General features: G+C 50.6%; 7 protein-coding genes, 1 long non-coding RNA gene and 2 pseudogenes across 22 annotated transcripts; 3 read left to right on the top strand and 7 right to left on the bottom strand.

Moving 5' to 3' along the window:
• Window positions 1-29,102: 29,102 nt before the first annotated feature.
• ZSWIM4 (zinc finger SWIM-type containing 4) lies at window positions 29,103-45,227 on the bottom strand. Of its 3 annotated transcripts, none has more exons than XM_059696580.1 (14): window positions 44,902-45,227; window positions 42,746-42,947; window positions 41,173-41,529; window positions 38,965-39,113; window positions 38,716-38,866; window positions 37,705-37,883; window positions 36,812-37,139; window positions 36,074-36,211; window positions 35,476-35,730; window positions 34,903-35,038; window positions 33,277-33,431; window positions 32,314-32,477; window positions 31,460-31,541; window positions 29,103-31,086 (listed from the first exon to the last, which is right to left on the bottom strand). In XM_059696580.1, the coding sequence occupies exons 1-14, from the start codon at window positions 45,052-45,054 to the stop codon at window positions 30,227-30,229; spliced, it is 3,309 nt and encodes a 1,102-aa protein (XP_059552563.1). In that variant the 5' UTR covers window positions 45,055-45,227; the 3' UTR covers window positions 29,103-30,226. The 3 variants fall into 3 exon arrangements, with proteins under 3 accessions (XP_059552563.1, XP_059552564.1, XP_059552562.1); XM_059696581.1 differs by having other exon boundaries at window positions 36,812-37,153; window positions 37,716-37,883; window positions 39,034-39,113; XM_059696579.1 differs by having other exon boundaries at window positions 36,812-37,153; window positions 37,716-37,883; window positions 44,902-45,226.
• Window positions 45,228-45,272: 45 nt separating this feature from the next.
• Window positions 45,273-46,869, top strand: LOC132234945 (uncharacterized). Its single transcript, XR_009452959.1, has 2 exons — window positions 45,273-45,732; window positions 46,199-46,869. It is a non-coding gene; the product is annotated as an uncharacterized LOC132234945 (long non-coding RNA).
• An 8,658-nt stretch (window positions 46,870-55,527) lies between these two features.
• On the bottom strand, window positions 55,528-59,055 carry C5H19orf53 (chromosome 5 C19orf53 homolog). Its single transcript, XM_059696578.1, has 3 exons — window positions 58,897-59,055; window positions 58,769-58,824; window positions 55,528-55,973 (listed from the first exon to the last, which is right to left on the bottom strand). The coding sequence occupies exons 1-3, from the start codon at window positions 58,991-58,993 to the stop codon at window positions 55,863-55,865; spliced, it is 264 nt and encodes an 87-aa protein (XP_059552561.1). The 5' UTR covers window positions 58,994-59,055; the 3' UTR covers window positions 55,528-55,862.
• A 56-nt stretch (window positions 59,056-59,111) lies between these two features.
• MRI1 (methylthioribose-1-phosphate isomerase 1) lies at window positions 59,112-66,581 on the bottom strand. Its single transcript, XM_059696577.1, is given in 7 exon segments — window positions 59,112-60,193; window positions 60,196-60,318; window positions 63,540-63,764; window positions 63,856-64,032; window positions 65,110-65,285; window positions 66,052-66,290; window positions 66,368-66,581. Coding segments are annotated over 7 exon segments (1,110 nt in total). The 5' UTR covers window positions 66,503-66,581; the 3' UTR covers window positions 59,112-60,158.
• A 927-nt stretch (window positions 66,582-67,508) lies between these two features.
• YJU2B (YJU2 splicing factor homolog B) lies at window positions 67,509-80,105 on the bottom strand. Of its 4 annotated transcripts, none has more exons than XM_059696576.1 (11): window positions 80,007-80,105; window positions 76,623-76,667; window positions 75,342-75,395; window positions 74,202-74,284; window positions 73,794-73,849; window positions 73,630-73,719; window positions 72,155-72,215; window positions 71,181-71,323; window positions 70,886-71,058; window positions 68,279-68,417; window positions 67,509-68,158 (listed from the first exon to the last, which is right to left on the bottom strand). In XM_059696576.1, the coding sequence occupies exons 2-11, from the start codon at window positions 76,623-76,625 to the stop codon at window positions 67,680-67,682; spliced, it is 1,281 nt and encodes a 426-aa protein (XP_059552559.1). In that variant the 5' UTR covers window positions 76,626-76,667; window positions 80,007-80,105; the 3' UTR covers window positions 67,509-67,679. The 4 variants fall into 4 exon arrangements, with proteins under 4 accessions (XP_059552559.1, XP_059552557.1, XP_059552555.1 ...); XM_059696574.1 differs by lacking the exon at window positions 73,630-73,719 and adding an exon at window positions 79,018-79,062 and having other exon boundaries at window positions 80,007-80,039; XM_059696572.1 differs by lacking the exon at window positions 73,630-73,719.
• A 69,767-nt stretch (window positions 80,106-149,872) lies between these two features.
• LOC132234152 (ubiquitin-conjugating enzyme E2 R2-like) lies at window positions 149,873-150,920 on the bottom strand (annotated as a pseudogene).
• A 12,911-nt stretch (window positions 150,921-163,831) lies between these two features.
• On the top strand, window positions 163,832-468,041 carry CACNA1A (calcium voltage-gated channel subunit alpha1 A). 9 transcript variants are annotated; one of them, XM_059696565.1, is made up of 49 exons: window positions 163,832-164,081; window positions 180,935-181,257; window positions 251,232-251,525; window positions 289,390-289,495; window positions 291,848-291,987; window positions 346,003-346,094; window positions 348,471-348,623; window positions 352,656-352,849; window positions 363,788-363,891; window positions 365,262-365,377; window positions 366,507-366,564; window positions 367,652-367,743; window positions 376,162-376,371; window positions 379,865-379,977; window positions 381,182-381,294; window positions 381,438-381,569; window positions 381,863-381,935; window positions 383,621-383,738; window positions 383,854-383,921; window positions 387,530-387,636; window positions 389,690-390,499; window positions 400,735-401,195; window positions 403,294-403,429; window positions 404,917-405,046; window positions 409,527-409,586; window positions 410,321-410,427; window positions 418,953-419,052; window positions 420,867-421,027; window positions 422,868-423,005; window positions 424,554-424,755; window positions 425,842-426,006; window positions 428,652-428,762; window positions 433,041-433,124; window positions 440,532-440,648; window positions 440,795-440,860; window positions 441,030-441,145; window positions 442,515-442,665; window positions 446,112-446,239; window positions 447,464-447,560; window positions 451,023-451,128; window positions 460,849-460,956; window positions 461,083-461,183; window positions 462,164-462,264; window positions 462,364-462,502; window positions 462,653-462,766; window positions 463,975-464,010; window positions 465,031-465,283; window positions 465,553-465,800; window positions 466,520-468,041. In XM_059696565.1, exons 2-49 carry the CDS (start codon window positions 181,019-181,021, stop codon window positions 467,198-467,200), a joined length of 7,749 nt encoding a protein of 2,582 aa, XP_059552548.1. In that variant the 5' UTR covers window positions 163,832-164,081; window positions 180,935-181,018; the 3' UTR covers window positions 467,201-468,041. The 9 variants fall into 9 exon arrangements, with proteins under 9 accessions (XP_059552548.1, XP_059552554.1, XP_059552546.1 ...); XM_059696571.1 differs by lacking the exon at window positions 163,832-164,081 and having other exon boundaries at window positions 181,007-181,257; window positions 466,525-466,646; XM_059696563.1 differs by lacking the exons at window positions 163,832-164,081; window positions 447,464-447,560 and adding an exon at window positions 448,378-448,474 and having other exon boundaries at window positions 181,009-181,257; window positions 366,507-366,563; window positions 367,654-367,743.
• An 8,679-nt stretch (window positions 468,042-476,720) lies between these two features.
• LOC132234151 (NADH dehydrogenase [ubiquinone] 1 alpha subcomplex subunit 3-like) lies at window positions 476,721-477,091 on the bottom strand (annotated as a pseudogene).
• Window positions 477,092-492,140: 15,049 nt separating this feature from the next.
• Window positions 492,141-494,359, bottom strand: IER2 (immediate early response 2). The gene has a single exon (XM_059696561.1). It carries the CDS (start codon window positions 493,696-493,698, stop codon window positions 493,018-493,020), a length of 681 nt encoding a protein of 226 aa, XP_059552544.1. The 5' UTR covers window positions 493,699-494,359; the 3' UTR covers window positions 492,141-493,017.
• Window positions 494,360-496,224: 1,865 nt separating this feature from the next.
• Window positions 496,225-500,553, top strand: STX10 (syntaxin 10). Of its 2 annotated transcripts, none has more exons than XM_059696560.1 (8): window positions 496,225-496,810; window positions 497,041-497,210; window positions 497,369-497,463; window positions 497,538-497,600; window positions 499,609-499,716; window positions 499,797-499,899; window positions 499,985-500,079; window positions 500,168-500,553. In XM_059696560.1, the coding sequence occupies exons 1-7, from the start codon at window positions 496,776-496,778 to the stop codon at window positions 500,071-500,073; spliced, it is 663 nt and encodes a 220-aa protein (XP_059552543.1). In that variant the 5' UTR covers window positions 496,225-496,775; the 3' UTR covers window positions 500,074-500,079; window positions 500,168-500,553. The 2 variants fall into 2 exon arrangements, with proteins under 2 accessions (XP_059552543.1, XP_059552542.1); XM_059696559.1 differs by having other exon boundaries at window positions 496,227-496,810; window positions 499,797-499,903.
• The last annotated feature ends 1,635 nt before the right edge of the window (window positions 500,554-502,188 follow it).

Below are 502,188 nucleotides of genomic sequence, written 5' to 3'. Positions count from 1 at the left end.
GGGGCGGGAGCAGCTCAGCCGCGCCCCGTCCTGTGGGGAGGAGTTATCTGGGGCCTGCCCCGGTCGGTCTCCCTTTGTCTGCGGTGGTCTGCGAAGCTTCCCGCCCTCGCCCTCCGTGCCCGTCTGGGTCTGCCCGTCTGGGTCCGCCTGTGCCCCTGGCCGGCCTGTATCTGACCGGGTCTCCCGCTCTGCGAGCGCTCCTGTTCCTGGCCGCCTGGGTCCGCCTGTGGTTGTCTGGCCCTTTACACCTGATCTGTGTGTCCGCCTGCCCCCCTCAACATCTGCGTCTCACTGTCTGGACTTGGACCTTGGGGGTGGGGGCCGACTGTTCCTCTGCCGAGTGTCCTGAGACCTTCTGGAGGGCCCATCGGGCCTCCATCTGACTTTGAAGCCCAGCAGGGTGGGTGGAGCTGCCTCCTCCCACTCCCAACCATAGGCCCTGGTGCAAGGCAGGGGTGCCCTTCAGGGCCATTTTGACCCTCATTCCTCTTCTTGCTGGGACCCCCAGCCCTGCCACACCTGGCGGGGGGCTGGGAATGAGTGGGGTGAGGGGAGCCTTCCAGAAGCCACACTGGCCCAAGGCCCGCCCCCACCCCCACTCTGAGCTCTGGGAAGGCAGGGCAGCTGGTGCAGGTCTGGGGGTCAGGGTCTGAGGTGAGGGGGTGATGGATGGAGGCAGCTCTGCCATCAAGTTGAAGAAGGGGGAGTGTCTATGTATGTCGTGCATATGTGTCCCTGTGTGTGTCCCAGTGTGCAGTGTGCATATGTCCTTGTGTGTGTGCATGGACCTGTGGGGAACATGGGGGAGGAGGTAGTCAGGGCCTGGCAGACAAAGAGCCCCTTATGAGGGCATGGTGACAGCACACATGGGGGTTCCCAAGTGGGGTCAGGCTGATGGCCCAGACTGTCTAGACGGCGGGCAGGGGGCTCCTCTTTTCCCTCGTAGCTGCATGGTCTCTCAGGGTCCCACTCCGCCATCGCCAAGCCAGCTCCTGGCTTCCTCTGGCTGCTCAGGCCTTTCCATGCGGGGTCCTCAGACAAAGGGCTCGCCTGTCTCACCCAGACCTGGGGTGGCCAGAGGGCCAGGAGCCCACCTTCTTTCCCAAACCCGCCAGGGCTGGGGTAGGCAAGAAGCCTCTTCTCCAGGGTTAGGGCCTGGGGCCAGTTGATGGGAAATTTAGGCGCTTCTGTGACTCAGGGTGCGGGGCAACCCCGTGTCTAGGGCAGGTGGGTTCAGTCTGAAAACACAGGCAGCAGCTGCCTATGGGCCTGTTACTGGGGAGCTGCCTTGGTTTTGGGGTCCAAGCTATTCAGGTGGGCAATTCTGGATGTCTCTGGGTGTCTGTAAATCCAGGTGTGTGTGTGTGTGTGTGTGTGTGTGTGTGTGTGTGTGTGTGATAATGAGCAGCTGTCTCTTGTGCCTGTTGTGTGTATATCAGGCCTGTGCTGGTGCTCCTGTGGGCTTATTTGTGTATGGATGTCTGTGTGACTGAGTGCGTGTCAGGCTAATTGTGGGTAATTGCAGGTCGATGTGTGAGCCAGTGTACATGGGTGTCTGGCATATGTTAGTGTCACTGAGGGTGACTGTAGTTTGTGTGTCATCCAACTGTTGGGGCCCCTACCTCTCTTACTGAAATGTCAGCTCTAAGGGGCAGGGAGTTTGATCTCTTGCACGCCAGCACTAGAATGGTGCCTGGTACATAACAGATGCTCAATAAACAGACATTGGAATTATGGCCATCCAGTTGACTGGATTTCTGAGTGTCCCTGTGCCATTTTCCCTGTAGATCTGTGTGTGTCGTGGTGCATATGTTACTCTGTCTGTGTGTATTATTGCAGGTGTCCAGGTGTATAACCAAGTGTTAGGGTAGGTGATTATGGGTGTATTATTGGAAGGTTCATATCTGTTTGTGGGTGACGGTGTCATAATGGGTGTCTAGGAGGATCGTTTTACCATGGGCAACCATGTATCAGCATGTGTTGCTGTGTTATATGTGTGTCTGTCTAGATTAATATAACCTGATATCAGCATCTGTACAGGCCTAGTATCATCTGTGTGTGTGTGTGTGTGTCAGGTTGCCTGGATGACTGGGTGGCTGTGGGTGTGTCTTTGCTTGGGCAGGCACATGCATGTCCCTGTCTATGTGTCTGTCTGTACTTCTGTCAGGGTGTTTAACATATCTGCGGTTGATCTGAGGATGGGGATGCTGTATGTCCGTAAGTCCTGGGTGACAGCGGTGGATGCCCATCCCAGTGTCTGTGTGTGTGGTAGAGAACTGTGTTATATGCAAGGCCGTGTCTATGCCATGGCCACCATCAGGGGTGGCTGCATTTTCCTATGTGGCAGTGTTTTCACAGGATGTCCCATCGCGGGGTGATGTGTGCGCCCATGTGGCAGTGTGATTGTGGGTGATGTGTGTGTGCATGTGGATATCAGCGTTCCTGCAGGTGATGTGAGTAATGAGGATGCTGTATGTCCGTGTGGAGTGTGTGAATTTGGGATTCTTCATCAGTGATGTGGGAATATAACTGTGGCCCTGTAAATGCATCTGTGGGCTGTCCAGGGGTGTGGGGGTACTTCACAGCTCCCATCAGCCCATGAGAGAGAGGTCTTCCCATCCTCCACCCCCAGCATGCCTTCTAGGGCCGTTCCCTGGGAAAGGGTCCCTGTCGCTTTAAAAGGACTCCCCAGCAGGGGATTCGGGGCCATTTTTCCTTTTTAGGGCCAGTTTTGGAGGGCGTGTTCCTGTTAGCCAACCTTGGCCCCAGGAAACACCCTGCAGCCACCGCCGGTACTGACAGACTGGCGGGGAGCAGGAGGCCGCCGCAGCCCCGCCGTGGCCGCAGCCAGGCCCGAGCAGGGCCCCCGCGGGGGTCGGTCTCCGCAGGGTCCGCGCAGGCCCGCGCGCCCATGAACTTGGCCCGGGCGCCCTCCCGAGCCAACGCGCGCGCTGGGACGGAGCCTCTACCAGCCCCGCATTGGCGAGATCCCCACGCGCTCCGCGGCCCCAAGAACAAAGCTCGCCCCCGCCCTGTCTCCGGGCCTCCGGGCGGTCAGGTGTCAGGCGGCCCGAGGTCCCTACGCCCCTCATCGTGCGTCCCCGCCCCTCGGGGGCACCTCGCCGGCCCTCCCCCCACCGCGGGCGACCCCGGCGCGGGGACCTGAGGGCCTCTCCCCCTGGGGGGTCCAGTCCTCTCCGAGCCCCCGCTCGGGGAAGGCAAGAAGGGATGCCGCTGGGGCCTCCCCGCCCCCCTTCCCCAGCCGCCGCAACAATGGAGGGCCGGGCCGCAGAGGCCGGGACCCCCGCCCCGGGCCGGCAGCAGGTGCGCGAGGGGGCTGCGGCCCGGTCCCACCTCCTCCCCGCCCCGCCGCGCCCCGAATCCGCCGGCAGCCCCCGGCCCGCCCGGCGCCCGCGCTCACCTCGCTTTGGGCCGCCGCCGCGTGTCCCCTCTTGTTTCCAAAACCCGCCCGGAAAAGCCCCCCCGAGCCAAGACTCCGGCACGGGAAATTGCCTGTCGGCGGCTCCGGGGCTGGGGCGGGGGCTTCCCAGGCCGCGGGCAGGGGGAGGCGTTCGCGGGGCTCCGGCGCCGGCTCGAACCCGCGGCCACCGCCTCCCGCCGGCCCGCCCGCCAGTCTGTCTCGGTGACGTGCCCGCGCTCCCCGCCGCCGCCGCCCCCGCCCTCCTCCCTGCACCGCGTCGGGCGGTGGGTCCACCAGCCGCGGCCGTGTGCGCTCCGAGTCTTCCCGCCAGGCGCACCGGGACGCACGCGGGGATGCCCACGGGGCGCCAGGACGCAGCTCCTGGGGCCCGCGCAGGGGACACGGGGGCGCAAACGGGCCTCTAAAGCGAATGGGGAGCACAGGCGCACAAAGGCACGCAGACCTCAAACACCGGGAAGGGCGTGCAAGGGGCTGTGAGTCTCACACTCACGGGAGGGCGTGGCGGGACATGCAGGGGCACTGAGGCACTGATTACACGGGAATGTCCATAAAACCAAGCCACACACGTCAGGGCAAACATACACGTGCAAGATACAGACACTACATCCAAGGGGCAGGAGGAAGGACCTCAGAACTGAAATATACAGAGAGGAATCCAGGGGCACGTGCAGAAAACACTGACGCACACATACACAGACTCACAGGAAGGGTCACAGACACGTAGATGCCCACACAGCACACACGAGATCCCACACAGCACACACGAGATACATAGACACAGAGGGATATACGTTGAATCCACATACCTCCCCACCCACCAGGTGCACAGTTGTGGGAACACTTGGACATACAATACCCCAACATACATAGACACAACATATGGATATACTAGTATACTAGTACACAGAACAGGAACACACCCATAGAGACATGCCAGGCACAGTCTCAGGGGCACACGCAGACCCACAAAGTTCACAGACACACAAACATATGCACAACCACTCATGTACAAGGTCAGAAGCACCTAGAATTCCAAGAACCAATACCCACACCCACAAAACCTCAGGTCCACAGGGGTCTTTACTAATACACACAAAAGGACGCTTGGGGACATGTACCTGGGACCATCTCGAGTAGGCACGCACTGGCCGGGTGCACAGGCCACACACAGGAGGCGCACTAGAAACTTGTCCATGACTTGGGGCTCTCCTGATCAATCAGAGACGCTTATTCTGAGCCCACATTCACATACACAAGGTGCACAGAAACACAGCAGGGTTCTTCACTGGCAGACATTCCATTCAGAGAACCACATACAGATTCTCCCACATACTTCCCAACACACACACGCACACAGGCCCTGCCTACACCACAGGCTGGTGGAGGGAGGTCACCTCAGAGCAGACGTGGTGCCAGGCAGGGCCTCCCATTGGCTAGGGCTGAGTTACAGGATTTCTCATTCTGTTCATCTCCTTCCCCCAGCTGGGGGTGGGGGTGGGGGGGATCAAAGAAGCTTTTGAGCCCCTCCCCTTAAACCCAGCTTTAAACCTTTGTGGGGAACCTGGTCATGCTCCACCTGGCTGTGTCTCTTCCGTTCTACCCCCTCACCACAGTCCTGCGTCAGTTTCTCCTTGAAAAGCTGTTCCCTTTGCACTGCCCCCTTCCTTCAGGTCTCAGCCCAGAAAGCCAGCTGGCCTAGGAGAATGATGGGTCCAGGACCCCAGACTAGGGTCCAGCCTTACTCTGTACCTAACACCCCCCCCCCCACACACACACACAAATGGAGTATAATTTCCGGAGGGGGGGGTTAGCTGCAAGGAAGAGGATGGGGGTAAATAGTAATTGAGCCTCCTTGGGTGGGGCCAGGGTTATTGTTCCTCCTGTGCCTTCTCCCTTCAAACTGAAAAGGGAAAGGGGGTTGCTCTGGAATATACTACGTTCATTCACTCCCAGTCACCTTGGACTCTTGCCCAGCAGCCCAACAAAGTGGACAAGTGAGGCCCAGAGGGTGGCACACCCTTGCCCAAGGTGGCACAGCCTGAAAGCTGGGATTCTGTGCGAGGCCTTTCCGCATCTTCGCTCTTGGATGGGCCTGAAAAAAAAAAAAACAAAAAAAAAAAACCACTCCGCCGTCTCTTCTGTCCACTGAGCTTCCCACGGCTACCAGCAGGGGGCAGCAAACGCCAGAGTCTTTCCTCCCCGCTGTGGGGGCGGACAGCCGCTCCGCTCCCTCTTCCCCCCGCGACCCCCACCACAGCACAGAAGCTGAGGACGCTGCCTGGACCCCAGGCTGGAATGTCCACTGCCCAAATGCACCGGCCCAGAAGGAAGAAGCTCTTCTTAAATGGAATCCCCTAGAACGAATGTCCCCACAAACGCCTCACTCGCACGTGGTGCCTCGTACCGTCTAGCTCAGCTCCTTATTGCTGCAACACATCGGCTGGGTGGGCAGCCTCTGCATTCCTGAACCGGGTCAGACTAGGAGAGAGGATTTCTGGAGCCCCGCCCAGTGGTCAGTGCTCCAAACCCGAGTCCTCGGACTATCCCCTCTGAGCCTAGCCCGGGATGGGAGGGCTTCCCCCGCTGCCCCAGCAGCCTGGTTCCTTTGGGCGTGGGAACTGCTCGCCCCAGCCCCCAGCTCCTGGGGCCCCTGCCAGTGCTGACTCATAGGGGACCCACCGCTGTGACTCAGCAGCGGCTCTTCCTGAACCTCTCCCCTAGCGAGCTCCAGCCCTGTGTCACCTCCAGTCCCCTCTGGGGTCCCCTTAGGGACCCAGATGGTGGCCCTGCGGCTGTGTGAACCAAAGGCCCTTCTCAGTTCTGTCAACCCAGAGCCTCAGCCCCCGAAGCCCCCAAGACGGTGACCACGGGTGGGTGTGCTGGGGCCTGTGCGTGTCCAGATGTGTTTGTAGTTTGCACACTCAGAGAAACCTCCGGAAGGCAGGGCCCAGGCTGTGAGGGCCACCTTCCTCCGCAGCCCACTGGAGTCTGGGCAGGGACACTTCAGGGCAATGTGAGGCTCTGGGCTGAAAGCTCATTCCTTCAACCACAAACCAGCTTCTCCAGCCATCTTCCCGGCGCCGGAAATGGCAGCTCCAGCCTTCCAGCTGCCGGAGCCAAAGCCTTTTTTCTTTTTCTTTCTTTTTTTTTTTTTAATGTTTTTTTATTTTTTATTTTTTTTTATTGCTTAAAGTATTACAAAGAGTATTACATATGTCTCCTTTTTTAAAACAAAAAAAGGTTTTTATTGATTTTTACAGAAAGAGGAAGGGAGAGGGAGGGAGGGAGAGATAGAAACATCCATCAGCTGCCTCCTGCACCCCCTCAACTGGGGATCAAGACCACAACCCCAACCTGGGCAGGTGCCCTGACCCGGAATCGAACCAGCGACCTCTTGGTGCATGGGACAATGCTCAACCACTGAGCCACACGTGCCAGGCCCCAAACCTTTCTTTTTTTTTCTTTTTTTTTAAATATATTTTATTGATTTTTTTACAGAGAGGAAGGGAGAGAGATAGAGAGTTAGAAACATCGATGAGAGAGAAACATCGATCAGCTGCCTCCTGCACATCTCCTACTGGGGATATGCCCGCAACCCAGGTACATGCCCTTGACCGGAATCGAACCTGGGACCTTTCAGTCCGCAGGCCGACGCTCTATCCACTGAGCCAAACCGGTTTCGGCCCCAAACCTTTCTTAACAAATGCAGCCCATGAACACATTCAGTTCCTGTCTCTCCTACGGAATCTAAACGGTACCCGCTCTGGGCCTCCACCTGCTTCAAGTCCCCCTCAGCTTTCCTGGACCAGTGCAGTCATCACCTCCGTGCCCCTCAGGCCTCAACCTCACACAGCCTGCTCCCCACCTTCCCCGGCTCCAACGTCACTCACTCCCCTCAACCCTCTACCCCATTCGCCCCCTGCCCTCACCTCCTCTCTCACTCACTCTGTTCCAACCACATGGACTTGCTCGTTGTTCCTCAGACACACCAGGCGTTCGCAGCCTAACCTCAGCGCTTTTGCACTGGCTGTTCTCTCGACCAGGGACTCTCTGCCCTCAGATACCCACATGGCTGCCTCCCTCACTTCCTTCACCTCCTCAGTGAGGCCCACCCCCCACTTAAGTTGTACCTTCTTCCTTTATTTTTTTCCATTGCCCTATTGCCTTTGACCACACTATATATATTTGATTGCATACCTTGTTTCTTGTCTGTCTCCTCTACTGACATGTCAGCTCCTCCAGAGCAGGAAGCTTCTTTTTTTTAAAAAAATATATTTTCTTGATTTTTTTACAGAGAGGAAGGGAGAGAGATAGAGAGTTAGAAACATCGATGAGAGAGAAACATCGATCAGCTGCCTCCTGCACATCTACTGGGGATGTGCCCGCAACCCAGGTACATGCCCTTGACCGGAATCGAACCTGGGACCCTTCAGTCCGCAGGCCGACGCTCTATCCACTGAGCCAAACCGGTTTCGGCTTTTTTGTTTTTTAAAAAATATATTTTTATTGCTTTCAGAGAGGAAGGGAAAGGGAGAGATAGAAACATTAATGATGAGAGTCTTTGATCGGCTGCCTCCTGCACACCCCCCACCAGGGACCTAGCCTGCAACCCAGGCATGTGCCCCTGACTGGAATCAAACTTGGGACCTCTTAGTCCACAGGCCGACGCTCTTCCTGGCACCCTGGGGAACAAAATGGGCGTGGCACCTGCCCGTCACTGTCTGATGGGGGCAGTCACATAGCTTGTTGAGTGCAATGAAGAGCATTCAGGGCTGAGAGCCAGAAGCAGGAGAGTGTACAGGGAGGCATGGGGAACAGCCTGGGGGATGGGGTGTAATCAGAGAAGGCTTCTGGAGGAGGTGAGGGTCTTGGCAGCCACTGAGGGCGAGTGGGGAGACCAGTGTGGCTGTCCAGAAGAGATGGGCAGGAACTTGGGGGACAGGTCGGAATGAACAGCTTCAGGAAGCAGGGCTTACAGGTCTCAGAGACGGACCACATGTGGGCGCTGAGGAACCAAGGAGGAAAGGTGGGGATCTCCGGGGGCAGGCTGACTTGGAGGCACCTGTGGGACACCAGGGAGTAGATGTCTGGAGAGGGGGTCATCAGAATGCGGTGGCCAAAGCTGCGCCCCCTGAGAATAGCATTTGAGAGGCATTTGATGAAAAAAAAGACTGAGGAGGGGGAGGGCCATTAGGAGAACACAGTGTCCCAAGGCCGAGGAGGAAGTGGGCAGAGGCGACAGATACTACATGAAGGTTGAAGGCAGCAATGATTGAGAAAGGGGGTCTGACTTGACAGCTTGGTGTCAGTGGTGGGAGCACGTGACCACTTGAGGAGAACATGGGAAAGAAGGGAACAGAGGCAGCGAGCCCAGCACAGCACTCTCCAGAAGAAGTCACCATGAACCAGAAATGCCAGCCGCCATGTGTCATTTAAAAATCTTTTAGTAGAGAGTAGGGGTAAGGGGGAGAGATCAACCAAAGTTCTTATATGCATGAATATAAGCATAACCAATGGATACAGACACCAGGGGGGTGAGGGCATGAGTCGGGGGAGGTGGGAGCAATGGGGGAATAAGGACACATATGTCATACCTTAATCAATAAAGAAAAATAAAAGCCACACATAAAAAAAAAGTAGCCCTGCCGAAACCGGTTTGGCTCAGTGGATAGAGCGTCGGCCTGCGGACTGAGAGGTCCCAGGTTCGATTCTGGTCAGGGGCATGTACCTGGGTTGCAGGCACATCCCCAGTGGGAGGTGTGCTGGAGGCAGCTAATTGATGTTTCTCTCTCATCGATGTTTCTAGCTCTCTGTTCCTCTCCCTTCCTCTCTGTGGAAATCAGTGAAATGTATTTAAGAAGAAGAAGGAGGAGGAGGAGGAGGAGGAGGAGGAGGAGGAGGAGGAGGAGGAGGAGGAGGAGGAGGAGGAGAAGTAAAAAGAGCCCTGGCTGGTGTGGCCCAGTGGTTGAGTGCCATGCCCTGCACCAAGAGGTCACTGGTTTGATTCCCAGTCAAGGCACATGCCCGGGTTTGGGGCTTAATCCCCAGTAGGGTGTGTGCAGGAGGCAACTGATCCATGTTTCTTTCTCATCATGCTTCTCTCTCTCTCCCCCTTCCTCTCTCTCTAAAATCAATAAAATCATTTTTAAAAAATTCTTTTAGTAGCCACATTTTAAAAAATATACTTTATTGATTTTTTTATAGAGAGGAAGGGAGATAGAGAGTTGAAAACACCGATGAGAGAGAAACATCGATCAGCTACCTCCTGCACACCCCCAGCTGGGGATGTGCCCACAACCAAGGTACATGCCCTTGACTGGAATCGAACCTGGGACCCTTCAGTCTGCAGGCTGATGCTCTAGCCACTGATCCAAACCAGTCAGGGCAGTAGCCACATTTTAAAAAGTAAAAGATAGCCGAAACTGGTTTGGCTCAGTGGATAGAGCGTCGGCCTGCGGACTGAAAGGTCCCAGGTTCGATTCCAGTCAAGGGCATGTACCTGGGTTGCGGGCACATCCCCAGTAGATGTGCAGGAGGCAGCTGATCGATGTTTCTCTCTCATCGATGTTCCTAACTCTCTATCTCTCTCCCTTCCTCTCTGTAAAAAATCAATAAAATATATTTAAAAAAATAAAAAAATAAAAATAAAAAGTAAAAGATAGATGGCCCTGGCCAGGTAGCTCAATTGGTTAGAGCTGTTGTCGGCAAACTGCGGCTCACGAGCCACATGAGGCTCCTTGGCCCCTTGAGTGTGACTCTTCCTAAGCCTTAGGAGTACGCTAATTAAGTTAATAACAATGTACCTACCTATATAGTGTAAGTTTAAAAAATTTGGCTCTCAAAAGAAATTTCAGTTGTTGTACTGTTGATATTTGGCTCTGTTGACTAATGAGTTTGCCGATCACTGGGTTAGAGTGCCATCCTGATGTGCCCGGTTGTGGGTTCTATCTCCAGTCAGGGCACATAAAAGAAGCAACCAATGAATGCATAAATAAGTGGAACAATAAATCAATGTTTCCCTCTCTCTCTATCTCTCTCTCAAATCAATAATAATAAATTTTTAGCCCTAGCTGGTTTGGCTCGGTAGATAGAGCGTCGGCTTGTGGACTGAAGGGTCCCAGGTTCGATTCCAGTCAAGGGCACATGCCCGGGTTGCAGGCTCGATCCCCAGTGGGGGGCGTGCAGGGGGCAGCCGAACAATGATTCTCTCTCATCATTGATATTTCTAGTTCTCTCTCCCTCTTCCTTCCTCTCTGAAATCAATAAAAATATATTAAAAAATAAATAAATTTTTAAAAGTAAAAAGTAGAGCCCTAGCTGGTTTGGCTCAGTGGATAGAGCGTTGGCCTGCGGACTAAGGGTCCCGAGTTTGATTCCAGTCAGGGGCACATGCCCGGGTTGTGGGCTGGAGCCCCAGTAGGGGGCGTGCAGGAGGGAGCCGATCAATGATTGTCTCTCACCATTGACATTTCTCTCTCTTCCTCCCTCTCCCTTCCTCTCTAAAATCAAAAATATATTTTTTAAAAAAGTGAAAAGTAGGAAACACAATTTAGGTTGCTACCCAAATCTGTTTCCCAACCTCCAGCTCCTTTTGGCTCAAATAAATGCATTTTTTAAAAAAAAGTAGAAAGTAAGAGGTAAAACAAATATTAATATTTACCCCCACTGTATCCAAAATAGCCTCATTTCAACATGCAATCAAGATAAAAAGTATCAATGAGAGATTTCACATTCTTTTAAAAGAATGTATACTTACAACATCTCTCAGTTTGGACGAACCACATTTTGAGTGCTCGGTCGCCATGTGACAAGCTCACTGGAATGTGCAGGTCTAGACAGAACCTGATTTTGCTTTTGTATGACTCACCTCATCCACCTCTCCCTAATCCCAGCCCTCGCAGATCCTGCCTTTATTTAAAAACTTGATATTTTGTTCAATCTGGATTTTTCGCAATAATTTTGATTTTCGAAAACATTGCACTCACATAATATGGAATCTCCCCTACAGAAACTTGTACATGAATGTTCACAGCAGCATTATTCATATTAGCCCCAAAGAGGAAACAACCCAAATGTCTATTAACTAATGAATGGATTTTTTAAAATGTGGGGTGTATATTATTTGGCAATAAAAAGGAATGAAATAATGAGACATGCCACCACGTGAATGAACCTTGAAAAGTAAATGAAGGCACATTGTACGAGTCCATTCATACATAGAGACAAAGTAGATTAGGGGTGCCAGGGGTTGGGGGACAATGGGGAATATGGGGAGTGATCATCAGTGGATACCAGGGGTGTTTTGGGGGGGTGATGAAAACGCTTTTAAAATTGGTTGTGGGGCCGAACCGGTTTGGCTCAATGGATAGAGCGTCGGCCTGCGGATTCAAGGGTCCCGGGTTCGATTCCAGTCAAGGGCATGTACCTTGGTTGCAGGCACGTCCCCACTGTGGGGCATGCAGGAGGCAGCTCATCGATCTCTCTCATCGATGTTTCTGACTTTCTATCTATCCCTCTCCCTTCTTCTCTGTAAAAAATCAATAAAATATATTTAAAAAAAAATTGGTTGTGGGGCCCTGGCCAGTTTGGCTCAGTGGATAGAGCATCAGCCTGTGGACTGAAGGGTGCCATGTTCAATTCCGGTCAAGGGCACATGCCTAGGTTGCAATCTCCAGTAGGGGGCATGCAGGAGGCAACTGATTGATGATTCTCTTTCATCATTGATGTTTCTATCACTCTCCCTCTCCCTTCCTCTCTGTAATCAATAAAATATATATATTCAAAGAATTGATTGTGGGGATGGTTGCACAACTCTGAATATACTAAAAACATTGAATTCTATATTTTAAATAGGTCAGTTATATGGTATGTAAATTTTATCTCAATAAAGCTGTTATAAAATACTTAATCTTGATTACCATTTTGGTGCACACGTAAGTTTTGCGGCCCAGCCTTACTCTCCTCACCCTAGTGCCCACTCTGCTGTCCCTTCCACACCAAGCTCAAGAGGGACAGCTAAGCCCTGGCCTGTGTGACTCAATGGTTGGAGCGTTGCTCCTCCAATCCAAGGGTCTCAGTTTGATTCAGGTCAAGAGCACTACCTGGGTTGCACCACTCGCGGGGGAGGCAACCAATTGTTGTGGCTCTCTCACATCAATGTTTCTCTCTCTCTCTCTCCCTCCCCCCCCCTTCCATTCTGTCTAAAATCAATGGAAAAAATATCCTCCAGTGAGGATTAACAAAACAAGAAAAAAGAGAGGGACAGCTAAGATGGGGAGAAGGCCCCGGGGTAGGGAGGAGGGGTGGGAAAGCCAGGGCGAGGTGGCCAGTTGAGCGCCCGCCCCACACCTCGCTGTTTTTCTTGTCAGCAGTCGCTGCAGGAGTGGCAGGCTCCCGATGGGAAGAATGGTGGCTCTTTCTGGGGCGTCTACAAAGCCTGATTCCAGGGGCCCCCGCCTGCCTGGCTCCGGGGCTGCCTGACTCAATTTGCCCACTGCTTGCGTGTGACCCTCTGCTGGCCCCCAGTGACTCAGGCTGCCTGGAAGCCCCCTCCCTGGGGACGCTCCCTGGGCTGCTCATGGTGACTTTTCACAGACATGGCGGAAGCAGGCCAGCGCCAAGCAGCCCAGCAGGACCTTGGACCCACAGCCCACCCCGCAGAGGGCCTAAGGGCTGGGATGGGCAGTTCAGAACTCTTCTCAAAGGACCTTTGTGGGAATGGCTGGGGGGGCTGCGGGGGGACCCCGCCCTGCGTGACTCAGGCCTCATTGCTGGGTGGTGACTCACGGCCAGGCCTCCCTCCCCCTCCCGCCGCTTGCCCGCAGCAGGTGCTGCCAGCCCCAGCTTCAGGACAAGGCCTCCGAAGCCACGTGCATGCCACCCTTCCATGGTCCTGTGACCCGCACCCATTTCCAGGGGCGACCGCCCTGCCCTGACCTCCCTGCTCTATCGGGTTCGGACCCAGGATAAAACTTCCCACACGCCCTCCCCTCCTTGGTGGGGGGCAGAGCCCCGGGACTCAGCTGTGACAGGCATTGCTTGTCTCACTATTGATTCACAGAATCTTCAAACCACCTGAGAGGCAGGGCGCCGTTGCTGCCTCCTTTCAGCAGACAGGGAAACTGACGCTCGGCGAGGCTATGGCGTTTGCCCAGACACTGGAGATCAAACTCAGAGTCGGGGCAAGCCGGAGTTGCTGCCCGGCGTGTACCTGGATCGCAATGCCAACTGCCCGGCGCCCCAGGGAAGGGCTCCTGCAGCACGCAATGCGCGCCCATCTCCCTGAGGAGCAGCCAGCACCCTGAGGCTAAGTCTCAGAACGGGAGGGAGAGGCTGGGCGGGGGTTCAAACGGAGCCCCGGAACCCGGGAGCCCGGGCTTTGTCCGCCGCTTCCCCACGGGCCTCCGACGCCCACTTGGGAGCTGGAGCGCCCCCGCCACCGGGCCCCTCCAGCCGCCGGGCCGGCTGGATTCGGGACGCCCGCCAGGCTGCCGGGCGCGGCGCCCACCCGCATCACGCAGCTGTGAGTCACCGCGCGCCGGCCCCGCCCCCCACGCCAACAAACAGCGCGTTGCCTGGCAACCGCCGCCGGGCAGGGCCGCCCGGCGGCGCGAAAGGACCCAGGTTCGAGCCTCCAGCCGGATGGGAGCGGCAAGGAGGCTCCGGGACCCGGTGGCCTTCCCCAGAGTAGGGACTCAGACCAGGTCTGTCGTTTCGGTGGGCACAGAGATGAGAGTGAAGGAGACAGCTGTGGTGCAATGGGGAGAACACAGGGTGTCGCTGCCAAGCCAGATCCCCTCCTGGCTGTCCGGAGGCCAGTGCAGGGCGAGGGGACAGCAGCATAGGGTCCTCGCTGTGGGGTGAGAGGAACCCTGAGAAGCTAGGCCAACTCTCCTAGATGGATATGGGGGAGCGACCTGCTGAGGTGAGGCGATCGCAGGGCTGTGATGGGGATTTTGGCTTTTCACCTTCAGAGGAGCCAACAAGGAGCGCCTTCTGTCCCAGCCTGTTCTGCACGTGTGTGCCTATGGATGTTCACGTTCACACTAGCCCCCTGACCTTTCACGGCTGTTGTTCCTGGTTTACAGATGGAGAAACTGAGTAACGGAGAGGCAAACTCCTTTGCCAAAGGAGGCGGAGCACCACACTTAAAACCAGGCAGGGCTACGTGGGCTCCCATACCCCTCTCGGCCATGTGCAGGTCCCATCTTGGTGATGGTCATATCCATGGGCGTGCCCTGTGTGGGTCTGAATGGCAAGTCCATGAGGGAGCTTGGCCGGGACGTATAAGGGTACGGACCCAGTGGGTGCCTTTGGCTGTTGACAAAGGAGCTGAAACCTGTGGCCTCCAGAGGCGATGACAGGCCCTTTGTCAGACTGAAGGCCTCCCTTCACTCTAGGCCCCCCAGGACCCCATAATAGTCACCTCCGAGCTGCCCACCCACAGGACCCCTCTTAAGGGGGCCGCAGGAGGGCCAGCCCAGGGCCTCAGACCCTGTGGGGTGGGGAAAAGAGTGGGGACCAGCACCAGGGCTTGGTGGGCCAGAAGATGTGTCCCCCTTCACCTGGCCTCCATCAAGGAAGTTGCCAGAATTGTGTCATTTAAGAAATGTTCAGCCCTGGCCGGCTCGGCTCAGTGGATAGAGCGTCAGCCTGCGGACGCAAGGGTCTCAGGTTTGAGTGTGGACAAGGGCACGTACCTCGGTGCCTGCGAGAGGCAACTAATGCCTCACATCGGTGTTTCTCTCGTTTCTACCCCTCCCTTCCACTCTCTCTAAAAGTCAATGGAAAAAATATCCTCGGGTGAGGATTAACCAAAAAAAGAAATGTTCATTTTATTCAAATGATTGAGTAATTCACCCAAATGGCTGAATAGGGAGACAGAAGAGGACAGACTCTCCTGGAGAGTCTAAAATCAGAGGGTCATGGTGGCAGGTAAGGCAGGCTTCCTGGAGGAGGTGGTGCCCCAGGACCTGAAGGATGCTCAGGTGGATGTGAAAGACAGGTTGGAGAGGAAGTAGAGACCTGACAAGAAGGGCCTTGTGGCCCACGAGGTGGCTTTCCACAGTGCAGGGTGGACGGAGGATGTGCATGAATGTGACCGGCTTGCTCTGGAGAATGGGGGGAAGCGGTAAAGCCTGAAAGAAGGGGACCAGGGAGCTGTCTGTGGAGCATTTCCAGGCCGGAGCTGATGGTGGCCTAGGGATATGGTTGCCAGATTTAGCAAATAAAAATACAGGGGACCCAGTGAAAGTTGATTTTCGGACATAGAACAAGTGAAAAAATATTTCGTGTAAGTATGTCCCAAATACTGCATGGATACTTGTACTAAAAATAACTCGTTATCTGAAAATCAAATTTAACTGGGTGCCTGTATTTTACCTGGCAATAGTACTCGGGGGCCTCAGGAGCCCCCCAGAAATGGGGGGGGAATGATAGCTCAATAGGACTGAGCAAAAGCACTTGGAAGGGGATACTGCCATCCCCATTTTACAGATGGGTGAGCCCAGGCCCGGAGAGGTGGGGTTTTTTTGGGGGGGGGGGAGGTTGTCTGTACAGTGAGTGAGTGACCCCTGCCTGGCCCCCGGCATGTGGGTCAGCGCGGTGTGGGGACTGGGGCTGGGGCGCTCTGAGTCCCTAGGTTTCTGGTGGCCCACGTTCGGGGCCTGGCTTCCCAATGCAGTCGGCTCCCCAGGCCCCTCGCGCAGCCTGGGATCTGTGCCACCCCTGGCGCCCCTCCTCCAGGGGCAGTGGGAGGAACGGGAGGCGGCCCCCGGGGGGCTCCGGTCCCCGGCGGCGGCTCGGCCTCGCCCTCCTCTGGGCCCAAGTCTCCGCCGAAGGCGCCCGCCGCAGCGGGGGAGGGGGGAGAGGGTTATTTTTACCTCCCTCCTGGCGGCCCGGGCGACAGGAAGTGAGCGCGCGGCCCGCCAGATGTGGGAGCCAGGCAGCTGGGAGCAGCCACAGCTGGACTGGAGGCCGGCGGTGGGCTGGGGGAGGCGGCGTGCGCGCAGGGCGGATCCCCGGCCTCGGGTCCCCGCTTTGTTCCCTGCCGCCCCAGCCTCCCCTCCCAGGCCCCCCTCCCCCCCCATCTCCCGCCCATCTAGTCGGCGGCCTCGCTGTCCCCCAGCTGTGCCCCAGTCCCCTGGGTGCTCGCGGGCCCTCAGGTCTCGGGCGGGGAGCCGGACCCTGCTCCTTGCCCTGGGGCACCCCTGGGTCCTAGCCGAGTGAGACGGCCCCTCGCCGCCCCGCCTGCCACCGCCATTGTTTACCCGTCGGCTGCCTCCTAGGAAACTTAACCCGCCCGCGGTAATTTTATTTGGGAACTTCGGCCAGTTGCCATAGTAACCCCAGTGACGTCAGAGGGGCTGGGGCCCGAAATCCCCGGGCAAAAGGGGGATGGGATGAGGGGAGAGACCCCAGGAGAGATCCTCCTTCGCCCAGAGCCTGCCGAGCCCTAGTCGGAGGGGAGAGGGCCACTAGATGTGACATCTCGTGGGTGCCCCCATTCTGGCCTGCTGCCAAGTTGGGGTGGCCGGCGAGGCCCTGATGTCATCTGTGTTGGGTGGGTGGTGAGTCAGTCCCCCCCGACCCCTGGTTGGCTGGGCCAGGCCTGGGGGCTATTCCTGTCTGAGTCACCCTTCTGTGCCCCTGGGCAACACCCTGACTCTGCCCTGCGGATTTCAGGCACCTGGCTGGGGTCCCCCCAGATCAGGGCCCTCTGTAGATGGGTAGACAGGGCTTTCCTGATGCGCTGCACCGGTCTGGGTTGTCCAATGGAAGGCTTAGTGGCAGTGAACTGAGGCTACCACTTCAGGTCCTACTCCGGATGTGGGGAGTGGCTGGGGACCTAGTGAGGGGGCAGGTGGTGGGATCCCCGCTCAGTCCATAACACAGCCTGTCGCCAGGGCTACGGAGCGGGAGCACGGGCCCTGACTGGCAAGGAGGAGCACAGCCGCCAGCCAGGATGGGCTGGGAGGAGCCACTCTAACCACAGTGACGTGAGACTTCCTCGGCAGGGCCTGTTTGATGTCTCTGTGTGCGGCGTTGCCATGGGGCCCGGCAGGCGGCCCTGTGTGTGTGAGCCAGGGTGACCTACCAGGCGACTGGGTCTGTCGGGGTCTCTTGACCCAGCCCGCTTGTCCCCATTCCAGGCCTGCTGGGCTGCAAGTATCCGGTATAGCTATGCTCCTATCCCACTCCAGGCCCTGAGTGAGAAAGCACATAGCGCATCTCACCTCAGAGCCTAGGAACAACTACAAACTACATTTTCAGGCCCGTTTTACAGATAAAAAAACTGAGGTTCAGAGAGGCATGATCACTGGCCAAAGATATTCAGCTAGAAAGTCAGGGAGCATGCCCTAGCCAGTTTGGCTCAGTGGATAGAGCATTGGCCTGTGGACCGAAGGGTCCTGGGTTCAATTCTGGTTCAAGGGCACATGCCTGGCTTGTGGGCTCCATCCCCAGTAGGGGACATGCAGGAGGCAGCCGATCAATGATTCTCTGTCATCACTGATGTTTCTATCTCTCTCTCCCCCTCTCCCTTCCTCTCTGAAATCAATAAAAATATTTTTTCTAAAAGTCAGAGAGCAAAGATGTGAAACTCAGTTCTTCCACTCCACTCCCCTCCCCCTCCCATCACTCTGGTCTCCTGGCTGTGGCTGTTTCTCAAATACTCCAGGTGAGTTCCTGCCTCAGGGCCTTGGCACTGGCCAGTCCCTTCATCAGGAGCTTTTCCTCCAGATGTCTGCAGGGCTCCTCCTCCACCTCCTACAAGTCTTTGTTCAAATGTCACCTCCTCCTTAGGGTGGCCTTTCCTGACCTAGCCTCTATCCCCTCACACCTCATTTCCTTTGCCCCCCCCCCCTTTCTCCCCCTAGCACATACTACCCAGCATACTACAGTTGGCCCTTGAACAACATGGGGGGTGGGGTTCTAACTCTCCATGCAGTAGAAAAATCCACTCCCCCAAAACTTAACTACTGATAGGCTACTGTTAATCAGAAGCCTTATCAATAATATGTCAGTGAACACCTACTTTGTATATTATATATAATATACTGTATTCTTACAATAAAGTAAGCCAGAGAAAAAATGTTGAAAAATCATAAGGAGCCGAAACCGGTTTGGCTCAGTGGATGGAGCGTCGGCCTGCGGACTGAAGGGTCCTGGGTTCGATTCTGGTCAGGGGCATGTACCTGGGTTGCGGGCACTTCCCCGGTGGGGGATGTGCAGGAGGCAGCTGATTGATGTTTCTCTCTCATCGATGTTTCTAACTCTCTCTCTCCCTTCCTCTCTGTAAAAAAATTAATAAAATATATTTTAAAAAATCATAAGGAAAAGAAAATACACTTACAGTATTTGTTGAAAAAATCCAAATATAAGTGGACCTGCACAGTTCATACCCATGTTGTTCAAGGGTCGATTACATATATATATATCTTCATACCTATCTATCAATTGTGTGTGTTTCCCCATAGATGACAGCCGCAGGAGGGAAGGGACATTTTTTCTGGCTTGTTCTCTGCTGTGTCCCCAGTGCCCAGAACAACACCTGGCATAGCAGGCACTCAATGAATGTTTGAAGAATGAGCAAGTGTGTGTGTGTGTGTGTGTGTGTGTGTGTGCGCGCGCGCGCACGCGCTCTGTGCCACTTGACCTGGCCTTACCCTGGCCCTGTCACCCCACTCCTCCCTGTCATGCATGACAAAGGATCACTTGGCAGTTTGGAGAGCTCCCATCCCTGGTGGCTGCTGTCCTGGGTAAACTGGCTCGCTCAGGGCCAGGGCATCGGTGCACAGGTAGAGGGACCAAAAGAAAGGGCTGGGCCACCAGGAAGACCTTCCAAGCTTGGGCAGAGGAATGCTAAATGAGCTGGGGTGGGCTGAGCCTGGTGCAGGGGTACAGCTTCTGTGGGGTCAGGGGTCTTGGCCCAGGTATTCCAGGAGGCCAGAATGGAGGAGGCGTTTCCCCTAATGTGAGCCTGATTAAGCTAATGATGGGAGGGGTTCTGGGTGGGAGGCTTTGTCTGGAGGTGTGAAGGGAGCATTCTGGACGTGTGGAGATTGTGCCCCCTCTTCATTCGGTCACTTTCTACTTCTGGAATGATGAGCCTCTATGTGTGTGTGTGTCCACAGGGAGACACCAGACCCTGGGAACTTCATTGTCCTGTTTGCAGATGCTCAGGAGGCCATGTGGCAAGTGCCCCACCCCACTTCTGGGCCCCGCCCTGAGTCGGGGAATTCTATGCCACCCCAAATCTTCCCCCACGGGCCCCACAGGCAGGCGGCTCTGCCCCCTCCTGCCCCAACCTGCCAGATCCTGCAGCCTGGGCCAGCCTTCCCCTTGGGCCCCACAGAGAAGAAAGACCCAGGAGCCCCCAAGGGCCGGGCCCCATGGGATGGGAGCTAGGTGTGGCTTCCGCCCCCTCTCCCTAATCCCACCAAGATCCAGGCCAAGCCGCCTGAGCTGCACTGAGGAAGAGGGGGATGCTGGAGGAATTCTGGGGTGCAAGGTGACCTAGAGGCATCCAGCCAGCCCCTTCAGTACCCTGCCTGGGCCTGCTGCTGTCCCCTTCCCGCCCAGATTGACTCTCATTACCCAGGAGGTGGGTGGTGAAAAATCTGACCCCAGCCCCAATTATATGACTTTGGAAATGTTGGGGGGAGGGAAAACTGTCCCCCAAATCTATGTCCACACGGGTCTGGGAAGGGTCCTCTGGCTCCAGAACCCTGCCTGGCATCATGGTGGTGATGTGGAGCCCACCAGCCCCTGTCCCATCTGAGAGAGGCAAAGTGGCGGCCGGGCATGCCCAAGGAGGCTGGCTTGGCAGCGAGGGCACCCCGCCCCGCCTTTACTGCGTTTTGTTCCGGCCCCCGACTTGGGCCCAGGGCCAGGCCCCAAGGCAGGGCCCCATCTTGGGGAACAATGCCCCCGTGTTCCTCCCGGTGGAGGGGAGGTCGGGGGAGGATGAGGTGGGACAGACACGCAAGCAGGAGGGAGAGATCCAGGGAGGGCCTCTCTCCCAGCGATGCCGCGGGAGCCGGGAGTTTCCCAGAGGCCGGGGTGGGGGCGGGGATGCCGGGAAGCCGGGAGGGAAGGGAGGGCTCCTCCACGCAGGGACCACCTGGGACCACACGACCAGAGTCTTCAACAGCAGCAGGAGGGAGTCGGGTGGGATAAAAGGTGGGACTGCCCGGGGCTGAAGCAAACCCGGTGGGAGTGGAGGACGTGAGGGTTAGTGTTTGGTAGGATCCCGGATCCCCAGCAGCAGGGTGTCCTGGGTCTGGCACCCTGCTCCCTGACTCGCCCTCCCTCCCCCACCCCACCCTCCGCCGCCAAACCTCCCTTCCTTCCTGCGAAAGGGCAGGACTTAGTGCGAGAGGGGTTCGGGACTGCGACGGGGACTGGGATGTCTGCTCTGCCCCGACCGCCTGGGGCGAGCCCTGGCTGGAAAACGGGCTGTGCCCGGCGTCCGGGACCCAGACGGGGAAGTTGGTCTGGGTTTGGGGCCCAGGCCGAGTCGGGGTCCGGAGGGAGAAAGTTGGAGCTGAGTTGGGGACGAGATCGAGTTGGGGGACCGCAGAGAGAAAGTGGGGGCGGACCGACTCCGGGGGCACATGATGGCGCACCCGCCCCGCCCCGCGCCCGCCCCCTGCCCGGCCCGGGGGAGGAGACGAGGAGGTTTTAAAAGCGATTCGGCCCCGCGGCTGGTCGGCCAGTGAGTGGGAAGGAGCTCGGCTGGCGACCACCCCCGCCCCGGCCGGACCCGTGCGCCCGCCGCCCCGGCCCCCGCCGCCCGCGGGCCTGGCCGGGCGGCTGCCGGGCGCCGCGCGCGCTCCCCTCCCCCGCGGTGAGTCGGGAGGGACCCTGGAAGGAGGTGGTGGCGCCGCGGCGGCGGCCGCAACTTTTCCGCGCTGGACTCGTGGGCGGAGTGGGGGTGCGCCCGGCAGGTCCCCGGCCCTCGGCGAGCAGGAGGGCGTCCCGCCGCCGGAGGTTGTGGGGACAGCAGCGACGGTGCCTCTGGCGTCCGCGGCGGAGTCCTGGGGCGCCCCCTACGGAGCGGGAGAAGGGCGGCCCTGCCTTAATCCTCTCCCCCGGGCCCGTTGGGGGCCCCCGCCACCTCCCCCGCCCCAGGAGACCCATGAGAGCTGGTGGGGAGGGCGGGTCCCCAGGCGACTGGGGCAGGTCTAGGTGGGCAGAGGGCTGGCAACGGGGTGGGAGGACGTGCCGGGCTTGGGTGGGGGCAGGGAGAGGGATCCGCCGCCGCCTGGAGGTGTTCCTGGACTTGGTGGGCATGGAGCTGGAGGAGTGGGTGGAGGTCGGCTGGAGTTATGTGGATGGGATCGCGTGACAGCGGTTCAGGTTCTTGACATGTCAGTCGGTGAATGCGGGAAAGACCTTCCATCGCGGAGGCCTTATAGGGGCCAGCAGTGCAGCGGGGCTTGGGGGACCCCTCTCCCCTTCTCCTGGCTCCTCCTCGCTCCTCCTGGCCCAGGAGAGAAGGGCTCACTCAGGATTGCATAGAAAGGGGTCAGGGTTGGGAGATTTCTGGACAGCTGGCTCTCCAACCCTCTGCATTTTGGGGTACCTGTACCCTTGCCCTGCAGGAGGAGGGGGAAAGGCCCAGACTGAATCCAGACCCCCCATCCTAGCCGGAGACTGACCTCGAACCCCAGCACAGGACTTGACCGCCACCAAAGCCTACACTGACTTTGCCGTGCGGCCCAGACAAGCCCAGACCCAGTGGCTTTCCGAATGTCTTGGAGGTGTCGCTGGCTCCGTGTCACCTGTCCCCTTTCTGCTCCAGCCTCAATCAGATGCCCACCCATGACGGGTGGGATATGAGGGTGAGGCTGGGGGGTGTGGGATTCCTGGCATAAAAGCTGTCCTCTGGCAGCCATGCCCATGCCCGCCTGAGCTGGAGGGCAGTACCCGACAGGTGCCCAGGCTTAAAGGCGAGGTGATGTGGGACACACCCAGTCCGCTCGCCCACGCACCGTGCTCGGGCCAGCCCTGTGCATGTGTTCACACGCTGCTGTCCTGGGGCCTGGTGCCAGCTCTGTCTGAGCGCCCAGGGGGGCACCCACTGCCCTCCGCCCTTGCACGGTGTTCCGAGAGCCCTCTCAAGACCCTAATTGGCGGGCCTCGTCCGTGGGCCTAGCGGGGGCCTAACATAGCTGCCAGCCTGGCCTGGAGCTGGCACGCGGAGCACATGCGTGACAGGGTGTGTCCAGGGGTGTCGGGCCTGTCAGTGCTGGCCCAGTCTCCAGGTCTCTGCAGACCCTTGCTCACTGAAAAGAGCCAGCAGGGTGGATGCTCCCAGGGTCCTCCCAGGAACCCCGTACCAACCCTGCCTGTTGCGAGTGGAGGCCAGATGCGTGCAAGCTGCAGCTGTGGGGCAGGCCCCCATCCCAGGGGGTGTCGGGGTAACTGGCCTCGTGGTGCAGTGGGATGACCAGGTCACCATGGGCCAGATGGCGCTTTGATAGATCTCAACACACTCTTCAGAGTTTGCCCTTCACCTTGGAGGCTGGGTGGGGGAGAATATTCAAGACGAATAATGCTGCCAGGAACCCTGGGCCTTCTTAAGAAAGCTCCTTCCTGTCCCTCGGTGTCTGGCCCTTTCCCACGTTGGGTGCACTTTATGGCAGGATCAGGCCAGGCTGTTCCTTAGATCTACAGGGTGACCTTGGGCTTGCCTCGGAACCCCTCTGGGCCTCAGTTTCTCTATCTGTAAGTGAGGAGCATTGGGAAAATGAGCGGGGAGAAGTGTGGGCCTGTCCCTGTCCAGGTGCCCACTGTCAAATCCCTTTGGGGGCACTCTGGCCACCTTCTCTTCTGTCACCAGGTGTCCTGGCTGGACACGGAGGTGTGTCTGGGGAAGGCTGGTCACCCAGGAAGGACGGACGCAGAGGGCAGCAGGCGTGGGTGTGTGAGAATCCTTGGGCAGACAAGGACGCCGCCATGCTGGGCACGGCTGAGTCATGCTCCAGCGGCGCCTTGCCCCAGGGTGCTGGAGCTGGCGCCACCCTGGGTGTGGTCAGCGAGCTGTGGCTCTGGGCAGAGCAGGCCTGGGTGGTCTGGGATGGGGGGCCTGGGTGTTGAGGGGACCAGGGACTCAACTCTGAGATGCTGAGCCCCTCGGCTTCCCGGCCTCCCCCTGGCCTGGGTCTGGTGTGACAATCCAAGGCTGTGGTCACCCACCCTGAGAATGCCTTGGGGAAGCCAGGGGACCCCAAGTCTTGGGTCTGGCAATTATGGGAGGAGGACAGGGCGTGGAAGCCAGTGACTGCCCTTCAGGCCAGCAACCCCAAAAAGGCCGACCAAGGCTGGGACATGGACCTATCTGAGGATAAGGCAGAGGTGGACCTGGCATAGGATGCCCTTCAGGGCTCACCGCGTGGATGTTAGGGTACCCGCCTCTGGCAATGCCGTGACTGGTCTGGGGGAGATTGAAAGTTTAAGGCAGGAGTTGCAGTTTGGTTTGGTGTGGCCGGGCGCAATGGGGGCTGGGATGTGACTTCCATGGTTCCCCTATTTATAACAAGTGATTCAGTCCTCACTTACTCACCCCTTCCTGAGCCCGCCCCCTTCCCCCAGCCCCGGGTGGGCAGCAGGGCCCACCCACTGGACTGTGCCCTGCCTTCCTCCACCCTGGTGCCAGCCTCTGAGGGCTGCCCGTTGTGTTGTGAGTGTTGTTATGGTCTCGGTGTTGGGATGGGGGTAAGGGGCGGGGGGCTGGTGGTCAGGCGGCCCTTGGCTGGGCAGCCCAGGTTGGCGGCTGGCTCTGGGGCCCTAGCCAGAGGGCCTCTGCGGAGAGTCTGGGCCCATTAGGCAAAGCGTTAGTGACAGGCTGGGAGGGCGGGCGGTGGCGGCGGACAGGGCGGGGCCTGCAGCCCTTGGTATTTTCCGATCCCAGCTGCTCTGAGAGAGAGGGTGGAAAGTATTTGGGGACCAGGCTTGGGGGCGGCGGCGGTGGTGGCGCCCCTGGCGGAAGTGGCCCATATTCATTCTTGGAACACAGAGTGGCGGTGGGGGCGACAAGATGCTTGCCTGTGTCTCATGCCTCCACGCCCTGTCTGCAGCGCATTCTCAGGCACACGTGCATCCATCTGTGAGGCCCGGGGCTGCGTCGCTCCGCCGGCCCGGGGCCCACCCTCCCCTCGTGCCTTCAGCTGCCAGGAGCTGGGCCCTCCCTGGACACCGTCACCCATGAGCCTGAGAGGCCAGCCATTGGGGCCGGGGGCCCTGGCTCCTGGGCACCTGCCTCGGAGTGTCCCCTTCGTGAGAGACCCAGGCCGTTTGTGGCTGTGAGGATGGGGAGTGGCCTTGGCCCCATCCCGGGGCTCTGTACAGGGGAAACCCCACAGGAAACGGGCCTGGCCAAATGGCCGCCCTTCCCGTTCTCGTCCCTGGGACACGATTGTGCTGTCTCACTTCCGGAGGAGGCCCAGGGAGGCTGGCCGCCCTTCGAGGCCTTCTCTGTTGCCGGTTGGTGCCCCCAGGCCCTGAGGAGACAGGGTTGGACTGAGCCCGATGGGAAACTGGGTGATTCGTGTATGTGTGTGTGTGTCTGTGGGGAGACTGGGGGTGTGACAGAGCCTGTCCCCCAGGGGTGGACACCACCAGATCTGGGTGTGGTGGTCCTGCCCCGTGCGGTGTCCTCATTCTCATCTTCCTTCTGTTTCTGTCTGGTCTGTGATGACAGTGTAGCCCCATCCAAATTACACAGGGCACTCATGGGATCCTTACCACCGCGGTATCCCTCCTTCGAATATGGGGAGATGAAAACCCAGAGAGGTTGAGTGACCTCCCCAGAGTCACCCAGCTAGGAAGCTGCAGAGCCTGGGATCAAATCCCACCAGCCTGGCTCTATGTTGGAATCTCCTAGCCACGGAGCCCCATTTACTGAACACAGAACTAGTCTTACCCCCACCCCCCATCTCAAAGAACCTGGAGCTTGGTTTATTTTGTCATTTTTTTGTTAATCTTCATCCGAGGATATTTTTTCCATTGATTTTCTTTTTCCTTTTTTTTTTTTTTTAAGAGGGAGTGGGAGAGGGAGAGAGAGAGAGAAATATCGATGAGAGAGAAACACATCGATTGGTTGCCTCCTGCACGAACCCAGACCAGGGCCGGGGCCAGGGAGGAGCCTGCAACCGAGGTACATGCCCTTGACCAGAATTGAACCCCGGACATTTTGGTCCGCAGGCCGATGCTCTTTCCACTGAGCCAAACTGGCTAGGGCTGGAGCTTGGTTTAAATGCTTTGCCGTTGATGTCTTGAAATTCTTAATTTCCAGACGAGGGGCCCTGTGTTTTCATGTTGCGGGTAGCCCCACAAATTCTGTGAGCAGTTCTGATGCCAAACTCTTGCTGAAGGGCACACACACTCTTGGTGAAACCTTATTGTGCGACAAGGTAGATAAAAGCCCTTGGCTCCATTGTACGGATGGGGAAACTGAGGCTTGGTGGGCCTTTGGGAAACAGCTGAGTGGGGCTTTGCACTTCGAGCCTGGGTTTGGTGCTCTGGGATATGCATGCCCAGAATGGATTGCTGGGTGTCTGCTGCTGGCATCCGCTCTGGTGTGGCTCAGGCTAAGGCCTGGCTGCCGAGGAGACGGGACCACGGGGGGAGGCCCTGGTGGTTTCCTCCTACCCTTCATGCTTCTAGGAAGTGGCGCCAGCTGGGGTGAGATCACTTCCTTAACTGCCTGCCCGCCACCCCCTCGGCTTCCTCTCCCCATGGCCCCATTTAGCCTGCCCAGGGCTCAGTGGTGATCATGGGGAGGAGGGGTGGGAATGGGCCAGTGGAGAGGTGGAGACCTGGCTCTGGCAGTCCCTGCAGCCCCTCTGGGCCTGGGACTCTCCTGGCATCTCTTCCTCTCTGAGCCTGGGACAGAGGGCATGGCTGAGGCGGAGGAGTCCAGCCTGGTGGCCCCGCTCTCCATTCAGCTGCTGGTGCACGTGGGGAGAGGGTGTCCCTGCAAGGCCCCAGAGGATAGCAGCAGTCAGGACCTGGAGGGCAGATGTTCTCAAATCTCATATCTCCTTTGCTCTCTCCCCCAGGTACCAGCTGATGGCCCTGCCCAGTGCCTCCCTACCCCTGTGCCATGGCCGGCTGGGGTTCCTGGGGATGGGATTTGCTGCCTGTCACAAATCACATTGCCAGGGATTTCCAATCGACCCTGAGCCCAGTCTCCGGGGCCGTCACCATCACCAGCATCAGCACTGCCACCACCACCACCACCACCACCACCACCACCACCACCACCACCACCAAGGACGCTGCCAGGGGATGAGGTGGCAGAGAGGCCCTTGCTGCCTGCATCTGGCCTGGGCAGCAGGGCTTAGCTGCTTGTGAGCAGGGTCTGCACCAAGTCATGTTCACAGTGGCTAAGTTCCGCCCCCCGGAGCCCTCATCTCCTCCAGCTCTGCTGCCTCTCCTGGCCTGTTCTGCCGCCTGGCTTCCCTGGGCTCTGCCTCCCGTGCCTACTGAGCTGAAACACAGTTGATTTGTACAGACTGGCTCAGTTCAGCAGGAACAGGAGTCAAGCCCCCTAGGAGCCTGTGGCCCCTGCCTTCCCTGGATGGGCTGATGGCTGGGGGAAGAGAGGAGGACCCAGATCTACAGTTGTGTCTGGGGAGGGACTTGGGGAGGGTTGGGACGGGATGGGGTGGGTGCACTCAGCGCCTGCTCCAGGCCCCCTCCCCCAACTCTGCTCTTGGAGACCCCCACAGTCCTCCCTCCAGCTGGGCTGTGTTCCCAAGGAGGACAGTGGGTGGCCCTTCCATGAAAAAGGGAAGCCAGCTGTGTCCCCGCCTGGGTGACCCTCTGGGCCTGGAGCCTTGGCCCCTCCTCTCCCAAGCCTGGTGGGGCCACGGGCTGGGCCACACCTTCCCAGCAGCCAGTTACCCAAGAGGAAACTGCCTTGGGCCCTCAGACCGTTAAATGCCAACTCCAGACTTCCGGCACCAGACTGGCCTGACGTGAACGTGCCTGACCCCTTCCACCTGGGTTCTGCAGCTTCTGTCTTGAGGGAGGCGCCGTGACACCCACTGGCACACAGGGTGGGCACGAGGCCCCTGTGGAGGACCGGAAGGACACGAGCAGGCCTGCTCAGTCCTGGGGTGGCCCCAGAGCATGCAAGAGCAGCGTGGAGCTCCAGGCTGTCAGGCTGGCCCAGGGTGCCCCTTCCCCACCTCTGCCAGGGGCAGACACAGGCTTGGGGCGATCTGTGCTGTTTGTGTTTAGTGTCGGATTAAATAAAAGCTGCCCCGCCTTATTCCTGAAGGTCTGGTGGTTTGTGACTCTTGCCTTTCATCCCTGGAGTTGCGGGGTTTGGGTGAGGAGGTTGAATCAGCCCCAGTTTAACTGGCCCCCATGCTCCTGGCCTCACAGGGTCCCATCGCCTCTGCACCAGTTCCGAGGAAAGTGGCAATTTAGTTACCAGGGTGGAGGGTGCCTCGGGGATGGGAAGGTGACCTTGAGGGGTGTCCTGGGGATGGGGGAGTGACCAAAGGAAACCCTGGACTAGAGGGGACTGACTTTTGGGGGCCGATGTGTTGACACATCTAGAGGGACCTAGATGGGGTCATGATTCCATCCCGGGGCCAAGGGGGGGATGGACCCCAACCTCAGGTGGTGGTGGTGCAGGCTGACCCCAAGCGTTCAGAGATAACTGGGACCTGGGGTCCTGAGCAAGTGGCATCTGGGGGGTGACTGAGATATGAGGGAGAACTCAGCCGGGGGTAACATTCGGGGTGCCTGGTGTCCAGATGCTGGTGGCGACTTCGGGCTTGAGGTATGTGCATGAGGAAAGGGGGACACTGGGTGACTTTGAGAACCTCAGTTAAGGGGCGCCCCGGTCTGGAGGCGGCTGGTCCCAGGCCTCCAGGAGGCGCTCCGGGCGCCGACCCGGCCGCCCTCACATACCTGCGGGCGCACGCGGGGCGGGGCGGGGCCGCCTCCAATGGGCCCTCGCACAGGGCGGGGTCGCGGGCCAATCACAGCGCCCCTCTGGCGCCGGCCCGCCCCGTCTCTCCCGGAAGCCTGTCCCCGGCGGCCCGGCTCTGACCGTGACCCACACCGCCCTTCCTTCTCTAAGGCCGGCGGGCGCCGAGGGGATTCCTGCTCCTGGGGAGCCGCGAGGGCCGGTGAGCGGGGGCCCGCGCCCCGTCCCCGCGCCCCTCTCTGGGGGCTGGGAGGCCCATCCGCGGGGTCGGCGCCCCCATGGGCCGCGCCCACCGCCTCTTTTTGGCCAGAGCCCCACTCTTCGGGGCCTAAAGGCAGTGTCCCCACCTTTGGGCGGGGGTGCCTTCCTCACCCAGCTGCACCCAGCACCCCCGCCTGCCCCCCCCCCCCCCCCGCCACTTGAAGGATCCAGACCAGCAGGCATCTGGAGCCAGGGCGCCCCCTAGTGGCGAGTCCCAGCGGCGCAGCAGCCACGCAGCCCAGCGGGTCCGAAATCAGACTTTTGTGTCTTCCTGAAATGGATGCCCTTTCCTTAAACTTTGGAGCCCCCGTCTTCTCGCCTGTAAAATGGAAAGGTTCCTGCCCACTCCTGTGCCCACAGGCGAGGATGGAGATTTCCTATGGAGAGAAAGGCGGAGGGCCCTGTTTGGGGGTGGGAGGGCAGGGGAACACACACCTCGGTCTCAAAATAAAGAAGAGAAAGCTGTGTTCAATCTTTAAAAAACAAAAAGGAAAAGGAAAATACAATATACAGTTCAATAAATAGAAAAAAACACAGTTATAAAATCATGTGGTCTTTTGTCCTTAATTACAAGAGGGAAAAGATGGGGGGACAGTAGGGAGGCCAAGAGGACAGCAGCTGGGGCTTAGACACAGAGGGCAGGCTAGGAGAGGAAACGGAAAGGGAGGGCAAGGTGAAGGGGCGGAGAGGGAGACAGGAGGAGAGAGGGGGAGGCAGAGCCAGAAGATGCCCAGAGGCCAGCCGCGCTTTCCTTTCCGAATTTGGGGTGGGGAGTCCCTGGCTCCCTGTGCCCTCTCCAGGTCTGGAGGACAGTGTGAGCGTGGCTCAGTTCCTGAGTTGTATGTCCAGTGACTAGCAGGTAAGGGGAGGAGAAGCAACGACCCCTCCTCCCCCTGGTCCATCCTGGGACCCCAGTACCCACAGGAATGGGAGTCCTGGTCGGATGGGGGTTGAGGTATGTGGCCGAGGCCTGAGGCCTCTTTAAATCCTTCAGTGGGGATGAGCCATTGGCCCTGGCTGGATACCCTGGAGGGGGCTCCTGAGGCAGTGAGAGGAGGGTACAGAGGAGATTTAGATGCTTTAACACAAGTCCCCTGGCCACCCAGCGTAGGGTGTGTGTGTGTGTGAGGGGGGTGGGGGGTCTGCTACATTGACTGAGAGCCAGTTTCTGGAAAGTCCTGCCTCCCAGTTCCCTGGAGCCCAAGCCAGGCCTGTGAGTTTGGGGAGGGGGAGCTTGCTATTGCTTTTGGGGTACCCAAGTGGGGCCATACCAGCTACCCCCCTTCTAGGCCCCTGGTGGTGGTATGGCTTCTGATCCTTGCGTCTCGCACACTCGCTCGCATAATCCTAGGCACGCACGTGGCAGGACGCCACCCCCGTGGCAGGACGCCACCCCCAATCCCACGTCCAGCTGGGGGGATGGCAGGCAAGACCACCTAGCTCCAGCGGGGCTCCTTCCCTGACTCAATACTGAGATGCCACTGGACCTCCCGTCCAGGCGCCCGATGCAGAGTGGGCGGCACAGAAGCGGGAGCCAAGGGCGACCCTGCCCGCCACCTGCCGGGCGCCCCTCAGCCGAAACGCTCCCGCACCAACAGCATGAGCTTCTTCTTGCCCTTGTACGTTTGCTTGAGGGTCTCCAAGAACTGGGTGAACTGAAGGTGCCCGTCAGGCGCCAGCAGGAAGGTCTCTCGGGCCTTGCCCAGGAACTCGATGAAGTCACCATAGTGTCGTGGGCTGATGTGCGTGAGGCGGGAGTGGCTGGTGTTGATGTAGGCTGCCACCGCAGCGTCCAGGAGCTGGCAGAGAGGCGCCCGGTCGGTGCCCAGTGGCTTGGCCGCCCGGCGAGCCCCCAGGGGACCCAGGCCGGGCGCCGACAGGGTCCAGCGGCGGAGGATGTCGGACAGCATCGGGGCGCAGTGGATGCTCCGGATGATGAGCGGGACAATGGCCGAGAGCTCGTGCCGGCCCAGCGAGTGGCTGAGCGAGCAGGCCCAGAGGACATCATTGACAGCGGGGTGGCTGTCCTGGTTAAAGGCGATGCTGAGCTGTGCCAGGGCCAGCGTGGCCAGCTTGTAGGCCCGCAGGGGCAGGCCGCGGTGCTCCATGTAGCGGGCCACGGTGAAGAGGTGGGCATGGCCCAGGCCGCCGGCCGCTGCGTCCAGCACAATCTGGTAGGCCGCCTCGAAGGCCGCGTGGTTCTTCTCACACAGGGTGAGAGCGGGCAGGGCGCAGTTCTGCGGGTCTTTCATGGCGCACTGCAAGGCCAGGGCGCGGGCGCAGGCCCAGAGCTCCTCCCGCCGGGGTGCATCCAGCTGCAGCCGCAGTAGCGTGGCGTGGGTGGTGCCCGTCACTGCCACGATGGTGGCCGCCTCCACCGGCGTGAATAAGGAGAACCAGTTCTGCATGATGTTCATCAGAGCCTGCGGACCTGGGGAAGGCGAGAGGGTGAAACGGGTCAGGGAGAGGGGCCGGAATGCGGACGTGTGTCCACGGGTCACCCCAGTATCTCCAGCCCCAGCAGCAGGGCTGGAGACACATTCCCTTTGTTCACCCCTGCTGTAGCCTCCCCCTCCCAAAAGAGCAGGGCACAGCAGGCCCCTGGGACTGTGTACGTGGGGGGGCTTTGGTGCCAATGGCCCTCTCCAAGCCATTTAGCCAGGCCAGCACAGTCCCTCTGCCCAACATTCCCTCCAGGCTTAGCTCTGAGCACAGGCTCGATGGAGAGGAAAGTCTCTCCTTCCCTCTTGCGCCCATCTGGTCCCATGAAGAGATGGGTAGCAGATCCCCTTGGGGACTCTCACCAATCTCCGTGGCACAGCTGACCAGCCAGCGCACCATCTCCCTTCGCCGCCAGGTCATGGTGCTCAGGGTCATCCGCATCACCTGCAGGGGTGAAACGGGACAGAAAGAGGTCACCCAAAACTTCAGGCTGGCTGAGGGAGAGAGGTTGGGATCCTTAGGGGCCCAGGAAGACAGAAGTTAGGGGCTGGCTCAGTGAGCCATACAGTCTGGGCAAATGGCTTCACCTCTCGGGGTCTCAGTTTACTCATCTGTAAAGTGGGGATAAAAATCTTAGCTACTTCATAGGGTTGTGAGAAGCGAGATTACGTAGTAATGCTCTTTGCACAGTGCCTGTTGCCTCAAAGTGCTCGGCTAACGTCAGCCAGTACTATTACTGCTATTGTTGTTCTGTGGAGGCCCCCATGCATCCTACTCTGGACAACAAGCCGACCCATTCCTTCTCTCCAGAAAGTTCCATGCTTCATGTCCACACTTCCCCCATGATCCCCAACAGAGCACCTGCTGCACAGGTCCCACCTTCTTCAGCTCTCACCCCCAATAAGCATGGTCCTTAACCTTAAGCACAGCAGCCTCAGGCCTCATTTCCAAGGCCAGAACCCCTAGGCTCTGCTCCCTCTGTGGCCCACCCTCTCACCAGCAGGTTCCATGAGCCTCCTCCTCCTCCTCAGCCACACCCTCAGAGGTAGATTCTCACCTTCAGACTCAGCCACTGAGTCTAATTCATAGGCCCACCCCACTGATAACCTCATTCTCCCCCTCCCAGAACTTACAGACTCTGCCTTCCTGTGTCCACTCACATCCTGGCCCCACCCACAGGCCACACCCCCGTCCCCATCCTTCTGGGGGCCCTCACCTGCAGGCCCAGCTCCAGTGCAATGCCCAGCAGGGTGGTGTCTGGTGGTGTGCTGGCCGGGGTGGCGGTCTTGCAGGCATCCTGTGCCAGCTTGAAGAGCAAGGCTGGAGAGTGGATATTCTGCTGGATGGAGCCCAATACTGTGTGCAGCCATTTGGGGTCTCCTGGGGGAGGGGGAGGGACATTGGCACCACGGTTACACCAGGCAGTTCATGCAGGTTCCCTCCACACAGGTGTACAGGTGTGAGCATGGAGGGTCACGAACCTGGCAACCATCTGTGAAGACCCCGACCACTCTTTGCACTCCCACCCGCCTTCTCTCCTCTGCCTTCCTCCGCTTCCAGTGGGAAGAAGCCACTTAGGAACCTGCTAGATGCCTAATGGTCAAGAGGATGGATTCTGGAACCAGAATGCCAGGGTTCAAATCCCTGCCTTGCTGTGTGACCCTGAGCAAGTCACTTCACCTCTCTGTGCCTTGGCTGCCCCATCTGTGCAATGAGTAATACTAACGGAATAGCAGCCGCCTCAGAGGGCCATGGAGAGCCCATACCAGTAAAGGCTTTAGCATGGCAAAAGCTACACGAATATTAATTTGTTTGTTTTAATCCTCACCCAACGATATTTTTCCATTGATTTTTTAGAGACAGTGGAAGGCAGAGAGAAATCTGGATGTGCTTTACCCTCCTTGGCGCACTTGTTACCTCCCCACTTACTGCATAACTATCCTCTTCGCCTTGTTTTTTGTCTGTCTGCCCCACTAGAATGGAACACCACAGGGCGCGGGACTTGGGACAGTTTTGTTTACTACGGCATCCTTAGCCCCTGCCCCAGTCTTGGACCATCTAAAAAGTGCTCCAGGAAAACTAGTGGAATTTGATAAAAGGACAAGAAAGAGGGAGGAAGGAACAAAGGAGAGGAGGAAGGAGAGGCAGAGGACGGGGACGAGGGCGGCGTCCTCCTCACCCTTGGCCGCGGTCAGCATGGTGGAGGCCAGCTCGCACTGGCGCGTCTCCAGGTGGCCCAGGATGAACCAGCGGGGGAAGCGGTTACTCATGACGGAGTCCAGTGGGTTGGGGTGAGGATCGCCCGCCGGAAGTGCTGTCTCCAGTACAGGCAGCCTGGGATGAAGCAAGAAGACAGCCCATGGTGAGGCAAGGCTTGAGTCTCCATCCTTCCCAGGAGAGAGGCCTCCTGCCGCAGCTGGAGCCTCCCCTCTGAGGCAGCAAAGCCCCGAGCAGCCAGGAAGATGGGTGTGTGCGCACGATGTTCACTGCAGTGTTGCTATGTCCATCACTCGGGGTTTGGTTAAATAAACAATGCTTCATTCACGTACCAAGGCCCTGTGGCTGATAAAGAGATGATGGGATTGTGTCTCCTGAAAGGATTTTACAAAATTCTGCCTCTGTGATCGGCTGGTACGCGTGTGAAATGATAAAAGATAATTCATTGTAATGTTGTTTTTCTCAACAGCATAAATGTCTATCCAGATTGGTTCTCTTAGGAAGCATCCTCACAGTGGTTCATATGCGATGCGGTACAACCAAGCCTCTAAGATACAATGCGCAGTGAAAACAAGGGGCAAAGCATAGGAACAGAACGTGTCGTGTCATCGGCGTAAAGGGAGGACCAACTTCCAATTACAGATCTGCAGAAATCTCAACTCTTGATAAGACAGTGGGAACAGCCCGGGCTGGTTTGGCTCAGTGGATAGAGCATTGGCCTGTGGATTGAGGGGTCCCGGATTCGATTCCGGTCAAGGGCAGATGCCCAGGTTACAGGCTCGATCCCCCAATAGGGGGCATTGTAGGAGGCAGCTGATCAATGATTCTCTCTCATCACTGATGTTTCTCTCTCTCTCCCTCTTCCTCTCTGCAAAAAAAAAAAAAAAAAAAAAAGTGGGAACACTGCTTAGTGTTCAAACTGGCCTAGAAAAGTACTCTTTTTTAAAAAAAATGTATTTCACTGAGTTTCCACAAAGAGGAAAGGAGAGGGATACAGAGCTAGAAACATTGATGAGAGAGAAACATCGATCAGGCGCCTCCTGCACACCCCCCACTAGGGATGTGCCCGCAACCAAGGCACATGCCCTTGACCAGAATCGAACCTGGGACCCTTCAGTCTGCAGGTCAACACTCTATCCCAGTGGTTCTCAACCTTCTGTTCCTTTAAATACAGTTCCTCATGTTGTGACCCAACCATAAAATTATTTTTGTTGCTACTTCATAACTGTCATGTTGCTACTGTTATGAATCGCAATGTAAATATCTGATATGCAGGATGGTCTTAGGCGACCCCTGTGAAAGGGTTGTTTGACCACCAAAGGGGTGGCAACCCACAGGTTGAGAACCGCTCTTATCCACTGAGCCAAACCAGCCAGGGCAGTACTCTGACTTTTGTTGCCAAGGGAATGTCTCTCAAATTCAAAATAATATTATACACTTGTTTAATAGGAAGCCTGGAATGCCAGCACGAGGTCAGACTGAAATGTCAAGGCTGTGAATGTGGGAGGAGGATGGGGCTGTGAGAGTGCCTCCCACCCCCAATCCTTCTGGCCCACTGGGCAGTCCCCGGCCATTTGCCCGTCCTTACCTCATGGCTCGAAGCGCCAGGCGGTAGGCCAGGTCAGGGTCGTGGGGCAGCAGGGCGGTGAACAGGTAGCACGCACAGGTGTGCATGGGCACGCTCTCCCGGAACAGCACTTCTCCGAAGCCGCTGAAGGGACCCCCTGCAGGGGCAGCCTGAGCTCAGCCCCCAGGTGGGCTCACTTCTGACCTTCTGCCCCTCCCCAGGCCTCTCCAGACCCCGGGCTGAGGAGGGGATGGGCAGACCCCAGGGACTAGGGCCGGGAGAGGTCCTGGGCCTGGGGACACCGGGCTGAGACAGAAAAGCCCTGGGAAATTCGAAAGGAGGGAACCCTGGGCAGCCCTGGGAGGGCAGGTCTCAGATGCAGGGTGGGGCCTCATAAGGCAGGACCGTGGGCAGAGCCAGTGAAGTCAGCTGGGCATCAGCGACTTGGCTCACTGACTCCCAGGTGGGCAGGGAGCCGGACCGCACCACTCGCAGCAGTTACTGGCTGCCAGAACGCGCCAGGGGTCTCCTCCTTTAGGAAATGCTGAGGGAAGGACCGAAAGACCGAACGACGGGGCGCGGGGCGGGCCTCACCGTCTAGGAGCAGCCCCGCCTGCTTGCGCAGCACCTGCACCAGCCGCTCGTCCAGCTCCACCTCCTCCAGCAGCGCCAACAGCTGCTCCTCGTTGCGCACCACCTTGTCCTGGGCGTACAGCCCCTCGGGCAGGGCCCGCTGCTGTCCCAGGCCCAGCAGTGCCACCTCCAGTGCCAGCGCCAGGTAGGACTCCCCAGAGCTCCCGGGTACCTGCACGTGCTGGTAGGCCACCTTCCGCTTCTCGGGGCCCGCGTCTGTGGGAGACCGGCACTAAAGATGCTGGAGGGGGACCCCTTTTCTGGGACCCCAATGGCCCTTGACCCCAGGCATGGAGACTGAGGGTACGTGGTATAGGGGAGTCCAGCTGCTCCCAGCTCCGACCAGGGGCTGGGCCATCTTCAAGCAGCAGACAGGCCTACAGTGGCCGCACTGTCAGAAGTGAAGCCCACTGGCTCCTTGCACTGAAGAAGGGGGGCGGGGAGGAGGTTACAGCTAGGGTGAGGGTGTAACCTTGTCTTCTAGGGGTACTGAGCCAGGGGGCTTAACCAGAGAGGTAGGGATTGCCCCACCTCCTCCAGGGGACCCCAGTGTGGGTACCTGAGTAAAGGGCAAGGGTATCTTCCTCCAGGCGACAGGCCTCCAGGAGTGCCCTGCAGAGGCAGCCGACGGGGTCCAGGGGGTGCCCCACCCATCCTTCCGTGTTGGTGATGCAGGTGGAGCCTTTCTGTAGCAGCTCTGCGGGCCGGAAGTGGGGCTCAATGCCCACCCATCCTCTTTAGCCCCTGGGGGGCTTTCTCTCTCTGAACCCCCAACCAGCCACCCAGTGCCTGCCCACCACCTGCCCACCCAGTGGTCATCTTCTCTGCCCCTCGCTCCCTGCAGCAGCGGTCACCTCTCCAGCCCTCTGGCTTCCTGTCCCACAGCCACTCCCAGGCCTGGCAGGACACCCGGAGGAACTGGGTACGACTTCCAACCAATGTCATTCCCCCTCCCAACCCCTAACCCCACCACCTGAGAAGCCAACCAGCAGCTTCTGGGTTTCTCGTGGGAACTGCCCGTGGAGGCTGCCGGCTGCTGCGCTGACTGTGCTTCTGAAGTTCAAGTTCTTGAACTCAGGCAGCGGCTTCCTGACTTCTAAGTCTGCATCCCCTCCAGTGGCTTTGTGAGCCCTCGATCCCCTGCATTAAATTCCTGTATGCTCAAGACACCAATGGTGGTTTGGTTTTCCCGGTGGGACCTTCAGTGGTACCCACAGACCCCCTGGGTTGCCACAGCCTCCAGCAGTTGGCATCTGTGCCGACAGCCCCAGGACCTCGTGATAATATTGGCGCCCACCTTTTTTCTGCTGCTTGTAGCTTTCCAGCTGATGCCGCCGCTGTAGCCGGAGTGTGTTGACGATGGCCCCGGCTAGCCGCAGGGCCTGGCGGGGGTATCCATGGGCACGCAGGGTGTCCACCCGGGCACAAGCAGTGGGGAATGGCTCCCCCAGCCAGAGGGGGCGGCCCTGGGGGTCAAAGGTTGCCTTGTCGCTGCCCACATGGCCTGTGAGGCTGGGGCCATAGCAGTCACTGGCCAGGATCCTCTGAAGATGGGGGTCACTCCAATGCAGTGACCCAGCCTGCAGGGCTCGGCCAAACACGGTGTGGCGGGAACCTGCAGCCACCTCGTCCTCCGGGCCTGTGGGAGAGGTCCAGCATGGCCTAGCCGCAGGGTCATGGCCGGCTCCCCACAGAGTGCCACTTAGGGCTACACTCTGGGTGCACCGGTGGACATGTGCCATGTCCTTACAGCAGCCTTTCAAAGGTGCATGTGTAGGTGTGCGTGTTGAACACTGAGGTTGAATAACTGTCTTTCTGTCCATCTTTCTATTCCTCACATTCTACTCTTTTTTTCTCTTTATGTCTCTCCCCATGTCCCCTTCCTCGCTCTCTCCTCCTGTCTCTTTCCTTTCATTCCTGCTTCTTTTTTCTTAATATCTTTCTTTGCTTGTTCCCCCCACGTCCGCCTCCATTGCCAGGAGGAGGCTAAATTAGGAGAACAGCCAGAACTTCAGGTGTCTCAAGCATTCCACTGCACTGTCCCTTGGGCTACCCACTGCCTTGCCCTGGGCACTCCCTCCCTCCTGGAGGGCAGGGCAGGCAAGGGTGGGGGCCTCCTCTTCCTCCCCCAGAGCACCAGATGGGGAGGCAGGGCACTGCAGAGGTCATGGTTTTGGGTATGGCAGGGACCCTTCTCCTACCTGGGTTGAGGGCTGCGGTAGGTTGCAGGCTTGGACCGTTGAAAGAGTAGTTGCCCTCTTCCAGCGGGCACACGTCCAACTTGTCCCACTTGCCAAGCAGCTGGAGCCAGCTCGCCCGCTCTTCCGGTTTACAGTGGGGGCTCAGGACTACACACACCCACAGGGCCCCTGGGGAGGGAGGGCAGTGAACGGGGAGGTTCAACGTTCATGTCAACAGTAGCAGCACCATTTCAGGACTGCCTGCCGGGTGCTGTGCGTGGCTCTGCTTCACCCTCACCCCGGGCCTCTGAAGTTGCAACTAATGGTCTCTTTACTTCACAGGTAAGAAAACTGAGGCACAGAGAGGCAAAGTCACTGGCTCAAGGCCACACAGCTAGGAAGTCGGAAGGATTCAAACCCAGGCCTTGGGACCTCTCTCACCGTCCCCTACCTCCCCAGTGCTGATCACCACCTATCAGAGGCCAGCAAAGTACTGTCCCTGGAGAATCCACCTGTTTTCCAACAGCCTGTGAGATAAATGTATTCTTTCGTTATTTAATGGTGGTGACGGGGGAAATCCAAAGAATATTTTGTGACTTGTGAAATTGAAATAATAGTGTCTGTAATACAGTTTATGGGAACTCTGCCGTGCCCATTCAGTTACGTTTGTTTGTGGTTGCTTTTCCACTACGACAGGCCAAACTGGGGAGTCGCTACAGAGAGCCGATGGCCCAAAAAGCTGAAACTACTGACTACCTGGTCCTTATAGAAAAGGTGTGCCAACCCCTGGCCTAACGGGTCTGCAGTATTTTCTCATCTGTCTCCCTACAGGGCGCCAGCTTCATGAGGGCAGGCATTTAACCTGTTTCCTGCTGCTGCTCCAGCCATCAGTACAGTGAGTGCCTGGTACCTCAGAGGTGCGAATGAAGAGGAAGGACTCAGGGGCCAGACCTCAGTCTCAGGGGAGGGCAAGATCTAATGCCAAGTCCTGGTGCCCGCCCCGCTCAGGGCCGGGCCTTACCCAGCTCGTCCCACAGCTGCCGGCACTTGTCTGTCATGCCGGCGCCCTGCTGCCGCCACAGGGCCAGGCGCGGGTCCTGCAGAAACTGCTCCGTCATGAGGATCAGCATGCGCGCCCCGTTGGAGTCCCGCATTCGCAGCATTTCTCGAATCTGCATGGGGACAGGCTGGTGAGGAAGGGGTGGGGTGCCGGCACCAGTGTCTTCCAGCCCCCTGCAGCCCTGCTGTGCACGCCATGCCCACACAGCACCTTGCCGAACATGGAGCGCAGCTGCTGGCTGGCACCATAGTAGCCACCATTGGACAGCAGCTGCTTCACCTGCTCCTGGATTTGCTCCTCATCCAGGTGCCAGCAGTTGGCATCCTCAATGCTTGCACCCGCCGTGGGGTCTGGGGCACCTGCGGGGTGGGAAGGAAAGCTGAGGTTTGGGTTGGGGAGAGGGGGCCTCTGCCCCTGACATCATTCAGTCCTCCAAACCATCCTACCCATCCCACCTGAAAAACCACCCATCCGTCCGTCCGTCTGACCATCATCCCATCTAAAGTGCCATCCATCCATCCATTCCACCCAAACATCATTAGCTCATTCATTCATTTACTTATTCATCCATCTTAACTGAAACACCAACCTACTAATCTGCCCAACCACCCATCCATCCATCCCACCTAAAATGCTACCTACCTATCCATCTATCCATCCATCCATCCATCCATCCATCCATCCATCCCACCTAAAATGCTACCTACCTACCCATCCATCCATCCACCCATCCATCCATCCACCCATCCATCCATCCATCCATCCATTCATCCATCCCACCTAAAATGCTACCTACCTATCCATCCATCCATCCATCCATCCATCCATCCATCCATCCATCTTGCTTAAAACATCTCTAGCTCATCCATCCATTTACTGATCATCCATCTTACCCAGAACACCACCCACCCATTCATCCATTCAGGTGGGATGATGGTCCATCCCACCTGAAACATCACCTGCCCTTCTACTCATCCATCCATGCTACCCAAAGCATCATCCACCCATCCACATCTAGACCACTCACCTGTCTACCCCACCCCCCATGTCATACTATGCACCTAACCATCCATATATCCATAACCCTTAGCATACCTACCCACCCGGTTAGTCAAGGATCCACCTTACCCATACTCCCACCTGCTCACCTATCTATACCCATCCCATTGGCCCACCCACCCAGCTACCTACCCATATTTGTCTTTCCAGCTAATCTGTACCAAACACTCAAAACTATCCACTGACTAATTCATCCACTGATCCACACAACCACACTATCCACTCATCCAGCAAACCCCAACCTTCTATCTATTCTTCTTCCATCAAACCATCCATTCATATGTATCTCCCAAAACAACCACCACCCCATTAGTCCACCCATCTGTCCTACACCCACTTGATCCATCCACACATCAGTCAACACATATGAATATTCCTTCCATACATCCATTAACTGACCCCCAATCCATACACCCATTGGTCCTCCCAATATTCCACCAAGCGTATCTGTCTACCACCGTCAGTGTGCAACCCCCTCAATCAAAGCCCATCCCACCCCACCCCACCTCCAATTATCACCAATTCCCCATTCACCTACCATCCTACTTAATCACCTATCCACTCACCCACTCCACCTGCTTTTCCACACCATCAACTCATCATGAAGAACTTCTGCATCCACCCACCCCCACCCTCAAGTATCCATCCCTGTCTCCACCTACTTATCATCCATCTATCTACCATTTATCCTGCTCCATTCTCCCCACCGTTAAGGTTAGACAGCACAGTCCCGTGTAGCCCCAAACCCTTCCAGAGCTCATGACACCTTGTCTGTCTCCCACCAGCACCCACACCTGACACCGACATACCCTTCATGTCCTTCACCCACCCACACTCAGGCCTGCGCCTGTGATCTGGGACATCCTCACCCTGGGGCCCGACCTCCCATTTGTTCCCTCAACTCTCGTTCTCTGAATTGGCTGATTTCAGCCATTCATCTGGCCAGGGCCACATCGAATCCAGAATCTCCCTCCTAATAGGTGTGTGTGCCCTGACGGGTTTGGCTCAGTGGATAGAGCGTTGGCCTGCGGACTGAAGGGTCCCAGGTTTGGTTCCGGTCAAGGGCATGTACCTTGGTTGCGGGCACATCCCCAGTGGGGAGTGTGCAGGAGGCAGCTGATCGATGTTTCTAACTCTCTATCCCTCTCCCTTCCTCTCTGTGAAAAATCAATAAAATATACTTTAAAAAAATAAAAATAAAAATAGGTGTGTGGCCTTGACCTCAGGCAGTGGTACTCCCTCTACACCTGCTCATGGGTCAAGGGGGCCTGAGGATTCTGTTCCCTTCTGTCACCCGGCAAGCGAGGTGGCTGTGAGCTGAAGCCTCGCCGTCCTGATCAGACCGCAAGGTGCCCTTACCATGCACCAGGTTGATCTCGGAGCCCAGGAGGAGGATCTCGTCGGCCAGGCGCTGGGCAGTGGGCAGCACCTCGGTGTGGTGGGCGCTGATGAGATACTGCACGAACTTCTGCAGCTGGTCCCGGTTCATCTGGGAGAGCGTCTCGGAGATGGGGAGCCGCAGCTCCACCTGATGGGCGTGCCGGATGCGGTACAGGGACAGGGCCACCACGTGGGCGCAGTAGAAGAGGTCACGGTTGTCGCAGCCACAGCTCACAGACGTGATCTTACAGCGGTCGAAGCTGATGGAGACGTGGTAGAGGCGCTCGGGCTCCCCGGGGCCTCCGGGCTCCCGGATGTTCCCGCTCAGGTGGAACCCTAAGACAAACACCCAACCATCACCCCGCGTCGCCCCAGAGGCCGGGGAGGCTCCTCCACGGCGCACAGCAAGACCTGAGTGCAAATGCGGCTCAGTAACTCAGAGCAAGTCACTTCACCTCTCTGTGCCTCAGTTTCCTCATCCTCCTCCATATAGTTGTAATGGGAAGTAAATGAGTTAATAGCCAGCAAGGGCTTAGAAGAGCACTGTTGGCATCCAGTAAGTCCTAAATAAACGCACGTATACATGTGACCATAGAGGTGATATTAAAGATGGTTTTCTCAGTCCTTGGGCTACCATGGATACAGGCGGGGGTCTAGATGCCATGTAACTTCCTGGGAAGGTGCCAAAGGCCTGTGACACTTGGGGGTGAGGGGCAGATGTGGCAGGCCAGGTCACCCCATCACCCCCTGCCCCTCCCTGGCCCCTGGGGAGCCCAGATGCCAGGCTCATCAGACTGGTTGGGCAGCTCAGGCCCCAGCCGGCCCCGGCTGCGTCATGTGGGGAAATGGCAGCTTCCTCATACCGCCGGAGGTGGCCGAGCCTGTGGCCAGCGGGGCCATGTCCAGGCAAGGGGGCCAGGGTTTAGGGAGGGTCATCCTGGCCAAGCCCCTGCCTCCAGCTGGGAGACGTGACCTCCCCCATGTGTTCCGGGACTAACCTGTTTTCTGGCTCTAACTGGTTCCCTTCTGAGCTCTGCTGCCTGAGGTCTAGAATCATCTTTCACCTGTGACTCTACAGCTCTGCTCCCTCCCCTCCACTGGACCCCAATACCTGAGGTGTAAGGCCACCCCTCACAGCTGATCCTAACCTTCTGCGCAGACTTCCACCTAAGCCTTGTTGCCTTAGGTAGGATCCCAACCTCCACCTGAGTTCTCTGCCTGAGGCCTCGTGCCATTCTTGCCTCTGGCTCTATTAGACCTCAGGCCCTAACACACCCCCGGGTCTCGGGTCTCTCTGCCTGAGGTATGGAACCTCCCCTCATTTCCCGCTTAGATTCTCCTGCCCTCCTCCCCATCTCAGCAACTCTTTCCCACCCTCCAACTAAGCTGATTGAGCTGGCGCAACACCCTTCCTCCAGGCCCTTCAGTTAAGCCCGCTGCCTGAGGCAGATTCCTGCTCTTTATTCACAGGATTTCGTCCAACCTTCCCCAGAGATCCGGACCCCCCCCCCCCCCCCCACTCCGGCCCAGGCCTGGCGGGAAGGGCGCTTACCCACTTGGAGCACGCGGTCTACGGCCCCACTCTGCAGCAGGTGCAGCCCGCGGGTGAAGGGCACCCGGGTGTCGTGCTCGCCCTCTGGAGGCTGGTAGCCCAGGGACGAGTACATACATATCTCCCGTTCGCTGCGTGGAAACGACCAGAACACAATGCGCTTTTGGACCGGCTCCGGCACCCTGGAGAAGCGCTCCTCGACCTGAAGGAAGGGCCAGGGGGTTAGAGACCTCAGCTTGCGTCCTGGCTTTGCCACTTATAAGCTGTACGACCCTGGACAAGTCCCTTTGCCTCTCTGAGCTTCAGGTTTCACAAGTGTGATGGGGATATTCACAGCACTGGTCTCTTGGGTATCGTGAGGATTAAATATGCATCAATCTACATAAATTGCTTATAATAACCCCTGGCCATAGTTGATGTTCTAGAACTTTCTGCCACTTTCCTCCTGGGTATCAGGTCCCAGGGTCCTGATGTAAGACAGTCCTGCCTCCTGAGAGGGCAGGAGAAAGAGAGATAAAAGTTATAAGAATAGTGACCAGGGCCATATTTTCTCAGCCTACGCTATGCTAAATGCTCTATGTATGCCATTTCCCTTAATTTTCACAGCAAAATCCCAATAATACTAATCACATTTACAGCCCGGGCCCCAGGAATCTCAGGCTCAGACATGAATGAAGTCACTTGTTCAGTGTCCCAGAGCTGGTGAGCTCCAACTCCCAGCACAGACTCTGTTCCCAGCTCCCAGGGCCCCCAGGAAGGGAGGGGTGTCCTAGCCACCCCCATGGGCTCTGGGCAATGAACCGAGCTGGACGAGCCTGTGTTCCAATCCCGGCTTGCTACTCACTGGCTGGGTGACCTTGGGCAAGTTTCTCAACCTCTCTGTGCCCCAGTTTCCTCCGAGTGGGAAGGAAAACCACAACTCCCAACGGGTTGCAGAAGATTCTATGAGCTTCTATGGGGCAAGAGCTTTCCTAGTGCCCAGCCTGGCCAGGGCAGGTACATGGAGTCCCAGATATGGTTTTAAGATTACTCTGGGCATCTCACGCACAATGAAGGGGCAGGGGCCCTCCAGAGCCCCCAGATCTGGGTTTCGGGGAGGAAGTGGGAGGGCCAGTGACTGGCCCAGGCCTCAGGAACAGTTGGTAGATGACTAAGGAGGGATTTTCCAGGCCATGAATCAGAGCATGCTCCATCCACACTCGGCCCAGGCCCGTCAGTCCCAGCAGCCTTCCTAACTCGGGAGCGGCCAGGGGCAAAGAATGGCCTCCCAAAGCCAGGCAGAACCCGTGGGAGCTCATCCGGTCCGGCCAGGTCTGGGCCACATCTCCAGCTCCGGGGGCACCCACCCTGAGGCTGGAAAAGGGGACATCAGGGCTGCAGCCCTGGGCATCCTGTCAGAGTCCCAGAAGCCATAGAGGCGGGGTTCCAGGTGCACCTGTTCAGGTACCATCACAACACAGACCAAGACCAGCACTGCTGCCTACCTCCAACCCTGCTGCCCACCTCCGGCAGGACTGGGATGGAGTGGGGGGCAGAGAGAAGGGTGAGTAGTAGGGGGACTTGGGAAATCCCTGAGCCCATCAGGACAGGCTCGGCAGCCCCAGGTGGGAGGTGATCCCAGAAAAACTGGGCATGCGAGGGGGGACAGGACCTGGAGGAGCATAAAGGGGTGTCTCAGGCCGAGATCTGCATAAGTGGGAGTCCTCTACTGGGGGTACCGGGCAGAGATCCGGACTAGGGGACTGTGGGTCTCTAGGAGCTGTGCTCTGGGTGTCCCCAATGGGGGCAACTTGTAGGAGCTAGAGAGGAGGATTGAATGGGGGGCTCTAATGGGGGATGAGGATGAGATGGGAAGAAAGGGGTTGAGAGAGGACCATGGGGAGGAGAAGGAAGTGTCAAGAGTTGGGATCTAGGGCGCTGGGGGCATCCCTGGGTCTTGTGGGCTGGAGGGCAGGGCTGGCGGGGAAGGGATGAGAGTGGGTCATGAGGTCTGAAGGAGTGAAATGGGAAGATAAGCGGGTGCCTCGGGGCAGGGTTAGGATCTCGGAGATTTCTCTCGGACCAGGGCAGGTACCGAGGCTGGGGGCTGGGCAGCGGGGAGGGGACTACCGGAAAGGGGGCTGGGGGTGCGTCCCTCCCCCGCCCCTCTCGGTCACCTGCTCGAAGGCCCAGCTCTCGGCTACTCGCTTGGCGCTGAGGTCCAGCAGCGTCTCGGGTCGGCCCCGGCCGCGCACGGCCCCGGCCCCGGCATCGCGCTCCTTCGGTCCCGCGGGGCAGCTCCGGCTCCGCTTGGCCGCGGGGGGGTCCATCGGCCGGGGCCGGGGCGGGTCCTGTTGAAGGGGGGTCGGTCCGATGCCCGCTCCGCTTCGCCGGCTCCCGCGACCCCTACACGCCTTCCTGTCCTTCCTCCACGCAGGGCCGCACCCGGACCCCCGCTGCTCCCACCCCCGCAGCGCGCCGGGCCGGCCGGGTGATGCGGCCCCTTTAAGACTCTTCACAACAATGAAGCAGCTTCGGCCGCCGCTTTATCCTCCGCCTCGTCCCGCCCCCGCCGCCCTTCCCAATTGGCCCCCCCGTCGGCCTCCGAGGCTCTCCTCTGCCATTGGCGGCCTGGCCAGACCCGACTCCAAGTCGCCGCTGTTCATTCGTTATTTGCGCCGCCTATCTTAACGGAGCGGCCCAGTAAGAGCGCCCAGCGAGAGGCACTGTCAATCAGGGAGCGCCGGAGGCCAATCAGAGTGGGAGGACTTCCGCGGCGCTGGCCTTATGCGAGTTTCGGGGCGGGCCTTGGGTTCATTCACAACATTCCTCCCCCGCCCCCCTCGGGCTGGACAGCGCGCCCCGGGCAGCTGGAGCTGCGCCCACATACGGCTTTGTTTACTGAGGGTCGCTTCCGGGCGCCGCGAGGGGACAATCAACACGCTCGGCCGGGGAGCGAGACGGAGCGGCGGGACCCCCGCGCAGCAGCTCAGCCCCTTTTTCCTCTGGTCTGTGACGCGAGAAACTCTCTCAGCCCCGGGGCGCCGGGCCGTTTTGATTGATAGCTTGGGGGGTGGGGGGTAGGGGTTGCGGGGGGGAGATCACTGGCCCCTTAGTAGTGCTCCTGGGGGCTGCGGACCTCCTCTCTAGAAATAGATCCCAATTCAATCCCATCCTTGAGCCCGAAGCTAGGACCCAATCCATTTTATGCCCGAAATATGTCATTGAGTCATGAAATTGTTGATGTTCCACCATTTATGACCTATTAAAATGGCAGTTTCATAAGGTTCGACCTAATACATGTCAAAGACGACCACCTGTGTTTATTTTTTCTGACCCAGATTTTCCAGGCCACATCTTTGGTCTTTATCCACCCCGGCCCCCTTGTTCTTAGAGGATCTGCATTTTCCCTTTGCCACACCTCTCTCCATGATCACTGCAGTTGTTTAATTTCGGTTTCTCCCTCTCTACCAGGAGCCCCAAGACGCTAATGGTGCACTGCTTTACACCCAGGACCTGAACAGCACCAGGCAAACAGCAGTCACTAAATCTATAACTCCTCGAGTGAACCGTGAACCTCTCATGCTTTGCTCCCGTTCTGTTGACATGATCTAAGGAACAGGAAGAACCCAAGCTGGCCCCTACTGGCCTCATTGCTGCCCCTCCTCATGTGGAAACACTGGCTTCTACCTTCCAGGAATTTCCAGCTTCACCGCGGCACTTTCCGGCCAGTCCCCCACCCAGTAAGCTCCCTCTAACCTGCACGGTGGCATAGGGTCACCGCGGGCTACAAGTGGCCTTTGAGTCCCTGAAATGGGGCTGGCTGAGTCGGGCAATGCTGTTAAACACGGAGTGCGTTTTGAAGACTGAGGGGCGGGGAAAAGGGTCAAGTTTCTCACTAAGAACTTTTTCTATTGATTAGATGTTAAAATGATGATATTTTAGCCCAGCTGGCATGGCTCAGTTGTTGAGCGTCGACCTATGGAGCAGGAGGTCATGGTTTGATTCCCAGTCAGGGCATATGCCCGGGTTGCAGGCATGTGCAGGAGGCAGCCCATCAATGATTCTCTCTCATCATTGATGTTTTTCTCTCTCTCTCCCTCTCCCTTCCTCTCTGAAATCAATAAAAAATATATTTAAAAATGTTATTTTATTTATTTATTTATTTTTTAAATAAACTTTATTGATTTTTTACAGAGAGGAATAGAGAGTTAGAAACATCGATGAGAGAGAAACATCGATCAGCTGCTTCCTGCACACCCCCCACTGGGGATGTGCCCGCAACCAAGGTACATGCCCTTGACCGGAATCGAACCTGGGACCCTTGAGTCCGCAGGCTGACGCTCTGTCCACTGAGCCAAACCGGTTAGGGCTAAAAATGATATTTTAGATAAATATGGGCTAAATAAATATATTATTAAACCCTAGCCTGTTTGGTTCAGTAGATGAAGAATTGGCCTGTGGACTGAAGGGTCCCAGGTTCAATTGTGGTCAAGGGCACATGCCTGGGTTGTGGGCTCGGTCCCCAGTGGGGGATGTGCAGGAGGTAGCCAATCGGTTGATTCTCTCTCATAATTGATGTTTCTATCTCTCCCTCTCCTTTCCTCTCTAAAAGGAATAAAAAATATATTTTAAAAACATTAAAATTAATTCCACCTGTTTAATTTTATTTTATTATTCCATCCCATCCCATGCTATTCTGTTCCATTCTATGTGGTGTCAGGACATTTAAAGTTACACATGCAACTTGCATTGTAATTTCTATTCGATAACTGTGGCCTTGAGAAACCACAGCCGACCATAATGACAACAGAAACAATAATAGTAGTAGACTGAAAAAATACAGAAAAACTTCCTGAATAATAATAATAGTGGACTGACTGACTGCTCTAGCTATTCAGGTATGTTGCCACATTTAAGCCTTCCAAGAGAGCTACAAGTGGGGATAGTTGTCTGTTTCTCAGACGAAGAAATGGAGGCCTGGAGAGTTGGAGTCCTGGCCTGAGCTCACCCAGACTGGGAAAACCTAGACTTAGTGGAGCATCCCTTTCCTGCAAAGGATTTGAAAAAGAGACCCCTGGGGAAGTAGTAACTGGGGTAGGAGAGAGGAAGGGAGAACTTCCACAAAACCTATGTTTCAGGTGGAAAACAGGACCCAGGTCCAGCTTTTCCTGGCCTCCCCACCCCCTTCAGCATCTGGTATGTGATGGTGCCAATAAGCCCAGGTCCCTCTCACTGAGAATGCTTCCGCGGGCATCCCAGGATGCTGAACCAGAGAAGTCACTCCCTGCCAGTGGAAGAGAGGATGTTTAGGAGGAACTGAGAATCTGTTATCACAGAGTAGAAATGTTTTGTTTTATTCTCTAACAATAGATACTAATTTGTCATCATTCCCATCTTCTGGGTGACCAAACAAGAGGCACAGAAAGATCAGGTAACCTGCCCAGTGTCCCTAGCAGAAAGGCTAGGGCCAGGACAGAAGCCTGGGAGGGTGAGCAGATCCTGTCACATTGGCTGGGGATCAAATGCACTGAGTTTGGCATATACCAAGTGTGGGGAGCCGATACAGGGTTAAGCCTCGAGATGACCTGTTGGACAGCTCTTCTTCCGAGTCTTAACCCAATTTGAGAGGTGGCCGCTGATTTACACGCGCTGTCATTTAAAAAATAAAAATGGTGCCGAAACCGGTTTGGCTCAGTGGATTGAGCGTCGGCTTGCGGACTGAAAGGTCCCGGGTTCGATTCCGGTCAAGGGCATGTACCTGGGTTGCGGGCACATCCCCAGTAGGAGATGTGTAGGAGGCAGCTGATCGATGTTTCTCTCTCATCGATGTTTCTAACTCTCTATCTCTCTCCCTTCCTCTCTGTAAAAAATCAATAAAATATATTAAAAAAATAAAAATAAAAATGGGGGAATTTGCCGGAAGCTGGTCCATCCTTGTTGCTTGACACAGTCGCTGCAGGGAAGAAACATCTACACAGCATATGTTTCAAGGGACCTGGCGTACTGTTCTTAATATGTTTGCTCCCCCTCTTAGCGCTACGTGTTCTAGCCAGGGCCACCTCCCTGAGTAAGGACTTATGAAGAACTTGGACTAAGACTGTTGGCAATAAATTTGGGACTTGTTGGGCCCACATCCCCAGGGGTCTGCCCACCAGGGAAAGCACCAAAGCCTATACCCCTGGAGATCCACCGACACAGGGCAGTCCCAGAGAAGGCAAGCAGCAAGGCTGGGAGGACATAACCTTTACTGGGTAGGATAATCTCCTTCAGTCACTTCCTTGTAGCTTATCAGTAGAGCAGTGACCTTGGAATAGCCCTTGTAATGGAACACAGAGATTAACCTAGACAGGATTAAACTCAACAGAACTAGATAGAGATAGGATTATGGAAATGAAACTAGGAACTGTAGAAGGTTACCCAAAACATACCATGATGTGATTATAGAGGCATGCTTACAGGATCAAATGGTATAAATACAGATGTAAGAGGACAATAAAAAGAGAACCCAACCATGCTGATCAACTGAAACCCCCCCCCCCCACAAAACCTGGCTATGATGATCAACTGGAAAAAAAAACACCCCACAAAACCTGGCTATGATGATCAACTGAACGCTGCCTCCGTGTTATTCCTTCTTCGCCGACTCTGTCCACACCTTTGGGAACCCCTGGACCTGTTGGGGCTGGACCCCAACAACCAAGATTCTATTCTGATCCCCTGATTTTACAGAGAAGGGGAATGAGGCCCAGAGAGGGTCAGAAAGTTGCTCAAGGCCACACAGTGATCCTAGGAGAATGTGTGAGGTCAGAAAGGCCCTTGGGAAGATGAGGGTGCCCCCAGGAGGAAGTCACTAGGCCCATTTCAAGTCTGCCCTCTTAGGAAAGAAGTTGGGAAGGGGGTTCCAGCTACCCTTGTGGTCCCTTTCCCAAGGCAGCCAGCGAGCTGGGGTTTCAGTGAAATAGAAGCCACTTTTATTTCCCCAGCCAGCTGTGAGCTCACTGTCTAGGCACCCACAGCTCCTGACCCCAAACCCACGTGTCCTCAAGACTCACGGGAAATGGGACAACCCTGGAGGCTCAGAGGAGGGAGAACAAAGTCCCTAGCTGTGGCCACCCCCACCCTAATTTTCTGAGGATCGCTCCCTTTGCCAGGCCCCTGTGCACCCCCATGCCCCTGTTGACTCAGGCAGGAAACCAGCCGGGGCAGTTTCACTTCCTGGTCCCCACAGCCCCTCTGGCCTGCCCAGCTGGCAAGATTTGCTTCTTACATTTTTTTTTCTTTCCTTTTAGAACACAAGTTCATGGGCAAAGTGTCAGGGCCCTGCCAGGAAAAATGGTCATTCAGGCAGAGGGGGAAGGTGGAGGCAGGGAAGAGAAAAAGGCTTGGGGAAGAATAATTGTGTCTGAAAAGCCACATTTAATGGCTGCCCTGTGTCTGGGGAGAGGCCCGGAGGGACAGGCCCAGAGGTGGGACTTGGGCTCCCGTCTGCCCCACAGGACACAAGGGCAGCTAATATTCACACCTGCAAGTCCCATGGCCTTAAGGCTTCTGAATTCTCCATTCTCAGGATCCCATTTAACAGATGGGGAAACTAAGGCTCAGAGAGGTGAAGGGATTTGGTCACAGAAGTGGCAGAAATTGGCATAGAGGGAAAGGTGTGGGATTTTCCAAAGTCTGGGGCTCTTGGCTCCAGCATTAATGGGAGGTTTGTGGGCCAGTGAAAGGATCGAAGGAAAAGTCAGGCAGGGCAGTGGCTGCAGGGAAAAATGTGCCTATTAGGGGAGTCTGAGGGGTGGGGTAATGGGGAAACAAGTGGGTTGACATTCCAGACCCCATACCTGTCACACCTGAATGACATTCCTTGCCCAAAGCTCATCCTGTCCCAGCCATTGGTCTTTGGAGATTCTGGAGAAAAGTTAATTTTCAGGAGGGTGAAATCTGCTCTTACATATGAAAATGAACATGTGCCGTAGCCGGTTTGGCTCAGTAGATAGTGTCGGCCTGTGGACTAAAGGTCCCGGGATTGATTTTGGTCAGGGGCACATGCCCGGGTTGCGGGCTCAATTCCCAGTAGGAGGCGTGCAGGAGGCAGCTGATTAGTGATTCTCATCATGGATGTTTTTATCTTTCTCTTTCTCTCCCTTCCTTTCTGAAATCAATAAAAATATTTTTAATAAAAAATGAATGTTAACATTTTTTTTAAAATATATTTTATTGATTTTTTACAGAGAGGAAGGGAGAGAGATAGAGAGTTAGAAACATCGATGAGAGAGAAACATCGATCAGCTGCCTCCTGCACACTCCCCACTGGGGATGTGCCCGCAACCCAGGTACATGCCCTTGACCGGAATCGAACCTGGGACCTTTCAGTCCGCAAGCCGACGCTCTATCCACTGAGCCAAACCGGTTTCGGCGAATGTTAACATTTTTAAAAAAATATATTTTATTAGTTTTTTTTAAAAATATATTTTATTGCCGAAACCGGTTTGGCTCAGTGGATAGAGCGTCGGCCTCTGGACTGAAAGGTCCCAGGTTCGATTCCGGTCAAGGGCATGTACCTGGGTTGCGGGCACATCCCCAGTGGGAGATGTGCAGGAGGCAGCTGATCGATGTTTCTCTCTCATCGATGTTTCTAACTCTCTCTATCTCTCTCCCTTCCTCTCTGTAAAAAATCAATAAAATATATTTAAAAAAAATATATATTTTATTGATTTTTTACAGAGAGGAAGGGAGAGGGATAGAGAGTTAGAAACATCAATCAGCTGCCTCCTGCACACTCCCTGCTGGGGATATGCGTGCAACCAAGGCCCATGCCCTTGACCGGAATCGAACCTGGGACCCTTAGTCCGCAGGCCTACGCTCTATCTACTGAGCCAAACCGGTTTGGGCATTTTATTGATTTTTTACAGAGAGAAAGGGAGAGGGATAGAGAGTTAGAAACATCAATGAGAGAGAAACATCGATCAGCTGCCTCCTGCACGCCCCCCACTGGGGATGTGCCCGCAACCAAGGTACATGCCCTTGATTGGAATCGAACCTGGGACCTTTCAGTCCACAGGTTGACGCTTTATCCACTGAGCCAAACCGGTTAGGGCTGTGTTAACATTCTTATGGAACTCACGTGGGATCCAGGCAGATGTTCTATGTTATACATATGGAGGCAAATTGATTTTACCACTAGGGAGGACTGTCAATGGAACCTCTGTTGGAAGGGCTGGAATTTGCAAGGCTTCAGATAAGAGTGTTTTGCTATTACTATCAGCTGTTCACAATTTAGAGCAGTAAAATCTTTCAAAGAAAATGCTAATGGGAACCAAGATGGCGGCATAGGTTAACGCCGGAGTTTGCTGCTTTGAACAACTACTTCAAAAGTGAAACCAAAAAACGGAAGGGACATCACCCAGAACCACAGGAACGCTGGCTGAGTGGAAGTCCTACAACTAGGAGGAAAGAGAAACGCATACGGACACTCAGAGGAGGCGCAGTGCTGAAGTCAAATTCTGAGGTGCGGAGTGCGCGGAGCGGGCTGGCGGCGGAGGGCGCGGTTGTTGTTTTCAATCGGGAGGGAGTCGCAGACTCTGAGCACCAGATCCGGGCGAGTCTTTAGGGACCCAGACTCAAACGGGAGAAGCGGGACTGTCTGGCTTCGGTCAGAGCGAGTGCAGCTTTCTCTCCGAGCTTTGCAGCGGGTGCTGGGACTCAGAGAGGCAGAGCCCCTGGGGACAGGACTGAGAGCCACCATAACTGCTCTCTCTGGCCCACCCTGTTGATCCTATGCGACCTGCCCCGCCCAAACCCTGCACAGAGGCATTTGCCGGATAGCCTCAGGCAAAGGCTAGATTAGCACCTCCCTAGAGGACAGAAGTTCTCTCACTGCTGACACTCATAGCTGACTCTCATAGCCACTTGGCCTGGAGGTCAAACCCTCCCTGGAATTAGCTACAACAATCAAGATTTATCTATAAGACTGCGAACAAAGACCACTAGGGGGTGCACCAAGGAAGCATAACAAAATGCGGAGACAAAGAAACAGGACAAAATTGTCAATGGAAGAAATAGAGTTCAGAACCACACTTTTAAGGTCTCTCAAGAACTGTTTAGAAGCTGCCGATAAACTTAATGAGATCTACACGAAAACTAATAAGACCCTCGATCTTATATTGGGGAACCAACTAGAAATTAAGCACACACGGACTGAAATAACGAATATTATACAGACGCCCGACAGCAGACCAGAGGAGCGCAAGAATCAAGTCAATGATTTGAAATGCGAGGAAGCAAAAAACATCCAACCGGAAAAGCAAAATGAAAAAAGAATCCAAAAATGTGAGGATAGTGTAAGGAGCCTCTGGGACAGCTTCAAGCGTACCAACATCAGAATTATAGGGGTGCCAGAAGATGAGAGAGAGCAAGATATTGAAAACCTATTTGAAGAAATAATGACAGAAAACTTCCCCCACCTGGTGAAAGAAATGGACTTACAGGTCCAAGAAGCGCGGAGAACCCCAAACAAAAGGAATCCAAAGAGGACCACACCAAGACACATCATAATTAAAATGCCAAGAGCAAAAGATAAAGAGAGAATCTTAAAAACAGCAAGAGAAAGAAACTCAGTTACCTACAAGGGAATACCCATACGACTGTCAGCTGATTTCTCAACAGAAACTTTGCAGGCCAGAAGGGAGTGGCAAGAAATATTCAAAGTGATGAATACCAAGAACCTACAACCAAGATTACTTTATCCAGCAAAGCTATCATTCAGAACGGAAGGTCAGATAAAGAGCTTCACAGATAAGGAAAAGCTAAAGGAGTTCATCACCACCAAACCAGTATTATATGAAATGCTGAAAGGTATCCTTTAAGAAGAGGAAGAGGAAGAAAAAGGTAAAGATACAAATTATGAACAACAAATATGCATCTATCAACAAGTGAATCTAAGAATCAAGTGAATAAATAATCTGATGATCAGAATGAACTGTTGATTATAATAGAATCAGGGACATAGAAAGGGAATGGACTGACTATTCCTGGGGGGGAAAGGGGTGTGGAAGATGTGGGAAGAGACTGGACAAAAATCGTGCACCTATGGATGAGGACAGTGGGTGGGGAGTGAGGGCGGAGGGTGGGGCGGGAACTGGGAGGAGGGGAGTTATGGGGGGGAAAAAAAAGGAACAAATGTAATAATCTGAACAATAAAGATTTAATTTATAAAAAAAAAAAAAAAAAAAAAAAAAAAAAAAAAAAAAAAAGAAAATGCTAATGCTAATGCTATGAATCAGAGAGCCAGGGAGGGTGTGTTGTATAGAGATGATGCACTGAGCGATGGTAACTGAGTCACTGAAACTGCAAAATTTTCTTTGTAGGCCCTAAGAGGCTTGGCTCAGTGGATAAAGCGTCAGCCTGCGGACCAAAGGGTCCTGGGTTCCATTCCGGTCAAGGGCACGTACCTCGGTTGCAGGCTCCTTCCTGGCCTGGGCCCTTCCAGGTCAAGGCACTTGCAGGAGGCCACCAATCGATGTGCTTCTTTCACATAGAAATTTCTCTTTCTTCCACTCTCTAAAAATCAATGGAAAAATATCCTCACGTGAGAATTAAAAAACAAACAAATAAGTTTTTTCTTTGCAGAAATAATTCCTTCATTTAACAAACACCTAGAGCAGTGGTTCTCAACCTTGGCTGCACGTGAGAATCACCTGGGAATCTTGTTAAAATCCTGATTTCTGGGCCTCATCCTCCGGGAATTCTGTTTCTTTGTTATGGGGTGGGGCCACAATATCAGTAACAAAGAAACAGAATTCCTGGAGGGTGAGGCCCAGAAATCAGGATTTTAACAAGATTCCCAGGTGATTCTCATGTGCAGCCAAGGCTGAGAACCACTGACCTAGAGAGACGGAAAGCAAATCAGTGGCTGCCAGGGAGGGGAAGGGGGACAGGCAGTGACAGCTACTGGGGACAGGTCATCTTTTCAGTGGTAAGTTTCGGGTAGTCCCCAAAACACTGTGAATGCACAAAATGCCACTGAATTGCATACTTTTAAATGTTAATTTTATGTGTTTTAACCACACACACATACACAAAAGCTGGGAGAGCAATTTCACGCACAAAAAACCCTACTTTACATCTCAAAGAATTGAGAGCTGTGGTAGCAGAGCCTGGATTGAAGGAGAGACTTTCCGGTCTGGTCAGTGTGCTGAGACCTCCCGCTCCCCCCAACGGAGGGAGAGGAGGGCGGTCACCAGGCCAGAGCTCCCGGCAGCAGACTTGAGTGAGGATTTGGGGAAGGGGTGCTCAGGATGAAGCAAAAGAAAATCTTGGTGTGGGAAGAGGCGGGGGATGGTCAGCTGAGCACACACTGGGACTCAGCCAGTGGCGGGTTCAAGTATTGGCTCTGGAATGTTAACCCAACCCAACTTGGGATGAAGTGATGCGCAGAAAGCACTAGAACAATGCCTGGGCCACAGACATACTGAATATTTTGACTTTATTTTAATAGACAGAGGTGGTTGTGCAGTTCGTAAGTGCATTCTGGTTTAATCAACACCTGTCCTCCAGATGGGAAAATGGCTCCCATATCTCCTGGCTTGTACCAGGCAGAGGGGTGACCTAGGCAGGTAAGGAGGTAAGTGAGTCGCCTGAGGTTGGAGGGAAGATTCTCCATAAGCTCCCAGGATGGACGTGCAGAAGGTCAATCACCCCTCCCTGAGTATGTGGTTGGTCTCCTAAGACATGGCTGAGGCTGACCAGGTCAGTGCGCCTGGCCTCTGGCCCTGGCCCGCTCACAGAGCCTGTCACTGCAAGAGGAATGACAAAGCCAGGTTTATTGCTCCGATTAAACCAGCGGACACAGAAACCGCGGGAGGACGGTACAAGAAGTTGGTGAACACTTCCTCAAGGCCACTGCTGAATTCTTGGCACCTGGGAAACTGACCCATGCACTACAGACGTGCTGGTCACCTGCTCACAGGCCAGCCCCCTCCCCCCCACCCCGAGTCCGAAGTTCGAGCTGTAACACAAGGCCCTGGGGAGCAGGGCTCCTTCTGTCCATGGTGCTGCCCGCGGAGTCCCCTGCAGAGGTCTGAGCATGGAGGCAGGGGCTGCGTCCTTAGGAACGTGTCTTGGAGGAGGAAGAGGCTGCCTACTTCTTCTTGGCGGGGGCTTTCAGCAGCGCCAGCTTCTTGGGCAGGCTGGTGCTGGCTTTCATCACCACATCATGTTCAATCTTCTTCCGGATCCCGACCTCCAGGTCCTGAAGGGGCAACCGAGGGGCAATCAGACTGGATCTGAGGCCGAGGGTGTGAGGGAGGGCCTGACCTGGGGCTGGATCAGTGACGCCGCGCCCCCTGAAACAGCACCTGAGAGTCCGGAGGCTGTGGTTTAAGTCCTGCTTTTGACCCACACTCTTTGTGGTGTTACACACACACACACACACACACACACACACAATCCTTTCTCATCTCTGGACCTCAGCTACCAAACTTCTGCTCACTCCCATTTCACTGAAGGGGAAATCGAGGCTCCTGCAGCGAGGAGACAGTTGCCCAGGGTTCGCAAACCACGTGAGGGGAAACTGGACCCTGGCATGCCTAGAGTCTCCGGTCTCAGTCCATGGACAGTCCCTCCTGTCCCATGTCATCTCCGCTTTGCACATGGGGAACTGGGGCTGAGACAGGGATGTGAGCAAGTAAAGGCACAGGGGTTAGAAGCCAAGTGTGCCTGGGTCCCAAACTGGTGGTTTAATCACATTCCCCAAACCATCCCCTTGCCCTGCCTGTGTGAACTCCAACGACCACGACCGCCACAGCCAGCGACCGCCACAGCCAGCACCGCATGCCAGGGCACCGGAGACACAACAAACAGGACACAGGAGACCCTCTGCCTTCAGTGAGCTGACATCCGGTGCATGTGTGGGGACAATGTAAATGCCATTGTTACATTATGTTAAACTGTTGAATGAGGAGAAATGGTAGGAGGTGTTACAGAGAAAAGAAAATAAGGGCGAGTGAGTGTGTGTGTGGGGGGAGGAGCTGTGGGCTGCCATCAGGAGCAAGCTGCTCAGAAGCAACACTTGCAGTCGGACCTGACTCAGAGGAAGGGAGCCATGTGGACTTTGGGGCAGAAGAAACAGCCAGTGCAAAGCTGAAGTGCGACAAGGAGCAGTTAAAGGGCCAGTGAGGCTGGAGGGAGCAAGGGGGAGAGTGGGAGGAGAGGGCAGGGAAGTGAGGGGGGGGGCATAGTGTATAGGGCTTTGTGGAGGACTTGGTTCTCTCCCCCCCCCCCCCAACCCCCTCAATGAGGTAGAGCCACCAGGGTCCTGAGCAGAGAAAGCAACACGATTGGACTTTTAAGTGCTCACAGGCGCCCTCTGGCTGCTATGGGGGATGGGGGGGGGGGCAGATCAGGGAGGAGAGGGTGAGGGGGAGATCCAGGATGATCCCGAATATTTTGACTCTTCCTAAATGAAGACTGGAGGTAAGCAGGCTGCTGGGGACCCAGGTCTGGGGAAACCAGGGCTCTGGGGAAACGAAACAATTTGATGAAGGTTACACACTAGGTCAGTGATGGCGAACCTGACACGCGTGTCAGAGGTGACACGCGAACTCATTTTTTTTGGTTGATTTTTCTTTGTTAAATGGCATTTAAATATAGAAAATAAATATCAAAAATATAAGTCTTTGTTTTACTATGGTTGCAAATATCAAAAAATTTCTGTATGTGACACGGCACCAGAGTTAAGTTAGGGTTTTTCAAAATGCTGACACGCCGAGCTCAAAAGGTTCGCCATCACTGCCCTAGTTCGTGTGGGTTACAACCCAAAATCAGATCTGACTCCACCAAAATGTTTTCATTTTCTGTAACTTAAGCGTAACCCTAGAAATGACAATAACCAACACGGCTAATGTTTCTTTGTGCCTGTGCTGTTCTCAGCGCTCTACAGGAGCCCTATGGCCCTGAATCCTTACAACTCTATGTTTCACAGGTAAGAGGCTCATGGTGAACAAATACAGCCAAACCTCGGTTCTCGAATGTGTCCGATCTTGGACAATTCCATCCTCAACCAAGTTCACAGAAAAAATGTCTCGGTTTTGGACCAGACAACCCTTTCATGCCTCTCAGGCAATAAACAAAGGAGAAAGCGCTTTTGTTGGTGGTGAAAAGGACGATTAGCACAATTTTAAAACACAAAGAGGTCATCGAGAGTGCTAATGTTGCTAAGGGTGTGAAAGAAGCGATGATCACGGGCAATGAGGCAGGAAAACTGTTGCTTTGGATAAAGGAAAAGCAGTTGCCACTGACAGCGTTTCAGAGGCAGGGACACATGAACAGGCTCCGATGCCGGATGCTGACCTGAAAGACATCCCTGGAATGAATGCTAAAGTGATTTAAGGTCAGTAGGGGGTGGTTCCGTGAACTTATGAAAAAAGTGTTTAAATTATACATGAAACAGTACATTAGACATATACTGTATCTAAGAAAGGTTTTAAAAAAAGGGAATCATTTGTGGGTCTGGAATGGATTAAATTTACATGATTTCTAATGGGGGCAAAACGATTGGGCCTTCGAACAAATCGCTTCTTGAACAAATTAAGTTCGAGAACCGAGGTTCCACTGTACTACTCGCCCACGGACTGCGATTTGCCTCCAGCACCGCCTTCGTGCACAGCTGGGGTTTTCAACTCGGTTCCCATGGCCCCCCACCCCCCACCCGCACCCCCGAGCCCCATGAGAGCACAGCGACCACCAAAGCAGCAGAGTGAGTGCGGAATACGTTCCGCGCGCCAGGCCGTGCTTCCACGTTGGCGCCCGCTGCTCCAAAGGCTTCCTTAAACCTGCGGTCGCCAACCTTTCGGGCCGCGCGGACCACCGGGCGGCGACCGCCGAGAGGCCCGCGGAACAACAGGCGATGGTCCTGGCCACACCGCACGCGGGAGGCTGAGTCGGGAATTCTCCAGGACCCATCCCCGGATCCGGGCTTCATCCCCGGACCCCTCCCTGCACCGACCTCCAGGCTCCATCCCTCGGCCCCCGCACGCCCCCGCTCACCTTCTTGAGCTTTCGCTGTTGCACGACGCGCGCCTTCTTGGGGGCGATAACACGACCTGGGGGAGACACCCTCGCGTGAGGTCAGGGCGCCCAGGCCCACCCCGCGCAGCCCCCGGACCGCTCCTCACCTCCCTTCCTCGGGCCCCGGCTGCGCTCCGAGGCCGCCGCCGCCGCCTTGCTCTTGGCCGGCTTCTGCGCCTGGAACTTGCGCTGCCCCTGCGCCATGACGGGACGTGCGCAGGAAAAAGCCGGGCTGACAATTGTAACCGGAAGACGCAGGGCACGATGGGATACACTGGGGCCAGGACGCGCATGGGCGCACGGGAAACAACGGGGCAAAGAGTTGGCGTTCTGACAAAGACGGTACTTTATTGACAGCGTTTGGCAAAAACTTGAAAGGGAAGTTACAATGACAAACTGATGTTCACTGGGCGCTCATGCTTTGTAAAACGTATAGTTTTATGCACTTTGTATGTAAAATTCAGTCCAGAACTAAAATGAGGTGAGTTAGGCACTTACTGGTGCAAAATATAAGGGTACCCAAAAATTCTGTAATCAAGATAGTGTTTTCAACATTTAAAAGTAACATTTTCATATTAAAAAAAAATCAAGCCGCTTAACTACTGCTTGTAGATGGGTGGTCTGATGTTGCAAATAAAGTTTTATTGGGACAAGGGCTGGTATCAGAGGTTAAGGTCAAGGTGTGCAAAGGTAGGCTTCCATTCTATTTAGTATCTTGGTATTTTGTCCCTCATGTATTTTCTTTTTAAAATAAGGATGTTTAAAAAATATATCTTATTGATTTTTTACAGAGAGGGAGAGGGATAGAGAGTTAGAAATATCTATCAGCTGCCTCCTACTGGGGATGTGCCCGCAGCCAAGGTACATGGCCTTGACCGGAATCGAACCTGGGACCCTTCAGTCCGCAGGCCGACGCTCTACCCACTGAGCCAAACCAGTTAGGGCTCATGTATTTTTCTTGCATTCATTTTGATTTTTAAAAATACTGCATGAAAGTATTATCCTGGTTACTAAGCTTTTTGGTGTCCCGTTTAAAATTTTGTGCCTAAGGTGTTACCCTAGTTCCAGTCCTGAGAGCAACCTAAGAAGGCCGTAGGTATTGTCCCCATGTTATAAATGAGGAAACCACAGCATGGAGAGGTGAGGTGACTTGGCCAAGATCACACAGCAGAGAGTGGCAGAACTGGGATAGGACTTGGGTAGCCTGTCTCCAGCTGCTGCACTTTTAAGAGCCATGCAACGACTCTGTCTGCTATCCCTGCTCTAGGAAGAAGTGTAATTGGGGGAAGGTCAGCTTTGGGGCAGACTATTCAATACATTTTATTATAAAACCTAGGGGGATGGAGAAGGGTATGGAGAGCCGGGTTGGTTACTTCTGGGGTCCATCTAATGTCCCCACCCTCAGGAGATGGTGGTGCTTAGGGCTGCCTGGAGTTCTTTGGGGGTAAAGACACCCAGCTCTGTGATGATGCCGCCAGTGATGAGGTCATGGGGGGTGACATCGAAGGCAGGATTCCAAACCCCAATTCCTACAGGGGAGAGAAGGGAGGCAAGAAGGTAAGCATTTGCTTCTGTGAAAGTTCTCCAGTTGCTGTCACCTGTCCCCCTCACACCCACGGTGGTTGTTGGAGTTGGGGAATTCTTGAGAATCTGGGGATACTTATCCCAAAAGTGCACGAAGACATGGGCTTTGGTACCCAGTAACAAGTTTAGACTCCTCTCCGCACACCATTCCTGAATTGTCACTAAGAAGGTTTCAGTCTTATATATATCCATCCTACTCTTGCCTGGATCACTTTCAGAACCTCCAAGAATCCACTCCAGGGCCTTTGCATGGGCTCTGTGCTCTGCCTCGAAGCTCTACCTCAGATATGCATGACTCAATGTTTCATTTCCTTCAGTCTTTGCTCAAATGTCACCTTTTCAGTGAGGTCTCTGATCATCTTGTCTAAACCCCCTGTACAGACACTTCCTTGCCTTGTTTATTTCTCCTCAGCCCTTACTTCCTATAATTGTGTTATTTATCTTATTGTCTGTCTCCCTGACCAAACTGTCAGCTCTATGAGGGCATGGAGTTTTATGTCTTTTTTCACTCCTCTATCCCAGCACTTAGCTTACTCAGGGGCTCAAAAACATTTGCTGAATGCATTACTCAGCGTAGACCACAAATTTCTTACACAAGAGGCTGCAAACTGGTGGCCTGTAACTTTTTTCTCTGGCTCACAGTTGTTTTATTTGTTAATCCTCACCTGAGGATATTTTCCCCCCATTAATATTTAGAAAGTAGAAGGGGGCGGGAGAGACAGAGAGAGAGAAACATGGATGTGAGAGACTGACCGAATGCTGGGGATCGAGCCTGCAACAGAGGTACACGCCCTTGACCGGAATCGAACTCGAGACCCTTCAGTCCAAGGGCTGATGCTCTAACCATTGAGCAACCAGCTAGGGCAGGCTCACAGTTTTTTGAGTCCACTGAATTAGCTGCTACCTTTCAAAAGGTGGGAAATTTCATATATTAAAAAATATAGCCAAAACCGGTTTGGCTCAGTGGATAGAGCGTCGGCCTGCAGACTGAAGGGTCCCAGGTTCGATTCCGGTCAAGGGCATGTACCTGGGTTGCGGGCACATCCCCAGTGGGAGATGTGCAGGAGGCGGCTGATCGATGTTTCTCTCTCATCGATGTTTCTGACTCTCTATCTCTCTCCCTTCCTCTCTGTAAAAAATCAATAAAATATATTTAAAAAAAAAAAAAATATAAGGCTTCTTTTGGAAAAAACAGAAGATCCACTTCTCTGGGGCCTGCATTCCTGTGACCACTGGCGGGAGCAGAGTATCAGGGCCCACAGACTGCACCTTGCCCATGACACTTATGTCTTGCTGTTCCAGTTTTATTTTAGTGGGTGTGGGTTGTCAACTCTACTTTCCACAGTCTTAGGGACTATGACCAGTGCTAATTATGCCTCTAGGAAAGCAGGGACGCCAAAAAAGAAAATGAGAAAAAATTTTTCAGAATCAATGTGTCCTTTTTTAAAAAGCGGTAAGGAGTCGCAGCAGAAAACAACAGACTATTAGGACTCCCCTCTGCTTAGTTGTATAGTGTTTTTTTAAAAAAATGTTTTTATTGCCAAAACCGGTTTGGCTCAGTGGATAGAGCGTCGGCCTGCAGACTGAAGGGTCCTGGGTTCGATTTCGGTCAAGGGCATGTACCTGGGTTGCAGGCACATTCCCCAGTAGGAGATGTGCAGGAGGCGGCTGATCGATGTTTCTCTCTCATCGATGTTTCTGACTCTCTATCTCTCTCCCTTCTTCTCTGTAAAAAATCAATAAAATATATTTTAAAAAAATGTTTTTATTGACTTTAGAGTGAGGAAGGGAGAAACATCAATGAGAGAGCAAAACATCAATTAGTTGCCTCCCACACCGGCCCCAACTGGGGACTGAACCCACAACCTGTGCACATGCCCCGACCAGGAATCAAACCAGTGACCCCTTGGTGCATGGGACAACACCCAACGAACTGAGCTACACTGGCCAGGGCTGTATAGTTTTGTTTTTTTAAAGCTTTTTCTTTTTAAAGTTATTTATTTTTTTGTTACTCCTCACCCGAGGATATTTTTCCATTGGTTTTTAAGGAAAGTGGAAGAGAAAGACAGAGAAACATTGATGTGAGAGAAACACATTGATTGGTTGCCCAATGAGCGCCTGGGCTGGGGAGGAGCCTGCAACCAAGTTATGTGCCCTTGATCAAAATCAAATCCGGGACCTGTTGGTCCGCAGACCGACGCTCTATCCATTAAGCCAAACTGGCTACAGCCCTCCCCCTCTCTTAAAAAAAATTTTTTTTAAACTGATTTTAGAGACAGAAAGGGAGGGAGAGAAGGGTTGGAAACATCATTGATGAGAATCATTAATCGGCTGCCTCCTGCATGCCCTCTATTAGGGATTAAGCCCAAAACCCAGGCCTGTACCCTGACTGGGAATCAAACCATGACCTCCTGGTTCATGGGTTGATGTTCCACCACTGATCCATACTGGCTGGGCTGTATACTGTTATTATTTTAAAAATATGTATATTTTTATTGATTTCAGAGAGGAAGGGAGAGAAAGAGATAGAAACATCAATAATGAGAGAGAATCGACTGGCTGCCTCCTGCACAACCCCCACTGGGGATCAAGTCCGCAACCTGGGCATGTGCCCTGTCTGAGAACTGAACTGTGGCTCCTGGTTCATAGGTGGATGCTTAACCACTGAGCAATACCAGCCAGGGTCCCTGTAGGGCTGGGCCTGTTCTCCAGGTCATGTGGGTTAATTCACTGAAGGCCCTGGGATTTATGAGGTAAGTCATAATAACAGCTCTTTTATAGATAGGAACACAGGGGCTCGTAGGGATGAGAGAACTTAGGCAACCTGCCCATAGCTGCACAGCCAGGGAGCATGGGGAGGCTGAAAAATATGTGTGTCTCTTCATAGGCACTTGGCTGAACAGGATTCTTATTTGTTCTTCAGGTGAGGAAACCGTGGTAGAGAATGGCAAGACACTTTACTCAAGGTTTCTCAACTCCTGAGTTGGCTATTCTCACCTTGAATTTGACTTCCAACATGCTTCTGTTTCTAAAACTGGCTTGAATTTGAAGTTGCTTGTGCCCTAGAAGGCTGATGACACCCCAAATGCGACTTGCCTCCTGTGAAGGGGATGGGTACCTAACTGAAGGTGCCCAGATCCTGGTACCCCGCTGAGTGATGGCTTACCGGGTGCTGCAATCCTGACCCCGTTGACATCGGTCAGCTCCTGGCCGGGGCGCTCCTCAATGACGATCTGCTGGCCCGTCTCCAGACGGAGGTCACATGAGGAGCTGGGGGCAGCTACGTAGAAGGGGATGCCGTGGTACTTGGCGGCGATGGCCAGCTGGTAGGTGCCCACCTTGTTGGCTGTGTCACCATTGGCAACCACACGGTCAGCTCCCACAACAACAGCTGGGGAGCAAGATGTCAGGGTCATCACCTGACCCTGGATGCCCGGAGCCCTGAGTGCCGGTGCCCTGCCTGCTGGCACCCCACTGCTGACCTGACACGTCCCGGTGAGCCATGGCAGCTGCTGCCATGCTGTCGGTGATGAGGGTGGCGGGAATCTGCTCGTAGACCAGCTCGAAGGCTGTCAGCCGGGCCCCCTGGTTGTAGGGCCGGGTCTCCGTGCAGAAGACATGCTTCAGGCGGCCAAGGTTGTGCAGCGAGCGGATCACACCTGCAGGACCCGACTCACCAAAAAGCCAGGATGAGACAGAAAGGGACAAATGGACAGGGTGGTGGCCCATTAGTTGGGGGCACAGATCTCCACAGGCTCCCCATCCCCAGGCCCTTGTGGTGGCTGTCCCTCTGTCCAGTGCATGTGCGCTTAGAGAACACCTTCAGGTGAGTCCTTCCTGATCCTTCCATCTCACATAGCAACCTCCACACCTCTGACCTCTTTCCCGGTTTTTCCTCTTTAGTATTTATCACCTTTGAACACATCATATATATTTACCGACTTGCTTTTATCTGTTCCTTCTACTTTCCTTTCCTATTGTTCACTTTGTTCACTGCTGGCTCCCCAGCGCCCAGAACTGTGCCTGGCAAATAGCAGATGCTTAACAAATGTCTGTTGAGTGAATGAAAGAATGCTTGCACTCATGAATGGTGGGACACATAGTAGGTGCTTTATAAATGCTGAGTGAATAAAGGAATGCATGCATGAATGGTAGGGCACAGAGTCGGTGCCAATATTTGTTGAGCAAATGAATGAATGATGTCTTGCCATCAGGGCCTCAGTCCCCAGGCCCCAAAGTGGGACCCAAGCAGGTAGAGAAATCTGGGGAATTTGGGATCAAGTGGAATCTGCTGCCTTGAGTCCCAGGACCCAGTCCCCCCTCTCCAGGTCACTGCTACCCCAATCGTTCCTGGGGAACCACTCCCTTTCCCTCAGTTCTCTTGAAATCCACATTCTGCCCACTCAAGACAGGTCCATCAAGTGGTTGATCTTGGATGGGCAGGTGACCCCATCTTAGCTCTGAGTTATAAGGAGTCTCTTCTGGCATTGCTGGCATAGGCTCCTTTCCTGCTGATCTGCTGACCCGTGGACCGGGAGCAGGACCGGGACAGGAATAGATGGGTCCTAATGCGAATTTTTCGAACTCCTGGATCCAGCCGTACCTGAAGCCACCTTCCTGTTTCTGTATAAGAACTAATCTATTTCCATTTTGGGGGTGGGGAAAGTGGTTTGGGTTTCTTTCTTTTGAATCCAAAAGGGGCCCTCCCCCATCCCCATGAACATCCACTTACTCACCCAGGGCTGTGCCATAGCCAGCAGTGGCCAGTGCACCAGTATTACAGTGGGTCAGCACGGTCACCTTGCTGCCCGTGGGGGCTGCCCGCTCCAGGAGGTGGTGGGCTCCCAGATCTCCAATGCTCCGATTATCCTTGAGGTCTTTCTCCAGCATGTCTTCAGCGAAGCAGATCACTCTGGGGCCGACAAGGGACTCTCAGCCTCGGAGCCCAGGCTGGCCCCTCCTTCCTGCCCAACTCTCTTGCTGAAAGCCTCTCACAGCTGTGAGGCCTAGTCCTTCTGCTTTTGCCGCCTGTCACTCCATTCGCTCATGCGACACCTTAACTGAGCGCCTGTGTGAGAAGCGCTGGGGGGCCCAGCAGTAACCAAGACAAAAATCTCTGCCCCTATGAAGCTGACACAAGTGGGGGAGGCAAAAAATGAGCAGATAATGAAGTGAAGAAAAAGGCAGCAGAGTCAGGGGGGTGGGGTAGGGGTGAGGGGATGAGCTGTAACATGGGGGTGGGGAGGTGGGGAAGACAGAAGCCTTAAACCTGAAGGAGGGGTATCTGCTCTAGAGAGATGGCATGTGCAAAGGCCCCAGGGCAGGAGCGAGCCTGGTGGGGTCAAAGAACATGTAGCTGGAGCAGAGGGGGAGAGTGGGAAAAGAAGAGGGCAGGGAACGGGTAAGACAAGAACCAAAATTCCTCAAAAGAAAAAACCAGCAGAAGGAAGTGGTACTGAAAAGGACCTCCAAGGGCAACGGGGGCTGGGCATGTTCAGGGGAGGCACAGTCATAGGATTGAGCCCAAGTTCCTGGGGCCTGGGGTGGACTCCCAGACCTGCCTGTGTGGCCTTGGACTAAGCGCGCCATATCTGCTTCTCATCTGTAAAATGGGTCCCTGTGCGAAAAAAAATGAGTCAGCCTCTGCACAGAGCAGTGCCTGGCACAAGGCGCCCTACCTCTCCCGGACGGCCTCCTCCGTGGCGCCCTCCCGCTCGGCCTCTTGGGCTGCGGCGTCGGCCAGGTCGCGGGCAGCGCGGGCCATGTTGACGGCGGTGGGCCGGGCGGTGACCAGGAAGCTCAGCGTGTCGCGCACGAAGGCAACGAGCGCGGCGAGTCCCGGCCCCCCAGCTCCGGCCTGCAGCTCCACGGCCAGGCTGAGGCACCCCACGAGCGCGATTGCAGGCGCGCCGCGCACCTGGAGGAAAGGCATGGGAGTGTCAGGGGCGCCAGGCGAGGGCACGCCCCACCCCCAACCCCGTCGCTGCGCCCCACCTTCATGGCGCGGATCGCCTCCCAGGCCTGGCGCACCGAGTCCACCTCCTCGTAGCGGCATTGCTGGGGCAGCAGGAGCTGGTCGAGGACCTGCAGCGAGCCCCGCGAGTAGCGGATCGCCTCCAGAGGGGGCATGGCGCAGCCAGCGTGCTCCACCTGGGTCCCGGGCGCAGCGGGCCGCGCGTGTGGGCGGGGCCTCCGCCGGAAGGAGGCGTGTGCGCACACGACCCTACTTGTTCCCCGGGCGCGACAGTCTACTCCGACGATTCTACCCCCCCTTTTCCGGCCAAACTCGGCGTTAGCCACCCCCTCGGACCCACAAAGGCGGCACTATTTACAGGGCCTGGTGTTTGGCGTCTGGCTGATTATGCTATGACCCCCCCAATCCCAGGTGGGCTCCATCAGGCCGGAGCAAGTGCTGCCGGTTGTCTCTGGTAGAGAAAGGCCCTAATTGGGGAAGTCAGGAACTAAGGGGCTCTCGCTGCTGCCCTGAGGCTTCACTGCCCCATTGGGGAGCAGGGCTGGTGGTCTGAGTACGAATTCAGCCGGAGCCTCAGCCCCAAGAGGGTTGCGTTTGTTCATCGCCGTTTCCCCTGTGGCTAGAACAGTGCCTGGCACCCTCCCAGTGCTCCATCAGTATCTGTGGAATGATCCTCCTTTCCCAAGGTTAGGGGGAGGTGACAGGCTATTAATTCCTGGTGTATGTGTGGCTATTTTGACCTATTTTCTGCTCAGTTTTATGTTTCATTCAAAAAAAAAAAAAAAAAAAGCAACACGCTGGGGCCTTTTTAGTGACCCTTGTCAGGTGTCCCCATGGGCTGGGGACAATGAACAGCTCACACCTCCTTGGGCACCCCATGTACCTCCCAACCCTGGGCCCCCTGCGCGGTTCCTGCTGCCTGGTCCCCTACCCACCCTTCCCACTCAGCCCATGTCACTTCCTCTGGGAAGTCTGTCCTGATTGCAGACCAACCTGAGCCACTACCTTGAAACCCTCATCACCCTGGGTGAGGACGATCATTGTGGTCACAGCTGTAGCCCCGGCATCACCATTTGCTATGAGAGGCCCGCCAGCTTGGTTGGATGGCGGGGTGGGGTAGAGGGGCAGACCCTGGGCCCATCTAGTAACCGGAGGCAAGGGCAAAGAAGCAGGGCTTTAATAAGTCTTGGGGGGAAGGGGAATGTCCTACACGGCACACACACCCGCTCCCCCTCTTCAGGATCAAATAAATAATTCCATCCCTCGGGAAGGCGAGGTCTGAGGAAGGGGTGATGTCTGAGGTCTTGGAGGGCTGGTGGTCCAGTCCCGTAATCACTCACTCTCCGAGTCTGAGTAGTCAGCCACAAGGGAAGAGTTGAGGGTGTAGGGGTGTGGCGTGTCCTGGGGATCGGCTGCCTCCTGGGAGGAGCCTGATGAGGACCGGGGCCTGTCCTGACAGCCCCCAGTCTGCCCTTGAGGTTCCTTTGTCTTGGGGGTCTTGGCTGTCTCCTGAGAGCAGTCTTGGGGGGATGTGGGCATGTCCTGGGTGGTGCCCTCTGACACCTGTAGCTTCCCAGACGTGGAGGTCTCAGCAGCATGCTGTGGGCTCTCTGAGGTCTCCCGGGACTGCCTTCGAACAATACCCAGGCCCCCCACGGTGATGGGGGAGCCCGCAGGTGCAGATTTGCGGTTCTGGGCCAGCTTCTTCAGGACGCTGCCAGCTTTGCTGCAGTTGCTGGGCCCCGAGGTTGAGGGGAACCAGGAGCGGCTGATGATCTCTGTCCGCTTGAGTTTCTGCTTGTCCTCATAGGCTGGGGGAGAGGGAGAGGAGGGGAAAGAGGTCCACAGCCACCCTCTGCCCAGGTCTGCCATTCAAGGCCGGGACCCCCCATCTCTCCCCATCCCAACCCATGCCCTTCAGCCCCACGCACAGTCCAGCGTATGGAACTTGAGCAAGGCGGCCAGCCTGCGGTCGTCCTCTGTCTCAGGCACCAGGGGGATGGCCAGGCTCGCCTTGGCCTGCAGAGCCTGGTCCCTCTCCTCCTCCTCCTGCAGGGCTTTTTTCTTCTCCTGTTGGGGGAAGTGAGGTGGGTATCAAAGCCGTGTCTCTTCCATGCCTGTTGTCTCACAGCATTGCTCCAGATCTCCGGGTCTGTTTCCTCCTCTCAAAGCTCCCACTATGGCTGGGCCACAAAAGTTGCTTAACAAATGGGAGGCACAACTGTTATTAACACGTGTACCATCAGTTCTTCACTCACTCATTCCACAAATATTTACGTAACGCCCATCTCGCCCCGGGCCTTGTTCTAGACACTGGGAACACAGCAGGGAGCAGACAAAAACCCTTGCCCTTGTGGAACTGACATTCGAGTGGGTGAGTTCGACAAATGTGATGGGAGAAAAAGAATGCCAGGAAAGGGGTAGGGAGTGGCCAGGGGATTCAGCTTTAAATGTGATACAGGGTGAAGAAGAGGCTCGGGGACTGTCTCCCTGAGATCACATCTGAGAAAAGACATCTGAGTGAGGGGCCATGTGGGAATCTGGTGGAAGAGCACTGTGCAGTGGAGGGAAGAGCCTGTGCAAAGGCCCTGAGACGGAAGTATGCTGGGAGCTGCTGAGGAGAGTGAGGAGGCCAGTGTGGCTGAAGCAGAGTGAACAAGGAGAAGGTGGAGATGGGGGCGGGGAGGGGGAGGGGCAGATCATTCAGACCTGGGGGGGAAAGACTTTGGCTTCTACTTTAAGTGGGAGCCACGGAGGGAGGGTTCTGAACACAGGAAGGAGGTGACTGACTCAGGTGTTCATAGGTGTCCCCTGGTGGGGGTGGGGGAGAAACAGAATGTTGGGATGCGAGGGGGAGAGCCTGGAGACCAGGGCAGAGGGACTGTGCTAGCCCAGATAGGAGATGATGGGGGTGGCAGAAGCAGCCAGATACCAGATATAATTTGAAGGTCCAGGCTGACAGAATTGCTAACTGGAGATGGGGAGGGGGAGTGAAGTCCAACTCTAAGCTTTGGGAATTCTGCCTAGGACAGCTGCCTTCTTCTTTTCCTTTTAATCCTCACCCGAGGACATGTTTTTATTGGTTTTAGAGAGAGAGGAAGAGAGAGAGAGAGAGAGAGGAGAGAGGAGAGAGAGATTGGTTGCTTCCTGTACACATTCCAACTGGGGATTGAACCCGCAACCTAGGTATGTGCCCTGACTAGGAATACCCCCAACCTTTTGGTGTATGGGATGATGCTCCAACCAACGGGGCCACCCAGCCAGGGTGGACAGGTAACTTCTTTATTGAGAAGAGGGGGTGTGGGGGGGTAGGGTAGGGACTGAGTTAGGCTCACTGGGATGTTATGTTTGAAGGTCCTTCTACCACGTGCAGAAGCCCAGAAGGCAGGGGACACATAGCTCAGGGCACAGGCCTGGCTGCAGGGAAGCACTTCTAGTAACAAGTAATTAGTAGGAAAACTAGAGCCCTGGCTGGGTAGCTCAGTTGGTTAGTGTAGTCCCCATACACCAAGGTTTAGGGTTCGCTCCCCGGTTAGGGCACATACCAATGAATGCACAATTAAGTGAAACAACAAATTGATTGTTCTCTCTCCCTGATCTCTCTCTCTCTCAAGTAAATAAAAAGACAAAAACAAACTAGTAATTTTACTCCTAATGATGACCACAGAGTGATCAGAAAAGGAAGCAGGAAGAGATGGGAGCTGTAGGACAGTGAGGGAACTCGTGGCCTGTGGGGTTAGCCCTACTGCTCCTGCTTGGGCTCCATCTGCAGTGTCCTGGGCACAGTCTACCCCACAGAGTGGGAGAAGGAGGAGAAGGTTCTCACGGGGCCCTGTCAGAGCCTGCAAGGGTGAAAAACCCATTTATACGGGTGAGCTACCCGCCAGGGCACTGGTTTTCACAGCCCCACCGAGCGTTTTTGGCACAACCTCAGTAGCCATTGTGGTCACTGACGGCAATAGCCCTGGGTGTCCTTTGGCATTTGTACCTGTGCCCTCAGTGCCTCTCCACGCAGGTGCAGATATCCTGCCCACACATTATGCAAATTGAAATATGCATTTTATTATAAGTGATTTCCCCTTTTTCCTCATAGTCAGCACATGGCAGGGATGGTTTTGGAGATTATTTGGGGCAGGCTGACAGTCTATGGATTTTGTTTTGGGACAGCTGAGTGGGCCCATGAATGTGTGTTAGGCGTTGACCAGTTGGTCAGTACCCTGACACCCACAGCAGGGTCAGGCTTCACCCGGGCCCTCGCTTGAGGCTCGTTTACCCTTGGAGATCTGTTGAAAGCGAAGCCCAGTCCCCACAGGGGAAGGCGCTACAAGCTTAAAAATAGCCGCTGGGCTAGGTGCCTCCCATGAGCGCTGTGAGGTCTTCATGATGCAGGTGGAAAAATTAGACTCAGTGGATGAAATGACATGCCTATAGCTAGTATGTGGTGGGGATAGGGCTGGACCTGGTCTTAACTTGCCATGTGAGCGATGCCAGGTGCCCTGCCTGCCTGTGGTTCCAAACCCGGGCTGGAAGCCACTCACCCGGAACCTTTTCCGCAGCATGCTGTTGAGGGCAAAGTCGTCCTTCCAGGCGCTCTGTGCCTCCTGGATGTGGCTCAGGGTGGGCAGGGCCTTCTTGAGTGTGCTTCGGTCGGCCTCCCCGTGCTCCAGACGGAACATGGCGTCTGTCTCCAGCTTCTGCTTCTTCTCATGCTCTGCAAGGGCGGGAGTGTGGCTGGGTCTTCTGGGACCCACCTCAGGCTCAGGCTCAGGCTCAGGGTCAGGGCCAGGCTCAGGGTCAGGCAGGGGTGGCTCTGGGGCTGCCTGAGGTGCTCACCTGTCGTCAGCACCTGCTCATTGTCCGCCATGTCCCAGCGCTCCTCCTTGCGCTGGGCACCACTCACGATCACATAGTCACAGTTGGCAGGGTCTGTCTGCATCTCGATGTAGTTGATGCAGAGGTGGCATTTCATCCGGAATCTGGGAGGTGGGCAGGAATCAGGACACTGCAGCCACCCCAGGCTGCCATGTGACCCCTGCCTGCTTCCTTCTACCTGTGCGCATCATTCAACAAGTGTTTACTGAGCATCTACTACCCACCAAGTTCCATACCTGGGGATACAGCCCTGGGCGAGACAGACATGGTCCCATTATGCCAGAACTAACCTCCTGTCTGGAGGTTATTCATTCACTCATTTGTTCGCTCATTCATTTACTCAACAAACGCTCCTGAGCTCGGCTGCTCTGTGGCTGCCAGGGACATAGCAGTGAGACAAACCAACCTACACTTGGAGGGGTGAACATTTCAGCAGGGGCCACACTGCCCACCAAGACACAAGCAACCACAGTGTGGGTGGGACTCGCCACTTGAGAAAAGTCCTCTTTGAGAGGTGGTGGTGGAGTAGAAACCCAAGGGAAGGGGCCTTGCAGATGTCTGGGGAAGACTGAGTTCCAGGCAGAGGGAACAGAGGCGGAGCCTCTGGGTAAGAGAGGGGGACAGTGAGGAGCCCGTGTGGCTGGTGCAGAGTGAGCGAGGGGAAGTGTGGGAGGCGAGAGCAGGGATGGGATAGAGCAGGGTGTTAGGGGTCTTGTGGGCCATGGGGAGGTTTTACTCTGAGGAAGGTGGGAGCCATGGAGGGGTCTAGACAGAGGGACATACTGATTGACACACCAGGATGATGCTCAGGGCAGAACACAGGTGATGGCCATCAGGAAGAGGGTGCCAGCTCCCCTCCCCTGAAGACTCCTTTACAGCCCATTCGCCCTGCGGCCACCCTCGTGTCCCTGAGACACCTGCCAGGCTGCCTCTACCTGTAGATCGGGGTCGTGTAGTAATTGCCAACCTTCTTCTTTTCTGCGTTGTAACGAACACCTGCAAGGAGGGGAGAGCGGAGGCTCAGGCTAGGCTGGGGGTAGAGGGTAGGCAGGGGGGTATTTTGCTCCCCTGCAGGAGAGGTACCTCAGGAGGGCACTGAAATTCAAGGCAGCAAAGAGCTGTGTTCAGGCTGTGTGACAGGTGCTCAAGCCACAGAGGAGGGTAGGCAGGAGCCCGAGGGTCTGGGATGAACCCTAATTCCACCACCTATCAGCTGTGTGAGCTCAGGCCAGCAACCTCATCCCTCTGGGCCTGTTTCCCCATCTATGCAATAGGGATGATTAGAATGCCTACTGTACAGGGCTATTGTGAAAACTGCAGGAGCTAATAAAACACATATTGCTTAGAATAGGGCCTGGCTCAGCAAGCATTTGAGAAGGGCTGGACTTATTATTTTCTAGAGGATTTTCAGGTTTTTTTTTATTATTTTGCTAGTTAGGTGATATACATTCTCGACTCTGTATGAGCTTGTATATAAGTGAAAAATGCTTAAATTAGAAAAACAGAGCTTGGGCTGGCGAGTGGTGTGGCTTAGCTGGGCTTTCCTCTCCTGGGTCCTGCTTCCATTCATGTCCCGGAGGGTGACCCATGTGTGGTGGTGTCAGGCCAAGCCCCACTTTTTGTCCCCGAGCGCCTGGTGGCCGTTAGGGCGGATTCCCTGGCTGGGTCTGACCAGGGAGACACCACAGGGCTCACTGTCCTCCTCGGCAGCCGGGTGGCTTGGCCTACCCCTTCCTGCACTTCCACAGCCCCTGCCAGGAGAACTGGATCCTCTCACTGGGAGCCATCAGCTCCTGTTTACAGAATGAGCCGCTCTCCTGGCCCAGGTGCTGTGTGAGGATCCCAGAGGAGGAAACAAAGTCAGGAGAGCGGAGTCATCTGACCAAGGCTGAGCAAGACCTTGGACCATGCCTGTCTGTCTACCCATCAGTGCACCTGTGCACAGTCAGGGGTCCAAATGCTAACGGTGACAGTCAAGGACAGTGACAGCAGCAGACTGAATTTACGAGCCCTCCCATATGCCACGTGCTGTGATTTACACTATTTATTTATTAAAATATATTTTTATTGATTTCAAAGAAGAAGGGAGAGGGAGAGAGAGAGATACAAACATCAATGATGAGAGGGAACCATTCATCGGCTGCCTCCTGCACATCCCCACTGTGGATTGAGCCCACAACCTGGGTATGTGCCCTGACTGAGATTCAAACCGTGACCGCCTGGTTCATAGGTCGACCCTCAACCACTGAACCACGCAGGCCAGGCTGTGCACTACATACTTTACATGCCACACAGGTGGACACTCAGACCACCTGAATTTTACAGATGGGTAAACTGAGGTACACAGAGGCTCAGTCACTTGTCCAGGATCACTCAGCTAGGAGATGAACGCAAAGCCTGGCCTCCCCACCGCTCTGCAATGAGGCATCCGCGGCCCGCCAGTCACTTGGATGCCACCTCCTCCCAGACTCCTGATTCGGAGTCCCTGATGGAGATGACCCTGGTGGTTAATGGGCTTCAATGTCTGTGGGACTGAATGGGCTGGGTGGGAGCAGGGGATGGGTGGAAACTCACCCATGCCAATGTGGTTCTTGCAGCCATCACACCAGATGTTATATGGCATCTCAAATCTACACAAACAGAAAACAGCTTATTTGCTTTTGTCCACTGGGCTCTCCCTTTGACGCCACACCTGCAACTCTGGCCATAGCCGCACTGCAAAGGGCGCACACTGAGGGGGATAAAGAACGGTTGACGAATGTTCCTATAGCCAGGCCAGGCCGGGCTAACAGAGACATTCAGCTGAGCCCTGGACTTGTGAGCAATATGTGCTTATTGTTTGGTTATGTGGCAACAGCCAACTGATATGGTGACTCTCTGCTTAACAGAATTAAGATCCTGCAGCACTGGGCACGCTGGAGTGCTAAATTCTCCTGAGATTGAGGCCAGGTGGCACAAGGGGCAGGGGTTCTCAGGCCTTACCTGATGATGAGGATGCCCTGGGACAGCTTCCGAGCCCGCTCCCGGAGCGGGTGGCTGTTGTGGTATCGGTTGAGAGAGCCATGCTGCACAGGGAGGAAGGAGCAGGTTAGCACTGCTAAGCTGGGCAAACTCATGCTCTCTTGCATAGGCTGAGAGAGGCCTCTTTCTTATGACCTACCCGGGGTAGTAGCAGCACAATGGAAGGCACAGAGGCCCTGGTGAAGCCAGTGCGGTTGGGCTCATGAACACATGAATCTGAATCTTTCCTCTCCCATCTAAGAGCTGAAAGCGCTGTGTGCCCTGGGTAGAACCTCACCATTTGCCTTCCTGAGTCCAGGTTCCATAATTACCTCTGGGTGTCGTGGGGAGAACTAGGTGAGATGACAATACTGGCAAACGTTTACTGGCTACTTTATGTGCGTTGTCGCATTTTAGTCCCTCAGCATGTCTGTGAGGACAGGTTGTTTCATTTCCTTTTTGACATGGAAACTGTGGTGTAGAGAGGCTGAGTCAGGGCCTGGGGCCATGCACCCAGATCGCACTGATTCACTCAGCAGACTTACTCAGCCTCTATAGTATGAGGACACAGCTGTGAACAAGATGGAACGTCTCTACCCGGGTGGAGTGAACATTCTAAAGGGGAAATGGACAATACTCAAGTAAACAGACAATGTGTCAGGGAGTTAAAGGGGCTATGAAGAGAAACAAAGCACTAGGTAATGGAATAAGAGAATGACACAATGGTCAGGGAGGCCCTCGGTGAGCAGAGACCTAAAGGAAGGGAAAAAACCCTGTGGTAAAATGGAGGAAGAGATTCCAAGCAGAGGGAACAGCAGAGGGTGTGAGGAGACCAGAGGGGCTGGGATCTGACCCAGGGCCTGAGTGCCTGACCTCATCCTGAGTTCTGCTGGAAATACGCCAAGCTGAGCACAGAGTAGAAGGTCACTGATGGGAGCCATGTTCACCTCTGGGAATGAAGACTACCCCGAGACGCGTGCCACCAGAGCCAGGCAGAGCGATCTCAGGGTCGCCCATGCCCTGTGGCTGTGGCTCCGGTGATGAGGATGCCGGGGACAGACCTCACCCTGCCCCGTGAGGTCTCTGCCATCACGGACATGGGGAGGGAAGCCTGCCTCTTACCTTTTCAGGGTTGAAATCCGGAGGGTAGTACTTGTTTACACCTTTCCTTTCACCCTGGAGAGAAGAAGAGAGACATGACTCAGAGAGGGTCCTGCAGGACACCTAGTGGTGCAGCCTTGAGGGGCGGGACCTGGATGAGGGAGACTGAGGACGGCCCTGGCTCCGTGTCTGATCGAGGACTGGAGATCTGGGGGAAAAGCCCACTGTCGTTGCCATGGAAAATTCCACGAGGGTTCCACTCTCCTAGAGCAATGGCTTTTGTATTTTTGGGGGGGTCTGACTTACAGTAAGACACATTTAACAATGCAACAGGGCAGACATGCCCGGAATACAGCTGAGGCACAGGTTTCATGAAAGAACCCTGACCCTGGCTGGGGAGTCTCTTTTCGAAAGCTGGCAGCCACCGGCTGAGATGACTGACTGACCCACCAAAGCAGTGGGTCTCAAACTTGGCTGCACATTACCACCACCTGAGGAGTTCCTAAAATACTGCTATCTGGGATCCACACCCAGAAAACTCCTGACAGAGGACCTGCTCTGGGGAGTGGCGCCTGAACACTGGGCTTTTAAAAAGCAACCTGGAAAACATGTTTAAACAAATCCTTGTCCACAGCAGCAGCACCCCAACAGCCAAAAAGTGGAAACAACCCAAATGCCCATCAATGGATAAATGGATAAACCAAAGGTGGTCCATCCACATATTGGAATATTATTCAGCCATAAAAAGGAATGAAGCTCTGATACATGCTACAACCTGGGTGAACCTTGAAGACATTACGTTAAGTGAAAGAGGCCAGATATAAAGGCCAAATGGTATATGATCCCATTTACATGAAATGTCCTGAATAGGCAAATCCATAGAGACATGAAGCAGACTAGTGGTTGCTAGGGCTGGAGGAGGGGGGAAAGGGAGTGACTGCTAATAGGGAAGGCGTTTCCTTCTGGGTGATGGAAACGTTTTGGAAGTAGTTAGAGATGGTGGCTGCACAACATTATGAATGTGCTAAATGCCATGGGAAAATACACTTTAAAATGGTTAATTTTGTTATGAGAATTTCACCTCATTAAAAAAAAAATCAAAGAAAGAAAAAAGCTTCTCGGGTGATTTTAATGTGAAGCAAAGTTTGAGAACTACTGCACCAGAGGATCATGAATCCAGAGTTTGAAAATACCATCTTAGAGCTCAGGGACAGGGAAGGGCTTTAGCGGAGGAAGGGGCTACTGTGGGGGTCTAATGAAGATTAGAAAAGAACCCCAAGAAACACAAGCCAGTCTACTCACCATTTTGGGAGCTGCCTACTGGTCCTCACCCTCAACGTGGCCAATCTGAAAAGATGACAAGACACTGATGCGGACTGTGCTGTGTTGGCCATCTGCCCAGTCCCACGCTCCTGGGGAGCCGGGCAGAGGGGCCACGGCTTCCCTGAGAAGATGCTGTGGGCTGGCTAAGGTGGTGTCGACTCTGAAGAGCCTCCCCGCAGGGGTCCAAAGAGCGTTTGTTGGTTTAGAAAGAGTGTCCTGTCCACTCGCCATCCAGCATATATTCACAGCTAACACCTCTCACCCCTCCATGGCCCCTGCCATCGCTCCCCTGGACCAGGGCAGCCGCCTCTCTCTGGTCTCACTCTGCCCTCAATTCCCATGGTCTGGTCATCCCACAGGGGCTAGGAGGATCTTTTAAAAAATAAATCTAAAATATCGCTCTCCTGCTTAAACCCCTCCAGTTACTCCCATTGGTTTGAGAATCATGTTCCCCCCTTACCCCCTGGCTGTGTGCTATGGATCCTCTGCCTCCCTCTCCAAGCCTGCCTCTCACCCCTCTCCCGCGTGCTCACTCTGGCTTCCTGGCTGCCTTCGGAGGCTAAGCAGGTGCAGGCCACCTGCCTGAGCGCTCCTCCAAGAGCCGTCTGTTCTCTGTCACAGGTCTCAGCTCAAACATCACTTTTGTCAGAGATCTCACTGGAGTCACTTCTCCCCTGGAGTTCCTATCACACCACCCTGTGTCTGTTTACTTGTCTACAGTTTGCCTCCTCTGCAAGATCTCACCTGGCCATAGCTCTAGCACCAAGGACAGTGCCTGGCCTCTAATAAATTAATTTTGACAGAAGGCTCTGGCCTGTGGCTCAGTTAGTTGGAGTGTAGTCCTGTACACCAAAATGTTGCGGTTTGATCCCTGGTCAGGGTGGGTACAGAAGGCAACTGATGGATGTTTCTCTCTCTCCCCCTTCCTCTTTCTCTAAAGTCAACAAACATATCCTTGGGTGAAGATAAAAAAAACCAAAAAACAAAAAACCTTAAAAAATAGCTGATATTGCCCGGCTGGTATGGCCCAGTGGTTGAGCAGTGACCCAGGAACCAGGAGGTTACTGGTTCAAATCCCAGTCAGGGCACATGCCCGGGGTTGCGGACTCAATCCCCAGTAGGGGCGTGCAGGAGGCAGCTGATTGATGATGTTTCTCTCTCTCTTTCTCTCTAAAAATCAATAAAATACATGTTTTTTAAAAAAGCTGATATTTATAACAAAAGTTCTGACGGAAGAACCATTGGTAACTGATTGAAATTTCCATAAGAATCAGTGGCAGGTGACACAGGTATCAAATGCAGGGGCTCCTAAAACTGGGGTTAGATATCCCCTACACCCTGCATGTTTGGAGGAGAGACTTTTAGGTCTTGAATTGGGATTGGCAAGGTTTCCATTAAGGAACATTTAGTAAAAACTGCTGGCTTTCCGGACCAGACTGTCTCTGTCCCAACAACTCAATTCTGCCCATCGCCCAGTTCACAGAAAGTAGCTGTGAACAAGATGTAAATGAATGGGTGCATTGTACTCATATCAATGCAACTGAAATAATTCTCATTTCACATGATTGTCACTCGTTACAAATTATTCTCCTTCTGAGTTTTCCCCAATCATTTAAGAAGTGAGTATCTCTCTTGTGCTAGTCAGGAAGCTTGGCCTAATTGCTTCTGCTAACTTAGTTGTGTATTCTCGAATGGTGACTGTGTGCCAGGCGCTGCACCGAACCTGACATCATTGCCTCATTTCCTCTGTATTGTGACTATTACTTCCAACTGACTTGGGGACCTAAGTAACTTGCCCAGGGTCAGAAGCTGATGGGGGTGGAGAAATCTTAACCCTTGTACATTGCTGGTAGATATGTAAAATGGTGCAGTCACTGTGGAAAACAGTGAAGCAACTCTTCAACAAGTTAAACATATAATTGTCATATGCTCTAATAAATCCACTATCATGTGTATACCCAAAAGAACTGAAATCAAGGATTTGAACAAGTATTTGTACACCAAGGTTCATATCAACACTATTAAAGATAGTCAGAAGGTGGAAACAACACAAACACCCACCAACAGATAAATCAGATAAATCAAGAAATAAATTGTCATATATGCATATAATGGGATATTTAAAAAAAAGAAAAAAAAAAAAAGAAGCTGATGGGGAGGCAGAACCAGGGTGCTCCGACACTGTCCTGAACCTCCCTCTATCTTGGGTCCTCCATCTGTAAAGAGTGCCCCTGGATATTTTTGCTAACAAAATAGCTAAGTGCCCACTCAGGCTTTGGGGTCAGAGTTCCCTGGGCTTGAATCTCAGCTTTACTCCTCACTCACTGGGAGACCGTGGCCAGTGTCTGAGCTTCCCTGAGTTACATGTCCTCACCTGTAAAGAGCGGACGAGGGCGACAGGGCTGACTTTCTGGGGTTGCTGTGGATGAAATAACACAGTGGGAAGGGCTTGCACCAAGTACTGCGTTTACAGGAGCCAGGATCTTAACATGGTCTACCGCCCCAGTGAATGGTACAGCTGAGGCTGGTAGGCTGGACAGATGGCAATCTCTGATCCCTGGTGTCAGGAGTATCCACAGACTGTAATTGCCCAGGACATACTACTGGACTTGGATTCCGACTGTGCTGCTTGCTAGCGGCCTGACTTTGGACAAGCTGCTCACTCTCTTTGGGCCTCCAAGTATCAACCTGATAAGGCTGCAGTTAAGACTCAGTGAGTTTGCCCTGGCCGGTTTGGGTCAGTGGATAGAGCGTCGGCCTGCGGACTCAAGGGTCCCCAGGTTCGATTCCGGTCAAGGGCATGTGCCTTGGTTGCGGGCACATCCCCAGTGGGGAGTGTGCAGGAGGCAGCTGATCGATGTTTCTAACTCTCTATCCCTCTCCTTTCCTTTCTGTAAAAAATCAATTAAAATATATTAAAAAACAAAACAAAAAGACTCAGTGAGTTAAAGTTCGCAGAACAGCACCGAACGCCGAATTAACCAAGTTGGTGGTTTTGATTGTTTCTCATGTCCACCGTTTTACAAGAGTTATTTTACAAAATCTTCACCACGACCCAGCGAGGTAGGGGCTTACTGGTTCCATTTCTAGATGTAGTAAACCGAGGGGCCCTGCAGGCATCATCTGGGCCAAGGCTGAGTCTGGGGTCACGGCCGTAGCCCGGGATTTGGGTCCGGGGTCACGACTGGGACCTGGGCCGCTCCGGACAACGGGCCCGCGACCCCAGAACCGTGGGAACCCTCGGCGTGCTCGTGTCAGTAGGACGGCTCCCAGATTGGGTGAGGGAGCAGCTTGAGACCCCCCACGACACCCCACTCCCCGGGCCCTACCGGCCTGGCCGCCCCTCCGCCTACCAGCCCTTACCTGCCCTCCTCCTGACGTCACGCCGCGACTGTGCCCGGAAGTGGTGCTGGACGCGCAAGAAGGGTAGCGCACTCCCCGCGTGACGTAGACGCTAGCGCGAGGCGGGGCGATGTGGAATCGCAGCGCTGATTGGCTGAGTGCTGAACACGCCTCGCGCTCTCAGCCGCCGGTGTGGACCAATCCGGGACTACCCCTCCCCATCACGTACACGTCAGGATGCCCACCTTCGGTCCCGCCCACTATCCCTGGCCCAATCGCAAGCCAGCATCCCTATCGGCGCCCTCCCAGCAGCGCAAACTCCTGGGCAGAAACCTCAGAGCGAGCGTTGGCAAATGCCAATCAGCACGTGGGAAACCAAACCAGCCCCTTGGTTTTTAATGAGCTAAGGACTGTTTTTCTATTTGTGAATGGTTGGGGGGAAAAAGTCAAAAGAATAGCATTTTATGCTGTGAAAATAATATGAAGTTTAAATGTTAGTAACCATAAATAAAATTTTACTGGAATACAGCTAAGTCCATTTATTTACCTATTGCCTATGGCCACTTTCCCACTACAGTGGCAGAGTTGAATGTTTGCAACAGAGTGTATGGCCCAGACAAGAGCCTAAAAAATGTACTATGGGACCCTTTTACAGAAGTGGGCCTTTGAGCCTTCAGACCAGCCCAGGCTGTGTGTGCCTTCTTCCCAGGCTTTTGAATTTACTTTTATGCCCAGTAGGGCCTAACAGGATCTATCTGTTCGTTTGTGCAATGAACAGCTGTTTATTAGGTGGGTGCTATATGGCAGGCAATGGGGACTGAGAGTCAATGACACACCCTTTTCTCACTGATAAGGCAGACATATCCACTGGCAGTTTATCAAGGGCAGTATGAGAAATGATGACAATACTACTACTACTATATTATTTGATGCCAGGATTTGTTCTAAAGGTCTTGCAAGTCAGTTCTCATGCAATTATGGTGCTGCATACTGAGTGCTCACTGCTTACCAAGCATCATTCATCAGTGCTCACTACTCACATGTATTATCTCAGGGAACACTGCTCCGATGAGATGAATATGCTATCATTCTTGTTCTACAGATGAGACAAGCCCAGAGAGGGTAAGTAACTGACTCAAGGTCACACAGCTAGTGCGGGGTGGAGGATTTGACTTCCATCTGATGATGCTAAATCTGAGGGTTGTGTGCATTAAATATAAGGGCTATGGGCACCTAGAGGAAATCTTTAACAAGGGTGGGTGTTTGGGAGTGGGCAGGAATGAGAGTCAGTGAGATTACTGTGAGGAGGGACCCCTGAGCTGGATGAGGAGGAGCAAGGCAGAGGAAAGGGGCACAGGGTAGAGGCACGCTCACGGATCCCGAGGAACGACATGGAGCTGCCTTCAGCCCCAGTAATTTTGCTTGCAACTGCTGAAATTTGCTTGAGTCCTTATCTTGCACGTCAATGAACAGACAGTGACTAAAAAGCCACAGAATTCTACCTGTGAGTGATATTTTGGGGAGGGGAGGTGTAAGTACCTTGGTTTCAGGGATGTGTAGTCTCACTTGTTTTTCTTTTCTTTTTAATATAGGTTGTTAGTGATATATATATATTATATTATATATGTGTATACACACACACACACACACATACATACATATACATATACACACATATATATTTTAATCCTCACCTGAGGACATTTTCCACTGATATTTAGGGAGAATGGAAGAGAGAGGGAAAGACAGAGAAATATTGATGTGAGAGAAATACATCCATTGGTTGCCTTCTGCAAATGCCCTGACTAGGGCCCAGGCCATGAGGAGCCTGCCACCCAGGTACTTGCCCTTGACCAGAATCAAACCTGGGACCCTATCCACTGAGATATGAAAATCTCAGCTTGAGATATGAAGCCTGTTCTATAATGATGCCAAACTCAGGGCAGTTCCTGTGGCACCAGGGGAACTGACTTAGGGAGAGGTGGGCAATTAGCCAGCCTGGGCAGGGTGGTAGGAAGGGTCTTGGATTCTAGTTCTGGGGATCCTGAACCCCCACCTCTGCTTGCTCATCTATAAAGTGGTATGTTTCTACTCTGCCCATGGGAATGAATACAATAAATGCCTACATATGTACTTGTAAAACATTTTGAATAAAAGAAAGTTGTGGGCTGAGAAGGGCATTCCAGGATCATGGTGCAGCTCTGGGGGACAAGAGAATGACAGAAGATTAGGTGGGTTTTAAGTATCTGGCAGTTCTTTACATGAAGCTGAAACCCACTTCCCTGCTATTGGCATCCACTTCCCCTATTCCTGCCTGCAAAGGCCACAGAAGGCCGACCAGTCTTCCGCATGCCAGCCCTTCAGCTCCTGCCTACCTCTGAGAGCCTTTGGTTTGGGCCTAACTCCAGCGTTCTCTCTCCAGTCACCATCCAGAGCTGAGATCCAGAGCTGAGAATGCAGGTGCAACAGGTGAGACATTTTATATTTGGTCTGTGGCTGTGATCAAAACTGTTTTGGCTGCTACCCCTCCCTTTGAGAACATCCAATCTCCAAGCATTTGTACTCAGCCAGCCAATCCTCGGCCACAGCTGTTGGGTCAGGAGTGTAGGTTTAACTCAAGCTGGGTCAATTGGGTTTGCTCCTGGGAATTAGAATTGGCATCCAGACATGCACAGGAATCTGCCTATGGCCTGACCTGAGAACATGGGACTTTGGATTTAGTGGGTAGCCACTGAGAGAGGGGGGGTGGGGAGAAATGTGTGGAGGCCTTTCTGCTGTTAGGTCCCTTGAGATATCCCAATAATAAACTCTTCTCCTTCGACTAAGCTAGCTTGAACAAGTTTCTCTCTCTTTTTAAAAATGTATTTGTATTGATTTGGGAAAGGGAGGGAGAGGAGAGAGAGATAGAAACATCAATGATGAGAGAGAATCACTGATCGGCTGCCTCCCGCACACCCCCAAATGGGGATCGAGCCCACAACCTGGGCATGTGCCCTTGACCAGAATCGAACTCTGGACCCTTCAGTCTGAAGGCTGACGCTCTATCCACTGAGCCAAACCAGCCAGGACAAGTTTCTCTTTCTTGCAACCAAGATAACCTTGACTAGGAGAGCGGTCCTGTGCATGGTTATGGGAACTGGTTAAGTCAACAGTTGTGTTGGAGCAAGGAAGAGAGAGGTGGGTGATGATTTCAAGGCAACCCAAACTTTTCTTCATCTTTTTGAGAGAAGGAAGGGCAAAGACAGTGGCATGTGAGGAAAGAAATCCAACTGCTAATTTCTTTTTCCTGCCAGAGGAGAGGGTTTCTGTAGTAGACAGATTCTGTGGTGCCCCAGATCCCTGCCTCCTGGTGCCCCTGGGTAATCCCTGAGGGCCCAGGGACTCTATTCTAACTAGTAAAATATAGTCAGGTGATGGGATACATGTGATTACCTGTACATAAATACCTAAGATTGTAGTGCTCATCTTGCCAGGGACTCTTCCTTGCTGGGTGTGATGAAGCCAACTTCCATGTTGTGAAAAGGAAGTCAGGGCCGCCCACAGCCAACAGCCAGTGAGGAACCGAGGCCCTCAGTGTGAGAGCCTGCAATGAAAGGAAGTTCTACTAATAACCACATGAGTTTGGAAGCAGGCCCTTCCCCAGTCGAGCCTCCGGTGAGACACAGCCCTGACCTATACCTCGATCACAGCCATGAAGAGGGCTTCGTTAAGCTGTAGCCAGACTCCTGGCCCACAGAAACTGAGAGATAAACAGGTTGTTTTAAGCCACGAAGTTTGCCATAATTTGTGATGCCGTAATAATTTCTTTCTCAGGCTATAAATCAACATACAATGAAAGAAATCTGCTTGATGTGTTTTCAAATCAACCGAAAGCAAATCAGAAAACTCAATTAAAGACCTATACGGGGTATCCCCCCAAAATGTACACACACATTGTAACAGCTGATAGCTCAATTTTAAAAAATAAAATCTATTTTATTTTATTATTTTTTTATATTTTATTGATTTTTTACAGAGAGGAAGGGAGAGAGATAGAGAGTTAGAAACATCAATGAGAGAGAAACATCGATCAGCTGCCTCCTGCACACTCCCCACTGGAGATGTGCCGGCAACCAAGGTACATGCCCTTGACCGGAATCAAACCTGGGACCTTTCAGTCCGCAGGCCGACGCTCTATCCACTGAGCCAAACCGGTTACGGCAAAAATAAAATCTATTTTAATAAGCTCTGCCTTTATAATTATTCAAAGTGTGTGTGTACATTTTTGGGGACCCTCTATATTTTTGCCTCTGTAAGATCCCAATGTGATCAGGACAATACTTGGTTTCTCAGCTATGCAATAGATTCTAGAAAATCCTCTTCACGGTGTGAGCCTGAAGGCAGAAAGGACAGGGCCGGGGCACCAGGGCACATCTCCAGGTCCCACGTGGCCAGGCACTGAGCACACAACACACTTAGGGAGCCTGGGTGACTTCACCAGGATCCTGCGATTCCAGAGGAGGAGGGAAGAGGACCTGCAAAGCCAGCCAAGTTCAGTGCCATACCTCCACTCATTAGCCGCTGCACCTGGCTTATTCTGAACTAAAGTCTTTGGGGAAACAAAAATTTGAAAAGGAACATCTGTTTAGAAATAGGCGTGTCATGTGTGGCAAGAGAAGGGTAGTGATGCTAAGGACTCTGAGTCAGTGCAGGCCAGTGAGAGCTACTTATTTGGCCTATGTCTCTGAAGAGGGAGAAGATGGGGCTGGATTAAAGGAGAAAAGGCACCGCCCTTCCCAGTCATGGAAGGGCATCTGGAAGCCAGGAGGCCCCAGTGTGCTTTGTGGCTTCGAAGAGAACACGGAAGAGAACAAGTGTTTACCTCGAAGAGCTCGATGCCATCTGTATATTACCTCCAAACAACAGGAATAATAATGCACTTAACTCAGGCACTGCCTTTATTATACCGAGTTCAAAGGACTTTTAAAAGGGGGACTGTGGCTTTATGGGTTTAGGAAAGCTGGATTCTGGGAAACAGTTGGCTTCTATTTCTGGCTCTACTGCTTGTTTTTCTGTTGACCTGGTGTGCAATAGGAAGGGTCTGGCGATCCCTTGGAGCCAACTGTCCCTAAAATGTGGGGAAAAGGCAAGAGACATACAGACAACCCTGACATTTCTGGTTTTCTAAAAGCGTTTGAAGCATAACTCAAAGCATTTTTGCTTCTGGTTGGAGGGAGGAGGCCAGGAATGCATGACAGTGCCAACACAGATTGCATGACAAAAGCATTTCCTGTTCTCTTGATGGCTCTGTTACAATTATCCTTTATTTACCACCGAATGCCCAAAAGGCGTGAGTCTATTTCATGGCTCTCTGATGTCCCTCTACCGGCTAAATCTGAAGGTCATGGGGATGATGAGTGCAAGGGTCCTGCAGTGCCACAGGCAGGTAGGCCAGAGTTGGGGCTACTACATGCTCTGGTCCTGGCTTGAAGCCTTAGAGTCTAAGGCAAGGTTGGCAAGCTTTCCGTAAAGGGCCAGATAGTAAATATTTTATGCTTGGGGGCCAGATGGCTCCGCGCAACTCCTCAGCTCTGACACTGAATGAAAGCAGTCATAGACATTATGTAAATGAATGGATCGGGCTGGGTGCAAATAAAACTGTATTTCCAATAAAATCAGGCACTGGGCTTGAGCAGTTTGCTGAGCCCTGGTCCAAGGGATTGAAAAGATTAGAGCTTTTTCTTAGAGAAACTGCAAGTCTGACTCTAATGAAAGCAGCTGCAAAGGCGATGTGGGTAGGGTGCAGGGAGGCCCTGTGTTTGAACCTTGGTCATCTGCGTAGTGGTTGTTACAAAGTTCTTAACCTCACACTCAGAGGTTTCCATTTGGGCATCCCTTCCTAGTTTTGTGACCTGGGGCAAGTTGTTAACTACTGTGTGGCTGAGTTTCATCACCCAAAGATGGAGATAATGACACTTAAAACTCAGAGTGGCAGAGGAGGCCTCCTGGGATGACACTGGGAAGGCACTTAGCATAACCGGTATTTATTTAGTCTAAATTTGGCGACTGTTGAATCAGAAGTCTTTAGCTCTGCAAATAGGCTTTTTCCTTCCACTGTATAAAATGATGTTTATCAAAGTTGAAATGAAATCAGTACTTTTTTTGTTTTTTTGAGAGGGAAGGGAGAGGGGGAGAGAGAAACATTGATGTGAGAGTGAAACATCGATCAGTTGCCTGCTCCATGCGTCCCGACTGGGGATCAAATCCATTACTGGGTATGTGCCCTGACCGGGAATCAAACCTGCAACTTTTTAGTGTACAGTAGGAGGCTCCAACCAACTGAGCCACACTGGCCAGGGTGAGATCAGTACTTTTTAAAAAAAAAAAATTTTTTTTTTTTATTTCAGAGAGGAATGAAGAGGGAGACAGACAGAAACATCAATGATGAGAGTCATTGATTGGCTGCCTCCTGCACGCCCCACACTGGGGATTAAGCCTGCAACCCAGGCATGTGCCCCGACAGGGAATCCAACTGCGTACCACAGACCATCTCCCCCCAACCCCCTTCATAGGTTGATGCTCAACCACTGAGCCACACAGGCTGGGCAAGATCAATACTTTTTTTTTTTCATTTTTTTTTTTTATTGCTTAAAGTATTACAGAGAGTATTACATATGTCTCCTTTCCCCCCCCCCCCGCCCTTGACAATCCCCTGGCCTCCCCTACCCCCCAGTGTCTTATGTCCATGGGTTATGCTTATATGCATGCATACAAGTCCTTTGGTTGATCTCTTACCCACCCCCAAGATCAATACTTTTCACTGCATCTAGGACACCAAGGTTGAGTCCTTACACCAATTCATGATAGTAAACTGTCTGTAGGAGAAATGACATAAAAGAAAAAAATTGTATCTAGAATATTACCCTTAAGACCATGATTTGGACAAATTAAAATCTTTTAAAAATGTTTCAGAGTTAGGTTATATACATTTGAAATATAGGGTGTCCCCCAAAATGTATACGCACTTTAATAGCTGATAACTCACTTAATTTTCAGTCCTTTTCAGGTTTAACTGATTTGAAATAATGGTTGAAGCCAGACTAAGCTCTGAACACAGAAAATGAATCCTAAAGTGCCACTGGACTTTTTTTTTTATGGGGATACATAAAGTTTATGGTACAAAACTGGCAACAGTAGGCAAATTGAGGGCGCACAAATACTGAACAAAATGATTCTTGATGTTTGTGATTCCATTGCTTCGAGTTATCAGCAGTGCCTGGACCAGAGTGATCACGAGTTTGAAAACAGGCATGGACAAGAATATTATTCATTTCTGTTGATTCTTTTAAATTTTTGAAAATGAACTGTATGTTAATAAACACTGACTTTATGATCATTCAAAGTGTGTATACATTTTTTTGGGGACACCCCGTATAAAAGGAATGAAGAGGAACCCCCTACCCTTACCACCCACCCTTGGACCAAATACTGATTTTTACTATTGTTGTTCTTCTCCTAAAGGAGGGTGTTGTCCAAACTAGGTGAGGACTACGACAGTTTTTAAGAGAAAGGCTCTTCTTTCATCGCTTCTGAGATGGATTCTAGTAAAAACACGGAGATGCTAAGAAACAGAACTCGGACCCTCCAGCAGCAGAAAGCCTCAGCACGTTCACGTGTGAAGTTCCAGTTCCAAATGACGCTTCTTCATCGGGTCCACCTGTGTTGACTCACCTGCATTAAGGGATTTTCCAAACAGCAAACCACAAGGACAGGAACAAGCTTCTGGAATAAGAAGACCACAATGCAACACGGTGGGAACGGGACGCACAGGAATCAGGTTTAGGGGCCACGGAACTGTCGCACTCCCACCCTACACGGGCCCTATGTAATAAATTCCTTTGACTGTCATGAGGAACCCCCTCCAGAAAAGTGCTGCTCACTCAGAGCGGACCCGGACCAAGAGAAGATGCCTTGTCAGATGAGAAAACTGGTGAAGGGAACGGACAGAATCGGGTGCGAAATGAGGAGAAGGGGAAAAAGAAATGAAAATGTCTAATACACCAATACTTTCTAGAGCTCTGAAATATAATATTAAACCTCAAGCAAATATTTAGACCCATCTTATTTCTTGTCCTAATTTGCCAGGGACCTCCCATCCATCCATCCATCCATCCATCCATCCATCCATCCATCCTCACTTGTTTAGTGCTATGAGGTGTTTAGCATTATTCTAAGCACTAGGGAAACAGCAGTAAACAAAACAGGCAGTCTTTGCTCTTCTGACATTACATTATAGTGGGTTCAGGTATTCCATCCTGGGCAGCCTTCTTTTTTTTAACCCTTACTCAAAGATATGTTTTTATTGATTTGAGAGAGAGCAAAAGAGAGAAAGAGAGAACACATACACACACACACACACACACACACACACACACACAGAGAGAGAGAGAGAGAGAGAGAGAGAGAGAGAGAGAGAGAGATCTATTGGTAGCCTCCCACACATCCCCTGACTAGGAATTGAACCCCAAACCTTTTGGTGTATAGGATGACACTCCAACCAACTGAGCCACCTGGCTAGGGTAGCAGCCTATTTTTTTATGAGCAGTATCCAAATTCCTGATAGCACATAGGATTTTCTGACCCATTACCCCAATCTGACAAGTGCAGAACACACGAAAAGGCAGGTGGGTGCTAAAGAGAATTCATTAAAGGGATGTCTGTGACTTTTGTGTATGAATATAAGCCGGGGTAGAATAATTTATAATTTAATTCCTATAATTTAAGCACCACATCATGAAGCATTTTAAAAAACTAATTTAAATTTTTATTTTATTTTCCCTCATGCCAACACCAGGGTGTCGTGTGCTTAAACACCATCATTTCCACAAACAGGGCCTTGTCACAGCTGTGTTACACACCACCCTCATTTACTTGTTAGCATCAGGAATAATAATGAGTTTGTTTGAATGGTAACCACGGCCTGGAAGAACTGATTCTGAAATATGTGGTAAAGGGAACAGGCTGGGAGACTAAGAGATATAACAAAATACATTTGGAAGTGAAGTGGAGGAGCAACTGGAAAGGGGCCTGGGCCGCTTAAATAATTTTGGTGGTGGTGAGGGAAAAGGTTTGAAGGTACCTTGTCAGAAACTGAGCATTTCCAGGTTCTTAGAAATAAAATATCCTCATTTGACAGAGGAGTAAATGAGTCTAGAGAGCTTAAGTGACCAGGCCTCAGAACTAATAATGGCAGATCTAGGGACAGAACCCAGATTTCCCGATTCCTGGCCAATGCCGGCATCCGTTGTGTTTCAGATAATCCAACTGGGTCAACCAGTTTCCACAAAATCTGCCTATTTCAACAATTCCACAATAAGATAATTAATATAGTATGCACTTTCTGGCGCAGGAAAATGGTTAAAGAATTCAAAATCTATTTAGTGAAAACTAACAGTTTTATCTTTTTTGTTGTTGTTAATCCTCACCCAAGCATATTTTTTCCCATTGATTTCTGTTTAGAGAGTGGGAGGGAGAGGGAGAAACATACATTTTTTTTGAAAATATATTTTTATTGATTTCAGGGAAGAAGGGAGAGGGGGAGATAGAGAAACATCAATGATGGGAGAGAATCATTGACTGGCTGCCTCCTGCACGCCCCACACTGGGGATCGAGCCTGTAACCTGGGCATGTGCCCTTGACCGGAATCGAACCTGGGACCCTTCAGTCCACAGGCTGACACTCTATCCACTGAGTCAGTGGTTCTCAACCTTCCTAATGCCGCGACCCTTTAATACAGTTCCTCATGTTGTGGTGACCCCCAACCATAAAATTATTTTCGTTGCTACTTCATAACTAATTTTGCTACTGTTATGAATCGTAATGTAAATATCTGATATGCTATATGTGTTTTCCGATGGTCGCGACACACAGGTTGAGAACCGCTGCGAGTGACTGAGCCAAACCAGCCAGGGCAAGACATATAAATTTGAGAGACACATTGATTGGTTGCCTCCCACATGCACCCCAACAAGGGCGTGGGATTGAACCTGCAACCAGATACGTGCCCTTGACAGGGAATTGAACCGGAAACCCTTTGGTTGGTGGGCCGATGCTCTAACCACTGAGCATACCAGCCAGGGCAGATTTATCTATGTCAGGGGTCCTCAAACTACGGTCCGCGGGCCACATGCAAATAGAAATATTGTATTTGTTCCCGTTTTGTTTTTTTACTTCAAAATAAGATACGTGCAGTGTGCATAGGAATTTGTTCATAGTTCTTTTTAAACTATAGTCCGGCCCTCCAACGGTCTGAGGGACAGTGAACTGGCCCCCTGTTTAAAAAGTTTGAGGACCCCTGATCTATGTCTTCATTTTTGACCCTAGGTCAGTGGTTGTCCACTGGGGCCATCTGGCAATGTCTGGCGACAATTTTAGTGGTGACCATTGGAGGTGAAGTGGAGGGGACATGGGAAGTGCTGCCAAACATACAGAGCTTACCATGCACAGGACAGCTCCACGCCACAAAGAATGATCTGGCCCCTCTTGCCAGCAATGCCCAGGCTGAGACACCAAAATGGGAGCTCAGATGGGAAGCTATTGAGCTGTCTGAACCCTGGGGGAAATGCCACGTGGATAAAGAATTTGCCAGCAAAGCAATGGTTTCAAAAAAGAATTCAAAACCTCTTTGGGCTCCTAAATTCCAAAATCTTTCCCATCCTATTTAAGCAGGCATACATTCATTTCCCCTCACTTTCTGGTGCTTTCCAGATACTGAGTTGTGTGTTGTTGTTTTTAAATAATGACCCGAGGATATTTTCCCACTGATTCTTAGAGAGAATGGAAGGGAAGAGGGGGACACACAGAGAGAAACTTTGATGTGAGAGAGACACATCCACTGGTTGCCCCCTGCACGCACTCGGACAGGGGTAGGGGATCGAACCTGCAACCGAGGTACGTGCCCCTGACTGGGAATCGAACCTGGGACCCTTAGGTCCACAGGCTGACACTCTGTCCACTGAGCCAAATCAGCTGGGGCTTCATGGAGTTTTAGAGAGTATAAAGGCTGGGGAGGGGGGAGGGAGAGGGAGGGAGAGAGAGAGAGAGAGAGAGAGAGAGAGAGAGAGAGAGAGAGAGAGAGAGAGAGATGAAAGAGACATATGGATAGGTTGCCTCCCCATCAAACCTGCAACCCAGGTACATGTTCTTGACTGGACATTGAACCCAAGACCCTTCAGTGTGCGGGGCCAATGCTCTAAACACTGAGCCACACCCGCCAGGGAAGCAATAAAGTATTTTTAAACTAAGGTATGCACATTTTTTAGAAATATTGCTATTGTACACTTAATTAACCACAGTATCATGTAAACATAAAACATATGCACAGGGAAACCAAAAAATTCGTGTGACTCACTTTATTGCAATAGTATGGAACCAAGTCCACAATATCTCCGAGGTATACCTGTAAGTTCTGATGGTGCTACTTCCTGTCTTCGCTTCTCTCCACTCCCAACATTCATTCACTTAAAAATGTATTTTCATGGATTTCAGAGAGGAAGGGAGAGGGAGAGAGAGATAGAAACATCAATGATGAGAGAGAATCATTGATCGGCTGCTTCCGCACGCCCCACACGGGGATCCAGCCCCGAAACCCCGGCATGTGCTCTGACCTCTAGTTCCTAGGTGACACCCAACCACTGAACCACACCGTTTGGGCAATTCATTTAAAACTTAATTCCTCTCCCCGACTCCCCAAATTTACACACAACCCGCTCACTCCTGACAAGGCACAAAAGCTCACCCCACCCCAGATCCTGCAGTGCGGGTTACCCCCGGGTGGGCACCTCGCCCTTCTCGTCCTGCCGGGCACTGGCTGAGCCCCGTGGGCGGCCACTTCATGTTTCCGGGCCTTGTCTCCTTCCCTGTAAATCAGGGGGTTTAATCCATCTCTTCCGCTCCGGGGCCCTCTCGTCCGCCCACTCCCACCACGGAGGCTCCCAAGCGCTCCCCGGAGTCCACACTGTTCGCAGTTTTCTGAATATTTTCCTGTCTCTGACGTAGGGGCTGGGGACCCCCATTCTACAAATGGGGAACCCGAGGATGGGCTGCCCCGGAACCGGACCACGGTCTCCCAGCTTTGAGGGAAGGGGCTGGAGATCGGGGGTCTTCTCCAAAGCCCCGCAGCACCAAGTGGGGGCGCAGACCAGCTTCTCGGCCGTCCCGGGCCCCTCCGACCCCGCTCCCACGCTGGGCGGCCGGGAGCAGCCGAGAGGTTGGAGTACCCGAGGCAGGTCCCCCCAATTCGGCTCCGGGATGCCCGCCGAGGCGCATGCGCGCGCGCACAGGGACCCGCAGGAGGTTGGCCGCTCGCGCGAGGTCCCGCCCCGACGCCACCCGGTTGTCAGGGCGCCACGGGGCGGGGCGGGATGAGAACGCGGCTGAGTAGACTTCCATTGTTAGTTAATAGCCTTTCGCTTCCTGAAGCTCGTCGGAAGCTTCTTCGGAGTTGTTCTTTCCTGTCCTTTGGTTCCTTCGCTTTCCGACTGGACGGAGCCGATTTCCTGGCCCCAGGCGCGCGTGTTGCACTCCCACCGCAGGCAGACTCGGCGCGACCAGGTGCCGGCGGAGACGGCTTTAAGGCAGCGGTTCTCAACCTTGGCTGCACATGAGAATCACCTGTTTCTTTGTTATGGGGTGGGGCCACAGCATTTGTAACAAAGAAACAGAATTTCCGGAGGATGAGGCCCAGAAATCAGGACTTTAACAAGATTCCCAGGTGATTCTCATGTGCAGCCAAGGTTGAGAACCACTGGCTTTACGGTCTCCCGTTGTCAATCAGGTTCACATCCGCACGTCGTGCTTTTCTTTCCACCTTTAAAAAAATATTTTTTATTGATTTCAGAGAAGAAGAGACAGAAACATCAACGATGAGAGAGAATCATTGATCGATTGCCTCCCGCACACCCCCCACTGGGGACCGTGCCCCCAACCCAGGCATGTGCCCTTGACTGGAATCGAACCCGGGACCCTTCAGTCCGCAGGCCGACGCTCTATCCACTGAGCCCTGCCCGCTAGGGCTTCTTTCCCCTTTTGCCGTTGATTCCTCCCTCGTTTATAACGGCATCTTAATTTATCTGATGTCTCCGTTCAGATCTTAGACCAAATTACGAATCTGAATTTTGCACAGATGACTCAGTGGTGACTAATTCCTCTCTAGAAAGGAGTTCACAGCAGGATTTCTTTAAATAGAAAATTTCCTCAACGCCCTGAAAACGGTTCACTTTATATGAAATTCATTTAGATGCACGACTCCTCCCTCCACTTTTGTTTCTGCATTTAGACATACACCTTTAGGTATGACTGACCGTGCAGGTTGCACCTGGCTAAGGGCATGCGAATGGGGTTGTGTTTTCCACAGTTTGCAAACTGGGCACCTTCTAACTTGTATATTATGTGGGTGCCTTTTTCTATTTACATGAGTTTCTGTTTGTGCAGCTACCTTCCTGTGCATCATAGTTTTACAGGAACCAGTTGCTTGGCTTTGGGTTTTATGGAATGCTCACAAGATTTTTTTTTTTTTAAAAATAGTTTATTGATTTTTAGAGAGAGGAAGGGAGAAGAGAGAAACATTGATGTGAGAGCACAACATCCATCAGCTGCCTCCTGCACGCCCCCTACTGGGGATTGAGCCACAACCAGGACATGTGCCCTGACCTGGAATTGAACTAGTAACTTTTTGGTGCACAGGACAATACCCAATCAACTGAGCCACATCGGCCAGGGCAACTAGCTTTTATAGTGTGTCATTCCATTTCATTCATGCCACAGACTTTGTATGGACCCAAGTCTTTGGTTAAAATTAAACATGGTATAAAGAAGGTCATCGTTGGATATCAGTTCTTTTTCTTTGCTCCATTAGGTCATCAAGGAACCCAGACTCCTTCCATCCTGTTGCTCTTCCATGGTTTGTCCTCAGATACAAGGTAGGAACTTGGTTGCCTCCATATCCAAGTTTCAGCAGGAAGAAAGGGGGAGAAGGAAGGCTAGGACAAGTAGATTTGTGTTTAAGGAGATGACTTCCAAATTGCCCTTATGTTTTCTTAAATCCCATTGGCTCAAACACAGTCACATGGTCACATCTGGCTGCCAGGGTTCTTGGGAAATGTAGTTTCTAGCTAGGGGGACAATGTGTCCAGATACAATTCAGGGGTTGTATTATTAAGAGGAATAAGGGGAGTGGATTCTGGGATGGTTAGAGGCTGTAAGCCCCTGAGGATAAGGACTGGGTCATTGAATTTTTTGAATAAACACAGTGGATATATGTTGTAAACAAAAGGTCACTGCCACAAATCTAATGCCATCAGGAGTCCCCAGTCTGGGGTGTGGTAAAAGGAGAACTTTATTATATTACGGTAAACAGTTTGCAAATTGGGCAAACACAACCTGTACTAGAAACCAAAGTGTTCTGGGGATAAAGGGAAGGCTGCTTTTTATAGAGAAAATCCCCTCCCTTACCCCTGCTAATGAGGAATCCAAATTTGCAGAGTCTGATTGGTCCAAATAGCACTCTCCTGTGGGGGGAGGAGTCAGCTTAGTGCACTCTTATTGGTTGTTATGGAGCAGCTCTGATTGGTTAGTAACTATGCAAATGAGGACATAGGTGTGCAGTTGGATTAGATAGGTCAGGTTTCAGCCCATTGTTTTGAAATACAACAGTAGCCCAATCTAGAAATCAGGAGGTCCAGGTTTGATTCCCTGTCAGGGCACATGCCCGGGTTGTGGGCTCGAAGGCTCTAAGAGAGGATTCTTCCTGCCCTCTTCCAGCTTCTAGTAGCCCTAGGCATTCTTTGGCTGTGGCAGCATCATTTCAATCTCTACCTCCGCCTTCACATGGCTACCTTACATCTGTCTCTCTCTGAAATGTCTTATAACATTACCAGTCATATTGGGTGAGTGCCCTTCTCTCTCTCCCCCCTCTTTCCCCGCCCCCATGAACTTATTTTAACTTGGTGTTACTACAAAGACCCTATTTCTAAATTAAGTCACTACTGAAATGTTTTTACTCAACACTTTTGACATCAAATGTGTGTGTTTTTTCACACCAAAACAACAACAACAACAACACACACACACACACACACACACACAATTTCCCAACTCTTTAGACACCAACTGGGTGTCCAAGGATTCAATTCAATTTTGATGCTGAGTACCCAGAGTTCAAGTCAGGCCCCATAATCCCCTCTCCAGGTTCAATAATTTGCTAGATTGCTCACTTAACTCAGGGAAAATGGCTTACCGGTTACTATTGCTGGTTTATTATAAAGTATACAAATGAACAGCCAGATACTCCGTGGTAGCCACTGCTACAAGATCCCAACATTAGGGTTGCATTGGTCTGAGATGATCAAAGGTGGCAGCACCTTTATTTCTGGGGATTTCCCAAGACTAACGAAGCTAACCAGTCCCAGTAGCTCTGAGACCGGATATTTTGTGACCTTCAAGAAATATTTTAGAAATAATAGGACTAACAAAAGTAAAATGACAGCAGCTCAAGTACATCCATTCTGCTCCTGCCTCATAGAAGTCTATTCTCCATACGGCCACCAGAGGGAGCCTTTGTTTTTCTTTTCCAGCACGTTTTCAAATTGGTGTATCATTTTATTTTATTTTATTTTATTTATTTTTTAAAATATATTTTATTGAGTTTTTACAGAGAGGAAAGGAGAGAGATAGAGAGTTAGAAACATCGATGAGAGAGAAACATCGACCAGCTGCCTCCTGCACACCCCCCACTGGGGATGTGCCTGCAACCAAGGTACATGCCCTTGACCGGAATCGAACCTGGGACCTTTCAGTCCGCAGGCCGACGCTCTATCCACTGAGCCAAACCGGTTTCGGCTGGTGTATCATTTTATATTTGCTTTAAAAAATGGCAGCTAAGTTCACAAAACATAAAATTAGTCATTTAAAAATGAACAATTCAGTGCCATTTAGTGCATTTACAGTGTTGTGCAACCGTAACTTCTACCTCGTTCCAGAATGTTTTTATTACCCCCAAAAGAAAGCCCTGTGCTCAGTAAACGTGAGTGGAATGCAATAGCTAGGACGGGGAATGCTTGGAAGGTGTTTTGTGGGTGGGTGTGGGGCTGCACCCTTATATTACTCAACTTTGCTTTTCTCTCTCTTCTCATTTAGGCTTGAGCGGAGGAAACTATAAATCACTCCTTGATTTGTTCATGGACAATCATTTATTTTGTCAGGCATTGAACCAGATGGTGAAGACACAGGAATGGAAAAACGTGTCCTTGCCTTTAAGGTAGTGACACTTGATAGAGGAGACAGATGAAGCAATTCAACGTGGTATACATCAGAGACCTCAGAGCCTGCAGACTATGGCCCCCCACCTGTGTTTGAAAATGAAGTTTTATTGGAACACAGCCGTGCCCATTTGCCTAGTATTATCTATCGTTAATTTCACGCTGCCCCTGACAGTGTTGAGTCATTGCAACAGAGATCATCTGGCCTGAAAAGCTAAAAATATTTACTACCCGATCCTTTAAGGGAAAAGGCTTGCCAGTCTTTGTTACATATAATTATGGCATATTTAAAGTGGACAGGGAGCCCTGGGAGCTGAGGAGGGGCAGTTAACAGCGGGGGGTGGGGAAGTTGCAGGACAAGGCAAGGCTTGCTGGTGCTAGAACTTGGGTCTGTATATGCATAAATGTTAAGTGTTTGGCTCAATGAATTTTGTGTACCACCATGTAGCCACGATCAGGATCAAGACATAGGATATCTCCAGCCTTCAGGGGGCTCCGCAAACCATTTGTGTAGATGGCACTGTGCTGTAAGTCGTGTGCTTCATCCAGCTTTTCACTCGCATGCTGTGCTGTGTCCTCTCAGCGTGCTAGCCTTGGTGCTGCCTGGAGTTCCATTGTGTACATGTGTGCGTGTATACATGCTTGTGTACATGTGTGCGTGTGTACGTGTGCGTGTCTGTGTCTGTGTCTGAAAGGCTCTATTGCTGAGGCTCTCACCAGTTGGAGGCAGAGCTGCACTACTGCTTCTGGCTCATGACACCCACGGAGGGCACAGGAGATCTGCCAACATACCTGGAGTTCTTTTATTTACCTTTTCCTTCTAATTTGCTCCATGAGCGTGAACTTATTCATAAATGCTACCTGAATATGGGTTGTTTAATCTGTATCTTCCCCAAAGAATTGGCACAGGCATTTTGGAAACAAAAGCTTGTCACAAACGTTTCATTATTACAGCATTATTCACAATTGTCCAAAGGCGGAAACAAGGCAACTGTCATCAATGGATGAATACATGAAGGAAATGTGGCCCACCCACACTGTGAAATATTATTTGGCTATAAAGAGGAATGAAGTACTAATACATGCTACAGCATGGATGCACCTTAACAACATTACATTCAGTGAGAAAAGTCAGACACAAGAGGTTGTAGTGTGTGTGATTCCACTTATATGAAATTTCCAGAACAGGCAGATAGAGACAGGAAGCACATTAATGGTTGCCAGGGGCTGCGGGAGGAGGAGGAAATGGAGAGTGGGCCAGCCACACTGAACTCTGTGCTGTTTTTCAGGCCAATGGGCCTCTGCACAACCTTTCCATCAGCCTTGATTTTCTGTTTACCATTTAGATAATCTCTTTCAAGCCTCACTTCTTTTCGGAAGTTTTTTCCTGTTTTCTGAGTTAGGTGACTCCACCTCTGTGAATTAATAGCACTTATCACAATGTTGCAATTGTCAACTTGCTCCTTTAAGAGGCAGTCTAGCCCAGTGGCTAAGAACTTATTAGTAGACTCTGGGGTCAGTCCATCTGAATTCAAATTCTGGCTATGCTCTGAATTAGCTATTCACACAACCTCTGTGGTTGTTTAGATGTGGATCTAAAAAGGGGGAAATGATAGTATCTATCTTCCTTCTAGCATCCTTATAAGTTTCAATGAATATGATATATGAACTGTGCATGGCACATAATGAATACAATGTAAATACTAGTTTTTTTTGTAGCAGTCGGTTATTGCTGTGTAAGAAAAGAGCCCCTAAACTCAGTGTCTTGAAACAATATGCTATACTTAAAAAAAAAAATAAGGCATTCAACTATGCATTTCCCTCTAGTTATTGGTTTAGCTTTTTACATGTTGTATTTTCATTATCACCTAATTAAAAATGTTTTCTAATTTTCACTGATTTTTCAGACATATGTGGCTAAATTTCCAAACAACTGGGAATTTTCTAGTTATCTTTTTGTTGCTGACTTCTAGTTTAATTCTACTGTGATCATACTCTATATGATTATAGTCTTTAAAAAGTTACTGAGACTTGCTTTACAGCACAGCATATGGGCTATTTTTAAAAATAATACATTTTTATTGATTTCAGAGAGGAAGGGAGAGGGAGAGAGAGATAGAAACATCAATGATGAGAGAGAATCATTGATCAGCCACCTCCCTCAGGCCCTCTACTGGGGATTGAGCCCGCAACCTGGCCATGTGCCCCTGATCAGAATCGAACCCGGGACCCTTCAGTCCGCAGGCCGACGCTCTATCCCCTGAGCCAAACCAGCTAGGGCTGGGCTATTTTGATGAATGTAACATCTTCATTCTCTCTTACATGTCCAAGGTTTGGCTAGGACTTGGCTGATACAGGTGGGGGTCAATTGGGAAGCCTTGATTCACGCTTGAGCTTATATCTGCAGATTTGGCTCAGGTCTATTCTGTATGGTTTGTTCTGGGGCTTTGGCCTCAGGAGGCTGTTCTTGGGGAAGCTCTCCTGGTGATGGTGGGGACAACAGGGCACATGGAAACCTGAGGTCTCTCGAGGTCTAGGCTTATAAGTGGCACCGTGATTCTTCCATCAGATTCCAGTGACCACAACAGGACAGAGAGCCCAGGGTCAGGGTGTAGTAACCATGTCTTTTATTTCCTGTATTCTTTTGACATTTGGGGCTTTGCTGACTCTGAAGGGACTGCCCCTTCCAGGGTTAACCAGTTCTTAGAGATAGTCAACAACTTGCCAGTGAATCCATCTTTCATATTCAAACCAACCCATCCAGAGCTCACACTCCAATCACTTCCTTTATTGCAGCGGTTCTCAACCTGTGGGTTGCGACCCCTTTGGGGGTTGAACGACCCTTTCACAGGGGTCACCTAAATACATCCTGCATATCAGATATTTACATTAAGATTCATAACAGTAGCAAAATTACAGTTATGAAGTAGCAACGAAAATAATTTTATGCTTGGGGGTCACCACAACATGAGGAACTGTATTAAAGGGTCGCGGCATTAGGAAGGTTGAGAACAACTGCTTTATTGGGCTCTCAGACTGTGGGCCATTATCCACTGACGCTAATTGCTCCAGGGCCAGGCATTAAACAACTAGGGGCAGCTTCTACATTCCAGATCCCACGAAATGACCTGTACTGGCCAATCCAAGCCTGTTTTTCCTCACTTGCCTGTTTCTTCCCATGGAAACCACAGTAATGTTTCTGCCCACACGTCCCCCTCCCTCTGCCTCCTGGCTATCCTGGTGCTTTCCCGTGTGTCCCTGTGTGTCGGTGTGCCCCGTCTTCTTGGGAACTTTGAGTAATAAACTATTTTTTCATTGGAAACCATTTTTAAAATATATATGTATATTTTATTGATTTCAGAGAGGAAGGGAGAGGAAGAGAGAGATTGAAACATCAATGATGAGAATCATTGATCGGCTGCCTCCTGCATGCCCCACACCGGGATCCAGCCTGCAACCCAGGCATGTGATCTGGGAATGTGCCGGGAGCCGGTCCATCCTTGCTGTTTCAAGGGACCTGGCGTATATGGCATACTGTTCTTAATATGTTTGCTCACCTTCTTGGCACTATGTGTTTAAACCAAGGTCACCTCTCTGAGAAAGGTTGTTTCCCCAGGTAGGGATTTTCCCCTGAAGTTAGGGAGGGAATAAAACCCCTTAACTAAGTGCCAGGCGGGTAATTAATCACTTTAACTACGAACAATCACCCTTAAGCTACATAATCTTTACTCCCTGGAATGGAGATAAGAAAGGCCCTAACCTTAGGAATAGAGATTGATAGGATTGGAATCAACTGGTATAAATACAGATGTAACAAGACAACAGGACACAGAACCTAGACACAGAACCTACACACAGAACCTAGACACAGAACCTACACAGAACCTAGAGACAGAAGAACTTCGCTGGAGAGAACATGGCAAAAGATCCTGGACAGAAACTGGCCTCAGAACCTAGAGACAGAACCTAGCGAGAGAACATGGCAAAAGATACTGGACTGAACCTGACTACAGAAATTGGCAAGAGAACCTGACTAGAACCTGGTGACTGAACCTGGCTGGAGAACCTGGACAGAACCTGGCTGGAGAACCTACAGAACCTGGCAATAGAACCAGGCAAGAAAACCCAACCATGCTGATCAACTGAACGCTGCCTCTGTGTCATTCCTTCTTCGCCGACTCCGTCCACACCTTTGGGGACCCCTGGACCTACTGGGGTGGGACCCCAGCAGGGATGGAACTGGACCTCCTGTCTCACAGGTCGACGTTCCACCGCTGAGACACACCAGCAGGGTGGAAACCATCTTCTGATCTATTGGCCGTACTATACGTCTATTTGAAAACACAAAGAATGTAAACTCTGTCTCTAGTGAGAGAGACGGCAGTCTCATGCCTCAGGGTGTGTGTTGGGAAAGGAACCAAGTAGGACCAATAATTCATTCTTGGACTAGAAGCCTCCAAGGGCAGGAACTGGGAGAATCCACTGTGTGTCCCAAAGCACCTGGAACATGAGCACTCCATGAATGTATATCAGACACACTGATTACTAATCAGAAGCCCAACTATTTGGGCACCTGATAGACCCGGATAAGGTGGTGCTGCTTCCCAGACAGCTGAGGAAATGTCCTGGTGTCACAGCCAAGCATTCTTTTCTTTTTCTTTTTAAAAAATATATATTTTTATTGACTTCAGAGAGGAAGGGAGAGAGAGTTAGAAACATCAATGAGAGAGAATTATTGATCGGCTGCCTCCTGCATGCCCCCTACCGGAGAGTGAGCTGCAACCCGGGCCTGTGCCCTTGATCGGAATTGAACGCAGGACCCTTCAGTCCGCAGGCCGACGCTCTACCCACTGAGCAAGACCAGCCAGGGCTCAGCGGAGCATTCTGACCCAGATTTGGGAAGAGGTGAAAGGGGCATGTTTCCGTGCATAGCTCGGGCTTCCTCTCTCATTTTCTCGAAGCCTCCGCTTGACATCCAGTCACTCCGGGATGTCATCGTCCTCAGCCTGCATTTGCTTGACGTGCTGTGAAAAGGCTGTGAGAGGCGTTTGGAACAGCTTTTTATTTTGGGATTTTGGCAGCATCGCGTCCCCACCGGCTCCACCCGTTCCCCGAAGGGCAGAGAAGGTTCCACCTGCCCTGTGTGCTGCCCGGGCTCCTCGTTAGTCTCGCAGGTACCCCCGCACCCACCGCCTGGTTTACTCCAGGTTGTTTCCTCACCAGCGTCAATGTAGTCCGGCCGCCCACACTCCACGGTTCCGGTCCAGCGGAAGCTTCTGGCTCTGAAACCGGTGTGTGCAAATCTCAACGAGCCCCTCCTTTCAGAAGGAGGAACACAGCTCTAACCCGGGCCACAGGTATCGCTGAACAGGTGCTGGCGAGTGGAGATGGGCAAGGTGGAGCCGTGCTCACCGCATATTTCCTGCGCGCCTCTAAACGTCTTCCTGTCTGTCCTTCATCAGGCGCTAACGAGGGACACGTTTTGGTACCCAGACCCGAAATAATAAAAATTCGGGCCATAGGTTGGGTGACTTCTTTTTCCCACATTTAATTTTGAGAATGTGCTAATCGATAGAAAAATTGCAAGAGCAGTCCAATGAACACTCATGAACCCTTCCTGCAGACACCCCACTGGTTAACATTTTCCAGGTTGGTTTCATCTCTCTTCTCGGGCTCTATTTTTGTCTCTCTGACTCTGTTTCTCTCTCCGTGTCTATAAATGTATATATGTATATACAGGTATACACATGTTATTGTTATTACATCATCTTTTCCTAAACCTTTTTTTTTTTTAAATATATTTTATTGATCCTTTACAGAGAGGAAGGGAGAGAGATAGATAGTTAGAAACATCGATGAGAGAGAAACATCGATCAGCTGCCTCCTGCACATCTCCTACTGGGGATGTGCCCGCAACCCAGGTACATGCCCTTGACCGGAATCGAACCCGGGACCTTTCGGTCCACAGGCCGATGCTCTATCCATTGAGCCAAACCAGTTTTGGCTTTTCCTGAACCTTTTAAGAGTGACTTGCAGGCGTCTTGACCTTTCCCTCCCAAAGATGTAATGTGCATCTCAGAGGGACAAGGACAGTCTCTTACATAACTACACTGAATTATCAACTTCAAGACATTTAAGATGAATCTAATTCTATTATCTAATATACTAGAGGCCTGGTGAACAAAATTCATGCACGGAGAAAGGAGGGGGGGTCCCTCAGCCCGGCCTGCACCCTCTCCAATCCAGGACCCCTTGGGGGATGTCCGAACAATGGTCCCCCGCTGCAGAGAGTGATCTGGACCCAGCTGTGCCGGGGCTGAGAAAGTCTGGTCTCCGCTGATACAACACCCACAGAGCTGTCATGCCCCCGAAAGGCCCAGGTGTTGACATTATCCCACGAGATTCAGGTTTAGTGAAAATACAGAAGGCTGGGGCACAGGGACCATATGGCCTGCAGATGGAGAAAATTCTAGACAACAGGGATGGGATTTGAACTCAAATAGGATACAATCAAGAGGAAGAAGGAAATAAAAACCTATTTAAAAAGTCAATGTTGAGATATTCCAAAATTAGATATTCTCCCAGTTTCATAAAGTAGATTTCCCAAAGCAAGTCTTTTATTCATTTGCTCATTCGTCCATTCTTTTAACTAATTTTTATTACCTATTATGGGGCTGGTGCCTGAGCTGCAGCAGATGATAAACAAAGTTGCTATCCTCCTGGGTTTTCAATTTGAGTGAGGGGAAGTGGACAGTAAACACAAAACATAAATGTAAGTATGTTAAAAGGTGGTAAGTGCTATGGAAAAAAGACTATAGAACAGGGTGAGGGGATTAGAAGTGCTGGGGAGTGCGTTGCAGTTTCAAAGACGTGGTCAGGATGGGCTTCATTGAGAATGTGAAAACTGAGCTAACTTGATGCAAGTGAAGGAAGAGCTTTCTAGGCAGTGAAAATAGCAGGTGCAAAGGCCCTGAGGCAGGGTGCGGGCAGGGAGGTGAGGAGGGTGGATTGTGCAGGGCCTTGTGGGCTGGGGGAAGGACTTTGGCTTTTACTCCAAGTGACATGCGAGCTGTGGAAAGTTCTGAGCAGGGTAGGGATGTGTTCACTGTTGCCTCTGGCTGCTGTAGGGGAACAGCTGTTGTGTGTGTTGGGGGGTGGGGCTGAGGAGGAGGTAGAGCAGAAGCCAGGAGACTTGGGCAGAATCAACTGCACCGGTCCAGGTGGGAGATGATGGAGGCTTCGACCAGCGTGTAGCAATTTATTTGTGTTATTTTAGACCACCACATTTTACAATTTGCACTTTAATATGATAGCTGCATGTTTATGCATGACAAATTTATTGAAATTGTTTGAGCAAATAAAAGCATGTATTGCAGAGAAAATCAGGTGGTTAAAATTAAGTCTAACATTGCTAATTTTTTGTTGTTGTTAATCCTCACATGAGGATATTTTTTCCATTGCTTTTCAGGGAGAGTGAAAGGGCGGGGGGAGGAGAAAGAGAGAGGAGAGAGAAACATCAATGTGATACATCAATTGGTTGCCTCCCGCACGTGCCCCAACTGGGGGTAGGGAGGGGACCCAAAACCCAGGTGCATGCCCTTGACCAGGAATCAGGGAATTGAACCTGCGACCCTGTCAGTGTGATGGTCGGCCCTCTAGCCACTGAGCAACTGGCCAGGGCTAATGCTGCTAAATGTAATATATGTCCAACTCTAGGATTGTGCCTAAGCTGCTGTTATAATTATTTTTCTCTTGCAAAAGTTTTCCCCCTTATTCTGCCCCAGGCATTTAGGCATTTACATGAAATGTCTGCTTGCCAACCTCTAATGTTCTAATTTGATGAACGTGACCTTTCAAACTGAGGACACAACACAGCACAGAGAGCAGAAGAAAGACTGGAAGTGAATTTGGATACAATCAGTTAGTGCACAGAGCACCATTCCTGCACTGAGGACAGACCAAACGCAGTTTCAGTGAGTCTGTTGGCAGAAAGACAAACAAGGGTGTTGCCAAGTTTAAATTTAGGGTAGCAAGTACCCCAGGAGTGGATAAGTATTATATTCCTTGCTCCCATTCTCACTTTAACCTTTCTGTGATCCTCAGAGCTTGCTATGTGGAGGGGAATTTTATTTCCCAATTTCCTCTCTGCTTGCCTTTCCCAAATTATTCAGACTGGAATGAAAACAAGTGCATTTTTGAAAATTGATTTCAGAGAGGAATGGAGAGGGAAAATGAGATAAAAACATCAATGAGGAGAGAGAATCATTGATCGGCTGCCTCCTGCACATCCCACACTGGGGACTGAGCCCGCAACCCGGGCATGTGCTCTGACAGGGAATCGAACTGTGACCTCCTGGTTCATAGTTTGATGCTCAACCACTGAGCCACGCTGGCCAGGCACAGTACATTTTTTTTTTTTTTTACAAGATAATGAATTATAGAGAACTTTTCATCCAGCCTTCCAAATGGGGAAACTGAGGCCCAGGCAAAGTGACTTATGTGCATCACTCCAGGAGAGGCTCTTGGCTATCCTCTATCTTCTTTAAAGAAACCCCTTTACCTTTGCTGTGTAATAAATGACTTTTCCTCTCTCATGAGAACAAATGAGATCAGCAAACTGCTGCCTATCGATCTTAGATAGTTCTTCACTAAGTTTTTTTGAGTTCCTCTTGTAAAATGAATTATGCGAACTCTAACTGGGGAAAAAGGACATGCAATGTCAGCAAAATTTTCCTGAGAATTCTTCCTTTGTCCAGGAATTAGGCTTGATAGTCAATGTAAGGCTCCGTTCACTAGCAATAACAAACAAACTGGAAACTTTCGTGGCTTCATCCAGCACAAGTTCCTGTAAACCTGGTTAGCAGGGCTCGCCTCCAAGCAGTGGCGCAGAGATCCCGCCTCCTCCATGTTGCACCAGCACCATCACTCACATGGCTTCCAAAGCCACCTGCAGAGGGGAAGAGAAGGCCAGAGGGGGCGCTCCAGCTCTTAATTGCCCTGCCCAGTAATGATAATCCATTGGCTAGAAGTAGTCACATGGGTCTGTCACAACTGCAAGAGAGTCTGGAAAATGTAGGAGAACATATGGGTGAGCCCCGAGCACGGCTTATTCTTTCTTCTAGAGGCCTGATGCATGAAATTCCTGTGCGGGTATGGTCCCTAGACCTGGCCTGAGACCAGGGCCATCTTCCCCAGCTGCCCGCAGCCGGCCCCGCCACCCACCTATGGTTCCCTGTTTGCCATCGGGTGATCGGTGCCTGATGGCCGGGTGAAGGGACTGAGAGGTTGGCTGTTCCCGCCCGCTTGCCGGCCCGCCCCCTCCCCTGCCATGGGTGGCCATCAGGCAATGGGAACCTGCCAGCCGGGGAAAGGGACCAAGAGGTGGTCAGTGTGCTTCATAGTGATTGGTCCAGCGGTCGTTCTGGTCGTTCTGCTGTTAGGGTCAATTTGCATATTACCCTTTTATTATATAGGATAGAGGCCTGGTGCATGGGTGGGGGCCAGCTGGCCTGCCCTAAAGGGGGCCCAGGATCGGGGTGGGGGGGTCTTTGCTGGGGAGTGGGGCTGGCCTGGGCGAGGGGCCGCGGGGGTTTGCAGGTTGGCCATGCCCTCGGCTTTGTCTGGAAGGATGTCCGGAAGACGTCTGGTCTATCCGGTCTAATTAGCATGCTACCCTTTTATTAGCATAGATTAGAGAAAAGAGACTTGCCAATTGTGTTTGGATCACCAGGGTAATAAAAGGGGTCTGAACACTTTCCCCTTTTGAAAATCGGAACTCTGGACATGACACTGCCCTTGGTACATAGCGGGTGAACGCTGAGTCTCCCCCACGACCAAGGAAACCACATTTGTTCAAGGGTGATGTCCTGCTCAGATATTTGAACCCCCAGCTTTGAGTGGAGGTGAACACAGTGAGGGTGGGGCAGTAACGATGGGCTGAATTTTAGGGGCTTTAAAATAATAAAGGTTTAATACTCACCCATACTACTCGTCTCGGTTATCTACTGCTGAATAATACACTATCCCCAAACTTAGTGGCTTAGAGCAATAACTTACTATTTCTCACGATTCTGTGGTTGATGGGGCTCGGCCAGGCCGTTCTTCAGCTCCACATGATGTAGACTGTGGTCTCTCGTGTGGCTGCATTCAGGGGGCAGGGCTGGAAAACCAGAGGGCACCTCTCTCTAAGTAGCCTCTCCTCATTCAACCGTCTGGCCTGAGCTTCCTGTGAGAGAGAAAAGGGAAATTGTGGATCGTCTTCAGACCTAGCCCTAGAAGGTCCAGGACATCATGCCTGCCACATATTGTCAGTCACTTCTTGATGGGAGCAGTGGAAAAAGGAACTGTGGTCTCTTTAATTCACCACAAGCAACGGAAGGGCTCTGAACCTTCCAGGATGAGAATCAGGCTTTGAACAGTTCAACCATCAGAATGTTCTACATTGTGCTGTAGGAACAATGCCCCAGTCCTGGTGGTTTAAACGGGAATTGGCAAATGCTTTTTGAAAGGGGCCAGGTAGTAAATATTTTTGACTTTGCAGGCCAGATGGTCTCTGTGGCAACAGCCTGATTCTGCTGTTGTAGCTGGAAAGCAGCATAAACATGGCAGGGAGAAGCATGGGAGGCCTCAGGTTGGCTTTAAATGCCTCCACCTGGAAGGGACACGTGATACTTCTTCTCCCACCTGGTTGGCCAGAACAGTTCATCCCCCGCCCCTCCTCCCAATCCCAAAGGGGCCTAGAAGTGCTGTCCTTCCATGTGCCTGGAAATTAGGCGAACTGTTGGCTATACAATTAGTAATATTGCAGTATTATCCAGCTGTCTTTGATGCAGGGTCCAAAATCAGGAATGTGTTTTGATCTGGCTGCCAACACTTGATGTCTTAAAATTCCCATCACATCCACATTAAAATGAGCAATTAAAACATAAGGCCTGGTTCAGATGGTAGGGTGGTCTCTAATTTGGAAGCTCCTAAAATGGTCACATGGCTGGATGTTGGTAGAGTCAGAGCTGAACACAGGCTTCCTATGTCTGAGTTCCATGTTTTTTTGTTTAATATTTTTACTGATTTCAGAGAGGCAGGGAGAGGGAGAGGATAGAAACATCAATGATGAGAGAAAAGAATTGATCGGCTGCCTCTTGCACGCCCCCTACTGGGGATCAAGCCTGCAACCTGGGCATGTGCCCTTGACCAGAATGGAACCCTGGACCCTTCAATCCGCAGGCCTACGCTCTATCCACTGAGCCAAACTGGCTAGGGCTTGGCTCCATGTTTTTATCCCTTTTCAATAAAGAAGCTCTCATTTAAAAATGTAACAGCTAGTTATGTAGCCTTTGCTGCATTCTAAGCATTTTACCCATAAACTAACAGGTAATTTAATTCTCAGAGCCAACCCAGAAGAGAGATACTAAGCTTATTTTTTTCAATATTATTTTATACTAGAGACCCGGTGCATGAATTCATGCACCAGTGGGGTCCCTCAGCCTGGCCTGTGGCATTGGGCCAAAATTGGCTCTCCAACATCCCCCAAGGGGTCCCAGATTGAGAGAGGGCACAGGCCAGGCCAAGGACCCTACTGGTACATGATCAGGGCAGGGGAGAGACTCGGGAGGTTGGCCAGCCGGGGAGGGACTGAGAAGGACTCCAGGGCATGCCTGGCCCATCTCGCCCAGTCCCAATAGGCCGGACCCTACCAGCAAGCTAACCTACTGGTTGGAACATCTGTCCCCTGGTGGTCAGTGCATTTCATAGCGACTGGTCAACCAGTCGACTGCCCCCTGGTGGTGAGTGCACATCATAGTGAGCAGTTGAATGGCCTTAGCATGTCATTAGCGTATTACACTTTGGTTGAATGGCTGACCGGTCGACCGGACACTTAACATATTAGGCTTTTATTATATAGGATTAGTTTCAGGTACAAGTGTAGTGGTTAGGCCAGGGGTCCTTCAAACTGCGGCCTGCAGGCCACATGCAAATACAAATATAGTATTTGTTCCCGTATTGTTTTTTAACTTCAAAATAAGGTATGTGCAGTGTGCATAGGAATTTGTTCATAGTTTTTTTTTAAACTATAGTCTGGCCCTCCAACGGTCTGAGGGACAGTGAACTGGCCCCCTGTTTAAAAAGTTTGAGGACCCCTGGGTTAGGCATTTATATAATTGGGAAATACTGAGATTATATGCCTATTTTGCAGACTAGGGGGCAGAGGTTCTGAAAGACATTTTATTTCCTAGCACATGGAAATGAAATAAATGTTCCCACACATAGAACAGTGAGTGGTACCTAGAAAAGACCTAGAAATTGGCAGCTGGTTTTTTTTTTTTTTTTTTTTTTTACTTAAAAAAGAAATCCTCACCCAAAGACATGTTTTTTTATTGATTTTTAGAGAGAGAGAGGAGGAGAGGGAGGGAGAGAGAGGAGAAACATCTACTAGCATGTGAGAGAGAAACATGGACTGGTTGCCTCCCACATGCGCTCTGGCCAGGAATCAAACCCGGTGTACGGGAGGACATTCCAAACACTTGAACCACCCGGTCAGGGTGAAATTGGCAGCTCTTAATATTCCAAAGTAGAATAAGTCACTCAGAAATGACACTTTCTGGTAACAGAATACTTTTTAGGGTGTTGTGTTTTGATTAAGTCCTGGTTCAGCATGGCTATCCCAGGGGAAATATTGTTTTTTTAAAATAAATAGCATTTGGCTATTTAATTTTGTTATGTGAAACATTCTAGACAGTCTATTTATTTAATTGTCCTGACTGGAGCTCTATGAAATTACATTTAACATCTGTAAGCAATGATATGGGTTTATGTTATGGGTTTTTGACCAACAGAGTGGAATGTTTTCCCAATTTTGACTCCTTTAATCTAGTTTATATATTCTTTTGACAAAACCTTTTAGTTTTTAAAAGTCCCTTCCTTGCTTTCTGACACAAATAGATATTCTATGCTTGTCCTTTCAATTTCCCAGGCCCAGATTTTTGTCTGTTTTGTTTCCTCCTGTATCCCCAGTTCCCGGTACACAATCTGGCACTAAATGAATGAATGAATTGTTGCATTTCACTCATTCCTCTGCTTCTTCCCCAATAACTCTCAATTTATACCATCTATTAAGTCAGAAATCAGAACTTGCTCATCAGAGGAATGCTCAAAAGCCTCTCTAAGGTGAGACCTCCCCACCGACATCCTTTTGCTTCAGCGAAGCCCAGCCCAGTCACAACTCCAGGATCCTAAGGTTAAAAATAGCTCAAGACAGCCTCAACAAGCTCCCAGCATCCTGGCTATTTTTAGGATGGATGAGGGGCCCAGGGTGTCTCACTCCTCTGAATGCTCAAGTCCGAGTAGTAGTCCGCCATATGATACGGTTCCCCCCAATACCAGATTACGAATGTCAGGCAGATGTCTTGATCTGCCGGGGATGCAAGGAAACACCATGCTTGAGGGGCAAATCTAAGACGCCACTAAGATTCTGTGCAGGCTCTGAGCTTTCATACCAACTGCTGGAGAGTAGTCATTGGAGAACTCATGGGACGTATGGTTCAGTTCCTGCATTCACTCAGTGTAGCAGGCACTGCCCCAGGTCCTGGCATTGTAGCTGGGACTGAAACAGATTAACGTTCCTGCATTCATGCGGCTGGCATCTAGTCAGGTTGTTACACAATGAAATAAGGAAGTCGCCCTGGCCGGTGTGGCTCAGTTGGCTGGAGCTTCCTTCTATGCACCAAAAGGTCACCAGTTTGATTCCCTGGTTGTGAGCTCGATCCTCAGTCAGGGCTGTGCAGGAGGCAACGGCTGGATGTCTCTTTCTCACATTGATGTTTCTCTCTCCCTCCCTCTCCCTTTCTTTCTCTCTAAAATCAATTTAAAAAATTAAGAGAAAGAAGTCAGCTATACAGTATGCCAGGTATTGTTAACTGACATGAAGAAAAAGAATGCAGTGTTTCTGGGGGACGGGCAGTGCTGGGGTGGGGGGTTGTATTAACAGTGCTTCTGACGCTGAGGGATCTGGAGTCTGGCACAGCCCGGAAAGACTGCCCCTCGGAGGATTAGCCAATTCCCAGAGCTAGTAAAGGTCTCCATCCCAGATGCCACATCCCAAGCACCTCCTTTCTAAGGCTCGCATACTTCAGGACAATATCTACCTGCCCTAATCACCCACCGCCAGGCATCAGACAATGAGGGACTGTTCCTACTCCCCAGAACCTGCTGAAGCTATTCAGACCAGCCAACGTTAAACCTGCTCACAGTCACTAAGAGGTGGAAGCAGCCCAAGCGCCCATCAGTGGAAGAATCTGTATAATAAAGAGCTAATACACCCTCATGTGTAATGACTGATCAGCAGGAGGCTGCGTGCACAGCAGGTGCAGGTAGGCGGGGACTTGCAACACTGGGGACTTGCATGAGGCTGTGTCCTGTCCCCCGCCCAGCGTCGGCCCAGGGACATGAGGCTCGTGTCCCCACCCCGGTGCTGGGCCTGGGGACATGAGGCTCACGGAGGCCTACCTCTTTGGGGTGATGGATCACAGGGCTCTCGCACTGTGGCAGGGCACAGGCCAGGCTGGGGGATGCGCCCCCTCCTGAGTGCATGAATTTTGTGCACCGGGCCACTAGTGGAGAAATAAAATGTGGTATACACATACTGGAATATTATTCAGCTTTTAAAAGGAAGGAGATTCTGACACATGCTGCAACATGGATGAACTGGAGAACATTATACTGAGTGAAGTAAGCCATTCGCAAAAGAACAAATACTGCATGGTCCCACTTATCTGTGGTCCTTAAAGGAGTCAAATTCAGAGACACAAAGTAGAATGGTGGTTGCCAAGGACCTGGGGAGGAGAGGAGGCGAACACAGTGTTTAATGGGGACAGTTTCAGTTTTGCAAGATAAAAAGAGCTCTGGAGATGGATGGTGCTGATGGCTGCACAAAATGTGAATGCACTTAGTGCTGCTGAACGGTACGCCTAAAACTGCTAAGTTGGTCATTTTTATGTGTTTTATACCATAATTTAAAAAGGAAGGTGTTTTCTCCTCCTCCTGTCAATTAATTCTGCCTGGTCCATGGGTGTTTTGATTTTACACTCACCGTTCAGCGGATGGGTTACAAAAGCTCAGTGCTGCTTCCGTGGCAGCACTCTCACCCCCAGAAGCTGAGGGCTCATGTTTCCCCTCTGCCTCTCTGTGTCCAGCTGCCGGGATCTGCCTTTCTTTCCCCGGTGACTTTCTCTTATAAAGAGTCTATTTTGCGTCAACTGTGGCAGCGAGAGTGCTGGGGAATCAAAGTGCCCGTAGAGCAGCCTGTCACTGAGCCCTGATGGGAGTGGGTGGATCAGCACCCCAGCTCCCGGGCCCCTCAGGTAGACGACTCTCAGGGGCTTGCGGACTTCCCTAGAGGGATTAAACTTACCCAAGGAGGTAACGCTCTGGCTCATGCATCCTTCAGTGGCCGACTTCTCTTCCCTGCATTGCATCCCTAGTCTCTCCTGAAGCTACTTCCTAAGTACTTGACTCACCTTCAAATTCTCATCTCGGTATCTGCTTCTGGGGGAATTTAAATGAAGACTCTCAAAGGAGATTATTGAATCTATTCAACTTGAACTTGGGTAAGTGTGTGTGTGTGTGAGAGAGAGAGAGAGAGAGAGAGAGAGAGAGAGAGAAGAAATCACAATTTAGAAAGGCATAAACTTTGCAAAGACTTGGCATTGCTCCAACACAAGACTTTGCCTTGATGTCTCCTATAGCTCTGGACTGGGACCCCCAGTAGAGTTATGTGTCCTAGAAATTGTTGATTTGTGATTTTAAAAAAATAGTTTATTGATCTTTAGAGAGAGAAAGAAACATCTATGCGAGAGTGTAACATCGATTCGATGCCTCCTGCACACCCCCTACTGGGGATCAGGCCCACAACCCAGGCATGTGCCCTAACCAGGAATTGAACCAACAACACCTCATTGCATGGGACGATGCCCAACTGCCCGACTGACGGAGTCACACCAGCCAAGGCTGATGTGTGATTTGAAGTGGGGAAGAAAAGCTAAGGATTGTGTTTGAGCCCTGTGGGTATGGCTCAGTGGTTGAGCACTGACCTATGAACCAGGAAGTCATGTTTCAATTCCCAGTCTAGGCACATGCCTGGGTTGCGGGCTCAATCTCTAGTGGAGGGCGTGCAGGAGGCTGATGATCAATGATTCTCTCTTATCATGGATGCTTCTATCTCTCTCTCCCTTTCCGTTCCTCCCTGAAATCAATAAAAATATGTTTTAAAAAAAGAATTGTGTTTGCCATCAACCCAGAATTGCTAATATTTTTAACTTATTTATTTTAATATTTGGAAGCAGTCGTGGAGTTGGCAACTCCCCATCTCCCTTCAGTTTGCACCTGGATGGAACCACAGATGTTTCTGAGTGCAAGGAGCAAATGCACACACATTGTGTACCCACTGACACCATCCAAGAATTTTCATTTTCTGACTCCTCTTTGGAAATGACAAGGCTGCCAATAATTGTAAAAGGCTGAGCAATCTTTGCCAAACACAAGTTCAACTGGGAGAAAACTGCCTGCCTCCCAGCTTAGGAGCACCTGCGCTGCTTAGCACCACACCTGGCTTGGCTGCTCTGAGGCGGGGGCGGGGTATAATGGAGTGTCATGTGCCCTCCTGAGTCATGGCCTCCCTGTAGGCACACATCACAGTCAGAGGCCGCCAGCTTTCAGCGCTCCTGTGAGGGCCACTGACTTCCACAGAAACCAGGACTGGAATCTCTGGCTCTTCATGGGTGTTGGTAAGGAAACAGGAGCAGAAGATGGATTCTTTTTTATTGCACAGAAGTTGGCTGGCTTTCAAGGCAAATGCTTTTTAAGACAAATGCTTGATTCGGCTTTGGGCAGACGTTTCTCGGGGTTCTGTCACTCTCAGAGCAATTTGACAGGGAGATCAACCAGGGCTTGGCAGTACTTTGGGAACATTTGAATGGGGGGGGGCGGGGGGGGGGGCGGGTGGGGAACTAAGGCCCTGCAGTCACCATTGTGGATTTGGTGAAATTGCCAGGCTGTGAGAGGAGATAGACTAATCCCATGGAAATGGTCAACTGTAGCAGAAGACTTATGCAACCTGGTGTGGGCTGAGAAATCTGCAGGTGTACAATTAAAATTTACTCTCTCCATTTAAACAGATTCATAGGCCGTTTCTTACAGATACAATACTCAAGTAGCAGGAAATATTGTTGTCACCCAGAACAAGAACCACCCCCCAGCTTCTTCAAGATAACCTACTACCTGCTCACACCTGTGACCTTCACAGGGGTACTGGAGCCACCTTGCTTATAGGGAGGTGCCTGGGAGTTTCCATCACTTCCCCTCTCTGGGTATCCAATCACTGATGGGTTTAGGAGTCTGTTATGAACGGGATGTTTGTGTCTCCCCAAAGTCAGAGGTTGGAGTCCTAACCCCCCATGTGACTGTATTTGGAGAATGGGTATTTAAGGCAGTAATTAGGGTTACATGATGTCATAATGGCGAGGTCCTGACCTCATAGCACGGGTGTCCTTATAAAAAGAGACACCAGAGAGCTCGCACACTCTGTCTCCACACATACACCGAGGAAAGGCACATGAGCACAGTGAGAAGGCAGCCACCTGTTACTCAGGGAAGCCCTCACTAGACATTCCTCCTGCTGGCATCTTGATCGTGGACTTTCTAGCCTCCAGAACTGTGAGAAAAGAAATTTCTCCTACTTACGTCCGTGGTACCTTGTTACAGCAACTCTAACAGTTGGAGTCCAAAAGCCCAGGCCCCTTTGCCTGGGGTGTAACTTACGTTCCAGAATTGTCTGCTGGATCAGGCTGAGTTCAGGACTTCTGCTGACATTGCATCCTTGTGTGGCATCTTTCCTTTCCCTGTTGTGCTTTCTCCACACCCTCCATAGTGACGCTGGGAGAGCTTCCTAATAAATCACTTGCATCTGAATCCTTGTCTCAGGTTTTGGGAACATCAGACCTAAGAGATCAGGGAGGCAGAGCTTGCCAAAGGTCACCTCCATTCTGAGTTGAGGATGCAGAAACGGCCAGGACATTAATTCAACTTGCAGAGCTCCGGTGATTTCTATTAACAGGAGTCCCAATTCTCCTTGGGTATGAGTTAGTTAAGCGATTTCAGCTGCTACAATAGGCAAGTCCTGAAATCTCAGTGGCTCAAGACAATGAAGGCTGATTTCTCACTCGTGTGCCACCCGAGGCAGCCTGGGCGTTCTCTTCCATCTGGTGGCTGCAGGAAACGGAGCACGCGGTTTCCAAGATTGTTGGGCGGAGGAGGGATACCAGTTCTTCACTGCTTCCATCTGGAAACGGCAGACATCATGTTGTTCATAGTTCATGGGTCAAAACTAGTCCTATGACCCTAATCGACATGCAAGGCATATTGGGATATATCGAAGAGCACATGGGATAGTTGGGGACGCACAGTTTGTTCTGACAGTGGAGTTGCACCTGGTACAAGGATTAGATTCCACAGGAAGTGAGACGGCAAAACTGTATGCGGCCCATACTGCCTTTGCAAATCTTTTCGGAAGGCAACCTCAATCTGACTTGTAGACTCCTATTGTGTTTTATTACAGAAAATAATTAATAAAAGAAAAAGGTCTCCCTCATTTCTCAGGCTAAAATTAATCAATGCTTCTAAAATTTGGAAATTCTGCTCATAAAACAAAACTAAAATTTGAATGCACTTTTGTGAATTTCAATGAGAAGGCATATTATTTGGCTTGAAAAAGAAGCTGAATTATACCCCAAAAGTACTAACCATAAAAGAAAATGTTGACAAATTAGACTTCATTAAGATTAAGGAATTGTCTTCCCCAAAAGACCCCACTGAGTGGCCTGGTGGGTGTGGCTCAGTGGGTTGGAGTGTCATGTCCTGTGCACTGGAAGGTTGTGGGTTCGAATCCTCATCTGGGCACATACCCAGGTTGCAGGTTCAATCCCCAGTCTGGGTGCGTACAGAAGCAACAATGCATCTCTCACACTGATGTTTCTCTCTCTATTTCTCTCTCCCTCCCTCTCTAAAATCAATTAAAAAAAAGGAGACCCCATTGAGAGAATGCAAAGTCAAGCCATGGAATGGGAGAAGATACAGGCAGTCTTCGGGTTATGTCGGATGTACACTGTTTCATGGTTATGTCGCCATCTCCCATTCATTTATTTAAAAAAAGTTCTGGCCAAAACTGGTTTGGCTCAGTGGATAGAGCGTCGGCCTGCGGACTGAAAGGTCCCGGGTTTGATTCCGGTCAAGGGCATGTACCTGGGTTGTGGGCACATCCCCAGTAGGAGATGTGCTGGAGGCGGCTGATCGATGTTTCTCTCTCATCGTTGTTTCTAACTCTCTATCTCTCTCCCTTCCTCTCTGTAAAAAATCAATAAAATATATTAAAAAAAAATAAATAAAGTTCTGTCATTTCGACGTATGTACATATGTGCTTTATGCTTTTTATTATTTACAGCATCTACCACAAGTAAAGGTCAGGAATGTTATCTTTCTTTTAAATTTTTTTTTACTGTTTCATTTCATTACTGCTGTGTATGTGCTCCGTGTGAGTGACATAGGTGCTTATGTAGGTGGGTTCTGAGTTACAGCGAAAATTGCGTAACGTCGCATGGTAGGAATGGATCGCCGACGTAAACCGAGGACCTACTGTGTTTGCATTGCATATAATCTCAAAGGACTCATAGTCAGACTACATTAAGAGCTCCCACAAGTCAATGAGACAGATAACTAAAAACCAAAATGGGCAAAAGGCCTGAACAGGCTGGGTGATTCTGCTTCAGGTTGTGGATTGGCTAGACTTAGTTGGTGCCAAGTTGAGGGCTGGGTTTACTCTGTTCCACGTTGGTTATTTCTGTGGCTCAAGATAAAGGTGAAGCAAGTGCCTGGGACCTGTTCTTCTCCTGATAAGGGAGTGCAAGAGCTAAACTAAGGCATGTAGGCACATTTAAATCCTTTGTTTACATTGTCAACATCCCATTGGCCAAAGCAAGTCATGTGAATGAGCCCAAAGTCAATGTGGTGGGAAAATATACTATATCCACAGAGGGAGGGCATTATGGTCACATCCAAAGGGGATAGATGTACTGCATTTTTTGTTTGTTTGTTTTTGTTAATCCTCACCCAAGGATATTTTTTCCATTGATTTTTTAAGAGAGAGTGGAAGGGGGGGAGAGTGAGAGAGAAACATTGATGTGAGAGAGACACATTGATTGGTTGCCTCCTTCACCTGCCCTGACTGGGACCAGGGATTGAACCTGCAACCCAGGTGTGTGCCCTTGACTGGGAATCAAACCAGAGACCCTTCTATGCTCAGGCTGATGCTCTAACCACTGAGCCCATTGGCCAGAGCTGTACTGCATTTCTTGAAATGCAGTCCCATCTATCAAAGCTGTCACACGGGGTTAGGTTATGGGAGGGAGGAAGGTCCTCACCCAATGGGAGCATATTGTAGAGATGACATCTTGGTTAGCCCTGGATCCAGCCATGCTTAGAACGGCACTCACCCTTGGACTTCTCAGAGTCACTGATCAATACAGTCCCTGACATTTCTCTCTCTCTCTAAATATATACTTAACATTTTGTATATAGATTTAACATTTTAAAAAATTGATTTTGGAGAGGGAGGAAGAGAGGGAGAAATATATATATATCTTTCTAAATATATATGTTTAACATTTTATATATACATTTAACATTTAAAAATTGATTTTAGAGAGGGACAAAGAGAGAGAGAGGGAGGCCTGATGCACGAAATTCATGCAAGGGGCTCGGCCCTCACAGCTTTGGCTGGTCCCCTCAGCCCCTCACAGCCCCAGCTTTGTCTGGAAGGTCGTCTGGATGGTTGTTTTGCTGTTTGGTCTCATTAGCATATTAGCTCTTTATTATATAGGAGATATATATACAGAGAGAGAGAGAGAGAGAGAGACATCGATGTGAGAGAGATATTAATTGGTTGGCCTGACAGGCCACCTATTGTCTTCACTAGCCGAGAGGTGTGGACAAGGAACCCGGAAGGCTGGTGACCCTTGAAGCCCTAGCAAAGGTCAGGGCTGTGCACCCAGTTAGTCCAGACAATGGTAGCTGAAGCAACGTCCCCATTTATTATTATTATTATTATTACTAGAGGCCCGGTGCACGAAATTCGTGCACTGGGTGTGTGTGGGGGGGAGTGTCCCTCAGCCCAGCCTGCTCCCTCTCACATACTGGGAGCCCTCAGGCGTTGACCCCCATCACCCTCCAATCGCAGGATCAGCCCCTTGCCCAGGCCTGACTCCTCTGGCTGAGGCGTCCGGCCCGGGCAGCGGGGACCTGCAGTGGCAGCAGCCCCACGATCGTGGGCTTCGCTTTAGGCCCAGGCAAGGGACCCCTAGCTCCCGGGACTGCCAGCTTCGACCGTGCCCAGCTCCCATCGCTGGCTCCACCCCTACTTCCTGCTATCACTGGCCAGGGCGGAAAAGGCACCTGATTCTCCGATCATGGCTGGGGGGCAGGGCAAAGGCGGCCTTTGCCCTGCCCCCCAGCTCTTAGCTCCCCCCTGGGTTTCTGATCACTGTCAGTGGCAGGGGGCTTCTTCCTGCTTTCCCTTTCGCCTCCCTGCATTGCGCCTACATATGCAAATTAGCCGCCATCTTGTTGGCAGTTAACTGCCAATCTTAGTTGGCAGTTAATTTGCATATAGCCCTGATTAGCCAATGAAAAGGGTAGCTCGTATGCCAATTACCATTTTTCTCTTTTATTAGTGTTGATTATTATTTTTTAAAAAAATATTTTATTGATTTTTCACAGAGAGGGAGAGAGATAGAGAGTTAGAAACATTGATGAGAGAGAAACATCGATCAGCTGCCTCCTGCACACCCCCTACTGGGGATGTGCCCTCAACCAAGGTACATGCCCTTGACCGGAATCGAACCTGGGACCCTTCAGTCTGCAGGTCAACGCTCTATCCACTGAGCCAAACCGGTTAGGGCTCCCCATTTATTATTATGTAAATCCTTGCTGGTGGGCTAGTCTGCCTGTTACTGGAAATTGCCTGCCTAAGGGCTATGGGTGTATCCCAAGCCAATAAAAGGTTGGTGAGGCCTGAGCACCAGTGGAAGTCCTTCCCCTTGGCTTGGACCTGCCCCCCTGGCCCCCGAATATTCCCAAATTATTACTTGTCTTCTCTCTTTCATTTGCGTGCAGCCCTCTTCCAGATCCTGAACCCTGAACCACGCGGGACCTGGGGGGAAATACAAACAAACATATATACAAATTTAGATGAGGGCCAAGCCAGAAACCCAGGTATGTGCCCTGACCAGGAATTGAACCCAGATCTTCTGGGCGCACAGGATGATATTCAAACGAACTGAGCCACGCAGGCCTGGGTGCCACTTCCCTTTCTGATTGCGCTATTTTCAATCAGAATTCTGTCCCCTACAACCACATGGCTCCCAGCATGCACACTCCCTCACACTATGTTGGGGTGCCCATCTCCTCTCATCAGGAACAGCACTGGGAGCTAATATTCTTTTTAGTTTTTGCCCATTTTCCAGGTGAACATGGTACCTTATTCACCAGCAATGATGACCTTCTCCATTCGCTTGCTGGTCATTTGCTTTTCTCTTTTGTGAACTGGGCTCGGCTCCCTGTGGAATGTGCTGATTTTTCAGGTTGGAGTTGGGTTTGCAGCAGGAAGACGTTTCCTAGTGTTCTGAGCACCGAGATGGCTTTTGCTGTTGATTATAATATCCCTCCAGGCGGAGAGTGTTTCTACCTCCATTTCAACATTTTCCGTTGAAATGAGCACAGGCGGCTTGTGTCACCTTTGCCGAGCAGCCTCCGCAAATGCTATGAGAGCTGGAGTGAGAAAAGACGGGCGAGACAGCTGTCACAGGAGTCCCGGAAAGTGGCATCATATTTCACAATTTCACGGTGGCTGCTCTTTGGATGCGAGACACCTTCCTAGGAGGAATCTCATGCTTGAAAGAGAATTTGACTATTTTAAAACATCTGAGTATATAAATCCAACTAATTTCCAGGCGAGGAGAGCAGCACAGAAAGGGGAACTTTTTTTGAGGGAAACTTTTTCGCTGTCACTTAGAGATCTGAGAATCTGGGAACCTGGGCGCTTAGTTCCTAACGCTTAGGGGAGGCAGGGGAGTGCAGTGGTTGAAATCCTTGCTCCTGAAATCGAGTCTGTGGCTTAGCAGCAGCAGCAGCACCAGATGCTCAGAATCTCAGCCCCTGCCCTGGACCTGCTGAGTCAGAATCTTCTGCATGGGCTTTGGTGTATGATAACCCTGGCTTCTCATTCTGTTTGTTGGTTTTAGAATCTTGGGCAATTTCTTTAACCTTCTCTATGTCTCGGTTTCTTTCTTTGCAAAATGGTACTGATACTAGAAACCAACTCATTGGGTTGTTGGCAGAGTGAAAGGAACTAGCCTATTGTAGTAGACAAGGTAAAGGTTCAGGTGCTGTAACAAAGAGGACCCCAGATTCAGTGGCTTACGGAGCACAGTCCAGCGTTTCTCTTTCATGTAACAGTCTTCTGTGAGCTGTCCAGGTTGGCAGGACCGAGCTGCTTCAGCCTTGATTGTCCTTTGGGAATCTTGCTGCTACTCATCTTGTTGCTCTGCCATGCCTTAGAGCAGCGGTTCTCAACCTGTGGGTCGCGACCCCTCTGGGGGTCGAATGACTCTTTCACAGGGGCCGCCCAAGACCGTCGGAAAACACATATATAATTACGTATTGTTTTTGTGATTAATCCCTATGCTTTTATTATGTTCAATTTGTGACAATGAAAATATATCCTGCATATCAGATATTTACATGACGATTCATAACAGTAGCAACATTACAGTTATGAAGTAGCAACGAAAGCAATTTTATGGTTGGGGGTCACCACAACATGAGGAACTGTATTAAAGGGTCGAGGCATTAGGAAGGTTGAGAACCACTGTTTATATGTGTTTTCTTTTCTTTTCTTTTTAAAAAATATATTTTATTGATTTTTTACAGAGAGAAAGGGAGAGGGATGGAGCGTTAGAAACATTGATGAGAGAGAAACATCGATCAGCTGCCTCCTGCACACTCCCTACTGGGTATGTGCCTGCAACCAAGGTACATGCCCTTGACCGGAATCGAACCTGGGACCCTTGAGTCCGTAGGCCAACGCTCTATCCACTGAGCCAAACCGGTCAGGGCTATATATATATTTTCTGATGGTCTTAGGCGACCCCTGTGAAAGGGTCTTTCGACCCCCAAAGGGGTCGCGACCCACAGGTTGGCGACCCCCAGGTTGAGAACCGCTGCCTTAGGGCATTGTCTTCCCTGATAGGTTGAGACTGGGCCACAGGCACATCTACATTCCACTTCTTGAGCAAGACACTCACCACTCTGGGCCACGTTTCACCGGCAAGACCTTACTCATCCGGCCACACCCAAGAGAGGCTGGGAAATGTAGTCTCCAACTGGACACCCCCATACCTGCTCTTCGCTGAACCTGTATCAGAGTCTTCCCATGCGCCTGGCCTGATGAATTTCTGTGTGTATTATGCACCATTTTCTCTGTGGCATTTCTCGTTCCGGAAGCACTTGCAACCTCTGGTCCTGCCACGCGCTTGTGATATACCACAGGTTGTGATATATTGCTGCCTCTGCCATGGGGCCTAGGCGATTATTCAGTTCTTCCTAATTACCTGGCCAGGCGGGAGATGGACAGTTCTGCAGCCACAGGACTTAACAGCAGTGGTGTAGTTAGACGCTTTCCCCATGTGTGAGAGGCTGATTAGCTAAATTTGCTAAGTACCTAACAGCTGCTATTAGCCTGTGATAATCCTAATCCCCAAAGTAGCTTGGTGGCAGAAAAGCCATTCTCCTGTTTTTCCCTGCCCAGGTTCCCAGAGGACAAATATTTGCTCTCAGCATCTGTTTGTTAGAGACCCGAAAGGAATGGTCTCTGCATCCTGAAGATTTCTAGCCACGGGGGTTAGTAACGGAGCCCATATTTGGCTGAAAGATTAAGCTCTGAGGTTAAAATTGCTCTGACCCCATCCCGGGGTGAACGGATTATGTTCTCTCATAGCATTTGCTCTTAGAAATGAGCCTGGGAGAAGCAGTGTTTCTCTCTCTCTCCGTATTCAATAGCAATTAACTTTTTTTCGTACTTAATTAGAAATCAGTTGCTACCTAACTGCAAGGGAGCCTGGGAAATGTTCAACTGGGCCGCCATGTTCCTGGCGACTATTCTATTACTTTGGAAGAAAAGGGAAATGGATTTGGGACAAGGAGTATGATCCAGAGAGCCAGTGGTTATGAAGAGGTGGGAACAAGAGTGGTCCTAGCCTGGCTGGCGTGGCTCAGTGGTTGAGCATCGACCTATGAACTAGGAGGTCATGGTTCCATTCCCAGTCAGGGTACATGCCTGGATTGCAGGCTCGATCCTGACCAATGATTCTCTTCATCATTGATCTCTCTCTCTCTCTCTCTCTCTCTCCCGTCCTCTCTGAAATGTTTATATATGATGTTGGCAGAGCCATGCCCCCCCTACAACCCATAGGGGAGAATTCTTTTTTGCCTTTTCCTAGCTTCTGGTGGCTTGCCTGCAGTCTACCTTGACTTCGAGCTGTAGGGCTTTAATCTCTGCCTCGTTGTCACATGGTGTTCTCGCCTGGCATCTCGGTGTCTCTTCTCTCTTCTTAAAAGGACACCAGCCTTATTGGATGAAGGACTGTCTCTACTCCAGTATGACCTCATCCGAACTAATATGACCTAAAGAGGCCATTTTCAGAGATACTGGAGATTAGGACTTGGACATATCTCTCTTGAGGGACACAGTTCAACCCATTGCAACCAAGAACCCAGAACCACAATGATGAGGAACCCCTCAGTGGGATCATCTCAAAGAGACAATAACTTGATGACCTATCCTATCCTTCTCCCTGCCTCACCCCCGTCCTAGGCACCATCTGAACTCCAGAAAACTAAGCTGTAGCGCTGGGAACCAAGAGAAAGCATCCTGCCAAAATGGGGAGCACCCCGGCTGGCTGAGATGAGGTTTCCACTAACACACATAATAGGAGTTTGAACTAGTCATGAAATTGTTACCAAAAAGTAATTATATCTCTTAGGTATCTTAATTGGGAACTGATATTCACACCCATAACATCAAGGGTTCAAAAGAAGGAAGCACAGCCGAAACCGGTTTGGCTCAGTGGATAGAGCATCAGCCTGCGGACTGAGAGGTCCCGGGTTCGATTCCGGTCAGGGGCATGTACCTGGGTTGCGGGCACATCCCTGGTGGGGGATGTGCAGGAGGCAGCTGATCGATGTTTCTCTCTCGTCGATGTTTCTAGCTCTCTCTATCTCTCTCCCTTCCTCTCTGTGAAAAATCAATAAAATATATTTTAAAAAAAAAAAAAAAAAAAAAAAAGAAGGAAGCACAAACATGGGGTGGCCAACAGTGGCCCACGGGCCATATTTGCTGGTTGCCTATTTTTGTAATTAAAGTTTTATTGGCACACAGCCACACCCATTCACATACTGTCTGTGGCTGTTTTTATGTACAAAGTCTAACTTAGTCATTCTGATAGAGGCTGTATAGCCTGCAAAGCCAAAAATATTTATCTGGTCTTTTCCAGGAGTTTGTCAACTCTAGTCTGGATCAAGTTTTTAGACCCTCTACAATTTAAGACCTATTTTAAAAATACATACTTCACATAGCCCTAGCTGGTTTGCTCAATGGTTTGAGCGTCAGCCCGGGGACTGAAGGGTTTTGGGATCAATTCCTGGTCAAGGGCATGTACCTTGGTTGCGGGCTCAATCCCTGACCCAGGTCAGGGAGAGTGCAGGAGGCAACCAATCACTGTGTCTCTCTCATATCAATGCTTCTCTCTCTCTCTCTTCCTCTCCCTCCCTCCCACTCTCTCTAAAAATCAATGGGAAAATATCCTTGGGTGAGGATTAAACACACACACACACACACACACACACACACTAGAGGCCCGGTGCACAAAATCGTGCAATGGGGGGGGGGGTTCCCCTCAGCCCAGCCTGCACCCTATCCTATCCGGGACCCTTCAGGGGATGTCCGATCCCGGGGATTGGGCCTAAACCTGCAGTCAGACTTCCCTCTCACAATCTGGGACCGCTGGCTCCTAACCACTCACCTGCCTACCTGCCTGATCACCCCTAACTGCCTCCCCTCCCCCCGCGCCAGCCTGATCACCCCTAACCACCTCTGCCTGCTAGCCTGATCGCCCCCAACTGCCGCGCACTGCTGGCCTGGTCATCCCTAACTGCCTCCCCTACCGGCCTGGTTGCTCCTCACTGCCTCCCCTGCTGGCCTGGTTGCCCCCAACTGCCCCCCACTCCTGGCCTGATCACCCCTAATTGTTCCCCCTGCCAGCCTGGTTGCCCATGCAGCCTGCTGTTTGGTCGTTGCGTGAGGGTGTCCCAACCAATTTGCATATTATGCTTTTATTAGTATAGATGTGTGTGTGTGTGTGTGTGTGTGTGTGTGTGTGTATGTGTGATACACAAAGTCCTCTAAGCCATCAGCTCTACATTTTTTTGTTTGTTACTGACATAATTAGTAGGGAATCAAGAATCTGCTTGTTCCCAGTCTCCAGAGGAGAACAATTGGGTAGTAAACATGGAATGTCAACCTAAATGCATCCTAAAAGTTGGCGAATTGTGGGTACATCTGCTTTAGCAATGTGAGTACAGATGATTCCTATTTGCACTCAATGCATATGTGACTTAAAGTCTACTTATTGAAAGCTTAGAGACCAAAAATACTCTTATGCAAATGAGTGTTATTAAACACTGTAGGCTTTGCCAAACACCCCACAACAAATTAAATTGGAAATAACAAGCTAAACCCACAGTAATTTATCATTAGCTAAACAAAAAGAACAGCATTTGAAAATCACAGCCAACTCAAGACAACACAAAGACAAAATATTCCTTCATGAAATTATAAAAGTTCCAAATTTTCTGTAATGCTGTGAGATATTATTTGGCAGCCAGACTTCTAGGTGGAATACCAAACTGGAGTGCTCAATAAACTATAGTAATTTTCTATTTTTAAAATTAATTAATTAATTAAAAATTTTTGTTGATCTTCACCCAAGGATATTTTCTCCCCTCAATTTTAAGAGAGAGTGGAAGGTGGGGGGAGGGGGGAGAGAATGAGAGAGAAACATTGATGTGAGAGAGACACATAGATTGGTTTCCTCCAGAATATACCCCAACTGGGGCCAGGAATCGAACTTGCAACCCAGGAATTGAACCAGAGACCTTTTGGTGTGCAGACTGATGTTCTAACCCCTGAACCATACCAGCCAGGCAATATAATAGTTTTCTATTTAGTTTATGAACACTATGTCTGATTAAGTCTTAATGGCTTGCTTAACATTGGTGTAATGGAGATCTGTTGGACTTGTCCAACATCCATTCCTCTTTCTTCTGTCAACAACACCTTTCTCCTGCATTTCCTTTGGGGAATTATTGTCCCATTCTTAGCCATATGGTTTGAGAAGGGCCAACTTTAGAATTGGGCACGTGACCAAGATTGTCCAATCAGTGTATTTTATCTCTTTACCGATAGTTCAACCATGAGCACACATCTCAAACCAAGCCAATAAGACTTAATCCCAGGATTTTTGTCATAGTTGCTAAGCTTGGAGAATAAAATTGCCTACAACAGGGACAGCTGATGAAGATAACACAAAGGGAAACAGAGCTGAGACTAGAAAGAGACACATTCCTAACATAGTTTGAGCACCTGGATCCAGCCAAGCCTGAAGCCAATATGTGACACTCCCTTAAGAACCAAAGAAGAGATTTGCACTTTTGCAGCCCCTCAATCCCATACCCTGAAAATCTATAACCTAAACATGCCAATAAATGTCACAATTTATAAATGAGCTTTTATGTTGAAAAAATAAATCCCAGGTGGAATTTTTATCCTTTGGTATTGGCAGTTGAGATTCAACTCCATTTCTTCTTTCTGGAGTCCTTATGAGAGAAAACAAAGCTATCGCTTCACCTAAGCCACTTTTTTTTTTAATTAAAAAAAATATTTTATTGATTTTTTATAGAGAGGAAGGGAGAGGGATAGAGAGTTAGAAACATCGATGAGAGAGAAACATTGATTGGTTGCCTCCTGCACACCCCCTACTGGGGATGTGCCCGCAACCCAGGTACATGCCCTTGACTGGAATCGAACCCGGGACCCTTGAGTCCGCAGGTCGACGCTCTATCCACCGAGCCAAACCGGTCAGGGCTAAGCCACTTTTCTGATGGGATATGAACTCACAATGTTAGGCTTTGGTATGTGATAATAAATAATAGAAATCAATCACCCAGACAAGAGAGCGTGAGCGAGGGAGTGAGCAAGCGAGAGAGAGAGATCAGTGTCTGTGATTTGAGAAGCAACTTGACAGCGATTTTTTAATTCTTCCAAGCTGTTCCACACAGACAAAGCTTGGCAAACATGCGCTCACATTTCCTGGCTGCTTCTATTTATTTCCACGGGCTGTCATAACAAAGCACCACAGACTCAGGCGCTTAAACAATAGCAATCTATTGTCTCCCAATTCTGGAGGCTGGGAGTCTGGACCCAGGGGTTGGCACGGTTGGTTCCTTCTGAGTGCGGTGAGGAAGCATCCGTTCCATTCCTCCCTCCCAACTTTTGGTGATTTTCTGGCATTCGGCCCTACCACAAAAAATCCCCAGACCAAGCTCTTCCCGCCCCCCGCCTCCCCCCGCCCCCCCGGCTTTATTGAGGTATAATAGATAAATAAAACTGCATATATTTAAAGTGTACAATGGGATGACTTGATATTCATATACTTTGTGAAATAATTACCACAACCAAGCTAATGAGCAAATATCCATCACCCCACATATTTTTAAAATGGTGAGAACACTTAAGATATACTCTCTTAGCAACTTTCAAGTACACAACACAGTATTATTAACTATAGTTGCCATGCTGTACATGATATCTCCAAGACTTATTCATCTTATAACTAAAGGTTGTATCCTTTGACCAGCATCTCCCCATCCCCACCCCAGCTCCTGGTAACCACTGTTCTACTCTGCGTTTGAGTTTGACTTTTTTTTTAGATTCCACATAAAAGTGAGATCATACAGTATTACCTCACTTAGCATAATGCCCTCCAGGTCCATACTTGTTGTGTCCAAGTTGTTTCCATGTCTCAGATAAGGGTGCAATGAGCAGGGAGGTGCAAATATCTCTTTGAAATACTGACTTCATTTCCTTTAGACCAGTGGTTCTCAACCTGTGGGTCGCGACCCCTTTGGGGGTCGAATGACCCTTTCACAGGGGTCGCCTAAGACCAGGGGTGGGCAAACTTTTTGACTCGAGGGCCACAGTGGGTTCTTTTTATTTATTTATTTATTTATTTATTTATTTATTTATTTATTGCTTAAAGTATTACAAAGGGTATTACATATGTGTCCATTTTTCCCCCCCGCCCTAGACAGTCCCCTAGCCTCCCCTATCCCCCAGTGTCTTATGTCCATTGGTTATGATTATATGCATGCATACAAGTCCTTTAGTTGATCTCTTACCCCCCTACCTCCTGCCCCCCAACCCTCCCTGGCCTTCCCGCTGCAGTTTGACAATCTGTTTGAGGCAGCTCTGCCTCTGTATCTATTATTGTTCAAAAGTTTATAATGGTCTCTATTATCCATGAATGAGTGAGATCATGTGGTATTTTTCCTTCATTGACTGGCTTATTTCACTTAGCATAATGCTCTCCAGTTCCATCCATGATGTTGCAAATGGTAAGAGTTCCTTCCTTTTTAGAGCAGCATAGTATTCCATCGTGTAGATGTACCACAGTTTTCTAATCCATTCATCTACTGATGGGCACTTAGGCTGTTTCCAGATCTTAGCTATGGTGAATTGTGCTGCTATGAACATAGGGGTGCATATATCCTTTCTGATTGGTGTTTCTGGTTTCTTGGGATATATTCCTAGAAGTGGGATCACAGGGTCAAATGGGAGTTCCATTTTCAGTTTTTTAAGGAAACTCCATACTGTCTTCCATAGTGGCTGCACCAGTCTGCATTCCCACCAGCAGTGCACAAGTGTTCCTTTTTCTCCACATCCTCTCCAGCACTTGTCGTTTGTTGATTTGTTGATGATAGCCAGTCTGACAGGTGTGAGATGGTACCTCATTGCTGTTTTGATTTGCATCTCTCGGATGATTAGTGACTTTGAGCATGTTTTCATATGTCTCTTGGCTTTCTGGATGTCCTCTTTTGAAAGGTGTCTATTTAGGTCCTTTGCCCATTTTTTGATTGGATTGTTTATCTTCCTTTTGTTAAGTTGTATGAGTTCCCTATATATTTTGGAGATTAGGCCCTTATCAGATATGACATTGGCAAATATGTTTTCCCACACAGTGGGTTTTCTCGTTGTTTTGTTGATGGTTTCTTTTGCTGTGCAGAAGCTTTTTATTTTGATGTAGTCCCATTTGTTCATTTTCTCTTTAGTTTCAAGTGCCCTAGGAGCTGTATCAGTGAAGAAATTGCTTCAGCATATGTCTGAGATTTTGTTGCCTTTGGATTCTTCTAGAATTTTTATGGTTTCCTGTCGTACATTTAAGTCCTTTATCCATTTTGAGTTTATTTTTGTGTATGGTGTAAGTTGGTGGTCTAGTTTCATTTTCTTGCATGTATCTGTCCAATTTCACAGTGGGTTCTTAAACTGGATGGGAGGGCTGGAACAAAAGCATGGATGGAGTGTTTGTGTGAACTAATATAAATTCAAAGTAAACATCATTACATAAAAGGGTACGGTCTTTTTTTTTTTAGTTTTATTCATTTCAAACGGGCCAGATCCGGCTCACGGGCCGTAGTTTGCCCACGGCTGCCTAAGACCATCGGAAAACACATATATAATTACATATTGTTTTTGTGATTAATCACTATGCTTTAATTATGTTCAATTATGTTCAACAATGAAATTGGGGGTCACCACAATATGGGGAACTGTGTATTACAGGGTCGGGGCATTAGGAAGGTTGAGAACCACTGCTTTAGACAAATACCCAGAGGCGGGGTTGCTGTTCTCCATAGTGCTTGCACCAATTTACATTCCCACCACGAGTGCAAAAGGGTTCCTCTAGATCCACACCAACACTTACTAGCATTTCTTGCCCTTTTGAGAAAAGCGAGGTTCCTTTTCTTTTTCTCTGGAGCCATTTCAGAGCTCCATGAGATTTCTGTCCTGTTCTCCCCCAGCGACCTCAGTTATTGAGTCACAGTCCTCATCCTACCCTCTGGATATGTGGGTGCCACACCGTCACCAGTTTCAACATTGAAATCCAGCTTTGAGCGAGGGCCCCTCTGCTGTCCAGGTGACCATAGTACAGAGTGAAGAAAAGCTGCAATTTTTCTAAAGGAGTTTTGCTCCACAAGGACATAGATAGAAAGCAAAAAAAAACCCCAAAACAAAAAACAACTAAGGATAATGCAATCCACATAAAAAACAAAAGCTCTCAAAACGGAGTTTTCCCATCCTTATATTTTACCAAAGTCTGAGCTGACACAGGTGTGGTCACCTGTCTGCTTTCTTAGCACCCACCTCTCTCAGACACCCAGACCCTGGTGGCAGGAATGCCAGGTGCTACGCACCTTTGCATCAGGGTTTCCAGCTTTTGCTGAAGGAGGAGAGAGAGGTTGTTGCACACAGAGATCTGGGAGCCCATGGAGGAAAGGGAGGGGTCCCTTGGGTGCTTGTTGTAGCAGGGCTCTTTTTAAAAATATTTATAAAAAATATTTTTAAATTGATTTTAGAGAGGAAGGGAGAAGGAGAAAGAGAAACATCGATGATGAGAGAGAATTATTGGTTGGCTGCCTCCTGCGCACCCCACACTGGGGATTGAGCTTGCAACCTGGGTATGTGCCCTGAATGGGAATCGAACCATGACCTCCTGGTTCATAGGTTGACCCTCAACTACTGAGCCAGCCAGGCTGGTAGCGGGGTTCGTGAACAGGTCTGAGACTATGTGGGGATGAGTTGGAAGATGTTTTCCTGAGACTTTGGGATACTGAGGACCATGTTGATTTGGGGCCCAGGTGACGCAATGCAAAGCGTCATTATGGAGCGGGAGAGGGCCACACATTCGATGCCCAGCAGAGCCGAACACCGAACACCAAGATCTAGTGGAGAATTTGGAGCAGTTTACAGGCAGGGGGCCGGGCCAGGAGAACAGGGAGCTAGCATTCAAAAGTCAAACTCTTAAATGGCTTTTATTTCTAAAAAATATATTTTATTGATTTTTTTACAGAGAGAAAGGGAGAGAGACAGAGAGTCAGAAACATCGATCAGCCGCCTCCTGCACATCTCCCACCGGGGATGTGCGTGCAACCCAGGTACATGCCCTTGACCGGAATCGAACCCGGGACCTTTCAGTACGCAGGCCGACGCTCTATCCACTGAGCCAAACCGGTTTCGGCTCAAATGGCTTTTCAATCAAAGGGTTTTAAAGGCAAAGGTTGAGGGTTAGGGGATAGGGGTCATGGCAGAAGCTGATTGGTTAGTTCTTGTGTGAGCTTCAGTGGCTATCCTTAACCTGATTCATTCAGTTCCTGATGATATCTTGTCTGATGCCTTCGTAACTGTGGCCGGGTGATCTAACCAGGCTGAGGAACCAAGACTCTGCAAAATACCTTATAATTGTGTGTCAGTGATGTTATTTTTAAGGTGAAAGTTAGAAATGAAACACCTTGTGATCCCTGTTATTGCTTAAGCTATCACCAGTTTATGTTTAACTGGCCTCATTTTTCTATTATCTCAAGCAAAATGTACTTTTCCTGGAACTTGATTTATCAGCAGATTTCTAGGACGTGACTGACATACTTTCTTAATCTTTGATTATAAGCTACGTGACAATCAAAGGAATGGAAACATTTAGTTAAAGCCTATACCTACATCTCTAGACTCTGATCTAATACGTAAAGGTTTACTGTTGACGGTTGGTTTCGGTGCCTCCTGCTGCAGAGCTAAGCCTGGGAAATGATATACTCTTGGAGATATTGCTGGTCCTACAATATGTAAAGCAGCTCTAGGGATGTCACCTTCACGCCCTTGCTTTTGGGAAATTGAGCTTTGGCAAGGTTGGGGAGTCTGAGACTGTGGGTGGGGATGAGGGTCTTAAAGAAAGGCAGAATGGTCCCAGGCCAGTGGCGACTCTGGCTTCCAGCTGAAAACAGCTACACCCTCTCCAGAGGAATGCTTCTGTTACCAGACAGCCCCCTGAGTCAGAGGGCAAGGGCTGCCTCCTCCTTGGTTCTTATCAGTCTCATAATAAAGCCTTCAGATGAGTGACAAATAGTGTTGTTGCAAAGCAAGCAAATATATTAAAAATATATTTGGCATAGAGCACAAGTGGGCATCCAGCTAGTCTGAGCACCCCACCTGGTAGAAGTTTAGAGGTTTTATACTTTTCTGTCTACAGGTTTCAAAGTTTCTCTACTGGATGTCTTGGGCAACAGATTAGATTTCAAGGCTCCTCTTTTACTTTGTTGTAGCTTTCCCAGAATTTAAGAGAGCATCTGGCGATTTCATCTTGGCAAGTCCTAAGACTGCTGACTTCTTTGTTCAGTGAATGAGAGAAAACTCCCCCTTTTTTTCCTTCTCCCTTCCTCCTTTCTGCCTTAGCAGTTCTAGGGTGATTTAAAAAAAAAAAAGTATATATTAGAGACCCGATGCATGAAATTTGTGCAAGAGTAGGCCTTCCTTCCCCTGGCTGCTGGCACCGGCTTCCCTTTGGCACCTGGGACCTGGGCTTCCCTCAAAGGCCCGGCTTCATCTGGAAGGACGTTGGGTCTAATTTGCATATTACTAATTAGCTTTTAATATATATATATTCCCCCCCCTCTGGTTAGGGAGGAAAGGTATTAACCATTTGCTCTCAAGTGTCCTTGGTTGGGGAAAATAAGGTCTTGTAAGTCACAAGCTGGCTGCCTGATTAATTCAGTTCCTGACGTTATCTTGTCTTGACAAGCTGCCTAAACTGTTTGGCCTTGTTTAATTTTCTTGTCTTAGTTTCCTTATTCCACTTGCCCAGGAATTTTCCTAGCTTCTTACCATCCTGCCATACTTCCCCAATCTTAAATGTCCACCCACAGGCTCTCATGGAATGGGATCCAGGGATGGGATCTCTCTGGGACGACAGTGGGTGAGCCTCTTGGGAAGCATTTATTCGACATGAGGAATAAGGCTCCAGTGGGTTCTTCCGTGGTCATTTAGCTCCTCGTTAAAGGGTGACCAGCTTGTCCTGCTTTGCCCGGACTTCCCTGGTGTTAGCACTGCAAGTCTAGCGTCTCAGGAACTCCCTCGGCTCCAGGCAAACCATGATTGGGTGCTCTCCTCGATGATTTCATTAAATCAGAAACCACAGCAATCAATCTACGTGTGTGTTAAACTTGTGCGTTCATTTGCTCTAAACTATGGATTAGTTCTTGGTGGATTCTCCTGGGGTCACAGCAACGAACAAAGCCCTCATGCTTTCTTCTGCAGGACCCTTACCTTCGAGGAGGACACAAATGATGCACAATTGCAAATGGTGATAGTTCCTCTGATGGAGAGATTTAGGGCATGAGGATGGAGTAGAACTTGGTTTAGAACGAGGAGTAGATAAGGCCTCTTCCAAAGAAGTATTTTGATCCTAAAGGTTCTGATACCAATTCCAATATGTGTTTCCCCCTGCCCCCCCCAACCCCCCCCCGCCTCGCCCCACACGCACACCACAAGACAGTTCTGCAACACCAGCTGGGTGTCCCACAATTAGACTCCATTCTGACAGTTTCACCTGGACATACAGTATAGCGTCAGGTTCCATAGGTTAAGGGCTCAGTCCCACAAGACTGCCCCCTTTCAGATGCCAATCTTAAGGCCAGGTTGTCACCTATGCTTCTGACCAACTGGCTGTAGATCAGAGGTTGCTGAGACCCCTCCTTGGGTTTGATTAATTTGCTAGAGTTGCTCACAGAACTCAGGAAACTAGTTCACTCACTAGATTACTGGTATACTAAAAAAGATGTTAAGGATAGGAAGCAGGTGAAGAGAGGCATGGGGTGAGGTCCCAAGTGCAGGAGCTCTGTCCTCATGGAGCTTGGAAGTGTCCTGGTTCACCGTCCTGGAAACTCTCCAAACCCAGCCCCTTTGGGTTGTTATGGAGCGAGCATGTCAAACTCGCGGCCCACGGGCCGCATGTGGCCCACAACGAGTATCTTTGCGGCCCAGCCAATATAACGGTATGTAAGAAACGTTTTAATAAAAATTTCTTACCTTAATTTTTACAATATCCTGTTATACAAAATTATTAATAATGAACTACAACGTTCGCTAATGACTGATTACGATAATCGTGTTGCGTTCATTTCCCTTACGCGCCTTACGCTCAGGCGCACCATTTCTCTCCACTCATACCAGCAGCGAATATTTTAGCAGCCGATAGCCACGTCATTAGTCTTGGACTGACTTGTTTGGTGTGTGCAACAGGAAATATTTCGCTCTTGGAGATCAAGAAAAATAGGTTTATTTGCGTTACGCTAATTAATTTGTGCAGTTATTCAGTGTCTGGTAAGTTAATGTTCAAGAAAAAATATTCTTTTTTATTTAAATGCTCTATTATTTTATGTTAACGATGACTCATTTATTTTAGCCCTTTGTATTCAGCCTGTCTCTATCGAAAGAAACCTACATTCCTATGAAAATTGAAGCTTTTGCTTTTTTGTGGCCCATGTAAACCTAAACCTTGTTTATTTGGCCCGTGTTAGCTTTTGAGTTTGACATGCTTGCTATGGAGGCTTCACCACATAGACATGACTGATTAAATTATTAGCCAATGATAATTGAGTCACTCTCCAGCCCCTTTCCCCTCCCCTCCCTGGAGATAAGGGGGTGGGACTAAAAGTTCCAACCTTCTAATCACGTGGTTGGTTCTCCTGGCAACCAGCCCCTATCCTTAGGTGCTTCCAAAAGTCACCTAGTTAGCATAACAGAAGACACCGTCATCACTCTGATCACAGAAAATTCCAAGGGTTTTAGAAACTCTGCCAGAAACTGGGATGAAGATCAAATATATACAGGGTATCCCCTACAAATGTAAACACACTTAAAATGATTATAAAGTCAGTGTTTATTAACATACAGTTCATTTTCAAAATTAAATGAGTTATTAGCTGTTAAAGTGTATATACATTTTCGGGGGGCACTCAGTATTTCTTGTAAATCACAAAAGCCCAGACCCTAAGCTTCCCTTTCTCGGCTTGTCAATTCCAGAAAGTTTCCATGATCGCCTGCCTGTTAATCCAGTATCTGGAGTTGCCAACGGCCAGGTGCCTTATCCCCTCAGGAAATCCTCATGCAAACGCCCCCTTTCTCCTTGAGTGAGAAGTGTGGTCTCCATGGTGGCGAGGTTAAAGTTCTCTTGACTTCCTGTTACTTCCCTGGGAGTAGAGTTCCCCAGGAAAGAAAACAAACAAACAAACACCCCCCCCCCCACACCTTATACCTATTCTGTGCAACTCCCAGTGATTATGAATAAAGCCTACAGGGGAAATATTTCTACCTTTCCTTTCTGTCGCTCCACAATAATTATTGCCTCAAAAGGATTGCCATGAAGCAATGCAGTCTAAAGAGAAGGCTCAGCATTATGTGCTGCTGACATCTGGCGAAACCAAGAGGCCTCACAGCTCCCCTCCTCACTCGGCTCCCTTGCCAAACAACCCTCCTTATCGGACAGATTGGGTGCGACGCCCGCTTCTCCCTGAGCAGTGGGTTTCACTTCCTGTCAGCCCTTGGAATGACTCCAACAAGCCAATCACACGCTCCCATTGGAACCCAGGGACACCTCACCCTCTGGTTGCTGCTCAGCCCGCCTGCACAGCCTGTTTGTTCTCTGTGTTCCGGAGTGCAATCCCCATGTGGCCCCATCTGGCATGTAGCCTCCCCCTTCCCTCAGGTTGTGAGCACATGTGACTGATAAATGGTTGTTAATCTCACGGGTCCAGTGTTGGGTGTTGTGCATCTGGCCATCCCCCTGACCCCGGGGTGGGAATCTCTCCCTCACCAATGGGGTGAGGGAAGCAATTAAAACAACCAGTGGTTTTTGTTATTTCCTCCTCCCTGCTTTCCCGCCACCTAGTATACCAAGGGGTATGACACACCCCTGTTAGAAACACTGTAGCTATAGGCCAACAGTTTTTTAAAATATGTTTTTATTGATTTCAGAGAGAGGAAGGGAGAAGGAGAGAGAGATGGGAACATCTATGATGGGAGAGAATCATCAATCGGCTGCCTCCTGCACGCCCCCTACTGGAGATTGAGCCGCAACCAGAGCGTGTGTCCTGACTGGGAATCGAACTCCGACCTGGTTCATGGGTCGATGCTCAACCACTGAGCCACACCGGCCGGGCTAGGCTAACAGTTTTGAACAGGGAGGCGGCAATCCCCATGCAGGCTGTGTGTGCCTGTGTGGGGTTGTGTCTAAGATTAGCAAGCCCCCAGGTGGGAACCTATTCAGCAATAAAAATGAACAAACTTCAGGTACTCAGAATGATTTGGATAGATCTCCAGGGTTTACACAGAGTGACACACGCCAAACTCCAAAGGTTACCTGTGGTATCATCCCATTTATGTAACAGTCTTGAAATGACAAGATTATTGAGATGAACAGATTAGTGGTTGCCAAGGGTTCAGGAAAGGGGGTGCTGTATCATTCCCAGAGTTAGCACGAGGGAGTTCTTTTCTGGAGATGGAATAGTTCTGTGTGTGGATTGTGATGATGGTTCTACAAATTTATACACGGGATAAGCCTTCAAAACAAGCACGTCAAACACACACACACATACACAAACATATATACACACACACACACGTGCACCGCAAAGACACAACTAGCCTCCCAGGTGAAACTGTAGGCCATGTGCTCCCACCCCAAGCTGCAAAGCCTCTAATTTCTTAACTGCTCAATGTAAGATTGATTATGAATGTATTGATTTTGATGGAAAAAGACTCTAGTCATACTGTCGCTAACATTGCGGACCTGTGTTTTTACAAGGTGCAAAGAAGGCCTGTTCAATGAACCCCCAGTCAACAGATATTTATTGAGTACTGGCGATGTGGATACTGTCCATATATTCTTTTTTAAAAAAATGTTTTTATTGACTTGAGAGAGAGAGAGAGAGAAACATCAATGTAAGAGAGAAACGTCCATTGGTTGCCTCCCGCACACACCCCAGTGGGAGACAGAACTCGAAACCTGGGCATGTGCCCTGACCAGGAATCAAACCCGCCACCTTCTGGTTTACTAGACGACATTCCAACCAACTGAGCCACACTGGCCAGGTGTCTATGTATTCTTGTCCTTCAGCTATCCTATACATATCAATGACTTCTTATGTCCCCAACTTTGTGCCCGAGGGCTCTCTCTGGATGCAGGAACCCTCACTGATCACACTTGGGATTGCTTAGACATGCGAGGGGGCGTATATACCCCCGTATGCCCTCCAGTGATACATGGAAGCTGAGGTTAAATACCCCCTCACCCCTCTAGTGTAATAACTCTGAGGTATGTTTCTGCACTGTCTCCCGAAGTTTCTTAGTGGAATCAGCTCTTAGTGGTAACCTGCTCATTGATATACTGTGTTAACATAAAAATAAAAAGGGCTTTTAGCCCAGCGGTGTGGCTCAGTGGTTGAGCCTCGACCTATGAACCAGGAGGTCACGGTTCAATTCCTGGTCAGGGCACATGCCTGCATTGTGGGCGCCATCCCCAGTGTGGGGCGTGCAGGAGGCAGCCAGTCAATGATTCTCTCTCATCATTGATGTTTCTATCTCTCCCACCCTCTCCCTTCCTCTCTGAAATCAATACAAGTATATATGTTTTAAAAAGGGCTTTTCAAAGTGAGAGGCAACAGAATTTATTGAGATCAATAGGAATAGTTATTCAAAAAAATCATTAATTCAGGCAGGAGCCCAAATAATGTTTTGATTAGGAGTCAAAGGCATGGGGTATTTATAAGAAATGGAAGAGGACAATTACATAAATAGCAGGAAGGCATTTTCATTGGCGCAGATAACATAACATAGCGATGTTAATTCTAAACCATGTTTTAAATTTGTAGTCCAGCAGTCTTCCATCCGGTAGTCACAATAACTGCTTTTTCGGTTGTCTTTGCAAACAGTTCTTTGGGACACAAGGTTGTCCTAGGCCAGCGGTTCTCAACCTGTGGGTCGCGACCCCTTTGGCGGTCGAACGACCCTTTCACAGGGGTTGCCTAAGACCATCCTGCATATCAGATATTTACGTGATGATTCATAACAGTAGCAACATGACAGTTATGAAGTAGCAACGAAAATAATGTTATGGTTGGGTCACAACATGAGGAGCTGTATTTAAAGGGCCAGAAGGTTGAGAACCACTGTCCTGGGCCCAGTCCGCAGGTTATTTTGCCCGTTTTTAACATCCCAAGGTTTGAGGTACAGGACGGGGGAGGCAGCTCCTCTGGAATGGCAGCTCTGGCTTTATTTCAAAGTGGCGGTTTGTGTTGTTTACACCTGCATGGCGGCCTCCCTTTTCCTGTTTCCTGTCCCTCCTGGTGCATCCTGGGCCCACCGCTCAGTAAACTGTTTGGCCGTGAATCCTTGTCTCAGGCTCTGCTCTGAAGGACCCAACTGAAGACAAAGCGTCATGCTTAGTGCTGTGATGAGCAGAGGGGAAGTCAGACATGCGCTCAGGACTGAAGAAGGATATTAAAATGCATTGGGTCTTCGCCAGGTGTCAAGTGCTTTTATTTCTTTTTCCTCATTGAATGCTTACAATAACACTTACGCTTGCATTTACTTCTAAGTACTTTATACATATTAACTCAGCCTTCACGATGCTATGAAGTATAGCTGAGGCTGGTTATTTGCAGTAGTTATGTTCTATAAATTCACTCAAACACGGAATAAGTAAGTTCTGAACTGTTGCTTGTTGGGAAACATATCCATCCATCCATGCTGCCACCTACCTACCTCTACCTACACATAGATTATAATCTTAAATCCTGGCAGATTCTATTTTCTTTACTTTACAAAAGAGAAATGAGGCTCAAAAGAGTTAAGTTGCTTGCCCGAGGCCATGCCACTAACGGGTGCCAAGGTTGGATTCAAAAGCCAGAGCTTCTTGCACACCCCTGGGCATCTCCGCATGAGACTGAAATGAAAAGGCGGAGTGTGGTCTTGCTTGACGTGAGCTGGGGCAACTCCAATTTCCTACTGCTCTGCGCATGGTCAGGAACGACCACCAAAGCGCCATGGTTTTGCCTTGGGCGCTGCAAATGAACTTTAGCTGGGCCATTTTGCAAATATGGGATCTGCAAGTAATGAGGACTAGTGGCAAGTACTGTCATTATATACTTTTTAAAAAATATATATTTTATTGATTTTTTTTTACAGAGGGGAAGGGAGAGGGATAGAGAGTTAGAAACATCGATGAGAAACATCGACCAGCCGCCTCCTGCACACCTCCTACTGGGGATGTGCCTGCAACCAAGGTACATGCCCTTGACCGGAATCGAACCCGGGACCCTCCAGTCCACAGGCTGATGCTCTATCCACTGAGCCAAACCGGTTTGGCCATTATATACTTTTAATAGATGAAGAAATAGGTGCAGCAATTTTGAGTAACTAGTCCAAGGTCACACAACTAATAAGTAGTAGTAGACTGGAGTTTGAATGCAGGTAGCCTGAGTCCAGAGGCCAGGCCTCTACCTACTGCTCTACACTGCCTCTTGATAGACCCATGTGGGAAATCACAAATTAGCATCAAGTCATGGCTATGAGGTGTGGGTGACAGGATATCTGGCTATTCCCAATTCCTCAGAGAGGAAAAAAATTGTTAACAGAAATTCTATCTATAATAATAAAAGCGTAATATGCTAATTAGACCGGACAGCCGGGGGACCTTCCGGACGAAGCCAGGGCTGGGAGGGCTGAGGGCAGCCACCACGGCTGCGAGGGCCAAGCCCCTTGCACAAATTTCATTCATGGGGCCTCTAGTAGAACTATAAAAAGGATAAGAACTCTGCTATGTAAATTGTGAAACAAAAGTAACACTTTTCATGTTTCTGCTTCAGTGTGTTAAAGTAAATAATAAATTGACTTAACAAAGAGAGCCCAAGTGGCAATGGCTCAAATAAAATGACAACTTATTTCTTGTTCCAGGAGGGTGGGCGGCTGTCTTCCATGTGATCATCAGGGGCCCAGCTGATGGTAGCTTTGCCGTCTTCCACCTGTGACTTCCCAGGTGGCTCTACTTGGTGCTACTCCAGGCCAACAAAGCTAGGGAGAGAGCATAGAGGGGACACCCGGCTTCTTAAACATCTCGATTCAGAAGTGGCAGAGTCACATCTGCTCTATTGTAGAGTATCAGTCACATGACCAGTCTTACTGCAAGGAGGACTGGGAAGTGTAGTCCTTGGCTCAGGAGGGAATGAGGAAAAGGGAAGATGGATTTTGTTGAACACCCAGCCAACAATGTAAATTTTATCAGGAAAGAATATTAAAGCGCAGAGAAATGAGTCCAGTTCCAGCTAATGTGTCTCAGCTGGCAATGCTATTTCAGTTATGCCATAGTTATCAATTTGGTGTCCTACTTCCCTGTCCATACATATATGTTTGGTCATATGTATATAATTTTTTATCTTATAGGACACACATTTCTTACTTCTTTTATTGTTTTCAAACTTTGGTCCTATGGTCAAATGCTTGTTTTCCTTGCGATTCATTCCTTCCTCCCTCTGCCCAGTGTCACAGGGAACTACATTTCCCAGAATCCCTTGCCAGAAAAGGTTGGTCAATGGGAGGCAGTGGTATAAGACTGGAGAGCTGGACAAGGGAGGAATCATGGTCTATCTCCTCTTTTCCCTCTGGCCTGTGGCTTCTCCACAGCAGTGGTGGTGTCTCTTCCACGCTTTCAGATCCCCCTGTACACCCCTTTCTTTTGTCCCAGCTCTTGCTGGGCAACCCATGTGGCTCCAGCTCTCATGGAGCAGCCCTGTTTCTGGTCTCTGGGAAACAGTCCCTCTAGCCCTAAGAGCGGTAGCCAATTACTGCTGTTTCTAACCTTTGAGTTGTCTCTTTGGTCCCCATTTAGCTTCTTAGTTTTCCCATCACCCAAATAACCAATTCCTGTATTTAACTCTGTTTGTAAGCTCTGGTGTTCTTTCTATTTTACTGGCCAGACTCTAATGAACACCATCATGGTTTTACTTGTGCACTCTTTGTCACGTAACTTTGCAGAACCTCTCTCTAGAATGGGCAGAGTTGCTGCTCTACTTGCCCCTCTTGCAACCCTGGCACTTGCCATGATAATAACATGGCTGCTGGCTCAAGAAGGATGAGAGACTCAAGCAAGAGTTTAAATCGTGTCCTTGAGTCTGAAATCTGTAGGACACATTGGCAGGTGGGAAATTCAGACAGGATTTTTTTAAAAAATGTATTTTTATTGGTTTCAGAGAGGAAGGGAGAGGGAGAGAGAGAGAAACATCAATGATGAGAAAGAATTATTGATCGGCTGCCTCCTGCACGCCCCCCAACTGGGGATTGAGCCCGCAACCCAGGCATGTGCCCTTGACCGGAATTGAACCCAGGACCCTTCAGTGCTCAGGCTGACTCTCTATTCACTGAGCCAAACCAGCTAGGGCCAGACAGGATTTTTACATTAGGCCTTGAGGCAGAATTCTTTCTTGTCCAGGAAACCTCAGTCTTTGCTCTTACAGCCTTCAACTGATTGGATGAAACCTACCCACATTATCAATTATTCTTTATTCAAAGTCCACTGATTTAAATGTTAATCACATCTACAAAACACCTTCACAGCAACATCTAGACTAGTGTTTGATCAAACAACTGGGTACCATGTCCTAGCCAAATTGAAACATAAGATTAACCATCATAGTCCAGTCCTTGTACACTTGGCACCCATATACCAGTACATCTCCTTAAATCATATTTAATATCCAAATAATGACAATCATAAAGTCATATTTTTGCCTAATATACTATGATTATCCTGCATACAATTAAAAATGCACTAAGCATTTACCCAGAACAGAATGCAAATTCCTTGGGTGATGTTCACTCTTCTCCTTGATGGCTTGTTTCTTAAATATTATGGCATAAAGTTAACAATACTTAAATACTATGCTGTAAAGTTAATACACCTTATGTCATATTGTAAGGGATAAGAGATGGAAGAAAACAAGTATATTTGATTAATAAATATATGTACACAAACATATTAATAATGAAATAAGGAAGAAATAGTACAATTATGGTTCTCATTTCTATATCTGGTCATATGGTCATAGCTGACCCTTATTGATTACCTATTCCATATTCCCTTTGTCCGCAGCAAAAATCTCAGCTGGTTGTGGTCCTTGACCTGGTGGGGTGACCCAAACTTTCATTCTTCAAGAATCTGGGTCATTAGTACATTCGTAGCCTTGCTTGATTGGGTTGTAGTTTTCCATTGATTTTGATCATAGAGCATGGTACCGCTAAGAGAAATCCGAACCTGTCACAAAACCTTCTGACTCCCAGATGTTTGCTCAAGAAAAATAAGTTTTGAGACTGTGTGTTATGCGGCATTATTACTGCAAAAATCAACGAATACAACCTTTAGCTTCACAGATACGGACACAGTGTGGTCACAAATGCATAAAAAGCCCAATACCAGTGCAAAGAAAAAAAAAAGACTTAAGAGAGAAATGCCCATATGTTAGCAGTGGTTGGCTTTGGAAGATGGATGGGTTGGTTGCCCCGATCAGAAATATAAATCATATTATCACCCACAACAACAACAGAGACAATGGAATTAAAGGGCTCCCATTACTGAAAAGTTCAGGGATAGTTTTAGCTTCTGGCACAGGCGGATCCGGATGCTTGAAGGATATTGCCAGGATACCTTCTCTCTCCATTTTTATACTCAGGTTTTATGCTCAGGCCAGCAGGCCCCTTATGATGGCATCCTGAACGCTGATCATTCTAGGCTTCCTCTCCCCGCCCCAAATTGACCCACAGGCTCCAGTCCAAATCCTGGCACTGTCAGATTGGCTCATCTTGGGTCACCCTCCTACGTCTGAGCAGTCTCAGAGGCCAGGGGATGGGGTCCTTCTGAGGGGTGAGTCTCCTCCAGGAGCTGGAGGTGCAATCAGACTTGTTCCAGCCACAGGAGATGAGAAAGGTATGGAGGTGGGTGGTTTACCAAAGGAAAATCAGGCTTTGGCTATCAGAAAAAAAGGTGGGTAATGAATGTTGCCGTTAAAAACAGTATCTACCTACCATAATGGGAGCTTTTAATTCTCCATACGTATCTTTAAGTTTTTAACGGATGTGTACTATTGCTTCTGTTATCAGCTGAATGTGTATGTCCCTCCAAAATTCATATGTTGAAACCTAATTCCCAAAGTGCTGGCATTTTGGACGTGGGACCTCTGGGAGGTGATTAGGTCATGGGGTGGAGCCCTCACGAATAGGTTCAGTGTCCTTATAAAAGGCGCCATATTGCTCCCATGTCCCTTCTACCATGCGAAGACACAGCAGGAAGTTGGCTGTTTATGAACAGGAAGTGGGTTGGCACCTTGATTTTGGACTTCCAGCCTCGGGAACTGTGAGAAATAAATGTCTGCTGTTTATAAGCCACCCAGTCTGTGGTATTCTGTTATAGCAGCCTGAATGGACGCAGACAGCTTCTATAATGAAGAAATATTGTTAAAAAAGAAAACTCCCCTCCCCCAACCCCAGAGCTAACGCTGCTTATGTACCCTTTCTGTCTGTGTCCTTGCGGGGGAGGTGTCACTCAGATAGCTCCATGATCCGGAAGGGAGACGTTCCAGCTATGGCCAATTGGCTCCCTAAATTGAGACCAGATGTTTGCATTGGTGGCCTTTCAGAAGTAGATGTGTCCCTGGGCTGATCACTGCTAAGTGAAGTGCTTCTTGCTCTTTTATTTCTTAACTAGAGGCCCAATGCACGGAATTCGTGCAAGGGGCTTGGCCCCCACAGCTCCTGGTAGCCCCGGCTTCGTCCAGAAGGTCATCTGGAAGGATGCCTGGACGGTCTTTCTGCTGTTCAGTCTAATTAGCATATTAGCTCTTTATTATACAGGATGGGTGTGATGCTGAAATTCCATGGTGTTCTGCCACTGGAAAGACAACTCCATGATTCCGAGAAATACTCCGGGGTTGTTGTGGGAGCCCTCCAGGCAGAAGAGACAACCAGCCCCTAAGGTTAGGAAATGACTGTCCTAGAAGAGAGAAGGGCATCAGGAACACGTTCAGCATGGTGAACCACATACTAAAATTACCCAGGAAGCACTAAGAAAGCAATGTATTCAGAGCAAAGAGATAGTAGTTGACATGCTCAAAATTTTTTCCATTTTTTAAATTGCGGTACTACCCATGTGACATAAAATGTACCATCTTAATCATTTTGAAGTGGAAGTTCAGTGGTGTTAAGTATAGTCACACTATTGTGCAGCCATCACCACTTTCCACCCCCAGAACTCCTTTCATCTCCCCAAACTGAAACTGTCCCCATTAAACACTAACTCCCCGTTCCCTCTGCCCCAAACCCTGACAACCACCATTCTCCTTCCTGTCTCTATGAATCTGACTATTCTACCTCATGTAAGTGGAACGATACAGTGTTGGTCTTTTTGTGACTGATTTAATTCACTGAGAAAAATGTACAGATGCTTGATTTTTATTTCTGGTTTCTATTCTTGAGGAGTGACTAACCGTCCTGTGATTGTTGTCTTTCCCCAGAGGCCTTCATAGTGACTAAGCTCTCTTTCTTTAGTAAGCTTAAACAAAGCTTAAGTGGACAGCTCAATGAGTTTTTACATGTGTAACAATCTATGTGACCACCATCTAAGGTATGGTATAGAATATTACCAGCACTTTTTTGTGATTGGCTTATTTCACTTAGTATAATGTCCTCAAGGTTCACCCATGTTGTAGCATGTGCCAGAATTTTCTCCTTTTTTTTAAAGGCTGAGTAATAAATATGTCATAGTATATACTAGTATGTACCACCTTTTGTTTATCCATTCATTGGTTGATTGATATTTAGCTTGTTCTTGGCTATTGTAAATAATGCTGCTAGGAAAATGACTATACCAACAACTATTCAAGTTCTTGTTTTTAATTCTTTCGGGTATGGCCAGAAGTAGAAGTTTGGGGTTCTATGGCAGTTCTATTTAAATGTTCGAGGGGCTTCCATTCTGTTTTCCACAGTGGCTGCACTTATTTATTTATTTATTTATTTATTTATTTTTAAATTGTTTTATTGCTTAAAGTATTACAAAGGGTGTTACATATGTGTCCTTTTTTTCCCCTGCCCTTGACATGGCTGCACTCTTTTACATTCCCACCAACAGTGTATGAGAGTTCTAATTTCTGCACATCCTTGTCAACCGTTGTTAACTGAGGACATTCTTAAACAAAGCAACCATTTTTTTCTTCCTGCTTTTCCTTGCTGCAAGTGAGTGAAGATGAGGAATATGACTAGTCATACAGTTCGGTGATACCACTTTGATTCCAGTAGTTTTTCCCACTGTTGTAGCAACAGTGCAAATGACAAGGCAGAGAAAGAGGAAAATAACACAGTAATATCATCACCAGCAGTGGTGTGCTGGGAAATGGTGAACAACAGTCTCTCCAGAAAAAAAGAAAGGAAGAAAGAAAAAAAAGAAAGGGCTCTGAGCTCTTTGTGGTGCAAATACTTCTTTCTGTGGTATAAATACTTCTTCCATGACCAATTTCAAGCTTCTTAAGTGGCTCACAACAATTCCGGAAAGTTTTAACAATCGGCTTCTTCTAGCTGGTTTGAGCTGGCTCTCGCACATCACGGATGCATGGGTCCCTGAGAGGGTTTTAGGAGGTTCACAAAATGCTTCTGAGGACCATAGTTTAGGAAGATGGGAGAAAAACCACACATTTTAAGGAATATTTTCTTTCTTTTTTTTTTTTTTTGGTTAATCTTCACCTGAGGATATTTTTTACCATTGATTTTTAGAGAGAGTGGAAGGAAGTGGGGGGGGGGGGGAGAGATCGCCTCCCCCATGCACCCTGACGGGGGCTGGGGATCGAACCTTCAACCCAGGTACGTGGCCTTGACTGGGAATTGAACCCGAGACCCTTTGGTCTGCAGTCAACATTCTAACCACTGATCAAAACCAGCCAGGGCAAGAATATTTTCTTGACATTTAATCCTGATTAGTTGTTCATTCTGAAATCCGTCAAGACTGAAAGCAGAATGGTAAGGGCACTGGGCTGGGAGTCGAGGACTTCGGCCTGGTCCTGGCTCTCGCGCTAATGGTCAAGTGGTACACATGGTTGGTTACCTCCTGTGCACACTAGAACTGTGACCTACTCCCACACTTCTCGTTATGTGAGAAAATGAAAGTCCTACTTACTTAAGCCCCTCTTACTCAGGTGCTGGTACCTATAGATGACTAGGGCACTGTTATGAACTGAATTGTGTCCCCTCCCCACAAATTCATATGTTGAAGCACTGACTGTATGTGTAGATGGGGGTATTTAAAGAAGTAATTAAGGTTAAATGAGGTGACAAGGGTGGAGCCCTAATCCTATAGGACTTGTGTCCTTATAAGAAGAGGAAGAGCCACCAGGGTGCACATAGACAGAGGAAAGGCCTCGTGAGGACACAGACAGCCTGGCCATCTGCAAGCCGAGGAGAGACCAAACCTGACAACATCTGACCTTGAGCTTCCAGCCTTCAGAAATGTGAGAAAATACATTTCCGTTATTTAAGCCACCTAGTCTGTGATATTTTGCTATGGTAGCCCAGTCAGACTAGTACATATTACTTCTATGCATTCCTTCCACTATTTTTCCTTTCTCACTACTTTTGGCTTGGGTTTCCATTTATTTCTAGAGAAATCTTAGCGCCTGGGTAGAACATGTGACCCAGTTTAGGCCAATCAGTGGGCTCCATCTACCTACCTATAGTCACTGGCTCAGAGGTGGTCATGCGATGTAGGTTGAGCCCATCCAGTGAATCTAAGGACAGACTTCCTATGACCCTCTCTGGTTTTGAACAGGAAGCCTGAAGCAACAGGGCAGCTGGCAGCCATTGGGGACCGCAGGGATGGCCAACCAGGGGTTGAAAACAACACCATGGAGGGCAGAGCAGAGAGGTGGGAAGAAACCTAGCCATCGATGACGTCATTGAGCCAGTATACCGAGCCTTTCTTGAAAACCCATTGTTCTTTCATTTATATTTACTGTGTCTGTTTGGGCTCCTATAACAAGATACCATCGACTGAGCGATTTCAACAACAGAAATTTATTTCTTACAGTTCTGAAGGCTAGAAGTCCAAGATCAAGGTTCCAGGTGACTAGGTTTCTGGTGAGGGCTCTATGTCTAGTTCTCAGATGGCCTCCTTCTTGCTGTATCCTCACAGGGCCTTTCCACCGTTCATGCACTCTCCTCTTCTTATAAGGACTCAGCCCTGTAGGATTAAGGCCCCACCCTTTTGAGCTCACTTAACTTTAATTACCTTCTCAAAGCGTTATCTCTAAATATAGTCACAATGGGAATTAGGGCTTCAACATATGAAGTTTAGGGGGACACGATTCAGTCCATGGCAGCCAATAATTCTCTTTATGTTCGGTTCCATTTGAAATTTTACTTATTCAAAACCAGAAGCATCTAAAGGATGCAGTGGAAACTTAAGTGATTTTTAAGAAGTTGGAGCCTCGCCCTGACTGGTTTGGCTCAATGGATAAAGCATCGGCCTGCGGACTCAAGGGTCCCAGATTCGATTCCGGTCAAGGGCATGCACCTTGGTTGCGGGCACATCCCCAGTGGGGAGTGTGCAGGAGGCAGCTGATCGATGTTTCTAACTCTCTATCCCTCTCCTTTCCCTCTCCCTTCTTCTTTGTAAAAAATCAATAAAATATATTTTAAAAAAAAGAAAAAAAAAGAAGTTGGAGCCTCATTTTTCTCATCTGTAAAATGATTAAGAGGCATGGAGGTTGCTGTCATTCTCCTAGTGTTACTATCAGATTAAGTAAAATGATGTATTTGTGAAGATTTGGAGTAATATGAAGTTCATGGAAGATACGTATGAAAACTAATATAAACAAGAAGGCTGCTAGGCAATGGTTAGAGGTAGGCACAGCAAGGCAGGGGGGAAATGGAAAATGACACCCTGTTTTTCCAAAGAGACAGATAAATAGCGACATGAACACACATACTTGGGGAATGCACGCCTGACTCACAAGTCCAAAAATAAACCTTCAGACCCTATATGGTGAGCGTAACTATAAATATAGCAGTGTTAGCTGTGAGTGACAAGCCCAATTCGGTGACATAGATGATTTAGAAGGTCTTCATGCAAAAACATCTTGAATAGCTATACAAAATATCTGATGTTTACAGCTCAAGAAAGAAATGAGAACTAAGAGGAGATAGTTCATGAGCTGAGTATACACTCGGTAAGGTCTGCCAATGTCCCACCCTTTCCTCTCATTCTTAGTCATCATGTCCTGGTCCAAATCCCAGTGATCAGCACCTGCATTCATTTACTGAGAACTTTCTCTGGCATTTGGGGCACCCAAAGTGATCTATGGAATCAGACCAGAGATACCTGGGAAAGAACGCCCTCCAGGAGTGGCCATCAACCAGTGAGTAGTAGAAGGTGGTAGACCAATAATCCAGGTCCTTCGCCCCTCAGACCGACAGTACTGAGGTCTGTATTCCAAGCTGCTTCCCAGAGGTCCCAGCAGGACTGAGTTCCAGTTGTCCACTGTGGTCACGCCTGCTGAACACGCTCTGTACCAGCTGCCTGCCTCCCCTCTCTCACTCTCCATCCCCTCCTCCCCAGGTCTCCCGGAACCACCTCTAGAATAAACTACTTGTCTGAAATGGGTTCCAGCTCAAACCAGCTAGAAGAAGCCGATTGTTAAGATTTTCCCTCTGAAGGAGCCGAAACTAAGACACACGCCTCCTCCTACATGTGCATATTTTGCCAAGGATAAGTTTTTATGATTTTCTATAGCATTTCACATTTTTTCAAAGTGCCTGCACATACAGTAGGATATTATTCAGTAACAGAAAAAGAATGAAATATTGATAGACACAGCAACATGAATGAATCGCAAATGCATTTTTGCTGAGTGAAAGAAGTCAGATTCAAATGACTATATGCTGTATATTTCCATTTATATGACTTTCTAGGGGAGGCAAAAACCATAGGGACAGAAATAGAATAATGATTGCTATGGGCTGAAACTTAGGGAAGGGGTTAATTGATTGGAGTGATGGATCTGTTTTATATATTTTTAAAAAAATATTTTATTGATTTTTTACAGAGAGGAAGGGAGAGACATAGAGAGCCAGAAACATCGATGAGAAACATCAATCAGCTGCCTCCTGCACACCTCCCACTGGGGATGTACCCGCAACCAAGGCATATGCCCCTGACCGGAATCGAACCCGGGACCCTTCAGTCCGCAGGCCGACGCTCCATCCACTGAGCCAAACCGGCTTCGGCCTGTTTTATATCTTGATTTGGATGATGGTTCCACCACTGTATGCATTTATCAAACCTGATAGAACTGAATACTAATAAAGGCTGAATTTGACCACAGGTCAATTATATCTCAATAAAAACAGTCCTTAAAAAAAAGAGCATTCTCCATCATTTTCTTAGTTGGTTGCCATAACGACCTGTAGCAATCAGGCATGATTATTCATTTTTTCAGCCAACTGTTTTGAGAGATGTCTGCCCTTTACAACTCTACCCCATTCTCTCCTTTCACCCCAAACCCACTGCTGCTGGCCTTCCAACCCACCATTCTTCTCAATTGTTCTTGCCAAAGTCACTGGTGATCTCATATTTGCTCAGGCCTGTGGCTAATTTCCAGCCTCAACTTCCTGCGCATCTTTACCACTTGGCACTGTAAATACTCTCGCCTGGGAACTCCTCCAGCCCATGGCTTTCATGATGCTGCTCTGTTCCTTCTGCCTTTGGCTGTCCTGGTTGCTTCTTTATTTGATCCTTCCTCATTTGCCTGCCTTTTCCTCTGCTTGTATTTCTACCCACAATCCCTAGGGGAGCTCATCTAGCTTTTCTGCATCAACTATCACATATAGACTCATGGTTTCTGAATCTGTTCCTTATTCTCTACTTACCCAGATTTCCAGTTTAACATTCATCAGTTGATTTCGCAGCCTCCAAAAACGACATTAAACCAGGGACGCCTTTTCTAAAGCCTCCACAAACAAAACCTACAGCTCAGTGTTACCGTCACCAGGTTTCAGGCCACTTACTTAATGTCACCTCTTCTTTAGCCATTCATCTGTTGTTGGACCCTTGGATTGTTTCCATATTGTGGCTATCGTGAATGACGCTGCAGTGAACACCCAAGCACAGATATCTCTTCAAGATCCAGATCCCCTCCCCTCCCTTTGGATATACACCTAGACATGGGATTGCTGGATCATATGGTAGCTCTATCTTTCATTATTTGAGGAACCTCCATACTGTTTTCCATAATGGCTGCGCCAATTTACATTCCCACCGACAGTGCACAATGGTTCCCTTTTCCTACATCCTTGCCAACACTTGCTATCTCTTCCTGTCTTAAGAATTTAGGTAAGTGATTTACTTTTTTTGGTGGTTTGTGTGTGTGTATTGTTGTTAATTCTCACCGGAGGATATTCTTTCCATTGATTTTTGGACATAGTGAAAAGGAGGGAGGGAAGTGGCAAGAAGAGAAGAGAGAGAGAGAGAGAGAGAGAGAGAGAGAGAGAGAGAGAGAGAGAGAGACCAATGTGAGAAAGAAACATTGATTAGTTGTCTCCTACTGAGCCACACTGGCCAGGGCTCTTGTCTTTTTGATGATAGTGAACACTTATAATCTTGACCTCCAATGGCTAAAAACAACATTGAATAAAGCTGATGAAAATAGTGCTATTTCATCCTTTATTGCATTAAAAAAATGTTCCCATTGATGTGTGTGTGTGTGTGTGTGTGTGTGTGAGAGAGAGAGAGAGAGAGAGAGAGATAGAGAGAGAGAGAGAGAGAAACATTGATGAGAGACAAGCATGGATCAGCTGCTGCCTGCACGCCCCTCACTGGGCATCCAGCTGCAAACGTATTGGGAATCAAACCCGAGACCTCCTGGTGCACAGATGATACTTAAACCAACGGAGCCACACTGGCCAGGGCTCCTTTCCATTTGTTAAAATATGTGTTTATTGATTTTTAGGGAGAGAGGAAGAGAGAGGGATAGAAATATCAATGAGAGAGAGACATCATCGATCAGCCACTCCTGCACGCCCCCCAACGGAGAATCGAGCCTGCAACCCAGGCATGTGCCCTGCCCGGGGACCTCCTGGCTCATGGGTTGACTGAGCCACACCAGCTGGGCTTCTCTGCATTTTTAAATTTTTTTATGAAAGACTATTTAACTCTTTAAGAATCTAAAAACAGACCAAATGTGTTTTGCTGTGGACACTTTGTAGAGACGAAATGAGGCAGGGGTTTGGGTTTAAAGGGTGGGGGAAAATCAATGCAGTGAAGGAAGGGTAAAGAATGCAAGGATTCGGACATTCTGTGGAGGATTACCTTCTCTCCATTAAGAGGTCCATAAACAGGAGCAAACTGAGATCCACAAGGGGAGTCAGCAGGAGCCATGTTTGTTTCCCCACCCCCTGTGGTAGGCTTTTGCTGAGGGGCCACTGCTAGGTCCCCACTTGCTCCCCTCCCTTTGGCCTGAGATGGCCAGGGCAGTACAGTGGCTTCAAAGGAGCAGGTCACAACTCCTCATTCCCAGAATCATCATCATCATCATCATCATCATCATCATCATCATCATCATCATCACAGTCGGCATCTTCCTCCTCCTCCTCATCTTCATCATCAATGTCATTATCGTACAAGTCGTCATAAAGCAAATCTGAGCTGTTGTCATTGGAAGGCACTTTAGTTTTGATGCAATTTTCCACCAGGGTGGTGGGGACTCGCAAGCCGTCCTTTTCTGCTTCGGCTTTCGTGGCTGAAACCCGTTTTCTAAGGATTTCAGCATACTCTTCGTCTTTTCCTTTACTGCCCCTCCATTTCCTGAACATAACTGGAGCATCCATGTTGGCTGGGGAGAAGGTGTTGGACTCATTAAGCAACGAGACTATACTTAACGGGGTAGTCCTGACCTTCTGAGCAGGATTCCGAGGGCAGTTCACCGCTCTGTGGGTCATCTACGGTGGATGAAGAATTGAAATGCATACACCTCCATTCTCATAAATGTTGGGGTGCCACGTTTTGGTCAAGAACCTGAAGGTAGGTGGTGAATGTGGGTGGTCAATAGGAAATTTAATAAGCGCCTTGAAGTAGCCGCCTTCGTAGAGGGTGTCGGGGGTCTGAAGATGGCAACCTCCCAGTCGTAGAGGTCGAACTCTTCCACCAGGTGATCCGGGAGCTCTCCACCGGCTCCTCCTGCAGGGACTTCAGCTCCAGCTCAGGGCCTTCTGCGAGCGGTCATCTGCTGCTGCGCCATTGTGGCAGCAGTGGCGCCGGGGCCCCAGTCCAGGCCCAAGACGGCTTGTGGGCCGGGCCCTCCTCCTCACACTGGGGCCAGGTGGGGGAAGAGGTTGAAGGAGTTAGGGCAGTGGTTCTCAACCTTGGCTGCACATTAGAATCACCTGGGAATCGGAGGATGAGGCCCAGAAATCAGGATTTTAAAAAGATTCCCAGGTGATTCTAATGTGCAGCCAAGGTTGAGAACCACTGAGTTAGGGGAGTACACTCCCAGTCCCAGTCCTGGTCCTCCCCCTGGTCCCCTGAGGGAGCCTCAACTTGGGGGAGACTCCTTTGGGGGAGCCTCAACTTGGGGGATACTCCTTTGCATTTTTTATAACTGTGGAAGTTATATGCCTTGAAAGAAAAAGTACACTTCAGAAATGCATAAAATAAAAAGTGAAGATCTCCACTATCTCTCACCAAGAGCTCACCAATATCAGTGATTTGTAAAGGATGCTCTGAAACCTTTATCTAAAAGTATGCAGATGCCAATGTTAATTTTGAAAGTTAGAACATATTGTACACACTGTTCTATTATCTGCTTTACTTACTTGGCAAGATTTATTGGATATCTTGGGATTTGACTGAATTTATTTTATGACTGAAGAGGGTGCTATGGTAACCTGTGAATGTTCCCTTATGTGGAAAAGGAACTTTGCAGGTATGATTAAGGATCTTGAGATGGATCGATTAACTTGGAGCATCCAGGTGCACCCAATGTAATCACAGAGGTCTTTTGAAGAAGGAGGCAGGAGATCAGAGATAGAAAGCAATGTGAAAACGGAGGAAGAGGCCATGAGCTCAGAAAGGCAAGGAACGAATTTCTAGAAGCTGGAAAAGATAAGAGAATAGATTCTCTTCTCGAGCATCCAGAAAGAAGCACAGCTGTGTCCCCACTTTGGTTTCAGATCAGTGGAACCCATTTCAGACAATATTTTTGTGTTTTAAACCACTAAGCTTGCGGTAATTTGTTAGCACAGCAATAGGAAACTAATACAGATGCCATTCCATGTTGTGGCATAATTTATTTATTTTCTGCTGATGAACGTTTAGGTTACTTCAAATTTCCCCCCCTTACAAACGATGCTTGTGGTGGTTGCCAACATGGTTCGGTTCTTCACCCCTCCCTCTATCTACACCCTTTGCCATTAACTCTGTAGCACACTACCACTCTGACTGCAGGCTTGGCCACGCGACTTGCTTTGGGTCAATGGAATCCTATATAATAAAAGGCTAATATGCAAATAGACCGAATGCAGAACAACTGGAACAACGGAACAACCGGTCCCTATGATGTGTGCTGACCACCAGGGGGCGTGTGCAGAACATGGCAGGTGATGGCTGAGGCAAGATGGTAGAGCAGGTGAGTGGGGGCTCCAGACCAAGGCAGGTGCCAGTCGCTGTCATCGGGGCAAGCCTCTGGCGGTTACTAAAAATTCTTTGCTCCTGTGTGCCGTGGTCCTGCCCAGCACTCGCACCTGCTGCCGGTGCCAGAGCTGCCACTCACACTCACTGCCAGCGCCAGTCCCGCTCACACCCGCAGCTGGTGCACTGCGCCAGTACCAATCACTTGGTGCCATCAGTGGGTGTGAGCGGCGGCTGCCGGCCCAGTTCACCCCTGAGGGCTTCTCCACTTCCCCCTGCTCCTGAGGGGCGATTGGGGCAGCAGCCGCCACTTGCACCTGCTGCTGGTGCCGGCCCTAAACGCTCCGCACCATCAGCGGGTTCGAGTGGGGCCGGTGCCATCAGTAGGAGTGGGGCTGCTGGCAGACAGGGGACCGGGGGCCGTGGCCGGAAGGGCCAGGCAGGGGCATGAAGGATGGGCCTGTGCTTACCAAAGCCTTGTGTCCCACAGTTCCTTTCAGGGTGCACGAATTTGTGTACTGGGCCCCTAGTGTTGGTAAGAAAATGCTTGGAAGGTGCCTATGCGACTGGGCTTACTTGCCCTTGCAGCACTGTCATCACCATGAGAACGGGCCTGGGCTAGAATGCTGGAGGATGAGAGACATGTGGAGTGTAACCAAGTTGCCCTTGTCATCCCAAGGGCAGCCAGCCAACCACCAGACTTGTGAGCAAGTCTAGCTTAGATCAGCAAAACTGATTCTCCACTGACTCCAGATGTACAAGCAACAAACTTCCTGTGGTATGCCACTTGTTGTTGTTGTGCTTATTTGTTACACATCATTATCTTGGCGATAGGTAACTGATGGAAGGCTTTTCTGAACATTTGTGAAATCGTCTCTCGAGGTTTCAGCTAACGTTGGAAATGAAGGGCTGAGATACTGGTTATTGTAGTGGACACCTTTTGGAGTATCTGCTTGTCTATACGTAGTGCAATGACCTCTCTCCACCCTTCTCTTTGGGAATTCTTTTTTTTTTTTTTTTAAATATATTTTATTGATTTTTCACAGAGAGGAAGGGAGAGAGATAGAAAGTTAGAAACATCGATGAGAGAGAAACATCGATCAGCTGCCTCCTGCACATCTCCCACTGGGGATATGCCCGCAACCCAGGCACATGCCCTTGACCGGAATCGAACCTGGGACCCTTCAGTCCGCAGGCTGACACTCTATCCACTGAGCCAAACCGGTTTTGGCCTCTTTGGGAATTCTTCTCCCATCCAGAGAAACAGGCCAGAAAGCCATGTCTGTACAACGTGATTGCTTCTCCCTCCTTCCTTGCCCAGCCACGATTGATTGGATTGGAAAGAGCACCTCACCCCAACTGGCTGTTTCAGAGCCTTTACTCTCCTTTGGAATTGAGACTAAAAGTTTCTTTGGTTTAACCTAGGATGATCTCTTGATTGTAAGCACAATGGGAAGGGGATCACTCTTAATTTATTCCCAACATACTGAGTGCAAGAAACTAATAATAACTAACCATATTGAGTGTTTACTGTCTTCCAGACACTATGCATTTATTACCTCATTTTCTCACACCAGCCCTATATCCAACTCCCACGATTATTCCCATTTTACAGATTAGAAAACTGAGACTAGAGAGATTAAAAACAGTGCCCAAGAGCACATAGTCAGAAAAAAGCAGAGCCAGGCCTGCCTGTCACAAAGGTGACCACAGTGTTATATATTTTGCCATCATGTGGTAGTCGCTCAATGAATATTTGAGCACGAATATGTGGATGGATGCAGAGCAGGAAAATCAAAGCCAATGTGTAGATGTTGAGAGAGGGAAAGATAGAGAGAAACATTGATGTGAGAGAAACACATTGATTGGTTGCCTCGTGCAGGAGCACCAACCAGGCCCCGGCCTGACGAGGAGCCTGCAACCAAGGTACGAGCCTTTGACCGGAATTGAAACCGGACCCTTTGGTCTGCAGGCCGACGCTCTATCCACTGAGCCAAACCGGCTAGGGCTCTGATGACTTTTTGATGACTGGCCCTACGTCCTGTGAGGCCTGTTTGACACTTTATCTTGTATTATCTTAGGTATGACACATCCCTTCCCATCTATCATCATCATCACCATCATTTTGCTTAAACTACCTTTAGTTTCTATTACATACTTCTGAAATATTCCAAATAAATAATAGCATCATGTTTAGATTTTAAATAATATGAATGCTAGTAAGATTGATATAACTTTGCCCTCTCAAAAGTTTTTAACAATGTTTATGCCCATCACAGCATAAATTAATGCCCGTTTTCCCTATAATAGCCTAGCCCACACTGGATATTATAAAAAAATGTTTTAAAATGTACAATCTTCCTGTAGTCTCCCTGAGCTGGCAGAAAGTTTTCCTCGTGCCCATTCCCTCGGGTGTGGTCCTACCAGAGTCCCAGCTCTGTGTAGAGAATGCCAATGCCTCGTCACCACCTATTCCCCAAGGACATGAAGTCTCATCTCTTGCCCTGTAGGGTCAGTAAAACCTTCCAGTACATTCCCCCCTTATGCTCTACAATCTTTCTCAGCACCATCTCACATGCCTACCTCCTGACTTGAGGCAGGTTGGTAAGAGGCTGGGAAATTCCTTGGCAATTCCTTGGAATGGGGAAACTGACACTGACAGCTGAACAAACTGGCCAGGCAATTTACAGCCAGATACATACGGTCACCAGGGAAGAAAGCCCCAGGTTCCTTAGCAACAGGCAAAACTGGTGCTGGACTTTGCCCCCATGGTGGCCTTTCCTCCCCTGGCATGTTGCTGGTCATGTGGTTCAGACCCCTTGCCCTGGCATCTACCGATGAGTGGAGACCATGATCCTGAAAGGGCACACCTGGAGAAGCTGGTGAGTATTCTATTGGACCCTCCCCTAGGATCCCCCCTCAACTCCCAGACTTTTACACCCTCAAGACTAAGGACCCAGGGCTTGCTCTCCCTTCCAGGATCACACCTGTGCCTCCCCTTCCTCTTCTCCCATAGGCATGCATCTGCTAAACTCTAAGGGACCCCACTTGACTTGCAACCAGGGGAGCCATGGGCAGTGGCAGCTCATCCTGGTCCAGCCCCTTGAACCTGTCTCCCAGGCCCCCTTTTCTCTGACTTTCCAGTGAGCTGACAGCAGCCACACCTTTGCTCTCTCCTGTTGCTTCTTCTATCCTAGGCCCTTCTTTGTTTTACTGTCCTCAGCTTTAATAAATGTACGCTCCAAATGACCTGGACCCGTATTATGAAATCTTTCCTGTACAAAGTCAAGAACCCACACACTACCAGCCGGCCTCAGGTTAGCCTGCTCTGGGCCAGGTCCCCTTTCCGGTAACATGACTCTCAACTCTCCCTTCTTTGAATTTTGTGCACCCCTTTATTTCTTTAGAGTTTACGAATGCAGGTATATGTGTATGACATTATTAACCACTAGAAAATGAAAACCCTAAGGAGATTTGACTACACAGCCACTAGAATGGCTACCATCAAAAGGGCAAACGGACAGTACCAAGTGCTGGTGAGGCTGGGGAGTGACATGCCCACTGCTGGTGGAAAACAATCTAGTAGCTTCTTACAGAGTTAAACAACAGATGATCCGGCAATACCACTCCTGGGTGTTTGCCCAGGATAAATGAAAATACGTGTCCACACAAAGGCTTGTACATGAATGTTCATAGAAGCTTTATTCACAGGCAACACACCAGGTGAGGGGACAGACTGTGGTCTATTCGTACAATGAAATATAATAGAAAGGAACAGAAACTAATAAACAGACCAACACAGACAAATCTGAAAAGCATTGTGTCGAGTGAAAGGAGCCAGACACAAAAGAGGGCATACTGTATGGGTTTGTTTCTATAGAATTATAGAATAGGTGAATTTAATCCACGGTGACAGTGAACCGATCAGCGATTGTCTGGGGACAGGGATGGGGTGTTCACTGCAAGTGGCATGAGGGACCTTTTGTGGTGATGGAAATATTCTGAATCTTGATGGTAGTGGTGGTTACATGGTGTATACATTAGTCAAAACTCACCACACTGTACACTTCAGATGGGTGCATTGTATCCTAGGGTAATAAACATTTCAATAAAGTTTATTGCAATGAGTTACCCCTACTTGATCTAGCAGCAGGCTTTTCTCCATGTCCCTCCCACCATCAGGCTCCATCTGGAAGTCTTCAGAAGGTCTTTTGCTAGCCTGATGTTTTTTGAGGACCCACCCTATGCTGAACACAACTTAAAGTGCTTACTTATTTTATAATCATTTCATCAAGAAGATTAGCCTGTTCAACATTCTTAACCTATTTTATAGGGAAGAAACTAAGATTGAGATGAAGTCATTGCCGTGGGTTGAATTGTGTCTCCCCTGTCTTAGTCTGTTCAGGCTGCTATAACAGAACACCGCAGGTAGAGTGGCTTATAAACAACAGACATTCCTATTTCACAGTTCTGGAGACCGGATGCCCAAGATCAAGGTGCCAGCGTATCTGATGTCTGGAGAGGACTCACTTCCTGGTCCACAGATGGTGTCCTCTTGCTGGGTCTTCACACGGCAGAAGGGACAAAGGAGCTCTCTGGGGTGTCTCTTATATAAAGACACTCATCCCAAAGGCCCTTCCTCCTAATACCATCCCACTGGGGGGTAGGATTTCAACATATATACATTTTCGGGGAGATACAAACATTCAGTCTATAGTGCCCCCAAACACAGGACTTAGGTTAATGTCCAAACTTCAGATTGTGACCTTATTTGGAAACAGGGTCATTGCAAATGTAATTACAGTTGACCCTTGAACAATGAGGGGCTTAATCGTTCCGGCCACCTGCAAAGTAAAAAAATCCACATATAACTCAAGTCAGTCCTCTGCATATGAAGGTTCCCAACCTTAGTTCAAAAATACCGTGGATCCTTGAACAACGCTGGTTTGCACTGTGTGGGCCCACTTATGAGTAGAGTCAAGGTGAGCCCCAGAGTGCAAACCTGTGTTCTCCAAAAGTCAACTGTAGTTAAAACGCAGTCATTAGGATGGGCTCTAATCCACTATGACCAGTGTCCCTAAAAAACGGGGGGGAAACCTGTGACGTGTAAGACTCCCTCCACGTTTTGCGTGGAGTAGGGTTCGGTATCTGAAAGAGGGGCCGCACACAAATGAGAGAGAAATGACACGAGATAATTTTGCAATATTGGGGGACCAGGCGGGCAAGTCCCGAAGGACTTCCACCGCTGCTCAGGCCGCTCCAGTCTTTTATTGATCTGGAGTAGCCCTTAGGGTAAGGAGGTTTCAATGACACACAGATCAGCAGACAATTTCCAGGAATAGACAGAGTATCTAATTAGCTCATCAGTAGATGATTTCCAGGAATGGGCAGAGTATCTGATCAACAATAATCAACAAGGATCTACACAAGTATCTAAGGAATTAAGTGAACTAAGGTGGGGATGATGCTTCAACTATTATTACCTAAATTAACTGGGTGGTTCCTAGATTAACTGGGTGGTGCGCAGTCCTGACCTTTGCTAGGACTTCAAAGCTTTTGGGGGTCTCTGTCTAAACTCAGCTAGTGAAGACAATGAATGGACTCCGGCAACCTGGACACAGCTACTGTGTAGGGAGAACATCCTGGGAGCCATCTACAAGCTAAAGGAGAGAGGCCTGGAGCAGATCCTTCCCTCACAGCCCGCAGGAGGAACCAGCCCTGCCGACACTTTGATTTTGGACGGCTAGTCTCCAGCAGCATGGGCAAATGCATCCTTACTGTTTAGGCCATGCAGTTGCAGTCTTTTGTTCTGGCTGCCCTAGGATGCCAAAACAGCGACAGAAACAGGGGAAGGGGGACGTGGCAAAGCTGAGGTCTGAGCACAGGCAGATTGGACTTCAGAACTTGGATACCTTCACTGTGTGTCCTTTCTTGGTTTAAATAATTGGCTCACATAGGCAAGGAGTGAGGACCTTTTATCTCACATGTGTGTCTCTTGCTTTCCTCTCTCCTGATTGCCCACCCCTCGCTGTTGCCAGGTAATTGGACTTTGCCCAGGGTATAGAAGCAGCAATTCTCTTGCTGGCGGATGGTGAAGGTGTTCAGTGTGTACATGGTGGACGGTGTCACATTTCCCAGCAGAGCCCTGTGTGTGCAGCATCAGCGGTTGGGCTCAGAGAGAACTCCGCCACCCTGGAGGTCATTGTAAGTCCAGCCAGCTGTCTGCTCTTTTGGGCAAGAGAAATATAATCGGGAGAATGTACATGGTATAGGTATGGCCCACTTCTCGTGGGCAAACTGGCTCAAAAACAGATGTCACTAAGGATGTAAATATGTAGGTAGGACAGCCCTTAAAGTTTCCTGGGGATTCCTGGGAGAATCTATTTTCCCCTTTTGTTTCCTTTGATATCCAGAAAAGAAAAAAAATCAGGTCAAGCAGACAGACGGCTGAGAAAAATGATCTGGATCCCAGGATTCAGACAGTCACTGATGATGCAAGGGCAACTGAAAACTGGCTAAAGAAAAATGAGTAAAGTCCATTGGCCACCCAGCTCCCCCTCCCCCTTCTCCATCCTGCTCTGTGCCCTGGGAGGTTGACCTATCAGGATGACATCACTGGGCTATTTTGTCTCCGGGTGTATTAGTCAGGGTTCTCCAGAGAAACAACCAGTGCATATATAGAAGGAGATTTATTATAAGGAATTAGCCCAGGCAGTTATGGAGACTGACAAGTCTAGAATTAGCGAGGTGGGCTGGGAAAAATAGAGATCCAGGGATGTGGATAGTATTGTTCCAGTCTGCAGCCTGGCAGGCTCGAGAGACCCAGAAAGACCCAATGTCTCCATTTGAGAGTGAAGGCAGGGAAAACCAACGTTCCAGTTCAAGTCCAAAGGCTTCTCCTGGAGAAAATCTCTCTGGTTCTGGGGGAGCTCAATCTTTCGTTCTAGTCCCACATCAACTGATTGGACGAGGCCCCCTACCTTATAGAGGGCAATCTGCTTTACTTAAAGTCCACCGATTTAAAGGTTAATCTTACCTGAGAACACCTTCACAGACACACCCAGAATAGTGTTGAACCAAGTATCTGGGCACCCCATGTGGCCCAGTCAAATTGACTCATACAATTAACCATCACACCTGGCTTCCAGTTCGTTCGGCCCATGGGAGTCACTCACAGATGAAAGACAAAAGAAGAGTGAGGTTGGGGAATTTATTTCTTGGCTTCCTCTATTCTAGGTTGCCATGGATTGTGTGCACCCGCCTACTGAAGCCCACAGCTCCTCCGGCTGCTCTCTGCACAGCTCTCTCTCTGTCTTCAGGGTCTGGAAGCAGCTCCCTCTTTGCCCAGTTGGGCCTGGGTGGGAACAACTCCCTGCTATTGCTAGCCCGGAGATTCTGCATTATCCCACTGACCCTGCTCTTGTTGTAAGTACATTTTCTTAAATGTTTCTCAGGTTATCCAGTTTGAAAACTGCATGCCCTCTGTTTTCTGAATGGACCCTGATGGATATTATATAGCGTGCTGTGTGTCAGGCACTGTTCCAAGTGCTTTGTATGTGTTAACTTTCCAAAAACTTGTAATATAAATATTATCATCACCCTCACCTCACAGATGAGAAATGGAGGTACCGAGGGTTTAGAGTGCTTCCTCAAAGTCACAGAGCTACTGCCCAGCCAGGATGACTCAGTTGGTTGAACATCATCCCATGTACCAGGAGGTCACGGGTTCAATTCCCGGTCAGGGCACATGCCTGGGTTCCGGGCTCCATCCCTGGGGAGAGCCGATTGATGTTTCTCTCTCATCGATGTTTCTATTTCTCTCTTCCTCTCCCTTCCTGTCTCTGAAATCAATAAAAACATATTTTTTAAAAAGTCACAGAGCTAGTAAGGGCTAGCGCAAGATTTCCAGCACAGGCTGTCTGTCATCATTCACGATTGCTCTGGATTTTTCCAAGAAGTGAAGATGATGACGACGACAATGAGAGCAGAGCTAACATAGAGCGCATGCGTGCTGTGTCCCGGCCCCCTGTTAAGTTCTCGGTCTGTACTTTGATTTAATCTTTACAATAATTTTTTCTGGTAGGTGCTCTTGCTACCGCGGTTTATAGTGGAGCATCCGAGAGGCGAGATAGTCTGCACATTGTCACGAGGCAGAATGAGGACTCAAGTCTGTGTTGGGAGAACATGGCAAAGACAGGGATGCAGGAAGGAATGAGTAACTGGGGCCGGTCGTTCAATCTATTCATGGTCACGAACTCTTGCAAAAGACACAAGTTTAAAAGGTGGCTGACTCAGGATGGCCTCATTTGCATAAGGGAAAAAGAAGAACTTTTGAACATTTTCAAAGGACTTTTAAGGAAACCAGGATGGCTATTTGTGTTCATCGTGAGGTGACTCATACAAGTCATGTTATTGAAAAACAGGAAAATTCAATGCTAATTGCATAGACTTATGGCCTCAGGCATAACAATAATAACAACTTACAGTGCATAGCATTTTAGAGTGCACAATGCACTTTAATATCAGATATCTCATTTAATTTAATTAATTTATTTTTTTGTATTTTAATATTCAGATGTCTCATTTTATACTCACAACAATCCTCCTATTTTGAACTGAGGCGATGGAGGCTTAAGTGACTTGCCCAAGATCACCCAGTTTGCAGAGCCTGGAATTAAGAAAAACATTTGATATATAGCAGATGCTGAGAAATTTACACATACCAGCAGTCAGCAAACTATAGCCCAGGGGCCAAATTCACCCAATAATCAGTTTTTATAAATAAAGTTTTATTGGCACACAGCCATGCCCATTCATTCCATGTTGTTTTTGGTGCCTCAACAGGGGCAGAGTTGAGTGGATGTCAGAGACCACATGACTCCAAAACTTAAGATACTTATTGCCTGGCCCTTTACAGAAAAATTTTACCATCTCTTGACATACACCATCTCATATTTCAGTTTAATATTTTAATTTGTACTGTACTCACATGGTTCAAAAACCCTTAAGTGTCAAAAGGTAAGCAGAGCCAAAACCGGTTTGGCTCAGTGGATAGAGCATCGGCCTGCGGAATGAAAGGTCCCAGGTTCGATTCCGGTCAAGGGCATGTACCTTGGTTGTGGGCACATCCCCAGTAGGAGATGGGCAGGAGGCAGCTGATCGATGCTTCTCTCTCATCGATGTTTCTAACTCTCTCTCTCCCTTCCTCTCTGTAAAAAATCAATAAAATATATTAAAAAAAAAAAAAGGTAAGCAGGAAAAGCCCCCTCTATTTTTGTCCCCTCAGGCAGGGCCCTCTCCCCCACAGAGAGCCCCTGTGATAAGCTCTCTTACATCTGCCCAGAGATGGCTTTAGGTCAAATATGCTTTAGAAGCAAATATTCTTCTCTCCTGGCCCCCCTTTCAACGTGATCTCTTCCGAGTCTCACAGAATCCACAGGTGCGGGGTCAGTTTTCTCTCCCAGGCCTTGGACCCCAGAGATTGCTTCCTTCATTTCCCTTTACTTTGCAGGCCAGGGGCTCACCTAGCTGCTGAACGGGGGGTGCACTCACCCATAGAGAAGCCCCCTCCATCCCTGCACTCTTCCTATTCCACCACTACCCACATCCCATCTCTTAAAAAAAAAAAAATTCACACATTCACAAAGAAGAGAGACGAATACAATAAAAATACAATGGACCCTCATGTCCCCACCCTCCAGCTTCCTCAATTAGCAACATTCTGCTCTCTTTACTTTTCTGTACCTTTTTCGTTGCTTATTTTTAATTGGGGTTAAAGTCACATCGCATAAAACTAACCTTTTCTTTCCTAGTACATTCACAATGTTGTGCAACTATCACCTCTATCTAGTTCCAGAACATTTCCATCACCCCAAAAGGAGGTCTTGTCCCCATTAGCAGTCACCACCCCCCTCAACCACTAATCTGCTTCCTGTCTCTATGGATTTTCCTGTTCTGGACATTTCATATCAATGGAATCATACACTCTATGGTCTTTTGTATCTGGTTTCTTTAATTTAGCACAGTGGTTCTCAACCTTCTAGCCCTTTAAATACAGTTCCTCATGTTGTGACCCAACCATAAAATTATTTTTGTTGCTACTTCGTAACTGTAATGTTGCTGCTGTTATGGATTGTAATGTAAATATCTGATATGCAGGATGGTCTTAGGCGACCCCCGTGAAAGGGTAGTTTGACCGCCAAAGGGGTCGCGACCCACAGGTTGAGAACCGCTGATTAGCATAATACTTTCAAGGTTCCTCCATGTTGTAGCACATATCAGAACTTCATTTTTCTATGGCTGTATAATATTCCATTGTATGGGGGACCACATTTTGTTTATCCATTCATCAGTTGATGGATGTTTTAGTTGTTTCCTGGAACGTCATATTACCTAACCCATAAATACTTCAATCTGCATCTCTAACAGATAAGGACTTAAAAACACACACAATCAAAATGCTACCAAAAGCCCTCACAAAATTAACACTAATTCCATAAGATCCCCTAACACTCAGTCCAAGCTCGATTCTCCCTGTTTAAACAATGCCACTCTTAGACTTATTGTGATCATTTTGCAATATATACAACTATTGAATCATTATGTTGTACACCTGAAACTAATACAATGTTACATGTCAATTGCATCTCAATAAAAACAAACAAACAAGCGACGCTACTTTCCTCATGAGATCTTTCCCCCCACTTTGTCTCTCCGTTCTGGGAAAATTATGGGGACTCTCTGCGCTCCAGATGCCTCTTATAAGTAAAAGAGGAGGCTCATCTTTAAAAGGAGCCCCTTTTACAAAGAGGCACGGTTACCCCAGTTTTTGGGTCCTAAGCCTACACAAGTGGCAGACAGACCAAAGAACTTGCCATCAATTGCCTTTTTTGCCTTGAACGATTCCGTTTCCCTTACCTTTCTGTTCAAAGGAAAGAGGCTGGGGGCGAGGGGAAGCTGTTTTGAGGATGAATAGGAACTCTCAGAGAGGGGCTTAGCAGCTGTCCGCTCATGATTCATTTATTTATTTTTGGGGGCCAGGGCATCCATAATTTAGGTTGCGACCTGGTGGAGGGGATGTGGTTAAATGACAAGCATGGCTGCGTTTCCCCACCGGCCTGTTATACACGCCCGCTCCGCCCTCCCGCAGACCCCCGAGGCGGAGGAGCGAGCGCCCACGTGTTACCACTTTTCCTCTGCTCCTTAGAGAAGCCAGTGTGGACTGAGGTGGAGTGGAGGACAACAGCGTCCTTCCGGGGAGAAGAGCCCTGTGCTGGGAGGTAGCGGGACAGTGTTGGGGGGATAGAGGAGAGGGAGAAATTGATTCCCGCCCCCCCACCCCCCCAGCAATGGAGGGTCATGCCCTTGGCTGGAGGTGCCTCCCCGTGCAGGATCCCCGTGCAGCACGTTGCTGGAGGTGATCAGGAGCTTTTGAGCCGCTTTCCCTCCCCTCCCTCCTCCCAGCATCAGGGAAACCTCCTCCTCCTCCCCCTCCCGCGCCCCCCCCCTCCCCCGGCAGCTTGCACAGCAGCCCCGCTTGGCGCCTGCCTTTGTGGGGAGCCTTCAGCTCAGAACACGGCTGCTTCTGGCATTCCCCCTTCTCTCTCCTCTCTCGGGGGGCCCCTTCCCCTTTGCTTTGGGTCGGCAATGGATGCGTGGGCTTCAGCCGGCTGGGCCCCCTGGGTGCTGACAAGGTGGGACCCTCGGGGCACCTGGAGGACCCGCTGCGCTGCGCACTAGCCACACCAGGGGAGCCCGGAGCCCTGCGATACACGTGAGTGAGTGGGGCTCCCCGAGGCGGGAGGCTGGGGGCAGGGGGCACGGGGCAGGGTCCTGCCGGGGGTTCAGTCTTTATTTTCTTGCTGTAACATTACCTCCGTGAGCAAAGGTAGGAACCTATGGTCTCCCGCTTCTGGTGATTATGAATAGCTTCTCTTGCGGGGTGTGTGTGTGTGTGGGGGGGGGGGGGAGCAGTTTATTTCCAGATTTCACTTGTTTCTGTCTTAAAAACCACCTTCTCTTTCTGAACAGTTTCTCTTGGCGGTGGGGGTTGGAGGAGAGGCAGACCCCTGGCTTCCGACACATACTTCTTTCCTTCTTAAAACTCCACTTTCTTTCCACTGCCCTCAGCCCCTTGCAGGTTTGATGCCTCCGCCCTGGATGGGTGACCTTTCCCCAGCGGTTACGGCGTCTGACCTAAGGCAAATGTTACTTTTTTAGGTCCTCCCCACCCATTCACTCGGTCTGCAGTCTGGCCTTTCTGGTTTGAGACCCAGGCCGGCTGGGCAGGTGACGGGGCTTGGAAGCCTGCATCCCTCCCCTCCCCCATCGCCCCTGGCCTTGGGGGTCCCCGAGACTAAAGTGGCCCGGCCTTGTTTTCTGTGCTCAGTGCAGCGTGAATGTGTTGGAACAAGGGAGGTGGCAGATGGGGTTTAGGCTGCTGAGAAGAACGGCACCGTCTTAGGAAACCGCTTGCTCCGTTTAGTATTTGATTTTCGCCCTTCCCTTGCGCCCAAGCAAAGCAGGGGCCGCGCTTGACACCCCTCTGTAGAGCACCCCTCCCTTTGCTTTTATTTTGGGCCGAGTGGACTCTCTCCGGTGGCTTTTGTTTCTCTAGAGTGAGAAAGACTGGCGGCGGGTGCGGGATCCGTCTCCTTCTCCCTCTGGCTCCGCCGCTGACAGCTCCCCAGAGCACGTGCTCGCGGGGCCCCTGGGGCGCAGGGGGGAGGCACACGGCCCCGGGCTTCCCTGCCCCTCCCCATGGGCTCTGTTTTGGGCCGTCCTGAGGGACTGAACTGGGAGAAGGAGCTACACTAGAATTTATACAGGAACACGGCACATCTTCCCGGAGGTGCTGCCTTCACTGTGGCTGAACCCTCAAAAAGGGGCGCTCACACCTGCGCCCCCCCTTACCTCCAAACAAAGGTGTGGTGGGTGGGATGGGGGTCTCCACTAGGTATCCAGCTGGGTCCGAGTTTTCTGTTCAAATTCCACAAGTTCAGGGCCACCCACCATTTCCCACGCAGGCTCTTTCAGGGATAGTCTTAGGTCTCTTGTGGGGATGTCGGGAGGTGTCTGTGGCTCAGGCTGGCCCCTCACTCCCTCCATGGCCTCTGGTCCCACCAACACCCCAAGCCTAGGCTGCAGGAAGGCATCCCTTTCCAGACTCTTAGTAGCCGAGTTTATGCCCACAGATATTCTTTTCCCCTCCACAATGTAGGAATTTGCAGAGATGCATAAAGATGCCACTCTAGGGACATTTGCTGTTCTCCATATTTCCTACCCACGGCACCGTGTGATGGGTGGCATTTGTATCTGGCTTCATTCAGCTTCCCTCTAACTCAGTCCTGTCACCCCCCGCCCCCCCCAAAGTAAGCAGAAAGATCAGCACCAGGGTTCCCGAGGCCAAGGGTGGATTTGACATTGAACAAATTACTGGGCAAATGACCTGCAAAGTAATGTCACGTGCAGCCCTGGGACCTCAAATGCTGGGCACCGGGTTTTACGTACTTACTTTATTATTCTTTTCAAGATGTTCGCTTACAGGACCAGAGGGCCCTTAGTGGCAGAGAGCAAGTGAGGGAGATTCTATTCTAGGATCTTTCAACCCTGCTCTCTTCACAGTGACAGACAGGCGAGGGCTCTGGGTGATTTCCTCCCGCCCCCTCGGGCAAGGACAAGCCTATCTGATGGAGGAGGCTGGACTGACTGAGCTAAGGGAGAGGGCCAGCTCATCAGAATCCCCAGGCCCTTCCCTGCAAGTACAGACCTTGGCCCAGCTGGGGCCCTCTGGGAATGCCGTCTTGGGAATCCCGCTCTGCTGAGTTAGAATCTGCATTTGAAATTGATCCTGGGCAAGCCCTGTGCTGGTCAGAACGGGGAAGCCCTGAGTGTCACTGGGCCCCAGTGTTCTGGCTGACAGCTAAGCCAATGGAGGCACTCACCAGGCAGGTCTGGCCTGGTGAGTCCAAGTGCTGGGTGCATAGTAGGGGCTCACTAAATCTTGGCTACTTTTTTGTCAAATAAACAAAGTGTTCCTTTTTAAATTCATTGACTTTCTTTTTGAATTCATTACTTGTTGCCTTTTTTTTTGAAAAAGGAAAAAAAATACACTATTAAAAAAAAGTCACTGGATACAATTACATTGAATTTTAAAAGAAAGAAAAAGGACATTAGATTTTGATATATTGGCTATTAAATTACTCTCCAGAGCAAGGGTGTGTGTCCAATTTCTTTTCATTTTTAATTGTAAAGTACACCCAATGTAAAGTTTACCATTTTTAAGTGAACCATTCCACAGCACTTAGCACATTCACAATGTTGTGCAACCATCATCTCTATTTAGTTCCAGAACATTTCCATCACCTGAATAAAGGGCCGGTCCCCACAGCAGTCACTCCCATTTCCCTCTCCCAGCCCCGGCAACTACTCACCTGCCTTCCGTCTCTATGGGTTTGCCTGTTCTCTGTATTTCATACGCGGGGAACCGGATGATGGGTGGCCTTTGTGTCTGGCATCATTCACTTCTGACTTCTCCTGTAGTTCACATGTCCTTCCTTCCCGTCTTCCACGTGTCCCACCCACCCCTCCCCTAAATCATGCAGGTCACGCATGAGTAGCAGAACCGTATTATAGACCTAATTCACACATTAATTCTTAGTGACCAAGAACAAGGTGCAGGGATTCTTGGTCCCCAAACATTTTTCAGGACTGGAGGCCAGGGCTACTCACTTTTTTCTGACGTGGCTCCCACTTTTGGTCTCCAGTCATTTCTCTCCAGCAAAAGCTGTCGCTATAACTTCTTCCAGCCCCAGTGTGAGGCAGTGTCTTTTCTCCAGCGTGTTCAGATCCCAAGATGCACAATAATTGATTCATGGTGGCACACAGTTGCTACTCAATAAATATTCATTGAATGAACAAAGCCGTCAGCGCCGATAATTACCATTGTAATGAATTAATGTTTTCATATATCAATACACTGATACCACATGAGCCACTGGCTGGCTGAAGGGGAAGAATGAGTGAGGGAGACAGTGAAACTCCTACCAGTGCCAAATCCTGAGAAGTCAAAAATTAAGGGGGAAAAATTAAAGATGTGGCATGTAAGCAAAACGACTGACCCGCTCCTGCTGAGAACATCGCAGAGAGCAGATGTGTAACGGTTTCGTTTACGGGAGCAATGCAAGAGGAACACTCTCCTTCTGGGAGAAGTTTAAATCTTTCCCTGGCGATCTGTCCTTTTCCTTGTAACTTCCAGTGCTGATGGAATCAAGCAAGTTTAAGAGCGAGAGAAAAGAGAATGATAAATGATAAAGGCCGAGGGTTTGGAATGTTGCTCTGGCCGCAATATTGCCCAGCCTAGGCAAGGGGAGTCATTGATTTACCTTTTAGCCAGAACTATGTATCCTTCTTGCTGGCAAGGCACTGCACTAGGCTTTGAGGACTCAGCAGAGAGGACAATCATAATGGTAGTCACAGTCATAATAACAGCAAACACGTATTTAGGGCTTACCATGTGCGGGACACTATTCTGGGCATGTTACGTAGAATGAAGTTACTTTATCCCCACAGCAACTCTATGAAGTACTTGCTCTTATCATCCTCATTTTATAGATGAGGAAACTGCAGCCCAGAGAGGTGAAGTGATTTGCCCAAGGTCACACAGCAGAAGGTGGCAGATGTAGGATCTGAGCCCAGGAAGGCTGGCTGCAAAGCTGGGGTCATTTCTCCACCAACTCCCATCAGCTATTGGTTGGGATCTTTCAAGGGTACTGACTCCCCAGCAGCTCTGGCCTGTCCCTTGCTCCCGTTGCCAGAATGAGCCCAAATGCAGCGAGTGGCAGGTGTTGGAGGCAGGGAGCCACGGCACACGTGGGCAGGCAATGGGTATAACTACTGGCAGAATTCTCTTGGATGCTTCATAGCAGAAGAATCTTTTATGCTGCATTTGGGGGTGGGGAGATGGAGGGCGTTCAGGGCGGAGGCAAAGCGGTGTGGAAGTTGTGAGCGTGTTCAGGATTTGAAGTGGGGGATCCTTTGGGGCTGGCCAACGGATCATCTGATAGTTTATGATGAATTGGAGGGACGAGAGGCTCTGGGAGAGATGAACATGGAGGAAAGGTTACTGTCCATCTGGGTGGGGCAAATGAGGGCCTGAACCAGGGCAAGTGGGAGAGGAAGTAGTAGTAAGATCAGCGGCCCTGACAATAAATAGAGTGTGGGAGAGAGAGGGAGCCCTACAATGGTTGGAGTAGTCAATTCTACTGCATTTTGGTTTCTTGCAAGTTTAACTACCACTGTGCACCTGTGGATACCTGTGTCAGGTCACATCTCTCCTTTGATTAGAACCACCCATGGCTCCCACCTCACTCAGAGTAAAAGCCAAAGTCCTCCCGAGGCCCACAAGGCCCTGCACCATTGTCCTGGTCCCCTCCCTGCCATCACCTCCTATGTGTCCCCTCATTCACTCAGCTCCAGCCACACAGGTCTCCTTGCTGTTCCTTGAACATACTAAGCGTGTTTCTGCTTCAGGGCCTTTGCACAGGCTGTTCCTCTGCCTGAAATGCTCTTCCCCAGAGACTCTCGGGCCTCCTCCTCACCTCCTTCAGGTCTTTACTCCAGTGTTTCTTTCTCAATAGGGCTTTTTTCTGGCCACCTTCTTAAATAACAACTCACTTCCCCTGCCCATTCTTCTTCCCCTTCCCACATCCATTTTCTTTGACATTCTACTTTTTAAAAAAATCTTGTGAAGATATATTTTATTGATTTTGAGAGAGAGCAAGAGAGAGAGAAGCATCAATGTAAGAGAGAAACATTGACCGGATGCCTCCCATATGTGCCCCATTTGGGGATCGAACCTGCAACCTAGGTTTGTGCCCTGATGGGAAACAGAACCAGTATCCATTTTGGTGTACGGGGCTGATGCTCCAACCAACTGAGCCACGCAGCCAGGGCGATATTCTCCATGTTTTAACTGTTTATCATGTTTCTTGTCCGTCTCCCCTACTAGAATGTCAGCTCTATGAAGGCAGGAACCTTGGTCCTGGTCTAACAGTGTCTCAAACAGTGCCAGGCACACAGTAGATTCTCAATAAATATTGCTGGATGAATGCATGTGTGATGGGGGAGGTAATGGATCTATGAACTGAAGTTGGGAGAAATAATTCAGCTTGAGATTCAATAGCTCCTGTGGATCCTGCCCAGCACCCACACTCCAGTCTCCCCTGGGGCTACCAATGAAAACCATCCAGTGATCCAGTGTGCTCATCCAGGTGGGAGGGAGCATGTGTGTTGCTGTGCTGTGATTAGCCAACAAGGGAGAAAATAAATGAAAAGCGAGACCAGCTGTGACACGGTTTCTTCTCACCGGGGGATGATCTCTGCAGCCATCCTCAGGTCTACTCTGGCATGCTGGTCTCAGCCTAGTCCTCAGCCTTTGCCATCTGCCTGGCATTTTATTTAGCTTTGTTCTCACATATTTGGGGCAATTCTGGATTTTGCCCCAAGCAATGAGAGTTCCTTGCTGACCTTGACTTTATTTTTCATTTCACCTTGCTCTTAGCTTCTCTATGCAAAGGTGGGGTGTGGGGTGAGTCCCCACTGCCTCAGACAGGTGGCTTTGGGTTGTGGTCTGAATATTTAAGTACCTTCAAGAGAATGGGATGATGTTTCTATATCCTCTGTTGAGGTTTTTATTTTCTTACACTTAAAAGAACTACCCTTTGAACCATTTCTCAGTGGTATTAAGTACATTCATATATATTATGGCGCCACCATCTTCACCATCCATCTCCAGAATTTGTTCATCTTCCCAAACTGAAACGCTGTCCCTATTTAACACTAACTCCCACACCACCCCCAGCCCCTGGTACCTACCATTCTACTGTCTTTATGAATTTTACTATTCATGGTGCCTCATACAACTAGAATCATACAGTATTTGTCCTTTTGTATCTGGCTTATTTCACTCATCCGACATCCCCCAAGGGGTCCCGGATTGCGAGAGGCCTGGCCTGCGGGGATCAGGCCAAAACTTGCTCTCCGACATCCCCTGAGGAGTCCCGGATTGCGAGAGGGCACAGGCTAGGCTGAGGGACCCCAAGGGTACATGAATCTGTGCACCAGGCCTCTAGTATGCAGATAAGATCTTTGGTTAATCTCTTCCCGTCCTCCCTCCTCCCCCTTTCCTCTGAGATTCATCAGTCTGGTCCATGTTTCCGCTCCTGTGGTTTCCACTCCTGTGCTGAGCATCTGCCCCCTGGTGGTCAGTGTGCACCATAGCTACCAGCCAGTTGGCTGGTTGCTTAGGCTTTTATATATATATAGATACTCATTTTGTTTATCCATTCATCCATCAGTGGACACTTGGGTTATTTCCCTGTTATTAATTTATATCCCCACCAACAATGCACAGGTCCCTTTTCTCTACATCCTCACCAGCACTAATAATCTCTTACCTTTTTTAAAAAATATATTTTTATTCATTTCAGAGAGGAAGAGAGAGGGAGAGAGAGATAGACCCATCAGTGATCAGAGAGAATCATTGATCAGCTGCCTCCCACACACCCCATACTGGGGATCGAGCCCACAACCCAGGCATGTGTCCTGACCAGGAGCTGAACCACGACCTCCTGGATCATAGGTCATCACTCAACCACTGGGCTACACCGGCCGGGCTAATCTCTTATCTTTTTGATGACACCCATTGTAACAGGTGTGAGGTAGTCTTTCATTGTGGTTTTGATTTGCATTTCCCTGATGATTAGTGATACTGAATACCTTTCATTTACCTGTTGGCCATTTGGATGTCTTCTTTGGAAAAATGTCCTCTACCCATTAATTGAATTGTTTGTTGTTGTTGTTGTGTTTTTTTGTTTGTTTGTTTGTTTTGCTATTGAGTTATATGAGTTCTATTTATTTGTTTATTTTTTGGTTAATCCTCACCCGAGGATATTTTTCCATTGATTTTTAGAGAGAGTAGAAGGGAGGCAGGGAGGAGAGAAGGAGAGAGAGAGAAATCTATGTGGGAAAGATACATTGATTGATTGCATCCTGTCCGCACACTGACCAAGGCCAGGGATTGAACCTGCAACCCAGGTATTTGCCCTTGACCAGAAATTGAACCTGAGACCTTTCAGTGCATGGGCTGACACTCTAACCACTGAGCAACACAAGCCAGGACGAGTTATATTTCTTTAGGTATTTTGGATACTATCCTTTTATCTGTTATATGATTTGCAAGTTATTTTCCCACTCTGCAGGTTGCCTTTTCATTTTTCTGGTGGTTTCCTTTGCTGAACCAAAGTGTTTTAGTTTGATGTCCCACTTATTGATTTTTGCGTTTATTGCTCCCTGTTATAAGCTTTTACTTCTAGGTGGAGCCTTCACACTCACCCCAGACCCGGTTACCTGCTCTGGAGATTGTTTGTTCAGGGCCCAGAAATCACTTCTGTTATCAGCCAAATAAAACATCCTGCGGAAGATGACAAATGCATTTGAAGGCTGGTTAAAAATGACATTTAAGTTATCTTCACCCCAGCTGTTAGACACGCTCTGCTGAATTTCACACCCTTCGCCTGGAACTCAGTAGAGGATACCATTTCCAGGGGTCTTAGCAACCCTCTGTTTTGTCCAGGGCCTGATTAAGGGGCTTCACTGACTGAGGTCTTAGCACATAGGACAAGACAGGCAGGAGGGAGACTGCCCAGGAAAGCTCAAACAACTAGTGGAAGAAAGAGAACAAAGGCTGGGGAGAGAACAAGAGGGAATAGGTGAGAGGAAATGATTTCATGCGGAGATGCTGTCTTTTAGCTCTCTTTTAAGCAAACACTTTGGTGTTCTCAACAGGACTTCACCCCTGTGTATATTCCCCTGAGACAATAAGCTTGCAAAACGCCAGGAAAATATTCATTAAATGAAACCAGTGTTGCTTCCATCAAGTAGTGCATTAGTTAGGGAATTGTGGTAGGCTGCCCCTAAATTCATATAGTGAAGCCCTAACCTGCAGTGTGGAGACAGGAGGTCATCAGGGGCAGATGAGGGTGGTTTCCCCATGATGGGATCAGTGCCGTGCTAAGAAGAAACACCAGAGAACTTCCTCTCTGTTTTTTTCTCCATGTGAGGACACAGCAAGAAGGTGGCTGTCTGCAACCTGGGAAGAGAGACCTCACCAGGAACTTGACCAGGCTGGCACCCTGGTCTCAGACTTCTAGCTTCTAGAATGGCAAGAAAAGAACTGTCTGTTGTTTAAGCCACTCAGTCTATGGTATTTTCTTTTTTCAATATATTTTATTGATTTTTTACAGAGAGGAAGGGAAATGGATAGAGAGTTAGAAATATCGATCAGCTGCCTCCTGCACACTCCCCACTGGGGATGTGCCCGCAACCAAGGTACATGCCATTGACCGGAATCAAACCTGGGACCCTTGAGTCCACAGGCCGATGCTCTATCCACTGAGCCAAACCGGTTAGGGCTATGGTATTTTCTTATGGCAGCCTGAGCTGGACTAAGACAGGAAGGCTGCTGTAACAAATAGGCCCTCAATTGGATGAAAGATTAATCACAACAGAAATGTGTTTCTAACTCACCTGATGGCCCTGGAAGGGTGTTTCTGGTCAGCAGATGGCTCTCCTCCTCCACACGGTGATTCAAGGACCCTGACTCCCACGATTTCAGGGCCCTTAGTGTCTTCCATGTCCAGCCAGAGGAGGAGAAAGGAATGGTCTTGAGGGCATGCTTGCTTTGACTCTTCACTTCTGCTCACATGCAAAGGTGAGAATGAATCAGATGGCTGCACCAATTCAGGAGGAGCTGGGGGTTTAGCCCCTGACCACTGTGTATTCACCAGCATGTGGCCTTGATTTTGGTGGCACTACCTGTTAAATTTTAAAATGTGCACACCCTTTGAAGTAGCGGTGCTATTTCTAGGAATTCATTCTACAGAAATACTTGTAACAATTCACGGAAATCTATGTACAACATGGTGGATGCAACATTTTGGAGAATAGCCAAAGATAAAAAAAAAAAACCCAGGTGTCCAGGCTAGGTATATTCTATAGAATCATTAGAAAATATTATAGGAACTGGTGTGGAATGTTGCCTAAGATACATTATTCAGTGCGAAAAGAGTTGCAGACTTTTATTTCTATATACTTATATACATATATTTATGTATTTATATGCATATATATAATTTCACAAATTCCATGCTTGTAAAAAATTTATTTTATGTGAATAGGATTGTATTTCTGTTGCTGCCATACCAAATGACCGCAAAATGAAAGGTTTAACAATGACCCTCATTTACTATCCCATGGCTTCCATAGGTTGGAGTTCTGGTAGTCTTGGCTCGGCTGTAATCAGGGTGTGGATGGGCTGTGTGCCTTTCTGGAGGCTCATGGGAGAATCCGTGTTCTCATTCATTCAGGCTGTTGCTGGACTGGGGTCCTGTGTCCTTGCTGGCTGTCTCCTGGAGGTGGCTCTCAGCTTCTCGAAGCTGCTAGCATTCCGTGGCTTGTAGTTTCCATCTCAAAACCAGCCGGAATCATCTAGGACAGTGGTCGGCAAACTCATTAGTCAACAGAGCCAAATATCAACAGTACAACGATTGAAATTTCTTTTGAGAGCCAAATTTTTAAAAATTAAACTATATAGGTAGGTACATTGTTATGAACTTAATTAGGGTACTCCTAAGGCTTAGGAAGAGCCACACTCAAGGGGCGAAAGAGCCGCATGTGGCTCGCGAGCCGCAGTTTGCCGACCACTGATCTAGGATACTCTCCCGATCTTAAAATACATAACCCAATTTCAGTAGCAGAGTCCCTTTTGCCATGTAATGTAACCCAATCAGGTGCCAAAATCATGGGGGACAAAATGCTGTCTCTCACGGATTGTCTATGTTTCGGGAAAGTGTGTCTGGCAAGACAAATGCTCTTTGTCAGACTCTGGGTCAGACCTCAGCGGGAGGCCTTGGAAGTCCCCCAAGCCCCGGATCCAGATCCTTGACCTGTCTGCTCCGGACTGTGGGACCTTGGGGCAGCCACTGCTCCTCTCTGAATCTCAGGCTCACCTTTAACATGAGGAAGTAGGTTCCCACTTCCTCTGGGACTTGTGTGTAGGTGGGGAGACCTGGCCTATGTTTCCTTTTCTTCCCAATTCAAAACTGTGTTGTAGGGAGGAAGGGCATATCTATTCCTTTTATTGAATTTAGTGTGATTATTTTATTTTTATTTTATTTTTAAATATATTTTATTGATTTTTTTTACAGAGAGGAAAGGAGAGGGATAGAGAGTTAGAAACTTCGATGAGAGAGAAACATCGATCAGCTGCCTCCTGCACACCTCCTACTGGGGATGTGCCTGCAACCAAGGTACATGCCCTTGACCGGAATCAAACCTGGGACCCTTCAGTCCGCAGGCGGACGTTCTATCCGCTGAGCCAAACCGGTTAGGGCTAGTATGATTATTTTAGCTTTAAAAATATTTGCTGTGATGTCACAAACATGCAGGAAAATGCTGACACGAATTTTTACACATGTATGTGTACTGTGTCCATCGCCAGGTCGAGTCATTCATTCATGCAAGGAGTATTTAACCAGTTAACTGCCACGTGTCCAAAATGGAAACCATCCCCACATGCCACGATACTTTGAATTTAATTTAAAAAAATCAATTTGCAATGAATATTATAAAAAGAAATATATCACTCACAATTCGGGTGTCCTTGAATATTTTCAGTTGAAAGTTCTCATGAAAAAAAAAATGATTTTAAAGCATCTACAGGCGCTTATGGCGTACAAAGGGTTAAGGTGTCAGGGACCCATACCCCAGGTGGGTTGCCAGGCTAAGCAAATAAAAATAAATATAGAGCTCTAACCCATTTGGCTCAGTGGATAGAGCTTCACCCTGCGAACTCAAGGGTCCCGGGTTCGATTCCGGTCAAGAGCATGTACCTTGGTTGTGGGCACATCCCCAGTAGTAGGTGTGCAGGAGGCAGCTGATCAATGTTTCTATCCCATTGATGTTTCTAACTCTCTATTCCTCTCCCTTCCTCTCTGTAAAAAATCAATAAAATATATTAAAAAAATAAATATAGAACATCCAGTTAAATTTGAATTTCAGGTAGACAATGTGTATCCCATGTAACCGGGTATCCTGTATTTTACCTGGTGATCCCACAAGCTGGCTCCCTTGTGTTTCAACCCAGTCGACACCCCATCGTCCCCAAGGCCAATAGTACTCTGACCCTCTTCATAGTCGATTCGTTTTGTCTGTTTTTGAGGTTCATGTCAAGGGAATGGCACCGTGGGCCCTGGCCCTGCGTCTGTCTGGGGGGCCCATCACATTGTGGCCTGTAACGCATCCTTTTTCATTGCTGTGCTGCATTCTGTTGTATGAATGAACCACAGTTTATTTTTCTATTTTCTTGTTGGTGGACCTTTGGTTTGTCTCCTCTTTCGAGCTACTATAAAAAGAGCTTTATGAACCTACCTTTCAGCGGCCACATGAACTCAGGAGTCTAATTACCTGGCCATTTTTCTAAATTTTCCTCTCAGACAGGGAGAAAAAGACATCCTCCCACACCAGTGAATAAATCGAAGGTTTGCAGGGTCACGTATGCCTGCCTGGCCTTATTATTTTATTATTATTATTGTTTTGATCCTCACCGGAGGATATTATTTTTGCATTGATTTTTTTTTTTTTAAAGAGAGAGTGGAGGGGAGGAAAGAGAGGAGAGAGAAACATTGATGTGAGAGAGACATATCGATTGGTTGCCTCCTACACACGCCCCAACCGGGATTGGGGATTGAGCCTGCAACCGAGGTATGTGCCCTTGTTCGGGAATCGAACCTGAGACCCTTCAGGCCACGGGCGGATGCTCTAACCACTGGTCAACTGGCCAGGGCTGGCCTTATTTTTATTTCCTGGATGAAGGACTTCTGAGTTCCCATCCTCTCCTTAGGAGTATTGTGTGTATTTCTAATGTGTGAACTTGCAAAGTTTTAGAGAATGTTTTTCCTTTACTCTTTTGCTAAGTGCCATATCTTTTTACTAATTTTCAGCACAGATAAAGCTGCTCTTCATCAGTTACTAGCATTTGTTTCACCTGTGGGTGGGGAAGCCTGGTGGCCTGTCCATATGAGGTGGGTCACAGAGGTCCCCCAGATTTCCTGGGGTCCCCCCCTCCCGGCTCCTCTTCCATAGCTTCTGGACCAGCCTGTATCAATCAGGAGCACCTGCAGAGACTATCTGGTTGCCATGGCAACTTAGGCTGGTCCAGGCATGGAGTTGGGGGTCAGTCCCCGTCTCAGGTGTGGCTTCCGTTTGGATTTGGGGAAGTGGTGGGTACAGGTGCTTCTGGAAAGTTCTGTTCTTGTTGCGTTAACGGCAAGGCTTTCTGTGGCCTCAGGCTTAATGCTACTTATTTTTTTCTATTTGCTTTCCCCCATTGTCTTCTCTTGGAACCGCCTGTTCATGAAACCTGGCTGCTTCTAGGGGAAGCCAACCCCATGTGCTTTGTCCTCCGTGCTGTGGTTGGACAAACAGAGAAAGGGAATAGCACACCTGGTCACGGGGCCTGGCAGGTGCCAGGGAGGGACACCTGGCTGGGAAGCGCCTGTTGGCCAGCTTTGTTTCTCGTGTGTACACACAGGACAGCTGGGGCTCCGGTGGAACTGCCAGCGAGGGCTGTGCAGAACACACTAGATGGTGTTGTTAGAGCAGCTGTCCCCTCTCCCCATGGCCACCAGGCTCCGCCCACCGGCCGCAATATCAACACAAGAGCCAGTGTTGACCAAACACTTTCCCTGGCCCCGTGCTGTGCTCAGGGTGCTGCCTTGTCACTGGTAAGCTCCCTGACCCACCACGATGGTATCACCCCACATTGTTTAGAAGACTCGAGGGTTAAGTAATTTTCTGGGGACCACACAGCTAGTGCATTGTGTGCTGAGGTCAGACCTGGCAGCGAATACATCATCCTCCCAACCACACTCTATCCCTTCTGTACTTAGAAGTCCTTGACTTCAGGCAGCTGTTTGCAAAGTGTGTGATGATGGTTTCCTGAACCCATTCATTCATTCATTCATTCATGCAAGAAATGTTTAAGGTGCCAGGGACACAATGGCAAACAAAACAGAACAAGATCCTCAGCCTATGGGGGGAGGCAGCTGTTATTCAGGCCCACACATAAGTCCCAGTCCCAGAGAGGGACCGTCCCCACGGGGAAGATCTCATTGGAGGACGTGAGGAGTGTGCCTGCATTTAGCGACAGCCCTGAATAATGAGAGGAACTTGGCTCCCAGTCTCCCACTGGAGATGAGGGGAACAGCATTCTAGGAAGAGAGAACAATAGATACTGGCCTGGGAGAAGCGACTACCTCAGTGCAGGTGAGAGCTGAGGAGGGCTGTGCAGTGGTGGGAGGGGATGGGATTCAGGATGTGTTTTGGAAGCGAGTGGGTAGGACCTGCTGATGGATTTGACTCAAGGAGTGAAGGGAAATGGTTCGGCCATTAGCACTGGGGGCCATGTGCTGTACTGCAGGGCGCGAAACGCAGCGTGTGGATGTCTCAGAAGATGGCACCTGGGCTGTGTGTGTCTTCGCTTTTGTCTTTCCTGCTCCTCTTCCCACCTTCCCAGGTACAAATACCCTTTCTGTAGGTGCCTGAATCTTTTTCCACGAAAGTGTTCCCACTGCGCCTGGTCTCTGAGGTCTTAGCTAAATTGTAGATACTACACAGCACACCCAACCTGACAGCTGGGTTCTCTCTTCTCTCTCTCTCTCTCTCTCTCTCTCTCTCTCTCTCTCTCTCTCTCTCTATTTATTTGGGGGGTCTCTCTTTGAGGTTGATGCAGTAAGAATATTTTTGGGGGTGGTCTTTGTTAGCTAGCAGGTGTACCATGGCCAGGGCCACAAAGTACAGAAGGTGATGGTGCGGCCCATCAACCTCATCTTCAGATCCTTGCAAAATAGACCTCAGGTTCGGGTGTGGCTTGCTGAGCAGGTGAGCATGCGGGCAGAGGGCCGTGTCGCTGTTGGGTCATGCTGAAAGGAGATACTGTTACTCTGCTCCCAAGCGTCTCCAATTGGAAATGACGAAGGAAGCGAGAAATGGTTGAGAAGCAATACAGCTTGTGTTTCTTGGGTGTCCTTTGCTGGGAGTATAGTTCTTAAACATTTATTCATGTTGCTCTCATTACCCTTATGTTACTACCAGATGACAATCAATGATGTAGCATTGGTTTTTTTTTCAAATATATATTCTTTATTGATTTCAGAGAGGAAGGGAGAGGAAGAGAGAGATAGAAACATCAATGATGAGAAAGAATCATTGATTGGCTGCCTCCTGCACGTGGGACCGAGCCCGCAACCCAGGCATGCGCCTTTGACCAGAATCGAACCTGGGGCCCTTCAGTCCGCAGGCCGATGCTCTAGCCACTGAGCCAAACCAGCCAGGGTGATGTAGCATTGTTTTTATTAAAAAAAAACTTTTTTTTGGCAGAAGAGGGATGACTCCTGAAGGTAGTGATGAAGCTTGAATCTACCTTCTGTCCTCAGTTTTATTGATGTAAAATGGGGAACAAAATGCCTTCTCTGTGTAAGTGCTTATAAAAGGAATAACAGATTTTTTATCAAACTGAGGGGAACGCATTTGGAAAAAGCACAAAAGACTATAAATGCGTGGTTGTAGGCAGTTACAAGTAAGGTTTCGTGGGATAAAATCGAAGCTTCAGGGTGTCAGGAAGGATAGATCTATTAAACTCCATTAGTTACATGATTTGGAAAGAAACTTATATCAAATTGTGTGCTTCAGGGAGGCTGGGAGAGTTATCGAATCTGTGGATATTTCAAGCAGGGGGAGAGGAAACAGAAGGTTGCTAAGCCTGTCTTCTCACACCCATTTTTATTTTTTTATTTTTTGCAACCTGGGGTGGTCTTGTTCTCTGCACCCATCTCCTTACACTGCTGGGTGTTGAGGTGACTGTGCAATATTTGTGTCTGAGGTTTAACCTAATGCTATTTCATTCATACTGACCTTCCAGTGGGTTTGCTTTTCTTGGACAGACATGGAGAGGCTAATGGTAGGGGCTGATGCTGGTGGGAAAAATCATTTTGGGATTAAAAATATGCTGTTGGGTGAGGTGTGCATTTCGAAAGCCATGGACTGTCTCACTCCAAGAAGAACCAAGAAAAGCCCTCCCCGTGGTCCAGCAGGTCCTGCACAAGCCCCCTCCTCTCCTCCCCTCTCCTCTCCTCCTTGATCAACCACAGACACCCCAGGCTCCTCCTTATTCCTTGAGTGAGTCATGTGTGGCCCTGCCTCAGGACCTTTGCACGTGCGATTCCTGCTGCCTAGAACACTCTTCCCTTAGATACCCACATGGCCACTGCATCCGCTCCTAGGATGTCTGCTTAGATGTCATTTCCTTAGTGACACTCTCTGACCCCCTAGTTAATACAGTAACCAGCCCACCCAACACCTCTATCAGTTCCGGGCTGAGTTGTGTCTCCCCCAAATTCAGATGTTGAGGTTCTAACACCCAGCACCCCAGAATTACGACTATATTTGGAGATGGATCTTTAGAGAAGTAATGAAGGTAAAACGAGGTCCTAATCCAGTGTGGCTGGTGTCCTTAGAAGAAGAGGAGATTAGGACACAGACATGCACAGGGAAGGTGATATGAAGACACAGGGAGAGGAAGGTCAGCTACAGGTCAAGGAGAAATCATCCCTGCTGACACCTTCATCTCGGACCCGTAGCCTCCAGAAGGATGAAGAAATAAAAGTCTGTTTAGGCTGCCCAGTCTGTGGCCCTTTGTTACAGCGGCCCCAGCCAACAAATACACCTTCCCCGTTCAATTTCTCTCCAGAGCACTTTTCAATTCCTCATCTCTACGTAACGTTCCTGTGTTGTTCATTGCCCTCCTCACCCTGAGAATGTCCATCCCATGATGTGGGGGACATTTGTCTGTCTCATTCCCAGTTGCCCAACACGGGGTGGGCGCATGGTGGCCTCACTCCGCGTTCGTTGAGTGAATAAGTGAGTGGAATGGACACACAGATCTTCTCGGGGCTGTCAGTTCCTCTGGTGTTGAGTATCCACCTGGCACATTCATGCGTGGTGGGAACTTGTCCATGTTCTCTTTCCAGAAAGCCAGCTGAGGTGGCCAGAGCAGACTCCCTTGACAGGTGGCCACACCCACGTGGATTTTAAAGCTGAACCTTGAACTCGCCCTTCCCGTTTTCTAAGTGGCTTTCTGGAGCTCCCAGGACCCAGGGACCCGAGGATCCCGACCAAGCAGGCTCCTGCCGACCCATTTTGCAGAGGGGAACACGGAGATGCTGAGATAGCCAGCGACCCTCCCTCTGCGGCCGGCACCTCCGAGGTGGAACGTGTGTCCGGGGACACAGCTCATGGCATCTGTTGCCAGGCAGCTCCTAAGAACTGGCTTTCCTGCCCGGAGTTGCCAAGGAAATACTAAATCCCGGTGGGCTGGGCCTGGGGTGTATTTTGACTTCCCGGGAAAGGCTGTCTGGTCGCCTGCACTGTGCTTTGATCTGCCTCCTCGCCTGTCCCTGTGCTCACTCTCTCTGCACCCCTTCACTCTCCCTCTCTCTCTCTCTTCTCTAGTTTCACCCTGTGCTGGAAGCAGAAGACCCCGAGGTTTCTGAGCGAGGCCCATGGATGTCGAAGCCTTCCTGAGTCCCAGACCCCATGTTCTCCTCCCGTGGTCATTATGATGCCCTGCAGGACGGTGGCTCAGGGCCCCCAGATCCGGCCCCCCTGGGCCCACCCGGCACCTTGCAGGTCCCACGGTCCCACCGGATGAGCGGCAGCTGCGAGGGGCCCTCTCTGAAGCGGCGGGGTGGCCTGGTGGACCACCGGGATGTCATCTTGGCCCACCAGGCGCACAAAATCCAAAGCACCCCCCAGGCCAGGAGGAAGGAATGGGAGTGAGTATGCACGGGGTGGATGGCCAGCCCCAGCCCTGGGCAGGGACCTGGGGTGCGGGGCCATACGAGGGGTCTCTTGAGGTCAGGCACAGCTCATTTCTCACAAATTTGGGGGGGAGGGGGCGGGCGGGTGCTTGCGACTGGAACACATTTCATAAGCTGTGCTGGCTGCTGACACCTCAAATTCCTTCCCTGTCTGTTGATTAATATCAGCTGCCTTAAGACCCCTTGGGAAACCCCGGGGCATCTCATGGTATCGCAGCAAAGGGGTTAATGGTAGGTGAAGCAGGGTATCCTCAGAGGACCCTGCTTGGGGACCTGGGAGGGGTTGGCAGATAATTCCAATGGGCGTGAACCTGCTGAGAAATGCCACTTTCTGGGGGCGTGGGAGGGGTGGGGGGAGGGTGGGAGGGAGAAGACAGGAATTGCTCTCCTCAACCAGTGGCAGAAAGACAAGTTTGTGACGAAGGTAAAGAGGGGGCTGTGAGACTGGGGTGACTCTGGAGATCCTGGTCCTGGCCCCCCTTTCTCTCTGCCCCCGAAGGGGATCTTCTCCTGGGACCTGCTGTGCAGACAAGGGTTGGGCTCTGAGCTGTCCCTCTCACGTGCTCCTGGCCCATGGCCTCCCTGGGCTCAGTGTCTCTGGGAAATTGCTCTTTCTGGGCTGCCGGAGGGCCGAAGGCAGGTTGTGCGAAGGATCAGTTCTGGTTACAGAGGAAGGAGAGCCGGCACCGGTTCCTTTTTTCTTTTTCTCAAGAGTTTCTTTGGCAAAAGCTCAGAGCCGTGTGGCTTCCGGCAGAGATCAGGTGGGATGTGAAGACTGATTTCAGGATGATTGGGGCTGAGCCTGACATGGAGGCTTATCACTCCTGGGACCCTGAAGCCCCTCTCCCACCCGCTGCTGCTCCAGTCTGGCAGGCACCACACGGCTCTCCATCAGGCTTCTTCTATTTTCCATCTGCTGGAAGGGGGAGCTGGGTATGGATGCCAGTGGGGTTTGCCGTGTGCCGATGAGGGCTGTGTAAATACAGGATGCAAGGAAGACTGGATTATCTATGGGAGCCATTAAGATCTCAGGTTGAGTGAGAAAGGTAGTGCCAGTTTGGCCTCTGAGGTGGTTTCCTGAGGTTAGCCTGACATCTGGTGGCACATTCCGGCATCCTGTAGAAAGGGAATGGTGGTGACAGGACACTGAGGTCCTTTTGACTTTCTCCTCTCCACCCATCCATCTAGGCACCTATCCATTCATCCATTCATCCATTCATCAGTCCATCCATCAACCCATCCACCCTTCCTTCCATCTATCCATCCATCACTTCCTAAATAACTAGGGTGCACCTAACATCTGTAGGTACAATGCTAAACACCGTTCTTCTATTACCCGCTCTCCAGGACTCACCTTCTTTCTCTTCTCCCTTCTATTTAGTCCCCGTTTATTTCCCTTCTCCTCCTTTTTCCTTTCATTTTATTTTTAAAAAGAAATTTGATTAGTTCCCTCAGAAACAGTGAGGCTTCTCTAAGAAATTAGAATGAATTATTTCCAAAGACCCATTAAGAAGAGATTTTTAGGGAAGGAAAAAGGGTCAGTGAATTAAAGAGATAATAAAACACACCCTGTTGCCCAAGGATAATGATTAAGTATAATCTATATCTATATCTATAAAAGGCTAAGCGACCGTTCTACTGGCCAGACTTTCCCGTATGACACACACTGACCACCAGGGGGCAGACACTCAACACAGGAGCTGTGGAGCTGCGGTGACTTGGCAGCAGCAGTTCTCGGGTGACATACCCTGGAACCAGAGAAGAGGGAGCCTGGTTCCTCCCGGGGCCCTGCAATTCCACCTTCAGCCATGGGTTATGTTGTTGCTGGGGCACTGTAAGCCTCAAATCTGGTTTATTGCACACTTGTGTTTGTGTTCCATACCCTGTACCACAGCACCTTTGCAGGGTGCCCTCTTGCACTCCGGGGCCCCTCAGGGGATGTCAGAGTGTTGGTTTCGGCCCGATCCCCGCAGGTCAGACCAAGGGACCCCACCTGCCGGATCGAGCCATGGCACCAGGTGCGGCTGTCCAGGGAGGGTCTGTGGGAGGTTGGCTCCAGGGCGTGTCTGGCCCGCCTCGTCCAGTCCCACCCTGCTGGCCACCTTCTAATTAATTTCCTTTCAATGTGCACAAACCAGTGCACCAGGCCACTAGTTTATAATAGTAATGACAGCTAATGCTTATTGGGCACCTACTGTGGCCAGAACTTTATGGTCTTGTTGCCCTTTCATAACTCTGCCATGCAGTGGTTATTGTCCCCAACCTGCAGGTGGAAAATGGAGGCTCAGAGAGGTGAGTGCCTGTGAACTTGCTGCTAGAGAGTGGTAGAACTGGGATTCGAACCCAAGGGCTGTCAGACTCCAAAACTTGAGCTCTTAACCATTTGGCCAAAGATTTACTACAGTAGAAGGTAATAGGAACATGCTTTCATATAACTCGGAAAATAAGAAAGTCAGTCCTATCGTGGAGAAAAGAGAAGCATTGTAGGGTATTCCGAATCAGGAGACCCTGTTTAAGATGCCATTTCTGCCACAACCTCCTTGAATGGCCAGCTTCTGCCTCAGTTCCCTATTCCTGTCGCTCTTCAGGACCATGAAAAGACTTGAAGAATCTATAGCCATGATCTTCAAATTTCTGAACTCCTACCCCTATCAGTAAAACAAACACATTTTCAGCACACCCATAATGTATATATTTATTTATCAATTATAAATATTCTGCTGTATTTATTACATGCACTATGAAAATGTTAAGATGATGAAATACTAGTGAGTCAATTTTTAAAAATGATTTTAAAATTTTAAAATATTTTTTATATTTTTAGGTATATATATTTTTTATTGATTTCAGAGAGGAAGTGAAAGGAAGAGAGAGCTAGAAACATCAATGATGATAGAAAATCATTGATTGGCTGCCTTCTGCATGCCCCCTACTGGGAATCGGCCCCCAACCTGGGGATGTGCCCTTGACTGGAATCGAACCCGGGACCCTTCAGTCCACAGGCTGATGCTTCATTGAGCCGAAGCGGCTAGGGCACAATGATTTTAATTTTTAGAATTCAATGATATGAACACTTTTGCCCTCGTGTTTTAGAAGTTTGCCTTCACTTTTTGAGTACTTGTTTTGTAAGAGCATTTTATTCTGAAAGTGTTCGAATACATGAACAGTTGCGAGAACAGCACCGTGACCACCACATATCCATGACCCCAATTTAATAATTATCAAGATTTCTCCAGATTAGCATCATTAAGCCATTTTCTTCTTTCTTGTTTTCTGAGCTGTTTTAAAGCAAATTCCAGACCATATATGGTTTTACCAACTTCAGGTTACACATCTAAAGCACACGGGCATTTTCTTACTAATAACACACTTACAAAACTAACAATATAATTTTATATTAATTTCCAGTCCACATTCAAATTTCCCTACTTGTGTTTTTATAGTTGATTTCTTTGAATCAAGAAGGTCTGTATATTGCATTTGGTTGTCAAATGTCTTTTTTTTATTGTGGTGAAATACTACATAAAATTTACCATCTTAACTATTTTTATTTATTATTGTTATTTATTATTATTATTATTATTATTATTATTTAATCCTCACTTGAGGATATTTTTCCATTGATTTTTAGAGAGGGGGAAGAGAGAGGGAAAGACAGAGAGAAATATCGATGTGAGAGAAACACACTGATTGGTTGCCTCCTGCATGTGCCCCTACCAGGGTCCAGGATGGGGAGGAGCCTGCAACCAAGTATGTGCCCTTGACCAGAATCAAACCCAGGACCATTCAGTCCTCAGGCCAATGCTCTATCCACTGAGCCAAACCAGCCAGGGCCCATCATAACTATTTTTAAAGTGTCTAGTTCAGTGGCCATTAAGTGTAGTCACATTGTTGTACACCCATTGTCACCATCCATCTCCAGAACTTTTTTATCTTCTTAAACTGAAACCTAGTTCCTATTAAACAGTAACTCCCCACCCCTCTCCCAGCCCCCGACACCCACCATTCGAAGTTCTGTCTCTATGAATTTGACTTCTGTAGGACCTCATTTAAGTGGAATCACATAAAATTTGTCTGTTTGAGACTGGCCTATTTCACTCAAGATAATAGCCTCTGGTTCATCCATGTTGTAGCATGTGTCAGAATTTCCTTCCTTTTAAAGACTGAATAATATTCCGTTGTATGGAGATGCCACATTTTGTTTATCCAGTCGCCTGTCAATGGACACTTGGGTTGCTCCCACCTTCCAGCCACTGTGAATAAGACGGCCATGAACATGAGTGTATAAATATCTCCTAAAACCCTGTTTTCAGCTCTTCTGGCTGTATACCCACAAGTGGAATTGCTGGATCGTCTGGTAATTCTGTGTTTACTTTTTTCGTTGTTCTATCTCTTGAGACTTATTTAGTCTAGACCCCGCCTCCTTTCCCCCACCCCATTGATTCATGGAAGAAACCAGATCCATTGTCCTATAGAATATGCCCCATTCGGAATTGTCTGTTTGAAAACCTTTGCATCCTGCTAACCACGTGGCTTTGCCCATCGTGGGAGTCCCACCAGGCACAGTGCCTACGAAGGTGAAGTAACCATAGCAAAGGGGACTCCACATCTCACAACGTCTTCCTGAGAATTTCGCATGCTTTTGGCCGCCCTTTAATAGAGATTGCAAGAGCTCACCACCGTTTTGACTTCTTCCTGTGACTGATGGGGTCCTGGTGCCAGGAAAGGACAGAGTCCCGGCTTTGCCATTTCTCACCGCCCCTTTCTGCTCCCATTTATATTTTCTTGAATCCTTGTTCTTTCTAGAAACCTTCCACTTTGCCAGCCGATATCCCAACCCATTAACCCATTAACACAGGCCTGAGCAGACTGCAGTACGTCGCCATGGGTTGCCATGGTTGTTTATCTTGTTCTTGTCTGTTTCTCCCATTAGAATGTTCCCGGCAGGCATGCTCATCTGTCTTGCTCACTGCCGTGTCCCTGGTGCCTGAGACCAGGCTGGTACCCAGTAGGTGCTCAGTAAATATCTATTGAATGAACATATCCAAGGAGAATGAGTGAGGGTCGCTGCCAACTGGCTAAGCAGATTTGGGTCAACCATATATTAAGGATTAAGAAAGCCAATGCTTTTCTTCGTTTTAGATGAAACAATAAATGAAATGGAAGTTTGAGTATTTGGTTCCACACTTCCACAGACGCACTCCCTGGGGTGCCCCTAACTCACTTTGGAGCTTCTTAAACCCGAGTGCAGTGAGGAGGCGCTGTCTCTACAGGCTTTCCTTCTCCCCCTCCTTCCTCCTCTCCCTCTTTCCTCCTCCCTTCCTTCTCTTTACCCACACTATCTCCCTACCTCATCCCTGTACCCCTTCATCCTTCCATCCCCTCCTTCCTTCCTGTCTCCCTCTCCCCTCCCACTCTCCTTTTCCCTCTTTCCTCCTCCCCCTTACTCCTCACTTTATCGCTTCCTCTCCCCTTCATCTCTTTCCCCCTTCCCTCCCCTTCTTTCCCCTCCCTCCCTCCCTCCCTCCCTCCCTCCCTCCCTCCCTCCCTCCCTCCCTCCCTTCTTTCCTTCCTTCCTTCCTTCCTTCCTTCCTTCCTTCCTTCCTTCCTTCCTTCCTTCCTTCCTTCCTTCCCTCCCTCCCTCCTTCCCTTCCCCTTTTCTCTCCTTCCCTTCCTCTCTCCCTCTTACATTCTCCCTTCCTCACCCTTTCTTTCCCTCCCTCCTCTCCCCCTACTTCTTTCTTTCACCAATAGTTAGGACACCATCTCATGTGGGGCCTTGGGGATGGTGTCTGCTCTTTCCAGAACCACACTCTCCACCCAGCAGGAAAAACCAACACAAACAAATGATAAGCAGGAGAAGCGCTCAGAAGGGGCTGAACAGGGTCTGGGGGGGACTGGGAGGGCCTCCCCAAGGAGGAAATTTCCAGGCTATTTCTTCTCACACTTCACTACACTTGGAACCCCTGTGGGATCTTTTTAAATGCAGATTCCCATTTGGCTGGTCTGACCTGGGGCCTGGGACTCTGAATTTCTTTTCAACAGGCTCCCAGGTGAGGTCAGTGGTCTGAGCAGCCGCATTCTAACCCCCATCCTCTTCCTTCTCCTCGGCGAATAGAGGACCTGGGAGGGAGAATGAGGGGGTGGGGGAGGATAGCTCAGCGAACCGCAATGAGTGCCACGAATAACACTTACTATGCTGTAATGATAATAATAACCAGTATTGATGGTGCATTTGCTATCTGCAGGGCACGGATCCAAGTCCTTTCTATATAAACTCATTTAACCCTCATCACCATTGTGATAAATAGATCTTGCTTTTCCAAAGTGTTTCTGTGCTCACGTGGCACATGGCGGTCTTGTGAAGCAGCCAGAGCCGGCATTGTCGTCGTTACTGTCACTGTTAGTTTGCTCTTTATGCAGAGAGGCAAACAGGTTCCCAGTGTTACCGAGGCTCCTGAGGGTCAAGCCAGGACAGGAATGGCGTGACCTTGGCTTTCAGGCCAGAACCAGCCATCTCTGTGCTGTGGAGGCCCAGGCCCGCCATCCTGCAGGTCACCAGCCGGGGCTGGGGTGGCTGGCCTGAACTGTCCTGGTCCCTGAGGCCTAAGCGTCCAGGAGAGGGCACGCAAGGTGAGGAAGAAGGAGAAATGGATTCTTCTAGACAATCAGTTTTCCCATTTATTCTCTGCTGCTCTCACTCCCTCAGTTTTCAATGCCCAGTAAGATAGCTCCATAGTTTTCAGTGAGAAAATTAGGATTATATGGGACCGTTAGTAAAACGACGAATGTCACTGAACCGCAAAGAGAGGCGATTAACCTGTGTGGGATCTCAATGATTGTGGAAATGGGTCTAGGGGACAAACCAACGTCCTCCTCAAGGCCCTCAAGGCCCTGTTCCTGCTCTCCCCCGGCTCACTCTGCTCCAGCCGCATGAGCCTCCCCACTGTCCATCAGACACATCAGGGTGGCCTGCCTCAGGACCTTTGCACTTGCTGTCCCCTCTGGTGGGAATGTTTCCCCCTGTATATCCACATGGCTCCTTCCTCACCTCCTTCCAACCGTTACTTAAAGAGCACTTCCTTAACAAGCCTTTCTCCACCGCCCTATGTGCTTGTTTTTATCCTCACCTGAGGATATGTTTTTGTTGATTTTAGAGAGAGAGGTAGGGAGAGAGAGAAGAGAGAGAGAGACAGAGAAACATCGATGTGAGAGAGGAACATGGATCGGTTGCCTCCTTTACTTGCCCTGACTGAGGATCGAACCCACAACCTTTTTTTTTTTTCTTTTGGGCTGACGCTCCTACCAACTGAGCAACCCAGCCAGGGCCTCACCACCCTGTTAAAATGCAGCCCCTATACATGTCTGTTCCCCCTGCCCTACTTTGTTTTTCTCATTAGCACAGTTGACCAGTTCCTATGTATATATTTGGCTTTTATCTTGTTGACTGCAGCCTCTCCACCAAGGCAGGCATTTTTGTCTGGTTTGTTCTTTGCTAGGTCCCCAGCTTCTCGAACAGGGCCCAGCAAGCCATAGTCAGGGTGCCAAAACCAGTCAGACACCTGTTTTGGTGTGGCCCATGGGCTAGGAAAGGGTTTTACTTGTTTAAGTGGTTGGGGGGAAAAATCAAAAGAAGGATAATATTTCTCGATATGTGAAAATTCTATGAAGTTAGTAAACATTCAGTGTCCATGCAGCGTTATTGGAGTGTCGCCTGGTCGGTTTGTGTGCATATCAGTATGTTGTCTGTGGCTACATGTGTGCTACAGGGCGGCGTTGAGTCTGTAGAAGAGGCTGGCCTGCAAAGCTGAACATTCTGACTTTCAGGCCCTTTACAGAAGTTTGGGGACCCCTGTGCCAGAACAGTGCCTGGCTCTGGCCGCGGCGGCCGCAGCGAGCCGCTAGGTGGCGCTGTGGCTTCCGAGTGGAGGCGGGAAGCTGTCGTTCCCCCTCCCGGTTCCCATCTCCTGTCCTTCCTGCTCCCCGTGGACAGTGTTCTGAGAAATGGAAGGCAGACCCAAAGTAAGAATCCGATTTTCATCGTATAACACTCAGTCATTACATGTATGGCGACTTTGTTCATGCACAAGGGGCTTGTAAAGGCGAACTGGGGCGAGTCAGTGTTTTAAGGACTTTGCGGGGGAGGGGTGGTTCCAGGTGGGTCCTGAGGTCAAGTGTGGGGCCCGCGCGGCTTTGGCCTGGGTTGTGGTTGCATTTCTGGCCTGGGAGCCAGACAGTCGCCTGTTCAAATCCCAGCTCCTTCTTGCTGACTCAGGTTGGGGGCAAGGGGGGGGGGCATTTTTCTCTACTCTGTGCCTCAGTTTCCTTGTCTGTAAAGTGGAAGTAACAGAAGCACCTGCCTCTTGGGTTCTTTTTTTTTTTTTTTTTTTTTTTTTTTTAGGGCAAGGTTTATTTATTTATTTATTTATTTATTTATTTAACATTTTTTCTCCTTTATTGATTAAGATATTACAAATGTGTCCTTATCCCCCAATGTCCCCTCATCCCCCCAATCCTGCCCTGCACCCTCACCCCCTGTTGTCCACATCCATCGCTTATGCTCATATGCATGCATACAGTCCTTTGGTTGATCTCTTCCCCTAACCCCACCCTCCCCTACCTTTCCTCTGAGTTTTGAGCATCTGATCGATGCTTCTCTGTCTCTACATCTGTTTTTGTTCATCGGTTTATGTTGTTCATTATATTCCACATATGAGTGAGAGCATGTGATACTTATCTTTTTCTGACTGGCTTATTTCACTTAGCATAATGCTCTCCAGCTCCATCCATGCTGCTGCAAATGGTAAGAGTTCCTTCCTTTTTAGAGCAGCATAGTATTCCATTGTGTAGATGTACCACAGATTTCTAATCCATTCATCTGCTGATGGGCACTTAGGCTGTTTCCAAATCTTAGCTATGGTGAATTGTGCTGCTATGAACATAGAGGTGCATATATCCTTTCTGATGGGTGTTTCTGGTTTCTTGGGATATATTCCTAGAAGTGGGATCACGGGGTCAAATGGGAGTTCCATTTTTAGTTTTTTGAGGTTCTTAAAAAGACGAGATTCGATGCATTATTAAAGGGCGAGCATGTGGGACCGCACAGGCGGGCAGGAAGCCTCGGCGACAGTGTGCGATGGTTCCAGGGAGGGTGTGAAGCAGCTGGAGTCCTCAGTTTACACATTTGAGAGAGACAGAGGCCAGCAAGTTGTTGAGCCGTCACAGTTAAACTGAAGTCTGACCTTTAAAGAAGACCTGCTGGGATTCAGAGCAGGTTTTTCCCCTTCCTTTTTCAAGGGAGGCAGTTGGACAATTCTAGCCTAGAATTGATATTAAAATAGAATAGGTCTGGTCTCAGGGAGCTGCTTTTTCGGTGCAGTGGCTGGTTTTCAGTGCAGGGATCCCCCTTGTCCTTTGCATTAGCAGCTTGGCTGTGGCCAGCCACGGAAGGCCTGGGGAGGGCCCCCCAGAGATGGTGCCCCCCCCCCATTCCTTATGATCTATCAGATTCTCCACATTAGTCTTTGGAACCCAAGCAGTTTGTGAATCAACATCCCCGCTGCTCACCCCCCAGAGTCACCATTTTGCCCACTGCTGATTCCCGTCTTTTTTTCTGCCACCATCACTAAAGCATGTCCTTTCAACACATTAAGGTTCTCCTGGCCGCTAGAAGCAGCTCAAAGGAGGCCATGTTGGGATAAAGTAAAATGAAATAATTTCTTTCCTTCTAACATTTTCAACTTGTTGCAGCCCCTTTGGGGAGAGGAGGGTGCAGGTCTTATAACCCCCCAATGAGCTCAGGGCCACAAGCAGGTGGGCAACAGTACAGGTAAACACTCAGCCCCGAAATGCCACGTTCCAAAGCAAATGTGGTCTCTAGCCATCCAGGAAGGCCGTGCTGGCCTGTTTTAAGCTGTTCTGGCGACCCCACATGTGCTACCAAGGACAGATTTGGCAGCACAAGTAGCTGCCTTCCGATCTCAGCCCATCCATTAGAGCTGGGTGACCCTGGGCAAATGCCACAGCCCCTTCGGGTGTGTTGGGGGCGGGAATTATAAAAGTTCCTGGTGCAGAGAGTCTGGGAAAGTGCATCGATGAGGCAGGGCTCAGACAGAAGGGCCTTAGAGGAAAGTCAACCTAGCCTTTCCCCTTCTGTAGTCTGGGGACCCTCTGGGCCAGTGGTTCTAAACCTTCTGGCCCTTTAAATACAGTTCCTCATGTTGTGACCCAACCATAAAATCATTTTCGTTGCTACTTCATAACTGTAATGTTGCTACTGTTATGAATCGGAATGTAAATATCTGATATGCAGGATGGTCTTAGGCGACCCCTGTGAAAGGGTTGTTCGACCGCCAAAGGGGTCGCGACCCACAGGTTGAGAACCGCTGCTCTGGGCATTATTTACATGTAGTTTTTCCAATCTGCATGTTAGGGATTCTGAATAGGAGCTCATGCAGCGTGGTGGCTCAGGAGCCAGGTTGGCTGGATCTATAGTGTAGGTCTGCTACTTGCTGTGTGTCCTCAGGGAAGTGACTCCACCTCTCTGAGCAGCCTCAGTCGCCACATCTGAAAGTGCGGAACAGAATAGCACTCGCCTCATAGGGTTGTTACAAGGATTGCACATTTGCAAAATGCTGCGAACAGTGCCTGGCACATTATAAATGTTACAGACGTGTTAAGTTAAATAAGATGAATGAATTCCCACCCACGCCCCTGGCTGTGATCTCCAAAAGAGCACAGGCCTGATTTTGTTGATTGTGTATCACTAGGGCTTAAGCACATGGTAGGTGGTCAGTAAAGGTTGGACGGAAGCTGGATATGAAATGAGCATGAATTTTTGGCTAAGAGATGAAAACCTAACCTCTGAATCTGGGGTGCAGACTTCTGTAAGGGGCAAGAGAGCGAATGTTTTCAGTTCTGGGAGTCACTTGGTCTCTATTGTAACAACTCAACTTTGCCTACATAGCATGAAAGCAGCCATAGAAAATGTGTAAATGAATGGGCATGGCTATGTAAAGTTTTATAAGTAAAACTTTATGAAAGCAAGTAGTGAGCCATGTCTGGCCTGAGGACTGTCACTTGCTGACTCCTGCTGTAAATCATAGTGAGAGGTTAGTGGGAACTAAGGGAGATATTTTACACAGTGTTTTCCGTGTAGAGTGTAGAGATGGTGAAGTCAAGCCTTAAGCCTTGAATCAGAGGGCATATTTCTTTATGTTATTAATATTTATTAAGCACATGTTATGCTGTTCACATGCTGATCATTGTAATGGGCACTCTCATACTTAAAAAAAATGTTTAGGATGTCATTAATTATCCTTCTGTCCTTTTTAAAATTAGGAAAATAGAGCCCAGAGTGGTTAAGAAACTTTCCCAAGGTCACACAGCTCAGAAACGATATTCCAGGCCAACTGAGTTAGTTTCCAAAGCCTTTTCCTCCCTGGCCAGTGAAGGGTTGGGGCCTTCTTTCACAGCTGTCATTTAAATGTCCCAGCCACCCATGCAGGCCCTAGAAGTGAGCCCCTGAACACGGGAGGCATCGGAAGGCTAACACAAAATGCACTGAGATTTTCAGCAGACACGCATGAGGGAGATTCTTTACAAATTGGTGTGGAGCCTGTGCCCTGGGCCCGTTGGTGGGCCTGCTGGAACGTTCTGGAGTGCTGCAGCTCTTGCCTCAGCATGAGGATCCCTATTTAAAAGAGGCTTCACCCCGTGGGGTCAAGCTGAGAGCTCCTTGGGTTTCTCAGCCCTGGAGGCTGGGACTCTTCCTCCCATATTTTCTCCCTCAGCCTTGACGAGAGCCCTCACATTGCCTGAAGCCCCCGCTCGGTTGGTTCCTACCGGTGCAGCCACTTTCCAGGGGCTGCCCCATTTTCTTTAGAGCCGGGTCCAAAATCTCCAGTCCTGAATTAGGCCCGTGTGCTGGCCTCTGGCTGGCCTCTGGCTGACCTCTGCAGGTTAGCGACACAGCAGCACAGGTATCCACGTGGCTTTGGCTGTCCTGCAGGACACTCCCCGACAGCCTTTAGCACACAGCATTGCCCCTTGGAGAGCCTGTTAAAACACAGATATTGCAGGACCCACCTGAGGTTTTTTGTTGTTGTTAATCCTCACCTGAGGATATTTTTTCCATTGATTTTTCAGAGAGAATGGAAGGGAGGGAGGGAAAGAAGGAGAGAGAGAGAGAGAGAGAAAGAGAGAGAGAGAGAGAGAGAGAGAGAGAGAAAGAAACATCAGTGTGAGGGAGGTACATTAATTGGTTGCCTCCAGTGCCAGGGATTGAAGCTGCAACCCAGGTGCGTGCCTGTGACCGGGAATTGAACCCACGATCCCTGTGTGTGGGCCGATGCTCTAACCACTGAACACACTGGCCAGGCCACTCTGAGTTTTTGATTCAGCAAACCTGGGAGGGGCCTGGGAATCTGTATTTCTCATAAACTCCCAGGTGATGCTGCAGCTGCTGGTCCAGGGACCACACTTTGAGAAGCACAGCTGGAGGTTGGCTACACATCAGGATCATCTGGGAAGTTTTTAAAAATCCCAATGCCCAGGCTGTACATGCCCCAGTGACTCCCACTCTGTGGGTGGAGTCCAGGCCTTGGCATTTGAAAGGTTTCCAGGTTATTCTAACACGTCGCTGTGCTTGAGAACCAACGGGTGTGCAGGTTGTCCCTGTTCACTTTACTTACGATACACTCAGGTGAGGCCTGGATTTACACACGACTCGGACATTTAAAATCTGCAGGGGGATGGGAAAAAAATCACGGTGTCTAATCCATTCCTAAGCCCGGACTTATTCTCGTATGATTCACGGTTTGGATCCTTATTCTTTTGGCTTCAGTGATCTCTCTGTGTATTCAGAGCAGATATTCAGCCGGAACACATTGGTCCAGCTGATTGTTAAAATATTAAAATATTTCCATACCAGTTAGTAAACAGCTGTGGCCTGGAGTCTCCCCAAGTGAGCTTCCCCACCCGCCAAGTCCCTTCTGGGTCCTCCCTCGCCTTCTGATGATCCACCCCAGTGCCTTTGACCTGCTGTCCCATGTCTGTATCTTTAGTTTTCATGTCTGGGTAGAGGTGTATCTTGAATAGGTAGGAGGCCGGTTTGCAAACTCAGGAGCACAGGAAAAGTCCTCTGTGTTTGGAGAGGGGAGTGGCGCTGATTCCAATCTTGGTGGTGACACTGACCAGCTGGGGAAGCTGGCTAACCTCTCTGTGCCTCAGTTGGGTTGAGTGAGGCTTACGTAGATTGGATGCATGGGCAGGCCTTAGGATGGTGCCTGACGTGTCCTTAGCATCAAATCAGTGCGGTTGTGTTTGTGTTAGTTATCTATGGCTACGTAACAAATGGCCACAAGCCATGTAACACATTACCACAAACTCAGCGGCTTTGAGTAGCACATTTATTATCTCACCGTTCTTGTGGGTCAGGATCTCCGTGTGGCTCAGCTGGGTCCTGTGCTTTTAGATTGATCACAAGGCTGTAATCAAGGTGTTGGGCAGCACTGGTCTCATCTGAAGGCAGGACTGGGGCCGGATCTGGATCTAAGGACCTCTGGTTGTCGGCAACATTCAGTTCCTTGCAAACAGCTGGACTAATGGGCCTCAGTTCCTAGTTGACTGGTGGCCAGAAGCCACCTTAAGTTCTTCCCAATATGGCAGCTTGCTTCATCAGTCACCACAGAGAGAGAGAGAGACTGCTAGCAGCATAGAAGCTAGAACCTTTTGTAATCTAATTATGCAAGTGACATCCCCTTAACACTGAAGTATTCCATTGTTTAGAAGCAGGTTGCTCAGCCGAGGGGATTGTGCAAGGTTGTGACAACCAGGAGGCGGAGACCACGTGGGGCATTCTTAGAAGCTGTCTGCCATAGTAGTAGAATTATTTTCATTCCTGGATGTAGGTGATGAAACCTCAGCCGTCATTGCTCCCGCATGGGGCATGGGTGTTATGTAGCATCAAAGCCCCCAGCAGCCCCATTCTGGCATCAGTCCGCACTGGTTACCTTTGAGACTCTCTCTTGTCCCAGCCTGCAGGGTCCCCTCAACTTGGAGACTCAACTGCTTTTGAGACAAGTAGGGAACCCAGGAATCTTTGGGGGTGTCCAAGCACCTTTCCAAAGTCCAGCCACCCATGATGCTCCATGCACCCTCTACTCTTGGAGAACAGTCTGTACTTGGGGGTTCCCCTAGCCTCTATGTCCTCCCACTTGCTGCCCTCAGAGGCACCCTCCTCCCTCTGTTCTTGAGCTCAGCTGGTCTGATTTCCTCAATGAATAGGTAGGAGGTCGGTTTGCAAACTCAGGAGAACAGGAAAACTCCTCTGTGTTGGGAGAGGGGAGAATTTCCTGAGACAAGAAAGGCATGAACTTCAAATTATTTTTGTTTCTTCTGAGTCAGAAGACTGTAAGTTTTTATAATAGGGTGCTGTGTTAGGGGGATGAGTAAAGTTAGGGGGGTGTACAGGTGGGAGAGGTCATCTGGGGAGACGGGGGTGGGTCACAGGAGGTGAGGAGGGTTTCCGGGGGCAGGAGATGGGGCGCAGGGCTGGAGAGGCGTGTCACGAAGGAGGACCAGCAAGGACACACCCGCGGAAGGGGGGCAGGGGACAACATTGTAGAGTCATCGATTGAGAAAGAAGCGAGTGGGTTGAGGGTATGGTGAGCGATAAGGCTGACCAAGTTGTTAAAGCCATTTAAAGCCCAACAGTGAATTACTATTTTTCAGGATCCTTTAGGTCAGGGGTACGTCGGAATTTGGCTGGTTGGTTCTGCTCGGGTCTCTCACTTGGCTGTCTTATGTGGATGGCTGGGCTGGGCTGGACAGTCCAAGAGGCTTCCCTCACATGCTTCCAGTGGTCTCCATGAGGTTAGCTTGGGCTTCCTTGAAGCATGGCGGCCTCAGGGTAGCGGACTTTCAGGAGGTTGGATTTCAAGAGAAAGCCTGACAATCAGGCAGGCAAAAGCCAACGTCTCTGAAGGGAGGCTTCCAGGTCTGAAGAAGCTCAGGTACCAGGTTGGGAGTGTGGCATCTGTTCTGTTGTGCAGGCCATAGGAGGTCCTGAGGTAGGAGGCAGAAGCACCCATTGGTGTTTTACAAAGTAATTTCAGAAGAGAGGGCAGTTCAGTGGGAAGAAGAGAGAGTCTGGAGACAGAAACCCTAGCACTCTTTTTATTCTGCGTGACAACGTGTACTATTTTACTTTCTTGAGCCCTAAGCTGTATCATCTGTGAAATGGGGTAATGAAAATCCCCACCTTAGAAACCCTCTGGGGCTTTCATAAGGATCATGTAAGAAAGTGTTTATAAAGAAGAGTTGCCAAACTCAATAGGAGACAGGTCATTGGGACAGGCTTGATTTAAGGGGGTAAATTTCAGCAAATGCTCACCTTCCATGTCAGGGAGACAATAAGGAGTGGTGAGGCCTGTGGCAAACTGGAGAACTCCAGCCCCATTGGAAGGAGATGGCAATCCTATATAATAAAAGCCTAATATGCAAATTGACCGGTGGAATAACCGGTCGCTATGACGTGCACTGACCACCAGGAGGCAGATGCTCAACACAGGAGCTGCCCCCAGCCCACAGGCCCCAGGCCAGCCAAGGCAGGTGCCAGTGGGGGCTCCCCCGATTCCCCCACCGGTCGCCCCACAGATCGGCCCTGATTGCCGGCCAGGTCTAGGGACCTTCCCCGTGCACGAATTTCGTGCACCAGGCCTCTAGTTATTTGATAAAAGCTGGTGAATGCCATGTGGGAATATGGGTTCAGTGTGGCCAAATCTTCTGATTTTATGTAAAGAGGCAAAATTCCATTTTTATGTGTAATCTTTTGACTTGTTCTTAACATATTTCTGTCTTAAAATGTAGATAGACCAAGGAAGCTATTTGTGAGCCTCTCTGTTTGTAACATCTGCCGTGAGCCTTAGTACTTAATGTAAATATTAGTTATTAATTTTATCATGGATTCTTAAAACTGGAAGACAAGGTGACTGAGAAAGAGGCCTGGAGAGAGGCAGCAGAGCAAGGCAGGGCGAGAAGTGGCGGATCTGGATCAGGACAGGGCTCCTGAGAGCAGGACGGGGAGACCCGGAGCATTTCAGAGGGACAATCCGTAGGACTCACTCGCTCACTGGCCAGGGCAGAGATTCCTACCACTTGCTGAGCCGTAGAGCCCTTTGCAGTCCAAGGAAGCTGGCTAGGGACCCTTCTCAGAATTGTGTTTTTAGATGCATAAAATCAAACACAAAGTAGACTAATTATAATGAAAATCAGTTATCAACATGTCTACAGCAACATATTTGCACACCATAACAAACATGCTCCTTTCATGTGCGAAAAAGAAGACCTAATGACAGGCTTAACAGTTTTAAGGTGATGACGAGAGTCAATGACATGTCAAGTGCAGTAATTGTAACATGAATTACAAGTATGCTTTCTGTTGATGACAGAGTCACAGGTGCTGCTAACGCTGTTAATACTACTGCAATTCATTGCCTCCATTCATAATGTAGCTAAAGGAAATGAAAATGAAGATGTGATTTATTTTCCCCAGCAAAGTCAGACACCCTAAATGGAAAATAAATTAAGTACCACTTAATCCAGGGAATTCAGGAAAAAAGTGGTTCAAAGAGATTTCTGAGATTTCTAGTTTGGGGAGGGTCAAGCAGGTAAAAATAGAGCAGGGGGAGGTGGGGTGGGGATGGAGAAGGGGTGAGGGGGAGGGGTTGGGGGTAGAGGTAGGATGTGGGAGATTGTGAGAACTACAGCAGAGTAGCTAAGCCTTCAGGTTTGGGAGCTGGAGTGCCTGGATTCAAATCATGGCCCAACATTTTACCAGCTTTGTAATTGTAGTGGGTTCAACAGCACCCCCCTTCTGGTGCCAAATCCAGTTTCGTTGGCGTATATGTCACTTACTGGACTAATCTTTCATGTCTCAGTGTACTCAACTATAAAATGGTGATGACAGTAGTATCATCTACCTCCCAGAGGTGTTATCAGGATTAAATGAGTTAATTAATGCATGCAAATCACTTCAAACAGTACTTGGCACATCGTAAGTGCTACATAGACACAGTCATTATTATAGAAGTGATGGAAGTGAATGAAGTTCATTCATTAATCATTCATTCAACACATTTATTCAACAGTTTGAGGCAGAGAACAAATCAGACAAGGACGCCACTCCCATGGGGTTTACATTTTTAAAAGGAGAGACAGCTAATATACAAGTAAATGGATAATGGAGTCATTGTGGGTAGTGGTAAGTGACAATAAAACAGGGCAATGGAGTGAAGTGTGAATGGGTCAGGTATGGCCCATCTGATAACTTGACATTAGTCACCTGAATGCAGGGGATAAGGCAGCTGCGCACAATTCTTAGCGAAGGAAGTTTCAGACAGAGAACAGCATGTGCAGAGACCCTGAGGCAGGAGTGTGCCTGGTGTGTTTGAGAACGAGCAAGGCAGCCAGTGTATCTGGAGCAAGGTGAGTGGTGGGAAATGATGTTGGAGAGGTTGGTGGGGGCAGCCCCTGTGTTATGAACACATCCTTGTAGGTGCCGTCTATGAGTTCAAAGACAGCTGTCGATTGTCCCAATGAGATAAATGCTTAAGAGAAGTGTAATCAAGGGATTAGCAATAGCTTTCTAAAGGGCTCGTGAACCAAGACCAAAAGATAAGCAGGAAATCACTCAAGAACAGAACAGGAGCCCTGGCCAGTGTGGCTCAGTTGGTTGAGTATCATCCCAGGCACTGAAAGGTCGCCGGTTGGATTCCTGGTCAGAGAACATGCCCAGGTTTCGGGATCCCAGTAGGGAGCATGCAGGAAGCAACTGATCGATGTTTCTCTCTCTCTCTCTCTCTCTCTCTCTCTCTCTCTCTCTCTCTCTCTCTCTCTCTTTCTCCCTCTATTCCTCTTTCTCTAAAAATCAATAAAGAACACATTAAAACAAAAAAAAAGAATAGACGTGGTCCTTGGACCTAGCTGGAAGAACCAGCTAAGGAAACTATGATCAGGTCAGGAAAAGTAAGGGACAGTGATGGTTCAGGGAGATCCAACCAAGAGATAAGGTAGAAAGACATTGGGAAGAAATCAGGCATTGACCAGGTGGGCTAAGCAGTGGCTCAAAGTCACATGGCTGTGTCATGTGGAGACAGCGGGAGATGAGTGAGCAGCACATCCCTGAGTGTCAGGGCATGCGAGTCATACTTCGACTCATCACTTTCTTTCAATACTAGGAATCGGTGTGTCACTGTGCTCTTTCTATTCTTGCTTTGAAGTGCCTTGCTCATCCACCGTGGTGGTGGTGGTGGGGGGGGGGGGGATCTAAGAAGCCCACTTCTGATACTGAGTTCCAGTCTTCATCAGCCTGGGTGCTGATGACTGCACCAACCTTGGCTCTTTTCTGAAATGGTTGCCTCCTCCTTCCACTCACCAATTCCAGTCTTCAACATGCTGCCACTTGCGTGCTGCCAACCCTTCTCATTTGAGTTTTCATCAGACATTTACTCTGGTCCTATGTTGTTCTAGACATAGGGCAGGGGTTGGATAGCAATTGTTCCCACTTATCAAACGATTACTGTGCAAGTCAACTTGGATGAGGTTCTTACCCTTGAGGAGTTTACAGTCTAAAGGAAGAGCAGTTAGGAAAAGCAATGATTAAGATAGGTGATAATTCACCACCAGTGATATTTCTGTCTCTGCCTCCTCCACTTTAGGGATAGGTGTGGGCATACAGCTTGCTTTCAACAAAAGGTGAGTGGAAGCGGCTTGAGTCATTTCTAGGTGGGAGTTGAAAAAGCAAATGCATGACTGTCACACTTCCTTCTTCCTGCTGTGACAAGATGGACTTCTGTCATCCTGAGTCCAAGTCAGAGCCTCCTGTTGCCCGTGTTGAACATGCAGCAGGAGCAAGAAGTAAATATTTGTCTTGTTAAGCCATTGGGATTTGGGGTGTTTGTTACAGAAGCAAAATTGGGCTATCCTGACTATGATCAGAGTATCTGTGACTTCCTCAGACACTGCATACTGGTTTCTCTTTACTACATATGATCATATTCTTTCCCCTCCTCTTCTAATTCCTTTCCAAATCCTATTGATTCTTTAAAAATAACTTCAGTAAAGCCTTCCTTAAAATTTCATAACATTTACAGTCCCTATATCACTATCTAACACCTAATCATTGGCTGTGATGGATACTTTGTTGTGGTTTCATAGATTAGTCTCCTTTCACTATTATGGGTTGTATTGTGTCGTCTCCCCGCACCCCACCCCCCACCCCCAATTCTGAGGGTTTAAGTCCTAACCCTCAGAACCTTATAATGTGGTATGTTTGGAGATAGAGCCTTTAAAGAGGCAAGTAAGGTAAAATGAGGTCGTCGGGGAGGGCCCTGATCCAGTATAACTGGCCTCCTTATAAGAAGAGGAGATTAGGGGATACACCGTGGGAAGACCATGTGAAGACACAGGGAGCAGGTGGTCATCTACAAGCCAAGGAGAGGGGCCTCAGGCACCTTGACCTTGGACTCTAGCCTCCAGCATCGTGAGGACATGAATTTCTGTGGTTTAAGACCTCTGGTCTGTGGTACTCTGTTACCGTGGCTCTAGCAAACGAAGACTTGTACGGCACAGATATGAACTTCTTGAATACTGGGCCTTTGCACTTTCTGTTCCCTCTTCCTGAAATGCTCTTCCCCCAGATATCCTCCTCTCTCACCTTCTTCAGGCTCCCGATGGCTCCTCCCTCACCTTCTTCAGGGCTTTACTCAAATGTCTCCTTCTTTTTTTAAAAAAAAATATATGTTTATTGATTTCAGAGAGGAAGGGAGAGATAGAAACATCAATGATGAGAGAGAATCATTGATCGGCTGCCTCCTTCATGCTCCCTACTGGGGACCAAGTCCGAAACCCAGGCGTGTGCCCTTGACCGGAATCGAATCTGAGACCCTTCAGTCCGCAGACCGATGCTCTATCCACTGAGCCAAACCCGCTAGGGCATCAAATGTCACCTTCTTAGCGAGGCCTTTCTGACTACCCTGTCTATAATTATAGCCTGCACACATGTCCTATTCCCCATTCCTTTAAAAAAATATTTGCCTTAACACGCAGCCCAGTCTAAAACAGTATACATTTTACTGATTTGTCCTGCTTGTTGTTCATTTCTCTCTGCCCACCACATTTTAGAACATCAGCCCTCCATGGGCAGGACTTTTGTGTGCTGTATCCCCACAACTAGAACAATGCCAGGAATCAGTGGGTGCGCACCAATGTCTTAGAATGAATGAACAGATAGATGGTTAATGAATGAGGACTTTTATGGACGTTCTCTTGAATACCTCATGTTGCCTTGTGCAGTGCAAAGCATATGGAAGATGCTTAATAAACACGGGCTGATTATATGAGTGGATCACAACTTCTTCCTGGGAATGTGGATTTTTTTTGGAACAAAGACTTCTATTTGGAATTTTTGGCACAGACTTGCTAATCTAAGTTGAGATGAGGGAAGTGTAGTATGTGAGTTGGTAATGTGAATGCATCTGAGAAATAGGGACACAGAAAAATAGTGTCCAACATTGTGGGAAGTGGAAAAACCACAATTTTGGAATCAGAGATATTGGTTATGAAGCTTTTGGCTACGAGTCACAGAAAAACCAGTTCACGCTGTTGTTTTTAAAATTGAGGTTTAATTCATGAAGCATGAACGTAACCATTAACCATTTGAAAGTGTACAATTCAGTGGCATTTAGTACAGTCACAATATTGTCTAGTTTTGAGACATTTTCATCGCCCCAGAAGGAGCCCCATACTCATTATTTTTCATTGGCTCCCATAAATGCTAGTATAGAGGGATGTGGGCTTCCGGCGCAGTTTGATCCAGGATCCAGCTTTATTTGTCTGCCATCCTCTCAGCATTTGCCTCCTCTGAGGGCTGGTTTTATTCCAAAGCTGGCTTCTCTCGGGTTTGCAAGATGCTTGTTAACCCCCAGTTAACAAATGTCCCCATTCACATCTAGAAAGAGGGAACGTCTGGCTTCCTAGGGTGTTCTCTTCAGAGCAAGAAGCTTCCTTCCCAGAAGCCCACATAAACCTCCCTTTGGGGTGTATTGATCCGCATTGGCCCGCGCTGCCCATTCATAAACCAACTGCTAACGTTGAGGTTAGGGTTGACCATAATCCACCAAGATTAGCTGGATGGCTTGGCTCTGGCCCACTGCCTGAGTGAACCCGAGTTGGCATCCCTCCTCCATCACCTCCCAGCTGTGTGATTGTGCAGCCATGACTCAAACTCTCTGAGCCTCAGTTCTCTCATCTGTGAAATGGGGACCAGATGATACCCGTGCATAGAGTTCCCAGGAGGGATGGATGTACAGTACTCAGCACATTCCCCGACAATCCTTCCCAGAACCAGCAGCTAGCCGATCAACGCCTTAATGATAGTAGCTAGCCCTAGCCGGTTTGGCTCCATGGATAAGAGCGTCGGCCCATGGACCGAAGGGTCCCGGGTTCGATTCTGGTCAAGGGCATATACCTCGGATGCAGGCCCAATCCCCGGCCCTGGTAGGGGCGCATGTGGGAGGCAACCAATCGATGTGTCTCTCATATCAATGTTCCTCTCTCTGTGTCTCCCTCCCTTCCACTTGCATTATTTTTATTTATTTATTTTAATATATTTTTATTGATTTCAGAGAGGAAGGGAGAGGGAGAGATAGAAACATCAATGATGAGAGAGAATCATTGATCAGCTGCTTCCTGCACGTTCCCTACTGGGGATCGAGCCTGCAACCTGGGCATATGTCCTTGGCTGGACTCGAACCCGGAACCCTTCAGTCCGCAGACAGATGCCTTATCTACTGAGCCAAACCAGCTAGGGCTCTACTCACTTTAAAAATCAATGGAAAAATATCCTCAGGAGAGGGTTAACAAAACAAAAAATAATCTAATTCTTTTTTAAAAAATATATATTTTATTGATTTTTTTTTTTACAGAGAGAAAGGGAGAGGGATAGTTAGAAACATCGGTGAGAGAGAAACATCGATTCAGCTGCCTCCTGCACACTCCCCACTGGGGATGTGCCTGCAACCAAGGTACATGCCCTTGACTGGAATCGAACCTGGGACCCTTGAGTCCGCAGGCTGACGCTCTATCCACTGAGCCAAACCGGTTAGGGCAAAATAATCTAATTCTTAAAAAAAAATAATAGCAGCTATCGGCTGGTATTTGCACAACTCTGTGGCCCCGTTTACCCGCTGGAATGCACAGTGTGGCAGATGTGTGAAATGCTTTCCAAGGATTAACCTAAGCAGCCTTACGATAACCCCGTGAGTTAGGCATCGTCATTGTCCCTGCTCTGAACACAGGGAAACTGAGGCACAGAGCGCGTAGGTCCCTTGCCCTGGGTCACACAAGGCACATATGGCATCTGAACCCAAGCAGCCTGACTCCAGATCTTGTTCCCTTGTCACCACCGGGTTGTTGGTCTCGCATTGCCAGCCATCGTGCTCAGCCCCCAGCACTTGGTCTTTTACAGAAACCAATAAAGCAGAAATCACTGGTGTCATTGACAGAAGCATTGAAACCAGGTGCCAGAGTTCCCCTGCCGGTCAGTTACAGGAGCTGGGATTGAGCCCACACCTGTATCACCCCAGCATGCAGCCTCTTAACCCCATGCCAGGGGGCCCCGAGGGTCCCGGCACCCACCTGATCTCCCGGGAGGCGACTAAGATGGGAATCCGAGTCATTACGGTGACGGCTGCAAAATATTTTCGTGAGTGGGTTTCAAACACTGTCAACAGATGCAGTCCTCTTCCGCTCCTTTGGTAAAAGGGCAGTTTACTCAGAGCCGAGGAGCCCGAGCTGAATTTCACAAGCCAAGCTGGTGAGCGGCCACAGGAGCCCTAAGGAGGCACTGCTTGGCAGCTGGGAGGAGATAAGGCAGCTGCGGGCTCTGGGAGCCCCGGAGGCTCCTCTCTTCTGCCGGCTGGAGGGGGTCCCAGAGGAGGCCCTGGTCAGACACACCCTGGTTGTCACCTATTGCTGGCAGAGGGGACAGGACTGAATCATATAGAAGGGGCTTTCTATTGCGCTCTCTCTCGTTTTCTCTCTCTCTCGTTTCTATCTCTCTCTAGTTTCCACCCTCCCCTCTCTGCATTCTTTCTTTTTTCTCCCTTGATCTTTCTCTTACTCTCTGGGAATCTCGGTCTCTTTCTCTGTTTTTGTTTTTCTCTGGTCTCTGTGTCTCTTTCTGGGGGTTTCTTTGTCTCTATCTGTTCCTCTTTTTCTTCCTGGGCATTTGTCTGTCCATTGCTCGCTCACCCACGCACACACTTTCCCTCATGTCCCGTCACCCAGCCCTGTTTTTGCTGCTGCTGCACCTGCAGGACCAGAAGGCCATCCTGGCTGTGGGCTGTGCACCAGGTAGAGAGGAAGTCTCTGGGCCCCCAGTGCGGGGTCTTAGCCCCGGGAAGGGCACGTTCTGTGGAAAGCATGTACATATTTGGAGTCCGGTTTCCTGAAGCAGAGCCCGGGATGGGGTGTCTGGGCAGGATGGGGTGTCAGGGGAGTTCCCAGGAAAGACCTTGAAGACAAGGCTTCTCTGAGTTGGCTGCACATTATAGTTCCCTGGGGAGGTTCCTGCAATCCCGGTGGCCGGCCTCACTCCGTACAACTAAGTCAGACCCCCTGGGGTGTCTCCAGTTTGAGAACCAGTGGTCTCCTGAAAATGAGGGAGCAGAAGAGAGCAGGGGAAGGATCCGATAGAGGAGGTGGGTTCAGCTCCAGTTCAGCCTGTGGAGCATGAAGACCAGAGAGCAGACTCCACGCAGGGGCTCGGGGACTGGGCTGGGGGCCATCAGCAGCCCAACCCTCCGCAGCCCGGGCATGGGGGCCCCGGGCTGGCAAACAGGCCGACAGCCTCCATTTAGGACATAAAAACAGGTTCGGTCGTAGAGGACCAATGGTAGTCCAGGGTTTACATTTCTGCTTTGGAATCCTGCGCCTTATGTCCTAGGAGACAAATGCCATTGAGCAAAGGGAGAGCTGAAGGTGCTGATGGGGTGAAGTCAGTTCATTTATTGGGTTCCCATGACAGGCCTGGCCCTTTATGGAGTCGACATTCTCATAGGAAAGACAAATAATAAGCAATTGACCCCAAGCTTCAGCAATCCCTTCAGATAGGCACTGTAAAGAGAGATGCTTCCAGGCATGATTATGGGCAGGCCTGGGGAGGGGAGCGAAATACTCAACGGTGGGTGGGCAAAGGAGCCTCTCAGAGGAGGTGGTACCAAGACATGAAGGAGGCCAAGGTGGCAGCCACTGAAGATCAGGACAAGGGTGCCAGGCTGTGAGGACAGCAAGCACAGAAGCAGCGATGACTTGCTGCATTGTGGGAGCAAAAGGGAGGCTGAGCCGGGAGCAGGGTGAGCTGGGGGAGAGCAGTGAGAGGCAAGGTTGGCGAGAATCGGGTCATGCAGACCCTTACAGGCCAGCATGGAGAGGCTGGGCTAGTTTTCTACGTGTAGTAGGGAGCCATGGAAGGTTTGAAATAGGAGAGTATCATGATTTGATTTTAAAGACACATTATCTTTTAAAGACACAAAGGTCAAATAACATAAAACCAACCTTTTAAAAGCAAACCAGCAGGATTTAGTACATTTATGATGTGCAAACATCACCTTTATCTCATTCCGAAACACTTTCATCGCCCCAGAAGTTAACTCTGTAACCATCAAACAGTCAGTCCCCATTGTTCTATCCCCGTAACCCCTGGCAACCCCCAGCTTGCTTCCTGTCTGTATGGATTTACCTATTCTGGACATTTCATACAAGTGGAATCATATAATGTGTGTCCTTTTATGTCTGGCTCATTTCACTTAGCAAAGTGTTTTCAAGGTCTATTCATGTTATAGTGTGTATCAGGGCTTCGTTCCTTTTTCTGGCTGCATAATATTCCATTGCAGGGCTAGACCACATTTCCTGTGTCCATTCATCCATCAAGGGACATTTGGGCTGTTTCCACTGTTCGCTGTTGTGAATAGTGCTACTGTGAACACTTGTGTACATGAACTTGTTGAATACTTGTTTTCAATTCTTTGGGTGTGAACCTAGGAGTAGATTTAAAATTTTAAAAATATTTTTGGGAGCAAGGGCAGACCTGGGAGGCCAGGGAGGAGGATACTGCATTGGTCTGGGTGAGCAATCCTAGGTGGCCTGGCCTAGGGTGTTAGTGTGGTGATGGGAAGATGTCATTGGGGTGCTAGAGCTGCCAGGACTTATTGATGAAGATGTGGGGGAGCTTCTGCTTCAGTGAAACTCTCCTCAGTTTCCCTATGATTTTGAGGAGGAAACGATCTGAAAGTAATGGGAGCTACTCTACCGAACTCTTTTTTTAAAAAATATATTTTTATTGATTTTAGAGAGGAAGGGAGAGGGAGAGGGAGAGAGAGATAGAAACATCAATGATAGAGAATCATGGATCGGCTGCCTCCAGCAGGCCCCACACGGGATCGAGTCCACAACCCGGGCATGTGCCCTTGGCTGGAATCTAACCTGGGACCCTTCAGTCCGCAGACCCACGCTCTATCTACGGAGCCAAACCAGCTAGGGCTCTATTGAACGCTTTACAACCCTCACCACTCAGCTCTTCTGTCCCTGAGCAGAAGTCTCCAAGCATTCCAGCCCCTTCCTGCTTCTCTGATCCTGTCTTTCCCACAATCCTCCTTGTTTCCTAACCTCCAGCCCCACCAGCCTTCCTCTTGCCCCTAAAATCCGTAGGCTTATTCTGCTCTAGGGCCTGTGCACCTGCCATTCATTCTCCCTTGAGCCCCCTCCCCCCCCCCCCCCCCCCCGATATCCACATTGCAGCCTCTTTTAAGTATCAACTCTGAAATCCTCTGCTCATGAGACCGTCCCTGGTCCCTGTCATTCTCTATCTATGTGTTCCCATTTTATCTCCTACTGTTTTGTGATATCTGAGATTATCTTCATAAATCTGTGGGCTGATTGATTGTTCTCACCCCATTGGAACATCAGCTCCCGAGGGCAGGGATCTTTGTCTTGTTCCCAGCCGCATCCTCAGGCCTAGAACAGTGTCTGGTATGCAGTAGGTGCTCATTCGTTGCCTCCCCAACTGGTGTTTTGATGGAGTGCTCCAATTAGCTCATTAATGTGCATTGGATCCTGCCCTACCCGAAGAGACACAGAAAATTCCGAGTTTTTGAGTGAGAGAAAACCTAAAAACGTAGCTGAAGGAGCCAGGATGGCCCCTGCTGTCTCATGGTGGCTGCGATCCCAGTGAGAGATGCTGCGTCAGAGGGGAATGTCTGCGGTCCCAAGAGGGAGGCTGCTGTGTGCGTTGGAGAAGCAGAGAACTGAAAATAATGCACAGTCTTCCTGTTTCGTGGGCAAGTGCGATGGACCGAGGCCGCCCAAGGGCTTGTGGCTCCAAGCCCAGCTGCAGGGCTGGTGATTGGCTGTGTGCCTTGGGCTAGTTCCCTGGCCTCAGTCTCCCTCCCAGGCTTGTTAGGAGAACCCTAGGAAAGACTCTTGCTCCGGTGTTGGGTGCACAGGAAATAAACTCTCCAAATGAGGCAGCTTTGAATCGCTCTTACAACCAAGCTAATAATGATTAGTATTGAATGTCCATGACAATTAATCTACACTAATAAAAGAGAAAAATGGTAATTGGCGTATGACGATACCCTTTTCATTGGCTAACCAGGGCTATATGCAAATTAACTGCCAACTAAGATTGGCAGTTAACTGCCAACAAGATGGCGGTTAATTTGCATATGTAGGCACAATGCAGGGAGGCGAAAGGGAAAGCAGGAAGAAGCCCCCTGCCACTGACAGTGATCGGAAACCCAGGGAGGAGCTAAGAGCTGGGGGGCAGGGCAAAGGCGGCCCTGGGGCCGCCTTTGCCCTGCCCCCCAGCCATGATCCGAGAATCAGGTGCCTTTTCCGCCCTGGCCAGTGATAGCAGGAAGTAGGGGTGGAGCCAGCGATGGGAGCTGGGCACGGTCGAAGCTGGCAGTCCTGGGAGCTAGGGGTCCCTTGCCTGGGCCTAAAGCGAAGCCCACGATCGCGGGGCCGCTGCAGCTGTGGGTCCCCGCTGCCCGGGCCGAATGCCTCAGCCAGAGGTATCCTGCAGGGGCAGGGGCAGAGCCCGCGCGATCGCGGCGCCCCCGCTGCCACTGCAGGTCCCCGCTGCCCGGGCTGGACGCCTAGGCCAGAGGCGTCAGGCCTGGGCAAGGGACCGATCCTGCGATTGGAGGGTGATGGGGGTCAACGCCTGAGGGCTCCCAGTATGTGAGAGGGCGCAGGCTGGGCTGAGGGACACTCCCCCCCCCTGCCCCACACCCAGTGCACGAGTTTCGTGCACCGGGCCCCTAGTATTATTATAATTATTAGAATAATCAATACTATTATTACCCTGGCTGAGTTGCTAAGTTAGTTGAAGTGTTGTCCCATACTCCAAAAGGTTGTGGGCTTGATTATGGTCAGGAAACATACCCTGGTTAGGCGCGTGAGGGAGGCAACCGATCGATGTTTCTCTCTCCCTCCCTCTCTCTCCAAAATAAACAAAAACACATTTAAAATAATAATAATAGTAACAATAATGGCATACTCATACTCATAGGGGTAACTGTAGCTTAGCAGTTCAGAGAATGGTCTGGGTTTGAGTCCTAACTCTGCCAGTTACTAGCTGTGTGATCTTGGGCAAGTTACTTCACTTTTCTGGGCCTTGATTTCCTCATCTGTAAGATGGGATCATGATCATAGCTACTTCAAAAGGTGGGTTAGTACATGTGAAGTACCTGGCATGCAGAGGATGCTATGAAAGCAGCTCCTATTTATTCTTATACCTATTGTTGCCACTACTATGAGATCTGTCAAGTTTGAACCTGCCCCATAATTTGAGGCATTTTCTCTGTATATAAAAGTGGGTAGGTAAGGTGTTAAAATAGCTCTTTCCAAAATATGCAAAATTTAAGTCGTGGAGAATGCCAGACAAGGCCTGGATCAGGGTGAGGCGTGTGAGGCATTCATTTCGGGTACAAATTTTAAGGGGCACCAAAAATCTCAGTCTTCAAGGTAAATATTTTAATGCCATATTAAAAAAAAAATCAATGCAAAATCTCTGATGAGCCAACTATTGCAATTTTAAATAAGGCGGGATCAGATTTTCCCTTTGGCCACAGGCTCCAATAGGACGTGGCATGTCTTTTGGGGTGAATAGAGCCACCCCCTCCCCCAGTTTCTATGTTGAAGCTCTGACTGCCAGGACCTGAGAATGAAGCAGGGGTGTTGCCGAGGTAATTAGTTAGGGTGAGGCGCACTGGAGCAGGGTGTGCCCCAACCCGACATGCCTGGTGGCCTCAGAAAAAGGGGAAATTTGGACACAGAGACTCGTGCGCCCAGGGAGGAGGCTGTGTAAAGGCGGAGTTATGCTGCCACAGGCCGAAGAGCCCACTAGCTGCGGGAGAGGCGGGAACAGATCCCCCCTTAGCACTTTCAGAGACAGGGTGGGTGGGAGTGGGAGTGGGGTGGAAGCGTGGGTTGATTTTGGACTTGCAGCCTCCACAACCGTGAGACAATACATACATTTCTGCTCTTCAAGCCACTCAGTTTGTTCACTGTGTTATGGCAGCCGGAGCACATTCATACAACTGGTTGTGTAACTGTTACATTTTGTGCCCAAAGTGAGTGCCTTGCTCTCCTTACCCTTATTGTAGGCCTAAGGCCAGAGGTATTAGGAAATGAGACTTAGTCCTTCCTTCCTTCTTCCTTCCTTCCTTCCTTCCTTCCTTCCTTCCTTCCTTCCTTCCTTCCTTCCTTCCTTCCTTCCTCCTTCCTTCCTTCTCCTCCCTCCCCCTCCATCCTTCTTTCTCTTTCTTTTTTCTTTCTATGTAACAGCTTTCTTGAGATATAATTCAAATACCACCAAACTCACCCCTATTCAAGTGTACAATTCAATGGCTTTTACAGTATGCGTTAAGTTGTACAGCCATCCTCACCATCTAATTCCAGAACACTTTCATTACACGCCCCCCCCCCCCCCCAGCAAAGAATCCCGTACCCAGTATAGGCTGGTGTTTTCTGGGTTCAAAACAAAATAAAACAAAAGACAACTCCGACCAGCTCAGGTAAAGCTGATGACCCCTGCGTTGCTCTCCCACGAGGACTCACCTCCGTGGTAACAAGCTCCAGCACAGGTATCCGTCCATCAGAGTGCAGGTGGCCCTGACCCTGGACGGGGCCGTGGGCTCCTCCGGGTGCCCAAGCTACCCCTTTACCTGCTGGACCAAGGGAGGTCCGGGAAGCACCCAGACAGCAGGTGGAGGGCCCTCCGGGAGACTATGGATAGTGGCTATTTATCAACCGGAATAAAAACATTTCACAATTGTTGACAGCCCAGAGGGTGAATCATAATCTCCCTGTGGGTGTGGAGTTCTTCCTTTAAACCCCAGCCTCTCGATTAGACCACGAGCTATCTGAGAGCTGGGGTTTACCAGTCGGTTATCTTAATACAGTGCGCGTGTGGCATGACGTGGGTGCAAAATAAACGTTTGTTGAATTGAAATTTAAAGTCTGGAGAGTAGCACGGTTTGGAGGGGAAAAGATGGTCAGGCTGGTTTTCCCCTATGATGCCCTTACATTGTGGGGTGGGGGGTGATGGCGGTGGGGCTGTGGTCTGTTGGACAGGGAGCAGGGAGTGAGGTCCGGAGGGGAGTCAGCAAGTGAAGGGAATGTCAAGCCGGTTACTACTGTGGGCAACCGGCGCTCAGTTCCCCCAGGGACCTCTGGGGACAGCAGAGAGCACGCTTTCCACCAGTTCTCAGAGGTTGAGGACATTCATTGCTTCTCAGGATAACTCCCCAGCCCTCTCTGGCTGTTCACCCTCCCTCAGAACTTGTTGGGGAAGTGTCGTGGGTACACCCATAGCATCTGGCCTAGGGTTCTTGTGGAAAGTTAGTGAGATAGGGCGTGGAAAACCACAGGTCCTCCCTCAATGTTGGGTGCTATAGTCTCTGAAGCTGTAGCCCCCAAGCTCGATGGAAAGAAGGCTGTTACATTCACTAGGGGAAGACCAGGCTGCTGTAACAAAGAGGCCCAACACGAATTCAGCGCCTTAGGGAAGGCAGCAGTTTGTCGGTCTCGTTTGTCACAGTCCAAGGTGCACAGACCAGGCTGATGGGGAGCTCTGCTCCAGGCAGTCATTCAGGGTCCCAGGTCCCTTCTGTTGTGTGGCTCTGCCCCTGTTGCAGACACTATGGATGTTCCACCCACACCCCCCTGGCACCGTTTCTGGACCCGCTGGCCTCATTCTCCGGGGACAGCACTGCGCCTCCCTGCCTGAGAGCCTTTCCTGGCAGCTGGGGTTCGCTGTGTGTGCAAGCAAGGCAGGCCTACAGTGCTGGGAGCTCACCCCTCCGGGGAACAGCCCAATCAATGACCGCCGAGGCTTTGTGGATAAATGCCCCAACTCCCTCCCCCTTGCGTAGGATGGCTCTGAGGTGTGTGTTCTGTGCTGCCTTCCAGAACTCTCCAGTAGGATTGAATCCCAGGTGCCCATAGTGGTAACTGGCTGTCTTCCCTACTCTCCCTCCCCCACCCTACTGGTGTTTTCTGGGGTCACTTCACAAATAAATGCTTACACTTGAGTCCTTGTCTCAGAGTCTCCATTTGGGGAACCTAACCCAAGATACCACCCTCGGGGTATCGTCATTTGCTGGCTTATTTGGATTATACAAAATGTGAAGCGATGTCGCTTTCCTTAAGGTCCAGAATAGATCCTGAACCTTGGGCTCTCATTTCACTGGCCCATGACTGCCCTGAATTGCAAGGCCTCTGGGAAATGTAGTCCATCCTCGTGCCAGGATGTTGGCGGACATGAGTAATCTCTTCCACAAAGGTGATTAACTGAGAATGAAAACTTGACGCCCTTATTCATAAAGTGCATTATTCACTGGCAGATAATGTCATGGTCAGTCATGACTTTCTTCCTGGGTGAACCTAAAAGTTCCTTTCTGGCTCATTCCCAGGAACAAAGCCAGTTCCCACCCCTGAAATCTTGGTGCTATAGCACTTGAACAGTGCAGCACAGAGACATCTGACTTTTATTCTGTTTAGATGACACTCTATGGACTAATCACCTGGACCTTAGGGTGCCTGCCCCCACTCAAACCTGCTGACCAGTCTCAGAAACCAAATATATGCATTTTTTTGTTTTTTAAAAAATATATTTTTATTGATTTCAGAGAGGAAGGGAGAGGGAGAGAGAGATAGAAACATCGGTGATGAGAGAGAACCATTGATCGGCTGCCTCCTGCACGCCCCACACTGGGGATTGAGCCCACAACCCAGGCATGTGCCCCTGGCCGGAATCGAACCTGGGACCCTTCAGTAGGCAGGCCAATGCTCTATCTGCTGAGCCAACCGGCCAGGGCTATATGCATGTTTCTCTCCAGTTAGGTTGACCTACTATTTGTAACAAATTTTCTTGGGAACACTTTCGGGCTATATATTCTTTAGAAGGTTTTAAAACATTTTAAAAGTGAGATCTATTCTCCTGTTTTCTTGGTGGGGGGGGAAGAGGGTTTTTGGTGAACCTTAAGCATCGCGCCCCCTCTCTTCTCCAAAGGAGGCAGGGATGGGTGGGAATGTCTCCAGCCTGCGAGGCAATGGATGTATCCAGAGCCCAGAAGAGCTGGTTCTTAATCCTTTTTGCCTTGGAAGCATTTTTTTTTCCACCACCCAAGCATCTTGCCAGCCAGTTCTCCCGTGCTGTCCTCTTCCTCCCCTGACTCTGAGCCTTTTTCCAAAGCTCTCAGATTAAAAAGTGCTGAGGGCAGTGTCTCTAAGTGCTCTGCCCTCCTGTTGTCATGGCAAAGGGAGCTGGCAGAGATGGACTAACTCCTTCCTCCTAAGGGGGACCAGCAACCTGGGGCCGTGGTTCAACCTGGGCTGGGCCTTCCATCCCCTACAGTTTTCAACAGCAGCCCTCTTAATTATTAACAGCAGCAGCTCTCTTATAATTTTTTTTTTTTTTACATTTTAAAAGTTTTTTTAAATTGAGGCATAAGATGCAAATTGGGTGAGATGTGTAAGATGCAAATTGGGTGAGATATACTTTAAGTTCATAGCTTGAGGGATTTTTACTGAGGTATAGAACTATATGAACACTAGAGGCCCAGTGCACAAAATTTGTGCACGGGTAGGGTCCCTAGGCCTGGCCGGTGATCAGGGCTGATTGGGGCCTTCTGGCTGCTGGCCAGGGCCTTCTTTCCCTGGCTGCCAGCTGCTGGCCGGGGCCTTCCTTCACTCCGTGCCACCCCCTGGTGGTCAGTGCACATCATAGCAAGCGATCGAACTTCTGGTCGAACTCCCAAGGGGACACTTTTCATATTAGCTATATATCTATATTATATTTAGAAGAACAACCCTCTACAAGATTGCTTGGTGCCCCTTCTCAGTCTGTACCCCAGTATTCTATCACCATTGATTAGTTTTACCTATTCTTGAACTTGCAATAAACGGAAACCCTTACTGTGTTCTTATTCTTTGTCATAGACAATTGCCATTTTCCTAGTTGTGTGAATTAAAGCATCTTCAGGAAAGCTTGATATTTTATTGATGTGTGACTTACGACAACAATAGCATGCATTTACATAGTGCTTACTGTGTACCAGACACTGGTCCGAGTGCCTTGCATATATCCACTCTTTTAATCCCTGCGCAACCCTTCGAGGTAGATACCAGGATCATGCCCACTTTCCAGATGAGGAAAATGAGGTATATACAGAGTTAGGTGACTTGCCTAAAGTCACACACCTGGAGTTGGCAGAGTTGGGAGTGAAACCCAGGCATTCTGGCTCTGGGTTTGTCCGTTAAGCCTGACAGCCTCTCTGTCTAAGTGTGGTGATTTCTGAGATGGTCCCAGTGATCCCACCTCTTGGTCGTCATGCTCTTGTGTAACCGTCATCCCTTGATTGCATGCTGGACCTAAAGATTCACTTCGAACAACTAGAATACTGCAGAGTGATGGGATATCACTTCCTGATTGGGCTATGAAAAGACTGTGACTTCTATCTTGCTCTGCTTTTATTCACTCTTATTTGTGGGCACGGATGATGTAGTGAGCTGCCGTGTGGAGAGGAAGTGAATCTTGTCAACAACCATATCAGTGAGCTCAGAAGCAGGTCCTTCCTCAGTTGAGTTTTCAGATGAAACCACACCCCGTAATGACGACATCTTTTTGTTGTTGTTAATTCTCACCTGAGGATATTTTTTTCCATTGATTTTTAGAGGGAGTAGTAGGGAGGGAGAGAGACAGAGACAGAGAAACATCGATATGAAAGAGACACATCAATTGGTAGCCTCCCTGCACGTGCCTCAACCCAGGGCTGGGGATTGAGCCTGAAACCAAGGTATGTGCCCTTAACCAAAATTGAACCTACAACCCTTCAGTCTGCGGGCCAATGCGCTAATCACTGAGCAAAACTGGCTAGGGCATGACATCTTGATAGTAGGCCCACGAGAGAGCTTGAGGTGGAGGCACCCACTAAGCCATGCCAACAAACTATACCTGTTTGTTGTTTTACATTGCTGAGTTGTTGGGGTAATTTGCTTTGTAGCATTTTATAACTTATACAAGGAAAAACACTGGAATTGTACAAATGTGCCTTCAAGACACAACCCCAGTCCCAAATGCCAATCCAACTGGTGCTCCTAAGTCTTTCAATGGAAAAATTCCAGAGCTCCTTCAAGGCCAAGTTTAATATAAAAGCCCAGCTCCACCCTCAATCGCTTGGTCCAAAATTGTTAAAAATCTGGCTGTGATAGTCTTGTGCTCAGGAAAGCAAAAAGTCTTGCACATGCTTTCTCTTCCCGACCCCAACATATGTTTTATTATGAAATCAGTACATTCTTATCATTTAAAAAAAAATCAATGTTTTGAAATGTCCAAATTTACCCCTTATTTCCTCCCAAGATAATCCCCATTAATGGTGGGGATGGTCTTTCAGTATTTTTCCTACTAAGGTAAAAAATTAGTTTCCTACATACCTTTTGCTTTCAAACATGTTTTTTTCCCACTTAAAAAGGGACGATGACATTGTCTTTACCATGTGGGCTAGGGTTTCTAGGGAACCTTCATTCCACAGTGTTTAGTGAGCATCTTTTTTTAATAAAACATTTTTATTAATTTCAGTGAGAAAGGGAGAGGGAGAGAAAGATAGAAACTTCAGTGATGAGAGGGAATCATTGAACGGCTGCCTCCTGCATGCCCCACACTGGGGATCGAGCCTGCAACTCAGGCCTGTGCCCTGATTGGGAATCAACTGTGACCTCCTGGTTCATAAGTTGATACTCAACTACTGAGCCACACCAGCCGGGCAGTGAGCACCTTCTTGTGCTAATCTGTGTCCCAGGGTTTGGATCTCGTCAGTGCCCTCATCTGAAAATATATTTTTAAAAAATCCTTGCTTTGCCTTCTGTTTTATTTTTCCTCCCCTTTCTCATTGTAAAGTGGGGGTACACACTAGAACCTTCCTCATACAGTTTCGAGGAGGATGAACCTAGTAACTGTATGCCAAGTCTTCAGCTAAGAGCCTGGCACACAGTAAGAGCTGTATGTGTTAGCTATTGCTATGATCATTTCTCCTTTATCTCTTCCCTTCTTTTCTTCCTCTGTCAATTTCTTTCTTGCATGCTTTCTCCTTTCCCTTTCTTCTAGGGAAGAAGAGTGGTTGAATTCTGACAGTGTTCTCTGTGGGTCCATCACCAGTGATTGGGAAGAGAAGAATGAACTAAATTAGAAGATGCGTTTGGCTAGCTCAGGGAGCATGGTGAAGAGCCAGCTGGAATGAAACGGACACATCTTCCTCCCTTTGCCCATCCTATTCCCCCACCCCCTCCCCAGACAAATGATTTCTCATTGTTTCTGGGGATCCAGAGAGGTTTCGCATGGCAGGTGGGCACTGATGGCAGGGGCTGGCCTATGGCAGAAGATGAAAGAAAGGCCTGCTGCTGCCAAGAGCCACCCACTCCTTTATCTGCCTGTCTCCGAGGTCCCTCTGTTTCCTGCCCACACACCTTGCCTGCTATTTAATCAGAGGAGAGATGCACGCACCAGCCCTCCAGCCATTCTCGGTGGTACAGCCTTTTGTTTTTTGTATCCTTTTTAAAAATAAACCCATTGTCAGAGGAAGGCGACACTGTACTATTTAATCATTCACTTACTCATTCATTCAACACAACAGCTATTTCCTGGGGGCTGCTGGGGTCAGCGCTGGGAACACAAACATGAAAAGGTCGAAGCAGCTGACGTGCAGATCAGCCATCACCACGGTGTCAGAGTGCTGCCGGGAGAACCGTTCAGAGTGCTCTGGGAACGCCTAGGTTTGCTCTGTGAAATCAGGGAATCCTTTCCAGCAGAGGAAGCATTGAGTCATAAGTGAGGAGCCCAAGTTTATCAGGCTGATAAATGTGTTGGTCTGGGGGAGACCCCCCCCTAGATGGATGCGATAGCCTGGGAGGATTAGTCAGCATTCTTTTAGTTGTAAGAGATAGAAACACAGTGACAGCTGACTCCGTTCTTTAAAAGGGTGGTGGTGGACTTTATTGACTTGAGTGATTTAAAAGTAGTTTTCAGGAATGGCTGTATCCAGGGGCTGAAATGAAGTCACCAGCCCAGGATATAATACAAAACATTGGAGCTTTGTCCCCAGCTGCCAGAACAGACTCCCTAGAACCATTGAGATTTCAAGAGATAAGAGTGTCTTAGGTATGTTAATGAGATGACTCTCCACTGAGGGGTTCCTGTTTGCAACTGTTCTAGACCTGGGGGGCAGGGGAGGGGTAGGGCACTGATAGCAAAGATAATATGCAATCCCTCTCTCAAAAGGCTTGAGGTGGGAGGCAGCCCTGATAAGATCAGGAGACCAAAGGACTCCAGCCAGGAGGAACTGGTTAATTCTAGTGAGAAATGTTAGAAAAGAATTTAGAAATTGTATGATTCTTGATGTAGGTTGGTGTGTGTGTCAAACACTCAGGGAGAGAAAGGGTTTCCATGATGGAGGGAGCTTGGTACTCAAAGGCTTACAGGTATGAAACTCTTAGGTATTAGAGGAATGGAAGTACTAGTAACTGAGCATGAATACCCATGCTTCTCCAAGCTGTCTGCCCACCCAGTGCTCTGGGGAACTTAATAAAATGCCAATGCAGATCCCATCCTAGACAACCAAAACAGACCATCGGAAAACACATATATAATTACATACTGTTTTTGTGATTAATCAGTATGCTTTAATTATGTTCAATTTGTAACAATGAAAATACATCCTGCATATCAGATATTTACATTACGATTCATAACAGTAGCAAAATTACAGTTATGAAGTAGCAGTGAAAATAATTTTATGGTTGGGGGTCACCACAACATGAGGAACTGTATTAAAGGGTTGAGGCATTAGGAAGGTTGAGAACCACTGCTCTAAATGAACGTGTGGGATAAGTTGGGTTCCTTTGTGGTCACTGCTGATTCCACAGCAGGACTTGAGGCAGATTCTGCAATGTCACATGGAGTTGGTTAAGAACCAGACTGAGCCCTAGCCTGTTTGGCTCAGTGGATAGAGTGCTGTGCACCAAAGGGTCCCAGGTTCGATTCCTGTCAAAGGCACATACCTGGGTTGCAGCCTCCTCCCCAGGCCAGGCCCTGGTCAGGGCTTCTGCAGGAGGCAACCAATCGATATGTTTCTCTCACATTGATGTTTCTGTCTGTCTTTCCCTCTCACGTCTACTCTCCCTAAAAATCAATGAAAAATATCCTTGGGTGAGGATTAACAATAACAACAAATCAATAACGAACTAGATTGAGTTGGGGGGACTTACCAGCCTCAGTGGTCAGATACCCCCCTCATCCCATCATTCCAAGGAGAGGTGTGCCAAAGCCCAGGTGCCTTGATGGATATGCAGTGGGGAGTGTGTGTGTGTGTGTGGGGGGGGGCGGGCTGTAATTCAGGACAGATGGCCTGGCTGGTGGAGATGCCTTCAGATCCCCCCCTGGACACAGTCTGTCCTGGGGAACGTGTGTAGGAGAACGTAGGTTCAATTTTTTTAATTTTCCAAAAAACTTTTTTAGCGTGAAAATGTTCAAACTTACACAAAATTGGAGAGAGTCATAAAGCAACCTTCACGTACCAATTTCCTAACTTTAATAATGATCAATATGTGGCAAGTCTGATTTCTTTATACCCCCACCCACTGGCTGCGCTTCGCTGGATTACTTTAAAGCAGATTCTAGGCATCGTATCATCGTACCTGTTAAAATTACAGCATATCCCTCTGAGAGATAAAGTTCATTAAAGATTATCATCACAACACCATTGTAACATATTACAGAAATGACTAGAATTTCTTGATATTGTCACATATGTAGTTACTTTCCCCATTTCCCTGGTTAGCTGATATATCTTGGAATCTGTAACATTTCTGTCTCCTTGTTTTTGTTCTCTTGCCACTTATTTTTATTTATTTTTAATTTTTCCCATTGATTTTTTTTAGAGATGGTAGAAAGGAGGGAGGAAGAGAGAGAGAGAGGAAGAGAGAGAGAGAGAGAGAGAGAGAGGTTGCTTCCTCATGTGCCCCAACAGGGACCAGAGATCAAACCTGCAACCCAGGTACATGCCCTTGAATGGGAATTGAGCCCATGATCCTTTGGTGCTTGGGCCAAGGCTCTAATCACTTAGCCACACCGGCCACTTATTTATGGAAGATCCGTCCACACTTTGGATTTTGCTGGTTGCATCCCCCATGGTGTTGTTTTAGCATGCTCCTCTCTTCTCTGTATTTCCTGTGAATTGCTGCCTACATCTAGCACAGGGGTTGGTGAAACTTCTGTGTTTTGCAGTTCATACAGTTTAAACTGCCATTGAGGTGTGGGAGCAGCCACAAGCAATAGGTAAACAGATAAGGCGTGTCTGGGTCTCAATGAAACTTTATTTACTAAATCAGGCGGAGGGCCGGATTTGGCTGGGAGACCACAGTTTGATGATTCCTGGTCTAGGGGAGGATTAATTAATTTGGTTTTGGTGGTTTTGTTTTTGCAAGAATAATTCTTCGACGGTGCTGGGTGTTTCCTGTGGCCTCCCCACTGGGTGGCACATCGTTGTGTCTGGTTGTCTCTGTTGGTGAGGTTGAATTCGATAGGGGTTCTGGTGTTATCAGCTTGGTCCATCCATCAGGAGGTTCTCCATCAGTGGCTGCATTTCAGCATCCTTCCCTCTGGTGGTTGGGAGCACTTGTGCAGTGCACACCTGAGCAACCAGACTTGGAGGCCTCTCCCCAGCCTTTGTTATTGCCCCTTTATATCTCTGGTTTCAAACAGCACATCAAACAGTTGCCCTGCTGGTTCTTAGGAGGCTGTGAAAGCTGCCACTCAGTCAAGGACAAGTCCCTGGAGGATTTCCTGAGGATGCACAGATTCTGGATTTCTCTGGGTCAGAAGTTGTATATAGACTACAGTTTTCATTTTCCGGAAATATGAACTCCTTGCCAACTTTTAACATCTGGAAGATCTCACATAAACATCTGGCTTTTTCACTCATCTTGAAAAATGAGGGAATCTGGCCACTTTGGTGTCACCGTCAGGTGTAGCTGCTGCCATTGACAGGACTTGAGATTGACTGTCCCGTTTAGATGAGTCCTCTTTATCAGGCAGACATTAGGGAAGGGTGGGGACTGTGGCGAATCGCAAGGCACATGCCCTGTCATTTACCAGGTGACAGGTGCCTTTCCTGAGGACCTGTAAGCTTCTCTGGCAACTTCAAAATCAGTTGCTAATGTTTCAAAAGTTTATACATTTATATCTCCTATCCCTCTCCAATTAGTCCCATTCCCTCCCCACTTCCATCTCCCAACTTTATAATATTTATCAGCTTCTTTTTAAAATTTTATTTTCATTGATTTCAGAGAGGAAGGGAGAGGGAGAGAAAGATAGAAACATCAATGATGAGTGAGAATCATCGATCTGCTGTCTCCTGCAGGCCCTCCCCCACTGGGGATCTAGCCTGCAACCTAGGCATGTGCCCTGACCAGGAATTGAACTGTGACCTCCTGGCTCATAGGTTGATGCTCAACCACTGAGCCACACTGGCCGGGTATATTTATCAGTTTCTTACATGTCTTTATAGGATTACTTTCATGCCAACACGTAAAGTGTGTGCACACGTAAACATTTATTTTAGTTTCTCCTCCTTTCTTACATAAAAGGGTGTTTACTCTACATGCTTCTCAGTATCTTGCTTTAATACGTTCTTGGAGATTTTTCCGGATTAGTTTGGTGGGCGTGTCCTCATTCTTAGAGAGGTGGTACTGCAACTGCACGGGTGAGAGTTCAAGGGATAGCTGAGGACGAGGGGGGAACTGAGACTCCCTCTTCCATTCCAACCATGAGTATCTCCCTGGGGGCCCCAATGTGATCAGAAGGCGACTTTACCACCTCCTGTTCCTCTGCCCACTGGTCCTTGTTTTTCCTGTATTTCAAACAGCACTCTTGGACTTTTCCACTTTACAGCCACAGAGATGTTCCGGCTCCCGGCCCTCAAGCCGCCATCCCTCCTGCCTGACCTGGCTTGCCTTGACCTAGCTGTGTGATCTTGGGCAAGGTACTGGTCCTCTCTGGGCCTCAGTTCCTTCACCTATAAAATGATATGGTTGTGAGGATATACCTGATTTGGCTATTATGAATCAATATATGTAGCATAATTAGAATAGTTCCAGGTATGAAGTAAGAGACATGTCTAAGCTATGAGTATTATTTCTCATGTGGTGGTCCAGATTTTATTAAACCAGCGCCTCCTGGTGGATACATGGATTGTTTCCAAAATTCTGCCATTATCTACAATGCTGCATGCGAGCAACCTTGAACATTTTTTTAAAAACATGCCAAATATAATGCAGACAACGGGAAACATTCAGAGAAGTTGTGTTGCTGGGTCAAGGAATAAAGGCAAGGGCAATTTTGATCAACACTGCTAAATAATCCCCCGTAGACTTGCACCAATTTCCACTCCTACCAGCAATGGGCGAGACTGCCCGAGGCCCCTCAGCCCCACCAGCAAAACACATTATCATGCTTTTGGGTTTTTGCCCTTGTGATAGGCGGAAAATGGCATCTCAGTGCAATTTTAATTGCTTCTCTCTTACTCGGATGGAAAATGGGCCCCCTGTCATCTGTTTAAGGGCCATTTGTATTTCCTCGGGCACCTGGGGAAAGTGATTACTAAAGCAGAAGGCAGGACACATAATAGGGTGACTGGTCTATTTTTAAAGCCCAGCCATCACTGCCCGTCAACACAGTCTGATTATCCTTCGGTTTGTTTTTAGCATGGAGTTGGTGGTCTCACCTGTTTTTTAATTTTAAGTGCTTGAGGTCTGGGGTTCAAACGTCACCTCCTCAGGGCATGTGTTGTATGTCATTTTAACACATTATCTTGTTTAGTTGTGTGTTTTATATTGTCATTGCTCCCTCGTCATCATCTGCTCCCCCCCTCCCCCACAACCCCCACCAAAGAGAATACAAACTCATTAAGAGCAAAAATGAGCAAGAATTTGTTCTCATAGAACATCGGGTTTTAGGTTGTCAAAATGATAGCTATGTCCACATGCATTTAGAATCATAGATTCACACTCATTATCTTGAGGGAGAAATTCTTCCTTCCAACCATCTATCCATCCATCCACCCACCTATCCCTCCATCCATTCATTCATTCAATGATATTTTATCAAGTACCCGCTACACATCATGCCCCATACTAGTCCCTGCAAACACAATAGAATCACAATAGTGAACAATACCTATGTAATCCCTGCTGGTCAGCATCCCAGTGTAGCAGATAACTGGAGTGCTCTGAATGAAGAATAAGGTTAATCATTGCAGGGTCAGATGTAGTTTAACAAGGTCAAAGAAGGCTTATTATTAAAAAATATATATATTTATTGATTTCAGAAAGGAAGGGAGAGGGAGAGAGAGATAGAAACATCAATGATTAGAGAGAATCATTGGTCGACTGCCACCTGCACATCCCACACTGGAGATCAAGCCCGCAACCCAGACACGTGCCCTGACTGGGAATTGTACCGCCACCTCCTGGTTCATAGGTCGAAACTCAACCACTGAGCCACGCCAGCCGGGCCAAAGAAGACTTCTTGAGTTAAGGAGCATTTAAGTTGAACCCTGGAGAGTCAGTAGAAGCTAACCATGGAAGGCAGAGAGGAAGGAAGGGTGCATTTGGCTACGGGGACAGTATTGCAGAGGTCTGAAGATGGGCTAAAAAATGGTGCATTGAAAGAATTAAAGGAGTCCGGGTCAGCTAGAATGTAGAGCACGAGAGAGAAGAGGCTGGGGCTGGGGCTGGGGCTGGGGCAGAGGCCAGGTCATGGAGGATCTCAGGCCACATGAATAGAATTAGGGTTTATTCTAAGAGATGATGGTGGCCTGGAATATGATGAAAGCAATGGTAATGGAGATAAATGGATGGGTTTGGGAGGGATTTTGATGTAGAATCTATACATCTTGGTGACTGAATAGTGGGATGAGGGAGAAGGAAGAGTGAAAAATAAATCTCAGTTCTCTGCTTCAGCAACTGGGTTGTCTTAAAAGCATACATGCTCCGTTTTCCTAGTGGTTAGAGAGCAGTATCATCAAGTCCAAAGTCATGGGTATGATGCTTCCAACAGGCTTTTGATCTGTCCCACAGCAGCAGACTGAAACACACGCATTATCTACCATATTTCTTTGGCATTCCAGGTGGAGACTAGAGCCAGGGCAAAGACATGGAGGTGAGAAACAGCTTGGAGAGGACAGTGACAGAGATGGGGGATGCCTAGAGGATGGTGGAGATTCTGCATGGATGGTCTGAGTCTCAAAGGAAGATGGGCTTTTTCTCAGGGGCAGGAAATAAACATTTAGAAGAAGAATTGGAGAGAATGTCAACTCTCCTCAAAAGTCGTTGGTTACACACACCGTGATTGAAAGGATGTATTAAGCAGGATAAGTAATGCCAGCTGCTGTAACAGAGAACCCCTGAGCTCTCAGTGGCTGAACCCAATGAACTTTCCTTGCTCATTCAACTGTCCAAGATGGATGGTCCTCCTGGGAGGTTTTTCTCCAGGTGGTGACTCAGGTATCCAGGCTCCTCCCATCTGGTGCCTTTGTCTCCTAGGTAGGGCTGCTGAGTTCCTCAGTGGTTCTTCTGAACTTGGCTGGCAGATAAAGAAAGAGAGAGAACATGGGAGACCAGACATTTCTTTTTAAAAAAATATATTTAAATATATGATATTTTTACTTTTTAAAATCTTTATTGTTGAAAGTATTGCATATGTCCCCTTTTTCTCCCCATGGGCCTCTCTAGCCCGCCCCCACCCTCCACCCTCCACCCCAGGCCTTCACCACCCTATTGTCAGTGACCATGGGTTATACATATAAGTTCTTTGGTTGATCTCTTACGGGTCAGACTTAGAAGCAGCTCACGTCACTTCTGCCTAAATGTCATTGACCAGGACGCAGTTCTAGAGCCTCTTCCCGCCCCCCCCCCCCCCCCCCAATGGCAAGGACGACTGTCTCCTTTTCCTCCTTGCTGTGTGTCTAGTAGGAAAAGAAAACAGGATCTGGCAGGCATGTAGCAGTGTCTCTGCCACAAATGAGACCAGAAAGAGAGGGTGGCTGGATAATCAAACTCCGTCTCCATGATTTGCCGTGATTGGAGAAACACACACACACAAAGGGTCAGGAACGCCGTCCATGAAGACGGATCGCACTTTAACGCCGAAGCCTTCTTCTTTCATTTCACCAAGGTCCCGTTCAACGTCAGAACCCCCTTTAGAAACAATATCTTTTTTTAAAAAACATACCCACCTTCTGTCCTGACCCCTTAGTCTTTGACTTTGGACTCTTTTTCCCCAGCAAGTGACTCCTAGGCTGATTTTTCTTTCAAATAATGTCTCCTTAAGTCCTTGGTCCTTTCTCCAGCACAATTGGTTCTTTCCGTGCCGGCCCCCAGGCAGCGAGAGGGAGACCGAGCTGTTGTGTACTAATTACTAGGCTATCACTGTTATTATTCAGCTGTGGAAAAGAGCATTCAGAAAACCCAAATATAATTCGCCTTATTGACATCTCTCTGTCTCCGTTTCTACCTCCCCCATTCTCTCTCCTCCTCCCTCTTCTCTCTCTCTCTCTCTCTCTCTCTCTCTCTCTCTCTCTCAATTTTCCTTTCTCTGCATCTTTTGTCTGTCTCTCTCACACTTTCTGCTATATATATATATATATATATATATATATATATATAAAATATATATATTTTAATGTATTTTATGGATTTTTAACAGAGAGGAAGGGAGAGGGATAGAGAGCCAGAGACATTGATGAGAGAAACATCGATCAGCTGCTTCTTGCACGCCCCACACTGTGGATGTGCCCGCAACCAAGGTACATGCCCTTGACCAGAATCGAACCCGGGACCCTTGAGTCCACAGGCCGACGCTCTATCCACTGAGCCAAACCGGTTCTGGCTCTGCTATATATCTTGATTGCCTCATGTGCCTTTTTATTACCCAGTTTTGCTCCTAATGCATCCCTAGCATAGACAGAGCAGGTACTTAAAAATACTTATTAATGAATTGATGCTCAGCTGTTAGTATTTAGTATTAACATTGCTTTCTTAAACTTTTCTTATTCTTGTGACTTATTCCTGCCAGCTGATTGGCTCTTTCCCTCACCTCCTTCAGCTCTCTATTCAGTCACCTTCCTGACCCTACCTACCTAGGTTAATTGCAACTATTCCACCAACAACAACTTTTCCTATCCCTGTTTTTCCTTTCTTTCTTTTTATTCCCTTTTCCTTTTTTATTTTTTGGTAATTTATCAATATAAATTTATTCGTTAACCTGTTTACTTATTATAAGGAAAAATGAATACATATACAACTGTTTTGATAAATATTTGAAGTCAGAAGATATGATGCAGTTATATCAGTCCACTTCTGTACTCATTTTTATTTTTAAATTTATTTTTAAAACATATGTTTTTATTGATTTTTTTAGAGAGAGTGAAAGGGAGAGGGAGAGATAGAAACATCAATGAGAGAGAAACATCAATCGGATACCCCCTGCATGCCCTCTCCTGGGGATGGAGCCTACACCCTGGGCATGTGCCCTGGGGCCCTTCAGTCCACAGGCTGATGCTCTAAACCAGTGGTTCTCAACCTGTGGGTCGAGACCCCTTCGGAGGTCGAATGACCCTTTCACAGGGGTCGCCTAAGACCATCGGAAAACACATATATAATTACATATTGTTTTTGTGATTAATCACTATGCTTTAATTATGTTCAATTTGTAACAATGAAAATACATCCTGCATATCAGATATTTACATTACGATTCATAACAGTAGCAAAATTACAGTTATGAAGTCGCAACGAAAATAATTTTATGGTTGGGGGTCACCACAACATGAGGAACTGTATTTAAAGGGTCGTGGCATTAGGAAGGTTGAGAACCACTGCTCTAAACACTGAGTCAAACTGGGTGGCTAAGCTGGTTGGAACATCATCTGTACACTAAAAATGTTGGGTTCGATCCTTGGACAGGCCGGGCAACAGATTGATGTTTCTCTCTCTCAAATCAACCAAAAACATATCCTTGGGTGAGGATTAAAAATAAACATATATAGCCCTGACTGGTTTGGCTCAGTGGATGGAGCATCAGCCTGCGGACTCATGGGTCCCAGGTTCGATTCCGGTCAAGGGCATGTACCTGGGTTGCGGGCACATCCTCAGTAGGGGGTGTGCAGGAGGCAGCTGATCGATGTTTCTCTCTCATCGATGTTTCTAACTCTCTATCCCTCTCCCTTCCTCTCTGTAAAAAATCAATAAAATATATTTTTTAAAAATAAATAAATAAACATATATAAATATTTTTGTTAATTTAATCATCAACAAAGGAATCACATTATTTTAACAAAAGGCCCGGTGCATGAAATTTGAGCACGGGTAGGGTTCCTAGGCCTGGCCTGCGATCAGGGCCAATTGGGGCCTTCCTTTGTTCCGCACTGCCCCCTGGTGGTCAGTGCACATCATAGCGAGCGGTTGAACTCCCAGTCGAACTCCCGAGGGGACACTTTGCACATTAGCCTTTTACATATATAGATTCCGATTTGTTTGCTGGTAAGAGAGGCTAGTTTCCCATAAATATCTATTAAGCAACTTCTCCAGGCCAGGCCATGTGCTGGGTCCAGGGCACTGGTCAGTAAAGCAGCTGCAACTTTTGTGCTTTCATGGAATTTGCTACCTGGTAGGTGTGGTGTCTCTCAGGGTCCAAAGAGGAAACAGAATCCACCCCTGCCCCTCTGCCCGGTAGTCCCAGTGAAGAGGTTTTCAGGAGAAACTTCCTTGAAGAGGTGTAGACAGAGTTAAGGGGACACACAAGGGACGGGGGACCCAGGAGCCAGCAGTAGTGGAGAGCCCTTCTCACCTGTGAGCAGAGGAAACAGCATTGCTAGGGCCACTGAGAGCTGGACCTATGGAGGAGGAGCTGCCTGGCTAGAGGTGTCGTTGTGGAGGGACCCAGCCACTGGCCAAAGCAGAGAGGGAGCTGGGGAATAAGCACCTCGTCCTCTTCCTCCTCCTCGCCTCGGAGTTCCTGCTGGAGGCTCGCATTGGCTGAAAGCAACAGGAACCCAGAGGACCGGAACGGGGGCTGCTGAGAGCAGAGGAGAGCTGAGAATGGGTGGGGTGGGCAAATGAACCACCTTCTCAGGAGGCGATGCTCATAGAAAGATCAGCAAATAGTTACGAAGAGCGCGATGAATGAAACTAACAGTGTGTGATGAATGAAACTAACAAGGCGTGGCAAAATAGGACAGGGGCGCGGCAGGCGTGTGGGAGGAAAGACTCGCTCCCCCAGGGCTGTCAGGGAAAAATACTCATAAATAAACACTTAAACTTCCAATCGGCCAGGTCCCATTCTAGACCCTTTGGCTGTGGTGACTGGCGGGATTTTCACAAAAAGCCCGTCTGTAGATGCCGCGATTGTTCCCACGTCACAGATGAGGTTCCCAAGGCGTTAGACGTTCACTGTGGAAACCTTGTGACGGGGGCGAGGTCCCACCTGGTCCCCATTAGAGGTTTTGTCGATAAAAACTGGGCCTGCTGTTTTTTAATGGGAAAAGTAGAGCTACCCCACGCGTTAATTCATTTGACATTTCTTGAGTTACATTGCTCAATAAAACTGCTTTTTTTTTTTTTGTACTCAAGGAGTTTTGTGCAGAGAAACAACCAGGTGAAAGGCAGCTTATTCGGACTGTCGGTGTCAGTCATGGACTTTACTTGGCTGTAGAGAAACTACTATGCTGCAGTGGCACCACAAGGTCACTGCCAAGGTCCTCTGGGTCTTTCCCAGGTAGTCGGTCGTCACACGGCTGCTGCAGCTCCAGGCATCCCGTCGGCATGTCGGCAGGAGGGAGGTCAGAGGACAAAGCTCAGCCGAGACCAGTGCCCTCATGTTCCATTGATCAGCGTTGCCTACCTGGCCATACCTCCCTGCAAAGGAGCCTCAGAAACACAGTTCTGTTTTTTTTGTTGTTGTTTTAAAATATATTTTTATTGATTTCAGAGAGGAAGGGAGAGGGTGAGAGAGAGAGAAACATCAATGATGAGAGAGAATCACTGATCGGCTGCCTCCTGCACGCCCCACACTGGGGGTTGAGCCCGCAACCTGGGCATGTGCCCTGGCTGGGAACTGAATGGTGACCTCCTGGTTCATAGGTTCATGTTCAACCACTGAGCCAAGCCAGCCGAGCTGAAGTCCTGTTTTACTGCTGGAAAGGAGGCATGAATGATTAATGGGTGGGCAAGTGGCTATCTGTGAAACCCTCTCTCTCAGTGTCTAGTATAGAGCCTGGAACATAGTAGGAGCTTAATCATTATTTGTTAGATGAACAGATAAGCAAGGTGAACACTGTCCCCGGGAAGGGACCGGGACCGGTGCGGTCTGCCCCCCACAGTCTGGAACGTGTGGGGAAGATTTCACGAGACAAGTCCAGGTGGTGTTGAGAGTACGTTTATCTGAGGACAAACAACGGAAATAGAGATGAGGACTCTAACCCAGTGCTGGCAGAGGGGAGGGGCAAAGAGTGGGGCCGCCAGTGGGGGGAGGTAATTAGGCTTAATCTTCTTCTAGAATGAGGTGTCCTCATCCAGTTTGTCCTTCAATTGCCAAGTACCCCACCCCCACAATTCTCGTGTTTCCTCCCCTCCATCCCTTCTTCAGCTCCATTATGTCTGTCTTCATGTTCAGATGATCCAGGCCTTATTGAAGGTAGATGAAGGAATGATAAGGTTAAATAGATTCTTACACGAGGAAGAGACTTCGCTTTTCCCCATATCCTCCCTGATGGCATTTTATTGGCTTTGATAGCTGTAGAAGCTTAGTTCGGGATTTTTTCTGGCAAAATTCCCAGAGAGCAGAGTTTATCTAAACTACCTAATATGCAGCTTTTGCAAATAATTATTAATAGTTGTTTGCATTTTCATTCTTTGTAAGTGCTGCTGTGGGGTGATTCTGTAATTCAAGGGGGACGTGGTAAGTGTGGATTGTCGTCCTTACCCACACCCCCCCTCCTTCGGTCTTTTCCATCTCAGCTGGTGGCAGCTCTGTCCTTAAGCTGCTCATGTCAAAATCCCCTAGGCGTCCTTGACGCCTCGCCTTCGTCCATCCCCCAGATTCAATCCACAAGAAACACCTGTCTACTTTGCCTTCAAAATATGTGCAGAAATAACGCTTCCCGGCACCCACCTGGTCACGGCCCCCATCATTTCCCATCTGGACCAGTGTGGTTGCCTCTTTCCTAGTCTCCAGCTTCTGCATTTTTCTCCCTCTGTACTTGCTCGTGGCCGGGGGGAGATGTGAACCCCTGAGTCAGGTCACATCCCTCCTCTGCTCGGAACCCCTCATGGCTTCCACCTGACTCAGGATAAAGGCCAAAGCCCTCACTGTAATCCCCAAGGCCGTGCATGGCTTATCTTCGCCTACTTGTCTGTGCAGACCACGCAGGTGCCCACCTCAGGGCCTTTGCACTTGCTGACCCCTTGGCCTGGAATGCTCTTCCCACAGATTTTGTATGGCTCCTTTCCTTACTTCAAGTTTCTGCTTGAACATTACCTTACCAAGGGGGTCTCCCCGATCAGCTGATGGCAGCTCTGTCCGTAGGCTGCTCATGTCATATCCTTTCTGTTAGCCCTCACTTCAGTGTTACTCCCATGCCCTACTTCATGTTTCTATACCGTTACTGCCATATTAAGTTATTATTGTGTTACTGTTCGTCTTCTCAGTTAGAATGCCAGCTCTGTGAGGGCAGGTATTTGAAGTTGTGCTGTTCTGGGCTATGTCATGAGTGCCTGGGACAGCTCCTGGCACACAGTAGGTGGCGTCCTTTGCATTGCAAGTGCTTTTCCCAGATCACTTTCGTTGACTTCATGACATCCTGCTGTCTTTTGCAAAGATTTCCAATTTTCACATTGCCATTGATACACATGGTTTCAGATTGTGTTGGTGAATTTCAAACACCCATCAACAATCAGAAATAAACTCACTGATCTGATGGGCTCCAAAGTGATGTGTGTCCGGAACAGGTCATTGTGAAGTTGCCAGTACGTGAGTGGATATTTATTTTTAATTTTAACTTTTATTTTTATTGATTTCAGAGAGGAAGGGAAAGGGAGAGAGAGATAGAAACATCAATGATGAGAGAGAATCATTGATGGGCTGCCTCCTGCATGCCTCCTACTGGGGATCGAGCCCACAACTCAGGCATGTGCCCTTGACTGGAATCGAACCCAGGACCTTTCAGTCCACAGACCAACGCTCTATCCACTGTGCCAAACCGGCTAGGGCATTAGTGAATATTTTTATATCAGGATGACTTTTGCTTCCCTAAACTCATAACTGAGCGGATATCTGGATAATGAACCATATAATGAATACTTAAATGGTAAGGAAGTGCTGCATTTAAAATATCTTTCCACTATAATTACCCCTGTAAGCAAACTAAAAACATAGGGGGAAAAACAGACAGAAATACAACAAAATACCCACACAACCAGTGTTTGTGTTGTAGTCATAGGATAGTGGCTTAGACATTTTTTTGAACATGAAAATTACTTTACTTTTGAGAATGTGTAAAAAAATAAAGAGAAATTTAAGGAAAAGTCTCAGACTTATTTGGGAAGACGGGAATCTATTTGGTAATTTAAAAAAATGACTCCATGCCCTGGCTGGCTTGGCTCAGTGGATAGAGCGTCAGCCTGCGGACTGAGGGGTCCCGGGTTCGATTCCGGCTAAGGGCACATGCCTGGGTTGTGGGCTCCATCCCCAGTGGGGGGTGTGCAGGAGGCAGCCAATTGATGATTCTCTCTCATCATTGATGTTTCTATCTCTCCTTCTCCCTTCCTCTCTGAAATCAATAAAGAAATATATAAATATATAAATATATATATATATATATATATACATATATATATATATATATATTTTTTTTTTAAATGACTCCAGTTTGGAGTCAGTGAAAGTTTGTAACATCAACATCCAGGCTCTGCGTGGAGTATGCTATGTGGATTATCTCATTTCATTCTCACAGCCATCAATTAGGGGAATACTAGAATTTCCCTGTATAAATTAATGCATTGACCCAGAAAGGTCGAGCAACTGGCCCAAAACCACACAGCTCAAACACATGTCATGCTGCCTTATAACATCTTTGAGGCCAGTTAAATCTGCCTTGCTTCTGGTCCCCACGTAGTGACTGTTTTGTTTGTTTGTTTTTTCCCAATTTGGGAATTCATAACACTTTGAAACGGGTTCTTAAGCAAGCATCTTAGGTATAAGAGTGAAGTGATGTCTGTGGGCATGGAATGAAAGCATTTTCTGCAACAAAAGACACAAATGATGCTATAGGAAGGCATAAAAGAGGGAGAGAAAAGAAGAGTTTAATGTTCTGTCGAGTTAACTCATTATGTTCTCTCTGTGGGATGATATGCCTTCTAATGGCCTGAACATAAATGCATTCATGTTTCTCTCTGCATGTAATTCTTAGATGGAACTTTGATTCCCTTCCAATGAGTGTTGTTGGGATTTCTTTCCTCTTATCTTTCTTTGTCTGTGTCTCTGGTGGGTCCTTCCTGCTTTTGTCTTCCTTGTTTCTAGAACATCAAATGCCTCCTCTGAATTTAAGTTTTAAAAATATATATTTTTTATTTCAGAGAGGAAGGGAGAGGGAGAGATAGAAACATCAATGATTAGAGAGAATCATTGATCGGCTGCCTTCTGCACGCCCCCTACTGGGGATCGAGCCTGCAACCCAGGCATGTGCCCTTGACTGGAATCGAACCCAGGACACTTCAGTCTGCAGGCCAGTGCTCTATCCATTGAGCCAAACCAGCTAGGGCAAATGCCTCCTTTGGACATGAGATGCAGTTTCACCACATGCAGTAAATATCAATGCAGCCAACATCTGTTTTCTACATCAACAGCTATTGTGCCCGGCCATCCCATGCGGGGTGCCATTTCTCCTTTCATGATCCCAGGGGGTGCATACCGCCCTCATCCCCATTTTCCAGATGAGGAAACTGAGGCTCGAGAGATTAAATGATGGGTCAAGCTCATGCAGTAGAACATTAGCTTGGACATTAGTCTGGAGGAGCGGTGTTATTACTCTATAATTGTTGCTGTGTTGTTCCTAAGCGAGGAAGCCACCCCATGGCTATCATTTCTGGTGCATATTTTTATACTTACGTCTTGACTTGGACCAGTCATATTTCAAGTGCTCAGTGGCCACAGAAGGCTTGTGGCTACATTTCAGAGAGTGCAAGAGCCAATCTTTTGGCAAGTAGTTCTAGGAGTTTTCTATTACGCAGAGAAGCTGGGGTAGGACATCTGTTGGGGGTTATCTGATTTGTACTCGACCTCTATCCTGTAAGCCCCTTAAACAACTTTTTGAAGAAGGAAGGGAGAAAAAGGAAGAGAGGAGAAGGGAGAAAAGGAAGAGGAAGGGGAAGAAGAGGAGGAAGGGGAGGGAAAGAAGAGGGGGAGGAGGAGAAGGAGGAGGTGGAGAGGAAGATCAGGAAGGAAGGAAGGGAGGGAGGAAGGACGGAATCTTTCTCTTGCCTAAGATTTTAAAATAACAGAATCTTTCCAACTCCATTGTCTTGATTTGCCCCCCCCCCCCCCGCCTTCCCCAAAGTAGATCTGGAAGCAAGGATTCAACTCCTTTGGAAGAGATACTGGGACACCCAGGCAGAGGAGTAGGGAAGGGAAGAACCAATAATGGATGTGCCATCAGGCAAGTTACCACTGAGCAACCGGGACTCAATACCAGTGGGGACCTCTGGGAGGCAGCAGAGAGCCCATTCCTCAGAGTGACCACACCCTAGGACCAAGGGAACTGGGTATTTATCCACCAACTTCCATCAAGCACCGGCTGAAGGATGCTCCCAGGAGCATTTAGTTCCTAGATCCCAGCCTGCTGAGTGGATACTCTGGTGGCCAGTAAAAGACCCCCCCCCCCGGGGGGGTGGGGGCTGGCATGGAAGTCAGACCTGTGTGCACTGAATAATCATGTCAAGGCCAGACCGTGACAGCCACACACGACACACCCACCTTGTCCATTCAAAAGGCTTTCCTTTCATCACCAGCCCTCCTTAGCTGTAAGTGTGTTGTTAATTCTGTGACAGTCGGGAGCCATATGGAACGTGAGTTTATTTAACTGTTGTCATCTCGGTGACAGAAAGGGCAGAACAGCTATGGAGGGACATCGCAGATGTATGCATACATTTACGTGTAACCTTGCAAACACGTGTGTGTGTGTGTGTGTGTGTGTGTGTGTTCCCAGTCATGCCACCAAGCTTAACTCTTACCACATTTTCTGTTGTGCGTGTGTTCCCTGCTCTCTTTTTTAGCCGTTGGGCAAAACAGAAGGAAATAAAAGGAGCAAGTCCACATTTTCCAGGGAAATAGGCTGATCTGATTCTCACCAGGTTTCAGGATCAGATTCCCTCCCCTCCTACTTCCCCATCTCTATCCCTGGGCCCAGCCCCTCACTCCCTCTATTGGGAAGTCACTTGTACTGATATCCAGATTGTCTTTTGTTTCTTCTCAAAAACATGAGTGATCATTTTGATAAGTTCCTGCATTCTGTGTTCCTCTCACGAAGATAGTGCACGTTCGGCCCTTCTTTGCAACGTGCCTCGTCATTTTTGAGTCACTGGGTCTCTACGGGGACCTCCCTCGTTGCTGAGGTTGGAGCCGCGAACAGGATAGGCAGGACCTTGAGGTCCCGGAACTCCAAACAGTGTAAGGGCTACGCGGTCACTTTCCAAGCGAGTTTCATAAGATAAAGATATCCACCATGGGTTCTGGAAGCTTTGAAATCTGGCCGAGCCTGGAGGGGCTGCCCCTAACAGCATTAGCCAATCTCTTGAGCTAGTAAAGGGTTCAGGAGTGAGCACACATTTCAAACACCAACCAACCAATCCAGGGCCCCCAGCCACCGCCTCTATCAGACTCGCACTCAGGGCCGCTGTCCACCTGCCCGCATCACTCCAGAGCAGCGGTTCTCAACCTGTGGGTCGCGGCCCCTTTGGCGGTCGAACGACCCTTTCACAGGGGTCGCCTAAGACCATCCTGCATATCAGATATTTACATTCCAATTCGTAACAGTAGCAACATATCAGTTAGGAAGTAGCAACGAAAATAATTTATAGTTGGGTCACAACATGAGGAACTGTATTTAAAGGGCCAGAAGGTTGAGAACCACTGCTCCAGAGCCAGGTGCCAGACAACCAGGGCAGCTGCCCCTACGCTCCCGAGCTGCTAAAATTATTAAAACCAGCCCAGCCGGTATGGCTCAGTGGTTGAGCATCGACCTATGAACCAGCAGGTCCTGGTTAGATTCCTGGTCAGGGCACATTCCTGGGTTGCAGGCTCAATCCCCAGGAGGGGGCATGCAGGAGGCAGCCGATCCATGATCCTCTCTCATCACTGATGTTTCTATCTCTCTCTCCTTGATCCCTTCCTCTCTGAAATCAATTTAAAAAACCTATATTGTAAAAATTATTAAAACCAGCCAATCCTAAGCCTGTACCTGCCTCACCTGTTCCTTCCCGAGGAGACCATGTAAAGGCTCCGGCCCATGTCCCCCCTCACTCCCTCTGCTTCCGGACTAACCCTGGTGCTTCCCCAGGTGCCCTGTGTGGCATGGCGTGTCCCCTCCTCCTGGGACCTGTGAGTAGAACAAGCTATCTTTTCTTTTTTTAAAATATATTTTATTGATTTTTTACAGAGAGGAAGGGAGAGGGATAGAGAGTTAGAAACATCGATGAGAGAGAAACATCGATCAGCTGCCTCCTGCACACCCCCTACTGAGGATGTGCCCGCAACCAAGGTACATGCCCTTGACCGGAATCGAACCTGGGACCCTTCAGTCTGCAGGCCGACGCTCTATCCACGGAGCCAAACCGGTTAGGGCTCTTTTCTTTCTTTTAAATTTTATTTTTCAATTCCAGTTTGCATTCAGTATTATGTTGTATTAGTTTCAGGTGTACTGCAGAGTGTAGTGGTTCAACAATCATATACTTTACACAGTGGTTCCCCCCAATATTTCAAGGACTCACCGGCACCCTACATGGTTTTGATAACATTATTGACTGTATTTGCTGTGCTGTACTTCATAGCCCCATGACTATTTTGTGACTAAGAATTTGTAGTTTTTAATCCCTTCACCTTTTTCACCGGGTCCCTTAACCCTCCTCCCCTCTGGCAACCATCAGTCTTAGAACAAGCTATCTTTTCAATGAAGTGGTTGTCTCCTCAACCTACATTTTCTTTTCTTTAATATATATTTTTATTGATTTCAGAGTGGAAGGGAGAGGGAGAGAGAGAGAAACATCAATAATGAGGGAGCATCGTTGATTCGCTGGCCCCTGTACATCCCAACTGGGATCGAGCCCGCAACCCAGGCATGTGCCCTGACCGGGAATCAAACTGTGACCTCCTGGTTCATAGGTCGACGCCCAACCACTGAGCCACACAGGCCAGGCTCAGCCTATATTTTAAAACAATAAAGGGCCAACATGGGATGACAACCCCATCAACCTCATCCCCTCCCTTCCCTCATCTCCTCTCACTCTCCACTCCGGCCACAGGAGCGTCCTCGCTGAGCTCACCCGGTGCCATGCACAGAGGTCTTTGCCATCCGTGTCCCCTCTGCCTGTGACACCCCCTTCTGGTGTCTGCATCTCTGCTCCTTTCTTTCCTCAGGTCTTGACTTCAACATTCCTTCTCAGAGAGGTCTTTACAAAATAACGCCCTTCCTCTTCCATCTGACCCCCTACCTGCTCCATTTTTCTCCTAAAAACAATCTCTACTGACCTGATAGATCTAACCAAGTTGACTTTTTTCCCCCCTGGTTTCTCTGCCCCAACCATAAGTTTCTTGCCCGCGGTAAGGCCTGGTACGGAATAGCTGCCCAATCAACAGCTGCTAAATAAAGGCGCAAACGAAGTGGATCATTTTCCCAAGCATTCGGGTGAAATGACACACTCCACTCTGTCGTCTGTGACTTTGTCTCCAGGTCAAACTCGTTATTTCCCAAACTGGGGGAACTCAGCTCAGTTCTCACTCAAGAGAAACCAAGACGGGAGTTTCTAAAAGCAGATGTAGTTCATTTGATGACACTCCCCTTGCTAACTTTTCAGGATACACGTGACTATGTAAGTCAGCATTTAGTCAAGCTCCTGACCTAACAGAGGGGTTAGATGCTGGGTATAGTTTTTAATTGCTGGAGAACAGAGTGAGCCTGACTACTTTTGTTTTCATAATTAAGTGTGAGGTTCCTGGGGCGATGTGAATCGAGACTGCTTTAAGTACATTATAGGAAAATAATTATGTTTTTACTTTCGGAAAAGTTCAAATATATTCAGAAGAAGAGAAAATGGAACGGTAGCCCTCTGTGTTCCTATCATCCGTCTCCAATAATTACCAACCGATGACTCTTCGTGTGTTACTGTATCCCACCCTTTCACATAACCTTACTTTGAAAATTACAGCAGACTTTTAATTTGCTGTCATAGGACCCTGGGTTCTGTTAAAGCAAATCTCAGATATCGTATGCTTTCACCTGTAAATATTTTAATGTGTACGTTTAAAAGCGAAGGACTCTGCAGCTGCTGGGGAAAATGGTCTGGCGAGCCCTCCAAAAATTAAACATAAACTGCTCAGATGACCCAGCAACCCCACTTCTGGATGTGTCGCCCCAAGAGTCGAATGCAGAGATGATTGGAGAGATGATTGTGCACCCCTGTTCATAGCAGCATTGCTCCCAATGGCCAGAAGTGGGAGCAGCCAAGGGTCCATGGATGGATGGATGAATTTTACCACACACACAAAAGCTAAGCACTCATTTTTTTTAAAAAACACCGTGATTGGGTGCTCTTCTTGCATCTGTGGCAGGACCCTGGCGGTGTTTTCCGGTCCTTATCTTGCGTTGTGTTTGCCAGCATTTAACACTGGGCGGCCCCGCCTCCGGGACTTCCTGTGGTTTCACCCACCAGGCTTCCCTCCCGCCTCCTGGGTGGCGTCTTCTCAGTCTCCACTAAGGGCTTCCCTCTTTCTCTGTTTTGCCCTTAAATGCGGATACCTCTCAGGGCTCCTTCCCAAGACCTCAACCCTCTCTGGGGCCCTTGTTCAGGATAATTTCATCCATTTCGCAGGCATTCATTAACTGTGTGTGTTCTGATAGCCCCTGTATGCGTCTCCTGGGGAAAGGCATAAAGAAAGTGACTGCAAACTACGTAGCTTAAAGGAACAGAAATGGATTCTCAATGTTCTCGAGGTCAGAAGTCCAAAATCAAGTGTGAGCAAGGCCACGCTCCCTCTAGAGCAGTGGTTCTCAACCTTCCTAATGCCGCGACCCTTCAATACAGTTCCTCATGTTGTGGTGACCCCCAATTTCATTGTTACAAATGGAACATAATGAAAGCGTAGTGATTAATCACAAAAACAATATGTAATGATATATGTGTTTTCTTAGGCGACCCCTGTGAAAGGGTCATTCGACCCCCAAAGGGGTCGCGACCCACAGGTTGAGAACCGCTGCTCTAGATGCTCTCAGGTGAATTCATCCCTCGCCTCTGTCGTAGCTTCTGGTGTTGCCGGCAAGCTTTGCTATTCCTTGGCTTACGTACGCATCACTCCAATCTCTGACTCTGTGTTTGCATCACTTGTCTGTGTCTGTGTCTCTTCTTCTCCTGTCTTTTATAAGGACACCTGTCACTGGATTTGGGGCCCACCTGAATACTCTGCGATGATCTAATCTCAAGATTCTTGACTTGATGGCATCCACAAAGACGCCTTTTCCAAATAAGATCACAGTCACGGGTCCTGGGAAATAGGACGTGGACAGATCTTTTGGGGGCCACCATTCAACCATGACAGCCCCCTAATATTTATAATATGTATCCCTGTGGCAACTTCTCTTCTGAGTCTAGAGCCAAACAGCCAACAGGCAAATTTGTATTCCCAGCTTCCAATCCTCTCCATAAGTAAGTCCCTCTCTATGTAGCCAATCTTCGTTCCCTTCTCCCCAGAGACTGGGCAGTGAGGTTACAGAGCTCGGCTTGCCTGGGTTTGAAATCCAGCCCTGCTCACTGATTGTGAATACAGGCAAGTTACTTGAGCTCCTTATACCTCATTTATAAAGTGCAGGTAATAATAATAACTATCTCATCAGACCGTTGTGAGGATTAAATGAATTGATATCTATAAGTCCCTTAGAACAATCGGCCGAAAATAACAATACTATTAATTTTGTAATAATAATAATAAAATGTCTAATTAAGTTGCCAGTATCTTGAGAAACTACTGTACTATTCCCCACTTTGTCTTTCCAAATTTACTGAGGTTTTAAGAAGCATTATTCTCACATGACACCTCCTCCAGGAAGCCTTCCCTGACTATGCCAACCTCACTGATCTCTCTCTTCCAGCCTCTTTGTAATATAGTCCACAGTGTAGCACTTGATATGATCAGAGTATCGCACTAGTGTACATATTAAATGGAACATTCTTTAAATTTCCCCCATATACAATGAAACCCCTCCAGTAGGACTGGGCACCTATTTGTTGCTCATTTATTGGTTTGCTCTTTGGGTAACTGGGTTAAGAAATTGGCATCAGAATCACAGTTACAGTCATTTCAAGACAGATGCCAATAGAGAGATTTGCTGAAATCTGTGCGTGAATAAGATGCTACAGACTATGCTGCAGTAACAAGAAACCCCCCAAATCCCTGTGGCTTCAAAACGACAGATGCCGATCTCTCACTCATCCGGTGTGTCCTCACAGGTCAAATCTGGGCTCTGCTCACTGTGGGACCAACCTTGAAGAGCAGTCACCATCTGGAGCTCTGCTGGCTCCTGGCCGCTCTGTCCAATAGAACTTCCCGGATGATGGAAATGTCCTCTCTCTGTGCTGCCCCACAAGGTGGCCACTGGCCACGTGCAGCCCCTGAGAACTAGAAAACGTGGCTTGTATAACCGAGGGATAGAATTTTCCATTTTGCTTGGTTGTAATAGTCACAGGTGGCGAGTGGCTCCTGGCTTGGACACGGCGGCTCTAGATGGGTTTACACTGACAACTATACGCTCCAACACTTTCTTTTCAGTGAGCGCTCACTGGCCAGAACTATCCACATGGCCTCAGCAAACACAAGGGGGCCGGGAAATGCCATCTGACCATGGCCCTGAACTCGGAGAGGGGGAATATTTGGTGGACAGCTCTAATGTCGATCTCAGGTCTTCTTAGGGGTCCAGAAAGGAGAAACATTAGTCGCTTTATTTTAGGAGGAGATAAGAAATACGGAGCCTTCATGTAATAGTTATCTCTTGATACACAACGGAGCTACCCAAACCGAGCAGCGTTACAGGGCAGTTACTATCATCTCACGGCTTCTGTGGGGCGGGAGTCGTGGTGCCGCTCATCTGGCTCCTGTGTCGAGGTCTCTCACACGCTGCGACCGAGTGTCAGTGGGGACTTCACGCTCATCCGAAGCGGAGCTGGGGGAGGGTTCCCTTCCCAGCTTCAACGTGTGGCTGTTGGCAGAATTCAGTTTCTCGTGGGCTGAAGGATTGAGGCTGCTCTTGGTTCCTTGCCATGTGGGAGTCTCCATAAGGCGGCTCACAACATGGAACCTGGCTTCCTCTGTGAGCAGGAGAGAGAGCTGGCGGGGGCATGCAATATGGAAACCCAGTCTTTGTAACCTGATCTCAAAAGGACCATTCCATCACCCTTGCACATTTTAAAAAATATATGTTTTTATTGATTTGGGAGAGAGGGCAGGAAGAGGGAGAGAAACATTGATCGGTTGATCGGTTGTACTCTGACCAGGGACCAAACCCACAACCCGTGCCCTGACTGGGGGTCAAGCTAGCGAGCCATATCGCTGAGTCACCAGGCCCCACCCACTTCAAGGGGAAGAGGATGACAGAGGGTATGCACACCAGTAGTCAGGGAACATTTGCGGTCTAGTCCGTAGCTGCCTCCCACATTTAAAGATCAGAATTGAAGTGATATTTAGTTGACAAGTTTTCACTGAAGGTGGATAGATTGACCATCTGCATTACGTTGTGTGACATGCCTCACAGATCTATTTGACTCTAATTACCAATGGCCGCACCCTCCATGACCCTACCTACTTTGTTCTTTTCCTTAGTACTTAGCCCCACCTGATGTTCTCTGTATTTCCTTCTTTATTCCATTTATCCTGTCTCCATTCAGCTCCACACCATAGGGATTTTTACCTGTCTTGTTACGTGCTTGGAAAACCACCTGGCGCATAGCAAGTGCTCAATAAAACAGATGAAGGAACCTTGTGCGTGTGTAACTTTTTGTAGCTATTTGTTTATTTTAACTTTGTACTTTGATAAAATTTCAGGCTGACCAAAAAGTTGTCAGAACAGTACAAAAAATTCCTGCATATTCTTCATCCAGGTGCCCCCGATGTTAATATTAACATTTCACCACTTCCACTTCATATTCTCTCTCTCTCTCTCCTCTTGCACCATTGAGAGCAATTTATAGATACAATGACCCTTTAACCCTATGTACTTCAATGTGTTCTGAAGGGCATTCTCTTACATAACACAGCACAAGGATCAAAATCAGGAAATTAGCATTTATTCCCTATTATTACCTAACCTACAGACCTCATTCAGAGGTCACCAATTGTCCCAATACCACCCTTTATCAACAAAGAAGACCCTGGCCCGCTTGTTGGATTTGGTCGTCAGGTCTCCTTTAATCTGGAGAAGCTGCTTGGTGTTTCTGTGAGCTCCCTGATATTAACACTTCCAGAGAACATGGGCAAGTTATTTTGTAGAATGTTTCTCAACTTAAACATGATGTGACTTATTCAAATAAAGCCTTTTTGGCAGGAGGCCCCCAGAAGTCATGTTGCATCCTTCTTGGCACATCATACCAAGAGTCATGCGATGCCCCATTGCTGGTGTGGTCAGCTGTGATCGCTCGCTTGTCTGTCAGGGCACTCCACTATAAAGTTATTGTTTTTACCATTAAAATGAGCAATCCTTTGTGGGGAGTGACTTGGATACTATGAAATCTGCTGCTCCTCAAAATTTCACCAGTAACTTTCAGTATTCCCTGATAATACTTGCACATTTTTTTGTGTGTGTGCTGGTCGCCAAATTGCCTACATCTATAACTTTCACCAAAATAAAACCTAAAAATGCAATATGGCACCCAGTCCTGAGATCATGAAATACTATTCTCCACTCGGGAACCAGGGCTCCTTGGAGAAATGGTGAATTCTAGGGCATGGCCGTTAAGAATTACCCTGGAGCCTCTTGGAGTGCCAGAAAGTAAGGAAGCTTAAAAAATATATGGGGTCCTATGAAAGCAACATAGGTGCTCCCGATGGCCAACACTGGTAATCCAAAGAATACAATAAATATGAGTCTATACTGATATTAATAAAAGATTGAATGAATGAATGAATGAATGAATAAGGGAGAAGAGACAAATCTTCCTTACAAAAGAATTCTAAAGAATATGTAAATACTCGTTCTTCCAGAAGACAGAGTTTCACCTTCTCCTCTCTCCCACTAAGTGTGATCTGAGCTTAATGCAATGGTTCTCAACCTTCCTAATGCCGCGACCCTTTAATACAGTTCCTCATGTTGTGGTGACCCCCAACCATAAAATTATTTTCACTGCTACTTCATAACTGTAATTTTGCTACTGTTATGAATCGTCATGTAAATATCTGATACGCAGGATGTATTTTCATTGTTACAAATTGAACATAATGAAAGCATAGTGATTAATCACAAAAACAATATGTAATTATATATTCAATATGTGTTTTCCGATGGTCTTAGGAGACCCCTGTGAAAGGGTTCGTTCGACCCCCAAAGGGGTCGCGACCCACAGGTTGAGAACCGCTGGCTTAATGACTCCCTTCCAAAGAGTGGGCTAGAGAAGGGGATAAACAGTAACTTGACAGTGGAGACACCTGGGAGACACCACCTTAACCCAGTGACCAAAGTCAGCATCACCGTAATAAGTCAGGTAGATGTCATGGGTCCCTAACTCACTGCAACGAAGAGGGCATTTCACCTCTCTAGTCTCCCCACACCCAACTCCATTATCCCAGTCTAACCACGAGAAAACCCATATCGCAGTTCATTCTACAAGCTGACCAGAACTCCTGAAAATTATCAGGTTGTGGGAAACAAGGACAGAGACTGTCACAGACTAGAGGGAATTCAGGAGACAAGGTGACCCCATGGAATGTGGTGTCCTGAACGGGATCCTGAAACAGAGATGATATTAATGGGAAAAACTTGTGAAATCGGAATGCAGTGTCGGGTTTAGTTAGTAGCAGTGTACCACTGTTGCTTTCTTAGTTTTAACAAATGTCCCTGGCTAACACAAGACATTAACATTAGGGGAAGCTGTGAAGGGCATATGGTAACTCTCTTGGGCTATCTTTTCAAGCTTTCTGTAAATCTGAAGTTATTCCAAAATAAAAGTTTACTTTAAAAATGAAAAATAAGCCAATATGGAATCAGTCTTGGTGAGTGATATTCACAGGCTTAGATTCCAGGTCTGGAAGATTGACTAAGGTGACGTTTAAAAAATAGATTGCATTTTTTTAGAGCAGTTTTAGGTTTACAGCAAGGTTGAGCTGTAGGCACAGAAATTTCCCGTATACCCGTCTGCCCTCACACATGTGTAGCCTTCTCCGTTACCAAAATCCCTCACCTGACCGGTGCACTTGCTGCAGTTGATGAAGCTATACTGATTCGTCATTATCACCCAAAGTCTGTAGTTTACTTTGGGGGTCACTCTTGGTGGTGCACTTCTATGGGTTTGGACAAATGTATAATGACACGTATCCATCACGATCATCCCATACAGAGTATGTGCACTTCCCTAAAACCACTAGCCTACTCTTCTCTCCTCCGACCCTGGCCCAACCACTGATCTTTTTACTGTCTCCATAGTTTTGCATTATCCAAAATGCCATGTAACTGGAATCACACAGTAGGTAGCCTTTTTCAGATGGGCTTCTTTCACTCAATAATATGCATTTAAGTTTTCACGGCTTGATAGCTCTTTTTCTTTAAGCGCTGAATAATATTCCATTGTCTGACTATGCCGTACTTGATTCACCTACTGAAGAACATCTTGATTACTTCCAAATTATGGCAATTATGAATTAAGCTGTTATAAACATCCATGTGCAAGTTTTTGTATGGGCATAAGTTTTCAAATCATTGAATAAATAACAAGGAGTGCTGTTGCTGGATTGTATGGTACGAGTATGTTTTGTAAGAAATCGTTAAGCAGCCCAGCCGGCGTGGCTCAGTGGTTGAGCGTTGACCTATGAACCAGGAGGTCATGGCTTGATCCCGGTCAGGGCATATGCCTGGGTTGTGGGCTTGATCCCCAATAGGGGGCGTGCAGGAGGCAGCTGATCCAATGATTCTCTCTCATCATTGATGTTTCTATCTCTCTCTCCCTCTCCCTTCCTCCCTGAAATCAATAAAGATATTTTTTTTAAAGATCGCTAAGCAGTTTTTCTAAGTGGCTGTACTATTTTGCATCCCCACCAGCAATGAATGAAAGATCCTGTTGCTCCACATCCTCACCAGCATTCGGTGTTGTCAGTGTTCAGGATTTTGGCCATTCTTATAGATATGTTAGTGGTATCTCATTTTAATTTGCATTTCCCTGATGACATATCAGATAGAGAATCTTTTCATATGCTCATATGTCATCTATATATCTTCTATGGCAAGGTGTCCGTTAATGACTCTGGCCCATTTTATTTTATTTGTATTTTATATTTATTTTATTAAATTTATTGGGGTAATTGGTCAACATGATCATATACGTTTTAGGTGTGGGTTTCTATATTACAGGTCTGTATATTGCACCATGTGCCCACCACCCAAAGTCAAATCCTCTCCTGTCACCATATATTAGGGCCATTTTAAAGTCAGGCTTGCTTTCTTATTGTTGAGTTTTAAGAGATCTTTTTGTATTTTGGATAACAGTCCTTTATCAGATATCTCTTTTGTAAATATTGTCTCTCCCAGTCTGTGGCTTGTCTTTTTATTCTCTTGACAGTATCTTTTTCAGAGCAGAGAATTTTAATTTTAATGAAGTCCAGCTTATCAATTATTTCTTTCATGGATTGGACCTTTTGTGTTATATTTAAAAAGTCATCACCAAACTCAAGGTCATCTAGATTTCTTCTACATTATCTTTGCTCCATTGTATTTCCTTTATCAAAGATGAGTTGATTATATTTGTGTGGTCTATTTTGGGGCTCTCTATTTTGTTCCATTGATCTATTTGTCTATTATTTTGCCAATATAACATTGTCTTGGTTATTGTAGCTTTTTAGTATGTCTTGAAGTCCATAGTATCAGTCTTCCAACTTTGCTTTTCTCCTTCAATACTTCTCCAAAAAACTTTAGAATTAGTTTGTTGATATCCACAAAATAACTTGCTTGGATTTTGATTGTGATTACATTGACTCTACAGGTCCAATTGGGAAGAATTGGCATCTTGACAATATTGAGTCTTCTTATCCATGAGCATGGACTATCTCTCCAGATTATAGTGATTTTTAAAAATTTGTTGTAATTTCTTGACTGTTTATTATGTGCCAGCCATTGTACTAAGTGCTTACCTGTTTGACCTTAATTACTCCTTCCAGCAGCCTGTGGGGTAAAAAGTCATGTCTCCATTTTACACAAAGAAACTGAGGTTCAGAGAGCTAAGGCACTTTCCCAAAAGCACACAGCTAGCAAGTGCTAGAGCTAGGATTTGAACCCAGCTCTGCATCCAGAATTAGGGTCTGCCTCATTTGTTTTTGGAAATTTACAGGGCATTTACTGCTATGCAACATTATACCTGGAGTGACAGCCGCATTCCATCTCAGTATCACTCTTTTATTTTATTTTTTTTTATTGATTTCAGAGAGGAAGGGAGAGGGAGAGAGAGATAGAAACATCAATGATGAGAGAGAATCATTGATTGGCTGCCCCCTGCACACTCCACACTGGGGATTGAGCCCACAACCCAGGCATATGCCCTTGACCAGAATTGAACCAGAATTCAGTCCGCAAGCTGATGCTCTATCCACTGAGCCACACTAGCTAGGCTGTATCATTCTTGAATGCTTTCATCCTGACCTGCAAATGTATGGATTATCAGATTTGGTTTTCATCATTTATACCCTCCAACTCCCAAAGATCTTGGTACTCATTCCTGACCAGTAAGTATCCAGACCAGAAGGCAGAGATCAAACGGTCTTTTGGCTGATCCATCCTTGCAACTCAACATAACTGGATTAGCTGGTAATTGTTTTAGCAGCCAAATGAATGCAATCTGCAGTTATATATTTGGGGCACTTGTTTCAGAGATGCTAGCCTGGTTCAATTGAATGACACTCTGAAAGCCAGGATGGTAATCTGCTGCTGATTGATAAAACTCGAGCTGGCAGATGTGTTAAAGATTAGAACCAATGGCTGAGACTGATTTCTGGAGGGGCACTGTTAAACTGCTTCTGTCTAGGATACTAATGAGATTATAAATTTTCCTATCTGATTAACATTAGTAATTTGGATGAAAGAGGGTCAGGGGCTACCTACTTTAGTCATTTGATGATTCTATGAAGATTTCTTGCTCATCATCCCCATTTGCCAGGCAATACTAAGATTTCAATATTAGAGATTCACTCTTTGGCCAAATAAATTTTTGTAATATGTAAAGTGAATCCATAATGATAATGAACCTGGAGCCATATCACACTTTAGGTGAATGAATTAAGTTCTTTCTGGAAAAGGATGATTGAGCATTTGGGGATTGGTGGACTTGGGAAGATTCTGAGGAAGGAAAGGGGAACCCCAACATGTCAAACTTCATAGGCAAGCTTTGGGAATGCTATTTGGTGAGTGAAAATATTTCTGCCATTTTAATGGTAGTTTAATTGAAAATGTGTGTGGCTATCCTTGCTTGTCACAAAACTAGGGGTGCTACTGACATTTAGTGGGCATATGCCAGGGGTGCTAAACAGTCTACAGTACACAGGACAGCCCCAAATAACAAAAACTGTTCCACCAAAAATGCCAACAATGCCACCATTGATAACACTAGAGAATGCCACAGTAAGGCTGGTAAGTTTGCCCCTTTCACAGCAGTGATTATCAAACCTGGCTGTACCCCAATAAAAATCAGGGGGTTCCTGGCCAGTGTAGCTTAGTTGGTTGGGCATCATCCCATGACCAAAAAGTTTCCTGTTCGATTCCTGGTCAGGGCACATGCCCAGGTTGTGAGTTTGACCCCTGATAGGGAACATGCAGGAGGCAGCCCATCAATGTTTCATTCTCACATCGATGTCTCTCTCTCTCTCTCTCTCTCTCTCTCTCTCTCTCTCTCTCTCTCTCTTCTTCTCCCCTTCTCTCTATAAAAATCAATAATATAGCCGAAACTGGTTTGGCTCAGTGGATAGAGCGTCGGCCTGCAGACTGAGAGGTCCCAGGTTCGGTTCCGGTCAAGGGCATGTACCTGGGTTGCGGGCACATCCCCAGTGGGAGATGTGCAGGAGGCAGCTGATCGATGTTTCTCTCTCATCGATGTTTCTGACTCTCTGTCTCTCTCCCTTCCTCTCTGTAAAAAATCAATAAAATATATTAAAAAAATCAATAATATATATATAAAGAAAACCAGAGGGAGGGAGAGCCCAGGAATCAGAATTTTTATGACACTTTGCAGGGTGGCCTGATATGCAGCCAGCTTGTCTGCTTTCTAGGCATGGCTCGGGGCATCTGAAGGACTATTCTTTGTCTTCTGGTAAAAAGGAGGCCAGATTTTTTTGTAGGGACTTTGGGGTGCAATTACCACAGACCACCCTGACAAGTGGTGCTACCAGGTCTACATTCAGAAGCGTTACAAACATGTTCTGTTGAAGTACAACCCACACAGAAAACTGCACAGCTCATAAGTGTAGAGCTCAATGAACATGTGCAAAATGCACAAAATTTACAAAGCGAACACACCTGAGTAATTATTACCCAGAACGAGAAGTTTCCAGAAGGCCCCATAGGGCCCCAAGGGTGGCCACTACTCTGACGTCGAACGGCATAGATTCGTTTCTTCCATTTTGAATTTTATATAGCAGGGACATGTTCTATATACTGTGTTCTATTGCATGTATGGCTTCTTTGGTTCAAGATCATGTTTGTGCGATTCACCTGTGCACTTGTGTGTAGCTCCAGAGAGCTCCGTGTGTGAATGTTACATGGTATATTGATCTAGTCTATTGACAGACATTTGGGAAGGTCCCAATGTTTAGCTAGTTTAAGTATGCTGTTTTCACATTTTAAGGTGTCTTTTAGTGGACAAACATCCTCAGTCCTCCTAAATCTATACCAAGGTGTGCCCATGCTGAGTCACAGGGTAGTCAAATATTCAGCGATGGTAGAAATGGCCAAACGTTTTCCCCAAAGTAATTATACCAAGTTACACTCCATCCAATAGAGTACGAGAGTCAGGAGTGGTTTTAGATCCACGTCAGTGACCCGGGCACGTTTTTAAACCTCTCTCAGCCTCAGTGTTTTATTCTGTGAAGTAGAACTTCTGTGAAGACTCAGTAGAAGCTTTACTTTGGTGGTTGGTCTTTCCTGAAAAGCTCTGGAGTCTTTTAGAAATCTGTGCAGGTGATGCTCATGCAACGAAACTCAACAATCTACTCAGGAGAGTCTATCAGAACAAGTTATATGCAAGTTCGCTTCGTACAGTGAAACTTTCTTATATGACTGGCTGTTTGCATCCATTCACATGGGATAACTTTTTTTTAACACTTAAAAAAATTCTAATCTGAGTACAATTTTAGAGAGAGGAAGGGATAGAGAAAGAAAGAAAAAGAACCACTGGATGTGAGAAACACTGATTGGCCATCTTCCCTAAGTGCCCAGACCCTCAATGGGGACCCAAACCTGCCAACCCAGTTATGCACCCAGACTAGGAATCGAACTGGCAACCTTTCAGTACACAGGACAATGCTCAACCAACTGAGCCACTGCAGCCGGGCTCATGGGATTACGTTTTGTTTCATGTTAATTGTCATGTGTTTTTGAGACAACATCTAATACAAATGTCATTAATATTTGTTGAAACGTCTACACACCCCATCTCCTTCCAACTCTGCTCGCTTTTGGTTTCTTATCATTTTGTTTATACCTTGACAAGTTAGGAAATCTTGAAGGTGCTGTAGGCAACCTGTAAAGGCTTATCCACAGACACAGAATGGGGAATTTATATAAAGATATGTCGTCTTTTTCAGAATGCCCCAAATGAATGCAAGTACTGATGGGGGGGGGGGGGGGGCGGGTGGTGGGTGCGTTAACTAGAAATCAAGTAGCTGAGGCTTGAAAAAATACTTGTCTTCTTCCTCCTCTTCCCTTCTCACCTCCCCTACCCCTGCTTCCAGGCTATACATTGCTTTGTGAAAATTCAGTGGTTTCTTGGTCAATCTACTTTGGAAGACAGTTGGGTGACATTGTATAAACCCTGTGACCCAGAAATTCCATGCCTAGGGCTATTCTTACAGAGATGCACGCTTATAGGCGCCCGAAGGCAAGGGTGTTTAAGGGCCCCAAATGGAAACAACCCAAATGTCCACCAACAGGGTAATGGATAAACAAACTGTGGCGGACTTTCAGTGGAATACTATACAGCGGTGAAAGCGAATCGGTTGCAACTACATGTGACAACAGTTGAATCTTAAAGACATAATATTGAGCCAAAGAAGCCAGCCCTCACAGAATACATGCTACTGGATTCCATTTAGATAAAACAAAAAAGATGCAAAGCAGAACGGTATTGTTTAGGAATGCACAATAAGGTAGTAAAGGTATAAAGAAAAGCAAGGTTGTTGACACCATCAAGTCAGGAGAGAGATTACTGCTGGGGGCGAGGGGTGTGTTTTTATGGGGTGCTGGCAATGTTTCTAGCTCTGGATTTGAGTGTTAGTTTTATGAGTATTTATTTCACAGCAGTTTCTTACCCTGTATAGTTATGCTTTAGGCATTTTTCTGTGTTTATTCAACTTCACAATATAAAAGAGGGGAATGGGAAATAAACCACACTTGCTCATGCGAAGTGTATCGCCCAGAGGCCCTATCCAGGCAACTAAGACCTGGTTAGTTATCTGCTCCTGGCAGTTAGGATCTGCCAACTCGGGGGTCTTTTCAGAGATGGGGTGAATCTTTTAAAAAATAATTTTTATTTTTCAGTTGCAGTTGATATACAATATTATATCAGTTTCACGTGTACAACCCGGTGATTAGTCATTCTATCACTAAGTGATCATTCCGATAAATCTCATACTCATCTGACACCACACATAGTTATTGCAATATAATTCACTGTATTCCCTATGCCAGACTTTATATCCCCATGACTATTTTGTAACTACCAATTTGTACTTCTTAATTCCTTCCCTTTTTTACCCAGCTCCTCAAATCCCCTCCCATCTGGCCACCATCAAAATGGTCTCTGTATCTATGAGTTTGTTTCTGTTTTGTTTGCTTATTGTTTTTTATATTCCAAATATTAGTGAAATCATACGGTATTTGTCTTTCTCTGTCTGACTTATTTCACTTAGCGTAACACCCTCTAAGTCATGTGTCTCTTTTATTCCAGCGTGCCAGGCCCCTGTGATATGAAACTTGGACAGAAGTACCCAGTTTTCAAATGTTGTCTTTTGCTAAATAGGCCACAGTTTGTGTAGAGATGGACTAATCGCACCTCTAGACACCAAACCCCTTCTTTTTAAAGTTGTTTCCTCCCTCCCTTTCTCCCTCCTTCTGCCTGCAAGATGCTGGGTGCGCCCGGTTGTCTGCAACTGAAGTAGATGGAACCCGTAGGAAAACAAGGTTTCCTCCCCGGGAGGAGGAATCTTTCGTCCCAACTTCCCCCCAACCTCCCGACCATCGGCTCTCCCCTCTCCCCCTCCACAAACTCCGCGGATCCTGGTCCCCTCGCGCCTTCGCGATTGGTCGCGGGCCATCATGTGTCGACACTCTGGGTGGGTCTTTCTCGCTTTCAACTCATCAATCGCTTCTCTTTGGGGTTCGGCTGCCCAGTGGTTCAGACCTTTGCGCCCATTTTCCTCTTTCCTTCCTCTTCACCCACCCCTTCACACCAGTCTTATTTTAGCAAAACCTAGAGGAGGAGGAGGAGGCTTTTGGAGGGGGAGGAGGGAACGCCAGGCATTGCAGCATCCGGGAGCAGCTATTGAGTGGCTAAGCGACGGCGCATACCTCTCTCTCTCTCTCTCTTTTTTTCCCCCTGTTGGGAATTTTCAGGATTTCATTGCTGCAATTTAACCCCAGGATGAGGCACGGTTGAGCGAAGCGCTGCGCGCACACACACTCACACTCAAGCAGAAGAGGCAGCCGCGGGTTGATTCAGGAAGAAAAAAAAAAAACCGGCCTCAAGACTCCTTAAAAGCCCCCCTCCGCCTCCGCCCCGAGCGTTTCCCTCCCCTCCCTCCTCTCCTTACCCCGTTAATATTTCTTACTTTAATTTTATTTTTGGGCTACGGATCTTGGACTTTTCAGGTCTAGGAACTCAAGCGAAACAAAAAGGGCGATTTCTTCATTGGGGAGGGGGAGCTGCCCTCCCCCCACCAAAGAGTTGGTTTTTCTTTTTTTCTAATAAAATTTTAAAAAAATGGGCCGGGCGCACTCCTTTTGCAAGACGCCAGCCTGACCCGTACCTCGGAGGGATTTGAAGCTTCCACCGCGTCCCGGGGGGCGTCCTTTGCCAGCCGTTCGCATCTTAAAGGGGGTGTGCGTTGGTTGTGTGTGTGTTGTTGTTTTTTTAAGTGCCTTTTTCTTTTTTTCTTTTTTTTTTTTCTCGGAGTGGGTGGCCTGGGGATTGCCTGGATTCCTCCCTCGGTTATTTTTGCCTCGCTTCCCTCTCCCCTCCCCCCTCCCGGCCCCCGCGCCCCGCCCCCGCCCCCTCCTCCCGCCCCTCCTTCTCCGGGGTCAGCCAGGAAGATGTCCCGAGCTGCTATCCCCGGCTGGGGCCGGCCAGCCGCCTGGTGAGCCCCCGACCCGAGGCGCCGAGCCGCCGCCGCCCGATGGGCTGGGCCGGGGAGCGTCTCCGCAGTCGCAGCTCCGGCCGCCGTCTTCGCAGCCCCGGCAGCATCAGCAGCGGCAGCGGCGGCGGCGGCGTCTTCCGCATCGTTCGCCGCAGCGTAACCCGGAGCCCTTTGCTCTTTGCAGAATGGCCCGCTTCGGAGACGAGATGCCGGCCCGCTACGGGGGAGGAGGCTCCGGGGCAGCCGCCGGGGTGGTCGTGGGCGCCGGAGGCGGGCGAGGAGCCGGGGGCAGCCGGCAGGGCGGGCAGCCCGGGGCGCAAAGGATGTACAAGCAGTCAATGGCGCAGAGAGCGCGGACCATGGCCCTCTACAACCCCATCCCCGTCCGACAGAACTGCCTCACGGTCAACCGGTCTCTGTTCCTCTTCAGCGAGGACAACGTGGTGAGAAAATACGCCAAAAAGATCACCGAATGGCCATATCCTTTGCCCGAAGCCCGGCAGCTGCGCCTCCCCCTCCTCCCTCCGCTTCCCCTCTTCCAGGCTGGGAGGGAGACCCGGGGGTTGATGGGAGGTGGGGGGGTCTTCCAGGGGCTGGGAGAGGGGGCACCGGGGAGGAGTGTGCGGAGTCTCTCCACCCCGAGCGGGGTTGAGCTACGGTGCAGGCTTGGGGTGGGGGGACCCGGGGAGTGGATTTCTCCGAAGAACCTCTTCCAGAAGGAGGGCTGGGCCCTGGGGTCGAGCAGGGGCCTTGGTGGGGCCTTTGGAGCCAGTTCCAAAGGTGTCAGGGTTCTCCCTAATGAGCCGGGGCCGCGGCCTGAGCGCACTGGCCAGGGCCGGGGAGCCGTGGGGGCACTGGCTGGGTATCCTTAGTCTCCCCTCACCAGCATTTGCGGTTGCCACAGAGCCAGAGCCCCATTCCAGCTCGCTGGCCTGTCCACCGGCCTTCCCCAGGCGGGGGCCGCACTCTTGGGGGTACTTAGAGGTGTCCAGGGCCAGGAGTGAGGAGGAGAACATGTGGCCTTCACCCTGAGGGGCCAGCACTGGCCAGAGTGGGCCGCTAGCCTGGACAGGTGGAGGGCACTTCATCTCCCATGGCCTCTCGTCTTTTGGGGTGTAGCAAGCATCCCAGTGGCCCCATCTGGGGCCCTGACCTGGAAGACCCAGTATGAGCTCTCTCGGGAGGAAAGATAGGGCAGGAGAGAATGTTGGGTCCTGCCTAGAGGGCCGTGCCAGGCCCTGGGCTGGATTCAGCTTCTCCCACCCCTGGGAGCCGCGAGGGGACAGCAGGAGGATCAGCACCCATGTGGACATCTCAGGCAGGTAAACGCCTTTTTCTTTTTTTTAAACCAAAAGATCCAGAGAAAGGTGAGGACCAGATTTTCCTCTGTTCAGATGCTATCAAAATGCAGATCCCCGGTGTTTCTTTAAATCTGTGCCTGCTTGAAATAAACCTTAAGGAGGGCTTAACATCTGTTGAGATGTAGGCAGGCAAGGATGGGTAATTAGTCGGGCTCTCTAGCAGTTATCTAAGCATGACCCAGATTCCAAGGTGGGGGTGGTGGTGGGGGGGGGGACGCACCCTGCTCCCCAGGCTGGCTGGCCACCGTGTCATGCCCAAATGTGCCACTTCTTGGCAAGGTTCCAACTGGCTGCTCTCAGTGTAAAAATGAACCGGGCTGCCTGGGTCCCCAGGACTCGGCAATGAACCCCCATCCATGTTGCCTATGGTTCTGACTTATACTCGACAGGGCTGGGCCTTGGGGTGGTCCTGGGTTGGTTATTTGCAGAGCACAGTGGTGGCTGGCTGGATTCACTTTCAGTGGGACTCAGTATTGAGCCAGGCTTTTGGCTTCTGGGTGCTTACATTGTCACTGAGGTTTTGGAGTGTGTGAACAGTTTACTCTGAGGGTGGTGAAATTAAAGAGTTTCTGCTGGGGCCCATCTGGAGGGGTGTACCCCTAAACCACAATGGGTGCCCAAAGCAGGAGCCAGGTCTCTTTGCCTGCTAAGTTCCAACCTCTCAGAGGTCTTGTGATCACTCTGCCTGCCTCCTCCCGACCCCTGGAGGACTGGTGGGAGCTTGGAGGATGGCAAGGTGTCAATGTGTGCACTGCTCAGCTAACTCCAGGGGGTGTCCAGGAGGAATTCACTGGTCTGACAGGTTTCCAAGTTGAAAATGGCTTTAGATTGCCTTCTAGATCATGGATTTGGCATCTCCTAAGAGGAAAGGGAGGAAGTGGAAGTCTAATGTGTCCTTAGTTCACCCCGGTCGGTCCGGCCTGAATCCTGCAGAGAGGACTGTTGGGGAGGCAGGGGATCGCTCAGGGCAGGGGTGCAGGTGACTTAGGAGTGTTGGTGGTACTTGGGGTTTTTTTTTTTGGCTTTCTGGCTCTGGGTAGCTTTGTGATGAGTTTGTGCATTTTGCTCTCTGCAGACAATTTTTGTTCTCCCTTTGGCCTGAGGCAGCAAGCACATTATACAGCCTCACTCTAGAAGGGAAGGCTCTCCATCCCCCAGTCTGTCACAGAGCAGGTCACCCAGGACTGAGCTTTTTCCGGGAGGATGAGATGGGTGAGGACGGAGAGCTGGGGGCCTGGATCGGGGAATTCAGGCCAGTGCAAGGAGGTGGAAACGCCGAGGAGTCAGTGTGCCAGGGCAGAATGTTGACTTCTAAATCCAAATACTCCTGCCATTTAAGAAAGTGTTTACATACTTATTCTGAACTTTTAGAATCAAGTCGGATGTATGTATAAGAAAGTGCACAAGCTGAGTCCCGCTTACAAGTGTTCACAAAGTGAAGGCAAGCATGCAACTGGCACCCAGGTCAAGAAAAAAGATGCGACCAGTCTCCCCCCCCCCCCCCCCAACCTAGCACCTTCCTCATGCCCCCTCCCAGTCATTCCCCTACAAGGGTAGCTGCTACCCTGATCTAACCGCAATTGGTTCCTTTTGCTTCTTTGAACCTCCTGTAAATGGAGTCGCAGGCTGTGTTATCTGGTATCTGGCTTCTTTAGCTTAACAAGATTCATCCATGTTGCTGTGAATAGTTCTAGGCAGTTCCTTCTCATGGCTGTGTGGTGTCTTATTGTGTGACTCTAACACAGGTACTTATTTTGAGGGCCACTGGGGTAGTGTCTAGATTGTGCGGTTGGGAACATTGCTGTACTCGTCTTTTGTTAAACTTTTCCTTTGCATTTCTCTTGGGCCTATACCTAAGGAGTGGACTTGGCCCTGCCATTCTCTGGTACATGTGTTTTTGGAAACGGCATTAACTAAGGGTTGTCGTTGAATCTGGAAAACAGCTTCCTCACTGTCCTTGGAGGAAGAGTGAGTGCAGGTTTCATGAACTTGGCTGTATGCGTCCTGGGCCTAAAAGTGTTACTTACAGCGTAGCACGCTGGTGGAGGGTGCAGCCTGATCTCCCCACGCTCACAGGCACTTGGCCATTGTGACTTCTTACTCTTCTGCACACACACACACACACACACACACACACACACCCCCAGCAGCGCCAGCTTGAAGCCAGCAATGAGAATTAAGCATTCTCATTAATTTTATTTCTCTCTTCCTAAGTAAGAAAACCGAAATGGAAGTTGTGGATGCTCAGATTTACACTGCTGCTGCCTTTTGCTCTTGGAGTAAAAGCCGGGCGGCAAGCCATCTTGACCACACACCTTGGTTGCATGTTTTTGTTGATTGGAAGTCTGATCTAAAGATGGCTGTGACAGGCTCTGGTGACGGCTTCTAAGGAGCACAAATCTGTCAGCTCAAGAAGTTGCATCTGCCAACCTTCCGAGAGCCCCCACTTAATGCCACTCGCTCCTTCTGATGTGCCACCAAGCGCCACTGTGAATGTCATCTTCCCCCAGTCCTGCTGATGCCAGCAGTTCTCCCCCGGAGCAGGGTATAGGCATTTGGGCCATTGCAAGAGCCGTGGACCCAGGTTTGTGTGTTTGCACGCTGGGTCTCCAGAATCACGTGTGGATTCTGGCTTTTCATCTGTGTGTTTTGGGAATCGCAACAGGAAGCCCAGAGTCCCACCACATCAGGTAACCTGTGGACATTGGCCGACTGGCATTCCCACAGTTTTTTTTTTTTTTTTTTTTTAATGAAAGGCTCTTTAAAGACAACTGAGAAACAGAGGGAGCTCTGGGAGAAGTTGGAGCCCATCCTGAAAAGTAGAATGTGCTAGAAGATACTTCTCTAGAGGGCAGGACAGTATGATCCCTAGGTCCTTCTACTAGATCAGCACGGCCGGCATTTTCAAAAGAGCAAAATTCTGGGAAGTAAGAATTAGCATGGCTTTTTTTCCCCTTTTTTCTTTTTTTCTACAAAGGTGCCTTCCCTTCTCTGAAAAACCTACCTCGAATGGCCGGAGTTTACAGTTTTAATGTACAGTCCGAATGTATCCCACCGGTGTGCGTTTTGGTGTGTTTCCCCGTAGCAATGCTAGCTAGGCTTAGTAATGGGGTACTGTGCCAGCCCCCCCGGGAGTGTTATGTGTACTTTGCTGTGCTTCTCAAATGTTCCTGTGCATGAGGATTATCTTGTTAAAGTGACGGTCCTGGTCCAGAAGGTTTGGGGTGGGGCCTGGGATTCTGCTCTTCCAACACACTTCTAAGGGTTGCCCATGCTGCTGGTTTGTGGGTGACTCCTAGGGTATCGAGGTCATATCACAGATGCATCCTGTTACCTCCCCCCCCCCCTTTTTCTTAAAAATCAGGTTTGTTGAGATATATTAGCAAGTTCACCCCTTTTAGCATACAGCTCTGTGAGTTTTAACAGATACATGCAGTCATGTAGCCACCACCAAAATCAAAGTAGGGAACAGTCTGTCACCCCAAATTACCCCCCTAACACCCCTTTGAGCCAGCTCCCCACTGCCAAAGCCCCTTGCTAGCACTAATCTGTTCTCTGTCCTTACAGTTTTGCTTTTTCCAGAAGGTTATATAGACAGAATCCCACCGTGTGTAGTCTTTGAGTGTGGCTTCTTTCATGCAGCCTTTGCAATCCATTCATTCATGGTACCAGTGGTACCAGTCGTTCATTCCTTTTCAGTGCTGCGTAATATTCCACGAGAGGGATGGACCAGAGCCTGTTCATCCACTTCCCAGTTGAGGAACATTTGGGATGCTTTCAGGTCGGATGATTATGAATAGAGCCACTGTAAGTGCTGGCAGATGGGTTTTAGTAGGAAGCATTGGGAGCCTACATTTCACTTCTCTTGGGTAAATAAATAGCCAGGGGTAGGATTGCTGGGTTGTGCAGTAAGTATATGTTAAACTGTGTAAGAGACCGCCAAACTGTTTTGCAAAGTGGTTGTGCCATTTTAACATTCCTACCCTTGTTATCCTTCTAAAAAAGCATCGAGCTCTAAATGCCAAGGCACATGTGGCCTCAAGGGTTTAGGGTAAAGAATTGTGGGTGTGTAGAAAGTGCTGGAAGTGGTAGCATTAAGTGCCAGTCAGAGGACTAGGGAGAGTGAGAATGTTATCTGTAGCCAGGTGCCTGCACTGGTTTGAAATGTAGGGAGAGCAGGGAGTGTGGCGTGGGGGGGCATTGGTTCTGCTGCTCAGCTGTGAAAAGTCAAGGCTGTGAGAGCCAGGCCCGCCCCCTGCAGTCCCACCGCGCCCTATAAACGTTTGTCTAGTGAGTGAAAAAGGCCTCTCTGCCTCGTTTGCCAAATCATATGGGTCTGATTCGCCCTTGTGCCAATGTTTTAGGTTTTTGATGGGTTTTAGTTGTGTGATGGGGGAGTGGAGTGCATGAGGTTATCAGACCAGAGAAGGTCTCTGAAATTTTAGTGCTTGAGAAGCTGGGGAACAGTGGCCCCTTGTGAGTGAAGTCCTTCCGTGCCTTGGGGGTGAATGTCTGTTGAGTGCTTGTGGCTTGTGGCCCCCCTCCCGTCACCCCCAAGTCGCAAACACACGTGTACTTCCTCAGTGATCGAAGGCACCACCGTGAAAGTGGGCTCCGTGCAGAGATGGTCAGAGCCCCCATCGTGAATACATTTCTGCGAATGCTAACTCAGCTTCGTAGAAAGGACTGGGTGGTGCCATGAAAGAAGGCAGAGAGAGGGGAAGCGCTCCGGACTCCGGGTCAGCCTAGGTTTGAATGACTCAGTTTCCTCGTGTGCATGATGGGAATACTGCTTCTGATAGCATCTCCCTCACACAACTCTTGGGGAGTTTAAATGGGGTCACACATGGTAAACACTCAGCACAGTGTCCTGCATGGAGAAAGCCCCCAAAATACATGAGCCATAATATCAGAGACCACTTTTATCCTAATGTTCTTTTTGGGAAACTTTGGCTTTTTGGGAAATGAGGCTCTCGGGGTACAGGGGGAGCAAAGGGCCCTGTAACTGGCCAGTTTGACTTTAGTCATCTGAGTGGGGCACTCTTCAAAGTACCCCTCGGAAGCTTTTGGAGGTAAAAATCATGCCCACTTGACCCATTTTCCTATTTCCTTTGATGTAAGACAGAATTAATTGTCTTCCCCTCCCTTGATCCCTCCCTCTGATGGTGACAAGGTGAAGGAGTTTTAAAATATATACTTAGCTTTCTCCCCTTCCCCCCATGTCCCACCACAAACTCATCTCCCTTTGAGCTTGTCAAGAGTCCCGCCCAGGATGGAGACCACAGGCCTAGGACAGCTGCTGTGGCTACCCCAGGTGACCACTGAGAGTTAACAACTGAACCCTGCTTTGGGGTTAGCTTAGGTCCCCCTATCCCCTCCCCCAATTTCTCTCTTTCTTCTTTCTCTCTTGGAAGAATAGAGAAGGCAAGTAACATTCCAGAGGAGAGGATCAGGTGGTTGGCCTCAGTAACGTGGGTTTCAAAAACCACCAAGAGTGAGTTCTTGTCTGGGTGACCAGATGTCCCAGTTTGCCCAGGACTGCCCCGGTTTTAGCATCTCAGGAAACCCAGCAGTTCTAGGCAAACTGGGATGTTGGTCACCCTAGTGGTGAGTTCTTAACAGTGAAGAGGAGGGGAGCAAGAGATGGTTCCGTGGCCCAGGAGAGGAGAAGATAGGTAATTTTTTCCCTCTGAGAAAGCCAAGACTTTTGATCGGAATGAAGTTGGCTTTTGGAGGCTGCCCACTTAAGGCAGCTAATTCAAACGAGATCCCGGCTCTGAAGCAAATTTCCGGAGTTAAGTCTGGATCAAGTTTTGTCATCTCTCTTGGGTCAGACATGACTTTACTTTCTGTTCAGACTGGGAACACCCTTGGGGCTTCCCTGAAGGGGCTCAGTGCTCAGGTTGGACCTGGAATTCAGAGTCAGCAGCCTCTCCCCCTGCATAACCCTGCTCACGGGCCAGGGACCCCTCTCTGGAGCCATGAAAGAAACTCAACTTGGTCACCCACCTGCCAGTAAATAATAATCACACTGTGAACTTCTGTACTCATTTTAGGCCCGTGTGTATGATAAACCAATTTTAAGGTATTTTATCCAAGCAGTGTTTGCGGGAGGCCTAAGTCTGGTCTCAAAAATAAACTGACAGATTTCTCTTAAATGAGACACATTGGGGGTGACCTAGAACTTGCTCTGGGGTAGGGGTTATGTGGTTTCTTACCTCCCAGAACTTGCCATATTCTTTTATCTCCTTGACCTTTATTATTTTCTTTATTAAGAATAATGGGACTGGAGGGTGCGGGGAACCTTCATTTGCTGCTGTGCAATGTTTGTGGCACATTGTGGAGTCCACATAGGTATGCGACTCTCTGAGCAAGGGCACCAGGAGTGGCGGAAAGGAGCAGGATATTGACTGAAGGTGCAGCATATAAGGCTTGGGGACTGGTGACTCTGCTGCAAGTCTCAGCTCCAGTTCACGGCAGTGAAGCCTCAGTCTGCTCATCTGTAAAATGGGCACAGTCCAATGTCCAGGGAATTGTGGAAAGGCTAAAAGATACTGTGCACAGAAAGCATGTGGCATGTATTATCACTGTAAAAAGTAGCAAGACAGATGGATTTTAGATTTCCTGATGGGAAGGGCTGGGTTTGTTGTGCTCACCTCTCTGACCCTGTGCTTGGCACCTACAGGGGCTGAATACATAATTGTGCACCTCTCTGGCCTTGTGCTTTTATGCACCTCAGGTTTACAGCCTATTGTTTTAATTCTCTTCTGGGTTTACAGCACACTCTCAATATTGTCTCCTTTAGCTTATTATTTTTTCTTATTTTAATAGAGTATGGAAACACTGGTGGACCGACCAGCTAAGTCAGAAATTAGAACGGTGGTCCTCAGAGTGGTATCCGCAGCCCCATAGGGTCAGCATCACCTGCTCTAGGGCAAACTCCTCACTCTGGGGCATGTTCCGCATCCCCTGGTGGGCTTCTAAGCAGGAGCTGGGCCTCAGCTCCAGAGTTTCTGACTCAGCAGGTTTGGGATGGAGCCTGAGAATGTGCATTTCTAGCACGTTCCCGGATGGTTCTGATACAACTGTTCTGGAGAGCACACTCTGAGAAACCCTAAGCTGAGAACCTGACCAATAACTTCACCTATAATTCCCAATCCACCTTTTCCTCATCCCCTCCCCCACTGTACTCTCTGAAAGGTATTTACTCTCCCTTAGATTGTGTGGGTTTTATTTCCTCCTTTCCTTCCTTCCTTCCTTCCTTCCTTCCTTCCTTCCTTCCTTCCTTCCTTCCCTTCCTCCCTCCCTCCCTCCCTCCCTCCCTCCCTCCCTCCCTCCCTCCCTCCCTTCTTTCCTTCATTACCTCCCTCCCTCCCTCCCTCCCTTCTTTCCTTCCTTACCTCCCTCCCTCCCTTCCTTCCTTCCTCCCTCCCTCCCTCCCTCCCTCCCTCCCTCCCTCCCTCCCTCCCTCCCTCCCTCCCTTCCTTCCTTCCTTCCTTCCTTCCTTCCTTCCTTCCTTCCTTCCTTCCAGGCTTTATCACCCGTGCCTTATAAATTTAACTTGCTTGGCTTCTGAGTTTTTCAGCCTTCTAGAACTTGTACTTGCTTTTTTCACTCAACAGTATGTTTCTAAGATTCATCTCTCTTGTTGAGTCATTTATTTTTCTTTGTATAATATTGCACTTTGTGATGATACAACAATTTATTCATTTTCCTGGATGGTGGACATTTGGGATGTATCCAGATTTTTTTATTTTATTTTTTGCTATTAAGAACAGTGCTGCTGTGATGAATAAATAATTTTTCAATGAATGAATTCAAGGTGTTAATTTTAGTCTGTGTACTTGGGAATCTAGCTTCAGTTAGAATCAGCTGAGATTCATCAGCATTTACGGAACACCCGCCATCTGACAGGCACTGGCGAAGGCATTTCACATTCTACTCATCGTGCTCTCGAAGGGCTAGGTCAGCCAGACAACCCCCGTTCCTGCTTGTTTTCTGAAAGTCAACCTGTGGTTTAGACCCATTGGTTTGTGAGAAGCCACATGGCCGAGTTGAGAGCATGGACTCTGGAGCCAGGTGGCTGGGGTTCAAATCCCAGCTCTTCTAGTCACTAGCTGTGTGACCTTGGGCAAGTCTGTTTCTGTTTCCCAGTCTATCCAGTGGGGATTCTAAACGCACCTATCTTGGAATATTAAATGAGTTATTATATGCTATTCTTAGAATAGTGCTTGGAACTTAGTAAGCTCCATATGTGTTTATAGATGGATGGATAGCAGGGAGGGAGGAAAGGAAGAAGGGAGAAAGGAAGAAAAATAGATGCATAGGATGGATGGATGGATGGATGGATGGATGAAAGAAAGGAAGGAAGGATGGATGGATGGATAGATGAGGGGAAGGATGGATGAGTGGACTTATTATGGTGGCCATATTAGGGTTTCTCTGACCTAATGCTTGACATAATGTGTGTCACACAATAGGTGCTACAAAGTATTAGTTATTCTGCCTTTTCTTTCCAAGGTTCTCAACTCCTTTGATCTCTGTTATTTGTTGGCATGTGTCTTGTTAACCCATTTTCCTGGATGATCACCTCAAACATCATTGCTCCAACGTATAAACCAAGGGGAAAGCAATCACAGGGTGATGGTGTATAGTAGAATTCCGTGATTCCAAGGCTCGAGCAGGATTTCCCCCATCTCTCAGCAACCCTTTTCTATGCTCCTAAGCATCTTCCCTACACCACACTGACAGACTCTCTCTCTCAATACCAGATTCCCTCCAATCTCCACAAGCTCCCCCTACTCCTTAGCCTTGCTCTAAGAGTGCCATCATTGATGAAATCAATTACAGCAAGAATAGGGCAGCTTCCATGAGGGCCTTACAAGAACTCAGAGTATATGGGTCTTGCACAAATTGGGATAGCCAGAAATGTTTATGGACTTGAATTACCTTTGGAAGAGTTGTCAGAATGCAAATTTTTAGCAGTGTGGCCTATTCCTAATCACAATGCAGTCTTTTAAATTGTGGATCATGGATGGATGATTACGGGGTAGAGGAGCACATGCTGTTAGTGTTGGATGAATGGATGGATGGATGGATGAATCTATGGATGGTTGGACAGAGAGATGGGTGATAGGTGGGTAGATAAATGAATGGAGGGGAGGAAGGAAGGAAGGAAGGAAGGAAGGAAGGAAGGAAGGAAGGAAGGAAAAAATAAAGAAAAATGAATGATGTTGGTTGGATGGGTGATTGAATGGGTAGGGATTATAGGCAAGTGGATAAAGAGATTGGCAGATTACTGGATGGGTGGGTGGACAGATGTGTGGATAATGGATGGAAGAAAGGGAGGAAGGAAGGAAGAAAAAAAAGGATGAATGGATATAGGGACAGATAGTGAATAGATGGGCAGATGACTGGACTGGATTGAAGGAGAAAGAGATGGATGGGTGGGAGAATGGGTGGATGTTGGACATAAGAGTGTGTATAGAAGGGTGGATGTCCATGTTGAGTCTCTCTAATATTTGGTGTTCTTATTGGTTTCGGAATGGCCAAGTTCCTCCACTTATACCTTAGTTGGACCTTTCCTAGAGTCAAGTGAATTTTGCATGCTTTTTGTGAAAATATGATTGTATGCTTATGTCTCACCTCTTTAATTAGAAAGCTCCTTGATAGTAGGGGCCGGTAATTTACCTTTCTCATATCTCCCAACAGTTCCTGCTCTATAGCCTGCGTAAATGTTTGTTAATTGAGTAACAATGAGAAAAACAGTGTTGCTGACAAAGGTTATTAAATTTCTGGAAATACTTGGTTTAGGTTATTTTAACATGAGTCTGAAAGTGGAATCCAAGAGAAAGCGGGATTTCTTGGATTTTGCTTCATCGGTGAATAGTGGGAGGGTAGAGGGATAGATGTCTCTCTCCTGAGCGGGTCGGGTATGTGCCCCAGATTCTTACCCACTGGCCAGAGACTGCAGATCAGACATACGAGGGCCCTACATGGCCCTACCTGATCTGGTCCCTGTTTTTCCTCTGATCTCATCTCTTCCATTGTCTATCTACCCCTTCTGTTCTGTCTCAGCCCCACTGGCCCTGTTTGCATTTGTGTCGGCTGTTTCCTCTGCCTGCATCATAGTTCCCCCGGGTCTCCCATGGCTGACTCCTCTTCATTTAGGTCTAGCCCAAAAGCCCGCCCTCTTCATTAATGGAACACCTAAAGTACAACAAAGAATAGAAAATATATCTGTACTCTCCTATCCAGAGAGAGTCTCTGGAGACATTTTTTAAAAAATATATATTTTATTGATTTTTTTACAGAGAGGAAGGGAGAGAGATAGAGAGTTAGAAACATCGATGAGAGAGAAACATCAATCAGCTGCCTCCTGCACATCTCCTACTGGGGATGTGCCCGCAACCCAGATACATGCCCTTGACCGGAATCGAACCTGGGACCCTTCAGTCCGCAGGCCGACGCTCTATCCACTGAGCCAAACCGGTTTCGGCTGGAGACATTTTTAAAATATATTTCTTTATTGATTTCAGAGAGGAAGGGAGAAGGAGAGAGATAGAAACATCAATGATAAGAGAGAATCATCAATTGGCTGCCTCCTGCACACCCCACACTGGGGATGGAGCCCGCAACCCAGGCATGTGCCCTTAGCCGGAATCGAACCTGGGCCCCCTCAGTCTGCAGGCCGACGCCCTGTCCACCGAGCCAAGCCTGCTAGGGCTCTGGAGACATTTTAATATATTTTATCCATACTTTTTTTATGGATATAGGCTTTTTTGAACACATTTCCACGTCACTAGATATCTTTGGCAGCATCAGGGCTACCATGTATACTTGAGTGGGCTTGACACCACAAAAGGGTATCCCATCTCACATCATAGGCCTTGTAGAACGATATGTTTATTATTTAAATGCCCCAGTTGATGGAAGCTTAAGTATCTTGTTCTAGAGAAATGAAGATGTGACCATTTTTGACAGATGGACCTAACAACTTGAAAAAGGGGCATCTTATTGAAATTCACATCGTGGTGCTGTATGGGTTGGCAGCAACCCCAGAAAAAACTGTTGTTAATATCTGATGACTTTATGGCTGTATCGTACTTCATATAGCCGTCTCCGGTTGGTTGGTTGTTTTGCTTGTAAAGAACAGTGCAGCGAACGTCTTTGTGCATGCATCTCTGTCCAAGGTTCTGATTTTCAGGATAAAATTCTGGTCTTAGATATGGGACTCAAGTCTTGAAACCGTTGCCACCACTTTCCTTGACTCTGTAAAAGACATTTTGAGACTCGAAACTCAGGAAGTTGAGGAGGAGGAGCAGGGAAAGAACAGTGGATTGGTTTGCCATTCTTCCTGGGCTGCACGTACAGCAGTGCTTTTGAACTGGGGGACTTTTGGCAACGTGTGGAGACATTTTTGGTTGTCACGAATGTGGAGGGAGAGGCGATACTGGCATGTCGTGGGTAGAAGCCAGGGATGCTACTGAGCGTCCTAAAAATGCACAGGGTAACCCTCCTCCCGCCCTAGGAAAGAATCATCCAGCCCCAGATGTCAGTATAGCGCCAGGATTGAGACATCCTGATGTAAGAGACGTCACGGATTTCTTGGAGGGGAGTGGGTGGACTTAGAGTTTGGGGGTGACTTAAATTTAATTTACAGTTTCTCTTCCTTGCTGGGTGTTGAAGCCAGCTTTCTGTGAACTTTAGATCCCACACGATCAGCAACAGGCTTGCTAGCAACAGATTCGTTGATGTAAATATAGACGAGTATATAGAAGGAAATCTCACCCGGAGCTGGGAAAGGTTGGCATGAAAGCTGCTGTGGCCTCCGTTTCTCCTTTCTTCTCCTTCTGGTGCCCAGTGTTTCTGTCGTGTCTCGCTTTCTCTGGGTTCCTGGCATGGCGAGTGCTGCTGGTGTAGACTGTGGTTTTCTGCTCCCTCGGTCCCCATACGAGGGCTTGCCCTGGGCATGTACAGGATGCAGACCCCTGGAGCAGGTGAGCTTAGAGATGGGGGAGGGGATGAGTGCATTCATTCATTCATAAATGTTTATTGAGCACCTACTATGCGAGGTGAGGGCAGGAAGGTGGCAAGGGTAGATTTGTGCAGAGATTTTTTGACCACGTGGGGACTTTTACTACAAAGGAATTCGCATTTTTCCCCTGGCCCACCTACACTTTTTGTTTTCCATAACAAAAGTAGGGTCATTTTGGGTGCTGTTTTTCCACCAACACGAGCCACGCTGTAGCAACCCTACCCAGTGATGATGTTTGTGCAGATGCCTGCAACTATTTCCTTAGGACAGAGTCCTGGAAATGGCACAGCTGGGTCATGTGTCAGGCTTAGGGCCAGGTCACGAGTCTGTGCCCTCCAAGGTCCCCTTTCCCTGATTAGGGAGCCAGCTGGGTTGCCCTTGATTTAACATCTCGAAGACGATGAGCCTTTTCCAGATCTGTGCGAGCTCTCTGCATCTCCTTCAGGATCTTCTGGTCACACCTTTTGCTCGTTTTTCTCTGCACAGATGTCTTGCGGGGGAGGAGGGTTGCACCAGGTTCTGCAGACGCTGAGGTTCTATGGCTCTGTTTTGGGTTTCAGGCAGTCTAGGGAGGGCTATTGAAGCAGGTTCCCTGGGTTCAAATCCCCACTCTGCTTATTTCCAACTGCACATCACTTACCCTTCTAGGCCTCAGTTGCTTTATCTTTAAAATGGGTATAACATTAGTGCCTCTTGTTAGATGGTACAGATCTAGAACATTCTGTCATTCCAGGGAGTTTTAGGCAGTTCTAGCATCAGCATCTCCCGGGAGGGAGTTGGAACTGCAGAGTCTCACTCCCAGCCTTCCTGGGTCCCAATCTGCATCTCAACAACACCCCTCTGTTGATTTTGGCTGCAGCTGGAATCACTTGGAAGCTTGAAAAATGCTGATGACCCCGGCCCCACCCAAGGATGCTGGTGGTGTTGCCAGATGGGGACTGGCCCAGAGCGGGTCTGCCTCAGGGTGGCCGGTGGTGTGTGGGTTCTTGACTTTGTGCAGGAAAGATTTCACAACATGAGTCCTGGTGATTTTGAGAGGACGTTTATTGAACCCGGGAACAGTGACACAAGGAAGGGCTTAGGGTAGAAGAAGCAACAGGAGAGAGCCTGGGCAGGCTGCTCTGGCTCCCTCGAAACATAGTAGAGAAGTGAGCCAAGCGGGGCTGCTGAGAGCTCATCGGCAAGTCAGAGAAAGCGGGGGGCCTTGGAGACAGGTTCAGGGGGTTAGCCTGGGACGAGCTGTGCTGCCCACTGCTCCCCTGGTTGCAGGTCTCGTGGGGTCCCTCAGAGTTTAGGAGAAAGAAAGTCCAAAGTTCATGCCCGAGAACCGGCCTGGGTGTGTTCCAGCGAGAGCCCATGCTGGGTCCTTGTCTTATGGGTTTCTATCTTCTGTGGCAGAAATCCTAGGGGAGGGTCTTAACAGAATGTTCCTCAGTTTTCCAGCTGTGTCCTTCAATATGTCGATTCGTCAATATGAGCTTATGGGAGAATTGGGTTTATTCTCTGGTCCGTTTCATTACTTTTATCCTGGGTCTGTCTCGCTCTAATCAGGTTTTTTATTATATGTTCCCCTGCCTTTTCGTCCGTCCTTGGGTTTGGCTGGCACACATGGCGCTGACTGGGTCTTTGTCACCTGCCTCCCTGACCCGGGCGATTTAAGCCCTGCATTCTTCTCTGGTTAGGGAGGCGGGGACAACCATTTGCTCTCAAGTGTCCTTGGTTAGGGAAGATAAAGGTCATGCCCTTCACTGGCTGTAAGTTGTAAGTTGCTCAAATTGTTCGGCCTTGTTTAATTTCCTTGTCTCAGTTTCCCCATTCCACTTGCCCAGGAATGGTCCTAGCTTCTTACTATCCTGCCTCAGTGGGATTGGCCCAGAGCTGCCCCTGGGTGTAGGGAGTTTTGAAACCACTCCAGGGGATGCTACAGCTCAGCTCGGATGGGCAGAGAGCCCACTGGGTGGTTAAACGCACTTGGAGGCGGGTAGACTGGAATCGGAGCTGTGCCACCCTGGGTAAGCCGCTTACCCTCTCTGAGCCACAGGTTCTCTCTCTCTAAAACCAGGACTTCGCTGGCGGGGCTGCAAGAAGGAAATGATGTGAAGGTTCAGAGTGCTGAGCAGAGGGCCTGGGATGTGGATAGTAAGCACTCCCTACATTAAAAAAAAAAAAAAGGTTAATTTTTAAAAATGAGGCCAGCAGCCCTAACCGGTTTGGCTCAGTGGATAGAGCATCGGCCGGCGGACTCAAGGGTCCCAGGTTCGATTCCGGTCAAGGGCATGTACCTTGGTTGCGGGCACATCCCCAGTAGGGAGTGTGCGGGAGGCAGCTGATCGATTTCTCTCTCATCGATGTTTCTAACTCTCTATCCCTCTCACTTCCTCTCTTAAAAAAACCAATAAAATATATTTTAAAAAATGAGGTCAGGAGCCTTAGAGCTAATAGTTGGGGTGGAGGACACTAATCTCTTTTTTGATGTTCTTCTTTTAATTTAAAAAAATTGAGGTAAAAGTCGCGTAACATAAAATTAACCTTTAACCATTTTAAAGTGGGAAATTCGGTGGCGTGTAGCACATTTACAGGGTTGTGCAACCACCACCTCTATCTACTTCACCCAAAAGGAGACCCTGTTCCCATTAGCAGGCACACCTCGGTCTCCTTCCTTCCCCAGCCCCTCGCAGCTGCTAGTCTGCGTTCTGTCTTCATGGATTTGCCTGTTCTGGTTTGGGAGGTTTTGAAGTACCGCCCCCCACCCCCCAGTAGAGGACCCTTCAGCACCCAAGTGGACCTGTGAGAAAGCTCAGCTCTCTTCTTCCCTGCGGCTTCCTTCCTTGGCATGGGGCTGCCCCCACCGGTGCCCCCCTCCCCCCCTCGCACCTGGTGGCCATGGTTAATCCCAGCAGCGCAGCAGGCCTGTGTTCTGCTCTCCTGGGGCCTCCACAAATGAGAGGTTTCATCTCAGCTGGGGTTCTCCCAGTTAAATATTTAATAAATAAGACCTACAACGTGTGATGCTGGGAGTGTTTGATAGTGAAATTAATGAGGGGAGAGAGTCGCAGGTGGCCCACAGATCCAAGCCGGAGCCTGGCCCAGGGTGTCCTGGTGGCGCAGACCTGGGTGGCGTCTGGGCCGCGGTGGGCCACACCATCCGCGTCCCTTGGCGCACATGTGCCTTCCTCTTTAGCACTGAGTCTGGCACAGAGAAACCACTTGGTAAATATGTGTTACAAGAAGGAAAGAGGGGGAGGAGGGGTGAGAGAGGGAGGGAAAGAGAAAGGAAAGATAGAGGAGCAAAGGGAGGGAGAGAAGATGAGGGAAAAAGAAAGATGGAGACAGAGATGGGTGGGAAGAGGGAGGGAGACGAAGGGGAGACTTGACAAACAACTTAGAGGGAAGAGCTGGAGAGAGGGCAAGGAAGACGATGATGAAGAGGAAGAGAGAGGTGGAGGGGATTGAAAGGGGGAGAGAGAGATGGAAGAAGAGAGGGAGAGGAAGGGGAAGAGGGAAAATGCAGAAAAGAGAATCAGAGAAGGGAGACAATATTGCCTCTGGTACCTTTCCCCTCTCCAGTAGCCTTACCGCCCCCCCCCCCATTTTTTTTTATCTCCCATTTCTCATTTCCTTACTCTCGTCTGCTTGCCAACTTTTCATTCCTTTTCATTTCCTGTGTCTGTTATCTTTTCATTTTCTGTCTGAATGTTTGCCCCTTTTCTCTTTCTCTTCATAAACTGTCCCTTGGTGTGTGTCATATTTTTTTAGTCTGTCTCCAGCTGACTGTGTGTGTGTGTATGTGTGGAAGGGGGGGGGGGGGGAGAGGAACATAGATCATTTTAAAGATCAACCATGAAGTGAATATCAATATCTATTGTACCCAAGTCAAGAGCCAGACCGCCACCGTCTCCCCAGAGTGCCCCATATGCCCATCCCCATCACAACCCACCTTTCCTCCTTCCTGGGTGAACCACTTTTGAGGATTTCATGGGAATCATCCACTTGCTTTTCTTTGTGGTTTTACCACCTAGGCACGCCTCCCTAAGCAATATAGTTAAATGTTTCGTGGTTTTGAACTTCATATAAATAAAATTACATGATATGAGTTATTTTGTATTTTGTTTCATTGGCTCACAGTTATGTTAGCAAGATCCATTCTTATTGTGGTCGCTGTGGCTCCCTCATGTCATATTTGTTCACTGATGATGAATATATGAGCGGGTTCCCTTTTGGTCACCGAAAAGAAGCAACGTTACTAGTTGTTTATGGATGAGCCTCTCCAGGGTACATGCCTCGTTGCAGAATCACTGGGTATTAAAATTAGTGCATTTTCAACTTGGCTGAACACTGCCTACCAAAGCGTTCTTGCGAAGTGTTTGTGCTCATGTAGACTCCTGCCCTCAGTGGCTGAGCGTTTAAGTGGCTCCACACCCTCATCAACACTTGGTATTGTCAGACTTAACTGCAGCCTGTTTAGTGGATGTGTGGCGATTTGACTTTGTGCTACCCAATTACAAGACAGATGAATGTATTTTAATATATTTATTGGCTACTCAAGTTTCTTCTTTTGTGAAGTGCCTCTTCATGCCCTGCCCACTTTTTTATTGGGTTGCTTGGGTTTTGTTTTTTTGTTTTTCATATTGATCTGTAGGTGATCCTTAGGTTTCCTGATGGAAACTGGTCCTTCATCGTTATATGCTGTGCAATACAGTATCTTCTCTTGGCTTGCCTTTTGATTCTTTTTTATGGTATCTTTTGATCAATAGCAGTTCTTAATTTTAATGCGATTGCATTTAGAAATATTTTTCTTCAAAGTTTGTGGGTTTTGTATCTTATTTAAGAAAACCATTTCTACCCCGAAGTCATGAAGATATTCTGTACTGTTTCTAAAAGCTTTTTTACAGTTTTGCTCACTGTATGACTTTAACCAGCTTGGAATTGATTTTTATGTATGGTGTGAGGTAGGGGGTCTGATTTCCTTTTTATTTCATAAGCGTTGTCCCAGCACTGTTTATTAAAAAATCCATCCTTGCCTCAATAATTGATAACCTCTGTGACTGTTTAACTCTTACCTCCTTTGATCTGGTACTCAGGCAGTCAAGACACAGATATTTATAGTGTTTCTGACAACATAACTAGGTACTTGGTTACAGTGATGAATATGGAAGATGCAGTCTGCCATGGAGCTTACAATCTGGCAAGGATGACGGATAAATAGTTATAGCTACTTAATTTACAATTACAGATGCTATCAGGCCTGAGGAGGGACAAGCCCAGCATGCTCTGAGAGGAGCATGTAAAACAACCTCTCCTGAAGAAGTGGTGATCAATAGTTTTTAGTGGAACTCTGCTATAGTGGAGCAGGAGTAGTGGGGAAGGTGTATTGACCAGAGGGAACAGCATGTGCAAAGGCCCTGTGGTAGATGCTTAGGAATTTGGTATTTATTCTAAAGGCATGTTCTGGCCACTGACGCAGCAATACAAAGAGATTGTCTGTGAATGGCCCCACTGGCTGCTGTGTGGAGAATGGATTGGATGGGACCAAGAATATAAACCATGAGACCAGCGAGGAAATTATTGTAGTCCTTCAAGGAAGAGGCAGTGTCTCTTGAACTTGGATGGCGGCTATGGAGATGGAAATCATTGGTCATATTGCAAGATATTTTGAGCCAGCATGATTTCCCACCCTCTCTCTTTTGGTTGAGTTTTCTGGTGAGGAAAGCAGTTTGTAATTCTGCCCAAGGTATGTGTTCTGGAGGACCCATAGTCTTTGGAATTCTAGTCAAGAGTGTCACTGGACAATCTCTGGCCCCCACGGTTTTCTGGGATCAGTTCAACAATGGCAATTTAATAATGACAGCAACAATGAGTTGATAGCCTTCCCTTCAAAACACCTTTTAGCTATTACCTTGTTTGTCACCCCAACCGACGCTGTGAGATGGGTGGGGGAGAGAAACAAGGATTTTTTATCTCAGTTTTATTGTAGAATGGGGTGAGGGAGGATTGACTGGAACTCTTGAGATCACGCCAAAGGTGCTGGTTTGGAGATTGGAACCCCGTTCCTTGACTTCTGGGAGTGGAATCAATCTCCTTTATGCAGGTCACACACCAGCTCCCCAAACATACTCTTTTTGCAAATCATTTCCCACTGGGAGCTCCTGAGTAATTTATAAGACCTCAGTTTTCTTGACTATAAAGTGGGAATTAAAATAAAATAGCTACCTCCGAACCTTGTGCCTGACACGCAGTGAAGACTCATTACATTTGCCTGCGTGAATCCATTCGTGCCCCCGGTTACAAGGGCAGAAAACTCAAAGGGCTTGAGCAAGAAGAGAGGAGCTCCTGGCTCCTGGGAGGGAAGCGTCCCGGGAGCCACTGGGCATCGGGCTTGTTCAGATCCAGAGGTCATACGACGTCATTAAGCCTCAGCTTCCAGGCTCTGCTTTTTGCAGTTGGCTCCATGGTCCCTGTGGTTGTGACATGCCATTGGTCCTCCCTTCATCATGTCCAATGTGATTCTCTTTTGCAGCCACCCTCCCAGCATTCTCAGCGAATGGTTTATTGCTTCTGATTGGCTCATGGGGGTCATGTGCTCACGCTTGAGCCAGTCACTGCAGGGAAATGGGAAATGTGGAAAGGAATGTTCTGATTGTCTTAGGTTGAGCCACATGATCGGTCTTTGGTGTTGGGGTAGAGCCAGCTCCATGGAACGGGGAGGAGAGACCCCTTTAAAGGTGTATTAGGGTGTGCTAGCTGCTGTAAGAGAAGTAGGGAACCTCACTTTCGCCACCATTCTGTTGACCAGAATTTCATTCCCATGGTGTATCAGTGAGGGTCTCAGTAGGAAACAGAAGACACATATCAAGAGTTGAATTAAGAGATGTGGGCAGTTATTAAAACAGAGCAGGGGAGACAAAGGGATAGAGAGAGAGAAATGGGAATAAAAATAACTGATTGCCAGGCGCTGCAGCTTGAGGAAGCAGGCAGAATATATGCCCCATCTTCATGCCCTCCCATCATCTCTTGCCAGGGTTCCCCATTGTTCAAACCCAGCTGGAAGCTAGAGGGTAGGTTGCTCAATGAGGCCGTCCACACAGGTCAGCTGCCCTGGGCATAACAGGGTAGAGAAGGAAGGAGAGTGGATTCTGGGTCATAGATGACAGCCAGGACCCGGGCGGGGACATTGGTCCATGTGTGCATCCAGGAGGAGGAGTTTGGTGGACGCATCACACTACCTTTTCCAGAAGGCAAATCAGGTTCCCAGGTGACAAAAAAAAGTCTACTTTGTGCTGTTACTATTATTCTTGGTGGTGATTGTTGGGTGTCTCTCCAGGCTACTAACTACCTCCTCTCTTCTCTCCCCTGACTCTGCCCAGAGAGCTGGTAGTGGGAGTCTCAGCAGGCAGGCTGTGCCTTTGGAAAGGCCCTTGGTTTACCCCGAGGCTGGGCACACTTCCTGCCTGAGGCAAGCGACCATATTGCCGAAGGTGAAACCTAGGCAAGACCCCTCAGGCTGAGCCTAGGGAGGTGGACTGGGCCCCAGGGGCGGGCAGCAACCCTCTGCATTTTCCACCAGCTCCACCCTCTTCGGAGCCAGTCTTGGCAGCAAGAAGTAGGGCACGCTGGTGAAATTGCTGCCCAGGCATGCTAACAATGGCTTGTGCCCACCCCACCCCAACCTGGTGCAGCTGTGTTAGCAATGGGTCCCAGTCTCCAGCCCCCTCCAGGGTCAGCCCCGCATCTGTAACAATGACCTGTCCCCGCCCAGCCTCGCCCACTTCTTTGAACTCCTGCAAGGTACTGTGATGACAGGCCGTTACTATGGGCTTCCTCCATTCAAGTTTAAGTGGCCTCTTCTCCCCTCCAGGGAGAGCAGAAGAGCAGCCCCTCATTGCTTCTGGCAGCGGACCAGGCAGGTCCCCGCCCTCCCACCACTGCCCACTGTGAGGAGAGCGTGGACAGACCCAGGTCCCCCAGGGCCGTGTGCTGGCCCCGTCTCTCATGAGCTCCAAGGTTCCTGGTTTTCATCACCCTTTTCCACATGTTGTCAGATCCCTGCTTCCAGGTTCAAATCTCAACCACAAGGACTTGACCACACGGGCAGGTGACTTCCCCGCCTTTGCTTCAGTTTCCTCAGCTGTCAAACAAGGACACGCCAGTCACAAGAGTTCTGGACAACATGGCAGGCACCTCGCTTGCATCAATTAAGTTCATCCTCTCGACCCTCTGAGGAGTGGGAGCTGTGGTCATCATCCCGTGTGATAGGGAAAACCAGGGCAGAGGAGTTCAGTAGCCGGTCTGAGGTTTTAGAGTCGAGCAGTGACAACGGTGGGATTTGAACCCAGGCTCCAGAGTCTGTGTTCTTTTAAAAAAAATGTATTTTTTTACTGACTTCAGAGAGGAAGGGAGAGAGAGAGAGATAGAAACATCAATAATGAGAGAGAATCATCGATTGGCTGCCTCTTGCACGCCCCCCCCCCCCCCACCAGGGGCCAAGCCCACAACCTGGGCATGTGCCCTGACCGGGAATCAAACTGTGACGTCCTGGTTTATAGGTCACTGAGCCACGCTGGTTGGGCCAGGGTCTGTGTTCCTAATCTGTAATAATAATATCCTAATTCAATGAGCTGTTGAACAGATTTAATGCAATAGCATAAACAAAAAGCTTAGTCCAGTGCCCAGCACATAATAAGCACTCCAGATAGGTGTTATCATAGTTATCATTTGATATTATATAGTTATATATCAATATAGAAATACATGCTATAACTACTTAATATATTAATATGCATCAGGGGTCAGCAATCGTTCTGCAAAGGGCCAGATAGTGCAGATCTGAAGCTTTGCGAGCCATACAGTCTCTGTCAGGGCCACTCGGCTCTGCTGTTGTAGCAAAGGCCCCACAGGCAGCATGTAAACAAATGCTCATAGCTGTTTTCCAATAAAACTTTATTTACAAAAACATGCCACGGGCCTGATGTAGTATGTGCTATTATATACATCAGCATTTTTTTCTGTTACTCTGTTTATATCCTTCTTTTCCCTTCATGTTTTTTGTTTGTTTTGTTTCTTACAAGACAGGCCTCTTTCTCCTTTGCTCCTGTCTCTCAGGAAAGCATGTCCGGCCGCTGGAATTCGCGGGCCTTCCTCACATCAAGCTTGTTTGCCTGAGACATGGGAGTGGTGGTGATGGGCCTCTGAGCACAGGCCTCTCTTCTCTCTTCCCTCCCTCATTCCCGAGCTACAAGTCACCATTTTCCTTGCCCCTGGCTGATTTTCTCTGCCTCAGGACGCCCACGAGCATGTCTGGGCTCCTCTCCCCACAGGACTGGCTCTCACTCATCTGGCTCCCACCATGCTGGCCTCTTGACTCTTCTTCAGACACACCAGCCATGGTTCTACCTCAGGACCTTTGCACTGGCTGTTCCCTCTGCATGGATCCTCCTTCATGCAGGAAATCTGTGGCTCCTCTCTCACCTCCTCCAGGTCTTTATTCGAAGGTCATCTTCCCTGCATCACCCAGTTTTAAATTGCACACCCAGAATTTCCCACCCCTCTCCTGCTTCATTTTTCCCTTTGGCACTCTCTTGTCTCTCCACTTTACTGTGACCTCCACAGCGTAAGCAGTTTTATTGGTTTTGCCCATCAATGTGGACAGGAACTAGAACAGCACCTGGCTCATAGGTGTCAATAAATGTGTGTTGAATGAATGAACTTTGGTTTTATTCATTCTTATTGCTGGTTAACATTCTATCGAATGGAAATCCCACAGTTTGCTTATCCATTTACCTATCGATACACTTTTGGGTTTATTCTTGTTTTGGTCATCATGAATAAAGCCGCTGTGAAATTCTTGTATCTCCCCTCAACTCTTCACTTGGTGAATCTTTATCAGTCCTTTGGGTTTCTCATTAAATCATCTATCTTCAGAGAGCCTTTCCTGACCCAGTCCCCTTTCCTGGTCTAAATTAGTCCTTTCCCCATCATTTCTCATAGCATTTATCACCTAAAATGATATGTTTATGTAGGGATGCAGGTGGCATTCTGGCCAGAATGTCTATTTCCAGAGCGAGAAATGGAAGGGAAAAAAGACACAAATATTTGTAAAACAGTTCCAGGGAGATGCTCATTTCTCAGGTTTCCAAGAATGGAGAGAGGAGAATTTATGTGGGGAGGGAAAATCAGAGGGTGCTTCTTGAAGGAGGTGGCTCTTGGTGCTCTATTCATTCATAGTCTGCAAACATGGGACAGAAAACTATGACAAGGTCTCTGAGCTCACGGAACTCATGGTTGATGGTGAAGACGACAGGATTGGCAAATCCTTATTATATGTTGTCATAGAGTGTTATACATGTCATGGGATGTCATATAAATGGCAAATAATCATAAAACTGGCACAGCAAGGCTGTGGCATGGTGGCATAGATCACACAGCCAATCCATTTCTCAGGGCACCTCAAACCATGTGGCTGCTGTTGGAGCCAAATGTGAAGCTGGGTGAGAATTGGGGCCGGAGAGAGCTGAGCCGGGTAAGATGTCACCTCCGTGAGAGCTGAACTCCATCTGTTTTGTTCTTTGTCATAGCCTCAGCACTTAGAATGCTGCCTGGCACATAGTAGTAGGTACCCAGTTCATCCTCGCTGCCTGGGTAATAATAAGGAGCAGTCATGTGGTTGAGAACCTGGGCTGTGAGCTCAGAATGAGTTGGGTGACTGTCCAGCCATTACTCGCTGCGTGCCTGATGGGTCTCGGTTTTCTGCCTCTGTAAAGTGGACGGGCAATAGTCTCTGGCTCATAGGGCTCGACACAGGACGCAGACAAAAGTTCCTGCCCTCATGGGTTTACATTCTGTTTGGGAGGGACATAGGATAAACGACAAGCAAAATAATAAGTTGCATGGAACTTTAGATTTAAAGGTTAATGGGGGAAAAACAGCAAGGAAAGATGGTGGGGAGGCCAGTGCTATCTATACTAATAAAAGGGTAATATGCTAATTAGACCAGACGACCTTTTGGATGTCCTTCCGGACAAAGCCATGGTGGCGGGGCCAAGGCAGAGGTGGTTTAGGGGTGATCAGGCCAGCAGGGGAGAGCAGTTAGGGGGATCAGGCCGGCAGGGGAGAGCAGTTAGGGCTATCAGGCAGGTAGGCAGGTGAGCAGTTAGGAGCCAGTAGTCCCTAACTGTGAAAGGGATGCCCCCCTGAGGGATCCCAGATTGGAGAGGGTGCAGGCCGGGCCAAGGAACCCTCCTGCCCCCTGCACGAATTTTGTGCACCGGGCCTCTAGTATTAGATAAGGCTTCACTGAGGAGGTGGCATCGGAGCTAAGACTTGAAGGCAGTGAGGAGGACGCCATGAGGATGTCTGGGGGAAGAGGGAACACAGGTGCAAAGGCCCTGAGGTCGGATAATGCTTGGCCTGTTGGAGGAACAGTGAGAAGGCCAGTGAGGCTGAAGGGAGTAAGAGGGAAAGTAGAAGGAGGTGAGAATAGGGAGATGAGAGTGTCTGTGGAGAGGACCTTGGCTTTTGCTGTGTGTGAGGTGGGAGCCATGGCCTCTTCTGAGCAGGGAGGGAGATGCCTGGACTCTGATGTTCACAGGCTCCTCTGGACACTGCAGAAGGGGAAGGGGCAGCTTTGGAGGATGAGAACTGAGGCTGGGGATTAGAGTGGAGGTGACAGTACTGGTCCCAGGCACGTGAGGGCAGGACCAGAGTGTTGGCTGTGGAGATACTGAGTGGTTGGATTCTGACAATAATTTAAATATTTTTTATTGTGGCAAAATACATATAACGTAAAATTTATCATTTTGGGGTGTACAGTTCAGTGGCCTTTGGTACATTCAAAATGTCATGAAATCAGCACTCTATTTAGTTTCAAATGTCATCACCCCTAAAGGAAACCCTATACCCCCTAGTAGTCACTTTATTTTGCCCCCTCCCGCTAGCCCCTGGAAACCACTTTTCTGGATATAATTTGAAGGTTGATCAGTAGGATTTCTGGACAGATAAGTGGTGATGGTTCAATGAATTCACACGCAGGAAGCACTTAAGTGGCACATAATAGGTGCTCAGGACTGAAATGGCAAAGATGTGTTGGCAGTGATGGTAAGCGCTTTCCAGAAGCCTTGCTCTAATGCTAAACCGGCCTGCTCATCTCTTTGGAATTCCCACCTGCCGCAGACCAGGACCTTTCACACCTGTAGCCTGGCTGGGCGGGAGCGGGAGAGGAGTAGTCAGAAGGGCTAAGCCAGTACCATTCATTCCGGAACACCATCCAACTCCAGACTTCCCGGAACCGTGCAGGAAAACATCCAGGGAGGGACAGTGCAGCTGATGGGAGTCCTGGCAAGTCCTGGCCTCAGCTTCCTGGGCTGCTGTTACACCAACTAGCATTGTGGGACCTCCTGAGCCAAGATAGTGGCCTTCGGGGGAAGAGCAAGACGCATGCAGGTTCTCTGTGCTTGTGCCCCCACTTCCTTATGGCTGCCTGTAAGTCCCTCCCTACCCCATTCTCTGTTCCTGTTGACCTCTCTCTCAAAGGCGTGTGAAACTCCCCACCCCTTTCCTCATGTTTGTGATATGTTTTGGTTTCTAAAGATGAAAGCCCTCTATGTATGCTCTGGTGTTGACCTTCTGGTTCCTTCCATCTCTCCCCCAATGCATTATTTTCCCTTGTTCCTTCTGCCTCCCATGCCTCCATGGATATTTCTCCTTATTAACCTAAATTTTATTCTCAACTCCTGCCATGTGCAGGGCAGTAGAGCTAAAAGACCATGGACCATATAGTCTTGAATTCTGATCCCACTTCTGCCACCTTTGAAATTGTTGGACGTTGAGCAAGTCTTTTGACCTTCCTGAGTGGAAATGCTTCACCTCGCTCAGCTACTATTTCTGGCCACCCAGTAGAATGTCTCACAGTAGAATGTCCCTTGAAGCCAGGCACAGCCTTGTGACTTGCTTTAACCAATGGAGCATGAGAGGAAGTGACATGTGTCACTTCTGGGCAGAAGCTTTAAGAGTCGGTGTGTGATTCACCGTGCTTCCCTCTGCCTGCCTCCACCATTGTGCATGCAGAGAGATGGAGCCTCCCTTAGACTAGGTGCTGGGGAGAGGGTGGCATAGAGCAGAGTCCCACCTCACCTGCAGGGGACACATAGCATGAGCAAGAAAATTGACCTGCAGTGTTTTCAGCCGTTGCAATTGGGGGATCATTTGTTACTGCAGCAGGATGTAGAATATTGGGTTGTAACACCTCATGATCTGGGCGTGGGAGCTAGTGTTCTTGTGAGAGTTTTGTAGACTCACATACATGTACACTTCCAGCTAACAAATGACTTCCCTTCTACGTTCTTCCTGTAGGACCTCGACTTTCTCTCCCTGTTTCTTAATCTTGAAAAAAAAATATGGGAAAGAATTGTTTGACTTTTTCTTCAAGGCGATGAATGATTTCTAAAGCCCTGGGCGTTGATTCAGTCACCCTCAACCTCATTCTTCCTACAACCTTTTTCTCTTCTTCCCTCATCACTTAGCATCTGCTGAGGAATGAGGGTGTCCCTGTTTTAACTCATTCAATTTTAACTCTTGCCATTGTCATCTTCTCTGCCTCCCCCCTTTGCCTGTTCTCCTTCTGCAAATCCCACCAGGGAGATTATATTCAGGTTCTAGAACCTGCCATGTTTCTCTGCTGTCTTCCGTTTCTTGCTTACTTAGCCCCACCTGGGAATCAGTCGTAGTAGCAAATTAACAAATAGCTCTGACGCGCCTCGAGCTTGAAGACATTTACTTTTGCTCGTCTAAGCAGGATCCCGGAGCAATGGCCAATATCCTTTCCCCGGCTGTGAATCTTTCTCCATCATCGTCAGAGATTCGGGCAGGGGCAGTGCAGACCCAAGCAGAGGAAGGTCTTGGCCGAGGCTGCTTGATGTTCTGGCCTCACTGGGTGTTGTCATATTGATTAAGCTCCGGGAACCGCTGCCAGCAGCCTCTAGGATTAAATCAATAGAGTTTGCAAAAGTAAAAGCTTCTTTTGGAGGCACAGAAGATGTTGGTTTATTTTTTAATGATAAAGCTTCAAGGAGAATCGTCACAAATGGCAGGGCCAGCACAGGGCAGACCAGACAGACCCAAATATTTGGGGAAGTGCATGGGAAGCAAGAGAAGGCAGTTTCATTGGGGACCTGGGGGTTTCTGGGAAATCTGTTTAACATGGGGTGCCCGTGCAACAGCTGGGAGATTTGGAAGAGAAGGCGGAAGATGCCGAAAGGACTGCTGCTGAGACGTAAAAAGAAAGGAAGTAGATGTGGACTCATTCTCTCCTTCAGCAAACATTTGCTGGGGTCTTGCTCTGTGCCAGGCACTAGGAATGGGTGATGAGAATGTAATGGTGAGCAAATCCTATGAAGCGGTCTTAAAAGAGACAAGAAAGAAGGGGACAGGTCTTGTGAAGTAGGAGGCAGAGATTGGAGGATTGGAGTGATGTAGCCACAAGCCAAGGAATGCCTGCAGCCACTGGGAGCTGAGAGAAGTAAGGAAGGATCCTCCTGTGGAATCTTTGGAGGGAGCTCGTACCTGTTCACACCTTAATTAATGGTGGGTTTCTGGCCTGTGAGCGAAGACATTTCTGTTGTTTTAAGCCACCCTATTTGTGGTGATTCATTATGGCGGTCCTAGAAAATGAATACAGACGCTCCTATGAAGTGTGAGATGCTTTGGAGAAGGCACAAAAAGACACAGTCATGACCAGAACCTCAGTCTGTAGCGGAGAGAAAATGGGGAGGAGAAATACCCCAATTCCACCTCCCTTCCTCCAATCTCCTGCTGGTGCTTCCCGTTGGCCAAACCCACCTGGATGGCAGGAGATGAGGGAGGTCGAGAGACACAATTCATAGAGCCAGCCCCGCCTCTCCCAGGACACCAAGCAGGAAAGGGCAGCAGGAGAATGACAAAACACACCAAAATGCATGAGACTCCTTAGAACAGTGGTTCTCAACCTTCCTAATGCCGCGACCCTTTAATACAGTTCCTCATGTTGTGGTGACCCCCAACCATAAAATTATTTTCGTTGCTACTTCATAACTGTAATTTTGCTACTGTTATGAATCGTCATGGAAATATCTGATATGCAGGATGTATTTTCAGGGGTCGCGACCCACAGGTTGAGAACCGCTGCATGGATATACTAGTTAAAGAAGGGAAGATTACCTAGGATTGAACCCAGGGAAGATGAACAGTTAGTAGAAAGGGAGGAGTGAAAGAGAAACAGTGACAAGAAAGATAGGAGAAAAACGAGGAAAACACAAAAGGAGCACATGGCCAGGTCATCTAAGCAAAGAAAAGTGGCCCGGGAATTTGGTAGCCTGGAGGTCTTCACTGATCCTCCCTAAAAGAGTTTTGGTTGAGTGATGGGGCTAGAAGCCAGCCTGGAGGGGTAGAAGAATTAAAGGTGAGGAAGTGGAGGTAATGCCTAGAGTTAACTCCTTTTTTATGAGAGGGAGTGAGACATGAATTGGTGGCTGGAAGACTTGGTGTTGGGTGGGCTATCTAATGATGGGGGAATATTTATTTCTCTGAATCGGTTATTCCCAGCAATGTTCCAATATTCTACTGTCTTCTCCCATCTAGTATGCTGGAATTCCCAAACGCCCATTTGAGGTTTTGGGTCATGATTTTAGTATCATCGGCGCAGGTAGGAATGGCCTCCAACGATCAAATCGTGCATGGACAGTGGTTTCCCCACATGGCACCTGCAGGTCATAGAGAGGAACAGGCTTTACCCGAGTCTTCCAGCGTTTCTTTTCCTGGGGGCCTCAGCATTTTGGCTGTTGGCGCTGCTTTTGACTTTGGACTTCCCGCTGAGCCCAGTGGTGCTGGGAGGGACCTTCATGTGCTTGTTGGGTTTGGGTCGGGGGAACTTTCTGGGTTTTGCTGCCTTTCTTGGGGGCCTTTTCCTTGGCTTCACCTAACGAGAGGGCCTTCCTCACCTTATCTGGCATCTTCGGTGCCTTTCTCGCCTCACCTGGATTTGGAGGGTCCTTTGTCTCACTTGCCTTTTGGGGGGCCCTTCTCCTTGCCTTCCCTGGGTGTCCTCAAGGCCAACATAGCGAACATCTCTCTGGAATGGATTATCCTTTTATTCTTGGGAGCTAATTTGAAGCTGCTCTGGCTCCCTTGGCCTTGGAGTTGATGGTTTTCAGAGAAGTTCCCAGGTCTGAATGTAAGCCAGGAGGTAGAGGGCATGTATAGAGAAGATGGAGAGGAAATGGAGGCTTTCACTGACCGCTGCACAGGGGTGTCAGTACAATAAGACAGGAGAAGGGCTTCCCCAGTAGAGTGTACATATCAGGGAACATGGTTGTAAATTGGATCAAGAGACAGACTTCACACCATGTGGCTATCCCCAGGGAACTTCACTGTCCTAGAAAGAAAAGAAAAGATAGACCCCAAGAGTTTAAAACTGACCATCTTCTGCTCAACGTGTTTTCCTTTTTCTTTTTCATCAAGGGAGTTTCATTTTGCTTGTGTGTGTGCGTTTTCCATGAATCATGCTAATCCTTCCTTGTTTAAACTTTCTGATACAAAGCAGTTTCTGCATTTATATTACGGATTTAATTTCAGGAGGAACCCACATATACACACTCACCTCACTTTTTTAAAACTGGAAAATACAGCCCCGTCACTCTCTGGGGTTGACTCGGCAGTATCAGTGAGAAGGTCACGGGTGCACCCGCTCTGACCCAGCAGTTCTGCATGTTGGAGTTTATCCTGCAGGAAAAAACCTTCACAAGTGCACGAGGAGGTTTGGTCAGAGTATTCATCACAGTTTTGCTTGTAATAGAGACAAACTGGAAGCGTTTAGGGGAATATTAAATAAATGATGATGCATCCATTCACAAGAATACTGCGCAGCCTTCTCAAAGAGGGGGGTCCGATAAAAAATAAATAAAAGAGGAAAGTCCGTGTGCGGATGTGCCCTGTGTGGCAAGGGGCACCGCACACTGCAGAAACTATGTGTCATGATCCCAGTTTTGTAAAGAGAAAAGGTGATTTTGGCTGTTTGTTTCCACTCACTCAATATTATTTATTGAGCACCTACTATGGGTTGGGCTCTGTTCTAGTTGCTGGGGACACAGCTGAGGACAAATCAGACAAATCTTCTTTCGAATGGGGCTGAAATTCCAGCAAGGAAGACCACTGTCAATAAGACAAATATAATGCCTAGTTTGTTTGATGTGAGAAGCTGCTGAAAGCAAACAGGGGTGGAGATGTTGGCAGGGTTGAGATTTGAGATCTGGCAGCCAGGGAAGGTAATATTTTAGTACAACCTGAAGGAGCTGAGGGAATGAGCCCTGCTCAGACCGGGAGGTATAACCCAGGAAGAGAGAGCAGGCGATGCGAAGAACGTGTGTTGGGGAAACGCTGGAAGATAAACACCAACCTGTGAGTGTTGCTTATCTCTGGGAAGTGGAATGTGGTAAGGGAATGCCACTTTTTAAATGTTAAAAATTAAAAAATTTCAAATGATAAAATTTTAAAAATTAAAAACAGAAGAATACACTAGCATATTTTCCTTTTATAACTAAAGCCATTTGTTCTTTTTTTAAAAGGGGATCTTAAGGGTTGTGCAGGTGGTATGTCTCTTCATGGTGAGGGCCCAGAGGGGAGTCAGCCAGAAAAGAAAGTGAGTAAAGTCAGATGGTGGGAGCTCTGAGAATTAAGAGGAAATAAGAGAAGCAAAACCAACAGGGATTTTTTTTTTAATTGAGGTGAGATGAGATTTATGTAACATAATGTAACCATTGTAAAGTGAACAATTCAGTGGCATTTAGTACATTCACAGTGATGTGCAACCATCTCTTCTAGTTCCAAGACATTTCCACTTCCTGCAAAGGAAGCCCCAACCCCATTAAGCATTCCTGAATCCCCCTCTTCCTCCAGCTCATGCAAGCACCAAACTGTATTCTGTTTCTGTAGATGTGCCTCTTCTAGATGGACAAAAGATTGAAACAGCCCGGAGTCCATCAGCCAATGAGCTGATAAACAAATGGGAGTCTGTTCACACAGTGGAATATTATTCAGCCACGAAAAGGAATGAAGTAGTGATACACACTACAATGTGGGTGACCCCAAATGCATTATGCTGAGTGGAAGAAGCCAGATACAACAGGTCGCCTCTCGTATGATCCCATTTATACGAAATGGCCAGTGGAGATTTTGCAACATTTATTTTGAGCCTGATATTCAGGGAGTGGGCCACACATACATTCACTGCTCTCGCAATTATTTCAGGTTAGAGAGAAGGTCTAGTCAGCCATGGTGAGAATGGGGGTTGATGCCTCCAGTGAAGCGAAGGGACTGAGACTTAGGTGGCAAAAAGAAGAAATAGGAAAGTTAATACTAGTAGCAGCACTTGTAATAAAAACAATAACATAAGCATTGATTGTATGGTCACCATGAGACGAACCCCATCTTATGCTTTCCTAAGCTTACGAAGTTTTCTAATCATCACAGGAGCCAGAGTAAACAATCACAGAACACACTGCATGCGGAGCCCTGTTCTAAGTGAATTGTGTTTATCCACTCATTCCGTTCTCATACCGCCCTGTGAAGTAAGTGCTACTTTCCCCATTTTATAGAAGAGGAAACTGAGGCTCAAAGAAGGATCTCTTCTGCTCGAGGTCAAAACCATGCCTGACCCGTAAGCCCTTGCAGCTACTCTGCTGTATGATTTCTCATGCAGATATTTCCAGTTTTCTGAGCAGAAGCATGGTCTAGCTGCCCCGGGTAGACTTCTTTTTGCAGAACCCAAGTGTTGAAGGCCCTTGGATAATATTAAAAAAACCAAATGACACATCAAATCTATGTAGTGTCGGGTTTTTAATTTTCTCTTCATTTGGTTTTCCTGCTGACATAATGAATCTCTTTTGGCCTCTATTCTGTATGTGAAATGTAGATCTTTACACATGTCTTGGAGAGTGTTAGTACTTGACGCTGCATTTGCTTGCCCTGCCCCAAGCTTGCCTGGGATCTGGATGTGAAAGGAAACTTGCGCCTCTTTGTCGCTGGCCATGGTGCTGAAAACATCCCAGACAGCACCAGTGTTGCCCTTGTTAGCATGTTGTCTCTGCTGGAATCTCATACTGATGGGCTGGCGGAGAGTTCTTTTCTAGGCTTGATTTTTTTGGTTGTTACTGTGTGCTAAAGAGTGTGAAGCCAGGTTCTGAACACCGCAGGCCCTTTGAATTATTGGAAGTTTAAATATTTATTCATATGACCCACTGAGGATGGCCTTATGAGGATGTGGACTAGCATGCAATGGTTGATTGGTACTACATCAAATTGTGGCAGTCGGTTGGGACTCAGGTGAAGTCTAGTCAACTTGGTCTCATCCATATGACTAAGGCCCCAGGTGTATCTCAACTCCAATTTTTAAATAAAGGCAAAACCATCCACCTTTTTAAAAAAAAATCCCCACCCAAGGACATGTTTCATTGACTTGAGAGAGAGGAGAAGGGAGAGAGAGAGAGAAAAAAAAACATTGATGTGAGAGAGAAACATCAATCAGTTGGCTCCCTTATGTGCCCCTACTGGGATCAAACCCATAACCTAGGTATGTGCCCTGACATGGAATTGAACCCACAGCCTTTTGATGCACAGGACAGCCCTCCAACCAGCTGAGCCACCCAGCCAGGGCGAAAACCCATCCACCTTTTAATAAGGGTAAGCTGCCAGGTGGTCTTCCATGGCCTCATTTATGACCTTAAGCAGTTATTTTAACCTCTCTGAGCCTTGCTTTCCTTATCTAGAGAATGAGGCTTGCAGCAGAACCCACCTTATAAAATTGCTGCAGGGAATTAACTGAAACAATGAGTGGAAAGTGCTTCGCATGGTGTCTGCCCAACGAAGCACTCAATAAATGGCAGCTGTAATTATGGTGGTTGTGCCTGTTAATGGCCCCATAATAGTTGATCATATTGCCAAGTTAAATTGTGGCTTTGGTTTAGTGGAGCAAGGAATACGTTCTACACCCGTACATCTAGAGCCCCGGTACCCTCCTCTGTTTTCCCGGTAATTGTGACGAGTGTGGAACTAACATGAAAATAAGGTCTGTTGGGATGTTCCCCACAAGTTCAACTGCTTGGTTGACTCAATGAAGTATCTGTTTCCTCATAAAACATCCATCAGGCAGCCCCCATAGTAGAGACAAGACCTTGATCAGTTAACAAACCTGATTTGATTTTCATACTAACAACAGGAGATTGGAAGTGAGATGGGGGTGGGGGGGGGGTGGGGAGGCACCACAAAGAGAAGGATGCGTTACTTGGATATTCTGCAAGGTCTTGCTAAGGGGCTGGAACCATCAGCCATACCCACTTTGCAAATTGATTTTCCTTGATGTTCTGGTTCTCAAGAGCAGCTCCTGTTAGCAGATGCAGTCCTCCCTCCCTCCCTGGGAAGAATTGCTTGGTCGTTTCCAGTGTCACACACAGCCCCTCTCCAGGGCCTCTGTGGGTCCTTATCAATTTAATTGAGGGGGGAGCTTTGTGCATCTGCACTTGCCTGCAGGGCTGTTTGCTACCCTGCCTTCCAGGAGCCATTTCAGGAGCCAGCTTTTCCTCACATCAGGGATGCTTCTCTCCTTTCATCTCCACCCCCCACCCTCCCTCCCCTTGGCCTCTTCGGCTGGCTGATTATTCTGGATCCCGCTGACACAGGTGCTTTTTCACCAACCAATCCGGAAGCAGGAAGGCTCAGCTCAGCTAGCAGAGGCATTGCTCGCTGCAGCTGTGAGTTAGAACCCAGGCTTTCTAAATCCGGAGGATCGGGCACAACTTGGGGTTGGGCTGAGAAAGCCTTACCTCCCCCTGCCTGGACTTCTGCCTGGGGCAAGGCATCTCTTCCCATGCCAGGACCTCAGTACCCAGTCTTCATGTCTGTGCCCAGTCACACCATTTTCATTTTAAGGAGCTGGTTCTGTCCTTAACATGCCCATAGAGAGTTGGCATGAGATGGAGTTGGGGAAGAGGTGCAAAAAACAGGAACCCACCCACCCTTCTTTCTTGCACAGGTGTTTATTGGGCAACTACTATACTGTATAGCATACACCCTCTTTGGTGCTGAGATGAACAAAGTAGACAAAAACTCTTGCTTGCTGCCCTAACCAGTTTGGCTCAGTGGATAGAGCGTCAGCCTGCGGACTGAAGGGTCCCAGGTTTGATTCCGGTCAAGGGCATGTACCTTGGTTGTGGGCACATCTCCAGTGGGGGGTGTGCAGGAGGCAGCTGATCAATGTTTCTCTCTCATCGATGTTTCTAACTCTCTATCCCTCTCACTTCCTCTCTGTAAAAAAATATATATAAAATCATCTTCATTATAAAAAAAAATTCTTGCTTGCATAGAGCTTACAGTCTAGTAGGAGAGACAAACAGGGAAAGAAGAAAAATATAGCAGATGTTTGGGGACAAAGACCAAGGGAAAGACTGAAGCAGGGGAAGGGGGTTGAAGGATCTGACCTTTGAGTAAAGACCTAAAGGAAGTGAGGGAGGGAACCAAGTGAGTCTCTGGGGGAAAGAGCATTCCAGGGGTGAGCACAGCAGAGGCAAAGGCCCCGGTGTGTTTGGGGAACCTGGAGGAGGCCAGTGTGGTTGCAGCTGAGTAAATGGGGAGAATGGAGAAGATAGGGGCAGGGCGTGCAGGGCCCTGCTGGCTGCTGGGAGGACTTGAGCTTTCGTCTGGGGGAAATGAGAGCCAAGGGAAGGCAATGGCTACTTCCACACGCATTAAGTGGTACTTTTCTTTTTGCTTATTTGTCTTATTCCAGCCTTGCTCTTGTTTCATCAGATCTTGGGTTTCTTATCAGCCCCCTTGCCTGAGTGGTAGCAGAAGATGAGGAGTGCGGAATTCTCCTGGGGTCAGGACATGGAGGAGAAAGCTTGGGGGAGAAAGAAAAGCCCCCACCACTTCTTTCGGGATGACTCAAAACCACAATTACCTGGGCTCCTCCTGGCCCTGAAATAGATGCAAGGCAGCTCTTGCCAAACTCCAGTGTGCACACAGATCCCCCGAAGCTCTTGCTAAAATGCAGCTACTGACTCAGCGGGTCGGCTGGGGTCTGAGGCTCTGCCTCTCGGTGGGAGCTGCCGAGGCTGCTGGTCCTTGGACCACAAGGACCTGAGGTCGATGGTGCACCGTCCCTATGGGGATTGGCAGGGTGCATGGCTGCATGGAGGGAGAGGGAGAGGACATTTGATAGCCAGTGTGGCTGTGTCTGTCAAGAACTAAAAAAACAGAAACAAGGGAGGAAGAGGCAACCTCGTTCCATTGGCCGGGTGTGCTGACTAAGGCTTCATCACTGTACCCAGCAAGCTCTGGGCCTGAAATCCAAGCGACACTGTGCACCTGAAGCCCTGGTAATGCAGCCCATCAGAGTGCTGCTTGCTGCCGGCCTTCTGGGACGCTTCCTGGAACCTCAGCTTGAATCTGATGCAAAGGAAGGCACATCCCAGCTGTTTGGGGGCAGGAGGCCAGGGGGCCAGAGGAGTGAGAAGGAAGCTTAATGCAGAAGTAAGCAGGGAGCTAGTTGGCAGGGAAGGGAAGCAAAATCATCAGATTCAAATCATGATTTCAGAAGCCTCGGTAAGGGGAGGCCAGGGAAGGGCTTGGCGTTGCTTCTCTGTGTACAAATATTGTCTCTTATTTTCCGGGCTGCAGGGTGAGGCAGAATGGAGTATTTGTGCAACAGAGCCCAGCTTTGTTCTCTGTGCTCCTAATGACTGTCAGCTCGGAGGCAGGAAGCCAATCAGAGACGATCGTCGGCAAGGCTGGCTTTTGTTGGCTCCCCAAATTGCCCTGAGTCTCAGATTTGCTTTTCAGAGTGTGCATGGAGTGCAACTCAGCTGTTTTCGGCTGGAGGCAAAGGCTGGAGCTGGTGACAAAGAAGGCCCGGCTTTCCTGACTTATGTAGACGTTTACTCCCAGGTTTTCTGTTGCAGACTCTGTTTTCCCACCTGGAAAATGGGTTTATGCCCCAACTCCTCCAGCCTGTAAGACCCCTTGGTTTTGTGGAGCTTCCAAAATGCTGAGCCTAAGTCTAGAGCCAAAGAGGAGACTGAAAGCAGTTAAGTTTCCAAGGGAGAAAGCTGGGAGGAGGACAGCGGCTAAACATGGCCAAGTTCACCAGGACCCGCTCTATGATCCTTTTGCACAATAGTGGATTTCAGTGTTCCCCGGTGACACTTGGCAGTGTCTGGAGATCACCTTTAGTTGTTGTGACTTTTAATTGTTATAACTGGGGAGGAGAGGGTGCTACCGGTAACCAGTGGGAAGCCAGGGGTGCTGCTCAACATCCAGTGCCCAGGACGCCCCCACCCTGGAGAATGATCCGGCCTGGATGTCCGTAGTGTTGAGGTTGGGCAGCTCAGCTCCAGAGTAAGCAATACCTTACGCTTTCTCCCCCTAACGCCCCTTTCTCCAAACCTAAACCTTCTTCTCAGGGTCTGCCAGGTCCGTGTATCAAGGCTGCTGGACCAGGGGTGCTTCTGCAGGTCCGACAGGGGGACAGGGGACCTTCTCACTCACCAACCGATCAAGCCCTAATATGAACTGAACAGGACAGACCTTCCCCAGGTCAACTCCACCCAGTGGGTCTCTCTGGGGATCTTGTTAACCACAGGAGAGTTCCCAGGATACAGGGAGGAGTTTGCCTGGAGGGAGACTGGATGCCGCCTCTGCACAGAGCTGTTGGTTACTTTTGCACTTCCCTGATAATGCCCTGTGATGCACAAAAGCTTTAAATTTTGATAAAGTCCAATTTATCTATTTTTTTTTCTTTCGTTGCTCATGCTTTTGGTGTCATATCTCAACCGTGTTTTATTTATTTTTTTATTTTCTTTGGTTAATCCTTATCTGAGGATATTTTTTTCATTTATTTTTTTTTTAGAGACAAAGAATGTGTAGAAGGGAGGGAGGGAGGGAGAGAAACATCCATGTGAGAGAGAGGCAGGGGTTGGTTGCCTCCTGCACACGCCCCCACGGGCTGGGAATCGAACCTGCAACCCAGGTATGTGTCCTTGACTGGGAATCAAACCCGAGACCTTTTGGTTCAAGGACCTATGATCTAACCACTGAGAAACACTAGCCAGCGCTGATGGTCACCATATTTTAAATTGCAACCCAGAATTTGACCTTTCTTTTTCTTTCTGTAGCATTCACCATCTTCTAATGTACTGTGTAATGTGGTTATTTCACTTACTTGCTTCTCACTTCTCTGTCTTACTCTCCAGTGTCTCCAGTGCTCATAATAGGGCCTAGCACAGTGATAGCGAACCTTTTGAGCTCGGCGTGTCAGCATTTTGAAAAACCCTAACTTAACTCTGGTGCCATGTCACATATAGAAATTTTTTTGATATTTGCAACCATAGTAAAACAAAGATTTATATTTTTGATATTTATTTTATATATTTAAATGCCATTTAACAAAGAAAAATCAACCAAAAAAATGAGTTCGCATGTCTCCTCTGACACGCGTGTCATAGGTTCGCCATCGCTGGCCTAGTACATAGTAGGTGCTGAATTTCATATTTGTCCAATAAATGTTAGCGGTGAGATGGAAGAAGAATATTCACATTTTCCTTAAAAAGTCATCTGCCTGGTTTTTAGGGCAGAGGAATTATTCTGTATGAGACTATAATGGTGGCTACATGTCCAAACCCATGAACTGTTCAGCACCAACAGTGAACCCTAGCATCAACTGTGGACTTTGGGTTACTATGATATGTCAGTGTAGGTTCATCAGTTGTAACAAATGGACCACTTTGGCGGGGGGTGGGGGCGGGGGGCCGATATGATAGTAGGAGAGGCTGTGCATGTGGGGGAGCAGGGGGTTGTGGGAAATCTCTGTACCTTCTGCTCAGTTTTGCTGTGAACCTAAACAGCTGGAAAGCTTTTCCTTAATTCTCTGATACTCCCTTTGAATATATGATTTTAGCCACCATCATAGCAAACTGCATCGTCCTCGCCCTGGAGCAACACCTACCTGACGATGACAAGACCCCCATGTCTGAACGGCTGGTGAGTGATGTCTCTCCTCTGCTTCTGTGACAACTGATGGGGGTGGTGGGAGCAGAGGCCGCTCTGGGTCTTGGAGCCAAGAGCTGGGTTGTGGCCCCCCTGCCTGGGGAAGCATAAATATCACAACACCAGTAATCTGGGACGAGAGATGCCTTCACTGTCCATCGCCCACCCTTGCCCCCGACAAGACCTGGTGTCAACCAGGTGGGGTCGGGTGAGAGTGGTCATACATTGTTCATGAAAATGTCACATTCAAACCCAAATTCTTGTGAAAAATTTGGTCCATACACCAAAATACAGAGAACAGTAAAATGAACACACACACACACATACACGCATACACACACACACACACGCACATACACACACACACACCCCATGAACCCATCATCCAGATTCAACAGTTGTCAAGATTTTGCTTCATGTGTATTTTCTGTCCTTTTTTTTATTTTCGTGGTTTGTCTCGACCAACATTTCTTTTTATTTCTTTTTTTTAAATAAATTTTACTGATTTTTTACAGAGAGGAAGGGAGAGGAATAGAGAGTTAGAAACATCGATGAGAGAGAAACATCGATCAGCTGCCTCCTGCACACTCCCCACTGGGTATGTGCCCGCAACCAAGGTACATGCCCTTGACCGGAATTGAACCCGGGACCCTTGAGTCCACAGGCCGACGCTATCCATTGAGCCAAACCAGCTAGGGTGACCAACATTTCATAAGGCAAATCCCAGACAACATGTCAGTTTGTGGTCGGATACCTAAGTTTGCATTGCTAAAAAGACGGGTGTCTCTTGCATCACCACAGCTTTATATTCACGCCCAACACAAGTAACAGTGGTTCCTTGGGGTCATCTAAGACCCAGTCAGTAATCACATTTCTGTGATTGTCTCAGAAATGGCATTTCACAATTGATTTGTTTGAACCAAGATCCAAGCATGGTCTAGATTTTGTTAGGTCACTTAAGACTTTTAATTTAGAGTAATACATTCTCTCCTGTCATTGCCTTATTGCAGAAACCAGTCCAGATGCCCTAAGGAGTGTCCCACATTCTGATTTTTGCCTGGTGGCTTATTTATGATGTCATTTAGCTGTTTCTCCATCCCCTGTGTTTCCTATACATGGATGTCAGCTCCGGAGGACACTCAGAGTCCTCATTCAAACTCGGCAGAGCTGAAAACTAGCATTAAGATCCTTCTTGACCCACCCCCACCCCCCAGCTCCTTGCTCCCCTCCTGGCATCCTGACAATACAATGGAGGAGACCTCTCTCCTTTCTGTCGCTTTTAGAAGCAGTTGTATTAGCTCCAGGGTAGAGAGGGGGTTGTAAGAATCCTAATGGTTCCTAATTCATACAGTATTGATGGTCTCAAGACTTTGGAATTTTAATAGTTATGCATTATAATGTGTATTCCAAAAAGATAGAACCAGTCTAGCAAAATTATGATTTCAAGACCTTTTTTTGATTTTGCTAAGTGAAGAGAGTCAGTTGAGAGAATAGTAAGCAAACAGTAGTGCCATGGCGAACTGATATACAAAAAAATGAAGGCAGAATGCAAATGATTGAAGCTTGAGAAACGTTATCATAACAGATGGGAAAGTGTCTGTGTAGGGACTCTGATAGAGTGGAGCTTATAGCTTCATTTCATCTATAGACCATCAGCTGGAAACTAGAGCTGGCGGGAGGTCCAGAGAGAGGTTGGGGTGGAGCGGGCAGAGGCACTGGCCATTTGCCAGTGAGTGCAGAAGTATTTTTCCAATATTTTAGCAACCTGAACATCTGTGCCGGTGCATACCAGCTGAGAGCCATCAGAAATGTCAGATTTGGGGGTGAGGTCAGTGCACGGGGTCCAACCTCAAAGGCCTTGAGTGATGTGTGTGACAAGTCAATAGGCTAAGCCAGCGCTTTTCTGGTAGAGTTTTGTGTGGGGATGGAAACGTTCTCCATCTGCACTTTCTAATATGGGAACCACTGGAACGGTAGCTAGTGTGACTGTGAAACTGAACCTTCCATTTTATTTCATTCAAATTCATTTAAATTTATTTAAATGTAAGCAGCTAATGTAACCAGTGGCTGCTGTCTTCGACAGCGCAGGTCCAAACGGTTCTCCTTGGCCAAGTGGTGTGTGAAGTTGACCAAAAGGAAAGAGAGAGGGTGCCTTCCCCTTGTGTCTGTTTCTCTTGCAACAGCCTTCAGGCCAGAGAACTCTAGGAAGGATGTGGTTGGGGCCGGGAGCCTGGTGTGTTGCAAGAGATGAGGGGAGGTGGGGACAGATCTCCAGGTGGGCTGGCGCCCTGATCCGCGCCACTCTCTGCCTAGCAAAGACCTAACGTTACCCTTTCTCCCTTCCAGGATGACACAGAACCGTACTTCATTGGAATTTTTTGTTTCGAGGCTGGCATTAAAATCATCGCCCTTGGGTTTGCCTTCCACAAAGGCTCTTACTTGAGGAATGGTTGGAACGTCATGGACTTCGTGGTGGTGCTAACGGGGTAAGCGGAGCGTGCTGTGTTTCTTAGCGTTATCTTGAATTCCAAGGACTTTGGAAATGTAGCCGCTGGAGTGGTCCAGGCTAGGCTCGAGGAGGCTGAGCCTCCATGTTCTTCTGCCTTCCTTCACCCCACCTCCAAATCTCGGCTACATATCACAGCGGATGCTTTCTGTTACAATTAGAATAATGGCTTATTAGAGTCAACTGCCTCCGAAGTGCTTTATGTGCGTCCTCTCATTTAATCCTCACAACAACCCAATGAATTAGGAAATATTAATATCCCCATGTGACCACTGAGGAGTCACAGAGAGGGCTTGTCTGAGAGCACCCAGCTAGGAAGGGATGGAGCTGGGATTTGAAGCTGAGATTATGTGATCGCAGAAGGCACGTTGTTAACTCTTGTGCATGCATGGTCCTTTTGCTTTGCTTGGAGATGTCTTGCCCCTAATTTAAATTGGTTAATGTTTGTCGAGGACTTTGGGGTGCAAGAGGTAGTGGTAGGACTCTGCAGAGGACCCGTCTAGATAAGGTGCAGTCCCTGCCTTCGGGAAGTCTTCAGATCTGTGTACAAAGAACTATATTTGTATAGTGGGTGTGTATACACTTTCCATCAAGGACCCTCTGTAACAAAAAATCCAAAACTAGGTAATGACAAACACAACCAAAGTTTATTTCTCTATCATTTTAAGTTCAAAATAGCTGTTCCTCATTGGCAGGCTTCTCTCCTCCGAACAGTGGTTGAGGAGCCCGGGCCTAATACTGGTTCCTCATGTTAACCCACACCTTCCAAGAACTCTGTGCTTATCTGCATCAAACCACAGAAGAGAAATGAGCACGGAAGGTGATACTTGGGAGGTTTATGAGCTCGGCTGGGACCTGGCACATACTCTAGTCATATGCCATCACTACAAGAGAAGCTGGGAAATTTGAGACCGTGCATAGAGAGGGAGGCAGAAGGCAAATAGATTTGGTGAAAGGCCAGCCACTCTCTGTCCCAGACCTCAAAGCCCTTTATCAGATCCCAGTAAGGACATTACCATTTTGTGTTGATTCTGCCTCCTCGGCCCACCCACTCCCCTCCCTCAAGCTAAGCCTGGCTCTTCTCTTCCAAGCCCCCTCTTTGTTGGGAGGCCTTCCTTATAGTTCTCCTCTGTGGGGTCGCAGTCCTCCGTGGGTTCCTATTTCTCTTCTAGGCTCTGTTGCTGCTCTAGGTCCTGTCTCTCTTGGCAGATGCCATGGGTCTTAGCACTCACACTGTGTTGGCTAGGCTCTCGCTATTCACGTTTTGAGAACATATGTTGCTCAAAGCAATGTTGCTTCTCACAGTAGGAGCTGTGTCATATGGGGCTGTTTCAGTAGAGGTGGTCAGAGGTGAGAAGTCTGTTTTGAGGACTCTGGGATAGCTCTAGCAGGTGGGGTTTCCTAAGGGACCACTGTTGGCTGTACCCAAGTCCTGTGGCTTAAGACCTTAGCAGGTTCCAGGGACATGTCATGGCATTGGGCACTTTCCTCTTTACTTGCTAGAAAACTTATCTGTGAAATGGCCCCATGGCTGACTTTGTTATTGTTGTTAAAAAATGTATAATAGCCGAAACCAGTTTGGCTCAGTGGATAGAGCGTCGGCCTGCGGACTGAAAGGTCCCAGGTTTGATTCCGGTCAAGGGCATGTACCTTGGTTGCGTGCACATCCCCAGTAGATGTGCAGGAGGCAGCTGATCAATGTTTCTCTCTCATCGATGTTTCTAACTCTCTATCTCTCTCCCTTCCTCTCTGTAAAAAATCAATAAAATATATTTTTTAAAAAAGTATAATAAAAATAATCAGACATTCAAAAAAAAGTAGAAGACAATAGAACAAATATCTGTGTATGCAAATATTCATTCAGTGAATATTTAGTGTGCACCTACTATGCGCCAGGCTGTGAGACACAGCAGTGAACAAAATAGACAAATATCTCTCCTCTTGTGGAACTGATATTCTAGTGGTGAAGAAAGACAAAATGAATGAATGAATGAGATATCTAGTGTGTAGATGCTGGTGAAGGCTACAGAGATATAATAAATCGGAGAAGGAGTGGGATGTATTATGGGCAGGAGAGCTAAAAGCCAGGAAAGATTTCATTGGGAGGGTGATATTTTAATGAAAATCTGAAGGAGGTGAGTGAATGAGCCATGAGGACAGCTGAAGGAGGAGAGTGCCAGGCAAAGAAAACAGTAGGTGGAAAGGCCCTGAGGCTGGACTGTGTTTGATGAACAGTGGAGGCCAGGGTGGCTGGAGCAGAGTGATGGAGGGAGAGTAGAGGAGGTAAGGGCAGGGAGGCGATGGAGCAACCTACCATCAAAATGAACCTTTCTAGTACAGTTTAAGTCCCTGTGCTCCTTTTTCGGGCCCCATTCCTTTCTCTTTCCCATCTAAAGGCAGTTTCCTGAATTTTGCTTATTTCCATTTATGCATTTACAGTTTTATTATATAAATATATAAGACATACATACATATGGTACTGTTTTGCATGCTCTACATTTCTCTATAAATGTTTTCTTCTACAACCTGCCTCTTGCACTTAGCGTGAGATTACTCTGATTGACAAGATAAATCTTAGTATACTTAGTATTCTGCAGTATGAACATTCTACCAGGTATTTATCCATTGGGGTTGTTTCCAGCTTTGGGCTATTTTGAACCAAGCTGTCTCCTCATTCTTGCAAGTGGATTTCTCTAGGGCACATACCCCGGAGTGGAATTGCTGAGTCGTATACCATACACATCCTCAGCTTTGCTAGATATTGCCAAATTGCTCTGCAAAGTGGTTGTGCCAATTTATGCTCCCTGGGGGCTGGCTTTTGCTGGCAGGGGCTGACTTGACCTTGCTGGCAGGAAGGAGCCTTAAAAAACCCTGTGTTTTTTTTGCCGTGGCCGGGTGGCTCAGTTAGTTGGCGCATCATCCTGTACACCAAAAAGGTTGTGGGTTCAATTCCCAGTCCAGGCACATACCTAGGCTGTGGATTTGATCTCTGGTTGGGGCGCACACGGGAGGCAACCGATCGATGTTCCTCTCACACATCAATGTTTTGCTTTCTCTCCCCCCCCCCCCTTTAAAAATCAAGAAACTTATCCTTGGGTGATGATTTTAAAATATACCCTGTTGTTTTTTTTTAATAGCATGGTTCTTGAAACACCTAGGGAAGCTCTTATACTGTCGAGCATATAGCAAGTCTCACTAGGTGATCAGTACATTGAAAGGTGGCCATTCGATGGGGGCAGTTTGCCAGTTGGATGTTTGTATCTGCTCCTTGATTACAACAAGGTGGTCTTTTTTTTCTAATTCTATGACATCTGATGAGCCTCTAGAGGAGAAATTATTCATCTGAGGCAAATAGATTCTGAGGATAGAAGCTCATAGTGGTATCCATGAAGCCTTTAAAATTGCATGCAAATTTTTCTGGTTTTTAGTTTTCATTAGATTCTCAGGGGGTCCTGGTCTTAAAACCACAAAGAGTTACTGTTGTAGGTTTCTATTCCTTTCTTCTTCTATTACCCTTCTTTCTTTTTCCTGCATTTTTTCCTGTTGCTTTTGTTGCTTTTATGTCTTCAGTAATCAACCACCCTTCCTTATTGCCTGGTGGTTTTATCTCCTTCAAATTCAGGCGCAGAGCTCACATTTCATTACTTCAAATTTCAAGGGGCTACTTAGTCTCCTGTTGGGTCATAAGCTAGGTATAGGGAGATGAGACTCAAAGCGCTGCAAACCTGGCCTTCTGCTCGGTGTCACTGGTGGGGACATGTGGTAAACTCTGAACTCCATGTTCCGGGGGGAGGGGACTCGAGTGTATTAGTTTGACATTGAGACAAAGATGATTTTTATGAGCACTTTCCGATTAACTCATTGTCTTCTCACATTTCTGAGTACCCTATAGTACTAAAACACCCATTTTTTCATGGATTACCAAGGTGTTTGCCTTCTTCTTGTGTAAAGTTTGGTGAGAAAGATCTTACCCATAGATTTTTGTTGTTGTTCTGTATAGCTCAAGGCCTCAGAGAAAGTCTAACTGTAATTTAATCAAATTCCTTTAAAGTGGACTTCCATTGTATTTGAAGGACTGAATCAAACTGAAAATGTGTAAGAGGAATATTTCAGATGCTTGGCTATACTTCTGAGATAACAGCTTTTACTGTAATGCTCAAATATATAAAACATCTGAGGGGTCAAATACAATTGTGCAAGTTAAGAAAAGAGACTGAACATTGGCAGGGTAGGGATGAAGACCGTTGTTTTCGTATTCTCGGGCTTAGCAGCATACATGCTTGGTAAAATAGATGGTTGCTAAGCTGGGAAGTGGTGATACTTCTGACCATCAGAGTGTCCTGGGAAATTCACTAAGCTGTTTAAGGAGATGGGGACCATTGCACTGATAAGAGATAGTCAAACATTCCACTGTGACAGAAAAAAATATGGGCGAAAGAGACTTCCAGAAATGGGGGAATTAACAGAGCCCAGTGGTTAAGACCTGGGCTTCAGAGTCAGAGGGCTCTCTGCCAGTGGTAAACTTGAGCATGTGAGCTAATATCTCTGAGCCTCGGTTTTCTCACCTGGAAAAAGGGGAATGATAATAGTGTCCACCTCCTTAGGCTGTGTAGGGATTAGAGGAGGCAGTATATGTGGCAAATGCCATGAGTGCTCCATAAATGGAAGTTGGTGATCTGAAGGGGAAATTAAAACAAATTCCTTTGGAGGCGTAGGGTTGATGCTGCAGGTACTCCATTCCATATTCATCCAGCTCACGCAGCTGTGGTTTGTAGTTCTCGTGCAAGCTAACCTCTTTGCACCTCCAACGCTCTCATCTTTGTGCATTGCTGTTGGAGGGTCTTCCACAGCATGGCAGGGTGCTTGTTCAGACCACGTGGCAGATGTTGAACACCCCCAGGAACAGTCCTTCACCAAAGAGCAAGGGCGTTCGTGTATAAATACCCTGGCTTCCCCATTGCCCAGTAGAAAACTCAGAGGTGTGTTCTACAACTTCTCAAAGGGTCATCTGCATGATAGAATCCCAGTTGCTCACAGTGAAACTCAGTCATCCATGCCCCCTTTATCAACTCCCAGTTCATTCCTTATAATTCTGTGGGTCGCCTCCCTCAAGTCTTTGTCTTGCCTCTGCTCTCCGAGGTTTCCAAACGAACCCAAGGAGCAATAGGTGGAAAGCCTAGTGCCATGGTCGGCAAACTGCGGCTCGCGAGCCACATGCGGCTCTTTGGCCCCTTGAGTGTGGCTCTTCCTAAGCCTTAGGAGTACCCTAATTAAGTTAATAACAGTGTACCTACCTATATAGTTTAAGTTTAAAACATTTGGCTCTCAAAAGAAATTTCAATCGTGGTACTGTTGATATTTGGCTCTGTTGACTAATGAGTTTGCCGACCACTGGTAGTGGATTTGATGTTTCAGCACCATGGACAGCACTCAGCACACTTTATTGTATGAAGGTGTCCTCCTTTCTCCCTCTGAGCTTCATCCCTCCCCCTAACTGAGGTGAGGGGGAGGGGGTACTTAGCAGGGGCCAGATGGCCAGGTGACGTTTTTGTGTGGCTGGAGAAGACCTTGCTGTTCCTCTTTCCGCAGGTTGAGGGGCTGATGGAGGTGTTGTCCTCTTGAATTGCTATGACAAACTCCAGCCGGCCTCCACAGAGGCATGTGGCCACTGCCTCTACAGTTCGCAGAGTAATGACTCCCTCTTTTCTCACCAGGGCCGGGAGGTGGCTGCCTGGCGGGCAGAGGAAATCTCAGTGGAGCAGGAAGCAAGTGGGTACCTGGGGCCCAGGCAGAGGCTGCCAAGCGAGAGACACTGTGCTTTGCTTTGTGCAGAGAGGAGCTACAGGCGCTGAAGATGGTGTGTGTGATAGAGCTGACCAGGGAGGACAGGGGCCGAACCTTACTTTCAGTGGGGTTGTATCGCACAGTGGTAAAGCTGGGCTTAAGGGGAGAGGGGAGTCTTAGGAAAATGGAAACCCCTCTTTTTCTTGACTTCTCTGGCTACATTGAGCTCCTTGATGATCTCATCCAACCTCAACGGTTTAAATACCTTCTAACACTAACATTTTCCAAACTTAACATTTCCAGCCTGGAGTTCTCTCCGAGTCCTCACTTAGAGAGGAATTCACTGGCATTTCACAGTCTAGATTGTCCAAAACGGAACTCCTGAGCACCTTCCTAATATTCCCTCTTCCTGTCTTCCCATGTCATTGGATGGCAGCGCCAGCCTTCAGGGGACCCTGGCCAAGACCCCTGACACCTCCTCTCTCTCACACACCCCACGGCCAATATCTCTGCAGATTCTACAGGTTCTGTCTTTAACATACACTGGGGATCTCACTACACTTCCCATCTCCGTCATCATCTCTCGGCTGGGTTGTTGAAGCAGCCTCTGTTCATGTGTTTCTGCCTCTGCCCTCCCCCGCCCCCCATAGCCTGTTATCAACACAAGCAGCCAGAAGGATCCTTTTAACACATAAATCAGATCAAATCACTTTCCTGCTCACATCTCTCCCGCGGTTCCCATCTCACTCAGTGCAGAAGCCAAAGTCCTCACCATGGCCCACAAGGACCTGCGCGATCTGCCCCCATCTCCTCCCGCCCGCTTCACCCCTACCCTCCTCCTCGCTCACTCCGAGGCTGAGGCTGCACTGGGCTTCTCCCTATACCATGAACTCCTCAGGTGAGTTTCCACCTCAGGGCCTTTGCACTTGCAGTTCCCTCTGCCTGGTATGCTCTTCTCCCAAATACCTGCTCATCTTCAAAACTTTACTCCAGTGTTCCCTGGCCCCTTACCTACGATTTTAACACTCTCCCAACACTTTCTGTTCTCTTCCTTCTATTTAGATTTTTTTTCCCATGCACTACCATCTTCTGACAGACTAGATATTTCACTTATTCATTTCTTTGCCTGTTCCTTCCACTAGGTCAGCTCCATGAGAGCAGGGATTTGGTCTCTTCTGCTCATGATTACATATATTCCCCAAAGTCTGAAATAGAGCCTGGCACACTACTGTGCTCGATAAATGTTTTTGACTGAATGAATGAATCGATGGTACCTGTGGCTTACCAATATTGAGGGCAGGTTTACTATAAAATAAACTGCTTCTCAAGGCCAACAGACCCCTAGGGGCCTGAGGACCCATGGCTGTCAGTCGGTGCAGATGAGATGGTGCTGTTGGGCCTGTGACCTAACCATTGCATGTACTGTGGTTAGAATATGCCTGCCTGGGGTGGTGATGCCACCCCAGGAGTTATGGTGTGTCTTATGTCTTACAGCTCTGAATGCTAACTTTGGGAGTCAGCTGTGTTTGCTATTGGCATTAATCAGGTGGCACAGATTTGTAGATTTGTGTGGAGGAGGGAGTGTCTGAGCCGGGGGGGCAGAGGGTGGAGGGGGGGTGTTCCCAGGCCCGCTGCGTGTGATTGTGCAGGTTGCCCATTTAACCAGGCACTGGAGCATATTTCTAAGCCTGTGATTCAGTTATTTGTTAAACCTTCTTTGGAAACATCAGAGGCTCACGAGCGTCAAATGCGTTACTCCCGAGAGTCCCTTCAGCCCTAGGAAGCTTTGATTTTAGAAGTCAGCGTTTTGTTTGTCTTGTTTTGTGGAGGGTTTTTTGTTTGTTTTTTAGAAGGGGGTTGTACCGAAGAGGCACGGGCATGGTGGTTTTGTTTTCACTCTTCACGGGCACATTGGAAGGCCACCCACAGAATTCAGGACACAGAACTCTGGCATCAGGGACAGGAGGGAAACCTCAGCCGCTAAAGCCCTGCTCTGGCCACTAAAATGTGGTTGATGCTGTCTCGCTCGCTTCGTGTTGGTATTCCAGGAATGTTAAATGGAATAATTATAAGACTGAGTGGGCCGGAGGGATCAGACGAGGAGGTCTTGGTGAACTACACTGAGGAGTTTAGATGGATAGGACATTTTTAAAGCCAACGCTGGAAAGTGTGCAGCAAATATGACTTGCCATAAAATCATTGGTATGTAGTTGGTACACAGACAAGAAGAAAAAGGAAGAGTGTGATAATTACAGTAGATTGTGAGGTCATGTCTACCTGCCACGCCATTTAATGAGCTTGTTTCCAAGGAAAATGCATGAGATGTGTTCCTTACAGAACCCAGTTCCGTTAGGTGAGTTGGGAAGGCTTTTCTCTGCAAGTAACAGACGAGGCAGCTGGAAGGGGCTTTAGCATTAAGTAGAGGTTTGTGCCTTCTGACTTAGAATGCCACAAATCAGTGGACCAGAACTAGTTGAGTAGTTTAGTGATGTCCTTCCATCTTCCACTCCACCTTCTTTAGTGTGTTGGATTTTGACTTCATGCTTTGTCACCTCAAGTTTGCAAAATAGCTGCTACATCTCCACTTCTCGCAGCCTCATCCATGACAGGAAAGTCATGGCGGGAAGAGAAAACTTGCATTGGAGGTATTTCTCTTTTGATCTAGAGAGAAAAATATTTCCCGGAAGTTCCCAACAGACTTCCTATTGGCTATGTATGGGTCACATGACCATTTCTAGCTTCAGGGAAGACCAGAAACATGAGTATCGGCATTTTTGCCTTTTTATGGGAGGCTGGCTCTGCCTGTAGGTAAGCTGAGAGAGGGAAATGGCTATGGGGACAATTAGCAGTTTCTGTCACATGTGGCCTACTATTCTCAACCTTTTATTTTTTATTGATTTCAGAGAGGAAGGGAGAGGGAGAGAGAGATCGAAACATCAGTTTTGTAATTCAGATGAGAGAGAATCATTGATCGGCTGCCTCCTGCACGCCCCCCACTGGGGATCCAGCCTGAAACCTGGGCATGTGCCCTGACCAAGAATCTAACCGTGACCTCCTGGTTCATAGGTCGATGCTCAACCACTGAGCCACACCGGCTGGGCTGTTCTCAATCTTTTATATCACATATTACTGTACACATTATACACACTATTACTGTCCAGGCTTAAATACACAAAACAACATATACCGTGCTTTATGGATGATTTACGGGTTTTCAAGGATATCTTTGAGTTATATGCATTTTTTCCCTTGTGCACTGACTTTAAAACCAGAACGTAACTCTCTCATAGCATTATTTTGGAGATGTGTGTTCAGATCCTGACTCTGCCACTCCAAAGATGTGTGACTTGGGGGCAAATAATTTAGTCTCCATAGTTCTTATGTTAAACTAGAGGCCCGGTGCATGACATTGATGCACTGGGGGGCGGGGGTGGGAGGTCCTTCATCCCGGCCTGCACCCTCTCGTAGTCCGGGACCCCTCGGGGGGATGACGACCGGTCGCTATAATGCACACTGGCCACCTGGAGGCAGACGCTCAACACAGTCAATTTGCATATTAGCCTTTTATTATATAGGATGAGGCTCGTGTTAATACCTCATTGGGTTGAGGTGAAGATGTAGGAATGGTGACAGCTTAACTGGAGAGACATCCACAAAGAGGTTGGCTAAGGTTGGAAAGAGACTGAGCCCTCTAGGCTTGATGGTGGGACAGACAGGAACCCAGAGTCAAGGAAGCCCCTACACCTGGGGACCAGCGGGTGGAAGAGGATCAGGGAAGGAAACAGGAGATGCGTGGACAGGGAGTTAGGGAGGGAGGTAAGCCTCCTCGGCTCTGTCTGTTGCAATTGGGGCAGAAGAGAGAAGAAACCCCCTGGGGCTTTGAGGCTTTGTAATTCAGAAGGAAAGAGGGCTGTCCGTAGGGAGTAGGGGAGGCATGAAACCTTGGTGGCGGAGGGCTAAGAAGAAAAGAACACAGTAAGCCTGACGCTCCCCCATTTGGGAAGTTTGGCAAAGAGAGGAAGGAGGAAATATTTGGTAGTTTCTACCATGTGTGATGGGTTAGGTGGTTCCATTTGGGGAACTGCTTGACTTCCCGGGTCCTTTTCCCCTCCTTGACAAAAATTGTTTTCAGAAGGGTGAGATGGTGGGCACGTTTAGAAACACAAAGAAAATGGGCACCATGTATTTTGTGCCTCTCCATACATAAAATTCTGGCTCTATCATACGGAGACATCTGGACCGATCTTCATGAAACACAGAGAATACATTTGGGGTGGTGGTACTCTGGGAATATACAAGAAATTCACCTGTGGAGCTCCCCTCTCCTGCAGAGGTAGGATACGATTCACCAGGGCAGCGGACATGGAGACACGACTGAGAGCTCTCTTCTTGGGAATGACGTGCCTGGTGTATTGTGCTTCCAGATGTGGAACTACGTTAACAGGTACTCAGGTAGAGCCTTCAAGTTGCAACATTGCTCTGCAGCCCAGGGCATGAGCTCTCTGGCTCTCTCAGCTAGCTTGCCCTGCATTTAGGCTGAGCTGCCAACCCAGTGTCGGCAGCTCTAGACGAGAGGCAGCCAGGATACACACGTGGAGTTTAGGACCGTGGGCTTTGGAATTTGAACAGATACAAAACCCAGCTCCACCGTTTCTAAGCTGCATAACCTTGAGTAAGGGACTGTACCTCCCCGAATCTTAGTTTCTCATCTGGAAACGGGGGGTAATAACATTCCCTCTCTTGTAGAGTTGTTTTAAAGTTTAATACGTTAATGTTTGCCATGTGGTGGGTTAGATGAATGGGTGGTATTTACCAATGCAAGGTCTTAAGAGAGAGCAAGGGATGCGGTGCTTCTTTGGGCCTCAGTTTCCTCATCTCTGAAATGGGAACAATAATTCTACCTACTCAAAAGGTAGGATTCAATGAGTCAATATCTGTAAACCACTTAGAAACTGGCCCAGAATAAATGCTCACTGATATTAGCTATTATAAGACTAATAACTATAATTATAATGATGATAATAATTATTACTACTTTTCCAGGCCCACTTCCAAAGACCAGTTAGTTAACTGTAGACAACATTTGCTCTTCTTAGTTGGGGACCCAACATCCAATTTGGAAAGACTCCCGCCTTTGTGTGTCATACTGCTGGATTACAGGACCCCAAATTTAATCTCAGGTTGAAGGTTGTGGGGTGAGTGACTCCCACCCCCCATCCCTTGGCAGTTAGGGCATGTGATTGACACTCAACAGTCACATGCTTCCCCACCCAGGAATTTGAAAACAGAGTAAGTGACCCCAAGATGAAGGGATGGTTCTGGATTGCTTTGTGGCAGCCTGCTGCAGGGGGGGGGGGGGGGGGGGGCGGCGCAGTCTGGCTGCATTGCTCCTACCCATTTTCTGAGCCACCTCCTCTGGCCTCCTATGGATTAACTGAGCTTCCTAAAAATCCCCTGTATGCTAAAACAGCCAGACAGATTCTGATGTTTGCAACCCAGAATCCAAACTGACCCTTGACAAGGATTTGAGGGCCAGTAGTTTGGCGATCCCAGGAAATGTAGGCTGGTGAATAGAGGACGAATACAGGGAACAGAAGGCAGCCGGTAAAGGTCAAAGGTCGCATTAGCTAGCAAACGAGTCAGTGCTCTGGGCAAGTAGCCCTTACTTAATCTCTCTGGTGAACGCAGAGGCTGAGTAGAACATGCCCCTCAGAGTTAGCCCTGCTAAGGAGCAAGAGAGCTGGGGCGGGGAGTCCTCCCGGGCACGAGCTCGCTGGCTTTCGTGGCTGGCCCTGCGTTCAGGCTGAGCACACCTCTGTGGCCAGAACGTCGGAGACGTTGGTAGTGAGCCATGCGGGACACAGGCACAGCATGGCACAGTGTCAGCCTTGCGGTCACGCTTGCCTAAGTCTGCCGCGAGTTGTTGCTCAACTGCTTGGGTTCCTGACGAAGCCTTTTGAGAATCAGTTCATCTCTCGGCGTCAGCCATGAGAAGGAAATGAAGCTCATCCTGTTCTCCCCAAATAGGAAATGAGAACAGCTGCTCCGTAGGGAAGGGATGAATGAGAAGCAGCTGAAAGCCACACCCTGGACCTTCGGGGAGTGTGGGCTCCGTTGATATTCCAGAGACCTCTCCTTCCTGGCCCAGAGGAGGGGGGGCGGGGGGGGGGGTCATAGGATTTCTGTGCAGGAAATAGCCGGGATCAGAGCAAATTAAACAGCATAGAATTTCTGAAGCTAAAAAGCCAAACAAGATCTATGTGGGTCCTCGGACCTGGGGTTGGGGGTGAGTTAGCAGCGTTTGTGATCGTCTGTGACTGGCGATGATGAGTAGCATTTGTTCCAGAAAGGGAGGGATGAGGAAACCAAGCTCTTCTCACTGTGAAGTGAGAATGGCATCGTCAGGGCAGCCTTCCCCTGAGTGTAGCACAGCAACCTGCCTGTGTGTTCACGCCTGAAAAAGGGAGGAGAAATGTGGTTCCTAAAGTCTCACTGTGGAGTCTTGTGTGACCTGGAAATGGGGGGAATTTTGAAAGATGCATTAGGAGTGTATTCAGTGGCAAGAAACAAAATCCAACTCACGGTAGCTTAAACCAACGGTGCTTACTTATCTATCTCGTGACAAAAGCATTTTGGAGTGGGTACCAGTTGGCATTGGCTGGCACCTCTTTGATTCTTTTCGCCTCTACTTCACAGTTGCAAAATAGTTGCTGGAGTTCCTAGCATCATGTCCGCATTCAAAGCAGAAAGAAGCAGGGATGAGATGGCTCCATCCAGCTCTACCAACTTTTGTATCAGGCAAAGCAAAATCCTTCCCAGAAATCATCCATCGAGCGTCTACTCACGTCTCATGGACAGAAGCATGCCCCGTGGCCATCTCTAGCTCCAAGAGAGCCTGGGAAAACATTTCATTTTTCTAACCATTCTAGAGACTGTTCTAAGTTTTGATTTTATATATGATTGGAGGGTGGGTTTAATGTCATAACATTTTATTTTAAAACTCTGTCTTGCCCAGCCAGTGTGGCTTATGAACCAGGAGGTCACTGTTCAATTCCCAATCAGGGCACATGCCCGGGTTGCAGGCTCAATCCCCAGTGGGGGTCGTGCAGGAGGCAGCCGATGGATGATTCTCTCTCATCATTGATGTTTCTATCTCTCCCTCTTCCTTTCTCTCTGAGATACTATAATATGTATTGTTATAGTAATAGTGCCACATGACTAACAACCCAGAAACCTATTGGCTTAAAGTGAGAAGCATTTATTTAGCTCCTTCTGCAGGTTTGCGGGATAGGCGAAGCTCAGCTGGGTGCTTCATCTGGTCTCAGTTGAGCTCTTCCATGCATCTGTGGTCAGCTGTGGGATGTTGGGTGGCTCCTCTCTCTGGATGTTGGCTCCCTGTAGCCTGGTTGGTCTAGGATGGCCTTGGCTGGGACCATGGTGCTCTGCTCCACGTGGTGTCTCATCCTCCAGCTGGCTACCTTACACTTGTTCACCTGGAGGAAGCAGGGTTCTAGGAGAAAGAAGTTCACAGGCCTCTGGAGGGCTATCTTCAGGAACGGCGCGCCCTCCCTGGCCACTGTTGACCAAAGCAAGCAATGAGGCCAGTTCAGATTCAGGGGTGAGACAAGAGACCCATCCCTTAGTGGGAGAAGCAATACATCACATTACAAAGGGTGTGTATCCAAGAAGTTATTCATTGGGGTCACTGAGGCCCCAATTCCTGTCCCCGGCTGTGTTCTGGCCTGGCTTCTGTTAGCCAATGGTGCGACACCCTCCCCTTCCTTTTCATTCCTGACTCTTAGCGAGAAACAGGGATGATGACGTGTTACTATCACCTCATCATTCACAGTGAAAGGGGCAGAAAACGCCAGCGGAGGTTCTGCTGAGAGTCCAGGGCCCGTCACACCGCCACCTGAGAAATAGCAGTGGGGAAGATTGCACAGCCTCTTCAGATGCCTTCAGCTTTTATCAAACCCAGACTGGATATCGGAGCCCTGAGCCCTCACGGGCAGTTGGAGCAAAAGAACAGATTTCTTGCCAGCCACATGGACCCGTAGTTCACAGCCGCGCAGCCTGACTCCGCGTGTCCACTGGGGCTTTTGATTTTGTTCTTTTTTTAAATGTCACCCGCTCCTGATCAGAGCTACATGGAAACCTTGTTTCAGTTCTATTGCCTCAGGGGAGAGAGGCCAGGCTGGTGGGTGTCTGATGGATAGCTTTTCTCCACCCTTCTCCCTCCCACCCCAACTCTTTCTTTTTGTTTCTCTTCTTTTTTGGCTACCCCTCTTCCCTCCTGCATTTCCGGGTTTGCGGAAACCCAGGCCATTGGGGGAAGTCAACCTCAGAGTAAGAAAATGAGCATTAGTTGAGCACCTGCTGTGTGCCAGGCCCGTTACGCACCTTATCACCTTCAGGCTTTCCCAAGGCTCCATTAATATTGTCACAGATAAGGAAAACTAGACTTAGAAGTTACTTGTCAAAGTCACACAGGTAGGAAGTCTAGAGCCTGGATTTGGATGCAGATCTACCCCACTGCAGAGCCGGGCTTCCTTCTGTTTACTGCCTCATTTTAGAGGGAAAGATAGCGAAGGGGATCCCAGCTTCCTCTATCAGCAGCATCTGCTCATTCACCCCAGGACCTTTGCACATACTGTTGCCTGTGTCTGGAATATGCTCTCTCCTAGGTGAATGGCTAATTCTTACTCAAATGCAGTATTTAAAGTATTTAACATCCAAGGTGGCATGGACACTGACTAATTTAAAAAGAGGCTCCCCCACGGAATAAGTGGCTTATTTTGCTTTGGAAGACCTGTTAGATATAGAATTCATATCTTTAAATATTAAAATTATAAGCTACATATCGAGATGCTTACACGCAGAAAGTTACATGGGAAGGATATCAGTTGGATGTTGTCTGTCTCACATTTACACAGTCATAAGTAAATTCATTGACCAGAATAACAGGAGAACTATGAATACCATTTAAATTCATTGCATTTCTCTCTTTTTGTCCCAAGGTTACAGAGTTGAGTTTGTTGATGATAAATACCAGTTGGATGCGACTTCACTAAATGCACAGAACATGCATTGCTGAGTACAGTAGTCCCCCCTTTACCCATGGTTTCACTTTCCATGGTTTGAGTTACCATGGTCTGCTGCGGCCAAAAAAATATTAAATGGAAAATTCCAGAAATAAACAATTCATAAGTTTTAAATTGCATGCCGTCTGAGTAACTCGATGAAGTCTCCCGCTGTCCCGCTCTGTCCTGCCCCGGACGTGAATCATCCCTTTGTCCATGGTGTCCAAGCTGTAGACACTTCCTATCCATTAGTCACTTAGCAGTTGCCTCAGTTATCAATAACTCTTACTTTTACTTAATAACGGCCCCAAAGCACAAGCGTAGTGATGCTAGCAATTTGGATATGCCAGAGAGAAGCCATAAAGTGCTTCCTTTACGTGAAAAGATAAAAGTTCTCAACTTAATCAGAGACCACATTCACATAACTTTCATTGCTGCATATCATTTTAATTGTTCTATTTTATTAGTTATTCTTGTCATGTCTTGCTGTGCCAAATTTATAAATTAAACTTTATCCTAGGTATGTGTGTATAGGAAAAAACATTGTATATATAGGGTTCAGTGCTAGCCACAGTTTCAGCATTTATTGGGGGTCTCTGGCTGTATCCCCCATGGATAATGGGGGAACTGCTTTTTTTTAATTGATTTCGGAGAAAAAGGGAAGGGAGAGAGAGATAGAAACATCAGTAATGAAAGAGAATCATTGATTGGCTACCTCCTGCACACCCCCTACTGGGGATCAAGCTTGCAACCTGGGCATGTGCCCTGACGGGGAATTGAACCATGATCGCCTGGTTCATAGGTTGATGCTCAACCACTAAACCACACTGGCGGGGCCTAAAATGTTTTTAATGAAAAGGGAAGCACTTTAGCTTCATAATAATTACTTGAACAACTTTAAAACTTCTAGAAGTTAATTTAGGAGAATATCTTTGAGAATAAAAAGAAAAGAAGCTCCCCTTTTGTGCCAGCATCACGGTGAGGCCTAGGGGTCTTAGAGGAGGACTGGGGTGCATGGGGCCACTCACAGGATCCAGGGAAGTACATTGTTTGCTGATATGACCTCTGTCCCCAGGAAGCCCTCCTGACCTCCCATCCCCGAGCTCACCATGAGGCCAGCTTAGGTCCCTCTTTATGGGCATTGGGTGGCAGCAGTGTAATCCCTCCCACCATTGTTTTCTGGGCCAATCGCTGATCTTCTTCTGGATGCAAAGACTGAACCCAGAGTCTAGTACAGACCCTGAGAATGCAGCGCAATAAACATCTCTTGAATGAATAAATGGATGGATGGGTGGGTAGATGGATAAATGAATGAATGAATTCATAGCTGGTGGTAGAGGGCACCATGCCTTGTGGTAGGTTTGCTGAGGGATAGACAGCAGGAAGAACGGGATATCCTTAACCCAGCCTTGTTGCCCTGAAGCAGAAGAGAAGCAGCAAAGAAAGCCCAGATGCAGGAGCAGCCAGAATCCCCTACCCATGCGGCCTCCCACTGGGGCTGTACCAGCCAAGGGGCATTCTGGGAAGCCTTGGGCACCAAGAGCATCGGGGCTTCGAGAACACGGGCCCTGGGCGAACAGCCCCTAATTTCCCATTCTCTAGTCCTTTCTAAAGCAGCGGCGGAGACGTGCATGTTTTTAAATTGTGGGTTCAGTGGCAAAGCCCAGTGATCAAGAGTGGGACCATGGGGTCAGACAGACAAGGGATTCCTCGGCATCCAGCTGTGGGACCTGCAGCCATTACAGTTAACACTGACATTCCCTGAGGACTGATGTGCTGCTGGTGCAGTTCTCAACAATTCGGGGAAATTATCTCATTTAATCCTCCCAGTATATCTCTCTTGGTAGGTGCTGTTGTGTCCTCATTATACTGCTGGGGGGAAAGGACAGGCCAGGTTAGGGACTCGAAGAGGGTGAGTGGCAGGGCTGGGAGGTGAACCCAGGCAATTGGGCCCTGCCCTCTGACCTCCACTGCTCTGCTGACCTCTCGTGAACCTTTGGTCTCTCCGAACCTCAGTTTCTTCATCTGTAAAATGGGGTTTATTATAGCTATTTTGCAGGGCGAATGAAGATGCTGGTAATAATGGTGATTACAGCCAAAACCGGTTTGGCTCAGTGGATAGAGTGTCAGCCTGCGGACTGAAAGGTCCCAGGTTCGATTCCGGTCAAGGGCATGTACCTGGGTTGCGGGCATATCCCCAGTGGGAGATGTGCAGGAGGCAGCTGATCGATGTTTCTCTCTCATCGATGTTTCTAACTCTCTATCTCCCTTCTTCCTCTCTATAAAAAGTCAATAAAATATATTTTAAAAATAAATAAAATAATGGTGATTGCAGGTGTAACGCTTACTGTGGCCAGGCCCTCTCTTCCAAGGACTGTACAAGGACCATCTCATTCAGTCCCTGCCTCCTGAGAAGGTGTGAGCTATTCTCATTCCCGTTTCACATATGAGAAAACTGAGGCTCAGAAAAGCTGGAGGATTTGCCTTAAGCCTCACAGCTTGGAAGCAGTGGACTTGGGATTTCCATGAGGAGGCCTGGCTTCGGGAACTATGGTCTTAACCAGCTGCCCTGGAGAGTTTAGCTGGATACATAGCAACCCTTCTCTTGCTAATAATAGTTACTCATTGTCCACGCACTCGGCGTGTACCAGAGGCTGTCTCAACCCTTTGCACAGATCTCTCATTTGTGCCTAACAGCGATTCTCAAGTTGGGGCTGTGAGCACCCTCATTTGCGGATGAGATCCTGAGGCCCAGGGTCTGACCTGTCCCCCTCAGCCAGATCACCGTCACCCTCAGGCCCTGACCCAGTGCCTTGGGTACAAGCCAGTTTCCACGTCTCCAGGGGTCCATCTTCAGCTCATGTTTGAGGTATTGAATCAGGTGTGACTCTGACAGAAGAACTCTGATCATTGTCACCCATCCTGCCTCCTTGTCCACTCGTAAAAGCAGCTTCATCTTCCAGGTGTTGGGACCCCGAAACTCAGGCTCTCTCTCCACTCCTCTTTTTCTCAGCCCCCACCTCTAATCTATTAGGAAATCTTGTTGGCTGCACCTTCAGAATTTACCCATAAATCCCCCCACTGCCCACCACCTTCGTGGCCCACCCTGGGTCTGGTCCCCTGTCTGTTCTCCCTGTAACAGCCGGAGGGTGCCTGGAGCTCCTAAGTTTAGGCACAGTTCTCCTCTGCTCAGAACCTCTGTGGCTCCCACCTGACTCAGAAAAGGCCCAAGTCCTGCCCTAGCCGGTGTGGCTCAGTGGATAGAGCATCAACCTGCAGACTGATGGGTCCCAGGTTTGATTCTGGTCAAGGGCATGTGCCCGGTTGTGGGCTTGATCCCCAGTAGAGGGTGTGCAGGAGGCAGCCTATCAGTGATTCTCTCTCATCATTGATGTTTCTATCTCCCTCTCCCTCTCCCTTCCTCTCTGAAATCAATAAAAATATATTTTAAAAAAGAAAAGGCCCAAGCCCTCCCCGTGGCCCACAAGGGCTCTGTCTCCTGTCAGTCCTCATCCACCTAACTCCCCTCCTCACTCACTCAGCTGCAGCCACACAGGCCTCCTCCTTGTTCCTTAAACACACCAGGCGAGGTCCTGCCTCAGGGCCTTTGCATGGGCTGCTCCTTCTGCATCTGCCTGGCACATTCTTCCCCAGGACTCAGCATGACTCCACCCTTATTTCCTTTGGGTCTTTGCTCAAATGTCCTTCAAAACTGTAACTGCCACACCCCTCTCCTGACTCTCCCACGCCCTCCACACCCCCGATGAGCTAATGCCAAACCATATTTATTTATTTATTTATTTATTTATTATGTATTTATTTATTTATTTATTTATTTATATCATGGTTATCATCTATCTCCCCCCACTAGGATATCAGCCCCATGAAAATAGGACTTTTGTCTGTTTTGCTCACTGCCATGTCCCAGAGCCTAGAACAGGGACTGGCACACAGTAGGTGCTCAGTAAACCACTGTTGGAGTGAATGATCCCAGAAGATGCTCCAGGGGCATCCAGCCCCTGCCCTGGTGAGGTAGCAGGGTGCCTATACCTACCCCAGTCCTCTCAGGCACTGGCCCTTCTCCACCACATGCCATGTTCTATTTCCTCCTGACCGGCTGGCCTCACTGTTCTTCCTTCTTCAGGAAATTTTAATTGTGGTAAAATACACAAAACCTAAAATGTACCATCTTGACCATATTGAAGTGTCCGGATCAGTGGCAATACGTGCATTCACACCGTTGTATCACCACGATCCGTCTCTAGATTTTTCTCATCTTCTCAAACTGAAACTCTGGCTCCCTGAAACACTAACTCCCCACTATATATCTCCCTCAGCCCCTGGCAACCACCATTCTGCTTTCTGCCTCTGAATCCTGCTGCTCTAGGGACCGCATGGAAGTGGGATCAGACAGGATGTGTCCTCTGTGGCTGGCTTATTTGACTCAGCATCGCGTCCTCAAGTTTACCCGTGTTGTGGCATGTGTCAGAATTTCCTTCCTTTTTAAGACTGAATACTATTCCACTGTACGGATGGACTACATGTTACTTATCCATTCATCCACTGATGGGCATCTGGGTTGCTTTCATCTTTTGACATTTGCAAATAATGCTGCTATGGATACACGTATCCATTTGAGTTTCTGCTCTCAATTCTTTTCAGGGTGAACCCAGAAGTAGAATTGCTGGATCATTGTTCTTCCATTTTTGAAAAATCAAGACTAACTCCCTGGGGACTCTGGAGGTCTCACTGACTAAAGCTTTCCCCTGACATTTTGAAACTAGAAATAGGGGCTAGGGGTACAGTGGGGGGGAGGCGGCTCTTGTGTCAGCTTTTTTTAAACACACCGGGAGGGACATGTGTGAAGTCCCTCCCTCCTCACCGGCTCCTGTATCTCAAAATACCGCTCGTCTTGGGCAATGGCTGTGGCATCAGGAAGGCAGCGTGTGGCATCTGAGAAACAGTATCGCAAGTGGCTGGGAGCCCAGAGAGAAACCAGGACAGGCGCGCTGGGGATGCGGGCTGGAGATGGAGCTAATTTTAGTGGCTGAAGAGGCTGCAAGGGGAGAGAGAGAGAGAGAGAGAGAGAGAGAGAGAGAGAAGTGCCAGAGGCTTCGAGGAGAAGTTGCTGGCTAAGTCAGCCTGGGTAAAGTGAAAGTACCAGGCAGAGGACTGGGACCCAGGCCGGGTGAGGTGAAGCAAGCTGGAAGGTGTGAACCCCAGGGTCAAGGGGGACGCGTGGAATAGCGATGATTGCATTTATGGAAGGTTGGTCTGTATGAGGCACTGCTCACGCACCCTGACGACCGTTGTATGAGAAAGACGCATTATTATCCTCCATTTATGAGCAGGGAAACTGAGACACTGAAATAAATAACTTCCCCCATACGATTCAGGAAATGAGCCCAGAAGGGAGGCAGTGATACAGGGTCAAAGGAGAAACAAAGAAATATAAACAAGGGAGCTCTCAGACACATACTGTCTGACCCCACTGTGAAATCCGTGAGGGGCAGCAGATTGAAGGGAAGAGTCCCGTCCCGGTGGCAGAAAGTGGCCGAGCACGTGGATTTGGGAGTCAAGGTGGATGTGGTGAAAATCCTGGTTCTTTCACTCACCGGCTGTGGGGCCTCTCTGACCCTCAGTTTCCTTATCTGGTGATGCCGCCTGTCTCCCAACATTGCTGTAAGGATGGCATATGCTCAACGGGGAGCCTGTTCCAGGGTAGGTTCTCAGTAAATGGTAGTCGGGGTTTCCATTATGTTTAGGGATGATATTGGCAGGTGAAGGAGAAATTCTTTATTCATTCAAAAATGACTTACTGAGTTCCTCCTCTGTGCCAGGCCCTGTGCAGTGTTCCACAGGATGGGCCTGCTTCCTGCCCTTGTGGAACCTCAGTATAGCCACACTGCACTCAGCAGCCTAATAATTCTCTTACATTGTGGTAAAAAGAACAACTAGCGCCCGAGCTGGTTTGGCTCAGTGGATAGAGCGTCGGCCTGCGGACTGAAGGGTCCCAGGTTCGATTCCAGTTAAGGGCACAGGCCTGGGTTGCGGGCACATCCCCAGTGTGGGGCGTTCAGGAGGCTGCCAATCAATGATTCTCTCTCATCATTGATGTTTCTCTCTCTTCCTCTCCCTCCCTCTCTGAAATCAATTTTTAAAGTATATATATATATATAAAGAAAGAAAGAAAGAAAGAAAGAAAGAAAGAAAGAAAGAAAGAAAGAAAGAAAATACCTTAAAAAACACACACAAAGTAGCTAGCACTTAACTATGAGCCAGGCCCTCTTCAGAACCCTTTTCGAAATACCAGCTCATTGAATCTTCACGAAGAGCCTATACACGAGATCTGTTATTATCCACCTTTTACACACGAGGAAGCTGAGGCACAGAGACCGCAGCAAGGACAGCAATAAGGACTCCGGGTTGCAAATTTGGGACGGCCTTGGACCCCACATCCCTCCTCCACAGGGGAAGGCTTTGATAGGTGCATTTATTCCACGTTCTCTCGGTCTATGTAAGGATAAACACCCCAAACCTCTTCCCCGTAAACGGTGGGCATAATTGGTTAAAAGAAGGTACATGCTTTAGAGATGGAAATCACTGTGCTTTTTTCCCTGGGCTTTGTTCCCTGCATGCCAATGCAGCACAGTGTCTGTCTGTTAGGCATTTTAGACAAAGGCTATTTTCCTCAAAATATTTTGCCAAAGAAAATCGCAAGCGGGAAGAAATTCAGACACAGGCGGGGAGAGGAAAGCATTCTCTTGGGTTTAGATAGACTGTCCGCGTGGTTAGGAGCACGGATCTTCAGTCAGAGGCCAGTTTGCGGTTTACTGCCTCCCAGCAAGCAAGATGCTGGCACGGTGTGTGCCTCAGTTTACCCATTTGTCAGATGAGGAGAGAAACTGTCCCTGCCTCTCTCTGGTTTACTGATTTCTTCTCCAGCTGTGTCTAACCTGCTGTTAGCCAAGCCCATCACGTGTTTTATTCCTAGTATTAAATTTTTCATCTCCATGAGTCCTGTCTGTTCCTTTTCAAACGCGCTTCTTTTGTAGTGGTTTTGTTTTTCTACAGTAGGGTTTCCCAATCTTGGCACTAATGACATCTGGGGTTAGATGAAACCTAGCGGGGTCGTCCTGTGGTCTGTGGGGTGCTGAGCAACAGCCCTGGCCTCCTCCCACGAAATGCCAGTTGCATCTCCTCCCCCAGGAGGGACAACCAAAAATGTCTTCAGATATTGCCAAATGTGCCTGAGGAGCAAAATCACCACCAGCGGAGAATTGCTCTGTCGGCATTTCAAGTGCATCTCATTTCCTTAAGCGTAATATTCAAAGAATTCGCTTATAATCAGTATCTGATAACTTAAGTATCTACATTCTTTATGGCTTTTTTCCTGCTGTCTCTTCTCTCCTTGAGTGTCTTATTATTTCTGATTGGGAGAAACCCATTTTCCTCGGACAGTGCTGGGGGGAGTTCTTTGAAGGTGATCTCCCGAAAGATCTGCACTTACTTATTCCAGGTGCTGGGGCACCCCCATTCCAGGGCCACCGTGAACTTTTGGACCCCCAACATGTTGAGAATTTAGGGCCCTAGCGTTTGCAAAGGCCAGCTTATAGTTCTTATTTTTCCAAGACTTTTATTTCTCTCCTCTGTTAAGTGCCAAAGTAATTTTCTTCAAAATCTCTGGGGATGGAGAGGATGGAGTAAATTTACTCCAGTTTTCTCACTCCAAAGCAGTAATTTGGGGGTCCCTCCTAATTCCGGGGGTCTCCCTTTATTTTTGTTAATAATACACCCTAGGACATGCATTGATGAGAGAGAGAGAGAGAGAGAGAGAGAGAGAGAGATATCAATCATACACATCCGACTGGGGATCAGACCTGCAGCATAGGTATATGCTCTGACTGGGAATTGAACCTTTCCGCATCCGGACGATGCTCCAGCTATCTGAGCCACGTCGGCCAGGGCTCAGGGGATCTCCTTTTAGACTCTTGGTCTTAGGTGAGCCCTGAGCTTTGCCTTCCACCCCTGCTCCCAAGGAGGCCGTGAAAAGGGAAGTAGTATTTTTCTGGGTTAGGGACATCCCCTCAGCGAAAGTGGCTTTAATGGTCTGCCTACCTCCCGGTGGTTCCCGATTTCCGTTCAATTGGGGGCGGATGATGATCTACGAAATTGCCAGGCCTTCGTGCTTCAGCAAGAGGGTCTTAGAATTTCATGCAGGATTTGTGATTATTTTCAACAAGAGAGTCCGTGTGATTAGCCGGCCTGATGCGCTGCCAGAAGTGGAGGTCTGCGTGTGGATTTTATAAGATGGCAGAGCACCGAGCACCCCACTGCCTGCTGGGCCTGTTTGCTGGCTGTTGTGATTGTTACTAAGGATGGAGTGAAAGGGGAGAACAGTGAATTCCTGGTTAGGGGCCTTCCCTGGAGGGCAGAATGGGGTGGAGAAGTCGGAGGGCGTGGTGCACATTTCCTCGGACAGTGTTGCAGATTTTAGCCAACGTTGGCAAGGAGCCTCATTTATTTTGTGGAGTAGCGCCGGGTACCCGAAATGTCGCATTGCTCCAGGCGGAGTTTCTGAAAGAAAATTTTCTCTGAGATTCAACTGTGGCCAATGCAGCACTGGCTGCTCCATTTTACCTCCTTCTCCCCTGAGATGCACCACACACACACACAGTCTCTCTCTCTCTCTCTCTCTCTCTCTCTCTCTCTCTCTCTCTCTCTCTCTCTCTCCCTCTCCCTCTCCCTCTCTCTCCCTCCCTCTCTCTCTCTCACCACCCCATTAACTTAATCTGTGAGCTGGATACTGGGAGTTGTCCCCATCCCCAACTAGAAGGTAAAGAAGAAATTAGTCCGTTAGCCCCATATCACACTTTCTGCCATTGAAATACTCAGCGTACGGATTTGATCTCCTTTCTGTTTTGCCCTCCATCCTCTGAGCTACTTGGAGGCAGGCAGCAGTTTTGTCTAGTTCTGAATTCACTGAAGTCCTGTGCCTGGCGAGCACATGTGTTGGGGGAGCTGCTCTCTCTTGACATGCACCTGGAACAGGAATTTCGTTGGGCTGAGGCAGGTTTAAGGTCATAAGACTATGTGTCAGGTGTCCCCAAGACTACCTTCAGGTTTCATGACTTGCTAGAAGGGCTCATTGGGCCCAGTCATGCTGTGATAGAGTTTATCACAGCGAAAGAATACAGATGAAACTCTGCAAAGTAGAAGGCGCTCAGGGCAGAATCTAGGGGAGACGAGGCGCAAGCTTCTAGGTGTCTCCTCCCAGCGGAGTTGTGTGGCCAGTGTTCCGTTCTCCCGGCAACCATGTGTGACAGCATGCATGGTGTACTGCTAACCGTGGAGGCTACGCAAGCCTTGGTCCAGGTTTTTATTGGGGCTCAGTCACACAGGCATGGAGCACCCATGCGATTAGCTTTCACTGCTTGGCCACCACCCTCAGAGATCAGACATACACAGCAGGGCCCGGGGCCGCAGGTGAACACACGCAGGGGTCCGCCCTCCGTCACCTTGTCGGCACAAACTGCCTGCATGGCGCAAGACCCCAAGTGCAGGAAGACACCTTTGTCGGGCAGGACATTCCAAAGGCCTCGAGGTTCTCTCCCAAGAGCAAGTCGAAGGCCACTGTTTTCTTTGGAATATGCAGGGTTTGAACACCCCAGCCCCGCTCAGTTAACCCTTCGCTGCTCAGAATGTAAATCTAACCAAGTTGTTCCCTTGTGAAGTCCTCCCAAGGCGATGTGTCTCTTAGCCGGTCACTGGAGACCCTGGGGCATCTGCCCACCTCGCCTTGTCATCTCTCCCCTCTGACTACGCTGAGTTCTGTACATCCTCCAGCATCCAGTACGTTCTCTCACTGGGAAGCCTCTTCTTCCGGTTCCGGAGGCTGGACGCCTGAAATCAAGATATCGGCAGGGCCGTGCTCCCTAGGGAGCTCTGGGGGAGGACCCATTCCTTGCTTTTTCCAGCTTCTGGTGGCTTCAGGCGTTCCTTAGCCTGTGGCCACATCACTCCATTCTCTGCCTCTGTGGTCACATGACCTCATCCTCTTCTTTCTCAAAGCTCTGCCCCCCTCTTCTAAGGCTCCATGTGACTACATTTAGGGCCCACGTGGATAATCCAAGAATAAGCTCCTTCTCTCAAATTCTGAATCACACTTGCAGAGATCCTTTTAAGGTCACATGCAGAGGTTCCGGGATTAGGACATAGACTTATTGCGGGGGGGTGGAGGGGGTCACCATTTTAGCCCACTACACCCAGAATGCACTTTGGAATTGAACTTCTGACCTCTGGGGGCCCACCTTGTATTTAAGGCCTGGAGCGCACTGCCCCCAGCACTTGCTGTGTGACCTGGGAAAGCTGACTTCCCATGGGCTCCCTTCCACTTGCAATGTACCAATCACTGTCGTACAGACTTTGCCCACATTGACCAAAGTCACTGTCTCCGTGGATAAAACCACAGAGAAATCGAGACAGAGTGGTTAAGCAAGTCACCCAAGGACACACAGTAAGCAGCAGGGCTAGGACTGGAACCTGTGTGATCCAACTCTAGATACGTGTTCTAACCGCCTCACAAGTGTTGTCCAAAATACTTTTTGAGCTTCCACTGTGTGCTAAGCGCCAGGAAGGAAAAGAACATGAGACCGAGAGAGCAGGTGACAGCTGGGGGTGGGGGTCTGCCAGCCCAAGCCAGCTCACCCCTCACACATCATGCACTTGCAGACAGAGTTGAACGGGAGCAGAGATTCTGCCACTGGTTGGGTGGAGCCTGCCCTGCTGCCTCCAGAATGGGCTCTTGGTGGACGGGTCCGTTTGGGGAGCCAGGTACCCCCACTCTCAGCTGTTGGCCGCTCTCTCCTGCTGGGCGCGCGTGACAGCTTTCCTTTCCTCTCCCTGCCCAGTGGAGCGGAAGCCCCCCAGGACCCCACACCGAGCGCGTGCAGTGCCCGAGCTGCGCAGGGGATGCGGCGCCGCTCCCCCAGCCTCCGGGCACAAGCTGGCAGATTGGTGGCTGGCTCCCGGCCAAGGCCCCGCAAGCCCTTGGCAGTTGCTCTTTGACTTGGACAAGTGGCTGCCACCTCCTGCAGCATCCGTCATCCGATGAACTCTTTTCATTTTGCAAAAGGGAAACACTGTCCCCTTTGAACACTAACGGCCCATTTCTCTTTCCCCCAGACCCTGGCACCCACCATTGTACTCTCTGTCTCTCTGAGTCTGACTCCGGTAGGGACCTCATGTCAGTGGAATCATACAAAGCTTGTCGTTTTGTGACTGGTTTGTTTCACTGAGCATAATGTCCTCAGCATCGCATGTGTCAGAACTCCCTTCCTTTTTAAGACTGAATAATACTCCATTGTATGGATAGACTGCAGTTTCTCTATCCATTCATCTGGCATTGGACACATGAGTGGCTTTCGCCTTTTCAGTGTTGGGGATGCTGCTGCTATGAACACGGACGTACAACTATCTCAAGTCCCTGCTCTGAATTCTTTGGGGTCCATACCCAGAAGTGGGGTTGCTGGATCATATGGTAATGTCATGTTTAATTTTTACATCCTACATTTTTAATTAAGTAAAATGTAAAATTCTGTTTGTCACTTGTGCTGGCCACACTTCAAGTGCTCAGTAGCCACACGGGGTCCGTGGCTACCCGGTGGGCCAGCACAGGTGAAGAACGTATCGTCATCAGGAAGTTCATCACACGGCTCCACTCCTGAGTCCTGTGAGGAGCAGCGCCAGGCAGTAGAAAGACACGGACCGGATTCCTATAACTCAATAGCAAAAATCCTAATAAGCTAAGTTTAAAATGGGCTAAGGACTTGAGTAGACATTTTTCCAGGGAAGACATACAGAGGGCCAGCAGGTCTGAGAAAAACGTTCAAAATCACTAATCGTCAGGGAAATGCAATCTAACCCACAAGGAGATACCACCTCGCACCTGTCAGGATGGCTGTTCTCACAAAAACAAAGGACAGCAAGCATGGAGGAGGATGTGGAGGAACTGGAACCCTTGCACGTGGTTGGCGGGACTGCAAAAGGGTGCATCCACTGTGGTAAACAGTGTGGAGGTTCCTTAAAAAATTAAAAATAGAACTGCCGTGTGATCCAGCAATGCCACTGCTAGGTCTTTATCCAAATCCATTGAAATCAGGATTTTGAAGAGAGATTAGCACTCCCATGTTCATGGCAGCACTATTCACAATGGCCAAGATGTGGAAACAACCTAAATGGCCGTTGACAGATTAACAGATAAAGGAAATGTGATATATATGCCAGTGGAACAGTATTCAGCCTTAAAAAAAGAAGATCCTACAGTGTGCCACAACAACATGGATGAATATTGAAGACCTTATGCTAAGTGCAATAAGCCAGTTGCAGAAGGACAAATACTGCCCAATTCCACTTGTATGAGGTATCCAAAATAGTCAAGTTCATAGAATTGTAGAGTAGAATGGTGTTTTCCAAGGGATGGGAAGGGGAGGTTGGGGAGTTATTAACTAACAGGCATAAAGTTTTAGTTAAGCAAGGTGAGTAACCTCTAGAGCAGTGGTGCTCAACCTTCCTAATGCTGCGACCCTTTAATACAGTTCCTCATGTTGTGGTGACCCCCAACCATAAAATTATTTTCATTGCTACTTCATAACTGTAACTTTGCTACTGTTATGAATCGTCATGTAAATATCTGATATGCAGGATGTATTTTCATTACAAATTGAACATAATTAAAGCATAGTGATTAATCACAAAAACAATATGTAATTATATATGTGTTTTTCGATGGTCTTAGGCGGCCCCTGTGAAAGGGTCATTCGACCCCCAAGGGGGCGCGACCCACAGGTTGAGAACCGATGCTCTAGAGCAGCTGTGGGCAAACTACGGCCCGCAGGCCAGATCCGGCCCTTTGAAATGAATAAAACTATTGAAAAAAAAGACCGTACCCTTTTATGTAATGATGTTTACTTTGAATTTATATTAGTTCACACAAACACTCCATCCATGCTTTTGTTCGGCCCTCCGGTCCAGTTTAAGAACCCATTGTGGCCCTCGAGTCAAAAAGCTTGCCCACCCCTGGTCTAGAGCCTGCTGTACAACGCGGTAATTGACAGTACTGTACTGTACACTTAAAATTTTGTTAAGAGGGTAGAACTCATGTTAAATGTTCTTCCCACCATAGAATCAAATTTAAAAGAGAAAAAGTTATTGGTGCAAAAGAGAAAGAAGACAGGAGCACTATTTGAGGAGTTACTGGGAGGATGGATTTGCCATCAGCTAAGATGGGATGGGGCGGGGAAGATTAGGGGCTCTGCCTGACTCGCTGATTTGCTGCCTGCTGGTGAACAGAGCTACTGGGTTGGCCGTTGAATATTTGGAGTCTGAAGTTCAGGAGGAGAAGACAGGGTTGGAGGTGGAAATGCGGGAGTCATCAGCCTGTGGAGGTTATTTATAGCTATGAAACTGGATAAGGAAGTGGACGTAAAAGGGCACGAAGGACTGAGCCTGGGCTGGCTCTCCATCATTAAAGTAGTTGGGGAGATGGGAGAAAATAGCAAAGGAGACTGAGATGGAGCAAATGCGGGGCCTGTGGGACCCGGATGCCGTGTGAGCCAAGTGTTAGGACCTTTCAATTCAGAGGGAACGACCAGTAGCGTCAACTGATGCCAACGGGTTGACTCGCGTGAGGGATGAGAATCGACCGTCAGGTTTAGCCGCATGGAGGTCTTCGGCAATCCCACCCGAGCTGCTCTGAGGAGGGGTGGAGGGACAGGGCTGTTGGAGGGCTTACCGGCAGTTCTTTTTGAAGAGTTTTGCTGTGAAAGGTGGAGGGGGAGAGATGGGGTGTTCGCTGGCGGGGAAAGTGGAGTTCAGGGGTTTGTTTTCTTTTTGGAAGGTAGGAGGCTAACAGCAGGTTTTATGCTGATGGGAATAACCCAGCGGGGAGGAAAAACATGATGATGCCACAAAGAAAGGAGAGGGTTGGCAAGAGGACACCTCCCGGTGGACAGGAAGGAATGGCATTTGTACAAGTGGAAGGTTTCGCCTTAGATAGGAGCCTACACAGTCATCTATAGGAACATGAGGGGGGGCCCTAGCTGGGCACAAATGCTGGGGGGTGGGCAGTAAATACAGTGGCAGGTGCTTCTGAGAGTTCCATTCTAATGCCTCTGGGTGTGTGTTTTTACAATTTATGAAGGTCAGGTTCATGAGCAACAAACTCTAGTAATTCAGTAATTATTTGTAGGATAATTTTACTCTATTACACACTGTGCTGGGTACAGCTGCCAACAAAGACATATCTGAGCACCTGCTATACTTGCACTTCGGCTTCAGTAGAAGACACCACACATACACATGGGATTGTTTAAAGCCCAGCCATCTCAGATGGCAAAATCAGGAATGATGTTCTTCTAGTCTTGTCCCCCACCTTCCACCACCTCCTCTTCCTCTTGCTATATTTTAAGTCCTTAGACTCCCCCAACTCATCCAGGAACCCCCTGCAACCCACTTCCTTACCATGATCCCATTCTTACCCCAAGGCCAACACTTCATCATTCGAAAAAGCAAAGTTCTAAAGAATCAAGATTGTATCAATGGGCCTGTCTCCATGGCAACAGTCATGAATGAGCCAAGCAAGGTAACCCTGGAGATGGCGTGAATGAGAAGTGGTCCGTTGCCATGGAGATGTGCTGAATGGATAGGCCCCACAAGCAAGGCTACGTCATGAGATGGAACAGTCAGAATGAAGTTGTGTCTATTTTCAACTCAGTTACAAAAATACATTTTAATAAAGCTCATGATCCACCTCGTTCCTCCTCTCTGCCTCCCACCCCTTCTTCACTTCCTCCTACAACTCAGCCCAGGTTCACCAGGTCTCCTTCAGATCCTTCAAGGACACTCTGGGGGCTGTTCTTTCACCACACGCCTCCTTCCCTCGGCCAAGTTGGTACTCCTTTGACCAACTATTATTTTCCTTTTGGGACGAACAATATTTTCAAAAACCATGAGCTGATGGGAATGATGCTAACTATATTCTTTGGGGCGAGAACAGTTGATAAACTGGACCAACTCAGCTTACGTCTGTGGGGTTATCTCACTGGGCAGACCACTTCTCCACGAAGGGACTGGCATAATACCCCATGCACAGTGACAGTGACATAATCTGATCATACTGGTGGTATGGAACATATATCCTCAGTATTACATGGAAACAATTTGTAAAAGCCCAGGACTTGATGCCTAACAAGATAGCTGGACAACTTGGAATCCTGAAATTTACCCAAGTTCTCTCTATTCTGCTCAAAGAGCATTTCTTCATTCATTGATTCTTTTCTTTGTTCAGCCATATTTATTAAGCATTGTTGTAGCAAAGGGCTAGAAATAACTCATGTGCATCATGGGAAACTATTCAATAAACTAGGGTACATCCATCCATGGGATGCTATGGGAGCATTTGAAAAAGGAAGAAGCAGAACTCTGGGTACCCATAAGAGCTAGCACTGAGAGAGCACCTATATGAAAGGCACCATTCTAAACACTGTTCCCAAACGAGTATGAACTCCTTTAACCCTGTAACAAGTTGTAAGGCGGATTCTGTCGTATTCCCAGTTTACAGATGGGAAAATAGAAATCTCTATATCCGAGATACGTTGTCAGGCGAAAAGGGCACGTTTCGTAATGGTACATATCGCAGCTACCATTTGCTTGTAAATGCGTAGAATATTTCCACAAGATTCCACAAGAAACTAGTCATTGTGTTTGCCTCTATAGAGGAACACTGAGAGACTTGTAAATAAGTGTACAGAAAAAAACTTACTTTCCATGATAAATGATGCATGTTTTTCTGAATTGCACACCATGTGAGTGTATTATCTTCCACAAAACCAATGGAAAATGGTCATTGTCTTAATCCGTTCATGCTGCTGTCACAGAATACCACAGACTGGGTAGCTTATAAACAGCAGAAATTTATTTCTCACAGTTCTGGCAGATGAAGTGTGAGAGCCCACCTCCTGTATCACAGTCATCTTCTCGCTGCGCTCTCACATGCCAAAATGGGTGGGGGGAGCCTTCTGGGGTCCCTCATGTAAGGGCACTAATCCTATTTATGAGGGTTCCACCCTCATGACCTAGTCACTTCCAAAAGGTCCCATTTCCAATTACCAGCACATTGGGAGTTAGGATTTAGAAAAATATGGGTGAGCAAAATATCTTACTGATGAGAAAAACGAGGGACAGAGAAGTTAAGTGACTTGCCCAAGTGGCAGAACTGGATTCAGAATCAGTCAGCCTGGATGCAGGATCTACACAGAAAAAACAGAGTGCGACTGGAACTATGTGTGTCCATGTGTGTCCATGCAATGTGTACATGCATTTGTTCATATGTGCACATGTGTGTTGTGTGCCCATTGTGTACATGTGTGTGTGCATGAGCTTGTGTACTGGGAGAGGAAAGTGGCAAGAGAAGACTCTGCAGAAGGTCAGCAGGGATCAGGCCATGTTTTCAGGGGTTGAGACTTTATTCTGAAGGCATGAGAGCCATGGAAGGATTTAGAGAAGGGGTGGATGTCATCGGATTTTTACTCAGAAGGATCACTGTGGCTGAGCGCAGTGACCAGAATACAAGTGTATGTGAAGCACTCTCCCTGCCTGTGTACAGGACACCCACCCACCCTCTCCGTCCAGCACATTATCGAGGGTCAGGCTGAACGTGCTCAAGCTGAGCAGCTCCCGCCCCCCGAGGCCAGGCAGTGAGTGCCAAGTCTAGCAGCCTTTTGTACTGCTCAGACGCTGAACTGAAGCTGTCCGCACTGAAGCTGGGGTCAGGCTCCCTGCTTTGTAAAGCTGGCTTGGGGAAAGAATGCCTGTCCATTGGTGCCGATGTGGGCTGAGAGACAGGAAGGCAGCGTGGATGAATCGTGATTCCACCACCTCCCGCTGTGCCTCAATTTTCTTATCTGTAAAATGGGGCCGGTTGCCCAGCCATGAGCATGACTTAGTGGTTGAATGTCGACCTATAAACCAGCAGGTCACAGTTCGATTCCCAGTTGATGCCCTGGTAGCAGGCTCGATCCCCGGTAGGGGGTGTGTGTGCAGGAGGCAGTAGATCAATAGTTCTCTCTCATCATTGATGTTTTATCTTTCTCTCCCTCTCCCTTTCTCTCTGAAATCAGTAAAAACAAAAAAACAAACAAACAAAAAAAACAACACTTTTTTTTTAATTAAAATAGGGCCGGTAATACCTCACCTTGGGAAGATGCAAATATTGTAAAATACACCGAACATCACGTGACGCACTCGCCCTGCCTGTGTTTGAGGATGAGGGTAATGGGGATGCTATGTTACCAGACCACCTGGGCCCGAACCCGCTCCCCCTCTTGCGAGCTGTGTGACTTGGGGAAGGTCTGGAACATCTCTGGGCCTCATTGTTTCATCTGTTCAGTGAGAATACTCCGACTTCCTAGAGTTATGGAGAGAATTACTTGAAACAATCCACAGAAAGCTCTTAGAACAGTACCGGGCTCCTTGTAAGCACTCAATAAGTATTAGGGACTATTGAAAGATGATGATAATGATAAGAGTAATAACAGTGTCTTTATCATCATCGTCGTCATCATCACGGTTGCCAAGAGCCTCTCATTCCCTGCCCTGCGATTTCCCAGTTTTCGTGGAATGGAATTAACTCTTCCCCTCTGGGTGACCACAGTCCGTGGCAGTGACCCGTAGCCGGGGTTTCGTTAGCTCGATTTAAGAAAGCGCTTTGGAGCGGCGCGTGCTTTGCAGGCTCCGCACGTCACCGGGCTTTTACGATACAGTTGACCCTTGAGCAGCATGATTTTGAAGTGCACGGCTTCACTTATGCGTGAATTTTTTTCCATAAATACTATAAATGTATTTCCTCTTCCTATGATTTTCTTCACGTTTTCTTTTTCTCTACTTACTTTACTGTAAGAATACAGTATTTAATACTCTAACATGCAAAATGTGTTCATCAACGGTTACAATAAGGCTTCCAGTCAACGGTAGGCTGTTGGTAGTTAAGTTTCTGGGTATTCAGAAATGACACCTGGATTTTTAACTGCACAGGGGGTCAACACCCTGACCCTCCCATTGTTCAAGGGTCGGCTGTATATAAGCCAACGCTAGGTCCTCTGGCCTGGCAGACTGAGAACACAGAGGGTACACTTATGCCTTCTCTCCCCGCCCACCGCTGCTGTGCTCCAGGCCATGTTCTGTCCCGGTTGGGGCAGCCTGGGCCACTTGACACCCAGCTTTCTGGGCAGCCCACGTCTTCCCAAGGCAGCAGGCCTGTAAGCACATCTTTGTGCTGTTACTTAAAAACCAACAATTTGGCTCAAGCATCGGCACTTTGAAGCTTGCTCTGAAAATGAGCAGGAATCATTGGCAGGCCACTGTGAGCTCTTCTGACTCACAGTGTGACAGCACACCGTTCCCCAGGTGGCGTGCGACCGAGTGCAGTTCGGGAATCGGCTCCGCTCTCAGGTGCCAGCCCCGCATTCCCGAGCTTCCGGCAGGCACTGTGATCATTATGCCTTTAATGGACACTTTTTAGCATTTGCTGCAAACCTTGCTGTGTTTGTGTGCACATATATGCCACATACATGTGTGCATGCGCCTATGAACCTGTTTAAGCACTTGACAAATAATAACAAAATAAAGTATTTCATCCTTCCAACAACCCATTGTATAGGTCAGCAGTAGTCAACTTTTTTCATCTCATGGCACACATAAGCTAATTACTAAATTTCTGCAGCACCCCAAAAATATATGCTATATTTTTTGCCAATCTGATAAAAAAATAAGTATAATTTTGATTCATTCACACTGGGTGGCTGTTGCCATATTTTAATCCTCATCTAAGGATATGTTTTTATTGACTTTTAGTGAGGATATGTTTGTTTGTTTTTTAAATATATTTTATTGATTTTTTACAGAGAGGAAGGGAGAGAGATAGAGAGCCAGAAACATCGATGAGAGAGAAACATCGATCAGCTGCCTCCTGCACATCCCCCACTGGGGATGTGCCCGCAATCCAGGTACATGCCCTTGACCGGAATCGAACCCGGGACCCTTCAGTCCGCAAGCCGACGCTCTATCCACTGAGCCAAACCGGTTTCAGCATGAGGATATGTTTTTATTGACTTTTAGAGAGAGAGAGAGAGAGACATCGATGTGAGAAAGAAACATCGTTAGGTTGCCTCTTGTACACACCCCAATTCGGATGAAACCCGCAACTTAAGTCATGTGCCCTGACCAAGAATCGAACCCACAACCTTTGGTGCATGGGACGATGCTCCAGCAAACCGAGCCACCCAGCCAGAGCTGTTGTCATTTTTTTACTTGGCAATCTAAAGGAAAAGAGGTCAGTGCCCTTGACTAAATAGTCAGGTATTGCATGTTTTAAAAATGCTGGTGGTACACCAGTGTGCCATGGCACACCGGTTGAAAATCACTGGTGTAGATGGTAAGACTGGGTTGTAGAGAAGTTAAGTTACTGCCTCCAAATCACACAGCTGGTGAATGGAGGGGACAGGATTGATCACATGTACCTCTCCATTCTTTTAACAGTCGCCGAGCACAGTTTTGTGGGCTTGGCCATGCCCATACACCATATGCAACATGACGTCTATCTTTCAAACTAATAAACATCTCTGCTTTTCCTGCTTGTCCAGAGTTAGTCAGCTCTATAACGTGTGCGCAAACAAAACACATTCTAGACCCTGGGATTGGGTGGTCTGGGTTCAGATCTTGGCTCTCCCACTTCCTGGCTGAGTGCCTTTCTTACTGAAGAAAATGAACCCCCTTTTATTTTTTTTTTTTAAATATATTTTATTGATTTTTCCACAGAGAGGAAGGGAGAGGGATAGAGAGTTAGAAACATCAATGAGAGAGAAACATTGATCAGCTGCCTCCTGCACACCCCCACCGGGGACGCGCCCGCAACCAAGGCACATGCCCTTGACTGGAATCGAACCTGGGACCCCTGAGTCCGCAGGCCGACGCTCCATCCACTGAGCCAAACCGGTCAGGGCATGAACCCCCTTTTATTTCCATCTGTCTAATGGGAATAATCGTGGTCTCCACTTTGTTGAACTGTTGTGAGCATGAAAATGAGTTCATGTGTGTAAATCTCTTAGAATGTTCCAGGCACAGAGCAAGCACTCAATTCAAATCAGCATCTATTCATTCATTCATTGATTCATTTAGCACCTTATGTGTGCCTGGCACGGTTCTAGGTGATGGGAGACCTGTGGCCCTCGATATTTAACAGGAGAGGGAGGGACCAGAAGCAGTAACAGTGCGGTGCCGGAAGATGGGATGCATGGGTAAAGCAGTAAAGTCGGGTAAAGGCAGCTGGGAGTGTTGGGCTGGGGTGCGGGATACAGTTTTCAGTGGGGGGTGGTCCAGTAGGCTTCATTGGGAAGGTAACCTTTGAGCAGACCGTTGCAGTGTGGGCACATATTACAGTGCAGTGGTGGCACTGATATAAGCTTGAATTTCACCTGGGCAGGTCTCACTCACCCCATTAATTAGGTGAGATCCAAAACTTGGCAGAGGAACCAGGACTCTTGTGTTCCTCCTAGTTCAGTGGTCGGCAAACTGCGGCTCGCGAGCCACAAGCGGCTCTTTGGCCCCTTGAGTGGGGCCACAAAGTTTCAATCGCACTGTACGTGCGCACCCGCACATGGTATTTTGTGGAAGAGCCACACTCAAGGGGCTGCAGTTTGCCGACCACTGTCCTAGTTCATATATCAGAGATCTTTTTTTTTAATCCTCACCCGAGGATTTGTTTTTATTGATTTTTAGAGAAAGAAAGGCGCGCGTGAGAGAGAGAGAGAGAGAGAGAGAGAGAGAGAGAGAGAGAGAGAGAGACATTGATCACTTGCCTGCCGTATGTGCCTAGATGGGGATCAAACACACAACCTAGGCATGTGTCCTCACCAGGAATCCAATCTGCAACCTTTTTGGTGTAAGGGACGATGCTCCAACCAACTGAGCCACCCAGCCAAGGTGAGATCTTCATGAAGGTCCTAGCCTGGGGCATTCACCCACCATCTTTCCCCCCCTGGGAGAAGGGGCTTTCTCCCAGCTCTCTGCCAGATCATTGGGAAGGTATGAAGGAAAGGAATCAGAGTCATCTTGAAGCTGGTCAGATGGTGAGGAGATGATGATATTTGCTGCTGAGGGAAGAAGAGACAATAACAGATTAAACCAAACATCCCTCGCTTAAGTGTATACCTGAGTAAGAAATTAACTTCTGAAGTCCAAGTGGTAAGGGGTGGGATGGGGTGGAAGTGTGGGTGTTACAAGTATGGCTCCTCAAACTCTGCAATCTGGGCTGATGGAGGTGTCACCTGCTCCAGCATGTGGCTTCCAGAGTTACCCTAAGAGTTTGTATCCAGCAAGTAGGCTGAGGGATGGAGAAGTGGAGAGGTATTTATGAGCTAGGCCGGAAAGTGAGAACTTACTTTTGCCCACATTCCATTGGCCAGAAGTAGTTACATGGCACCACCTAGCTGCAAGGGAGGTTGGGAAATGCAGTTTCTGACTAGGCATCCATATCTCAGCCACGCTATGGAACGAGAATGTGAATCTTTATTGAGAAGATTGGCATCATGTTTGTACGAGGGATTCAGTCCAATTCCCACATCACCACCACCACACCTCACTATGTACCAGGCATGTTCTGAGAGCTTTACGCATATCAGCCTGTTCACTGGGCACTATTATTAGTCAAACTTTACAGCTGCTAAAACTGAAGCCCAGAGTCACACAGCTAGGAAGTGGCAGAGTTGAAACTAAAATCCAGGAAATGTTGCCCCAGAGCCCCAGGCTTAGCATAAATTTATTGTAGTGAGAAGGAGGCAGAGGGGCCCGAAAGTTGACGTAATCTGCTTTTTGGCCACTAAGGAACTGACCACTTGTAAAAGTAAGTTCAAACTCAAAGAGCTCAATCAACCCAGGGCAACTATGGCCCATGGGTCCACATCCTGGTTAATCAGGTTCTAGATTAGAGTTTCTTGGCCACAGCATTGCAGGGTGTTCAGCAGCAACCGTGGCCACCATCCACTGGATCCCAGTTGCACCCCACCCCCAGTCATGACAATGAAAAATGTCTCCATATATTTCCAAGTCTCCCCTGGTTAGAACCACTGTTCTAGATTGTTAAATATTATTCTACTAGAGGCCTGGTGCACGAAATTTGTGCACGGGTAGGGTCCCTAGGCCTGGCCGGCGATCAGGGCCTCTTCATTCCGCACCGCCCCCTGGTGGTCAGCGCACATCATAGTAAGCGATAGAACTCCCAGTGAGACTCCCGCGGGGACATTTGCATATTAGCCTTTTATATATAAAGATAATATAGTGCAAATCCAAGGCAGAATGACTTTGAAATTGCCAACCTTGCAAAAAAAAATTGCAGGATTTCGTAAAGTCTGTGAGCAGAACTGTGGCAAACTGCTGAAATCACACCCTGAAACATTAACAAGCAGGCCCAGACAGTGTTTGTCTGTTTAAATTTTGACAAGGACAATAGCACCACACATTATTTAAAAGAGAATGGTTTGAATATCAAAGTATCAAAACCTGGGTCATAGGTAAAAACCCCTGTGAATTTTAAAGTAAAAATGTTACTCCTGAAAAATCATGATGTGGAAGTCAAAAGTGAAGTTGGGATGTTATGTGCTAGTGGGCAGTATTTTCAGGGGAAATTGCACACACCACACACACACACACACACACACACACACACACACACCAGCTTGACTATGTGTGCCAGGCACTGTGCATCCTCTCTGCTCACTGAGGGCCATTTCCCTAACCAATGTGATCATTTTCCCATATGGTGACCTTAGGGGTGAGGCATGAATTCTTGGATTATTTTTTTCTAATGAATATTATCATTGCTGACTTCTAATGGTTGCTGTTCTTCATCTTTACACACTGTGAGTAGTTTCTTTTACTGCACCCATTTCACAGATAAGGAAACTGAGGCTCAGAAAGACAGATTAACTGTCCCAGGCAACATAGAGCTAGGATTCAGAGCAGCCTGGCTCCAGGTGCAATGTTTTTAACTAGTAGGCTCCATGGATGCCCCAATTCTGAGGGACCCCCACTTCTGGAACCTTCTACTCTCACTCCTCGTAGCCCTCTCCCATTGACCAGAGGCAACACGGCTCCCACTCTTCCATTAGCTGTGAAACAAGATGTATGAATTCAAAGCTTGGGGCTTTGTGGGGAAAATGAGGCAGAAGGATGGAGATTTGAGGCTATTTTTGGCTTGGTGAGGAACCTGCTGTTACTTGAAGGAATCAAGAAAAGAGATTGTTGAAGCTTCTATAGAACTTGGGGTGTCCATGGATCTGTGTAAAAACAAGAAGTAGAGAGGGGTGCTCGCTAGAGGGGTTTGGATCATTGGCCTTGGGTCGGGAATTTGGGGACTTTTTCTGCTAAGACAGAGGATAAAGTGCCTCAAGTTCGCTTTTCTGCTGCTCTCGCAAGCCCTGCAACTCTTCTGCTTTTTTTCCCCCCTTCTCATTTTTGGATCCGGACTTCTGCTGACTCATCTCTCTGAGCAAAGAAGGAGGGAGGAAGTCAGAGTTGTTTCATTGACCATTTTCTTTCTTCAGTGACTCAGCTGTGATTCACATTTTAATTAATGGAGGAGAAAGACCTGATCGGTCCTCAGGCATGTGTCCAAGCACCCATACCTCCAGGCTGATGATAATAATAACCCCCCCAAACATGGGTTGCCCCAAATTAAACTATGGCTATTTCCTCCGTTAGGCCTGAAGACTCCACCAGGCTCTCTGAGTGCTGGGTTTCCAGTGGGACCCTGACCCAGAGGCAGCTGGTCTGAGGTCAAGGCAAGAAACAGAGTCTCAAGTCTCAAGCTGTTACAGGAGGATCATGGGAATGTCATAGTGTTTTCTGAGTTGGTCTTTGGCTGTAATCCCAGGATCAAGTTTTGCTTCCCCCTCACCGCCCCCCCAACCCCCGACCCTCAACCTCCCATATCTTGGGGCCCGAGATTTGTCAGAGCCGATTGCAGGGGCCACTCCTGAGCCTTCGGTTTACCCCGAGAATAAGAAAAGTTCAGATCATCATGACTGCTATTTCCTGAGGGCTTACTATGCATCAGACAGTGTGCTCAGCACTTTTCATGAATGGTCACATTTAATCCTCTCACTGTCCACTAAAAGAGAAAGCTTTTCTGTAATTCTCCATCCTCCCTGTGAGGCAACTGAGTTGGGAGTTTGCCCAATATAGACAATTAGTGGATATTTTTGCAGGATAGAAACCTAGCCCCTTCCCACCTGAGAGCCGGAGTTCACATCTGCTACACTTTTCTGCATTCACCCAGCTGGAGAGAAACATTGAAGCTGACAGCTCATTCACCAGGTGCTTACTTCCTGAAGCCTACCAGGCACTGTGCCCTGCCCTAGGCAGTGAGGGTCCGTCAGTGAACAAGAGACGGACCCATGGCCTCATGGAGCTGAAGTTTTAATGCACAAGTGTATTGGTCCCTGTGTATTAAATAAGCTAAGTTACTAGTAAGTATATGAAATACTGCTTGCTGCTGTAACAAAGAACCCCCAACATATATAAGGGCTCAAACACAACAGAGGTTTAATTCTGGCATGCAGAAAGCCCCAAATGAGTATTCCTTTCTTTTAAAAAAAATTTTTTTTTCTTGATTTTTGAGAGAGAGGAAGGGAGAAGGTGAGAGAGAGAGGGAGAGATCAGTGTAAGAGAAATATTGATCGACTGCTTCCCATATGCGCCCCGACCAGGGGTCAAACCCGTGACCCTTAAATTCATGGGACAATCCGCCAACCAACTGAGCCACACTGGCCAGGGCCAGAGGGATATTCGTGAGTAGTGGACAGCTCTCCTCCAAGCAGGGAGGTGGGGGCCCCAGCTCCTTCTGGATTGTGGTTCCTTCTCTTCGGCCTGTAGCTTTCAAGGTCTCCGTGCTCCGTGGCATGAAGCCGTAGAAGGGGAGACTATGGAGGAGAACACCTGGGAAGCGTTTCTGGGCCCCGCCTAGAAGTAGCCCACATCACTTCCACGCACCTTCCACTGGCCAGAACTTAGCCATGTGGCCATGCCTACCTGCGAGAAGGGGGAATATAGTCTAGTGAGTGCCCAGGAAGAAGAGACAGAAAGCAGTGTTGCCATAGGTCCTCACTGAGAATCCAGCTCCACATCTTGATCTGTGTCACCCCCTTACAAGCCCCGTTTTAGGACAACTTTAAGAGACACCCTGGTCTTTTTCCACTCACTTCCTCTTGGGTTTCCTGCTCTAAGGAGTTAGTTACTCTTGCGTTGCAAGTGGTCGAGGCAAGAACCTAGCAGAATATCTTTCACCCAATTTGAAGTCTTATTGGGAAAAGACAGCAGAGTATCCCTGCCATTTGAAGAGAGGGATCTTATACTCAAATCCCACTAAACCGGAGGGTTTAGGAACCCTCAGATGGGCAGCCTTCATGGACCATCCATTCCTCCTACCTTATATCACTCAAGGTCCCAACAGGAAATAGGGTGTACCCACCAGATGGTTTCAAATGAAGAGCAGATAATGAAGAAATTACTTAAAGAGTTGGGGCAAGTCAAGAAAGCAGGTAAGGTCTGGCCAGTGTGTCTCAGTGGTTGAGCATCAACCTATGAACCAGAGGTCATGGTTTGATTCCCTGTCTGGACACATGCCCGGGTTGCAGGCTCAATCCCCAGTGTGGGGCATGCAGGAGGCAGCCCATCAATGATTCTCTCTCATCATTGATGTTTCTATCTCTCTCTCTCTCCCTCTCCCTTCCTCTCTAGTATCAATTTAAAAAATAAAGTAGGTAAGGGATGCTGAGATCCCCAAAGGGAAGCCATTGCTATCCCTACACTCCTGGAACCCAGCAGGGACAGAGCCATGCAGTAAAGACCGGGTTAGAACCAGAGAAGAAGCATTGAAGCAAGACTCCAATCTCTCTCCCTCATTTGCCAGTGCCTCCCATTGGTCAAACCCAACCAGGAGCCAGAGCAAAGCATTCTGGGAGATGTAGTCCACAGGGATTGATCTGTCTGGGCACAGGGAAGCTGAAGAATAGACCTGGGGAGCAAAGCAGGAGTACTCAGCACTCAGTAGTATGTGACCAACTGCGCGCCTCGATTGTGTAATCCACTCCACAATGCGACTTCAGAGTCGCACAATACAGCACAGTAGCCACTGGCCACATGTGGCTATTTAAATATAAGTGTGAATCCATTAACATTCAATCACATGAAAAATTCAATCGCTCAGCCACATTTTAAGTGCTCACTAGCCACGTGGCTGTTGGCTGCCATATTGTACAACTCGAATAAAATGTTCCCACCATGGCAGGAAGGTCTCCGGGCTGGCGCAGAAGCAATGTTGAAGGCAGAGCTGTGGACCGGTGGGGAGGAGGTTCTCTGGATAAAGAAGCAGAGGGAACCCGGCTGGTGCGGCTCTGTGGTTGAGTGTTGACCTATGAACCAGGAAGTCACTGATCAATTCCTTTGTCAGGGCACATGCCCGAGTTGTGGGCTCGATCCCCATCGGGGGCGGGCGTGCGGGAGGCAGCCCATCCTCTCATCATGGATGCTTCTCCCCCTTTCTCTGAAATCAATAAAATATTTTTTTAAAAAAAAGGAGCAGAGGGAGACGCAGGGAGGTGGAGGGAGCAGCTCCACTGAGTTGGAGGCTTTGCTTCAAGGGGCAGAACTCAGTCAAGACACTTGGCCTCTTGGAACCTCGGTTTGTTCATCAGCAAGGCGGTGTCAGCCTGCCTCCTGTGGTGATGGTGCCCATGGCCAAGGCTATGGAAAAGTAAGACTGTAAAGTGTTAGTTGTTACCCTGTTGGGAAATGATTGTTGAAGCCAAAATGGCACAAGAGAACCAGTGGCTGGGGTTCCTCTAGTTCCTGCACCGAGTCCCCTTAGCTGGACTTTGGTACCCCTCACTGTTTTGTAAGTGTTGGGGGGTTTTCTTTTCTTTTTTGTAACGGAAGTGCCTGACTTAAGCTCTGATCGCCAAAGCATCCAGTTCAAAGACAGCTGTCTCAGTTAACACGGGGCCACTGTTCTTATGTTTTAAATTCACCAATGAAGAGTGAGCCCTCAAAACCCTGGGCCCCGCCCTGGCTGGCTTGGCTCAGTGGATAGAACGTAGGCCTATGGACTGAAGGGTCCTGGGTTCGATTCCAGTCAGGGGCAGATTGTGGGCTTGATCCCCAGTTGGGGGCGTTCAGGAGGCAGCCGATCAATGATTCTCTCTCATCATTGATGTTTCTCTCTCTCCCTCTCCCTTCCTCTCTGAAATCAATAAAAATCTATTTTTTTAAAAAAAAAACACACACAAAAAAAACCTAAGTCCCCCCCCCCCCAGCCTCCCTCCATCCCAATAAAAGCAGAAGCCCTGGCCTGCATGTTCCCCCCCTTTCCCCTCAACTTTGCTGTGTGGCCCCAGGTGTATTGTATAATTTTCAGGTCCTATGAGTAATAATCCTTTATTTTTTTCAAAATTCCTTGATGATGATTGTTGAAGGGGGTCTTGCGGTCATAATAGAAGCCACAAGGACTGGTCCGGCCACAGCACTGGTTACTGATAGGCTGATACCAGCACAAAACCCGTTTCCTCATCTTCAGTCAGTGCCTTTATTAAGCTCAACCCACATCTGCTTCCAGCCTGCTCTGAGTCCTTGGGATCGTGCCAACTTTTTCTTAAGACAGCGGTCACTTTTAAACCCTTTTCCTTTCAATTTCCTCAGGATCATCATCTGCTTTTTTCTCTCCCTTTTTCTCCTCTGTCTCAGAGAAATCCGTGAACCTTCACTTTTTGCAGAGTAGTTAGAAATGAATGGGACACGAGAGCAAAACCCAGCTCGGCTGTGTACCAGCTGTGTGAGCTTGGAGCATGAATGACAGGCCCTCCCTCATAGGATCGCCATGTTGGATTGAGGGAAGTAATGTGCACTGCCCGGCCCACAGCAAGCACTCAATACACGTCAGCTTCTTTCTAAATCTGTTTAACTTTATACTGATGCGTAACGTTACATACGGAAAAGCACACGTATGTGGGTACAGTTTGAGAAATTTTCAAAAACTGAACACACCCAGGTCACCAGCACCCAAATCAAGAAGCAAGACTATCCCCAACCTCCAGAAACCCTCTCATGGCCTGAGGCCAGCACAATCACCAGTAACCCCATCCTGACGTGGGACAGCGCAGATTAGTGGAGTTCACACGAGACCCTACTGTGTGCTCTGCCTGGCTTCTTTCCTTGGATGTATGTGGGCTCCATCCTTGTTGCTGCTGTAGCCGTAGGTCATGCATCCTCATGGCTGTGTGTGCTGCACCGCCTCTTACCCACGGCACTGGTGGCGGGCACCTGCGTGCTTTCCACTGGGAGCTATCACAGAGAAAGCTGCGGTCGCCACTCTTCTCCTTATCTTTTGGTGAGTGCTGCTCACGTTTCTCTGGGAGGTTTTCTAGGAATGGAATTGCTGGGTCAAAGGGAGCAATCTGTGTCGCTTTGGTGGAAATTGCCTAACCGTTTCCCCAAGTGATTGGGCCAGTCTAACTCCCGTCGACTGTGGGCGAGAGTTTAGTTATAATCTGGTGTAGGAGTGCTTCTCCCTCCTGTCGGAAGGGCCCACTCAGTGTCTGGGAATTTAATTGGAAGCATAGTTGTCCGTTTCTTAGAGAATTTCACTCCATCAAATATCTGGAGTGGACTGCGGGCTCTCCTTCTCCACTGACGCCGAGCTCTTTGCTTGCAAATGTGGGTGAATCTACTCTGCTGGGAAGACCGTGTCCCAGCCCGCTCCGATCACCACGTAACCTTCCTCCCCCTTCTCATCCTACTCTCGGGAGGAAGTTCCGCTTCCACCATCTCCTTCAGCCTGTTACCAGCGAGGCCCTAGGCCTGCTAATCTCCAAATCTGCAAGTCCCCTCTCAAATGCCCTCCCCTTCTTGTCCCCGACGTAGTCAGCCCGTCTTTTCTAGACTCACCTGGCACTTGCTGGGGGTTTTGCATCTGCTCCCATTCCTTCTCATTGAAGAAAACACTACATTTTGAGACAGCTTCGGGAATCACCCAAAATAGGAATGTGCCCTTCTCTGCAGTCCTCTACTTTACAGGACAAATGAGAGGAAGAACTTGGGGCAAAGGTCAAAGCACTCGCATTAAGGGAGGAGAATGTCTGTGCGGCCTGGGGAGGACGAGGGCTTCTTCAATAGAACTTGAAAAGCACAAAATCTAAAGCAAAAAAATACGTGATTACATGATAATTAAAATGTTCTGTTCCAATAAAGACATAATTCAGGGGAGAAGGGGAACCAAACTGCCTGGATCCAGATCCTGGTCTGACCATTTCCTATGAATCCTTGGGCAAGTTACCACCTCTTTGTGCCTCAGTTTCCTTGTCAGTAACATGGAGAGACCAGCATCTACTTATGGGTTGTTAGGAGTTTTAAATGAGTTTATATTTTTTTTTTACTCTTTATTTTTAAATGAGTTTATAAATCATTTAGAATAGCACCTGGTACCTGGTAAGAACTAAAGTAGTGTTTGTAAATAGCGCATAGAATGGTAGAAGGAAAACTAACCAGGGATTAATAATGAACTGCTGTCCATTATTGTAGCCCTTAGCCACATGTGATTATGTTAAATATAAATAAATTAAAAGTAAATACTATTTAAAACTCAGTCCCTCCCTCATACTAGCCACATTTCAAGTACTCAATAACCACATGTGGCCAGTGGCTACCATAAAGGCAGTGCTGATCAAGACTATATGAGGGGTCCAGCTGGTGTTGCTCAATGGTGTGACCCATGCTGGTTTGATTCCCAGTCAGGGCACATACCCGGTTGCAGGCTCGATCCCCAGTAGGGTGCGTGCAGGAGGCAGCTGGCCAATGTTTCTCTCTCCCTCCTTTCTTCTCTCTGAAATCAATAAAAAAATATTTTTTAAAAAAAGACTATATGAGGGAATGTCTGCAAATCAACAAGAATAATGCAACAATCCCAATAGGAAAACAAAAGAATGTGACCGGGCAGATTAGGGAAGAGACCTCTGAAGAGCTAATCAGTATGACCTCGTTCTCAACATCATTTGTAATTAGAAAGATGAAAATTAAAACAGTGAGTATCTTTGGAAGCCTCTTAGAGTGGAAAAAGTTAGAAAGGTGGATAAGACACTTTAATTAGGGGGGATGTGGGACGGACGAAGCTCCTGCCTCACTCGGGGGTGTGGCCTGGGTTGTCAGGAGGACCATCAGCAGGACTGAGTCCAGTGAAGTCCAGACCCACCAGCAGTTATGCTCCCACGCCCCATCCTGGGTCGCTAAGGGAAGGGCACAGAGATGTTGGCACCCCTACCATCTGTGGAGAAGGAGCTGGGGGCCACCTGGTGCCCATTTCTGGGGCACAGGAGGTGGGATGTGACAGATGCATCTGTGGACCCCCAGGCCCAGGGACAGCCTCAGACTGCACGTCCAACAGACCATCCTGGATGGGGCGTCAAAACATGGTTCTAAGATGAAAACACAAAACAACAGAATTTGCCTTACATTGTGCCCTTTATGTAAATTAAAAATATTTATGTAAATTAAAAATATACGTACTCAAATTGAAGCATGTCTTTTGCCAGAATGTATTCTAATAAAACCAGGTTAAACATTGTGTTGGGGGAAGAATGAAAGCAGAATCTGAGGATAAAAGGGAATGAATGAGTGAATGAATGAATGAACGAACGAACAAACGATCAAGAGAGGGGCATTGCACAGACCAAAGGTGAAAATATGCCATGAAGTGAGGAAAATGTGTAACTTGATACTCTGTATTTGAGGGTTTCAAAAAAATTAGGAGTCATTTTCCCAAGAGGAGCTACAAGTCAGGTGATATCAAAATGAACTTGAAGGAGATTGGCCCAGTCTCCTGAGTGGCAAGAATACAGGCTGCAGGGGAAGCAGTGACACTCCTAAGTACTCCTCTCGGAAAGATCCGACCCGAATCTGCAAGGGGCAGGTGCTTCTCCTCAGGTCAGGGCATCCACAACAGCCCCCATCCTCTCCCTGCTTTCCAACCATGCTCACACCGCCTCCTCACTCTCCTGCCCTCTGCCCCTCCTTCTCACCTATAACCTCACTCTTCACCATGAGGTCTCCCCTGCCCCAGGGCCTTTGCACACGTTCCCCTCCTCACCCCCCTGGCACATAGTAGTTGTTACTCTGCAAATACATACTAACGTCCTGGCTTCCAGACAGCAGAGAACATAGAGCTCCTTCCGCACTCAGGTTAGTGGAGGCGTGAGATTGGCTGAGGTCCCAGGAGAGGGTACGTGGGGTGATGGCGTTAACCAAGGGGCAGCACAATAGAGGTGGCAAAGGCAGACTCAGGACGCAGGCACCACACGTTAGCTGTGTGATTGTGGGCAGGTAGCCAACCCTTCTGGGGTTTAGTTTTCCTGTCAGTGAAATGGGAGAACACTCACCTGGTAAAGATACCTGGGCAAAAAATGGGATCTCTGTATGCCGAACAAAAAGTGTACAGCCTGACAGTAAACTCAGTGATGTTGCCTGTTTCGGTCGGTTCTGATATAATGTAGCTGCAAGTAACAAAACAGAATGAACATGGCGATGAAGCAAGCGTTTGCGTAGGAGTTAATAAATTCCAAGCACAAGGGTACGCATTCACATAAATTCCCACACCTAGAAGAGAAGTACTACTGTCATCTCCACTCTACAGCTCAGGAAACTGAGTCACTTGTTGAGTCACTGGTCCAAGGCCACAGTGACTGACTAAAGGACCTGGGATTTGAACCCAAGCTGTCTGGCTCTCAACCTCTGGGGAGGATGTTTGTTGCACAGATTACAGGAAGCCTGGAGACTGGGCGGTTGGTTCTGCAGCTCAGCAATGTCTCCAAGGAATCTTTTCCGTATTTCCACTCTGCCATCTGTAGTGTAAAGACTCTCTGGTAACCCTTCCCACTCAGGGTGCCCAGATGGCCACCTCAGCTCCACGATGCCTGCCCCGCCATCCCAGGCGGACACACAGGAAGAGGAAGGCTGGCCCCGGTCCTGTGACTCCTCAAAAGGAGGAGCCTTTCGCAGGAGCCCCCAGCAGACTTTCACTTAGGATCTGGTAGACATGTGACTCAGTCATGTGACCAGTGCTCCCACGACAAGGAATCCTGGTTAGTAGAAACTATTGAGCATTTTCTGCCTCTTTCATGGAAGATGGGCTCCATCTAGCAAGGGAAGGAGTGGGGATGACTATTGGGTATTCTTTTCCTGGTTTGATAGAAGTCTTGCCTTCCAGCCACCCATCCATCTCTTCTAGAATATACTCTATTAATGGTTATCCCTATGCTTTCCTACATTTCACTTCTTCACTATTTCTTCATTCATTTATTCAACAAGCATTTATTGAGCACCTACTGTATGCCAGGCAGAATTTTAGGTACTGGAGATAAAGCTGTGAACAAAACAGATGAAAACTCCTGACCTGACAAAGTGGAGACGCTAGAGCAGTGGTTCTCAACCGTCCTAATGCTGCGACCCTTTAATACAGTTCCTCATGTGGTGGTGACCCCCAACCATAAAATTATTTTCGTTGCTACTTCATAACTGTAATTTTGCTACTGTTATGAATCATGATGTAGCTATCTGATATGCAGGATGTATTTTCATTGTTACAAATTGAATATAATTAAAGCATAGTGATTAATCACAAAACCAATATGTAATTATATATGTGTTTTCCGATGGTCTTAGGCGACCCCTGTGAAAGGGTCGTTCGACCCCCAAAGGGGTCGCGACCCACAGGTTGAGAACCGCTGCGCTAGAGCCACACCATCCAGTGGAACTTTCTGCAGTGATGGAAATGTTCTGTGTACGCAATCGTCCACGTGTGGCTGTGGAGCACTTGAAATGAGACTAATGCTACTAAGGAATTGAATGTCTCATTTAATTTAAATTAAATTAAGTATTTATTTAAATAGCTATGTGTAAGTGCAACTGAAGAACTGAATGTCTACTTTAAATTAAATTAAGTGTATATATTAAATAGCTTTGTATGGCTAGTGGTTACCATATTGGGCAGTACAGCTCTAAACACCAAGAGATACATCGCTGACTTCTCTCTCAACATAAACCTGTTCACTTCTCCCCCGCCCTGAGAATCCCTCTCTTCTCATACCCAGGCTCTTGTTTTCATGTTCTCTTGATCTCTCCTGGCAGAGTGTCATCCCTGGGGATCAAGTTCAAACGTGTTTTGAGATAGGCAAGGTCACTGGTCTCCCCCGTGACCTGATGCCGCGAGTAATGGATGTTCTTCATTCCATTGCCTCTTACTCCTCTCCGTGCTGCCCCGGAGACCAGTGACCCCGCCTTTCTCAAAACACTTTTGCCCTTGATCCCCAGGGATGGACACTCTCTGCCAGGTCCTCTCCCACCTCTGTGACTTCTCCCTCTTTGTCATCATCTCCTTCCTCTTCTTGTCTCTTACAGTGTTGCTTTTCCTCAACATTCCATTGTGGCCCTTGGCTTTTTTTTTTTCTTTATCTATCTACTCTGGGATCTCTAGTCTACCATAATCCTATGCTACGCCTTGCTCACTCACCAGATATTTAGTGAGGACCTGCTAGGGCAGGCCATGGAAAGTGCTTCAGGTGCTACAAAAAGAAAAAGGTCTCTCTACTCGTGGAGCTGACGTTCTAGAAGAGGATGTGAATACTAAGCACAACTTAATAAGCAACACAATTTGAGAGCGTGAAGGGCCTCTTTAGCCAGAGGTGCCTGGAAAATGCTCTCTGAGGAGGCAAAATTTAGGCTACAACCTGAAGGATTTGAAGAGGCCAGCTAAGACAAGAGGGAGAGAGTTGAGGGGATGGGCCAGCACTTAAAGAAAAAGCAATGGCCAATATGTCATGCCCATGGTAGGAAAGGCAGAGCAGAAAGTCAGAGTGACTGGAGTGGGAGGGGTGGCCTGCAGGGGTCAAGGCACGGAGGTCTTGTGGTCATGGCAGAGCTTAGATTTTATTCTAAGCTTATGGGATCCAGTGGAAAGTTTTGACAAGAGAGTTACAGAAAACTGGCATCTCAAACTCAACGGGTCCACAACCAGCTTTTGATCTTCCTTCGAACCTACCCTTTCCTCCGTCTTCCCCATCTCAATCACAGCAACTCCTTCCTTCCGATAGCCCAGGTCAGAACCCTACAGTTGCCCTGACTCCTCTCTCCCACCCCACGCTCCATCCTCCCACTGCAAGCCCGGGTGGCTGCTGTACTGTTCTCCGTAGTGCTTCCCACCATTTGACCTACTATGTGTTTTACCATTGTCACTCTGTTCATGGCGGCATCCTCAGGCCCTACCTGGGCACGCAGCCCATAGTAGGTGCTAATAAACCTTGTTGGATAAACAAATGCCCATCTCTCGGTGGTTCATTCAGACCAGGAAGCCGTTCTTCCCTTCCCTTTCATCCCCACCGTTGCCCTAGCCCAGTGGTCGGCAAACTCATTGGTCAACAGAGCCAAATATCAACAGTACAACGATTGAAATTTCTTTTGAGAGCCAGATTTTTTAAACTTAAACTATATAGGTAGGTACATTGTTATTAACTTAATTAGGGTCCTCCTAAGGCTTAGGAAGAGCCACACTCAAGGGGCCAAAGAGCCTCATGTGGCTCGCGAGCCGCAGTTTGTCTACCACAGCCCTAGCCCCATCCAGGGAGCCCTGTTCCGGGGAGAACTGGGGTTCTGGAGCGCTGGTGCCCGGGGTCCGAGGTCTTGCTCGGTGATGTGGATCTCCATGCATCAGTAACACCTCTGGGCTTTAGTGTCCTGCTCTGTAAAATGGGCCTCACTCATCCTGCTAAATGCGGGGATGCAGGAAGGAATGGATGAGCCCAGGCAAGCTCCCTGGTGCACAGCAATCAATGGCAGCTAAATATAAATCGGGGCCTCCTTTGTACTCCCACTGCCTTTGTCCTACTTCCAGCCCTCATTACGCCGGCCTGCTCTGCGGCTCCCTCCTAGCTCCTGCCCCCATCACCACCAATCTGTCCTTTCAGCTGTCAGGCTTGTCTTCCTGACGCCAACCCCAATCACATCCCTCCCCTGCTCCGAAACCTGACATGACTCCCACTGTCCGCACGACAAGACCTGCCCCCTCAGCCTCCCGTTCGCAGCCTCCACCGTGCAGCCCACCGATGGCGGTGGCGATGGCGATGGCGATGGCTGGCGGTGGCGATGGCGATGGCGATGGCGATGGCGATGGCGATGGCGGTGGCTGGCGATGGCGATGGCGTATGCACCACACACCCTGAGCAAAGCCTCCGCCCCTGCGGCTGCTCTCGGCCAGAGAGGCCTTCCTTCTCCTTCCCCTTCTCCTTCCTTCTCCTTCTCCTTCCTTCTCCCCTTTCCAGGGAGGAGACCTGAAGGCAGGCCGTCTTGGGTGCCGGCTAGGATGGCCCTGGGCGGGAGGGAAGTTCTGCCTTTCTGAGGCTCAGACAAGTCCCGGCAAAGGCCACCCAAGGAGAAAACACGGGGCTGGGGTTTAGCCCCAGGTCTGAGATTTTGCGAGCTTGGTGCTGTGCTGCCTCCTCAGACTCAGGCTCCGCAATGATGATGATGATGATGATCATCACCATCATCATCATCATCCCAGCCCTCCTGTCTGTATTCACTTCCTCCTCATTCCTGCCTCCTACAGCTCTGGGACCAGAGGACTTGATCTTCATCCACTTACTTGTGTGATCATCTCTAAGGCAGGGTTGAGTTCACCTCAGTGTTCCATTACGTCCAGCACAACCTGATCTAGACCCATGAGCGCTCCCCTGGAACAATGCAGCTGCTTCCTCCCCAAGTCTTGCAGCTTTTGGGCTTATCCCAGGGGGGTCTTATTCTCTATGTCAGATCATGTCTCTCCTTTGCTCAGAACCCTCCATGGCTCCCACCTCACTCAGAGCAAAAGCCAGAATCCTCCCGTGGCCTGCGAGGTCTCATCCCCTCCCTGCCCTCGCATCCTCCTACTGTCACTCTGGCTCCCTTGGCTCCAGCCACACTGGCCTCTGCACTGTTCCTCAAATGCACCAGGTATAGTTATGCCTCAGGACCTTTGCACTGGCTATCCCTCTGCCTCGAGTTTCCCCCTGACTTATTCATGAGGCTCACTCCTATCTTTCTTCATATCTATACTTCAGTGTCTCTTTCCCTGGGCCGGCACTGTCCAGGACTTTCACCACTAGCCATATGCAGCCATTAAGCACCACAACTAAAATGTGCCCTAAGTGAAGAATATGCAACAGATTTCAAAGGCTTCCTCCAAAGAAAAGAATGTATAAATCGTATTATTAATAAATATTTCATGTTGATTGCCTGTTGAAATGATAATGCTTTGGATAGACTGGGTTAAAGAAACCATGTTATTAAAATTAATTTCACATGCTTTTTAAATTTTTTACTCTCATAATGTGGCTGCTAGAAAATTACAAATTTCACACGCAGCTCTTAGTGAAGTTCTCCTGGGCATTCTTATCACTGAGTTACTTCCTTGCCAGATGGTAAAGAACCATTGCTTTCCCCAACTGACGTTCATGTCATTACCCCCCTCATCCTGCCCCGTGTCGCTGATGTTCCCCTCCCCCCTCCCTGCATTGCTTTTCTCCCTCGTGCTCATCACCCTGACACCCAGCATATTTGTTGGGTTTGTTCTTGGTGCCCCCAGAATCTCTGTCTCCAGGACGGGACAGGGCCCAGCATTTTGTAGGTACTCAGCTAATGTTTGTGAATTCAATGAAGACTCGAATGATGCCTGTCATTTGCTCTGCACACTCTAACCAACTATCTGCCAAGAGGGGGAGAAAGTGAGATGTCAAAACAGAATGGTGTTTGAGGGACTCAAAGGAATATGACAACATTGGTAGAGGAAGAGAAAAATAGAGTAAATTGAATTGGAAGTTATTTGGGGTTGTATGGCATGGCTCCCTCCTATGCTCCAGCTTCATGGCACCATCTCGTTCCTTGAATTTACCGAGCTTCTTCCCACCCATGGTCTCTGTCTCAGCCATTCCCTTAGTCTAGAAAGTTCTTCCCCTACTGACCAGATTGCTCATCATCATCCATGAGGCTTCAGCTTGAGACGGATCCTCCCTGGGTCCCAGACTAGTTACTATGACCTGCTGTGTGCTGTCAGAGCCGTTGTCTTCTGGCTCTCTCTAAGAATGCATCATACCAGTGGTGGGTTCATTCATTGTGTCCATTTTTTTGTTAAACATTTTTCTTCTGTGTCAGCTCCATGGGGCAGGGAGAGTCTTGTGTGTTGCACTGCCTGGCACATAGGACATACTCAGATGCACATTTGTTGATGGTGGAAAAATAGGTCTGTCCAATCTAAAATGCCATCTCTGCTCCAGGAGTAGTTTTGAAAAAAAGTTGGGAACAACCCCTGTCTTGGGGTGCCTCAGAATAGATCCTGAAACAAGGATTTAGGTGCGAGTAGTTCGTCTGGGAGGTGACCCCAGGAAGTGTTGATGGGCAGGTGATTCTGGTGGGCAGCTGGGATCAATCCCTCTTGGGAACACATCTTAGGGCCTTTTGGAATAAGAGGTGAGGAAGCCTGGGAATTGATCCACCTACTCCCAGCAGTCTCTGGTTGCAGGCTGCTCCCACAGGGGCCAGTCTCAGTTTTGGAGAAAGCTCTCAGTCAAAGAGATGCAGGTACTGGTTGTTACAGACCCAAGTGGTAAAGTCCAGACCCCTGGCAAAGACTGATGACACCTTCAAATTATTTGCTTAGCCACCCTCCACTGGTTTCCAGCATCTCTTGTCCATCATCTGAAGTGATGGTGACAGCCTTTTCTGCTGAGTGGCTCCGTGGTAGCTCATTCTACATCACTTACCTTGGAAATGGACTCGTTCAGGAAACAGGTCAGGGAGGTTCCCCAGGGAGCCTTAGGAGGACCTGCTGTGGGACCCCTTTTCTCAGCAGTAACACTTTTACAAATGAGGTCTTAGTAGGTGGGGGTCTTTCCAGGTGGGGCAGGGGCCTACAGAAGGCTTGTCTTACCTGTATTTGCAAGAGTGACGCATTTTGACCTGAGACTAGGGGTCTGTGGCTGCTTTCTAGAGCCAGGGCCAGCTGGTCCACACCATCAGGGCCACACCTCTTCTTGGTTTGTTCATTCTTCCATTTATTTACGAGTAGCTTCCTGTGCCCCGGGCACTGTGCCAACCACTTTGCAACCATCAATTCGTTTAATCCTCACAACCCTTTGCGGTGTACTGTTGTTTGAAGTGTAGTGTTGAGTACTGTACTCTCAGGTACTGCCATCGCATTATACGAAGGGGGAAACTGAGGCAGGGAAGTGACTTGCCCAACGTCACCCAGCTGGGAAGTGGCAGAACTAGGATTTGAACCCATGTAGTGCGGGCTATTTTTAAAAAATATATTTTATTGATTTTTACAGAGAGGAAGGGAAAGGGATAGAGAGTTAGAAACATCGATGAGAGAGAAACATCGATCAGCTGCCTCTCGCACACTCCCTACTGGGGATGTGCCCGCAACCAAGGTACATGCCCGCAACCAAGGTACATGCCCTTGACCGGAATCGAACCTGGGACCCTTGAGTCCGCAGGCTGACGCTCTATCCACTGAGCAAACCGGTTAGGGCTAGTCCGGGCTATTAATACTGAACTGCTTTCCTGCCAGTTGGTAAAGAGCCCCAATTCCCTAAAGGCTCTGCCATTCTCCCGTCTCTCCCTCAGTGCCCCCAGGCTCCCCCCAATCCATTCTAATGGTGGCTGTGAAATGTATTGATCATCACCCCACCACATTCCATTCCTCCTACTCCAGCATTTATTTTCATCAACCACCCACCTGTTTGGGGTCAAAAATCATGTGTTATCCCGGGAAGCCGGCAACATTAACACTGTTTTTACAGGTGACAGAACTGAGGCCCGCAATGGTAACGTCACCTGCCTGTGGTCACCCAGCCAATAACTGACAACATCACACCCCGAGCACCCGCCCACCTGTCTGACCCTGACCCTGAACCCACCCTTTGTTCTCCACTCTGATCTCTTTCTTCCAGCATCTTGGCGACAGTTGGGACAGAGTTTGACCTACGGACGCTGAGGGCAGTTCGAGTGCTGCGACCGCTCAAGCTGGTGTCTGGAATCCCAAGTGCGTGAGTTTCCGATCCTGGCAAGGGGTCTGCTCAGGGCCCTGGAGTCGTCGGTTTCCACCCTGCATCTCAGGAGGGTCCCCCGGGTGCTGCCCTACCCTGTGTCGGGGCAGCCTCCGCTTTGGGGAAGCTCCCCAGGGAACCCTCAGGAACCTGGCTTCGGGTCTGGGTGAGCTCCTGAAAGCAGGCCAGGAGCCTCATCCATAACCACAGCCCCCATTTGTGGAGTGTCTGCGTCTCCCAGGAGCCACGCTAAGTGCCACACGTCATCTCATTCAGTACTCGCAGCCCTACGAAGCTGCTAGTCCTGAAATCTCCATGTTACAGATAGGGGAGCAGGCCCAGGGCGGCTGAATACTTCGATCAGGGTGCCGTGGCTGCTAAGTGGCAGAACCAGGAGTTGGCAAGCGCGGCCCCACGCCTGGGCAGTAACCCCGGTGGCAGTAACCGTTCCCGTTTCTTGAATGCCTGTGTGGTGTACCAGGCACTGCCCAAAGAGCTTTAAATGCATTATTTTAGTTCATGATTGTAATCACCCCATAAACCCGTTTTACAGATGCAAAGGCTGAGACGCAGAAAGGTTAAACTGCTCACCTGAGTTCCTGCAGCTTTTTGGTGGCCAGCCCCGAAGTCCATTCTCGTTCCGCCCCGCTTTCTCATTCTTCTCCTCCAGCCTCTGGCGGTGGCTGCAAAATTCAGGGTCAGGGTTATGTTCAGCTGCAAAAACCAAACAAACACTGAGCTGGCCTTTTTCTGTCCTACGGCCTCAGTTACTATGTGCCAGGCACTGTTCTAAGTATTTGCCATTTTAAACTCATTTATCCTCATAACAAGCCTGTGATGTGGGTTCTCTTGCTGTCACCATGGTCATTGGTGCCGTTCTTCAGGTTCATTGCCATCCAGATTTAAAGAGTAGGATTTCCCAGAAGACCACCAGCAGGGTCTCCTTGTAGAACGAAGGCACTTCTAGCCAGGTGACTGCAGGGTCCCAGCAGGTGCCTGCATCATTTTAAATTAAGAGCCATCCCCAAGCTAACACTAACAGGAGCCTGACATGTCAGGGGCTTTGCTAGGTATGAACTCCCTCATTTCATTGTGGGAGGGAGGCACGGTTGTCATGCCCATTTACAGGTGGAGAAACCGAGGTTCAGAAGGGCTACTTGACTTGTTCAAGGTCACATTGCTAGCAAGTAGATGGCTAGGGCTGTCTGGCCCGCTCAGAGCAGACTTAGGTGTTCAGGTGCCCCTTCTTCATGGGGGGAGGGGGCTGTCAGGAGGGAGGGGATGAGGGAATGGAGTGTGAATAGCAACAGGGTTGCCCTCCGTTGTGAGGCACGGAGGCTGGCCTTGTGTACTCTCTGGTCAATTGTTGGGGGTGGGAGGTGGGGCAGCACCAGTCTCCCAGGTAAGGCATCGCTTTATAACCAAGGGCAACCCTGTGAAGAGGAGGGGAGCTGGAAGCCCTTAGCAGCCCATGCTCGCCGCAGCTGGAGGGTGGATGCCCCCACAGCAGAGGGGTTCTGGCTTGGCCCACGGTGCCACGCTGCCTCCATTAGCATCGCCTTCCATTTTGGACCCCTTGGGGTAGCATAGTCCCCTTGGGCCATCTCGACAGTGTCCCTCTCGTGCTAGGGTCTCCACCTGTCAGGAGGTGCTGATCTGGGCCATGCAAGGTTCTCTCATCAAGAAGCAAGTCCCAGGTTATATGCTGGAACCCTAATTTTAACCACAGACTTTCCTAATAGATAGCCCAGTGGTCACACACATGGGCTCTGACACCACTCAGACCTGGGTTTGAATCCCGGCTCTGTTGTTTCTCACGCCCTTGGGTGAATCACGACCGCTCTCTGTGCCTCGCTCCCACCTCTGCAAACGGGCATCATTTTACACGTGCGCCCACCGCATGGCGGGCTTGTGCTAGAAGCCAGGGAAATTATGTCTGGTTTCTCTGGATTGGAACTGGGAGGCCGACTGCTTGCCCGTGCAGAGTTGCTACTTGTCTACATGGTGCCTTGGCACAAATGAGGAAAAGAGGCCCTTGTTGGTGGGGAAAAAATGAGTAAAAGGCGCCCCGCTCTGAGAGAGCCACCCAGCACCTGGGGCCATGGCTCAGAAAGCAATGGATTTCCACTCCTTTTAGCCCACAGGTTCATCAAATGACACAGCATATAGCAAATACTTTTTAAAAATAAGTGCTTTTAAAAATTAAGGGGAATTGTTCCTATTATAATAATGAGGAGCCCCTGTGTGTCCTTTCTTCACCATCAACCATCCCCAGCCTCCCGTGGGCTCTGGGTTCCCTCGGAAGCATGGAGGGGAGGGGGGGCTCCTGGGTAACTGCTCATGGCCATGGGGCATCTCTCCTGTCTCCCCAGGTTTACAAGTCGTCCTGAAGTCGATCATGAAGGCGATGATCCCCTTGCTGCAGATCGGCCTTCTCCTATTTTTTGCAATCCTTATTTTTGCAATCATAGGGTTAGAATTTTATATGGGAAAATTTCATACCACCTGCTTTGAAGAGGGGACAGGTAGGTCCGAGCCTCATAATGTGTTTTTCCCCAACCTGCTCCCGTGTATTTTCCTCCCCGGGGGACAAGCTCCTGGGAGGGCTCTGCAGGGTTCGCTTCTCCGGGAAGCTTCCAGATGCACTGCAGGCAAGACGGGGGGCATAGCAGCACCCCAGATCTTGTTGTTGCCAGGGCCTTGCTTTGGGGTCCCCCAGAAGCTGTCCCAGGCGTCAGTGGTTTATTTGGGACGTGGTCCCAGGAAGTGCCATCGGGGGCGTGTGGAAGTCAGGGAAGGGAAGACATCTCGTAAAGGGCTGTTACCAAGCAGATTCCCACTGTGGGCAACCGGGGCTCGGTCCCATCGGGCACCTTGGGGGGACAGCAGAGGACACACAGCTCAGCGCCGTGCCCCTGAGGAGCGAGGGAGCTGGGCACTTGTTCACTGACTTCTGCCCGTCACTGGTGAGGACGGCTCCTGGGTGGGCATGAAGGTGTTTTCGGGTGGGAGCAGGCAGGGCGGGTGGCAACAGGATACGGACAGGGTGCCGGCCGCCTCTGCCAAATTCCCTGGCAGTGCCCGCAGCCCGCGCTGAGTCCCAAAGTAGGAAGAGGAAGGGCCCCCGGGCCAGGGGTCTGGTTGCTTTCTGGGTGGTGACCTGCAGAAGGAGAACACGGGTGACTTCCGCATGTGCCTCAAACACTCCAGCTGGGAGTCCCGGCACTGACCCATCAGAACAAGGTCCTGGGCCCTCTCCGCCCACGCTGTGTCAGTGTCAGCCCCTCAGTGGCTGGGGCAAGAAGAATGGGCGTGGGGCCGGCAGGAGGAAAGCCAGGAGGGCCCCCCCCCCCACCCCGGGACTCAGCTCTGAGTCAGCAGTGTGGCAGGGCAGTGTCCCCACTATCCACACACTCAGACACCCAATAGCTTCCAGATATATTTTCCGTTAAATCCCCTGCTACCAAGAACCACCTGGAACCGGACACGGAGGGAAGCCTGTGTGTCAGGATTTGGACCACTGGCTGTCCCAGCGCAAAGGGGCTGGATGGCAACGCTAGTCCTGGGTCCGGGGCTCCATGAATTGAAGGAATGGACAGAGCGACGGTGGAGCTGAAAGAGACCCCGCATAGGAAGGAGAGAGGTTGTAGGCAGGTCTTGCTGGGAGAAGGTTCTGCCCTGGAGAGCCTTCCCACCCACCTGCTCTGCCGTGACCCCCACGCGGCTCAGCCCCCTCCCCAGGGGAAAGGAAACCCCAGGAGGAAAGGTTTATTTGAGATGCTTTTTTTTTCCTTTTTCTTTTTTCTTCTTGCTCCTCCTGTCTCCTTCTCTCCTGAGCTTGTGAAGTTCGCTCAATATGGGATGTCCTAATTATTTCTTTCCCCGATGAAGAAGGTGTTAATTGAGGCAGAGCTATTTCTGCGCCTGGCCTCGTCACCAGGCGGGAATTCGAGGAGAGATGCAGGGCAGGGCCCCCCGGAAAAAGCAGCCAGGAGCAGAGAAACCAGGACATCTGGGTCCTAGATTTGGTCACTTTGTTGGCTTTTTTTTTCCTTTCCAGCCAAGAAGACACATGACTTGGGCTTGGGTCTGAGTGGGGTTGCGAGGGGACAGGCGTGGGAGGGGCCCCCAGAGGTGGGGAGCCTCCGTTTAGGAAGATGACTGAGGAGCTCACGATGAAAATTATAAGGCGTGTGAGTAAGAGACAGATATATACAGACACCCAGGCAGCAGGTTAATTTTAAAATATATTTATAACCAAACTCCTCAGACTCTGGACGGTTGCTTTTCCAGAAGCAGCGCTCCGCGTGTTTCACGAAGGGAGGCAGGGAGTTGAGGGGGATCGGGATCAAGAACACCACTGGGCAGAGCCGCTAAAGATAGACGCGTTTTCCGTTGCATTTCTTTGTCATCAGGAGCCCGGGTCCCATGCGTCCAGCACCGTGCTAAATGCTCACAGAAACACAGAGATAGCCCTATCCGGTTTGGCTCAGCGGATAGAGCGTTGGCCTGCGGACTCAAGGGTCCCAGGTTCGATTCCGGTCAAGGGCATGTACATTGGTTGAGGGCACATCCCCAGTAGGGAGTGTGCAGGAGGCAGCTGATCGATGTTTCTAACTCTCTATCCCTCTCCCTTCCTCTCTGTAAAAAAACAATAAAATATATATTTTTTAAAAAGAAACAAGTCCTAATATTTTTTAAAAAAGAAAAGAAACAGAAAGATAAAGTGGAATTCTACCTGCTTTCCAACAGCTTCCAAAACAGTTTAAGGAGACAAGAGCCCTCCTTTGCACCCAATTCATAGTAACGAAAACGAATGCAAGATGTTATCCCCGTGCTATGAACATGCGAGAGCTACTGCAGCCCTGAGGACGAGGAGGGACCAGTGGTCAGTGGGGTAACACGGGTAGGAACGGAGCCAGACTTGGGCACAGGGTGAAGGCAGAAGGTTCCCAGCAGAGGCAACCTTCCCAACAAACTGGTTCTCATTTCGTATAGGAGCCCATGATTTTTTTTCCGCCCTGCCCTGAGCCTTATGTTTAAACCGCAGCCCCTCCACCAGGTCCAGGGTGAATGGGAAGGCGTTCCCAGCCCCTTAAACTAGTGACACTTCTGAGAGTTGTGGGCGTTAGTTTGCAGAACTTCCGAGTTTCTGTTTAACTCAGCTTCAAAGGCCAGTGAGATGCCTGCGTTCCCTGCGGGTGTATGTCCCTGTGCTGCGTGGAGGCTGGGGCCTGGTGCGCACAGCCGGGAGCACATGCACTGAGCTGAGTTTTCATTTAGTGGGAAGCTTGAGTTTGCACACTCAGCTGTCTGTTTTCTTGGTGGAGAATGTCACTCCCTGAAAACCTTCAGAAACGTCACTCCCTGAATAGGGTCCTCTCCCGTCTGCCGCTCTGGTCCGCCGGGGACACGCCCAGGACGCGTGTTCCACTGGCTCCGGGTGCTCACACAGGCATCTCTCCCTCCCGATCAGCCCCTCGGAATTTAGACCCGACTGTCAGCCCCAACCCCACTTAGCCGAGAGCTGTCTTTGGTTTCTAGCAAAAGGCTCATCCTTCCGCACGTGTCTCTCTACTGGTGGCATTTTCACAATCTGCCTCCTGCTTTGTGGGGAGAGAGCTTGGGTCCTGTGCCTCAGAGTAAGTACTGTGTGTACTGGCCTTCGTCGCCCCCAGAACAGCTCCCTGAGCCCAGCACATCTCAAGAAAAAAAAAAAATCAGGCTACAGAAGGATAACACAGTGTGATGGACCACTTTGCCCTAATGGAGTCTGGAGAACACCGCACCCAACTACCTCACAATGCACACAGCACATTTACCAAAGTTGACTGTATTCGGGACCATCGAGCACATCTTGACAGATTTCAAAAGACTGAATAATACGGAACATATCCACTAGCCACAATGCAATTAAGCTGGAAATCGGTAACAAAAAAGACCAGTCTAAATGTGTCTGGAAATTAGGAGACATAGTTATTTGTGGGTGAAATAACAGGATGTCTGAGATTTTCTTTAAACATATTCTAGTGGCAAGGCAAAGTGTGGGAAGGGGATATAGATGAAACAAGAGTGGCCCTGAGTTGATAAATGTTGAAATTGGTGAAAGATACATGGGAGTTCGTTATACTACTCTATTTTACATATCACTGACAAGTTGTTGTTTTTTTAAAGAGAAATACTTCTTGGTTATCCCTGGGTCAAAGAAGAAATAATAGTGGAAACTGCCAAATATTTCACCTGAACAATGATGACACATGACAGAATTTACGAGGTGCAGCTAAAGCCACACTTACAGAGCAGTTTATAGCTTTAAAGGAAGTTAATTCGTCTGAAAAATGTAGGGAAAGCAATAAAGCTTAGAGAAGAAATTCATGAAATAGAAAACAATGAATAGATCAACGAAGGCAAGTGCTGGGTTTGCTTTTAACATAATTGATAAATTCATCCCAATAACCCTTTTTTTTTTTTTCCCAACAGCATTGCATCTTCCTGGGCCCCTGTTCTCGGAGCTATTCCCCAGGCTCCTCCTGACTCTTCTCCCTTCCCTTTCACAGACGACATTCAGAGTGAGTCCCCAGCTCCGTGTGGGACAGAGGAACCCGCCCGCACCTGCCCCAATGGGACCAGATGCCAGCCCTACTGGGAAGGGCCCAACAACGGGATCACTCAGTTCGACAACATCCTGTTTGCAGTGCTGACTGTTTTCCAGTGCATCACCATGGAAGGGTGGACTGACCTCCTCTACAACGTGAGTGGTGAGGGCTGGAGGGAGGTGGCCCCCGGGACCAGCCAGCTCCTGAGGCTGCAGTGGGGGGACCCTGAGCCAGGGAGGCAGCGCAGGGACAACTCAACATGTTTGCAGAAGAGCAGGCCTTTGAGGATGGGTGGGGGCGGGGGTGGGGAGCGGGGATGGGTCATCCTCAGAGCTCTTAAGTAGGGAAGGCCCCTCCGGACATGGGAATCCAGAGGGCACACGGATGTTGAATACTTTTTCACTGTGCAGGTGTTTCAATATAAGTTTAGATGTTTTAATACAGGCACTTCACCTTGCTTTATTGCACTTTGTCCATTGTGCTTCGCAGATATATTTCTTTTTCCTTCTTTTCTTTTTATTCTTTCTTGCTTTCTTTTTTTTTTATTTTTTACTATTTGAAGGTTTATGGCAACTTGCTTTGAGCAAATCTGTTGGTTTAACTTGTAAATAAGTCATTTCTTTAAACTCTCACTAAAGTCTGGGACAGAAAAGAGAGAAGATTGGGAGCGGAAGAGCCCACCTCAGGTTTTGGGTTTTGTTTTCTGTTTTACTGAGGTCTCATTGACATCTGACACTAGAGTGTGAGGTGTGCAGCACAATGACTGGACTTACATCTTTTGTAAACTGATGACCACAGTAAGTTTGGTTAACACCCATCACCTCATATAGTTACCCAGAAAATGGTTATTTTTCCTGCGATGAGTACTGTTAGGATCCGCTCTCTTAGCAACTTCCTGGTGTCCCAGACAGGAGTGATGACTGGAGTCACCGCATCTAGAGTTGTACATTACATCTTGTCTGGAGGTTTGTATCTTGGACCAGCTTCACCCAGCTCCCTCTCTCCTGCCTCTTGGTAACCACAAATCTGATCTCTTTTTCTAAAGAGTTTGGTTTCTTTTGACTCCAGTGTAGGTGAGATCATACAGGATTAGTCTTTCTCTGGTTTATTTCACTCAGTGTAATGCCCGCCAGCTTCATCCACATTGTTACAACTTGCAGGATTTCCTTTTCTTATGGCTGAATAGTATTCCACGGCATGTGTGTGTGTGAGTGTGTGTGTGTGGCATTTTCTTTACCCATCTATTCATTGGCGGGTACTTAGGTTGCCTCCATGTCTTGACTATTTTGAATAATGCTGCAATGAACATGGGGGTGTAGATATCTCTTCAATTTAGTGTTTTCATTTCCTTTGAATAAATATCCAGAACTGTAATTACTGGATCATATGGTAGTTCTATTTTTAATTTTTGAGGAACTACTGTTTTCCATAGTTGCTGAATCAACTTACAGCCCAGCCCCACCAACAGTGCACAAGGGTTCCTTTTCTCCACATCCTCGCCATCACTTGTCTCGTGTTTTTGACGATGGTCATTCTAAATGGCACGGGGTGGTGCCCGATTGTTCTGCCTCGGAGAGCCTTACCTTGTTGAGCCACAGACCACTTTGTCATCTGATGATTTTAAAGGCATAAATTAAAAGAGATGGGATGGCAAAGGAAGCCGAATGCATTGAAATTGTTACCAAAATATTTTTTAAAACAGATCTGTGAGTTTGGCTCAGTGGATAGAGTGTCGGCCTGGGGACTGAAGGGTCCCGGGTTTGATTCCAGTCCAGGGCACATGCCCGGGTTGCAAAATCGATCCCCAGTAGGGGGCGTGCAGGAGGCAGCCAAGCAGTGATTCTCTCTCATCACTGATGTTTCTATCTCTCTCCTCCTCTCCCTTTCTCTCTGAAATCAGTAAAAATATAAATAAATAAATACAGATCTGTGATGCAGTTTTAGACTTTATAACCCATTGCCAGTGGACCTGGTTCAGAGAAATCCCATCGTTTCATGAGAGAATTAAGCTCAAAAGAAGTTGTGCAATATCTGTGAACGGTATGCGATTTCTGGTGGTACCAAGCGTCGCGGTTCTGTCCAGACAGCTGCTTCCCTTCATAATGGAACAAAATGCCCATCTCCTGTGGAAATTTGGAAAGTGAAGGATTAACTTTGTTCTCTTCACATTCACAGGCTCCTTGAATTCTATCCTCAGGAGTCCCCAGGGTCCCACCCACCACCACCACCAACAACAGTTGAGATTAAGGGACTCTCACAGGTGACTTCTTCAGTCCCTGGGCCTAGAAACCCTCAGAGGAGGTGACAGTTTAGGTGATAGGTGGGTCCCCGCAGTGGGATTAGTGCCTTTATAAGAAGAGACACCGAGCCCTAGCCGGTTTGGCTCAGTGGAAAGAGCATCGGCCTGCAGACTGAAGGGTCCTGGGTTTGATTCCGGTCAAAGCCTCATGCCCAGGTTGTGGGCTCAGTCCTCAATTGGGGACGTGCAGGAAGCAGCCTATCAGTGATTCTCTCTCATCATTGATGTTTCTATCTCTTTCTCCATCTCCCTTCCTCTCTGAAGTCAATAAAAATATTTTAAAAAAATAGAAGAGACACCGAGAACGTAGTGTGTGTGTCCATCTCTCTGTCCCTATCTCTCTCTCCTCCTCCTCCTCCTCCTCCTTCACCTTCTCCTCTTTCTCACCTCTCTGTGATTTCCTGTGTTTCTCTCACTATTTATTTCTCCATTAATGTTAATTAAGAAGGCAACAAAACGGTGTTGTAGTTGGTGATTATAAACACACTAGAGGCCCAGTGCATGAAATTCATGCACTTGGGGGGGGGGTCCCTCAGCCTGGCCTGCACCCTCTCACAGTCCTTGAGCCCTCAGGGGATGTCTGACTGACAGCTTAGGCCCGCTCCCCGCGTGAACCAGGCTTCTGGCTGAGCGGTGCTCCCCCTGTGGGAGCGCACTGACCTCCTGGGGGCAGCTCCTGCGTTGAGCGTCTGCCCCCTGATGATCAGTGCACATCATAGCGACCAGTCATTGTGCCGTTCAGTCAATTTGCATGTTAGCCTTTTACTATAGAGGATGCCCCTTGACAAATGATTGCTAATGGTTGAAGCTGATCTTGCCCTAAGCCCTTTTTCATTCGTAGATGTTCATTTTGGCCAATAGCAAAGCATCAGATTTGGGGGGACTGTAGGTGACATTTTCATTCAACAAGCCTTCGTTGCGTGCATCCTGTGTGCGGGCACTCCTCCAGGCACCCAGTATATGCAGAGAACAGAGGAGGCAGAATCCCTATTTGAGGGAAGTTGGCATTTTAGTGGGGGAAGCAGGCAGTCAATAAGATAATTAAGAGATACATATTTTTATATATTTGTTTTTATTTAAAAAGGGCAGATAATACCTTAAATAGTTCAGGCTCCGTGGGCCATGCAATCTCTGTTGCAACTACTCAACCTTCTGTCTAAGCATAATATCAGCCACAGAGAAAATACATCATGAATGGGCTTGGGTGTGTGACAACAAAAACCTTAATTTACAGAGCAGGTGGCTGTAGTTTGCCAACTCCTGTGTCAGAAAATGATTAAAGTTCAGGAGAAAAATAAAACAGTAGAGGGGTTGTGGATCGTCAAGGTGCGAGGTTGCAGTTCTAACAAGACCTGAAGGAGATGAGGAGGAGCTATGCATGTACATACGAGTAGAGAGACTGAGGCCAACAGAACCGCCAGTGCAGAGGTCCTGAGGCAGGAGTGAGCTTGGCATTTGTAAGGAGCCCCAAGACGGCCCATGTGGCTGGAAGGGAGTGAGTGAGGGCAAGAGGGAGCTGGTGAGTCCAAAGATGGTGGCGGGTATCACACAGGCAGAGACATTATAATGTATTTTTCAAACCGGGACAGTTTTGAAAATAAATGGGGAAAGGAGGACTCAAACATATTTAACAGACATTGCATGACCTATAACGGGTATAAACCGTGACACGCAGCCTTCCTCGTGGCCACTGTGGGCCTTTATCTCTTTCCCCGTCAAATCCACCCCATTTTTATTCCATGCGCTGTGGTATTGGGTGTTCTCCTGAGCTGAGTTTTTGGTGTTCTTTTTACATCCTTTATATTTTTCCTGAATGAACCATGCTTTAAAAAAAATCAGAGGGAAATAAACCATAAAACAGAAGGCACTTAAGGATTTTACTGGGACTCGGCCATTAATTTGTTTGACGAGTATTTATCGAGCGCTTGCTAAGCACCAGGCGCCACGCTAGGCACTGGCAGTGCTGGAATGAATCAGTACCTCCCCTCTCCTTTAAGGCTCTCATGGGCCAATTGTTATAAACATAAAGTACTATGTAAGCACAGCCAAGGGGTGAGATAGGAAAAAAGTCATTTCTAGGCCAGAATAACAGGTCTAGCCCCAGCCGTGCCATCCACACTCCTTGTGAACCAGGCAAATACACTGCCTCTCTCAGCCTCGGTTTCCCCATCCACTAAGTGTGGCAGTCGTAGGAATCAAGGGGTGTTTTCTCAGCTCAAAGGGTTCTATGAAAGCGACCGTGGCTGTCCCACCTGCCTCTCAATTCCCGGGAATACAGCCTGATCGTTGGAAGGAGAGATAAATACATTTCCCAGTCATTAGTATTATTTAAACAATCCACCCTCAGGCACCTAAGGTTGACGTGCATTCCCCATGCAACCAACAGTGCGCAACTACTGTGTGCCACGTCCTGTTCTGGGCACTGGGGAGCTGGTGTTTTAGGGAGCAAAGAACCTGTAAACAAGTAAATGCATAAATCGACGACTGATTCAGTGTGGGAAACATGCTGGGAAGAGAATGAGATGCTTGGTTGTGCTGAATAGAGAGGAAAACCTTTTGCCTGGGAGGTCTGGGAAGGTTTCTCTGAGTGCGGTTCCTTGGAGTTTAAGGTTGAGTGATGAGGAGGAATCAACCAAGCCAAGATATAGGGAAAATTGGGCTCCAGGCAGAGGCTCAGAGAACAGAAATAACTAGCTCATTGTAACCATATATATATATATTTTTTTTAATTGATTTCACAGAGGAAGGGGGGGGGGAGAGAGAGAAACATCAATGATGAGATAGAATCATTGATCGGCTGCCTCCTGCATGTCCCACACTGGGGATCCAGCCAGCAACCAGGGCACATGCCCTGACTGGGAATCGAGCCGTGACCTCCTGATTCGTAGGTCAATGCTCAACCACTGAGCCATGCTGGCCAGACTGTAATCTTGAACTTTACCTTTTTGGGTACCAATTCCTCCATCAGATGTACAGGAGATGTCTTTTTTTTTCCCACCAGCCATTTGAGATCCATATAAGGGTCAGTGAGAAAGTGATATTGGAGAAATACCTGAAGCAAACTAAGGAGAGGCCAGGGTGTATAAGTCAGGGAAGCTAGGTTATGCTGCAGAAACAAACATCCCCCAGAGTTGCCAGTGAAGGAGAAGGGGGCTCTGCTTACCGTGGCCACTTGGGCCCTCCCTAATGATTGGAGCAGCCACCACATAGGACATTTCCACTTGCTGCCCTAAAAGCAAAGCGAGTCCCAGAGGGTCCCACACGGGCAGGTCAGTGTTCTGGTCCAGAAGTGATACAGGTATTTCCACTCACTCCTCCTTGGCCACCACTTACCATGCGGCCCTCAGCTGTCCACAGGAAGACGAGGAGGGGCCATCCAGCCACATCAGCGGAAATGTGTGGTGACGGTACTAATGGGAAAAGGCGTTCCAGGCAGTGGCCCTCTTTCAAGCTTTTGGAATAAAGACAAGACGGTCTTGAGAGCACATCCTTCCGATATTATGAATGGTTTTGACAAGTGAGCAGGTTTCCCAGCCTTTTCCTCCTCACTGCACCCAGACTCACGCACAGCCCACCCTGAGCTGCCCCAATAGAGGAGACACAGGAGGGGCGGCTGTATCCCCCACATTCTCTGCTGTCACAGAACGGCCGTTTGGGAAATGTATTTCCCACTTTGCTCCTGAGCAAACCCAGGGAAAGCCCACCTCCTACTTAAAAAACCCTGCCAACTTCTTCCTCAGCGATTGCACCCAGAGCATGGACGTGAATCATTAGAGCTGGACTTGGAAGAGAACGAGTGTCTCTCAAATCAGGCAGCAGAACCCCAGCCCCCCGGGAGAGAAAAGCAGACGGTGGAGGAGGAGGGACCATGTCTTGGGATTGAGGATTTGGGCTGTGTAGGGGGCTTCGACCCACCTCTCGTTCGGTTATTCATCAGGCATTTATTGAACACTGCCTGCCTGCCTGGCATTAGGGAATGCAGCAGGGACAAAAGTCCCTGGCCCTTGTGAACTGATGTTCCCGCTGGGGAAACGGAAGCATGCAGGAGAAATAAATAAGGAGATGCACTAAAGGAGGGGGAGGAGGGAGAGGGGGGATAGAGCAGGAGATGGGATCAGACATGAAGGGTGCAAGTATAAAGGGCCATCAGGGAAGGCCTTCCTGAGAAGGGGACATTTAAGCAGAGACCTGAAGGAAGTGAGGGAGGCGTCAGGCAGGAATCTGGGGGGAGGACACTCCTACACCGTGTTACCCTCCCATCGGCAGCACAGGAGGGTCCCAGGTCTGCCCTAGACTCACCTGACAGTAAAAGACCGATGACGCTTTACGTTACTGATCATGCTGTTCTCTGATGATTGATCAGCAATGCTTTCAAGAAAAAATCTTAAAGATCTTAATTACTGTAAACAGTAATGTAAATAGAGCCACTTGAAAGTGGAACCAGAGCTGCCATGCCAGGGGAACTGCCTTGCCGGTCTTATACCTCAGATCTTGGAATGTTAAAACCAGGCAAGCCCTGACCGGTTTGGCTCAGTGGATAGAGCGTCGGCCTGCGGACTGAAAGGTCCCAGGTTCAATTCCTGTCAAGGGCATGTACCTTGGTCAAGGGCATGTACCTAGTAGGAGGTGTGCAGGAGGCAGCTGATCAATGTTTCTTTCTCATCGATGTTTCTAATTCTCTAGCCCTCTCCCTTCCTCTCTGTAAAAAATCAATAAAATATATTTTCTTAAAAAAATTAAAAAAAAATAAAACCAGGGAAAATGAACTTTGGGCTGGGCCTAAGCACCTTGTTTTCCCAAATAACTGCCAAGGTGACGAGAACACAGATACTGGGCTGATGTCTTCGAGGAAACTTCATGGCACCTCTTTTCCTACATAGACAAAGTATCATCTCTCATCCCCCGAAATCTGTGGTAACTGTACTACATGGCAAACCAGTGAACACTTCTATCCCTCAAGATTCAGGGACTTACAATGAAAAGGGGGCATTTGTAGCTGAGCCCCTTGTGATTTTAATGTCCCTGGTATTTTTGGCAGCTAGAATTCAATAATGAAATTCTTCGTTAGAACATAGGTACAGGCTTTAACTAAATGTTTCAGTTGCTTTGGTTGTCACGTAGCTTATAGTCAAAGATTAAGAGCGCATGTTGCCGAAACCGGTTTGGCTCGGTGGACTGAGGGGTCCCAGGTTCGATTCCGGTCAAAGGACATGTGCCTGGGTTGTGGGCACATCCCCAGTGGGGGATGTGCAGGAGGCAGCTGATCGATGTTTCTCTCTCATCGATGTTTCTAACTCTCTATCTCTCTCCCTTCCTCTCTGTAAAAAATCAATAAAATATATTTAAAAAAAAAAAAAAGAGCGCATGTTAGTCCCTAGCTGGTTTGGCTCAGTGGATAGAGTGTCCATTCTGGTCAAGGGCGCGTACTAGGGCCTTGTGCAGGAGGCCACCAATCGATGTGTTTTTCTCACATAGATATTTCTCTGTCTTCCCCTCTCTCTTCCATTCTTTCAAAAATCAATGGAAAAATATCCTTGTGTGAGGATTAACAAAAGATTAAAAATAAAAAAAGAAAGCATGTTAGTCATGTTCTGAGAGCTGCCTGCAACAAGGGTTCTGGGAGAAATGCATAAAAGTACACTTTGCCTGAGAAAATAGGAAACTATAACTAGTTAAGCACAAAACAATGAGAGCTTAAACCAGTGGTTCTCAACCTTCTGGCCCTTTAATACAGTTCCTCATGTTGTGACCCAACCATAAAATTATTTTCGTTGCTACTTCGTAACTGTAATGTTGCTACTGTTATGAATCGTAATGTAAATACCTGATATGCAGGATGGTCTTAGGCGACCCCTGTGAAAGGGTCGTTTGACCGCCAAAGGGGTCGCGACCCACCGGTTGAGAACTGCTGGACAGTGGCCATAGCCACATGTCTAGTCTCTGTTTTAAAGACAACGTCATGGCGCACAATCCTGAGATATTTTGCAGAACCTCAGTTCTTCGATGTAGCACCCCTTGTTCTCACTGTATAATTTTGTGTTTCTGATGCACTGATTTTTGTCAAGCAGGAGATAACTCCAGGGCCACAGGAGAATTTATAAGTTTGTTTTGCAGAAGGAGTTAATGCCTTTAAGAAAGTTGCAACCAGCTGCTGACGCTTAGGAGTCTGATACACAAAAGCCTTATCAATGACTAGAGAAACAGATTCTCTCTCAGCTCCCTGGAACTCCCCCTCGCCTACTCCCCAGCTGCATGAACACTGCCTATTTTGGCTTTGCGGGGGGATGAATTTGAGAGATCTTGCTCTCCTGTCTTCTCGCTTTGGCTAAATAGAATAAACTTTTCTCTATTGCCAAGCACCAGTATTTACGTTTTGGCCTCCTAGCACATCAGGCACATGAACCTGAATTTTGGGGAGTGATTTGGTAACAACATGGCAATGCCAGTCTTTCTATTTTTTTTTTAATTTAAATAAATTTAATATACATCGAGTTAGTTACAGGGGAATGTGCTGTTGGTCTGGCAGAGTGACTATGCACAGGTGCATCCTTCTGCAGAAAGACAATCACTCCAAAAGAGAGGGAGCAGGCATTCTCTCCCCGTGAAAAGTTCTTCCCTGGTGTATCAGTGGTTCTCACTCTGAGCCCTGGCAGCACATCAGAATACTTAAGGAGATTAGAGAGAGAGGGAGATGCATGGTAGCCACAAAACAGAAACGACCAGTGTCCACCAGGAGAGGAATGGCTACACAGGTTGCAGCACATCCATGCATTGAAATAGTAACAAGCTACTGCTACACACTTCAAGGCATTGTGCTGAGTGAAAGAAGCCAGCACTGGGATATGTACAGTATGATGTCATTCAGCTGAAACTCTAGAGCAGTGATGGCAAAGCTTTTTGAGCTCGGCGTGTCAGCATTTTGAAAAACCCTAACTTAACTCTGGTGCCATGTCACAGATAGAAATTTTTTGATATTTGCAACCACAGTAAAACAAAGACTTATATTTTTGATATTTATTTTATATATTTAAATACCATTTAACAAAGAAAAATCAAACAAAAAAAAAATGAGTTCTCGTGTCGCCTCTGACACGCGTGTCATAGGTTCGCCATCACTGCTCTAGAGGGAGCAAAACTAACCTGTACAGAGAGAAAGCAGGTTACTGGGTGTCTAGGTGTGGAGGTGAAGACTGATCGCAGAGGGGCCTGAGGGATGCTTTGTGGTGTGGATTTGTGGCTACATGTAGACGTGTCATAACGCACTGGAGTGTACACTTAAAATGGGTGCCTTTTGCCTGGCTGGTGTAGCTCAATGGTTGAGCGTTGACCCAGAAACCAAGAGGCTGCTGTTCAATTGCTAGTCAGGGCACACGCCCAGGTTGCGGGCTTAATCCTCTGTGGGGGGTGTGGAGGAGGCAGCCAATTGATGATGTTGCTCTTTCTTTGATGTTTCTATCTCTCTGTCCCCCTCCCTTCCTCCCTCTCTAAAAAAAATCAATTAAAAAATGTTTTAAAAAAAGAACAACCCATGGGAATATGAGTACTTAATAAAAAACTTAAAAGTGTCTAAAAAATAAATAAAATGGGTGCCTTTTACTGTATATAAATTATACCTCAATAAAATTGATTTTTTTGAAATATAGATATTCAGGATCTACCAGAGACCAGTTATCAAATTCTCTGGGCAGGCACCTGGCCATCTGTATTACTTGGACGTTCTCCAGGTGGTAATTATTTGTAGCCAGGAACGTGAACTGCTTAGTCTTTCTCATGGTAGCCTTTCTGCTGGGCAACGGCAGCACTGAATGTGCTTTTAAAGATGAGCTTTTAAAGCCATGTGTGGGAGCCCCACATTCTGCAAATGCCACAGAGCTGGTTACCCATCAGCTCCCCCTCCTCTGGCTGCTGCAGCTGAGGCTTCCTCGGCTCAGAGGTTAAGTCCACGGGCTCTGGGGCCTGGTCGCCTGGTTCAAATCCCTCATCCACTGTCTAGCTCTGTGACCTTGGGCTGGCAGTTTTGTCTTTCCGAGCTTCAGTTTCCTCAATTGTAAAATGGGCATGATGATAAGCTAGAGGTATCATGAAGATTAAATGATTAAATGAGCTAATGTAAATAATGTGCTCGGAAGACTCCCTACTGCCCAGCAAGGACTCTGTAAATGCTGGGTCTCTCTCTCGCTCTCCTTGATTTTCCTCCCTCGCTCTCACTTTCTTCTTGCCACAGTGTTCTCTTCTCCATATCAGAGGAGAATGTTCTATCTGTGGACTTCTCCCACGTTGAAAGTTGAGCTGGGTGCTTCCAGGAATGTTTCTGTAGCTGACAGTGAGGAAGCAGGAAATAGAGGCGAGAAACACTCGAGGAAAAGGCTCACCGCCCTGCTGTCTGGCTTGGTGATGTAAACTGGCCGTCAGACCCCGCCATCGCGCACCTCCGCTAAGGGGAGAGGGACTGTGTCAGGGGAGAAGGAAGGAACCAGGGTTCATTTCGACAGGCTTTGTTTTTCCCTTCCCCTGGAGTCTTCTGGGTGTCGTGCTGGTTTGTAGGTCCTATGAGTTCTACATGGTTAGGAGGGGACTTGGTCCTTCCAGTGGTACCTCTGGGTTCCCCCGAATGGTCCGTCCTGTGCTCCATTTACCTCTCTGGGCTGCCAGAGCTCCAGAACTCCACAGGTCAAAGACATTTGGGAAATACAGCCCCAGGAGAACCAGGAGTCCCCCTACCCCAACCTGAGTCCTCCAGTCAGACCTGAGTCCAACTCGGTGTTCACCTGCCTTCCCTCCTCACCTCCCACAGAGCAACGATGCCTCAGGGAACACTTGGAACTGGTTGTACTTCATCCCCCTCATCATCATCGGCTCCTTTTTTATGCTGAACCTCGTGCTGGGTGTGCTGTCGGGGTAAGTCTTTGCTGCTCCCCCATCCCGCTCTCCTTGGCATCTTCTTCCCAGGGAGGGGCCATCAAAGCTTTGCTTTCATTCCCTCCAGGCAGGGACCACTCTTCCCTTGCTTTGGGTTAGCCAGACAGTGATTCGCATGCCATGCATAGGTGTGTGGGTTGTGCAGAGCTGGGGGAACCCCGTGAAGGGACTCGTGGGGGGCTGAAATCCATCCCAGACTTGACTCACCACACTGTGTCCCAGGCATTAAGCTACTTCTTCCAGGGGAAGGGGAGCTTCTTCCAATGCAGACCTCTCATTCAGAAGGTTTGCCCAAATGTTTCAGACCTACAACACAAGAAAATTCTATAGAATTTTACTTTCTATAATTTACATTTAAAAAAAACACACACACACACACACAATAGGTTGGGTTTCCCCTTCCTCTGTTTTCCAAATATAAAATTGTAGCCTATAGTCAAACATGCATTTTTATGATACATACTAGAAGCCCAGTGTATGGATTCAGCCTGGCCTGTGCCATCTCACAATCCGGGACCCCTCGGGGGATGTTGGAGAGCCGGTTTCAGCCCAATCCCTGCAGGCCAGGCCGAGGGACCCCACCAGTGCATGATCGGGGCCGGAGAGGGACCACAGGAGGGACCGCAGGAGGACTCCAGGGCGTGTCTGGCCCGTCTCACCCAGTCCCGATCAGCCGGATCCCCCTGGTGGTCAGTGTGCGTCATAGCGACTGGTCGAACAGTCGAACGAAGGATCAGACACTTAGCATCTTAGGCTTTTATTATATAGGATTGTTCCATATCCCCAGGATTGATTTCTTTGGTTTAATCATAAATGAGTTTCAGTTTTCTTACCAACAAGAAGTCTGGGACTGGTGTGGTGGCTCCTTGGTGCCATCAGGGACCTCAGTTCCTTCTAGATTTCTACTCTGACATCCTTACCGGAGACTTTCAGTTTCATTCACAAGATGGTCATCCTACTTCCAAACAGGAAGAGGAAAGAGGAAACAGGATGGGGTGGGGCCTTACCTGGGAAGTGAGGCTGCTGGTGAAATCATCAGCTCGTTGTCTCATGAACATACCCCGAAGCCAAGGGTATGGAGAAGGAGGGTAGAGTATGCAGCCAGCAGTGGTTGGCATAGCTGGTTTATGGTTTGCTTTTTCCTCCGGCTCCGTGCAGTTGCTGGGAAGCCGGCAGATACCCATTCCTAGAATATCCCGAGTTTTCTCCCGGAAGACCCAACTCCACTTGTTAAAATCCTCTGCCCTCCAGAAACTTACACTCCCTAAAATTTCTGAAACAGCCAACTCTGGCTCTCTGTGTGTGTGTGTGTGTGTGTGCGTGTGTGTGTGCGTTTTGTGCTCCTACAGGGAGTTTGCCAAAGAAAGGGAGCGGGTGGAAAACCGGCGGGCTTTTCTGAAGCTGAGGCGGCAGCAGCAGATCGAACGAGAGCTCAACGGGTACATGGAGTGGATCTCGAAAGCAGGTGAGGCCCTTTCATCTGGGGGCCCAGGCACCGACATCCCGGGCCATGGGGCCCTCTGCCGTGCATGCAGTTTGGAGATGGATGAGGGAAGGGTCGTGATGGGAGGAGAAAGAGGGCTGCACTGGTAGTTCCAATTTTTAGCAACAAGAATCCAGAATAAGATAGTAAAACTTCTGGGATAAAGCCAGGATAGGACTTCGCGTGTGGTAGCAAGCTCTCAAACCAGACTTTGGTTTGCATCCCAGCTCTCCCACCTCCTAGCTACGCACCCCGCTTCCCCAGACCTCCATTTCCTTGGCTGTTGAACAAAGATGGTGATAGTGCCTAGCTCATCGGGCTGTTGGGGGATTCAATGAGGTAATCCAAGCCAAGTCACCTAGGAAGAGCAGTGCCTGGCACTCAGTGAGCACGTTTATTTGCTCAGCCATTCAGAAAACACTTAAGCGGCACCCCCTGTGTGCCAGGCGCTATTCTAGGCACTAAAGATGCTGCAGTGAACAACACAGACCCAATCCTGCCCCCAGGGCTCTTACGTTCTAGGGAAAGAGACAGAAAATAAACCAAGACACGTAATGTTGGCTGCTGCCAAATGCTAGGAAGAAAAGCAAAGCAGGGCAGGGGCAGAAAACGGTCAGAGGAGGCAAGTGATCAGAGAGGGTCTCCCCGAGGAGGTGACATCGGAGCAGAGACCTGAAGGGAATGAAGAAGGAAGCATGTGGCCGTCTAAAGAGGGGTGTTCCAGGCAGAGGGAACAGCAAGTGCAACGGCCCTGGGTGAGGAGCAGAGTGGAGTCAGAGCAAGGAAGCCAGTGTGGCTGGAGCCAAGCGAAGGGGAGAGTGGGAGGAGAGGAAGACAGGGAGGTTACGGCCTGGATCAGGCAAAGCCTTACGAGCTGTGGGAGGCTGTTGGTTTTTGTCTGGAGGGAGGTGGGGATAATTGGGCGATTGCTACTTCCGCTGAAGTGAGGCTGGGAGTCAGAAATAACTGAGAGCACATTCCCGGCTGATGGCGCTGTCGCCATCGGCCAGGGGAAGTGGTCGGGCAGACCCTTCTCCTCTCTGTCCGAGGGGCCCCATCCCCGAAGAGTCCTCCGGACACTGGAGCTTAACTGTGTGCTCTTCCTCCTCAGAAGAGGTGATCCTCGCCGAGGATGAAACTGACGGGGAGCAGAGGCATCCCTTTGATGGTAACTCTTGTGAACCTGGCTCGGGGTGGGTCTCCGGGGGGGTGGGGGAACAGGCCACGTGGTCCTAGGGGCCTCCAGGGGCTGGATGTTCAGGGTCCGGGTGATCCTAAGAGCAAACATGAGATTGGGTCAGGGTCAGGGTCAGGGTCAGGAAGATACAGGGAATGGCAGAGATCTGCTTCCTTGGGGATTTCAGGACCACGGCAGAGTCCGCACCTTCTGGCCTCCCCTTTCTGCCTTAACCATGTGCCCAGCCTCTTCTGCTTTGTGCCTCCTTTTTTCTCATCTACACAGTGGGCATGACCATAATAACACCTACTGCACTGGGTGGTTGATAAGGGTCACATCGGTTCTTCCAAATAGAAGACCTAGAGCAGTGCCGGGCTCTGGGTCAGCGCCCTTTGTGTTTGCTAAATTAAAAAAAATTAATGATAATTTCACCAAGAATCCAGCTTACTGTAAGTTAAGGACGGTTGTCTCCTGTGTTAGAAGTTCAGCAGATGGAACAAGTTTTTATTGGAAATACCAGGAGTAAGAAGGAAGTAAAGGAGCTGGGATTCCATCCCATAAGTTACAAACTGGATTTTACTATTTGGGGGGAAGGGAAGCGATTACCCATGGGGTTGACTAAGTCGCTTTATTAGAAATTAATGCCTCAACTCATTGTCCCCTGGAGAGCTCTGGGGCAGTGAAGACTAAATACTGAGGGAGGGCAGGGCGTCCACAGTCCCAACCTGCCTAGCAGGTATTCTAAAGTCAAGGAGTAGACTGTCTTCATAGGAGTCACTGTATATCCCAGAGCCCCCAGAGGGGATCCCGTGGCTGAGATCCCAGACTTAGACTGAACAAGACTTGATTTCTCACCTTTACCCTTGAGTACCCATGCGACCTCCCTGAGTCCCAGTCTGCACATCTGTAAAATGGGTGTCCTGTTACTTCCCACGGAACTGGATTGCCACGAGGGTGAGCTCCAGTGCCACCTAGAATGTCCCTGGCAGAGAGCCTGGCCGCGAGGAAACACTCGGTGGATATCGTTGCTGTCGCAAAAAGGGTCACGTCTTTTTCTCTTGCCATGTTTCCATTGTTGGAGCTCTGCGGAGAGCCACCATAAAGAAGAGCAAGACAGACCTGCTCAATCCCGAGGAGGCTGAGGATCAGCTCGCCGACATCGCCTCTGTGGGTGAGTCCCTCCTGTTTATCGCTGATGGCCCGGGAGGTGGGAGGTGGGAGCTAAAGGCCTGGGCACCAGGTTGCTCGGGGTTTGGGTCCTTCGTACCTGTGTGTCCTGGGCAGATATGATGATGGGAGTAACAGCAGTGCCTGCCTTCTAATATTGTTGGGAGGATTAGACTAAATGATCCACAGTAAGCATTTAGAACAGCACCAGGCAAAAAATAAGCTCCCAATAATGTTGCCTGACATTATTCATTCGTTTTCATTCATTCATTATTCGTTATGATAATATTATTCGTTACTACTCATTAAGTGGCTGCTCTTATTAGGTGCTCGGTTGTGAACAAGACAGACCACACCCCTCCCACGTGGAGCTTGCCATTTAGTGCAAGAAATAGATATTAAACAATCATTATACAAATAAGCCTGTCATGATCATAGCACTGCAGAGATGCCCTGGGCTTGGCCTGCCGTGGGAGAGTAGGTGTGACCAGGGGAGCCTTCTTGGAGGAGGTGACATTGAATTGAGAACTGAAGACTGGATAGGGCTTCACCATGACAGCGAAAGCAGAGAGAAGCATGTAGAAGGCTGCGCTTAGACCGTTGTCCTTGGTTATCTCGAAGGGCAGAGTTTGGAGTGGGAGGGGACACCTACCCTTTTCCTGCTTACCCCTCTTGATCGAGACTCTGTTGCTTTTGACCTTCGCCAAGGAGAATATGTTAGTTTTTGAAATGGGTTTTTAAAATTCCAAGGATGAACAAGATGGGGGGAGAGCACTGAGGCAGCGGAGCTAACACAAGACGCAAAAGGAAGAAAGCATCGAGGCTGATGGGGGAACTGTGGCTGGAACAGAGGGGAAGAAAGGTTGCGAGAAGGAGGGAGTGAAGAAGGAAAGGAGAGAATTTATTATACACACGTTTCTAATCCACTGGCACCGACTATTTTATACTCTGCTTTTTTCACTCAGCCCTGGTTTATCCCCGTAATGTTGAGTTTTGACGGAATTTCCACTGCGGCCTCATGCTCCATGAGGGTGGTTGCACCAGAGTTGCTGAGCCACGGCTCAATTGTATGGTATTTGAGCGGTTTCCAGTGTTTGCCCTTACGAGGAGCACTGCTGTGAACATTTATGTACAATTACTCCCCCCACCCTTTGGGCGTGTTTCCTTGGGGATAATTATAGGATCAGAGATATTAACAGCCTTTCAACTCATTATCCACAGAGCGCTTCTGAGTTTCAAAAACACGCTGAACCCGTTTATAAACCTGCAGAGCACCCCCTTCACGGATTCCCCACCCCAGCCCTTGCGTATTCCCCGTTTCACTTCCTTCCCCGGGGAAGTCAGTTTATAATGATACCTTCAAGCTTGTTTTCATCTGCATTTGTAATCTCTCGCCACAACATCCTTCCCCTTAATGGTGAACTAGTTCTCTTCACTCGTGGATACATCTGTCTCTCCTTCCAGCGAGTTCCAGGACTAGAGCTCCATCGGTGCTCATTGCATTTGATTGGTTATGTCTGTCCTCTGTGTTTTCCCAATTAGGTTGCCTCCATTTTTTTAAATCTGATTTTTTTTAAAAAAATAGGTAATCTTTTTTGTTCATACCACATTTATTAAATGCCAAGCACTGAAAAAAAAAAAAAAATGGAGTCCCCAAGTCAGGATCTCCTCTATGAACCAGATTAGCTACCTGGGCTTAAGTAACAGGGAGATGTTATTTTTCATCAGTCATTTGAAAAAAGATGAAACATGGTACTAGCTGATGTCAGCAAGGATGCGAGGAGGTGGACATTGTCTTATGCCATTGGCAGGAGTATAATTTGCAGTGTACGGTGTGGCATTATTTAAATAATTTGGAATTATTTAATTCTAGATGTTTATGTCCTTTGAACCTAGCATTTCCACTTCAAAGCATATCTTCATGTATGCAAAAGATCTGTGTACAGGCCTGGCTGGTGTGGCTCAGTGGTTGAGCACCGACCTATGAACCAGGAGGTCACGGTTCAATTCCCAGTCAGGCCATATACCCATGTCGTGGGCTCGATCCCCAGTAGGAGGCATGCAGGAGGCAGCCGATCAATGATTCTCTCTCATCGTTGATGTTTCCATCTCTCTCTCCCTCTCCCTTTCTTTCTGAAATCAACAAAAATATGTTTAAAAATTAAAAAATGTTTTAAAAATATCTATGCACAGTTTCTTCTCAGCAAAATTGTTTCTGGTGTTCAAAACGTAAAAACCAGAAGCAGCACATGAGCCAAAAAAATGGGAAGATAGTTAATGATATAATGTTTACATGCAGTGGAATACAATACAGCCAAGAAAAAGAATGCGGTTGCTACTGGCATGGAAAGATTTTGAAATACATTTATCAGTGTAAAAAGCAGGTTACACAACATTATGTAAAATGTATGTTCCCATTTTAAAGACAATAGTGAGTGTATTCATCTAAGAAACGCCCAAAGTCGTAGAGAATTTTTATGAGTTTAGCTGAGACAAATTGATGACATTGCCAGGAAGCAAGACCTCCAATGCTCTAAAGAATGGCAGCTTACAGCTTCTTTTATATATTTGAGATTAAGGAGGGAAAGTAAGGAAGATTATATGAAGGTGAGAGAAAGCCAGGCAGGGCCCAGCCAGCAACGCACAGTGTTTGAGTGTCGGCCCATGAACCAGGAGATCACGGTTCGATTCCCAGTCAGGGCACCTGCCCAAGTCATGGGCTCAATCCCCAGTGTGGGGTGTGCAGGGGGCAGCTGATCAGTGATTCTCTCTTATCATTGATGTTTCTCTCTCTCTCTCTCTCTCTCTCTCTCTCTCTCTCTCTCTCTCTCTCTCTCCCTCTCCCTTCCTCTCTCTGAAATCAATTTTAAGAAAACTTAAAAAAAAAACATTTAAAAAAAAGAAAAGAAATCAAGGCAGGCATTTGGATTATAGGATAGTTAACAAGGTCATGTGCTCCTTTGAGGGTGGTTGTGCTTCTGAGGGGTCTGAGAAAGATGTATTTCAAAGGTCTGTTAACCTAGATCATTGGTTCTCAACCTGTGGGTCCCGACCTCTTTGAGAGTCAAACGACCCATTCACAGGGATCGCCTAAGACCATCGGAAAACACATATGTAATTACATATTGTTTTTGTGATTAATCACTATGCCTTAATTATGTTCAATCTGTAACAATGAAATTGGGGGTCACCACAACATGAGGAACTGTATTGAAGGGTCGCGGCATTAGGACGGTTGAGAACCACTGGCCTAGAGGCACAGGAACAAGGGGCAGGGCTTGCTTCAGGCACATAAACCTTTACCTAAAGCGAAAGGCCTGGGGTATGATCTCTCCAGGTGGGAGTTTATGGTCGGACCACCCTGTGAGGTGGAAGAGTAATTAGGTAAGCTTCAAGTTACGTAAAAGCAATGAAGACTACTTACAAGGGATCTCATGGCTAAGCAGGACAGGGAGGAATTTGGTGGAAAAGCAAAGAACGTTTCATGAAGGAGGCATTTCTAAACTGGGCTTTATGGGGAGCCGGAGAGTTCATTCGTTCTGTAGGGCCGCCGTCATACGCTAGCACGGGCCGGGCGGTTTAAACAGCAGATACTGACTGCCTCACAGTGTCGGAGGCTGGAGGGTTGAGACGAAGGCATCAGCAGGATTGGTTTCTTCTGAGGCCGCGCTCCCGGGCTTGAAGACGGTCCTTTTCTCCCTCCGTCTTCGCATCATCTTCCCTGTGTGTGTGTGTCCGAATCTCCTCCTCTTATAAGAGCACCAGTCATACTGGATTAGGGCCCAGCCTAACGACTTCATTTTAATATAATTACCTCTTGACCGGCCTTGTCTCCAGGTACAGTCCCATGGTGAGGTCCTGGGGGTTAGGACTTCCACATGTGGATTGGGTGGGAGGACACAGTTCAGCGCGTAGAAGAGGGCGATGCAGGAAACCATGGGAGATACTCACAGAGGGCTTGTCTGTGGGAGACCCTGCTCTTGAATGTGTGGCTGACGTTAGGAAAACTCGCTGCCCGGAGAACCCAGAGTCCAGGCTGGCATTTGATTAACGTGCGCTACAGGGACGGCGAGACACCGAAGTAGGAGCTGTCAGACTGAATGGGACCTGACGGTGTCCTGCGGCACCTATTAAGAAAGCAGGGGACGCTCAGCTTTCTGAACAGATTCAAAACGCAGGCCAGTGACTTGGTCTCCTGGGACCAAGCTTTCGACCAGCAAACCCACCAAAATCCAGTTTCTTTGCCTGGGAGCTCACACACCATTCTAGCCAGCGGTCTCCTACACCACCCGGAAAGAGACCTCGCGAATTCCAGGCTTCCGACAAAGAGATCTCTTCACCTTTATTTATTTCTGTAAAAAATAAAATGATAATAATAATAGCGGTTCTAATGAAATGTCCGATGCCCTGGCTGGTTTGGTTCAGTGGTTGGAGTGTTGGCCTGCAAATGGAGCATTGGGAATCAGGTTCGATTCCCAGACAAGGGCACATACCTCAGTTGTGGGTTTGAGCCCCAGCCCTGGTCAGGGTATGTGCAGGAGGCAGCCAGTAGATGTCTTTCTCTCTCTCTCTCTCTCTCTCTCTCTCTCTCTCTCTCTCTCTCTCTCTCTCTCTCTCCCCTCCCCCCCAGGCCTCATTTATAGTTGATGAACTTGTAGAACTTGAGTCATCTGTAGGAAAAGTTGAGCCATGAAGGGAAGCTGCCATCACAGCACCATCTCTTTAGAAAAAGCCACCTTCAGTGATATAAGTTCCACGTGGGCTGAGTTCGTTTCTTGGGGCTGCCAGCACAAAGCACCATAAACCGGGCAGCTTAGGACAACAGCAATTTATTCCCCCAGGTTCTGGAGGCCGGAGTTCAAACTGAAACCCAGGTGCTGTTGGGGCTGTGCTGGCTCTGAAGGCTCCCGGGGGGATCTGGCCCGTGCTTTTCTCTTAGCTTCTCGGGCTGTCAGCACTTCTTGGCAACCTTTGGTTTGTCCGTGCAGCGCTCCAGTCTCGGCCTCTCTTGCCACGTGGTCTCCTCCTGTGAGTCCCTGTGTCTCTTCTCCTCTTCTGAGGACACTGGTCCTTGGCTTTAGGGCCCACGCTAATCGAGTCTGGCCTCACCTTAGCATGACGGCATCTGCAAAACCCTACTTCCAACCGGATAAGGTCACCTTCACAGGTGCCAGGGCTTAGGGCTTCAGCACCTCTCGTTGAGGGACAGTTCAACCCATGACTTGGGCAGCACTGTTTCAACTGACAGAATTTTCAGGGCATCGAAATGGCCCAAAATCCCCAGATCACACCTTGATGGTGACATGCTGCTGTCCTCGCCACGGAACTTTCCAGGCTGGTACTGGCCTCCCTGGCTCTTGACTTGTCTGAACGGAGATGTGTTTCATAATAACATACGAGATGTTGGAAAACTTAACACCCGAAAGAAAGAGTGTAAAATCTCTCTTGAATACATTTCTATATTGATTCCATATAGAAATGATATTTTGGAAATAATTTGGTTTCATAAAATAACTTATTAAAATTATTTTTTAAACCTAAGGCTTGCCTACAATTATAATTCCAGACCACAGAGAAAAAGTAGAGACAAGTATGTATAGAAAAACAGAGCGTGGGTCAAAGTGAGTATGAAATGGAATAAATACAGGTGACAGAACACAGCTAGTCTGGGGCCTGGCACGTAGTAGGTGTTCAGTTAATATTCACTTCCCTCTCCCTTCCTGATGACTGTTCTGCCTGTTGTGGGAGATGTCTTCAGGCCTGGGCATCAGGAAAGACTTCCTCAATGAATTGGCATGTGGGCTGTCTTGGTTTCAGCTCTTGCAGGTCAAGAGGAGATTTTAGGCCTAATAATCATTGTATGCCAGCATCACACTAAGGTGTATGAACCCATTGATTACACCAGTGGCCCTGTGAGGTGGGAAATGTGGCTGTGCCCAATGTGCAGATGGAGGCACCAGAGTCCCAAGATGTAGGGTGACTTGACTTGCCCAAGGTCACTCACCTTGGTGATGGAGCCAGGTTTTCAGTGTGGCTCCAACAGGAATGGAAGTCAGAAGGCTCCTGCCCGCTGTGAGAGAGCGCTCTCTCTCGTTCTCTCTCCCCAGCCACTCCCCCCCCCCCACACACACACACACACAGGAATATCCCTCCCTGACCCCTGAGACTTTCAAGACCCTCATTTCCCTTTGCCATGCCTGTGGATGCCTGTGAGTCTGAGCCCATCTTTGGGAGCAGCAGGGACCAGAAATACCCCAACTGGGCAGGGCCAAATGGAGCTTCCCTGGGCTCTCAAGTCCTGTGGAGTGAGGCAGGTGAGGGGCCGGAGGGGAGAGCAGCCCCGGGTCTGGCCAGCGGCTGCCAGGTGGGAAGGCGGCCCCACCCCGTGGTCATATGTTCTAGGAGCGAGTGCAGCGCCGTCGCCGAGAACACGGGCTCTGAGCCAACCCAGTACTTCTTAACAGTCGGCAGACCCCTCTCGGCCGCCGTTTCCTTGGCTGTGAAGTGGGTTAATGATAGTCCCTACTTCCTGTGGTTGCAATGAGGAGCGAGCAGGCTCGTGTAAAATGTGTCCCGCCTGCCTGGTGCCTACTGAATGTACAATAAAGGTCAGCTATCATCTCCTTTCATGAGAAGCTGATTTTTTAAATGTGGACCAATAATTTCAACTTTCACAAACTCAGGATAAACCAGTATGGCCCCCGGGGGTGCCAACTAGCAACCTCTGTTTAGAATTTTGCTAATAGGAGGCGGCACCCCACAAGATGCCTGGTTGGTGGGATGGGGTTGATGAACACGCTGGGTGGATGGACAGGTGAATGGACAAATGAAGGACTGCATGGGTGAACAAATAATAATGGGTGGCTAGATGAGGGAATGCATGAATGCACAAACGAACAGATGGGTGGATGAATGAGCAGAGGTGCCCACTAATGAATGAATAAGTAAATGCACTGATAAATGAACTAAGGAATGAATAAATGAACAAATCAATGAAGCACAAATAAACAAATGAATGCAAATTGAAGGTTTTCAAGAAGAGGCATTTTAGAAGAGAAAACCAGCATCCAAAACTGAGCTCCACCCCACCCCCTGGCAAACCTGCCTCTCTCAGTGGATGGTAGTTCTTCCTCTAGGTGCTCAAGCCAAAAACCTGGCTCCTCCCTCTCTCTCACACTCACACTGATCCACAATCCGTTGAGATCTACCTTAAATAATATACCACAAATCTACCTGCTCTTCATTCTTCTCAGTCATGACAGAGCCCCACCCCCATCATCATTTGCTTGGACTAGTGCAGTAGCCTCCTCCCTGGTCCTATCCATGCTCTCCACAGTCTGTTCCTCCCACAGCAGCCAGAGGGCGCCCGTGAGCACCTGCGTCAGGGCACGTCCCTCCTCTGCTCAGAACCCTCCATGGCTATGGCTCTCACCTCAGAGCAAAAGCCAAAGTCCTCCCACAGCACACAAGGCCCTCCCATGGCCCTGCCTTGTCATCTACCTGCCCTCGCCTCCTTCTTTCCTCCACTCCAGCCATTCTGGCCTCCTTATGCTGTTTCCTAAACATGACAGGCATGTACATTCCTGCCCCAGGACCTTTGCACATGCTGTTAACTCAGCCTAAAATACTAAAGTGCTATAGGTCAATACTTTCACCTTGACCACTTGATTTAATACTGCAACCTGCCCTGTGGGCCCTCCTGGGGCTCCCAATCCCCTTATTCTACTCTACTATTTACTTTTCCAAAAAGACTTTTCACCTTCCATTACACTATTAACTATTTTATTATGTTATCTTCGCTGTATATCTCCCCACTGGAGCGTCAGTCCCAGGAAGGTAAGGCTCTGTCTGTTAACTAGGGTATTCAGAGCGCCTGGAACAGAGCCTGGCACACAGTAGGCGCTTCGTAAGTGCTTAAGAGCAAAACCATGTGCAGGCAGAGGCACAGCTGGTTCATTATTCAGTGATCATTTCTAAAATGAAATGTCCATGGAAAACCAGGGTCCTATCCACACCTCTTCCTGGAGGCTTTCCAAGCATGCTCCCTGCGGCTCCACTTTCTACCCCTGCACTGGCGGATCCTGAGCCGCGGCTCCTGCCTCATCCTGCCCCATGGCACGACGCCCAGAGTCATCAGACCTCACCAAGATGGAGAGACACCGAGGGTTAACTCTGGCAGCGAGAGCCATCAGCCTCCTCATCGATACCCTGAGTCCTCATTGGTCATTTCCAGTACCATGACTTTCAGGGACAGCTCCTCGTCAGCTCCATCTCTGGAAAGCTCGGCCCTTGGGTCAGGACGTGCAAGGCCAGAGTGCTTGCTGGGGAGGCTAATGGATCCCTGGCCACAATCGGTGCCCGAGTCACACAGTTGCTTTCCTCCACAGGAACACCCTGACATTCTCCATCCTTTCCCTGGCAGGGTCCCCCTTTGCCCGAGCCAGCATTAAAAGTGCCAAGCTGGAGAACTCGACTTTTTTTCACAAAAAGGAGAGGAGGGTGCGTTTCTACATCCGCCGCATGGTCAAAACTCAGGCCTTCTACTGGACTGTGCTCAGTCTGGTAGCCCTCAACACGCTGTGTGTTGCTATCGTTCACTACAACCAGCCCGAGTGGCTCTCCGACTTCCTCTGTGAGTACCGCCTGGCCCCGCCCCTGCCCGCGCCCTGACCCCTGCCTCACGCCTTTTCTTCCCAGTTCTCTTTCTCTAGCACTCTGTGTTCCCTCTTTGGTCCTTGGCGAATCTGCCTTTCCATTTGGCCACGTCTACAACTGGGGTTGACGCCGATGTTGCTGCTGCCACAGTGACCGGCCCCAACTTCTTTGGGCCTGAGAGCTGGAAGCTCGAATTCAGGCCACCACCCCTTTCTAAGAGAGAGACATGGGAGTGCTAGTGCAGAAGGTATTAGAAGGGAGACAGAGAGGCAGAGACTGCAAGAAAGGCAGATAGAGATAGAAACACACATGCATCTCTGGGAATGTTAAAATAAATCATTTGTGGTTGAGAGATGGGGGTGCCTTAGGGCCAAAAAGTGGTCCGGTTTTATCTGCTTATATCTGACTTCTGCTTCCCCCCTCTTCTGTCACACCTTCTGCTTCTTTCCCCTTTCCTCTCCTGCTCTGTTTGACTTCCTTGTGTTTGGGATTCATCCCTAGAAGATCCCCTCCAGCAAATGTAAGAGCATCTTGCTCCCTCAGTGGGTACCAGGACCCCCAAGGCTTTGCCCTTCTGGGCTTATTCCCATATTCTAGGAATTAGCAGAAATAATAACAAAGTTGATGGCCAGGTAGAGTTGAGGAGAAGCAGTGAAAGGTAGACCTCTGACCAAGATTTAAAAAGTAAAGAGCCCGGCCAGTGTGGGTCAGTGGTTGAGCATCAACCTATGAACCAAGAGGTTATGGTTTGATTCCCGGTCAGGGCACATGCCCAGGTTGTGCTCAATCCCATGTAGGGGATGTGCAGGAGGCAGCTGATCAATGATTCTCTCCCATCATTGATGTTTCTATCTCTCCCTCTCCCTTCGTCTCTGAAATCAATAAAAATAAAAATTAAAATAAAGAGCTTTGAGGAATCAACAAGAGCAGTGGCTGGGCAGTGAGGTAGGCAAGTGGATGCCCTGGATCTGGCTGTGGCCCCTGAGTGAGGACTTAACCAAAATCATGTTGCCTTCTGACTGTCCTCCTCCTGCATTTACTGGCTTGTCTGACTTAGGTCTGTGGATTCTCTGCCCTTCTGACATTGTTCAGAATTGACCCAGACAGCCACTGGAGACAGTCGGATCTTCAGCCTAAAGAGGCCTGGGAGCCTGGTCCAGGTCACTGTCTCCTTGTAACCCTCATTGTTTCCAGTCACATTGGCTGACCCTCCCAGGACACCCCCCCAGGGGCCAGGTCTCCTTCCAAGAGCCCTGACCTAGTTCCAACCTTAGTAATTGCATTTGGTCCCCCTGGAGTCGCTTACAAATGAGGACTCTCTACTTCTAGTCTTAACCTCCTCTGATAGTCTATTTTTAATCTCCCAAATTCTCCCCACTAATCACCCTGCTCTGCCTGTCCTGGTTCAGGAAGAGCAGGTTCTGCCCTGGGCCTCTGTGTCTGTCAAGGTCCTTTAATTATCCCCACTTGCGGAAAGTGAGACACAGAGAAGTTAAGTAATTTTCTTAGGGTCACACAGCTAGTTCATGATGAAGTCGAGATTTGAACTCAGACTCCAAGCTGTGTCTGATAACAGATCCCTGTCCTGGCCACCAGGTGACCTTGGTCCGCAATGCCTGCCCCTACTTTGCCCTATGACCTGAACGAGGCATTAACATATCCATTAATTGCAGGCGTCTTCCATTAGAAGGCACTCTCAGTTTATGTGCCACTAAAAATGAAAACAAAACTTCTGTTTAAACTAAAACTAGACCATGCCAATTTTCATATACACTCCAATTCCAGAAATGTCAGAATGTGACCAAAAAATGTATGTCTTAGAATCAGTGAAGTCTCGGAGTTTCTCTGAGTCTCAAATCCCTCGTCTGTACTTGGTGGAAGAGGTTTCTTCCAGACCCACCAATGCCATGGACACTTCTCTCAGGTTCTGTGCATCACTGGCTGTCCTGTTTCCATGGTAACTGGGGAACAAGCTTCTTGGAAACTCTGGTGGTTCTTGGAATGCACCAGATGTTATAGACAGATTTCCCTCCCTGACATTTCGGTCCTGGAGGTGCTGGAGACCCTAAATTCCCCTCCGACACTGGGAGCTCTCTGGAGTCCTAGAAACGAAGGGAATGTTTTGATAGGAATGAGTGGGCAGGACCTTGACAGTCAGTTCAGGCCATCTCTTCAAAGGGTAATATAACAAGCATCCTTGACTTTCAAACAGCATTAGCTTTGTGACCCAAATTGAAATTCTTGGAAGTGTGAGTCCTCTATCTTCCCTTTCTGTATGCTTTCTTCCCCTCAGAAGTCCTCCTTACCTCTCTCTCCCATCCATTAGTGAGTACCTGTGCCCTCCCTGCCCCACTAACAAGCTCTCTCAGAAAAAGACCTCACGGTAGACAATTCTTTGCAAAAAAATACCCATGTGTTGTCTCTCCCAGAGGCATTTGCACTGTTATGCTTTCTCATGCAAGGACAAAAGGCTTTCAACAAAATTCTTGCTCAAGACTTTTAGACGTCAGCAAGACCGGACTTCCAGGGGGCATCAGAGAGGTTTTCCAAGTTGGAAGAAAAACTGTGCCTTAGATTGGTTCCCTGTGATGCTCCAACTCCATCTCTGACACAAGGGACTTACAAATAGGACACCGTTATGATTTCTGTTTCTATTTTTCCTTTGGAGCTCAGGCATATAAAAGTGGGTGCATCAGCCCTGGCTGGTGTTCTCAGTGGTTAGAGCATCGGTCTGAGCACCAAAGGGCACTGGCTTGATTCCCAGTCAAGGGTGCATACCTGGGTTAAACGTTCCATCCCTGGCCCTGGTTGGGGCATGTGTGGGAGGCAACCGATGGGTGTGTCTCTCTCACATCGATGTTTCTCTCTTTCTCTCTCTCCCTTCCCCCTCCCGTCCTGCCCTCCCTTACACTCTCTCTAAAAATCAGTGGAAAAAAACATCCCTCCATGAGCATTAACAAAGGGAAAAAAAGTGGATTAATCATAATTTTTAGATTAGGACACACTGGCATCATAGGACCGGCCATTGTTATTTCGTTAGTTAGCCAGTTAGTTAGTTCATTCATTGATTTGTTCGTTAGTTTTTAAAATGTAGTAAGCTCCCAGGAACCCACCACTCAACACAAAACCTAAGGTCTTGGCAATAATCTACATCCAGCCCTTCTCATCGAACCAAAGTAACAATTGAAAGATGATGACCCCTTGAAGTTTATCTTGCTCCTCTTAAGATTGGCCTTGGGTTGGTTGGGGGCGGGAAATAATTGTCACTCCTCCCCATTAACAGAGGGGAAACTGAGTTTCATGGAAAGGAAGCCTCGAATAACCTTTAGCCAAGGCCACTAAAGACCATCCTCTCTCTCGCTTTCTGCCAGGCCAGGCAAGGGACAGGATTGGGATTAACAGGAAAGTCAGACTTGGTAACCCCCTCAACAGCACTAACCTTCTCTCTCTTTTCCCCCTCGTCCTTGTAGACTATGCAGAATTCATTTTCTTAGGACTCTTTATGTCCGAAATGTTTATAAAAATGTACGGGCTTGGAACACGGCCTTATTTCCACTCTTCCTTCAACTGCTTTGACTGTGGGGTAAGTGCCCTGGTTTCCATGGAGTTTATTTCTGCGACTCTTACCCAGCATGAAGCTGATGGTTGGGGACACCAGAAAGGGGGAGCGGGGTCCCCCTGGGTAGGAGAGGCTCAGCTGAATGCAATAGGAATGCGAGGACCAGCTCACGCATTGGATGCAGGCACCCAGCGCTGTCAGCCACTGCCTGTGGGAGAGCCAATATGTGGACCCTCTTTGGAAAGTGGGGATGACCTGGCCAGGGCTAGGGATTCACCCTCGAGAAACTCGTGCCCGGGAGACACATACAAGAATCATCTGAGCGGCCTTGCTTACGGTAGTCCCGAACCAAATGACCCAACTATCTCTTTGCAGTAGAATAGATAGGGGGCGGCGTAGCCATGTAATGGAATTCTCTGCAGCAATGAAAGGCCGCCCACCACACCTGCACCCATCGGCTTTATGATACTGCACAAAAGGAGGCAGACAGTGACAAACGCAGACCATATCGCGTGTGCTGTTCTGCTCATCAGAGTTCAGGTGGACAAAACTAAGCTGTATTGGTTAACGGTGATACTCGAATACTTTAAAAAGGCAAGACCTCAGAAACATTACGATGAGCGGAATAACGATAAGCTGGACACAGAAGATCGCGTATGGCATCATGCCATCTACATGGAATGTGCAGAAGCGGCAAATCCACAGACAGGAAGCAGATCCGTGGCTGCCAGGGGCTGGGGGAGGGGATGGAGAGTGACTGCATGTAGGGACATGGTCTGCTTTGAGGGTGACAAATATTCTGGAACTAGATAGAGATGATGATCATACAACATTGCAAATGAATGTTGCCACTGAATTGTGCCCTTAAAGTGGTTAATTTTATGTGCTGCGAATTTCACCTCAACCTTTTTTAAATCTAGGAAGTAGTGGTTACAGAATTCAGGACAGTGGCTGAGTCTGAGGGGTCCCCAGGGCTCCCAGGGTGCTGACATGTCCTGTTTCTTACACGGGCGGTAGCTACACAGGCACTCGCTCTGTAATGACGTGTTTCTGGAATTCTGTGCTCACACCAGCTCTTAATAAATAAAAACAGAGAAAGGACGAGAGGGGTCTGAGCGCGGCACCCTGCTGGCGTTTGAAGGTGGGAGTTGGGTTGGGTTCCTGCAAGGTTCGGGCCCAGGCTGTGTTTGCAAGGACTCTGGGCACCAGAGCCGATCCTGTGTCCTAGGTTATCATCGGGAGCATCTTTGAGGTCATCTGGGCCGTCATAAAACCTGGTACATCCTTTGGAATCAGCGTGTTACGAGCCCTCAGGTTATTGCGTATTTTCAAAGTCACAAAGTAAGTCTTTGCTGGGGGGGGGGGGGGGTGGGCATTGGGGCCAGGAGGGACGGGGCACCTCCAGCATGTTGGGAAGGTGGGCTCAGCGGCCGCCACCCAGGCCCAGCCTAACGCCCACCCCCACCCCCGGCCTCTGTTGGCAGGTACTGGGCGTCTCTCAGGAATCTGGTCGTCTCTCTTCTCAACTCCATGAAATCCATCATCAGCCTGTTGTTCCTCCTTTTCCTGTTTATCGTCGTCTTTGCCCTTTTAGGAATGCAGCTCTTTGGCGGCCAGTAAGTGCTCAGCAACTTCTCCGACTTCTGCTTCTCTGGGGTCTGACCCAGGGACCCCTTCAGCCCCCACACGCCAAACTCAGTGCCTCCAGAGACCGTCCTCACGCCGACTGCCCTTCTCGTGGCCCGGACGCCCTGTGCACGCACCCAGACAGGCAGGGCCCTGGGTCCCACTCAGATGTCCTTCTGGGGGACGGAGACGTGAAGATGTTGCCCTGGAAACAAGATGCTAAACTACGCCCTCACAACACCTGGGGCAGGGCCAACGGGAAATGTCTGTGTTTCCCCCACAGGTTTAATTTTGATGAAGGGACTCCTCCGACCAACTTCGACACTTTTCCAGCAGCAATAATGACGGTGTTTCAGGTACAACCCTAACCCAGCCCCGCGCCATGCAGGGCCGCAGGAGAGCACCAGAACCCAGAGCAGAGGGAGGAGGGGCGTGGGCAGGAGCCTTTATTGGGGTTTCCCCAGGAGGAGTCGGGGAGGAGGAGCCGGTTGAGGATTGGCTCGTTTGAATAATTTCGGCGGGCTCTGGGGCGTAGATGCTGACCAGTGGTCTGGTACCTGGCCCTGGAGTGATTCGGGCAGAGAATGCTGGCCTGGGGGGTGAGAGCCTGATGGGGGAGGTGGTGGAAGTGTGGGCCCTGGTTTGTATTTGAAAAGCATGTTTGGGGGCCAGTTGTTCACTATCCCTAGGAGTTAGCCAGCCTGACTCCCTGCAGGGTCAGCAAAGGCCCAGATGTCAAAGCATCAGAATACAGGAAAGACATGCCCACCCTCTCCCAGAACTGCAAGACACCCCTCCCCTATTCCAGACCCTGGGCGGTCTCCCCAAACCGGTTCTGTGCCCATGTGGGCGCATGACCTGAGGACTGGGACGGCCCCGCTGGGACCTCCGGAGCCTTTCCAGTGGGTTCTGTCTCTTTAGAGGACAGACGGTGATGGAAAGTGGGACTTCGCTCCCCGCTTCTGGGAGAGTGGCTTCTAAATAAGACCCCGAGATGGGGGTTGGAAAGAGGACCCCCTGTGGCAGAGTTCTGACCCCTCACATTAATGATTCAATCGTAGTCACCACCACCCACAGGTCCTCAGCACAGGGTCCTGGCCCAGGAGCAGCTCTGGCCCCCATGCCACTTGGAAGTATCTGGAAACAGTTTAGGTTGTAACCCCAAATGGGGGAGTGGGTGTCACGGGCACCTGGTGGGAGGAGGCCAGGGCTGCTCAACACCCACAGCACAGGGTGCCCCAGCACAGAGAACGACCCGGTCCCCAAGGCCAGCAGTGCCGAGGCCGAGAAGCCCTGCGTGAACAGGTTAGCGTGTCTGGGGTTCTTTCACATTTACTTGATCCTCATGGAAATATCATGAAGGAGGCGAGTGGCATTGTTTTAACAAGGACGTGGACACCACCTACCTTCCTCTCAGTCACTCCGTAAGCATCAGCCCAGTTTCTGTTGCCAGCACCTGCTGGCAAAGCCTGCTCTGGCCACCAGCACCTGCCTGCCCAGGCACAGCAGCCCGAGGACCAGTGAAGATGTTACTTAACAGAAACTAATCTCTCACACTTCTGGAGGCTAACAGTCATGGTCAGGGTGTCCACAGGGGTGGTTCCCGGTGAGGACTCTTTTCCTGGCCAGCAGGCGGGTCTTCTCGATGTGCCCTCACATGTGGGGAGAGCGCGAGCGAGACAGAGAGAATGCCCCAGCTCTGCGGTGTCTCTCCTTACAAAGGCACTAACCTCATCATGAGGGCCCCACCCTCATGGCCTCATTAGCCTTAATGACCTACCTTTTCCAAATACCATCTCATGAAGGCTTAGAGCTTCAACGTATTAATTTAGGGGACACGGCTCAGTCCCTCTCAAACCCCCTTATTACCTCAGGGAAGACAGAGTTACAGAGGTTGGTGACTTCCCCAGGGTCCCCTCCTCCTAGAAGCTGGGCCGAGAGCCCTTCACTGCAGGGACAGGCAGGTTTGGGCCCCACAGCCGCGTCTCCGAGTGGCCATGGCTGAGAGGGGGTCGGCTGTGTGTTCCTCCCTCCCTTTCAGATCCTGACAGGCGAGGACTGGAACGAGGTCATGTACGATGGCATCAAATCTCAGGGCGGCGTGCAAGGCGGCATGGTGTTCTCCATCTACTTCATCGTGCTGACCCTCTTCGGGAACTGTATCCTCCGTGGGGCGCGGGGGCACGCCTGGATGGGGGCGCGAGGGAGGGGACCGGGAGACCCCGGTGCCCAGGGTCCCGGCGGCGTTGCTTTCCCTGACTCTGGCGTCCGCAGACACCCTCCTGAATGTGTTCTTGGCCATCGCGGTGGATAATTTGGCCAACGCCCAGGAGCTCACCAAGGTGCCGCGGGTGGGAGAGTGTTTCTCTGGCAAAGTTGCCACCCGTTCGTGACAGATCAGGACCGTGCTGGGCATGTGGGGACGGGGACGGGGTCAGAGCTTTTGCCCTGGCGGCACCGTGCCAGGGAGAAGGCACCTCCTCCCCCCTCAAGCAGACTGTCCCTAGTTAAGTGGATTCTACAGCAAAGGAGGTGGGAGGGGGTGAGGCACTGGGTTACAGGAAACAGATGGCAAACTCCACCGAGTGCCCGTGGACAGGCAGCGGGCAGTGTCAGAGGACCTCCAAGGGATGATGCAGCCCCAGGCTCGAGGGCACTCACTCTAGACCTGAAAGGACAGGCCAGATGGAGAATAACCCACACGGGGTGTTGGGGCTTGATGTCCATCCCCGTGAGCTAGGGAGCTGGCCGGACCTCACCGCTGACTGGTAGCAATAAAGGATTCTGGCCCTGGATGATGTGGCTCAGTTGGTTGGGCGTTGTCCCAGGCCCTAACAGGTTACTGGTTCGATTCCTGGTCCAGGCACATGCCCAGGTGGCAGGTTTAATCCCCAGTAGGGGGCATGCAGGAGGCAGCCAATCGCTGTTTTTCTCTCTGATAGTCATGGTGCCAGGCATTGCTGTTAACGCCTTTTTGCAGAAGGAGAAACTGAGGCTCCAGCCCCAGCTGGCATGAAAAGAGCACCTACTGTCCATAGCACCACCCTGTGCGTGTCAGGTGCTTGGCACAGTTCTTGGTACAATCAAGTGCTCCATATAGGAGCCTCTGGCAGTCACTGGGCAGGAGCCAGGCCCTGGGCCTCGAGCTCTCATTTTATAGACCCACTAAGGGAAGGCTGGGATTCGAACCCGGACCCGGCAAGCTCCAGAACCCACATTCTTGATTCACATACCCTGCTCCTTTCATTTGAGTCCAGCTGGGCAGGTAATGATAAAAGTAATAACCACAGAAAGGTCTAATGGCCCTTTAATGCTGGGCACCAGCCAACGTAACAGATGGGGAGTGGCTGTTCTCCCCATTTCACAGATGAGGAAAGTGAGACTCAGAAAGGCTAAGGGGCATTGCCACATCGTGAGGAACTGAACAAGTAGAGAAGTGACCCCTCAAAGAGCAGAAGACAGGAGGTCAAAAGAGAATTTGGGAGGTTGGGGTGAGAGCCTTCCAGGTGAGGAGAAGCCCGGTTTTATTCGTGGTCAGCGATAATGAATCATCTGGGCAGCCCCTGGTGCCGGATGCCCCCTTTGGGGCCCGCCTCACACAGGCCAGAGGAAGCCACGTTGCTCTCAGTGACACCACTCACACCCCTGGGAATGCCCACAGCAGGGCCTGGGGATGGCTGTGCACTGCGCGAGGCAAGCTGAGTACCTTCCGGCAGTTTGAGAGGGGGCGAGCCAGGAACAGAGGCTTTTAGGAGCTACAGCGTCCGCCCTAACGTCTCACCAGCAGCCCCGTCATATGGAGAGAACGTGTGCAGAGTCCTCCTCCCAGCCCAGGAGGGCCAGGCCTGGGCGTCCCACGGCTTTGTGGCCCCAGAGCCTCGAGGTGTTCAGGATGTGTTCATGGAACGGAACCGAACTGAGCAGACGTTGCCAACCCTCCATCTGCCGAGCCTGGCAGGAGGGAGAGAGAGTTTCCCAGGCCCGGCTCCGACTGGGGGGGGGGGGGGGGGCGGGACGGAAGTCTCCACCCCCCGAAACACACGGCCATGGGCCTGGCCACCGTGGAGCCGGCTGGCATGGCTGCTCTGGGGACCGATCCAGCCGTGAGCTCATCCAAGTCATTGCGGAGAGGGGACGCCAGGAGCGGGGGCAGAGGGGAGGGAGAAAGGCAAGCTCCTCGCCTGTGAGGTGCGGACATTCTCCTCCAGACCCACATTCTTCATTTATTCCATAAGCATATCTTAGCATTTAACATGTGGCAGGCACCCCACAAGCCCCTGATATGTTTTTAGCTCATTTAATCTGCACAGAAACCCCGGGAGGCACCTTCTCACATCCCCACTTTACGGCTTTTGTCACTCATTCAGAAGCATTTATTGAGGACCTACTGTGAGCAAGGCCTGGTCCAGGAACCAGGGACACAGCCATAAACAAAATACACAGAAATCCCTGCCCTCGCGGCGCTGATATTTGAGTGAGAGAGACAGACGAGGAATAAAATTGTCAGATGGCGCTAAGTGCCAAGGAAAAAAGTGAAGTAGAGAAAGAGAGAGCTGAAATTTCGAATGAGGATTATGAGGCGTGGAGAGGGTCAGTGACTTGCCCAAGGTCACGCAGCAGTAAGTAGTGGAACCGGGTGGGATGTGAGTCCAAGTAGGTCTAGAATGTGTGCTCATGGCCACACGCACTGGTGCTTAAACATGAGCGTGTCTCATACTCACCTGGGAGCTTGTTGAGGATGCAGGTAGACCCAGCCCAGGTTCTGGCGGGGCCTGGGAAACTGTATTTGCAGTGTTTCTGAGGTAGGTGGTCCACGGTCCTGACTCTGAGAAACGCTGGGTGTGGTGCCAGGAGGCAGGAGGCCTTGTGAGAGCTGGGGGTCTGACTGGGTCCCTCCTCTGTGTTGTCACTGACACAGTGCCCTGACCTGACCATTTCTGAGGTGGTAAGATTGCTTCTTGCCCCAGGATCCCAGCCCAGGGATCACATGACTTTTCCTACTGGGTTCATCTCTGGCCATTTCTTTCCTGTTGCTTTTTCTTTGTTGGCTTTTCAGTTTTACGAGTGAGGCCCTGCATGAAGGCTGAAGAAGGATTTAAGGCCCCCAAACATCTTTTTCTTACGTATTTTTAAAACATCTTCCCCCAGCCCTAGCGGGTTTGGCTCAGTGGATAGAGCGTCGGCCTGCAGACTGAAGGGTCCCGGGTTCGATTCTGGTCCAGGGCATGTACTAGGTGGCAGGCTCCTCCCCAGCCCAGGCCCTGGTCGGGGCATGTTCAAGAGGCACCCAATCAATGTGTTTCTCTCACATCGTATTTCTCTGTCTTTCCCTCTCTCTTTCATTCTCTAAAAATCAATGGAAAATATCCTTGGGTGAAGATTTAAAAAAAAATGAAAACATTCTTCCCCCATTCTCCTCCTTTTTGAACCTGACCGGCTGAGCATATAAGCTGCTCCCCTGATTTCCCTCCGGAGGCTGTTGGCAGTGTATGCGATGGGCCCTGGGATGCCAACTTTTTCTGCACGTGGGGACTAGTCAGTGTTGTTATGTGTGTTTCCAGTCTCGGTTCAGGAAGCTTAAGTGGCCTGAAAATTAGAGTGAGAGGAAAATCTTTGCATTAATTTCCGGCTCCTTGAGACGGTGCAGAAAAATCTCCACTGTGAAAGGGGAGGGAATCTTTTTCTTTCTTTTTCTTTCCTTCTGGCTGTGTGCTAACATAGGGTTAATAATGGCTAGGTATCCGGCGTGTACCTATAGGGGACAGCAGTCCACTTAGCCGGCACTAGGCATCTGTTCCTATTGTCAGGCCTTGGCTCTGATTGGTGGAAACCAAGGCCAAACCTGCTTGTAAATATTTCCAAAGTCGCCCGTGATTAGCAATAGGGTCGGAGAGGAGGCCCCGAGGCCCCGTTCGTGTTTTGTAAACAGGGATCCCCCTGTGCCTTTTAGGATGAACAAGAAGAAGAAGAGGCAGCCAACCAGAAACTCGCCCTCCAGAAAGCCAAGGAGGTGGCAGAAGTGAGTCCTCTGTCCGCGGCCAACTTGTCCATAGCTATGTAAGTGCCCCCAGCTCTGGCTGGCATGCTCTCCAGGCTCCTCGGCCTCTGCACCCTCCCAGTCAAGGGTTTGGGGGCAGGAATCGGTCCTTGACAGGGTGGAGCTTTAGGAAGAGGTATTTCTGCCCTCCCACTCATTTTTGCACAATATATATTAATTAGAGGCCTGGTGCACGAAATTCAGGCATTGGAGGAGGGGGGTCCCTCAGCCCAGATGTGAGAGGGTGCAGGCCAGGTGAGGGACCCCACTGGTGCCATGATCAGGGCTGGAGAGGGATGTGAGAGGTTGGCCAGCCGGGGAGGGACCGCGGGAGGGATCCAGGGCGTGTCCAACCCATCTCGCTCAGTCCCGATCAGCGGGACCCCAGCAGCAAGCTAACCTACCGATCAAAGCGTCTGCCCCTGGTGGTCAGTGCACATCATAGCAAGCGGTTGAGTGGCCTTAGCTTATCATTAGCATATTGCGCTTTGATTGGTTGAATAGACGACTGGACACTTAGCATATTAGGCTTTTATTATATACGATAAGCACCTACTTACTATGTGCCAGGAACTGTTCTAGCTGCCGGAGATAGAGCATTAACAAGGCATTAACTGTATAGCGAGTGCTAGGAGTGGAGAGAGTTGGGATTTTTATTTTATTTTATTTTAATTTTTATCTCTTACCCGCCCCCCTTCCTGCCCCCCTACCCTCCCCAGCCTTCCCGCTGTCGGGATTTTTAAATATAGTTGTCAGGAAAGGCTTCACAGAGAAGGTAACAAGGGCCAAAGGAGGGAGGAGTCATGGGGGGTCAGGGGCAGATCATCAGGACCTCATGAACCGTGGGGAGCACTTAAACTTTTGTTGGGAGTTACGAGGGAGCCATGGAAGGTTCTTGAGCGGAAGGACCGGATCTGACTCAGGAGCTCACAGGCGCCATCTGGCTGCTGTCAGGGGAACAGACGGGGTGAAGGCTGGAACCAGGAAACCAGGTTGGAGATGACTGCACTGGTCCATGCAGGAGGTAGTGGTGGCTGAGGAGGCGATGGATACAGCTGAGTTCTAGACAGATCGTGACAGTAGAGAGAGTGGGCAGAGTTTGCTGGTGGGTCACAGGTGGTGAGAACGAAGGTGTCTTGATGGAAGGGAGATTTGTTGACACCGATATTCTTAATTGTGCCTTTGTGGGGTGTCCTGGGGATTCTGCACACTGTGGGGCAATGCATCATGGGACAATGGGAAGGAGGCTTTCTTTCCCCAAGAAGAAGGAAGTGGCTTGGAATGGGGAGCCCGGGAGATTCATGCTCAGGCAGCCATGGAAGGCCAGGGTCTGTAGAAAGCTATCCTGCAGGCTGCTTTGCCCCAGAGCGTAAATAGGCACCTCCCACAGGCTTCTAAGTGCCCCCTCTGGCTCTCCTGGGGCTCCTAGACCAGTGGTCGGCAAACCGCGGCTCGCGAGCCACATGCGGCTCTTTGGCCCCTTGAGTGTGGCTCTTCCACAAAATACCGACTTCTGCGCATGGGCCATGACGTTTCAATCGCACTGTACGTGCGCGCCCGCACGTGGTATTTTGTGGAAGAGCCACACTCAAGGGGCCAAAGAGCCGCATGTGGCTCTCGAGCCGCGGTTTGCCGACCACTGTCCTAGACCTCCTATGACCCGAACTGCAGGGTGGCAGGCAGTGCGGGGCCTCCAGATCTGCTCCAGGCCAGTGTCCATTATGATTGGCTGTGTCAGAAGTTAAAATATTTGGAATATCCAGACTGCCTCCAGGGAGTCATGTGCTCTAATATAAAGAGGACTATGGGGGCACCCACCTGGGCTGAGACCCCCATCAACCAAAATGCCCAGCCGGGTGGAGATTTCCATTGTGTATCTGGACTGAGATGCCCACCTGGGCCAAGATACCTGTAAAGCCAAGATGTCCAGCCAGGTTGAATTTTCCACAGTTGAGACACCTACTTGGGCCGAGATGCCCACCTGAGACAAGAGACCCGCGTTGGTCAAGTCTGCCGTAAGTTCAGTGTTCCATGCAGGCACGGTGGTCTAATCCTCGCACCCTCCCCTTGCAGGAAAGAGCAACAGAAGAACCAGAAGCCGGTCAAGTCCGTGTGGGAGCAGCGGACCAGCGAGATGCGCAAACAGAACCTGCTGGCCAGCCGGGAGGCCCTGTACAACGAGATGGACCCCGACGAGCGCTGGAAAGCTACCTTCGCCCGGCACCTGCGGCCCGAGATGAAGACCCACCTGGACCGGCCACTGGTGGTGGACCCCCAGGAGAACCGCAACAACAACACCAACAAGAGCCGGGCCGCCGAGCCCACGGTAGACCAGCGCCTGGGCCAGCAGCGGGCCGAGGACTTCCTCCGGAAACAGGCGCGCTACCATGACCGGGCCCGGGACCCCAGCGGCTCCGTGGGCCTGGACGCCCGGCGGCCCTGGGCTGGCAGCCAGGAGGCCGAGCTGAGCCGGGAGGGTCCTTATGGCAGAGAGTCGGACCCCCACACCCGGGAGGGCGGCCTGGAGCCGCCGGGGTTCTGGGAGGGGGAGGCTGAGCGGGCCAAGGCCGGGGACCCCCACCGGAGGCACACGCACCGGCCGGGGGCCAGCCGAGAGAGCCGCAGCGGGTCCCCACGCACCGGAGCTGACGGGGAGCCCCGCAGGCACCGGGCCCATCGCCGGCCCGGCGAGGAGGCCCCAGAGGACAAGGCTGAGCGGAGATCCCGGCACCGTGAGGGCAGCCGGCCCGCCCGGGGCGGTGAGGGCGAGGGCGAGGCTCCTGATGGCGGCGAGCGGAGGCGGCGGCACCGGCATGGCCCTCCAGCCACGTATGACATGGACACGCGGAGGGAGGACAAAGAGCGCAGGCACCGGAGGAGGAAGTAAGTAGAAGCCACCTGAGAAATGGTCAGTGACCACAGTCGTAATAATAACAGTCTGCTGTGTGCCTGGCACTCCTCTGAGCAACTCAGTCTTCTCAGCCACCCCCTGAGATCGATCCCATTGTCAGCACCCCAATTCCCAGAGGGGGAAGCAGAGGCGGGGCGATTTGCCCAAGGTCACACATCTAGTAAGTGCCCTTGAACCCAGGCCATCTCATGCCAGAGGCTGCAGGCAGATCCTCATGCCCTCATGCATCTCAAGGAAACCACAACAACTCTCCCTGAGCTACAGGGCTCTTCCTTGTGCTTGCTGTGCGACCTTGGATAAGTGACTTCTCTAGTCGGCCTCAGTTTTCCCAATCTGTAAAATGGCACAGTGAGACCTACAGTGGCACAGTGGGTCATTGCTGGGATTAAATGAGGTGATACATGCACAGGGCTGAACGTGCAACTGATGCCGTGCTTGGTCCATGTTAGCTGTTACTGAGCCAGCCGTCTTTGTACCTGGCGCTATTCCTGGGGGGATTTGAAAAGCCACTCTGGGCCCTCATCACTGAAGGGGGGGGGGGGGGGCGGCAGGGCTCAAGGCTTTTGAAAGCATCTCCCAGGCCAGCACTTGACCCAGTCAGAAACAGCCACCTCTTTTTCATGACAGTGTTTTGTAACGCTCCTTAGAAGGTCTATAGGGATTCTACACCTGGCAGCCCAACAGCGTACATGGTGAAACAGACATGGTACTCTTATTAATTAATGTCCTGTAAGTCTTCTTTGATATCACCATTACGACGTCATGTTGATTTTTTAAAGTTGCGTTGAAGCAGGTCTGTTACAAGACATACACAGCAGGCCAACACTTTTCCAAATCGGGTGTGTGCACGGACCCCCAAGGATCCGGCTAAAACACAGGTCCTCATACGGCAGGTTTCAAGTGCAACCTGGCGGTCTGCATTTCAGGGGCTCCCGGGCCCGGGGACCACACTTTAAGTAAGAAAGTCTAGAGCAGCGGTTGCCAGCCTTTCGGACCTCGCGGACCACCAGTGTCCACGGCCCCCTGGTTGGCGCCCGCTGGTCTAGAGGACAGTGGGACGTGACTCTGAGGCAGGCAACCGTGTGCAAAGTCGCCAGGAAGGTAACAGGCACCAATGCCGGCTGGCTGGGTTGTGCGGACCCCTTACACAACAGAGCGCTGCCATCGGTGTGGGGGTGTTCCAGACCGAGGGCCTCCGGGCCAGTGTCGGCTACGATTCGCAGCTCAGAGTGAAGCTCCTCAGAGTCTAGCCTTCCCTAATGTGCCCAGTAGTTGCATTCAGGGAAAATGCAACGTATAAAACATGCAGAAATACGTTATGCTCATAGAGAAACACAGTCAGGCTAAAACTGAAGGCACCGGTCATTGCAAGCCGAGTTTCACCTGTGTGAGGGACATAGGAACGTCGTGAAGGAGGCGGCCTAGTCCTTCCCCAGGTGGGACTGCCCTGCACATCGTAAGATTTTTTTTTTTAATATATTTCTTTATTGATTTCAGAGAGGAAGGGAGAGGGAGAGCGAGAAACATCAATGATGAGAAAATCATTGATCGGCTGCCTCCCTCAGGCCCCCTACTGGGGATTGAGCCCGCAACCCTTGGCCGGAATTGAACCTGGGAACCTTCAGTCCGCAGGCCAATGCTCTATCCACTGAGCCAAACCGGCCAGGGCTACATAGTAAGATATTAGTGTACCTGCTTCCCACTTCCTAAATGTCCACGGCCCCCCCCCACCCCCATCAGTATATCATTAGGTCTCCACCTATCTCCACCACAGCCCCCTGAAACCATTGTTCCAAGTCATTCCTGCTAGCTGTCGGGCTTTCTCTTATGCGGTCGGTCATTCATTCTTCCTTCAGTGTTTACTAAGTGTCGACTGTAGACCAAGCTGGGGCTGTGGGTTCAGTCGGGTACCCGCAGGGAACGGGCATGCAGGAGAAGGAAGGAAAGTGTCCCAAACCAAAGGACCAGAGGGAGGCCAGTTTGCCATTTGCCGTTTGGAGGGCGAGGAGAGACAACAGATGTGAAGGGACAGTGGTGGGTGGGTCAGCAGGACCTTGAGTCCCCTCGAGGCAATGTAATTTTAGGCGGAATAAAGCATTTAGCACAGGACTGCACAATTAAGGACCAATGCATCGCTGTTTCTGTTGTTATTATTGCTCCCAATATTATTGTAACTATCCTTAGTAGTATGCCTGCTCCCATTCTTGAAGGAGGCGGAATGACAGGGACAGAATGGGAGCACAGCCTGATGGCAAAAAGGGCCAGGACTCAGGAGCCGGAGGTCACTCCCTGCCCCATCACTTCCTGGCTGAGTGACGTGCAGTATGTCACCTCCCCTCTCTGGGCCTCTATTTCCCCATCTGCAAAGGGGGATAAGTACAGTACCTACCTCCTAGGCATAAGGTTCAAATGCGTTAGTAAATGTACCAGGTAAAATGCTTTAAATACTGCCTGGCTTATAATAAGTATCCAGTAAATGTTAACTATTATTAGTAAGAATATTTTAAGCATGCAATAGATGTTAACTTTGTTGTTGTTAATCTTTACCCACGGATATTTTTTCCGTTGATTTTTAGAAAGAGTAGAAGAGAGAGAGGGAGGGGAAAAAGCAAGGAGGGAAGGAGGAAGGGAAGGAGAAAAAGGGGAGAGAAAGAGAGAGAGAAAGAAGCATCAATGCAAGAGAGAGAGACATCGATTGGTTGTCTGCTACACTCACCCTGATGGGGCCGGAGACTGAACCTGCAACCCAGACTCACAACCTTGACTGGGAATCAAACCTTTGGTGCTCAGGCCGCCACTTCAACCACTGAGCCACACTGGCCAGGGCTAGATGTTTACTATTTTTATTAGTAGTAGCAAATACTCAATAAGTTTTAGCTATTACTATTATTTTTAAGACTCACAGACATTAAAAAACAACTTTAGCCCTAGCTGGTTTGGCTCAGTCAGGCCATGGACCGAAGGGTCTTGGGTTTGATTCTGGTCAAGGGCACATAACCTCAGTTTCAGGCTCAATCCCCGGTCCCAGTCCAGGCTGGTGTGGGAGGCAACCAATCCTTGTGTCTCTCTTATACAGATGTTTCTCTCTTTCTGTCTCTCCCCCTCCTTTCCACTCTCTCTAAAAAAAAAAATGATTGGAAAAATATCCTCGGGTAATGGTTAACAAACAAAAACACTTTAGATCCGTAGTCTTTAGATTGTTCACTCAGGCTCTTTTGACAGATGGGGAAACTGAGGCCCAGAGAGAGAAGGGGGCTTCCCTAAGGGCAACCAGCCAGCAGCAGAAGTATGACAGCCCGGGCTCCTTGAATTCCACCGCTGGCCCCATCCCCTCCTCACTCCCACACACAAATGCTCAGCTGGCCGGCTCATCTCCCAGACCAGGAGGGCTGCTCGCTGCCTTATCAGCAGAGGTGTCCAAGGGCCTGGCCACGAGAGGCGTCACTGGTTCGGCTTGTACAACGGTTCTAATGCTCGTTGGAAATAGAACGGTATGAAGATCCGGGCACTTTGAGAGAGGTTGAGCCATTCATCTGCTTTAAGAAAAATAAGAATGACAAAGTTAGAACTTTATTCAAGAATAGAATACAGTCAGAAGATGTTTGGGTTCTATATTCCAGCGAAGCCAGTGGCCCTACCTAAGAGGTCTGCCTCCTGCATTTTTCCTCTTGTTTCTTGGGCCTTTTCCCAGACACTGTGTTTTTCATTCTCCAGAATACTGATCCTATATATGATTGTTTTCTTTCTGTTCCCTCTGCTTCCCCCACCCCATTTCTACTTCACTTCCTCTCCAGTTTCCCCAGTTTTAAATGCCGCGCCCCCCCCCCCCCGAAGCTCTCACTGGCTCACCCCAGTGAAAAGTGTGTGGAAGCACATCCTACTTCACATCATTCAATAGTTTCCGGCCGCAGGTCCCCCACACCGGGCAGCCGAGCCCAGTGGCACCCAGGTGACCAAAGTGAGGATGGAGCTTACCCTGACTCCAGTAAAAACCTGGATCACGGAGCGTCCAACAGTAACCCCCGCCCCAGTAGTGAGGAGATTCTGCTAGATCTGACTGAGCACAGGGGACTCTGCCAAGACCTACGCCCTCACCCCACCCCACCCCGAATTAACATCTCAGCTCTTTGCCTCTTAGCTCCACCTGCTCTCATCACTGTGATATCCCACTGCCCAAAAGGAGCAAGAAGTGAGATACTGGACTTCTGAGCCTCACAGCTTATCCTGCATAGGGAAGTACCCTGATTCTTACAGCACCCCCGCTGGGCCTTAGCCATTCCCTTCAGCAACCCCATTCCATGCACCCCAAGTTATCTAGTGCCCCCATTTTCTTCATTGAGTAGCACTGTACCTTAAAATCTCTAGGAGTAGAGTCCAGCTCAGCCCTCTCCCAGCTGGATGACACTGGGCAAATACCTTTGCCTCTCTAGGCCTCAGTTTCCTCATCTCTAAAATGGGCCTGATCCTGATACCTCCTCCAGTGGTGGTTGTTGTGGGGATTAAATAAGTTAATACACATGGGCCCTTAGGAGAGTGGGGCACAAGGAAGCAGGGCCATCCTCTGGGTCTGGGCCTGAGCGTGCCCCGGGCACGGTGTCCACAGCCCTCAGCGGAGGGACGCTGCAGTGATTCGCTGGCAAAGGGACGCGGTGCAGGACAGGCATTATGCAACCAGCTGCCTATTCAGGGCAGATGATGGCAAATCCCCAGGAGGGGACGGGGAAGGGGCCTGACTTCCGAGTTTTCTGCCCCTTTTAGGTTCTCCTTGGAGACATTCAGAAATGAAGGCTCTTGGAGACTGATTCTAGGCCGCTGCCAGCTGAGCTTGTTAAAACTCCATGACACCCAGAGCCAGCGGAGGCAGCAAGAACAAGACAGCAAGGCCTGCCGGTCCCCTTTCCATCCGAACGGGGCTCGTGGTCCCGTGCATGAGGCTGCCCCTCTACCTGCTGTGTTATGTAGACAGCTTCACTGGGTAGTGGCCAAAGCTTCTCTTTGAAAGGATACCTTAGCTCAGCCTGCTTTTCATAGGGATATCTATCTTAACGTATCTATGTATATAATCTATGTATATAAAAGGCTCATACGCTAAGTGTCCATCCAGGTAGTGACGTCACGTAGCAACGCCCGGCTTCCTCTCCCTAGCGACGAGCCTCCTTGCAGTTTCTTCAGCCCAGGAACACAACTTGCTTTATAGCCAGGTGGAAACATTTTACACTGCAACCAAATGTCTGTGAAGCATTTTCCCATTTGCCTCATCTCATTCGATCCTCACAGAAGTCCGGGAGTAGGTAGAATCCTATTTTCTTTTCATTAGCCGGAAAACGGAGATTTAGAAACCTTAGGAACTTGACCCAACTGAAAAGAAGTAAGAAATGGTGGGCCTTGAAAATGACTTCAGGTGTTCTCACTGCACAGAACATAATCAAACACTGCTGCAGTTAAATATTTCACCGTTTGTTCTCCCTGCGTGATCTACAATAATAATCTGCTTCGTGTTGATATTTACTGCTGTGTTGCTGACAGTTACCTGAAAGAGAAGTTGGGGTGCTTCACTGGGCTGGAAAAAGTTTAGCTACATCAGAAAGCAGGTCTAATTAAGCAAGTTTTTTCTATATCTATAGAAAGCTAAGTTGACTCACGCATGCGCAATATATATGAAGCTCTCGCTGGCGCCAATAACACGCATGTGTTTCGATCTGTCATTGTTGATCATGATTTTGGTTGACACTTATATGATAGAGAAAGGGCCAATAGCAGTATTAAAATATTTGTCCTAATTAATTTCCTTCCAATGTGCACGAATTCATGCACCGGGCCACTATATATATAAATGAGGGACTATTCCCAGCCAGGTTTTCATGGACAACTTCTACAAAAGCACCAGCAGTGGGTTGGAATTAGGAACCCATTTGTGGGCTGTGCAAGTCGTTGGAGGAATATTGGTTCCGAATTTCTTTCACTTAACCCGCACATTACAGCTGACGCCCACCATCCGGGCGCAGGGCTCATGTCCCGGGGCTGCTGGCAATCCTGGGTCCCACGTCCCTTGGCTGTAGACACCTCCCTCTGATCCCTGCCCTGTCTTCACAGGGCCTTCTCTGCATGCCTTCTCCCCTTCTCCTCTAAGGACACTTGTCATTGGATGTAGGGCCCACCCTAATCCAGGACAATCTCATCTTCGTGATCCTAATTTAATTACATCTGCAAAGACCTTTTTTCCAATTAAGGTCACATTCTCAGGTTCCAGGTGGACATAAAGTTGTTGTTTTTTTCATTATATTTTATCATTGACAGTATTACAGATGTCTCCCGTTTTCTCCCTTTTTGTTCCCCTCCACCCAACCACCCACCCCACCCCAGGCCTTCACCATCCTATTGTCTGTGTCCATGGGTTATGCATATATGTTCTTTGGTCACTCTCTTCCCCATTCAACCTACTGTAGTCCAGCCTCTAACTCCACCCCAAAATTCACGCCAATCCCATGTGCAAAATACATTCTCCCCATCCCGGTATCCCCAAAAGTCTTAAGCTCTTACAGCATCAGCTCCAAAATCCCGGATCTCATCACCTAAGCCGGGAATGAGTGAGGATCTGAGTATGACCCATTTGGAGCAAAATTCCCCTCCACCTGTGAACCTGGAAACTAGAAACAGGTTGTCTGCTTCCAAAATATAAGGTTGAGACAGGCACGGGGTAGACATTCTTGGTCCAAAGGGGAGAAATACGCAGGAATAATGGGTCACTAGTCCCAAGCAAGTTCTAAACCCTCCAGGGCAAATTCCACTGGACGTCAAGGCCCTACAGGGAGGAATCCTGTGGCCCTCAGCTCACTCACATTTGTTCCTCACAGTGACTCGGTGAGTTTCCCAAGCCCCTATTATGGGTGAGAAACAGGCTACCTCACCCGTGGTTACAGCGCAAATCAGCACCAAGATCTTGACTTTCATCTCCAAGTTATAGGGAAGGTCCTGCTACCACGATTCCCAGGTCAAAGATGAGGGGCCTGAGGCCGAGAGGGGCTAATCAAACTGGAGGGTCACGTAGCTGGTCAGTGGCATCGCTGAGACTCAAACCAGGTCAGTCTGTCTTCTAAGGTGTCGATTCGTGACCTACTCACACGCCGGAGAAGTGAGAAATTCTCCGGGGCCTGCCTTCTTCCTGTGTGCCCTCAGAAAGACAAATCTAAAAATAAAACACCCTGTCTCTCCTCTGCCCACGAAACACCACCAAGGCCTTTTGCAGGTAAAAATACCAAAACAAAGTGCGGAAGATGGTGCCGGCACCTTAGCCAGTGAGAGGCTCCCCAGGGAAGCCAGCTTCTTTTATTGTTAAGTGTTGGGTAGATGCGGGCTTCTGGCTGGGGCCTGGGGAGCCAGGCCTGTGCTGTCGGGGGGCAGGGGGTATGGACTTGGGTTCCTGCATCTGCATCTAATCTGGTGTGAAATGAACAGGGCAACCCGAATGCTGTCTTTTGCCCCCTCTGGTCTCTTGAGTGAGTGTATGTGATGGCGACAGCCCGACAGAACCATTTTCTAGTATGACAGCTTCCCCAGGCCTCTGTTTTCCCGTCTGTATAATGGGAGCAGTCATGATCCCAGCCTGACAAGATTGTTCAAGAAGTGAACGAGTTGAGATAGAACAGAGGTTGGCCCACACTCTAGCCCAGTGATGGCGAACCTATGACACGCGTGTCAGAGGTGACACGCGAACTCATTTTCGGGGTTGATTTTTCTTTGTTAAATGGCATTTAAATATATAAAATAAATATCAAAAGTATAAGTCTTTGTTTTACTATGGTTGCAAATATCAAAAAATTTCTATATGTGACACGGCACCAGAGTTAAGTTAGGGTTTTTCAAAATGCTGACACGCCGAGCTCAAAAGGTTCGCCGTCACTGCTCTAGGCCATGACAGTGAGCTCGAGGACTCCCATACCCACCCGCTGTGGGCTAAGCCTCGGGGAGACCTCAGACTGCTTTGTAAGAGAGGTACGGTGTTGGGGGGGGGGGGGGCCAGGAGTATGGATGTGGGAGCCATGTTGTCTGGGCTCCAAGCTGCTCTGCCACCAGCTGGCTGTGGTGTGGCCTTGGGCAAGGCCCTTCTGTCGCTGTCCTCGGTTTCCTCATCTGCAAGATAGAAATAACAGCACTGCCCACGCCCCATGGCTATTCTAAGGATCAGATGAGCTGATGATGCGTAAAATCTGGCACACAGCGAGGACTCAGTAAGTGCGAGCTGTTATGACATGTGGAAGGCACAGGTTGCAGAATCAAGAGTTGCCTTTAAGAAGAGCCAGAGAAGTCAGTGTGGCTCAGTTGGTTGGAGCATCGAACCATAGACCAGAGGGTGGCAGGTTTGATTCCCGGTCAGGGCACATGCCTGGGTTGCAGGTTCGATCCCCGTTCGGGACGTGTGTGCGAGCAACTGATCCATGTTTCTCTCTCATGTCAATGTTTCTCTCTCTCCCTTCCTCTCTCTGGAATCAATAAAAATCTATATATATAAAAGCCTAAGCAACCATTAGCACGGAACGACTGGTGAGCCAGTTGCTATGAGAAGGGGTGGGGGGAACCACTCGGTGACGGGGCGCTGACGCGGCATCGGCATTCGTTCCTTCCGCGCCCGACCTGGCGACTGTCACCTCCTCTCCCGACCCCGCTGGGGCCTTTGGGCCCCGGGCTGGGACGGGGAAACGGGTGGGTGGCGGCAGACGCAGCCCCTTTCCCAGGGGGGCCAAGGGCCAGCTCCCTCCTCGGAGACCAGCAGCCAACCTCCAGCACCCTGTCCCTCACACCCTCCCGTTCCTCCCCCCGGCTGGCAGGCCCCGATCAGCCTGGCCCAAACCAGCCCTGATCGCTGGGCAGGCCTAGGGACCCCCCACCCAGTGCACGAATTCGTGCACTGGGCCTCTCCTCTAGTTTAAAATAAAATCAAAAGAGCCAGAGAGAGAAGTCTTGGGACTGCAGAGCCCTCTGGAGAGAGGAGTCACTGAGATTATAAGCGACAGAGGTCCTTTGTTTCCGGGGAAACCGACTTTGCCAGGACCCGGGCCCAGGGATTGGGGGACAATGAGGCCCCTTATCTGCGGATCGAGGGTTCCGAGGAGGTGTGTGAAGGCAAGCGGATCACACTCAGGAGCCAAGCCTCGGGGAGGTGGCTGGGAACCAGGTCCACCTGGATCCATGGGCCGGCGAGCAGAGCAGGGGCCAGCGACGATAGACACGCAGTGAGAGGGTCTGGGCCCGGGAGGCACCAGATGGGCCCCTGACCTGAGCCGCCCTCGCCGGGGCCTTTGCCAAGGTGGGGGCGAGTGTGCCGACGGGAGGACGTGGGGACTGAAGGGAGGTTTGGACCTGGAGGACTTCTGGGCCTCAGTGTCCTCATTTGAGAAATGGGGACACTCATTCATCATTCGACAGGAAGTCACCAAACATTTGCCTGGCGCCCATCTCATTCCCCCACCCCCCACCTCCCGCTACACCAGCCTCCTGACACTCACCAAGCGCGTCCCCTCTGCACTGGCTGTCCCCTCTGCCTGGATGCCTTGCCCACCACCCTTGTATCCATGTGAGAAGTCATCCCATTCATTTCCCAGCTCTGTTGCCTTGGGCAAGAAACTTAACCTCTCTGATCTTCCATTCTCTCGTCTGTAAAATAGTGCTAGTAATTGTCCCTCTGAGGGCTGAGCATGCGGGGTTATTACAAGTCTGTTACTGAAGTGTCTGCTGTTACTATTTCTGTTGTTAATTTTGTAATATGTTTGCGTGCGTATACTGCCTGCTCCTCCCAAGTGGAATATTGGGAGGGGACATACATGCTACAGGCATTTAAGGCCATGAGTCAACCCCACCCCGAAAGAGATGGTGTCCCCAGTCCTGCCTGGGAGCTAATGGGGCACAAAGGCAGGTCTGGAAGTTTCGGGTTGGGTGGTACAAGCTCCGGCAGAAAGTTCTTTTTCCCTCTGACTTCGCGTCCCCAGGGAATAGCCGTTCTGGCGGGGGAAGCAGCGCATTGGAAGGTGGGCGGTTGGCTACACTTACACGGGGACCAAGCCTCCGTGCCAGGCGCTGGGGAGCTGGGGCAGCGCCTCTCGCTGTCCGAGTCGCACCCTTGAATGATGGCATCTCAGGCAGCATCCAGAAATGTGCTCTCTGTTATTCTAACTCAGTTCTGGGTTCTTTCTCGTTGGCCTGCCTCCCACAGAGACACCCAGGGCTCCGGGGTCCCCGTGTCGGGCCCCAACCTGTCGACCACCCGGCCGATCCAGCAGGACCTGGGCCGCCAAGACCCGCCGCTGGCCGAGGACATCGACAACATGAAGAACAACAAGCTGGCCACCGCAGAGGCGGCCGGTCCGCACGACGGCCTCGGCCACGCCGGCCTGCCCCAGAGCCCAGCCAGGATGGGGAACAGCACCAACCCCGGCCCCGCCACGGCCCCGTCTGCCACAGCCACCAATCCTCAGAACGCCGCCAGTCGCCAGATGCCCAACAACCCGGGGAACCCGTCCAACCCCGGCCCCCCCAAAACCCCCGAGAACAGCCTTATTGTCACCAACCCCAGCAGCACCCAGACCAACTCAGCTAAGACTGCCAGGAAACCCGACCACACCGCGGTGGACATCCCCCCGGCCTGCCCGCCCCTCAACCACACCGTCGTCCAAGGTGAGACGCCACCCTCCACTGTCACTGGTGGGGACCAGTGTCCCTGGGCTCAGTCCCTAGAGGCTCAGCTGTGTGACCCTAGAGTTGGGACCAGCACGTTTCCATGTAGGCTCCGGAGGGACTGGTAGTTCTTACCCCTCGCTCCATCCCCCATTTAAGATTGGGACTTGAGAAGCACTAGGAATTTGGAGATGACCCAGTGAGCTTATTATTTTCCAAGATGATAATAGTAGCCCAATTCTTCTAGTGTCAGTTCTGTGCAAGAGAGTCCATGAGTTTGTCCTGTAAATGCTCAGCACAGCCCTACACAGGGGTCCTCAAACTACGGCCCGCTGGAAACATTTCTCCGGCCCGCCGGGTGTTTTTGCCGCCGCTGTGTGCATAGGAATTTGTTCATAGTTTTTTTTAAAAACTATAGTCCGGCCCTCCAACGGTCTGAGGGACAGTGAACTGGCCCCCTGTTTAAAAAGTTTGAGGACCCCTGCGGCCTAGACAATGATCCCACCTCTGGCCTCAGTTTCTTCCTCTGGAAAATGGGTATCTATGTAGTTTCTGCCCCGCAGGGCTACTGGGAGCACTAAATGAGATAATATGCACAGAGTGGCTGGCCTGCACATGCTCAGTAGGGTTCATAATATTTCTTGCATCCCGAATCCCCCCAAGAGAGCCAGGGAGCCCCCGTATCTGAGGAGCAATGGATTCTCCTGCTGGAAGTTTGGGAAAGTCAGACGATTCTCTAAGCCAGCGCTTTCCAGAAGGAATGTGACACAGACCACATATGTAACTGTATTTTTTTTAGTATGTCTTTATTGATTTCCACAAGGAAGAGGGATGGAGAGAGAGATACAAACATCAATGATGAGAAAGAATCATTGATCGACTGCCTCCTGCACGCCCCCTACTGTGGATCGAGCCCGTAACCCCTACTTGTGCCCTTGACCGGGAATCGAACCGTGATCTCCTGGTTCCTGGGTCAGTGCTCAACCACTGAGCCACACCAGCCAGGCCACATATATATAATTTTAAACTTTCTGGTAGCCACATTAAAAGACAAGAAGGAGGAAGGGAGGGAAAGAGGAGGGACAGAGGAGGGAGGGAAGGAAAGAAGGAAGGAAGGAAATGAATGAAAAATATAGAGGAAATACAAGTAGGTAAAATAAACTAATAAGTTATATTTAACCCAAAATGTTAATTATGTCCAAAATGTTACCATTTCAACATAAAATCAATATTTTAAAAATTGTTAACAAGCTACTTGACATTCTCTTTCTCACATTCAGACTTCGACATCTGTGTGTCTTGTGCTCACAGCACTTCACCACTGGGACCAGCACGTTTCCATGTTGGACAGTGCAGGTCTAGGCTCTGGAGGGACTGGTAGTTCTTACCCGTCGCTCCATCCCCCATTTAAGATTGGGACTTGAAAAGCACTAGGAATTTGGAGATGACCCAGTGAGCTTATTATTTTCCAAGATGATAATAGTAGCCCAATTCTTCTAGTATCAGTTCTGTGCAAGAGAGTCCATGAGTTTGTCCTGTAAATGCTCAGCACAGTCCTACACGGTGGGTCTTGTCATTGTGTCCATTTTACAGATGGAAAAACTGAGGCTCAGAGGTGTGTTAATGGGGAAAAACCCTGCATTTTGATGGTGGGTGAGCTCAGTATCCTCACCTGTACAGTGGGGATATTTGGACCTACCCTGCCTGCCTTCAAGTGACAGTATGAAGGTCATGAGATGGGGACAGGTCTGTGTTAATATCCTGTGAAGGGTCCCAGCAGACTCAAGGCTGTAGAGTAGTTGAGAGCGGATGCTCTGGGGCCAGGCTGCCCAGGTCAAATCCCAGCTCTGCCAAGTCCCAGCTGTGTGACCTTAGGCAAGTCACTTCACCTCTCTGTGCCTCAAGTTTTCTCCTCTGTGAAATGGGGATCATAAAGTACCAACCTCATAGGGTTATGTGAGGACCAAACGACATAATATGGTGCCTGGCACATAGTATCCGTGTCAGCAGCTTACTGCCTACTCTGGGGCGTGAACAGGAGCCCAGAGGCTTGTGGGAAATTGTGGCGGGAGCCCTGTGTTGGATCTTGTCCCAACAGTGAACAAAAACGCCAACCCAGACCCACTGCCAAAAAAGGAGGAAGAGAAGAAGGAGGAGGAGGAAGACCCCGGGGAAGACGGCCCCAAGCCCATGCCCCCCTACAGCTCCATGTTTATCCTCTCCACGACCAACCCGTGAGTATGACCTGCAGCTGGGGCCGCGCACGTCGGGCCCGAGAGCAGACCAGACGGGGTGATGGGGGAGAGGGACCTCCAAGACCGAACGGGACCATTGAGCACATTTTTCAGTGACACCCTTTTCTTGAGTCACATAAGACAGAAGTTTGTCATAACGCACCGATTTCGCTGGGAAAGACCCACTCCTGCCATCGGCGGGAAATCATGGTCGTGAGCATCCGCGTCTGCTCTGTCTATAAAGAGGGTGCCTCACAGACACAGCCCTGTGCCACGCACCCCTGACCCCGGCTCCTCGCGGGTTGGCATTGTGGGCGGGTGTTCTCTGCCCGGGCCCCCTGGCCCTCGTCTCGGGCATCCTCAGGGAGGATGGGTTACCCAGGAGAGAAGTCCGTCGCACGCCTGTCATGGGGTTCAGCGTCACGTTAGGATTACGTGTTTCCAAAGGGTATTTCTTGAAACTCTGGTCCCTCAACATGCTCTGGACAAAGCAAACTCGTGTCCCATAAGCTGGGGTGGGGCTGGGGGGCGACTGCTTTCTGTGACCTGCCTCTTTGGGATTCACCCTGTCCGTTCACTTTCTCATTTAGTTGGCATCACCTGTTTTACTGGAGAAATACTTACGTGACCCTGACTTTGTGCCTGGCATGGATCTGAGTGCTTTACAATTTTATTTTATTTTTAATTCTCCTAGTAACCCTGTGGGAGTGGTCTTGCACTTAGTCCTATTGGACAAACTAAGAAACTGAGGCCCGGAGAAGGGAAGTCACCTGCCCAAAGCCAGACAGGAAGCAACTGGGCGAGCCCAGACAAGGCTGGCTCCGGCACCCTGGTCTTAACCACTCGTTCCCGCTGCCGTGCGCACAGCCCGTGTTTATTATTTTTAGCTCCACTTAAAAAGTTTAGTTCTTAAGTATTATTCCATTAGCAAATTAAAGGCTCTAATAAGGCTTGGGATTCATAATTTAAGTAATTTTTTGGAGCCCCTACCTCTAACTCTTTGATTCCCCACCTTCTTGTGAGTTAGGCCCAATTGTATGGCCACTTCGCAGAGGAGAGCACAGAGGGCCGGGGTAACTTGCTATGGTCACTCAACTCTTTTTTTTTTTTTTTTAAGAAATCTACTTAACCCAGAGTTCCCCAGTTTTATTTAACCACAGGACATTTTCTGCATGAAAAGCCTTCTCCTCTACAAAATCAAGGACAACGCCGCAGCCTGGGAACCAGTTGTTCCAAGAGGGTTGTTTGGAAGTAATAAACACTTACAAACAGGGCCTGTGAAGACCCTCCCTAGCTGAGGCCCCCCGCCTTCTTGGGGCTTTAGGATCCTTGCACACCCCCAGCTGTAGGAGCTGGATAGTTTGTTGGCTGTGGGACTTGGGGAGTGAGAGATCTCGGGTAGCGTTCGCTGGCAGAGGAGATGGCGGAGGGAAGGGCCGCGAGCCCACGGTCTGAGTGGACCCCTGCCCGCCCCTCGGCCCCCACAGCCTTCGCCGCCTGTGCCATTACATCCTGAACCTGCGCTACTTTGAGATGTGCATCCTCATGGTCATCGCCATGAGCAGCATCGCCCTGGCGGCCGAGGATCCCGTGCAGCCCAACGCGCCACGGAACAACGTGAGTCCCGCCCCGCACCCCCTGCCCAGCCCAGCTCCTCGGTCTCGGGCCACTTTCTCCTGCATCCAAAGGCTCACAGCCAGGGTGGGGGGCATGCTGGTCGGGAGGGCAAGCTCCGGGTCTCTGGGGCTGCTCTGGGAAGCAGGGTCCTGGAGGAGGCAGTGGCTCTGTGCACCTGGTGAAGAAGCGATGGCCCAGGGTGGCTAGGGCTGCAAGTGGCTAGAGTGCCCGGGGGAGGGCGGGGGGAAGGGGGGCTGTGAGGCTGAGAGAACGTGGGGTTGTGCTTTCTCTGTGTGGAATGTGGGGGGGTGGTACTCAGGCAGGGGGTGCTCCAGAAGCAATCCCTTAGGCAGCCAGGTCTCACCAAGCAGACTTCCATGTTGACATGAAGTTTTGAAAGAGGATATTTTCACTCAGAAACACCGCCTAAACTTTTAGCCTGGTGTGTGTGTGTGTGTGTGTGTGTGTGTGTGTTTTGTTTTGTTTTGTTTTGTTTTAATCCTCACCCGAGAATATTTTTCCACTGATTTTTAGGGAGAGTGAAAGAGAAAGACAGAGAGAAACATCGATGTGAGAGAAACACATCGATGGGTTGCCTCCTGCACGAGCCCTGACCAGGGCCCCGGGCTGGAGAGGGGCCTGCAACCAAGTACGTGCCCTTGACCAGAATCGAACCCGGGACCCTTTAGTCTCCAGGCCAACAAACACTCCATCCACTGAGCCAAACTGGCTAGGGCAACTTTTAGCCTTTTTGGAGAACTAAAAAGCTCTCTCTGGCCAGTCCTGGGTCTGCGAACAGCCCCTGTTAATTGAGCACTTGCTGTGTTCCAGGCATCACCCGGGGCGTTGGACATACACGCCCTCCCAGTATCCTCATTGGATAGGCAGCTGGGGAAACGAACGCTCAGTGAGGTCAGGTGACTGGTCCAGGGTCACAGAGCAGAATTCCGATGTGACCTCCCCTGGAGGCCAACCTGCTGTGTGTTTTCAGCCACCTCCACTCACTGAGCACCTGCTCTGCGTCTGGCCCCCCGGCAGCCTGCCAATTGGGAACAAGTGTGTGCCGGTGGTTGAGAGGGGAAACGGAGGCAGCGGCACGCAAGGGTGTGGCAGAGGCTGGGCTGGCAGCGCTGCCTCCCTCCCCAGCTCCTGTCCCATGGCTCCCCCTGCCCAGCACAGAGGTACATTTCCCACTGGGAGTGAGGCCCTGCCACCCTCACTAAGTAGGTGAGGAGCCTGGCGAGGCCGGAAGGCCCCATAAATCAAGGCCTCCTGTTGGCAGCTTACCTTGCACTTTCCCTTCTTTTGCAGGCGGGGCAGGCCTCCTGGGGACCCTACTGCAGGGCCGGGGTTGGGGAGCAAAATGGGAGGAAATAATTAGAACACGGCTCCCAGAGGAAACCAGCTCCAGCAGCAGGGCTGAGGCCACAGTCAGTTATCTGCCCAGCTCCCCCGGGGCCTCAGGGGCCCAGGCCACAGGAGGGGCCTCCAGAGGGCTCAGCAAAGGCCCTGCCTACTCCAGGAGACCAGAGAAAGGGAAGGGGCCTGGAGGGGGCCACAGCTCCCAGCACTGTGGGAACCCAGGCAGAGCTCCAACCAGCCCCCAAGGGGTTGCAAAGGGTCTGTTCCCCACTCCATCTCACAGTTGAAACTCCTCCCCTCAAAGCCCTCCTCCCCTCGTCAAGAACACGGTGCCATCTGATGCCCAGCGACCCCTCCCAGAGTTCTTCCGATTAGCCCAACCAGAACAGGCCTCAGAAAAGTGCGTAGAACATGTGGGATCCATTTAGCAAGGACTTCAAAGTGCACCACACCCATGTAACCACCACCTGGGGCAGGAAGTAGAACGGAACCACCCCTAACCTCTGGCGCCAACTCCATCACCCCTCTTCTTCCCTCTGGAGGGGGGTTCAAATCAGGGACACCATGCGGAGACATGTTTGATTCTCATGACTTGGGGCGCGTTGGGGGTGCTACTGACCTCTAGAGGTGGAGGCCTGGGGCGCTGCTCATTGCCCTACAGTGCCCAGGGCAGCTCCCTAGGGCCTAGGCCAGGGATGGCGAACCTTTTGAGCTCGGCGTGTCAGCATTTTGAAAAACCCTCACTTAACTCTGGTGCCGTGTCACATATAGAAATTTTTTGATCTTTGCAACCATAGTAAAACAAAGACTTATATTTTTGATATTTATTTTATATATTTAAATGTCATTTAACAAAGAAAAATCAACCAGAAAAATGGGTTCGCGTGTCACCTCTGACACGCATGTCATAGGTTCGCCATCACTGGCCTAGGCGAATGCTCCCAGCCCAGATGTCGGCCGTGTCGACCCTGGAAAGCCCTGCCCTGGAGGTCACCATGGCCCCGCCTCTGGAAGGCGTGTTTCTTAGCTTCTCTGATTTTCCCACCCGCACATGTGTCCTTAGACGCTAGAATTCCTTTTTGCCCGTTTCTAACGCTAAACAGGCGGAGTCGTGCCATGCCTTGCTCCTGTCACCCAGCGCGGCGTCTGCTGTGAGATGGTAGCGGCTGTCGTGCTTTTTCATGGCTGTTTAATATTCCACCGTGTGGAGTGACTCGCTTGTTCATCTTCCTGTGGATGAGCGTTTGGAGTGTCTCCACTTCAGAATCCCCAGCTCCCCACACCTGGGCATGACCTTCCCCGGGGTGTGAGGCCAGTGTTTGGATCAGAGAATCTGCACTGGTTGGGCTCGCCAGATGTGACCAGATGTTTACTGGATGACGCTGTGATGGTTGTACTGGCAGCGTATGGGGTCCTCCTGCTCCCTGGTCTTGTCAACACTTGGTGCTGGCGGCTCTCTCATTTGGCCGACCTGCTGGGCGTGGAATGGAATCCCACGGGGACTTCGCTTTATGTTACTCCTGTGATAAATGAAACTGAGAACCTTTTTGGATGAGATTGAGCCATAGAAAGTTGTCATTTATGTAGGTCAAAAGGATCTAAATATTAGATATGGTTGAATCTGACTTACTGGACTGTCGATTTCTTCTTATCCAACTTCCTCAGCTCTCCAGAATTGATTCACCTGACCACCTGGCCTGCTCTTCCCCCAGTCCTTTCCTGCTTTCCTCCCTTCCTTCCATTCGTTGCTTCACTTAGTTGCCATTTAATGAGCAACTATTATGTGCCAGGCACAGAGTAAACATCAAGGCTTGACAGTACGAGATGGTCTCTGCCTTCCCAGAGCTCACAGAGCGCCAGGCCTGTGGCCATGCTGTGCCCTCTGCTTGGTGAAACTGAAATGTTCTCCCGCCACCATCCCCTCTGCCTGCCCAGATCCTTCCAGTCCCTTGTGCCTGCCGCCCACTCCAGGAAGTCAGTGCCTGGCCACGCTGGTCCCTGATGGCCCCTCAAAAGCCACACATAATGAGAATGGGAACTGTGACCACACAGATCACAGAGGCCCAGAGCTCCTGCAGGACCCAGTGCAGCTGCAGCCATTCACGCCTTCATTCAGCAAACACTTCTTGAGGACCTACTGTATGCCTGGCCCTGTATTGGGAGTTGGAAATGCCACAAGGACAAACATTCCTGTCCTCAAGGGGCTAACATTGTTGTGGGGAACATGGACAGTGAGATTATCAATAACTGAAACAAGGCGTTTGTCAAGTGGTGATAAGTGTGTGTGGGGGGGGGGGGGGAGAGGCTAGGTAAGGACCATCACAAGTACCAGGAAGGGGCATTTTAAACAGACGGTCAGAAAGGGCACCGAGAAAGTGATACATGAACCAAGCCACAACAGAGAAGAGAGAGGGATCAGGTGGGACATGGGGAAGAGCGTTTCAGACAGAGGGAACAGCCTGTGCAAAGGCCCTGAGGTGAGGACGTCCGAGGTGGCAGTACCCACGCAAGTGAGGGGGAGAGTGAGAGAAGGTGAGGGCAGGGGGGTGACTAGGCAGATCGTGCAGGGGTTTGGGGACTATGGGGTGGACTTCAGTTTCTGCCTGGAGTGAGGTGGGAGCCACAGAGGATTCTGAGCAGAGAAGGTCCTGACCTGACTCCGGTGCTCGCAGTCGCCCCCTCGTGGCGGTCCTCTGTAATTATCAGCCCTTCAACAAGAATCAGACAAGTTCCCCCTGCACTTAACTGTGCCTACACCGTCTCAATCCTCACAACAGCGTCACATCAGAGACGTGCTGACATGTGGCCTGAAGGGGACACAGGCTACAGGACATTGTTCGTCCAGGCAGACCCCACCTGGCCTGAGCAGATTAAAAAGGTGCCCTTCCCATTGGCCAGCAAACCAGCCTAACAGTGATTTTGTTAGGACTTTGCTGCCATCTGCTGGACCGTGTCTTCCACAGCATACAAATCTACACTGAGGCGAGGTGGGAGGGGCCCTTGTGCAATGCACGCCCTGCCCAGCTGCCCAGGGCACCTGGGTTGCTTCCTCTGGGTGGACACTCTCCTCCTTGGGGACAAGCCATGACCCACTGCCCCTTGCTTTCATCCCCTGCAGGTGCTGCGATATTTTGACTACGTTTTCACGGGCGTCTTTACCTTTGAGATGGTGATCAAGGTGAGTGCCAGGGGATTCTGCTCCCTCAAGAATAGCCCCCTGGCACAGGCGGGGGTTAGAAACGCCTGTGTGTTTGAGGAGCAGCAAGGCCAGTGTGATTGGAAAGACTGAACGAGTGGAGGAGAGAAAACCAGGGCAGGGAGGTGACAGGGACAGGTCGTGCAGGGGTTTGGTGGCCACAGGGAGGCTTTTGGCGTTTACCCCAAGTGAGTGGGAGCCCTAGAGGGTTCAGAGCAGAGGGTCGTGACTGGACTGGGGTGCTCACAGGCGCCCTCTGCTGTCTGTGGGAAGGACAGGCTTGGAGGGATCCTACAGGGTGGATGGGAGCCATAGAGGGCTCAGAGCAGAGAAGGGAGGATGGGTGGGAGCCAAGAGAACTAGGAACAGATGGTGGTGCCGGCCCAGACAGTGATGATGGGGGCCAGGTAAGGGTGGAAGCAGATAAGGTGACAAGACATGGGCAGATTTGGGGGATCCAATGTGGGGTGTAAAACAAAGAGGAGTCCAGGGGAACCCCGAGGTTTGGGCCTAAGGACCAGCAAGTGAACGCTACCTTTCATGAGGGGCCAGCTCCCATGGGTGGGGGCTTCTCACTCCTCCCCGAGGTCCTCTGGCCTCTGCCCCATCCGTCCGGGAGGAAGTGATCCCACTGGCGGCCACGCCCCTGGAAGGGTGGGGGCCGCTCCCCACGGTGGGGGTGAGCGGCCTGAGCCCTGTCTCTTCCGCCCTCGTAGATGATTGACCTGGGGCTCGTCCTGCACCAGGGCGCCTACTTCCGCGACCTCTGGAACATTCTTGACTTCATAGTGGTCAGTGGGGCGCTGGTGGCCTTTGCCTTCACGTAAGTCTCTTCTCGGGGCCTCCACCTGCCTCTTGGGTCCCCTCCCCCGGCCTGGGGCCACCCGCTGGGTCAGAGGACGTGGTCTCATGGTGTAGAGATGGGGAGCGTGGGCTCTGGGTCGTGGGAGGCATCGCATGCCACTGGGAAGAGCTGCGGTTGGCTTTTGCATGACGCCCACCGTGGAGGAAGGAGAAGGGACCCCCTGCACACCTTCTGCCTCCTCAGTCGCGGCCCTCGCTCTGCTGCTTCCCGTAGACTAGCCCTGCCCGGACATCTCATCTTCCTTCTGCTCCATGTCTCTGTGGGGGGCCCCTAAACGACAACCAGGAAACAGATGTGCATGAGAGTTCGGGCCCCACCCTGTGGGAAGGCCCCGTAGCTGTAGACTTGGTGACTCCCCTTGTGTGTCTTTCGCTTCTCCTGGTGGCCCTGGGGCGCGTGGCCTAGTTAAAGGGCCATGCTTCCTCGGGCAGCTCCAAGACAGCACCCGGGCTGAGCCGCCACCAGCTCCTAGACCAGCAATGGCGAACCTTTTGAGCTCGGCGTGTCAGCATTTTGAAAAACCCTAACGTAACTCTGGTGCCGTGTCACATATAGAAATTTTTTGATATTTGCAACCACAGTAAAACAAAGACTTATATTTTTGATATTTATTTTATATATTTAAATGCCATTTAACAAAGAAAAATCAACACAAAAAATGAGTTCGCGTGTCATAGGTTCGCCATCACCGGCCTAGGCCCCTGGCGGCAGTCTTAGCAGCACATTCCTCAGGTTGTAGGCGTATGGGTCGGGGTGGAAAGGCCTGACCAGCCCCTCATCCAGAAGCGAATCTTCTTGGGGTCCCTGTCTGTGCCCCTCACAGCGGATCGTGCCCAGCAGGCGAGGCTCGGGGACCTGCCTCCCCCACAGGGGCCAATCGGGGGCTGCCTCTGCGCCCCGCCTTCCTGCTCCCTTCCCAGCAGATCTGCAGGGGGGTCTCGAATGGCGCCCTGAACAGACTGAGGCCGTGGTTTGTCGTGAGGGCCCATGGCTGATCTAAGGACTGCAGTGCCCGCTCTCGGGTCTCCCCGGGGAATGAGGACGGTCACGCGGTGTCGGAGGCCCCTGAGCTGCGGTGGGTGTACCGTGAGGGCCAGGAGGCGGATTACGCTTCTGACTCAGCCAGGCCTCCCATCCCCTTTTTTCTTTGTCTTCTACTTTCTCCTCATCTTCCTATCTCTGCTCTTTATTTCCACCCTTGTTCCTTTCTTTCCTCTTTCTTTCTCTCCCTCCTCTCCTCCCTCTTCCCCTTCTTCCCTCTTTTATAAGTAATTCTTTGAGTATTAGAGCAGTGGAGGAGATTATTTTAAAAATCAAGAAGTTTGGCCACACTATTAAGATGTTCTGTAGGTAATGATAATAATGATGGTGGTGATGATGAGAAAGTAAAATGCACGGCAAATGGGGGAATTAGCACAAATAAGGCACGTCGATGGCCTTAATATACCAAAAGCAATTGCAAATCAATAAGAAACACTGGCCCTTGATAGATAAATGGGCAAAGGATTCAAATGGAAATTAATACAAATCAGATACAATTTGTTTCCCATCAAGTTAGTACCAGTTTCTTGACAGGGGGATGGGGGGGGATTTTTAAAGATAATACACAGGATATGTGAGAGTGTGATGAAATACACCCTCCCTCCCTCCATCAGCTCCTATGAGGGTCAGGCAGGCACCTTGGTGGGCCCTGAAAACGTTTAAATTCTGAAGAGCCAAACATTTGACTGCCCTCAACCTGGAGTGAATCCTTCTCAAATCCCCTTCCCTCCCTTGCTCCTGTTTCTCTCTTTCTTCTTTCTCCTCCCCCTTTTTCTCTCTCTGGCTCCCTCTCTTGCTTCCTCTTCTTGCTTCCTCTCTCCTCTCTGTTTCTTTCCCTCCCTCCCTCTCTTTCTCTCTCTCTCTCTCTCTCTCTCTCTCTCTCTCTCTCTCTCTCTCTTCCTTTCCTTCCATTCTTCCTCCATTCCTTCCATTTTCTATCTTTTCTCTCTGTTTATTACTCTCTCAATCTCTCTCCCCCCTCCTCCCTCCATCCCTCCTCCCTCTCCTTCTCCCCCCACCCCATCTCTCTTCCTCTGTCTCTTCCTCTCTTTCCCTCCCCCGACCCTGGCCCATATCTTTTGGGGATGGGAGCCAACCACCTGCCTAGCCTGCGTGTGGCCTGGAGACGGCAGACTCTCCACCATGTGCTCCAGCCTCGGGAGACCCCGACCCTCCTTGTCCTGACGGGGAAGTGGTCTTCATGACAGGGGCCGGCCGCTCAGGCGGGCACCCGTCCCCCCTCCTCAAGCCCCCCAGCATGTCCTCTGCCCCGCAGCTCCAGGGTCCATTTGGTGGCAGGAAGGGGGGGACCCTGTCAGTCACACCCATCTGTTCACACACAGCCCTGGGTTGCCAGCTGTGCCCTGGGTAGTGGGTTTGCCCTGGGTGTGGCATAGCAGAAGTGATGTCTGTTCAACTGACCCTGGCACTTCCTCCCTGACCGCTGGTGAAGCTGATGTGTCCACCTCTGTCCCTGAACTTGACCCTCACAGTTTGGGGAAGGGGAGGCCTTCAAAAGGCCCAGAAACAAACCTTTCGGCCATAGGGCTTGTGCCATGACAGACTGTAGTTTGCAATATGCTGTTTCTGGGCTCCCTGGACCCAGAAAGAGGCTCCCCGCTAAGCCAACCTCATCTGCAGAAACCAAGTTATTTTTCCACCAAAAATCAATCAGCAGATGATTCTTTGTGCTGGAATCTGCCACAGGGAGCGGGGGGGGGGCGGGGGGAGGGGGTTCTTATTGTTTGTGTTGTATTTCCCAATGTAGCCATACGAAGGCATTCTAAATGAGGCTGCAGACATGGGCAACATATTTGTAGAGTCAGCCTGCTAGCTTATGACCTTGAAAATACCCATTCAATTTTTTTTTAATCCCTCTGCAAGGAAAGGGTCCGGACAGAGACCTGAGGCCATCCTGTGAGCCTCGGTGGGCTCGTCGCTATCACAAGAACTGGGGGGGTGCAAGATTTTGCCAGGGGAATCCTGACAAATGCCAGGGACTCTCATGGGGTATTGGGAGGGCTGACAGTTACGGAAGCGCCTGTTCAAAAAGGGTGTAGGGACGGGAGAGCTAGACCCTGAGACCCCGACCCAGACACGCCCTCCTACCTCACGGCCAGGAATCCATCTGGTGCTGCCACTCCTGCACATCAGGGCTGCAGGCCCGGCACAGCTGTCCAAGCACCTTGATCAAGCCACTCCTGCATGCCCACGGGGCCAGGTTGCCCAAAAGCTAGCGAAGGAGCCCTCACCCCCAGAAAAGCTTTAGAATCCTCCCACTGGCTGCAGGTTTCTGGCATTTCTTGCCCAAGAAGGCCTCTTGCTCTACGAGGACTTAGTTTACTGTCTTTCTTCTCACCAGATAGATGTCCTTTTGGCGGGAGTAGAGTCTGCTCTGGGGCCCTCAGCAAGAGAGCCCAGCCCCAGAGCCCTTGGCTGCTTTTCTTTCTGGTCCTTTAACTTGCTTTCTTAGTCCCGTGTGCCTCTCCCCTCAGAGACAAGGCTGAGACCCGCCCTCCCCCTCACCTCCACCCCCTGCAAATATTAGACTAACCTTATTGTTTTAGAAAAAGGTTCCTGCAAATGTCTGATTCTCTCTAAATGTTCAAGTCCATTAGCCTCTTTGTGCCTCAGTTCCCCCATAAAGTCAAGAAACTCGACTTGGTAATAACGATACTAAACAGCCTCCATGTATGTCACCTTCATAACCACCCCCTGTGGGAAGCTCTTCGTGCTCCCATTTCGTAGATGAGGAAACTGAGACCCGGAAGGAAATGAATCTCGCAAGATCACGAATCGAGTTTCACGGTCAGACTCAGGGCTGCTGCCCGGCTCCCAACCCCGATCGCGAGGGCTTTCGGAAGTCGGCACGGTCCGTTGGTAGCCCAGCAGCCTGGGTTCCCGGAGGCCCCGACAGGCCCCAGAAATCCAGGGGAAGAGGCACGAGGCTGTTCCCTTCCTTGTGGAAAGGAATCTTGCTGCTCTGGCCTTTCGGGGTGGAAGCAAGGATTCTGCTGCGGGGCTGTGACTGTGGCCCCGTCGCGATATGAAAACGATCCCTGTGGTCCCCCAAGGGGTGTGTCGAAGCTCTCCTGACAGGCTCCACCCTCCTGCACCTTGCCCAAATGCCTGTGTGTGCACCCTGCTCCATCCACTGACCGTGTGCCATGTCCATGTGACCACATTAACGCGCCATCTCATGAGCCATCACGCCTAACTAATATCATGCTCCGTGCCCATGCATCGAGGCGGGCAACTGACATTTCTCAGCAGCTGGCAGATCACGATCCTGCCCTCACTGCCAAGAGTCCATCTGGTGCTGCCACTCCTCCGTCAGGGCAGCCCGGCACAACTGGTGGAGCGCCTTGATCAAGCCGCTCCTGCATGCCGAGGGGCTGAACTGCCAGGAAACCAAAGAAGGAGCCCTCAGGCTGCCACTTTTTTAATCCCCATTGTCAAAACAGGCCCCCTCCCCCTTGAAGGCGTTATTTTTTTCTTGCGTGCGCTGAAACAGAAAGAAGATTAGAGTGCAAGACGTACACACCTGGGTTTAAATCTCAGCCTGCTGCTCCCCACCCAGATGGCCTGGGGCAAGTCGCTCTCCCTCCCTGGGCCTCGGCCTCCTCCTCTGGAAAACGGGCGTAAAGCTACCATCTTCCTGCAGGGAGATGCAGAGGCATTCAGACGAGTCGCACGTTGCACGCACAGTCAGCATGTTTAGTAAAAATCACTGCCAACGATTGACTCCTCCTAATCCATAAAGGAGAGTCTACACACTTCTGTGTGTGCAGCAATTCCTACTTTGAGGTTTGAGAGCCACTGAGCTCATGGGACAGGGTGGGGGGAGAAGAAACCCAATGGGAGCATGTGTAGGCATTTAAGCCTTTTTTTTTTAAATACATTTTATTGATTTTTTACAGAGAGGAAGAGAGAGAGATAGAGAGTTAGAAACATCAATGAGAGAGAAACATCGATCAGCTGCCTCCTGCACTCCCACTGGGGAAGTGCCGACAACCCAGGTACACGCCCCTGACCGGAACCGAACCTGGGACCTTTCAGTCCGCAGGCCGACGCTCTATCCACTGAGCCAAACCGGTTTGGGCTTTTTTTTTTTTTTTTTTTTTTTTTTAATAGCACTTCCTAAGGGGTTATGGGTGGCACATTCTCTAGAGCACTGGTTCTCAACCTTCCTAATGCCGCGACCCTTTAATACAGTTCCTCATGTTATGGTGACCCCCAACCATACAGTTATTTTCGTTGCTACTTCATAACGGTAATGTTGCTACTGTTATGAATCGTCATGTAAATATCTGATATGCAGGATGTATTTTCATTGTTCGCGACCCAAAGGTTGAGAACCGCGGCTCTAGAGGATCTGCTTGGCGGTGGGGTGTGTCCCCCCCCACCCCCCCACCCCCATCCCCCCCCCCACCCCCCGTTCTGCTGGCGGCCGAGTTTTTCTCAGCCGGCTCTGCGGTCCTGGAGGGAGGGCTGCAGGAGGCCAGGGGCTCATCTCCAGGCCCGCGTTTTCTTAGAGGACTCGGAGTTGCCCTTCATGTCACCCCGTGACGAAGGGGATAAAGCCGGGAGCGTAGCTCCTGCCCGCTGAGCACCAGGGTCCCCGATGCCTGTTTTACAGACGAGGATGCTAGTGAGAGCAGAGCTGGGATCTAAACCCAGGACCCCCAGCTCCAAGGCGCGGGACCTCGCCGGCGTCCCGAGGCCTCCCGGCGCCAGCACCTCTGGAGAAGGGCTGTTTCTCCAGCTCTTGGCAGTGACCTTCGGTGGCAGGCTCGCCTCTGGTCCTCGGTGACCCCCTGGCTGCCCTGCTACTTGGAAATTTGGCTTCTTGGTGTCCTTGGGCGGTGCCAGGGGCCTGCCGAGCGCAGGGGGCCGCGCGGGGGGGCTCCCTGATGGAAGGATGGACATCAGCCAGAGCCGCGGGCCTGAGCTGCCCTCTGGTGTCGGGCGGGGCAGGGGTTCTCAGGTGTGTGTGCGTGTATGTGCGTGTTCTGTGTTCTCTCTTCTGAGGCCGCTTACGATCTGTCTCTCCCTCCGACGCCACCTCACCAGGAGCAGTACACGGTAAAGTCTCTCTCTCTCTCTCTCTCTCTCTCTCTCTCTCTCTCTCTCTCTCTCTCTCGTCTGCCTCTCGTTCTCCATGCTCTGGTGCAGCCGTGTTGGTTCTGGGCCTGTTCCCACGGCCTGTGTCCGTGCTGCTGTCCTGTCGCTTGCAGTGACCAGAGACCCCCTCAGCCTGCTCCCGGAGAGGAGGAGCCCTGAGGGGTCTTGGCCGCTGCCTCCCACCATGACCACCGTTAGCTCAGTTCTGGGTGGAGAACAGGAGGTGGGGGGGAACCTCCCGGGGTCTGGTTGCGATACGGCCTTTGGCCTGGGTGGTAGTTACCCGAGGACTGAGAGTGTCCACCTCCCCGGTGAGAAGGGGGAGCAGGCCAAACAGCTGGACTTGGGCTCTGAGAGGAGAAAGCCCCTCCCCCAGGTGTGTCCACACGCCCAGCAAAGTGGTTCCAAAACCGCGTCGTTCTCTGGAAGAACGCCTTGATCAGCCTGCCCCGGAGCCCAGCTGCCAGGGACACGCCACTCGGCGCCTGAGTCACAGGAGGTTTCTCAGCCTCACCCGGGGGCGGGGTGTCTCCTGGAAGAGGGGCCCCCACAAGGGCCATGGAGTCGCTTTCAGATGAGCAGATGCACTCCAGGAAGCGTGTCCCCCATGTCAACCATTCACACACTATAGGGGCTCAGCCTTGAGGCAATAATGGTGACTTTGGTTTAAGAGAGAAAACACGTGGTCCGGCCGATGTGGCTCAGTGGTTGGGTGTGGACCCATGAACCAGGAGGTCACTGGTTTGACTCCATCAAGGGCACATGCCCAGGTGACGGGCGCGATCCCCAGTAGGGGGCGTGCAGGAGGCAGCCGATCAGTGATTCTCATCATTGATGTTTCTGTCTCTCTCTCCCTCTCCCTTCTCTGTAAAATCAATAAAAATAAAAAAATAAAACATTTTAAAAAGGCAGAGAGAGAGAAACACATGTTCAGGCTGCTGAATCCTGGGGCATAAGAGATGTCCAGTTCCCTTTATTCCCTGAAAAAGGCGAGAGGGAGCTCTAAAAACGCAAATGGTGTGAGGAATGACGCTCTTGCACCTGGATACTCAGACACACCGTGGTGGGGTCTGTGGGAAAGCTCTGTGATAGGAAGATGGTTGCTAGGAGACTGACACCCCGTCCCAAAGAACTCTGATCTGAATCCACATGTGTCCCGAAACCACAGGCCAGATGTATGCTGGGCGCTGAGACAAAAACACAAGACTACAGGGGAAATGAACACAGAGAAGAATAAATCGCAGCTTAAGCCTTTGAGAAATGTTCGTCTAAAGCCAAAAGCAAAGACAGAAAGATGGTTCTGAAACAGCACTGGGGTCTGGCAAACCCAGAGGCAGCTGGGAGGGGGGGGGGGGGGCCTAACCCTGACCTTCAGGGCTTCGTGGTCCTGTGGCTGGAGAAGGGCAGGGAGGGCATTCCCAGCAGCGGGAACAGCATGTGCAAAAGCTGACAGAGGCAAGCGTGTGGCAGGGGGTGGGATGTGCAGCATTGGGAATGCAAAGGTTAAGGTAAGTTGGATGAGATTTCAAAGAGCCTTGAACGCCACACTTCTCGGAATTCAGATGCTCCAGGGGGATTCTGAGCAGGAGGGGGAGGTGGTCATTGGCTTTGACCACTGAGTGCAGAAGGGGTGGCAGAAGAGAGAGACAGGGGAGGGGGCGGGGATGGGTAATGGGGGTCCAACCTAAGCCGGTGGCCTGGGGCAGATGGTGGAGATGTGGAGGAGGGCGGCCCACTGGGGGTGGGGATGGAGGACAGGAAGTTGGACGTGACTCGCAGGTTTCTGGCTTGGGCGACTGGGTGGGTGGTGTGTGCCATTCACAAGCCTCTGGTGGCCGCACCCAGTGTCCTCCTTGGGCGCCCGAGTCCTGGTTGGCTAAGGGTGTCAAGGCGTCCCCAGAGTCTACGCTGCTAAGGCTCACACCCAGTGGACAAACCCTGGACTCAGGGAATATTGGGAGTAGGGGTGTTGGTTTGAGGGCCGCCTTCAGCATTTCCTAAATCCTGTTGGAAGGGTGAAAAAAATCTTATTTTCTGAAAGCTTGCCAAGGCCACCTCCAAAGAGAACCCGGGGCAGCCGGCTCCCCTGGGCGGGGCCTGAGGCCACCGCAGGCAGCTGCTCGGCCCGGGCAGATGGTGAGGGGACTTCAACAAGCCTGACCCAGAACCACAAAAGGCCATCTGCTCCCGGGCTCTCCAGCCCCGCCCAGCAGGGGTAGGGCGCCAGGGTGGGCTCGCGCGGAGCTGTGGGCCACCCACCACCCAGCCTGACCTCCGCCCCCTCTCTTCCCTTCTCCCCACCCTCACTCCCTCCACAGCGGCAACAGCAAAGGAAAGGACATCAACACAATCAAATCCCTCCGCGTCCTCCGGGTGCTACGACCTCTTAAAACCATCAAGCGGTTGCCAAAGCTCAAGGTGAGGCTGGGCGTGCGGGAGGCCTGGCAGGGTTGCCTGTGCAGGTGGGCAGGGTGCACACTGCCCAAGGATGCGACATTGAAGGGGGTGCTGATAACAGGGCCATTATATACGGATATTTGTATTACCACCACTTTCCAGCAGGTGGCAGTAAACTGGTTGCTCTAACACAACCCATGAACAGTATCATGACAATTTTCCATTAGATGAAACATCTCCCTGTGGGAGGGTCGGAATCCTTTTTCTTATTTTCTTTTTTAAGAATATATTTTTATTGACTTCAGAGAGGAAGGGAGAGGGAAAGAGAGAGAGAAACATCAATGATGAGAGAAATCATTGATCGGCTGCCTTCTGCATGCCCCCTACTGGGGATCGAGCCCACAACCCAGGCATGTGCCCTTGGCCGGAATCGAACCAGGGACCCTTCAGTCCAAAGGCCGACGCTCTCCCCACTGAGCCAAACCGGCCGGGGCTCCCTTTTTCTAATTCACGTGAAGGCGTCCTGTGGATAAAACGGGGTATGACCCATACACTGGGTGTCTGGTCCCTCATAACCTTTGACTTATCACCGACCTGTCCTGGGCTCCAGTATATCCTGTTCCAAAATCTCGTGACCCAGCTTTCCCCGAAAGCGTATCGTCCAAAATGAAGAAAAGAAACGAAACCTCGCCACTTGAGCACATCTTTGCAGTGTAGGCGCCGCCTGAGGGAGGGCATTGTCTCTTCGTGTGCAAGTCCAGTCACGTTGTCTTTTACTCACGTGGATTTATTTTACAAGGACGTGCTATGTCCAGTTTCTCACGTTGGAAAACCAGAGCCCACTGTGTACCGAAGGGAACACTAAGTACCTGTTCAACCAACTTCAGATGCTGCTCTGACAATCCAGCCGAACACTGTTGTCTGACAAAGGCTTTGAACGCAGATGCTGCTCTTTCTTGGTTAAAAGGAAAAGTAGCAACTAAGGAAGACTCTCCTTCCCCCACCCCACCCCCACCCCCAGCAAGGATCGAAGGGGAATTGGAGCGGGAGTAACTGTGTTACCACGCAGTTCAGTGGTACTTGGTGCTGGGCTCCTCGGGGATGCCTGATATCTCCAGGGGGTGCCCCTCATCGATTCTGATACGCATGCCGCTATGTTGAGGAATGTTACCAGAGATGACACGTGGCTGCCCTTTGAATGTGAACGTGCGCTTGCACTGAGATGCGGGGGATCCCAGCAGCATTCCTTCACCGGTTCTCTGCCGTTTTCTGAGTCACAGCCCCGGTGAAAGCCATGCACGGACTCCCCCCGGGGGAGAGCTGGCCACACCAGCCTGTCATTCCAGCCGGTCCGGCCATCCGTGGTGCCCACTCGCCGTTAGGACCCAATGTGATAGGAAGCAGAGCGGTGGGGGGCACCCCAGACCAGGACCCCCACCTTCTCCGGGGATTGATGGAGGGTTCCATCATGCTCAGGGCAGAGCCTCTGGGGCACAGCAAGTCCTCTCTCGGACCCAGAACTGCAGCTGATGAGGATGGAACAGCGTGGGGCAGGGACACAAAAGTGACAGGAAATGATCTCTCCATTGGGGACCTTGCCCTTTGCCCTGAAGGCCGAGCACGTAGCTCGGAGGGGCTCAGAGGAGCGGTTCCAGGAGTTGAGGAGGGGCCCTGTAGGTGCATAGAAACAGGATTGGGTCCTTCTCAGAACGGGTGGCCTTCGCTTGGCTCGCGTCCTGGTCTGTAAAATGGGAGGAGTGGCAATGCTCGGGGGTCGTGGGGCGGAGGCGAGGCCGGCCCAGCCCCTCACACCCCCTCTCCACCCCACCCCTCAGGCCGTGTTCGACTGCGTGGTGAATTCTCTCAAGAACGTCTTCAACATCCTCATCGTCTACATGCTGTTCATGTTCATCTTTGCTGTGGTGGCCGTGCAGCTGTTCAAGGGCAAGTTCTTCCACTGCACTGATGAGTCCAAGGAGTTCGAGAAAGACTGTCGGTGGGTCTCCGCTCTCCGAGGCGTCCCCTTGGGGGCTGTCGGGGCGGGAGGTGGGGGGGGAGGTAGCAGAGGCAGCGCTCTCAGTCTCGGGCCTGGAAGCTGCCGTGCTGGGCGTGGGGAGGGACCTGATTGAAGCCGCCGGGGTCTGGGTAGGGAAAAACGGTTCTGGAATTTAAGTCTCTGTCTGTCCCTCCGGGATGCACCATAAACCAGCTGCTTAACTTTTTAGCCACCGGCTTTGTCAAGTGAGGATAGTAATACACGTCCGCGTTCCCTTATTTGAAGCCTTGACAGGCAGATGCGCTTCAGATCAGAATGTTTTGATGGGAGGTTTCAGAAGGGTTGCCTAGTGCATGTCCGCACAGGCCTAGCACCCTCCGCTGGGCCAGAGCAGCCCTGTTCTCAAACAGTGTTTCTGTCCGGAAACGTGTACCTATTTGCACCAATTGGGATAAATAACAAGTATCCAGAGCCTCGCATCCGGTTGGGTCAGAGTGAGATCGGGGCGGGGACGCCCTTGTCAAGGGCCGGGCAGGAGAGGCGGTTGGGGTCCCGGCCTCCGTCTCGAGGGCTCGGTGCAGCCAGAAGCGGCGACAGCAGGGAAACGAATGGACATGGCCGTTTTCTGGGAAAAATTTATCTCTGGAAACTAACATTCGAATTTTTTTTTAGTAATTTTCTCTTTTTTTAAAAATACATTTTATTGATTTTTTTACAGAGAGGAAGGGAGAGGGATAGAGTTAGAAACATCGATGAGAGAGAAACATCGATCAGCTGCCTCCTGCACATCTCCCACTGGGGATGTGCCCGCAACCAAGGTACATGCCCTTGACCGGAATCGAACCTGGGACCCTTGAGTCCACAGGCCGACGCTCTATCCACTGAGCCAAACTGGTTAGGGCAATAATTTTCTTATTTGTTTTTATTGATTTCAGAGAGAAAGGGAGAGGGAGAGAGAAATAGAAACACCAATGATGAGAGAGATCGTGGATCAGCTGCCTCCTGCGTGCCCCCCACTGGGGATCAAGCCGACTGTCTGGGCATGTGCCCTTGTCCAGATTGAACCCGGGACCCTTCAGTCTGCAGGCCAGCACTCTGTCCACTGAGCCAAACCGGCTAGGGCACTAAAATTTGAATTTTGTATAATTTTTACGTGTCAGGAATGATTTGTTTTCAACCATTTAAGAAGATAAAAAACAAAAAAACACTCTTCTTAGTGTGTGGGCCGTACAGAAACTGGTCCAGATTTGGTCCCGGGACCGTAACGTGCCCACCCCTGAGTTAGGAGCAGGGCTTTGGTTTCCAGAACTTCCTGGCTGTGGGGACTGTGGGCCTCACGGTGGGAAGGCGGCGCCTCATTAACAAGCACCCTGAGTGCTGCCGCTGCCGCTGCCGCTGGCCCGGCAGATGCTGTTGTTTGGTGTCTGTTTCCCGGGGCTGGAAGGATCCCTGGCATTTGGCTAGGAGTCTGGAGCTCAGCCCTGACTCCGGCCCCGAAAAGGAGCAGCCACCACCCCCGCTGGCCTGATGGGCCCAGAACTGTGCCTGTCTCTCTCCCTGCTCTGAACCCCCCAAATCTGAGACGAGAGTTTCGAGCTGGAAGAGAGCGCTAGACTCAGTCGGCTCTCCCGCAGGTCGCAGGGCATCGGCATCGGCATCATCGCGGGCTGGTCTCCAAGGGCACACCCCCCCAGGGAGCCAGAGGGCGTGTCGCTGCCTCGGGGCTGAGGGAGAGGCAGTGTGGGCAGGGGGCCCCTCTTCCCCCTCCTCCTGTCTCCAGGAGCCAAAGACAAGTGTCCCGGGCCCCCTTCCTCCCGCTAACGGCCCGTTTCTGTGTCAGGGGCAAGTACCTGCTGTATGAGAAGAACGAGGTGAAGGCCCGGGACCGAGAGTGGAAGAAGTATGAGTTCCATTACGACAACGTGCTGTGGGCCCTGCTGACCCTCTTCACCGTGTCCACGGGAGAAGGCTGGCCACAGTAAGCGCCTGGCCTGAGAGCCCACGGGCGGAGCTCGGGCCCGGGGGGCAGGAGAGGAGAGGGGCTGAGAGCCCAGGGCTGAGAAAGATCTGGGAGGGGCGGTTTGCTCCTGACTCCCCAAGATGGGGAGCCTGCTAGATGCCCGGGGCGGGGGTGTGGGGGGGCGGGGGAGGGCCTGTCACCAGCACATTGACCTCCATGTGTGGTTGGGCTTCTAGGGGCAGAAGTCCAGCCCTCACTTAGCGTAGGGGCTGCAGTCACGCCCTCGCCACCCTCTCTGTGCTGGTGAACGCAAAGCTCTGAGAAGGGCTGTGGACCGGGCACGGTCCAGGCCTGACTGCGGGGCCCTTCCCTCCAAGGGGCCGGGCCTGGTGAGACGGCGAGGCCGAACCGCACGTGCGGGCCAGAGCCTGTCTTCATGTACAGTCTGGGTGTTGTTCATCGTGGGCTTGGGAGCGTTCGTTCGGACGTATTAAAATATTGGAGTGAAATACCACTTATCTTGGTTATGGAGGATGTTGGCACTCCCTTATTTGTGCCCACGGCAAGCGCCTCGCTGTCCTCGCCCTCGTCCAGCTTCCCCTCCCCCCACCCCAGATCTCGGAAGCTCCAGGTGGAGGCCGGAGATGCCAGCGTGTGCCCTCAGCACCCTCACCTGCCTCCTCTCAGCAGCCATGCCAACCCGCACGTCTCTGCTCCCCCACGCACACACTCGGCACCCACACACGTGGGCCAGTGCTAGCCCAGGAGGCACCTTTGGGTGAAATATTTAAAGATGCCCCTTCCTCCACAGACTGCTCTCCCATCTGTCAGAAAACCGTTTGCAGTGTATTTAGTGACTTTGCTCCAAGAAGGCCCTTCATGGCTACTTGCCCAAGAGCTGTCATCGCGAATGCACAGATCTATCACGTCTGCAGTGCGAACGGCACCCCCTTGATACAGAGCCCTGAGCTGTGCGCAGCCTCTGCACTGTGCAGAACAGCTGTGCACACCCTCTCCCGTGCATCCCCATTGCACCTCCACAGCTCCTCTCCTCCTGTGCTCACACACACACACACACACACACTCACTCACACACACACTCACTCACACACACACACTCACACACACACAAACACACACACTCACTCACACACACACACCTGCCTCCATGCCCCCTACTCACTCCTGGTTTCAAATCCCAACTCGGCCACGTCAGAGTGGGTGATCTTCGCCGGGTCACTTTAAATTGCCAGCCCTTCGTTTCCTTGTGTGCAAAATGGAGCCAGTAAGACCCTCCCTGAGAGGGTTGCTGGGAAAATAAATAAACCGTTGAACATCGCTTCTGGCACATCACAGGCTTGACATGCATGGTGGCAAAAGTCACCGGCATGGTTGTTAACACTCCCCACAGACGGAGGAGGTGGAAAGCCAATGGCTTCATAAAGTAACCATGGTAACTGGAGTCAGGAAACAGTGATTGCTTTTCTTTCTTGTCCACTTTCTCTTAATATTTCTCTCCATTCCTGTTCCCTTGTCCCACTCGCCCCCGCCCCCTCCCCCCGCAAGGGTTCTCAAGCACTCCGTGGATGCCACCTTTGAGAACCAGGGTCCCAGCCCCGGGTACCGCATGGAGATGTCCATCTTCTACGTCGTCTACTTTGTCGTGTTCCCCTTCTTCTTCGTCAATATCTTTGTGGCCTTGATCATCATCACCTTTCAGGAGCAGGGAGACAAGATGATGGAGGAATACAGCCTGGAGAAAAATGAGGTGCCGCTTTCCAGTTGCATCCCCCATTTAAAAGTGGACACTCTCCACCCTCCCCTCCCCACATACATACATAGACACAGAAACCAGCTTCTGGGGGCAGGTGGGGAGGGACCCGCAGCATTCTTCCAGCAGAACCCCGTCTGCAGGGCAGCCCTTCCTGGGGTTTTCAGAGGAAAATACATCAGACAGAAGGTGTATGTGTCAGTCAGTTCAGTAACAAGCATCCCTGAGATCTCAGTGCCAGATAGCCATAACGGGGGTGATTTCTTGCTTACTTTGCATGTCCACATGGCTCTGCTCCATGTCACCATTATCCACGTTCCCTCCAAGATGCTTCAGATAAAAAAGAGAGTATGTATAGCAAACCACCGTCCAACTCTTGAGGCTTGGGACTAAAAGTGGCACAAGTCACCTCTGCTCACGTTTCATTAGCCCGAGTGAGTCACTCATCCACGTGTGATGTCAGAGGGGCGGGGCAGTATAATGTCCCCCAGGGAGAGGTGGTGAATATTTATGAATGAAGGCCCAGCACACCAGAGTGGATAGACATGGTCCTTTGTCCTCCTCGAATCATCCAGGTGAGGTGGAGGATTTAGAATGTGTCCTTCCTCTCTCTGTTGACACCTAAGACGTCATGACCATGACTCCTCTCTCTACACCTGCCTCCGAGAGGAAGAGAAGCAGGGTGTTCAGTAGGAAAGAACGGTTGAGCTTCAAAGTGAAACTTTAGCTTAAATTTGGGTTTGGTTCAGTTTACAGCTGTGCCACCTCAGGCAAGTGGCTTAACCTCTCTGAGCCTCTATTTTCCTCGTCTGCAAAGTGGAGCGATTAATGGTACCCGCTTCCCGTGTCTGCTAAGCGGAGTCCATGAGATAACAGGGGACGTGTCAGTGCCAGTTCCGGCAGATGGCAGCTTCTCAGGGAGCCATGGCTGGTGGGAGAGGAGAGCCGTCGTGGGAGCTGACGGGAGTCCAGGGGTGCTGGCGGGGGGCAGGTGTACCCGAGAGCCGTGCCGAGTTACGGGGAGGTGTTCAGTGTCCGGCGCTGTGCTCCGCCTGCTCTCACACCTCCGGCCTCTCCCCGCAGAGGGCCTGCATTGACTTCGCCATCAGCGCCAAGCCGCTCACCCGGCACATGCCCCAGAACAAGCAGAGCTTCCAGTACCGCATGTGGCAGTTCGTGGTGTCCCCGCCTTTCGAGTACACCATCATGGCCATGATCGCCCTCAACACCATCGTGCTCATGATGAAGGTGAGCCCCCTGGCGCGGTTCAACTGGCGGCATCCCTGCCCCTCAGACCTGCCCTCCCCCAGCAAAATGGAACCCTCTGCTGTGGGTCCCCCAGGCAGACCGCACTGTTACCACCCAGCCTGTGCCCCAGCTGTTCCCTCCACCTAACGCACACTTCCCACCATCCATCTGGTCAGCTCCTTCCGGGGACACCTGCGTAGCCCTTCCTCCAGGAAGCCCTCCCTGATCTCCCCAGGCTGCACCAGGTGCCCATCTTTGCCAGCATCCTACAGTTACCTCCCATGCCCTAACATCAGTGTGGGTTGCCCGACAGTCTCCCTCCCCAGCTCCGAGAGGCCAGACAAGTCCTGGTCACCCCTGAATTCCTAGGGTTCAGTGAGGTCTGGCTCAGAGGGAACAAGAGGCCCTTGCTAAATGTTTGATGAGTGGCATGAGGACGGAGGGACAGGTAAGGACCTTGCCACACTCAGGGCCATGGAGCCTCTTTGAGGTGAAAAGTCAGAATCTATTTGTGCTTCGGAGACCAAAGGCCTGGATTTGAGTCCAGGGCTGCCATTTAACTCATTGTTTAACCTTGCACAGTGACCCATGACACTTCAGGGCCTCAGTTTCCCTGTCAATACAATGGGGGTGTTAATACTAGCGCCTTCCTCCCTCCCTGCCCTCCCTCCACCCTGGGAGAGGAGGAGTGAGTGAGAAAGTTCAGGCAAAGACGTTAGCACATTTCTCGACACTCCAAAAACACTCAATAAATTGAGCTGCAAATTATTGAACTGGTGCAAAATCTGTGCCTGTTTTCACTCAAAAACCCTCTCAATAAGCAGCTTCTTTTATTTTTTCACTGTTATGATGATGAACAGTTTTAAACCAACAGAAGAGGGGTGGGTAGTAGAGCACAGCGTTTCTCCGATTGCAATGTGCTCACGGATCACTGGGGACCTGGTTAACAGCAGATGCTGGTTCGGCAGGTCTGTGGTGGGCCCGGGGCTCGGCATTTCCACCCGCACCCCTGGGCCACGCCCTGAGTGTCCAGGCCTCAGGGACACCCAGTCTCCATCACCCATAGTTCCCCACCTGAAACACTTTACTATGTCACCTTCATCTATTTTTTTGCAATTTTTTTGATTGAGGTGATATACACATAACATAATATTCACCATTTCGAAGTGTACAATCCAGTGACATTTAGTATATTCACCCTGTTGTTCAGCCGCTACCTCCATCAACTCCCAAAACATTTCCATCCCCCTAAAGAAAACCCATCCCCACTGGTAGTCACTCCCCATGCCCTCCCCCAGCGCCTGGCAACCACCAGTCTGCCTTCTGTCTCTGTGGATTTGCCTGTTCTGGACAATTCGTCTATGGTTTTTTTTGTTTTTGTTTTTTTAATATATTTTATTGATTTTTTACAGAGAGGAAGGGAGAGGGATAGAGAGTGAGAAACATCGATGAGAGAGAAACATCAATCAGCTGCCTCCTGCACACCCCCTACTGGGGATGTGCCCGCAACCAAGGTACATGCCCTTGACCGGAATCGAACCCGGGACCTTTCAGTCCGCAGGCCGAAGCTCTATCCACTGAGCCAAACCGGTTACGGCTGTTTTTTAAGTAATTTACATTATAAACACCACATCAGCTGGCATTGCTCAGTGGTTGAGCAGCCACCTATGAACCAGGAGGTCACAGTTCGATTCCCAGTCAGGGCACATGCTTGAGTTGCGGACTACCGATCAATGATTCTGTTTCTCACTTTTTCTCCCTTCCTCTCTGAAATCAATAAAAAGAAAATTTTTAATTATAAACACCACACTGTTTCACCCTTAAGTTCTTCAATATGCATTTCTTAAAAAGAAGATTTTCCGACATGTTCTTTCGCTTGAGAAGATGAGTGATAATTCTCTAAGAGCCATATTAAATTGTCCCCAAAATGTCTTTTACGGTGAGTTGTTTTTTGAACCAAGATCTAAATGACCACACATGTCCTCCAGTTTTTGTCTTTTAAACTTCTGTGCTCCCCATCCATACCCTTTTCTCCCCCACACTCTTGATTTTTTGGAGAAACAGATGAGCCGAATGAAAAGAGTTCCAGCTCTGGATACATTGGTTTCCTCGGGGCGGGGGGGGGGGGGGGGGGTGCGGGGAGGGGTCCAGGCTGTAACTTCTCCCTCCATCTGCCGAATGTCCTGTAACCTGATGGTTAGGTCTAAAGGTGATAGATTCAAGTCTGATTAAATAGTTGGTCAAGAATATTTCCCAAGGAGTCAGAAGAGCGGTTACCTCTGGGGCTATGACCGACTGGGAAGGGATGCCAGGAAACTCTTTGGGGCTGGGAATGTTGTCAGACTTGGTGGAGGAGTGTCTCCTGGGAGCAGGCAGGTGGGAATTAAAAGGAGATCTGGGAAAACAAAGATTCCTGCAGAGAGCCTGCTTTAGACATCCTCTAGCCCCACCCACCAGGCTGTCCCAGGATCTACGACAGGAGTCTTTGTTTTGAGGTGAAGAGCTTGCCTGGAGTTGGCTCCACAGGGGGTCAACAGGGACCCCAAGTGTGAGTCCTGTCTGGCCCCGGTTAGGACAGCCACAGAGCCGCCTCCCCAGACCCTGCCGCCCACTGACCCCGACGCCCTTCCCTCTTCCTGCTCTAGTTCTACGGGGCCTCGTCTGCTTATGAAAATGCTCTGAGGGTGTTCAACATCGTCTTCACCTCCCTCTTTTCTCTGGAGTGTCTGCTCAAAGTCATGGCTTTTGGGATTCTGGTAAGTACAGCTTTAGGGCTGGAGTTGTGGGTTGGGGGGAAGCCGTGAGGGGCACTGGGTGCTGGGTGGTGGCACGCCCACCTGGCACCAAGACCCCCACCCCAGTGGTGGCTTGAGCATCCTTCCAGTGCCCACGGACTCTACTTAAACGTTCTTGCACTTGCCAAGTAACACCCGTGACGCCCGGCACATGTTGACTTACTATGTGCAAGGCGTGCACGTACTCAGCCATCCCTGGAAATGACCCGTTTTAGAAGTAAGGCCACTGATCTCCAGACGGGCCAAGTCCATGGCGTTCAAACCGTTGACGCTGCGACCCACAGTGAGAAATGCATTTGGCAGTGGAGCCCAGCGCTCAGACGTGCATATGGACACCGAAACGAAATGAGTGTCGGCCCCTGTCACGTGCCCTGTCCTTCTGCTGCACTCCATTTCCTTCCCCCCCCCCCCCAAATGCAGTTTAGAACCCACTCACTGGACTTCATCTCCCAGTAATGCAGGTGATTGCCTCTTTACCCTTTGCCAGCTACTGAGTGGACTTGAGCATTTCCTTCCATCTGGCAAGCAAACAGCAAACCCCGGCAGCATTAGCAACACAAAGCAAATACTTGCCTCGTGCATGGTAGAGGCGGCAGGGACCTCACAGTTCAGTCTGCCCTCATCATCGCTTCAAAATCTCGATGCTTATTAAACCTTCAACTAAACTGTGTTTACTATGTTAATGAAGAAGTGCATTCGTCATTAGATCACCATTTAAAAAATATTCTGATCACCATGTTTCAGTATAATGGGTGTTCCTGCAATCCTGGGCATTTTATCTTATGCATTTATAAGCTTCCTCTGAGAAGGTCTTCCCAGTTGGCCAAGGAGGGTCGCAGCACAAAGACGCTGAAGAAGGCCCGAGCTGATGGGGTCACTCGGAGTGACTTCAAGAAGGTCCCCATGAGCTCAGACTTAGAACACATGTCTTCCCTCCTGATCACCCCGTGAGCCTGTTTCTCTGCAGAGAATGAGCTGCAGCACATGGTGTCAGCCTGGGTCTCGCCTGGGCTTCTCGAAGGGGCATAGGGCAGCGGTCGCCAACTGGTGGTCCGCAGACCACTGGTGGTCCTTGAGGTCCGAAAGGTTGGCGGCCGCTGGTCTAGGGCATCAGCTTTAGCACCAGAGGGACCTCCATTCAGATGGTCTCCAGGCTCTGTCACCTCACCTCTCCTCCGTCCCTGCCTCTCTCTCAGAAGAACTCTGCAAACCATAAACACGTAATGTGTGTCCGGAGACTGAGAGTGAAGCCTGGCGGTGAAGGGTTACAGTCAAGCTCACTGGCCCACCTCTCGCCTCCAGCGCTGTGGCTGCCAGCTCTGCTCCCTCTCAGAAGTACTTGGGGAGGTTTTTTAAAAAATGGGATCCTGCCTTAACCGGCTTGCCTCAGTGGATAGAGCGTCGTCCTTCGGAGTGAAGGGTTACAGGTTTGATTCCGGTCAAGGGCATGTGCCTTGGTTGCCTGCACATCCCCAGGCAGCTGATCGATGTTTCTGACTCTCTATCCCTCTCCCTTCCTCTCCGTAAAAAGTCAATAAAATATATTTTAAAAAATAATAATAAAAATAAATAGATAAATAAAAATGGGATCCTGCCCCAGACCCATCCCCAAAGATTCTGATCCACTTGCTCAGGTAGGGACCCCAAATCTGTATTATTTTTTTTCTTTTTAATTTTTTAAATATATATATTTATTTCAGAGGGGAAGGGAAAGGGAGAGAGAGATAGGAACATCAATGAGAGAGAATCATCAATCAGCTGCCTCCTGCATGCCCCACATGGGATCGAGCCCACAACCTGCACATGTGCCCCGACTGGGAATTGAACCCTGACCTCCTAGTTCATAGGTCAGCCACACTCAACCACTGAGCCATGCCAACTGGGCAAATTTGTAATTTTTTAAGATTTAATTTTATTTATTTTTATTGATTTATATTTTGGGGGGGGTTGCGGGTAGAGAGAGGAAGGGAGGGAGGGAGAGAAACAGTGCACAGGGCAATGCTCCAACCAGCTGAGCCAAACCAGCCAGGGCCTGGATCTGTGTTTTCAATGAATCCCCTGGGGTGTGCAGGGTGCTGCCCAGGCTGTCAGACCCCGAGCTGAGCACCAGGCAGGGGAAGCCCCTGCAGCCAGGGCAGTGGCACCAGCTCAGCATTCTCGTCGTGGGGATGCCACCAGGACAAGTCACAGCCTGTGTATGGGGAAGGGCGGGGCTCTGGGTGCGAATCCTGCCTCGGCTCCTCTCTAGCTGTGTGGCCACAAGGAGGCCACTGGCCTCTTGGCTCCTGTGTCCACACCTACAAAATGAGTCCTGTGGGCCCCGCCCAGTGCCGCTGTCAGGCGATTCTTCACTCCTAATGAGTCTCCTGGTGATGGTTTCCTCCCAGGGCTGGGGCTCTGTCTCCCTGCACACGCCCTCTCCCTACTATCCCCAGGTGAAATTTGGGCCAAAGAGGAGAGAGAGCCTTGTAGGCCAGGGGCTGGAGGCCTGTCACTGCACACCCGGGCAGTTCTCTTCCTTTGGGCTCCCCGAGAAGCAGAACCTGAGACAAGGATTGAGTGAAAGGAATTTATCAGAGAGGGGACCCCCAGAAACACACGGTCGGGGAAACAGACGGGAGCGAAGGGCAGGGGTAGCCAGCGCAGGTTGCAGTCCTGCCGAGGCCCTCCAGGGGGCAGCAGAGAGGCATCAGCATCATTCCATTGGCATGGAAAGGAACGGGGTATTTATCCTCCGGTGCCCATCAACATAGTGAAGGGCTGCTCCCAGGGGACCTGTTCATTCCCCAGCAAATACGCAGCCTGAGAAAGGCCCGGGGCAGGGTGACGGAGGGGCGCAGTCATGTGATATGAAGGAAGACGAGCAGGGCCCAGCAGCACCTGCTAAAATACTCTAAGTGCCATCAGAGCCCGCATTGCTTTTAGGTAACTGTAAAACAACATCCGTCTATTGAGCACCTACTGTATGCCAAATCCCACTCCGACTCCATTACATGATTGTTGTTACACCCTGTCATCCAGAAGAGGGCGCCAAGACCCACAGAGTCCACCTCGGGACATTTAACGCAACCTTGCTGAAAGAGTTGGCCCTGGGAAGCACAGCTCTAATGCCTGGGCCCTTCTCCGGGAGGGTCAGACACTCGGAGAGGGGCTGAGCACTTAGAACGCCCTGGCCTCTGCTTTGTGAGGGTGCTGGGGAGGCCTGTGTTTGGCACGAGTCTCAGCGAGCCTTGGGTGGCGGGTGGGGGGAGGCAGGCGACATCTCAGCCAGACCTGTAGATCCAGGCAGGGGTACTGCTTGGTGTGGGCCCAAATCACATGGAGTATTTCAGTATTTCAACAACAATGCGCTGTGCCCGTGTGTCCCAATTGAGCCAGCACCCAGCCCAGGGATGTACCAACCAGGACCTATCGAGTCCGCTACAGTAACAAACAGCCCTCACATCTCAGTTGCTTAAATCAACAAAGGTTTTGTTGACACTCAGCGGGGGAGGCGGGTGGGGGGCTGTCTTTGCCTGTAGTTACTCAGGGGCCCAGGCTCCTGGAGCAGCCCCATCTGGAACGTCACAGGTTGCCAGGGTTAAGAGCGTTCTGACAGCCCTGACTGGCCAGGAAGTGGCTCGCCTGGCCTCTGCATCTGCTAGAACTAGACACACAGCCCCATCTAACGACTAAGGAGCCAGGACAAGCAGCCTGGCGGGTGCCCAGAAGGCCTCTGTGCCCTTGTCACTGTTCCCCTTCCCCAGATCAGGAAGTGGAGGCCCAGAGAGGTTACGTCACTAGCCCACAGCCACACAGCTGGGAGGTGGACCCAGTGGCCACACTCTTTGGGAGCGTGCTGTGAACACAGTCCTGATTCGGTAGGATCCTCAACACAGACTCCAGACTCAAATCCTGGCCCTTCACTTCCATGCTGCTCACCGGCCAGCCCGGTGAACGACTCCACGCTCTGAGCTTGTCACCTCGTGTAAACGGAGCGATCGTCCTTGTTGTGAGGTCCTCTCCCCAGCAGAGCCGACGAGGGCCCTGGAGGCCCCCTCTGGGGTCAGGCAAGCCAATGGCAGGCCTGGTTCTGTGGGAGGGCGACTCAGAGGAGCCCGCTCAGGAGCATTTTGCTACTCAAAGGGCCAAGACTGTCCCAGGCGCTTGGGCTGATGGGAGCTGTGCCCCCCGGCCGGCCTTGGGGGACCCAGCATGAGCCCTGAGCTGGCATCTCTGTCTTGTGGGTCCCCATTCTAGAATTATTTCCGCGATGCCTGGAACATCTTCGATTTTGTGACTGTTCTGGGCAGCATCACCGACATCCTCGTGACTGAGTTTGGGGTAAGTTTCCCGCCGGCTTCTTTCTGGGCAACTCCTGGCTGGGAGGGGGTGGGGGGGACGGGGAAGAGGTCATCCAGAAGCAGCAGGTCCCAGCAGCCACCGCTGGCTCTTGCCAGCACTCGGCCGTGAGCAGAGAGGGAGAAGCAGGGCCCCCAGAGGCAGGGTGCCCCCCCGCCCCGCCCCGAGGAGGGCAACTCAAGAAGACAGGAGCTCCCAGAGCCACAGCCATGGGCCAGTGCTGCAGCGCAGACTCCCCTGCCCCGTTGACGTATGAATAAACGTGGGCTCGGTGCTCTGAGAGAACTGAGACCCTTAAAGGATCCAAGGCTGAGCCCCACCCCGAACTCCACACAGTGTTGGGCGCCCAGAGGGAACCAGCTTCAAGTCCATTCTGCCTGAACTAACAGCTCCTGGTTCATGGGCAGGAGGGAGCCGTGGCCCTTGGGCCAACAAAGGGACAGCCCTCCCAGAACCTTGGGAGGGTCCCAGGGCATCCACCCTTCTCTACCCCCAGGCCTGGGGCATTCCCACGCGGGGGTCTCTGGACTGGCCCCACGTTGTCCCTCTACCTTCTCTAGAAGACTTGGGGCCCCAGATCTTCTGTTCAAGATCCCTCCTTGGCCATTGGCCAGTGAGCCCAGGCTTGAGGGCCCTCAGAAGGTGGGGGGAGAGCAGGATCCTCAAAGCGGGGGAGGGGCAAAAGCAGAATGCGTCAGAGCCAAGGGCCGGGCGGTATCCACCTCATAGTAACAGCAATAAAAACAATGGTGGCCGACAAGAATGGGGCATTTGTGTGCCAGGTACTGTGCCAAGCATTTTACGTGGATTCGCTCATGGTGTAGGTGTAGGGCTCAGCATGTCAGTAAGTTCCCTTGGACAGTTCAACTAAGAAGTGGAAAGCAGAGACCGTTCAGGGAGGAGGAGGGAAGGCATCCAAAACCCAGCCACTGTGAGGAGCTGTTACCTGCCCAGGTGCTGAAGTGAGGAGGGAACCTGGCCCGGATGGGTGAGGGGCTGTGGACTCGGAGGAGCAGAACCCCTAACAGAGACGAAGGGCCAAAGCAGGAAGGAAGCATCTGGCGAGAAACACCCAGCCTTTCTCTCCTCGTGCCGACTCCTGCCAGCACCTCCCATGGGCCAAGCCCGGCCAGAAGGGAGCGAGAAGAGCCAGGAGCCAGGGCGATGCCCACAATAGGCAGAGAAGAGCAGAGGGTGGATCTGAGTGGGGTGCTGCCCGAGAAAGAGGGTGTTGTACCATTTCACAGACGGGAAAACTGAGGCTCGGTGCTCAGGGAAGAGAGGCACCTGCCTAAGTTGACGCAGCCGGGCCTGGTGACTCCTGAGGGGACATTGGTGCTCCCTGGGGCGTCCCCACAGGAGCCCCCAGCAAAAGCAGATCGATTGGCCCACTCTCCATCCCAGAAGACTGGCAGGGCTGGGGAGCGACACAGAAGAGGGGCTGCTCATCTCCCAGCACTCTCACCCAAGTGGTATCTTGGCCACAGCTCTTTGCCTTCAGCTCACGTGATCCAGAAGTTCCCCTTCCCCGCATCCCACCCCCGACACTTTCCTCCAGAGAGGTCGTGCCCCCCTGGGGTCTGTCCCTATTGGGTTGCCCCCACCTGGCCGCTGTCCCCTAGCAGACAGCCAGAGCCTAGACCTCATCTTTGTCCTAAGTTTCTAAGAAGTCTGAGCTCCAGCTGGCTTCTTGCCACCCGGCTGAGCTCTAGACAGCCTTGACCCAATGTCCCTCTGGGTCAGGAGGTTGGAAAGTGTGGCCTACCACCCCAGTGAGGCAGGTGGAGAAAGCTGGTCATCACCTCCAGTTGCCAGTAAGAGATCCATAGGGCTGAACCCCAACAGTTCGTCCTCCTGGCTGCAAGACATGGGGGTGGGGGCAGGAGGATGGGGCACAGGATCCAATTCAAGGGCACCAAGACCATCACAGTAGTCAAACAGCCCTCCCTATGAGTTGTTTGACGCTGAGCAATGGTGTTACTTCTCCTCAGCCTGTATGTAGGGATCATCATAACTAAGCCCATCAGATCTTCCATTTATTCATGCACTCGGTAAGCAGGCATTGAGCGCCTGCTGTGTGCCAGGCATTGTTATAGGTGCTGGAGACAGAGCAGTGAACAAATCAAAATATACAAGAATGCTGCCTCGCCCTAGCTGGTTTGGCTCAATGGATAGAGCATCCACCTGCAGACTGAAGGGTCCTGGGTTTGATTATCATCAAGGACACATGCCTGGGTTGCTGGCTCGATCCCCAATAGGGGCCATGCAGGAGGCAGCCGATCAATGATTCTTATTGTTGATGTTTCTATCTCTCTCCCCCTCCCTTTCTCTCTGAAATCAATCGATCAATCAATCAATATAAAGAGAGAATGCTGCCCGCATAGAGCTGACATTCATAGGAGGAAGATGGCAACTTTTAATAAGTCAGAGCCATCAATGTGAAGTGCTTGGCACAGAACCTACCAGAAAACATAGCTCACAAACGGTGGCTTTGTTATTGCCATTATTACCGTGGATGTACTGGAGTTTTAGTTCGTTCGCCGGCCCCTGGCTCTGAGTTAGAATCATTTGGAGGGAAAGCTAGAGGGTGGGTGTTTGGACGCTTTAAGAACGATAAACTCCCAACCTGGACGGGGGGAGGCCTGCCCTGCCAGGCAAGGAGCCACAGTCCCCCCCTTCCTGCCCCCCAGGTAAGCCCGCTAGGTCTGAGGCAGGAGGAACCAGACCCTCGGAGGGCAGGTCCCAGGGTTGGGGGGAGAGGGCGTGAGACCCAGTGGGCCTCAGCTGCTGCCCCTAAGTGGCCAGGGTGACGTGGGTTTGCTCTGCGTGCGATGGATAATGACTGTGTTTCTTGTCTTGTCTCTTTTCATGCCTGCTCTTTAAACTGTATATTGGCACAACGCCGTCTGAAAAACTCATCCAATCAAAATGCACTATGAAATTCATTTGTTCATCCATGACGTGGTCTGTGTATTCATACACCAATGACTATCTCCCAACCCACCACCACCCCACTCCCCGCCCGGGAACCGAAACCCATTGGTTTTCTGGCACAAATCAACCTAAAAAACGCTGAACACACCTCCCCAACTGTCCCCGCCCGCCCGCTCCCCCTCCATCTTCAACATCTGCATCTAGAATCCGGTTGGTGTCACTTCTTTCTGAAGTCTAAATGCCTTACATTAACTGTGAACGCATCTTTCTCGCATCAGCGTTGCATGTCATGCCCTGGGCTTTCTGACTGGGAATGCCTGACACCCCCCTGATTCCCCGTCCCCCTCCCCACGCCTGTCTGTCTGTCCCTCTTCCCCCCCATCTGTCTGTCCCTCTCTCCGACCCCCCAGCCCCTCCCTCTTCATTCCTACAGAGTCTCTCTCTCTCTCTCTCTCTCTCTCTCTCTCTCTCTCTCTCTCTCTCTCTCTCCTTGTTTTCACTGGGTTCTGAATTGGGGTTTTTGTTTGGCTTGATTTGCATCTTTTGCAGAGAAAAGGATGGGTTTGCCAGGACAAGTCGGCTGGCTGGGTCTCCAACCCCATCGCTTACACGCATCTGACACTCCGAACCCTCAGCTCCCTCAAGTCACTCCACTTCCCTGTTCAGCTCCATGGAGCCTGGGCCCCAGGAAAGGGCCTCCCATCCCTGTCCCCCATTCTCAGCCCTTGATCACCAGAGACCAATCTCCAAGCCTGATGGCGGGGGCTGAGGGGGGCGCAGCATGCAGGCAAAGACTCTCAGGCGAGGGAGACAGAACTTCTAAGGCTGGGGTCTAGCTGCTTCCAGATGGGCCGGCCAGCCAAGGCCGTGTGCCCCCCCCCCCCCACACACACACACAGTCACTGCACACACGTGCCCTCTCCTCTCTCTGTCTCTGACACACACCCCCACTGTCTCTCTCCCCGCCGACATACACACGGATGCACACACTATGCCTCTCCTCCCTTACATCCATCCACCCTGCACGCCCACCCCCCACCCCGGCGTGCACTGCCTCTCTCCTCACTCATTCAGCTCCTTACACACCTGCACACCCCTCACTCTGTTACATCCGACCTGCCTCTTCCCCGCCCAGCCCCGGGCCCCTATGAAGGACCCCCAGTGGCATCTTTCCACCAGGATTCCTCCCCTCGCGGTACACGTGTGCTCATTCACCAAACGTTTAATGAGCCCAATTCCGTGCCACAGATGAGGGGGGGGGGGGCAAAAACGGACACCACCCTGCCCCCCTCACCTGGTCAAGTGGGGGAGGCAGGCATTGGTCAAACCACTCCGCAAACCCACGTGACATTGTAACTGCTCCAAGCCGAAGGGTGAGCAGTGCTAAGCAGGTGGCGGGGGCGAATGGGGCATCCGAGGTCTAGACAGCACGTGCAAAGGCCCAGTGGCAGGACAGCACGCGGGGGTCAGGCTCTGCAAGTGAGGGGTGTGGCTGGAGCAAAGAGCAGCGGACGGTTGGCCCATAGGATGTGAAGAGCACAGAAGGGGAAGGCCCTTGGGGCCTTGTTGTGGGAGCTCGGGCGGATGTGGAGCAGGGGAGGCGCCACCAGGCGTGTGATTAGACAAGGTCACTGTGGCTGCAGAGCCCAGCGGCTTGGTCGGGCCTGGGCTGGACGAGGCCAGCAGAGGAGGAGCTGTCTGAGCCGGGCCCCCCCTCCCCAGAACCTGGGGATGGGTCCCCTGGGCTGTGGGTGAGAGGGGGACCTGGAGGGGCGTGAGTGGCTTGAACCGGAGGAGGTTAGGGAACGCCAGGAGGCCGGGCTGGGGAGAGCGTGAGTGTGTGAGGCGCCGTGGAGGACACCCTGGAAGAGTCGGTAGGCAGATGGTTATGGGGCTGGAGCTCAGAGGCGGCTTCTGGGCTGGAGGGGGCCAGGATTTCTCCGGAGCCATCGCGCAGGTAGCTCCCCTGTCCTGAGCGCTCGCGCCCCTGAGCACGCCAGCGTTCGGGGCCTGCACCCCACCCGGGCACCCGAGAACCTGGATGCACAGGGCAGGGTTGGAGGAGTGAACAGCTGCTCCTTGTGGCCCGTGGACGGGAAGATGGAAGCTAGAAAAAGGGAAGTTGCCGGAAGTTTCTGTGAGCACTTGAAGGACTGGATGCAGACATGGGAAGAGGGGGAGGGGTGGGGGAGGGCAGCCAAGCACCTTCCCTGCCCCATCACCTGGGCCTCTCTCATCTTCACCCTCCCTCCCACGTGTCTCCCTCCCCCTCGGTTCCGCATGCCTCGGCCGCATCTCCCCGCGAGGCCCCTGGCTTCTCCCGCATGGTGGCAGGCCCCCCGCGCACCCCGAGCCCCAAGGCTGCTTCCAGGGCCCGCCTGCCTCTGCATGCGTGTCCCGCCCCACGAAGGGATGGCTTGTCCTCTGGGGATGGAGGGAGAAGGCTGGGACAGCTGGTGGAGCTGGGTGGCCAGGCCAGGCGGGAGTCAGGGCAGTGGGCACGGTGTGGTTCTCTGAGCCCAGCTGGGGCGGGGCTCGTTCCAGGAGTCCGGACGTGGTCACAGAGCGTAGGCCCGTGGGGTTCAGAGCAGGATCTCCCGGTCCCCACGCCCATCCTAGAGACAGAGGGGCCAAGGGTGTGTCCCAGAGGCGTCTTGTCCGCCCCAGAAAGTCCTTGAGCCCCATCCCCGCCTCGGCCCCCGGGCCAGAGCGAGCGGGTGCAGATTTGGGACTGGGACGCCCTGGGGAACCCAGCACGGAAGATGCCCGGTTAGTTCATCATCCAAGCTTGTGAGACCGAAAGGGGTGCTGTGACTGGCAGGGCAACCTGTGTGGTCACCCCTGTGCCACCTGGGGGTGAGGGGCGGGCCCGTTTACACCTTGTTCCACGGGGTCTCCGAGTCCCGGTTACGGCTGCTCCATCGCAGCCCACCGGCTGAGCGCAGACAGGGCTCTCAAACTCGAAGTGCTTCTGGTGGCCAACACGCGCCATGAGCCGGAAAGCAGGTGCCACTTCTAGAACAGGGGCCTTGGGCAAACCGGAGGACTCTGGCCTGCTTCGAGGTGGGCAGCCACTCCGGAGCCCCGGTTAACGGCTGTCAGGACGGAAGCAGGTCCAGGGTTGCCAGAAAGCCAGATTGGGGGGGGGGGGGGCAGGGGATCTGAAGTTTAAACAGTGCCAACTACTTTTCATTACAAAACTGCTCAGGCCCAACAAAATAACTTTGTCAACCAGGTGATTAGATTTGGTTCATTTGTGACTTCTAGCGCCTTGTCCCTCACCAGTGCCCCCTGAGGCCCCAGAGGGCAAGTCCCAGGACAGTTCCATAATGACCAGGGCCCCAACCCACCCAGCTGGCTGGCTGCCGCCCACCTCCCCGTCCCCCTGTTGTCTGGCTGGGGTGGGAGGAGGTAGAGGCAGTAACTAGGTAGGGGTCTTTGCGCAGAGGCAGGGGCCACCCAGGGAGGTCCTGGGGGCAGGGACGGCCCACCTCCCCGTCCCCAGCACCGCCCCTGGTGGGCCTGGGCCGATGGCCAGCTCACCCACCCACGGGCGCTGCGTACTTCCTGCTTCCCGCAGGCCTGGTCCCGTGCACCTCCACCCAGCCCCAGAAGCTGAGAAGCCATCCCTGAGAGGGGGGAAAAGGGCCCCAAATGCATCTTCTCCGACTCAGCGGGCAGCGAGGACTCGCCCTGCAGCCGAACAGCCCCAGCTCCCTCCCGTCCTCCCCATGCCCGCTCGCCAAGGGGGTAAGAAAAGATGCTCTTCCACTTCTCCAATTGGCTCGAGTCCTCTTGGCCGTGGGGTGAGGTGAGGGCGGGCAGGAGCGGGTGGGCAGCTCGGCAGGGCAGGGCAGGGTGCCCGGTGAGTCCCACGACAGATGCATTTCTGGCCTCGAGCGTAACATGCCCTGGACCCCGCCCCCGTCCACCAGGCCTGAGCGCGCTGGCCCCCCACCCTGCCCGGTGTTTGTGCATCGTATGTGTGATGGATTTGGCAACTTGACCCGCTTGTGTCCTATCGTCTCAGTGCATTTGGTTGTTGGGAGAAACAAAAACCATCTCGATTTTTTTCCTGATTGGATGATTCGGATATATTTTCTTTTCCTTGTTCTTTTGTTATTTCTTCCCCACCCCACCCCCGACCCCTTTCCTCTCTCTCCTTTTTTTCCTTTCCTTCCCCCTTTGCGGATGGGGCTGGCAGGGAGGGCGTATGCTTTCTGAGTTGATGCCTTCTCCTCCTCCCCCCCCCCACCCCACCCCACCTTGTCCCTTTTTCAAGTTTTTTCCTCTGCACCATTGCATTAATAGTGCTTTCTCTCCTCTCCCTCCTTATTTGGGGTCTGGCTTGCTTTTTCCTGTTGGTTGGCTTCATGTAGGGTCCTCTGTGAGTGGTGATGGCTCTAAGCCCCTGGGGGTGGGTGGATGGTCACCCCTCTTTCTCCGTTTCCCCAGAATAACTTCATCAACCTGAGCTTCCTCCGCCTCTTCCGAGCAGCCCGGCTCATCAAACTCCTCCGGCAGGGTTACACCATCCGCATCCTTCTCTGGACCTTCGTACAGTCGTTCAAGGTGAGCCCCTGCTCAGGGCTGAGAGGGAAAGCGGCCCCCGCCCCCACCGCTGTAGCTGAATCTAGAGTGGAGGTTGGCGATGCCCGCACGGTGGTCTTGCTGAGAACGTGGTCTGCAGGGCTCTTGTCTAACTTCCTTCCCACCAGGCCCTGCCTTATGTCTGTCTGCTGATTGCCATGCTTTTCTTCATCTATGCCATCATCGGGATGCAGGTGCGTGCGGGCCCCCCCTGTTCCCAGAGCCACCCGAGGAGGGCCACTGCCCCTAGGCAGAGGGGGGTCGGGAGCCCAGTTCTGAGAGGCAGACGTGGGCATGGGTGGGGTTTCCCTGGAGCCCCTGAGGGGCACGTCCGCCCCTGGTCACCGCCCTCCGCTCCCCCAGGTGTTTGGCAACATTGGCATCGACGTGGAGGAGGAGGACAGCGATGAGGACGACTTCCAGATCACGGAGCACAACAACTTCCGGACTTTCTTCCAGGCCCTCATGCTTCTCTTCCGGTGAGCGGCGGGCGCCCTCATTCTTCACTTCCAGTGGGGTGTCCTTCTCCTTCTCCTTCTCCTCCCGTGGGGGAGGGGCTGCCCTCAGTCTGCTGTGCCCATGAGGCCTGGGATGGGCATGGGGGACCCAGGAACCCTGGTGGGCTAGTAGCTAACGGCTCTGGGACTCACACATGAAAGGCGTTTTCAAGCATCGTCTCATTGACTCCTGACCATCCTGGGGGGGCGGGGGGGGTTCTTGGCGGCCCCATGTGACAGACGAGGAAACTAAGGCTTATAGGCTCTGAGGCCTGGTTCTCAATCCTGGCTGCATGTTAGAGTTCCTTCTTTCACCCACGGGAGCTTTATTGAGCACCTACTGTGTGCCAGGCCCTGCTGTAAGTACTGGGAACGAGCAGAAAGGAACAACATTCTCTGCCTTCTGGAAACTTATATTCCTGTGGGGGAGACCATCAGTAGTAAACTGTGGAGGATGCGAGAAGGAGATAGAATTTGAGATTAAGAGGGAAATGAAGGTACAGAAGAACAAATAATGCGTGATTGTACTTAAATGGGCAACTCAGAGAGAGAGAGAGAAAAAAAGTGGCGTACAGATTGCCAGGGAGAGAGGAGAATGGGGAGTTATTATTTAATGAGCACACATTTTCCGTTTGGGAAGATGAACAGGTCTTGGGGGTGGATCGTGGTGACGGTTACACGGCATTGTGGATGTGCTGAATGCCACTGAATGATACATTTTTAAATGCTTAAAATGGTCAGTTTTATGTTATGTACATTTGGGCACAGTAAAAATAATTGTTTTTCTCATTTAACAACTACCAAAAAGAAACGGAGGGCCGGTATGTCATGCCTCCCTGAGCGGGGTGATATTTGAGAGAAATAGGCAAGGAAGGGAGCGGATGGGTATCCCAGGAAGGGCAGGCCAGGCGAGGGTACGGCAAGCGCAAAGGTCCTGAGGCGGAGCATGGCTGGCATGGAGGGGAGCCTGGAGGAGCCCCGTGTGCCTGCAGCAGTTACCGAGGGAGGAGGCAGTAAAAGGTGACAACCACCCGGACGGAGGGAAGTCTTTTAAACGCACCTGTGTCCTCAGGCCCCAGCGAGACCAGCTGAACCCAAGCCTGTGATAGTGAGGCGTTGGCATCCGCGCTTTTACCCCCCCCCCCGCCCCCCCCCCCCGCCATGGGCTTTACTGCACAACCAAGAATGTGAGTCCCTCCCTGAGCTCCCGGAGGAAAGAGGTGCTTCCCGGGCCCAAGCCCGGCTGGTCCAGCTCCAGAGCCCAAGCGCTCCGCCACGGCGCCCGCCTCCCTGGGAGGCCCTGGTGTCCGGGCCGGGCGCCCAGGTCCCTGACGCCCCTCTCTGTCCCCAGGAGTGCCACCGGGGAGGCTTGGCACAACATCATGCTCTCCTGCCTCAGCGGGAAGCCGTGTGATAAAAACTCCGGCATCCTGACTCCCGAGTGTGGCAATGAATTTGCTTATTTTTACTTCGTTTCCTTCATCTTCCTCTGCTCCTTTCTGGTGAGTCTGTGGACGTGTGGGGGTGGGCTCCCCAGAACTGGCTCCCTCCTCCCTAGGGGTGCGGACAGCTCTCTAGAGTGTGGCTGTGTGGCAGACTTGCTCCCTCCACGGCCTGAGCCGGCCTGGGGTCAGGTTAGCCAGGTGTCTCACCCTCAGCGCGTTGGGGGGGTCGGGGGGGTCTGGGACTGGGTCACTCTCCGAGGAGGGAGCCATTCTGTGCACAGCAGGTGGTTTAACAGCATCCCTGGGCTCGGCCCACTAGATGCCAGAAGCACATGCCCCCTGCCTTCCAGCTGTGGCAACCAACAATGTCTCCAGACATTGTCACGTGTCCCCTGGGGAAGGGAGGCAGAATCGCCCCTTTTGCAACTCACTGGGTGTCCTGCGGGAAAACCTAGTGGTGCTGAGAGCGTCCCAGGACCCTTTGATTGAGGTGTAGGAGTCTTCCCCCTTCTCTCTGAGGGCCGGTGCCTTCCTGTGTGCGATCAGGAGGCAAGGAAGTCAGCCGCTTAAACGTTGTCTGGTGGCTCGGGGCTTTGCAAAGGATTGAATGGGTTCTCACTAGTAAAAGATGAATTTGCTGGAAGGAGGAATCTCATAGGCCCCAAGGATAAGAAACACTGCAAGAGACCGAGCCCAAGAACCAGTAAAGAAAATAAAATGGATGGATAGATAGATAAAGAAGGATAGATAGATAGATAGATAGACAGACAGATAGATCAGGAACCACAGCAGCTGCCTGCTCCATCCTGATTTCTCTTTCTCACTCTCTCTGGGGCCTCATCACTGTACCCCCTTTTGTTCTCTGCTCTCCCTAGAGTAGTCACAGCACAGTCAGAGCAGACAGGGTTGGAAGATGAGACATACAGTGTGGAAAGCACCAGGGATTACTGACTGCAGGAATGCCAGGGATGGAGTATTAAACGGGAAAGAGCCCTAGCTGGCTTGGCGCAGTGGATAGAGCGTCAGCCTATGGACTGAAGGACCCCAGGTTCAATTCCAGTCAAGGGCACACGCCCGGGTTGCAGGCTCGATCCCCAGGAGGGGGCGTGCAGGAGGCAGCTGATCAGCGATTCTCTCTCATCATTGATGTTTCTAACTCTCTCTCCCTCTCCCTTCCTCGCTGAAATGAATAAAAATATATAAAAGGAAAATTTTAAAAAGGAAGAAAAGGTGTTACTGACCAACCCAGCTGCCCCTGGCACCCTCCAGGGAGTGCTGACACCTGGCTGTCCGCTGCCCCTGCACAACTGCAGATGGTACTTGTTTCAAAGTATCACAAACTTGGTGGCTTATCACAACAGGAATTTATCCTCCCGCAGTTCTGGGAGCCACAAGTCCAATCAGGGTGTCAGGGTGCTGTCAGGGCTGTGCTCCCTCCAAGCTCATGGGAGGGACCCTTCCTGGTCTCCTCCAGCTTCTGGTGGCCCCAGGCATCCCTCGGCTTGTGGCAGCATCCGTCCCGTCTCTGCCTTCATCCTCACACGGCCTCCTCCGTGTGTGCTGGTGTCCAGATGTCCCTCTAACGAGGACAGGAGTCATGCTGGATTTAGGGCCCTCCCTAATTTAGTATGACTTCATCTTAACTTGGTGACGTGCGCAAAGATCCTTTTTCCAAATAAGGCCACATTCACAGGGACCAAGTTTTGGGATTTGAACATGGCTTTTGGGGGAGACACAGTTCAACCCACAACTCAGACCCTTGCAGGAAGGAGGAGTCTCCTCTTCCCTTCCCCGCCTCCCAAGTCTGGTTTCCCGAATGTGGGAGGTGTCGTTTGCAGACCTCAGCCCGAGCACCAGCATCTGTCAGCAAAAGCCCAACACACCCACCCTCTTTCGGACTAGTAACCTCAACGGGGAGACCTGCCCCCTCGGTTTCACAGCTGCTGACCCAGGCGGGTCCATGGCCCAGATTCCCAGAAGAGAGAGTCTGCATGGGCCAGCGCAGCCCCTGGCCAGAGGCCCCCAGTGTCCAGCCACTGTGTGTGCATAAAGGGACGAGATCTTATAACGCAGCCCATCTGGGAAGGGCAGGGACCTAGAAAATATCTGCAACACTTGACCACCCGCCCCTGAGGGCAGGAATTTTGTTCACTGCTGTGTAACCAGTACCTAGGATAGTGACTGGCACACAGCAGGTGCTCAATCAGCATCATGAAATGATTCATTAAAAATAGAGTCATTAAAAAAAAATAGAGTCATTAAAGTTAGGGGCATCTAGAATTACATGTCATTTATTAAACACCTATTATGTTTCCATCTAAACATTTGTGTAGTGCCTACTATGTGCCAGACCTTATGCTAGGCACTGGGGGTAATAGGAGAGAACACAGGGAGGTGATGGGCAGACAAGTCAGCACAGATAGCAGCACAATCCATCTGTGCTTTGATGAGGGAAATTCGGACTGAAGGAAGGTTTCAAAGAGTGGCCCACAAGGTTGGTGAGCAGGAGTTAGACTACATATTCATCAAAGTGGTTGCAAGTAACATAAACTGACTTAAGTAAAATATGCAGTTCACTAACTTGTGTAACTAAAAAGTCCAGATAGTGGACCCCGTCATCTTTGCTGTTCTCATACTTTCTCCTTGTAGAGGCAAACTGGCTGCCAGAGTGCCAGCAAAAATCCCAGGGAAGGCTCTCATTGGCCACCTTGGGTCATGTGCCCTTCCCTAACCAATGGTGTCTAAGGAGCCATGAGATGGGGTGAGCCACACCCAACTACAGCATTTAAGTGTAAAGGGGAAGTTACCCAGGTTGCCACTAAAGAAGCAACTTTTGCAAAGGCCTGGGACAAAACTGTTGCAAGCTCCCCATGTGTTAAGGGCCAGAAGAACACCTGAAAAGGAGCTACCAGGTGCAGATGCGGGCAGGAAAACTCATCCATCCACCCATCCATCCTAGAAACTCAGGGTGGGATAAAAGTAGGTGTACAGTTGTTTGTATGGAAAAGCATACAGTCATTAATAAATAATTACTAATAAATAATAAAACCCACAAATAATCTGTTTCGTATATTCACAACTGTAAGTACTTTTGCCCCCGCCCATATTTGCTGAGCCCTTACTTTGTGCTGGGGCTGGGAACACAAGGTTCTTGCCCACGTGGGGCCTTCACTCTGGCCTTGTTGGCGGCCAGGTATGGGAGGGCTTAGGGTGATGGCAGTTCCCTTGCTTTTGGCCATCATTTCACACAGCCTCTCTCACCTCTCTCTCCAACTCCCTGTCTCCATCTTCCCCTGTCTCCCTCCCACATCTCCGTTTCTCCTTCTCCCTATCTGGGCTCCGTGTGTGAGCATGTGCCTTTCCTCCCTATCCCTTCCCCGCTTCTCTTTCTCTGTCTGTCTCCCTTTCTCCATCTCATCTCCCTCCCTCTGGACCTCTGTGTAAATGTGTTTGGATGGGTCTCGCTCTCCCCCACTCCCTCTTGGCCCCTGGGGTTCCCACAGATGCTGAACCTCTTTGTTGCTGTCATCATGGACAACTTTGAGTACCTCACTCGAGATTCCTCCATCCTGGGTCCTCACCACCTGGATGAGTACGTGCGTGTCTGGGCTGAGTACGACCCCGCAGCGTGGTAAGGAGTCACCCCGAATCCTGCAGCCACACTGCCCACCTTTCTCGGGCACTGGAGCACAGGTTAGGGCAGGCTCCAGTTCTGGGGGCGTTGAGTCCCTGAGGAGCCAGCAGGAATCTCAGGGGAATCGGTCTAGCGGAAGGAAATGAGAATTAGCCCACTCACAGACCCCGGGTTCAAAGGTTTGGGCACCACCCCTGCCCAAGCCCCAGGCTTTCTGGGAGATGAGGGAGGGAGTCAGCCATGAGGAGCTGGTCTCCTATGAGTCTCTCCTCCCCTCACTGTGAGGCCTCCAGATGGTGAGGACAAGTTTGCCAGGCCCCGGGGGGAAGCCAGAGGCCTCTCAGACTCGATTCTCCTGGGAGTGTGGGGGTGGGACCTGGCCTAGCTCCCTTGGCACATGAGATTGGCTGCAAGGTCAGAGTGGCAGAACCCAGCGTCTGCTGGGATCACAGGACCCTGGAGAAGGTGGTCACACAGCCAGGGAAGGGGACACACAGCCTCAGGGGCCTTTGCATCTTCCCGGTCACAAAGGGAGTGAGCTCTCCCATCTCCGTGGGCACCAGAGGGCCTCTCCCTGGCTGCCAGGCAGTGGTTTCAGAGGGTGAGCTCCATCCTGTGCACAGGTACTGAGCACCTGCTCAACACCAAGCACTGCAGGACACTCAGAGGCACCATCCTGACGCTCAGAGCCCATTAGCCACCGACTGGAGATCCTAGTTCAGGCTGAGTGTGGGGCCTGAGTGCTGGAGGGGCGGCCTTACAGGGAAGATGGGAGGAGCCATCCTTGCCATCCCTGCAGCCCCGCAAGTCCTCCGTGACCGTGACCGAGAGGCTGGGTGAGCCGCGGGTCTGAGACTTGGATTTTCAGCTGGTTCCTAACTCTTCCTGTTTTGATTTTAGGTCACAGCAGTTGGATGCTGTCCCCCTGTCCTCTATTCCACGAGCCCCCTCCTCCCAGTGTAGCCCATGTAGATCGTGGAGGAGGGAGGCTCAGAGAGAGCCCTAGAGAAGGTGCCCTGAGCCCGGAGCTCTGGGCTCACCCCAACCGAAACCCTCTGCCCCCTGGGGCCTGTGAGTGACTGACCCCAAGCTTCCCCCCCCACCCCTCCAAGCCAGGGGTCCCCAAGTCCCTGACAGTGTGACCTCCCTGTGTGCACAGGAAGGCAGCGTGAAGGCAGCTTGACCCTGTGCCTCCACTAATCCCCTCTCTTCTCCTTTCAGCGGTCGGATTCATTATAAGGATATGTACAGTTTATTGCGCGTAATATCTCCCCCTCTCGGCTTAGGCAAGAAATGTCCTCATAGGGTTGCTTGCAAGGTTTGATTTCCACTAAAACCTGCTAGCATCCATGGAATGAGTGTGGCTTGGGGTTCTTCAATATATATATTTCACATATATATATATATCTCCAAAAAACAGAGCCATCTCTCTTTCTCTTGCATTAAACTAGAAAACTCTCTTAGCCAACAGAATGCAGTCACTAGACTTGATGAAGCATGGAACATATCTCTCTGTTCCCTTCAGCCATTCTGCTTGCTCTTAGCTGAAGCTGCCCATCCTAGGGTCTCAACGGCACCCCAAATCAGACATCCAGGGGGGTCGTAACTTGGCTCTCCTCCCCCCACCATTACCTCCACTCTCTCCCCCTCTACCCTTTGCCTCCCAGAGCCCCCAGCCCTCCCACCACTCCTCCTCCCCATCTAGGGCCCCTCAGAGACCAGCCTCAGCCAAACCAGAGAACTTGACCCAGTTTTTAAAATAACATCCAACGAAAGTATTGTTTCAGGCCCTCCAAAATGAGGGACCCCTCCCCCCAATTCCCTCCATTTTCCACCAGAACCATAGCTCAGAGTCAAAGCTGAATCTGACCTTTCTCTTTTCTCTCTCTCTCTCTCCCTGCTTGGAAGCAGTGAAATAATATTTTTTTAATTACCTTTTTCTTCCATTTTTTTTCTCCTCTTTTCCATTTATTTGAAACACCTATTTTATCGTTCTCTGCATCTTTCTATATTTTTTCGGCTCCTGTGGTTTTGGTTTTGGTTTTTTTTTTTTTTCTTCTGTTTCCTCCCCTCCCTCCCCTCTCCCCTCCTTTGGTTCTCCGTTCTGCCCCCTTTTGTGTTTTCGGTGCTGCCAGGGGCCGCATGCCTTACCCGGACATGTATCAGATGCTGAGACACATGTCTCCGCCCCTGGGTCTGGGGAAGAAGTGTCCGGCCAGAGTGGCTTACAAGGTAGATTACCTTTGCTGACCACCACCGTCCGGGCACCGGGGACTTTTCCGTGCTGGCCAGGAACACCGGCCGAGTCTCTTTTTCCAGCGTTCCTCTTCTTTCTTTCTTTTTTTTCTTTTTTCTTTCCTTTCCTCCTCGAGTAAACGGGCCATGACCATCCCCTGATCTCAGGAGCACACCGTGTCCGTCCTTCTGATGAGTGTGTTTTGGTGTTTTGAGACTCCATTATGGCCGACATGCGGGGGGGAGGGGGGAGCCCCCAGTCCCCTTGTATTTGGTCTCCTGGGAACCAAATTGGACACAGACACACTTCAGGGGGGATCCCCACTGTGCCTCCTTTCTGCCCACCCCGAGCGGCCCCCACTCCCAGGCCGGGGCAGGAACCTTTTGGCAGGGGTCTTTGGCCCCGAAAAAGGCATGACCCTGGCCCCATCTTTTATATCTTGAATCCCAGGTCCCGCAGTGCCCCCGCCCCCACACACACCTGAAGCTGATCTCTGACCTAGGGCCTTGGGGGATACAAGACCTCCCGAGGAACACCCACAGCCTCTCCTCCCTGCTCCTCCCCCCGCCCCCGGAGGTGTTTCCCCAGCTCCTGTCCCTATGCCACCTGCTGCCCCCCAAGACCACCCAACATGCCTCTCCATTGTTCCAGAGTGGGCAGGCAGGCCGCAGCCGGACCCCTGGACCGTGGCACCCTGACGCAGGCCATGCACGCTGCCTTGGCGGGAGCCTGGGGCGGGCAGGCACCTTGGCCGAGGGGGCTGGGGTGGGGGTGGTGCATGCTGGCTGAAGGAGCGAGGGTCCTGCCGCCAGGCGGCTGGGCCAGCCACCCTCCAGGACCCCGTCCCAGAATCTACCTTGGCATCCAAGGACCAATGATCTGTTTCCTCCAGCTCATCCACCAAAAGTTCAGGGAGGACCTTTAAAGTCCCCCCAAAAATATGAGTACCCATCATCCCATTCTCCCACCCACCTTGGTCCGCCGTGTCTGCAAGAGTCCTCCCTCCCATTCTGCCAACACATTCCCTCCTGCCTCCTGTGGCTGCCTCTCCACAGCCTCCCCCCTCCTCCCCCCTCTACGCACCCCTCCTTCCCAGCCACGGCCTGGAAGAGGCTCCCCACCCGCATCTCAAAGACCCCTGCACCCCTGCACCTGTGCCCCTCTCTGTAGTCGTCCTCTAGTCCTTTCTCTTGGTCTCTGCTTGTCTAAGTGTGTGTGTGTGTGTGTGTGTGTGTGTGTGTGCGCGTGCACTCACACACGTGTCCTCGCAAGAGAGAGGGAGGGAGAGCCTTCCCTCTGGCCTCTGTGCAGCCCCCGTGGGTCCATAGGACACCTCTGTGCAAAATTGAAAAGAGCACCCTTTCCACCGAACACTGTCTGCTGGGAAATTGTAACCCAGAGACGTGGTGAGAGCCAAACCCTTTGCTGCTGGCAGCTGGGAAGCTGTCATCTAAATGCACGAATCCACGGTTTCTGAGGCAGGGACCCCGTGCGGGGCGCAGCCTGCACAGCTGTGCCCCGCGGCCCGTCTGTGTGCCTCTCCATCTGCCGCCTTCCTCCCCACTCGGCCCCCACCCATTTCTTGTGTCTACTCTGGGTTTGTCACCCCTTCCCCCTCGTCCAACTCTGTGTTTCCTGCTGACATGTGTCTGAAGCCCCACGTGAACCCCAAACTCACCCTCGACCCCCACCTCCGTGCCACCTCAGCCTGGGCCGGTGCACGCCAGCCCAGCATTCTCTCCCACATCACCAAGCAAGGGCCCAGCGCCCCTGCCTGGGACACGGGAGTCTTCTCTTCCCTGGGCCACGGGAACGCCCCTCAGCCCTCCCCCATCACACAGCCGAGATCCAGACTCGCCCTGAGATACACTTCCCACGGAGCTATGAATGAGTCTCGAGATTCCGTCTGCATGTGCCCGTCTGCCGTTCTGTGTGTGATGGCCTGGCCTCGCTGCATGTCTGCGAGGGGCCCACCCCATCGGCGGGGGGCCGCCCGCCTGCTGCTTCTCAGAGAAACGACGTGGCCTGTGCCCATCTGGTCTGGTCTGGTCTGGGCTGAGCTGGGGATGGGGACGGAGCCAGCGGCCCCCAGGCGGTGTGGCCGTGGACCCCTCTGCCTGGCTGTTGCATGTCTGCTCTGATCCGCTTGTGCGCTTCTTTGGGGGGAGACGGGACGGAGCTGCCGGGAGAACTCTGGGGCAGGGCGAGGGTCCGGGCCACCTGGGAAAGCCAGCTCTAGGGCCCAGCCTGCGGGAGAGGAAGGGGCAGGTCCCCCAGTGCCCTCCCCCAGGCCAAAGGCCACCTGGGAAAGCCAGCTCTAGGGCCCAGCCTGCGGGAGAGGAAGGGGCAGGTCCCCCAGTGCCCTCCCCCAGGCCACTAAGGGGAATCGGGGAATGCAGCGCTGGGACAGGTAACCTGAGGGTGGGGGGCACCTCGCTGCTGCCTTCAGAGTTCTTCCTGGGGCTCCCGGGAGGGCGGGTCTGGCTCGCGGGAGGCCGGGGACGGAGCTTGGGAATGACTGTCCTCGCCTTTGCTTTTCTGCAGCGGCTCCTGCGAATGGATCTGCCTGTCGCCGATGACAACACCGTCCACTTCAATTCTACCCTCATGGCTCTGATCCGTACAGCCCTGGACATCAAGATTGCCAAGGGTAAGGGAGGCGGGGGGAGGGGTGGGAGCTGAGGGGTAGGACAGGTGGAGGGGAGTGCAGCGGGCAGCTGAGAACTCCCCCTTCTGGCCTGAAACTGAAGGAGCCACTGCCCCGCCCAGATCTTCCTTGGCTCGCCCACTCACTCGCTCGGCAAACATCTGGTCATGCCTCCCAGGCACCAGCCACGGCTTACATAGGGGGACACGGCAGCTTCCGCTTCCTGCAGGGGAGGGCCTGCCCCAGGAGGCTCTGAAGGAGGAAAGGTGATGGATGAGTCACATGGACACCTGGGTGGACGGTGCCCCAGGCAGCGGGACCATCAGGTGCAAAGGTCCTGGGGTAGGAGGCCACCTGGGGCCGTGTTGAACTAACTTGCCCTCTGAGTCGGGGGGGGGGGGGGGGTTGTCACGAAGCTTTTGGAGAAGAGGAGGGATCTGACCCTGCTCACATCTGAACCGCCCCCTCGGGGGGAGAGTGGACGGGAAGAGGCCAGAGTGGAGGCCACTGGCCTAACCCAGGTGAACCTAGGAGGGTGGCTCCGACTGAGAGGCTGTGGGGGTTCAGATTCTGGATATTAACGGAGCCGAGCCAACCAGAGAACCACAGGATTGAATGTGGGGCGAGAGGGAGAGAGAAGCAAGGCCACCCTCGGGGGTTGGGGCCATTGCCTGAGACAGGAAAGAGGCAAGAGGGCCAGGTCCTGGCAAAGGGCGGGCAGGAGGAGGCGTTGGCGGAGGCGTGTGGAGACACAGAGTAAGGGGGGGAGGGGGGAAGGGGCTCTTCTGCTTCCACTTCTGGGAGGGTGAGGGGGTGCCCTCTGTGGGTGCTGAAGGCGGGAGGTGAAGAGTCTTCAAGCTGGTGATGAAGGCAGGAGGCATCAGATGCTGACAGACTTGCAGCCGGGAGACTGGGCGGGCTCTCCACGGGGACTGGGGGACCCCAACGACCAACCTCGGGGCCACTGCAGCGTTAGAGGGCCGGGGAGGAGGGGACAGTGTGTCAGCGGCCGCCCTGCAGCCCGGGAAGAACTGAGGGTGACCGTGGGTTCCTCTGACGGGGGTTCTGGTGGAGGTCGGGGTCGCCCGCCTGCAGTGCGACTCTAGAGACTGGATGTGACTTAGCAGCAGACGAGACCGCAGGGCAGAGCGCACACGCGAGCAGCAGAGAGAAGGGCGCAGGAAGGGCGCCTGCAGAGGACGGGGTGCGTCCTCCAGCAGAGTTGGACATTGGGGGGCTGAAGAGAGAGGTCAAGGCTCCACCCAGCTGAAGCCCCTGGGATATCAGGAGGAAAGCAGGTGAACTTCAGGGACACCAGGTCCTGAGGGGAGGAGGGGGGCCAGGAGCCGAGGCCAGAAGTTGCTGGGGGTCGGAGGGGGTGGAGGGAGATCAGCAGCTTCCAGTGAGACAGGCGGGGGCAGGTTGAGGGCTGATGGTTAGACATGAGATGAAGGGAGAGAGAGCAGGAGGAGCCACCAGAGAGAGCAAGACAGAGTCACGGGATGAGGCTCGGGACAGCAGAAGCGGGTGGGGACAGCAGCTGGGCACACGTCGTCGGTCGGCCCAGGTTCTGTGCACACGCACGGGGCTCTGCTTGCCCAGGCTGCTCCCGCAGCAGCAGCACGGTCGAAGCTGGAGCAGGTCCCAGCCCAGGGAGCGAGGAAGCAGCTTCCTTGTGATCAGGTGGGCTCTGTGGTTCTGTGGGCTCATCTCGCCCATCTGCCCTGCCTCCCTGCACCCTTGGCAGATGACACCCTCTCCAAGCTTCAGTTCACGTGTCAGCTAGTCATGCCACGTAACAAGTGGCCACAAGTTCAGCAGCACAAAGCACACCTATGTATCAGCTCACAGTTCTGTAGGTTGGAAGTCCCGGTGGGCTCAACTGGGCTCTCACAAGGTTGAAATCAAGGCATTGGCCAAGCCGGGACCTTCTCCAGGAGCTCTGGGAGCACCAGACGTCGCAGCACCTGCCTGGCATTCCCGGTGCCCACCCCCGGCCCTGGCATGCCGCTGGTTGCAGGGGGATTTCAACTTTGGAAAACAGGAATGCCTTTTGCCATTGTCTTAGGGCCAGACCCAGCCAAACCCCTCCCAGGGCCAATCCAGACTCTCATTCAGGCTCCACGTGGTCCTGAGCAACCAAAGGGCACAGTCTCACCCTTTAATCCCCCAAACACAAGGCTCTGTCTGAAGGTGGGGTCTGCAGGGGCCCGGAAGGTTCTGGGAGGGGCATCGTGGCAGCTGAAGGACTTTGACCTGCCTGAACCAGAGAGGGGTGTTCTGGCACCTTGTTGTCTCCCTGAAGCTGGTGAGCCTCCGGCCCTCAGGGAGCTGCAGGGACACAGGCGACAAACAATAAGACCATAAATCTGCTATGCAACGTGCTCCAAGGTGAGAAATACTGTGGAAAAAGAGATAGCAGGATCGGGGCTTGGGGAGTGAGGTCAGAGGTTAGACCTGAGCAGGATCGGGGTTTGGGGAGTGAGGTCAGGGGTCAGGCCTTAAGTCAGCGTTGCTCAACTAGTGGCCATTCTGCCCCCACAGACACTGGGCAATGTCTGGGGCATTTTTGATTGTCACACTGGGAGGGGCTGGTGCTAGTGGCATCTGGTGTGTAGAGGCCAGGATGCTGGTGCTGCTGAGTGTCCCGGAGTGTGCAGGACAGACCCTGTGATGGAGGCTCTTCACCAAAAGGTCTGCAGAGCCCTAGCTGGTCTGGCTCAGTGGATAGAGCATTGGCCTGCAGACTGAAGGGTCCCGGGTTCGATTCCAGTCAAGGGCACATGCTCGGGTTGCAGGCTTGATCCCCATTGGGTGTGTAGAGGAGGCGGCCAATCGGTGATTCTCATCATTGATGTTTCTATCTCTCCCTCTCCCTTCCTCTCTGAAATCAATAAAAATATATTTTAAAAAAAAAAAAGGTCTGCAGAATGAGGTGGGGGAGGGGAGGACCATTGGCCTATAAACTCTGGGACACCACGAGTTCATGGGCGACTGCTGCCTGTGCACTAGGAGTCCTGGTGCTAATAATTCTGTAACTGGAGGAGGCCTAAGCCTGGAGTTCAGCCTTGAGGGAACCCCGTGACCCTAGGGGAGGGCCACCTGGAAACCCTCTAAGGATTTTCCCTTTATTTTTTTAATTTTTCTCCTGATCAATCCAGTGTATTTTTTAAATCTTTATTGTTGATATAGTATTACAGGTGTCCCCCTATCTCCCCCCATTGCCCCCCTCCACCAAGTGCCCACCCCACCCCAGGCCTTTGCCACCATGTTGTTCGTGTCCATAGGTAATGCATATATGCATATAATTTTCTGGTTATTCTCTTCCCACCCACCCCCTTCCCTCTGAGATTCCTCAGTCTGTTCCATGTTTCCCAGCCTCTGGTTCTGTTTTATTCACCAGTTTATTTTGTTCATTAGACTCCTTGTTGGTTTATTTTCATTTTTAGATTCAATTATTGATAGATATGTATTTATTACTATTTTTGTGTTCCTATTTTTAATATATTTTTATTGATTTCAGAGAGAAAGGGAGAGGAAGATATAGAAACATCAATGATGAGAGAGAATCATCGATCAGCTGCCTCCTGCATTTCCTCTACTGGAGATTAAGCCTGCAACCTGGGCATGTGCCCTTGACCAGAATCAAACCCAGGACCCTTTAGTTCCCAGGCAGATGCTGTATCCACTGAGCCAAACCAGCTAGGGCTTCATATTTTTTGGGTTTTTTTATCTTCTTCTCCTCCTCCTTCTTCTTCTCCTTCTTCTTCTTTCTCCTCCTCCTCCTCGTCCTCCTCCTCCTCCTCTTCCTCCTCCTCCTCTTCTTAAAGAATACCCTTGAACATTTCATGTAATACTGGTTTGGTGGTGATGAACTCCTTTAGCTTTTTCTTGTCTGAGAAGCTCTTTATCTGACCTTCAATTCTAAATGATGACTTTGCTGGGTAGAGTAATCTTGGTTGTAGGTCCTTGCTATTCATCACTTTGAATATTTCTTGCCACTTCCTTCCGCCTTGCAAAGTTTCTGTTGAGAAATCAGCTGACAGTCGTATTGGTGCTTCCTTGTAGGTAACTGACTGCTTTTCTCTTGTTGCTTCTAAGATTCTTTCTATGTCTTTAACCCTTGATATTTGAATTATGGTGTGTCTTGGTATAGGCCTCTTTGGATTCCTCTTGTTTGGGACTCTCTGCGCTTCCTGGACTTGTAAGTCTATTTCTTTTACCAGGTAGGGGAAATTTTCTGTCATTATTTCTTCGAATAAGTTTTCAATGTCTTGCGCTCTCTTCTCCTTCTGGCACCCCCATAATGATTGTTGGTGCACTTGAAGTTGTTCCAGAGGCTCTTTATACTACCTTCATATTTTTGGATTATTTTTTCTTTTTGCTCTTGTGCTTGGGTGTTTTTTGCTTCCTCATATTCCAAATTGTTGATTTGATTCTCAGAATCCTCTACTTTACTGTTGAATCCCTGAAATTATTCTTTATTTCGTTAGTGTATGCTTAATTTCTGACTTCCTTTTTCATGTCTTTGATGTTCTCACTAAGATTCTTGAAAGTCTCACTAAGTCCCTTGAAGCTCTCATTAAAACCCTTGAGCAACTTGGAAACATTGTTTTGAACCCTGTATCTAGTAGTTTGCTTGCTTTTATTTCATTTAGTTTTTTTTCTGGAGATTTCTTCTGTTTTTCATTTGTGACATGTTTCTTTGTCTCAGCATTTTTGGTGCTTTCCTGTGTTTGTTTCTATGTATTAGGCAGATCTCTTATGTCTCCTGGAATTGGTAGAATGGCCTTGTGTAGTAGGTGTCCTATAGGGCCCAGTGGCTTAGCCTCTCCAGTCACCAGAGGTGGGCACTGTAGGTACGTCCCTGTGTGGGCTGTGTGCACCATCTTGTAATAGTTGAGTCTGGATTGCTGTTGGCGTCACTGGGAGGAATTAACCTCTGTGAGGACCACCTGTGTCTACAGGTGGAAGAGCTGCTATGCAGGCAATACCCCTATGGAGCAGGACTTGCTTCAGTGGGGCTTTGGTGCTCCCTGAGTCTGCCCCTGGAGTGTGTCGCTTGTGGATGTGTAGAGCTGTAACCTGGTATGGCCTGAAGCTGTGCACCGGCTCAGGGGGCCTCCTGGGAGGTGCAAAGTCAGCCACTGCCTGGGGCCACCCCTTAGGAGCTACAGAGGGATCTGCAGATGCTGCATCTTGAATTGGGCTTGGAAGTGCCCGAGTGAGGCCCAGCTGCGAAGTAAGGCGGGCTGGGCCTCTTCTTGATAGGTTTGGGGCACACTGACACCAGCTGCAGCTTGTTTGAGAGGTTTTAAGAAAGTCTGAAGCCTGAGCCAGGACAGGCCATTCGTATGGAAAACTGGATGGGGTGGGGTCTCCAGGGCAGAGGGAACAGTGTGGGCCAGGCTGATGGAAACTCAGATATGGCTGCCAGTCAGTTCTGTGTGGGGGAGGTCTCAGCACAGGAGCAATGACCCCTGTGAGCACCCCCCTGTCTGGGAGAAAACCACCCCCCGAGTTTCTGCTCCGATGCCAGACAATTTCGTTCCTCCCCCTATGTCCCTGGATTCAGAGGGATTGAGTCCGAGTAAGTCCGTATGCCAGCCCTGTAAGAGATACTGCTGGGAATCCAGCAGCCTCCGTGTCACTCAGCCACAGTCCCTGCTAGTTTTTACAGCCCGAAGTTGTGGGGACTTCTCTTCCCAGCTCTGGAACCCTGGGCTGGGGGTCTGGTGTGGGGCTGGGACCCCTTGCTCCTCACAGGAGGCCTCTGCAGCCTAGATATCCCTCCCGATGTAAAAAACACCACACGTGGGTGTCGGACCAGCCCATTCTGCGCCTCCACCCCTCCTACCAGTCTCGATGTGCTTTCTTCTTTACTTCCCTAGTTGTAGAACCTCCGTTCAGCCTGGTTTCAGGCGGTTCTGAATGATGGTGGTTCTGTATTTTAGCTGTAATTTTGATGTCGCTGTGGGAGGCAGCGAGTACCAGCATTTACCTACACCACCATCTTGGCTCTTATCCGGATTTTCCCTTTGTTTAAATGTGGATGACAATCCTGGAGGCCAAGCTTCCCAGCGAATCGAAGCAAAATTCACTGGTTCTCAACCGGGAGATCTTGTCCCCCCAGGGGACAACTTGGCAATGTCTGGGGACACGTTTGGCAGTCAGGACTTGGGAAAGGAGGTGCTACTGGCATCTAGTGGGTGCTGCTCATCATCCCACAGTGCACAGGACCGCCCCACAGTCACTGACCCCACAATCACACGTGGGTGTGGACAGTGCTGACTGAGGCCCAGGAACCCTGCCCTGACTCCCTTGTGTCTTCGTCAGCGCAAGTGGCTATCCTCCTATATAATAAAGAGGTGATATGCAAATTGATCCTCATGCCATAACACCGTCACAAGATGGCGGCGCGCACAGCGGGGGCGGGCCCAGCGGCCGCTCCTCGCGGCTTCCACCGGGGTTTCCACAGCCCCGCGTGCACGCTGCGGGGGCAGGGCCTGGTGGCCACTCCACGCGGCCCGGAGGCGGGGCATTAGGGCGGCTCTCCAGGACTTGGGGCCGTCCCGCGGCACGCTGGCCACACAGGGCAGGGCTCCGGGACTCAGGGTGATCCCATGGTGCAGGGTGGAGGGTGGGAGTGGGGGGGGTGTCCCGGGTCTCGTGCGACTTCATGCGACAGGTCACTGGTAACAAAATAACAGCGACTGGGGGGGCTTAAACAGCAGGAATTTATTTTCTCACATTTCTGGAGCCTGAAGGTCCAGGTGCAGCCAGGCAGTTTCTCCTGAGGCCTCTCTCCTCGGCGTGCACATGGCCAGCCGCCTGTGTGCTGTGCCCCTGCATGGCCTTTCCTCGGTGTGTGCACACCCCAGGGTCTCTCCCTCTTACAGGACACCAGTCCTCTTGGGACCTCATGTAACTTTACGTCCTTAAAGGCCCCGTCTCCAAACACATTCACACAGGGGCTGAGGGCTTCAGCATGGATGTTGGAGGGACAGTTCCATCCCTATAGCAGGCGCCTTCTCTCTCTCCTCTAGAAGCAGGAGCTCGCTACACTGTCAGGAGAGGGTGACTTCTAACAGGAAATGGCACCTTCTCTTCTTTACCTTCCCATGTGTCTGCGAAGGAGCCATAGAGACCCCGGACACCTCACTTAGCTAGAGGCAGGAGACACAGCCACGAATTCCACCTGTTTCCCAGGAGGGAAGAAACATGTCGTAGGGTGTTGGTGCGGTGGCTCTTGAGAGTCCAGCCACACAGGGGATTGTCCCACATTTCTCCCACAATAGTCCTGACGTCCCAACTGCTGTAGGGACACATATTAGCTTCACACCACCCCCTGCTGCCCCACCCCAGTGACCACAGCCCTGCGTCACCCGTGGTAAAGAAAGACCTGCATCACCCGCGGTAAAGAAAGACCAGACCGTGGAGCAGGCCCTCTAGTGGGTGAGTGATGAAATGACAACTTGACACAATAAATACAGAGAAGAGGAAGCAGGAAAAAGACAGAGAAGGTGATGGGGGCATGTCTTAAGTAGGGGGGGTGGCTAGAAAGCTTCCCCGGTAAAGGGTTTGAGCAGGCCCGGAAGGAAGAAGGGGACCATGTAGAAAGGATAGTCCTGGCAGAAGACACAGCCCGTGCAGAGGCCCTGAAGGAGACTGCTCCTGGCAGGTTGGAGGGATCATGAGAAGGTCGCTGTGGTGGAAGCAGTGAGCGAAGGCGGATTGTGTAGGACCCTGTGAACTTGGACCATCACCCTGCCTGAGGTGGAGCGGAGGAGGGCTCTGAGCAGCGGAGCCACCTGCTGACTCAGGTGCTCACAGGTGCCGTCGGGCGGCTGTAGGAGGGAGAGGAAGACCTGGGCAGAGGCGACGGCACTGGTCCAGGCAGCTCCTCTTCCCATCACCTCCAGAGTCACGTGGGCGAAGATGAGTGGCAGTTCCGGAGAATGCCTGGCAGATGTCTGTGCTCGGACACACACCTGCTGAGAGGGAGAAGCCGGGCCAGGTGTCAGAGGCAGTGCTAGGAAAAGGAGGCGTGGGGAAGGCTGGGAGCGGGGGGCCAACGAGGGTGCAGGCAAAGCGGAATGTGAGCTCTGCCCGCACAGGGCAGCTGTTCAGCCTGCATGCCCAGTGGTTGGTTGTTAAAACACTGTGTGCTTTTCTGATGGCTGGGAGCCGGCCCCTGCCCTTCCCCCAGATCGCCTACACCTCCTCCCACAGTCCAGCAACTACAAAGTTAAAGTTTGGCCAGGACAGAGCGGGAGGGAAGGAGGAGGCACAAGAGGACTGGTGTATAAAGGGGCCCCATCCACAGTGCGCAGGGGCCTTGGGACCCGTGCTCTAGCTCTGTTATCAATGTCCCTTTCCTGCCTGCCAGTAGGGGGTTGAGACACGCCCCTGTGACCTCTTGTTGAGGTGTGCCCTCTGGCGGCCGTGGGAAGTAAGGGCTGGAGCGGGGAGAGCTGAGAGGAGGACACTGCACTGGTTAAGGTGGGAGGTTGTGGGGCCCAGGGTTGAAGGCTCTGAAAGGGAAGTAGGAGCAGAGACCAAGCTGGTGTGTTATTCAGGATGGACAAGAATGTGCTGCCGTAACAAACAGCCCCACAGTCTCGCACCGACACAGGTTTGCTTCCCACTCCCGTTCATGGGTCTTTCCTGGCTTGGCAAGGGGACTCAGTTCATCAGTCACTTAGGGGCCAGGCCGGAGAAAGCCACTGTCCCTCATGTCACCAGCCATCGTGACAGAACAAAAGAGAACCCAGAAGGGTCATTCACTGGCCACTAAATGCCCAAAGTGACACCTCACTCGGCTCACACCTCATTGGCAAGAACTCATCACAGGGCCCAGCCAATCACGGGGTCTAGTACGGGCCACACTACCATGTACTCAGGCAGGGATCGCTGGGAGCAGGGATCGCTGACAGAGCCTTAATGACCACCGGGCGGGGGAGAGGAGGCTTGGATGAGGGAGAAACCTCTATCAGAACTGCTCTGTGGCTTCGCAGCCTCCCTGGGGCCTCCCCAGGCCTCGCCACGGACCGATGCTGCTGTGGTAACAGTCCTATGGCCCACACTGTCCTAAGGCTGCACGCATATTAACTACTTTAATCATCAGACAACTCAGTGAGGCCCTGGCCATTGTGGCTCAGCTGGTGGGCATTGTCCCAGGCACCAAAAGACTGCTGGTTCGATTCAAGGGTAGGGCACATGCCTGGGTTATAGGCTCAACCTCCCATAGGGGGCAGGGTTGCAGGAGGCAGCCAATCAGTGTTACTCCCTCACATTAATGTCTCTCTCTCTCTCTCTCTCTCTCTCTCTCTCTCTCTCTCTAAAAATCAACGATAATATTTTTTTAAAACTCAGTGAGGCAGGAACAATTGCTATCATCCCCATTTCGCAAGTGGGGAGAATGAGGCACAGAGCAGTGGACTAACACCTAATGCAGTTGGAGTCAGATTTTGACCGGGGCCACCCAGCCCCTGTCGATGCTGAACTATCCCCCCACGCAGCTTCTCCACAGCCCTGTCCCTGCCAAGGACCGGAGCCCCCTGGTCATGTCTCCCTGGGCCAGCTGCACTGGGCACTGGGACCCGTGGGAACCAGGACTCCAGAGCGCTGGGTCGGCAGGAGCTGCTGGCTCGGCGACTGGCCTAGAGGCCAGCAGGTGCTCAGGCAGGCAGGCAACCAGGCCTCTCTGTGCCCGCATTGCAGGAGGGGCCGACAAGCAGCAGATGGACGCCGAGCTACGGAAAGAGATGATGGCCATCTGGCCCAACCTGTCCCAGAAAACACTGGACCTGCTGGTTACGCCTCATAAGTGTAAGAGCCCAGACCGGCCTGGCCCCGGGCCCAACCCAACAGGACAGAGGGGGAGGGGGGAGGAGGCACCGGAGGACGGGTGCATGCAGGGGCCCCGTCCACAGTGAGCGTGCTCTGTGCCCCCAGCCACGGACCTGACAGTGGGGAAGATCTACGCGGCCATGATGATCATGGAGTACTACCGGCAGAGCAAAGCCAAGAAGCTGCAGGCCATGCGCGAGGAGCAGGTATGGCTCAGGCCCTGACAGCTCTCCCCGCGGACATTCCTCCCTCTGGGGCCCCCAGGCTGGGAGACTGTACCTTCCTTGTCACCATGAGGACCGTCCAGAACAGTGGGGTGTAGCCAAGCCCCCGGGCAGGTCATTGGAAAGTAAGGCATAACCTGCGTTCATTCATCTGCTCCACCAACACTTACTGGGCACCTCCTGTTGTCAGGCACTGTTCTCAGCCCTCAGGGTGCAGCTGTGAGCAAAACAGACCAGAAGCCCTGTTGTGGAAATGCCAATAATGACAAAATGACTAAATGAGACAGCGCAGCAGAACATAGTCACTGTGGGAAAGAGTGCCTGAGGGAGGGGGTACAACTTGAAATGGGTAGTCAGGGGGGGCCTCCCTGAGGAGGTGACTTCTGAGCAAAGACTTCAAGGAAGAGAAAAGAGAGTGAGCCACGCACACACCTGGGGGAAGAACATTCTGGGCGGAGGGAACAGCCACTGCAAAGACCCTGAGGCAGGACTGTGAGTTTGAGTTTTGGAAACAGCAAGGTCTTAAGGCGCAACAGAGCAAGCAAGAGGGGCAGCGGGAGGAGACGAGGTGATAATTATGCAGGACCTTGGGGGCCCTGCGGACAACTTTGACTTCTGCTCTGAGTAAGGGGGCTCCTAGCAGGAAGTGACCTCTTACAGGGGTTGATGAGTGCCCTCTGGTGGCCGTGGGGAGTAAGGGCTGGAGCGGGGAGACCTGAGAGCAGAATACTGCTCTGGTTAAGGTGGGAGAGTATGGGGCTGGACCTGGGTGGTGGCCGTGGAGATGTAAGAAATGACCCCATTCTGGATGGATTTGGAAGAAAGAGGCTAGTAGGCTACTGATGGATCAGACCCTCCACAGCCTCCCTCACCCCCCCACCTATCCCTAACACGCACACGCACACGCACACGCACACGCACACGCACACACACTCTGCACACGCTGCTCTCTGCCTCCCCAGAACCGGACACCTCTCATGTTCCAGCGCATGGAGCCCCCGTCACCAACGCAGGAGGGGCAGAACGCCCTCCCCTCCACCCAGCTGGACCCCGGAGGAGGCCTGTGAGTGTCACTGGCTAGGAGGAGGGATGGAAGGGCAGGGAGTGCCCGTCCCAGGTACAGAAGCCCCTGGAGTGCCCACTGCCTGTGTCTCCCGTGCAGGATGGCTCATGAAAGTGGCATCAAGGAGAGCCCTTCCTGGGTGACCCAGCGAGCCCAGGAGATGTTCCAGAAGACGGGCACCTGGAGCCCGGAGCGAGGGCCCCCTACCGACATGCCCAACAGCCAGCCCAACTCTCAGGTGCCTCTGTCCTCTCGCTGCCCCACTGCTCACGGCCTGGGCAGTCCAGGAGGGTGGGGCCCGGGCCTGCAGCTCCACGCACACCAGGCTGCCCCTGGGGCACGTGTGCCCAGCCCCGGGGCTCACCCGGCCTTGCCATCTGCCCTGCAGTCTGTGGAGATGCGAGAGATGGGCCGAGATGGCTACTCAGACAGTGAGCGCTACCTCCCCACGGAAGGCCAGGCCCGGGCGGCCTCCATGCCCCGCCTCCCAGCGGAGAACCAGGTGAGCGCTTTCACCCACCCCCTTGGGGGGCCTGGGCCCCAGAGGCCCTGCCTCCTGAAGCCCAGGGCACCTCCTTCCTCCTCCGGGATGCAGGCCCCGTCCTCTGAGCCCCTCCTAACGGAGGGCAGAGAGAAAGGGGCTCCCCTGGGCAGGGTGCAGTAGCCACTGCCAAGTGGTTTGTCTCTGCCCTGTTTGGGGGTGCTGAGGCGGGAGGATGTGGAGGACACGTGGGGGTGTGGGAGGTGATGTGTGAGACTGCAATCAAGCATGCACACACAGGCACACAGGCATGCCCACACATGCACACATACACATACACATATGTGTGTTTTCATACACATGCACTCGCTTGCACAAGTAGGTCTGCTTTCAGAAACCTGGCAGGTCCTAGGACGTGACAGAGTCTGGGGAAGGCCCGGGACAGCTTGGGTTTGTCCTGTCTGGTCTCCGTGGGGGCTGCTGGGGAGGGGCAGGGCCGTGTGCCTGATGTGTGTCTGTGTGGCTGCTTACCAGCTGCAGGGCCCTGGGAAGGAGGAGGGTATGCGGGTCCCAATGCCCCGGGCCCATGGGGACTGAAACCAGAAGCATGGCTGGCTGTCCACCTGGCCCAGGAGGTGGGGCAGCATGTCTGACTGCAGGGCTGCCGTGTGCTGTGCCGGCTCATCTGCACGGGGTGGAAGGCTGCGCTGTGCCTGGCTGGGCTGGGGTCTACAAGGGGCCTGGCCCCTGGCTGTGGGAAGCACCCAGGCTGCATGTGGCTGCCCAGCCCTATCCTGCCAGCCTCTGCCCCCCAGGACTTAGCTGCTGGGCCCTGGGAGAGGGTTGAGACAAACTCAGCTGATGGCCACCTCCCCAAACCACCCCCCACCCCCAGCTTTGAGTGTCAGCCGGAGCCAGGGCTGGAGGCATTGCATGAGGCAGAGCCGGGGGCCAGGGGCCTGTGGCTACACCATCCCATCTGTCCATCTCTTGCCTCTGCCATCTGTCTGTCTGTGGTGTCTCCTGTCTGTCTCCTCTGTGCCCCTGGGGGGACTGCTGGCTGGGCCAGGGTTATCAGTTCCCAGGGACTTTAACCCCTCTCTCCCTCCCTCCATTCTCCCTCTCACTCCTCAGGTCTATGCACCACCTCTCGCTCCCCCTCTTGGCTTTTATATTTATTTTCTTCTTTCTGTTTTTTCTGTGTGCACCATCCCGTGGGGCTGTGACAGAGGAGAAGGGGCCGGCCACGTGGGAATAACCTCAGTGTATGTACCGCCCGCCCGTCTGCCACCAGCTGGGCTCTGGCCCCCTCTTCCCGCCCACCCCCCCTCGGGGGAGTCCTGTCCTTTCGGACTCCATCCTTTCTTTGCAGACAACACCTCCTCCCTCCCTGTGGAGACCTGTCCTCCTGTGTTCTGTTCTCTGTGTGCCCCACATGTGCCCTGTGAGGTGGCCCTTCTTCACCCCTCTTCCCCTTCCCCTCCTCCACCCCTTTCTCTTCAGAGCCCCACATTCCAAGAATCCTGAATGATGCCCCCACAGCTGGCCCACTCTTTTTCATTTCCCTGCCCACCCCTGACCCTCTGGTCTTGCAGCCCTGTGTCCCTTAAAACCCCTGCCTCGGGCATGCCCCCAGCCACTCAGCTGTGCTGGACTCTAGGGGATGTCCCCCGGCTCCTCTTCCTCTCCTCTCCCAGCTGCAGAGAACCAGTGTGTGGGGGGGGGGGGGCAGAAAGGGGTATTTAACCCTGGTGGGGTGGTGCAGCACGCACAGGTTCCCAGCTGCAGGCGGAGGATGAGAAGGCAGGTCTCCCAGGACCTGAGTGTCAGGGCAGCCCCTCCAGTGGGCAGGAAAGCCCAGACCCCACTGGCCAAAGGGGTCAGTGATTGGGGTGCTGGGTGCCTGGCCCTGAGTCTGTAGGCCTCACAGCCTCCCAGAGAGCATGCTGCCCAGTACCCAGTTCCCAGGTTTGCACTCAGGGTGAGCACAGCTCTTCTCTTCTGCCAGGCTGCGTGTCCGTGGCCGGATGCCCAGGGCGTAGAGGTGCCCCTGGGAGTGGTCCTTGAGAAGCAGCTGGGATGGATCAGAGGCTCTTGGCCAGAAACCCGGATGGGCCTGGGAGGGGACAGAGGCACCCCGGGGCCCTAGGTGATCGGGCCCCACCACCCACCACCCACCCCCACCCAGGCCTCGGCCTGAATGGTCACAGCCCGTCACTGATGGCTGATCGGGCAGGACAGGTGGGGCCAGCCTCTGACTCCAGCCGCTGACCTGTCTTCCCCAGACCATCTCAGACTCCAGCCCCATGAAGCGCTCGGCCTCCGTGCTGGGCCCCAAGGCCCGGCGCCTGGACGACTACTCCCTGGAGAGGGTGCCGCCAGAAGAGAACCAGCGGCACCACCAGCGACGCCGTGACCGCGACCGTGACCGCGACCGGGACCGTGACCGGGACCGCGACCGCGACCGTGACCGTGACCGTGACCGCGGCCACCGGGCCTCCGAGCGCTCCTTGGGCCGCTACACGGATGTGGACACAGGTGGGCCACCCCGCAGGGCCCAGGAACCGAAGGCTATGCCAGGGGACAGGGGAGGGGAGAGGGGGAGAGAAAGCAGAGGTGGGGAGACGCAGAGAAGAGGGCTGGGTGGCACCCCGCTGGGCTGAGGGACCTGGGGACTGGACCCCCAGAGCCCCCAGGGCCAGAGGAAAGCACTGCTTTTAGGGCCCACAGACCCTCTTGGTGGCCTCCTGTGTGCATGTCCTGCCCACCTCATGGCCTTCTGTCTGTCTGACCCCTGCCCGGCCCAGGCTTGGGGACAGACCTGAGCATGACCACCCAGTCGGGGGACCTGCCGTCAAAGGAGCGGGACCAGGAGCGGGGCAGGCCCAAGGACCGGAAGCACCGGCAGCACCATCACCACCACCACCACCACCACCCCCCGCCCCCCGACAAGGAGCGCTACGCCCAGGAGCGGCCTGACCACCGGGCCCGAGCCCGGGACCAGCGCTGGTCCCGCTCACCTAGTGAGGGCCCCGAGCACATGGCACACCGGCAGGTGGGTGTGGCAGGAGTTGCCCCCAGACCGAGCCAGGGGGGACCAGGAGAGGAGGGTGGCCCCCACGCCCCACTGTGACCTCTGACCCTGCCCACCACTGGGCTCCTTCCCAAGCCAAGGGGGGCCTGGGTGAGGGTGGACCTCGCCTCCCGCCACTGTGGCCCCCACTCTGCCCCAGCCCCTGCCGCCTGCCGCCCCCCTGCCTGCAGCTGCTTCCTCTTTGGTTGTGGATCACGTTTGCGTTCTGGCCAGCCCAGTCCTGCGCTGGCTGCCGCTGCCTTGCGCTTTCCTTTAACCCGGCTTCCGTTTTTGTTCCGATTATGATTTCTGTCCTCTGGACGCCTGTGAGTAATTTTTGAAACTTCTGCTATTTTAACCCCGAAACTTACAAAACTCCATTTCTCATTTCTCTTTTCACTTTGTTGTGTTGGTTTTTGACTTCCCCCGCCCTCCTTGTCTCTCTCCCTCCTCCCCCTCCTCCCCCACCCCCTCCCCCTTCCCCCTCTCCTCCCCCTCCTCCCGGTGGCTGTTGCTTTTTTCCTTTTTTTTCCATTCAAACGTCCTGTCCTCCACCTCCCCACCCCCCCCCCATCCCGCCCCGGCCCCTCTCCCGCCTCCTCCGGTTTCCCTCGGACCCTCCCCGTGTCTCCTCCTGTCTCCTCCTGGTTGATTTTGTTGTATCTTTTGTTTTGATTTCCTTTGTTTCAATTTTCGTGTAGGGCAGTAGTTCCGTAAGTGGAAGCCCAGCCCCCTCAACGTCTGGCACCAGCACTCCGCGGCGGGGCCGCCGCCAGCTCCCCCAGACCCCCTCCACCCCCCGGCCGCACGTGTCCTACTCCCCCGTGGTCCGCAAGGCCGGCGGCGCGGGGCCCCCGCAGCAGCAGCAGCTGGTGGCGCGGCCGGGCCGGGCGGCCCCCGGCGGCCCGCGGAGGTACCCGGGCCCCGCCGCCGAGCCGCTGGCGGGGGAGCGGCCGCCGGGCGGGCACCGCTCGCCGGCACCGGAGCGGCGGGGCGCGGCGCCCAGCGAGTCCCCCAGGGCGTGTCGCCACGGCGGGGCGCGGTGGCCGGCGTCCGCCGCGCACCCCTCCGAGTGGTCCCCGGGCCCCCGGCACCACGGCTACTACCGGGGCTCCGACTACGACGAGGCGGACGGCCCGGGCGGCGGCGGGGATGACGCGCCCTACGAGGCGCCCTACGACGCGCCGCCCCCCGCGCGGCACACGTGCTCGCCCAGGACTCCCCGGGCCGCGGGCCTGGCGGGCGCGTCGCCCTCTCGGCACGGCCGGCGGCTCCCCAACGGCTACTACCCGGCCCACGGACTGGCCAGGCCCCGGGGGCCGGGCTCCCGCAAAGGCCTGCACGACGCCTACAGCGAGACAGACGACGACGACTGGTGCTAAGCCCGGGCGAGGTGGCACCCGCGCCCGCCCGGCCCCCCCCACGCACCCCGCGCACACCCCCCACGGGGAGGAGCCGCCCGGCCGCGAGGCCACCTCGCTGCCACCGGCCCAGCGCCCGGGGGAGGCCGGGGAGAGGACCTGCCGGGCGCCCCCGGACTCTGGAGGGAGTCCCCAGGGCCGGGGCGCCCCCGAGTGCCCCACCGAGACCCTCGGCGCCCCCCACCCAGCCCCGACCCCCCGCGACGGGGACCCTCGGGGGGACAGACCAACCACACAGCCAAGGGATTCGAATTAACTCAGCCATTTTTGGAGAACCTTGGGGAACATGGAAATTTCAAAAAAAAAAAAAAAAACATTTTTAAAAAGAAAAACGGGGAGAAAAAAAAAATCGCTTCTATTGATGAGTTTTATCATCTCAATTGAACCTTTCCTTCCCCTGGGTGAACGCGAGCTGGTGGCCCGTGTGTGGCTGAGACACCGAAACCCAGCGTCCCACACAGACCTCCGCCAGACAGCTCAGACCCCACACACGTGCTCAGACACACACAGGAGTGCTTGCTGGTTATACCAAACCCTACTATTACTGCCTGCAGAAATCGATTTAAAAAAAAAATAAACAATTTTAAAAAGGACAAAAAAATTAACGATTGAGAAAAGAAGCATTTTTTCTGACATTTGGTCCTGCTTGAAATAACAAAAGAAAAAAAAAAAGACCACCACCACCGATTTCCTTTGCTTCTTTCTGCCTTTTTCCTACCTTGTTTGAAAACTGTGGGCTTGGGACTGTGAATTATTGCATGACATTCAAAAAGAAAAAAAAAAAATAAAAAGTTGAATCAAAGGGCTTATGGACTGAGTGGTCTTTAACCCTCTGCAAAGTGTCCCCGGGGTTTTGGGGGGGAACCGTGGCAGGAGGCGCTTTGAAAGTAGGTAAGGAGGTGAGCCGAGCTCTTCAGCACCCAGGTGTGGTTCCAGAGAGCTCGGCTCACAAGCACCCCCTGGGTCCCCAGCTCGGTGGCCGGAGCGCCAGTGATTCCGGCTGCCTCCTAACCAGGCCCAGGAAAGCCTAGGCCAGTGGCTCTCAGCCTGGGCTGCACGTGAGAATCACCCGGGAATCTTGTTAAAATCCTGATTTCTGGGCCTCATCCTCCGGAAGTTCTGTTTCTTTGTTATGGGGTGGGGCCACAACATTAGTAACAAAGAAACAGAATTTCCGGAGGACGAGGCCCAGAAATCGGGATTTTAACAAGATTCCCGGGTGATTCTCACGTGCAGCCCAGGCGGAGAACCGCTGGCTAGGCCAAAGATGCTAAGCAGGCCCTTGCCGGCTGCCCAATAAGACACTGGAGAGGTGGGGGTGTTTGTTTATTTGTTTTCCTTTTTCAATTCCCATTTACATTCAAGAGAGGGTTTTAGCCCTAGCCAGTTTGGCTCAGTGGATAGAGCATCAGTCTGGGGACTGAAGGGCCCCGGCTTTGATTCTGGTCAAGGGCACATGCCTGGGTTGTGGGCTCAATCCCCAGTAGGGGGTGTGCAGGAGGCAGCCGATCAATCTCTTATCATGGATGTTCCTATCTCCCTCTCCCTCTCCCTTCCTCTCTAACATCAGTAAAAATACATTTTTTTAAAAAGCGAGAGAGACGGTTTTAACTTCCTACCCAGACAACTTGACCGATCGTAACCCCCACAGGCTTCCAGACCAGCTGTCCGCGAAGGCCAACGCTGATCCCTGTCAGAGGTCCCCCTCGAGACGCAGGGGTAGGGTGGGGGGATGCATGCAATTCTATCCAGAGCCAGGAAGCTACGGCCATCTGTTTGCCAGAGAATAAGGCCCACTGTTGGAGCCACCCCACCCCCCACCCCACCCCGGGACCCAGAGGCCAGACTTGTAGCTGAGTGCCAGGAGTCTGGACGCCAGGCCGCCACAGCCCACACCTTCAGCGGGAGTGAGTGTAAGTTGCCCAGTAGACACAGGTGGAGGGAGGAGGGATCAGGGAATGAAGAGGCAGAGGAGGACTCGCCTCACGCCCTGGTCTCACATCTCAGTACCTGGCCTGAGCCACCTCGCCTGGAAACCTGAAGAAGGGACAAGGAAACAGGCTCTGAGGGCCAGGGGTGCTGTGCCAATGCCCTGGGCAGCTCCCTTTCTGGGGCACAGCCAAATGGAACCAGGCTCCATTTCAGACAGGTCCTTCAGGCTGGAAGGAATTCTACCCCCTCCCTGCAACCCACCGCCTCCAATTGCTACTCCTCGGACTCAACATCCTATCTGTGAAATGGGACCCTCTGCTGTGTCAAGGAGGCAACGTTTTCCATCTACCCTCTTAGGTTCCGTGATGGAGGCCCGCGAATTAAACTAACAAACGGCAGATTACCAGGAGAAAAGGCACACAGTTTTTAGTAATACTTACAGAAAAGGGAAGTCACAGAAAAGAAGTGGAATTCAAAGAAGCATTTTGACTCAGGGACTTCCTATATCATTTGAAACATAGGAAAGGGGATTTGAGCGTCAATGGACTATACATTGTGGGGAATGACAAGGAAATAAGGGGGGGGACTAGAGAAATGTAAAGGCGATTATAGTAGGGTTGTTGATGCAGACTCAGCTCAGTGCTGGCTCTCCATTCCCAGTGATGCCAGCCCCTCTCCTCTTCCTAGTACAGATGGCAGAGACACCCACCACCAAGGAAAATTCATGTCACCTTCTCAGAGGGAAAAGTATGCCCTGCTTGTAGGCAGAGGAGGGGAGGGCAGAGAACTCCCTGCACCTGTTGATTGTCAATTGCCTTCAGCTCAGAATGATCCTACACCAAAGTGACATATTTGGGGGGGGCATACCCGGATTCCCGCCAGCTGCCAAAGGGCTTAGGGGTCACGGTTGGGTGAGACAGATCTGTGCTGGTCACCAAATAGCGCTCCCCAACTGCCAGAAGCGCAGACGGCACTGGGGTGAAGTCCTGATTTTAGAGAAACAACCAGAAGGGGGCGTGTGAGGACAGGACGCTCTGCAGGAGGCTGTTGGTCACTGTCAGTTGCAAAAGCCTCACCAGCACAGCAAAGCCAGCGTCTTACAGTGACCATGCTTAGAGTGACAAAACATTTAAGTTTCATAAAAATAAAACTTTTACAGAATTCATGGAATATCCTTAGCCGGTGTGGCTCAGTGGCTAGAGCGTCGCCCTGCAGACTGAAGGGTCGCAGGTTCAATTCTGGTCAAAGGCATGTACCCCGGGTGCAGGCTCAATCCCAGGCCCCAGTGGGGGTGCGGCCAAATTGATGTGTCTCTCTCCCACAGATGTTTCTCTCTCTGTGTCTCTCCCCCGTCTCTTCCACTCTCTCTAACAATCAATGGGAAAATGTCCTCGGGTGAGGATTAACAAAATTAATGAAATAGTAGTACTATTGGTCTAGGACGGCCTTAAAAAAAGTCACCACAGGCTCGGTGGCTTAAAACAACAGAAATGTATTCTCTCGCAATTCAGGAGGCAAGAAGTCTGACATCAAGGTGTCAGCAGGGTTTCAAAGCCACACTGAGGGCTCTGACAGAGGACATACCCACCCACCACCACCTTCCCGTTTCTGGTGGCGCTGCCATTCCTTGGCTTGTGGGGGCCTCGCTTCAGTCTCGGCCTCCATCTTCACTCGGCCTCGTTTCCGGTGTCTCTGTGTGTCCTTTTCTGTCTTTTCTGAAGACACATTCGCCGGATTTAGGACCCCCTCCATCTAGTCTGAACTCATTTCCATCCTTACCTTTTTTTTTTTTTTTTTTTTTTTAAATATATTTTATTGATTTTTTACAGAGAGAGAAAGGGAGAGAGATAGAGAGTCAGAAACATCGATGGGAGAGAAACATCGATCAGCTGCCTCCTGCACATCTGCCACTGGGGATGTGCCCGCAACCCAGGTACATGCCCTTGACCGGAATCGAACCTGGGACCCCTCGGTCCGCAGGCCGACGCTCTATCCACTGAGCCAAACCGGTTTCGGCTCCATCCTTACCTTAATTACATCTGCAAAGACACTCTTTCCAAGTAAGGTCCCTGTAGTTTAAGAACTTGGTCTGTGTCCCCAGTTCCTGGCACGGAGCTCCTGAAACGCTTGGTATTTCCTGAGTCATAGGAGTACCTTTTGTTATTCACAAGGAACCCCTGTAGAGCACACCTGTGTTTATGCTCATGAGCTAACAGGGCGGGGTTCCCTCGGTTGCTTTAGCATGGGGGCTGGGCTCCAGAAAGACCACGTGGTTGGAGGGTGGGAACTTTCTGGCCACCTCCAACCTCTGGGATAGAGATTGGGTTCGAGAAACAAAGAGGTAAGGAGAGCTTCCAAGTTGGCAAACACATCCAGGGTGGGACACCCCAACTTCACGGGGACAGGAGCTCCTGCTCTCAGGACCCCTTTCTCCGGCAGTTCATTTTGAATTCTTTCTAACAAACCAGTAACATCAAAAGCGCCTTCCTGCCCGGCTGGTGTGGCTCAGTGCTTGAGCATCGACCTATAAACCAGGAGGTTACGGTTCGATTCCTGGTCAGGGCACATCCTTGGGTTGTGGGCTGGATCCCGAGGCGGGAGGGGGGGGGGGCGCAGGAAACAGCCAATCAGTGATTCTCTGTCATCACTGATGTTTCCATCTCCCTCTCCCTTCCTCTCTGAAGTCAATAAAAGAATTTAAAAGAATGCGTTTATTAGGCCATTGCTAGTACACGCACAATAAATGACTGGTCTTGGGGCAGAGAGTCTCACCTGCCGGCGCATGGTGGGTAGGAGTTCTGCAAGCATTTTTATACATGAAGTTGGGGGAAGAAAATGGAAGCTGCTCTGAAAGGACTTACATTGGCTATAGACAAAGAGGGTGGGAGAAGCTGAGGCCAGGCCCGCTCTGGGATAGGCCAGCAGACTCCCCAAAGCTCATGTGTAAACAACAACTTGAGGCTCCTGGGCTCCCACCTGGCTATTCTTTCTCCCTCCTTTTTCTTTTCTTCTTTTTTTTGTTATTCTCTCTTTAGATAATCTCAGAAATAGCCACCTGGGAGTTGTTTTCTTTTTTTAATGTGTGTGTTTTTTATTGATTATTATTTATTTATTTATTTATTTATTTATTTATTTTTAGAGATGAAAGGAGAGGGAGAGGGAAACATTGATGCGAGAGAGAAACATAAATCCACCTCCCCCCCCCCCACACACACACACACCCGACTGGGGATCGATCGAGCCCAAGACCCAGGCATGTACCCTGACCAGGAATCCAACCAGCGACCCCCCGGTGCACAGGACAACGCCCAACCAACTGATCCATACTGGCCATGGCTGGAAGTTCATGTGTTAATTCCAACATACACTAAAGGAGTGTGAGCAGTTTGTTGCTGGTTTTGCTGCCGTTGTTAACTGATGAACCGCTTTTTGTCTCCCCCCCCCTCCATCCCCCCACCCCGGCCCGGCCTGCTGTAATGGAATTTAGGACATCTCAGAATTTTCTCCTTGTCAGAGTTCTCTTGTCCTCTGTGCCCTGTGAGGACACAGCAAGAAGATGCCATTGTGAACCAGGAAGAGAGCCCTCACCAGACACGGAATGGCTGGACCTTGATCTTGGGCTTTTAGCCTCCAGGACAGCAAGAAATCCATGTCTGTTGTGTATAAGCTTCACGCAAAAATATTCTCCTATAGCAGCCCAAACGGACTAAGACAGCTGAATACCTGCTGAAGGCCAGATGGGGAAACTGCAGAGGATGAGCAAACGGGGCTGCTGGCCGGGGTAGAGTCCGCAAAGGGGATGGACATGGAGCCACTGTCATTCTGAGAGGCCATAAGGATGAGTGGAATCGGGGAACTGAGACAGACGGCTGAGCAAACTGGCCGAGCTATAGCAGAATACCTCTGCGTGAGGCTGATACACAACAGCAGATAAAGAAGGTCACCTCCCTAGAGACCACATCGAGGCCTCAGTTGTATTTCCAGCTCCAGGCCCAGATCATCAGCAAAACCAGGTGAGCAACGCCAGGACTGGCTGCAGTGATTTAAAGACCCTGGCACTGGCCAATCAGTAGAGACCAGGACCCAGAAAATGCACACCTGGGAAGATGATGAAGATTCTGCCGAAATCCTCCCCGGACCTCTCCCAATTCCCACCTGCAGGAGAGAGATAAAGCCCTCAAAACAGGCTGCACCGTGCTCTCCTGCTGGAGCGCACACCCCTGCCACTCCCTCCCCCCTCTTTCCTCCCATCTTCACCCCCCACAGGCATGCATCTCCTAAACACTAAGGGACCCCACAAGACTTGCAACCAGGGGAGCAGTGGGCAGCAGCAGCTTGCCCCAGGCTAACCCCCGACCCTGTCTCCAAGGCCCCCTTTTCTCTGACTTCCCAGCGAGCTAAGGCAGCCCAGCCTGCGCTCTCCTGTTGCTTCCTTTACGCTAAGCCCTTCCTTGTTTCACTGTCCCCAGCTTTTTTTTTTTAAATCCTCACCCAAGGATATGTGTGGGTTTTTGTTTTTTTAATTGATTTTATAGAGAGAGGAAGGGAGAGAGAGAGAGAGAGAGAGAGAGATGAATGTGAGGAGAGAGAGATGAATGTGAGATCGGTTGCCTCCCTACACGTCCTGACTGGGATCAAACCCATAGCCTAGTTATACGCCCTGACTGCTGTACAGGACAATGCTCCAACCCACTGAGCCACCCGACCAGGGCACTGTCCTCAGCTTTAATAAATGTACCCTCTTGTCACCTGCACTGGTGTGAAATCTTTCCTACATGAAGTCGAGAACCTACACACTACCAGCCGGCCCTCAGCAGGTCCACTCAGGGCCAGGTCCCCTGTCCTGTAACAATCCACCCCTGCCCTGGATCTGCTGTGACAGCCCCCTCTGATGAGTGTGACACCCACGCCCCATCTAGCCTCCTGTCCTGGCCCAGAACAGCGCACCGTGCCCCTCTGTGGTCCCCCTGTCACAGCCACCACCTCAGGCCCTGCAAGCTATGGCGCTTCGGCCCATTCCCAGCTCCCCACACTGTTCTGCCCAGGCCCAGCTCTCCCCCACCACCTTCTCCCTCGCCCACCCTGCTGCAGTCTTAAATGTGAGAAAGGCCTGGCCATCTGAGCGCCACTGAAAATAGTCTGAAAGGAGAATACACCCCCCTGCGGGCGGCAGTTACATCCGGAGAGGGCTGGGAAGGCACTGTTAGGTCTCCAAAACACACCATGGCTTTTGTAATGTATGCCCACAACCAAGGTACATGCCCTTGACCAGAATCGAACCTGGGACCCCTCAGTCTGCAGTCCGACGCTCTATCCACTGAGCCAAACCAGCAAGGGCTGTGTTTTTATTTTTAAAGATTTTTATTGATTTTGGAAAGGAATGGAGAGTATAGAGAGATAGAAACATCAATGATGAGAGAGAATCATTGATTGGCTGCCTCTTGTACACCCCTACACTGGGGATCGAGCCTGCAACCCAGGCATGTGCCCTGACTGGGAATGGAACCGTGACCTCCTGGTTCATAGGTCGATGCTCAACCACTGAGTCACACTGGCCGGGCGGCTTTTGTAATTTGGAAACAGTTTTTAAAGGTGTACAGACAGGTCCTGGCTGGGTAGCTAAGTTGATTATAGCATCGCCCCAACACTAACATGCCAAGGTTTCGGGTTTGATCCCTCCACGCCAATCAGGACACATACAAGAGTCAACCAATGAAGGCTTAAATAAGTGGAACAACAACTCTCTCTCTTTCTCAAAATCAGTAAACAAAAAAAATAAATAAATAAAGCAGTTCCTGAGCCCCAGATCATCCTGGCCTATCAAAGATCCATTATAATAATCGATCAATTGGACAACTAAATTTGACTCGAACCCCTCCCCCAAAACCAAGGGCCGGGCCTCCTTCAAGGTTGTGTCCCCAGCTCCTGGCCCCAAGGAGTACCCAGAAGTACAGCTGGTTGAACTGAGGTTGCACAGGCAGGACAGGCAAGGTGCACCGGGCGGGCAGCGCCACCTAGAGGCCAGACGGTGAATAGCCAAAGGCATGATCGCTGTAACTAACGGGTCAGGGACCAACCAGCGCAGCGCTGCGAGGGGAGGAGAGAGGCAGTGGGGGGCGTGAGAGCACCCTTACTTGCTGCTCCAGGGACAGAGCAGGATCAGCCTGGACATCACGGGTGTAAATGTCCTGCCCATCGAAATAACTTTTTAACGACGACTCTAAAGTAGATGACTCAGGAGGACCCTGGGAGTCTCTGCATTTCTGCCTCCGCCTTTTCTCAGGAAGTGCCCAGAGGGGAGAGCAGGCCAGCAGAGGAGTTCTGGGGGCACGATGAGAGGAGGGGCTGCTAGGACTGCACGCCCCCTACCTGGGATCATGGGAATCAAACTCACAACTTTTCCGTGCATGGGACAACACCCAACCAACTGAGCCACACTGGCCAGGGCGAGGGAGACACTCAGATCAGAAAACTAAGGGCCAGAAAGTTTCCATCATTTGCCCAAGGCCTTGCCCCAGGTCTACAGGGGTAAAGGACCTTGAATCAGCAGCCCACTGGTTTAGTCAGCCCTGTTGCCTCCGGGAGGGTGAGGGCATGCCCCTCAGGTCTTTGAACTTCAGGTGGTGAAAAGTTCAAGGTATTGCACAAGTCTCCCTCCTCCACCCCCCTCTCTCTGGTCAGGGAGAGTGAGGTCCTGTTGCCCCATGACCTGAAAAATGAATCAAAAGCCCCCTGGTGGGCAGGGGTGAATAATTGGACCTCTTCTCCCCACCTTAGCCCTGCTCTGGGTCAGCTGGTTCTGCGGGTTTACACCTGCTGGGCAGAGAACGCTGGCGTGATCTGATCCCCCTGGAGACACAGTGGTCTAGTCCAGCCACATTTAACAGCTATTTAAAGTGAGTTGAGCCCTAGCCGGTTTGGCTGGTTTGGCTCGGTGGCTATAGTGTCGGCCTGTGGACTAAAGGGTCCCAGAATACGTACCTTGGTTGCAGGCTCCTCCCCAGCTGGGCCCTGGTCGGGGCACATGCAGGAGGCAACCACTTGATGATTTTCTCACATTGACTTTTCTCTCTGTCTTTCTCTCTCTCTCTCTTTCCCTCTCCCTAAAAATCAATGGAAAAATATCCTCAAGTGAGGATTAACAACAACAAAACATAAATAAATAAAAATAAAGTGAGTCAAGTCGTGTTTAAATATTCTGGGCACCACAATAAGGAAAGTAAAAAGGAACAGTTTGTTTTCGGTGTTTTTGTTATAATATAGATGAAATGCACATAGAATCAACCGCTTAAGTTGTATAATTCCACAGCATTTAGTGCATTCACAATGTTGTGCAACCAGCATCCTCCTAGTTTCAAAATATTTCCATCACCCCAAGATAAACCCCACTCCCAGTCACTCCCCGCCCCCTCTAAGCCTCTGGTGGCAACCACCTGTCTACTCTGGTCTTTATAGATTTGCTTGTTCTGGACATCTCGCATACTTGGCATCATACAATAAGTGACCTTCTAGCCCAGCTCCTTTCATTCAGCAGAATGGTTTCTTATTTTCAGTTTTCACATTTTATTGGGGGCCACAGGGGAGGGGACCTCCTCCCTGTCCGTGGAGGGGTTCACAGTTTCTTCAGCCACTCCAGGCTTCGGCCCTGGGGGCCCCGGGGGTGGCTGGCCACACCGGGCATGTTCCCGTCATCTCAGGCGGGCACTGGTAGTTGTAGGTGTGACCTCATTGATCATGATGGCGAACTTGGTGTGGGGGCTGAAGCAGAGAGGCTCCTGATGGTGCAGTGCACGACCAGCAGCGGCTCCTTGGCCCAGGCATCCTTGATGAAGACGGCGATTCTCGCGGCCATCTTGGTCTCGGCAGCAACCAGCATAATGGCTTCTTTCTTTCTTCTTCCTTCCTTCCTTCCTTTCTTTCTTTCTTTCTTTCTTTCTTTCTTTCTTTCTTTCTTTCTTTCTTTCTCTTCCTTCCTTCCTTCCATCCTTCCTTCCTTCCTCACCTGAGCATATTTTTCCCATTGATATTTAGAGAGGGTAGAAGGAAGGAAGGGAGGGAGGGAGAGAGAAAGAGAGAGAAACATCAATTGGTTGCACATCTTGACCGGGATGGGAATGGAAGCCTAGACCATTCGGTGGGAGGGCCAACGCTCTAACCACTGGCCAGGGCCAGCATAATGGTTTTTGTTTTTTAAAATATTTTTATTGATTTCAGAGAGGAAGGGAGAGGGAGAGATAGAAGCATCAATGATGAGAGAGAATCATTGATCGGCTGCCTCCTGCATGCCCCCTACTGGGGATCGAACCAGCAACCCGGGCATGTGCCCTTGACTAGAATCGAACCTGGGACCGTTCAGTCCGCAGGCCACAATGCTCTATCCACTGAGCCAAACTGGCTAGGGCCAGCATAATGTTTCCGTGGTTCATCCACACTGTAACAGGTAGCAGGACTTCCTTCCTTTTTACAGGCTAATAATATTCCACCGAGTGGATGGACCTCACTCTGCCTATTCATTCATCTGCTGATGGACGTCTGGGCTGTTTCCACCTCTTGGTGGCTGCGAATAGCGCTGCTGTGTATAGGCCTGCCCATGTTCCTGTTTGCACACCTGTTTTCAATTCTTTTGGGGTCGAGGCCTAGAGGTGGGATTGCTGGGTTCTACGATAACTCAATGTTTAGCTTTTGAGGAAGATAAAATTACGTTGAATAATACATTTGTTTCACACAACATAGCCCACATACAATCACGTCAACATGTAACCAATATGAACATTATTGCAATCCTTTACGTTCTTTTTTCCTTACTAAAGTCTTTGAAACCCAATGTGCATTTTTCACTCAGAGCACATCTCAGTTTGGACCAGCTGCACTTCGAGCGCTCGTGGCTCATGGTGACCATCCTGGGCCATGAAGGTCAATCTAGACTCTAGCCTCACACCTCACTCTCCAGTTCTGTTGTACCTACAGACACATACATCCTGTTATGGACTGAATGTGTGCCTCCCCTCCCCCATCATATCTTAACACCCAACCCCAATGTGATGGTATTTGGGAGGTGATTAGGTCATAAGGGTGGAGCCCTCGTGAATGGGATTAGTGCCCTGATAAGAGACCCAGCCCACCGGCGTGTTCAGTGGTTGAGCATCGACCTATGAACCAGGAGGTCACAGTTCGATTCCCGGTCAGGGTATATGCTCGGGCTGTGGGCTTGATCCTATGTGGGGTGTGCAGGAGGCAGCCAATCAATGATTCTCTCTCATCATTGATGTTTGTATCTCTCTGTCCCTCTCCCTTCCTCTCTGAAATCAATAAAAAATATATATTTAAAAAAAGAGACCCAGCCCTGGCCTGTGTTTCTCAGTGGTTAGAGCATCAGCTAAGCACCGAAGGGTTGTGCGTTCAATTTCCGGTCAAGGGCATGTGCCTGGGTGCAGGAGGCAACCAATTAATGTGTCTCTCTCACATAGATGTTTCTCTCTCCCTCCCTCCCTCCTTCCCACTCTCTCTAAAAACCAATATAGAAAAGATCCTCATGTGAGGATTAACAGAAAAAAAAAAGAGAAAGACCCAGAGAGCTCCCTCATCCCTTCCACCATGCGAGGACACAGAAAGATGGTCTCACCAGGCGCCAAACCTGCCAACTGCTTCATATTGGGTTTCCAGCCTCCAGAACTGTGCGGAATAAATGTCTGTTGTTTATCAGCCACCCAGTCTGTGTTATTCTGTGACAGCAACCCGAATGGACAAATACTTGTCTTGACCAGGGACCTCAGGCTCCTAATCAATAAGCTTGGAGTCAGATAGGGAGAACTGTGTACGTGGACCCCTGGGGCTATCTGGCCCTGGGTGTGCGCACGGCCCAACCGCAGCAGCTCCTGATGCTATAAAAGCAGAGAACGTGACCTGACCTTTGCCTCCAGGAGGAGGTGGCTGCTGCAGAGGCCAGCACGCATGCCCAGGTGCCACCGCTGGCTCTCAGCTGCCTGTGGGCACCCTGGGTCAGGGGTCACCCCCTAGGCTGGTACAGAGCCCCGGATCGGGGTAGGGGATGGTGGCCTAGGTCAACAGGGACTCGGTGCTTCCACAGGATTGCTTTTTTGGGGGAATGTTTCCAGCTCCTTGGGGCAGACTGAGCCAGGCCTTGGGGCCACACCAGGCAGCCCTCTGATTCATCGTCCATGCGAGGACCCCAGAGTGGAGGCGGAGAGAGCGCCTTTAAATAGAGCTCAGCACCATCTGAGGCTGCAGGGCTGCTGGAAGGGAGCCAGCCGCCGCCCCTGACCTGGCCAGCCTCCCTCCAGATGGGGTTCACACACCACCCCCTCCCGCCTCTCTGCTTTCCCCTTCCGTTGCAGCCTCAAGCCGCCTGCCCTGCCAGGCCCAGGCTCAGATGTGCCGGCTTTCTGTAAATGTGAGATATAAAAAGAAGCGGGGAGCAGGCGCAGGGGTGGGCAATGGCCGCTGGCTCGCTGAGAGATGCCGCCCCCACACTGCCCAGCACGGCAAACACTCCCCCGCGGAGAGGAGCGGGCGTGCGCTTGCACGCAGACACTGTGACAAGCCGGCATTTCAAATCAGACATAAGGAGGCCAGCCAGCTGGGGGGAAGCCAAGTCTGACTTTGTAAAGGCCTCTCTCCTTGGCCGGAGCCAGGCCCTGGAAATCGCAGATTGCGTGGGATGCCCTCAGCTGAGGCGCGTCAAGCCTGCCCCGGGCTGTGACCCTCATGGAGGCACCGGGGCTCCGGCTGGCTGGCCTTCCCGGGCTCTGAGTGCCGGTGCAGGAAGGTGACAGATGCAGTAACATCAGGCGCCTGTCCTTTAGCTGCCCCTCACCTGCCTCCACTTGCACGCCCCCTGCTCCTCCATCAGCCGAACTGCGGCTCCCACTCAGCCAACCCCCGGCTGCCCGCTCAGGCGCCCACCTCCTGCCTCCGTCCACCCACTCTCCCCCGCACTCCTTTCACCCTCCAGCGCCAGCACTTTCTGCTGCTCCTTCAAGTGTACACTGAGCAGCTGTTCCAGGCCCAGGTCCAGGAGCTGGGGATGCCGGGCGCCGCCACCGTTCACATCCTCATGGGCTCGGTCAGATGGAGGAGACAGAGCACGGCAACAGCTACATCAACACACCAAACAGAAAACGCAGGCAAAGGGCAGATGACAGCTGGGACCTGTGCTGCGCAGGAGCAGCTCAGAGCACCTGGGGAGGCCGACCTTGGAGGGATCTTCCAGGCCTGAGGATGAGGGGGCAGGTAGGAGAAGGGGGAGGGGTCCAGCTTGCCTCTTGCTTTTCTGCAGGTCTCGTGTCCGCCTGACCCAGGCTAAGCCACGCACGTAGCGCTGCGTGAACGAATGAATGAATGAATGCACCCGCGTATGACAGCAGCACGCCGGCTCTGCAGCTGGCCGGGCCAGAAAGCGAACCCTGGCACCTTCGCTCCTCTCCCCAGCAACCTCCACTCGGCCTCTCTGGGCCTCAGGTTTCCGGCTGTAAATGATCCTCGTCGTAAAAACATAAATGCATCTGGCACTGTGCAGGGCATGCCTTCCCTTCTAGAGCTTTCCCCGGTTCTTCCCCCTCTGTCTCCAGCTCCCTGGGCCCCTGGGGAAGTGGAGCGCTCTGTCTTTAAGAGGGAGAAGGTAGGAGCCTCCCCACGCTGGCTCAGGGCCTCACTCCTCGGGCGGCCAAGCCAGTGCTGGGGCCGCTCCTCGGAACCACTCACACACTCTTGGCTTGGCCTAAATATATTGCAACCTCCGAGTCATCCCAGGGCCTAGACTTCCTGCCCGAGTGGGTGCCAAGGAAAACAAAAGCCACTGGAGGGAGAGGGTCAGCGACAGGAGGAGGAGGAGAACCCATGGGGCAGGTCTGAGAGGTGCCTCGAGGGTCCTGGTGCTGATGGGGATGCTGGGAAAGCTGAGGATGCGGCGCGGGGCGGGGGGGTCTCCCCCACACTGCACCCTGTTTCTCTCCTCAGCTCAGCAGCTCTGAGTCACCATTCTGGTAGCTGCTGGCCCAGAGCCAGGCTGGGTGGGACCTGAGGGCAGGAGGTGGGTGGGGAGACCTACTTTAGCCTCTGGTTTCTCCTCCCAGCCCACAGGGGCCTTGGGTCTCAGAGCTCACACCCTGATCCACACCCAGTTAATCCCGGAATCCCCACGCCCTCTGGCTCCCAGGGCCCCTGCTGCTGCCCCTGCCCACCCCTGGGAACCAGGAAGGAAGAAAAGGACTGCCCGTCTCCACCCACTAGGGCTCTGCTGATGCTACTGCCCAGCAGGCCCCCCACCGGGGGCTGAGGGGCCACCACCCCTCCCTCTGGGCAGACAGTACTCTTCGGCCGGGGCTGGTGGTCCTGCTGACCCCACTGACCCCTCCCCAAGATGCTGGAACCTGCCAGTTACCGCTACCACCAGGACTCAAGGCAAATTTGGGAAAATACATCAACATACACAATATTATTTTGTAGCGAAAGGTGTGTAGAGGCAGGACAGTGAAGGCAGGTGAGGAGCCTGACATCACACACACACACACACACACACACACACACACACACACCACACCCAGCAGCCACATCTGGAAACATTTTGAGTTGCCATGACAGTGGAAGGAGGCCCTACTGATATTGTTTCCAGCGAGACGAGGAAACTTTGGTTCTTGTCTTCTTTTCTTTTTTTAAATATTTTTATTGATTTCAGAGATCATGGGAGAGGGAGAGAGAGAAGCACTGATCAGCTGCCTCCTGCACACCTCCCACTGGGGATGGAGCCCGAAACCCAGGCATGTGCCCTTGACAGGAATCGAACCTGGGACACTTCAGTCCACAGGCCGACGCTCTAGCCACTGTCAAACCAGCCAGGGCGGTCCTTGTCTTTTTGAGGGAAAACCTTCACTCAAGAGACAAAATGTAGAAAAGCAAGAATTTCTTGACCACAGCAAAAAAATATAGCTGGCTGGGCTGCTCTGGCTCACTGAGGAGTCAGAGAAAAGGGGCCTTGGAGACAGGGTACGGGGGTTAGACCAGGATGAGCTGCTGCTGCCCACTGCTCCCCTGGGTGCAAGTCTCATGGGGTCCCTTAGAGGTTGGGGGATACGTGCCTGTGGGGGAAGGAGAGGAGCAGGAGGAAGGGCATTCCTTGCTCCCTGGAGGGAGAGTGCACTGGGACCTTCATTTTCGGGGGGTTTTGAAGTCTGGGTGTTTAGGGGAGGTCTTAGGGATGCATCAATAGAATATTCATCAGCTTTATGCTGATGTACCAACATGAGCTTTGTTCTCTTAATTTGTCTGTCCTTGGGTGTTGTCGACAAATGGCGCTTAATTGGATTTCTGTTAACTGTCTCCCTAAGATGATTTACTAGTAAACAGGCTAACTGCAAGAGGGGAAGTCCCCATGCACCAGGAGCAGGGGACAGGTGCGCTAGGGCCGTGGTCGGCAAACCGCGGCTCTCGAGCCACATGCGGCTCTTTGGCCCCTTGAGTGTGCTCTTCCACAAAATACCACGTGTGGGCATGCACGTACAGTGCGATTGAAACTTCGTGGCCCATGTGCAGAAGTCGGTTTTCAGAAAGGAGATAGATGAAACAAGTATACAAGACGAGTGTGGATGGGAGAGTTGGAAGGGGTCGACCTCAGCGAATGTACCTCAATCAGATTGAGGACATTTTTAGCAAAGGCCAGCTTAGGAGTACCCTAATTAAGTTAATAACAATGTACCTACCTATATAGTTTGTTTAAAAAATTTGGCTCTCAAAAGAAATTTCAATCGTTGTACTGTTGATATTTGGCTCTGTTGACTAATGAGTTTGCCGACCACTGTGCTAGGGTAATAATCCAGGACAATCCGAGCATGTGTGCGTGTGTGCCTGGCTGTGTGCGACCCTCTGGGCCTAGATTCAGTTTAGGGTGTTGAGGTCAAGCCCACTCGCCACCTGTCGGATCTCACCAGAAGCCGCGTCCGTCCGTGGGTGGGAACCGTGGCCCTGGGGCCGGACCCTGGCTCCAGCTTTCAGGAACAGGGCTGGCTTTCATCGCAGGGGGACCACTGCGAGGGCAGAGGATGTGTAGGCCCCTTCCTCCCGAGAGAGTCATGAGAAAGAGGGACAAGCTTGAGGCATAAGGAAGGAGGCAAGGGAATTGGGGACACCCAGATGGTCCTGGGGGGCAGAGGTGCTGCTGACTGTCAGGTCCCCAAGGGCCCCCCTCGCACACTCCCCCCTCCGTGGCCTCATCCCCAGGAGGGAGAGGGAAGCGCCCCCACCCGGTGGGAAGGAAAGCTTTGGTGGTCCCAGGGCACGCCCCTTCGCCAAGCCTCCGTGTCTGACCAGCTTCACACCCACCCCTCTGGGGAGGGAATGCCTTATCTCAAACAACATGACGGCACTTTGCAGATGCCAGCGCCTGTTTATAAGACAGCATCTGTGGGAAGTCGGAGGGTAGCTGGGGAATACGTGGAACTCAGTGCTGCAGACTTGAACCCAAGAGGGAGAGGGTCCCAGGAGCCCCGTCCCCACCCACACTGAGTGAATGCGATGCCTCCAGGGAGGCAGCAGTGAGTAATTGCAGGCTTGGCCTTCCCCCGGGCAAGACGCCAAAATAAGGTTAATTCCGGAAGGGTGGGTCAAAACAGAGGCGAGAAGGGAGGGAGGGGGCCTCAGGTGGAGGCCGGTTGGCCATGGGCCGGCCTGCAGTCCAGGTCCAGGCCCCTCCTGGCCTCAAAAAGGACCCTGATTGGGAGGGTGGTGTCCGATGGGCCCTCCCTGACTGCCCTGGGGTCTAAAGGGCAAAGCACTGAGCTACTTCCTGTTCCAGACACCAGCCAGGGGGCCAGCCTTCCCAGCCCAGCAATTTGATTTTGCTCAGTAAATAATGACCACACACACACACACACACACACACACACTGACACACAAACCACCTTTGTCCTTTTCCCCTTTTCAACCCCCTGGGGGAGCGTGTACACATCCGCCCCTGGGGGTGTTTTCATCTTTGAAAGGAGAAAAAAGATCTCAGAGACACCTAGCAAGTGGGCACACCTGGTGGGTGCTCAGCTGTGGGCTCAGGGAAGGAAAGAGAGAGAGGGGGAGGGGGAGAAAGGGAGGGGAGAGGGGGAGAGAGAGAAAAAGAGAGAGAGAGAGAGAGAGAGGGGGAGGGGGAGAAAGGGAGGGGAGAGGGGGAGAGAGAGAAAAAGAGAGAGAGAGGGGGGGGGAGGGGGAGAAAGGGAGGGGAGAGGGGGAGAGAGAGAAAAAGAGAGAGAGAGAGAGAGAGAGAGAGAGAGCGAGAGCGTGAGCTGCCCATTGGTGGCAGGGGCAGGGAGACTCAGGTGCTCTCTCCTTATTTGTGAACAGGAGGTTGGTTGCTGGGTTCATAGAAGCAAAGATCCCTACCCACCCCTTTCTCCCACCCGAATCCAGGAGAGAAAAACACACCAATGGACGTTGTCTGATTAGATGTGCCTTTGCCCGGTGCCTCAAGTCCTTCAGCTAGAAAAGGGGGCTCGTGAAAGCGCCTGCTTTAACTCTGACCCAGGCGTGCAGGAGGGTTGACTAAGTGAATACAAGCGCACGCAGCACCAGCTGGCAGCCAGCATCAATGCAAGTCTCTTCTTAGCACAGGGTGTGTCATCTGGCCTGTAGCTAACCGGAAGCCCCGGGCCGGATGCTTCCTCTCCAGCGGCCCTTGAACACTCCCAGGGTCTTCTGAGGGTGCTTCTCGGGCGGCTCCGTCAACAGAAGGGACTGGGCATGAAGCCTGTTAACGCGGCTAACTCCCCAACTTGTCTTCCCAGGCTCCACGATGGAGCAGGTTTCCAAGATTCCAACTCAGCTCCCTCCAGCCCCTGAGGACGGCCCTGTGCCCCTGTCAGGCCCTTGGGACAACTTCCCAAACTGTAGGAAACTGAGGCCCAGACCAGTGAGGTAGCTCAGGCGGGGTGTGGGGGGGTGGGGGTGGGGAGGGGGATTACCCCTGGGCAACAGGGCAGCTAGGACGGTGTTGGCAGACATAGCTGTGCCTGCATTTACCTGGGACACGTGGGTCCCCGGCCCAGCCCCAGAGACCCTGGGGTTTCTCAGAGCTCAGAGTTGAAGGCGTCCCGGTGAGCCTCGCGGGGTCCCCTGGCTGCACACTCCGCAGCCTTGGAGGGGAAAGAACCTGGCCCTGGGCGGCCATGAGGAGGGCAAGGTCTGCATCCACATCACCATTTCCCAATCACTTCTGCAAACAGCACCTGGGACAGAAAAGGCTCTGTGTATTGGCCTGCTTGGTCCATCCCCTCACTCCCCCCCCCCCCCCCCCCCCCCGTCAGGCCAGGCCTCAGAGGTGCTGCCCACAGCTGCCCCTCCAGGAAAGGGTTAACAGGAAGCGCCTGGCGCCCTGCAGCCACAGAAGCCCATTGTTCTCCAGCCGCCGCCTCCCCCTCCCTCATCCAGGAAGACCCTGTGGGGAGCCCCTTCAAAAGGTCCAGGCCGGTGTCTCGCGGTGTCTCCGGGCTGCAGGCCAGCGTTTCGGGAGGCCGGGAGTGTGGGCTCTGGAAAAGGAAACTCCTCGCGAGAGGGCCAGGGCACAGCTGTCACCACCAAGTCTCAGGGGCTTTCTGAGTGAGGGGGGCTGAGCCCGGCCGCCCCAGGAGAAGCCCTCCCCCACAGTGCCCATCTGGAAGCCAGCGGCTTTGATCGTGAGCCTTTAGTAGAGGAAGGCTCCTGTCCCTCCCCCCCCCCCCCCCTTTCTATGCCCCAGCAGCATCTCTGGGCCGGAAAGTTTCACACCCCTCCCCTCCTCCATCCGACTTCAGATCTCCTCTCCGCCCCGTCCTGTCAGCTTCTGATCAGCCCACGCTGCTGGAGGGGGCTGTGTGCTCTGGCGGGGCGGCCTATATTTGGGGGGCACAGGAAGGAGGGGGGCTGTGAGCAATTCCCTGGGAGACCCCGGGGGGTGGGCAGGGCGAAGCCGAGCAGCTGGCAACCAGATGTGGGTGGAGAGGCTGAGTCGGAAATTAATTGGTGCCAGTCGGGTGGCAGGCGGGGAAGACAGGAACCTAGGGGGCCCAAGAGCGGCCTAGGGGCGGGCGGGAGGGGGGGCGGTGAATGCTGAGATGATTTCTTAACTGACAGTTAACCATGTGCTGGTGTGGGGCGGTGTGATCTGGGGAGCATGGGCCAGGAGGCTGGGATGTCTGCTGAGCAGGCCGGGAGCTGAGCCTGGGGCGGCCTCTGGCCTGAGTGTGCAGGCGGAGGGCCTTAGCCCCTGGCCTCAGCTTTCCGGAACACAAATTTGGGGAGACCTAAAGTCATTTTAGCACAGAATGGGTGGAATAACCCCTGAGGCCGAACCTCAGGAAGCAGATATAAAGTGTCCCCCTAAGAGCAACCCTGGACACAGGAGGGGGCGGTCTGGGCTCCCCAGAGCAAGGTATGGGGGCGCTGGGTTCCCCTGGACTCCGATGTGGGGTTCTGGGCTCCCCTGGACACGTGGGGGGGTTTCAGCATGGCTAGGGCAAGTAGCATGAGTCTCAAGCTCCAGCAACCCCCATTTTCCTTCCGCTTTTTCTGCCTTTATCCTGATTCTCAGCCCACCCCCAGCCCCGGGGCTCCCAGCGTGGTCTCTGGCTCCCCGCGTGGCCCCTGAGCTCCGCCTTCGTATTTGTAAAGGTGGGGACGCTGCCAACCTCTGAAGGTCTGGGCAGAATCCGGAAGGGACCGGTTTGGGGGTGAGAAGCGTGGCCGGGCCCACCCACTGCACTGGGAATTCTTGCAAACTGCTCCGCGCGGTGCACAGGGTGGGGTGGGGGCGGGGCCGGAGGGGGGCGGAGGGGGCGGAGAGCGCGAGGCGGGGAAATGTGCATGTCCCGCCCTCCTGTAATGGACACCCAGGTCGCTCCAGCCGGAGTCCAGGCCAGTGACTCACTCACCCCGAGCTCCCGGCCTGAGACTTAAATTTCCTGGTGGAGATCAAGTTCCCGCCCCGCTGGGCGGACAGCTAGGCCAACGCCGGTCTTCCCCCTCCCGCGGGCACCTCGCCCAGGCTCCTGGAACCGGGTAAACCGGTCTGGGTGCTGCTTCTGGGGTGGTCCGACCCGTGGCCCCGCCCTTTCCCAGGGCTGAACTGGGACGCTGTCTCTCCCCTTGCCCCTCCCCCACTCCGGCACAGAGAAGGGGGAGGGGAATCTCAGGATGGGGAACACACTAGAGCTGTCTCCTATTTGCTCTCCTTCAGGGCCTTCCTCTCTGGGCCTTAGTTTTCAGATCTATAAAATAATGGACGGCCCTAGCCGGTTTGGCTCAGTGGATAGAGGTCGGCCTCCGGACTGAAGGGTTCTGGGTTCGATTCTGGTCAAGGGCATATGCCTAGGTTGCGGGCTGGGTCTCCAGGAGGGTGTGTGCAGGAGGCAACCAATGATTCTCTCTCATCACTGATGTTTTTATCTCTTTCCCTCTCCCAGCCTCTCTGAAATCAATAATATATATATGTATATATATTTTTTTAAATGGACTTTAGAAGGACCAGGACCGACCTCAAAGGAAAGTTTCAAAGGCCTCATTCATTCACAAAAACTAAGTAGTAAGCATCTGCTAGATTTGCCTCTGCCCTCTTGGAATCTACAAGCTAGAAGAGGAGACAAACCCAGAAACAAATGTAAAACTAATTGTGATAAATACTACAACAAGAAAAGTAACTCTTGATCTAAGTGTCAAAAAATATAGGGATCTTGGGTCAAAATGGGGGGCAGACAGCAAACACTTCCCTAGGTGAACAGGGAAGGGAAAAGCACTCCAGGAGAGAGCATATGCAAAGGCCCTGTGGCTGGGAAGACTGTGCAAGTGTGAGGCGCAAAAAGAGGTCAGGACAGCTGGAGGGTGACGCAAGATTAGGCCGGAGATGCACTGGGCCCAGGTCCAGCAGGACAGTCATAGGGTTGTTGTCCCTCTTCCAGAAGCAGAGTTTTCCTAACTCTGGGACAGTGGACCAAGTGATTCATTGTTATTTAAATAACAGAATACATCTCTCAGCTACTCCTTTTCAGCTTTTAGTCCCAGCTGCTTCTCTGACTTAAGGATAGTCTTCCTCCTTTGGCAACAATGTGACTTTAACTTTGCTAATCTTCCTTTGTAACTAAGAAAGCTATCTGGAACCTCACACTGGCTACTGTTTCAGCAGGATCTTATGACAGTATTTCGTTTTCATTGTAACTTTTATGAACTGTTACCCTCTAAGTATGCTGAGTGATTAATTCACCATTAAGTTTTTAAAATTAGATAAATAATACTTACACAGTTGTTAAACAGAGCTGATAAAAATCCTGTCAACTGTCTGAAGTTTGGGAAATCCTAAGAGCCATCGGAAGCCATAGATAAAATGAGATAATAAATTTTAAGCTCTTAGCATCTGCTTACCCCAGACAACATCCTTCACTCATTTTGGCCTGGGGTGAGCATTCATTCATAAAACATTTGAATGGGGGTGCAGATGCTAAATAAAACAAATTTATCTTCTCAAATGGTGAGTAGTACTCTAAGGAAGACTGAGTGGAGTGGGGTGGCTATTTTAGTCAGGTAGCCAAAGAAGGCCTCCCCCAAGGAGGTGACATTTCAGCAAAAACCTGAAGAAAATGAAGATGGCTGTGTGGGTATCTGGGAGAAAGGCATTGCAGGCAGAAGGAACAGCAAGTGCAAAGGCCCTGGGCTAGAACATGCGTGGCCTGTTCTGCAAGCAGAAAGGAGGCTAGTGTGTTAGAAGCAGGGGAGAGCCGGGAGAGGGAAAAGATCCAGTTTGTGTTTTATAAAATCAGTGCAGCTCCTGAGTAAAATAGATTGTGGGGGTCAAGGGCGAGGAGGAAGCCACTGCCCTAATCCAGGTGAGAGGTGATGGAGCAGGAAGATGGGAAAGGCTTGGAGTGTGAGGGAAGGAGAAAAAGTGATTCTGCCCGGCCAGAGCGTGGCTCAGGGGTTGATTGTTGACCTATGAACCAGGAGGTCATGGTTCAATTACAGGTCAGGGCACATGCCCGGGTTGCGGGCTCTATCCCCAGTGTGGGGTGTGCAGGAGGCAGCCAATCAATGATTCTCTTTCATTATTGATGTTTCTATCTCTCCCTCCCTCTCCCTTCCTCTCTGAAATCAGTAAAAATATATTTAAAAAAGAAAAAGTGATTCAAGGAGGAGCCCTCAATTGGAAGACTGGTAGGAAACAGCAAGAATTCTCTTTGGCTGCCCTAACTGGTTTGGCTCAGTGGATAGAGCGTCGGCCTGCGGACTGAAAGGTCCCAGGTTCGATTCCTGTCAAGGGCATGTACCTTGGTTGCGGGCACATCCCCAGTAGGAGGTGTGCAGGAGGCAGCTGATCGATGCTTCTCTCTCACTGATGTTTCTAACTCTCTATCCCTCTCCCTTCCTCTCTGTAAAAAAAAATCAATAAAATATATATTTTTTTAAAAAAAAAAGAATTCTCTTTGGCTCCTGTTCTATTTGAAATACCTTAGACCCCCACAGGAGACTGGGATGGATAGCTAAATTTAGGAGTCTGCATAGAGATGGCATTTATTATTATTATTATTATTATTTTTAATATATTTTATTGATTTTTTACAGAGAGGGAGGGAGAGAGATAGAGAGTCAGAAACATTGATGAGAGAGAAACATCGATCAGCCGCCTCCTGCACATCTCCTACTGGGGATGCGCCCGCAACCCAGGTACATGCCCTTGACCGGAATCGAACCTGGGACCTCTCAGTCCGCAGGCTGACGCTCTATCCACTGAGCCAAACCGGTTTTGGCTAGAGATGGCATTTAGAGCCCTAAAACTGAATGAGGCTGCCAGGTGTGAGTGTAGACAGAGGTCCAAGGCCTGATGCAGGGATCACTGGTAACGTAGGAAGAGCATGGAACCTGCAGGAGAAAACACAACAACAACAAAAACCCAACCCAAAATCACTAGGTATGGCCAAACCCAGGAGCTGGGAGGGGACACTGATTCTTGTTCATATTGAGCTACTGGAGGAGGAGGGAACTACTTTTCAAACTCTCTGGGTTTAACACAGCATCTACACACACTTTTCCATACATATATATTTGTACTGTTTGTCATCCTGGCCTCTTAACAATAAAAAAATAACAACACTGTGTGCCCGGCATTTTACTAAGCACTTTCTGTGTGCTATCTGGATCGATCTTTACAATGAATCTAAGAGGTAGGGACTCTTCCAAAATGTACAGCCAGGGAAACAGGCCCAGAGAGGTGAAGCAACTTACTCAAAGTTGCACAGGAAGCAAGCGGAACTGGCTGTCTGGGCTCAGAAATCTGTGCTCCTTACCCCACAACGTCTGCAGCTGGCCCTTGTCACCCAGCAGCATGGTTGCCTGAGCAGTGGATCTGTCAGGCTGAGGCCTTTTACCTTTGGGGTGGGGAGCAAGCGGTGGATAGTTCGCATTCAACCAGACCAGTCCAGTCGGATGGGCACGTAGGTTGTCTCAAACCCGTGCCCCTTTCAGACAGCACTGTGGTGAACACCCTCCTGGAAACTCCTTGGGGAATCAGTGGGTCACGGGGATGGGGCATTTGTCGGTTTCGCAGCCATTGTCCAATCAGCTACTCCCCGAGGGCCTGTCCCAACGACCTCGCGCCAAGTCACGGACTGACAGCCCCAGGCCCCATAGATGTCGGTTATTGTGACAAGTTTTCGATGTTGCCTATTCTGGCGGTGACCTGAGTGTGCCGTGCCGCTCTGTCTCCCACCGTGTCCCCTCCCCGGGGCCGGCTCGGAAATGCCCGAGGCCGGGGCAGCAGTCGCCCCACCGCTTCCCGCGGAAGGAAGGGCCGGCGGTTCCTGCGACAGGATGCGCGGCGAGGCCCCCTCCCACAGCCCCGGGGACTTCCTGGGGCCCGGCCAGCTCTCCGGGGAGGTGCGCCTACGCGGACACATTGAGCTACACTGGAGGTGCGGGGCTCCAGCCCCCCCAAGTCCCACTGGGGAGTTCTGGGTGGCGCCGTCTCCCACCTTCCGCATAAAGGAATCAGGGGACCCGGGAGGATAGCTGGGGGTGGGGTGGGGGGCGGAGGGAGGCAGGGAGGGGCGTGGGAGGAGGGTGTGGCGGGGGCTGCTCCCCTGCCTCCTCCTCCTCCCACCCTCCCACCTCGGGGTCAGACCCGGGGTCACGGAAGCCCACTCTGGGGACCTCGCTTCCCGAGGCGGGGCGGGTGCTCCCCGCGCCCCTCCCCACACCTGCGGCTCCTTTGTCCTCCCAACGGCCCTCGCGGGGCCAGCGCTGGGGGAATGATGAGGACTTTCTCCCCTGGGGCGGAGCCAAGCCAACGACAAAGGCTCCCAGGAGCACTTCCAAACCTGCAGCTCCTCCGGGGTGCTGTTCCCAGGCGGACCCCACAGAGGAGGAAACAGGCTGGGCGCTCACCCCCGTCTGAGCCAAACAAGTCCACAGCCAGAGACTGGAACATGGTGCCACCAGGGGTCCCCAGTTTACCTGCTCAGCTCCCTGCCCCCCACCCCCGTGGGTCAGGTGCAGCCGGGTGGGGAGAACCTGCGTGTTCCCCAACTGCGCGTGGCACGGTCCCCAGCAGTGTCCCCCCAAACCTACGTGAGCTGTGAGAGCCCTTGCTCTCCCAGACTTGCAGGGGGAACTTATTAATTTCATTCACCGATTTTACAGAGAAACATGGACCTGCTGGGACACCCATTCACGGGTGGCTTCTGGCCGTAGTCCTGACCTGGGATGGACCCCAAAACTTAGGCGTATAGTGATGACGCTCTACCCAACCGAGAGCCAGGGCTGTAGGGGAATTTCGAAGGAGTCAGAGCGCCAGGGCGCCCAGACGGAAGTGGACTGGCTGGGGAAAGGGGGCCCAGCCCCTCCCGCCCACGTGGGAGCCGGTCGGGCCGGTTTCTGCGGCCCCAGGAAGCCGCCCCCAGCGCCCGACCCTTCCCCCCGCCCCTCCCCCACCAGGGAAGAACACCAGACAGTCGACTTTGCAGTTAAATGGTCTTTATTTTCGTATCTGGTCTCTCTAGCAAAAGGCCAGACAGACAGAGTTAAACAGAACCCACCAGAGTAAATAGGCCCTCGAACGCACTGGCTAGAATCTCCCTCCCCAAGCGGGCCCGGTCTCCGCAGCACCTGGGCCCAGCTCGGCCTCTCAGAACTGCGGGCACCCCTTCCCCCACTCGTGTGACTCAGACCAAGGTCTTCTGGGTTGATGGTCTGTGCCCGAGGGAGGGTCACGCTTCAGACCGTGCGCATATCCCCACCTCGAACGCACCGAACGAGAAAAAAATTTAGCCTGAAATGAGATCCGTTCCCCCTGCCCAGAAGGCGCAGGGGTGCGGGCAGAAGCGCGGGGGCGGTGCCCCAGGCGGTCCCGCTCCCAGGCCCCACACCCACGCGAGGCGACAGGAAGCGCCCCACGCCTGCCCGTGACGCAACGATGACCGCTTGCATAAGCATGTCCCCCGAGGGAAAGAGGGCGCCTGGGCGCCGCTGGGAACGAGGACACCGACTACCGCAACACCTCGAAAGGGCAGCACAGCCCCCGGTGAAAATAAAGTCCGACCCCGAGGAGTGTCCGGAACCAGACCCCCTCACCCAGTCCCGGGGGACGGGAAGGCCACGTCCCCGTCGGTTAAGCCGGCACCTGTGGGCGCGGCCGGGCTCGGAGGAAGGCGCCCCCGCCCCGGCTCAGGTTCCTTGGCGCCGCCACTGCACACGGTGGCGACAGCTTCCCGGGCCGCGGCTCCTCTCCACCGTTTCCGCGGGCCTGCCCCGCGGGGGCGGCCTGGCTTCGGGTCTGTGTACTCGGGCCGACGCTTGGCCCGCGCTCTGGACTCCGGCAGCGGCGCTCGGGGGCCTCAGAAGGCCACCACGGCCCGGACGAGCACGTTCAGCACGCTGTCCGCCGAGCGGCAGGCCGGCTTCGCCTCGCAGGCCGGCGGCGGAGGCGCTGTCGGGGGCGCGGAGGGGCTGCAGTTCAGGAGACCGGAGAAGCGCCTCTGCAGGACGCGCGCCAGATTGGGGAAGGCACCTTCCGCTTGCGCGGGAGCGGCCTGCAGGCGCTCGGGGACCTCCGCAGACTCCCCTTCCTCCGCGCCCTCCTCTTCTAGACGGGCTTTCTTGCTCGGGACCAGTCCGGCATCCCCGCCGTCGCTGAGGCTGCTGCTGCGCCGCTTGCGGCTGACTTTGGCGGGTCGCGGGGCACAGCGGGCAGGGATCTCCTCGGCTTTCGGCGCCTCCTGAGTGTCCATGGGCTCCGGGCAGGGCTGCTCACCGTCGGTGGACGCTGCTTCCGCTGCGGCTTGTGCTTCCCGCGGTGGGTGCAGGCGAGGGTCGGGGGAGCGGGCGACTGGCGAGGGCACCTCGGGCGGCTCGTGGGCTTCCACCTTGGCCGAGAGGTAAAGCTCCCGGGCACTACGCATGACCAGAGACAGCTGCAGGCTCCGGTGCAGCCGCAGCCCTCCGCGCTGCATGCGCGAATGGTACATTTTCCACACCGACAGGGTCATAATGCGTTGCGCCTCCTTCTGCACCTCCATGGCGACTCGACGGTGGGGACTTCCCTGCTGAGCAGACGCACTTCGGACTGTGCGCTGGCTCACGCTTTCTCCGCTCACGCCCACGGGCGCCGAAACACCCCTAGGACGCTCTGCCCCGGCGCCCGCCACCGGGGCCCATTTGTACCCGGAGCTACGTCACCATGACGCCCCGCCCAATCAGAGAGCTGCATCAGGCTTTCCACCGCGTTGGGGCCAGAGACTTCAGCCTTAAAGCGACAGGGTGGAATTTACCGGACAGACAAAAGGGACACTAGCCCGGACGCGGGGGAGCCTTCCCCAGTACCCTGAGCACTTGGGGTGGTCTCCTTTCTCAGCCCTCGCCGCCTCAGTGCCCCCGCGCGCAGGCCCCGGGGAGCGGGGCCGAGGGTGAGGCTCAGGGCCCACCCACGTGCTAGAGTTCGCTGGCCCCCGCAGGTCGTAGGCGGCTGGTTTTCCTTCGCGCCGGGGAATACCCGGGTTTGAGCCCGCAAATCCCCCGTGGGCACAGTTCCAGGCCTCTCATTAGTGTTTCTTGAACCAATAACAATGCTAACACTAACTAATTGATTAATACACAACTAACTGATTAATACGTGCCAGACGGTGTTAAAGGCTTTCCTTTCATAAAGATCTCCTTGATCCCTCACGGACGGTACTGCTGTTGTATTTGATTTCTTTACATGGGGAAACCGAGTCCAATATTTGCTAAACGAATAAATGGGCCAACTGCAGCGAAAGGAGGCCTGCGCCTCTATAGCATCTAACCCACGCCAGCCCTCCTCACTCCCCCTGCCCGTAAGCGGAACAGGGTAAGCTGGCTGGCTCGGGGCTAAGTTGCCAGCTGCACTGGCGGCGGAAGCCTGCAGATATGAGCGCATCCCAGGCTGCCATCTCTGCTCTCCGCACTGAACATCCTCCCGGTTTCCTTCGGCTCAAGCTCCACGCAAGGTGGAGGGCCCGGCCACACGACATCCGGTTGAACTCGTGCTGCGGCCCCTAAACCACCGGTCCGCGCTCTGCCTCTGCACCCGGAGGCGCGGTTGGGGTAGGAGTTGAACACCGAGCAACGCAGAGAGAGGGCAGATAGAGAACATCGACCCTACCCTCCGGCACGCGCTGCCTCTCCTAGAAAACCTACTCCCAGTTCCTCCCCTCCAAAAAGCTGCAACATTGTTTGAATGGCTCCATTCATTCGTGGTACGGGCACTTTAAGGGGAGGCTCCGCCCGCTCGACTGGAGCGCAGAGCCTTCCCGCCACAGGGTCCGCGCGACATCCAGACTAAATTTGGAAGGAATGACGTAGGGCAGGTGGCCGAGCCACTTCCGGCTGTCCATATAAGGACAGGGGCCGGGCTCTACGTACTGGGCCATAGCCGGCTTTTTCCGGCCGGGCGTGGGCGGGGCCTGGCCTCCAGACACGCCCTCTTCCTTTCCCCTCTCCGGGCTGGGGCTGTCGGGAGCCCCCGGCTTCCGGACCCACGTCCAGTGGGGCCGAAGGGGAAGGTTTCGCTTCCTTCCCGGGAGCCCAGGAAGGCGTGACGTCCCTCCGGGAATGCCCCCTGGGCGGGTTGGGGTGATCTCAGGGCGCCCACTGACGCCATCTCCCACAAAGACCTTGCCTGCACTAGGGGCGGCCCGGCGAGGGCCCCTTTATCCCCGTCTCCCCAGTTATTTCTCCCCACAGGCCCCCTCCCAGGTATTACTGCTCCCCCCCCCAAATTAATGATCTCATGCACCCTTGGAGGACGCTCAGGTCCCGCCCCCTGCACCTGGGGGCTCAACAATCCCTAAAAGACCCCGAACAGCCGCTGTCCCCATTCAGCGGCCTTTCCTGCCACACGCTGCGCTGACCCGCTGAGAATGTCCCCCCACGCCGGCACCTCAGAGACTTCACAATGACATCCCCAACCCGGGTACTAACGCTAAAACCCCATACAAGGACTCGGACACAGGGGCGACCCTCCGAGGACTTCTTCAGGGATCCCGCCCACCGCCCAGAGGGATCAGGACGTCATTCGGGCGATGGCTTCCCCGCACCCCCAAAAAAGTGCTTTCATGGCCCCACAAGGAACGCCCCTGCGTGACAGAGACTTTGAAAATTCCTCCCCAAACATTCCTGGTCTCTCCCCAGACGAAGACCCCGCACGCAGAGGACCGATCTGCTCCGGAAACAATCCTCAGAGCCACCCCCGCACCTTCCTGCGACTCCCAGGAGAAAAAAAGAGGAGAGTGAGTAGAGCTACCCACAGAACGCCCACACATCAGCCCGCCCGCAGGAAGGCGGGGACGACCGCCTTTCCCCCAGCCCTCCCCAAACCTGCCACTCCCGACCCGGGCTGGGGCATCTCCCTGCACAGGATGTGGGTGCAGGCTCCAGGAGCCCGTTAAAAGGATCTACGAATCGAGCGAGCCCCTTCCCCAGCCACAATCTCGTCTGATTTCTGGGAGCTTATTATTTTTTATTTTTTTAAAAAAATGTTTTTATTGATTTCAGAGAGGAAGAGAGAGGGAGAGATAGAAACATCAACGGTAAGAGAGAATCATGGGTCGGCTGCCTCCTGCATGGCCCCCGCTGGGGATCAAGCCCGCAACCCAAGCATGTGCCCCTGATGAAATTCGAACCTGAGACCCTGCAGTCCTCAGGCCGACGCTCTATCCACTGAGCTAAACCAGCTAGGGTGAGAGCTTATTATTATTTATGTTGCCGGGAAGGGAAACTGAGGTTGCGCAGCAACAATTCAAGGGGCTGGGTCTCGAACCCGAGACGCCGAGTTCAGACTCCAGCCTGGTCAGGCGGAACTACGGAAAGGCTGGGAGCGACGGGAGCGGCGGACGCGAAGGGCGGAGGCACACGCACGGAAAGCCGCCTCTGCCCACAGCCAAGATGGCCGCGGCGGCGGGAGCTCTGCACTTCCGGCTTTTGGGGCCTCTCTCTCTCTCCTCGTGGCCCGGCTCTCGATGGTGGCCTGGGTCACGTGACGGGGGCGGGGGTGGTGGCGCGTTCTCCCCCGCCGCGAGGAAACCAGCTCTCCAGGCCCGGAGGGGAGGGGGCTCGGTCTCCCACGGGGGGCTGTGACATGTCTCTAGAAGACCCGTTTTTTGTAGTCCGAGGGTGAGTGACAGCGATGGGGGCGGGCAGAGGGTGCTCGGGCCCCTGCCAGCCAGTGCCCGGATGCGGGCCGCAGGGTGCCAAGCGGTCTGGGGGTGCGCGGGTCGGGATCACCCGGTGGCCGAGTGGGAGGGGTACGCCAGATGATGTAGGGGTCCTCTGAGCTCCCCCACTCGTTTGGGGGCGCAGCGGCGGGCGGCCCCCAGACGCGCCCGCTGTGCCCCTGCCCGCAGCGAGGTGCAGAAGGCGGTGAACACAGCCCGCGGGCTGTACCAGCGCTGGTGTGAGCTCCTGCAGGAGGGCGCCGCGGTCGGCCGCGAGGAGCTGGACTGGACGACCAATGAACTGCGGAATGGCCTGCGCAGCATCGAGTGGGACCTCGAAGACCTGGAGGAGACCATCGATATCCTGGCGGGTCGGAGGGTTGGAGGGAGGCCTGGGAGAGCCCATTGCGGTGGCAGGGGGACCGGGGAGGCTGGACACCCGGGAGGAGTTGAAGGCTTTGAGGCCGATGAGGGGGTTGTGTCTAGCTGTGGCCTTGACTCTTGACCCGGGGGCTACGCATAGTGGAAGCCAACCCAGGCAAGTTCAAGCTCGCAGCTGGGGACCTGCAGGAGAGAAAGGTCTTCGTGGAGCGGATGCGCGAAGCGGTCCAGGTGAGAGGAGGTTATGATGGGGTAAGGGTGGAGGTTGGGGCGTCTTTACTCTCTGATGCTGTCCTCACCCCCAGGAAATGAAGGACCATATGGTCAGCCCAGCAGCCGTAGCCTTCATGGAGAGAAATAATAGAGAGGTAAGGCATCTTGACCTGACCCGAATCATTTTTCAGGGTGAGCCTCTCAGTGCGTGTTTGTTCCCTGGGAAAGTGTAGTCTATCCCTATATGTCAGTGCCCATCCTCTTTGTGTGCAGTCAGTCCTCTTGGCTGTCTACCTGCCTGCTTTCTGTGTGTGTATACCTGAGCCCTCACTGATTGTATAATACTCCCTCTGCCTTGTCCTGGAGGTCTATACTGGTTTCCCGGGGTGGGGGTGGGGGTGGGGGGTGAGTGGTGTCTGTATACCTATCCCCTTTCTTTGTGTTTACTGTTTCTAGCATAATGCCTACTTTTTTTTTTCTCTGTGTATGTTCTTGACCTATCTGAGTGTGTAAACTTGGCCTCTGAGTGTATCTTATCTGCCTTGTGCATGCACACCTTCCCCCCCACACCCCCATGGGTGTGCTTGCTTTGTGTGTGTGCCTGCACATGCCTTTTGTTTGAATGCTTCCTGCTGCCTGTCTGTACACCTTTCCCCTCTGTGTTGTATGCCCATTCTTGGTATGTTGTGACACCACCAGCCTCTCCCCCATCCCATCATAAGCCCACATGGGATCTGGGAGGGTGGGGGAGCTGAGGCCCACACCAGCTTGGAGTCCTGTAGCAGTGCCTGTGTGCTTTCCTGATGTGCTGCCTTGGGGATTAAAGTCCAAATTCTTACATACACTTGTTTATATGGTAACTAGTGGCCCGGTGCACGAATTCGTGCACATTGAAAGGAAGAAGAAATATTTTAATGTCGCTATTCGCCCTTTCTCTATAATAGAAGTGTCAACCAAATTCACGATTGACAATGACAGATTGAAACACACACGCGCGATTGGCCCCAGTGAGAGTTTTATATGTATCCCGTATATGTGAGTCAACTTAGCCTTTTATATATATAGAATAAACTTGCTTAATTAGACCAGTTTTCTGATGTAGCTAAACTTTTCCCAGCCCAGTGAAGCACCCCAATTTCCCTTTCAGGTAATTGTCAGCAACACAGCAGTAAATATCAACATGAACAGATTATTATTGTAGCTCATGCAGGGAGAACAAAGGGTGAAATATTTAACTGCAGCAATGTTTGACTATATTCTGCACTGTGAGAAAACCTTAAGTCATTTTCAAGGTTCATCATTTCTTCTTTTCAGTTGGGTCAAGTTTCTAAGCTTTCTAAATCTTCGTTTTCCGGCTAATGAAAAGAAAATAGGATTCCACTGAGTCTCCTCTCTGCCTACTCCAGGACTTCTGTGAGGATCAAATGAGATGAGGCACAGGAAAAGGCTTCACAGACATTTGGTTACAGTGTAAAATGTTTCTACCTGGCTATAAAGCAAGTTGTGTTCCTGGGCTGAAGAAACTCCAAGGAGGCTAATTGCTAGGGAGAGGGAGCTGGGTGTTGTTATGTGACATCATTACCTGGTGCCCACAGCCACCGTTTCAGGGCTGGGCTGGGCTGTGGGCCACATTTTGCGCCATGGGGTCTCGGCAGTGTCGGCTGCAATTTGGTGGGGTGTCACTCCAGGATGGTGGTGGGGCCTGTGTCCCACTTGGGGGAAGCCGAGTGTTGCTTTGTGGGCACCAGGTCGAGGTGCCGTTTCTCTGTAAATGGCCAGTGCGCATCACTGTAGCTCTTGCATTGAGCTTCTGCCCCCTGGTGGTCAGTGTGCATCATAGGTACCGGTCAGATGGGTACTTAGCATATTAGCCTTTCATATTTATAGATAGATAAGTGTTCTCCGTGGATTAATTTTCTCATTCCAACCTCAGCAAACAGGGATTGTAGTTCTCCCCAGTTTACAGATGAGGAAACTGATACACAGGGAGGTCAAGTGGTGTGGCCTTGGGGTCTGTCACCTTGATGTTAAGTGGCTCTGGGGAACCCAGGCCATTGCACTTCAAACACTGCCTTCCTGACTAACCACCATCTAAATTTGCCTATGTCTGGCTCTCTGGTGAGTGGGTGTCCTTCCCTGAGCTTGTGTTCTGTGCCCCACCAGATGCTAATGGGCAAGCCAACTGCCCAGAAGCCATCCAGTGACCTGCTGGATGCCAGCGTGGTATCTGTCACCTCTCGCTACATTGAGGAGCAGCAGGCCACACAGCAGGTTTGTGTGGCTGGTCAGTCATGGGCTGGAGGAGCTCAGGCCTCCCTGATGACGGCAGTTCTCACCTCTCCATTCTGCAGCTGATCATGGACCAACAGGATCAACAGCTGGAAATGGTGTCTGGGAGCATCCGGGTTCTGAAACACATGTCCAGCCGCGTTGGGGAGGAGCTGGATGAGCAGGGCATGTGAGGCCAGGACCCCCAGGGTGGGCCGGGAGCCTGAGGCCGGCTGCCCTTCGAGGGCTTACACCATCTTGGTCTTGGCAGCATGCTGGACACCTTTGCTCATGAGATGGACCACACCCAATCCCGGATGGATGGGGTCCTCAGGAAGATGGCCAAAGTGTCCCATATGACAAGCGGTGAGTTCTCTGGGGGGAGGCAATTTGGGGGGGGGGGTGGAGGCATGGGGTGGTGCTGCCTCATGACGTCTGACCCTCTCACCCCTAGACCGCCGACAGTGGTGTGCGATTGTGGTGCTGCTGGGGGTGCTTCTCCTGGTTCTCATCCTGCTCTTCTCTCTCTGATCCTGGCTCTCCCAGGGGGCTGATCCCTCACGCTGGGGGAGCTGGTAGGGCCCTGCCCCCTGGGAGGAGGGTGTCATGTCTGGGGAGTTGTCCCAAGGCTCTCAGCCAGTGGGACCTTCAGGGCCCTTGGTTGGAGCCCCCGCCACTGGTCCTTTCTCAAGTGCACTTAGGGGGCGGTGGAGGTAGGAGGACCTCAGATACACCCTGCCCCGTTTCTATTTCCAGTGTCCCAAAGCCATTTATTCACCCCTATGCCTTCTACACGTGCCAACTTGGAAATAAAATCCCCGCCTTTTTTATACGTATTTAGATCATATGGTATGTTGACTCTAAACTAGTGGCTGCTTCCTGAGTGGGAACTCTAAACCTCGTTTCCACGCACAGGTGTGTGCGTGTGTGTATGCATGTGTGCGTGCTAGGGATTTCAGTGGCCAGTATTAGGTGCAGAAAAGACTATTCTGGTTAATTTCTTGGTTTTCATGATGGATAATTTTATTGCCACTGAAAATTTTAAACCATGAATGTTTCTTGAGCGTTTGAAGTTCAACCTAAACATCTTTTGCCTGTTCTGTACCCAAAGTAGGTAAATGGCTTAGCCATGGAGCTGAGTGGTCACTTCTGAGGTGCCTCCAAGTAACGCTGGGCTCCACTGCACAGCTGGTTTCTAGTTCCCTCTGTGATGCATCACTCTAACAGGGCAGCGTTTGTAAATTTAGGGGCTTTGCCATAGAGCCTTCCTGAGTATGAAATGATTCCTATATAAGCTGGGTAAACTTATAAGCACTGTGAACCTTAGATTATCATCAGACCTTTCCATCCCCCACATTAATCAGGCGTGGGAACCACGAATCTCACTCACTCATGTACACGCTCTGGAGTGCTGTATGTTACGAGGATGCTACTCTATCAGGCCAGTTAGTCAAAAAAGAACCACGTATGTACAGACTCCTTTTTTATGTGATGGTTTGGGTTCTCTTAGCCCATTCTATACTCAGTTCTAAGTCTTTCTGGGGTTAAAAGATGTGCTTCTGGGAGTCAGGTGGCACATCACTCTGAATTTCTGGGGCAGCATCACCTCTGAATTTTTGTTGGCAATGTTGTTGGTCCTCAAAACCCCTTTGACAGCTGTTGCTGGACTTCAGGACCCAAATGGGCTGGTCTTACTGAGACATACCCAGTTCATCCTGTGAATTGTAGTATAGTTGACCTCTGAACAACACAGGTTTAAACTGTGCAGTCCATTTATATGCTGATTTTAAAAATAAACACTATTAAATGTATATTCTTTATAACTTCAACCTTTTTTTGTCTATTGTAATACATTATATGGTACCTATACAAAATAGGTGCTCATTGACTATATAAACGGTAAGGCTTCTTCTTGTCAACACTAGGCTTAGTAAAATTTTGGGGGTGTCAAACATTCTACATGGATTTTTGACTGCAAGGGTCAACCTGAAGCATATTAGTCATCGTTCCCATGGACATTATTCCCTTGTATCATGGGTGGAAGGAGCTGGCCTGGGCGGAGATGTAGCTTCCTTGTCCACCTCCCAGCAGATTTTTTGTTGGCCAATGGGATCCCTGATAGGTAACTACCCTTCCCAGGCTGTTTGAAATGACTGAATAAATGGGATCCTAAGGCACTTACATGTCTTTATTTGGCTCCATAGAACCTTTTGTCATTTCATATCCTCGGGATCTATAGCTAGGTTTGCCATCTCAACTTTTGTGTTGACTCAGAATGGAGTGTGGGGTGTCTGGGATGGGGGGGGGGGGTGTCAGACCACAGGGCAGCTAGTGGGTCAGCAGCCCATTCAAGGGAGCCTCTACCCTTCCAGCTTTGGAGGAACTCCCATGCAGGGGCCATGTGTGCAGGAACAGCCTTGGGCAGTGTTGTGAGTCTACACATGATGCAGCCTGAAGGGTGTTGTAAGTGGAACC

The sequence above is a fragment of the Myotis daubentonii genome, chromosome 5 (genome assembly GCF_963259705.1).
Source record: "Myotis daubentonii chromosome 5, mMyoDau2.1, whole genome shotgun sequence".
Taxonomy (NCBI): Eukaryota; Metazoa; Chordata; class Mammalia; order Chiroptera; family Vespertilionidae; genus Myotis; species Myotis daubentonii.
Note: the sequence above shows the minus strand (reverse complement) of the source record. Positions and strands in the feature narration are given on the sequence as shown.

Bases quoted from the DNA above. Each gene is read 5' to 3' on its own strand.
- STX10 (XM_059696559.1), top strand. From the start codon at position 496,776: ATGTCTCTAGAAGACCCGTTTTTTGTAGTCCGAGG. The intron at 496,811-497,040 runs GTGAGTGACAGC...CCCTGCCCGCAG, and splicing joins CCGTTTTTTGTAGTCCGAGG to CGAGGTGCAGAAGGCGGTGA. The intron at 497,211-497,368 runs ATATCCTGGCGG...CCCGGGGGCTAC, and splicing joins AGACCTGGAGGAGACCATCG to GCATAGTGGAAGCCAACCCA.
- YJU2B (XM_059696576.1), bottom strand. The intron at 73,720-73,793 runs GTGAGTTTCCAC...ATTAACCACCAG, and splicing joins CAAGAACCACATTGGCATGG to GGTCATCTCCATCAGGGACT. The intron at 72,216-73,629 runs GTGGGGAGGCCA...CCCTCCTTGCAG, and splicing joins GGATGCCTCATTGCAGAGCG to GTGTTCGTTACAACGCAGAA.
- ZSWIM4 (XM_059696579.1), bottom strand. From the start codon at position 45,054: ATGGACCCCCCCGCGGCCAAGCGGAGCCGGAGCTGCCCCGCGGGACCG. The intron at 39,114-41,172 runs GTAAGGGCACCT...CCCACCCCGCAG, and splicing joins CGAGATCAACCTGGTGCATG to GTGCCCCAGACCCCACGGCG. The intron at 35,731-36,073 runs GTACCCACACTG...GGTCTCCCACAG, and splicing joins TACCCTTGCCCTTTACTCAG to ACGCGGGCCCCGAGAAGCGG.
- C5H19orf53 (XM_059696578.1), bottom strand. From the start codon at position 58,993: ATGGCGCAGGGGCAGCGCAAGTTCCAGGCGCAGAAGCCGGCCAAGAGC. The intron at 58,825-58,896 runs GTGAGGAGCGGT...TGTCTCCCCCAG, and splicing joins CCGGGGCCCGAGGAAGGGAG to GTCGTGTTATCGCCCCCAAG. The intron at 55,974-58,768 runs GTGAGCGGGGGC...TTGCCCCTTCAG, and splicing joins AACAGCGAAAGCTCAAGAAG to GACCTGGAGGTCGGGATCCG.
- CACNA1A (XM_059696565.1), top strand. From the start codon at position 181,019: ATGTTCTCCTCCCGTGGTCATTATGATGCCCTGCAGGACGGTGGCTCA. The intron at 181,258-251,231 runs GTGAGTATGCAC...TGCTCTTTGCAG, and splicing joins GCCAGGAGGAAGGAATGGGA to AATGGCCCGCTTCGGAGACG. The intron at 383,922-387,529 runs GTGCCGCGGGTG...TGTGCCTTTTAG, and splicing joins ACGCCCAGGAGCTCACCAAG to GATGAACAAGAAGAAGAAGA.
- IER2 (XM_059696561.1), bottom strand. From the start codon at position 493,698: ATGGAGGTGCAGAAGGAGGCGCAACGCATTATGACCCTGTCGGTGTGG.